Source organism: Mastigoproctus giganteus, chromosome 2 (genome assembly GCF_048544385.1).
Source record: "Mastigoproctus giganteus isolate SK-2022 chromosome 2, ASM4854438v1, whole genome shotgun sequence".
NCBI classification, from domain to species: Eukaryota; Metazoa; Arthropoda; class Arachnida; order Uropygi; family Thelyphonidae; genus Mastigoproctus; species Mastigoproctus giganteus.
In genome coordinates this window covers 118,606,984-119,183,699 of record NC_143576.1, presented here as the reverse complement: position 1 = coordinate 119,183,699, position 576,716 = coordinate 118,606,984, and the positions used below count along the sequence as shown (strand labels likewise).

The following is a 576,716-nucleotide window of genomic DNA, read 5'->3' as shown; positions in this document are numbered from 1 at the left end:
TAACAATTTCATATAGTATAATAGTGTCATTTTTTGTTATATATATAAAATTTACCTGACATCTAAATTCCTCTTTTCATAACAGATGGCGCTGCCGTAGCCAGGTGGGTAGGAGCAGCAGTGCATAGCACACACTTCCTGATTAGACCGGAGTTCGAGCCCGTGACCACCAAATATGGAGCATGCGGAAAGGTCAGAGAATGACCACTGCATATCCCTGGAGCAATATGGCCTTAGTTGCTAATGCTCCTAAAAACCAAATAACAACAACAACAACATCATAACAGACAGAACTACCAAATAGGATCATATGATTATTTGTATAAAAGAAAAGTTTAGAGTAATAAAATGTAAATGGTATATCCTGCTTTTAGTTTTGAACAACTTCTGATGCCTAAGTTGCTGACACTAATCAGTATAATTGTTTTTGAATATTAACAGAACAATCATTTGGTAAAGTCCTTTCTCATTTTGTCCACTTTGGAACACCACCAGCCCACTTTGTATGAATTGATCCATCACTCATTGGTAATGAAAAGGACAGGATTATGCCTGCAATAGAGGAATATTTTTTATCAAAAGAGAAGGGTTATTCCAAACTTCCACATACTCTCTTGTCACAGGAATTGAATCCAAACTGCTTATCTTTTCTCTGTTTGCATCCCCCCCAATGAAAGTCAATGTCCTAAATCCAGTTTTAAAACATTGCATTTACCACCTGTGGCTGTTCTTACCATTAAGTAAGAAATATCTGATTCTCACAGTCAATCTGGAAAGTGTAACCCCTAAGAACTTTTGCTTAAGTTAATGATGGTATGCTGAAATCAACAAAAGAGCATTATGTAAATTCACCATTCTTTCCTTTCGTAGCCTACTGAAGGATATTTTATTGCACACAACTTCTGAGTACTAAAGATTTACAGTTAGTTAGTATCAAAAATAGCCGCATGGAGCACTTGTTGGAAAGATGTCTCTAATCTGGAAGCTGTTAGTCCATTTGCTTTCTTTTGAGCAATCAATGACAGAAAAAAAAAAAAAAAAATAGTGTGTGTTGCAAGAAATTACTACTTTGAACATAGAGAATTCCATCACTACAAGAGGAGAGAGATCGGTTTGAACTGATAATAGCAGTAGGAATGTTTCCTGGCTGTTGTGCATTACATATCCTTCTAATCTTTTGAGTATAGGAAGTTTTGGAAATGTTAATGGGTCTTACAAGCTTCTTGCTTTGGAATATATGTATTTCCTTTTCCAATGCAGTCTTTGTCCTTAGAAACATGAAGAGGTCCAATTCTGTTAACTCCAAGCAAATTGTTTCATGAGGGATTACTGTTATTGGCAGAGAAGTCCCTTGACTTCAGGAAGCTTGTATTATCAGTGCAATTAGCCAGGACTCTCAGAACTAGAAAAATTCAAATTACTTCTTATAGAAATGCAGTACAATCCTTATTATCCTGAACACTTAGGACTAACAAGGAAAAAATATAATATCTGGCTCATGGGATGAATTAAATAGAGTTGACAGGTTAATTTTACTCAAGAAAATGTAGGGGGTAAGAGAGAAACACAAAAAGAAAATGCTAAATATCTATAATTTTAAATTTATGATACATCAATTTTAGACTCATAATTTCAAGCTTTGTGCATGTGTACATGGAGCCATTTTCAGTAATGACTACTTTTGAATTATATGCAACACCATCAATGTTTTGTAGGAGTAGAAAATAAATTTGGCTTCCATGAAATCTGTCGATCTTGGATAACTGAACAGTTACCTAAATCAAACATCAAACTGTCTTGGGATGGTATGCTATCAGGAAATTTCTGTTGAGAAATGATGCAACTGTCCATCATTTGAACAACAGGAATGATACGGCATTGGCCGGTTCCTCCAAGTGATGTATACTGGATGCAACCTTCATTAGATGAAATCATGTGCTGTTCAGGTTTTTTATGCTCTTCTGCCATGTTGTTTGAATGTGATTCTAGTGAAGTGAACTCTTTGTCTGGGGTAGCAGTGAGAGAAGGCATAGACACCTCACCACAAGTTACACTGTTGTTGGCAACTAAGGATTCACTTTTCCGAATGTCTCCATCTATGAAAAAAAAATCAATTAAGCATTAAGATAATGGCATTATTACTTTACAATGATTTATTTTTTTAATTTAATGAGCAAAATCCTAACAGTTACAAACCATGGTCCACTTAAATGCATTGCTTGACTTAATAAATTTAACATTGTATTACAAATATTACTTTAAAGAATCATGTAAATCTCCAGTGTATCATTCTTACTTAGACAATTGATATATACATTTAAAGCTGTAGCAGTTTTGATTTTCAGGAAACAGTTGTCATATGTGGGTGCTTTAGTGAAAGTTTCTTGGAGAAATAGGCTTCTCCAGTCAACTGTTGAATTTTCTTCAAGGTTAGCTAAACCGCTGGTAGTGGCAAAAATTTTATCCAATAGGCTTTTGACATAAATAGAAAGGTTCATTGTTGTCCATTGAATTGTATCAATAATTAATTGGAATCCATATATGGGGAGCTGTAGTTATAGGCACAAACCTTGCCTAGTTAGCATCTTAAGAAAGACACCAATTAACTGCTTCTTTAACGGTTGTGGCAAAAGCCAGTCAAGAGTTCCATTTAGCTTCCCTTGACCTCAATTTTTTTTTTTTTTTCTGGTTTAGCTTTTGGAGTGGAAGTATTCATTCTACTCTACAATGTTTCATCAGTTGGAAGTTGTGCAATATAAATGGTAGCAGTATAGATTCCATCAATGTCGATCCACTGATGATATTCTGGCTTATGTTACCCATTTATGGACAAATTCAATAGAAGAGTTCAGTGAAACACAAGCAGTTGCTCTTCATGTCTCAAAGGCTTTCATTTTGTGTTTGGCATAAAGGTCTTCTAAACAAGCTTCCATCTTATGGTTTGCCAACTGTTTTCTGTAATTGGTTGTCCAGTTTTCTCTCTGACCACTCACTGAGGGCGATGGCTCTCTGTCCTAACTTTTCCACTAATGCTGGTGACTCCCAAGGTTCAGTTCTTTCCCCCACGTATATTAACGACCTTCAATTGACCGAAAACTCTATCCATAGTTTTGCTGATGATAGCACATTGCATTCCACTTTGAGAAACCTTGCCCTGCCTAACCAGCTTCATCTTCTCGAATATCTACTACCAATTCCTTAATTCTCAGTGGGGCAAAGACAACTTAGTTGATTTCAATCCCTCTAAAACTCAGTCCTGTCTTATATCTTGCAAAAAGGATTCTTCAGCTCCTATGCTTATTGTTGGTGACACTGATTTCTAGGCAAGATGATATATCTCTTTTGGCACAAGCACATTACAAATATTGCTTCCTCTGCATCTAAAAAACTTGGTTTTCTCTTTTGCTCTCGGCGTTACTTTTCTTCCAAACAGCCGTTCACTCTGTACAAATCGCAAATCTACCCTACCATGGAATATTGTACCCACATCTGGGGTTGTGCCCCCAAAACCTCTCTCAGGCTTCTAGATTCCATTTAGAAGAGGGTAGTTAGGTTAATTAATGACTTGTCTAATAGACGTACTGTTTCTGCTGCATGCCTTTTCTACAGATACTTCCATGGGCATAGTTCTTCTGAATTGGCTTCTATAATTCCCGCTCTCTCTTTCAAAACAGTCCAAACATGTGCTGCCGCCAGCCATTTACTGTCCAACTTCAAACTCACAGAATCAACTTTTCATCTTCTTCATTTAACTACCGTTTTCTGGAACAATCTTACTTCGTGTGTAATTTCCGGAAAATTACAGTCTAACTCTTCCATTTTCTAAAGATTTTCAACCTGTCATCTAGTATCTCCTTTTTCAGTTCATCAATGTTAGCATGACTTTCGCTAATAGCTGCAGCAACTTTGGCGTGAACCTCCCATCTTGCGTCTGATAAATGTTTAGGAACTTTTGACTCAAAAGGCAAGAAATTTTTTAGCACTGCCCATCTTTTAGTAGAAGCTGAGAAAAAAACATTAATAAAAGTCATTTATTGTGCCAAAAAAATTCACTGCATCCCCAGGCACAAGTCAACTGTGGTTCGTCCAACTAGATTTAGGGAATGTACAGCGCATGGAATGAACTTTGCAAACTTGTTCCTTTCCAGAATTTTTTGTTGAACGCCGTTATACTTTACAGCCATATTGGCTGCATTGTCATACGACTGTCCTCTACATTTACTGAAATTTATTTCAAGTTCACTGAAGTAGTTCAGCCATACTTTTACCAGTGTGATCTTTCAGTTCAAAAAAACTCAAAAGCGTTCAACTGGTAATCCATCACTAGGAGAAACATATCTAACAATGACAGTAATTTGATCAACAAGTCCTGAACTGACTGATAAACTAAAATAACCTGCTGGTTTGATGTTGCTCAGTAGTGATTCTCGAACTTTATTAGCCATCAACTGGATAACCTCTTCACATATGGTTTTGGATAAGTATGATAGCTGACCAGAGCTCTTACCTCCATACTGATTTATGTGAGCACACAGGAAGGGATCAAATTTGGCAATTAATTCAAGAAATCCAAGAAAGTTACCATTGTTTGGTGAACCAAATGTTTCTTCATCTTCCCTAAATGCCAAGCCATGTTCTTCCAAAAGAGAAATCACTGCAATAACTCGAAGTACGTGCCTCCAGTAATCCTGCTCTGCTTTGATGTGAGCGCTTGACCATGCTTTCTTGTTAAGTATGTTAGCATAGAGTTCCTGTGAGTTTGAACAAGGTAAGCATGATGCCAATCATTGAATCCAGTAGAAGCTAAAGCTGTAGTTGAGGTAGTTTGGTTAGAGAAAAGCTTGCACACGAAACAGTAGACTTTTCCATTTGTGGGAGAATACACTAGCCATTCTCAAGGGTAGGTTTTTCCATTTACTTTGATGAAATGGAATAAATTCTTTGAGCAGAACCGGCCTTGTTTTTTGTATGTTCACTTCGAATTGGTAAAAAGTCCATAAACCTACGTCATTGTCTCTGAAATCACTAGTATGAACAGTTGGTATCTTTGTGTCTGCAATGCTAGGGTTTTTTCTGAGATCATTTGCTTTGTTTTCCAGTCTTTAAGACGGGTAATGAGCTTGAACTGCCTCTTTTGGTGCTATCTCGTGTCATGTTCCTTCAGCACTTTGTGTTAATTCTTTGGCTGTAGGTCCTGTCACTTCCTCCAGAAATTTCTGTACTTGTAGTGGTAATTACTAACAACAGTTCTCCGGAGGCTGTGTTCTGTAAATAAACTGGTTGTTCTTCAGACTGCTCAGTGTAGTCAACTTGATTTTCTTCTGTTTGTAAACACGAATGTTCTGTATCTGAGGGATTATGCAGGACTGTTTCTGCCTGCTGTACAAAGCCATATGATGTGATTGGCTTTAAACGCGTGAGTATTTCCCTTTTTTTTTTGTCACTTTCATTTACTGGCACCACTTTCACATTGCTTACTCATTATTTTCACGAAAAGTCAAAATTAAATATTATTATGATTCACAATGATACGCTTGTATTGCTTCATAGTTGACTTTATCATTTGATTCTGAGTAGCTTTAAAGCCTCCATGAACTTTACGAAACAGTAAGTACACACTTGTGTAACTTATGCAGTCATAGACTTATATGTCACATGTTTAATGTTACTAAGCAACTGGGCTTAGGTAGTAAAATCAAGGATTCAAGGGTGAGTGCATTTGACACTCCCATCAATGAGTTCCTGAATTCTGGATTTGTACTTGCACATTATTTTGGCCTAGGTACGCCCCCTGATTTTTATTGTCATAAATGAAATAAAATTAATGGTAAATTTTTAAAATTTTTTTTTGGCAGGAGGCTGTGGCCTTCCCTAGATTATGAGGCCCTGGACACCTTTGAATGTGACTAATTCAATCAGAAGGCATTCAACATTATCTTATAATTGGGGATTTCAGCTTCACAGATATAGACGGGAACTAGTGTGTTGGTCACTCGCAAGACTTGGGGATATATTGGATGATTGTTTTCCATAGCAGCATGTTCGGCACCTCCATAGCCAGGTGGGCAGCAGCAGTGCGTAGCACATGCTTCTTGATTAGACCGGGGTTTGAGTCTGTGCCCACCAAACATGGAGGATGCGGAAGGGTCAGGGAATGACCACCGCATATCCTCGTAGCAATATGGCCTTAGTTGCTAATGCTCCTAAAAAAAAAAAAAAAACCCAAACAACAACAAACAGCAGCATGTTCGAGAAGCAACCAGAGGGAGCAATAGTCTCGATCTGATTATCAGTAGTGATACTTCATATATTAAGGATCTGCAGATAAAGGAACCACTAGGTTCCTTTAGGGAAGGGTTTTTGCTTTTGTAAAGGTGACTACAGTGGTCAAGGAATTAATCTTAGAAGTTACGAGTCTTTTCATACCAACTAAGAAATACCTCGGTTTTCAATTAAATTTAAGTTGAAAATTTACTGTACCCTAGACACGTACTCTACATACATGCTGCGTTGTCGTAGCCTAGGTATGGGTACATATATGATGCAATGCCAACTCTATTGTCTCATATATGCTGCACATATGCCAGTAGTCCCCCCCCCTCAGGCAGTCAGTGACAACAGTGTTCAGTATTCTTAATTCCATCCTGATGAGACGATGTGATAGCTTTTCAAACTTTCCATTTCACCCCTTTTAATACGATCAAAAATATATATATGCATCTTGGTTAGAAATCACTGCCAACAACATGTGTCATGTTTGGCAGCATATGTTTTGCCCCATTTGGCAAATGATTTCATTGGTTTTGAATCGCAAGTTCAGATAATTTCCAAAGACATTGTGAAAATTGGAAAAGACTTGGGATTCGAAACTTTGAACACTACCAATGTACATGACTGTACTGACTCACATTCAAATAACTTAGATGAAACAACTCTCCTTGAAATTGACGAGAAAATTGCATATGAAGGGAAAACAATTCTGAAGTGGCACCAAAAGAATTGAAAGTTTTTCGGGGGTTGACATAGCCTGCGAGGCAATTATGAATGGAGATCCAAATGTTTGATGCATCGAGATATGGCAAATTTTATAAGATGGGATTCAGTGCTACAAAGACTTGTATGCCGAGAAAAAGAAGAAATGACTTCACCAAACTTCATTTTTGAAATACCCAAATAAACAATAAAGCTTTTTTTCTCATCTCTCATGATGTTACCTTTTCATTAATAAAATTTTTGCAATATTTTTATTTCATATCCTTTTAATTGGCTATCGAGTGCAAATTGTTTATAGATTTATTATAATTTGTTTATTTAGACTGTTTCTCTGGTACATATTCATTTAAAACCCATTATAATTATACCTCAATCAGCATGGTTTCACTTAAAACGGAACAGTTTCGGTACCAATTATCAGTGCTATGCGGGTATTGCTGTACTGTTCAAGGTTTAGGCCTAAATGGATATCAGATAAACTAATGAGACTCGTGAAAAAGGAGGTTAAGCAAGCAAAGGTGGATTACAAGAAATCTTTGGCAAAAGATGCAAAGAAAAACAGTAAATACTTCTTTACATAAATAAACTCTAGCAGGAAGAGGATGAACCAAATTGGTTCGACTGTTGATGATTCTGCTCAGGTACTTAAAAACTAAATGAGTAATTTTCATCTACATTCATACGAGGAATTCTGTAGGGAAGTAGAGGCCAGAAGTTTATCAAGCTCTAACAGGGAGTTAAATCGCTCACTGGCTGCAATAGTGGCACAACTCAAAATTCTTAATTTTTGAGTTAATACAACTGATGAGATTGGGATAGTGGACTCTACATTTATGCAATAACAGTAGAAAGTGGGATCAATATTATCTTGCTACGTGACACAAGTGTCATTATGCCATCTGAGTTTTTACTGCATCGAGAAGCATCAACAGCAGCACTTCTTCAGTGTGCCTCAACCTTGGGGCTAAATGGAGCACGGTCTGTGTGCAATAGTGATCCTTTTTGAGTTGTGCCAGTATAGGAGTGTAATGCAATGCAAATTTCTTGTAGGTCATATGCAAAACGAGGGTGACTGTGCAACTCATTATTACAGAAAAATATTAGAAAATCACTAGTCTGGTCCTGTATTTTCCCCCATCACAATATGTTACATTAACTAGAACTGGCCAAATTAATAATATTAATAATTAATAACAAATTAATAATATTTATCATCAGTTCAGAACTCCATAAGCTGATTTTATTTCTTTTTGTCATTTTTGTATGTGCCATGGAAATGTAGAAAGTAGTTATTTTTTTATGTATGGCTTATCTGTTGTCACCATTTTGGGCACATTGTTTGTTTGTGTCCCCTCCCCACTATAATAATTAAAGCTATCATATTTTGTCAATGTAACTTGAATATACATTCAGAAGTTATGTCAGTTAAGATAATCCACAGAAACTGAGAAATATATGAATGTTGTTCTTTTTTAAATAATCAAAGAATATTAGAATAGGAAAAGCCCTGGCTTCATGTGAAATATGAAATTTTAGTTTATTGTAATACTTTTTTTTCCCTCCCACTGTTTACTCACTATATTATTATACTATATATACTATATTACTCACTACACAAACATAAAAACAATAGTTGACAGGGTGGAGGGAAAATAATACAGTGAGTATTCTTCCTATGAAAACACATTAGCTACAGTAGCAAACATTTAACTACTACATGGTATTACAGAATACAGTGTAGTATTTCACATGAATTCAGCCTTTCCTTTATTCAAATATTTTGCATTCCACTTAATGTCCTTCCCACAATATATATTGTGGCATCCCATTTAAATAAGGATATTTCATATACATTAAGAAATATAAAGAATTATTGTAAAGTTGAATGGTGCCATATTATCATGACTCTACAATATATAGTTACAATATTGACTCAGGTGCAAGTCACAAAAGAAAATTATAAATCATATGCATTTTATTTAAAGGACTTATTCAAATGTTTATTCAAATGTGACTTATTCAAATCACTTTGAATATTGAGAGTACATCTGTTTTCAATTGTTAAAAGCTTTTGACCACTTGAAAATGCAGTTTATAATGAACACTTCAAATAGGAATAAAGCTTTAATACCTTTTTTTTTTGTTTATTAAATTTCTTGTGTGTTTATTAAATTTCTTTCTCATTATAGTGAATTTTTATATATATTTGTAAACCAGATTATTATATTGCATTTATTATGTTTTGAATACATACTTTATATACTTTGTTTATGCAGTCACTTATTTATATTCTGTAAGTGATAACCTAGAATAGTTTTTTTTTACATGATCCATTTTTCAAGAAAATTAAGTTAAGCCGTGCAGTTTTAGGGAAATAACTATAGTGGTGTTTAGTCCATTAGATTGGCTGCAATTTTTATTACATGCCAAATGTTTGTTGTAGGTGATTTGTAATACCATCAGTCCTTGATGCTGTCTAAATTTTGTTTGCTCTTTTACGTGGCAACTGATTAAACTGCTACTTTAGGGTTTTTAATAAATGTTCTTATATACAAAAAGTGATGGAATGATTAATGTTGTTCTGTACAAATCATATGAATTGTTCTTTAAATGTTAACAGTGAGAATATTATATCACATTAATGTTTGTACTTCTAAGAATTGCATGAAAATTCAAAGCCTCAAAATATTTCTCTGGATTTTTTCAGTCCTATTTTCCTGCAATTCTCTTGGTTGCAAAGTAACTGTTTGCCTCTCATTTCAATTTATTTGAGAAAAACAGAATGTTAGAGTTTCTTTAAATTCTTATGCCTGTATAGAAAATTAATGAAATGTTAATTTTTATTTTTGTATAATGATAAAATTTCTTATTCTGTATTGCCATTTTGCTACTATTTGTAATACAATATTGATCTAATGTAAAGTAAGAAAAAAATTTTACATTTATGTGACTGATCTTTGTAATTGTGGTATTTATTGACTACCATGTAAAGGAACCATATAAAGAATTCTCTTTTGAATGTTTTAAATCCTAATTATCTGTCCTAATATTTTTATTTCATTTTGTGTCTGATAACATTTACAAGTGCAGTTTAAGTTTTTCAAGAAATAAAAAATTAGCAGATTTGTTCTAATTGTGAGAGTTTTTTTAATAGTTTACAGAAATGTGTATAAAATTATATTTGCCATACACTTGCTAAAGCAGTAGAAGAAAGTTTTCTTCTACTGACACATCTTTTATGTGGATACCACAACATTTTGCATTTTTTTTTATGCTGTTTATCAGAAATTGAAGTTTTATTAGTCATTTGAAGTTCTCAATTTCTACATAAACATAAAAAAATATAAGCTGATTCAAAAATGAGATTAATATTTTGTAAGGAGTTCTGCTGAAAATACAAACAAAGAAGTTCAGAGACATTTTTAGATTTAAAGCATTATTTTCAAGTTATGCAACCTCAAAATTAGGGAAATAATTTATGTTCAAGTACATAATGGCAAATAAATTTAGCATCAAGATAAGCAATAAGCAAAATGCACGTTTTTAAACATCAAATGTAATAATGTATGTAAATACCTGTATCATATATACAATTCAAAACATTCTGTTTGAAGTGACCACCATTAGCCCAGTTGCATGCTTCACTGTATACAGTGTTCAAGATGTGGCCTAACTACTTCCCTATACAATCAGATAACCACCTCCTTGTCTCTGCAGGCAAAACCCCATGAGCTGACCTAGTAGCTTGTTTGCACTGCTCAGAAATCATGTTAGACTGCAATTACCCTCATGTGCCACCTTATGCTCAAGGGCATATAACATATTTGCTTGAAGTGAGCAATCTGTACTTCACTTTTTTAGAGTAGGCCAGTGTTTAAATAGTTGAAATTCATCTGTGATGCGAGTTGCATGTTAATGTGACTGATGCAGTTACAGACATATTAACATGCTCAATAATGCCAATTGATTCTTTCGGCTGATTCATAAATATATTGTTTAGCAAAGCATTTTGCCAAGTCAGCAAGCCTAACAATGAAATTAGCCAACATTTTTGTTGTTTTCAGAAGCATCCATGCTGCACAACAAATCTCTATATTATCTTTGTAAAAATGCTTGTGATTTATGCAAACACCTCCAATAATGGAAATGACATTGAAGAAATTTGAGTTGATAACCTAGTAATAGCATTTTAAATCCAAATATGCTTCTACTTTTTTTTTGTTTATATTTCCATGGAGAATCTCTTGAAACACTGACCTCTACTTTTGAATTACTTTGTATATCATCACTGCCACCATTCATCAGTTAGTATTTCCCCCTTCCCCACATATTTTTATAAAAAATTTTGGCCATACAGCTTATGTTAGTAGTGGCACAATGCATAGTCTTCATTCCTTGTGTAATTTCTTACTCTAAGTAAACTAGTGCTAAAAAGTAATGAAATTACATTAGTAGGTCTAAGACAGATAAAAATTACTAATAATATAGATAAATAAACTTATCTATTACATGCAGTTTGTAATTTTTTCTTTCCAAGTAAATGTCTGACTTATTTGGTATTCTATAGCTTCTGAGTTTTCTCTAACATCAGTCACTATTCAGGGTTCTTTTATTATCATACAAAGTTACATAGATATAAGATGTTAAAATTATTTCACCTCTGTGATGCCAACCCACTGATTAGGCTATTGTTACACACAGTTTGGACTAGTACTTCTTTCCATAGAAAATAACTCAAATGCTTTTTCCTTCTAAAAGCTGGTTTATTTTAAAATGTTAACTAACAGTTTTTTCATTTATGTTTGAATCTAATTTGCATATTGTCATTCCAGACTTCCTTTGCTTATTTTTTGTAAGGTTATTTGCTTACATTATACCATGTTCTTCAATTGACTACAGTATAAAAAAATTCTGATGCATTCAAAAAGAACAAAAAAACTAGTCATGGCATATAAAAATGTGGTTATTTATGAATTTTTATAAAGTTAAAATTTTCAGGATTGATTTAACATCATATAAAAAAAATCATCCCCCCCCACTGAAGTAATTACTTATCTCTCTCTGAAATAAAGTGACATTTATTCTTTTGTATTTCTTGTTTTTGTTTTAGTATATGGTTAAGAAAAGAACACATTCATACCATTATTTCGGTACAAGATGAACCCATTGATGGTTCCTCTGGAATACATATCTATCATAATGAATGTGTTTCTTTAATTCTTATCCAGATTTTCATTCTTTTTAAAAAACAGACTGCTTTTAGCTAGTATTTTTTTTTTTATTTGTTAATTATATAATGATGAAACACGTATAATTAACAAAATGGAAAATTTTGGACTGCTTTTGTGACTTAAGATCTATGCTAGGTCATCCAGAATAGTGTATGGCAGTGTTTCTCAAAGGGTGTGCCAAGTCACATTAGTGTGCCGCAAAATTTTCTAAGTGTGCCGCGAAATCTTAAAAAAAAAACTAGCGTCGTTTTTATTTTAACATCATTGTCCGAATATTTTATTTTGGTTGTAAGAATTGTTTGTATACTTATAATATAAGTATAAATAAAAAAATTGTTAATATTATTTTTCGATCTATTTATTTAATTTAGAAATTTCTTCTTCTTCTATGACTACGTAGGTGTGCCGCGAAAATTTTCTTCTTTGGAAAACGTGCCACGAGAGTAAAAAGATTGCTGGTGTATGGTCTGGGCAAATTTCAAAGTAACTTCTTGACAATCATTACTACAAGTGCCAGTTGCTGAGAACTGTGTCCAATATTTAGGTTTTCTTGAAAATTATCTGTATTGTTAGGGTTTATTTTTAATTGCTTGTTAGGATGTATATTTTAAATTGTTACGGCACTTTTTATATCCTGTTAAATGCAAGAAATAGAAAGCTGGTGAGAGTTGAAAAATCAGTAGAATATTTGTACAGTATATTTTGAATGGAATGTCATTTACTGCTTCATTATTCACTTTGTTATTCACAGCGTACAGTGCTTGCTTGTTTAACTTCAATAAATATGTATGGTTCTCTTTAAAAAGAAAAATACCAACAAATATTTCTTTTATATATATAATCACATCAATTATATTGTCTGTATTCATATAGTCACTTTGTCAGTGTTGTAACAATTGTAAAAGTTATGTTAGAATAGAAAGTTATTTTAAAAACTCTGTGTGATATTCTCCATTTTGGTAGTTTAAAAGCAAAAAATCAAAATTTGAATTATTTAGGCAATTTGAAACAATTTAACTCTGATGTAATTGACTCAAGGGTTATGAGTTTAAGGAGCAACTGTTTCTTCACAAAAACCTGTGCATTTGTTACCTTTCTTTTATCTACTTTGGATGATCTTAGTTATCCAATATACTCACATAATATAATGAATGCTGAATTGATGCAATGGGATTATTAAGCACTAATTATTTGTTACATTTAAAAAAACAACTTTTTTTTTAGGACAAGAACAGTGGGAGAATATATATTTCAACATATATTTTCACAACTTCAGAACAGAAGAAGTCTGAAAAAAATGAGTAATATGTTCTGTTTTGTACTGATACAGAACTTTATATTACGGCAGTTCCATTCATTAATAAGATGGAATAAGAAAAGTATTGAGATTAACATCTCTTCTTTATTATTTAAAGCACTGTGGATAAGGAAGTCATTGATAGTGGCTAAAGAAAATTATATTTAAACATTTTCAGAACCACTGATGTACAAATTCAGTTTTTTAAAGTTTCCATTTGTGTGTATGTGTTATATGTTAATTTTGTAATTTTTTGTAGATTATACGTTGTACTGCAAAACTTTTCTTGTGCAAGTCATAAATGGGGACCAAAAAATACACTGTACTGTCAGCTTCCTCTACCTAAAATATTTCTTCATCCAAATGAATGTTTTTTTTTCTGCTTATTTTTTATGTACAAAAGATAACCTTTTAATCTTCCAGTTTTTCTTTTGTGAAAAATGAAGAAAGTTCAATAAACATCATCTTCCTGTTCAGTATTAGGCCTAGCAGCCTGTTATGATCTCTCTCCATCTTTGCAGGGGCCTGCCTCTGTCTCTCCTTCCCTGGGGTTTGTAGTTTAGAATCTCTTTTAGATAGCATCCATCCTCCATTCTCTCTCTCTCTCTCTCTCTCTCTACATGCTGGATCCATCCATTTCTGTATGAGTCAATAAAATTTCAATAAACATTTAAATTTTAAAAAATTATAATAAATTTTACATTTTAATAATATCATTCATTCTGTAGTATAGCAGCAGTGGTACAACCCTTATATTATATGGAAGGGTTTCAGGGTAGCAGTGAATCTGTCGAGGTATTATGTAAATAAAACATGTAACAATTATAACATTTTAGATCATTCAAAAATAAATATACTAGACACAGACTATAAAAAGAGTTGAAATCATATAAACTAAGAAATAGTCAATATATCCAACCATAAAATATGTGAATCTCAAATGAAAAGTAGTTTATGCACTGTAGTATTCTGATTTCCTCTTCAATTTACCAATAATCTATTATCAGTATGTCACAAAAGTTTTAATAGTTATTAGTTGACTTGCATGAAAAAAAAAACAGACTAAACTGACATGAAAAATATGAAAGATCAGTAGCATATAAGTAAGAAAGGGTGAAAATTATTTCACTGAAATATTTGTTTGTTTTTAATTTTAATGGTTTATAATTTTCATAAGCTCTAATTTTATAATGAATTCTTTGGTTGGATATTGGTTAATTAGTTGGGAAAAAATCTTATTGCCATCTGAGTAGTTAGTTTTATCATTCTGTTCTAGGGAAGCTTACTTTATTCCTATTTAGAATGATCCATTTCTTTTTATTTTTGTATATTGTTTGGTTTATTTATATTATTTTACAGTTCTTCAGTCACAGATTCAAGTCTAACAGCTGGTTGAAGACAAAAATAACAAAAAAATTTAGAAAAGAAAAACACTCCAGCTCTTGAATTTTTCTAATAGCCTGCTTTCAGTCTTTCTCTAATAGCTAAGAGTGTGGAAGATATTGGGTACTAGCATTAAAAGCTTATGAGAGAAGTGGTATGCAGTTTTACAGTTGAAATTTGGCATTACAATAGTTTAATAGTTCAATAAACAGGAGTGTTTATTGGACATTACAATAGTTTAATAGTTCAGTAAACAAGAGTGTTTATTGGACATTACAATAGTTTAATAGTTCAGTAAACAAGAGTGTTTATTGGACATTACAATAGTTTAATAGTTCAGTAAACAAGAGTGTTTATTGGACATTACAATAGTCCAATAAACACTCCTGTTTATTGGCCTCACTGAAATTGAGGAGATCTATACAGTTTTAAGATGAGGTAATACAACCTTACTTATCACTTTTGTATACCTTCCTCATCCAGTCAACTATGAATCTCTTGACAAGCTTGAAAATAGTATGCATGAAATTTGGCAGCAAATGGATAATGTGGCTCACACTCTCTTAATTAGCAATTTTAATCTTCAGCGAGGAAATAAAGGTGAATTTGCTTCATGCCAAGTCACTCACACAATATTCAATCTGTTACAGTGCTTAGGTCTCAAACAACACTGCCATCTCATCACTCATGGAAGCAGTTACTTTTATCTCCTGTTTGCCACAACAGAAATTCATTCTGTCTGGCTGAAGCATTCAGGTTTTAAATTGCCTTAACCAGAAGTACTATGAAGCCAGCGAAGCTGCAAACAAGGCTTAACTTCAGGAAAGCTAGCTGGCAAGCATTATAGAGAATGCTTGCTTCTGTCACTTGGTCTTCTTCTGGCTGTCTCCCTTATCCTAATAAATATTCTGAATTGTTCCAGAACATCAACCATGTTCTTAATGAGTATACTCCACTCACTCAAATAACATCTGATCGGCTTTTCTAGCTGGTCAGGAGGCCAAGAGCTATAAACAACTATTAAGAAGTCACATGCACACACACACAAAAAAAAAGTATCTCATCTAAAAATCATCTAAAACTGAAGAAATATTCAGATCACAGATAAAAAAAAACTTCTATTCAAGGGTTAACAAAGTAATATTGCATCAATACAGAATGGCCTTACATGCAAAATGATGCCATGGTTAAGAACATCTCTTATCATAGAATAGCACCTTTCATCTTCATGTCCCACCAAAGTAATGCAATTACTGACCAAAAATATACTGTCAATCTATTTGCTGATCAGTTTGATTTCAAAGAGAATGCAAATGATTGCACAACAAGATTTGTATCTTCAGAATATCTGTTTAAGAAATAATATACTGAGCATGTTTCATATCACAAGATATGAAACATCAGATGCTTATCTTGAGCATCTGAAACAAGTAATCATACTCCCTATCCACAAGATGGACACTAAAGATCTTACAAGTAATTACTGACCTATATCAATCCTGAATTTTCTGTCAATGATAATACATAAATATCTTTCTCGGTATTTTGAAGCTTAAATTGCCAAACAGCAACATGGGTTTGTCAGGGAAAAGTCAGTTGTGACGATTTTCACTGTCTTTTGGCAGCATGCAACTAAGTTGTTGATCTGAGCTATTAGACTGAAGTATACAAATACCTGTTAAAAGCCTTTTACTTGGTACCTCATGATCTAAAACCTAAGCTTTGCTGCTATATTCTCCTGCAGCCCTTTCAAGAATGGTTAACAGATTATCAAGTAGATGTCACATTGTATTGAATAGCAAAGTGTTACCCAATGTGTACATTCCAGAGAGCAGAGTTCCATGAGGATCTGCCTTTGTGAATCACTTACACATACAACAAACTTCTTATTTATGCAAACGATGGGATGCTATTCATTCCAATAAAAAAAAAAAATATATATATATATATGTAGATATATATATATATATGATGTTGATAACTACATAAATAAATTTTTAAACTAGGCAACTGCTAACAGTCTTAATATCAATTCAGCTAAATGTACAACTAAGACCTACCAAAACACCAGAAGATGAAATATTACTACAGTGGGGCCTCTTACCACAAACTTAATTCGTTCCACGAACTGGTTCATGGTATGAAATGCAAATTCCCATAGTATCCTATGGGATATAAATTAATTGGTACCGGACCCTCCACAAAAAAAAAAGGCCACCATTTACATACACTATTTATTCTTCTTCATGGTTACCGGTTCATGCTTACAGGTTCTTCATGTTCAGAAGCTTCAGGTTTTTCTGCTTTTAGCATTGAAGAATCTATCCAGTGTTGATTGCTTTTCTCTCTTTTCAAGGAGGTTCCTGAAGTAGTGAAGCACTATGTCATTGTAGAGGTCCTCCACTCTGTTCACTTCAGCTGTGTTGGAGTGCCACTCCAACACCCTGTTGTGAAGCTTCTTCCAGTCCTGAAGAATCTCCTTGATAGTAGCTAAAGGCATTTGGCCTTTGGTGATGTTTTCCTCTTTCTCCTCCTCTGAGGAAACATTTTTTTCTGTTTCCCCAACCTGATGTTTATGCAGCTCCTTCAGTTCCTCTGTGGTCAGCTGCACTTCATACTCCTCTATTAACTCCTCCACATCTTCCAGGTCCAGGTCCTTAGCTGCTGCCACAATGTCCTTCATGACTTGGGCTCCATTATCAGGTTCTTCTTGAACATAGGCTAGCTACAGGTTTCTTCAGGCAGACTTCAGGTTCCTGACTGACACTTCACGCCAAGCTTTTTCTGAGTCTAATGGCATGCACAATGTTAAATTCTTCCTTCCAAAATTTCCTCAATGTCATGACGCTGGAAGCATGGCAAACTTCAAAGCACCTGGTGAAAGGTGCTTTGGTGTAGAGCTTGAAGTTTGCTATGACATTCTGGTCCATTGGCTGAATTAGAGGTGTAGTGTTGGGAGGTAAGAAAACAATCTTCAGGAAGCTGAACTCTAATTCCAGGGCATCTTCTAAATCAAGTGCGTGGCCAGGTGCATTATCCATGGTGAGGACAGCCTTCAGTGGCAAGTTCTTTTCCTCCAGATATGAGGATGAAAAGTTCTTTTCCTGAGGACTTCAAGCACCCAGTCTTTGAAAAGAAGCTTAGTAAGTCTATTGGAAATCTAATCCCAAGCTTTTGGATTAGATTTCCAATAGACTCCAAGTTTACCTTTGACAGCTGAGTGCTTCTTAAATGCTCTTAGTGTTTCAGAATGATATACCCAGAGAGGCGATATCTTCAGGTCTCCACTAGCATTGGCAGCAAAGAGGAGGGTCAGCCTGTCCTTCGTAGGCTTGTGGCCTGGCAGAGCTTGTTCTTCCTTTGTGATGTAGGTTTTACTAGGCATTTTTTTCCAGAAAAGCCCAGTTTCATCACAGTTGAAGACCTGTTGTGGTAGATATCCTTCATCTTTCATGAGTTTCTGAAATTTCTTGGCAAATTTATCAGCACTTGCTGCCTTCCCATGCCTTATGATACTGTGAATGCCAGTCCTCCCCTTAAACTTCTCAAACCACCCCCTGCTTGCCTTAAATTCAGAGCTTGGCCCTGAAGTTTTTTCCTTCAGGTCAGCATAGATATGCTTGGCTTTCAGACAGATGACTTCTTTGCTGATGGTAAATTCCTGTCATTTGCCTTTGGTGGATCCACAGTAGCAGCAAGTTCTCCATTTCTTCAATGATGGGGTTTCTTAGGGTACTTAATCTGGTCACTCCCTGTGCACCTCAACATTCTTGATGGTCTCCTTGTTCTTCAAGGGTTCCAGTGGTGGATTTGTTAACTCCATATTCAATTGCTAGATCAACTACCCTAGCTCCTTTTTCATGCTTGGCAATGATGTCTTTCTTGGTTTCAATAGTGATTTTCTTGAGTGTTTTCTTGGGCTGACTTACACTGACTTCTCTTAAGACCCATTTATTGAATCTTTTCAAAATATTTTTTAAACCCTTGTTGTGCAGGAATGTTTTGAGGAACACAGTTGTGACTTCCAGCATATTGATTGGCCTCCGAACTCCCCCGCTATCAATCCCATAGAGCACTTGTGAGACACTATGAAAGACATGTCAGGTGTCTGGATACACCAATCACCTCCATACTTTCATTGCTGGCTGCATTACACACAGCTTGGTTGGCCATACCTCCCAAACACTTCCGACATCTTGTTGAATCAATGCCGCATCGGATAGCTGCTGTATTGAGGACAAAAGAAGGACCTACGAAGTATTATATAGGTGGTCATAATTCAGTGATCACTCATTATATTTTGATCTAAATTTAAGAACTTGTGAAAAATGAAAACTAAATCATTTTTACCTGATATGGTTCAAACCACAGTACATATCCATTTATTGTGGACCCTCATCAAGCCTTAAATCTAAATTATACTAGTTTTCCACTCTGAAACTGCTTCCATATTTTCTGAAGTATTCATCTTGTGGATTCGTTAAAACTATGCTATTCTTCTAATGGGGAATACTTCTTTTAAGTCTGTAAAATTAGCTTGTTCATCACTCTAAATTTAGCAAACTTGTCATTAGCATATAGGATATCAGAAAAACGTAAATTATCATTACAAACTTCTTACTGTTTTACGGGGATGGAATATATTTACATAGAAAGGGTGCAAAAATATTATGTTGTATTATCAAGGCTTATTAGATGTTGTATTATTAGATGGGTTGGAAAACTGCTAGTTTGGGAGGGTTGCACACACTAATATTTAATGGCATGTGCAAGCAGAGACAATATTGATTCTTGCATTGCTTCTACTGGGACATGCAGCAGATTGAAAAGCAAGGTGTAGGAGATTATGAGGGGGCGGTACCTTTGTGAGACAACCTATATATTGGCTGTGTTAGGGTTGCTAAGAGCAAAAAGTAGTGCTAGAAACAGTATATAAATTTGATGAAGTATTGGTTAAATCATCAAAGGTAAAGAAAAGAATTGATTAAGAAGCACAGAATATAAAGCAGTGCACCTGAGTTGATGTGACTTGCCAGTGTTATGTTGAAACAGTTTTGTGTGGCATAGGCACTAGGAAAACAGTGAGAATAGGAATATGTTATAGGTAAGACGACTGTGATGCATATAATGAAAACTACACAGACAAATAGAGTAGCCAGTATATCAGAATGTCTTATCATGGCAGATTTTAATTTTCCAGAAATGGAGTGAAACTTGTCACTTGCAAAATAAAAGAGCAATTCTAAATTTATTGGATGACTGCCAGCATATTAGAGAGGCAACAAGAGAAATCACTATTCTTGATCTGATCATCAGCAGTGGCTCTTCATGCATTAAAAATCTTCAGATGAAGGAACCGCCACTTGGTGGTAGTGATCATAATATATTAGTATTAGTAGTGACAATTTTTTTTTTTTCTGTTTATACTCCGGGACGACCAAATGGTCAGAGGAGTTCACAAGATAGACAGAATACAAGAAACAGCGCCATATTTAGCAGTCACAGGCTTGAACCCCGGTCACTCAAGGTATGTGTACTTATGCACCTGCACAACTGACCACTCAGCTACGGCAGCCAAATGATGCTAGAAAGCAAACTTATAGCAAAAAAAAAAAAATTCCAATTTCACCTATCCATCCTTTCTAATAATCTCTAGTTCTAACTTGAATTTATTCAAGCTATCTACTTCCACAACAGATGTAACTTTGTTCCAGCAATCAATCACCCAAAGGCTAAAGGCAAACTTCTGCACACCTGTTCTGCAACCATCCTTTCCCAATTTCAATTTATGCCCCTTCATGCTTGTGTGTAGTCTGAGCAAGAGGAAAAATTTCATTAGCATTGACCTTATTCAGTCCATTCAAAGACTTCAACACTTCAATCAGATCACCTTGCAGGTGCTTAGTCTCTCTTTCTCTCTCACTCAGGGTAACTCAATTTTTTTTTTTTTTTTTTTGGCTGGTGCAGCAAAAGCCTCAGACTTCCTTGCACCATACGGCTAATAATATATATATATATATATTCTCATCAGAATCATTAAAAAATACAGAAAACAAATGGGCCAAGCATTGAACTCCATGGACTCCACTAATGACTTTAATTCATGGAGGGTAGTGTTCATTCATAACCACACTCTGTCTTAGCATTAGTAGAGGCATATGATGCAAGAAATCAAGTTTATGCAGCATCAGTCAAAAAAAAAAAAAAAAAACACCCTCCCATTTCACCCCTCCGCTTGTTTCAAGTACCTGTCCAGCTCAGCCTTGAATTTATTTAGGCTTTCAACTTCCACAACACAACAAAGGATGGAGGTCTGTTCCACCAACCAACAACCAGCTGGCTAAAGGCAAACTTCCGCACATCTATCCTACATCTGTCTTTCCTCAGTTTGAATTTATGCGCTCTCAAATGATTATTCTGAGCAAGGAGAAGGATTCTATCAGCATTGAGCATGCTAAAACCATTCAAGGCTTTATACACCTCAATCAGATCACCTCGCAGGTGCCTAGTCTCCAGACACTGTAATTTGCAAAATTTAAACCTTTCTTCATAAGAGCAACCCTTTGTTCCATTCACTAATCTGGTTGCCCTTCTCTGTACTCGTTCCAACAGCTCTTTATATCTTTAAAATGAGGCCCCCCCAGACCTGTATACAGTACTAAAGTGGCGCATTATAGCCTTAGTTGCTAATGCGCCAATAAAATCCAAATCAAAATCAAAATCAGTATTCAAGGTGTGGCCTGACCATTGCCTTATATAAGGGGATAATCACCTCCTTATCCCTGCTAGAAAAATTCCTGTGTATCATTGACAAGACACTATGAGCTACTGTTGCAGACCATCTGCACTGCTCAGAAAACTTCATATCTGCCTGCGCAAGTCACCCCCAGGTCCTTTTTGTTCTCTACCACTGTCGGTGTAGTACCACAGGGTTGATACGTCACTCTGTGGTTGCTGCTTCCCATATGTAGTATTTTATATTTATCAATGTTAAACTTCATTTGCCACCTCTCAGCCCATCTGCTCAACTTTTCTAGATCCTGTTGCAGCAGTGTACTGTCATTAGTGCCATTAACAACCCTGCCAACCTTCGTATCGTCTGCAAACTTGGAAATTAGCTTAATAATGTCCATAATTAAGCTTAATATCAAGCTTAATGATGAATATTAAGCTTGATAACAGAAATTATAAATACAGAAAACAACAATAGATCCAATACTGAACCCTGAGGGACTCTGCTAATAACATTAGTCCACGATGAGCATTGTTCATTGATTACCACTCTGTCTTCTCCCACTCAACCATCCCTTTATCTGTAGCAGCAATTTGCCTCCAATGCCACACTGTTCCAATTTGTGCAACAGTATCAAAAGCATTTCTAAGATCCAAATATATGATATCAGTTATTCCCTGCATCCAGTTCTTTTGTGACCACATCATATCCAATCAAATTGGTCAGGCAAGACTTTTCCCTAACAAAACCATGCTGTGACCGAGCTATAACTGAAGTCTTGTCAAGATGATCCTGCAGTGCTTCTTTAACCAGTGCCTCCATTAATTTTCCTGGAACAGAAGTTAAACTTACAGGTCTATAATTACTTGTGTTGCCCTTTGATCCTCCTTTGTGAAATGGAGCATTTGCACATCTCCAGTCCATGGGTACCTCCCCTGAGTCCAAAGAAGCTCTCATAATTATGGCTAAAGGTTTGCTTACTTCCTTTGATGCCTCCTTTAATATAACTGGATAGATCACGTCCACCCTGGGTGCCTTTTTCATTTATCTTCAACAATTTCTCCTCCACTTTCCTTTCAGTTATTACAAAAACCTTCCAGCTCACTGCCAGAGTTTAACTCACCTCTGGCATTCCCCTCCCTGAATAACTCCTAATGGGTGAATGTAGATGCAAAATACTCATTTAGTTTGTTAGCCACCTGAGCAGGATCATCAACAGTTGAACCATCAATATCCAGCGGACCAATCTGATTCATCCCTTTCCTTCTAGAGTTTACATAGGTAAAGAACTCTTTGCTATTTTTTTTTTTTTGCATCCTTTGCCAAAGATTTCTTGTAATCTTCCTAACCTTTGTAACTTGGTTACATACCAGCTTATATCTATCATAGGCTTCTGTGTCACATGTTAATTTATATGTATCCCATGCATTTTTCTTCTCTGCCACATGTCTCATTAATTCATCTGACATCCATTTAGGCCTAAACCTTGAACAATATTTCTAAGTTGGTATGTAAAGCCTAGTAGCTTCCAAGATAAATTGTTTGAATGCTTCTCATTTTGAATTTACTGTTGACATCAGTTTGCCACACCATATAGAATTTAAATACTGTCTCAGACCACCATAGCCACCTTTACGAAAGCAAAAACTCTTCCCTTTACTCCTGATGGTAGTTACCTCTTTGAGTAAATCCCACTTCAGCACACTGTGATCACTGCCACCTAATGGTTCCTTTATCTGCAGATTCTTAATGCACAAAGAATCACTACTGATAATCAGATCAAGAGTATTACTCCCTTTAGTTGCCTCCCGAACATGCTGATGTAGAAAACAATCATCCAATAAATCCACAAAAGCCTTGCTAGTGTGAGTGACCAACCCACAAATTCCAATCAATATCTGAGAAATTAAAATCCCCCATTATAAGACTCTGATTTACTGGCCCACTCTATTACCCTGTACAATTCCTTATTATACTCATCAGAGTCATTAGGCCTATGACACACTCCTACTCTCAATTTTGATCTCCCACTCAACAATCCCTTTATCCATAGCAGAAATTTTCCCTTAATGCCACACTTCCAATTTGTACAGCAGTCTTATACGTATTTATTAATGATATGGATGATGGTATATCAGGCTTAATGTCCAAGTTTGCAGATAATACAAAGGTCAGCTGGGTTGTTAATTACAGCATGCTGCTGCAACAGGATCTAGAAAAGTTCAGCAGATGGGCTGAGAGGTGGGAACTGAAATTTAACATTGACAAATATAAAGTACTGCATATGTGGAAGCAGTAACCCCAGAGTAATGTATCAACTGTGTTGTACTACACTGACAGAGTGTTTTGTGGCAGGTGCCACTGGTGGTTTCCCACATCTGCACCATGGTACTTTGTGAAGAAATACAGAATTTCTGTAAAAGCCAGAAAAAGGGTAATATACGGTTTGTGTGAGAGTAGCATTTTGTTCTGTTATGTCACTGGCTTCTTGGCCACAGGACCCCTGATGGCATCCCATGTTGCCTGCCACAACCACTACTGGGAGGTGAGCCAGGCTACCCATAATACTCTGGCTGGCCTCTGCCAGGATTGCCTGAGCTTCCTCACAGAGACAAAGTTTAAAAAAAATTAAAAAAGAAGAAGAAGAAGAAGAAAATGAGGGAGATAGTTAAAGTGGAAAGGAAGAAAAAGGCATCCTCCAGATGACGAAAATATGGAGGGAATGAAGTTTGGAGTCCCCCACCCAGGGCAAATGAAAGAAAAAAGATTGCAGGGTAACAGTTACCCTGCAAAGAGGTGCCATATGGCATTTACACCCGAAGGCATTTGTAGCACTTGACCCACCTTCCAGTATACAGGTGCAAAGTCATCCCACACCTGAAGGTGTCAGTAGGGTTTGAAGTTAATCCTACCCCGGATGGGGTTTGCAGCATATCGTACCCCAGCAGACACTAGTTTATCCTACCCCATAGGGTTTGCAGTGCATTTAGGTGGATTCCCTTTGTACTACTGTCGAATTGTTGGCTAGGAGATTGTTGTCTGAGTTGGAATGTTGATTGAGCAAACTCAGTAAGGGCATGATAGTAGAGCTCATCTTGCAGAAATAGATGTTCCTGATGGTGTAGGTTTCCATGTGTTTTTGTGATCAGTCTTGTCCTGTAATCCTCATAATAAGGACAGTGATAGAGAATTAAAAGGGCCTGGGGATAATTGTGCAGGCAGATATGAAGTTTTCTGAACAGTGCAGATGGTCTGCAAGAGTAGCTCATGGTGTCTCATCAATGATATACAGGAATTTTTCTAGCAGGGATAAGGAGGTGATTATCCCCTTGTATAACGCAATGTGGTCAGGCCACACCTTGAGTGCTGTATACAGGTCTGGAAGCCCAATTTTAAGAAAGATGTAGAGCTGCTGGAATGAATACAGAGAAGGGCAACAAGATTAGTGAATGGAACAAAGGGTTGCTCTTACGAAGAAAGGCTTAAGTTTTGCAAATTACAGTGTCTGGAGACTAGGCACTGGCGAGGTGATCTGATAGAGGTGTCTAAAGCCTTTAATGGTTTGAGCATGCTCAATGCTGATGGGATTCTTCCTCTTGCTCAGAATAATAGTCTGAGAGGGCATAAATTCAAATTGAGGAAAGACAGTTATAGGATAGATGTGAGGAAGTTTGCCTTTAGCCAGCGGGTGGTTGATTGTTGGAACAAACATCCGTCTGTCGTTATAGAAGTTGATAGCTTAAATAGAATCAAGTCCGAACTAGACAAACATCTGGAGCGAGTGGATGGGTGAAATGAGAAGGTTTTTTTTTTTTTTTTTTTTTTGGCTGATGCTATATAAGCTTGCTTTCTTGCATCATGTAAATTTACTAATGCTAATGTGCAACAGTATCATAAGGTTTTCCTGAATTCCAAGTATATGATATCAAAATAAATTTTTTTATAATCCTTTTGTGACTGCATCATAGTATCCAATCAGATTGGTCAAACAGGATTTTCCAGAAGTAAACCTAACAGGTCTGTATTACTCGTGTCACCCTTTGAATCTCCCCCCCCCCGGCTTTGTGAAATGGGAATACATTTGCACATCTCCAGTCCACAGGGAACTCCCCTGAATCCAAAGATGCTCTCATAATTACAGGTAAGGGTTTGCTTACTTCCTTTGCTGCCCTCCTTAATATAATTGGATAGATCCCATCCACTCCGGGTGTCTTTTTTATTTTTAACTTCAACAATTTCTCTTCCACTTTGCTCTCAGTTGTGCATTATAGCCTTAGTTGCTAATGCACCAATAAAACCCAACAACAAACAAACAAACAGCTCTCAGTTATTACAAAGTCATTTAGCTCCCCATTAGAATTTAATAAACTTCTGGCCTCCACTTCTCTACAGAATTCTCTACCAGTGTGATTCAGCCCCTTCCTTCTACTGTTACTATAAGTAAAGAAGCCGTTGCCGCTTTTCTTGGCATTCTTTGCCAGAGACTTCTCGTAATCTGCCTTAGATTGCCTAACCTCCTCTATGACTTGATTACAGAGATGCAGAGTTTGGTAACCAGGCATCTCAGAAATGACCTGATTGAGGTTTATAAGGCACTGAGAGGGATTAGTAAAATGAATCAGGGTGGAATTTTCACTATTATAAAGAATTCCAAAACTAGTGGCCATAAATTCAAATTACAGGAGTTTAGATTAGATCGTAGGAAGTTTTCTTTTAGCCAGTGTGTCGTTGATTGCTGTAATAAGTTGCCCTCACAGGTAGTTGAGGCTGACAGTTTGAACAAATTCAATGGTCAACTGGATAGTTACCTGTATGAAGAGTGAAGCATATAATTTGCGTTTTCTTATCTACATGAGTTTTTTTTTTTGCCAGTGCAGCAAAATCCTATGGCTTCTTTGCACTACATGGCGAATACTACACTTAAAGGACAGAATTCATGGGATACCTGGTCCCTGGGCAGTGCGACACTGTCACCCCTCTTTCTAGTGGACGAAACTGCCACTTACCAGGTTTATAGGCAAACTGCATCCATGTAGACAGTAATTCAATGTCAGTATGGATTAACATCATGAATCAGCTGACTTTGAAAGAGGGATAATAGTGGGTGCCTGATGCATGCGTCACTCTATCGCAGAGGTGGTACAGAAATTGCACTATCCCGTTTGACAGTATCAAGAGTGTATCGGGAAATAGCAAATGGATGTGTGAAATGGTTTTTTTATTATCTCCAGGTCTTTTTCATTCTCCACTTCCCCGAGTGTGGTACCTTGCATTTGTTTATGTTAAACAATTGCCACTTCTCAACCCATCTGCTTAATTTATATAGATCATGTTGCAGTATCATACCCTAATTAATATCATTAACCACCCCCTACCAAGACAAAATTTGGCCTCAGCAACCCTTGTGTCATTAAACCCCATACCCAACAACAACAATACCACCCCGCCAAGCTTTGTATCATCTGTAAACTTAGACATTAGGCCTGACATGCCTACAATTATAAATATTGGAAATAAAAAAATAATTGGAATTTGAAGGGATTTTAACCCGGGTGGAGAGAAAAAAAAAAACACTATTTCCAGCCCTGAGATACTCAAAATAATAAAAACGAATAATAATAATAAATATGACGATAAATTTTTTAAAAATAACATTTCTAAAACAATTTACATCACTTAGAGAAAAATGTCAGACATACTACTGCCAAAAAAAATCAGTGCCAGTTTGATCTAATTTTAAAGTTATTATATGCTAACCGTAATTCATTACCACTCATTAAGAGTGCACTCATATTCCCTACAAAACATTAATAAGAAGATTACGTACGCACAAAGAAAGTTGATGTAAATTATATGAAGGTTAAATAATTTTTAACAGAGGTAGTTGATATTTGCAAGATGTTTTAATATCTATTATGTGATATTGCCGAAATATTACAAGGAACGTTATATAGGTCATTGAAAGGTCTTATTGCTGTAAGACTTTATAACGAGATGCAAGATATATCACCTTGACAAACTAACACACTTAGCGGGAACGCTTCCAAATATGAGATATTGTTCTCAGTTCTCCTGCGACAGATGCTGATGTTGGAGGAAGCGAGACGTAAACACGAAGGAAAAGATAATAAACGAAAGTTCAAGTTTTACAGGTCGTATGGGTTACAGTAAATAAAGCCTTAGTTTTCAGAATATTGTGCTACGTTATGAAGTCGCATAATAGCATCACAGGGTTTCTCCTAAGTGTAATAAAAACGTGCTTAGTTTATATAACACTTTCGCAGTCATTCTTTTGAACCAAGATGTAGTAAACAGAGGAAGTTTCTCAATAAGTGCCTTCTTTCTTTTTAGTGCTGTCAGATATTAACTAAAGTACAAGTACACTGAAACTCCGAAAAATAACACTCATTGGACAGAGCAACACAACGAACAACTTTCTAATGGTTGTAAGAATACGAGCATTGCGTGTATATAACTGTTATAAAATTATTTGATGCGATTCTATTGAATTGCATCAAATAATTCTGTACGAATATTTGATCAATACTGAGTGGAATTCTTTTGCCCTTATACTCAAAATCTACAATCGAAAATATTTGTTGCAAAGACATAGAGAGAACTTCCTGATGTAATATTCTTGAGTATTTGACAGCTAAAACCGGACCACTAAATTTGGCTGTCTTGAATTTCATCTGAACAGTGACTTTCAAAAATCATTTTGCATTTATGAAATAAATATTTCACAACTGCTTCATTAGATTGCGTGTTTAAGATTTGCGCCAAGGTACCTCGGACCATGAGGCATAGTGTATTTTATCTGCCAATCGCGTGTGTTCTAGTCTAGCTCGTCTGTATATTCTTATACAGACAAGCCCTAGGCAATCCTGGATAAAATCACAGGAAAATTTACTGAATATATAACCACTTGTTGACTAGAGCAGGACTTTTCAAACTTATTCTATGGCAGTGGGGTCCCCTGTTTCTTTGACGGAACCGTAATATTAAAAAAAGGAAAAAATCACCTTTCTCTCTCATTGAACTCACGGAATCTACTTTGAAACCTATACACTGGAACATTTATGAAATTTATAAGGTCTTTCCTGATGCAGAAATCTGAACTCCCTGTAAATATAGGTTTAGAATCTAAATCCATCTTATTCCGAATACATATACAAAGGGTACTAGGAAAGTTTTGCAATACAGCTTTGTTTATTTAATTTTTTCAAAGTAATTTCCTCTACATTCAATACACCTCTCCATCCTCCGAAACCAATATTTAAACCAGTTCTGCCAAGTTTCACTAGGGAGTAAAGCACACTCGTTGTCCCAAGCCCGTAGAAGGTCCTCATCACTGGAAAACCGCCTCCCTTTTAGCTTCATTTTCACATGCGGGAACAGTGCAAAGTCGCAGGGAGCAAGGTCTGGACTGTTGGGAGGGTGCTCGAGAAGTTTCAGTCCTGTCGTGGTCAAATATTCGGTGCAGGCTTTGGCGCGGTGAGCTGGAGCATTATCGTGATGGAGGTACCAGGTGTCCATTCTTGACTTTGGCCGCAGGTTCTTCATAGATCCAATGACTTTAGGCAGGCATTGTTCAGTATACCACTTAGCTGTGACTGTCTTCTGCGTGTCCAAAACGACACGTTCCACAATTCCACTCGATTTGAAAAATACAGCTATCATTTTCTTCTTTACAGATCGGGATTTTCTGACAATTACGGGTGTGTCGTCATCATCAAAGACCCAAACTTTGTTTTGAGCCTTGGTCGGCAGATCGTAATAGTACAGCCAAGTCTCGTCACCTGTCACGATGTTGTTCACATACCGAGATTGTCCCTTATCAAACTTTTTTAACATCTCCCGGCACCAAGTCACACGTCGTGTCATCTGCTCTTCAGTCAGTTGATGCGGCGCCCAGAGAGAACAAAGTTTCTTCACGTGCAAATGATCTTGCAGAATCGAACGAATTGCTGGTGCATTTAGGCCCAAAGTATCCTCTATCTGTTGGTAGGTCACTCGCCTGTTTTCGTCAAGCATTTTCCTCACAGCAGTAACGTTTTCCTCCGTAACTGACGTTCGTGGCCTTCCCGGCCTCTCAGAATCCTCCAGAGTGAAATTTCCCCTTTGGAATTCTCTATACCACCTGAATATCGTTGTACGATGTGGACAATCATCATGTAGTGCAAGAGTCATTTCTTCTAAGCACTGGTCTATGGTTAAACCACGCACGAAATTATACCGCAAAACTGTCCTTATCTCATTTCGTGACCACGATGCCATCGCAAGCACTTTACACTCTCACTACTAATGAATAACTGAGCCCATCAACTTGGCGCGGCGACTACTATGCACGTATGAACATGTCTCAACATGCAGCAACAAGCAGCTTCCTGTGATTCATTGTTGCGTCATATTGCAAAACTTTCCTAGTACCCTTTGTACAATTTTATTGCCAATAAACGGAAGGGATGCAATTAACTGAGCATAGTCGACGCTCGAATAATTACAGCGGACACGAATTTCAATTATTACTCATTATTTTAATTATTTCAATTATTATTATTACTCCTGACAGATATGTCTGAGTTGAATCCTAAAACGGCACAACAGTACTTGCCGTGCTCATACCCTAAATATATTGGCCCTCGCATGTAACACGGTGGTTGTAATCACCAACCTCCCCACATCAGGTGGAAAAGGCCTGGGTTCGAATTCCGTCATTGACGCGAGGAATTTTTATGGGTTTTTTTCACTCCATAGCCTCTATGAGAAAAAACTTGTATCCTTGCTTGAGAAACCCGCTAACTGGGCCACGGTATGAAAAAAGGACCATGAAAGCTCCACGCGTTATTAACGGGATTCGAACCGGGCCTTTTCCACCCTGTGTGGGGAAGATGGTGATTGCATATAACCTGCAAGTACACTATTTTTAGGGTATGTGCATAGCAAGTATCGCTATGTTGTCGCTGTAGGATTGAAACTCGGACATATCTGTTAGGAGTGTATATTTGGAATTCGGAGTCCGCTGTCATTATTCTAACGATCCATTTTTGTTACAGTCACAATTTTCAGTTAATTACATCCCTTCCGTTTATTTGTAATAAAATCGTATTTATTGGCAATGCTCTCATTTGGATGAGATGCATTTACTTTTATACAGAATCCCAAATACAGGAATTAAGCACAGAATCAAAATCTATCTTTAGAAAAACTTTAGAATCAAAATCCATCTAAAAATGAATTCAGATGTGTCCGAGGTTTTTATGAGTTTATTCTCTTGGTAACCCCAATATGAAATGTTTATAATTTATAACGTAAACATAAATAATAACGGAATTTTGAAATGACTTGCAAATAGTTTTACATAACGATGCAAAATACTATGCATGGCGCATTGTCAAACTCTGGGTGTTTAGTATATCGACTAGAAAAAAAAGAAAAAAAAAACAAAAAACAGTTACATTGAAGAGGGATCGTAATGTAAAGAATTTACACAAGATGTGCAAATTCCTCTGGTCTGCTTGGGAGTTGTCAGATAGATATAACTACAAAAAAAAAATGTATAAAGAACATATGTGACATGCGAAACAAAAAGGAGAGATTAAATATTACTACATTAAAATGTAAAATTCCCGATTTCTTAATTAATGCATAACTTGTCCAAAGTGCATCTAACATTTATATCAATGTATCTCCTACTTTCTACAGAGCATGTTTTGGCTACCTCCTACAAAGCTTAGAGGCTGTTAGCATGCTCGACTGAAACTAGAACGTGATTGAATATTTCCTGGCCTTTACTATTTTTCCTGTTTCCTATCTACGGAGCATCTTTTTTTTTTTTTTTTTTTTTTTGTTAGTTGTGCATCGGCTTCTGTGGCCATATTCATATTGCACCTCCCAAGGTTTTTGCATTTTCTACTCTGATCCAAGCCGGAGGCGGGATTCGAACCCACGACCTTTGGTGGTGGGTTCGACCTAACCTTTACCCATCCGGCTAGCCCGGTCGGTAAATGCTCTTCTAAATGTTCATATAGAACATAACGGCTTATTGAAAGTTCATTTTCTGCATAAGACCTGAAAGTTCAATTTTTAATTGCAACCGGTGGATAAGAAATGGTATTTTAATACAACCATAATTTAATCGTATACTTTTTCCTAACGAGAAATTTCTACGCCCGTGCTGTTCTTTCATAAAACGGATGCAACGTTCGGCAGTGATTCAAATCGTTTCATTTTCCTTTACGAAACAGGTCACCACATTTCTCAACTTACTTTGAACCGTTGACTGTAAGTTTTTATCTCTCAACGAAACACTACCACTTTCCTTCATCATCTTAACCTTTTCTGTTTGAGGGAGGAAAGGAAGAAATTTAGACTTTAGTGCTTCATTTTTCGCGTCAGTTGCCCACAGTTTCCATCGTAATGCACAATTACTTTCTGCGGAAGGAGCAAAAAATTAACTGAGATGGACTATAAATAAATATTTATTTATATTTATATATTTCTTGTTTCTCTTCTGCAATTTTTAGCATGGAGAATTCCTATTACAGGACTTAAATCTACGCCCAAGGTGGCTCCCTCTGCGTTGACCAGAATTAAAAAAAAAAAAAAAAAAAAAAAATGGAGCTTTGTGCGTGTGTGTGTGTGATGCGGCAACAGAACTGATGAATGGTCTGCTACTGGGATCCGGCAACATAGTCTAAGAATGTATAGTATGGGAAACTGAAGAAAATAGAATATATGTAATAATTTCTTATTTCGATTGTTATTATTATTTATCTGTTTATTTTTTTATTTATTGGGAAAACAATATTTTCGGACTAACGGTTTTTTTATATATATATTTTTTTTTTTCAGCAGAACTAATAAAAGTTTTATTTCATGAAAATAACTTGTTAAAAAACATTTTTAAATTATCATATTTTTCATTAAAAAATAAAAATTCACATTTAATAAATATTGCAATCCGTTAATAAAAGATCAAGTAAGGTGTATTCCAAGCAAAATTTAAAAAAATAAAAAATGCAACTGTTAGGTTTCTCGCGACCTTGTTTACTACAGACTGGGACGCAACCACTCTGCATGTTAAAAAAAAAAAAATAATAATAATAATAAATAAGTTTTGTCGTCTCCTGTTATACCTGATGGCGTTATTGAGGCATTGCATTAAAATGACCACTCGTTGGATTTTTCATGTTATTCAATACAGTTTGAAAGAAACCAAAATATTTCCGCATTCTTCCTTCTAAAGAGCCAAAAGTGATATCTCTTCGGGTTCACTGTCCGTTACAGATCAGTGCTACATGATTGAATTTAAAACAAAATTCTATCTAAATAGCATTGATAGACACGAGGAAAGATGGTATTCAGTGTCATGCTGACTTACCGGTAGCTTTACAAATATTGAAAACCTTTCTATAGCTCCGATAACCATAAGTAAACATCAACATTTTCTATTAACTAATGTGGCATTTGATTTTCTCTAAATCTGGAGACAATTATTCTTCTAAAAAGAAGTTTTTTATGCTGTACAATGGGGTTAAGGGTCACAGGAGTTCGCAGCTTCATTGTAACTGTTTTGGTTAACCCCATACGATGAATTTTCTGGGGCAGTGTGGCTCGATTTCCCAAACTTCGTACTGGCGTCCGCGAAGTTTCTCCAGGACCTGTTCAAATTGTCTTGCCAATTCAAATTCTTGCCAAAATCTTTTGCCGTTGTCGCTCCTTCATACCGAGCATCAATTCCAGCATTTCTCTCAACAAAACAGGAATAAAAATTAGTTGTATCATTTGAAAACTTGTTGCAAGCCAATGGGCTCTCCACGGTTCGGCAATCGCATATATTGTTGTTCATTTCCTAAAACTGTTTGAAGATACTATTCACTGGTGACCTTCACAGAGAATGACAAGTGGTTTTGTCTCTGCTTTTTATTTCAATAAAAAGCAGAGACAAAACTTCTTTTCTCTTCTCTTTATTTTAATGAATACGGTCTATTTAATTTAATGCACCAAGATGTCATAATTAAATATGACATTTTAATGTCACATTTAACGATTTATGAGATAGTAATGCATAGTTTCATTAATTATAGCACAGTAATGTGAAGTATGTATATGAAAGTATAGCATCCCTAGAAGCCCGCCCTCTGTACCAATTCACATGAACCTCTACGCGCTGCGCATGTATCCTTCCTCTCGAAGTGCTCCCAGGGCAATTGCTTGCTTGCAGTCCCATAAGTATACCTCTTATTCAAAGGTTTCGCGTTATTATTATTATTATTATTATTATTATTATTATAAGGTGCAAGGAAGCCTGAGGCTTATGCTGCACCAGCCAAATTTCCCGAGTTACTCTGAGAGTGAGAGTGAGAGAGAGAGAGAGAGAGAGAGAGAGAGAGAGAGAGAGAGAGAGAGAGAGAGAGTCAAAAGTAGAAGGTAATCACCAAGAAAGAGAAGAATGATGATATCCAGCTGAAGGCCGTGGGTGTACCAAGCCCATATTCACCAGATGTGAGCCCTGGGGTTGTTTGTCCTGAACCAAAATAGTTTGCAGAACACTTACAATTATTTGCTAAAATACTGTTTATTTATTGTTAATTTTATGGCATTTTTAAAACAATAAATATGCCCTCTCTCTTTCTCTTATTCTTTCATGAATTCCACAGTACCGGATCCTTAACATTAGACGAAGTGGTGTCATTTAAAGTGAGACGCTGAACAACTGTCCCGTTAAGCAAAATCACATCCGGTCTTGCCTCGAATTCTTAGGTTGCACAAGCGTAAGTAAGTAAACGTTCAAAAAAGAAATCTGTAATGAAAACGATTTTTTTTTTTTTTTGTTAAGTTATAAGATGAAAAAGCACTTTATTTAACCGTTTTATTGATAAAATAGTAACAGCAAGTACTTTAGTATGCCTCCATGCACAGTACTAGCGAGGACAGCACGACACACACACACACACAGGGCGTACATAGTGGTAAAGCCAGCGGTACGTCTGGTTAAGCATAACAGGGCACTAGCAAATGTGCTTGAGTGGACCATGGTTTGGGCCGCATGACTTAATACAGTTATCCCTTGGATGGAGACTGGTGGCAACCATGGGATTTGCACTTTTTCCTGAGGGTGTGTGTGTATTTAGGGTCAAGCAGCACCAGGGGTTCTCCCCCTCCCATCTCCGCGTTGTTTACGTTGTGGTGTGTTACAGTACGCTGTAAATGCCAGATGTTTAAAAGTGTGTGGATCTTGGATCGTTTAGTGTCGTGTACCGTTGTTCTTCTGGTCGTTTAGCCGCTGGACCCCTGTTGGGGCCCAACGTTGCCCCACTTAAGCCCCGTGGAGGCAGACCAGGAACCCAGTATCTTATATATACTCTAGCAGGTCCTGCCACCTAATTTCCTGAGATTTCAGTGGTTAGGACCTAAAAAAAAAAAAAAAGCCCAACTGAAATCCCAGGAAATTAGGTGGCAGGACCTGCCAGAATAAATATCTAAAATACTGGTGTACCCCTGGTCTGCCTCCATGGTGCTTAGTGTGGACAACGGTGGGTCTCATTAGGGGCTCAACGGCAAAAGGCCAGATGAACAACGGTACAAAACATTACACAGCACAATATCCATACACTTTTAAACCTCTGGCCTTTACAGTGTTCTGTATCACACCACAATGTATACTACGTGGAGATGGGGGGAAACCCCTGGTGCCGTTAGACCCTAAACACACTAAACACTAAACCTGGACCGTTCAGAGATGCATCTAGACGTACCAAAAGTCCCAAAGTGCGCCAGCTGAACATGCTCCAGACCATTACCGACCGTCCACCTGCCTGAACAGTTCCTTGTTGACATGACGGGTGCTCAGCTTCGTGCGATTTCCACCAGATACGCACCTCCCGTCCGCTCGAAATAACTGGAACGGGACTCATCGGACCAGGAGACCCGTCTCCAATCATCCAAGGTCCAGTGCCGATGTTCTTTCGCCCAGTTGGGTCGTAGAGTCCTGTGTCGTGGTGTTAGCAATGGGACTCTGGTGGGTTGGCGGCTCCCATAACCTATTGCGACTAATGATCGCCTGATGGTCTTTGTGGAGACGTTTCTGGCACCTCCCTCGTTGAAGTCGGCGGTGATTTGTGCCATTGTGGCTCTCCGGTTGGGCGAAACAATGTGAGACAGACATCGACGGCCATATTCATCCACCCCTTTTTCCGCCCACAGCGCTGTCCACGATGAGATGTTATTCCGGAAATGGCGTATTCCCGATATACTCTTGATACTGTCGAATGGGGATAGTGCAATTTCTGTACCACCTCCGCGATAGAGTGACCCGTGCATTGGGCACCTAGGATCATCCCTCTTTCAAAGTAGGTTAACTCACGACGTTTATCCATACTGACATTGAATTACTGTCTACATGAACGTAGTAGTGCAGTGTACCGATATACCTGCCAAGTAGTGGGTTCGTCCACTAGTGAGAGGGGTGACAGTGTCGCGTTGCCCAGGAACCAGGTATCCCACGAATTCTGTCCTTTCAGTGTACAATATACAGTATACACAAATTAAATTTTGCATCTTTTGGTTCTTCATAATACTAACGTATCCGTTATAGTTGCTTAAACACGAATTTCACGGTGATATGTGACTTCTTGTCCTTCGTCGTAGGGTAGTCGTCCTCCCCACATTGGGTAAAAAAGACCTGATTTCAAGTCTTGTCGATGACATGAGGAATTTTTATGGGCATTTTTCACAACGTGGCTGAGTTAGTTGGTCTCAAGCGAGGTTAGCGTGGTTTTTTCTACCGGAAACTCGGATTTTTCGTCCAACAACAGAAAATCGATCACAGAACACACGCAGTTAACAGACAGTATACACGGAGCAATATGGCCTTAGTCACTGATGCTCCTAAAACTGTACAACAATTACACAACAACAATTACAAGTCGCACAGAAGCACTCACAGAGAGGGTACAAGTGTGATTTTGACCTATGTCTCTAACCTTCGTCGTTCCAATAACTTTCTCCCCACCCCTTCGCTCAAATGAATTCCATCTTTAAAAACCAAATTTCGCCTATTAACGAAAGCAGGCTAAGAAAAATTTAACTAAGAAAAAAAAAAAAAAAAAAAAAAATTAACTAAGAAAAGAAAAAAAACAAAAACAAAATTAACTAAGAAAAATTTCCCTCTATAAGCCTTGCACAGTCCCTCAGATTTAGAGCTAATCTGCTTTATTACCCTCTACACACTTTATTATCCATAAAACCTGATAACTGGTTAGTAATATCATCTATTTTCGCACCTGGGAGACATACTCTGGTCTGTTCCATCTGCCTTTATTACAGAATACATTTCTAGTTTCCTTTACAGTTGAATCCCTAGTAAGACTACCTCCTTTGAAACCAAAGGACGTAGCTGGATTCCGAAGAACTTCATCGGTATAGAATCAGACGCTTGGATCTCTGTCGAGCTCCGATTTCGAATTTTCTCTAGAGAATCAACCAGTGTTCTCAGAGACACAATCTCACCTAACAGTACACCGAATTGTAATTTAAGCTCGTTGTACTTCCTTCATCTAGCACACAGAAAAATCGCCACCTGCTAGAGAAAGTTCTGCATACATGTGATGGCGAGTATTATACAGGGTGATTCACTACCAGTGCGACAAACTTGCAGGAGGTGTAGGGGGCACAAAGACGAATCGGAATCACATAGCATTGCAAGGTCCGAAATGCCTTCGTCATGCGGTAGAGGACGTTGAACGGGAGGTCGCGTGAACAGCGATCCCGCTGGAAGTCAGCATTTGCGAACCGGTTCCCGAGGCAGTAGGATGGACGAGTATTCAAACGTTGAACTGGCCGACATGCACCTCGCGTATGGAGCTGCGGACTGTAACGGCATCTTGCAGAAGGCAATCCGAGTACGAGTACTCGAGCGATAGGCCAACGATTGGGTATTTCCCAATCCACTGCATGGAGGATACTGTCAACAAACCAAATGAGTTCATACCATCTGCAACGCGTCCAATTATTGGAGCCTGCGGATTATACACTCCGGAGGACTTTTGCTACTTGGTTTCTTCAACAGAAACGGTTCGCAAATGCTGACTTCCAGCAGGATTGCTGTTCACGCGACCTCCCGTTCAACGTCCTCTACCGCATGACGAAGGCATTTGGGACCCTGCAATGCTATGTGATTCTGATTCGTCTTTGTGCCCCCTACACCTCCTGCAAGTTTGTCGCACTGGTAGTGAATCACCCTGTATATGGAAAAAGGCCGTAGCTCATAAGTGAATTGTCAGTGACAACTTCCCAATCGATCATGACGTCCTATGACATGTTATGTGTATCTTTACCGGTTGAAACCATAATTTAAGTAAGTAAAAGTAAGATTTAAATAATAAAAATATCAAAAGTACCAGTAATTTACCTTTAAAAATTTTCCCCTTAAAAATTAAACTAAAAAAAAAAATAATAAAATAAAATAAAATAATAATAATATATATATGTATACACTGAGTGATCACTGAATTATGACTAACTACCTAATTCTTCGTAGGTCCTCCGTACAGCAGATATCCGACGTGGCATTGATTCAACAAGACGTTGGAAGCGTTCGGGAGGTATGGCTAACCAAGCTGTGTGTAATGCGGTCAACAAAGCAGGTATGGAAGTGATTGGTGTATCCAGACGCCTGATATGCCTTTCCATAGTGTCGCACAAGTGATCTATGGGATTGATATCAGCGGAGTTCGGAAGCCGATCGATATGCTGGAAGTCACAACTGTGTTCCTCAAATCATTCCTGCACAACAAGTGCCCGATTAGCCGACCGGGCCAGCCGAGTGGGTAAAGTACCTGCCCGGCAACCCAAAGGTCGCGGGTTCGATTCCCGCCTCGGGCTTGGATCAAAGTACTGCAAAAACCTTGGGAGGTGCAATATGGCCACAGAAGCCGATGCGCCAACAACTACCAAATAAAAAAAAAAAAAAAAAAATCAAACAAGTGCCCGATGTCTCGGCGCATTGTCATCTTCGAAGACACCATCGCCATTCGGGAAAAAGTGGAACATAGCGGGGTGTACACAGTCAGAAAGCAGTTGACGATAGCGGAGACCACTGATACGTTGTTCCACATGCACCTGGGACCTAAGTTCCTGCCAGTGAAACATGCCCCACAACATACAACCGCCTCCACCGGCCTGCACTTTTGATACCATACATGATGGATCAAGAGCCTCATGTTGTTGACGCCAAATCCGTACATGACCATCCACGGTGTGGAGTAAATAACGTGACTCATCCGACCAGCACACCTTCTTCCGGTCTTCTAACGTCCAACTTGCATGCTCTTTGCACCAGGTGAGTCTTTTACGCCGATGAACCTTAAGAGAGGATGCCGTAGGGGTCGCCTACTGGTATAGCCCATACTTGCGAGCGTGCAACGCATCGTCATGCCAGGTATTGTTCCGGGTTGGCTCATCTTGTATTCGGTAGTCAACTCTTCAAAAGTGCTGCGCTTGTTCGCCTGTACGAGTCGTCGGACTCGGTGCTCACATCTAACAACCTTCCCTCAACCTTTCGCGCTGACCGGGCTAGCCGGGTGGGTAAAGTGCCTGCCTGGCAACCCAAAGGTTGGGGGTTCGAATCCTGCCTCGGGTTTGGATCAGAGTAGAAAATGCAAAAACCTTGGGGAGGTGCAATATGGACAAAGAAGCCGATGCGCCAACAACTAAAAAAAAATAATAATAATAAAATAAAAAATCAACCTTTCGCTGATCTTTGCAGTTTTGCCGTCGGCTCGTTGTTTGACCATTTTGACGCCAGTCCTGGTACACTTTAAGTATGGCGGCTCTCGAACACCCCACCAGTTCAGCCGTTTGGAAAATCGAGCACCCACAATCTGTCCTTTATCAAAGTCCGATAAATCCTTCGTTTTACCAATCACGCTCGGAATTTTACTAACTACTGAACCACTGGCACCTTATCTATGCTACGTAGGTCGACTAACTCCACACTCTCGTACCTCACGTGGTCAACGGGTCGCATTCAGTTTTCATAGGAGTGGTCAAAATTCAGTGATCACTCAGTGTATATATATTATACTATCTAATTCTAATATCCTATGCCTCAAAATCTGTTAGAGTATTCGAGGGAGACTGAGGTACTATTCTATCCTTGCAGCCTATTCCTTTCGCCTTAAAATTGGTTTATACCTTTGCTTTGCTTTTCACAAGTAACAGATACACTTGTATATTTTTTATTAAAAAACAGAAACACTTGTATAGTTTTAATAATGTTTCAGTTAATTAATTTAGTTTTTGCTATTTGTAGGGCTAACGGTTATTTTTGCCAGCCTGCCGTTTATTTCATATAACTTAATTTCAGATAACTTATTATGATTTCATACAATTTATTACATTAACTTATATCAACTTAACTTAAACCTATGATTCATACTATATCATAAAAAAATGGTTAAGCTGGCATATACCTAGCAAAAACAGATAGTTTTGATTGTTATTGATGGCAAATATTGAGAGGCGCTAGTCTCATGATGACGTACCTTTCAATGTAAGCCTAATTAAATTATAACTGATAAATTTTATGTTTTGTGGTAAATTTTTGGTATTTTTGGTTTTTTAAATTTTGAATTTTATAATTTGTATTATGTAAATATGGAATCATTATGATTATTATTGACTTTGCTTTTAGAGGCCGATAGGGTCCTTTTGTAAATTGCAGATATTCATCACTGCCAATTTTGTTTTTGAATTTTAATTGTCGTGATAGGTACCATTTTATGCTATATCTATTGTACATTGAATAACTGGTAACAATTCAGTGTACAATAGTACAATCTTCTATCAAAAATTTCTTTTGGTAACTTCTATCAAATCGTGTTGCTAGTAATTAATATGTAAATAGCAGTTCAATTTTCGAAATGTAAACACATGTCAGTTACTGTCGTGGACTAATGTTATTAGTGGAGTCCCACAGGGTTCGGTGTTAGGTCCACTGTTGTTTTGTATATTTATCAATTATATTGATGAAGGTATATCAGGCTTAGTGAAGACGTTTGCAGATCATACAAAGGTTGGCAGGGTTGTTAATGGCAGTGTGCTACTGCAACAGGATCTAGATAATTTGGGCAGATGGGCTAAGAAGTGGCAACTGAAGTTTAACCTTGACAAATGCAAAGTACTGCATATGGGTAGAAGTAACCCCAGAGAAACGTACCAACTGTGTGGTACTACACTTAAGGTGGTAGAAAATGAAAAAGACCTGGGAGTAATTGTGCAGTCAGATATGAAGTTTTCTGAGCAATGCAGACAGGCTGCCAGGGCAGGTCATGGGGTTTTGTCAATGATATATAGGAATTTTGCTAGCAGGGAGAAGGAGGTGATTGTCCCTCTGTATAAGGCAATGGTCAGGCCACGCCTTGAGTACTGCGTACAGGTCTGGAGGCCTCATTTTAGGAAGGATGTAGATTTACTTGAGCGTGTACAGAGAAAGGCAACAAGATTGGTGAGGGGAATGAAGGGATCCTCTTACCAAGAGAGGCTTAAGTTCTGCAAATTGCAGTGGCTGGAGACTAGGCACCTGCGCGGTGATCTGATTGAGGTATATAAGGCCTTGAATGGGTTGAGCACGCTGAATTCTGATGGGATCCTTCCACTTGTTCAGATTACGAACATAAGGGGGCATAAATTCAAATTAAGAAAAGACAGATGTAGAATAGATGTGCGGAAATTTGCCTTTAGCCAGCGGGTGGTTAATTGCTGGAACAAACTTCCATCTGTCGTTGTGGAAGTTGACAGGTTAAATAAATTTAAGGAGGAACTGGACAGGCATTTGGAGGGAATGGTGTGATTTTTTTATTTTATTTTATTTTATTATTATTTTTTTATTTATTTATTTTTTTATTTATTATTATTATTTTTTTGACTGATGCTGCATAAGCTCATACAGTTGCTTTCTTGCATCACATGCCACTACTACTATAACGTCAGTTTTAAATGCATGCATAGTACACTGGTTTGCAAAACTTAAGGACCAGGACTATTTCTAAAGGTCACGACCACAAAATGTTTACTTAAAGAACTCTTTACTGATGAGAGTAGAGTAAAGAACTCTTTACTGATGAGACATTCAATCTCAGCAGCGATTCTGGACGTCAGCTAATCTGGCGAGAGGTTGGCAACGGTATCACCCCGCAAACATCACTGAAAGGGATCGATATGGCGGTCGAGGTGTTCTCGTCTGGGGAGGCGTTATCTTGGATGGACGTACACAACTTCAGGTACTGGAAGGCGGTATTGTAACCGGTGCACGCTACTGTATTGAGGTAATCCTTCCCCATGTGCGCATGTTCCGAGGTGCCATTGGCCCCGAGTTCGTGTTTATGGATGATAACGCCACACCCCACCGCACTGCAGCTGTTGACATGCTTTTGGAAAATGAGGACATTGTTCGTATGGATTGTCCTCCCCGTTTCCACCGATCTAAATCCCATCGAACACATATGAGACGCTCTGGGGAGACGCCTAGCGGCTCGTCCACACCCGCCAGAAAATGTTTACCAGCTGAAGATGGCGCTGACAGAGGAATGGACGATGTTACCGCAAGAACTTATCAACAACATTGTTCTAAGTATGTACAGGCAGTGCAAAGCCTGCATCAACATTAGGGGTGGCCATATCTTCTACTGAGGACCACCTCTTCCCTTTGTTCCATCTTTGGCAGTGATGCATCTGTATCATGGCAGCCAGTGCTATGTTGCCATTTTTGAATAAAGTCCCTCTGTACCGTTTTGTTTCCGTTGTTGTGTCGGTGTTGTTTCCTTCATCATTTCTATACCTCACGAGGTTCCTTTGGTATGCTTTTCCCATATCCAAACCACTCCTACGAGAAGCTACAAGTGAAAACCTGACTGGTTTTTAAATTTTGCACACCAGTGTATTAGAGAGAATATCCATGGATGTGCTTCAAAGAAAAAATACATTTGCACCGGAGGAGAAAAAATATTGCTATTCTTCTTAAGGAATAATTATGATAAGGTAAGTGCAATCTTTTTCAAATTACCTGACATCTTGATTTTAATGGTGAGAAATATTGAGAAATTGAGCCAGTTTCTCGCACTTTGTAGCAAAGATCCTGTTCCATTTTTGCCACCATTATAACTATAATAAAGAAAAAAAAAAAACAAATGGCTGAAGATCATGGCTTCCCATCCATACTAACATTATGGAAAAGAACGTGGACATGGACATTTTGAGTGTGTGGAATTAAATCTACTGCATCAGTATGATGACGTTTACGGAAAAGATTAATCATACATTTAATCAAGCATACATTTTTCGGGCTATACCCACACTGGATAATTTCTATTCTCGTTGCTCTCAGATGTTCTAAAATGACATCACCGGCGTACGCAAGCGATACATAATCACCCACATAACTGTAAATTGTAAGAGCAGTTGGCAGTAATTTACGAAATCTACCAATAAGCGATAGCACTAAATGAGAAGTGTCAGCCTCATGATTTCTGTGCAGGCGAATAGTCAAATACGAGGAAGGGACATTTAGGTTTACCGTGGTTCAAGTCCACATGAGGCGCCTCCGAAGCCAGGTGGGACGGAGCAGTAGTGCGTAGCACCCGCTTCTTGATTAGATCATCACCAAATACGGAGGATACGGAAAGGTCAGGGAATGACCACCGCATATCCCGGAGCAATATGACCTTAGTTGCTAATGCTTCTAAAAACCAAATAACAAAATAAATAACAAGTCCACATGGCTGCTAAATACGGTGATGTTCCTGTATTCTCTCTTTAGCTATTTTGTGACCACTATGTCACTATGTCTATCTTGTGATGTCCTCTGACCCTATGTGGTCATCTTCGAGTATAAACAAAAAAATATTCATATGTACGGATTCTTAAAGACAAATGCGGTCGTTTTTAAATACGAATGCCAGATTGTTTTTTTTTTAATATTTCCGAATTGTAACCTGTTGTGTGTGTGTGTGTGTGTGTGTGTTTAAAATGTAACAAATTTTACAATTTCTTGTTAAAATATGCACATTTCACATTTAATTCCTTCAATTTCTTAAAACTACGCTGAAACAGGAAAAGCACATTTTAGAACGAACAATGACAGAAATCTTTTAATCTATATTTTATATAAGCTTTGCCATTTGAACAATTTTGTAAAAGTTTTTTCAATGAAAGCACATGGCTTTCATAGATACTATTTTTCATGAATTTATCTAAAGTATTTGTGTTGAGCGGGGAATTGAAATATCACTTTTTTTCCCTCTAGTCTGAGCCTACACCATAAGTTCTCTTGATTATGGCTACTGGCCTTGCCAATGGGTCGTTCAACATTATACTGAAAAAAATGTACGGGGGGGCAATAAAACTTCTTGCAAGGGTTGAAATAAAAATGTTTCCTGGTGGACTAACGTTAATCGAATTTCAAACCTGGTAGGCGAACCGGAGTTGACACCCTCGAAAGGGCAATAACTTTTAGTCGTCTATATTTTAAGGCTGCAGGTAGGAGGACACGTGTCTGGGAAAGTTATTATCCCACGTTTCCTTGTTCCCACACGTACCATTGAACAAACGTTGTCTGCTTCAGTTTCACGACCTCTTTTGGCTCTCAGCTTATACGAACCTTTGTGAACAAGTTTCTAATTCAGTGTCTGCCATCATTTTCAGGATAAGAGTGCAAACTGTACTGAACACTAATGAGGTCACAAAAGGGGAAACAACTACTCTAATAACAGTCTAACTAGATCTGACATTGGATCGGAGAAGTATGCCATACTCCGCTACAAAACATCGCTTGATTATACACACATTTCTGTGTGACTTCGTGCAAAATACACCTAGAGCAAAATGTGAATTACCTTTTGCAAAAGAAGATTCACACACAAGTCCGGTTTCTGAATATCATGACTAGCCCGAAGGAAGTGAAACAAATTTGTCTTTTATTGTTCAACGAACTTAAAGATAAAAGCAGTCATTTGTTTTTCTATGCTTCTTAACACTCCATACACACCAGTGCCGTTAGAAATTCCACATGTATTCGAAATAGCAATCTAACTGTCTCGTTTTTCGTTCACGTCTAAGATCCAAATTGAAGAAGAAGGGAAAGGTTCCTCGGGGTAACCGTTCCCTTCTCCTTCAATTTAGATCTTAGATATTATTATTATTATAATTAGCCATATGGTGCAAGGAAGCCTGAGGCTTCTGCTGCATAGGCCAAAAAAAAAATAAAAAATTCCTGAGTTACCCGTGTGTGTGTGTGTGTGTGTGTGTGTGTGTGAGAGAGAGAGAGAGAGAGAGAGAGAGAGAGAGAGAGAGAGAGAGAGAGAGAGAGAGAGAGAGAGAGAGATCACCAGATGTGAGCCCATATGTTACTGTAAAAGCTCGAAATTCGGATTTACCAGATTTCGGGCTCTTACAGTACATATTATATTTTATAGGACTCCCCAATTTGCTTTGGTAAAAGTCCGAATCTTTTCCATTACCTGAATGATACGCTAATAATGAATACATGAATTACAGTTACATTTAAGTAGGTACTAAACGATGTATTCATAATGAATGATATTTGTAGTGAAAATATTACTTAACACTGCATATTAAGCCGGAAATATCCACGCCTTTCACTTTATTTCGGACTTTTACTGTTCTTGAGCAGTAAATCCGAGTACAGTACATGTATTAGTATTTTCAGCGGCAAATGATTAAAGAAGCAAAACGCTGTATCAGCCGAAAAAAAAAAAAAAAAAAAAAAACCCTACACATCTCATCTGCCCATTTTCTCTACAATTTGTCTAATTCTTCCTTAAATTTATTTAAACAACCCACTTCCACAACACCAGATAGAAGTTTGTTTGGACAATCAACTGTCCTCTAGCTGAAAGCAAATTTCAACTCATCTATCCTGAAACCAACCTTCCTCAATTAAAAGTGACGTACCCTCGTGTGTTGTCTGAGCTAGTAAGGATGCCATCAGCATTTACTTTATTCGATCCATTTTAAAGCTTTAAACACTTCAATCAGGCCTCCTCGCAGGTGCTTGGTTTCCAAGCGCTGCGAGTTGCAGAACTGAAATCTTTCATGGTAAAACTACCCTCTTTGGACCTTGACTAATTTTGTTGCTATTCGCTGCTCCTGTTCTTACAGATCCAAATCTTTCCTAAAATGAGGCTTCCGGCTCTATATGGAGTATTCTGATGCGGCCTAACTAAAATGCCCTATACAACGGTATATCCTGTATGTTATTGAGAGAAAACGCCGTTAATTGTCCAAGCATCTGTCTGCACTGATCAGAGAACATACTGTCGGATATACAATTAACTCTAGGTCTCCTTCGTTCTCTACCACCTTCAGCGCGGTACCACCAAACTTGTATGTTATTCTGGGATTATTGCTGCTTATATGCATTTTATGAAGTCCCTTAACGTTTATCAATGGTAATCCTGAACTGCCACTTTTCAGGCCATCTGCCTAATTTTCTACACCTTGTTGCAGTAAAATGCCTTGATTTCTGTCATTAGCCACTCGGCCAACCTTTGTATCATCTAAAAACTTAGATAATAACTTTATATGCCTGAAAAGTGGCATTATTTATGTCTACATGTCTTATAACCAAGGCAATTTAACGTAACTTTTAAGAAGCAGCACCCCCGTACATCAGTTACGAGCCACCACTGAAAACAAGTAAATTTAAGTTCGAGTTAATCTCAATCAACATATAACAGTTAAATTAGGCTATTTGAGAGGAAACATTAGTCTACATTTCAACGAGGGCATATATTTCAGTCAGAGTTTGCTTTGTCTGCGCAAAGCGCATCAGGATCGAATTTAATCTGGCTTTATAAGGTGAGAGTGTTAGCAGAAAACATGTCTTGACAGATTACATGTGCTGGGTCTTAATGGACGTGATGGATTTTTGGCCTTTGAGATAGTGAATGGATTACCTGGAATATGTCAGGCGAATCCATTCTTTTTTGGTGATTGGCTTAAACAGAGTGTACAGGTTTTGTGATGAGAATTCGATATTTCCGTGGGATGGAAAAATCAAATACCGCCCACTTTCTCGTTGTGAGGATGAAAATTCGTGTGTTTTTGGGTTGGGAGGTGAGTGATGTGCCTGTATCCGCTGCAAGGTCAAATGGCCAAGCTCTCATAACATTTTTCACTTGAGTTAACGGTGGATCATTCTTGCATTAAGTTTTTGTTTTAACTTGTTAGTGTTAGTTTTGTACCTACTAATACTTTTAGAAGTTATTACAAAATGAGATGTCTGGGATGCGTATGGACTGGTGGCATCACTTAGAGCAAGTTCATTCACATGAAATGAAAAAAAATTTCCATGGAATGGTATTGAGATTTGTGTGAGATAATGAATGGCGTCCCCACGATTCTGTTCATCTAAAAGTATATCCAGTACTCCATTCCAAACAAACCTCTTTGACAGGTTTCAGGGGCAGAGGAACATACTTGTAGGCCATAAAGTGGAATTGATGTAAGAGTTCGTTGAATATATGGCACTACAAGCTTAGAAGAGTATACCCTAACGTTGCAGAATGCATTTTTCTTATAACGTTCTTGAAACAGTGTAGGAAGATAAGAATTTCCTCCTAAGTGAGTCCAAGGTCCTCAAAATTCAGCACGTTTGAATATTTCTAACAAGGCCAGAGGAGAAATAAACTAGCAAAACTTAAATAAAACACACACACACACACACACACACACACACACACACACACACACACACACACACACACACACACACACACACACACACACACACACACATTGCAGGTGCTGCATTACTCGTATGTTCCATTAATAATTTCCAAACACCGATTTCTCTCTGTTTTACATATTTACTAGACTGGACTGCGTGTCATTATTACTATGTATAAAACCATTCATCTTGCTAGATATTCACTAGATTTTATCCAGGAAACTTTGCTGGGAGAGGAAGGATACCTGGTATTCCCATTTATTTTTATTTTATGTTTAAAAATCGAAAAAGTGAATGAAGCAGGAAATTATCACTGCTTGCCTTTATGCACTGTCCGATTATTACTTCAGATTTTTAAACAAAGGCATAGGAGGATATATTCCCTATCCCCGAAAGATTTTTGGTAACGGTGCGAAAAGGGAAGCAATTATAATTTCCTATTTCATTCGCGTTTTCAATTTTTAAAGAAAAGCATATGGGGAGATCACGTGGAGACCGTTCATCAATCTGAGGGAGGAAGGGAGGGGCCAGAACTTATAGTTTGGCCTCCGCACAGAGTACATGCCTAGATATCAGATAAATAATAACTAGAAAATGGATTAACATACATAATGAAAATTTATTCCAATATATTATGTATTATTCAGCATTTTTTTGTGTTACAGAAAATTTGGGCCAAAGTATTTCTCAATATAATGAGAAAAGCAAGGTCATCAGTGAAAAAATCAAGTCTAAAACTTTTTCGAAACTTCAAAATAAAAACTGTAAGAAAAAACAAAATCTCAAAATCACTGTGGCTTGGAAGGCGTTATGGGCATTTATAGTCTCTGTAGGTATTTATAAATGGTTGAGCCAGTGTGAACTTAGTCAGACAAATAAAGAATTTTATAAAAATCCATCCACAAAGAGTCGGGCTATTACATGTGAACGCACGGACATGCGAACAGGCGCTTTACGCATACTGTATATGCTAACTCCGGAAAAAAAAAAGCGAATAACCATTGTGACCAAACATTCACATAAGAGAACGGAAGCCGCTTTCACTGGAAACAGGTAATGAATGAGTTGATAGGTTTGAGATTCACATTACCTCAGGCTGGATCCACGAACAATAAAAGACCATTCAAGGTCACTGTAAACGTACACAACACTGGGCGTTCACCCTAACTAAGGTCATTCGTGACTAATTATGTGATCTTTATCGTGACATAGCCGTAATTCAAAGTACGAATTCATTTAATTGATGTCTTTAAAGTATCTCACTGAGAAGTGGGACGTAAGATGAAAATTTTTTCACCATCCACCTAACACTAACAATTACAGAATATTTACGTCTTCCTGTGCTGAGTACAATCGTGGTTGATTGTTAGCATCAAGAGGGCGATGTCAGATATAAAAATTCGAGACCAGTAAGAAATCAGTGGGAGGAAAATGCAGCGGACATCGTGCACATGGATGAGAAGCATCCATTTAATTGCCTATTGTTCTACCTACTGACACGATTCACGAGGATGAATGGCGTTGTGGTCATATAATTATGGTTAGTAGACTACACAGAAACTCCATACTTTAAGAATTCTGTACAAAAGTGTGTACCACTCAGAGTACGCAGTTCCTTTGGACAGGTTTAGAGTATAGAGTTTAGAGTATATGCAGTGTAATTACTTGGGCGATTTTCGGTCATTCCAATTCCTCATCGTAGGAAATCAACCAATTGAAATCAGATGATGAGATTTTTTTACCAGTGTAATGATGTTCCAAAAATTAAGAAAAAATTTTTGCACTTTGAAAGATAAGAAGAATACGATGAGGGGTAATTAGATGTTAATGAAATGAACATTATGCGAAAAATTCGAGAGAGCATGAAAGAAAAAAGAATCGTTTCAAAAGTCTTCAATGTACTAGTTTGTTTGCATATATATGTCTTTTCTCTTCAATAAAGTATTGTGCCACAGAGCAAAACGGAAAGGAAATAAAATAACAGGTTGCCTTTTTGCTTATGTCTTTTCTCTATCTTGCCATCTTGTAGACAATAACAAATAGTCGATCTTATTTTAAGAAACAAAGTTGTAAAAAGCCAGTGAATCCGCAGTCTTCCTTGTTATTTGGAAACATAAGGAATGATAAGCCTCATGGAGGTTTACATCTCATTTCATTACAGAAGTGGAACATTATTATTATTATTCCTCAGACAACAAAGTGCCGAGTAAAGTACAGTGAAATGTCCTGCATGAAGTTCTTTTTTTAACAAAAGATGTTGTTGTGCGATGATTTATACATTGCTTGTCATTGAAATTGTCCTATCTAAAAGGAGTACATCCACTTCGAGCTCAAATTCAGTGGAGTGATAAATATCAATGTGAGGTAAGGAATCACCGAGTTTGTGTATCAGTTCAGCAGTATTTATTAAGAAAATGGGGTGCACATCAATATAAAGTATGGCCTCCATGATAATGAAAAACTTGAGATCAATAAGGTATCTACCGATTCTGTAATTAAACACGCTCTCAAAAAAACGGAACGTGCATTCGCAAGTGAACTGAAAGAACTTTCATTACTAAAAGGAGATGTCAGTTCAAAAGTGACTGAGGAAAACAAAAATGAGCAGACAAACGTACGTGCAAACATTGGAATTTCATGAATGTGATCAAAGTGAAACCGAAAAATGTCCTTGAAGAATGGGAGAGTGGTTATAAACAGCGCCAAGAGCAGCGCTCCTTGAGGATGACTTAGATAGGCTTCAAAGATGGTCAGAAAATTGACAACTATGTTTTTATGAGGCAAAATGCAGTCTTACACCTGGAGAATAGCAACCCCAAATTTAATTTAATTTAATCTCCCCAAGTTATACACTCGATGGGGCTGAATTAAAAAAAATAAAGGAAGAAATGAATTTGTGAGTTACGATATGTTCGGAAGTTCTTCAAGCAAGCGGCAAGGAAAGCCTATTGTGTCCTGTGAGACTGTGCTGGCTAAGCCAAATTTTTTCCAAAGATAGGATCAACCCACAAGCAACCTGACTACGTACTTAGATCAGAAGTTTCCAGTTTCTGAGGTTTTACTTTCTTATTTTTCCCAGCCAAGGGTGGTATCAGTTTAGTATTTTCGGGCTGTGTGTGTTTCTCTTTGAGTAAAGGGACTCCATAGACACGGTAATCAAAAGGAAAACAGATTTAATTTCCTTTTCCAAAAAATATTCATATATCATAACACTGAACTGACATACATACAATTTAATTACAATTCGCTCTATACCTTCTGCACGAATGCTGTTCTGGAATAAAGTTATTGACTCAGATGATTCATACCTCATTTAGCTTACCTACACCTATAATTGGTATTTATACAAAGTATTACCTATAAATTTATACATATCCTTTGAGATTTACTATACAGACTTATATGATTCTGGAATCACACAATCCTCTCGAAGTCTCTACACCCCTGAATGCTATCAAATTTACTTGTATGTATTTATGGCCTTAATAGCACTTACAATTACTAGATTATGGTTTAAGTGACCCAATCTCTTATACTTATGATTGATACCTATAGAATCGATACATATCTATATATTATTCTTATACAATTCAGTTCTAGGGGTGACAACTTTCTCACTGTCTCTAAAATTCTCTGGTAATGATTCAGAATTACAAATCCTTATCTAATCAATGCCTTTAGTTCATAGAGGGCTTACACATCCTTTAATATCACTCTCTACTATTAAGTCTAACAAAGATGCTCCCTGGCTTTAAATCGATTAATTACAATTACTTATCACTCATTCACCAACTCCACTAATCACATGGAGCTCTTTGACTTCCTCTCTTTGTAACTTGACTTTCTCCAGTCCAACTTTCCTAACAGTGAAGTAATTTTCCTTGGTGATTTTAATGTTCACAACTCCAGCTGGTTTCCGTTTTCTAGTCACACCGACCCAGCAGGTCGAGATGCTGAGGCTTTTGCAATTACTAATGACCTAGCACAGATTGTTCATTTACCTACAAGAATACCGGACAATCCTAATCATACAACCAATACGCTTGATCTTTTTCTCACAAACAGCCCTTCTAAGTTAAGTACACGGTCGAAGTGAGAGGTCCTTTAGGCACTTCAGATCACAACTTGGTGATTGTCTCTTCTCCAATGGAACCTTTATCTCATGGCAATTCCCAACCACGTGTTGTTTGGCATTACAAGAATGCAAAATGGGATGACCTGCGAGACTTCTTTTCTTCTTTTCCTTGGTCGGATTACTGTTTCAAAACTTCTGATGTCAACGTTTGCTCAGATCGTGTCAGTGAAATTATTCTTGCAGAAATGGAATCCCTTATCCCACACTCCACTTTAAAATCTCGTCCTTTATCTAAACCTTGGTTTTCCAATAAATGTGCTAAGGCTGTTCAAGAGAAGAATGTTGTATATCGTAATTGGCTTGTTTCTAATTCTTCAGTTTCATTTTCTGCCTACACCAAAGCTCGCAACAGTTGTAAAGCAGTTATTAATCAGTCCAAACTAGAGTTTGAACAGGCTAAGAGTAGAAAACTTCCTTCTTGCCCTAATGGTGGCCGAGCATTCTGGTCTCTTGCCAAAAATATTGGCCGCAACTTTTGCCCATCTTTGCTCTCACCTCTGTCCAAACCAGATGGTTCTGTTGCCACTTCAGCCAAGGATAAAGCTGACCTGCTAGCATCCCATTTTTCTTCCAGCTCATGTATTAATGATCTTGGTAAAACACCTCCCACCATTCCCAACACGCTCCATTCAATGCCTCCTGTGGTCTTCCGTCAAAAGGATATCAGAAGGATTTTGATGAATCTTGATGCTAAGAAAGCTCCAGGTCCTGATGATATTTCTCCACTTGTTCTCAAAACCTGTGCTCCTGAACTTACTCTTTGCCGCCTTATTCTTAAACTTATTCTTTGCCGCCTTTTTTCACTTTCTTATTCCAAAGGTGTTTTTCTTTCTTCTTGGAAATTTGCTCATATCCAGCCAGTTCCTAAAAAGTGTGACAAATCCCTCCCATCCAATTATCGACCTATTGCAATTACTTCTACTCTTTCTAAAGTAATGGAGAAATCAATTAACCGCCGACTCTTAAACTACCTAGAAACCTTCCGTCTGATCAACGATCACCAGTATGGATTCCGTCAGTGTCGATCCACTGGAGATATTCTGGCTTATGTTACCCATTTATGGACTAATTCAATGGAAAGGTTCGGTGAAACACATGTAGTTGCTCTTGACATCTCAAAGGCTTTTGATCGTGTTTGGCATAAAGGTCTTCTAAACAAGCTTTCATCTTATGGTTTGCCAACTGTTTTCAGTAATTGGTTATCCAGTTTTCTCTCTGATTGCTCACTGAGGGTGATGGTAGATGGCTGTCTGTCTTCTAACTTCTCCACTAATGCCGGTGTCCCCCCAAGGTTCAGTTCTTTCCCCCACTCTTTTCCTCTTGTATATCAATGACCTTCTTCCATTGACTGGAAATCCTATCCATAGTTTTGCCGATGATAGCACATTGCATTCAACTTTCCATTTTGAGAAACCTTGTCCTGCTCAATCAGCTTCAACTTCTCGAAAATCTGCTACCAATTCCTTAAATGCCGATCTTCAGGTACTTCTCCAGTGGGGCAAAGACAACTTAGTTGATTTCAACCCTTCTAAAACTCAGTCTTGTCTTATATCTCGCAAAAAGGATTCTTCTACTCCTATGCTTATCTTTAGTGACACTCCGATTTCTATGCAAAATGATATATCTCTTTTGGGGATTACCCTGACCTCTTATCTCTCTTGGCACAAGCACATTACAAATATTGCTTCCTCTGCATCTAAAAAACTTGGTTTTCTCTTTCGCTCTCGGCGTTACTTTTCTTCCAAACAGCTGCTCACTCTGTATAAATCGCAAATCCGCCCTGCCATGGAATATTGTTCCCACATCTGGGGTGGTGCCCCCAAAACCTCTCTCAGGCTTCTTGATTCCATTCAGAAGAGGGCAGTTCGGTTAATTAATGATTCATCTATAACAGTCTCTCCACTCGCTTTCTCATAGACGCACTGTTTCTGCTGCATGCCTCTTCTACAGATACTTCCATGGGCACTGTTCTTCTGAATTGGCTTCTATAATTCCTGCTCTCTCTTTCAAAACAGTCCGAACACGTGCCGCCACCAGCCAACATCCATTTACTGTCCAACAGAACCCACAGAACCAACTTTTCATCTTCCTCATTTATTCATTCAACTGCCGTTTTCAGGAACAACCTTCTTTCATACATATTTCCTGAAAATTACAATCTACATAAGTTCAAGTCCAATGTCAACAAATATCTTCTTTCGTCTTTTTAACCTCAAACCCAAGCACGGTACTAAGTACTATAGGTTCTAATACCTCTCATGTTTGGGGTTCACATAGAAAAAAAAAAAAAAAAAAAATTCGCCACAAATTCCAGGAACGGAAAGGTCCATCAGTTTCTCTCATATTTTAAGTTTCTATAAACAGCAAAAAAAGATTTAATTTCGATGTCCTTGCTATACTTCCCTTCGTTACCTCGTTAAGGTCTTCTCCTTCAGGGCTCCTATGACTAGCAGTCTTCCTAATGGTTGCTGCGTGATACTGGTTTGGCCTTCTCCTTTCCAGAATTTCTCTTCCTTACACAAGTAGAATTTCTCGAGCTTTCCATTGCTTCACTTTAATTCTTATTTACTTCCCTTTTTCTCTGTATGTCTTCTTTACTCTGCTACACACTTACATAACTGCATTCTTAACCTGACCGCACTTTCCTTCTGACCACCATACTCTACCAGGAATCGCACTCTTTCTGCCCCAATCCCAACTTTTTTCTCTCTCCCGTTTATTTTTCGCGCCTTTTTCTTTGTTCCTCTCAACTTCACTTTCTGGCCAATTAGCTCCCCATTTTTCAGCAACTTCTTCCTAATTCGATTGCCGGCCCTCTACCCCTTTCTTGGATTCGATCCGATTGGACAGTACTACGTTCATAGCGGAGAACGTCATATTGTTTCGAAGTTTCCAGAATTGTCTGACCAGAAATCCGACCCACCTACCCTCCTTTAGTCATGCCTATTGCATTGACCATCTTTGGAATTCATGCAAGTGCACTTAAACAGTGCCTACCCCCTCCCCTCCCGCTACTAAAATTCTATTCCTGGTTGTCTCCTTAACAGCCATGACCGTTCATTTATTTCTGTAAATTTCACTCATCAAGGACACTTTGTTTTTCTGTATTACTTTTACTAAGTTCTCTCCCCTCGAGCTCCATGACCCTTCTACTCCATGTAAGTTGTCTAGCCCCCTGTAGTTTGTCATCCATTGTTTCTTCCACTTACATCAACGCTTCCCGTTAATCTACTTTCGTCGCGATTGTTCTTTTTTTTTTTTTTTCAAGAATGGTCTTATTCCTGATTCTATTCCATTCAATACTTGAACTTAAATTCTCATCATACTAAAAACCCTGTAAGATATGTATCTTACAATTCTCACCCTCCATTAATTTCACAAGCCTATATATATATATATATATATATATACACACACTCCTTTATACATTCAGACACTACGATCATATATATATACACACACACACACACTGTATACTATTATTTCGCCCTCTGTAGCATTCTATATACACATAAACTTATACCTATGTAAGATTTACATTTTCATTCCGTCGACGATTTATCAAACATTTGTTTGTAGCGATATAAAAGCATAATCCTCCTGTGTAAAACAATTGTAAGACCGCACTTGGAACACTGTGCCCAAGCATGCAGCTGCACCTAAAAAAAAAAAAAATTGAGCTTCTTGAAATGGTCCAAAGACGGACAACCTGCCTGGTGAGAGCTGCAAAGGGACACCCGTGTGAGGAAAGATTTCGAATATCTGGGCTACAGAGACTGGCAACCAGGCAGTGGCGGTGCCAGGTAAGAACTAAAGGGTGGATATAGCCTCCACCCCTATGATCAAAATCATCACCATTTTTTCCCTGCTGTATGGTAATTAAAGTTATTTCCTGGAGCACTATTTTAGTCACCCGCTTTGGAAAATGCTGCTTCCCCGCAAAAATACTTTAGGCCCATCTTCAGGAAATTCCTGGACCGCCACTGTAATCAGGCCCTTAGAGGAGGACCTGAGTGAGGTATAAAATGCTTTTTATACCTGAGTGAGGTATAAAATAAACGAAGGCTAAATTTTCAGATATAAAAGATTCAGGACTAGGGGACAAATATTACAGCGAAAGAGATTGAGACTGTATTGTAGGAAGTTTTCTTTTAGCCGGCGTGTTGTTGATTATTATAACAAGTTGCATCCATAGGTAGGTGAGGATCACAGTTTTGGAAAAACAAAGGTCAGCTAGATCATTTTACCCACATGAGAAGGGAAACATACGTTATTTTATTTCTTTTATTTTTTTTAATATTTATTTTTATATTTCTATTTTTTTACTATTTAATTATTTTATAAATCATTCATTTGTTTTTTGACTAGTGCTACGAAAGCCTGTAGCTTCCTTGCACTATATGGCTAATATTAATATTAAGTAAGTTTTAACGGGTATTATAATTTTATGTTGTTATACAAGGTGTGGCTATTATATAATGAGACTTGCAATAAAATAAAAATAATGAAACATTTCGTACCTTACAAGTTATCTCCTTCAAAATAATTAATTGCCTTGGGCTTGCATTCACTGTTCCATGAGTTTTTTTCAAGAAACATTTCTCGAAGTCACTTTCTGTAAGCCCTTTTAACACTTCGGTAGTTTTTTTTTTTTTTTTCTGAATGTCTTCATTAAGTATACTTGTCAGTTTAGGGAGGAGTAAAACAGTCACAAGGAACAGTCTGACGAGTAGGATGCATGTAAACACACACAGTGGGTTCATTTTTTGTCCAGAAACTGGCGAACAGAGCGCGCGCGTGTGTGTTGGAGTATTGTCTTGATGGAGCATCCAACTCTCCTTCCACAATTCAGGTCTCTTCCTTCGAATTTTTTCATGCAGCCTTGTCAGAATTTCAATGGAGTATATTTGATTGACAGTCTGATTTGGCGCGACGTATTCAGACATAATAATTCCTTTAATATTGAAGAAAACAAGAAGCACGGTTTTCATTTTTGATTTTGACATTCTTGCTTTTTTGGTCTGGGGATTATTTTGTCTTCCATTGAATTGACTCTATTTTAGTCTCTGGGTCATACTGGAACAGCCAACTCTCATCTCAAGTAATTAGTACTCAGAAAGCCTGGATCTTCTTCAATTTTTTTTCTAAATATTTTCACAAATTTGGAGTCTTCTCATTCTTTGATCTTCATTCAAAATTTTTGGCACACTTTTCTCATGCCTAAATTTTTAGTTAAAACTTGTCTAACTGTTTCTTTGTCCACACTGAGTTCTGATGCAACTATTCTAATACTTGAACAGTGATCATTTCTAAAAATGTCCTTACCACAGACAGAGAGTTAATGTCCTTAGACAGTTTTTATAAATACCAGACGGTCTGTGGGTCGTTCACAGTCTTCCACATGAGTCTCTCTTTCTTCTAAAAATCATTTTAGAAAAGCCACCGTAGCCTAGTGGATTGGGGAACATTAGCGCTTCTCCAGCTCAAAAGATCGTCGATAAGTGTAATAATGATCTCGTTAACGTTCTCAACAAGCTGATGCACTTACATTCAGCCGTTTTCAGTACAATAGAAATGCATACCATCCAGTCGTGGAACCTTAGCGACTCTCAGCTTTAGTAACTTTTCTAAACAGCCTCTTTTCTGAAATAATTATATCAATTATTTTACAGCAATCTGCTTATTTTTCCCTCTCTTCCGCCACCCACCATCCCAGTGTTTCGAACCGTCTTTACACTTTAAATATTGTTGTTATCATTGCAAAGTTTCAACTCGTCTGCCATTTCTGCTGGGCTTTCAATGATTCCTCCGCTTCGATTAAGAAAGGAGCCTACCTAATTCATTCAAAGAGCTTCCTCCCCTCCTAGTTCGCGTAGGAATACGTAAGAACTCCTTTTCTCCATTCTTAGCTTCCTTTAATTCACATACTCAGCTTTCGTCTGTCTTACCAATGATTTTCAACGGTTTGTTAATCCAAAGCACAGATTCGTTTAGTCTGCTTACAATACCACTGGCATTATTATTATACAGTATAGACAAATTCAATTTTGTATTTTATTGCTTTTCATAATTCTGATACATCCCTTGTAGATGTTTAAGCACGTTTTCTTGCGGTCTGTGACTGCTGGTGGATTCTGCGCCTATTTCAGTGTCTCTTTTTTTTTTGTGCTTGGAGTAATTAGAGGTCACGCACAAGAACTCTAATGTGAATAATGAAATGGCGAAGAACGACTAATTTATAATAGCACATTAGCATCTAAGACCATATCGTGCTGTGTTTATTATGTTTGCAGAAGCGTTGTTTGGGGGCGTTTTGCATGTTTTACGGACTGAAAAACCCAATCCCTCCGCCTGAGATCGACTAACTTCACTCCACTGAAGAAGTTTTCAAGGAATTCCTCCAGTTTTCGATGAGATTCGAACCAGATCTCTGTAAACGAGTGACAAGTAGTGAGACACCTATACTGTCACGGAGGGCATAATAAAATCTAAGTATAATTTTAATACAGTAGTTTTCAAATGACTGAAAGTAGTGCTATATCTTCGGTTTATAATATTTGTTGACGGACAATCGTCTGTAACGTTAAATAAATGGGGAAGGCTGATTAAGACAAACAGGGCTTGAATATAGAGTAGCTGTTGTTATTTTCAAACCATGTTTGTCTGTCTGTATTTTCCCTCCTCACTCAATTGACTATTCTTCATCCCTGCTAGAAATACAAGGATATGGGTGAATCCCCCGTACGGAAATTATGTTGGAATTTATGGGAACTGCGACTGCTCCAACTACATTAAAAGTCAATACTTCTTTATAAACAAGCCTACAAAATTGTTTGTTGTTGTTGTCAGGGTCGAGTGTGTCGATATACTGTCACCAAAACACATGAGCTGGTGCAATAATGTTTAACCAGACAGAAGCAAGGTAAAAATATAGGACAACCTGAGCGCATATATAAGCATCTCAAGAGAGATTCAAAGAACTTTGCAAGGTGTTAATTCCAGCTCTTTGCCCGGATAGCGCACATATCATTGTCTTAGAGATGGGCACAGACGAATTAAAATAGCATCGTTCCTAGTAATACAGACTGCATTTCAGAGAAAAATGACTTCGAAGTTAGTCTAACCTGCATTTAATTCTTATCAAGAAGCTGGTAAACAGAACCATTACAGCTTTGCTAGTGATTAGTGTATCTGCAAATAGCCTACTGACCGCAATGAAGTTATGTTCAATTCTCAAAAACAGTTTTGAGTTCGCTGTTATCTTATCACGGAATTTGTGTTCCTCATTCACGTCAACAAAAAAAAAAGAGGGACAGCCTATAATGTACACATTGGCATATATTTCGGGCGCAATCGATTATCAAATAACGTAACTAAGGGATTAAAAAAATCCCTACAGTACTTAAAAAGTGCTTACCAAAACTTAACCAAGATGTTCAAGTAATGGGTAGCTAAGATGGGGTGGAGATTTTGTGCAGTAATACTTCAGGTATAAAGGAATTAACTTATTGACATGAAATTTGATACAAACGTTGAAAAGAATATCCTAAATAAGTTTACATTTTGAAAAGGATCGGAGTTGCAGTTCGAAATTTATAGCGATGTTTCTATAAAATGGATTCAGAATCGACTAACAGAACATATGCTGAAATTTTGGTGTCGATTCGAGTAATGCCGGAAGAACCGAAGCATGCCTGCACAATATTTATGATTTTTTTTCTTTCTTTCTCTATTTGTTTCATTTCAGTGAAATTCGGAATGGCTAGATAACTTTTTCTAAAAGATCCAAATATAAATTCATGAAATCTGTCTGCTAGGGATCATGGTGTTCTTACATGCGGATGGAAAAACTTGGTGAAGACAATAGCGCCTTTACTCACTGGTAAAGGTAAAAAGAAAAGGGGAAAAAAAAGTGCAAGTGCACTTACTTATCATACTTGGGCTAAGAGTCATCAGACATCCACATATATATATATATATATATATACAAGGAGAGGACAAGGTTATTTCCAGTGTGCTTATATTGGCAGTTGGCACCAGAAAAATTTAGGAGTAAGAGCTGTAACTTATAAATTCGAACCGATTATTCAGATAGAGCGTTTCGTGTAGGTTTTGTGTGTTTCTGATTTACATGACAAGAAACTGAGTGTTGAAAAAAGAAGTGCTCTTATAACTCTGTATAAAGAAGGTTATCCCATGAGAGGTATTGGCAAAAAACTAGTGTTTCTTTTAAAGGAGTACAAACTACCATTCAACGATTGAGAGAGCCTGGCAGTTTAAAGGACAAACTACGATCAGGGGGACCGCGCGTAACAACGGAAGCAAAGGGTAACACTGATTTCTATAACCATAACCAAAATTTCTATGACCATAACACTGATTTCTATATTCAATCGAATCTGAATCTAAAATCCGAAATCAGCTCAATAGGAATAGAGAAACTCCCGTGTCTACACTCACTGCAAAACTTCGTCTTAAACTAGCAGGATTTCAAGAATCGTGAAGCAGTCCGAAAACTCTTATTAAAACCAGAAAATCGAAAGACACAGTTGGCTTGGGCTAAGAGTCATCAATACTGGACACTTGAAGAGCGGAAAAACGTAGTGTGGACGGATGCATCCAAATTTGAAATTTTTGTTTCCAAGCGTAATGTATGTAAGACGATCAACTCAAGTAAAAATGGTGCCACATCATTTAGTGACTACAGTCAAACACGGTGGTGGTTCCATCGTGATCTAGGGTTGCTTCTGTTTTTCTGAAGTGGGTGACATCATCAGAACTGAAGGCATTTTAATAAAAAAAAAGGCTACAAAAACATTCTTGAACGTAATGCAATATCCTTTGGACTTCAACTTTATGAAAGAAATACAAGACAATATAGACAATAACCCGAAGCACTGCTTTAAGCCGAGCAGGGACTTTCTAAACAACAGGAAGGGGTATTTACAAATTATGGTGTGACTACCACAATCGCCCGACTTAAACCCAATAGAGCTTTTATGGGATAATAAAATCAAGTCTACCCATCTTCGCAAAATTTATAGAAACCTTGCAGATCGCTTGGAATAATATTAGTCAAGGCACTATTATAAAATTAATTGCCAGAACGCCACGTTTCAGTATTAGTGATAAAATCTCGTGGAGGATATTTTTATGAAAAAAGCAGTATAGTTTTTAATATTAATAATTTCAATATTTTTGCTGTAAATTTTTCAATGCTAAATAAAAAAATTCTTAAAATACTTTGTAGTGTGTTTTTTTTTATATTAATTTCAAAAAAATAATTTCAAAAAAATTAACAAAAATTGTTGTCACAGGCTGTGAATCCAAACTTTTACGGTGGAGTGCACACACACACACACACACACTGAATTGTGACAGCCCCATCCGTAACGGGCTGTGCCACTTAGTTTTCAGAATAAAAAGCCGAACAGCTTCATGCGCTAGAGTAGTGGTAATTTGCATGTGGTTGTGCAAGTCAAAGTGATAAGGTAGCAGTTATGGGACGTAGTAAAGATATCAAAAAGTTTCAAAAGGGCATGAAAGTGAGAGCTCGTGCGTGGGATGCTTCCATATCAGAAACGGCATGTCTTGTCGGTTGCTCACGGCCCACTGTGGTTAAAGTGTACAAAGAATGGTGTCGAACGGGTCAAACCACCTTCCGCTGACAAAACTATAAAAGATTACGCCAGGTGGATGTTTTCCTGGTAAGAGAAGGGTGCAGTGCATTGTCTGGGCTCAACGGCAGGTCACTGTGCGACAGCTGACATTGCAATACAGTATGGGGTAGGCAAGATCAATATCCCAAATGACGATACGCCGCGCACTCAGACGTATAAGGTTCTGCAGTAGACAACCCAAGAGACACCCACTCCTCACCGCTGATCATCGTCGACGGCGAATGCTATGGTGTCAACAACATAATGAGTTAACACTGGAGGACTGGAAACGAGTGTGCTGGTAGGATGAGTCCAAATGAATGGTGCAACACGCCGACGGACGCCGTGAGTGGCGCAAGCAACACGAATCCATGGACTCATCGGGCACGGTGTCCACTATCCAGGCAGGTTGCGGTGATTGCTTAATATGGGACATGTTTAGCTGGTAAGAACTGAGCCCCCTGGTGTGCATAAACTAACGTTTCACTGGTGAGGTTTACTGGCAGCTCTCCTATTGTTAAAGAATACGATGTTTATCTAAGATATTTACTGTGTAAGGTATGATATTGAATGTATCTTGTTTTGATCTCTTTGAGGGTCTTGTGCCCCAGTGTTAAAACAAATTCTGTCTTTGTTGGAGTTATGTTAATTTGATTGTTTATATGTCAGGATTTAGAAGAAAACAAGTTATATGTTAACTTATGATTGCATGTTCAAGTTATACGTGCAGTTGTTTATTAAATTTTGTTATTTAAATATTCTATTGTTGTTTAAACAGTTTATGTTATGTCCGGCAGTTCTGGCCCATGTATAAACACGACTCTGTTCTTTATTATTATCTCTCTATACATTAAAAAAAGTTTTCCACCTAGTGATATTTATTCGAGTCAATGGGAGAAGAGGGCGAGGCAATTACGTCACTACAGAAGCAATTAATTATTGACAACTGCCTCCATAACGTTCACCAATCTCGTGCACGTGCTTCTCTGTCTAACATTTGATGTTTCATTGTAACGTTTTTTGTATATTAATGCATATTTTATACTTGTAAATACAGTAATTTAGTATTTTGTAAATATTTTAAATATTTGTATAGTTTGTAAATATTTCAGTAAAATATTTTAGTCCTGCTCTTTGGGACCGGTTCCCGAGGTAGTAGGATGGACGAGTATTCAAACGTTGAACTGGCCGACATGCACCTCGCGTATGGAGCTGCGGACTATAACGGGCGCGTCGCTCTGCGCTTGTGCAGGAACGTTTCCCGCACAGGCGTGCTCCTCATCATACGATTTTCGCACGTGTGCACAGAAGGTTACGTGAGACTGGTTGTTTCACGAGAGGTACCATGAATCGAGAGCGAACGACGAGGACGCCAGACAATGAGGAGAATGTCCTACGTCTTGCAGAAGGCAATCCGAGTACGAGTACTCGAGCGATAGGCCAACGATTGGGTATTTCCCAATCCACTGTATGGAGGATACTGTCAACAAACCAAATGAGTTCATACCATCTGCAACGCGTTCAATCATTGGAGCCTGCGGATTATCCACTCCGGAAGACTTTTGCTACTTGGTTTCTTCAACAGAAACGGTTCGCAAATGCTGACTTCCAGCGGGATCGCTGTTCACGCGACCTCCCGTTCAACGTCTTCTACCGCATGACGAAGGCATTTTGGACCCTGCAATGCTATGTGATTCCGATTCGTCTTTGTGCCCCCTACACCTCCTGCAAGTTTGTCGTACTGGTAGTGAATCACCCTGTATATATATCGGAATCTACATTAGTCGAAGAAGCACATTCCGATTTTACAAGTGAGACGTATTCATTTATGTACACGTTCCCTAGTTAACTATTATCTACAACGATAATTAATGAGGGAGGGAAGGGTCCTGCTAGAGATCTTTCTATAAGTAGGAAGAATGTGATGGCCTTTGACATGCACGATTGGTCATGTGACAGAAGAATAGGCCTCGAAACAATGAAATGTGACTCTCCGCTGTATTAGTAACACGATAAAAGCGCTGCATCATTCTGATGTATTATGATGACTAGTAGATTGCAATTCACTCTGCTAGCATATACGCAGGAGGTATACAGGTGAGATTTTCTCACTGGAATTTGAGAAAAAATAACAACACACACACACACACACACACACACACACACACACACACACACACACACACACACACACACACACACCTCTTCAAGAATATACACAACGATTTAAATTAGGTTTATCTGTGAAAGAAATTTTTGACATAGGCCTACATTAAACTTGAACAACAAACACCCTTTACTTCATTCAGACTGCAAACATTTCGTGGTTTTCCAAGCTCCAAATGTATCCAAACAATTGAGATAGAGTTTTAAAAATCTTCATACGAGTATTCGACGGATATCCTTATATGTATCCTCAAGCACCTGTAATCATTCTTGATCCACAGAAAGAGAGCTTCTCTTTGTACTTAGAGCACCAAGCTGGCCAGAGAAAATTTAGAAACAGTTTTCAACTAATATATTGCTATTTGCGGAAATGTACAGGCAGAGCCGCGCCAACCCGATGGTGCTGAGAGGTGGCAAAGACCAATGTTCTGTAAAAACTAAGAGACAGCAAAGACGATGGAGACTAAAAGTTCAATGTACGTATTGAAGAATGTGTTTTATCGTATTTTTTATTAACAAATAATGAATTTTAAATTTAAAAGGTGTTTTTTTTTTTTTTTTTTTTTTTTTCCCACTATTTCTCAGATGTCTGACGGAAGGAAACAATTCTCTGGTTAGAAATACAAACAAAGAAAGAAAAAAAAAAAAAAATGAAAAGCAAACAAATAAAAAAAGCAACAAGTGCGATTACCAGGTTTCTGGACGTCTAGCCACAGTCAGGTCCATTGACTTCGATTTTCTCTAGCTTTACTACTATTGATGAAGAAACTGAAACACTTGAATTAAACACTTAAACACCTGTCCAAGATGTTGACATTCCAATTCAGTAAGAAACACTAAGTGCAAGTGAAGCAAGTGAAGCAACTAATTTCACTTAGTGATCCCGTTAAATGGCCACAAATTTTAAATAAAATAAGAATGATGTTAGTTGAAAACAAACCAGAAAAATTTTAAAAAAATTGATTTTCCAAGAGATAAAGATAATAATAGAAGAAACTTTTCTATTGAACATTACACTAAAAAATTACAAAGCGGTGAATCACTTTCGCGTAACTGGTTACTGCATTCGATTTCGCAAAATGCTGTATTTTGTTATAATTGTAAATTATTTTTAAAAGTACTATTTCGGTTCCACTTGTAAACGTGGATTCAAAAATTGGCAAAATTTAATAAGCCATTTGAATATTCACGAAAAAAAGCAATATGTAGTAGTAGTAGTAGTAGTGGCACTTGATGCAAGAAAGCAAGTGTAGGAGCTTATGCAGCATCAGCCAAAAAAAAAAAAAAAAAAAAATCACACCATACCCTCCAAATGCCTGTCCAGTTCCTCCTTAAATTTATTTAACCTATCAACTTCCACAACGACAGATGGAAGTTTGTTCCAGCAATTAACCACCCGCTGGCTAAAGGCAAATTTCCGCACATCTATTCTACATCTATCCTTTCTTAATTTGAACTTATGTCCCCGTAGGTTCGTATTCTGAACAAGTGGGAGGATCCCATCAGAATTCAGCGTGCTCAACCCATTCAAGGCCTTATAGACCTCAATCAGATCACCGCGCAGGTGCCTAGTCTCCAGCCACTGCAATTTGCAGACTTAAGCCTCTCTTGGTAAGAGGATCCCTTCATTCCCCTCACCAATCGTGTTGCTCTTCTCTGTACACGCTCAAGCAAATCTACATCCTTCCTAAAATGAGGCCTCCAGACCTGTACGCAGTACTCAAGGCGTGGCCTGACCATTGCCTTATACAGAGGGACAATCACCTCCTTTTCCCTGCTAGCAAAATTCCTATATATCATTGACAAAACCCCATGACCTGCCCTAGCAGCCTGTCTACATTGCTCAGAAAACTTCATATCTGACTGCACAATTACTCCCAGGTCTTTTTCATTTTCTACCACCTTAAGTGTAGTACCACACAGTTGGTACGTTTCTCTGGGGTTACTTCTACCCATATGCAGTACTTTGCATTTGTCAAGGTTAAACTTCAGTTGCCACTTCTTAGCCCATCTGCCCAAATTATCTAGATCCTGTTGCAGTAGCACACTGCCATGACTGTCATTAACAACCCTGCCAACCTTCGTGTCATCTGCAAACTTCGACATTAAGCCTGATATACCTTCATCAATATCATTGATAAATATACAAAACAACAGTGGACCCAACACCGAACCCTGTGGGACTCCACTAATAACATTAGTCCACGAAGAGCAGCACCCATTGATTACCACCCTCTGTCTTCTCCCACTTAACCATCCTTTTATCCATTGTAGCAACTTACCCTTAATACCATTCTGCTCCAATTTGTACAGTAGTCTTCCATGCGCAACAGTGTCAAAAGCTTTCCTGAAATCCAAGTATATGATATCAAAATTATTTTTTGCATCCAGTTCCTTTGTGACCACATCATAATAACCAATCAAATTTGTCAGACAAGACTTTCCCTTAATAAACCCATGCTGTGTCTGAATTATTGCTGCAGTCTTGTCTAGATGATCCTGCAATGCATCTTTAACCAGTGACTCCATTATTTTACCCGGAACAAAAGTTAAACTAACTGGTCTGTAATTACTCGTGTCACCCTTCGAACCTCCTTTGTGAATTGGGGATACATTTGCACATCTCCAGTCCGTGGGAACCTCCCATGAATCCAAGGATGCTCTCATAATTATGGCTAAGGGTTTGCTTAGTTGCTTTGCCGCCTCCTTTAATATAACTGGATAGATCCCATCCACCCCAGGTGCCTTTCTTATGTTTAACTTCAACAATTTCTCCTCCACTTTGCTCTCAGTTATTACAAAATCATTAAGCACACTGCTACAATTTGATAACCTTCTTCCATTTTCAAACTGTAATAATTCCTCACGTGTGAATGTAGATGCAAAATACTCATTCAGTTTGTTTGCTATCTGAGCAGGATCATCAACAGTCGAACCATCGATGTCAAGTGGACCAATCATATTCATCCCCTTCCTTTTAGAGTTTATATAAGTAAAGAAATCCTTGCTGTTTTTCTTAGCATCTTTTGCCAAAGATTTCTCGTAATCCGCCTTTGCCTGCCGAACCTCCTTTGTGACCTGATTACAGACTAGCTTATATCTGCTACAGGCTTCTGCGTCGCCTGATAATTTATATGCATCCCATGCATTTTTCTTCTCTGACACGAGTCTCATTAGTTCATTTGATAACCATTTAGGCCTAAACCTTGAACAATATTTCTTCATCGGTATGAAAAGTCTAGTAGCTTCCACGATTAATTCCTTGAATGCTTCCCACTTAGAATTTACTGTTTGTAACATCGTCAGTTGATCCCACTGTACAGAATTTAAAAACTGTCTGAGACCACTGTACTCCCCTTTACGGAAGCAAAAACCCTTTCCTTTACCCCTGACGGTAGTTACCTCTTTGAGTAAATCCCACTTCAGCACACTGTGATCACTGCCACCTAGTGGTTCCTTTATCTGCAAATTCTTAATACACGAATGATCACTGCTGATAACCAGATCAAGAGTATTACTTTCTCTGGTTGCCTCTCGAACATGCTGCTGCAGAAAACAATCATCCAATAAATCCACAAAAGTCTGACTAGTGTGTGAGTGACCAACCCACAAGTTCCAGTCAATATCTGGGAAGTTAAAATCCCCCATTATAAGACATTCTGATTTACTGACCCACTCTATTTCTCTGTACAATTGTTCATTGTAATCATTCGAGTCATTAGGCCTATAACACACTCCTACTCTTATTTTTGCTTTCGCAGTGCTTATGTCACACCAAACTGACTCAACAGTGCACTGTCCATCTATATCAACTGGATGCACTTCTTTTGATTTTATGTTTTTCTTAATTAACAGCATAACAGCTCCTCCCTTTCTGTCCTGTCTATCCTTTCTGTACACATTGTACTCCCCAAATTCCAGTTCTGCATTCCTTATATCTTTGTGACACCACGTCTCTGCTATCCCAACAATATCCGCCTTTGATGTCTTGACCAACACTTCAAATTCATCAAATTTATTTACTATACTTCTAGCATTGGTATACATGCAAGCATACATGCTCCTATGCCTATTCCTTTTTACCCTAACACATCCCATATACCCAACTATTCCAGGATGACTGCCATCCGTCCCTGAAACCCCCAACACCCCTCGCTCCAGGTCGCTTCTTATTCTAATAGAAGTTGTGCAAGAATCACCTTCACCTCTGCCTGCGGTTACTGTTAAACTATTAGTCTTTGTATCCCCCCAAGCTAGCAGTTTTCCGACCCACCTAACACTGCCTCGATAGCATCAGCAAATATTCTTGCACCCTTTCTATTTAAGTGTATCCCATCCCTGTAGAAGCAGTCTCTCCTGTTAACAAGTACAGTCCAGGCTGAAAAAAATTCTACCCCTTGAGCCTTGCACAATCTTTCCAGGGCCGAATTGATCGACAAGGCTCTCATCATATACTCCCTCCTATCGTGTCTGGGCAGAATTGCAGACACTTTCAAATGCAACCCTAATTCTCGGCTTTTTTTCAACAGTGACCTGTACTTGTTGAGTAATTCTGCCGGTCTCCTACTCTTAATATCATTAGTGCCAACGTGTACAACTATATCACCTTTTGTGCCCTTGAAAGATGATATTCGCTCTACAACGTCATCAACCTTTGCCCCTGGCAGACATACCCTGGTCCTGTTCCACCTATCCTTTTTACATAGCATGTTCCCCGTTTCCCTGACAATAGAGTCACCAACAACTAATAGTTCCTGTGGGACCAGCGCATTCTGCCTTGGGGTTTGCCGCTGTGTTTGCCAAGTGCAAGCTCTGGCGTTGATGTGGGCAGCTGAGAGCCTGATGGGCCCCTCAATTTAGATCTTTCGAGGGCATCCACCCTGTCCTTCAAACTCTCATATAGGCCCATAACAACGCTGAGTTGTCGCCTGATTTCCTTACACTCCTTACATCGCGCACACACAAAGACATCCTCCATGGCAATATCATGTTCCGTTCCAGAGAGTTCGGCAAACATTTCACAAGTTGCACATTTTTTTAGGCTGTGACGCGTTGGAGAATCGCCCCCCTCAGTTCTCCCCCGAGTCACAACACTCCTGCCACTTTGTGCCCGTTGCTTTGCTGCTCTAGTTCGGGGTATGGTAGTTTAAATTAATAAAATCAATAAATTAAATGTCAGTAGTATTTGAATAGAAACTATGAAATAAAAACAGTGAAGCGTATTACTATATAATTATGCGTTAGAGCTACCTAGCTACCTCAATTAAATTCCCTACAAAAACTTTGAATTCCCTATATACAAAAACAATGGCTACAAAAATCGAACAAAAATAACGGTTTTACCTATCGTTGTAAGTATCGTTGTAAGTGTAAGTAAAATCCACAAAAACTCTTTATCTAAATTAAAATAAAAAATAACCAGCGTAACTATAACTATATGACTACGTATTAAGTACAATATAAAACAACAATCATGTAAATAAAAGGCAAACACTTATCGTTTTTGCGGAGCTTGTAACTGACAGCTGTAACTTTTAAATAGAGTCAGCGCCCTCTATGCATGCTGAATGCGCTAACAAATTAATTAATTTGCTTAAAAACTTAGAATTACAAAACACAGTAGATGCACATCATCAAAGTCTGATAAATCAAGAAAAAATAAGATGGCAATCATTATTATTAAAGAGAATTCTTCTTTGCATTCAATATTTAGCAAAACAAAATTTGGCTTTAAGGGATACTAATTCAAAATTATTCGTATAACGGATAATTGAACACTAATTTAATAACGGAAACATTTTGCAATTTATACAAATGATTGCCAAATTTTATTCCACTTTATCGGAACACATCCAATGTATTCAGATAGATCAACTTCATATGCCACATTATTTAGGAGACAAAATTCAAAATGCCATTTTAAATTGATAGGAAATAAGGCACAAAATTTAGATAAGTTGCAAGAAGCTAAATATTATTCTTTGATTTTTGATTGTACACCTGATGCCAGTCATCAGGAACAATTGACAATTATTTTAAGATTTGTAATTTATAATGATGAAACACAAAAAAATTGAAATTAGGGAACATTTTTAGGTTTTTGTGAAATTGAAAATATGACTAGTAGTGGGCTAACTAAATTCATTTTAGAATTTTTGGAAAAATATAAAATTAATATTCAAAATATGTGTGGGCAAGGTTACGACAACGAGGCCAATATGAAAGGAAAACATAAAGGTCTTAAGGAAAAAAATTTAGAGATAAACCCTCGAGACTTTTTCGTACCTTGCACTGAACATACTTTGAATTTAGTGGTGAATGATGCGGTAAAAATATCTTTTGAGACAATTGATTTTTTTTGAATTATTCAGGAACTTTATATTTTTTTCTAGTACTGTAGTACTAGAAAAAAAATATAAAGCAAAATACTAAACGGTGGGCAGTATTAAAAAAACAAAGTTTCAAATATTTCGCTGAAACCTTTGTCAGACACGCGTTGGGAGAGTCTAATTGACGCTATAAAACCTATGGTATACAATCTACAACAAACTGATGATGCTCTTTATGAAATATATTCGGATTCTGATAACAAATTCGATTTAAAAACAAAACATCAATCTCCGTCATTGTCAAATAAAATTAGATCTTTTAAATTCGTGTGCTCTACTATTATTTGGTTTGACATTTTAACTAATGTAAATTTTGTAAGAAAATTATTAGAAAATACACAATCGGATATATTAACATCACTAACGCATTTTTAAAAAAATAAAAGAAAACGATTATAAACTTTAGGAACAGATGAGGATTTTGTACGTGTACTTGAAAACGCAGCAAAAATTGCTAACTCATTACAAATTGACACTAATTTTCTGAAAGAAAACTTAAGAATGGGAAGGAAACATAAAAAATTATTTGATTATGAATCTGCAGATGAATTTGTGCCAACACCAAAACATAATTTAAAATCAACTTCTTTTTTAGCGAGTAAGTAAAATGTCAAAAGATGAAATTTTAAAACATTGTTCAGATTTAGAATTACAGTTATCAGATGCCACCAATGAGGAATATCCAAACTATATCGTTGCTGTTGATCTTGCAAATAAAATACAAATTTTTAAAAACTTCATGTCCATGAATCAGACTCCACAAGAAATTTTAAGTTTTAAATTCAAAAATAATTTAACCACTCTACTTCCTAATATATTCATTTCATGAATAATGTTAACAATGCCCGTATCAGTAGTTAGTGTTGAGTGCTCTTTTTCGAAATTAAAATTAACAAAAAATTGCATCCGTTCATCACAAAGATTAAATAATTTGGCAATAATATCTATAAAAGTGATATTTGTGATTCTTTAGATATAAAAAAATATTATGACTGATTTTGCTACAGCCAAACAAGAGAAGTTAAATTTATATAATGTTTTGTTATTGTTTTATTATTATTATTTACATTTTTATTTTAAGTTTATACACATATGAGGAATGTCCTCATAATATTTTTATTTTATTGTCTGCAAGCCAAAGAAAAATAAATGTATTTTCGTTTTTTTATTTTATTTTTAACATATTTACTTCATGTATCATAATATATGCTATTTTGTGTTTACCAAATAAATTTATATTATTTTGAATTTTTTTTTAAATTCCCAAAAAAATTTGATATAAGAAAAGTGACCGTGAGGGGGATATACAGTTTATAAGTTTATATAGTTTTTAAGTTTATATATAGTTTTATTTTATTGTCTGCAGCCAAAGCAAAATGTATTTTCGTTTTTTTATTTTATTTAACATATTTACTTCATGTATCATAATGTATGTTATTTTGTGTTTAAAAAATAAAATTATATATTATTTTGGAAACAGAGTTTTTTAAATTTTCCCCCAAAAAAGTGATATAGAAAAATGACCGTGGGGGTATAGCGGCGACAATAAGAAGTTTGCACCTGGGCGACTATATAGCCTGGCGCAGCCCTGGGTTAGGGCTCGATGTTGCAATGTGAGTATTTGCGTTCGTAACTTCGTGTACGTTGCCTATTCGTAGCAAAGATCAAAACAAGAGAGAATCCGGGGGAGGAAAAAAATGTTTTCTTCTTAACAGGAGCGGATTAAGGTCGGTTGAGGCCTCGGGCGCAGAAGAAAATATTGGGCCCCTTAAAAAAAAGAGAGAGACAGGGAAAATAAAAATACATGTTAACCATTTTTTTAAATAAGTAAAAAATATTATGTACTATTAATGTTTTATTTCCAATAAAATTTGAATATAGTATATGTATAATATAATTAATAATAGCATAATAATAATCACAAAGTTTTGAACTAATAGTTGAACATATTAGTTTAACTATTAGTTGAACTAATATGTTCAACTAATTTGTTGGGGTTTTGCGTGGGCCCTTCAGAAGTCGGGGCCCAGGGCGCGCGCCCGGTGCGCCCGCCGTTAAATCCGCCTCTGCTTCTTAAAGCAACAAAATAGTTTACGACATGTAGCATAAATAAGGGAACAAATATCCTTAATGTGAAGTGGTACTTCGTTTATCTATTACGGAAATAAGAAAAGGGATGCAGAGACCCATTTGCTCTCTCCATGAACTAGTAAACCACCCTCTTAGTTTATCATTTCTACCTGTGGCGACAGCTTACGATATATTTCCATTTTAAAAACGTTCCCCTCCCAGAATAAGCGGAAGTCCATCCTACGAAACAGCGTGGCGATAAATCCACACGTGACGTCACCAGGTAAGCGATAATGAAAAGTGGCTGCACGATAGACACCAAGGTCATCGCAATCAAAGGTCCGTATCTCCTGCACTTCCCTGAAAATGCGTGAAATCAGTGGAGGTGAAATAATGTATAGTCCCCAGGAGAGAAAAAGAGAGAAATAAAGTTGTCAATTTGGTTTCCTATTGTATCACGAGGTTAATCTCCTTTCTCACTTTTTTTATCTAAAAATTTCTCTTTCGCTCGCGAGCACGCACACACACACATACACACGTGAGAAACTGTACAAGTGCCATACATGTACACAGCCAGTAAAGAACGCTAACAGATTACCTGAACTTGCTTTATTGATATCATACTTCGCTGCACAGGTTTGACGTATTGATTCTCAACACTTCTAATGTGCTGCTAAGTCAGTTAGATACAAACAACGATTTATTATTATTATTATTATTACAGTATTTAATTTGAAATCGAAAATCTCACTGGAAAAGCCTTGCTTCTCTACGTTGCTGCTTTCCTTAATCCTTCTAGTTTTTTCTCTCTCTCTTGGCAAGTGGAGTTGAACAACAAGCAGATGGAAGCTTAGCGATGCCAACCGACAGAATTAATACTTGACATTATCAAAGATCAAATTATTATATTAGGGCAGTGGCGGATTTCCGCACAGGCGCACGAGGCGCGCGCCTGGAGCCTCTTAAATTGAGGGGACTTCAAATCTCAAGTCTCAAAAAAAATAAAAAATAAAATTGTTTCATTTAAAATTTTTACACTCATGTTTATTACCGTTACTGAATAAAGCTATAATTTAATATGAGAAGTTAGTAAACTATTATGCGAATATTCCCAAATATTATATGAAATATCTATGCGAACTAAGTGAATCTGAAGTAGAATACTTCAGATTCAATAAAATCTAGCATTAATGATAATATGTATATATTATCATTAATGCTAGATTTTATGTATTAATTTTATATATTAATGTTAGATTTGGGAGGAATGGTAGTTGTCATTTTTTTCATTTAAACATTAGTTAAAATATGTATGAAAGAATTGCGCAACCAAAATGATTAAAACCGCAACACCAAATCTAGAGCGCGTGCTATAGTAAAAACGTGCGCGTAGAATGCCCACTCTAGTGGTACCGAAAATATTCAGAGGGGGGGACCTCAAAATTGAATTGCGCCTGGGGCTTCTCAAATGCTAAATCCCCCACAGTATTAGGGTCACCCATAATTCATTACATAAACCCGTATTTGTGTCTGCAAATTGCGTGTTCTATGGTCGATTTGCCTGTTTTGCTGAACGAAAAAAACCCAGTTTCTGGGGAGGGAAACCTTGCTATCTACGCCTGAGACCGACTAACTCAGCCAAGGAGTGAAAAAAAAAATCCCATTAAAGTTCCTGGCGTCATCGACGGGATTCGAACCTGGGCCTTTTCCACCCGGTGTGGCAGAACGGTGACGATACCACTGTGCTATCCGCACAGACATTTGCCTAGTGGTCAGGCGCGCGGGTGCATAAGTACACGTGCCTTGAGTGACCGGGGTTCAAGACCGTGACTGCTGAATACGGTGCTGTTTCTTGTATTCTGTGTATCTTGTAAACTCCTCTGACCGTTTGGTCGTCCCGGAGTATAAATAGAAAATTAATTAATTTATTTATTATCAGAACAAGAAAGTCAACACACAGTTTCAGTGCTGTTACTCGGTTTAGACTTCGCTTCGCAGTGACAGTGGCAAAACTATCATACCACCAAGTCCTCCACCGCATCTTGCCAACAACTAAAATTACATAAGAGAGGGGGGCGCTGTTCGGCAATTGGCGGGAAGCCCAGAATTGATAGTTTCGCCATTGTACAGTAAGGTGAAGTTTAACAGCTAAACAAAGTGAGCTATTGGTCACGCAAGTGTTCTCTGAGGTTGTTGGAATAGTATCGACGTCATTTATATATCTATACGAAATAAATAAATTTTCTATTTATACTCTGGGACCACCACAAGGTCAGAAGAGTTTATTACATAGAGAGAATGAAAGAACATTGCCGTATTTAGCACACACATGAGGTTGAATTCCGGTCAACTCAAACGCGTGTACTACTGTATCCTTGCGCTTGACCATTCGGTTACGAGAAAACTTTTCTTCGTCTGGTTATATTTTGCCTGACTTACAAAGTTACAACATTACGTGCGTGTCTGTGTGTACTATTCTGCCCTTCATTTAATTAAATTAAATACCTTTCTCTTTTTTTTTTTTTTTTTGCTTCAATTGATATTGCTTTGTCAGTTGATGTTGTGAACATAAAAGCGTTTCCAATTATTGGAAAACTAATATCTTATTAGAAGCGAGGTTCTCAAATTCATTTCCTCTGAATTTATAAAAAATTCTGAAAAAAAAAAAAAAAAATCAGCATGTAGAAAAAATACTGCCTTTACGAACTACTCTCGGGGAACATCATTCGGGATAATTTCTAGATAGGACTGTGTCAACAGTTCTATTCTAAACTATACATTTCAAATTGTTTTTTTTTTTTTTTTTTTTGTTTTTTGGTAGTTGTTGGCGCATCGGCTTCTGTGGCCATAATTCACCTCCCAAGTTTTTTGCATTACAGTACTTTGATCCAAGCCCAAGGCGGGATTCGAACCCGTGACCTTTGGGTTGCCAGGCAGGTACTTTACCCACCAGGCTAGCCAGGTCAGCTATTTCAAATTCTGTTTACTAATGGTGTGAGGGTTGTAGTGGCATAAAGAAAAAATGGTGCAAGATTCAAAAAGATCATTAAGGTGCTGCCCATGCGGTTATTGATCAGAGAATACCTAGTCAATTATAGTTATCCGGTTATTACAATGTAAATTTATCAGGATAAAATCTATATATATATATATATATATATATTTATTTATTTATTTATCATAGTAATACTGTTAATGCTCAGGTGGAAGGAGCTGGATTTTTGCCCGCGAGTTATTCCGAGCAAAATGCAAATCGCGCTTGTAGAGATGAATACACAAAAGCCCAAAATGGCCTAAATAGCTGATAAGCCTAAAACCCAGTAGCAACAATATTATTAATAATACGAATACGAACATTGTGATGAATCCTCGAGTCGAGATGTGGTGTTTCTGAATTCAGTGAAACTGATTTCTGCTCCTGAGTCAGCTATTAAGTCGATACACCTATGGCAGGTCGATACACCTGCCACAGGTGTATCGACTGCGACACTCTCATCGATTCTGAAAATGACAGGCATAGAAACCAAGTGGAGAAAATGCTGATAAAGATTCAATAGTATGAATTTCTCCAGCACCCTTGAGATGCTGGTGTGGAAAATATATTTGTAAAAAATTATACAGTATATACGTAGTAAGGTTTTCACTCAAAAGAAGTTAAAGGTTTTTAAAAAAGAGTCACCTTTAATATTTAGATCTAAATGTTAAAGTCCATTTCTTAACTAATCTATATACGAGTATTTCTTCTTTAAAAATTTCCTTCGGGTGTTGAAGGAACCTTTCTTGGACACAAGAAAGTCACATAGCTACAGATATGAACTATAAACAGAAAAATGCCCTGTGAAACTCTTAAACAGAAAGTCTGAGGGGTTTGCGAACGCATTATCTCTCTCCCACCCCCCTTCTTCACTCAGGTGAAAAAGACCTGAGTTCGAATCCCGTTAATGAGACGGGGAATTTTATGGGTATTTTTCACAATGTAACTGAGTTAGTAGGTCTCAGCCGACGGTATCATGGTTTTTGTCCTTTCCTTTCGGGAAACTCAGGATTTTTCTATCAAAACAGAAAATCGACCACAGAACACACACAATTTATGAACATATTATATATGGTGCAATATGGTCTATGCTGCTGATGCGCCTAAAACCTACATCAAACAACTAAACTCGAAAATTAAAAGAATCAAAAGAATACTATTACAGAAACAAAGGGCAAGAACCCTTCCGCTACGTTAGATAGACAGTCTGATACAGTGGCTTTCCCAGAAGGTAGCTTCTTTTTTTTTTTTTTTTTTTTTTTTGGGGTTGCGGGGATGGGTATGTTAATGACTTGACTCTCTTCAGCTGGAACTAATTTCCTACGGATACGCTAATGAAGATAATGCCTTGGAGTTACGCGGATTCATTAGTATGATTTTACTCCTACTTATTTCCAGTTATTGGCCCCTTACCATTTATCTTTCTCGTTTCGGCCCTCTGCAATCCCCCACCCTTTCACTTGCCGGTGGATGACTATTTAAAGGATGCTCACATAGCGGGATAATCGCCAAACCACTGGCGATTATCTCATAGGTCAGGTGTGAATAACATATACCGGATGCAATGAGAACTGAACCCTTATTCTACAATGAGCCAATGATAAGGAACAGCAGTAGAAAAAAAACGACGTTTTCAGATGAACCAGCAATTCAAAGAAAAGGGACGGAATTAATCTTTTTCTTCTGATAAAAAAAACTAGCATAAAAATCAGAATTGGCGCATTTACTATCAGTATAATTATAATGATTAATCATAATGAATGTCCTCTTATTTCTATAATTTATTGTACGCCACATATCTTATACATGCTAGACACACCTCTTATTTGTAATATTTAAACATATTTTTAAATTTAAAGCAAATACACTTTCATTTAAATGCCATTCATATTCTTACAAATAACCTTTTATTAATAAGTAAGAACTTGCAACCCGGCCAAATGCATTAAAAAAAAGCTCTTAGAAAACTTTTCACTTGCAAATAATCGATATGCCACTTAATCTTTCGGCTTTCATTTTCTAACTAATTACTTGTCACTGACTTTAATTTTAAGAAGCATTTTCCACACTTTGCTATTTCAATTGCTGAAAATTCAAAAATGAAAACACATCCAAAAGTTCGAACACAAAACAAATAATCCGTTAACGATAATGTGCTGCGGAATTGTCAAGTATGATCCAACCGTTTGATCGAAAAAAGAGGCTTAAGACCAAACTATAGGCTTTACCTGAAGTCTCCAAAATTCCCCATTACAAAATGAAGCTTTAAATCCACATAATTCTAAGATGCTCCCCCAATGTCAAACACAAGAAGTTAATCAAGGTTTTTAGTCCATATCGACCATTTTAGATGATACTTTGGTTAGTTTCGATATGGATTCTATATTTACGTGTATTCCTCTCGATGAGATAAGAAAACATAATTCATGAACAACTTTCATAATCAAAAATTCAGCACCACTTTGACGATATTGTTTACGGATTATGGTGCTCCGACCAACTATAGTGTAGCGGGATTTTTTTAATCAGTTTTATAATAAGAAATATTTTTGGGAGGTTATGATCACGCACATGAAGGCTCTACAGCCTTTATGAATATAATACGGCTTCATAATATAAGAACCTTTGGATACCATTACCCTGCAATAATTTCAAAAGATAAGGTTATCGTGGGTGTCCCGTAAACTTTAAACTTTGTATCAATGTGGCCCAATAAGGTGAAGATGGGCCACACTGATCTACAGTAGCGGACAAAAAAACTGCATCACTTGTGAATTTTGCAAATAATGTGTTTCGCGCTGCATTGTGGGTTGCAGAAATGTTCGAAATGCATTTGTTAGATGGGATATATATCTCTGTGAATGAAATCCAATAAAAAGACTCCACCTGATATACCTAATTGCCATAAATATCTTCCAAAAGGTAAAATGCGTAATTAATGGAAATATAAGAAATCGTGCTAATTGGAACTGTGACAACCAAACATACATTTTATTGCATTTATGTGTACAAACTGGAATGACAAGTTAACGTAATAGTATTGTGTACTGGAAATCAGAAAAATAAGTGCTCAATATTTTGTTGTTCCTCCTCGAGCTTCAATTACAGCCGTGCAACGATCTGGCACAGAGTTAATCAACTTCTGGATATACGGTTGCCCAATTTCGTGGTACTACACCCTCACAATGCTCTCCAGCAGCTCAACCTTACTTTTTGGCTTCTTCTAAGCAATTTTAGACGACATTATGTACCAGCAATTTTCAATAGTGTTCAAATCTGATTGTTGCCAGGCCAGTCCAACACTGTAATGCCAACATTTCTGAGCTATGACTGCACCTTAAGGGAGAAAAACGAGGGAAAACATTGGTGAAAATATGCTTTAAGCCTTGTGAAACAAGAAAACAAACTCATCATTAAATCTATATAGCATAAAATTGACCAATTTTGCTGTGTGGCAAGGTGCTGAGTCCTGCTGAAAAATGCCGTTTTGACTTCTGTGTGGTGATCCCTAATAACGGGTTTCAGGCACTCCTCCAAGATAGCAGTGTAGGTTTCTGCATTCACTGTTCCGTTAATAAACTTAATTCGCCCCACCCCTTTGCTTGTTATGCATCCCCAGACCAGCTGACCGCGTGGGTAACTTTACAGTCGGTGTTATGCAGTCAGGATGGTTTGTCTCCGATTTTCGTCTTCTCACATATCGCTTCCCATCCGAGCCATGCAGGTTGAATCAGTAGTGCCCCAATTTCAGGAACTACTCCTATTCCAGCTCTACCTCCAGTCGAACCAGCAACTCTAACATCGCCATCTCGTGATACCACCACCATCGTCACTACCATCATTTTTTTAGCTCAAGTACCATCTTCACCACCATCTTCGACTTGGACAGTTGGTTAACAAACTCCCCATTAAAAGTCTCAAAATCCTGTTAATTAAGTTCATGTTTATTTCAGTTATATTTGCTCGTGCCCATACATTTACTAAATAATTGAGTTGAGAGTTCACTAATGCATAATACTGTATAAGGTAACTTTTATTCTAAGATTTAACTTATTCTTAATGTAGTAAAAAAAGTACACATAAAATCTCATTTTTTTGTACAAATTAGTTATATGCATGGCCCAACTTAGACTATGGTCAATCCATAACCCAAGGTAACAATGGTCTGAAACTTCTTCCACAGTTAGAGATTTGCAATTCTGGAAATTCTGATCATGCAGGCATTCATGTTTATGTAATTTAATAGAGGGATGAATGTCCAAGGTTTGATGAGGAGGTCTAATTACCAAAAATTTTGTTTTTTCAAAGCTGAGTGCTAATTTATTATCATGCAACCAAGTTTGTAAATGTATTACACCCTGCTGTAAATCTTTAGCCATTTTTGTCAGGTTCTTTCCAATTGTATATAAGATTATATCATCTGTAAATTTTTATAAAGGAGTTCTTTATTACTTCGAATATGTCATTTATATAGATGTTGAACATGATTGGCCCTGCATGAGTGCCCTGAGGTACTCCTCTCTTTACATTATATGCTTTTCCCTTTGTATTTTCTACTTCAACTGCTATTTTTCTTTTGGTTAAATAACATGCTAAGAGTTGATTGATTCTTCCCCTTATACCATATTTCAGTAATTTTTGTTGCAATATTGGGATATCAATTAAGTCATATGCTTTGGTCAAATCTATAAATAAAATCATTATGAAGTTTTAAACAATAACTTCATAATGATTATACCTTGAAACTATTATACCTTGAAATTATTAACAAAATAACTCATATAGGTATTCTGTATGAGTTAAAACTCATATAGAATACAAGCTCAATTTCTACACTAAATTGTTAGCAGGTACCGTTTCAGAATTCTTACCGAACATCATTTATGGTCTCATGGTAGGATTCGGTAAGAATACTGAAAAGTCACCTGCTAACAATTTAGTCTAAGATTTGATATTGTATTCCAAATGAGTTTAATAAAAGCTATTTTGTTAATAATTTCAAGTGGTATAATAGTGTAATTTATTATTATTATATATCATTATACGAAGGATGATAATTTAATTAAGATCTTATCTTAATTGTCATCAACTGAATCTTCTGTGGATTTCTCCTTCTCGAAATATTATTTCCCCTTGAACTTTACAAACTTTCGCCACCATCGTACCTACGCATTAAATGCTTCTTGCAAGCCATTGTTCGAAAGACTGCGAAGTGTTTCCGTTGTGGCTCTGCGAGTATCGTTGTGTCGGACGTGAAACGCTTGCCTTTCAACGCTTCCTTCAGACGTGGAAACAGGAAGAAATCACACGGGGAAAATCCCGGTGAATAAGGGGGATGTGAGAGAACCTCGGCACCTATGGCAGTGATCACTGACTGCACAATATTAGTCGTATGGGGCCTGGCATTGTGTTGATGGAGAAACCACTTCACACCGGAGTATTGCCGTCCTACGAAGACACTCATTACCATATGCTTCATTCATCTCTTTAACTGTTTCCGATGCATTTAAGAACCGTCTGACATAATAACGAATCACATATCGCTGTCCAATCTGCATGTCCTATATGATACTTGCTTCAAAACGATTGTCAGTGATATGCGGCTAAAAAAACCTCTCTTCACACAACACTAGCTCGACAAGTACTGGCATGCGCACACAGAATCTGCTCAGTAGCGATCAAGGAGAGCGGCAGTTATGGAAAGTTCCAGCGGTAAACATAAAATCTTGCAGTAGTCCGCGAATTAAATGATCACCCCTCATATACAGTATAAATTTACTGTATGGATTGCAACCACGTAACGTCCTTTCCTAACTATATTACTAAATAGTCTTATTTAACGGCGGGCGCACCGGGCGCGCACCCTGGGCCCCGACTTCTGAAGGGCCCACGCAAAACCCCAACAAATTAAAAATAAATTTTCTGTTTATACTCCGGGACGACCAAACGGTCAGAGAAGTTCATAATATAGACAGAATACAAGAAACAACAACGTATTCAGTAGTCACGGGCTTGAACCCCGGTCACTCAAGGCACGTGTACTTATGCACCCGCACGCCTGACCACTAGGCTACTGCGGCGTCTCATTAGTTGAACATATTAGTTCAAAACTTTGTGGTTATTATTATGCTATTATTAATTATATTATACATATATTATATTCAACTTTTATTGGAAATAAAACATTAATAGTACATAATATTTTTTATTTATTTAAAAAAATGGTTAACGTGTATTTTTATTTTCCCTGTCTCTCTCTCTTTTTTTAAGGGGCCCAATATTTTCTTCTGCGCCTGGGGCCTCAACCGACCTTAATCCGCTCCTGTTTAACTGATGTCATTTATTGAAGCGTGTTGTGGAGCTTTTCTTTCGGAATGGATCTCATATTCTCGTCGTGTTTTTCAATGGGAGGATGTGATAATGTTGTGTTGTTGTAATGTTGTTTTTCACCATTCAACCAAAGATACGGAATTAGAGGGCGTACATTATTATGACGGAGTCAGATGCGTTTACTCGCTGATATCAGTGCTTCTTAACATACATTCGTGTTAAGAACCTCCCAATAAAATAATAATTTATAATAATAATTATTATTATTTTAACGGTCCCTAGGCGTTAACCATATCCGTACGTATTGTGTCCATAGACACTCCCTCCGTTTGGGGTCGCCTAATCGATTGAAGAGGACTTTAGAAATTCTTCCGGTCGTTGACGGGACTCGAAGTACAGTACTTTAAGATTCCAAAACATGTTTTGGCACGATCGCCAAGGGCGATTTCCCCCCTCATCTTCACGATAGAGTGAAGAGGGGTCAGCCGCCCTTGGCGATCGTGCTTTTCTCCTACCTTGAAACCGATTCTGATTACAAACTGATAGGCCCATGTAGCACATTTCTGTTGCAGATGCCAAGTTCAACACATTTCATTCTGTTGTAATTAAGAAATTTAAAGTATATACAGTATATTTAACTAGCAATGTGGACGGTATTACCACGACGCATCGGGTAATACCGCCCGATGTTTTCACCGTTCGTTAATTTCTGGTGTAGCAAAGTTTATTGAGAAAAAAAAAATATTAGTCATATCACGCAGTTACTTAAAAAACACAGTGAGACAATTTTTAAATATATTAATTGAACAGCTTCCAAAGTAAGGCTGGCGTAGCCAAGTCGTCAGGCAAAAGGGCACATAAATACTGTACACGTGCTTTGAGTGACCGTAGTTCAAGAGCGCGTGCCTACAGGTAAGTACGGTGTTGTTTCTTGTATTCTCTCTGTGCTGGAGCATAAACAGAATTTTTTAATGCTGACAATTTTCTTTGTAGTGATGGGGAGGGGGAAGGCGCCAATACTCGACTCCAGCACCGTGCCAAGATTTTTAACGAAAACAAAAAAAATTCTGCCTCCGAAAAGTCCCAGTAACACTACCTACCATTTTGTTACCCACAAGAGCTGGCGCCTGGAGGCTGTCATTTTCACTTCCATGCAAGTAAATAAAAAAATAAAAAAGGGCCCTGCTCCACTCTCCCCTTTGTCTTTATTGCTTCAATTAATAAGCGCTTATCCAATCTTCTCTAAATTTATATAAGAACTCCATTCCACAAAATTAAGAGGCAGATGGAACAAAAAACGACTACTCAAAAATACTTCGTGGAAGGCCTATGCTTTATGTGGTGATGGGCACAGTCGAATGATTAATAATAACTTATATGCAAATTAGTTTGTGAAGAAATCGACAACAGTGACTGAACGGAATTATTGCCCGGAACACACACTCTCTCTCTCTCTCTCTCTCTCTCTCTCTCTCTCTCTCTCTCTCTAAAAGTTTCCGAAAAGAGTCAGCGAAGGTGTACAAAGAGCAGTTCGGCGGATCTGTTTTTCTCTATATCCTCAACATCTTGAAATCTCTTTCCTTTGATTAAAGTTTTCTTCTTGGGAAAGTGGAAGAAGTCCGCTGGTGCTAGATCGGAACAGTAGAGTGAATGGTTGATCTATACAATGCCGTCTTTCCTTAGAAATGTCTTCACAACACGTGCGGAATGGGCGGGAGGCATTGTCGTGCAACACGAACCAGTTGCCTTTCTCTCGAAATCGCAGCATCACCAAGGAAATGCTATTTAAAAGCACCTGTACATCGAACGCAGCATTGCCTCAGGTACAAATTCCCTATGAATGACGCCCTGTTTGTCAAGAAACATGATCAGCATTGTCTTGATCCTGGACTTCTGTAAAAAAAAAAAAAAAAAAACTTTTTGGGCCTTGGTGATGATTTTGAAGCCCACTGTATGCTCTGACACTTCGTCTCTTGGTCGTACTGAAACATCCAACGCGCATCTCCAGTGTCAATACAGTCGAGGAAGTTAAGATTGTCTTGAAAAGTCTGGATGAAATCTCCGCACGATACCACCTTCATTGCTTCTGCTCATCCGTGAGGCTGTGCGGGACACAAATTTTACACAGAACTACCCTTTCCCTAAATCTTCAAGCAGAATTTATTGAATCGTCTCCTTATTCATATCCAACTCATCAGCCATCATTTTGAAGGTCAAACGACGATCTCTCGCCACAGTTTTCTAACTTTTACAACTATGTCCTCATTTCGAAAGGTTGACGGACACCCACTTCTTGGGTCATGGCGAACACCTTCAAGTTCTTCTTTGAACCGCTTATACCATTCAAATACACTGCTACGACTTAACGTTTCAGTTTAAAGCAAAATTTTATATTTGTTCGATGTTCTATTGCAAAATCGTGACACGGAACGATAAGGTTACTAATGAAATTGATTGTTACTTGCAACGTGTCAGTCTACTGGACAATTTGTGCACCACCAACTGCTGGAGGAAGTTTGAACAATACAACATACCATTTCCGTTTATTTTCAAACTCGTCGAACATGACCGCAACAGCGCCAGTCCGATAATTTTCTTGCCACACTTACACTGTGTACACATACACATTGTATATATATAACGATAGAGATAGATTATATATATATAACCAGCCTTATTTATTTTTTTTTTTTTTGTTTTCTTGTCGATTCCGCAATCACCTAATTTGCCTATAATCAATTATGAAAATGACATAATCGATTATGCTGAGCACTACTTTTAGGTTCTAACCTTAAAATATAAAATTAAACTTACTACGCTTACGAACAGGGAGCAGGTGAGGTGCACCTCTCGGCTAGAGTTGCGAAAAAAAAGAGTCCTGATTCTTCCGATTGCTACACCAATTGCAAAATACTCCGTTTCTAAATTATGTCCAACGACTGAATCATGGGAGCTACAGATGGAAGCTTCTCTCTTTCCCCCCTTGACCTTGTTCAGCCCATTAATGAGACCTTCAGACAAGTCTCGACATGAAATCTATGTAAATTTCTCAAGGGTAGCATCCTTGTTCCAATTCATTCCTTAATCATAATTTGAAATCATGTTTATGGAATTAAACTTCTATAACAAAAGATGTTTCTAAATAATAACTTTTTTTCATACTTTTCTTAGGTGTGTAAAGTTATCTCCCGTTAATATTTTTACCTTTACAACTGTTGCCATTTTGAACAGGATATTTTGATCTGTATTTATACGGTTATTGACGAAAAGAAAAGAGGGAGGTGTGAAATCAATAAGAAATGTTCTATAAGTTCCAGTTCTTCATACTTTTACGATCGTTAACCGAACACATTTCGAAACACTGCTTTTGTTCTGACTATATAAAGCGAAAGAAAAAAAAAAAAAACATCGTCCAACATGACGGATGTTTGAGATCCGAAAGTTAACACAGCAGGATTTGGAATGGACTGGAGCGTACCGGAACGCCGTTCTTAAATAAGTTGGAACCCGGGGACAAACAGACAGAGACGCGACAGGCCCGGAAGTATGATACTGAGTCAACTCATGGCGGTGACGCCTACATAAGAAATCAATGTCATTCCAGATTTTTTGTTATTATCTTGCTGACGCGTTTATAATAAATCAAAGGTTTGCTATTTATTTGTAAACTTTTTTTTTTTTTTTTGGAAGTAAATTTCCTTACAAGTTATATTTATTTAATGTGGTATTAGGCGGAGCAACAGCCGCAGCATGGTTGTCCCGCGTAATTCAAATAACAGCTCGCGTTGAGACCAAGTGAACGCATTCCCTTAATCTGACACTACAGCGGTTCGCAACTATGGCTTCACTCAACTGCCGTATGGGGGCGGTAGCGTCGCTTGTTCACCTGCGCTGGCTGTCGGCCAGCGTCCACGTTTACAAGCAGGTAGGATTTAGTGGAAATTTTTGTACGTGGAATGAAATGAAAAAAAAAAATAGTTAGGTGACGCCCTCTTATCAGTGTATTCAAATAAGCCTGTGTGTATGTGTGCGTGGACTGATAAAATGGGTCAGTATGTCCCGAGGCATCTGGAATTTAAGGTAGGTTATTTACCCCTCGTGTGGGTTTTGTATGATTATAGCCAATACTTTTCGTTGTCTAGAAGTTAAACTGACACATGCACATGAGCGGTCGGTGAAACATTGAACAACGGTTTTCAGCCAGCTGCGTTAAGCCTAATAGTAACTGTTGCCCTATTACTATCGTCAACTTTATGAAAATGTTGGTTCCGTGCGCGTGTGCTTACAATATAGACGGCCCTGATTTATTGCATTTCTTTAAATAAGTTTGCTACTTTCAAAGTCCCCAAAGAAGCTGGGTGTGTTTATGAAGTAGGTATAACGCAATACATACTGTTCAAACTTTTTTTTTTTTTTTTTTAACTTGCGAAACAAATAAAATGGGTCAAGTTGATCTGAAATTACATTCGCCAGTTTTCTTTTTAGCTGAACAATTTTACTGTTCTACAAGGTTAGAATTAAATAGTTTGAGAGCTGTAGTAAATCATAACCGTCGCGTGATACCCTCTGTTAATAATACGGCACGTTTTATACTCGATTGAAAGGAACATATCGATAAAACACATGTTAAAAAAGTTTGCGTAAGCACGTGTGTAATACTGCACCATGCTTATAAACACGGAGTATTTGAAAACGTGTATCACGGAAAAATTGAGTTCTGAACGTTTTACGTGCTGAGGACAGACTGCTATTTGTTTCCATAGATGCATAATAATAATAATAAATATATATGTGCTATATTTATTACAATAAAATAAATGTTACAACTTTTTTTAAAATGAGGAATTAGAGGTTTGTTTCCCAGTTTATTAATTTGCAAATAGTTTGTACTTAGGAGACCATCTTAAGATCGAAGTATGTTTTTTATTGGGGGGGGGGGGGGAACGTTTCTATTTGTTTTAAAATTTTAAATGTTTGTTGGGGGCTGGGTGTTGTGCGCCTTTCATCATTCTATTTTTCACGGCGCAGTTTGCCCTCTAAACTGAGGATATGTTAAATCACAAATACGAATCATTTAAGTGGAACCGGATTGTGCACAGTATTGACAGAAAATAGAAATGATATCTAACATTCTTTTAATTTGTTAACACCTTAAGATACAATTAATCCTATTGATACACGTTTACAGTTGCTGTTTAAGCACTCAAGTTTAAAAAAAAGTAAATAGGTTATAAAAGATTTTAAAAATGCATGCTAAGTATTTAAATTAAATTCATTTTTTTTTCTTTATCCTGTCACGGGCCATATGTTTTTAGTTCTTATTAATATGATAAACTAAGAAAAGCTGATGAACCGAATCTAGCTTGCAGTTTTATGTTTAGCACATCTAAAGAAGGGATAAGTTTGAAAATTACAGTTCAAACGATTATTCAGGGAGTGTGCTTGGGGATCGAAGGATGGGGGACCCGCAGCGAGCCTCCCTTGTTAAAAAATTAGTCTGACGAAATTTAACTTGCACGCGCATGTGTGTGTGTGTGTGTGTATATATATTATAAGGAGCACATTTTGGAATATTGACTGTTTTGAACACGTTCTGACAGATTACTTACTATAAACAGAAAATGCAAAATTTTCTGATGAAACCGAACAGGTGAGAGTATCTGCGACTGAAGAGAATATTAAGAGATGGGCACAACTTAAAGTTCGTGTATCATTCTTCCAGAACTAGATTTTTTTCCCCTTTACGTTCTAGGGGGGGAAAGAAAATAAAACGAACTTGAGATCAGGGTTGGTCCTTAGGAAATTACAACGGGTAACAAGCAAGCAGGACCCGGACTGAAGACACCTAAATTCTAATAAGGGATCCTTCCCTCAGTTGAAGTAAGAAGAACTTTGCTATTTTTTTTCTTCCAACACTAATTCTCGACCCCGAACCCAATGAAAATGAATATGCTTAACTCTAATCGGCCCTATTTGAAGCCAGAGCGTGCACGTATGTGTAGTGTTAACAATTTTTGTATTTATAATGTGATCCAAATCAAGTTTTACAGGGAAAGAAGGACCAGATTATCCTAAAGACATGATAGGCCCAACCTATCCGAGGGCGATAACACACTTTTGAAATGACTGTGGTCCGAGTCCACATGACGACTTGACGGATATTAAATAAATAATCTGTTTATACTCAGGGACGACCAAACGGTCAGAGGAGTTCACAAGATAGACAGAATACAAGAAACAGCACCGTATTCAGCAGTCACGGGCTTGAACCCTGGTCATTCAAGGCACGTGTACTTATGTACCCGCGCGCCTGACCACTAGGCTACGGAGGCCTTTGTTAATGCACCTCCCAAAGTTTTTGCATTTTACTCTGATCCAAGCCCGAGGCGGGACTATTGATTGTATGCTTGTCAAAATCACGAGCAAAATTCCCCCAACCCATGTGGTCGCGCCATAATATAAACTGATCATTCTTTTTTCTGTGGATGGGGAAAGGTGCGTATGTTATGAAAATCGGTGTGCCTGTTCGAATTATGATATTCAATATTGTTGTTTAAAACCTAGAGGGGTAAGTTTGCCCCTTTCTGTCCATGCTTAAAGGGGTGGAGAAGTCCATTATTTCTTTATACTGTACTCCGATTTTTTTTTTTTTTTTTTTTTTTCGTTTTTTTCTGGGACACAAAAACGTTTTAAAAAAAATGTTACAACCCAAAAATGTTTTTATAAAATATTTGCAATATTATATAATTACTTACATTTTCACTGGAAAAAGTATATCTTATTTTAACTAGCATATTTATTATCAGTGCTTGTTCATTTTGTGTGCGCCAATTCTACACTGCCAATCAAATGTAAAACTAGCTTTAACATCTCTGGTTGACTAGAGATACTGACATGCTGGATTAGATGATGTTACCTGCCGTATTGAAGTTTGATTGCAATATGTTAAGGCACATCATTTCAGGGCCAATATAATAATACGCTAATTTTTATGAGAGTGGGTGTTCACGTTGCGAGATGTGAACAGGTAATGGAGTACAGTTACCATTCAGATCTGTTAGTAATAGAAATCAGTTAGTGTGTTGCATACATGCTGTTTAAGTAGCAGCATGCCAGACGAATGAACGGGGTGCAACTTGATACCCCCCCCCCCAAAAAGAGATCTTTTAGGTTGCCAAAAGTTTTTTTAATACATTAATCTTTCGATTTAGGAAGTTTTGATCTCACGAACAGAGCCGGCCCGAGGGGGGTGCGAACGGTGCGAGCGCACAAGGCCCCGCGTTTCTGAAGGCCCCGCGCCGCTGACTGATTTTGCAAAATAAAAATGGTTTCATTTTTTTTTTGTTTTAATACTGTCGCAAAATCTAGCGACATCGCCATAAAATGGCCATATTTTTAATATACATAAGAAATAAAATGTCAATAATCATGTTATTAACATTATCTAAAAGCCCGCCAAAAATTCTCCAAAGAACACGGAAAAATATATTTAAAATATCTCTCCTTACAAGTCACTCAGACGTACGATTATATGTTGCCAGCGTTTGCATAGTTATCGTACTCTAAAGGCTATATATACCACCGACTAGGTTTTCTCGGCCCTTTTTCGCTTTCTACCTTCGAGAGATCGAGTGAATTCGAAATTATTCAAAAAGTCGACTTAAATTTTCTTCTGAGAAAATTTTAAGTTAATAATACTGGTTTGACCAAAGCACTTATCCTGCAAAAGAATTCCAAAGCACAGTATAGCCCTGCTGAAGTCATAATTTGAATTTAGTTCTTGGAGACATTTCAAAATTATCTTCTCTTGCAAATTCATTTTGTGGGACTTTACAAAGCATATATAATATTTTTGCAAGTTCTGTGATACGCTGGGATATATTAAAAGAGCGTGCCAAACATCTTACTCCAAAACCACTGTCAGCAAAGAGGTGGGAACGTCACCTCGAAAGTGTGAAATGTGTGAGATACCAAGTACCACAATTTTCTCTAGCTTGAAATACCTTTATGAACATACCAGTGACATGAAAACGAAATCCAATCAATCGAAAATAAACTTACTTCATTTGAATTTTTATTAAGTTTGGTCATTTGGTATGACATACTGAATGAAGTAAATATTGTGAGCAAGGTATTTCAAAATTCAAATATAGATATCGGTACTGCAAATTCACATTTCAAAGGCCTTTTAATATTTTTTGAACAGTATCGTGAATCGGGATTCAAATCTTCTTTAATAACTGCAAAGGAAATAGCTGAAGAATTACAAGTGACATCTGAATTTAAGAATCAAAGAACTGGACGAAAAACAAAGCAATTTTTTTGTTATGAAGGAACCGATCAGCTTATTTCATCAGGCGAAGAATATTTCAGAATTCAATATTTTCTAGTCATAATCGATAGTGCGATTATTTCTTTTAAGAAAAGATTCGAAATTTATCACGAACATGAAACATCATATGGTTTTTTATATAATTCGGATAATATTCAAAAACTGACTGAAAACGATCTTCTTAAATGTTGCAAAGACTTAAATGCTACCTTGCAAGACGATATTGATTGCATTGATTTATTTAATGAAATCAAAATTTGTCATCGTGTTTTGCCTTCCAGGATCACAATATTACAATATTTACTAAAAAATAATTTATTTGAATTATATCCAAATTTTGTTACTGTTCTGAAAATTATATTAACCTTATCAATTACCGTCGCATCTGCAGAAGGATCCTTCTCAAGATTGAAAATAATAAAAAATTACTTGAGATCTAGCATTAGTCAAGAACGATTTACCTCCTTAGCCATTTTATCTATCGAATCTGAAATAGCCAAAAAACTAAATTATGATGATATTATCAACGAATTTGCTATAAAACATGTAAGAAAATGAAACCAAAATCACATATTGTGACCTTATTCGATTAAGTCGCATACCAAATTGTATTTTGTAAGTATATGAAGCAATTATTTTTCTTATTTGATTTATTAAAGATTTTTTTGTGATTAAAATGTTAAGTTTATTAAAATAATTTAATAATTTATCATTTTCATGTAATCCTTATTAAACCAACTTGTGCAATGTAATAAATATCAAAATGCAATAAATTATTTTGTTGTACGAATTTATATCAAGGCCCCGCAAGTCAACTTTGCACCGGGCCCCGCTTTTGTTCGGGTCGGCCCTGCTCACGAAAGAATTTTTATCACACAAAATCGATTTATGAACCTCTAAGCTCAAACTTGAGAATGTTTTGCTAATCTTCAGCAACTGTACAAGACATCACCTTTTGAATTTAAAAATGAATGATAATGAAGTATTTTATGTTGTGTATTACAGTAGGTTTTTTGTTTTGTTTTTTTTAATCTTGAACAGAAAAGTAAAATATTGTGCAGTTTTAAGTCTTCAAGGTAATTTTGAATTACCCTCCATATACTGTCATGAGAGATCCTTTTGCGGGCTTCGTGTTTTTTTTTTTTTTTTTTTTTTTTTTTATTAACCCTCCATTAAGATGAATTTATGTATTCAGCCTTTCAAATGGGAAAAAAGGAGTTTAACAGCTCACTGATGTTTGCACCATGAGAAGGTTGCTGAGGGCGAAGCCATGGGCGTGGGAAGGAAAAGTACATTTTCACCTGCTCGGGTTTTAAACGTAAATCCACAGTTTCTTGTACAAAAAGTTTCACTCCAAAATGTACTTTGCTCTCTCCTGCGCTAGGAAAATTTATAGCGATGTCCAGGTAGAGCTGTTAGTTATAACAAAAGGAACAGAGGACAGAAAACTTACGACATATCAAAATAGAGTATTATCTTAAAGCAGTGAGCAAAAAAAAAAAAAAAACCCTCTTGAGCAGTACTGTCCTTGACATTCTATTGCCCTTATAATCCACCTTTTTTTTTTTTTTTTTTTTTTTTAACTCTTAAACGGGTATAGTCATAGAAGGAATTTATCTTTGACCCGGTAGAAGAAGCTGCAACTTAAGCCTCGCACTCTCTATCAGGTTAAAGATAAATGAAGACTAATTAAATAGAAAAAAAATTATCAACACGGAGGGAGGAGTTCTATTTAATTTTGGAAATCCATAGAGATGAAATATAGTATAGGTGTGGCAAGCATGAATTTTGGATGTACAGTATATTGATGTTCACTTCCGCAATTAATAACGACGTTTTAGTTTTAGCTTGAATTCGGTTATGGAACTTTGGGTAACCTCATCAGAGGTAGGATTGTTTTCTGATTTCCTGTGCAACGATTTTTCTGATTTCTCTGTGTCATAATCGCACTTGATGCATTTTTGCCCTGCGATGGTGGATCAAAATACTCCAACTACTGAATTAAGTGTCACTGGACAGTCCGGAAGAACTGCAATGCGTAGATTGATTGTCTGCTTTGGGCGTCATGTACGTGGGATTCAGCTCGTGAGAGCAAGCAATCCAATCAGTACGGATGATCCCCTGATGTTCCAACATACTGTTTACCAGCTGTTCCCTATAGTGTTGAGCGCTGTCGTACACCAAAACGAACTCTTAGCCTACACCAACAGAGAAGGACTTGGTGAGCGCCTGCTATGCACTAAATTGTGCACAGCAGGTTCTTACCTTTATACCTACTTTGTCAGGATCCCATTCCTCATGGAGCGGAGGTCTGAACGACCACAGAGACTAATGCCATCCATACCAGCAATCCATGTCTACCGAACTGGCTGTGTTTCTTTCTGTATGCATACAGGGTTGTTTCGGGTCCTCTTTTGCACCACATTAGGACTCGACAAGATTCCGACCGCGGGCTGTAACCTGAAAAATACATGGCGACATTCCTCATCTTTTGACCTTTTTAATGTGGGGCTATGTTAAGGACGTGGTGTTTCATACTACTGGAACTGATGACCCGGAGAACCATAACACGAACTGCATTGCGATTATAGGTGCTACTGTGTTGCACTGAACAGGAACCTTAGTTGCCGGTGCATACATCGACATCATTACGGTCTCTGGTTTGTACTGTACATATACACTGTACATGTTTAGAGGCCCTAAAACAAGGTTGTGGGATCCTAGAACTACAGTAATTGCACTGCTCTGGGGACTTCCGCTAACTTGGGACCCTTGGAGAAACTTGCCACCGAACCTCGGTAAATCCAGTCTAATTACGATGTTCGAGTGTCCGCATTCTTCTGGCTCCGCGATGCAGGCATACACGCTCTATAGGTCTTCTTGCATAAAGTCCATATTCCGTATCTTCGGGTGATTTCGGCTGGTTTGTGTTTACACCATTCTCTCGCATTGTTGTAAAGTGCTCACGCAGCGTGCTGAGCACAGAGAGAGCGTTTCGGTGTAGATAGTCTGCGATTCTGATTTGGATACGATCATCCATTGTAGGTATCCAAATCAGAATCGCAGCTGTGGAGCTGCCGTATTTCCTGTCTGTCACTAAATTGTGTAAGTTTATTTCAATGCACAGGAGAGCTTGCATTATTGAAAGTGCCAGAGCTAGTAAAGAACTTTATCGCACAGGTACAGCTGGTTATGCATTAATGAGTGTGGGAGCTTGATCTTAAAGATCGAGGAGGAATGTGCCACTCATGTATATCCCAAATATTTGGAACACTTATCCCGCCTGTTAACATTTTATGGCATCATCGTGCGCCTCATTGTGATGAGGGCTGACAACCTCAGGATGTCTATCTTTTGGGCCATATCTGTGGTTCTAATCTGAGGAGGGAGTAGATCCTGTAGGTCACCCATTTTAAGGTCCAGTATTCGGACCTGAATATTGGTTTCTGTAGCGAGGGAGATACTTAGGCCCAGAAGCCCAAAACACTGAGGTTTGCATGATCTACTATTTGTTTCACTGACACAGAGTAGATGATGTTTCGCACTCCATCACAGGCAATTGAACTGCTTGAGGTGTTCAATGTGCATGTGTAATCTGAGATTTCATGATAGTAGCTAAGGGTATCAACGACTCTCCAGTTTGGTCGAAACAGTTTTTTTTTTTTTTTTTTTAAGAGAATACCAATAACGGTTGATTTGTTGAGATTGACGTGAAGCCCAAAGTCCTGCAGAAAACTACCAAGTTCCTGGCAGTTTTCGTTAATGCTTGAAGTTAAAATAGATGGGTCGGCTGAGGAGATTTTCGTCAGTAGCCTGATATCATCTGGGCAAATTCGAGAATTATTTCGAAGGCATATGAAGGAGATAAGAACGGCATTGAACAGTAGGCCAGACAGTATGTTCACGTCGTGGGCCGGATCCGGTCCAGGTCGAAATTCTGGTCCAGCTAGTTAGCTGAAGGTAATGCAACCAACCGACTGGATGGTTATGCTTACTAAAACGAATAAATGATAAAACACTACTAAACGTCTTTCATGTTTTGGATGAATTCTTGGGAATTTCAACAGTCCATCCCCAACCGACCGGGAATATATTCCTGAAAAGTATACGCGGCAGAACCACGGTTGTCAAGACAGTACCGTACGAAGCAGGGGATTAGGGAAATAAAATATATGAAAAAAGCCCCCCCCCCCAAAAAAAAACGAACTTAAATTTTCCTTTCATTCAATATAAAAAGGGACGAAGTGGTTGACAATACAACAAGAGAACAAAACTAACATCAGGTGATGGAACAAAACACACACAATTTTGACCATCCTCCATGTTCCACTTTCATTTGATACAGTAAATGGTAATTTATAAAGCGTTACGAAAGGAAATCCAAAATACATCAAGAAAAAAAAAAAAAAAGATGTTAGTCAAAAACAAACTGTACAAAGAAGCAGCGACACCTCCATTCTCAGTACTGACGAGTGCGTCACTGAGAGAGTAGAATGCAATGGTTCCCAAACCGTATTCCCAGACACCCTAGTTTGCTGACAGAGTTGTAAAAAAACTCCACTAATGAGTTCCACTGAGTTCAATAACCTGCCCTGCTCAAACAGCTTCAACTTCTCGAATATCCACCACCAATTCCCTAAATGCTGATCTCCATGTAATTCTCCAGTGGGGCAAAGAAACTTGTTGATTTCAATCCTTCTAAAACTCAGTCCTGTCTTATATCTCGCAAAAAATATTCTTCTGATCCTACGCTTATCTTCGATGACGCTCTGATTTCTAGGCAAGATCACATATCTCTATCGGGGTTCCCCTGACTTGTAATCTCTCTCTTGGCATAAGCACATTACAAATATTGCTTCCTCTGCATCAAGAGGTGCAGAGGAAGCAATTTCTTCCTGAAAATGCAGCAATCTCTTCCTCAGAGAAAACTGGGGTTTCTCTTTGGCCCTCGGCGTTACTTTTCTTCCAAATAGCTGTTCACTCTGTACTAATCGCAAATCCGCCTTACTATGGAATATTGTTCCCACATCTAGAGCGGTGTCTACCAAACCTCTCCCAGGCGTCTAGATTCCATTCAAAAGAGGCCATTTAGATTAATTAATGACCCATCTCTAACAAAGTCTCATAGACGTTCTGTGTCTGCTGCATGGCTTTTCTATAGATATTTCCACGGGCACTGTTCTGAATTGGCTTCTTTAATTCCCACTCGCTCTCTTTCATACCAGTCCGAACAAGTGCTGCAACTAGTCATCATCATCATCAGCCATTTTCAATCCACTGCAGGATGAAGGCCTCTCCAGCAACTTTCCAGTTCCTTCTGTTTTGAGCACTGGCCATCCATTTACTACCCAAAAACTCATGAATTTCATCTATCCATCTCCGCCTTTGTCTTCCAGGTTTTCTTCTAGCTCCTCTTGGGTACCATTCTGTTATTTTCTTAGTCCATCTGTCATCATGTCTTCGAGCTATGTGTCCTGCCCAAGACCATTTTAGTTCTTTAGTTTTGATAAGAATGTCCTTTACTTGAGTTTGCTGCCTAATCCATGTGTTTCTCTTCTTATCTAACAGTCTGATTCCCAATATAATTCGTTCCATTCTTCGCTGTGTAGTTCTCAGCTTCTCTTCCATTCTTTTGGTGAGTGCCCAAGTTTCACTTCCATAAGTCATGGTGGGGAGCATACATTGGTTCATTATTTTACATTTCAGACAAACTGGGATATTTCTCTTCAGTATGTGACTATATTTCCTGAATGCTATCCATCCAAAATTTATTCTTCTCTTGACTTCCAGCCATTTATCATTATTACAGCTAATAACTTGTCCCAGATAAGTATATGACTCCACCTTTTCAATTACTGCTCCTTCAATCATTATTTCCCTTTCCGTGGCATACTTGTTCATCATTACTTTTGTTTTAGCCATATTCATCTTTAGTCCAAAATCCTTACTAACTGTGCATAACTGATTAAGATTTTCCTCTAATTCTTTGGGATCGTGGCTTATAACCACAATGTCATTTGCAAATCGTAAATGGTTTAGGTACTCTCTGTTCACATTGACTCCTTTCTGCGACCAGTCTAATCTTCTGAAAGCTTCCTCAAAGGCAGCAGTAAACAGCTTCATAGATATTGTCTCCTTGTCGAACTCCTTTCTCGATTTTAAATTTGCTACTGTCTTTGTCTAGTCTAATAAAGGAGGTAGCACTCTCATATATTTTCTTCATAATATATGGGGTATCTATGCCTTGTCTTTCCAGTGCCCGAAACATTGCCTTATGCTGTATGGAGTCAAATGCCTTTTCATAATCCACAAATGCCAGGCATAATGGTGTTTTATATTCATTTGCTTTCTCCATTAGCTGTGATATTACGTGAAGGTGATCCATAGTTGAGAATCCTGTCCTAAAGCCAGCTTGCTCTTTCGGTTGATTCTCCTCAAGTATTCCTTCTAATCTGTTAGTAATGACCCTTGTGAACAACTTGTAGATGTGGGATAACAAGCTAATTGGTCTATAATTTCCAATTTCTGATTTATCTCCTTTCTTATGCAGCAAAACTATGATTGCATTATTCCACTGCTTAGGTGTCACACCTTTTCTAATGCACTTTGTGAAGAGCCCTGCCAGTTTTTGTGTTATGTCTCTTCCTCCCAATTTTAACAACTCTACAGTAACTTCATCTTCCCCCGGGGCTTTCCGATTCTTCATTTTCTTCAATGCATGTTCTACCTCATCAGGAAGAATATCGTCTATGTCGTATGTGTTGCTACTTTGCAATCCATCTTTCCCACTGCTGGTATCATTCCCTCGCATCCTTTTATTGTTTAACTTCAAACTCACATAACCAACTTTTTTTCCTGCTCTTATTCCCTCAACTTCCGGTTTTTTTTTTTTTTTTGTTTGTTTTTCGAACAACTTCCCTTCATAAGTATTTCCTGAAAATTATAATCTACAGAAATTCAAGTCTAATGTCAACAAGTATCTTTTTTTTTTTTCATCTCAACCTATGCACGGTAATAAGTACTATATGTTCTATTACTTCACGTGATTGGGGTTTTCGTTAAAAAAAAAAAAAAAAAAAAAAGTTCAACTGCAAACAAATATAGCGCCTTTTTACTCCCAAGTGTAACTCGAGTGACAAATTTGGGAATTACTGGAGTGAAGTGCAAACAAATCTCCCTCTTTACTATCCGCCAGACAAGTGGTTCTCAACCTTTTTTGCTAGTGGCCCACTTCTGAGTTTCATTCACCTCTGTGCTCCCACCCCTCATATTGTTTAATTATAATAAATGTAATATTTATAATAAAAATGTACTTTATCGACTGCACTTCTTATTTTTAACATGTCTTATTTGTTTATAATATAAGGAATATTAATAATAAAAAATGGGTTTATTAACTACAACCTTTATTTATAATAGAATTTTTATTCATATAATATTTTGTTTATTCACAATATATAATTATGCTCTTAACAAAAAATATTACAATAATATTATTGTCACTTAGTTTAGTGAGATCCATGCGGATCTCACTAATTTTCTTTTTTTATATTAGTAATAATTTTATTTTAGAAGTAAACTTTTCGTGGCCCACTTGAGTTTCCATGGCTCCCAATTTTACGACTTTTACTTGTGGCCCCTCAGAAATACAGCATGGCCCCTGTTAAGAACCACTGCTCTAGATCCCCTCATGGTCTACAGGAAACTGGGGAAATAACTGTCATATCCCCCCGCCCTGAAGAGACTGAATTAAACATCGTATATGTTTTTAAAAAAAAAACACGAATTGTGAAATTTTACTATTCAAATCTTAAACTGCGTTATCTAAAATCCTCAGTTGTCAAGGAATTATTGTATCGAAATAATGGAAGTTCAAGCAGATTAAATTTTCTGTACCTAAGATATTATACATACGAAGTATGTATATGCATAAATATGTATGGCAATAAAGTTCCCAGACTGGCGGCGCAATAAAAAGAACACAAAATGAAAAGGCTCAAAAATGGTTTTATATTTATTCAAAGTAATCGCTATCTGATTGAATGCGCTTTTACACTGTTCTAAAAGTTTCTGAAAAGAGTCAGTGAAAGCGTCCAAAGAGATCATATTCATTTCCGGCAGTTACGTTTTCCTTTAAGTTCTCAATTTCTTGACTTTCAAGGTGGTTTTCTCCTCAGGAAAGAGGAGAAGTCCACTGGTGCTAGATCGGAACAGTAGGGCGGATGATTGATCTGTATAATGCCAGGTTCTCTTAGAAAGTTTCCAGGTTTCCTTCACAACAAATGCAAAATTGCCGGGTGAATTGTCGTGCAACAAGAACCAGCTGCATTTCCCTTTGAAATCGCAGCCTCACCTGGGAAATACACTTTAGTATTCCTTGAAGAACCTATATGTAGAACGAAGCATTGAATCTCTCCTTCAGGTACAATTCCTTGTGAATCACATCCTGTTTGTTGAAAAACATGATCAGCATTGTCCTGATCCTGGACGTCTGTAAATGAAACCTTTTCAGCCTTGGTGATAATTTTGAAGTCCAGTGCATGCTCTGACGCCTCGTCTCTGGGTCGTAATGAAATACCCAACACTTATCTCTAGTGTCAATACAGTCGAGGAAGTTAGGATTATCTTGACAAGTCTGGATGAAGTCTTCGCACGATGTCACTCTTCGTTGCTTCGGCTCATCCGTGAGGCTGTACGGCACAAATTTTGCACAGAGCTCCCTTTTCCCTAAATCTTCATGCAGAATTTGACGAATCATCTCCTTATTCCAACTCATCAACCAACTTTCTGAGGGCCAAACGACGATCTCTTGCCACAATTTCCGAACTTTTGCATCTGTCCTCATTTCGAGAGTTTGACGGATGCCCACTTCTTGGGTCATGGCGAACATTACGTTTGTCTTTGAACCGCTTATACAATTCAAACACGATTGTACGACTTAACGCTTGATAACCATAAACAGTTTTTAATATTTTATGCGTTTCTGGTGCAGATTTTCCCAGTTTAAAGTAACATTCGATATTCGTTCGTTGCTCCATTGCAAAATCGTGACACGGAAAATTAACGCTACTACGAAACTGGTAGTTACTTGCAACCTGTCAGCCTACTAGATAATCTCTGTAGCCACCGTCTGTTGGACGAAACTTGAAATACAACATACCGCTTCCTTGTATTTTCAAATTCATCGAACATGACCGAGAACTTTATTACCATACTTCGTATCTCATCCACATACATATCTGAATGAAAGTGTGTTTAGGGTCAAACGGCACCAGGGGTTTCCCCCATCTCCGCCTGAAAGTGTGCTTTGTCACAAAAGTCATAGCAAATTCAGCACGCCGTTCTTTCGGATTTCGTGTTAGTGGCTGGATGAACTGAATTCTGTAAGCATATGCAAACAAGTCACTTCGATAAATCAACCTAACTGTTAGAAAGTTTCCAGGTTGTAAGACATCCTCATCCATTGCGGAAGTTTACGCAAACTCTTTCTTGGGCTTCGCAGCAAGATTTACCGAGAATTATCAACTAATCCCTGGTGTTTTTAATGATGGTCTGTCTGCGTGATCATTCCTTTTGTCTAAAACACTGCCTATTCTCTCAGATTGATCCACTAACGTCAACATTGTTTGGTTTTCCCAATTATCACGCACGCCGAAGTGTTGTCCTTATTTTCTTCAAGCAGAAACAAACAAATACTTTTCTTGCTCACTGCTGTACGCGTCCATTTTCTTCACGCCAGCAGAATTGTAATCAGCGTTGCCAACCAAATCTCTAAACCTTTCTCCACAGAAAATAAATTTCTGTTTATACTCCAGGACGACTACACAGTCAGAGGAGTTCACAAAATTGAGAGAATACACGAAACAGCACCGTATTTAGCAGTCACAGGCTTAAACCCCGGTCACTCAAAGCCAGTGTACTGCACTTATGTGCACTTGTACTTAACCACTTGGTTACGGCGGCGTTTGTTGTCGGTACAATAAAAACTGAGTTTGCGAAACTGCAAAGAAAAGAAATAGTATAATGAATAAATAATGAATAAAAAATACTCTGTACTATAGTTAAATTGACGTAATGATATAGTAACGTAACGATTCGGTTGTTTTTTTTTTTTTTTTTTTTAAATTTACATTTCATTTTAGGACACTCTTGTCTTTATAAATTTCATAAACATTAAAAATGCAGTATTTTTCTTGTTATGTAATCTTGCTATTCAAGGGTGTGTTGTCTAGTCTTTAATATATATATAAAAAGCGAAAAATAACTGACTATTTTTGTACCCGGTACGAATCAGCCAGAGTATACGCAACATGACTCCGCCCGCACTTCAAAGCGCGTGCGCATACTGCTAGAGTACAATTGTACAGTGTGTGTTAAAGCAGGAGTTCTGAACTCAGAAGAACGCACGGGAGCCAGAAGCACCTCTCTTGCGCGCGCGCGCACACACACACACACTGGCGCAACTAGTGAACATAAGAACAAATGTAATGCAGAATTACTAAACGTGCCTTTTTTCCCTCCTTCTTACTTAGGGGGTGTACACTGTTTAATCCACAAGCAGCGCTTGGGTTTTTACTCCACTAGCGAATATTTCTCTCTCTCTGCCCCCCTCCCCAACCTCATTACAAAATTCCAGTAACCTATAGTTTGGAAAACTGAAACATGAACATATTTGTAACGGTGAAAGATGGAATGTTAATACAAATGACATTTAAACTTTCCGAAGTACATTCTTGTGACATTACCTGAGTGGTTGTGAAATTCTCTCTTTCACCCCAATGTCACGTAACAGTGACTAACAGTAGGTAAAAGGTTCGGTAGAAAATAACAAATGTTCTTTCTGTTCCTCGCTTTTTTGTATTCGGCCATTTATTACCCAGTGCACGTAACTTACCACGAGCAAAGTGTTGTTTTAAATCTCGACAAACGTTTGGGCGCTGGAAGTGTTTTTGATAGCTTTGCATTAAATATTAAATTGATTTAAATATTCTTACCGCATATACTATTATGATATACAAAGTTTTTAAAAAATATTTAAATACTGCCTGTGTAACGTTCCTGCTTGCTTTCTTTCAACGCTTGAGTCAGTTTGACATTAGGGGGAAAACCGTTCAACATAAGTGGAATAAAACAAGACCTCTTATTGTACAGTTCGTAGTTCTTCGATAGTAGTTACTTGTGGCATTACTATTGAAACATAAGGCACTTGCCCTAAATTTATTTGTTTAATTCGGTTCTGCTCCTTCCATCCAGAAAGAAGTCTCTCCAAGGTCTGTGTCGAGATCACATAGACTTACGGAATTTACAGCCATATTAAACTTTTTGGGTAAAGTGGTTCGTTGTTGGGAATTAAATCATAATAATCTCCATAAGATTTGAGTTTTAAGCAATGCTCACTATATTTCTGTAGCTAGAATTAAACGTCTCACATTTTACGTTATTAATTATCCTTTACTTGAAATAAAAAAAAAAAAAAAAAAATTAAAACAGTATAACTGTCGAACAAGAAATAACAATAATGATGGGACAAAACAATCGTAAAAGGAGCAGGAAATTTAGACATCTGATAGAACAACTGATGTTCAAGCATAAACTTGATTGCTACCACGTACTGTTAACAGAAAGAGACAGTTCCTTATTCTTGCAGGTGTACAATATTACTTTATTTTACGAAACGCATTGTATTATGTCTCCGGTGTCACTTATACACAATAGAGATGACACTCCCCTTCTCAAAATAAGCAGCTTTCATCAGCGTAATAATGCTATACTGCCTGATAATTTGTCGCATGACGCAATACTAGTATTATACCTGTACTCACAATAACAGGCATATACAGGTGCTGTCTCTTAACATTAGACTCTCATAATACATGTCGGTGTATATTCTTAGTGACCCTTGTTCGTGGTGAGTAGACGTGAGACAAAATATTGTTTCATTTGCTTTTCTTTTTTGTTTTAATTTCTAGCAAGATTTAACACTTTTGTTTCTCTTTATTGAAGCACGATATTTTAGTTCTAAAAAGTACCTTGCGTTGCATCGCAAATTCTGACTAGTGAAAACATTCACTTTTGCTCAGCACGCGTGTATGGGGATATTTTAATGAAATTTTAATAAAAAATAAAAACGCAAACAAGAATACTTACACTAACGATAATTTTAGTCAGCGATTTTGTTTTAGTTTTCATCAAGGTTATCTCGCCTCTGTGACCTATCTAACTTATTAGGCAGCTATACCTTGATTCCAATTACCTCGCTAACGCGTTTCCATGTGTCTCGTTGAAATCTCTTCCCCATGTCTGCTAATATTACAGCCAAGTTGGGGGGGGGGGGAAGAAATCTGAGAATGAAGACAGAACAGATCACCAATCGGCGTACTGCATGCCAAGTTTATAAATTGAAAATAGTTCAACTAGTTGATTGTACATTAGTCCTATTACTCAAGGAGTTATATTAATAGCGTTGAAGGCATTCCATGGAGCACTCTTTCCATCCAATACTTACACATGCTTGCTTTAAATGTACAGAAATATTTTATTCCTTTATTACCTTTGTGAAATTTCATATCAGTCGCAGTTTGATGGGAACTGCTGCAAGACAAAACTACAAATTCTTTGTTCCCTCACCTCCGCGAGCCCACTTATAGGAACTCTTTACTAAGCATACCAAACCAACCTCCCCACCTTTCTGTCCTTCTTTCGCCTTAGGGAAGAGCAATATTGTGGTTTCGCAACTGAAGTGTTGCCAAGCAGGTGTTCTTTGCTTCCGCTAATATTTGATAACTGACGTTCTTCTACCCAATAGTTCTACCCTAACTGTGACGAAGTTTCCATTCCAGAGCCAGAAGGAAGGTGTCATAACTGTGGCTCCGGCCTCGGGAGCAAGAGATAAGGAATTTAATTGTGTAAGTTCATATTATAGTACAGTAGTTAGAAAGGAGGGGGAACCCAGTTCCGAGCCTCGGGAGTAATACAGATGTTTGTGAATGGAGCATTCACAAAAGAAACATTTTGTATTACAGTACAGTACTTGAATCCAGGCTATATATTAAGAAGTATTGTGACTTTTTGTCCCATCCCCACAGACAGACAGGTGTACCTTGTATGAGCTTTGCATGATTTAGAAGAAAGTCCATGTGGTTAACCGATTTTTCCACATTAAAGTGTCCAATGGGAATCGATGGATATAATTTTCAGTGTGCCACAGCCTAGTTTTTTAGAAGTCATCTTAAAATTCTGACATCCACGATTTATGAACTGTTCCGAGAGCCATTGCTGGTATCACGACTTAGGTATGAACTAGGGCTTACAATACTGGTCAAAATCTTAATACCGGTATTTCGGTATTTTTAATTTATGATACCAGTATTCCAAAGACACATTTTTCTCCATTAATTTTGATGACAGTTAGGTGCAATAAAGTATGAAAAAAAAAAAAAAATACTGTAATTACTTGAATTCATGTTCATCTAAAACTTTTATTACAATAATAAAGGAGCAATATGGCCTTAGTTGCTAATGCTCCTAAAAACCAAATAACAAACAAACAACAATAATAAATATTCTGGAAAAAATTATTAAAAACACAGTCAATCTAAAAACGTGTACCCTGTACGCACGAAAGGTGTTTTATGTGTAAAACATCTTTGATGACACCACTAAATTTCGAACAGCTAAAACCGAAATCATGAACGATGCAATTTATTCTCACGCCCGCTACTTACTCTACTGAATCAATGTTAGTGATAAACAGGATACACACGCCTGCTGCTTACTCTACCAATTCAACGTTTGGAAAAGATTAGGCCAATAGCGTAATTACCCATTTGATTGTAGCTATTTGCCGAATAGTTTTATTGCAACAATACAAGTATTTTGTATTGTTACAATCATACTATCATGTTGGATCATGTTACTCTGTCATGCTTTGTCGCAAAAATTACACATGCAGCGCTACGGAGATCTGCAAGAAACGACAGTATCCACGCATAATACGCTATCGAATCTATAACTTCGCTCAGGATCTCAACGAGTACAAGCGCGAGATGGTAACGCTGCACATTCCATTTCGCAATGAGGAAACGGAGATACTGTCAGAGATGAAATATGTCAAGATCTACGACGACAATGAAGAGCTCATACTAGATCGTAAACTGTATGAATCGGACTTGGACATTCGCAAAACGATTGAAATATGTAAGACGATATGTCACGACAAAGATATCTCAATACACACAATATCTCAACTTCAAAAGATTTCAAGCATGGACAATAAACTGTTCCAATGAGCTTTGGAATCTAATTGCATGACAATTTATTTGCCAAATTCTGCTGCAGTATACTTTTGTAAATATTTATCAATTTTTGTTGGTGGTTACAAAATCACCTTTATATGATTAAATCATAAACAGTTATTTTTTAAATTAGTACCGAAAACCGGTATTTTTGTATCAATACCGGTATTTGAATACCGGAAAAAAAAATATCGGGATCCCGGGAACTCGGTTTTGTAAGCCCTGATTTGATTCTCATCAGTAGGAATGAACTTCTGTGGGCTGGGCTTTTTCGCAATGTGGCTGGGTTAGTCGAGCGAGGTTTGCAGGGTTTTTCAACCAGCAAAGCAAGCAAACTGACCATAGGATGCATGCCGTTTGTAGATAACCGATGCCTCATGGTGGCCTTTAGTATAAATCAAACAGCGAAAATAAGTCGTTTTATGATTGGAAGTGGAGTGAGTTCATAAGCGGGAGATCATTAGTAACCTGATTGCTCTTTTGGACAAAGGTGTTTTTTTTTTTTTTTTTTTTTTTCAAGGGAAGGGAGGGGGGGGGATTGGGAGTACCGTCCCAGATGTGGGAATATATTCCACGCTCAAGCACGTATGCGGTGTTTTACTTGGAATCTTTTTAGAAAATAAATAAAATAAAATAACGCCGAGTGCGAAAAAGTAAGCGTTGTTTTATCGATATGGAGGAAGCGATGTTTGTGATATTCATGCCAACACAAGTTAGAAATCATGGTGAAGGGAAAAAATGAAATGAGAAACTGCATCAAACATCAACAGATAAAAAATAAACCAGCACGAGTCATGTTCTAAACAGTATTAAAAAGCTATAAGTGGTATATCGATAAAAAGCTGAGTAAAACTGAGTTTCAAAAGAGATTTCCAGATACTTTCGTATTTTTCATTTGAATTCGTTTCATTTCCCGTGTTCTCTCATTGCTAAACAGAGTGCAGAGGGGGGGGGGAACATACATAATTACACTGTAATTACTAGACAACAATCCGGAAAGTGCGAACTTTTGTGATGAATGAATATTAGTGAGTAAACTGATTTCCGTCTTTTCTCAGAAACCTGACGATAAAGAAAAGTTTCAAGGTCAGTGTCGTAATCAGATCGTTGGCTGAGCAAAACCATTTATTTTCTTTGAAGGAACAAAATCTTGATCACACTTATTTCTGTTACTGTGTTGTGCACGACTATAAGTCGTTTTATGTGGATACCACAGAGTTTATCAAATTCTGTGGTATCCACTTGATACCACAGAATTTGATAAACTCTTCTCACCCTATGTGGTCGTCTTGGAGCATAAACAAAACTTATTTCAATATCTCTCTATACATTAAAAGTTTTCCTCCTAATGATATTTATTCGAGCCAATGGGAGAAGAGAGCGAGGCAATTACGTCACTACAAATGCAATTAATTATTGACAACTGCCTCCATAACGTTCACCACCTCATGCATATGCTTCACTATCTAATTGGCATCAAAAGTTCCAAATGGAACGTTACAATGTTGTAACTTTTTTTTTTTTGTACGTTAATCAATATTGCAAATTTGTAAATAGTATTTTGTAAATATTTTAAATATTTGTATAGTTTATAAATATTTTAGTTAAATATTTTAGTCCTGCTCTTTCGAATCCAACAATATTCCTCATGCATTATGCAACCCGAAGCAAAAGATCTTTTCTTAAGTGACCTATGTAAATGCAGGTAAATAAGGTATATGGCATAAATAATAAGGTAAATATTACATAATATATTTATTTAACCTTGAGAAAGCCGCGAACTACAAATGCATAGGTAAATAATTACATAGGTCGATTTCCTGATTAGATATCGATCATAGTGTTTTTTTTTTGTCAGGCGGAACCGGGAGTCGCCCTCAACTCCGTGTTTTTACTCTGTATAGAATACAATACGCTGCATAAGGCCAGAGTGTGTGTGTTAGTGTGGGTTTTGTTGTTCCTCTGGGGGCTTGTGTAGAGCCACTAACACCCCCAGTTTCTGTCACCGCCCCGGGGAGGCAGACAAGGACACATTAGGAGAGAAGAAAGTTCTGGCAGGGGAGAGAGAGAGAGAGAGAGAGAGAGAGGAAAAAAAAAATTGGCTGAGCTCCAGTATTGGGTACACCGATGAAAGCCGGCAGTGATTGACAGGTGAAGGCACCTCCCACTCAGTGCTGTGATTGTACTCACTCAGTGGGCGTGGTCGTATAAAGGAGTAATTATACGGTCGAGTTCTGTGATTGTGGAGACGTTTTCTTTCTGATTGTTTTGTGTCATTGAGGAGGGGGTACTTAGCTTAGATAGGGTTTTACCCCCATACCGCTGTTTTTTAATCAGAAAATGAGTTCGCGATCTAAAAACAGCAGCAAGTGGGGGGGAGAAACACCCTAGGCATATCAACCTAGGAGGGGAGCGGGCAAAGTCAACTTGTCAATCACTGTTTTGCTGGAGTTCAATTCACCTGGAGTTTACCAAATTTTTATTGGAAAGGAGATAAAGGGGAGGTACGAAGAGGGTAGGATAAAACGAGTAGAAACCAAAGGGGCAGTAGTTGAGGCACCCGCCTAATTTGAAAGGGGAGACAGTAAGGGTACCCCTGGTACAGGATGGCCATCCTGGTCCAGAGGGTGGGAGTTGAAAGTGGGTGGTAGTGTGAGCCACCAGGAAAAAGGAAAGGCACCCATGGTGGGACCGGTGTTTTTTGGACGGAGACTCAACCACCCCAGGTGGTACGAATAAAAGAACATGGGGAAAGAGATCCCTTTTGGTGGAGTGTGCTTTTTTGCAGCTCTGTCCCACACTGACTGGGGGTTACCCAAATGGCAAGTGTCAACACCCCACACCATGCCAGCTAGGAAAAGCTACAGCATGGTGTCAGCTTGGATAACCTTGAGGACCTGCATAGCCATCCGTCTGTGCAGTGAAGAGGCTAAGGACATGCAATTAATAACTTTCATTCACTCAACATTCACACAATTTCACTTTTTATAGTTTTTTTCTTACACTTCCTATTTTCTTTTATATATTAGATTAGGTATCGATCAGTGCGTTTCAACAGGTGTCTTACGTAGAAAACATTGACTTACTCCGTCATACCTCTATATTATGGGGCTTAGAGGGAACAGGCATTCTGTGTTATCAGACACTGCCTAAAACACTGATGGATCCAATATCTTTCTGTTTCAGAAGATTTAGGAAAAGTCCAGTTGGCCTGCCTCCCTAAAATCCACTCATGCACACCTCGATGGTAAGCCCCTCTTACGTCACCTAAGTGACGTAAGAGGAGTTACCATTACGTATGAAAGCGTGCACTGGGTTTGGCGAGCAGAGGGCGGAGCCCACTAGTAAAGGGATAAATAAAAGAAAATGCTACTTCGTTGACAATCATTATCCTAAAAAAAAATTTACACAAAGATATCTTATGTGATTTAGTGATCTTACTAATTGCAATTACAGTATTATCATTCTCATAACTAAATATGCTGCTCAAATGAGACAATACAGCAAACTCTGAAAAAGCCAGACTTCTTTAAAATCCGGCACATTTTATTTAAAAAAAAAAAAAATTTGTGTGTGTTCTGAGCACTCACAGCGGAAGTTGCCGACCGGGCTAGCCGGGTGGGTAAAGTGCCTGCCTGGCAACCCAAAGGTAGCGGGTTGGAATCCCACCTCGGGTCTAGATATCACGATGGTGCTGCACTATCCGGCTGGAACTCACAGCCAGGATACACGAAGGAAGCAGAAAAAATCATCTGGTTCCTTCGTGTATTGCTCACATCATACGATAAAAAAAAAAAAAAAATAGCGGAAGTTAAGTGAAAATTCTTTAGGCGAACATTTATCACTTGACCAGGATCCCGTATTGACCATGTGAATGAAGGTAGGCGACGAATCTGCATGAATGGGAATATCGAATATATGAGACATTCCGTTACCAAATTTAGTTTCGGCAAGTGCTGTGGCATTGGATGATATTTAAAACCATTTGACTTCCATAGAGTCGAAATCACTTTGTTCTTGAGAGTCACAGCAGCTGTTACAGGTCGACATTTGGCTTACATCCTCATTTCGAAATGCTGTTTGAAGAAGAGCGTGATCTCGAGCTGCTACACCCTTCACATCGTTTTTGAACCAAAGCCGATCACACACGGAACAGACTGAACCGAAATAATTATCCAAGAATGTACAATACGTTTAAACTTTGCGTGGATGCTTCGGTGTTTCTTAAAATCCTGTTGCTGCTCCTACTGTGTATTAGCGCAGGAGGAGCTACGGTTTGAAAATTTGATGGAGTACTTCTGGCAGTCGGTTTCAGCTTCTTCGCTTTTCATTTAAGACCGGGCTTCGAGGGCTCTTTATTTTCATTTGCAGTATCAACTTCCATGACTCCTTCCAAATTCACTTCTAATATTCCTGCGGAGGCTGAAGATGTGGATGGACTTCTCGGGCTTCTTTGTTCAACTCCAGCGCACTCTGTAATTTCTTCCGCTGTCGAAATAGCTTAGATCTCTGCTTTGTATTCAATGGAGGTGGTTTCTGTGGTCTCATTGCACGTATACGTGCTCTATACGCCTTACACCACTCACTATTAGTCTTCAACAAGTTGAATTTATAAATTTTTGTCCATCGAAATTTTTTTTATTAAATACGGTGGAGAATGCCGAAAGAAATAGCGTGACGTAATCAGTAGGGGTACTGATTGGGTCATGTGTCTCTCATGCCTGGTACGATGGTGGAGGGTGGGATGAATTATTTCGCGTCGCATTTTCTTGACGATTTTTGTCAATCCATGGACGCATTGCACGGGTGCGTGCAGTATACACCATATAACGCTCACTACAGTGGATCCCCGCTTTACGATTGATTCACTGTACGATCAAATCACTTTACGATGGACATTCCATAACAAAATACCGTTAACTATACGATATGTAGTAAGCGCTGGTCATTGTGATCACGTTTACGAATTGAATTTTAATTCTATTAACGGGGATTTTAATAAGCGAAAATAGGAGGAATATTATCCGCAGGCTATAAAAGTAAAGTTATAAAGCACAGATTTACATTTTATTACCTTACCAATTAACAAAAATTAAACTGCATCAGGTGGTCACTCTCCCAATTACTGACCAGACCTAACGCTGCTTAATTTCGGTAACCTTACGAGTACCGTGGCATTTATTCTAATACAATGGCTGTTCAGAATGCCTGTAATACGTTTACTTATCGCAACGGTCGCATTTTCGTTGCGTGTTTTGTCAATCGACGAACACAAGTTACTCCCATCTGAAAACTGCCTGGAGCGCGGCTAAATAAGTTTCACTTCAAAAATTTAAATTCGGAAATATTAAGAAAGCAATCAGACACTCGTATGAACGATCGCATTTGTTTTAAGAATTCTATACCAAAAAATCCTATACATTTCTGTGTTTATAAGATGCTTTCATGACTACCTTTTCCTTTAAACTGTTTGAGGTCAACATGATTTAAACTGCATAGGTAATGAAATGGTATTAAATCTCCCAGCAGAACAAACTTGCTTTCGTAACGAGTTGCCCTTGTATTGTACTACTTTCAAAGAGATGGCCTTGCCAAAAGGTTTCCACCATTTGTTTTAAAGATGAGACTACTAGGGCAGCCTGTTTCAGGACTAACTGGTTCCTCATCAGATGCTTTTCTCTTGTGTGAATTCAGTTTTTCGCAAACTGAGCAGAATTATCAATAGTTAATATCCATTCAACCCCTTCCGTCTACTTTTTACATAAGGAATAAGTCTTTTCTGCGTTTCTTTGAATTTTTTGCCAGAGTTGTTTCGCAATCTTCCTTAGTTTGCCTAACCTCCTTTGTGGCGATTGTTGTTGGGATTTACGTTCATCAGAAACTTAGGCCACATGGTGCCGTCTATAGTTTGTCTGTAAATTGCGTGTTTCCTGAGTCCAGTTTACTGGACGAAAAACCCGAGTTTCCAGGAGGGAAAAAGTCATGCTACCTTCGCCTGAAACCGACTAACTCAGCCACTTTTTGAAAAAGACTCAAATTCCTCTCGTCATTGACGACATTCGAACTCGGATCTTTTCCATCCGGTGTAGAGAGAACGGTGATTAATAAAATAAATAAATAAATTTTCTGTTTATACTCCGGGACGACCAAACGGTCAGAGGAGTTCGCAAGACAGATTGAATACAAGAAACAGCACCGTATTCAGCAGTCACGGGCTTGAACCCCCTGTCACTCAAGGCACATGTACTTATGCACCCACGCGCCTGACCACTAGGCTACGGCGGCCTTCATTATACCAATTGTTTTACTTATGAGGGCTTTTCCGTTCAGCAAAATAGCAAATTGAACACAGAACACATGCAATTTAAAGACATAATATATACGGCACAATATGGCCTAAGTGCTTGATGAGTCTAAAATCTACAACAAGAAAAGTAAATAAAAATTAAATTAAAAATAATCTTGGCAGGATTGCATATCCTTTCAATTTCAGTCCTAACTGGTGACGTTTTCTTAACGTTGCTCTGTACTTGTTAATTAAATCCTCAGATATCTTAATATCATTAGTGCTAACGTGTACAACAATGTCACTTTTATGCCCTTAAAAGATGATAGCCGCTCTACAGCGTCATCTAATTCACCCCCCCCCCCTCCTCCAGCAGGCACACCCTGGTCCTATTCTACCTGTCCTTTTTGCACAATATAGTTCCCGTTTCCCTGACAATCGAGTCGCCAACTATAGCTACTTCCTCTGGGAACACGATCTCTGCTGGGGAAGATGTCTTTGTGTTGTCTGATGTTTCAAGCGTTGGGCTGGGTTGCTAATATGTACCAAAAACTAAATTAATAAATATTAAATTAAACGCTGCAGTTCAAAAAATGAGGTAGTTGAGGACAAAGTTCATAGATCCAAAAGAGCAATCTTTCAGCGTGCAATACTAGCGCCACCTCAGAATATACTCAATTCACACCACAGGTTCCAATTTAACAATGGGATCTGTGGGGTCAAATTCGTTGCTGTGAGTTGGTTTCAGGTGGGCAACACGTTGTTTTCCTGAAATCAGTCCTTCCCGCATTGCGACAAGTTTCATGAAATCCCGCATTAAATGTGACTCTTTATGGAAAGTAGCATTGTCCTATTGAATGTGTATGGTCCTTCATGAAATTTCATCAGTGCAGTAAGTGCAGCATTGTATAGAACAGCGTTCTCAACCGGTGGTACGTGAATAATGGACGGTTAAATTTTTAAAACTTATGAAAAATATAACGTTAAAAATTTTCCCCTCTAAAGATAAATAATTACATGTTTTACCTATCTTTCCCCCCTTCCAATCTAACAGGAGTTCACAAATCATGTGTGGATTTTCAAATATTCTGTTTGTTCAACCTCCGAGCGGATAGCTAATATACAAAGGGTACTAGGAAAGTTTTGCAATACAGCTTTGTTTATTTAATTTTTTCAAAGTAATTTCCTCTACATTCAATACACCTCTCCATCCTCCGAAACCAATCTTTAAACCAGTTCTGCCAAGTTTCACTAGGGAGTAAAGCACACTCGTTGTCCCAAGCCCGTAGAAGGTCCTCATCACTGGAAAACCGCCTCCCTTTTAGCTTCATTTTCACATGCGGGAACAGTGCAAAGTCGCAGGGAGCAAGGTCTGGACTGTAGGGAGGGTGCTCGAGAAGTTTCAGTCCTGTCGTTGTCAAATATTCGGTGCAGGCTTTGGCGCGGTGAGCTGGAGCATTTTCGCGATGGAGGTACCAGGTGTCCATTCTTGACTTTGGCCGCAGGTTCTTCATAGATCCAATGACTTTAGGCAGGCATTGTTCAGTATACCACTTATCTGTGACTGTCTTCTGCGCGTCCAAAACGACACGTTCCACAATTCCACTCGATTTGAAAAATACAGCTATCATTTTCTTCTTTACAGATCGGGATTTTCTGACAATTACGGGTGTGTCGTCATCATCAAAGACCCAAACTTTGTTTTAAGCCTTGGTCGGCAGATCGTAATAGTACAGCCAAGTCTCGTCACCTGTCACGATGTTTTTCACATACCGAGATTGTCCCTTATCAAACTTTTTTAACATCTCCCGGCACCAAGTCACACGTCGTGTCATCTGCTCTTCAGTCAGTTGATGCGGCACCCAGAGAGAACAAAGTTTCTTCACGTGCAAATGATCTTGCAGAATCGAACGAATTGCTGGTGCATTTAGGCCCAAAGTATCCTCTATCTGTTGGTAGGTCACTCGCCTGTTTTCGTCAAGCATTTTCCTCACAGCAGTAACGTTTTCCTCCGTAACTGACGTTCGTGGCCTTCCCGGCCTCTCAGAATCCTCCAGAGTGAAATTTCCCCCTTGGAATTCTCTATACCACCTGAATATCGTTGTACGATGTGGACAATCATCATCTAGTGCAAGAGTCATTTCTTCTAAGCACTGGTCTATGGTTAAACCACGCACGAAATTATACCGCAAAACTGTCCTTATCTCATTTCGTGACCACGATGCCATCGCAAGCACTTTACACTCTCACTACTAATGAATAACTGAGCCCATCGACTTGGCGCGGCGGCTACTATGCACGTATGAACATGTCTCAACATGCAGCAACAAGCAGCTTCCTGTGATTCATTGTTGCGTCATATTGCAAAACTTTCCTAGTACCCTTTGTATTTCTCAGAAAGCCTAAAATCGCGACCGAGTCTTATCTCGCGTTATTTCTATTCCTTCCTGGAAAACTCTTAAACGGCAGTGTTGCTTTAGTAAGTTACTGTGCGGCGTTGAGGATTTAGTAAAACAAGTGCAAATGAAATATTTGCAAATTTGGACAATTTTATGACGGAACACAATATTCTTTGGAAGAATTGCATTGGCGTGGGTACTGATGGAGCGCAGAAAGCATAGCGGTGTTGTAGATACGATAAAGAAAGTTGCTCCTGAAGCTGAGTTCACTCACTGCAGTATTCACTGTTGACGTCTTGGTTGCAAAAGCAATACCCGAAGAACTGAAAACTGTTTTAGATCAGTCGGTTAATTTTATTAAATCCCGTGCATTAAATTTGCGAATGTTCAACATTTTATGCCAACAGATGGGGAGTGACTACGAAAAACTACTACTGCATAGCGAAGTTAGATGGTTGTCCAAAGGTAAATTTAAAAAAAATTTTTTTTTTAAATCGTCTTTTTTAACTTCGAAATGTGAATTAAAAGACTATATTTCTTTGAATTATGGTTGGCTAGATTAGCATATTTAGTTAATTTTTGGAAGACAATGATTTACAAGGACCAAATGTGACTCTTTTCACCGTTAGTGACAGAGTAAATGCAACGATTAAAAAAAAAAAAAAAAAAAAACTTGAGTTAATCATCAAAGACTTGGATAAAAAAAGGTCTTAAGTTTCCTAGCAACTTTAGAAAATTTTCTTGGAGAAAATAATTTAACATTGAGACATGAATTAGTATCAAATATAAGAAGTCATTGTTTTCAATAAATACATAATTTCAAGTTGTATTTCCCAAAAGATTATGAAAAAGAAAACTGGATCAGGACTCCATTTTCTTCAGATTATGTACCAGGTTATCTTTCTTCTGGAGAAAAAGAGCAACTTTTAGAAATTTCTTGACAGAAATTTAATGGATTATTTGAAAACAACACTTTAATCAACTTTTGGATTAAGCATAAGAGAGATTTTAAAGAAATTTCAGAAACAGTAATACAATTTTTAATGACATTTTGTTCGACATATTTATGTGAAACAGGATTTTCTTTTATTCTGTATTTAAAAAACAACAGAACAAGACCTTATTTGGAGCCAAATTTATGTTTTGAAATTAAGTAAAATAGAACCAGATATGAAGAAACTGATTACTGTTAAACAAGCTCAAGTGTCACATTAAGTAAATTATTTGTTCATATTTTCCCGATTTATTGCATTTAATTGTTATTGATTACAATTAATCACCATGTTAAAGTATTTTATTGTGTAGTTTATTATTTGTATTGGTTTGTTTATTATATTTATTTAGTTTGTTCAATTTTTGTATTAAAAATGAAATAAAAATATGTAAATTTATATCATAGCCTTCTTATTATGCGAATATTCTTGACTTTTCCTCTTAGCACAAAGACATTTTAATGAGTGGTTAAAAAAAAGTTGAACCGCCGGGCTAAAATAAATATCATAGTAGGACGATACAATCATTATGCGCCTGCGGTCCAACTCCATACTAACGCACCTTCATCACTGTACTTCACAGGTGGAGTGCTGCAGCCTGTATGGCTTGAGATTCTTTCATCAGATTGAGACAGCGTATACAGTGATTCATAACTGACCATTAGCTGACCATAACTGACGGCGTAGCGATCCAAGACATCTTGTGTTTAGTTCAGAAGGTGAAGATTCTGCAACAGAGAACATGTTTTCGTTTGATTGTGCTTAGCAGCGATGAAGACGAAGAAAATTCAATGAAAGTACATTTTCTGACATATATGTATCACAGTTTGTAAGACGTTTGTTCAGTTATTACAATTTTTAATAAGAATTAAGTTTCAACTTTCAATGTCCTGCTCAGTGAAAATACAAAATTATTTTGTTTGCGTTGTCCTAAACACAAGATATGTCTTGGATCGCTACGCCGTCTATGGCATAATACATAAACTGCCATGTGACCTATAGAGACGAACTCCAGTAACCTATACATACTGTACTACTGGCCCTTAATGGAATTAAGGACATCATAATCCCATACTCTGTTCAGGAATGGAGCCCGCACCTAAAGAAAGACATTGTGCTTCTTGAAAGGGTCCAGAGACGGGTAACTTGCCTGGTGAGATCGGCAAAAGGGCGTCCATATGAGGAAAGACTTCGAATATGTGGGTTGCAGAGCTTGGAATCTAGGCACCTTAGAGGAGACTTGATCGAGGTGTTTAAGGCTCTGAGAGGCATAAGCAAAATGAACGAGGACGAAATTTTCCAAGATTATAAATGATTCTAGAACTAGGGGCCATAATTCCAAGTTACGGGAAGGGGAGATGTTTAGACTGGATTTGAGGAAGTTTTATTTTAGCCAGCGAGTTATAAATTACTGGAATAAGTTGCCTGCACGGGTGGTAGAGGCTGACAGTTTGGGAAAATTCAAAGGTCAGCTGGACCTACGGGGGGAGGGAATCGCTTAGGTTGTCCTTTTCTCTTATTTATTAATTATTATTATTTTTATTTTTTTCTTCTTATTATTTTTATTTTTTCTTCTTATTATTTTCTTATTTTCTTTCATTTATTTTTTTATTTTATTATTATTGTTTTTTTTATTTATTATTTTTTTATTTTTTGGCTGGTGCAGCATAAGCCATAGGCTTCCTTGCATCATGTGGTCATTCTTAAACTGTCATGGAGTGGTACGCGAGGTGCGGGGGGAATACATAAATTTCCCATTAAAAAAAAGATAAAAAAAAAGTTAGTATTAAGGAAGTTCGACGGCTGGTACTGAAAGCTACAACAGTTGTAAATTCCTTCTATAGAGGTGGGTTTTTTTTTTTTTTTTGTGTAGAATACTCTGCTCGAAAATAGTCTAATGGTCAGTCATCTGACTTTTTCTGTCAGTAGGAATCAAGATAATCCAGCAATATCTTTGAAACCTCAGATGATGGGGCTTGAAAATTGCAGTTAAGTTCTTAATTATTGCTTTTTATGCCTTGAATCATCTTCATAGGAGAGTCTGCCTTCTGACTAAGTTTCATTTCGATATTCCAGCCCTAACATAACGGGGTTCAAAAAATATCTGCATTCACATTTGTAGAATATAGAATACAATAGGGTTCGATAAAAATTTGTTAGAGAAGATTGAAACAAACACCACGTATTACACTTTTTCAACGTAGTCACCAGACAAAATGATACATTTTTACCACCTTTCAAACTTCCGCAGGCCAGTTTTGTAAAAGGCCTCTGATTGGGTCCGGTTGGGGAAGAATCCAGTCTTCTCCAACCAAGCGGACAAGAAACTCCAAGCCCGGATCACGTTAACAGGCCTAAAAACGGGAAACAGTGAGTTCTCGAAAGGTAGCCATAAATATCTGTTGTACGGCCATCTTACTTGACACTGACTGAGGCGGTGCGCGTAGGAGTCATTCTGCGCACACTCACTGCACAGCCAAGGTCATTGTTGAGGTGTCAAATAAAACTTAGTGAGTTACCACACTGTTTGCTGCAACGATCACAGCAATCGATCAAATATTTCCGAAGAATATTAAAAGGGAATCACAGACACCTTTTTCGATGACCCTGTATACAGGTTGTCTCAAAAATATTGGTACAAATGTTTAGGTGAGGTAGGTAACATCTAAAGGAATGTGAATCGCATAGGAACCCATAACCGGAAATGTCACGGGAATGTGGTAGCAGATGCACAAGAAGCAGAAATGACAAGACAGTAATTAGTGGCGAACATTTATTTGACATAATATTAACAATGGAGTACGAGATGGATGCATTTCATGATGTTATAACAAATGATCGACGGTTCCACCAAGAGATGCGATGCATGCGTGACACCGACGCAGCATGGATTGGCGAACACGGTCGAACACACCTGGAGTTTCTTTGACAGTAGCAGCAGCGCAGACGAGTCTGACGAGATCCATTTCCGTCTCCACAGGCGATTCATACACGACAGATTTGAGGGCCCCACAGAAAGAAATCAAGGCTCGATAAATCAGGTGAGTGTGGGGGGACCAGGCAACGGGTCCACCAAGGCCAATCCATCGACGCCCAAAACGCCTGTTCAAATGGTCACGAACACACCTTCCATAATGGGCAGGCGCCCCGTCATGTTGAAACCAAATGTTGCATCTCACATTTGCTGGAACATCGTCAAGTAACCCTGGTAAAACTTGTTCAAGAAAGATCCGATATTTAGCGGAGTTCATGCGGGATGGTAATAGGTATGGGCCGACTAAGCAGTCACCGACTATACCTGCCCACACATTTAATGCGAAGCGATGTTGTGCCGCATGGGGGCGCACACCGTGTGGGTTGTTGTGAGCCCACACATGAGCATTGTGCTGATTGAATAAGCCTTCCCGAGTGAAATAAGCCTCATCCGTGAACAAAACATAGGCTGGAAAATTCAAGTCTTGAACACTTTCTTGGAGAAACCACTGCGCAAAAGCCACACGCGCAGGATGATCTTGGGGGGAGCAGTAACTGAACCCTTTGGATATGAAAGGGGTGTAAGGAATCGTCGTGCCAGACACGCTGTACACTGCAACGAGACACTCCTAAGACAGAGGCAACGGCACGTGTGCTGGTAGTAGCATTGATTATTCCTATTCTGGACGGCATTCAACACGCTTTCTTCCATGGCGGGAGTTCGCATCGAACGTGGTCTGCCCGCACTACTCCTATTACCTCTAAATGACCCATAATCGCACAAATTTTGATGCATACGCGCAAACAAACGGTGGTCCGGTTCATGTCTGTCTGGGAAGCGTTCTCCATAAATTCGTTGAGCGGTCGTCCATTGTCCTCTGCTAATCCATACACTAGGTGCGCCGACCGGGATAGCCGGGTGGGTAAAGTGCCTGCCTGGCAACCCAAAGGTCGCGGGTTCGAATCCCGCCTCGGGCTTGGATTAAAGTACTGCAAAAACCTTGGGAGGTGCATTATGGCCACAGAAGCCGATGCGCCAACAACTACAAAAAAAAAAAAAAAAAAAAAAACACTAGGTGCATGTCTGCCAGCTCACAGTTCATATATCGATGCATGCTCTTCGTGCGGCGACTACTGCTTGAATGAGTAAACCAGATATTTTCCCTCTCGCGAACGGATGAACAGCGCCGTGTACCGACTTACGGTGATGTTTCCGGTTATGGGTTCCTATGCTATTCACAATCCTTTAGATGTTACCTACCTCCCCTAAACGTTTGTACCAATATTTTTGAGACACCCTGTATATGTATGTATATTGTAATAAATGTATCAGATAAAAACAAGTGTTTGTTTGTTTTTTATAAGCTTATCCAGTTTATTTTTATCTTTCCGCTATTTATAACATCTGGTTTTAACTCATTGGTATTATAATTTGTATTATGAATTGTAATTTTGTTTATAGTTATATTATTGTAATAACTATCATATAACATCTTTTTAATATTTTTTATACACACACCACACGGATCTAACAGACAGACAGAAAATTGGGTAGGGGTGCCACAAAATAAAATAAATTACTCTAGGGATGCCGTTATTAAATACTTGGTTAAATTGTTAGCATCCACAACAAGGGAATTTTTCACGTGTGTGTGTTTCGAGTATTTACACTACTTATTTCATGAATAATTTTCGAATTACTTTGAAACCCGAGAGATGGAAGCAGTGAGTGGAATATCCCAATCACAGGATCATGGATGAATTGGATTCTTCTGAGGCCGCCTTTTCTTTTCCTTTCCTTCTAAGAGTAAGGGTAATTCCTACATTCAGCTCTTCCTTTTTTTTTTTTTTTTTTTTTACCCGCTCCTCTTCTCATTCTGTTGGATTCATTTAATGTTGGAAAATTGCATAATTTACATTATTTCATTACAGTTATTTTTTTAATACTGAGTTATAAAATCAACTTATTTATAAATAGATTTTCAAGTTGTGATAACCCTAAGCTGCATAATTTATTTACTATCATCCTTGAGTCGCAGCACTTTCTCATAAATTCAGTTTCTTCTCAACATATTTTTCTCTAGCTCTAATAATTACTCTATTTCTATATTCTAATTACGTAAATGAATGTATTTTTATACATTACTGCAATACAATATCCTTAAGCCAGCATGTCCAAAAACGTCCATTCTTTATTCCCCATAATTGATATATATCTCTGAACAGTGGATTTTGTGCATGCATATAACAAGACAAACATGTTGGAAATCCCTGCATTGACCTAATGCATAATAACGTCGAGAGTCGAAATAGTCCAGACTGTTTACATTCGGGAATAGTACTTTTTACTTAACTGTAAAACATGACAGAATAACAATTCTACAGGAAATGCTTTAAACACAGATCCAGAGTGGTGCAATTTTGTACAAATTACTCTGTTTGTTATCCTTGACGGTGCTTCCCCCGCCCTTTTTTTAAAAAAAAATAATAATCAAATTCTATTTGTACTCTAGTAACCATGCGGTGGACAATAAATGATACAAAGAATTACTGTTACAATCACAAGCGAAGTGCAAAATTATAACTTTCTCTCACTTAATAGCAGGAAAGACCAGAGTTCCAAATTATGTCGATTTGGGTGTTTTTATCTTTAATACATAATTTAAGTTTCATATTCTCAGTAACGTTTAAAATGCAAAGAATATAGAACAGGTGATATGGGAAGGGGTGTTTTTTTTTTTTTTTTTTTTTTTTTCCTTGCTGAGGTTGTATAAGCTTGCTTTCTCGCATCGTTGCTACTACTAATATACTACTACAAGGTTATCTAAAAGTTTTCTATCTCTTTTAAAAATACATATCTGTCTCATTATCTGGATATATATGTCTCTTGTCTGGCTTTGAAACACGATCACTTTGTCCTCCTGACTTATACGCTGTCCAGTAAACATATTATGACCACCCCGGTATTTTACTAACCGATCGTTCCTTCCCGCCTCATGGCATATGTATCGGGGATAACAACAGGTAAATGTGATGCTGCAGGCTCGTGGTATGCAGACCATACGAAGTATGTACTTGATCGGCATGGGCAACGGACGTAATCTGATGTTCTTCGAAAAAGGGGATGGTTGGAGGGTCGCAGTGTTACGGAAACTGTGAATCTTGTTGGCTGTTCCCGGAGTGTTGTAGTTTAGGTGTTCCAAGAGTAGACGGATAGTAGACAGAGCAACAGTCGTCGAGCCAATTGCGGGCTCCCACGCCTGATTGGTGGTTGTGGTGAACGTAGGCAGTCCCGTCTAAAGCGAGCCGATAAACAGAAAACGGTGGAACAGCTAACCATGGATCTTTAAACAGGGGACGACCAGGGTTTTTCTAAAAGCACAATCCAACGAACCCTCCTCTGTGTGGGTGGCCGAAGTAGGCGCTCGGTCAAGGTACCCAAGCCAATGGCCACCCATCGCCAACGAAGCCTAAAGTTTGCGCATCTGAACGGCATCATTGGACCACTGACGGCTGGAAAAAAGTTGCCTTTTCCGATGAATCGCGCTTCCTGCTGGACAGTAGATGGAGGGCACGACGAAAGACTGAGGAGAGGAATCACTCTGATATCGTGGTCCAATGGCGGCATTGGGGGATGTTTTCCTGGGAATCCTAGACCGTACTCTGAACGCTAAAAACTACCTATCCATTGTGGCTGATCAGGTATATTCCTTCATGATGACTGTCTTTCCGGATGGCACAGGTGTGTTCCAGTAGAATAATACCTCATACCTCCTTCATGATGACTGTCTTTCCGGATGGCACAGGTGTGTTCCAGTAGAATAATGCGCGCTGCCACGTTGCTGGTATTATTCCAAAGTGGTTCACCGAACACAAAAATGACTTCCAGGGTCTGCCTTGGCGCTGAATTCTCTAAATATGAATCCCATAGAACATATCTGGGATTACATGGATCGACAGATCCGGTGTTTGGATCCTCCACCACGGACTATCGCAAGTCTACGGGACGCAATCCTGGCCACATAGTGGCGACACTACCTAGCTGTGTAGTGGTGGTACTGGCGTCAAGAGGAGGACATACCTACTATTAGGTAGGGGTAGGTGATCATAATGTTTTGACTGAACAGTGTACTTTTTAAAAGTTCTGATAGGTCGATCTCATAACCATGTTTATTTAGTAGTTAATACAGTGCGAAACGCTGCCGGTACACGACACAATAGTTTAAAACATATATAACACGTGTTATATACTACCGACCGTGATATAATAACATAATATTACAGTCGCCTGGAAATTTTATTTTTCTGTGCCATTTTACGACTTAGAGAAATTACAAAAAAACCCGGAGTCGAATATGGTACGCTTAAAACTCAAGAGAGGTGTTTTTAGATTAAACCCTAAATGGTGTTTATAAAGTGAGAAATTACTGTATCTTCACACATTAAGATAGAAGAAAAAATTTATAAAGTCATACTGCCCAATTCCAATTGGGGAAAAAATTAACCATTGACTATGACTGTTTTTGGAGATTCTTCTATCAGGTGTGCAAGCTACAAATATGCGAGGGAAAGAGAGGAGAGGTCCTCTGGGACTCGAATGGGTGGGGAGTCCGGCTTGAAAGAAAAAAAAAGTATATCTTTTGGCCGGAAACTGTAATAATAATTAAACCTTTGAGGTAGGAGGGGTTTGGGGTGGTTAGAAAAATAGATTTGTACCTTGCTTCATAAATTTATAGTTGTACTTTTGTGTGAAAGAAGTGTTGCAGTTATCATTTAAGGGGGGACTAAATATTTAAGCCTCATTCAATAGTTTGAGTTTTCTCAGTTGAATTCCTCCTTCATGATTTTTTTTTTTTTTTTTTTTTACCGAATTCCCGAAAGAACTTCTTTCTTGAAGTTCTTTCGGGAATTTGTTACCCGATATGCCGCGCCGTTGCGGGTGGGGGGGAGACACTTTTCTCATTTACGTAAAGATGCTGGGACAGATACGGTTCTTGTTTTTAGCAATCGGACTCACATTTCCGAAGAGACGGAAGTAATTGCGTCTTTGGCCTTCCGCTGGATGTGCTGGTTTGATACACAGTGACCTTTAGACTTGATCTGCATCGCTCTACGGACGGTAAAATTCTCATGACGTGATTTCTAAGTTGTCTTTGAAGGAAGGTAAATCCTTACTGACCTGACCTATTTTCTCACCAGAATCTGGTACACGGACTCCCAGAAGGTAACACATACGTTATATAAAGATTTCAAGAAAGAAATGACCAGAGGATGTAAGCGTTACGTACAGATCACGAAAATATTAGCGTTTTATTACGACCAGGAAGTATCACGGAAGGAAGGTCAAACGACATTATCTCGGTCAGGGATTTTAGACAGCGGAGGATTGGTTTTGTCGTTACATACAAAATTGTTATGCACAATACCGAGTTGAGTGAATTGCAACTCGGTGACAGTGTAGAAGGTCTGAAAACATGATTGAATCAAGCCTCTGGGTCTGCAAGATATATTATCTTTGTACGTAATATTAGCGGTATGTATAGACCATGTCGGCGCTGTTTTTTTTTTTTTTTTTTTTATCGAATGATTTCTTAATTTAATTGCTCAGAGAGAGAGTTGAAGTACGAGAATTATTACTTCATTTCAATACTTTATCATTTCTAAAACAGTACATACCTTAAAATCCCAGCTTCACAATTTGGTTAATTCCTTGATTTCTAAGTACATATCACTTCATTTTTCAAAATTTAACAATTGGTACTTTGGAAATGCAGAATACCAGTAAGAAGAAGATCTGTGGAGAATTCCATGAAAAAGAAATAGTTCATATACTAATTTAAAAAAAAAAAAAAAAATGCATATCCTGCTTTTTTATTTTTTAGTAGTAAAGATGTGACTAATAATTATTATAAAATGAATGCGAAAATGCTGTTAAAACACTACACAAATTAACATTTTGTGGATTTCTGTAAAATTCGTTTCCCCTCCCTTTTTTACCGATTGTTTTGAAATGAAATTTAATATGAACTTCACAGCTTGCTCTTAGCGCGTAATAAATACACAAAGTTCATTATTCGAAGAGATATATGCTATATATCTCTTCATAATATATATGCTACATTATTAAAACTGAATGGAATATAGTACTTTAATGAAGTACTATATTCGATTAGATTCTAGAAGTGCGTAAATTTTTTCATTTGTTTTATATTCACATTTATATCAAAGTAGAGATCTTTTTCTTTTAGTGTATTCGAAATCTTTTATTAGTTTTAAAGAGTAAAACACACGTACTATTAAGACGTATTCTTTAGTGTGCCATCTGAGACACCGATCATACAGCAATATTTTAAAATACCAAACAGCACACTGTATGCTTTTATGAGACTGATATATCTGCTTTTACTCGCTGAATAAATTCAAGACTTTCTCCTTCTTTTAAGTGAAGTTAGTTAGAATGTGTCCCGTGACGCCTATTGTGATGATGCACAAAATGACAACAGTTCCCGGAAACGCCCAAAGGAATCCATTTGGAATGGTAATGAATTGAGCTTTAACTAGCCACAAAAAGGACAATTAAAGCTGGTTTATAAAAAAATCAGTTCATAATTATAAGAGAGAGGGACGCACCCTACCCTATTCAATATTTTAGATTATTCGTCTGCGCCAGCGCTAATGGGTTTTTCATCAACTTGGTAGTCTCCACCTACATTAAATGGAAAATCCCGAAAGCAAGTGTCCATAATAAAAGCTCCCTTATCACCTGATCCTCGTGGTCTGTGAGACATCATTAGCAGAATAACTCACGTTACACGTTTTCCAACCAGTTAGTGAACGTGAGAAAGAAACTACTGTACTTTATCAATATATAAAGATATCCAACAGTGAGTTGCTATGACAACTTTTGTCTAGCTAGCTAATTAGCATTTTTCTCTAGAGTAGTGGTTCACAACTTTGAGGATCGACTAAACTGGTGTCAAATTAATTGTATTATACGATTTTAATTAATTTTTATTAATCTATTGATAAATAGGGTTATATCATTAGTTTATTGTTTTAAGCACACAAGCATACAATAAAATTTCACTACAAATTTCTCTTGAAAGAGACCCTATTTTTAAAAGGTAGATTCAAAACGTTCAGAGAAATATATCACAATAAATCTCTCAGAGAAGGGAGAATGGGATAAAACCTGTGACCTCATATTCAGCACGTGATGTGGAAGTAATATTGCGACTGCCAGTCACCCTAACAGGTGGCTGGCAGTCGCAATGTGCACAAAGATCAAAAGCACAAACATGACAACTTTCCTAATTTTCTAAAGAAAACCGAGAGTATTTGTAACATTTTTGTTCTTTTAGAAACGGTCGATCTCAGTTACCTATTACACAGGGCGAGATATGCTTAATTCTTCTTTCAGTATGAGCAAAAAATTATACAACGCATTTTAAAAAAATATAAGTTGGAGTCTATTCTGAAATAAAAAGCTAGATATATTTTTAAATGTACAAAGATCATTCAAATAGAAACCGCAAAAGTTAAATAAAAATTATACATGTATTTCAAAACAAATAATGAAAACTTTCGGAAGATTTGGAAACATACACAGTATTACATCAAACTAATTCCCAAATCTGCCGATGACTACAGGCCTATGTAATTTTTAGAATATTTTTATTTTTTGAATTTTAATTTTCTTACTTTTTCGAATAGTTTAATTTTATTAATTAAAATTAAGAATTTTTCGAATATTTTTTTAAAACGGTAGCCATTCAAAAAATATTCGCAAAATCAATCTTAAGTAGTCGTGGTTAGTACAGTGGATATAATCACCATTCCACCCCTACAGTGGGTATAAAAGGCCTTTCTTCGAATTTGTCAATGACGCAAGGAATTTTAATGTCCCCCTCCCCCTTTTTTACAACATGGCTGAGTTAGTCGGGCTCAGTTTTAGTCGGGCATGGTTTTTTCTCTCGGAAACTCGGGTTTTTCGTCCAGCAAAACAGAAAATCGACCTCAGAACACACGCAATTTACAGACAATATACAAGGAGCAAAATGGTCGCCAATGCTCCAAAAACCCTACAACAACGACCAGAGTTTCCGGAATAAAAAAAAACCAAAAAAAAAAAAAAAAAAACAATGCTAACCCTCGCCTGAGGCTGACGAATTCAGCCACGTTGTGAAAAAATTCCACACAAATATTAGTTACCACCAATCTCATGGAAACAGTGTGTCGAACCCTTAACTACAGACAACAATTGGACACTGCCTTCCCAGTCGTTGCATCCGTTTTTGACAATATTTCCATCCATATCATTAATAGCATCTCAAAGGAATATTTCCGCATAACCAGACACACCTTGGCAATAATAACAAACACACTGAAGGAAAGAAATAACGCAGTCAACGGAACTTCCAAAGCGATCTACCAAGCTAACAAAAATCCGCGTACGGTAGCACAATGTAACCACCGTTCGCCCTGCACTGGGTGGAAAAAACCAGGATTCGAATCCCGTCAATGACGCGAGGAATTTTTGTATGCTTTTTCATGACGTAGCTGAGATAGTTTGTTTCAGGCGACGGTAGAACGATTTTTTTTCGCCCTGCAAAACGGCCAAACGCCCACAGAACATAACGCGATTTACAACCATAATAGAAACGGCGCGGTATGGCCTAAGTTGATAATACGCTTAAAACCCTATAACAACAACACGTCTTCTCTGCCACGGTCTTTGCAGTAGCACCTACAATCTATCCTTGCTCAGAACCAAAAGCACGTTGTCGTTCATGCAGATGAAATTTTTATCACTTCGAACAATCAGAAAATAGTCAAACAATGTGGTATTTGCATCTTTGCAAATGCCACAATACTCTATTTGGAAGAGTACCTAAATTGCACCTGCTTCCGATTAAATGAACACAAGCCAGTATAAATGGTTTTCACAAACAAGAGAATTAGGAATTACTTATCACTTCTCGTGAAAGGATGCAAGGGCGAAGAAGTTCAAATGCATGTGGATCTGGGGCAAAAATGGACGAAAGTTTAACCTTTATGTCACCCTTTTTAAGTACAGAAAGAAGAAAACTTGTGCAGCAATGTGGATCTCCAGACAGGAGCTGTGGGCATTAGGTACTCAGAATTTAATAAGAAATATATTTTAAGATGTATCATACCCATCAAACTCTACGATCTCGAATTTGGTCTTCTATCCCACTACAAAGTTTTCCTACGATTAGAATACTGGGTTTTGAGATGGTTAAGCAGAATCATTACACATTCGTTTACTATTTCAAGGGCTATTTTATTTGCTAATCTGTATACAAGTCGTGGAAACATATTGTAACAAAACACACCATAACACTGTTAACTGGGCGACAACGCAAAGGAGGATGAATAAACAACCGCCACTACTCAAAAGTGCATTCACGATGGCAAATTTACTCGCCACCCTTTCCATCCAACACCATCAGGACCTACAATCCGTAGCAGTATAGTGACTTCGCCATTTGTCTCTCATGGAGAGGTTAAGTTCGAATCCCGTTGATAACCGGAGGAATTTCTAAAGGTCTCTTCAATGGGGACTGTAATTATCACATCTCGGGCGAGGAGTAGGGTTTCCTCGAGTTATTACGAGGTTTTCATCCCGCACAACATTAAAATCGGTCTGTGAGCACACACTGGAGCAATATGGTCTAAGTCGCTGATGCTCCTAAAACCAATAACAAAAACAATCTCTACAGAAGCAGAGCAAGATTATGCACATAGAAAAACAGGACGGAAGATTTTCAAAATGCATGCCTCCAAATCCGCCTTAAGCTGCAGTTAAAGCAGCATCCAACCCTGGGTATACACGAGTTAGCGTGAAATCCTACATAGCCATGTGGCTGGGTTAGCAAGGGGATCCTATTTGGACTTTCCAGGGTTAGCAGTCCATGTAAATAGAAGGCCAATTCCGGAATGTAGGTCAGTCCAGGAAAACATGCCATTGGTGATGTTCATGAAATTCTATGGACCTACAAATATTGACGACCCCTAGCCGCTCACTCCTATTTGTAAACGCGCCACTGATCGAGCATACACTTTTCTTCAAGTGTAACTCCTTTCTAACGATAATGTACGTTGAACTAACTTTCGATGTTAATGATGAATTCGCCTCCTTGTACATTTCTGTTTATAAATAAAAATTCTATTTCCTAATGGCACATGACCAGAGTTGTTTAGAAGACAGATTTTGTGGTTTTTTTTTTTTTTTTTTTCTTTTTAATTAGTTGTTGGCGCATCGACGTCTGGGGCCATATTGCACCTCCAAGGTTTTTGCATTTTCTACTCTGATCCAAGCCCGAGGCGGGATGTGAACCCGCGACATTTGGGTTGACTAGGGAGGCACTTTACCCACACGGCTAGCCCGGTCAGCTGATTTTGTGGTAGTATGATGCACATTCGAATATATGGCATGTGCAACTCGTACTGACTTTGACCACTCGGCTACGGTCGTCTACGTATGTGGCTACGTAAGTGGAAGGGATAATAGCATAGAAAATTAAAGTTTTACGGATAACGCAGAAGCAGAAAAGTCAAGAATATGGTTTTGGAATAACCTTAGGAGTAATTGCCCCGATCCGTCCTTGACTGTCGTTAAATGTGTTAAATTATTTCGGTGTTCCTTTGCCTTTCTGTTAGCAGACACTGTCTGCCTTCTTGTTATTGTCTGTAGATCATATTCTTCGTTCAAACAGTCAAAAAAAAAAAAAAAAAAAACAAAAGTATGTACATTTGCAAGTCTTGCTCCATTCATCTACAAGAGAAATATTAATTTTTCTCGAATTCGAACCTCGTAAACTAACAAAGTTAGTTTACAAGGTTCGGCTTATGAAATAATTGTATTCATTTGTTACAGGCGGTATTTTATTAGTTACTTGCGCTTTCCTACTCACCAGCTTCATTTCACACAGATGTTCAGAAACTTAGCGGCGTGTTAACAAAATAAAAGCCAGGATTTCGATAGTTATGAAAAAAAGAACATAACAGAAAAGCAGAACAGGACATTCGAGCCTTAGCTCGCTGCCTTGCAATTATTTGCTCACTAATTCTCAAACTCGATTGTTCCTTGTTCTTTTCTGGTGTTCACCATCTGGTAAATGAGTATGAAGTATACGCATATGTAGGACGTTGTTGACGTAATTTAAAATGATGTACTGCTCTAATTAAATGCAAGTGAAGGAGGTACTTCACTTGCATTCAATTTAATTATACCATGAAGGAGATGCTTATAAGCCTATTATTATTTAGAATTCTGATAATGAACCGCAGTGACGAAGGCTGTACGAAATGGAAAAAGATTGATTAAAAGAGGAACAGGGAAGAAAATATTCCCCAAAGGTCGCCAAGAAATAAAAATGATAAAAATTCAGGTCGGTAAACAAATGTTTTCGTAAAAGATCCGCAACTGATCTGTATGTAAAAAGAAAAGTTTTAAGTAGAATTAATGGAGCCTGCTTTCCCTTAACGCAAAGAACGATAAAGCTTCTAAAATAGCAGATAAAAATAAAAATTACACCCGCCAGGTGTGATTTTATTCTTCACCCCTACTAGCCATTATTTATAAATTTATTGTAAGTATTCGCCATCATAAATTTGGATTCTAAAGGAAGTATGGGACCTACAGTTTGGTCGACCGCATCTGTGGTTGTGTTTGGTTATTTCCATACTCCAAACAAGTCAGCAGCGGCATGTCATCCATATCGTGAAAGTGGTGTATTAAGACCAGAGCTCAGGAGGACCAAAAAGAAAAGAGAAATATGAAAAAAATTTTTCTTAAAAAAAAAAAAAAATTATATTGTAACAGGGCATATGCTTAAGATAACGGGAAACTGCTTGAAGTCAGTATGTGTTTGTAGAAGCAGATGAAAAATCCGGATTTCTTAATTAAAATAAAAAATACAGTATACGCACACTTTTCTCTGAAACGATACAGCCCCAAAGTGGTTAGAAGAGTTTTTACATATTCACTGTAGCTGTTTTTGGCGACCAATATGTAGAACAGAGGTTTCAAAACTTTTATATCTTGCGTCCCCCCGAGAGCAAAGATTCCGGCATCTCCTCTCCCCAACCCCATCTCTTTCAACCCATGCACGGTAGTACTAATACTAACCAGTACCAATATAATAGTAATATAATACTAACACTAGTTGGGGGCCTCCGTAGCCAGGTGGGAAGGAGCAGTAGTGCGTAACACATGCTTCTTGATTAGACCGGGATTCGAGCCCGTCACCACCAAATACGGAAGATGCGGAAAGGTCAGGGAATGACCACTGCATATCCCGGAGCAATATGGCCTTAGTTGCTAATGCTCCTAAAAACCCAAAACAACAACAACTAACACTAGTTGGTATATGACTCATTAGCATTAGTAGAGGCATATGACGCAAGAAAGCAATTAACCGGTACAATACCACCACTTTGCTTATTGGAGGCTTCAAGTGGTGAACACATGTTTAGTCTCCAGAGCAAAATTTCTGGAATCCTCTACTTCTCGTTTAGCCCATACACGGTACCAAGTACTATAGGTTGTGATACCTTTCATGTTTGGGAGTTTCATTAAAAAAAAACTTATTAATATATCCTTTAATACATTTTATTAATACACTGGTGTGCAAAATTTAAGGACCAGTCAGGTTTTCACCTATAGCTTCTCATAGGAGTGGCCTGGATATGGGAAAAGCATACCAAAGGAACCTCGTGAGGTACAGAAATGATGAAGGAAACAACAACTGAAACAAAACTGTACAGAGGGACTTTATTCAAAAATGGCAACATAACACTGGCTGCCATGATACAGATGCATCACTGCCAAAGATGGAACAAAGGGAAGAGGTGGTCCTCAGTAGGATATATGGCCACACCCCTAATGTCGATGCAGGCTTTACACCGCCTGTCCATACTTAGAACAATGTTGTTGATAAGTTCTTGCGGTAACATCTTCCATTCCTCTGTCAGCGCCATTTTCAACTGGTGAACATTTTCTGGCGGTTGTGGACGTGCCGCTAGCTTCTCCCCAGAGCGTCTCATATGTGTTCGATGGGATTTAGATCGTTAGAAACGGGCAGGCCAATCTTTACTAACAATGTCCTCACTTTCCAAAAGCATATCAACAACTGCAGTGCGATGGGGTGTGGCGTTATCATCCATAAACACGAACTCGACAAGAGCGTTAAGAAACCATCCTATGCGAGAACAAATTATGGATACCACAACTTCTACAACAGGACTGCAAGATCAATGAACAAAGCAAATGTGGAGGTATTTGACACCTCCAGACACTTCAAGAGGCAACTGAAATTGCTAACCTCATCCGTTACCTGACCTTAAAATGGACTCTTCTTGCAAGTTCTAAGACTCTGATTGTGTAATGTGTGTGAAGAAATACCAGTGCTCTGCCTTACTCCTACCTGTTCACTTAAATAGGACGGATGAGTCCTACTTTTATTTATTTAGCTTTATTTTTATCTGTACATTTCAATTCACTAGTCTTCTTATGTACATTTATTTCTCTCTTTACTTTGGAAATGTATACTCAAAGCTTCTGCTTTGAAACTGTGTAATAATGCTTTGTAGCTGCACCCTCAGGCACGTTTGATTGCTGTTTTGTAGCTGTTAACAACAACAACAATAATAATACGGGGCCAATGGCACATTGGAACATACGCACATGGAGAAGGATTACCTCAGTACAGTAGCGTGCACCGGTTACAGTACCGCCTTCCAGTATCTGGAGTTGTGTACGTCCATCCAAGATAACACCTCGACCACCATATCGATCCATTTCAGTGATGTTTGCGGGGTGATACGGAATGCTAATTCGCTATATAAACAATAAGAACAGCAATGGACTTACCCTTTTTGTATGTGTCAAAATTATCTGTTTTCTTATTCTCAATTATAAAAGTTGTTAAAAACTTTTTATAAAAACTACAAAAGTTGTGTAATTAAATTAAGGCTGCCTTTTCAAGAGAATAGACTGCATTAAGTAAAAGCTTCTCCGAATAAGAGAAATTTTAATATGTGGTATTGGTCTTTCATATTTTAAGACCTTTCACAATTGTGCCAACTCCTTTAATGGCCTTATAATATTACTGTTTTCACATCCACTCTCCCTTATCCCTTTATTCCTCGGACTTGTGACTTTGTTTCCAAATATAAAGCTCAATGGAAAAGAAATGAATGATATCCTGGAGGTTCAACAAAACTCGCAGGAAAAACTGTACTTAGTAATATTACAAAAAAAAATAATAAATAAAATAAATAAATAAATTAATAATAATAAATAAATAAAATAAAAATACAAACTTACAACGATGGCAGACTTGCTAGGCTTGGTTATATATTGAGTTCTAATTGGAGCCCTTAGAAGGGGACACGTTATAAAATTAGGTAAGATAAATCTTTCCTTTTAAATCCATTCTCACAACTTTTGGGTAGCATTTGGTACTTGTCCTTGCTCTAGGGCTATTTCACTACCATTAAAATGTGAAACTTCTTGTGTGAATAGGATTCCAAACCTTTTGTTTTTATTGCATTGCCCATTTATTTTCAGTTCTTGAGCGTATACAGGTAGAGAAAGAAACTTAAATTTACTCAATGAAGTTTATTATTTATAAACTTCGTCGTAGCCGGGTGGGTAAAGTGCCTGCCTGCCAACCTAAAGGTCGCGGGTTAGAATCCCGCCTCGGGTTTGGATCAAAGTACTGCAAAAACCTTGGGAGGTGCATTATGGCCACAGAAGCTGATGCGCCAACAACTATAAAAATAAATAAATAAACTTCGTCATTTGAATAAATAATGAAGGGTTGGCTTGTGAACCACCAACTAGAAAATTATAAGGCCCCACATTTAATTAAGCAGGAAGAGTTGAATGGCTTAATTCTTCAATTTTAACTTATTAAAGAGTAAACAGAACTCCTTGGTTTTAGATTATAAGTGAGAATTACTTGAAGCAGAACTAAAAATTACAGTACAGTATATCGAAAACGTCAAAGCGTCTTCTGAATATTTCGTTATATTTCGTTATGGAAGACAGTATGTGTTTCTACAAAGATATTAGTGGTTTTCTGAACGAACCGGGCACTGAACACAATCCTAATGAATGGTGTACATTTATTGATGCACCAAAATTACGTTTAAAAGTAATTTTGCTACGGAAATGCACTTCCATCAGTTCCTCTACTTCATGCTGTTAGCTTCAATGAAACATATTAAAGTCGAAGGTCCTGAGTTCAATAAAATACCGTGACTTTGGAATGTCTGGTGATCTTAAGGTTTACTCACACAGCTACAGGGAGGTTTCACAAAATACTGTTGTTTTTTACTCAATGTTTGTGGACAGTCGTGCAACAGAAAAACATTATACTTTGCAGAAGTGGGAAAAGAGGGAGGAATTTTTACCAGGTGAAGTAATATAATAATTGTTCCACTGATTGAACCAAAAAAGGTTCTTCGTTCACCTTTGCATATAAAGCGTGGATTAATGAAGAATTTTGTTAAGAATTTTGTTTGGATAAAGAAGAAAGTGGATTCTGCTCCCTAAGGAAAGTGTTTCCCAGTTTAACAGATATAGGATAATGCTGAACTAGCAGCTTTGTGATCATTTAAAGCAGCAACGCATGGCTTTCTTAGGAGTGAAGATAACTTCACACTAGATTCATAATTTACTGCATTGTTATAAAAATATGGGCTGCTGAAAGTCTTTCCCCTGTCAGTTTTCTTCCTCAAAATTTTGGAGATGAAGTGATGAGCAAGAGGAAAGCTTTCATCAGAAGGTATCTACGATGAAAAAGCGGTACCAAGATCACTGGGATACAGCAATGATGGGAGATCATTGCTGCTCTTGAGAGGAAAAGCAAAATGGACTACAGAAAGAACTCTGATGAGTGGCAACCATATATAAGGAAATCGAATGTACGCAGTACATTGTTGATTTAAGTGTTTGATTAAAGTATTTGAAATTGATTGTTGGTTAAGTTACTAAAAATTTCGATATCTCTTTCAGCGGAGACATGATATACAGGGTCATTATAAAGTCCTTGTGCAGTTTTAAATTTTCATACCTTCCGTTCTATACATGATAACATCAATCTGCAAAAAAACGTTAGAAATGTAATTAGTGAAGTTTAGTATGTACTAAGAGTGATTCATTTATTTTATTGCAGTCTAGCAAAAATGATTTTTTTATTTTATTTTATTATTATTTATTTTTTTATTATTTATTTATTTTTATTTATTTATTTATTTATTTTTTTGCATAATTAGGCTTGACCAAATGGCTTCAGTAGAAAAGAAAGTAAATTGTGTGCTGTGGTTAGTCGAGTTAAAGTCTGTAATCGCAGTACAAAAAAGATTTAGAACTCATTACAACAAAGGTGTAACTGGATGAAAAAGTTTTTAAAGAAACAGGTTCTATCAATGATAAACCACGATCTGGAAGGCCAAGGACGGGTTGTTAATAATGAGAGTTATTTGGAAATGCGGCAGAATTACTTTATTCCCTGAACTAACACGTTTAGGACTTTAGGTGATGCAGTGTTTCAGCAAATTGTGCACCTTGCCACTTTGCTCTCAGTGTTAGGTAGTTTCTGAATGAAAATTTTCCTAACAGATGAACTGGTAGCCAAGAGGTGTGCCGATCTCTCTTGGCTACCAGTTCACCAGATTTGAGCCCATTGAAATTTTTTCTATGGGGACATGCATGTTAAGACTGTTGTTTATTCAACAAAACCTCGCTTTTTAGACGATCTTCGGACCAGGATAACTAATGTGATTCAGGGTATTACTGAAGATCAACTGCAAAACGTATTTGTAGAACTTCAGAATCGTATCTCAGTTTGTATACGTAATGACGGTGGATATGTTGAGAATTAACAATCCCAAGAATAAATGTATGTCAAACTGTAATAAATTCTTTCCTTTATCCTTTTCACAGATTGATTTTATCATGTATAGAAAGGAAGTTATTAAAATTTAAATCTGCACAAGGACTTTGTAATGACCCTGTATAATTTTGGTAGTTTTCGAATCAGCAAATTTTTTCCGGAGGTACGAAAAAAATTTATTATTACTTTTTAAAATTTTATTATTTATTATTATGTGTGTGTGTGTGTGTGTGTTTTTTTTTTTTTTTTTGGCCAGTGTAACTTTTCATAAATCTAATAAACGATTTAATGCTAAAAAGTCCGCCATATTAATCGAAATAGTATTAGTAATGGCCACATGGTGCAAGGAAACCTATGGCTTATGCTGCACCAGCCAAAAAAATTAATAAATAAATAATAAAATAAAATAACAAAAAATAAATAATAATAAAATAAAATAATAAAAATAAGAATAAAAACAAATTAATAATAAGAAAATTTAAATAATAATAATTAATAAGAGAAAAGGAAATGGACAACCTATGCATTTCCCTCCTCCCTTAGGTTATCCAGCTGACCTTTGAATTTCCCCAGACTGTCAGCCTCTACCACCCATGTAGGTAACTTATTCTAGTAATTTATAACTCGCTGGCTAAAATAAAACTTCCTGCAATCCAGTCTGAACAATTCCCTCTCGTAACTTCAAATTATGGCCCCTAGTTCTAGAATTATTTATAACCGTGAAAATTTCGTTCTTATTCATTTTGCTTATGCCTCTCAGAGCCTTAAACACTTTAATCAAGTCTCCTCTAAAGTGCCTAGTTTCCAAGCTCTGCAACCCACATATTCGAAGTCTTTCTTCATATGGACTCCCTTTTGCCGACCTCACCAGGAGAGTTACCCGTCTTTGGACCCTATCAAGAAGAACAATGTCTTTCTTTAGGTGCGGTCTCCATACTCGAACACGGTATTCCAAGTGTGGTCTATACCCGGTCTTAGATCGCGAAAAATTTAACTCTTGGCTTACATAACTTAATTAGATGAATAATGCGCAGCAACAATTCTGTGTGTTCATTTAATTCAAGAGTACCTGGTACAGTAATGTTCCTGTATGAGACCTTTTTTATTGTGAAATACCAGAAAGATAAAAGTAAGGTTCATCCTAACATTTTGGTGATCATTAAATTGAATAATAAGAACAAAATCGTTGACCACTGAATTTTTTTTTTTTTTTAATCGGATACGTACATCGTTTGCCTATGTGTCTCCCCTTTTCAAAGTGTTGGTCTCAATGGCACATGCAGACTATTTATTTGATTTATCTCAAAACGCTTCTTCGTATTCTCTGTGATGGATTTCAGTTCTGCAGTTAAAATGCATACGTTCTATTCGACTTAGAAGTCCGGCTACGTATGAAGACGGATTCTATAAGTCTAAAATTAGTCTGTTAATTGTCTGTACCGTACACAGAACAATTTAGGTCAACCCTCCATCTTAAGCCATTTACAAATCGGTTTCCTTTTGATTTATTAGAATATCGATTTATATATTTTGGAAAACGCCTCTTCGCATTTGTTTTCTTAATGTACTGCTTTAATAAACCTGCTTTGTATTTACTTCCCCTTCAGTCTAATAAACGAAAACATGTTTTTAATTATTTATTGATTCATTGTGCGGGCAAAAGCTATACTACACACTTTTTACAATAATTAAATTCTTGAATAATCAGATATTTTAGTTAGCTTTGAAATTGATGCCAGTTGCTGTTCGCTGCAAGGAGTTAATCGTGTCGGCTTGTATTACTGCCAAAACTTGGCACATCTAGGATTTCATTCGAGCCAGGTATACCAGGGTGTATTTCAGTTTCGAAGCAAAGTGCATTCTGCAACTTTATTTTGGTTCGGCGTATTTGTACTCGTTTAAATATTACTACACTTCCGACATACTTTTAATTTGCATACTTCAGGTGTTGACACAGTTGAACCGGGTGTTGAAATCGATCACAAAAATAATAATCGATTGTATATCAATTATCATTAGCGTTTCTTATTACGTATTTTACTGTAAACTGAAAATACGAGTCTTTCTAATAAGCCAGGAAGGCCTGCTAACTTTTATAAAAATATCTCGCCGTGGATCCTTCCTTTCGCTATTTTCTCGCTTTGTTTGTGTTCCTGCAGCAGAACTCGCGGAAACTGTAACAGAACGAGATGAATGCGAAACGAATGAATAGCCCATAATGGGCTTTATTACTAAGTGACCTATGAATTAGCACACAATCCAGGTACGTGTTTTAGTATTAGTTCCGACCACCCTAACCTTCATTTGCCCTTGCACTGAGGGATGTGAGCGGATTACTGGAAGGTCTAGCGCAGGTGAAAAACTGGTGGCCAACAAAACTAACGAGACTGGTGACCTCACTGCTTGAAATGATTAAAAAAGAAAATAAAATGCATCGCTGTGTTGCTTTTGTGCGACACACTTCCCTTACGGCCGTTTAAGTGTAGCAACCTTCGAATAGTCACGCGGTGCATTATGGGATGTACCTGTATCGGGTGTAGGGGATCTCCCAAGTCTTAGATGTAGCGGAGCGGTCGTTGTGTGCACGCGTCCACTCCAGTCACCGGAGTAGCGAACGCGTAAAAAAAAGTTTTCTCACATGGTACGCGCGGCATATTCCGGCCATTCCTGCTAGATGTCGCTTTATATGGAAATATGAAATACTATTTGCTGTGTGTGCGTGCGCGCGCTTCGGTGAAAGTTTCGATCAGTGGATTGCACTGACTGACCAATATCTCCTTATCGAGAACATTTGCCCAGACATAGTTTATCTCTTTACTACATCTCTAATAGATAACTGTAGTGTGACTTTCTTCCAAAAGATTCCGCAACATATCTTGCAGCGATGCTGGCTTCGGCTCGCTGGCATCCACCTGATGTCTTATCTGTTTTAAGGCGCTTGTCATATCCAAGGTAATAAGAAAAGTATCGTCGTGAAGTTCACTTAATGCCATCAATTATTGACTAATAATTATCTTTTCGTAAATCAGATGAGGGGTGTGTGTTGTGTGTGTGTGTGTGTGTGTGAGAGAGAGAGAGAGAGAGAGAGAGAGAGAGAGAGAGAGAGAGAGAGAGAGAGAGAGACAGACAGACAGACAGACAGAGAGTCTTGAATTCTCTTTGGATGATTATGAACTTTTGTAATGAGTGTTAGTGTTAAAGCTTCATTTAATTCATTAATGCCAATTTATTAACAATTAATAGTAGAGGTTTATGTTTGAAATTACCATAAATATTGAAATTATGAAATCTGTTACGCTGATTTGAACGTCGTGAAATTTTTGTAGTTTTGGTTTCAGGGGGCGAAAATCAGAGTCCAGAAAACGTTTGGGTAGGCATTTGTTCGACTAAAGAAGTTAAGTTTGTGATTATTCCATATCTTCCTATAATGATCTATTTTAGTGTAATCCTTTATATTTTGAAAATTCTAACCAAAGATTAAAATTGTGTTTTATACTTTGGTATATTTTAACCTTAGGTTATCAGAATATAAAATGCAAACTTAGTTACAAAAATATGTAACTTTTATTTTAATATTGGTTACATACCTCTGTATAATATTTTAATAAGTTTTCAGAGTATATCTGAAACGTAAGAGTAAATTATGATTATAGAAAGGTTAAATTTAAACTCTGTGTACCAATAAGCTTTACAAATGAACTGAAGTGTTCATCTTTCCACGTAATAAATACTGTACCGTATTTAGAGAAGGGATATAACACATTTGCCTGATTTTTAACTCTCTTTATGCTTGTAATCATTATGTTTGAGATAAGAATCCTTACTTAAATCACACTTTTTTTGAGCTTTGATTTTTCCTATGAAATTTTAAAAACCTAGATAAGTTTCTCCTTCTGATTATATCTCAGCCTTTGTGATTCAACTCTAGTATTTTTTTTTTTTTTTTTTTTTTTTTGCGGCGCCTCCGTAGCCAGGTGGGAAGGAGCAGCAGTGCATAGCACACGCTTCTTGATTAGACCGGGGTTCGAGCCCGTCACCACCAAATACGGAGAATGCGGAAAGGTCGGGGAATGACCACCGCATATCCCGGAGCAATATGGCCTTAGTTGCTAATGCTCTTGAAAACCAAATAACAAAACAAAAACTAGTATTTTTCACGTCTTGATAGATCTTTTTAATATATTCCTGAGAGAAATGTACTTCCCTTAACTGGCTGAGTATTCGATTTCCTGTTCCAAAAGTTTCTAATTCTAAGGCTGTCAAATTGGCCTTCAATATTTATTGAAGGCCAATTACTATATTCCCCGCCCCCACCTCTAACTTCTCCAGAGAACTATTTTACCCTTTTACTCAGGAAATTCTTCCCTCTTTTCACTGATTAATAATTTGGAAAACAAACTAGTTACTAGACTGTTCCTGGCCTCAAGTTTTTAATAGTAAAAATTAGTTGAATATTATCTATATCGATTTTTCGTTTGATGCCGAAACACTATGAATCTTCTAGAGCAGAGGTTTTCGAACGGTGGTCCGCATCGCCAATGGTTCTCAAGCTTCATTCAGGTCGTCTCCCAAACAACTGGGATTGCAAAAATAATAATAAATACTGTTGCTTTTTTAAATTTCTTACTGCGTTTCATTGTATTAAAATCTCAATTCCTTGATCACGTAATTTTTATAAATATTAAATTTATAATTCAGATTTTTCTGTCTTATCTAATACTGTTGTGCTGGTATTCTTCAACGTAGCGCATTGTCGGCCTTGTCTGCTGTTATCCTTCTCCTTATTTAAAAAAATTTTTTTTTTTAGTCAACAGTATTAATTAGTCACTTGATATTCTTGTCTGCTTGATATCGACGGTTGATGCACCTAAGTCAGCTCACTTATCCATTGTTAATCAAAAATAAATCTTTTTGATCTTCCTTGGCAAGTTTTTAATCATAATATTAAAAGAGTTTTCTTCTAAAAGAAACTGTGTAATTTTGGACTCACGTCTTTATAATCTGCAAATTAATCATACAAAGGTGCGATCTTTAAAAAACTGTTGGTTCTAAGACAGAACTTTATTCATGCGGCCCCATCTTGGTATTTTAAAGTATATCCATGTGTTTTCACTATGGGATATGAAGCAGAAGTGTAGTCAGCGGTTGCTCATTCTACGCAGAAAGGTTTTTTGTCGGTACTTTGTCGCTTAGCATATTAAACCAAAGAATACGACCAAGGAAGGATTTACCAAGTAGAAGTGGCGTAGTTGCACCAGGGCCCCCGGAAATGAAATCAGTATTAGTCAAGGGCCCCGCAACCTTCTTTCTAGGACCTCAAAAAATATGTGCGCAAGGATTCTAGCTACAAAAATCTGGCACTGAATACGAGGCAAAGCCTTATTCACCTTACCAAAAGAATTTACTCTCTGATAGAATTTTTCCCCATTCCTTCTATGAGCCTTCTAAACAACCTTAAAATTAACCCTGTTTTATTTAGTACCGACTCAAAGTATGCCAAAGATGTAATCAATCTAATATTATTATATACACTGGTTTTCAAAGAAAGTGCACTCCCCCCCCCCCATTGGCGCCTCCGTAGCCAGGTGGATAGGAGCAGCAGTGCGTAGCATACGCTTCTTGATTAGACCGGGGTGCGAGCCCGTGACCACCAAATACGGAGGATACAGAAAGGTCAGGGAATGACCACCGCATATCCCCTGAGCAATATGGCCTTAGTTGCTAATGCTACTAAAAACCAAATAACAACAACAACAGGCATCATCCCCTTAAAATTGTAATTGTCGTCCGAATAACGTAAGTATATGCCATTATTTCTTACAGATTGTATCAGATAAGATTGACATGCGTATGTGATGACGTAATATTGCAACAGCTGTTACCTTCAGCTATATAAGCACGCTCTGCAAGGGTTGCAGTCATTCCTTGCGTGTGTCAGAATGTTACGTGCAGTTGACGCTACGAAGAAAGAGTGCTATTGTTGTTTTATGTGAGGAAGGATGTTCTTCCCCTCATATTGCTTATAGAGTGTCTTGTAATCAGTCGACACTGAGTAGATTTCTTTCCAAACTCAAGAATACTGGTTCTGCTAATAGGAAAAAAAGGAATCGGACGCAAACGAGTCTCTACGCCAAAACAGAACTGCGGTTTGAAGCGCTTATGCCTTACAAACCGTAAAGCTTCTTCCTGTGAGCTGAAAAGAGAATGAGAAGAACACAAAGGAGTGGTAGGAGTGGTAGCAAGTGCAGTAACAGTCAGAAGACGCCTCTTCAAAAATGGACTTGTAGCTCGTCGTCCTAAGAAAAAAAGCCCCCCCCCCCTCACACAAAAAATGAAAAAGGCCCGATTAATTTGGTGTAAGGAGCATGTCAAATGGACCTGGGAGCAGTGGAAGTCAGTTATTTTCTCGGATGAAAAGAAATTTACACTGCATGGCTCTGATAGGAGACAAACGATTCGCCGTAGTCGTGGTGAAGAATACCATCCAGACTGTATGGTGTCTACAGTGAAATTCCCTACCAGCAAATGATATGGGGGTGCATTTCGTATCGCGGAGCAGATCACCTGCAGTTTATAAAAAGTTCTGTAAATGTCAATGGATACCTGGCTATATTGGAAGGCAAATTGCTGCCAACCATCAGAGACCATTTCAACCTGCCAAGTAACTGTATCTTTCAGGACGAGTCTGCTCCTTTGGGGGGCGAAAAGTGTAACTAGGCACTTTTGTAGTTACATTAGCTTCATTTCTGCATTAGAGGTTCGACAGTAATTTGTTTACATTTGTCACAGGTGAAAAAATGGTTAGAAGAACGGTCCATTACAACTGTTAACTGGAAACAGACCGGCCGGACCTGAATTCTATAGAGAACTGTTGGCATCGTGTGGAATCTCAGTTGCCAGAAAGAAACCAGAGACCCTTCGTTAAATTCAGGAAGCCATAATTCGGGTTTGGAACCACGAACTATCAGTTGATTATTTTCAGAAATTGATCTTGTCAATGCCTCGACTGTGTGCTGCTGTCAGAGCCATAGGCGGTTCAACTAAATATTAGTTTGCACCTGGTGAACTTTTCATTTTGTTTTCCATTTAAAATGATAAACTGAAGCAAACTGAGGGCTTCTGATAACATTTCAGCCATAATTGGCGTGTTTACTAAAACTGTTGTATAAAGGTTGTAAATGCTCATTTTGGAATATTTTGAGAGCATCTCTTAAATATTACTTAGCTTTGCCCCAACTATTAATAAATATCTTTTGTTTATATTGCTATTTGTGATGCTAGTCATTAATGTAACATACCATCGCGGAAAAGGGTTAGGAATGTGAAATTCCTAGGTGATGCACTTTCTTTTAACACCAGTGTACATACACCAGTGAGCCAAAACATTATGACCACCTACCTAATATGATGTTGGTCCTCCACCTGCAGTCAAAACAGCTCGTACCCGGCGAGGCATGGACGTTACAAGATTATGTGTCTTGTGATATCTGGTAAAAAGGTAAAGTGCAGCCATTATCAACCCACTGCACGATGGAAGCCTCCTCAACAATTCATGCTGAGGGAAAAATGGACCATAATCTGCCACGCTGGTCCAGTGCGGGTTGGCAGATCGACCGTATTCAGTAGTCAGGGGCTTGAACCCCGATCTAATCAAAGAGCGTGTGCTACTGCACTCCCGCTCCTGACCACTCGGCTACGGAGGCCTAATGTGGTATCTGGTACCAACACCTAACCAGCAGATCCTTTAACTCCTGTAAGGTCCGTGGTTGAGACGCCGCAGATCGGAGTTGCTGTTCCAACACAAACCACAGATGCTCGATGGGATTGATCTCTGGGGAATTTGGAGGCCAGGCCAATACCTGGAAATCTTTCTCACGTTCCGCGAACCAGTCTCGAACAGTCAGGGCGGTGTGGCATGACGCATTATCCTGCTGAAAGACGGCACCGCCAGGGGGAGGGAAGACCGATGCCATGAAAGGGTGTACCTAGTCAGCAATGATGTTTAGGTGTAACGTGTGTTAAGTGTCTAACGGCACCAGGGGCTTCCCCCATCTCCGCGTTGCTTTCATTGTGAGTGTACCAGTTCACTGGGAAGGCCAGAGATTTAAGTGTGTGGATCATGTGAGTGTGTAATGTTATGTACCGTTGTTCCTCTGGCAGGGTTCGATGTACTGTGTGTTGCGACACATTACTCCCATCACCAGCATTCCAATTTCTGGCGAGTTGCGCCACAGTCGCCCTTCTGTTGCCACGTACCATCCGGGAGAGCCTTCGCACACCTCGAGCATCGATGAGTTGTGGTCGTCCAACACCTCGCCGGCGGTTCGTGGGTTTCTCCTCCTCGGACCACTTTCGGTAGGTACTAACCACGGCTAACCGTAAGCATCCCACCAGCAGTGCCGTTTCGGATATATGCTTTTTGATTAGACCGGGGTTCGAGCCCGTGACCAACAAATACGGAGGATGTGGAAAGGTCAGGGAATGACCACCGCATATCCCTGGAGCAATATGACCTTAGTTGCTAATGCTCTTAAATAACCAACAACAACAACGTTTCGGATATGCTGTGACCCATTCGTGTGGCCATTACAATTTGGCCTTTGTCAAACTCGCTTAAGTCCTGCCTTTCCCACCTGAAGAACAAGAGTAACGGCGCCTCCGTGGGCAGGAGCAGCACCGGGGTTCGAGCCCGTCACCACCAAATACGGAAAAGTCAGGGAATGACCACCGCATATCCCCGGAGCAATATCGCCTTAGTTGCTAATGCTGCTAAAAACCAAACAACAACAAGAGTAACACTGATTAACGGAGCTCAGTATCAGGTGTTTTTCATACCGTGTCCGCGCACGCGCCGTAGTTCACCTGCAGTTGCTTCAATTTGCATTAACGACTCGCTGGTCATAATGTTTTGGCTCATCGTATATATAACTGATTTTTCCCATTATACTTGTATTTTGTCTTCCACAAGAAGACTCCCTTTTTCTACTTTCTTCTGATACGTTTGCCATTTAGACTATGTGTATGTAATTATGCACGTTAACTAAATGTATTTAATTACTTTTGCGCTAGTCATATTTCCTTGTGAACCTTTCTGGTCTCGGCCATACTTGGTAGCTTATTTCTGCTCATGCATAACTTATGTTAAGATCAGTAAACGAATATTTATTTTGTGCTTTTTTTGTTTGTTTTTGTTTCAGTTTCCTTGTTTGTTTTATTTTTGATACATGGACCAAAATAAGATGACTTCTTTAGAAGGAAAGGTAAATTTGAAAATAAAGCTTCTTTTTGGTTGGAGAGAAGTTTTAGAGTTTAGTTTTAGTTTTCTGGGTTTTTTTTTATTTTGGTTTAAGACACTGAACATTTCTTTCCATATAAATTTCTTACTTTGATTAGATTATGTCCATTTGAATTTAAGAAATTCGCCAAATTTATTTCAATTCTTTTCCTTATTTATTTCATAGTCCTCCGTGGTAATATAGTGGCTGTTCCGCTCTTTTCTGTTTGGAAAGGTCTGGATTCGATTCTAGTGTGGAGTAATTTATCCCCACAGAAACTCTTAAAGGGCTTTCCACGATGTGGTCGAGTTATCAATCACTAGACGAGAACTTATGTTATTTTCTGTTGGAAATTGGATGCTTCATTCCACAAAACTGATTACACAGAAAAAACTTAATTCCATAAATTACAACTTTACGCAAAAATAACGGTTTTATTTTTTGGGGGATGAGGACGCGCGCGGGCGCACACACACACACACACACACACACACAATATTATTTATTAGTATGCATGTAGTAAAATGAAAGACATGCCTGGATAAATCTATGGAAAACACTTAAGTGAGAAAAACATTAGATGTTACAGAATGCAAATATATATGAAAATACACAAAACCTTATTGTATATCTAGAGTTTAGGTGTTTACAGAATTATAAAAGGTATGCATAGTACACGTTGATCATCATTGACTCGACAGAGAACGTAAGAGATAAAACTAAAATAGGAGATATAAGCAGACTGGCAAGTCTTGTCCGCCTATACCTGCTTATATCTGTTATCACAAGCAACTCGTCGAAAAGGCCAAATTGGTCCCGAGCCAGACCATGACAGACTTTTTTTTTAATTTATTTTTTTCAGTAATTCATGAATTTATTTAAGTATTTGTTCTGTTTTCTTATACTTTGCAAAATGAGTTGTATCCAGCCAGGTGGACGAGCCGCACTGTAAAAATATATCATTGGCCCAGGGAGCACGGCGAACTCGTTCTTCGTCAAGAGAAGGTTATTCCACTTTAGTCCCAACAGGTGCGTATGCTCACAGGCATCATACAAAAGTTGTGTATGGTGCCTGTGAGTAATACAGAACGAACGTATAGGAAGAAATCTGTGAAAGATTAATTGAGAAATAAGCTAAGGTGATTAAAAATAGGTATGGTGATGACAGACAATAGTAAGATTTAATTAATAGCCGAATGAATGGAAATATTTATTCGACTTTGAAGGAGATCTGCTGTTATGGGTCAGGCTGAGAGGAACGTGTAAAATCACTGGAGAATACTTTCCGGACTTATATTCGGATTTAGATATAAGCAGAACCGATTTAACCTCTAAGTGAATTAGTCGATCGCTTAGAAAAATGGCTCCCAATCTTTTCACCAACAGAAACCGCTTTTATTATTCCTGTTTCCACATGTACCGGCATATATATATATATATACACACACACACACACACACACACACTGGTGTTCAAAGACAGCGAAATCACCTAGGAATTTTCCATCTCTAATCCTTTTTCGCGATGGTATGTTACATTAATGACTAGCATCACAAATAGAAATATAAACAAAAGATATTTATTAATAGTTAAGGCAAAGCTAAGTAATATTTGAAGGTGCTCTCAAAATATTTCAAAATGAGCATTTGCAACCTTTATACAAGTTTTTGGTAAACACGACATATATGGCTGAAATGTTAATCAGAAGCCCTCAATTTGCTTCATTTATTATTTTAAATGGAAAACAAAATGAAAAGTTCACCAAGCGCAAACTAATATTTAGTTGAACCGCCTCTGGCCCTGATGATGACAGCAGTACACCATCGAGGCATTGACAAGATCAATTTCGGAAGATAATCAACTGACAGTTCGTGGTTCCAAACACGAATTATAGCTTCCTGAAGTTCACGAAGGGTCTTTGGTTTCTTTCTAGCAACTGCAGATTCCACACGATGCCAACAGTTCTCTTTAGGATTCAGGTCCGGCCGGGCTGTTTCCTGGCCAGCTAACAATTGTAATGGACCGTTCTTCCAACCATTTTTTCACCTCTGACAAATATAAACAAATTACTGTCGAACCTCTAATGCAGAAATGAAGCTAAAGTAACTACACAAGTGCCTACTTACACTTTTCGCCCGATGACTAGGAGCAGAGTCGTCCTGAAAGATGGAGTTACTTGGCAGGTTGAAATGGTCTCTAATGAATGGCAGCAATTTGCCTTCCTATATAGCCAGGTATCCATTGTCATTTACGGAACCTTTTATAAACTGCAGGTGACCTACTCTGCGATACGAAATGCATCCCCATATCATTTGGCTGGTACGGAATTTCTCTGTAGACATCATACACGATGTCTAGGGCGAATCGTTTGTCTCCCGTCAGAGCCATGCAGGTTGAATTTATTCTCATCTGAGAAAATAACTTGACTTCAACTGCTCGGGGATTCATTTGACATGCTCTTTATACAAATTAATCGGGCCCTTTTCATTTTTTGTGTGAGGACGAGCTTCTTGGGACGATGGGCTACAAGTCCATTTTTGAAGAGGCGTCTTCTGACTGTTACTGCACTTACTACCACTCCTGTATGTTCTTTCCATTCTCTTTTCAGCTCAGACGAAGAAGCTTTACGGTTTTTAAGGCATAAGGGCTTCAAAACGCGGTCCAGTTTTGGCGCAGAGACTCGTTTGCGTCTGGTTCCTTTTTTCCTATCAGCAGAACCAGTATTATTGAGTTTGGAAAGAAATCTGTTCACTGTGGACTGAATACAAGACACTCTATAAGCAATGTGATGGGAAGAACATCCTTCCTCACGTAAAGCAACAGTAGCACTCTTTCTTCGTGGCGTCAACTGCACGTAACTCGCCATCCTGACACAAGCAAGGAATACTGCAACTCTTATAGAGCGTGCTTATATAGATGAAAGTAACAGCTGATGCAATGTTACGTCATCACTTAAGCGTGTCAATTTTATCTGATGTAAACTGTAAGAAATATTGCCATATACTTAGGTTATTCGGACGACAATTACAATTTTAATGGGTGATGCACTTTCTTTGAACACCAGTGTATATTTTTTAATTATTATTTTTTTGAAGATTCCGTCTGATATGACATCAGACGTAACAGTTAACTATCGTTTCCCCAGTTTTCACTATCGGTGCTTCGAATAAAAAGAAAAAGAAATTGAAAAATCATTCATGGTTAATAAAACTGTATAGTTTTCTGTATTGAAAGAGTTGACGGATCTCTAGAGATCCATAGACTCTCGCAGGTTGAGAACCACTACGTTACAGCTTAAAAGTTCAGGGGGGGACAGGAAAAACTAAATTGATTATTCATAAAACTACACCTAAATAAGTAGAGAGACTTCGGTTTCATATATTTATTCCTGATTGATGCAAAAAAGCCTCTGTCGAGCTAGCTACTTTGAACAGAAAATTAAATCACACAAAATATTGGCTTAAAGAGACCTGAAAACACAGAAAATAAGATGCTTGCATTCCTTTAGTAGTACATATCTTGCGAAATGCGAATCAAAAGTTAAATGTAAGCGCGCACAGCGTGTCAAAAGACCTATTACCACATTACATAGCTCATTCTGTTCTGTATTTCCTATTCTGTTCCGTTTTAAGTTTTAGCATATATTTGCATTTTGATTTTTCAGGAACATTTAAAAAAAACTTTGGACCATTCGAAGAGCGAATATTAATAAACACATGGAGTCGTGGAAGTGTAAAAATCCTGTTAAAGAAATAAAAACTTAGAGACGATTTTCAATAATACGATCTGGGAAAATGTGAAACCATTTTGTAATTAAATAATCTTAGTCATTTTCCCCCTTCAAGTAGTCTTTTTTTTTTTCTCAGATAAAATTAAAAAAAAAATCATTGTATAAAAGTGCTGCTACATTTTAATATTAAACAATCGAACAATTATAAGTTTCTCAATTACTGTTTTTTTATTAAATAATATATGATAGATCTCCCCTTATCTTAGCGGAACACCATTTGGTTGCACGTCTCCCACCTCAATTGTTCTGTGAACGTGCTTGCAACTCTATTTTGTTTTCCCAACTCGAACACCACAAATTATATATTCCTTTCACATCTTTGCAGCATCTGTCTGTTCATGAACGAGCCTGGGACGGTGTCACTTGTTTTACTTTAAGCGTGTGCTAGATCTTGTTTTTTGCAGCAGGCTTTTTTCTCGTCTGATCCAGTTTCCTGACCTTAGAATCTGGCACAGACTGCTACTAACTTACGAATTCTTCTTCTTCTTCTAGTGTACGAACTTTGGTGCCGATAAACTTATACTCGTGGACTTAAATAATATAAGATTTGATGTTAATCATTTCGTGTTTTACAAGATAGTAATTTCTTTGAATGTGTTATTAATATGATAAGATAAGCATACTGGAAAGTGTAATTTATGGCTAATTGGTACAAAAATCTGGAACAGATTGCATTTTTCGAACTAAATTTTTGAAGATACTGTATTTGAAATAATTGTGAAATAAAATATTAATTTTGCTAAATTAATTATTATGGAAGCATGTAGAATAGAGGAACGTTTTCTTCTTTTTGCCCTATTCTGTCTGGACAGAAAAGAAAGGAGTTGGGGGAATAGAAAGCCTGAATATTGTCCTAATTCTCTCACTCAGAACTGGCTTCACCTTTTCAGCGAGCTCTATTTACTTTTATTTCTCTGACAGTTTCAGTTGTTTCGATAATATTGCCGTCTCATTAGAGAGCGCATGCAACAAATAAACTTCGAAAAACTGTAAAGATAAAGCAACTATATGAGAGATATCACGCGGTGGCTGAAATTTTTGCTCGCAGCAATTAAAGATAAGGTGGCGGACAATCTAACATTCACCTATTTTTAACTTGTGAAGTTAAATATTGCTAATTTTTATTAGTCGCCATAATGTCGTTTCCCAGGTTTGTATAGAAATAGTAATTACTGTAAATGTGTTGCTTTATTTTTTATTATAGTAATGAGATTCAGAAAACATTACCGTAGGAAACAAAAAACAAAAGTTATAATTTAACAAAACTTCGAAAATGTTATTTGATGTCATTAACAGCAGCAATAGTATAAATATACTACAATATTTAAATGTAAAAATAATGATACATTACACCAGTTATTATTATTAGTGTTAGTCTTATATTGTTTCTCCCTGATAGGAGGTTCCACCTATTAATGGATCTTGCTACCAAGTACACAGGGTTGTTGTTATGTCTGGTGTTACTGTTGGTGGAGGAATTGTTTGACTATCCTACAGGTTTCAGGATTGCAACTTGGAGTTCCTTGTAGGTGTTCGCTGGGAGACCTATTGCTGCTAGGCTATTATATAGGGTATTTGACACCATACGGTGGTTGACACGTTGATCGGGATGGTCGTTACTTGTTGCATTATCTCTCTATACATTAAAAAAGTTTTTCTCCTAGTAATATTTATTCGAGCCAATGGGAGAAGAGGGCGGGGAAATTACGTCACTACAACGCGGGTAAAAAATTACATTGTCTTCCATTGAAAGACAACTGCCTACACAACGTTCACCAACTTCGTGCACATTCTTCACTGTGTAATACATGACCACTCACGGCATCATTTTATGTTCCCTTGTAATGTCAGAAACCGAAGAAGGGACCCGTTATAGTTTGTATACTTGTAAAATAGTTTAGTATTTTGTAAATATTGAAATATTTGTATAGTTTGTGAATATTTTAGTCCTACAATATTCCACATGCATTATGGAACCCAAAGCAAAAGGCCTTTTCCTAGTTATGTTTGTTATTTGGTTTTTAGGAGCATTAGCAACTAAGGCCATATTGCTCCGGGAATATGCGGTGGTCATTCCCTGACCTTTCCGCATCTTCCGTATTTGGTGGTGACGGGCTCGAACCCCGGTCTAATCAAGAAGCGTGTGCTACGCACTGCTGCTCCTTCCCACCTGGCTACGGAGGCGCCGCCTTTTCCTAAGTGACCTATGTAAACGCAGGTAACTAATTACATACTGATATTTATTCCACCTTGAGAATGCCGCGTAATGGGGGGAGGTAGTCAATGGGAGAAGAGGGATGCGGGTCACGTGGTTCAAGTGGGCGTGGCAATTACATTCTTCAAATGCACGGGTAAACAATTACATAGGTCATTTCCTGATTAGATATCGATCAAAGTATTTGGGCAAGGCACCACCTGTGGTTTCTCACATCTACACCATCAATACTCTTGTGATTAATACAGAACCTCTGTAAAAGCCAGAAAAGTGTTGTGTGTTGCATGTGTAGTTTAGTTTTGGGTTCTGTTGTTTGTGCTGGCTTCTTGGCCGCAGTGCCCCTAGTGGGACTCCACGTTGCTCGCCACCACCACCACCACCACTGGGAGGTGAGCCAGGCTGTCCACAGTACTCTGGCTGCTCTTCGGCAGGGGTTGCCTGAGCTTCCTGACATAGAACAAAAGGGAAAAAAAAAAAAAAAAAACCATAAGGGCGGGAGTGGGGGGGAAACATCAGTGCGTTTCGACAGGTGTCTTTTACGTAGAAAAGATCTGACTTACTCCGTCATACCTCTAATTTTACGTAGAAAACGGTGCGCGGTAGAAAACAAAGCCCCCTAGTTATTATTATAATAATTAATGTAATAACATTTAATTACAATTGTATTAACATTTAATGTAATTGTACAACATATAATAATAAGTAATAACCAAAAGTGAACAGAAATTTTGCGATATATAAACACTAATACTACGATAACCGAACCATGCGTAACAGCAATATATTATTCTATTTTTTACAATAAAAAGTAAACATTAGTACAGTAGACTATCAGAATAACGGCACGCTCGGGGATTCAAAGTGCCGTTATTTCGATTTTTCCGTTGTCTAGAAAGTTTTTTATTTTTAATATATATTTAATGCAGAAATAATGAGGATAAATAACAAATAGAGATTAAGAATGCAATTTTATTAACTGCACATAAAAAAACAAACACATTGACAATCCAATATTATATTCTGCCATTAATACACTTCTACTTCTATTTTCTTTATTATCTCAAGTTTAGTCTGTGCTGTAGCACAGTAGTATGGTCACCGTCCTCCCCACACCGAGTAGAAAAGGCCCGGGTTCGAATCCGTCGGTGACGCGAGGAACTTTTATGGGCTTTTTTCACTCCGTGGCTGAATTAGTCGGTCTCAGGCGTAGATACCAAGGTTTTTTCCCTGGAAAAACTGGGGTTTTTTGTCCAGCAAAACAGGCAAATCGAGCAGAGAACACATGCAATTTACAGACACAATATACACGAGTATATGAATTAACTTTCCGGGTGAGCTTAATGTAATAGTTTGGATTATATCAAGTTTGTCACTAAGCTTTAATGTTGTTCTTCATTTCTTCTCTGTATGAGGTTTATTAATTTTGGAAGCCATATAGTGAGGGGTTTTTAATTTTAAAAAAATGTAAAACATTGGTATAATCTGTGATATCAGTACAGAATTTACTTTCAAAATGGCGAACGTAAACATATACAGTAATCATGTGACTTGCCGTTTTCTTTTTTCGGCACTGCAAGACATTTGCACTGTATGTAAACATCCGATCTCAATGTACCGCTAGCTCGAATGATCCGTTATTTCGACAGTCTACTGTACTTGGTGTGGCCATTTTTTGCAGTTAGGGGAGATGTAAATCGGCCTAATATGCCGTAACAAAATCTTTAATTTCATAGAGATATACTTCACAGCCTCAGAACACGCTGCAGAAAATTCTATTCTCTTCCGGTTGTCTCTATGCAACAGCATTTTTTATCTCTCGCTTGCCAGCAATTTAACGTGATATTAAGACCATGAACATTAGCCAGCCACCTTGCAAATAATCATATTTCAATATTTTATAAAATGGCCAAATGTCGATTTAAAAACGCGATGACGCGTATTAGGATGGAACAATCCAATGTCATTACGCACCGAAATGAAACTGCTCCCCTTTTCTCTTGATGTGTTGTTATTATTTATTTTAATAAAAAAAATAAATTAATTAATTAAACTGGCCCCGACACAGCCTTCATATGCCAGGAAGGCAATAAAGAAGGTTATCATCGGAATCATGGTATTTAAGCTTCGACTTGTCAAGGACAGAATTTCTAGACCAATATGTGTCTTTGGTCCATTTCACCAAATTCGATTTTTTTTTTTTTTTTTTTTTTTCCTTCCCCAGTCAGAGGAAGCTTTTACTTGGGATCCTGTGTTTTCATTCCGATACCTCATAATCGTTAGCGAATAGTTCCAATAGTTACGGATGACCTAGTACCTTTTTTTTTTTTTTTTTTTTTTTTTTATTCGCTTTGAACCGAGCTGGAATTGCCTTATTTGTAATCCGAATAACGATCCTGAATTCGAGTGGAAGGTTTTGTTTTTGTCCTTTGACACTACTTGTTTCTTGAAACTTAATTACCAAATGGGAAATAGTATAATTATGGCACTGTGCTCATGAAACAATTGACATTTGGGAAAAAAAAAACTCTCATTATAACGGGAAATTATTATTATTTGGGAAAAAAAAGCTCTCATTATAAAGGGAATTTTTTTATTTTTTTAATAAAAACCAAAAGTAGCACGAGACGTATAGAACCCGAACTTCTGTAGATTGTAATTTTCAGGAAATACGTATGAAGGCAGGCTGTTCCAAAAAACAGAAGTTCAAGGAATAAATGAGGAAGAAAAAAAGTTCGTTCTGTGAGTCTGAAGTTGAACAGTAAAAAGATTGGTTACGGCACGTGTTCGGATTGGTTTGGAAGAGAGTGCTGGAATTATAGAAGTCAATTCAGACGAACAGTGCCCACGGAAGTGTCTATAGAAAAGGCATGTAGCAGAAACAGAACGCCTATGAGAGACATTAATTAACATAACTGCCCTCTTTTGAATGGAGTCTAGAAGACTGAGAGAATTTTTTTGGGGCACCGTTCCATATGTGGGAACAATATTCCACAGTAGGGCGGATTTCAGATTTGTACAGAGTGAGTAGCTATTTGGAAGAAAAGTAACAGTAGTAAGAAAAAAGGTGGGAAGGACAAGTTGCATGAAGTAATGAAATTTTTGAATATGGCTTACACACTTCAAGGATATACCCAGCTCCTTGACATAACGTGGTCTCAACAAGGTCCCCTGAATACATACTCAGACTTCCTCCAGTCATTATCTAACAGAGTAGAGGCAGCAAGATTATAAACTAGTTGATCTGGAAGCTACGTAGAGAGTTACCAATAGGTTCGGTAGACTATATATATATTTGAATAACGTTTAAATATAGTTGGAAACGGAATCTTTGATAATAAAAAGGGGTACACCATACATCAGAGGCAGCAAAAAGCATATTCCTCTACATGATGCTTGAAATATAACCATACAAATAAATTAGAATAAGTATTAATATAAAAATAAAAAATATTGCCAGCAGTATGGCAAGACAAGAACGAAAAGTCAAAATTAAACCTAAATTAAATCAAACCAAGCAGGGAGGGAAGAGAGGGGTAACAAGAGTAAAAATATTGCAGCGTTTTGAATTCCTAGGTAGCAAATCCAGCTTGTCATCCCTGAGAGAATGTCTGTGATAGCTTGAAGGACCATTATAAAAGTAAATTTTAATTTACTTTTAAAAGTAAAACTTTAAAGTAAATTAAAAAATAATTTACTAATATATATATATATATATATATATATATATATAGCGGCAGACATGCGTACACCGTTTTAGAGCTATACCCTCGAAATGTAAAGAAGATTGGATCTCACCATGATATCCATCATAACCTCAAAAGACATCAGTCATACTGCATGATGGAATAGATGTGGGGTGGGGGTGTTGCTGGAGCTCTGCTGTGGAGACTAAACATGGGTTCGGCCGCTTCAAGCCTCCATTAATCGAAGTGGTAGTATTGCACCAGTTGGTGAGAGTCATCAACCACCTAGTATAGCCTGGTAACAAAGAGGAGCGGCATTCCTCCGTGAGGTGAGTGAGGATGCACACCTCCATCACTGCTTACGTTGTTTCGCACCCAGGTGGTAACCTCCAATATTATAGGTGCCGTATTTCAGGACTTGCACATGGGGTTATAGCCAGGGTTACTAACAGTCCCACCATTGTGAATGTGCAGAGGATTTGGCTGTCACAGAACGACCGGACTTCGCCGAAATTCGGTCCACTTGACCTGAGTGCCACCTGAATATCATTCCATCAGCGTTTTGAATTCCTAGGTAGCAAATCCAGCTTGTCATCCCTGAGAGAATGTCTGTGATAGCCTGAAGGACCATTATACTTTTTACTTGGCTTTAATATCTGATTATAATTATCTCCTTCTCCTTACGGTGTTCCCCCTCCCACCCCAACATCCCGTGATGGGTACTGGTACCAAGTGCGTGGGGTGGTTGTTATGGCCAATTACTATTATTGGCCGATTTATTATTATATCTTCATCAGAGAACAGACTGAAGCTAGATTGTTGATCTGAACTTAAATGCAAACAAGTTTTCGGTGGAACTAACAGAGTCTATACTGTATTACACTTCTTTGAAGATGTTTAATAATAGATCTGGTTTCAAGGTTGCGGGTCGAAAGGTGACGATGGTGTTACAAAACATGTATTTTTCATAACGTAATGGAATAAAAATCGATTATTTTAGCGATTTGTTTAACAAATTTTCAGTCTTCGTAGGTGTTGCGATTTTCTTTTGTTCACCGTAATATACGGAGAGACGAATGCTTTTATTGTGTCACATTTGGCTTATTTCACCAAACCACACCTCCTACCAGGGGAAACCAGATGCTGGATCTATTATTCCACAATCTCCCACACCTTGGTCTGACCACTGAACACCACAGCTTCCCCTCTGATCACTCTCCCATCACGTTTGAGTTCAACGTCACTGTAAACTCAAACGCTGGTGAGGCTCTCAGGAACGAGAAGATTACCAAAAACAGTATTCTCCATCAAATACTTTAACCCAGAGATCATCCTTGCACGTCTCACAGAAATAAACAGGAAGGATCTACAGCAAGAATCAATAGACATTGCTATATCTAACCTGGTTAACCAGCTACTTGAAATTGCCTCCCAAGGAGCTTCCAAACAATTAAAACTCTCTGATAGATCCAATACATGGTTCAATGCCGAAGTCCGAGAAGCATTCAAGAGGAAACAAAAAGCATTCAGAATTTGGAAAAAGTACCATACCTCAGCTGACTACCAGATGTACAAGAAAGAGCGGGCAACCTTCCTCAAATGTAAACGAAATGTAATCCGGCAGCTGGTATTCAACAGAATAAAGAGCTCGATGAGAAGGTATTTCAGGAATGGGTATCTTTTGACTTTCAACGAGATGCCATTAGACCCAAAAACCCCAAACCTAAGTGATTTCGTCATGCACTCCAGACAGCCCCTTTCAACTATAACGCTAACAAAACAACACCTTATAAATACCATCAACAGACTTCCTAATAAATCTACAATTGATCCTGACGGCTTCCTTCTGTTCATGGTCAAAGTGTGTAGTGCCTTCATTGTGGAGCCCCTTCTTGTAATCTTTAATCGCATATTGAAGTCCGGATCAATCCCGACAATTTGGAATCACTACAGGGTACAACCCATACCCAAAAGAAGAAACCCAAAGGAACCTAAGGACTTGAGACCGATCTCAGAGGGCTGCTCTCTATTAAAAGTGTTTGAGAAAGCTATCTTATCAGCACTGATCGACCAATGCTTCTCTCATAGACCCAAACATCTGCATACTGTGATCCCCAAAAGATCTACATATACAAACCTACTGGATACTTTATTTAAAATTCAAACTGCTCTCAACAGTAAATCTCAGCTGGACGTCATCTTCCTTGATATTTCATCTGCTTATGAAGCTCTCAATTCCCGCTCTCATCTACATTCTAGAAAAGTACTTTGGCATTATTGGAAACCTGCTAAAAACCATCAACCTCATCCTTACACTAAGACAACTCATCATTAGCTATAAATCCTTCCAACAGGAGTGCATTATAACGAGCGGAGTACCACAGGGAGGTGTCCTATCCTGTGTACTGTTCGCCGCTGCCCTTGAACCCTTCCTCGCAAGGTACACTGATTTCTCATCATATGCAGATGACCTCAAATTATATATAAAATCAAAAGACCCTGAACAAACCCACCTGATAAATCAGCGAGTCGCTGTCCTGATCAACAGCCTTGTAACCTATCTACTGCAGATAGGTCTGGAACTAAATATATCTAAATCAGCCCAAATCACATTTACAAAAAAGAGAATAAAAATGACATCATAGCCTATCACAACGGAGTGCAGATAAGGAAAGTGAAGTCTCAACCGACCTCGGCTTGACTTGAGACGAGGGCCTCACTTTTCAGAACCATTTCTCGACCATGAAAACTAAGACTTTCTCGGCGATGTGGGCAATTCGACAAGAGCTGACGGGGTTACTCCACGCCGATGTAGTCGGAGGATACGTCCAGCGGTGCTTACAACCAATCGCACTATATGCATCACCAATCTGGTCTTCTGCCCCGACGTCGTACATAAATAGATTCCTCGCAGTCGAGTACTGGGTAATGCGATGGATGAACAGGGCCACGGGCAATGCATTCACCATCTCCAGGGCTGTTTTATATACCAACTTAAATTTCACTCCCTGGAGAGTTCACATTGCATCCAGGAATATTCTTCTTCTTTCTCAGATGCTTACCGGTGTGCCGACCGGGCTAGACAGACGGGCAAAGTGCCTACCTGGCAACCCAAAGGTCGCGGGTTCGAATCCCGCCTCGGGCTTGGATCAAAGTACTGTAAAAACCTTGGGAGGTGCGTTATGGCCACAGAAGCCGATGCGCCAATAACTACCAAAAAAAAAAAAGCTTACCGGTGTGATTGACGCCCCCAGTCTTCGAGGATTTATCTCTACTCCACGTGCTGGACGCAGTAATGACAGCCCCTACCTACCGTTGCATTCCATACTGTGCAACCTGTGCTGTCTGAAGAATTTCTTCCCAAACAACGCAGTCAACCTTTTCAGTTCATTGGCAATAGACCTTGTGAAATACTCCGAAAGCAAGCAGTACAGAGTGAAGAGCCTCACAGAAGCGCACAGCTTACTTCAACTATAATCTTGTCAATGAGTGAATTTTGTAAACAATATTGTAAATATACGCACTTGTGTAAATAATTGTAATCGTGCATTTTTGTACACCTTTATTATATTGTAAATACTGTGAATAATTGTATTTCTTGCTTTTTTTGTACACCCTTCTTATATTGCATATAATTGCAATTCTTGCATTTTGTACACCCTTTAGCCGGTCGGCTGTGTACAAGGGGTGAAAGCAAACACCTGCTATCTTTAATAAACGGATTTAATAAATAAAATATATACAATTAACATAATAAAATTAAAAAATAGTCTTCTCTTTTGCAGTCCTTCAATTTTTAAAATTGCCCCATTAATTTGAAACTTTAATTTCCATTAAACTAAATTACGCATTTTGTTAACACTGTAGCACACAAAAAAAAAAAAAAAAAAAACGAAATTTGTTTCGCTGTAGTACAATTCTAGTCTTCGATTACGTATATTAAGTGAAGACTAATAATAAATATTTATTCAGTCAAATTTCTGGTGGAAGTTCATTGTTCCTTTGGTTTTAGCTGAATAATACTGTACATTGGCCTGATTATTGTTGAAATATATTTTAATAAAATCATTGTATTTTCTAATCAAATTAGACCTTCGTAGCAGCCTTGTCAAACAATACATTGCCTTCCACTCTTTTGGAGAGGTTTGGGTTCGTTTTTCCATCTACGACAACCGAAGGAATACCTGAAAAATGTTTTTGTTTATACTCCGGCACGACCACCAGGTCGGTGTAGTTTACAAGGCAATACAAATTGTTAATCGTATTTACAGTTACGGGCTTGAACCCCGGTCTACTCAAAGAGCGTGTGCTACTGCACTTGCGCTCCTGACCACTCGGCTACGTCAGGCTTGCTGAAGTCCTCTTCATTCAAGGCTGCAGTTAGCCGATCTCAGGCGGAGATTGTAGGGTTTTCAGCCAACAAAACATGCAAATCGGCCCGTGAATATACACTTCTACAGGTATAATATACTTACTGTTATGAGCGCACGCTTAGGGGCCGTTAATACTAATATTTTAATATACAGTATATATTAAAAATATAAGTACAATATTGATATAAGTATTGATTATATTTTAAATATACAAATCAATACTTATAATCAGAACTATAAGTACAGTATTGAAAAATCTGCAAGAATGACATATCAGTCTTGAGTAAACCGTTGTAATTTGAAATCTAATATATATTTTTTAAATTGAAGCTTATAAATAAAATATGAATGCGAAACATCTGACATGTGTTTAAAGGTTCCTAAATCCTATTTCTCTAGTATAAATTTCTTGTGGTTGCGTTTCCAGTCTAGTCTTTTGAGAACAAATTTTCCGAGTCTGTTAAAGGAAACGCAAACTAATTTGTCATCATTATTTTCGCATGTTTTCTTCCGGTATGGCATAGCGGGTTTTGATTGATGGATCATATATTGAAGACGTGGAACTGGTATGTGTCCCTGTGGTTTTTGATTTCCCGTCACGTTAGATGAACCTCATTTCGGTGTCAAGACGTGGAAATATCCTTCCCCTACTTTGAATAGAAAATGATTTTTCCTACCGGTTAGGAGGTGTGCCTCTATGAAGCTCTTTTGTGCGTTCGACTTCCGGCGAAACTTTTTATTTGTGTCATTAATGTTCTAACTCGGTTACCATTTAATTCCCGGATGGCATAACCGTTAGTTATGCCATCCGGGAATTTGTGTACGTGTGTATCCTTTTAAAATAATTGTCATCGCCTAAAAACTCCGACAGAATATACGCACGGGTTTGGGGAGAAAAATACAACAAAATTAATTTTACTTTTAAAGAGCGACATTTTGAATATAAATTTCTAATTTCTCACAAAATTAATTTTCTTTCCGAAATCTGAGGCTGTCAGTTTTACTCTGAGAAATTACTTGCTTGTGCTCCCTCTTTAAAAGAGGTTAATTATCGAGGAACATCGTGACTGCCATAAATATTGAAAGAGCTTTTTACACCATCGAAATCGCATTCGACGTGTTGCTTGTGATACGAGTGGATGGATGTCAGCGAACAGGGGATTGTTTTATCAGACGTTAATGTTATTGTTAATGTTATGTTTGGTGCTTTTTTTTTTTTTTTTTCCTCACGTGATGAGCAATTTCTATGCTTACCCTCAAATGAATGTCGCTTCTCATAGACGATGAGGCAAGGCTGTTGCATTCATATCGTACGTCATGTAGGGTTGGTGCCGGAACTCCTTTCATAGCATTGTCCTAGCTTCTTGGTTAGGTTTCCTGTTGGCATGCTTTGTAATGTGTGGGCGGAAGGTGGTAACCTACCTGTTAACTGAATGTTCATCCCTTGGAATTGTGTTGTTGTTAGAGGTGAGAAACAGTGAAATGGTGTTTTGGCGTGGTCATGTTTGCGCTAACCGTATCCTGCAGATAAGGAATGAAGATAGGATAAAGCTTTTATAATTGACCGTGTTTGTTTGCTTCACAAACACCAGAGGTAGACATGTTTCAATGTCAAAACTTGTAATAATACCATAACTTTGCTTTTTAGTTATCATGCTTCGTTTCCATCTAGTTATAACGCACATCACTTTCCTTTTTTGTGCCTTTTAAAGACCGATAAATGGGAAAGACAGCATGTATATTTATCTCTCCATTATCGTTGCCTCTTTGAACAGAACATTCGTTTCACGATACTTTTATTTCTTTTGTTTGTTTCAGCTTCGTCATCTTCTTTCCAGACAGCCGTCTGGAAAGACATCTATAATCATGAAGGTTAAAATACGTATTTTTTTCTTCTCCCCCCCTCGAATGAAGAAAGAGGTTAATTATTGAGAAAGGTCACCAATGTCTGGCTGGTGTCCTAGGAAGAGGACGAACCATTCTATCTCCATCTTGTTAATTCTCTTAAAAGACTGGGTTCGTATGCAGGAACCCCGCCCTGTTTGATATAATTCCAGAAAACACCCACATCGCCCAGATCATTTAGAAGATAACTCCGCCTCGCCCTAATTTCACTTAATCCCAGGTGTGGTGTTGCTCGTTGTTTCTCTATTTCTGGATCGGATTTATGGGATGTCTAACGCTTCAGACAGTGTTAGAGAATGCACGTGTGTTTTTGCTACTTTGGGGGAAAAAAAAAAAAGTATGGGAAAATCCAAGGCGTCTTTCGAAAGTAATCTCCGTTTTGCGTGAGATACATCTATATGTATCTGTCGGAAGATGCCGATCATATTAAAAAGGGGAATCAGGTTTAGTTTAACCACAAGACATGAAAGAAAATTATAGCACGAACTTATTTCTAGACACCATTAGTATCATTTTGAAATCTATGAATTAAGAGGCTGATGAACATTCAGTTATGAAGTTATTATTAAATAAATCTTTATTTGTCCTACCAAATTTAAAATATAGATGTACATTGGTAAGAGACAAATTCCCTTCAAGGCAGAAAATGCCAGGAGATTACCATAAAATGTGAATAAAAGAAATACGGAGAAATGCCGCTCCTCTGTGTTACCAGGCAATACCTAGATGGTAGGTGATTCTCATCAATTGGTGCAATACCACCACTTTGCTTATTGGAGGCTTGAAGCGCCGAACCCATGTTTAGTCTCCAGAGAAAACCTCTGGCAACCCCTCCACCTCACATCTCTTCTATCATGTAGTATGATTGATGTCTTTTGAGGTTATGATATACATCATGGCGAGATCCAATCTACCTTATATTTCGAGGGTACAGCTCTAAAACGGTGTTCGCAGGCCGGCCGCTAGATAGTCCACCGGACCGAACATAATGAAAGCTCTCTAGGAGGCTTCTAGATCTTACTACCTGTGCTCTGCCGGATAGTGACTGGAGGGAGTCCGAGTTGTGTAAACGAGATGGGTATATCCTTGCTGTGTGTAAGCCATATCCAAAAATTTAATTACTTCACACGTCTCTTCCCTCCGAGCCTTTTCTTTACTACTGAATACATCATGAACTTATTTGCGAAAAGATCTAAACTTCCCAAATATTTCCCCGTTCATTTCGCAAATATACATAATTTCATTTCCAATCCGAATGATGTCCATTACACTGACATTCTGCCAAGTCCCACCTCCATTTTCTGACAGAATCCCAATTATCAACTGATCCATCCATTACTCATTTCAGTTGTCCTAATTATTCGCTGTATGATTCCTTTTGCTTCAAAAGGTGGTACTTGTGCATTCAGTAGCTCTGATATTCCTGTCACAGAGTCAGAAATATGGAATCTCCTCTGGCTTAAAATCTCTCTATCCCGTTGTGTGTAATTCATCTGTCCGCGATCGTTCTCCCAATTCCACTAATCACTTGGAACTCTTTGACTTTCTATCTTTGAACCCTGATTTTCTCTACTCTAACTTTCCTAACAGTGAGGTAAGATTAGTTGGTAATTTTATTGTTCACAACTACAGCTGGCTGGCTTTGTTTTCTAATCAAATGGACCCAGCTAGTGTCGAGATGCTCAGACTTTTGCAATTACTAATGACCTCACACAGATTGCTCATTTATCTACCAGAATACCAGACAGATAATCATACAGACAACACACTTGATCTTTTTCTCACAAACAACCTTTCTAAGTACACGTTCGAGGTGAGTGGTCCTCTAAGTGCCTCTGATCACAACTTCGTGACGGTCTCTTCACCAATGGAACCTTTCTCTCGTGGCCAATGTCAACCTCATGTTATTTGGCATTACAAGAATGCAGAATGGGATGATCTGCGAGATTTCTATTCTACTTTTCCTTGATAGGATTACTGTTTCAAATCTTCTGATATCAACGTTTGCTTAGATCGTGTTAGTGAAATTATTCTTGTAGGGATGGAATTTTTTATTGGACACTTCACCTTATAATCTAGTCCTTTATCTAAATGTTGGTTTTCTAATAAATATGCGAAGGCTGTTCCAGATAAGAATGTTGCATATAGCATTTGGCTTTTATCCAAATCTCCAGGTTCATTTTCTGCCTACACTAAAGATCGCAACAATTGTAAAGCAGTTATTAATTAGTTCTAACTAGATTTCGAACAGGCTAAGAATAGAAAACTTTCTCCTTATCCAAATGGTAGTCGAGCATTTTGGTCTTTTGCGAAAGCTATTGGTCACAACTTTTGCCCATCTCTATTCTCACCTCTGTCAAAACTAGATGGTGCTATTGCGACTTCAGCCAAAGATAAAGTTTTCTTGCTAGCATCCTACTTTTCTTCCAACTCGTGTTTGATGATCTTGGTAAACCACCTCCTTCCAATCCCAGTACATTCAATTCAATGCCTCTTGTGGTCTTCCGTCAAGAGGATGTCAAAAGAATTCCAAATAACTTTGATGGCAAGAAAGCACTAGGTACTGATGGAATTTCTCCACCTGTTCTAAAAACCGGTGCTCTTGAGTTTACTCCTATTCTGTGTCGCCTTTTTACCACTTTCTTATTCCACAGGTGTTTTCCCTTCTGCTTGGCAATTTGCTCATATCCAGCCAGGTCCTAAAAAGGGTAACAAATCCATCCCATCCAATTATCGTCCAATTTACTTCTACTTTTTATAAAACCATGTAAAAATCTATTAACTGCCAACTCTTAAATTATCTAGAAACCTTCCATCTGATCAATGATCGCCAGTATAGATTCCGTCAGTGTCGATCCACTAGTGATATACTAGCTTATATTACCCATCTATGAACAAATTCAGTGAAAAGTTTGGTTAAACTCAAGCAGTAACTCTTGATATTTCAAAGGCTTTTGATCGTGTTTGGCATAAAGGTCTTCAAAATAAAAAAATAAATTTTCTGTTTATACTCCGGGACGACCAAACGGTCAGAGGAGTTCCCAAGATAGATTGAATACAAGAAACAGTACCGTATTTAGCAGTCACGGGTTTGAACCCCGGTCACTCAAGGCACGTGTACTTATGCACCCGTGCGCCTGACCACTAGGCTATGGCGGCAAGCTTCCATCTTATGGTTTGCCAACTGTTTTTTTGTAATTGAGTATCCAGTTATCTCTTTGACCACTCACTGCGGGTGATGGTAGATGTTCTGTGTTTTAATTTCTCCACTAATGCAGGTGTTCCCCAAGGTTCAGTTTTTTTCTCCCAATTGCAAATTGGAATTTAAAATACACTTAATGGAACATCACGTGATAAAGATCACTCGCCTGTTTACCACAGATCAAACATATCACGCATCTCTTTCCCTTCTAAATATTGGCGCACTATAGCCTTAGATGCTGATGCGCCATAAAAATCCTACTAACCAACCAACCCTTCTAAATAATGCAACATTAAATCATTAATTGGTTTTTAATGCCGCTTCCTTATAATAGTATTTCTGTATTAATCTTTATTAATACAGAAATACTATTATAAGGAAGTGGCATTATAAGGATTCAAAGATTATAAGGATTCAAAAAATCAAGGGGAGAAAGAGGAAGGGATAATTTAGACTTCTAGGATCACGAGGAAGTAGAGCTCGACCGAGTCAAAAATATATTACAGACTTCTATTTTACTTCGAATAGGGTAAGGCAAAAAAGTGATTGTAATCAAAGAAACCCGGAAGAAGCTTTCTGTAATGGAGAAAAAAAATCGACTCGTTTAAGTTTGCCTTAATCTTGGAGAGAACTGGTGAAATCGGGGCTATCACGCATCGATTAAAATATCGATCACTGCCAACATTTAAAAGTTTTCCACAAAGATGAACTGCAACTTATGAAAAACGCCATTTAGAAACTAGAGGAAGCTGAAATAACTTGTTACTGATAAAGCCGAAAATCCGGCAAATCCTAGGATTTACCAATTCGCTTTGGTGAAAGACCGAAATTTTGACTTTTCATACTTTGAATATTTTATCAGGCAACTTAGTGGGGACAGTAGATATATCCTCCGTGTGCCTTTGTTTAAAAATCAGAAAAAGTGAATGAGCCAGGAAACTGCCATTGCTTCCCTTTAGGCACTGTCCGATGATCACGTTTCCAAATTTTAAAAAAGGGCATAAGGAGGATATATTTCCTATCACCGAAAGTTTGTTGGTAAACAGTGCAAAAAGGAACACGATGATAATTTCTGGTTCATTCGCTTTTTCCGAAAAGGTAGTCAATGTTCACTGTATTCCGAATACAGTGAATATGTTGCCCAGACAACGTTTTGGGGATAGTAGATATATCTCCCCACCACCGTGCCCTTGTTAAAAAATCGGAAAGTGAATAGACCACTGATGTAAAGCAATTTTTGCTGATATTTCAGACTTCTACCAAAGCGAATTAGTGAATCCTAGGATTTACCCGATTTTGGGCTTTTACGATAGATATATATACATGTACACACTAGCTAAATTTTGTGTGTATGTGCATGCGTACAGGGTATTTCGATTAAAAGGCATCAGGGTCTATTTCATTTAATTTTTAGCCTTAGGTTAAATGTCTTTTTGTCATATTTGGGCTGAAAAATTTTAAAACTGGACTAACTGTAACTGTTCAGATTTTATAAATTTCTCAATTTAAATTTTTTTCTAATCAGAAGCTTTTTTTTTTTCTCAATGGGAAAGTTGTTTCCCATCATCCATTTAGACTAAAATGTTATCACTATACTTCTGAAACGAACGTAAGGGTAAAAAATAAAAATAAATCGGTCAACTACTGAGTGCCGGGCACTCAGGATGGAGGATCCTTAGTCACAAATGGTCGTTAGTGTAGTATCTCAAATAGAGAGCTTTATGGTAACTGAAAATAGTTTCTAGTGCCCTGCCTTGGCCTAAAACTGAGGAACTAACGACAAGGGTTGGAGAAGCAACTCCGACTTCTTTCTGGAGAAGCGATTATAGTCCTGGGGAAGAAGCGACTGGCAGGTGAGGGCCGTGCAAGACTCCGCGCAGGTGCCTCCTCACTACCGCCGCCTCAACACTAGCTCTTTCAGTACCTCCTTGCGGGGACAACTCCAGCTTTGAAAATTGTTAAAAAAATACTTCTCGTCGCAAAATTTATAAATTACTTTTATAGAATTATTAACTAACTATTTAGCAACCTTTTTGTCACCAAAAGGAGTTATTTAGTACAAAGAAGCGCGCTGTCGAAGTGCAATAAACATTTTTTTTAATTTTAACACCAAAAGTAAATGATAGATTTCAATCGAAATAGTTTTCCCTTGATAAGCATCGAATAACGCATAGCTTTAGTGTGTTCGTGTCTAACGACACCAGGGGTTTCCCCATCTCCGCGTTGCTTTCATTGTAGGTTTGACAGTTCACTGTAAAAGGCCAGAGATTTAAATGTGTATGGATTTTGTAAATGTAGTGTTGTGTATCGTTGTTCTTCTGGCCATTTAGCCGCTAGATCCTTGCTGGGGCTCAAAGTTTTGTCCACACTATGCCTCGTGGAGGCAGACCAGGTACACCAGTATTTAGATATTTACTCTGGCAGGTCCTGCCACCTAATTTCCTGAGATTTCAGTGGTTAGGAACTACATAAAAAAAAAAACATTCTCGGTTGGTGGGGGTTACGAAAATTGAGTAGAAATGCCAAATGAGTTTAGTGTGAACCCAATTAAATTTAGTCGTTATTAAGGGACGATAGAGAAGGCGACCCCAGATAATCAGTGGGGCAGGCCCATGCTCCACCAGGCGAAGAGAGGAGTGGCAAGGAGGGAAGGGCAAAAGATAGGACTATGCAAGGGAACATGGTTTGAGAGCCAAGATAGCCAGCAGCAAGCTGCGGTTGGTCTTCAGTCGTATTGGTGTTCCCATTTGGGACATCACGCATGGGACAAAATCCCGTCCAGGTCAGTCAAGTCAGTGAAGGTCTGTGTTGATAAATGTGAAGTCTTGTCCAGGTAGTAGAGGTGTCAATTCCGGGATCCATATCAAGTGCAGTGATCACGTTCCGTCAGGATTTCAGAAGTGAGGAAAAAAAAAACAGACTTTTTCCTTATTCTTTGTGCCTTTGTCACAGAGGGTTGCCGGTCGTTGTCAGGGTTGCTACTGATCTATTGCCAGTTCCGGTGGAATTTGCTGGTTCCAGTTACTGTTCAGTCCCTTGCTCAGTTCGTGCCGTGAGCTGGTATTTCTTCCTGATTAGGTTTATCCGTTTCCCTTGCACTCGACGTGCTACTCCACAGGTTCGCCAGCCAGGGGCTGTGTCTCACATATCATCCTCGCAGGTTGTTGTTTTGCATATAATGGTGCAGAGCGCCTGTCAGTTGTCAGTACAGGTGTGTTAGTCTGTTTCGTGCCGTCCAGTTCTGGAGGTTTATACAGTTCTTGTCATTTGTTAGGTATGTTCAGTTGTTCATGGTTGTCATGTGTAGGATTCAGTTGTTGCTGTTCCTGGTTGTTGTGTGTAGGGTTCAGTTGTGCTGCACTGCAGTAAGCACTCGTCTTCTTGCGAAGAGCTCTTGAGCGTAACAGGAGAAAGCCTGGTACTCTTCTTTTGTATCCAGTATGTTGTGCTCCGGTTCTCTAGGACAATATAGGATCTTTGTTATTAGGATATAGCTAATTATTATTATCATTAGTGGGTTTTTTTGCGGATTCTAGGGTTCCCCTCCCATCGCCGCTTTTGTCGTCTTGTGGTGAGGAAGTGCCATCACAGGCCGTTTGTGCATAGTGTTGAAATATGTGAAGGTGTGATGTTTTGTGGTTTTTTTTTTTTTTTTTTTTTTTTTTGTGTTCAGTGGCCGGTGTCAGGCGATTCAGCAACCAGGGGGCAACAAACACGAGTTTGATTGCTCCCTGTCTCACATCTCTAGCTGCGCAGAGGCAGGCCAGATTCATCTTTTAGCTCCTGCTGGACGCTAAAAGACTGCGGGAAGCCCGTAGAAATACAGGAAAGGAGAGTGGATGTATAGCAGGCGGAAGGAGGGACTGGGGGGAATATGTGATAGAAAGATAGAGATGATCGTTAGAGGCATCCATATAGAAGTAGGAAGGAGGAGTTGTTAGTTAAAGTGATAGAGTAGAGCACTAGACAGTAGGTCCAGAAATCCCATCCCCAGGTTGGGTCAGCAACAAAGATCCCACCCTCAGTAGGGGTCAGCAGGCAGCAAAGATTCCGCCCCCAGGTAGGGGTCAGCAGCAGTGATCCTCTCCCTCTGTAGGGGTCAGCAGGCCGTGAAGATCCAACCCTCAGGTGTGGGTCAGCAGCAAAGATCTCACCCCTCTGTAGGGGTCAGCAGACAGCGAAGATCCTGCTCCAGTTGGGGTGAGCAGTGAAGATCCCAACCTAGGTGGGGGTCAGCAGCATAGATCCTACCCCAGGCAGTGGTCAGCATAGAGGATCCCATCCTCGGAAGATCAGGGTCTGCAGTGTTTTCTGCCAAGGTGTGGTTCTGTAGGCCAAGTGAAGTGTCCATCACTGGATATAACTATGAATGAAATTAGGTAAGTCACAGTCGAAGTATTGGTCCCATTAATGTGTCTGATCAATCTGATCTTGTTAGAGTTTACACGTCAGGATGTCGTTGGCGCTGTTCTTGAGTACTAGTTGCCTACGCTTGAAGAGGGCATTAGCATACCTACAGAAAGCTACATAGTTAGCCTGAGTTGCAATTAATTCCGGCGCTTCATCTTGGGTGTAGCAGCCAGTCTCAATTTTAAGTTGTGTCCGGATGTCCACGTACATGTGACAATCATATATTAGGTGGCCCCAAGGTTCCCTGTTTCCACAGGTGCAATCTGGGGTGTCTGTGAGGCCCATGCTGTGAAGTTTTTCGTTGAAGCTACTATGGCCCGTTAACAAGAATAGGGCATGGAGCCCTGGAGTGAACCATTTAGTGTGCTTTTTGCTGTTCTCAGCTACCTCTGGTAGGAATTTACGGGTGATTGCTCCGTGCTGTGTGTTGTTCCGTTTCTCCTGCCACCTGGAGACTAACAGCATTCTTATTCTATCCAGATATTGTTTAGCAGGAATGGTGAGGTCTATGTGGATGTTGTGAGCATTGTCCTGTATGTTCCTTTTGCGGAGAAACTTTAACTGGTGATAACTTCCATATCAAGAGGAACCTTGCTGGTAAGGACCTGGAGTGCAAAGGTGGAGGCTGTTCTACAGGTCTTGGTCATTGCTAGGAGGGCAGCCCTTTGGGCCTGTAGTAGTTGATTTCTCACAGCCTGTATGTTGAATCTGTGCCCCCCTGCTCCATATGTTATTATTGGAAGTACAATACAATTGTAGTATAGATTTAGGGTTCAGGATTTAAGGCCTCACTCCTTAGTAATATTAATAATCCTTATATATGTCTTATTAACTTTTTCTTTGACATACTTGACATGCTGGGGAAAAGAGAGCCTGCAATCAAAGATTACTCCAAGGTATTTTGTGCTAGCCACGCTTTTAATGGATTGGCCATTGCACCTAACAGTGGGTGGCCTTGCTAGGTCTAATTTCCCCTTGAGGAGCATCTGTACTGTCTTGTGTGGGGAGATCTGTAGCTTATGCTAAGTAGTCCAGTCTTGGAGGTCTGTCATGATTGTATTGATCTGTTGTTCTATTTGGGCTCTGGAATTTCCCTCTACCAGCATGTTAAGGTCATCTGCATATGCCAGGAAGGTGGTGTTTGGGTATTCTTTTCTCAGCCAAGTATCAAATACCATTGTCCAACACAAGGTACCCCAGAATGTATCCCTGTGGGCAGCCTCTGGTAAGAGGCCTATGAACTTCCAGTTGGTTAGATCTGACAAGAAGTGTTCGGTCGGAGAAGTAGCTAGTAAACAGCAGATAAAGCGGGTTCGAGACTTCAGCCTCCCTGAGTCTCTCCGGGACACTCTGCCACCATAAGGTGTCAAAGGCCCCTTTGAAATCAACAAGGAAGGTAAGCAAGTATTTGTTGGTGGTGTTTGTTGCAGTGGAGATCAGAGTTGTCATCGCATCTTCAACAGAGTGCCCTTTAGTAAACCCATACTGGTGAGGGGATGCAAGATGTTTGTGATGGCACAGAGTACTGACCTATTCCACATGGTCAGTACTCTTTGTGTCATCAAGTTTTCAAGAATTTTGCCTAAAATTGACAGCAGGGCAATGGGTCGATACGAGTTTGGATCCAATGCAGGCTTGGTAGAGTTTTTGAACAGGATTTTGAGTAGCGCCTTCTTCCAGGTCTGAGGGAAGGTTCCCTCCTGTAGACATGCGTTTTAGAGATTTTCAAGAACAGAGGGAATTGCTTTCCAAGCTTGTTTGAGGATTTCTACCTCAACTCCATCAATGCCAGAGCATTTGCCAGCCTTGCTTGACATTATGGCCTCTTCAATCTCTTCTCTGGTAAATGGATCATCTTCAGTTGTACCTCTGTGAGTCAAATGGTTGATTCTCATGGTTGTTTGCATTGTTGTCTCCTGGCTTGTGTCATCTTGGTGGACAATGGTATCAAGGATCCTATTCACGGACTCTATCCAAGAGGTAGTTTCTTCATTTTGTCCATCTTGGATAGAAGAGAAGATTTCCCCCAATATGCCATTTTGTGGTTACCAGCCTATGCACAAAACCCCAAGGGTCTGTGCTGCCACTTGTTTGTACTAGAGTTTCCCAGGTATGTCTCTTTTCTTTGTGTATTTCTTGATGATACAGCCACCTCATATCTCTGTATCGCTCCAGAAGGATTGCTACATCATTTTGACTCCTAGAGTGATCTCTCCTTGCCCTCTGATAATTTCTTCTCGCTGCCCTTGTTTGCATTCTCATAGCTGTGAGTTTGTTAGTCCACCAGGGGACATGGTTGGATCTTCTTTTCTTCCTTGGGATAGAGATTTCAGATGCTTGTATAATTGTTTTGCACCTCTTCAGCCTGGTGGTGTGCGGGGAGCCTTCTAAGGCATTCTGGGTCACGTTCAGTTATTATATGTTGAATCTGGGATTTAAATGTGTCCTAGTCTGCTTTTGCAATTTTGTACCTCGACAAGCTGTTTATGTCGTGTCTATGGCCCGGTGTGGTTCTTTGGATTCTGGTTATGATTGCATTGTGGTCACTTGTGGTCCACTGCATATTAACCTCCATTCTGTTACATTTTTGATTAGGGAACTAGTGGCCATGGTGAAATTGAAGGTGACACATGGGGGTAACACAGGTGGGTGGAGGGCCTGGTCTGTTTACAATTTGCATACTGTGTGCCAGTATCGCCTCTTCAAACAATTCACCTTTGGGGCATGTACGTGCACTATTCCACATGGTTCAGTTTGCATTCGCATCAACTGCAATGAGGAGGTCAGAGCCCCTTAGTTTATTAATAGCATGATCCGAATAACTGACATACGGATCTGCAGATTGGAAGTCCTGACTACATTGTGAATAGAGGCTTATCAGATGAAGCTGTCCTGTGGAACCCTCAACACATGCACAGGCAGCATGGGTGGCCAATTATTTTTGTCACTGTGAGCTTATGATGAGTAATGGCTATTGCAGCCCAAAATCGGGCAGTAGTGTGTGGGGTATGTACTATGTAGTTTGTTGTGCCCATTGTTCGTCCGGCCTGTTAACCACCGGGCCCCTAGTGACACCCGACGTTACCAATACCCGCCACGGGGAGGCCGGCCGGGTGGTACCAATATTTGTACTCTGGCGGGTCCTGCCACTTACTTTCCTGGGATTTCAGTGTCTAGGACCAAAAAAAAAAAAAAAAAAAAAAATCGCGGTTGAAATTAGTTATACTTAACAAGTTAGTATTAATAGTATGCGACGTGGGGCTGTGCGGTAAAATTGAGTTTTAAAAACCAAATAGGTTCGGGCAAGAATTTTGACGTTCTCTTTTAATTTTGACATGTAGGGCTAAACGCTGTGCAAGACAAACGTTTGGGGGGAAGAAGAAGACTGGGGACACTTCCACGGACAAAATAATACAGTCCGTAATGCCTGCCTAGCCTGCGTGAAGATTTATAACTAATATTTCCTTATAAGGGAGGCCAATGGTTATACAAAAAGGCTGATGAAGAAATGTTTATTATGATGCGATTGTCCCCATCGAGTTAAACATACCATTCTTATGGAACTGTTGCATACGTGTTTGGAATAAATAAATTACGCTCGACTAATCTTTCCTGGCTATGAAAATAATAGTAAAATTCAGCATTTTAGAATACAGAATATAGAAAAAATGATAGCGAGCGATTGATCAGACAACTGCTTTCCTTTACTTTTTACGAACCCTATAAACATTATTGGTGAGTATTAACAAGAATTTATCGTGTTATCTGCACGGACGATAAAGTGCTGTAAGATGTAAAATCTTACAAGTAAATTATATATAAAGATAACAGATCGTCGTTCCCAAACTGAGAATTTAATAAGAAAGTATACGTCAGGAATAGTTATATTGTAAAATAAAATATATCAAATCAAATAAATTGAACAAAGTGGATCGTTAAAAAATATGGTGGAGATTAAATTAAGGAGAGGGCTAATCGAAGGCAAGGGAGAGTCATGGGAATTACTGCACGAAATTTCTACCAACAGATGGATAAACACTGAGCTATAAGTACCGTAAACAAATCTGAAGGTCTAAAATGGGTAGCAGAGCCAGCAATAAATAGGCGAAAAAAGGATCGCTCGAGAACAATGAAAGGTGAGCGGAATTAGTCGGAGCATCCTTTTGATCGGAGACAAACAGGAAGCGGGTACACGACTAATACTGTGTCCAAAACAATAGGGCTAGCGTCTGGTAGTCTGCAATAGCTTGTCCCGAAGAAATTTATGGTAGGTGCGAATCTAGTAACAGGTGTCTGTAAGAATGTCAGCCTATTTCAAAAGAGAACAGACGGCCTGGGAAAGGAATAGTGATATTAAAATGGGAGGTTGAATCTAGTGGGGATGGACATAGCATGGGAAACCCACACTAGCGAATAGTCGGGATGTAAATTTAAATATTGAAGTAAAAAGTAAAAAAAGTAAAAGTGCAGCCATTATCAACCCACTGCAGGATGGAAGCCTCCTCAACAATTCATGTTGAGGAAGTACGAGTGGTTAAATTTCTGAGCGAAGGTGGGTCAGCACAAAAGGGCGGTACACAAATTCGGAAAACAAAAAGAGAGCGCGTGCAGCCAAGAAGGACACAAAGTTGAGTTTTTTGTCAGTGTTTGTGGAAATGGGTTAGTAAAGACAGGGAAAGTTGAGATATTTGTTGGTGTCGGTAAATATGAGTTAGGAAAAACACAGAGTTGAGTTTATGTGGGTGTTTATGGAAATGAGTTAGAGGACACGGAGTTGAGCTTTCGTTGGTGTTTTGTGAAAATGAGTCAGGAAGGTCCGCCAGTTGAGAAATTTAAAATGAAGTAATAAGTTGTGTAGGGTTAGATAAGTAGAAGGTCAGCCAGTTGAGGAAGTTCTGACAAAGTTAAGATGGAGTAATAAGTTGTGTAGGGTTAGATAAGTCCTGTCCTGTCAGCCAGTTGAGAAAGATCTGACAAAGTTAAGATGGAGTAGTGAAGGGTTAGATAAGTTTAAGTACAGTCAGTAAGTTAAGGAAAGTTAGACGAGTTTCATGATAGAAGAGAACAGTCGAGTAGTCCGTCATCGGAAAGCAAGGGTAGTGGCCCGTATGCAAATGAGTGAAGTGTATGGAGAAATAAGCCTTGTCCGTAATCAGAAGGTAGAGAAAGTGGCCAGCGTGAAAATAAGTGGTGTAAGAAGAGAAATAATCCTAGTCCATCATCTGAAGGCAGTGATAAAGGCCAAAGAGAGAAATAACCCTAGTCCATCATCTGAAGGCAGTAAGTAATAAAGGCCAAGGAGAGAAATAACTCTAGTCCATCATCTAAAGGCAAAGGCGCAGATAAGTGAGCTGAGAAGGTAACGTTGTAATCCCGAGCCCGCCAGAATAGCTGAACCACAGGCTAAGTAGCAGTATCGAAGACCAGCCCATAAATTCCTAAGAGACTCAGTGATGCCCTATCCAGATGTAGACTACTGCCCATGGAGAAACGAAAAGCCCTGAGATGAATGCCCTTGGCAAACGATGATGCCGCATTCCCAGACAAGGAGCTGAAGACCCCAAAACGGAGAAGTCTGATTCGTAAAATTAAGTAAGCGATTAGTTATATAGTATTTTCACTTACTTATAAAGAACTGTAGGAACTCTAATATCAGATTAGTAGAAGTTTAGAAAGATGTTAAGGGAAGGATGTACAAAAATGTAAATATATATACATAAATATAGAGATAAGTCAGATGATAGTTATGGGTTTTGATTAATGTATAATTAGACATTTGTAGAAAGGTACAGGAGAGAAATTTGATATGTGTTATTAGTTATTGTCTAACATATATGTATGATATATATTGGAAGGGAAGGGAAAGGTAGAAAAATACAGAATAAGAAATAGCCTTCTGAATGTAGCTAACCCTTGGGACAAGCATTAGTCCAGAAATTGATGTCAGATGTACCATCTGTCTTGATTAGAGAAAGTTTGTGAAATTATATTCCCCAAGAAAATGGGCCACTAATTAAATCAGAAGTTAAGAGTGAAATTCCTAAATAAATTTATAAGGTAAGAATTTGATTTACATAGGAGAAAGGTTGTTAACTAATCCTCTTAAGTATTTATTGTTCATGTGTGAAGAAAGAAGAAACTATAGCAGTTTTTTTGTAAGGATATTAAGTTTGTGGTGTAGAAAGAAATAACCCTTCTAGTGAAAACCCAATGTATTAAATTGAATATATATCTGATGCTACATAGGCAAATTTGAATAATATTAGTATGTGCTTGAGTTTTGATCACTTTATCATGTTGTGTGTATATATATATATATATATATATATATATATATGAAAATAAATTATGTTATGTTATAAATTAATGTATGTTTTGTCATTCTTGAACACTCAGCCTTTCCGAAGGGAATTATACGTAATTGAGAAGTTCCCTTGAACCTAAATTCTTCTGTGAATCCAAAGTCAGATGTGTAAGTGGGGGCATAAGAAAAAAAAAAGGTCTATATATATAATAAGGGAACAAAATAAAGAATATTTACTATTATCATTAAATAAAAACAAACAACAAAATAAAAAGTAAAGACCAAATCCCCCCCCCCCCCACAGTGCACTATTACAAGCATATCTTATCCAATACTGATGACAACGTCACCTGTTGCTGTATTTACGTCACATTTGTAGTGGAATATTCTGTTTGTCAATATTCCGCTTTGTAAGATTCCATAAACGCACTGTCCAATAATCATCCCGTTTTAATACTTTAGCCGACGTGGCATTTATTGTTGACACAAATGGTACCAATCGATGAGTTACTCCTACATAGAGAACAAAATGTTATAAAAATGGCTCGTATAGTTTCCCAGAAATTAATCATGTTTTTAATAAAATTATATATAACAGCGTAATGAGAAATATCGATTTGCTACGTACGCGTCAATAGCGTTGCGATCGAATTTTGTACATATACACAAGCATCCGTAATAAACAGGTTCGTTCAGTCTTTGCGGCGTGAGCCCACGTGGGTTGCATTATTCTTTAACCCTTCCTGGTATTGATATCCTGCATACAGGAATTAATGCCATTACATGTGTAGGTCAAGGATGTAATTTTTAAGCTTTTCCATTGCTGAAATTCCACACGTGGCGAGGACTATTGTTTTTCCTTTGCTTTAATGAGTTTGTGACTTTTATGTGCTCGACGCCACTTTTATAATCACAGTAACCTGTCTCGTGGAGAGTAACTCACGCAGTAAGTGGCAGGTGATATTTTCCCAAGTGCAGATGATGTGACACGTCTGCCTCGTGTTTCAGGAATGTAATCTGCCAGAATATAACATTGTTTTTCTTTTGATTTTTATTTAAGAATTTTATTGTATTAAAGAGATAAGAGGTTGGTAGCTGCTGAAAATACCAATCGATATAAAAAAAAAAAAAAAAAAAACGGGCCTTCCTCACGTCATAAGGATAAGTTAGGTTTGATATCTCGTGACTCATTTCATACACTTTTATCGCATGTACATTAACGACTATGCAAGTAATAAAACGCTGATGTTTAGATTTTAAAAGATATAATAAAGGCTCAGCACTATTTAAATACTTTTAGATCTTTTACTTCTGAAACAAATATATATTCTTGACTATACGTGATATAGTAGTCAGTTTCATGCCTTGATTGACTCTGGAGTGGAGTGGTCGCTGCAGTGTGCGGTAGTTTTAAGTTGACCGTGGTTTGAGCTCATGTGACCGACATATAAGGTAATATTCTTACATTCATTATCTTGTAAACTGCTCTGATCTGTGTAGCCTTCTGGTATTGAAATCAGACTTTAAACAGAAAATTTGTCTGAAGTCTGGTACTCAATGTTATCCATTTTCATTCCGTGTATTCAGAGAGCATCAATTTAGAAAACAAGTAACTGAGATTTGAACCCACTAAGCGCTAATAATCAGGGGCATCGAGAGGAAGGCAAGCAAGGTCATCTTCAGCGGCTCTGGACATCCTGTGGGTAGGGCACCACTGTCATAAACTATAGAAAAGAGAAATTGGAGGGGAAAGGCAGACCCGGTGAGGATGTTTGTTAAAAAGCACCGTGCTAGTTATCAACGCCCTTGCTAGTAATTAAATGCTTTAATCACGCGGTTAACCTATGGCGACCCAGAAACCTAGAAATGTCATTAAGCTGATCATCTGTTTACCCAAGTGTCTTTTAAGTAATGCATTTTCAGTAGCGAAACTTAAAATTCTAGGCTTCCCCAGCGAGATTCACGAATGGATCCCTTGTGCTCTTGCGAAACTACCATACCGCCAGGTCCGCAGTTTCACCACTGTGCATTGTTGTAATGTGTTTTAAATTATAGATATATCTGGAAAATATATCTGGTTAAAAACGAAACATAGGTTATGGAATCGGCGCCTTCGTGGTATGGGAGATACATTTCCTCAGACGGCTTCCGGATACGAACTGGAATTGTTTGATTAACTCAAAATAAACGTGCTGGGTAGTCTATGATATCTGAATACTTCTCCGGTATCAAATATACTAAAGCAGCTGTCAGGAATACAAGAAATATAATAGTTTGCAATTTGCACAGGATCATATTCTTGAACTCCGCCCCCCCCCCGCTTCTTAATTCATGTTATCACAAGTTCCAATTTAATTCCGATTTACATATTTGGATACTGATCAGAATATTTTTAAGCCCTAGGAAAATAATGTTAAAAAATCTTTTAATCAAACTTCAGTTAAACTTTTCTATAATTAGAATTATAGACTTGTATAGAATTATACAATAATAAAATGAAGAAATGGGTAAGCCACAAAGATAATCGATGTTAGTATTTAGTAGTGGTAATTGAACAAGGAAACAAGCTTAACAGCATCAGCCAAAAAAAAAAAAAAAAAAAAAAAAACCACATCATTCATCATTGTCTGTTCCCTCTAATCTTTCCTTAAATTTATTCAAAATACCCACTTCCCAATGAAAGTCTGTTTCAACAATCAATTACTCTCTGGCTAAAAGCAAATTTTCACACATCTATCCTGCAACCATCATTTTTCAATTTATGTTCCTTATGTGTATCTTCCGATAAAGAATACGGATTCCATTGCATCCAAGCGCTGCATATTTATTTATTTATTTATTTATTTATTATTATTATTATTATTATTTTTTTTTTTTTTTGCAAAACTCAAAACGTTTTTGATAGGAGTATCCTTCTATGCCTCTGACTAATCGTGTCGCTCTTCTGCACCCGTTCCAATAAACCTACATTCTTTCTAAAAGCAAGATTCCAGACATGTATGCAATAGTCAAGGTGCAGCCTAACCATTGCCTCATAGAACCGATGTTATGCATCGTTGGACGTTATTCTGGGATTACCGCTACCCATATGCAGTACTTTGAACTTATGAATGTTAAACCTCAACTACTATTTCCCAGCCCATCTGCCCGATTTCTGTAGGTCTTTTTGTAGTAGTATACCCTGAATCCTGTCTTTAACTACCGTGTCAACCTTTGTAACATCAGCAAACTTAGATATTACACTTATGCCTTCGTCAATATCGTTAATAAACATTGAAAACAATAAAGGGGTCCAGAACTGAACCCTGCTGGACTCTATTAATAACATTAGTCCAAGAGGAGCAGCGCCCATTTATAACCACTCTCCGCCTTCTGCAACTTAACCGTCCCTTTATTGCCCTTAGTTGCTATGTCCCTTAGTTGCTAATGCGCCAATAAAACCCAAGAACCAACCAACCAACCGTCCCTTTATCCATAGCACTTCCCCTAATGCCACCTTTCTCTAATTTGTACAGCAGTTTTATATGTGGAACGGTAACAAAACTTTACTGAAATTTCAGTATATAATGTCAAAATTATTATTTATATCCAGTTCCTTTGTTAATGCGTCATAGTAGCTAATCAGATTGGGCAGACGACATCTTCCCTTAACAGATCCACGCTGTGAATGCTGTATAACTGCATTCCTGTCAAGATGATCATGCATTCCTTTTTTAACCATTGGCTCCATTATGTTTTCTGGAATAGAAGCAAGTTCTCTAATTAGTCACTTTACCTTTTGTGACATTTGCACATCACCAACCTCTATTGACCTCCCCTAAACCCAAGGGTGCTCTTATAATTGCATTCTCTGAGTACTTCAAAGTAGCTTGTAATATCGCACATCTTGCTCTTCAAACTGCTGCATGTCCCAATAGAAGCAACTCAAGAATCAATTTCACTTGGCTTTCGGTTACTGTTAAACTATGATGTTGTTAAGAACATTTTCTTGTTTAAATAAATTATGAACCTCTTGTGAATCCAAACAGTTAAATTAAAGTAAAAGAAGTTGCTGTCATACAATTAAAAAGAAGGATTAATCAATTTTGTATTCTACCTTTAATTGAAATGTAATTCCGGATTTACTTATTTCAATATGCATAACAACGGAATCTGACGCAAAATTTTGACAATCTGAGGAAGAAAAGAAAATAAATTTCCGTTTATAACTCGTACGGTTATAGCAGCCAGAGGAATTTACAACTTCACTGAAACTGTTTCACATCAGCCGATATACCAGCGTAATAGCTAACAGTGGGCGGTGCATTTTTTGTGGCAGCGTATGGGCTCGATTTCATATCCATGTACGTTATTTCAGGCCCACAGCCAGTCCTCCTAAGACATTTGAATTCCGCCCTTACAGAAATGTTACCTGTAGACATCTGCACTTCAAATTACCTGAAGCCACAGCCCTGGGTAATAGTTTGATTCGTGCACCTACTGGATATAGCGAGTAAGCAGGTCTCTCTTTAGCCCCGAGAACAGACTCAGCGTGCCAGGGATGCTGGTCCATCTTGACTCAGCTCTTCCCAAAGCTGTAGCAAATTGGATGGTTGTGGATCTCTACTCCAAAGAGGTCGTTTCCACTTCATCCCACAGGTGCTGAATTGGATTGAAATCAGGTGACTCGAGAGGTCACCGCAGTAAGTTGAATTTACTGTTACGTGCCTAGAACAAGTTCTGTACAATTTTAGCCTTATGACATGGCACATTATCTTTTTGGTACAGTCATGAAGGGATGCATCTGGTTGGAAACAATTTCCAGATAACCTGTGGCATCCAAATATTGTTCCACTGGTATTAAGGGACTCAGTGTGCACTACAAAAATACTGTCCACATCATTATACGGCTGCCAACTAGCCTGCATTGTTTGACACCTGGAATGATGAGTCCATGCACTCATGTTTTCGCCATATCCTGGTTCTTCCAACAGCGTAAACAGCAAAACCTGGGATTTGTTAGACCAAGCAACATTTTTCCAATTCTCACTGCCCAGTGTTGGTGTTCCTGAACTAACTGTAACCGTACCTTTTTTTTTTTTTTTTTTTGCTGTGGTATCTGTTATCCATCCGTCGCTGCGATATTCCATCCGTGATAAGATACGATGAGTTGTGCTATCTCAAATTTTTTCGATTACCACTGTTGTGTTGGGTCGTTGTTTGAGTGACTTTAGTCTTTCTGTTATCCTGCACACACAAATCCGTCTAGCAGTTTCCGTTGGCCCCTCGCAGCAACGAGATGTTTCCGACGAGGATCGCTGGTTGGCTGCATGTTATTTGGTTATTGGACCAATCGCGATACATCCGAGAAACACTTATAAGTGAAACACTTTCTGAGATACTCATACCGGGAAATCTGGGGTCTATTACCATGCCACATTCAAAGTCAATTAAACCTTTCTATTCGCCCACCTGCTTCATATCGCATGCTACGAACACGTGATGCTGTTACCGAAGGCCCATTCCATTCATGAAAAGACCTAATGAAGGTACCTCATGAAGTACCCATTTAGTTTATATACGATACTATAACTTTAATCAATTTCTGCGAGTATATTAGTAGTTTGTACACAGTGATTAGAAGAAATTGTCCTAAAATTGTCTCCCGTGCTAACAAAAAAAAAAAAGAAAAAAAAAAAAAGGTGACTTTTTGATCTTCTGCCCCTCGACATAAGTATATGGGTCAGCCTAGCACTATGGCCATTTTTAAATTCTCCTTTCCCCCCACGCACTGACCAACTCCGGAGGGAATGATAGGATGGTGGGATTGTGTCTATATGTTCATCTCATTACAAAACAAACTATTAATACGGATTTGGCTACTACTAGGTCATTGAAAGATAAAGTAAAGGCGGGAATACTGTTAAAATATAAACAGTCAAAAGGCAACTTTCTACCAAGAAAATGTTAGGCTTCACACCTGAAAATGAATACCCTAAGAGACCTGCAATGCTAGACGTTTCCTTACCGCCACGCCCTAGTTCGGACTTGGAACATTCTGATTATTATATTTTATAATCACTAATATGAGTTTTTAGAGGGCGAAAATTGTCAAAATAACGAGGATATCATCATTGACGCCATGTATTTCTGGTTTCGACAAACACACACTTTTTTTTTTTTTTTTTATGGCCTTTCAGTTAGTTTCCGTTTTATTTAAAAAACAATTTTAGCAGAAAAATAACAGAAGTGTTTAGAAGAAGAGGAAATTTTCTCGAGCTGTAACAGTGTTTGTATTAACGATACTTAGTGACTTCATCGTTCTACTGTTCCGTTTGACACGGGTTGAGTCCCTATTTTGATATCGACCTCCACTGTTGTCGTTCTCTTGAATCTTGCATCATTTGTTCATAGCTCTGAAAGCCTGTGTTTTCCTTTAGGCATTGGAGCCATTCTCTTTTGGGTCTTCCTGGTGGTCTCTTATCTCCAATTCTTCCTGTCAGTACTACATTAGGCAGCCTGTGTTGTTTCATCCAGTTCACATGTCCAAACCACTGAAGTTGTTTTTTTTAGATCTGCTCTCTTATTCTGCGTTCAAAATTTAGATATCTTCTTACTTGTTCATTAGTTTTATTGATTTTCCTTAGACATCTCATTTCAAATGCCATTATTTTTTATCTTTTTTTCTTATTTATTCTCCAATGCTCTGATCCATAAGTTGCTGTGGGTATAATGACAGTTTCATATAGTTTAATTTTTATACTATTTGAGATTTTATTGTTCTTCCATATGTTTTTGAGTGTTCACGTTTGTGCGCCCGATGTTCAGTCTGTGATTAATTTGGTCAATATTACTTAGGTTTCTGGTTATTAGAGAGCCCAGGTATACGAGTTTTTGTACTTGTTCTATTTGTTGATTTTGGATGGTTGTCTTCTTATGTTTTTTCCGATTTGCACTACTTTGGTTTTATTTATATTAATTCTATAATTGTTGCCTGCTTTATCGATGTTTGTTAATATTTCTTTTAGTTGTTCTTTGGTTTCTGTTAAAATCACAATATCATCTGCATATTTTATGTGGTTTATATTTTTTCCATTTATTATTTGTGCATCTTTTTTCTTCAATTGATTTCATTAGTTCTTCTAGGTAGATATTAAATAGATATGGAGATAAAGGGCATCCCTGCATGCTTCCTTTCTCTATTTCAAACTTCTCTGTTTTAAGGTTGTTGAATTTTACTATTGCTCTTGTATTTTTGTAGAAATTGTTTACAAACATGATTATTTAATGATCAAGTGAGATTTTTTTTTTGTAGTTGCTTCATTAAAATTTCACTGTTTACAGAGTGAAATGCCTGCTTGAAATCGATGAAGCACAGATAGAGGTTTCTTCTTATTTCAATATTTTTCTGCAATGATGTTTAGTGTGAATATTTGGTCTATTGTTCATCCGTCTTTTCTAAATCCTGCTTGTTCTTCCCCTATTGCTTCTTCATATATTTTAAGTATCCTATTTTGTAAGATCCTTATAAATATTTTATATATATATAGTTTAAAAGAGTAATGGATCTATAATTCTGACAATTTTCTTTATCTCCTTTTTGTGTATAGGTACTATTATTCCACTTTTCCATCTTCTGGTACATCACCTGTGCATCTTTCAAATTCACCCACACACCTGACCTGTGTGGGTGAATTTCTATTATTGAATTTAATAGATATTTCTTTACTATGAAAGCGACTTCTTCTCTATATATTAAAGAATTGTGCGAGGTGTTTTAACATTGCATCGCCTCCGAATTTCCATAGTTCTGCTTGGATACCATAATTTCCGGGTGCCTTGTCATTCTTCATTTGACTAATTGCTTTCTGAACTTCTTCTTTTGTTATCGAGGGTGCTTTATCTCTTCTATTATCTAAGACAAGAGCGTTTTTTCTTTCCCCTTTGAACAGAGTTTGGTAATATTCTTTCCATATTTTTTTAAATTTCTTGCGTATTTCCTGTTTTTATATATTTTTTTATTTTTTATTGTCAGTGTTTTCGGGATGTATGTTTTAGAGAGTTCCTTTATAACCCGTTAAGTTGTTTTAGAGTCGTGGCGTTTATTTGCCTCTTCGCACAGCTTTGTTTTATCTTCCAACCATTTCCTTTTGTCAGCTTTACATACGTTGTCTATTTTGTTTTTTAGGGTTTTTATCTTTTTCCCTTTTTTCTTGACTATTTTCTTTGTTTAAGAAGTTTTTCATTTGTCTTTTTCCGTCCATAGGTTTAAAATTTCTGCTGTAATCCAAGGATTATTTGGTTTTGCTCCCAAGGTTTCTAAGGCTGCATCTTTAGTCATCTGTTTAGTTTTCTCCCATATATTTTCCACAGATGATGAAATGAATAGTTTATATCTTTTAATTTTTCTTGTAGTGTTTTCCCATAAATTTCCTTTATTTTGTCTTCTTCAAATCGTGATATGTTTAATGTTGCTCTATTGTTCTTTGGCTTCGTATTTTTAAATATCCATTTAATTGTTGCTGCTAGCAGTTCACGGTCGCTGTCAAAATCTGTACTTCTAAGAGTTTTAACATTTTGAATTGATGATTTCCAATTGTTATTTATTAAAATGTAGTCAATGCAGTATTTTGTATTTCCATCTAGTGATGTCCATGTTTACTTATGTTGAGATCTGTAGTAGAACAGTGTGTTGGTGATGAATAGTTTATTTTCTTTGCAGAAGTTCAAGAGTTCTTTTTCTCGCTCATTTCTATTTCCTATCCCGAATTTTCCTAATACGTCGCTGAAGTCTGTCGAAAAGCCTCCAACTTTTGCGTTAAAGTCTCCCATTATTATTAAAATATCTTTTTTGTTTATGTTATCTATGGTTTCTTGTAGGTCTGAATAGAAGGCAGCTGTTTCTGTGTCATCATGTGAGGAGTATGGGGCGTATACCTGGATTATTTTTATGAAGATTCCTTTTTCTTTATCTTTTATTCTTAAACTTATCATTCTTGAGCTGTGTGAGCGAATTTCTATTATTGAATTTAATAGATATTTCTCTACTATGAAAGCGACTCCTTCTCTATATATGTTGTCTTTTCTCCCTGAGTAAAATATTCTTCCTTCTGTCATATCCAGTGTTCCTTCTTCTGTCCGATGTGTCTTTGACATTCCTACGATATCCCATTTGATCCTTTTCAATTCTTCTTCTACCAATTTTATTTTCCCGCACTTGTAAAGCGATCTTACGTTTAGCGTTGAGATACATTTCAGTTTCGGCTGACCATATAGCTTTCTTCACAGCTGTTCTCCATGGTATAAGAACAGCCGCGTCGGTTACCCCGGACGCGGTAGCATGAATATTTATCTGACTATAACTGTGATCCATAGGGTTTAAGGCAGATAATGCAGCCGGCTTGCCATTGCTCTGCTGCATAGTCCACAATTTAGATGGGACCAGTATCTTGGAAGAGTGACACTTCCACTGTTGCTGAAGATAGATCCTCCATCTTCACCTGTAACCCAGGCAGGAATCCATCCCAGGTACTGTCGGCCGGAGCCAGCCGAACTCGGGGTTTTTTACATGAGGTGTGCTCCTCCCCCTCCTCCTTTCTCATCCGGGGTTGGGACAGGCAATGGCGGAGTTCTTAGTGACAGTAAAATTTTATTAAAAAAAAAACTCATCCATATTTGAACCACCCTCACAAGTGTATATTAGCAACTGAGTTAATACGGTATACCGTATTAACTCAGTTGCCTTCAGGCTATACCGTAACTTACAGGTTAATCGGCTCCGGCGATGGCAGTTTTTAATTTAGGTTGGTGATTTTGAACTCGATGATTGGGTGTTATTTTCTAAGTTAGTGTTTCTCAAATTTCGAAAAGAGATCGTCAGAATTTAGCTTTTTATTCCCGCGCTGCGACTTCCCTCGATAATAGTTTATAAACTATGAAAACCTGTAACTACTCAAAACTGTCTTAAATTTATGCTAGAAGAAATTATTTGGTTTTGCCCGCTCATATGTACGATAGCGTATACATAACGACTGGTTCACATAGACGTTACGAGTTCGAATCGGTACTAGGCTTTAAAAAAATACACAGCCCATAATTAACATTATAAATGGCGTAAAACAGGTTACAATGAGGTTGCAAACTCATCTATCTGCTGTGCTGTACGAATATAAAAATAAAGATGCTTATTTTGACTTATACGCAGCCGCTTTTTGAAAAGTGTAGGGTAGAGAGATTCTCAACCTTTTTTTCACCAAAGCTTCCTCAAAGAGGAATAAGTTAGTTCACGATCCCACCCCCTCAGTTTGAAAGTTAAATAGGTCAAAATTATTAATATTTTACTCTCTTTATAAGTTATCGCTCAATACATCATGAGAACCACTGAAATAGGGGATGGGAAGTGGTCCTAAGGATAGACCTAGAGCTTTTGAACGTGGGTGTTACCAAAATTGTGGAATCCTAACTCCGCATTGTTTTCATTCGGATATCCTTTCACTGCATATACTGATATAATTGATTGATTAAAATGCAATTATTGAGTAATACATTAAAAATTTACGCCATTTATTCTTCACGTTCTTTCCCTTTGAAAATTAATAACTAACTTGTCGATTTCAGATGGCCTTGATCAAGCTCGTGCCCCACATTTTACCTTTCTCTTACACTTATTTACATGTTTTTTATACGAAACAAATTACTTATTTACATGCTTTTATACGTTACATTTACGTCATCTTTAAGATAAAGAACAAAAAAGGGTAAGATGTCAAATTATTTTTGGCACGTACAGTGTGTCGGTATCATGAAGTTTGGAAAGCACCAGGACAGAGCATTCGATTCTCTTGTTGCATACGTGTCACCATAGCGATAACACGTACAGTAGTTGATTTCAGGGCCGGCGGTTTCCAAGCTACTGTAATGTAGTGATGGACATTATTGTCTGGTGTTTTTAATTGACTATTAAGCAACTTAGTTCATAGATGCACCCAGGATGAAGGGGGAAGATACTGAAAGATCTACAGTCCGCTCCCAAGAATTAATTTGTTTTATAGTATATAATTGTACTGTTACGTGTTGATATTTGTAAAAGCTACTAATATAAGGCATACGACTTCTCCCTTGCCACACCAAACAAAATTCCTAGGTGTGCCACTTGGTTAAAGCAGCAGCTGATGGAGGAAATATCGATTACTTAAAATAATATCAGTGAAAAAGTCGAAGCAGTTACGCTAATATGCCAGTTTTCATTCACAATAGCCTAGCCAGAATCTCTAGAGGGGGCGGGGGATGAGGTGTTATAACCATACTACTTGTTAAGGCTGTAAAAATGCAATGAAATTTACAAGATCGATTTACTAATTAATAAAATTAATACCTAATTAAATAAAAATTAATTATTCGCGAATTAAATGAGAAAAATATTTTAAAAAATTATAAATCATTGCCAGAATAAATGCAATGATTATAATATCAAGTAATTACAGCAACAACGGCAGCAGCGTCATAATGAATTAATACCATGTCTGAACGCATGTTTTAAACGGTAAAAACTGAATAGCACATTCACACTACAGAATTTTTAATCATTTTAAATACTGTAAATCGATCTTATTTTAAAAGAACCTAGCACTGAGAACCATTATCACCTTGACTGCGTCGTTTCTGAAAATTTCTCTCTGGTTCTAAAAAGTGGTTTTCTCTGTCTGGACATTTTTTTTTTTCTTTCAAATATAGGTTTCTAAAGAATGACTACACATATTTTCCCCCTGTTTCCCAATTTTTTTCTTTACAACCTGAAATCCTTGGTAATTGAACTAAAAACCTTTCATTTTTGGCTATCTAGCCTATACAGTAAAAGAATTCACAAATTAGATATTACTAAAGTTGAAATTAGATAATATTTTTATAATCTTTTTAAATAAATTTTTAAAAATGTATCTAAAATTTATCAAATTTTTAAAAATTAGATAAATTTTTATAATTTTTATATTCTTAACATTGCGAGCATTAATTATTCCTATTTTTTTTTTTTTTTTTTTTTTTTTCATTTCATTGGTTATTGTAATAATTTAAACACCAATTTCCCTATATTAAGTATTATTCACCGTTTCAGTGGTCTGAACCGTTAACAATGTGGCTCAACCAACATTCTTGATTTATTTTTATTTATTTTTTTATTTGATGAAATCAGGCAAACATGAAAGTTCTAGAACCTATTATACTTAGTACGGTGCATGGCTGAAAGTTGGGAAGACGGAAGAAGACGATACTTCTTAATATTAGACTTCAGTTTCTATGGATTGTAAATATACTGGAATATATGGAAAGGAAAGTTGTTTCAGAAAGCTAAATGGATAAATGAAGAAGAAAAAAGTTACAGTAGCTCTGTGCGTTCGAAGTTGGACAGTAAATGGATGTTGACTCGTTGCAGCACGTGTTGGGACTGGTTTGGAAGAGAGAGAGCGGGAACTGAATTACAAAAGTAAATTCGGGAGAACAGTGCCTATGGAAGTATCTATAGAAAAGACATACTGCAGAAACAGAACATCTTTGAGACAGAGATTGGGGAGGCTTTGTAACAGTGTACGGGCATTAATTAACCTGACTTTATTAAATCTTTATTGACCTTCTTTTGAATGGAGTCTAGAAGCCTGAGAGAGATTTTGGGGGCACCCAGATGTGGGAACAATATTCCATGATAAAAGGAGCGGATTTGCGATTTGCACAGAGTGAGTAGCTGTTCAGAAGAAAAGTAAAACTGAGAGTGAAAGAGAAACCCCACTTTTTTTAGATGTAAAGGAAGCAATATTTGTGATCTATTTGTGCCAAGAGAGATTAGAAATCTGGGCAATCCCTAATAGAGATATGTGATCTTGTCTAGAAATCCGAGTGTCGAAGTAACTCTTAAAATGGGTTCGATTCCCGTATTCGGAAAAGTTGAGATCCTCTTTTCGACAGAAGCTTTAAAATCCTTTTCGCGAAATATAAATCAGGACTGAGTTTGAGAAGGAGTGAAATTTACTAAGTTACCTTTGCTCCATTGCAGAAATACCTGGAGTTCAACATTTAAGGAACTGGTGGTGGATATTTGAAAAGTTGAAGCTGTTTGTGCAGAGAAAGGTTTCTCAAATCGGAAGATTGAATGCACTGTGCCATCATTAGCAAAACTATGGATACGATTTTTAGTCAATGGAAGGTCATTAATATAAGGGGGAAAGAGTAGGAAAAATAAATTAAACTTGGGGAACACCAGCATTAGTGGAGGAGTAGGAAGACAGAGCCATCTACCAACACTCGCAGAGTCGATTAGAGAGTTAACTGGATACCCAATTCGAAAATCCATAAGATGGAAGCTTGTCAAGAAGACCTTTATACCTTAAAAATCATTTAATATGATTTATCATTGACCCTGCTATAGCTGCATAAGTATCCTATGCTGTAGGATACTTATGCAATTAACCAACATAATAAAAGATTCATTAATAATAATAACTAAGAAGATATCAGACCACTTAGCGAGTCAGAATATAATGGCCGAACAGCAGAAAGGATGCAAGCGGTGGAGCAAAGGAGGCAAGGAGCAATTAACCATAGATGCCACAGTTATGTAGCAAGATTACAAGAAGCACTGCAACCTATACACGTCCTACATCGATTACCGCAAGGCCTTCGACTCCGTACCTCATAGCTGGCTAATAGAGACCCTGAAGATCTACAAGGTCAATCCGATAGTAACAAACTTCCTAGGAGCAACAATGGCAAAAAGGAGTACCATCATTAAGGTCGAGAACATCACAACCAGACCAGTCCCCATCAGAAGAGGAATCTTTCAGGGAGATGCTCTGAGCCCACTGTGATTCTGTCTAGCACTCAACCTGCTATCCACCATGCTTAATGGCAGCAAGTACGAATCATTAAAGAAGGAAGAAAGAATCTGTACACCCTCACCCACCTGATGTACATGGATAACATCAAGCTCTACGCGGCAACCGAGAAGCAACTCCAGCAACATTCCGGATCACCGAAGAATTCAGCAAGGATATCAGGATGGAATTTGGTCTAGACAAATGCAAGGCCCACGCACTGCACCAGGGAAAATTAGTCGGCCAAAACTACCAGCTGATGACTGGTAAAGAGATCGAAGCTATGACAGAAGAAGAGACCTATAAATACCAAGGGATGATGCAGGCTCAGCAGTTCAAAGAAATCAAGAAGTGCCTGACAGAAAAATATCATCAGAGACTCAGAAGCCTGCTGAAAGCAAAATTAAATGGAAGGAACACAGTGAAAGCCATAAACACCTATGCAGCTCCAGTACTAACATACTCCTTTGGAGTCATAGATTGGACTAACACCGAGCTAGAAGATATCACGCGAAAGACAAGGACAGTGATGACCAAGAGCCGCCAACACCACCCGAAGTCAGAAGTGGAGAGACTAATAATAGCTCGGAAAGAGGGAGGAAGGGGCCTGATAGAGCAATAGAAAACAGTGATAGTTAACCTGAAGGATTACTTCGAGAACAACGCAGCACCACTCCACCAGGCCATAAGGAAGCTAGATAAGTGGTATACTTATCAACCTGTGCGAGGAGCCCCCTCCCGCCCAGACTGCACAAGAAACGAAGCTAGAAAGATGGGCAAAGAAGACACTCCATGGCAGACACTACGGTGACCTCCATCAAGATCACATCGATAATATTGCTTCCAATTCATGGCTCACAAGCGGGACACTCTTCCCCGAGACTGAAGGATTCATGCTCACCATCCAAGACTAGGTAATCAACACCAGAAACTACAGAAAACGCATCGCAAAGGAGCCCGCAATGTCAGATGTCGACGATGCCACCTGGCCTCAGAAACGATCCAGCACATCACAGCGGGATGCAATGTGATCACCCAGACTGAGTACACTCATAGACACGAACACATGTAGGATAGTCAGGATAATACATCAGAAGCTAGCGGGGAAATACCTGTTGACCAAAGAAAGTGTACCATACTACAAGTACGGACCCCAGGCAGTACTAGAGACCCCAACCCACATGCTGTACTGGGACCGCGCCATAATAACGGATAAGACCATCCCGCACAATAGACCGGACATAACCCTTGTGGACAAGTTGGAAAAGGCTATCTGCCTGATTGGCATAGCGGTTCCCAACACTAGCAATGTCCAGAAAACCCATGAGGAAAAAATTAGAAAGTACACGAACCTGAGATATGAGGTTAAGGAGATGTGGCATATGCAACAAGTAACGACCATCCCGATCATCGTGTCAACCATCGGTATGGTGCCAAAGACCCTACACAGCAGCCTAGCAGCAATAGATCTCCCAGAGAACACCTACAAGGAACTCCAGAAAGTCGCAATAACACCTGTAGGATAGTTAGAGAGTTTCTCGAACAACAGTAACACCAGACATAATAACAACCACCCTGTGTACTTGGTAGCATTACCCGTCACGGAGTGGAATCCCCCAATCAGGAAGAAATAATATGAGCAATAATGATAATACTTCTTGCCATCATTAGCTACAAATACATGACTGAACTCAGAGATTTTAAAATCGATATCAAGTAATTATTAAGAAGTTCCCATATACAAAAGGAAAAATTCTACAAAACTTTTCATGCTCGTAAATAAAAAAAAATAATAATAAAATAAAAATAAATTCGGTGATGAAAAAAAAAATCTGATTAATTCTTCCAAAACTAGGATAAAAAATAAACTGCTTTTTCCCATACAACAATAATAATTGAAAATTTTGGACGGTGATAACATCCAAATTTTCATGACGAAAATTTGGATGATTATCACCTTGTGATAAACTTTGAGCGCTTATCACTTTGTGATAAACTTTGAGCGCTTATCACCTTGTGATAACTCGTGAAAATCGGAAGCTTTTTATGAAAAAGCTTTCGAGAGGTAATTCTGACTAATATGTTAATACATGTAATGCTTTACACGTATTTCATAACAGCAATGCAATCGGTTATATAACCTTCGATAGTGGTTGGCACTTAGAACCATCAAAGTGTTAGCGACTTTAGCATTACGACCTGTGAGCATCTTGACGGCGTTTAGAAGTGTTGCTATTCTGAACAACAATAATTTGTTGGAGTTCTGAGGTAGACAGCGTTTCAAGCTGTCGGTATTTTCAAGTGTCAGTGTGGTCATTAACAATATTATATTGATATGCAAAAGGTAAATGAAAATTTTCCGTTATTTGAATTTGAGTAAATAAAATTATTCGAAAAATCACTTTCAAAGAATAGAATTCTCTTCCGAATGGTTATTAGAGTAACAAATACTAATAACCATTCGGAATGTCCATAGCAAGAGAATAATTGTTACTAACTGAAATGTTGAAGTTAATCTACTGACCGTGATCGAATGAATCAATTATCACCTCTCGATTGTGGCCATCATTACTAATCGTTCGAATGAGAGTATAAGTGAATGAGTCGGATGTTATGTCGTTATCGAATGAATCCATTATATCCTCTCGATTATGCTTATTAGTAATTAGAAGCTACTAATCATTCGAATGATATGAGTATAATGGAAAGAATCGAATGTTAAATATGTTATGACCTCTCGATTATGCCCATCACTAATACTGGCTGCTAAAAACAGTCACAATGAACATGTAAACTCTTTTAGCCACCTTGGGATCATAAATTCAAATTACGAGTAGAGATTTAGATTGGGTTGTAAGAAGATTTCCTTTAGCCAGCGAGTTATTTTCTTTTTCTTATATTCATTTTATATTTTTATTATTAACTCTATTTATATTTTTATTTCTTTTATTTTTTTGGCCAGTGCACAAAAAGCCTCTAGCTTCCTTGTACTATTACTAATACCAAATACTGTGACCTCCTTATATTTATTTGTATATTTTGATTATTTTATCATTTTACCATCTTTTTAAATATAATACCTCCTTTTACTCCCTGGCTTCCCGACCATAAAGGGCTGGTACATCAATCAAATTCAGTTTTTTCATTGTACCATAAAGAGTATTTTTTGAAAAAAAAAATGACGCTGGCTTGTAGTCAAAGGTTATCTTTTCGGAAATTTTATATTTTTGGGTTAATTCAAGTAAACATTTTGTCATCCTCTGTAGCCTTATTAATTTGGCGGTTACCAAATTAATAAACTTGTTAGCAACCACACATACTATTAGAGAACGATTTGTATGATACGAATTGAATGTTATCACATTCAGTTCGTATCATAAAAATCGGAACGTCTTGTTAGGATTTTGTGTCTCCATCATATACGATGTGTGCAACTTCTGGGGAGAAAACTACAGTCTATTATTTCTAAGGTGAAAACACTTGTTCCTCCTTTCCTACGGAGTGGTTCCGTATACCGCATTACGTGTACAGATTGTGTGTGTGTGTGTGGGGGGGGGTTATGTGGCATAGTGGCATAGTATTTAGGGTTAGGCACTACCTGCGTGTGGTTTCCCACATCTGCGCCGTATGTACTCTGTGATGGAATGCTGAGTCTGGTAGAAGATTGAAAAACCGGATTTCTGAGCATGAGGTGGCTCTGCGAACCGCCAATTTTGAACGCTCCGCAGTCGCCGAGCATTATGGGGTTGAGGAGCACAATCTTGATCCCCGACGGAATATTGAAATTGTCGACTATTCACGTAATTACCGCCAGCGCTCATGGCTTGAAGCACTGAACATAGCTACCAATCATAGTACACTATGAATCGCACGAGGAGAGTGCACTTACATCCTATGAAGTCACTGGTTAAAGATGCATGGCAGGATCATCTAGACAAGACTGCAGCACTAATTCAGACACAGCATGGGTTTGTTAAGGGAAAGTCTTGTCTGGCAAATTTGATTGGATATTATGATGTGCTTACAAAGGAACTGGATGCAAAAAATAATTTTGATATAATATACTTGGATTTCAGGAAAGCTTTTGACACCGTTGCGCATGGAAGACTACTGTACAAATTGGAGCAGAATGGTATTAAGGGTAAGTTGTTGCAATGAATAAAAGGATGGTTGAGTGGGAGAAGACAGAGGGTGGTAATCAATGGGCGCTGCTCTTCGTGGACTAATGTTATTAGTGGAGTCCCACAGGGTTCGGTGTTGGGTTCACTGTTGTTTTGTATATTTATCAATAATATTGATGAAGGTATATCAGGCTTAGTGAAGAAGTTTGCAGATGATACAAAGGTTGGCAGGTTGTTAATGACAGTGTGCTACTGCAACAGGATCTATAAAATTTGGGAAGGTGGGCTGAGAAGTGGCAACTGAAGTTTAACATTGACAAATGCAAAGTACTGCATATGAGTAGAAGTAACCACAGTGTAACGAACCAACTGTGTGGTACTACACTTAAGGTGGTAGAAAATGAAAAAGACCTGGGAGTAATTGTGCAGTCAGATATGAAGTTTTCTGAACAATGCAGACAGGCTGCAAGAGCAGGTCATGGGGTTTTGTCAATGATATACAGGAATTTTGCTAGCAGGAAAAAGGAGGTGATTGTCCCTCTGTATAAGGCAATGGTCAGGCCACGCCTTGAGTACTGCTTACAGGTCTGGAGGCCTCATTTTAGGAAGGATGTAGATTTGCTTGAGCGTGTACAGAGAAGGGCAACAAGGTTTGGTGAGGGGAATGAAGGGATTCTCTTACCAAGAGAGGCTTAAGTTCTGCAAATTGCAGCGGCTGGAGACTAGGCATCTGCTAGACGATCTGATTGAGGTGTATAAGGCCTTGAATGGGTTGAGCACGCTGAATTCTGATGGGATTCTTCCACTTGTTCAGATTACGAACCTAAGGGGGCATAAATTCAAATTAAGAAAAGACAGATGTAGAATAGATGTGCGGAAATTTGCCTTTATCCAACGGGTGGTTAATTGCTGTAACAAACTTCAATCTGTCGTTGTAGAAGTTGATAGGTTAAATAAATTTAAGGAGGAACTGGACAGGCATTTGGAGGGAATGGTTTTGTGAATTTCTATTATTTTTATTTATTTTATTTTTTTATTTTTTGGCTGATGCTGCATAAGCTCATAAACTTGCTTTCTTGCATCATATGCCACCACCACCACCACCACCACTACTGCTATTACTAGTAGTATTGTGAAATTATTGAATGGTTGCAAATAAAAAAAAAAACAAACAAATCGCATATGTATCAACATATGTAATCGCATAATCAACATAATCGGATATGTATCAACATATGTAATCGCATAATCAACATAATCGGATATGTATCAACATATTCTACATAGAAAGCATAACTAAAGAATAAATAAGTCATGATATTCTTAGCTTTAAGATGAAAAAAAAAAAAAAAAAAGCAGAATACCCACGTAAAGGAAGAAAGGAGGTAAAGGAATACCCACGAAAGGCCCCCTCGGTTTTGTTCTTCTCAGCCATAGTCTCATTTTCTTTAAAATTATCCGAATTTCAGCTCTTATGCTGGCGCCTCCGTAGCCAGGTGGAAAGGAGCAGCAGTGCATAGCACAGGCTTCTTGATTAGACCGGGGGTTTGAGCCCGTCACCACCAAATACGGAGGATGCGGAAAGGTCAAGGGAATGACCACCCCATATCACGGAGCAATATGGCCTTAGTTGCTAATGCTCCTTAAAAAAAAAAAAAAAAACCAAAACCAACTCTTATGCTGATGATATTTTCCACCCTCCCGGAAATGTGAACCTTTTCAATTCATCTGTAGGGCTCAACAACTAATTGACAATTTCCTGGATTATACTGAACTTTTTGGTTTGCATGTCAACCCCTCGAAGACCAAGTATCTACTGTTTGTTACTTCGACAATCTCCTCTTTCCTATAATTAATTCTCCTGTAAACTTAATCAGATTAAATTCTTAGGAGTACATGGATTCCTAACTTCTCAATCCAATGCACAACTCTTCGGTTTACCTTTCTAACATAATTTTGGTTTACGAAGTGCATCCTCGCTCTCATTGGTAATCTGAACACTATATGGAAATATTTTGCTATCTATACAGGGTGTCTCAAAAATATTGGTACAAATGTTTAGGGGAGGTAGGTAACATCTAAAGGAATGTGAATTGCATAGGAATCCATAACCGGAAACGTCACGGGAAAGTAGTAGCAGAGGCACAAGAAACAGAAATGACACAAGACAGTAATTAGTGGCAAACATTTATTTGACATAATATTAACAATGGAGTACGAGATGGATGCATTTCATGATGTTACAACAGATGCTCGAAGGTTCCACCAGGAGACGCGATGCCTGCGTGACACCGACGCAGCATGGATTGGCGGACACGGTCGAACACACCTGGAGTTTCTTTGACAGTAGCAGCAGCGCAGACGAGTCTCGCCACGAGATCCACAGGCGATTCATACACGATACATTCCAACCCATATTTCCTCCTGGTGGGGCATGGGCATGCCCCACTGACTTATAATGGGGTCGCCTCCTCTATCGACCCCATTTCTTCTGTCTTTCTCCCCCCAGTCTTCAGTCTCCTCTCCCTCTCTACCTGCTCACCAGCGTATATCCCACAGGTCAAAATTTAATAGCTCCAAATTAAGTTCGCTCACATTTCGGTCTTTCAATCTAGCGATCAACCCACGCAAACGGTTTTTTTTTTTTTTTTTTTTTAAGGTCCTTGCCACTGAAATCTCAGGAAACTAGGTGGCAGGGCCTGCCAGAGTAAATAACTGTAATACTAGTGTACCTGGTCTGCCTCCACGGGGCGAAGTGTGGGCAACGTCGGGCCTCAGCTGGGGTCCGGCGGCTAAATGGCCAGAAGAACAACGGTACACAACATCACACACCTCAAGATCCATATACTTTTAAATCTCTGGCCTTTACAGTGAACTGTATCACACCACAATGTAAACTACGCGGAGATGGGGGAAACCCCTGGTGCCGTTTAACCCTAAACACACTTTACACTTTACACGATACATTTGAGAGTCCCCCACAGAAAGAAATCAAGGCTCGATAAATCAGGTGAGCGTGGGGGCCAGGCAACGGGTCCACCACGGCCAATCCATCGACGCCCAAAACGCCTGTTCGAATGGTCACGAACACACCTTCCATAATGGGCAGGCGCCCCGTCAAGTTGAAACCAAATGTTGCGTCTCACATTTGCTGGAACATCGTCAAGTAACCCTGGTAGAACTTGTTCAAGAAAGATCCGATATTTAGCGGAGTTCATGCGGGATGGTAACAGGTATGGGCCGACTAAGCAGTCGCCGACCATACCTGCCCACACATTTATTGCGAAGCGATGTTGTGCCGCATGGGTGCGCACACCGTTGGGCCCTCTGTTAATCCATACACTAGATGCATGTCTGCCAGCTCACAGTTCGTATATCGATGCATACTCTTCGTGCGGCGACTACTGCTTGAATGAGTAAACCAGAAATTTTCCCTCTCGCGAACTGATGAACAGCGCCGTGTACCGATTTACGGTAACGTTTCCGGTTATGGGTTCCTATGCGATTCACATTCCTTTAGATGTTACCTACCTCCCCTAAACGTTTGTACCAATATTTTTGAGACACCCTGTATACTACTTCACTTCTTCTATGAGTGATATCACTGATCTGGTCTTTCATTCCAAAATCAGACTATCATGCCGGCCGAATAGTTGCTCATCAGATAGGCGCCTCAGTAGCCAGGTGGGAAGGAGCAGCAGTGCGTAGCACACACTTCTTGATTAGACCGGGGTTCGAGCCCGTCACCACCAAATACGGAGGATGCGGAAAGGTCAGGGAATGACCACCGCATATCCCGGAGCAATATGGCCTTAGTTGCTAATGCTCCTAAAAAACAAAACAAACAAACAAGCTCATCAGATAGTTAAATGCCAAGCTTGGACATCCTATTGTGTCATCTTGACATCAACTGTACCAACCAATTAAAATAGCCAGTTACTATTCGCTGGCAATTCAAAGCGATTCAGTGTTTTTTAACTCTGATCACTGGCCAAAGTGACTTCCTTAACATCTGGGACCTTCTTTAGTAGCTAATTCGACCCAAGGCTACCAGAGCCAATCCGTCTCTTCAGTCTAAACTCTCCAGAATAAACTGATTTGATTCTTCATTCATCAACAATTCCGTCAAGCTAAACCCCTCTTTCGATCTTGACCCTGATGTTTGGATTCACGACAAGATATACAGAAAAAGCATTTTAGATTCTCTCGTATCTGTTTTAAATTTTGCAGACTTATTATATCTTCAGAAATTTTTACTGAAATTTCCGCCTATTTTAAAATTAGAATGAATTTTTCGTGGCAGATGACCCCAGTGATGGAAACTGTCACTGTGGTTTTCCAAAGCTTCCTTTTGTTTTTATTTTATTTTATTATTATTTTTTTAGGACATACTGGTATTCAGTCATTAAGTCAAAGCTGCATTTGTTAAAGCTACATTTACCCGTACCTATTTTACGTTGTTTTTATCACTTAATTTATGTACACCCCTCTAGTTGGCTGTATCGAAGTACTGCCCTTAATTTATTGGATGGCATTATATACACACACACATACATATATATATATATATATACAGGGTGATTCACTACCAGTGCGACAAACTTGCAGGAGGTGTAGGGGGCACAAAGACGAATCGGAATCACATAGCATTGCAGGGTCCGAAATGCCTTCGTCATGCGGTAGAGGACGTTGAACGTGAGGTCACGTGAACAGCGATCCCGCTGGAAGTCATCATTTGCGAACCGGAGTCATTTGCGAACCGCTGGAAGTCATCATTTGAAGAAACCAAGTAGCAAAAGTCCTCCGGAGTGGATAATCCGCAGGCTCCAATGATTGGACGCGTTGCAGATGGTATGAATTCATTTGGTTTGTTGACAGTATCCTCCATACAGTGGATTGGGAAATACTCAATCGTTGGCCTATCGCTCGAGTACTCGTACTCGGATTGCCTTCTGCAAGACGTAAGACCTTTACCTCATTGTCTGGCGTCCTCGTCGTTCGCTCTCGATTCATGGTACCTCTCGTGAAACAACCAGTCCCACGTAACCTTCTGTGCACACGTGCGAAAATCGTATGATGAGGAGCACGCCTGTGCGGGAAACGTTTCTGGTACAAGCGCAGAGCGGCGCTTGTACAGTCCGCAGCACCATACGCGAGGTGCATGTCGGCCAGTTCAACGTTTGAATACTCCCATGTCCATCCTACTGCCTCGGGAACCGGTTCGCAAATGCTGACTTCCAGCGGGATCGCTGTTCACGCGACCTCCCGTTCAACGTCCACTACCGCATGACGAAGGCATTTCGGACCCTGCAATGCTATGTGATTTCGATTCGTCTTTGTGCCCCCTACCCCTCCTGCAAGTTTGTCGCACTGGTAGTGAATCACCCTATATATATATATATATATATATATATATATATATATATATATATATATATATGGCGCAATCGTAGTTTTATGCTTTGCGCAGTTCTTGAATCGAGAATTTCACTTTCAATGTAACCGCTTTGATATTGAGTGACCTAGCCACAAAATGTGTGCCTGCATTAATATACCCGTACAGTTAACATGTTCACTTATCACGAACAGTGTCAGATGACCAATAAAAGTTTTATGCATAACAAATTACCGTAAAATGATGTTTAAATATCGAACCTACTAACTTAACGGTCGATAAAAACTTTATATGCGATCCTGCACTCTTTTGAGCAGTTGGGAATGATTGGTAATTCATTTCTAAAAAAGACTCATTCCACTGGGAAAACTGGGAGGCATCAGCTGCTCATATCACCTTGAATTCACGATGTATTATGGCAAGGGTCGGAAACTTTTTCTTCGTGAGTACCACTGTTGTTCATTTCAATAATAAAAATCTTCAAGCGTGCCACTTGGATAGGTGTAGAAACATAGAAATAAGAAATTCGAATAAGAATTGGGGTGCCTAGGGTTGTCAATGCCTGTATTAAGGCGAATAGGATACTTAGAAGGAAATATAACTTTGCTTTTTTTTTAGTTTTTATTTTCATCTAAGTACTGTTTAACCACTTAACGTAAACGGCAATAAGTGTTAAGGCCAGTGAATGCTATTGCTGTGTGCAATAAGCTGAAATGAGGTTAGAGAGCTAAACAAAGAATTAAAGAGCACACCTACAACACCTCTCAATCTTGTTTTATATGTTTTAGCAAGTGGCACTTTGCTCACCGCACTTCGCACTTTACAAAAACTGAAAAACATATCGAAGTGGAGATAGCTCTACTTCTAAGAATAATTCGTGTCTGTTTGATCTGTTGGTTGTTTTCCCTGTTAGAAACAACAGACATACATAGGTCTTTTTTTTTTTCCTCCAGCTAATTTCAGAACTCAGTGGCATAAATGACCACTGGATCAAGAGGTATGCGAGTTGTAAGACTAGTGACGCGAGGGTATATAAGTACACTTGCTTTGAGTGACTAGGGTTCATTCAAGCCCATGACTGCTAAATACGGTGCTATTTCTTGTATTCCCTCTATCTTGTGAACTCCGTTGACTATGTGGTCGTCCAGAGTCAGAGTATAAACATAATTATTATTATTTTTTTTTGTTTTGGAGAAGACTATAGTCCAGTAATCGGTGTTGTAAGTACAGAATTACACACACTGCCAGGGCGGAATTTACGCTTAGGCAAACAAGGCCACTGGATCAAGGGTCCAGAACAACTCTCGTTCTAGATTGTGTTGCATTAATTAGATTATCTTTTGAAATTAGGCGGATGTAAGTGGTTGCTTAAAATAGTGACTTACATCCTCATTAAAATAGCCTCAAATTAGTGTTTCGGGTGTCATTATTTTAAAAATTCATTTCAGTACTCGATTTTTACTGAAATTTCCTCCTATTTTAAAAATAGAATGAATTTTTAGTGGCAAATGACCCCAGTGATGAAAACTGTCACTGTGGTTCTCCAAAGTTTACCTTTGTTATATTTATTTATTATTTATTTTTTTTTTTAGGACATACTGGTATTCAGTCATTCAGTCACTTGTAGTGGAAGGGTTGGGGGGAGGGGAATGAATTCCTTGCTTCATTCCGAGCAGCAGTTGTACCTTATCTTCGCAAGATTCTGTGCTTCTATAGGTGAATGCTGCTCTTACTTCGGTGTTTTTATTTATTTATTTTCCTTTCAGTATGTGGTTCTTAATTTGGTTTCCGTCACTGTGTGCAGGGTGCAGTTAGTGCCTCTCTAGGGGGGGGGGGATCAGTGACAGTTAGTCGACGCCATTATCAATCTCTTTTATTTCGTGTCATATTTCAAGGATAATTAGGGGCTAATAAGTTGGAAGGGGAACGATATGTGGTGTGCCATCATTAAAGAATAATTAAAGAAAGAAAACAACATTACGTGATTTTTGGATTAAGATATAGAGTTATATACGATGAGGCGGAGATGACCCATCGTACTGGCTGATGCGCTGCTTCTCTGACTTTGAAAACGGTTCTTTTTGTTTATTTTAATCTTCAGGCTTTTAAGAGTGGAAACCAAAACATCTTTCAGTCTACAACTCTAAATTATCTAAAAACCCATGCGAGGGCTGCATGGATTTTTGGATATTTTGTCTAGGGTAAGCAAATTTTTTCCCTACTGGCAACTGGTTTTTCATCCCGTAAAACAAGAAAACCGACAACATAATAGTTGCAATTTACACCTACACAGAACATGCCACCACCTTTTAGTCGTCACTGCGAAAAAACGAAAATAACAAACCTTTATATGCACCTCGAACCCAGTGAGTACGCTTGGATGCTCTAAATCCTATCTAGATAAGGATGCTTTCTTCCAGTGAGTGAGTGAGTAATATTTCATAATAAAAAAAAAAAAAAACACCCACTTAGCTGGAATTTTGTTTCTTTCTACGCTAACTCCAGTTTTTCTTTATTTTGATATAGACGGAAAGTGCTGTCCGCCATTATCAAAGGTGAGTGAAAAAAGATTGTAGGATTTAAACTCCCATCGAGCAAACGTGTGAGCTGCCATAATCGTTTTCTGTCACTTAAATAATAATCGAAGTGGCAGGAAATTACGAATAGTAATAAGAAATAATCGAGAGGTTAGCCAAATGTTCTAGGTTTAATGCATTGGTATGTCCCTACATCCCCATCCTTTCATTGTTAACGTTGCCTTGACCCCCGAGCTCTATTTGACGAAAGAGAAAAAAATGCAACTTACTAGATGGAAATTCGACCTTGTGAAAGGTGCATAAAATGGTAAGAGCAAATTTGAGAAAAAATAGAACTATATTCCATACTGGAGCAGCCTACAGCACTCGACGATATAATGTTTCACAAAAGAAATAACTGTCGCCATTCAGGATTCATAAATTGTTTACTGATAGCTCTCACAGTTCTGACCTTTTTCTCGCACATTAGCATCTGGGAAAAGAAGCTTTTCAAAACTAAAACTTATACGAATTTGCATGCTGTCAGCGATGCTTCAAAATGGGTAAACAACTTGGCTAATTTGTCGATGGAAAATGCCGTTTACAGCAAATAGAACTATAGTAAAATTACGTTTACAGCATATAGAACTATAGTCGATATGGCATTAAATAAAGCTTGCAAGATTTGTTTATAAGTTATTGTAAACAAATAGGTACTTCTTATTTTATATAAATTATATTTTTAAGTTTATATAAAGTTATTAAATTAGACCATAAACTATGCATATTTTTATATTTTCCAGTTTTAAAAAATCACTTAATTTTTTTTAAAATTAGTGATTCATTATTATGCCACGGTCTTAGCTATCCCTTAAAAATTCAATGTTTTCTCTTTTTAAACTACATTTTTGGCAAAAAAAAAAAAAAGTGAATTAAATAGTCCTTCACTGCTAGTGACAGTTACTGCGGGTCAACTGGGTTTGACATAAATTATAGTGACATAAACCAGAGGGAGATGCTATCAGCGTGCTGCCTCGGAGCCTGCAAACTGTAAGACCGAGCCGGCTTATTAAAATCGAAATTTTTTATTGTTGAATTTGTATGCGTGTATTCTTTGGTGATCTTGAAACTACGTCGTTCTGCCCCTAATATGTGAAGTGGCTTTAAGAGAGGAGGCGCTCTTAATCTTTTACTTTCTTTCCGAGGGTGTGTTACAGAAGCATTCTTTACTCTATTAATAGTTCCCAGATGACCGATGACCTCAACATATGTGAACTATATTACAGATTACTCCGATGATACGGAGCTAGCTTACGTGCATTTTAGAGAGAGTGTGTCTTAGTTTAATCCTAAATTTATTATTTTTTATTCGTGAAAAAAAAAAAAGACGATAAAAAAAGCAGTTTATTATACGCTAATTAATATTATAATACAATAAGACACAAAAGTTCGATAATTGCTTAAATTTTGTATCAACACTAGTTAAAGAGAGGTAAGTAATAAGCGTTTATTAATAATAATGTTTGACTTAATGGTTACAAAAACGAAACTACCTACATATGAAACCATTGTTGAAATGGGTGGCAAAATACTATTATGGCATGTCAATGTTGAAAAATATTTTAAAGGGCTACCATGGCAACAGCTTGACTGGAGTTACATAGAGATAAATGACTCTTTTGCACGTAATCGGCACACCACACTTGTCTTTCCAGAGAATGCAACACACAGAACTTTTTTTTTCTTTTTTTGTCTCTACGGGTTTCAGTTCTATTCCATATCCATATTTTACTAGTTCAAGAAATTCGTTATAAAATTTTATCTTTTTAGGGTCCGTAGTCTAGCGAAGGACCCTTATAATGTCACTCGGTTGTCTGTCTGCCCGTCCGTCTGTCACAGCATTGTATCTCTGGAACCACTCAACCTATTGACTTCAAATTTTGCATGGGTTTGTACATTATGTGGGCCAACAAACGCCATATTGATCGTTGTTGACAAAAATTTGTCTGAGAAATGTGGGGGGGGGGGGTAACATATGGGAGGAATAAAAAATGTTGTCGACAACCTACAGCTTATTATACGCCGTTGGAAAGAGATCAACGAGTAGGTTTAAAATATAATTTTAAAATATTTTTAAAATTAAAAATTGCGGCGCAGGACAGGAAAACGTGAGTAATTTTCGTGTCTTCCCCCACTCTATTTCCGTCTAATGTAGCTAAAAATTTAAAAATCACATTAGATATGCGTTATTCGATGCCTATCAAGGGAAAACTATTCCGATTGAAATCTATCATTTACTTTTTGTGTTAAAATTAAAAAAAACAATTGTTTATTGCTCTTCGATAGCGCGCTTTTTGTACTAAGTAACTCTCCTTTTGGTGACAAAAAGGTTGTTAAATAGTTAGTTAATAATTATATAAAGGTCATTTATAAATTTTGCGACGAAAAGTATTTTTTAACAATTTTCAAAGCTGGAGTTGTCCCGGCAAGGAAGTACTGTACTGAGAGGACCAGTGTTGAGGTGGTGGGGGCGCCTGCGCGGAGTCTTGCACGGCTCTCACCGGCCAATCGCTTTTCCCCAAGACATTAATCGCTTCTCCCACCCTTGTCATTCACAACAACTGGAAAGACTCGAATAGAAAACATTTTCGTTAGTTGCTCAGTTTTAGGCCAGGCAGGAGTACTAGAAACTGTTTTCAGTTACCATAAAGCTCTCTATTTGAGATACGACCATTCGTGACTACGGACCCTTCACTCTGAGTGCCCGGCACTCAGTAGTTGATCGATTTATTTTTTGTGTATGGTGTCTAATCGAGTATCGCTATTGTATTAAAATATAACATTTGTTATTTTAATTTTTGTAAATATACAAGCATTTATACTTTAATTAAATATGACTCCAATTATATTCTCTTATTCCTATTGGAACGTGCAGTATATATTCGATATTTAACATTAGCATTAGCAAAGGCACATGGTGCAAGAAAGCAAGCTTATATAACATCAGCCAAAAAAAAAAAAACCTTATTTCACCCATCCACTCGCTCCAAATGTTTGTCAAGTTCTGCCTTGAATCTATTTAAGCTATCAACTTCTACAACGACAGATGGAAGTTTTGTTCCAGCAATCAAGCACCCGCTGGCTAAAGGCAAACTTCCGCACATCTATCCTACAACCGTCTTTCCTCAATTTGAATTTATGCCCTCTCAGGCGATTATTCTGAGCAAGAGGAAGAATCCCATCCGCATTGAGCACGCTGAAACCATTCAAAGCTTTATTCACCTCAATCAGATCACCTCACAGGTGCCTAGTCTCCAGACACTATAACTTGCAAAACTTAAGCCTTTCTTCGTAAGAGCAATCCTTTGTTCCATTCACTAATCTTGTTGCCCTTCTCTGTACTCGTTCCAAAAGCTCTACATCCTTCTTAAAATGAGGCCTCTAGACCCGTATACAGTACTCAAGGTGTGGCCTGACAATTGCCTTATACAAGCGGATAATCACCTCCTTATCCCTGCGAGAAAAATTCCTGTATATCATTGACAAGACACCGTGAGCTACTCTTGCAGACCATCTGCACTGCTCAGAAAACGTCATATCTGCCTGCACAACTACCCCCAGGTCATATTCATTTTCTATCACTGTCAGTATGGTACTACAGAGTTGATACGTTACTCTGGGATTACTGCTTCCCATATGTAGTACTTTACATTTATCAATGTTAAACTACATTTGCCACCTCTCAGCCCATCTGCTCAACTTTTCTAAATCCTGTTGCAGCAGTGTACTATCATTAGTGTCATTAAAACCCTGCCAACCTTCGTATCGTCTGCAAACTTGGATATTAAGCCTGATATACCATCATAAATATCATTTATAAATACAGAAAACAACAATAGACCCAACACTGAACTCTGGGGACTCCACTAATAACATTAGTTCACGAAGAGCAGTTTCCATTAATTACCACTCTCTGTCTTCTCCCACTCAACCATCCCTTTATCCATAGCAGCAATTTACCTCCAATGCCACACTGCTCCAATTTATGCAAAGTCTTCCATGTGCAACAGCATCAAAGGCTTTTCTAAGATCCAAATATATGATATCAAAGTTATTCTTTGCATCCAGTTCCTTTGTGACTACATCATACTGTCCAATCAAATTAGTCAGACAAGACTTCCCCTTAACAAACCCATGCTGTGTCCGAGCTATAACTGAAGTCTTGTTTAGATGATCCTGCAATGCTTCTTTAACCAGTGCCTCCATTAATTTCTCTGGAACAGAAGTTAAACTAACAGGTCTGTAATTACCTATGTCTCCCTTTGATCCTCCTTTGTGGATTGGGGTCATATTTGCACATCTCCAGTCTATGGGTACCTCCCTTGAGTCCAGGGAAGCTCTCTTAATTATGGCTAATTAAGGGTTTGCTTACTTCCTTTACTGCCTCCTTTAATATAACTGGATTGATTCCATCCACCCCAGGTGCCTCTTTTCTTGTATTTATCTTCAACAATTTCTCCTCTAGTTTACTCTCAGTTATTACAAGATTATATAGCTGGCTTTCGTAAAAATAGGTCGTGCTTAGATCTTATGGTCAAGGCTGAATTCGCCATTCGAAATGCCTTCGTTAAACGTGAACATCTGGTAATGGTTTCAATAGACATAGAGAAGGCTTTTGACACCACCTGGCGGCATGGCATACTTGGTGATCTATACGCCCTTGGTCTGAGGGGCAACCTTCCTATATTTATTCAAAACTTCCTATGTACTAGATCGTTTCAAGTTCAGTACCAACATGCTCTCTCTACAACGTTCATGCAGGAAGAAGGTGTTCCACAAGGATCAGTACTGAGTGCCACTCTGTTTGCTCTTAGAATAGATTCTATTACAAGACAGCTTCCAAATTCAATCGAGACTTACCTTTATGCAGATGACCTCTCCATCTCCTGCCATTCCCAAAATATGAGGTCTATTGAACGGCAGCTTCAGATATCACTAAATAAAATACAACAGTGGGCTAGCATCAATGGCTATCGGCTCTCGCAGCAGAAAACAGTTGCAATTCATTTTTGTAGGCAGCGCAAACTTCATCCAGATCCCGAACTTCAAATTTCTAATGTCTCCATCCCGGTCACTAATAATATCAGATTTCTAGGATTAATCCTTGACAACAAGTTAAATTTTATAGACCATATTAAAAACGTACGTACTTCCTGTCTAAAAAAGTTAAACATTCTCAAAGCTTTATCCGCCCAAACATGGGGTGCAGATCGTACTTCTCTGCTTCGGCTATACAGGTCATTAATCAGATCCCGCCTTGATTATGGAGCTCCCATCTATGATTCTGCCAGAATGAGCGCATTACGCTGGCTTGATCCCATTCAACACAGTGCTTTGAGGATTGCACTTGGTGCTTTTAGAACGTCGCCCAAACATAGCCTCTATATTGATGCTCATGAGCCCCCATTATCGTTACGTAGAAAAACACTGTTACTAAAGTATGCCGTTAAGATACAAAGCTGTGCCTTGCATCCGATTCAGTCATACTTGTTCAATCCACCACTAGAAAACCTCTTCAGAAATAAACCTAGCATAGTAAAGCCAGCTGGTCTTCGTCTCCTTGAACTGATGGAAATTTGGAATCTTCCCGTTCATTCCGTACAACAGGTAGCAACCTGCTGCCAACCACCATGGGCTTCTCTTCCTCTGGTGACTTGTGACACTTATCTCTGCCAATGGGGAAAAGACATTTTACAAGCATCTAATATCATACAACTTCATGCAGTTCACACTCAAAGATATAGTGATTTTTCCCCAATTTATACAGATGGCTCTAAATCAAATTCAAACGTTGGAGCAGCTGCAGTGTTCCCGAATACAGTTATTTCAGTATCCCTTCCATCTGAATTCAGTATCTTTTCAGCTGAAATATATGCAATTAAACTGGCCTTACAAAATCTCTGTGCTGATCGATCTTTAAAATCAGTTATTTACACCGATTCGCTTAGTTCAATCATGGCTTTATGTAATTTCTCAGATAAAGTTCACCCTGTTATAGAAGAAATACGAAACATATTACTAAAAATTGAAGAACGCCATCAACAGGTCATCTTCTGTTGGATTCCAGCACATTCTGGTATTTTGGGCAATGAACTGGCTGACAAAGCCGCAAAAAATCCAACTAGCTTTGACTTAACTAATATCCCTGTTCCGCCATCAGACTTTGCAGTAGCTATTCAAGCTGCATGCTTGTCAGAATGGACAACAATCTGGCACTCTCAAACAAATAATAAATTCTTTCAATTTAAACACGATCCAAAAAATTGGTGCTCCAGTATCCGTACATCAAGACGAGAAGAAGTAGTCCTATCAAGGGCAAGAATAGGTCATACCTATCTAACCCATCTTTATTTACTTAGAGGAGACGATCCACCACAGTGTCCACATTGCTATATAAATCTGACTGTTAAACACATACTCATTGACTGCCCCTACTATAGACAAGACAGAGCATCAACCCTGCTATCACTGGTAAATCTCAATAAACCAATAACTTTAGAGAATCTCATTGGTGACAAGGCAAATATTTTCGAATTTTTCAACTTTCTGAAGCAGATTGGACTTTTTAATCTTTTCTGATTTTATGAAAAAAATTTTTTTTTTGATTTCCCTATATAAAAATTGAATAGGCGCATTATAGCCATAGTAGCTTATGCGCCATTAAACGCCCATAACAATAACAACAACAACAAGATTATATAGCTTACTGCCAGAGTGGAATACACCTCTGGCATTCCCCTCCCTGAATAACTTCTCATGTGTGAATGTCGATGCAAAATATTCATTTCGTTTTTTAGCTACCTGAGCAGGATCATCAATTTCTTTGTTATTTGGTTTTTTTTAGGAGCATTAGCAACTAAGGCCATATTGCTCCATGATATGCGGTGGTCATTCCCTGACCTTTCCGCATCCTCCATATTTGGTGGTGACGGGCTCGAACCCGGGACTAATCAAGACGCATGTGCTATGCACTGCTGCTCCTTCCCACCTGGCTACAGAGGCGCCTCATCAATAGTTGAACCATCGATATCAAGTGGACCAATCTGATTCATCCCCTTCCTTCTAGAGTTTACATAAGTAAAGAACTCTTTGCTGTTTTTCTTTGCAACCTTTGCCAAAGATTTCTCGTAATCTGCCTAACCTCCTTTGTAACTTGGTTACAGACCAGCTTATATCTATCATAGGCTTCTGTGTGACGTGTTAATTTATATGTATCCCATGCATTTTGCTTCTCTGTCACGTGTCTAATTAGTTTATCTGACATCCATTTAGGCCTAAATCTTCAACATTTATTTGTTAGTATGAAAAGCCTAGTAGCTTCCAAGATTAATTCTTTGAATGCTTCCCATTTTGAATTTGCTGTTGGTAACGTCATCAGTTGGTTCCACCGTATAGAATTTAAATACTGTCTCAGGCCACAATAGTCACCTTTGCGAAAGCAAAAACCCTTCCCTTTACCCTTGATGGTAGTTACCACTTTGACTAAATCCCACATTAGCACACTGTGATCACAGCCACCTAGTGGTTCCTTTATCTGTAGATTCTTGATGCATGAAGAATCACTACTGATAATCAGATCAAGAGTATTACTCCCTCTAGTTGCCTCCCGAACATGCTGCTGTAGAAAACAATCATCCACAAAAGCCTTGCTAGTGTGTGAGTGACCAACCCACAAATTCCAGTCAATATCCGGGAAATTAAAACCCGGGAAATTATAAGACACTCTGATTTACTGGCTCACTCTATTTCGCTGCACAACTGCTCATTATACTCATCAGATTCATTAGGCCTCTAACACATACGTACTCTCATTTTTCCTTTCCCAGTGCTTATGTCACACCAAACAGGTTTGCCGACCGGGCTAGCCGAGTGGGTAAAGTACCTGCCCGGCAACCCAAAGGTCGCGGGTTCGATTCCCGCCTCGGGCTTGGATCAAAGTACTGCAAAAACCTTGGGAGGTGCAATATGGCCACAGAAGCCGATGCGCCAACAACTACCAAATCAAAAAAAAAAAAAAAAAAAAAAAAACCAAACAGGTTCAACATTGCATTGTCCACCCACATCAATTGAATGCACTTCCTTATATTTTATGTGTTTCTTAACTAACAGCATAACCCCTTCTCCCTTCCTGTCCTGTCTTTCCTCTCTGTACACAGAACAACACTGAACCCAAATTGCAGTTCTGCACTGCTTATGTGTGTGTGACACCATGTCTCTGATATCCCAACAATATCTCCCTTTGATGTGTTGACTAGCACTTCAAGCTCATCGAATTTATTAACTATACTCCTAGCATTGGTGTACATGCAAAAGTATACATGTACCTGTTTCTGCTCTTAATTACCCTAACACAGCCCATTACTTGTTCCACTATGACTCCCAGCAGTTCTGGAAATTCCTATTGCCTTGCTTTCCAGGCTGCTGCTCAATTACATTTCAATAGAAGTAGTGCAAGGATCACTTTTACCTCTGCCAGCGGCTACTGTTAATCTATTACTCCGTGTATCCCCCAAAACTAGCAGTTTTCCGACCCACCTAACCCTGCCTCGATAGCATCAGCAAATATTCTTGCACCCTCTCAATTTAAGTGTATCCCATCCCTGTAGAAGCAATTTATCCTGTTAACAAGCACAGACCAGGCTGAGAAAAATTCTACCCCTTTAGCCTTGCACAATCTCTCCCCCCAGGTCAAATCGCTCGACAAGACTCTCATCATATACTCCCTCCTATCGTGTCTGGGCAGAATTGCAGACACTTTCAAATTCAACCCTAACTCATGGCTTTTTTTCAGCATTGTCTTGTACTTGTTAAGTAATTCTGCCGGTCTCATACTCTTAATATCATTAGTGCCAATGTGTACAACAATATCACCTTTTGTGCCCTTAAAGGATGATATCTGCCCTACAACGTCATCAACCTTTGTCCCTGGCAGACATACCCTGGTCCTGTTCCATCTATCCTTTTTGCACAATATGTTCCCCGTTTGCCTGACAATAGAGTCACCTACAACAACTAGTTCCTTTGGGACCAGTTGTTGTAGGTAACAACATTCTGTCTTGAGGGTTGCCGCTGTGTTGCGTGATGTTCTAGTGCAAACTATGGCATTGATGTGGGCAGCTGAGAGCTTGATGGGCATTCACCCTGTTCTTCAAGCTCTCATAAAAGCCCACAACAATGCCGAGTTGGCGCCTGATTTCCTCGCGCTCCTTACATCGCGCACACACAAAGACATTCCCCTTGGCAATATCATGTCCCGTTCCTGATTGTACACAAACATCAGACAAGCAGTGCATTTCAATAATTCAGAGGATAACCATCCCCCTCAGTTCTCCCCTGAGCAACAGCACTTCCACTAGTTTGAGCCTTTTGCTTTGCTGCTCTTGTCTGAGTCATGATTTCTATTCAAGTTCAATAAAATTCCAATGCAAAATATAACCCTAAACCTACATCACAATGCAGTTATAACACTATATATATGTATTTCGGTATCGAATATTATCTCCGAGTTACGTTATATGACTTTCTTATTCCCTGTCGACTTATGTATTAATTTATGATGTTACGTTTCTAATAACTAGGTCGCTATATTTATTTAGTTAAAAAAGTACAATTCAATTGACAATGAAATTTAATAAGATTAATAAATTTTACTAATTAATTGATACAACTATATTCGCTATCTAGTTTTCCGCTAAACCTTACGCTAGCACACATTGTATCGTATAACAATGGCGGCAAGTTAATCTACAGACATGAGATGTTATTTACTTTCCACGGACACGAGGTATTTTATGATCACATTAAGGAGAGTGTAAGACAGACAGACTACGTCAAAATTGTAACGCTTTCCGTACACTTATTAGTCGAATTAAAGTTCTATATAAATGGCTCAAGTAAATAAAAATCAGCCCTCTACAAATGAAAACAGAGTGATGTTTTCAATTGATAATGATATTTATTGTTTGTATACATACGAGCTATATATTATAATTAGAAAATTTTAAAATGTTATCCGCATATATTAATAACTTAGAAATTATAAAATAGTTAACAGTACTTTGGCCTTTTCAAAATGATAAAGGATTGATTCTCTTGCAATCTCTTGTTTTTTCTGGGGCTGGCAGAATTTAAACTGCTCGAGAATAAATTTTGAACCCGGGCTTTTTCCACCCGGTGTGGGGAGGACGTGACGATACCACTGTTGCTACAACCGCAGACAAGGTTTCACCTTATGCACTGCAGCTGAGAAACTGGCTAAACATATGGGCATTAACAATTTCAAAGCTAGTGATGGGCGGCTGTGGCGTTTTATAAATGGCCATGGCATATGTAACAGGAAAGAGCACGGTGAAGCTGAGTGTGCTGCAACATATTCAGTTGAGCCTTTCAGACTCCGCCTCAATGAACTGATAAATGCTCTTATCCCAGGTGTATAATGGAGATGAGACTGAGTTATTCTGATGGTCCCTACCAAAAAATACTCAAGCCTTCAGAAACGAAGACAAAACTCCTAGAAAGAAAATGAGCAAGGAACATTTTTCAGCTTTATACTGTAAAAGTGCTGATGACCACCATCACCTGAAGCTGGCTGTCGTAGACAAATCATTACGCCCACATGTTTTGAAAAATTACATGACTGTTATTTACTACCATTCAAAGAATAGCACAAATTCAACGTTAGCATATTTTCTGATTGGTTTTTCAAGCATTTTGTCACTGAAGTACGTCGATATCAGCAAGAGGTCACAAAGGTGGCTCCCAATGATGTGAAGGCTCTTCTTTTATTAGATAATGCTCCTGATCACTCAGTTGCTGAGAAATTAGTCAGCAGTGATGGCAAGATCCGTACCATGTTTCGTCCTCCTAATACAACCCATGGATCACGGAGTCATGGTCTCATGCAAGAGGCTCTACCAGCGACGGTATCTGAATGAAGTTTTGGTCAGGAGGAAGAAGACTTAACTGAAGACACAAGAGGCCAGCGTACTCTGCAAAACATAAAAAATTATAACATCATGTCAGCAATTTACAAATCTGCTGCTCTTGGAATGATAAAAACCACCACATTGGCTCATAGCTGAAAGAAGTTGCTTTTTGACAGTGACCCTGACATTGATTTTGAAGGGCTTGAGCCTGCCGACTTCCATCAAATGCTACGCCGTGCGGGGGAGAGAGATGTTACAGTGGAGGACGTAACTGACTGGCTAGAGGAAAGTGACGTAGATCTGGGCTACCAGGTCTTGACACCAGAGATTATTGATGAAGTGAGAGCGGGTGACATTGAGGGAACGTCCAGTGATGGTGAAGAAATTAACAAACCAAAAAGGATAACAGTACGAGAGGTACTTGATCTTGTCATTCAGTATGTCAGCCTCTCAGACAACAGTGAAATCCAACCCCACTACCACCATTTACGTATGTTAAGAGAGGCTGTCATAAGGGAGGTAAAGAGACGAAGCTGGACACATTCTTTAAATCTGTTGCTGCTCCTGGCCCATCTTCGTCCCAGCCTGACTCATCATCACAGCAGGCCACTTCAGTGGAGCTAGGGAGATCCACAGACAGAATAAATTATTCTGAGCCCCCACTATACGGTCACGGCACAACAAACTCAGTTCTACTCCATAAAGGTAAGAGAAAATATTTTTGATTTTTGTTTTTGTTACATTATTTATGTATTCTAATATATTTATTTTTACATATTGTACTACTTACATTGCTTATAAGTAATGTACTGCATTGTGTGTACACTACCTATTATATTAATCATGTTTACTATGAGTACTATACAGTTAAATGTTTCGTTAAATATTCATTCGGAAAATTTGGACTCCCCGGTTTTTCATACCACCCTTCTCCCCTATTAGTCTCCGACATCGAGGATCATCTGTATTCTGATCTTGTCTTCAGAAGTTGGGTAGCCAGCAAGACTTAACTATATGGCTCTTTTCCGCTACCTTCCATATAATAGGTATATAGCTTGACAATTTTACTGTATGCTGTTCTTCTGTCATTGATTTCTACTGGTCATGACTGACAACTGTCATTGAAATTATAATTACTGATATTTGCTTCTGCAAATGAAACTTTACATGGCAAATTTACAAATTTTTTTCTTTAACCAATTAACTAACGTTACTCAATAGCATTGCGTTTTCTAAATTATCAAAACTAAAACCTAACCATGACTCACTTTATTTAATGAAGTCATGCTAACCAAAATAGGAAATTAGCGATTAGTGTTTAATTAAGCACTTAGGAAACGTAACGTTATTACTATGGGACATCCAACCATTTTAACTAAGGAACAAAACAGATAAAACGGCAAAGGTTCGCAGGACGCATGGGCTCTCGCTGGAACCCATGTGACCTGCAAACAACCTTACCACTACGCATTTTTCAAAATTGGATTAAGTTTTTATCTACGTACACTGAAAGGACATAATTCAAGGAATACATGGTTCCTGGGCAACGCGACACTGTCATCTTTCTCGATAGTGGACGAACCCATCGCTTGGAAGGTATATAGGTACAATGCATCACTGCATTCACGTAGACAGTAATTCGATGTATGGATAAACGTCGTGAGCTAACCGACTTTGAATAGGGACGATAGTGGATGCCCGACGCATGGGTCACTATCGTGGAGGTGCTACAGAAAATGCACTGTCCCCGTTAGACAGTATCAAAACTGTATCAGGAATACGCCATTTCCAGAATAACATGGATAGAACTGTGGGCGGAAAAAGGAGGTGGATGAACGTGGTGGCCGTCGACGTCTGTCTCGCATTGTTTCAGCCAACCGGAGAGCGACAGTGGCACAAATCGCTGCAGACTTCAACGAGGGAGGTCTCAACCAAGACCATCAGGCGAGCATTAGCCGCAATAGGTTATGGGAGCCGCCAACCCACCAGAATCCCATTGCTAATACCACGACACAGGACTCTACGCCTCAACTGGGAGAAAAGAACATCGGTACTGGACCATGGATGATTGGAGATGGGGCTCCTGGTCCGATGAGTCCCTTTCCAGTTATTTAGAGAGGACGGGAGGGTGCGTATCTAGCGGAAACCGCACGAAGCTATGCACCCGTCATGTCAACAAGGAACTGTTCAGGCAGGTGGACGGTCGATAATGGTCTGGGGGTGTTCAACTGGCACACGCTAGGCCTTCTGGTGAATCTCCGAACGGTCCAGGTTACATGTCCATCCTTGCAGACCATCTGCATCCCTTCATGGTCATCGTACACCCACAGGGCAATGGATTCTTCTAGCAGGACAATGCGCCTCCCCGCAGATCCAGGCGCCTCCGTAGTCAGGTGGGCAGGAGCAGCAGTGGGTAGCACACGCTTCTTGATTAGACCGGGGTTTGAGCCTGTGACCACCAAATACGGAGGATGTGGAAAGGTCAGGGAATGACCACCGCATATCCCCGGAGCAATATGGCCTTAGTTGCTAATCCTTCTAAAAACCAAATAACTAACAAACAAACAAACAAACCCCACAGAGCCCTGGTGACTAGAACATGGTTCGAAGAGCATTCCGCAGATTTTAACACCACGGAATCGCCTTCCCGTTCGCTGGACATGAACCCTGTGGAGCATCTTTTTGATGCTGTGGAAAGGTTCGTTCGAGCTTTGGATCCTCCAGCCAGGAATGCGATGGAATTATGGACAACGGTGCAGCAAGCATGGATGGAAATACGCCTTCGTGATCTAATGGATTCAATGCCTCACCGTCTGATTGCCGGGCGGAAGGTGGGCCCAACCGTTACTAGTTGGGTATCTCATAATTTCTGTCCACTCAGTGTATATCAACAGTTAAATTTTTTACATTTAATAATTAAATACGAAAATTCATCAATTATGCTTAACACAATAAACATAATTATTATATGAGTATGATATTATACTGAGGAGGAAATATTAAAATATCATAAAACAATACAGAAAAGTAGAATATTACTAAAAACGGATATTTTCAAAAGTCAGTATCAAAATATATTTTGTAATACACTTCGGGAGGAGGGGAGATACGCATAGCACTTGGGGGTTCTTACATCATTGCGGGCCCGCACACTGTGAAGGAGTGAGCCACCAACAAGTTGTATGCACCTTTGTGCTACGACTACGATGTGTATGCGACGATGTAAAGTGAATATCATATTGAAGCTACGAATTATTAAATACCTAATGACGTCGTGAACATGGGCACTCGGTGTGGGATGTAGCCTGTCCTGAATACCAGCATACATTAGAACAAGTAAGACTAAGGACCGCCAATAGATAACCCCCAACTCTTCAATTCACTAATTAGCCAGTGCAGCATCACAGGATGAAATTTTTGTTTATGTAGCATTCCTAGGACTAGAGAATTTATAGCAATCATGATACGTATCCCATGCAGAATCCTCTATCGCATTAATTTCGTTAACAATAGGTTTATTTTAATTTTGTTTGCTAGTTTTTCTCGGCATTATTTCGAGGGTAATCACCATACCATGCATAAAACTATTTTTGCTAAAAGTTCTATACATTGAACAAATTTTAATAAAAATAATCCTTAATAATCTTTATTGTATTCTTTAGCAGTCCTTTTTTTATTATTATTTTTCTCCCTCATTTAACTCAATAAAAACGATTCATATATAAATGTTTCGGAATGCTATTTAGCGACCCATTGTAATTTGCAATTACAATGTATATTGTAATTACTCCTAAATTAATAACTGACTCCATAAAGAAGTAAATATTTCTAATGATATTATGAAAGGGATAAATGTTTAAACTCTTTTCGTAACGTATACAGGAAATATAATTTAAGATTTATCGCGTTGAAAAAAAAAAAAAAAAAGAAGGATCACCAAGATGATCCTTTAATCTTCATCTTCAAGGTCTTCATATGATGAAGACCTTGAAGATGAAGCGATGTTGATCATTTATTTACACATTTATGGTTTAATTGAAGCAATACCTATTATTTAAGGTTGATAAAAACAGTAATACATATAAAAAGGGAATTAGTGTAGCGTAAACGCTTCAGGTCATGTCTTGATATCCTAGCATTAACGTGAGAGAGAAACTGCAATGTTGCAGTGCTTTGCCTAATGAGTATCTCTCGTATCTCTTTCAAATGTTATCCTAAAAGAATAAACTCTAATGATCCTTATTCGTTAACTCTTTTAGCAGAGACCACGACTGCTCTTCGTCCTCTGACTCTGATGGCCGCGACAGAAGCTGCAATTCCAATACCACCATCGACTCCGTAATTGGAGATATGGCAACCGACTCGCTGCCAGGCAGTCCCTCAAAGTGTACCGATAGCTGCGATAGCGGAGAGTACTCGGCGGACAGTCTCCCTGACAACTGTAGCAAGGAAGAAATTGAACTTCTTGCCCGACTGGAGAAACAGAACAGGTAACTGTTTTCCGCAGTTTTATTCAACTTGCTAATAATAGCACAAGAAGGTCTCATATTTCGTTTCCTCGGAAGTTTTATGAAATACTTAAATTTTATTGTTTTGAATTCTCTGAATGAAAAATTGGAAATATGCTACAAAAATGATATTAGACTAGAAATTCTACGATTGTATGAGTATTAAAGTAATAACTGGAGAGAATAAGTGAGGGGATGGGGTATTGATTTCAATTATTCTACTTCAGATGTGCTGTTACTTTGTTTCCACGCGAGTGTTCACTCCCTAGTTTATTAACTGTGAACAGCTGCCCGCTAAGTAGATGAGATAATGTGAATTGCAATGCCCGCTAAGGTGGATGCCTGGAACGTTTCAGCATTCTTTATTTCCCATTCCTCCATATTCTTCCGAGGCGCCTCCGTAGCCAGGTGGGAAAGAGCAGCAGTGCGTAGCACACGCTTCTTGATTAGACCGGGGTTCGAGCCCGTCACCACCAAATATGGAGGATGCGGAAAGGTCAGGGAATGACCACCGCATATCCCGGAGCAATATGGCCTTAGTTGCTAATGCTCCTAAAAAAAAAAAAAACAAATAACAAATAACCTCCATATTCTTCGACGATAAAGAACTTTAAAAGTCATAATACCATGACCTCCTCACTATTAATTTAATTCTCTTCCTCCCTTCAAACAGCTGTTATTTTTTTTTTTTTTTCTATGTGAAAAGTTTTGCTAATCATATTTTATAGTCGCCTATCCCAACCCAGAAGTTATCCAACTTCACTTTTGAACTTCCGGATATTCTGCTCAGATTGCTGGGGGAGGGGGTACAACCGAAATACGATGAAAAGTTGCACGACTTAACTTCCATAGAAATTAATTTATTTTCACTTCTGGTATCCAAAGAAACCTGATTCTAAGCTCAGGAACATAGAAATCAAACGGCTGTAAAAGTGCGAGTATATCGAAAGGATGGACGGCTATTTCCAAGATTATGGTAGGGCAATCACAAGCTTGAGACCAGTGTCTTAAATGTTAATAAAGGCAATTTCAAGTTCACCGAAACATCAGAAGTATCTCGAAGAAAAGGCCAAGAGCTACAAAATCCTAGGCTACTGGCATTAACATCGAGATGCCGTGACGTGGCATTTCGTTGTTAGGTCCAGATAATGGTCATCCTGAAATAGGCTGTCAATAGGAATGACTCGTCGTTAAATGACAGGGGAAAAGATACAGATGTTTTGGGAATAAACTGTCTTTTCCAACAGCAAAACGACAGATCAGTATAGGTTAACTGTTTCTGGGATTTTTTGGAATTTTGCTATATTGGATAATCGCAACATACTGGAGGCAGTCCTCGAAACCGCGACTTTCATTTCTTAGGCAAGTATGTTATCCATTGGACATTAACGATTATACGGAGCAGAGCTACTATTATCTAGTAAAAATAACAAATTACCCTTAAATACTAACGCTCAAGACTGTCTTTTGGTATCCTTAGGTCCGATGTACTCTTCGTTGGTGTTCGTAGGCCCTAAGTATACTCCATTCTAAAACCCCACTATATCAAACATATTAGAATGCCCTTGCATTAAATCTAATTTTTTAAAAAATAAATTCGAAAGCGTTTCTATAAATTTGGTTTTGAAGTTATTTCCACAACATTTATTCCAGCACTAACTCACTTACTCCCAATACGAACTTTAATAAAACATTTTTAATGATTTTGCTAAAAGAGAAAGTCGAAGAAACAATTTATCTTATAAATCACTGTTTAAAAATTAGTTTGTAGAATTTTATTGTCGGAATAAAATCGTTGAATTCTATTTCAGTTATATATAGTTTTTGGGTTCCTGTTTTTCGTAGGCTCTAGGCACATTGTAATTTTCACAAATGCGATATGTGCTGGGTGATGAGGATGCCAGATTTATGAGGTTGTAATGTGTTTTGAAAAATTAGAAGAAGAAGAAATCTTTATTGTACAGTAAAGATACAATAGTATCTTTTATTGTCGAAATTTTTTTATGAAACCACTGTGTAAATCACTTGCTGTTTCGCTGGTATAATTAAAATAAAACATTGCTCTATGATATAAATGAACTGGCCTCATTGCTCTTTAACCATATTAAATTCAAATGTGAAGGGCTACCGCTCAGTGACGGACCTGGTAGTACGGTAGTTTTGCCATATCTTTTCTGCAAAGTGAACTCACGAAATCATTAATACCTCCATAGCAATTGTTGAAAATATACTGAGAATATGCCAGATGTGCATGTGGTGAGACATATTTTTCATAAAGGCTTGTGCATGAAATGAGACAGAAAGGAGAGTTGGGGGGGGGGGGGTAGCTTGTTGTTGTTATTTGGTTTTTAGGAGCATTAGCAACTAAGGCCATATTGCTCTGGGGATGTGCGGTGGTCATTCCCTGACCTTTCCGCATCCTCCGTATTTGGTGGTGACGGGCTCGAACCCCGGTCTAATCAAGAAGCGTGTGCTACACACTGGTGCTCCTTCCCACCTGGCTACGGAGGCGCCATAAGGAGGGGGTGGCTTCTTTCGCTCTCAGAAGTAAAATACTTATCGGTGGCTGGTTGTGTACCACTACGATTATGTGAGGAAACAGATCTAATTTAAAATAGTACTAGACTCTCCTCCCACCCTTCCGTGGTAATACGCAAGAAATATAGTTTCTCATCAATCATCCAAATGAGTTTCTCATCAATTATCCGAATCACAGATATGGCGGTGATTATCATTCTGCGTGATGTCAAGGATCATTGTAGGTTATTAATAATCCGCAGATTAGCCAATTGGTCTATTGTTTTTGAACAAACGATTTTATTGAAGTCTTGATTGCCTGCTGTGTAGTTAACGTTTTCCCCTCGGATACATAATTCAGAGAAGACAGTTCCTGGTACCACAGGATTGTTTTAATGAGCATTGTGTTTGGTAATCACCACTGGTTGAAGAAACAAATTGGAGGCATGTATAGTATAGTAATCACTGATGGTAGGTATCATTAGTTTTTATTAGTTTTGACTTTTTTATATTACTTTGGTTACACTTTTATTTAAAATTAAAACAAAAAAAGTATTGTTTTGACATTCGCCCAAGAGACATAATCACTTCTATTAGAAATATAATTGGTAAGAAAGTTGCAAACAGTCCCAGAGAGATGAAAATCAAAATATAGTGTCTGCCTCTTAAGTTAATAAATATTTGCTGTCTGCTATTTATTTTAATTCAGCAAGAAATTACTGTAAATTTTCTTTATAAATTATGACTAATGGATAATTAATTACTTATTCATAGCAGCCGTCAAGGATCTCTCAAAAAATGATGATACAGTATTCTAAAATAATGTCCTGGTTCTGATATTTTTTATAATCTTTATATATTTCAAGAGCCCGGAAAAACTGAACTTCGACTCCTGGTTCTTTGTCCATCGAATTCTCGCTTTAGGAATTCTACTTAAAGGGGGCGGCAAAGCAGCTAAGCAAACCCTTAGCCATAATTATGAGAACATCCTTGGACTGAGGGGAGGTTCCCACGGACTGCACATGTGCAAATGTATCCCCAATTCACAAAGGGGAATCGAAGGGTGACACGACTAATTACAGACCAGTTAGTTTAACTTCTGTTCCGGGTAAAATAATGGAGTCACTGGTTAAAGATGCATTGCAGGATCATCTAGATAAAACTACAGCAATAATTCAGACACAGCATGGGTTTGTTAAGGGACAGTCTTGTCTGACAAATTTGATAGGATATTATGATGTGGTTACAAAGGAACTGGATGCAAAAAATAATTTTGATATCATATATTTGGATTTCAGGAAAGCTTTTGACACTGTTGCGCATGGAAGACTATTGTACAAATCGGAGCAGAATGGTATTAAGGGTAAGTTGCTACAATGGATAAAAGGATGGTTAAGTGGGAGAAGACAAGAGGGTGGTAATCAATGGGTGCTGCTCTTCGTGGACTAATGTTATTAGTGGAGTCGCACAGGGTTCGGTGTTAGGTCCACTGTTGTTTTGTATTTTTATCAATGATATTGATGAAGGTATATCAGGCTTAATGTCGAAGTTTGCAGATGATACAAAGGTTGGCAGGGTTGTTAATGACAGTGTGCTACTGCAACAGGATCTAGATAATTTGGGCAGATGGGCTAAGAAGTGGCAACTGAGGTTTAACCTTGACAAATGCAAGGTGCTGCATATGGGTAGAAGTAACCCCAGAGAAACGTACCAACTGTGTGGTACTACACTTAAGGTGGTAGAAAATGAAAAAGACCTGGGAGTAATTGTGCAGTCAGATATGAAGTTTTCTGAGCAATGCAGACAGGCTGCCAGGGCAGGTCATGGGGTTTTGTCAATGATATATAGGAATTTTGCTAGCAGGAAAAAGGAGGTGATTGTCCCTCTGTATAAGGCAATGGTCAGGCCACGCCTTGAGTACTGCGTACAGGTCTGGAGGCCTCATTTTAGGAAGGATGTAGATTTACTTGAGCGTGTACAGAGAAGGGCAACAAGATTGGTGAGGGGAATGAAGGGATCCTCTTACCAAGAGAGGCTTAAGTTCTGCAAATTGCAGTGGTTGGAGACTAGGCACCTGCGCGGTGATCTGATTGAGGTATATAAGGCCTTGAATGGGTTGAGCACGCTGAATTCTGATGGGATCCTTCCACTTGTTCAGATTACGAACCTAAGGGTGCATAAATTCAAATTAAGAAAAGACAGATGTAGAATTGATGTGCTGAAATTTGCCTTTAGCCAGCGGGTGGTTAATTGCTGGAACAAACTTCCATCTGTCATTGTGGAAGTTGATAGGTTGAATAAATTTAAAGAGGAACTGGACAGGCATTTGGAGGGAATGGTGTGATTTTATTTATTTATTTTTTTTTTTGGCTGATGCTGCATAAGCTCATACACTTGCTTTCTTGCATCACATGCCACTACTACCATTACTACTTCTTAGAGGATTATTATTATTTTATTTTTTTCAGTTATTTTTAAATTTGTGCTTTAATGACAAAAAATAAGTGGTGGAATGTCCTATTTTTACATCATAGTCAAAATTAAATCTGGAATACCAATGATCTTGCATTCTTTGGTCACATATGCGTGTCGAATTAATACCAAGACATTAAAAGGGAAAGTGGTTATTCACTGCACGTGTGACATTGTTTTGCCTAAGATGAACTGAATCCGCTAGGTATAGTTCAGTTATGGTCCACCATGTATGGAAAGGACGGTCAAGGTCGAGCGATGAGACCTAAATTAGATCCTATTATTCAGCGCCATAGCAGATACCATAACCCAGAACAAATCTCTCTATCTCTGCCGAGCACACTTTTAACCTTTATAAATATTCAGATCCGTTAAAGCACTACTTTCATAAGAGTGCTTGTTAATGGTAATTCTGTGACCCTGTGGTATATCAATATATTAATCTGCCGCACTAATTGCACTGACTTTGTTCAGCCAAAACTCCAACACATCACAAATGAAAAACAGAATGTGGTGGGACATAAAATTAAGTCATAAATAAAACCCAGAGTCGCATATATTACAGATAAAGAATCTCATGTCTAAATGAGATACCTATTTATAGTAATAGTGGGTTACGTAAGTATATCATCATAAGGATTTATTGACCGAAAGAAAGGCTCCAGTTTACTTTTCGCTGGTTTGATTAGTATTTTTCTCCTTAAAAACTGCAAAATTAGTTGAAAGAAATTGTTTAATGTGGTATTTCATTTGACTCCTCTTAACGCTCTTTTCCCAAAGGTAACTGCAAAGTTGTCTTTGGGCGTGTGGGTGGTGGTGGTGAGCATTTACTCTAGTTGCAGATTTGAAAAGAACGACGTGGTTAATTCGATCAACATTATTAACTCGACTGGGTGTAACTCATTTCTTAACTGAGATGAAATTTGATGATCCATCATTCAGGCTTATGTAAATGACATTGGCTAACAAACGTCACATTCAAACGATGAATGGTTTTTTATATAAACTGTTATTTTAATAACTGAAGACCAATAGGCGTAGGTAAACTTGTCTGTTTTTATAGACGAAATTGCAATTTTCATCTTTCGTGTTTTTAATCTTGGCTGTTTATCAAAGCGCATTGTCACCCAAATGATATGATGACGCAACTTGATAAATGGCACAGTGCAACCATAAAGTGCCGAAAGATTATCAGAAGTTTGGAAACCATATCAGCGTTAATAAGTAAGAAAGATATAATAAAGACACTTTTACAAGTGAAATATTTTAATTAGTTTATTGGTATGAAAAGGGCAGTTGGTAAAATTAAATCCAGAACAGTCCCAATAATTAATAAAATTGGCTACGCTTCGATTTCAGTATCAAAATCCGTCTTCAGGCATAGTTCTCGGGTTTGATAATCTCAATGTTAATTTTGTTTTGATTCGTTCCATCCATTTTTACAGTTTGAATATACCGAATATTTGGTTGGGATTTGTTGGCTCTGCAGTGAGCAAGAAATTCCATTAACACATAATTGCAACGTTAGCTGAATTTTACACCATATTACCAAAAGTGTTATTAATATATTGTAAAAAGTGAATTTATCAACCACTATATGTTGTTCCTGCCCTCGACACCTCTGTATTATTATTTTCTCTATATATACCCTACTATCTTATTACTGTTAGTTGACATTGTCAATCTTTGAGACAATACCTTCCCTCAAAGCACTAAGCCCACATTGCAACCTGAATGCTATGATAATTCTCAATACGAACAGAAGAGCCATATCTCACACGTCCAAGAGTTATTTTTTGTACAAATACGAATATTGGGCAGAATTTCGTATACCTCATAACTGAGGCTGACACAAAAAGAAAAAAAAAAAAAATAATAATAACAAAACGTTTATTATGTAACAAGGCTAGTTACACATGAATGTACATATACACAAAGGAATCATTACTAGTAAATGATCACTTTACTTCATTTAAATTTCCAATCTGGTATATATTCACTTTCTTTCATTCATTTCAAATTCTCTTGATCAACGCTATAATGAAACTTCAATTAATAACACCAAACTACAATTAGTATTATCAAAATTCGACTTAGTTTTACTTTAATAATTCAATATACAAATTGCCTCTTAATAAACGATGTTGGAGTCAACTAAACCTATAACATTAATACCTATCATTTAAGCTTTCATGGACTGCTATTTCACAATACAGCTAGGCCTCGCATAACACGATATTCAGTTAACGCTATTTGGAAAATGATACCACTTTACACGATGCAAATTTCCAGTTAACGCGATTTTTTTTTTTTTTTTTTATGCGATAGTTGAAAAAGATTTGAATCGCGCGTTAAGCTTACCGCGAGTCGTACGGTCAATAAACAAACGTTTGCCTGTGCCCGCCTCGGTGTGTTCCATCAACCATCGGAAGAAGACGTGTTTGTCTCCTGCTAATAAAGTCAATGCAGACTTGCATTTAAAAATTCAATTTTTAAATGAGCCAGATGAAAATGTTACCGCGAAGGAGATAACGGTAAAAGAATTAGATAAAATCTTTCGCATCGCATAGAACCTCAAACCAAAGGTTTGGTGTTCTCTGCGATATTTATTTCGCCAGGGCCTAGAGAAGATTGTTGTCGGCTATCGGAAATTGATTGATGAAAAGAGAAAGTCAACACTGTTCAAATATTTCCGCAACAGTAATTTCTTCATTGTGTATTTTATGTCAGAGGTTCCCAAAGTTTCTCAGTTCACGGCGCCTTTAATGTCTCAGTAATTTTTTCAAGGCGCACCCAGACCAAAAGAAATACCTCACAGTTTCGTTTAGTAGTTAGGTCCAAACAACTTAATAAGAAATGCTGAAACAGTGAACTACCTCGAGCTAGTAGTTCGCGTGGTGTCCGACTTATGTCGAGTATCGCTGTGTTTCCCTCGAAAATTTAAAATATTCTGCGGCGCACAGTTTAAGAATCGCTGTTTTATGCAATAAACATTTAATTCCATAATTATTTTCATTATCTTTTACATTATATACAGTTAAAAAGTTATTTAAAAGGTATTTTTAAAATTTTTTTGGACATTCCAGAAGGTCAAGGACCAATTATAATTTTTCCTATTGGTTATTATATTCGATTAACGCGTTTCCGTTTTGCGCGATGCGCTCGCGGGACGAATTAATCGCGTTAATCGAGGCCCGCCTGTACCTACAATTCTTAATAAACACAATTAGTGTTACAAACAGTGTAAATGTCGGGCATAGCCTCTTTCTGTGCAATGGGCAAACTGGGTTTGCTACTTAGTGCATCATCTCATAATTTGGCCACGAGTTGCCTTGGTATTGCACTACTCTAATCAGAAGGCACTGCTCCAATGGAGAAGTATACTGCTTTTTATTTGAAGTGTATACCACTGCCCACGTTTAAATATATTGCTTTTTAACTAAAAAAATTAAATTCCAGTCTGCCCCTGTTTACAGCATCTTTTCAAAACGAAATCTCTTCTAATGTCTACCCTTTCAGCCGGTATTTCCATGCTCACTGCTCTTTTATCTGCCAAACCGCCTGTTTGATCTCCGCGCTAAGCAACACCCCCTCCTCAGCGTTCTTGCTGTGCTAACTGCTATTTTTACCGATTCTAGAAAGTTCTGTTTTTGTTTTCCCCTTAATTCTATATGTTCCCATTTCTCTCTTATATATAAGATAATACTTGTAAGACCATAAGTCGTGCAGTACCACAGGTTGCGTTGGAACCGCTGGTCTAGAATGCAGTCCGACAATACTAGAAATGACAACTAACCCTATCCCGTCCACTCTTTCAGAGCTGGCTGACGAACTCTGATTTCAACAATTTTAGCAGAGTATTTTTTTTATTATTTTTTCTTTTTCTGAATATTTTTGTAGTGTTGTCCCGTATGGTAACTGTTTAAAAAATAATCTTTAAAATATCTAAGATTGGTGTATTGGCACCTGACTGTGAAATGAGGAAATGATGATGGAAGCTTGCTCTAAATCGTCCACTGTAGCGTGAACAAAAGGGTGCGAATGAACGAAAGGTAGTAACATATAATCAAAGGCACCGCTCAGCGACGAGTACAATTTTAAATGAGAACAGTCTGCGAATTATGACTTTGGTAGCATTGGATTTTTTTCCCCTGAGTAATTTTCGCTCCTAAACACTGGTACACAATATGTTGTATAGTTCGCCGGCTTAAGTAACTGTCAACTAGGACATCTAAGCAATTCAGGACTGCCAACAGAAGTATGCCAAGTGTGTCAGTGATCTTAATAAAATGTTATCGTGGGGATTACGATAACAATTTCATAGTTGGATTTTTCTCAGAATGTTCACATTGTTTGATAAAACATAACATTGTGTTTATCTTAGCAAAGAAATCTTGAAATTTTTACGCGGTCAGATGTATAGTGCATTCCTGGTATACTTTAATAAATAGTGTGAACTTCACGTGCTTTTATTGCTATGATTTGAAATCAGCAGAGTCGCGATTATCGGAGGCAGAGCTGAAATTCGGTCAGTACCTTGAATAACTGAATACTCCGTTTATACGGAATGTTCTATTTTCAGCATCTGTTGTCATTCTACGCGTTTAGGTGCCTGCTGAAATCTGTGGAATGGCGATAGATTTTTTTTAATGGAGGGACGTGCAGTTTGAAAACAAGATTTATTATTATTTTTTTATTGGCAAGGTATATTTTCTATTAGGGATTTAACTTTAATAATACTAAATATCTCGTTCTCTCTCTCTCTCTCTCTCTGTCACACACACACACACACACACACACACACACGCGCGCGCGCGCGCGCGTACATTTTGTAACTGAATTGTATATGTAAGCAGAGTGCCGGCACGGCATATTTTTACGAGCCCTTTAATGATGAGAAAGACGCCCTTTAAAATTTCGGCGCTTGGTTCACTAGTATGTCGGTCTCGCCTTGTGTATCAAGTATCAAATGTTTTCCAAATAGAGGAGGATTTACCGTGTAACGTACATGTTCAATGCTCTGTTTTCTGTTGGCTATTTCAGTTCTGCGCCTTGTTCTGTATGTTGAGAGGAGAAAAAAAAAAAAAAAAAGTTACCTATCTGTGGTAGCTAATTTTTTTATAATAAACACGTGAAAGCTTTTTTTGCTGATTTAAGCAGTGTTTCTTAACAAATCGCTGTGAAAATGTTCTATTAGAACAAACAAGATTCTGCATATGTCCTACATTTTACCTTTTGAATAGTACACATTTTTCTTTTATTTGTTGCTTAAACACGCTCTTGGTTTGCACTAACTCCATCTCAGTTGTTTCCCTTGTATTAGCAGTTTATAACATATGACATATTTATTTTTTCAGTTGCACGATCACGTGTTGATAGTTAAAAACTGAATCGTTCTGTTAACTTGTCGATAAATAAAAAAAAAAAAAAAAAAAAAAAGACTAGGCTTTTCATCAGTTCTTAGGCAACTGTTTGACACTTTTTTTTTTTCCAAATCTTAGGTTTATTTAAAGCTAATGAAATGTACGTGTACTTTTTTAAAATTAGCAAATCAGCATATGACTTGACTGTTGCAAGTATCTGTCAAACCTGTTAAGTTTCTGAAGAAAATTTTAAAATTGACACTTTTTTTTTTTTAACCATTAACACTTATTCAAGAACATCAATTTTGTCAATGAGAGCAATAAAATATATATTAATTATTTTTGAAAATCATAAAATATATTTTTAAAGACCTTAAAAAGGAAAGAGAATATAAATGTGGCTATTCTTACTCACGATACTGAATCATATGGTAACCACATTTTTAAAAGAGCAAAATTCTCGTTGTGATAGAAGTTTCGCACAAGCATTCAAATCGACAAACTATTTCTAATATCATAAATAAATTTCATTATCACATTTAGGTCTTTCATCTAATATTGCTAAACAAAAAAAGCCTGGCCTTCACATTGGCTGTAAATTAAATTATCCATTTGTTAAAACATGTTACGTGACGAAAAGTAAACTGATGTATGCACAGTAGTGATGAGAATAATAGAAATAATCGATGGTGGCATTTTCATTATCGATTATATGCAAATTAAGTGATTAAGAAATAGACAAAGGAGGATTCGATCCGATGTTATCAATACTAGAGATAGTGCTGTTATCACTCAGTTGATAGTTTCACTCTTTCTATAGCTATATATAGTTCCATTCAAGCACTATTGTTGGCGATTTCGTAATCAAATAATTTGCATATAATCGATTATTAATCATTAAATTATGCCTATTACTAATATTAGTAAAATAATAAGAGGAGTTTACCTCAATATAGTATGTAGTACACTTCCGTACGTAGAACACTACGGAAGTGTTCTACGTACTATATTGAGGGAAACTCCTCTTATTATTTTACTAATATTATTATCAACGTAGAACATATTGAGTATTACAGCTCTGATTCATACTGCCTATTACTAATGTATATTGCATGTGGGATGCTGCCTGACAGTTCTTTCACTGATTAGGATCATTCGAATAATCGAAGGCTCACTGCACCATTTATGTGAATATCGTTAAACAATAGTGCTGTTATTAATTTTCCTGTATCTATTTTTAGTAGTAAATATAATGATGTAATCTTTAATGCAGTACAATGCGGTGTGAACCATTGTGAGTGTTTATTGGAATAGCCACTATTTCGAATAATGAGGTCATTGTAGCGCATAGGTCACAAGGGCGTGGGCCATGTTTTTTTCTGTTGAGAAATGGGTGCGTTTCTCATTTCGACGAACTTAATCGTGCACTTTTTTAATTCGAAGAATGAGCTGCTCGCAGTGCAGAGACACTCTTTGAAATATGCGGGTCAAGTCGTACAAACAGGTTGCAGCATGGAGAATACTAGGTGAGCGCGTGAAATTTATTCAAAGTTGGGACAGCTGAAAATGATGACACTATCTTTCATATATACTAGGCGTGGCCTACTTAATTTGTGATGTGATCTACTTTTTTCCTTCAAAATGTGCCGCGATCTACCATCTCAAAAATTACATTGCACAAGGTTCACAAATCGAAGGATGACCGTATATTTAAAATTCGTCGTGATCGACCGAAATTAAATCCGCGATCGACTCGTTGGCCACCCCTGATATATACCGTATATATCACGGCAGTTTTTCTATCCTCTATGTTCACACTTATGTTAAGCGTCACATTTTTAATCTTGTTCAAGGTTAATTCGAAGAATGTGAATTTACAAATTTAAAAACAAATTTAAAAATTTAATTTACAAGGCAGTGATTATCACCAAATAGAGTGCCTACATTATTGGCAAAACTGGAGAAATTTAATTTACAAGGCAGTGATTTATTGAGAATGTACGAAGGTCCATTCCTAGTTATAGTATTCGCCATATAGTGCAAGGAAGCCACAGGCGTTTGCTGCACTGGCCTCCCCCCCCCCCCCGCCAAAAAAAAAGTAGACAAGAAAATACAAATTGTGTACTGCCCTCCTAAAAAACTATTATTAAAAAAAAAAAAAAAAACTATCTAGCTGACCTCTTGAATTTATTCAAACTGCCTCTGATACCTCCGAAAGCAACTTGTTCCAGCAATCAACGACTCGCTGGCTAAAAGAAAACTTCATAGTCTAGTCTGAACCTCTTTCCCTGTAATTTGAATTTATGGCATTTTCTGGTACTGGAATTCTGTATAACAGTGGGAATTCTGTATAACAGTGGCCACTAGTACTGGAATTCTGTATAACAGTGGAAATTCCACCTTCATTCATTTTTGTAACCCCTCTTAGAGCCTAATAAACCTCAATCAGGTCACCTCCAAGGTGCCTGGTTGCCAAGCTCTATATCAGACATAACTGGGATCTTTTCTTGTACGGTCTCCGTTTTACCGATCTCACCATGCGAGTTACCCGACTTTGTACTCTTTCAAGAAACTCAATGTCTTTGTTCAGATGAAGTCTTCCTACTTGAATACAGTATTTCAAATTTTGTCTTACAATTGCCTTTATTAGTTTGTTTATTAAGAAATAAAATTGTTCAAGGAAGATGTAAGCCTGCTATTCTGAGTAACATGTAAAGAGATGCTGAAGGTGATGACCATGTATAATGTGTTCTTCTCAACGTATTTCAGTATAACCGAAAAACATGAGATATAATTATCGACTTTCAATGCTCACAACTAAAAAATATAGCTGAAATTCAGAGTGAGAGCAAATTACTGTGCACTTCTGAAATTTTTAGTTGCTGGAAAGAATTCGATCTCTTTGCCGGAAGGCACAATTTAAAGATCTGTTGTGGAGTTTTGTTCTGAGAAAAAAAAATGGCGTTCAAAAATGAAACCGCGTTCTGAGTGGCAGAACAGAGCAGAGCAACAGAGGATGACTAGTTGAAACTCATGAGTTACACACGTGTGTGGCGGCGCTTGGGTTGCACCACATATAGACATTTCCGTTGTTTCTGTGTTTGTCATTCTTTTTTAGTTATTTAAAACGAGAACAGTTGTGGCGAAATAGTGCCAAAGGGATAGGATCTGCACGATGAAAAGATCCATTACATGGGAATGTTTAGACAGTTAATATATAAAAATTTATATATACAGTTATAGATCACTTTTACACCATGTGATTTAATTAATTCTGTTTATTAAAATTACGAATGCGACAGATATACTCGGACATTAGTACATTCGACTTACTAAACTAACTGGTTTCCGGGAGAAGTTTCTAAATTCTCCTTAATATTCTATCATTTGGCCTAAAAATAAATAAAAGATCGCTTGTGCTGAAAATTAGGAACAGCTGATCTTCGCGCAAGTGCGATGTTTAACAAATTGAATATATTGGGTGTCGGAGTATATCCGTTGCATTTGTAATTTAAATAAACTAAATTAATTATATCACATGGTACGAACGTGTATTCAACCTTTTCAACTTTTAACTATTGAACAATCAAAGTTATTCTCCAAAGCCTCAGTGAGAGTATGTTGTGCATTAGTAGAGGACAAGTCAAACATTCTGGAACCAAAATGGACTTTTGTTTTTCGCATATTCTCCGCCCAGAAGAAACAGCTACATCAGTTCTGTAAAACCATCTCTGTTACACTGAAATGTCCAACAGATAAAATGCAAAACTGGTTTCATCTGTTCCATGCGTTGAACCTAATTAGCGGTAACTTGTTTCACGTTAACCATAATTGAATTAATACCTCAACACCTTATTTACGAGTGCCTCCCTGTGTTTTTGGTGGTTATTTTAGAAATTTGGAGGATATATTATTTTATTATTGGCTTAATTTTTTTATTGGCTGATGCTGCATTAGCTCATACACTTGCTTTCTTGCATCACATGCCACTACTACTACTACTACCACAACTTAAGTAACCAAGTTCAGTCATCTTCGTGATACTTAAAGATAAAGTACTTTTAATTATTTATTTTAATAAAGTACTTTATTACAATAGCAATAATGTAATAAAGTATGCAATAACTTAAGTAACCAAGTCCAGTCATCTGATCAAGAGCATTACTTCCTCTGGTTAGAAGGAGTAATACTCTTGATCTGATTATCAGCAGTGATTATTCATGCATTAAGAATTTGCAGATAAAGGAACCACTGCGTGAAATTGATCAAATTGTACTGATATGGGAATTATTTAAAGATGTAACTACCATAAAGGCTAAAGGGAAGGGCTTTTGCTTTCGTAAAGGTGATTACAGGGGTCTCAGACAGTTTTTAAATTCTGTACAGTGGGATCAACTGATGATGTTACCAACTTTGAATTCTAAATGGGAAGCCTTCAGGGACTTAATCTTGGAGGCTACTAGGCTTTTCATTCCAATTAAGAAATACTGTTCAAGGTTCAGGCCTAAATGGATGTCAGACGAATTAACGAGGCTCGTGGCAGAGAAGAAAAATGTATGAGATGCATATAAATTACCAGGAGACACAGAAGCCTATGGCAGATATAAGCTTGTCTGTAATCAAGTCAAAAAGGAGGTTAGGCAGACGAAGGCAGATTACAAGAAATCTTTGACAAAGGATGCAAAGAGTTCTTTACTTATGTAAACTGTAGAAGGAAAGGGATGAATTAGATTGAACCACTTAACATATATGGGTTGACTATTGATGATCATGCTCAAGTAGCTGATAAACCGTTTTGAGTATTTTGCATCTACATTCACACATGAGGAATTATTCAATGAGAGGAATGCCAGAAGTTTATCAAACTCTAACAGGAAGCTAAGTGATTTTGTAATAACTGAGAGCAAAGGCAGGAGAAATTGTTGAAGTTAAACATAAGGAAGGTACCTGGAGCGGACGGGATCTATCCAGTTATATTAAAGGAGGCAGCAATGGAAGTAAGCAAACCCTTAGCCATAATTATGAAAGCTTCATTGCACTCGGGGAGGTACCCTTGGACTGGAAGTGTACAAATGTATCACCAATTCACAAAGGGAGTTCAAAAGGTGACAAGTAACTATAGACCTGTTAGTTTAACTTGTGTTCCGGGGAAAATAATGGAATCACTGGTTAAAGAAGAATTGCAGGATCATCTAGACAAGACTGCAGTAATAGTTAAGACAGCATGGGTTTGTTAAAGGGAAGTCTTGTCTGACCAATTTGATTGGATACTATGATGTGGTCAAAAATAATTTAGATATCATATACAGTACTTGGATTTCTAGAGAGTTTTTGATACTGTTGCACATGGAACACTACTGTACAAATTGGAGCAGTATGGTATTAAAGGCAAATTGCTACAATGTTTGTTGTTGTTTATTTGGCTTTTAGGAGCATTAGCAACTAAGGCCATATTGTTCCGGGATATGCGGTGGTCATTCCCTGACCTTTCCGCATCCTCCGTATTTGGTGGTGACGGGCTCGAACCCCGGTCTAATCAAGAAGCGTGTGCTATGCATTGATGCTCCTTCCCACCTGGCTACGGAGGCGCCTGCTACAATGGATAAAAGGATGGTTGAGTGGGAGAAGACAGAGAGTGGTAATCAATAGGTACTGCTCTGCGTGGACTAATGTTATTAGCGGTGTCCACCCTCAGGGTTCGGTGTTGGGCCCATTGTTGTTTTGTATTCATAAATGATATTGATGAAGGTATATCAAGATTAATGTCCAAGTTTGCAGATGATACAAAAGTTGGCAAGGTTGTTAACGACAGTAAAGACAGTATGCTACTCCAACTGGATCTAGATAATTTGGGCAAATGGGCTGAGAAGTGGCAACTGAAGTTTAACATTGACAAATGCAAAGTACTGCATATGGGTAACAATAACCCAAGAGAACGTACCAACTGTGTGGTATTACACTCAGGGAAGTGGAAAGTGAAAAAGACCTGGGGTAATTGTGCAGTCAAATATGAAGTTCGCTGAGCAGTGCAGACGGGCTGCCAGGGAAGGTCATGGATTCTTGTCAATTATATATAGGAATTTTGCTAGCAGGGACAGGGAGGTGATTATCCCGTTGTACAAGGTGGTTGGGCCACACCTAGAGTACTGTGTACAGGCCTGGAGGCCTAATTTTAGGAAGGATGTAGAGTTGCTAGAACGAGTACAAAGAAGGGCAACAAGATTGGTGAGGGGAACAAAGGGGTGCTCTTACCAAGAAAGGGTTTAAGTTCTGCAAATTGCAGTGCCTGGAAAGTAGGCACCTGCGAGGTGATCTGATTGAAGTGTATAAGGCCTTGAATGGGCTGAGAAAGCTTAATGCTGATGGGATTCTTCCTCAGATTAAGAACCTGAGGGGGCATAATTCAAACTGAGGAAAGACAGTTGTAGAATAGATGTGCGGAAATTTAGCCAGCGGGTGGTTGATTGGTGGAACAGACCTCATCTTTTGTTGTGGAAGTTGATAGCCTAAATAAATTTAAGGCTGAGCTGGACAGGCATGTGGAATGAATGGTGGGGTGAAATGGGGGATTTGTTTGTTTTTTTGTTTTTGGCTGATGCTGCATAAGCTTGCTTTCTTGCATCGTATGCCTCTACTGATGCTAATGTTATTGCAGCCCTCAGAGCGTGTGATAGACAGAAAAAATGTCTCGAGGTCTCCTTGTTGGAGAAGAACCATATATTGTAAGGCGTTTCGAAAAAGGCTACTTAACTCCTAAGCGTAAAAGAAGTTGTTCGTCAACATCACAAGAAGTGTGATTCAAAGTATTGATGAAGTTCAAAAACTCTTTCAGATGTGAAGGGCACAATCCGTTGAAAGGTAGTGAAACATTCCATCGGAAATCTTGAAGGCCGCTGTGGACGGCACAATACACCATCTTGACTGATTATTAAAAAATAATAATGTACACATGGAGATCTGATGGCCAATAAAGATTGGTGAAAGTCCTTTGTGTTATTTTTCTGAATTAATCACTTTGCGCGCCCCTCTTGTGGTCAAATTTCGAACAAATTTTTATTAGTTCGAAATTTATATACAGAAACATTATATACAATGCATATAATGTTTACATTACATTTTATTATATTAGATTATTCTCCACAAAAAAGTTTTTATTTTTTGTCTCGTGGGGACAAAGTTTTTATTCAGTATCAAAAATTCTTCATTCCGATAGGAGGAAAATTCATGTGCTTTGTTCACACTCTGACCGAGTTAGTTGGTGTCGGACGAGGGCAACTTAGTTTTCTTTTTTTTTTAATCCCGAAAATTCTTACTGGCCCGTGCAGTGATATCCTAGGACCAGGACACAGTGTTGGTGGGGAACTCTTCTATATCGCGGTAGGTGCCTTCACATCCAATGAATTCCCCTTTTTTGCTCTGTCTTGACTCAGAATTTCATCCCGCAAAACTGCCAAATTATTATTATTATTATTAGCCATATGGCGCAAGGAAGCCTGAGGCTTATGCTGCACCAGCCAAACAAAATTCAAAAAATTCCCGAGTTACCCTGAGAGAGAGAGAGAGAGAGAGAGGAATCACCAAGAAAGAGAAGGATGATGATATCCAGCTCAGGACCCTGGGTGTGCCGAGCCCATACTCCCCTGGGATTAATTGACTGTGGAATGCATTCATTTTACAGCTAATTTATGGCCTTGGCGTAAATTAAAAACAAAAATGAACTCACATCGCTATTAATTATATTATATGAATGAAACTAAAATTTATTTCTGTAAAAAATTCCGCAATCAGAGCCGATCGGCGCTATTTCTGCACCCCTTCCAATTAGGAGGGGGGAAAAAGACCCTTGATGTAGCAAGTGATCAGGAACGAGGGTGCAATAGCACACGCTCTTTAGAGTGGACCGTGGTTCATGACTGCTCAATTCGATTAACGATTATATTCATGATTTATTGTAAACTCCTCTGACCTGGTGGTCGTGCCGGAGTATAAACAAGTATATATAATAAATTTAATTTTGCGTTTGACAAATTTATAAAAAAAAAAAAAAACCGGCCACAAAGACCGTTTATCATGTTACCATTTTGATATTAACATTATTAAAAGATAATACTACAAAGGAGCAAATGTTAAGGATAATTTTAAAAAATGCGTGCAGAATATATAAAAGTAACGTATTACATTTTTATTATATTACGTTAAAACTCTATAAGATAAAAAAAAAAAAAAAAAAAAGTTTAGAAATTTCCTCGTTTCGTGCTGACAAAGTTTAATTCAGTATCAAACTTGACTTGAAACATCAGACTGATGAATTTGCAGTGGTTTTCATATGCCATAAAGAGTGACAGATACAGTCGAGATAGCGTAATTCGGGTCAACGCTACCCATAACATATTATACGCACACGCCTTTGCCACAAAATGTCTACCTGTTCCAATCTCTCTGAGATGACATAATTACATTATATCTTCTCCCCGTGTGTTTGCCACACCTTGCAACACGGGGTAGGTGGGTTTTTTTTTTCTCTCTCTCTCTCTCTTTTTTTTTTTTTTTTTTTCTTTCATGCTGCTGCACCTTGTTCGTACAGCATTGTTGCCATTGAGTACGATTTGGGTGGGATATCCAAAGGCCCGACTTAGTTGGCTGCGTTTCAAGGTGAGCTAGCGGGACACGATTTCTATCCCCGACTTCCTAGTTGACAGTGTTAGGTATCCGTCTTCGAAGGGGGACAGTCTGTGTGATGATCGTTGAATACCAGCATGTTTCTTCCCTTGGCCCGAAACATACTCGTTACCTTTTGTTGCTGATGTAAGGTATCGTGCTTACAAGCATTACGTCCATTGGGGTGGGTATTGTTGTGCGACTCATCGTTTTGCGTGGCATTAGTTTCCTGCCTGCTTCCCGAGGTCACTGCCGTAAGGGAACGAACACGCGTTCATCCACGAAGTGTCACGTGGTTAGGAAAGCACGTTTTCCCCCTTCGTAAACCGGATTTTATTTTATTTTACGATGCTTAAATTCTTCTAAACTGTTTGAAAACTGCAAAAATAAAAATCGCATTTTAGTAAAACTATGTTTTATATGTTCTAAAATCACTGAAATTTGATGCGAAATGAAAACTTGAGCTACTGTTATTCCAAAGAACTAAAGTGAATGCGTTCTTGTATATTGTCAGTCACGTCTTTATGAATATAATAAAACTTTATTCCAAAATATGAGAACAAATTATTTTATCTTTATCTGTAAATAATGCGATTCATAAAGAGCAGAATTACGTCTCTAAGGGAATTCCTTTGTAGAGATTTTTATCTTTTCATTTATGCAAGTTACTGGTGATTATGGATTGATAAGTAATACAGTATTCGATTCTGGTTCTCTAACAAGATCAACAGCGATAAAATGGATTAAAAAAATTTCCCCGAATTTCATAAATGCTGAGGAATTCAGATAACTTTCAGTTGCTTGAAACTGCCATATGTTATTATTCTCATTTAAATATTATCTAATTCAATACTAGATTTTCCTCTAACGTGGGCATAAACACAGACATACGGCAAGTTTAAGCTTGCATAAAGTTCCTCGAAGAAACAAAAAGAAGGTAATGAAAAGATGTGAAATGAATAGTTCGGACAAGACGGAAGCTAGTCTAGGGAGAAGTGCGCACCTGTTTAGAGCCTTTCCAACCTGTATAAGCTTTGAGTAGAATTACGCGAATTCAAACACAACATTTATATTCACTATTTCTCCCCGGTTCTAGTGAATATTACTCATATATTTAATCAAAGATATCAACACAGTAATTGGATTAACAAATAGATATTGTATATAGCGTGTTCCCAAATTCTTGGACGGACTAGGAAAGTCAACTCACGAGCAGTAAAAGATCATGAGCAAATTTCGTGTATGAACAGAAAGTAGCTCTAAATATTTCTTTTTAATTTTAAAATTGCTTATTTAAAAAATTGTGTGCGTTATAACTCAGTTGGGAGTGTGAAATGTGTCATCTGTCTAGCTGAACTGGAGTCGCCATCAACAGCTCAACAATAGCTCCGAACGAAATATGGAAGCAACTGACCTACTTGTAACAGTCCACAAAACGTAGGCATCTAGAGGTCAGAGAACCCACAGACATCTGCTATAGTCAGCGCTCAAAATAGAAAATTTTAAGAAACGAAAGGCACGTTAATAAAATATCTTGTTTATAATAATCAAGTACACATATGAACGAACCGAACAGCTTTCCCGGCCATCCCGAGCCCTGGCTATAGTTAAAAGGTAAATGTGGCCCTCCATAAATGATATAGTATTAGCAATGGCTACGTGGTGCAAGGAAGCCTATGGCTTATGCTGCACCAGCCAAAAAAATAAAATAAATAATAAAAAATAATAATAAAAAAAATAACAATAATAATAAAATGACAAAAAATAAATTAAATAAAATGGTAAGAATAAAATAATAATAATAAGAAAAATAAAATAATAATAAAAAATAATAAGACAAAAGGAAATGGACAATCTAAGCGTTTCCCTCCTCCCGTACGTAATTATCCAGCTGACCTTTGAATTTCCCCAAACTGTCAGCCTTTACCACCCGTGTAGGCAACTTATTCCAGTAATTTATAACTCGCTGATTAAAATAAAACTTCCTGCAATCCAGTCTAAACATCTTCCCCCATAACTTGAAATTATGGCCCCTAGTTCTAGAATCATTTATAATCTTGAAAATTTCGTCCTTATTCATTTTGCTTATGCCTCTCAGAGCCTTAAACACCTCAATCGAGTCTCCCCTAAGGTGCCTAGTTTCCAAGCTCTGCAACCCACATATTCGAAGTCTTTTCTCATATGCACGCCCCTTTTGCCGATTTCACCAGGCGAGTTATCCGTCTCTGGACCCTTTCAAGAAGCACAATGTCTTTCTTTAGATGCGGTCTCCATCAGTGTCCATCCAGGTGTCATCGTAAGGGGGGCATGGCGATCAGGGTTTTTTAGAATGCCTCCTGCGTGCTTTTTCTTTAATTTCAAATTTTTGGTTAAGGGGGGACATATGCCCCTTCTGCCCACACCTGAATACGCCACTGGTCTCCATACCTGAACACAGGATTCCAAGTGTGGTCTAACAATAGCCTGACATAATGGGATTATGACATCTTTATCTCAACTAGCAATTGTTCGATACATCATCGATAGTACATCATGGTCCTTCCTTGCAACCTGTGTACAATACTCGGAGAACTTAGTCTGACCGTATCGTAACACCCAAGCCCCTTTCCGACACTACCAGCTTTAGTTCAACTCCGCCAAGTGTGTAAGTTATTTTGGGGTTAATGTTCCTCAGGTGCAATACCTTACACTTTTCTGAATTAAAGCATAGCTGCCATTTTTCTGACCATCCCTGAAGTCTATCTAGGTCATTCTGAAGAAGCTCTGTTTGGCGGCGATCATTAACTACTCTGTCAATCTTTACATCATCTGCAAATTTAGACATCACGCCCTCTATCCCTTCATCGATGCCATTTATGAAAATCAAAAACAACAGTGGTCCTAATACTGATCCTTGGGGAATCCCACTTCTTACATCAACCATTTATCACAACCCTCTGCCTCCTGCCCTGAAGCCATCCAGCTATCCATCTAAGGATTTTCCCTGTGATTCCAACCTGTTTCAGCTTATAAAGTAACCGCTCTGTGGGACTGAGTCAAATGCTTTGCTGAAATCCAAATAAACAATGTCGAAATTATTCCCGAAGTCCAGCTCTTGAGTGACTCTGCCAAAAAAGCTAACCAGATTAGTTAAACATGATTTTCCCTTTACAAAACCATGTTGAGTATCCTTCAGAATTCCATTCCATTTCTATCTTGATGATCCTGAATTCCAACTTTGATCATTGTCTCCATGATTTTCCCTACTACTGAAGTTAGACTAACCGGCCGGTAATTTCCCAATTCACTCTTAGAACCGCCCTTATGTATAGGAGACACATTGGAACTTTTCCAATTTAACGGAATCACTCCCAAGTCCAGTGATGCTCGCATAATTAGCCTCAATGGTTAAATGCACTCACTTGCCGCCTCCCTTAAGATTATAGGGTATATGCCATCAACCCCAAGAGCCTTACTGGCCTGTAGGCTCGAAAGTTTTTTTTATTAAATAAACATGTGAAATTTCAACATCATTAATTACATTTTTTTCAACTTCACTCCCATAATTTCTCTATGACGTAAAGGGTTTTCTTCTGTAAATATCGATGCAAAGTAACTGTTGAGTTCATCTGCAACTTCAGCTGGGGTATCTAATACTATCCCACATCCATTACATAAGGGTCCGATCTGGTTTGTCCTTCACTTCTTTGCATTTATATACGTGAAGAATTCCTTATCCCCCCCGCCCCTTTGCTCTCTTTGCCAGCGATTTCTCATAATCTGCCTTTGCCAGCCTAACCTTTTCTGTGGCACTATTACAGATCACTTTGTAGCTGTTATAGGCTTCAGTACTTTTTATTGCTCTGTTACTAAACAAAAATATACTAAGAGTGGGAGAGAGAGGGAGGGAGTTCTCCGGTGCAGAATCCAAGTAAGAAACATCCTGCTTACTAGTGAGACAGCTTTGGTATGATCCTTTAGCGTCCAAGTTATTGATGGGCATAATCGAATGATTCATAATAATTATGAAATTAAAAAAAAAAGTTAAAAATTCTCAATCTCCTCTCCCCCAAATTTGAACTGTATCATAGGCGCACCACGGAAAGGGGTCTAAAAACCCCTTGGGTGCTAAGATAAAATTCAGATATTCTCAGGACTCTCAATATTGCGGAGTGCGGTGATCGTAAGGTAAGTTGGCAAACCCAATACAGTTCGCCATTGTAGAAATTGTTCAAAGCTGAATCAAATATTTAGCATCTTGTTGCTATCTTTACAAATTAAATACAAGCCTTTTCCTTGACAATCTGTAAAGAAATATTCATTCTCTCAGTTCTATTCATTAAATACCCGACACTTGGAAGTCACGTTTTCTTTTTCGTGGATACATTTTCAAGACAAACAATTTTAGGGAGAACCGCATAATAACATAACCTCGGGAAAGAATTAAACTAAAGCATTTAGAAGTTAACAATAAAATATTTATTTCAATTTATATTTAACTATGAATATCAATAAAAGAAAAAATAAACCTTTTACTATTTAAACTTATATAAATTATCTCGAATCACTTGCAGCTGTATTACGAGGAAAACGTTTCCAGTCGTCAGAATAAGTTGTAAAGACATCGGGGGCAATTCTCGAACGCATGTCAAAAAATGACTTCCATCATGTTTTTGAAGAATGGCAGAAACGGTGGAATGAGTGCATATCATCGAATGGTACTTTGAAAAGGACCATCAAAATATAGATGATTAATAAAGGTATATTATGAAAAAGAAATTTATGATCATTCTTTATTCAGCAGTCCTCTTAGTTTCCCTTGTGAAAAACAATAGATTATGTTCCACCGATACGAATTTTCTCCAAAAATTGCCAAAAACATTATTACTGAAAATGACAGCACTGTTTAATTACAACGATTACAATAGTTTCGAGGGACCAAAAAGAAATAATTTTCATAACGCAACAGGGTATTCGTTTATTTTGATCAAAAATAAATAAATAAAATAAAAAAAAAATGGTTCGGTTTACAATCTGGCATGAACAGTCGGGAAAGTTGATAATGACATTATTATTGACCATGAATGCAATCATTAACCGTATTTAACATTTACTCGCGTCAACCACGGGCAACTCAAACACATGTGCGACTGCTGTGCTCCTGCCCTAATCAATCGGCTATTAATTTATCGCTGCCGTTTCTAATTAAATATTCATTAAGTAGTTAAAAATAAGTAAAATTTCTGTTTATACTCCGGGACGCCCGCATAGTCAGAAGAATTCACAAGATACAGAGAATACGAGAAACAGCACCGTATTTTAGCAGTCACAGGCTTGAACCCCGGTGCATAAGTACACGTGCTCGAAGCATAAGTACGAAGCACGTGTACTTATACACCCCGACACTGACCACTCGGCTACAGCGGCCGTTAGTAGTAAACTAACTTGCTGATATAAAAATAAATCTACAGTTTACTGCACAAGTTGCTTACAAATGTGCCATATGCGCTTGTTATGAATTTTACTGTTGTGCGTTCTTCCATTTTGCATTTTTTTTAAACAAAATCTGTGATGCAATAATAAATTCGCTTAAATCAGGGGTGCTCAAACTACGGCCTATGAGAATGTTTTATCCAGCTCGCAAAAGAACTGTGAAAATCACTCCGAGTCAACTTAGATATCCTACAGATGAAATAGGCAACTAGTTTCGCGCATCAGTCAGCTTCAATGCCGTTGTTTTTTTTTTTTATTTTTGATTTGGTAGTTGTTGGCGCATCGGCTTCTGTGGCCATATTGCACCTCCCAAGGTTTTTACAGTACTTTGATCCAAGCCCGAGGCGAGAATCGAACCCGGGACCTTTGGGTTGCCGGGCAGGTACTTTACCCACTCGGCTAGCCCGGTCGGCAATGCCGTTGTGTGTACCTCAAAGTTCTGGTGTAGTTGTCGTTTGCGACGTAATGTGATCCCTCAAAGTATGCAGCACAGTTCTGTAGTAAAGTCTCGTAACAGTCGAATGACGTGGCACATTATACTGGTAAACCATTCCTTGAACGTCAAAAAGAAAAAAAAGATAACCATAATCTTTCCTGCTGAAGCCACAATTTTTGCTTTTTTTTTCGGTGTTGGCAATGACGTAGACTTCCAAAGAACTTTGCTGATTACTTTCTGGATCGAAATGTTGAAGCCATGTCTCATCCGCCGTTATCACCTTATGCAGAATCTCACCATCTTCAGTAGCCATCCGTTGCAGCTCTTGACAAAACCTCCACGCGAACTTGCTTTTGCTGAGGTGTGAGTAATCTTGAAACTCAGCGTGCACAAACACGTGTCATATGCAAATGTCATGGAGAATACCGTGACCGCTTCCTACTGATATTCCCAACGTCTTTGCCAGTTGCCTTACTGTTATACGAAGAGCTTTCCCTCACGATTACACAAGCAGTGTTTATGGTTTCTATGGTGACAGCAGTGGTTGGAGCTCCAGGACCGCCGATTTTTATCATGGAATCGCGTCCATCTTTAAACATTCTAGATCCACCTGCGAGCTATGCTATATGGAAGCATAGATTCGCCATAAGCCCCTTTAACATTTCATATGACAAGGTACAAGGTATTCGTGTAATGATTGCGGCCTCCAGGGTTTCCCCTATATACCGCTGTATCTTCTGTAGTTTATTTATAGCCGGCAAGTGTGTATAAATGTACTGTATGTGTGTATGTTTTAGTGTAGGGTCTGATGGGTGTTGTTTGCCGGCCCTGGAGACTTTGCAGTCTGGAGGCAGGGGGGAAGCCACCTGCGTCCAGACTCCCGTAACTTGCCACGAGGAGGCGCTCCAGGGGCTAGTAACCGCAAAGAGGGTTTCCAACCAGTGGTAAACCCGTGAAAGTTATGGGAAGGAGAAGTAGGACAAAGAAAGAAGAGGGATATTCTCTTAAGAAAGGAACAGAAAACGGTAGGATGAATTAACAACTAAGAACAGAGAGGAAAGTTAGGTTTTCTCCGACTGGAAGAGGAGCCCAACCTCAGCCAGCCAGAGAAAGGAAAACTCAAGAAACAAATTTAATTGTGTCTGAGACACCAAGAAAATAACTTAACTTAGCATCTAATTACAAAATTTTCCAAAAATTTACAGTGAGAAGACAAGACTTCTGAGAAGCCCAGAAGAACTTGTCTGAACAATAGTTGGTAAGAGTTTTAAACAGTTACACTAAATAACAAGCAATCTAATAACCTTCAGTGATTTTGTTAGAACTGCATTTCTAGTATCATAACACACAATGAAGAAAACTTGAGATTTAACAAGGCTATTAACTCCGAGAGTCATAATAAAATTAAGATCACAATTACATAAAAAGAGGAAGTTGTAATTCTAAACACTAATTTTTTTTTTTTTTAATCCAAAATTTTGAGTTAAACAGGATGAACTGTGTTTAGCATCTTTCGTCTTCTAAACACGGAGTTAGCATAGTTACAAAAAGCTGAGAAGGATTCTGATGTTTCCAAAAATTTTGGGAAATCATCTAGGGTGTAAACATTAGTGTCTAACATGAGCTGGTAACGTAAATCTAAATATATGTTACAATTTAGGACTAAATGTTCCACCGTCTCCTTAGCTCCACAATGACAAAGAGGAGAGGGGACCAGTCCAAACCTAAAAAGGCGGGAGTTAAGGCCGTGACCCGTAAGAAGAAAAGAGGAAAAAAGTCCAGGTTGAAGCCAGGAAAGATTCTTAGATTTTACAAAGACTTTAGGAAGGAAGGAGAAAGTAATTCTGCCAAAGGAAGAGTCATCCCAAGAGAGCTGCCACTCATCAAGGGCTAAACTGAGCAGTCGAGAAACTTCAAGGTCGGTAGAGTTATTATAATTATTTTCAAAAACACCAATGGAAGCAGGGGTAAGACGCCTCCTGTGAAATTTAAGAAATGCAAAGGATAATTTCTAAATGAATGGGAAGGCGCCCATTCAGAACTAGCAGGGCATCAGTAGAAACAGTTCTACATGCCCTGCTCGTGGCCAAAAGGAAGGATCTTTGCGTCTGTAGAAGAATTTTAAGGATGAGAGAGTTTTGGACACGGGAACCCCACGCACCCGCGCCATATGTAACAATTGGGAGGAATATAGATTTGTAGTATAAACCCAATGTTCTAGATTTGAGGTTCCAAAGAGATCTGGCAATGTGAATTAACCAGCCAGTAGTTGATTTAATTTTTTCCTTTAGGAATTTGCTGTGTGGAATGAAAGAAAGGCGATCATCAATCACCACCCCAAGGTATTTAAATTCACGTACAAGCTTGATTGTCTAGTTGAGAAGCCTCACCACAGGAGGACGATTACGATTTAACAGACCTTTTAAGAGAAGCTGCTTCGTCTTAGATACAGAAATCGAAAGTTTATGAAGTGAGCACCATATGTGTAGATCATCCAAGATGTGGTTAGCCTTTGTTTCAAGCTCAAGGCGAGAATTCCCAGTGATCAGCAGGGCAAGATCATCAGCATAGGCAATATTAACAATATCGCCATGAGGGGCATTTAGCCATCCATCAAGGACCACGTTCCAGCAGACAGGGCCAAGAACGGATCCCTGAGGACAATCCCTAGAAACCGGTCTCGAAACCGAGCAGAAGCCCGATGAGACCACAAGGTTCCTATCTTGAAAGTAGCTGGAAATAAGGCTATAGACAGGACAGGAAGCCTCGGCCCTTCGGAACCTCTCCAGGACACTCTGCCACCACAAGGTGTCAAAGGCCTCTTTGAAGTCCACGAAGAGACCGAGAACGTATTTTGAAGGAGATGTTCTAACAGTATTTAAAAGAAGATGTTCTAACAGTATTTAAAAGAAGATTTATAGCATCTGTAGTTGATCTGCCCTTCGTGAAACCAAACTGGGAAGAAGAGGAGAGATTCCTAGAAACATAGTGGTCTTTAAATCTTGCAACAAGAAGTTTTTCCAGAATTTTCCCAAGAAAAGGAAGAAGAGAGATTGGCCTATAGGAGGAAGGTGAGTCAACGGGTTTAGCCGGACTCTTAATTAGCAGTTTAAGATTGGCAGTCTTCCAACGATCTGGGAAGACACCATAAAGCAAACAAGTATTCATTAAGGTAGCAATGAGACAGGGTTTAGTTTTCCAAGTGCGTTCTAACAGTATTTAAAAGAAGATTTATAGCATCTGTAGTTGATCTGCCCTTCGTGAAACCAAACTGGGAAGAAGAGGAGAGACCTCAAGATTGTCAAGCCCAGGACTTTTGCCACAAGAGAAAGAGTTGACCACTGTATCGATTTCCTCAACGGTAAAAGGAGGTTCATTTGAGGGGCCTTCAAAGGAAAGATGTTGAAGACGAAACAGAGTCTGGTCATTACTTTCAGGAACCGAAGTATCCTGTGGAAGAAGTTCATCTAAAATCGCTTCAATAGATGCAGACCAAGTGAGAGTGTCAGAGGAATTGGGGAGTCAGATTGAATTCTGTGGGGTATGCAGATGTAATTTTGACGCAAGAACTTTGTGAGGTGTAGGCCCCAGGGATCGTTTTTAATAGTTTTTTCAACTAATCTATCCCATGCAAGAGATTTCTACTTCCGGATAGTGTTAAAGTAGTTGCTTCTAGCAGCTCTGTAAATTTCAAAGAGCCTATTCAGTTCTGCAGGAGGCCTATCAGACCTTTTGGCCCTATTTAGATCACGTCGAGCAGCCCTGAGAAGACGCCGAAGAGCAGTAAGACTGGCAGTCCACCACGGAACAGAGTTTATGATTCTTTTCCTCTTTACAAAGCTAAGATCAGAGGCCTTGGAAATAAGTTCAGTAATTTTCATTTCCAGAGAATTAGGATCTAAGGTAGTAGTATTTGAAATGAATTCCTCTGTAGCCAGACTGAGGAGATTAGCATCAAAAAGAGACCAATCCGCGTCCTTTGTCCTATAACGAGGGGTATCATGATTAAAACGGGAAGGAGAAGGTCTGAGTGTGGTGACCAGATCAAACGTAATGGGGTGGTGATCGCTATCAGACCAGGAAGGACGAACCAACCAGTTATTAATACCTAAATTAAATGGACGATTAGATATGGTTATGTCAATAAACGATTGTCCCAAGGCATTTGAGAAGGTGGGGGGTTGACCTCTGGTGTTATGGACTATAAGGTTTTTAGAGATGATAAAATCTTCGAGTAACTCACCTTTGGGACAGGATGTGTTACCACCCCACATTGGAGAGTGAGCGTTTGAGTCAGAGGAGATTAAAAGTGGCAAACCCGAAAGCCTAAATAAAAGGTCCTCAAGATAATTAAGGAAAGGTTCAATAGGTTGGGAACACCTCATATAAAGAGAAACAAAAAAGAATAAGCCGAAAGATCCTTCAAGACAAGCACAAGCTGCGAATTTAGAGCATAGGCTTGAAATCCTTGTAACCGTAATCGACGGATCAGCAATGACCAGGGCCGCCCAAACCCTGGTCACCGCAGCACGACCAGCACCAGAAGATTCTGGAATAGACTGCACGATCCGAGACTGAAGTGGGAGACCTTTAACTACGCCCTTAAAGGAGTATGGCTCTTGTAAGGCCAAAACAGAAAACTTATGCAATGAAATCATTCTATATACATCATTAACAACTGCCAGACTACACTGGCAGTTTAATTGCAATATCTTAACACTAAAATTTACATTATTATTTTGTGTTCTATTCATAGTCAGTTCTTAATTTGGTCTGTTCTTGCGCCCTGAAAAATTCGGGGCAAGTAGTATCTTTGTAGGAATGATTTTCAGGTTTCTTTCTGAGTTTGCAATTTGGACATACGGTCGGGGAGGATTTATCAGGGCACTCAGCAATTTGATGTCCCTGTCTTGCGCAGTGGCCACAAGTGTTCTCTTTAGATCTACAGTTCTTGGACGAATGTCCATATCCGAGGCACTTGAAGCATCTGGAGGAGACGACGAAGTCTTTCACGCCATGCACCGCCCATCCGATATAGACTTTGGAGTTTCCACGTAGGAGATGACGTCTAATAATACCTGAGACCTCCACGACCCAATGCTGGGAGCCCAACAGGCGTGCATTCATCTTGAATCTCAGTTTGATGCTGTTCTTGAAGACTTCCCAAGGAATGTCTGAGTCGCTAAAGTTTTTCTTGAAAAGATCTTGAAGAAACTCCTCCTCGCTAACGTCTTTGTTGATATCGTAAATTATTACCGTTGGGTTGAGTTTCCTAGGAGTGTCCACTGAAAACTTTAGCTCCTCAAGCTTCTTACAAGACTTGAGAAAGTCTAGATCTGCTTTAGATGCGGTCTCGATGATAATGCCGCGTTCGCAAACCTTGCGAACCGCTTTAATTTTAACAGTGCTGAATTCCTCTTTAAATTTGGAAGTGATTTCCTTTTTAACCTCTTCGCTCGTCTTCAGCTCAGAGGACTCCGTGGCGCGCACCAGAATGACATGTTGCGGTTTAGGTTGAGGTCCAGTAGGTGGTGTTGGAGCCAGTGAAGCCGCTTTAGTCGAATGACATGGCACATCATACTGGTAAACCATTCCTTGAACGTGTCACATAGGCGAAACTGAACAAGCAAACTTGACCGACCGCCAAGGTCACACTGTGCACACGAGTCAATTGCGCAGTAGCTATGTGATGCAGCTTGGTTTTAAATTCCGCTCTTAAATTCTGCGGTTCAGCAAAAATTAGCAAGTAGTACGGTTGTTCATGAAAAATTATGATCATTCTTTCTTGAACAGCCCTCGTATAAAAACAGAAACTTCTTTCCGTATTCGCGAAATTTTTCTGGAACGTTAATCCTGCGAATACGAATAAGAAGACGCAAACAGAATAATACTTCACTTTATAAATGCGGAAGCGATGTGCACTGGACCCGTTTTTTCTAATATCCACATTTTGTATACAGTACTTATAAATATTCTCCATGACTCACTCTGTAAGCGATCAACAGTGTTCTGTGTGTAGGCATCGGTAAAATATATTTCATCCTTGGGGGATATTTTTATCGAATGCGCTATTTCTTATTATCCCAATATATGCCAACCGGTGAGATAAGGGAACGCAATCTTCGCATTGGACGCAAAAATAGATGTAGCGGATATAAATGCAGAACGATCACACATTCGTGTAAATATAAGTTGTGTTTTTATTTATTTATTTTTTTTGTATCTTTGAAGATTTAATAAAAATCGAATGCTATCTGTAACTGTTTCGTAAAGCCTTCTCTTGTACTAGAGGAAGAACCCATACTCATGCCTGGCAATTCCTTAGCAAAATGAGAACATTTTCTGCTATGCAGTGAAAAAGCACAAAACTGATATTATTATGACGACCCGCTTTACGGGTATGAGTAAATTACATCAGTATTTGAATTTAAAAAATTCAAGGAAAAAATTATTATTATTATTGAGACTGCTACGAATTCTGTTGCAATATGTTGAACTCTAGTGCCGAGGTTACCTGGTTACGTGCTTGAGTATTTTTTTGAAACCCAGAACGAATTAAAACTTGAAAGATATATTGGGATGAGGGCGCCATTTATCCGTTGATATATGTGACAATAGGGGCGACCTAATTTGACCACCCTCTCGTATGTATCTTGAATACGAAGGGTGGTCAAAAAAAGTTTTGAAAACGAAGTATAAAAGACATAGGTATTTTTCATTGTATTCGCCTCCAAGTTCAATACTTATTTTATTTAATCTGCAAAGAGTGAATCCTTTAAAAAAAAAAAAAAAAAAAGTCTTCAAAATGGGTATCAAACCAAGTTGGCTGGTTTTCATCATCTTTAAAACGAGTTTCACGAAGATGAGACTCGAAGTTTCTGAGTAACTTGGTACCATATCTGGTTGCACGGGAAGTGGTTCAATTGTTCAAATGCACTTTCACGAATTTTAGCCTGTGCTAAATTTCTCTATGATAATACAGATGTATCATCGTAGAGAAGCAAAATTCAATGACCCAACTTCCCCCCCCCCACCTCCCATGTTATTGTGGTTTTAGGTGCGAGGTAATCAATCAACAATAATCCTTTTGTATCCCAGAAAACTGAAGTCAACACGTTTCCAGCTGATGGTTGGGTTCGAAACTTCTTCACGGTTCAAGATCCCTTGTGCTTCCACTATATGCTCTCTAATTTGGATTCAGGATCATAAAAAATGTAGCCAGGTTTCACCACCATTCGCCACACCGGATAAAACTATCTGGATTAGCAAGAATTAGCAATACTTGAGATTTGGCAGCTTTAAACTTTAGCTGCTATTTTTCATACTATACTAGCAATCGGTTCAAATCATTTTGAAGCAGCATAGCCTTCTTTTGATCGTTAATCATCTTTCCAACCTTTAAGTCATCAGCAAACTTTGACAGCTTCCCTGGTTCCGATATCATTTAGGAGAGTGATGAGACCCTTTTGGGACGAGGGGCAATTCAGGAAGAAAATGTTTGCGGGCCGCATTATACATGAAATATCAGACCCTGTCTGATATTTTCATGCTTCCATTTACAAGCGTAAAAATGGAAGCATGAAAGGGATTACCAAGTAGGGGGACATGCTGTATGAAGTAATGAAATTTTTGGATATGGCGTACACATGGTAAGAATATACCCAGATCCCTGACATAATGCGGCCTCGACAATGCCCCCCGCATACACACTACCCGGACTCCCTCCAATCTGGCAGAGTAGAGGTAGCAAGATTATACACCAGCTGATCCGGAAGCCTCCTAAAGAGTTACCAATAGGTTCGGTCGTCCGATGTACGAACTAGCGGCCGCCCTGCGACCACCGTTTTAGAGCTGTACGCTCGAAATGTAAGGAAGTTTGGATCTCGCCATGATGTCCATCATAACCTCAAAAGTCATCAGTCATACTGCATGATGGAAGAGATGGGGAAGCGTTGACCGGAACTTAGCTCTAGAGCCTAAACATCTGTTCCACCACTTCAAGCCTTCAATAGCAAATTGGTGGTATTGCACCGGTTGATGAGAGTCATCTACCACCTAGTATTGCCTGGTAACACAGAGGGGTAGCACACCTCGACCCCTGCTTACGTTGGTTCACACCTGGGTGGTCACCCACAGTGCTTGTGCATGGGGGTTATACCCAGGATTACTAACAGTCCCACCATCGTGAAGGTGCAAGCAGAGGATTTGGCTGCCACTTGACTTGAGTGTCACCCGAATATCACTTCCATCAGCGTTTTAGACTCCCAGATGGCAAGTACAGCTTGTCTGAGAGAATGTCTGTGACAACCTCAAGGACTATTTCTTTGATTGATTATTTCTACATCTAAGTAACGAGCGAGATCGTATAGTTCGATAGAGAATCTGTTTGCAAATATGCTGGCTCGAGTGGAACGGCACCCGTCTCCAGAAATCTCTTCCCTGCCTCACTTGAATGGCTCATCATGATTTAAAGTACAGTATTGTAAAAGATTTTTCGAAGAATTCCTTTGATTTAACTTGATTAAATAATTATACAAGTAGTAATGACAAAATAAACTTTTTCATTTTATTTTTTTTTTAAATTTGTAACTATACCTGTTGTAAAATGTGTATAATGATAAAACAAAAGTTTAAGCAGAAGGTCAAATTTTACACTCCGTTCGTAATAAGTGATAATGTCAAATGCAAGCAAAATTTTTCTTTGTTGTAGGGGGGGCATAAAGAGTAAGCAAAGTTTGATGCTCTGCACAGAAATCAAATTGCCTCAAAGCCATAATTGTAGTTAACGATAGTCACCCGAAGTGCACTTTCTAAGAGTTGTTATCACAACTTGTGACCCGGATAACATTCCTAGACGAAAGAAAAGAAAAAACAAAACCTTTCCAGAAGTTTTAAAGTTCTTCGACCGCTTACTTAATGGTGTGTGGCGCATTTAAACAACGCTAATAAAAGTTCCGCTGCCAAAGAATAGCTGTTTTGTTTTTCCGGTTTAGACAGAGTTGCTTTGTATTACTGAGATGGCCAGTACACGGATATTTGTGAGATAGTTTTTATGACGTCACAAGTTCTGAGTAGGTATGTCAAGTACAGCAGTACAGTTCCCAGGCAGACGGAACACCAAAATTAAAAGCCGAGGTACACCCCGAAGAAAAAAAAAAATAAATAAAAGTAATAATAAAATAAAACAAGCTGATGAGGATTTTGTTTCTTTTTAGCTGATCTTTAATCTAGGATTATTATTAAACTTTTTAGCTGATCTAGGATTATTATTAAACAGCTCCTCTTGCTTTCTGAAAGTTACCTGGGTTTATTTTCTGTATATTGGGTACAACGAGATGTGTTATTAGTTTTCAAAGCGTCAGCCCAGCTGACGCTTTGAAAACTAATAACACATCAGCAACTAACAGCAACTGTTAGTCTCACCGTTAAGATATACATTTGGAAAGTTCTAGGTTCGAATCTTGTCAACAATTGAAGGAATTTATTTGAGGCATTTCAAGAAAAGCTGAATTAGCCCAACGCTATATCACACAGCTGCAAAAAACTCCAAACAAAATCTACGTAATTCTTTATCAAGCGCGAATACCGCTGATTGAACTGACATCTTGGACAATTACTGTTGAGAACAAAATATTCTGAAGCGTGGGAGAAGTGTTTTGATTACTCAGTGTTGGATAAAATCAAAAATTTCCCCTAATTTTGTAAAATGTTTGCCTAGTTTTCTTAGGTTTTTTAGTTTTAAATTTTTTCACGTTTTAATTTTTGTAATTAAGGCAATAGATAACTTAATTTTTCCACACTAAAATTTAAATTTGTACACACTACTCCGAAAGGGATCAGTAATTCTGATCCATTTTGAAGCGGTGTGGTAATTGCTGTCACTTACTATATGTAAATTAAAACTCGGCGCATAAATCTCTTGAAACTGAAAAACCTCTCAGTCAGCTAACGTTTTTGACATTTAGAAAATACAGAATACAATTTAGATATTCTAAGCGCACTCTCAATACTGTACGAGGAGAGCAACGATGGTAAAGATAAGTTGGCAAGCCTAAAACAATTCGTCGTTGTGTAAACTGCGCAGAGCTGAATGAAAAGTTTAGCATCTTGCCGCTGTGCACTTACCAATAAATGACGTCATGCGCAGTAAACACAGAAATGTGCCTTCCTCTGCCCAAGTTTGGTAAGCTACACCAAGCGTTTACATTTAATTTTCTCCATGTAAGGTGATATATTTGCATATAATGATGAGAATTTCATCGTTTTCGAAACCTACTAGGATTTCTTCAAACCGCAGTCACGTTTCTTAGTTACGAAGGAAACCTTTTTATAACCACACTAAAATGGATGCAATTTCCTTTCAAACATAGCAACTTCGTTAGGAAATTCATTAAACAATAAAATAAATCAGAACTTAAGTGAACTTATGGCTTAGAAACACTTTTAATAGATATAATAATGAATTCGTGTTGGAAGAGCGCTCATACACGATTTTTATTGATGTAACGTCACAACATGGTTGCGTGGCAATACAGTGAATACAACAATATATTTGTCTTAATAGTCATACCTGACAGGTTTTTTGTATTGTTATTACTGGAAAAAAATGGCATTCATGTCTTCTGGTACATTTGAAGGACATATGGAATAGTATCGCGTGGTTAGTAAATCATACGCAAGCTAGGAAAGACAGTAATTCATTGTATAAAATCCTTTTTTTTTTTTAAATGAAAATTCCCAACACGACAGGTATTAGAACCTATAGTACTTAGCACCGTGCTTGGGTTGGAGGTTGAGAGCACGAAAAAAGATATTTGTTGACATTAGACTTGAACTTCTCTAGACTGTAATTTTCAGGAAATACGTATGAAGGAAGGTTGTTCCAGAAAACGGCAGCTGAATGTTGGTTCTGTGAGTTTCAAGTTGGGGAGTAAATGGATGCTGACTGGTGGCGGCACGTGTTCGGACTGTTTTGAAAGAGAGAGTGGGAATTAAAGAAGCCAATTCAGAAGAATAGTGCCCATGGAAGTATCTGTAGAAAGGGCATGCAGCAGAAACAGTACGTCTATGAGACAGCGAGTGGAGAGACTCTGTTAGAGAGGAGTCATTAATTAATCTAACTGCCCTCTTCTGAATGGAATCTAGAGGGGAATGGAATCTGAGAGAGGTTTTGGGGGTACCGTCCCAGATGTGGGAATAATATTCCATGGTAGGGCGGATTTGCGATTTGTACAGATTGAGCAGCTATTTGGAAGAAAAGTAACGCCGACAGCAAAAGAGAAAACCAAGTTTTTTAGATGCAAAGGAAGCAATATTTGTAATGTGCTTGTGCCAAGAGAGATTAAAAGTCAGGGTAATCCCCAAAAGAGATATATTATGTTGCCTAGAAATCGGAGTGTCACCAAAGATTAGCATAGGGGCAGAAGGATCCTTTTTGCGAGATATAAGACAAGACTGAGCTTTAGAAGGATTGAAATCAACTAAGTTGTTTTTGCCCCACTGGAAAATTACCTGAAGATCGGCATTTAAGGAATTGGTAGCGGATAGTCGAGAAGTTGAAGCTGATTGGGCAAGGCAAGGTTTCTCAAAATGGAAAGTGGAATGCAATGTGCTATCATTGGCAAAACTATGGATAGATTTCCAGTCAATGGAAGAAGGTCATTGATATACAAAAGGAAAAGAGTGGGGGAAAGAACTGAACCTTGGTGGACACCAGCATTAGTGGAGAAGTTAGAAGACAGAGAGCCATCTACCACCACCCTCAGTGAGCGGTCAGAGAGAAAACTGGATAACCAATTACAAAAAACAGTTAGGAAACCATAAGATGGAAGCTTGTTTAGAAGACCTTTTTGCCAAAAACGATCGAAAGCCTTTGAGATGTCAAGAGCAACTGCTTATGTTTCACCGAACTTTTCCATTGAATTTGTCCAGTGGATCGACACTGACGGAATCCATACTGGCGATCGTTGATCAGACGGAAAGGTTTCTAGGTAGTTTTAAGAGTTGGCGGTTAATTGATTTCTCCATTATTTTAGAAAGAGTAAAAGTAATTGCAATGGGATGATAATTGGATGGAAGGGATTTGTCATCCTTTTTAGGAACTGGCTGGATATGAACAAATTTCCAAGCAGAAGGAAAAACACCTTCGGAATAAGAAAGTGAAAAAAGGCGGTAAAGAACAGGAGTAAGTTCAGGAGCACAGGTTTTGAGAACAAGTGGAGAAATACCATTAGGACCTGGAGCTTTCTTAGCATCAAGATTCGCCTCTCTGCAGGAAAGTGGGAACATATATTTTTTTTCACAATCTGCACTTATTAATTTTTTTTTATATTCACTTTGACTATTGCTTTATTATGTCATGGCTTTATTAAAACTTAAAGCCAAGCATTTCTTATGGTAGCTTCTTAACCCTATTACAAAGCCAAGTATTTCTTATGGTAAGTTCTTAACCCTATTACTTTTCTCATGCTGAAGGAAACCCAATTTTGCACAAATTAAAATAATACAACAGATTCCCGGTAATTCGAAACAACTGGAACCCAGGATCCTTCGGATAGTCGATTTTAAATGCCATCTCTCTCTCTCTCTCTCTCTCTGCAGCATAAAACATAAGCGGGGGGAGGGGGGGGGGAATCAAGGAGAGAAAATTACATGCTCATGCGGCGTTGAGCTCCTCTTCATTTTTAGTTTCTGTCTGATTCGGATTAGTATTTAATTATGAAACTATTTCTCCTATCGAAATGTTGATAACCTGGATCGTCTGCATCTTTATTCAGCCAGATGGCTTTAGTTATACAGACTAATTACATAATTTGTAGTCTCTGTATTTTATTTTATTTTATTTATTTTCTTTGCAATGAAGTTTTTATGCATCATATCAACGTGGCTATTATGAGACAAGAAGTGACTGATGAAATTTGGTCTTCTTTGCTTCATTCATATTACTTTATATGTATTATTATATAAATAGTATTAATATAAATTTACATATACGTTTCAATTTAAAAAAATTTATATTTAAATATATATTTTTTTAAAATTAATATATTTTATATTAAAAACTTATATATTTAAAATTTATATGTATATAAATTTTATATATATATAAATTTATATGTATAATATTTATATTACACAAATAATATACATTTTTTTTTTTTTTTTGCATAACTCGCGTTTGCGAAACAACGGAACGTGTCTTAATACTTGATCTCTTTACAAAATGGCAATGAGAATACGGGATAATACGGCAATTAAACATTTCGTAGGCAAACACGTGATCATCTTTCCAAAGCAATTGATTATCATTTCTTGTGTGCGTAAGCACAAATTTCCACCTTCAGGCAAAGCAGGTAAGCCTCTGTAGAACAATGTCTGAGATAACACCTAAGGTGGTACTAAAAAGTATTGGCGTTCATTACTTGTTTTGCTCATATTGTCGTCTTTGAAAGTTCATTGTAACTTGCCTTTATTAGCCACCTTGCTATTCCGTGCCTGTTTATTCACATGTTGTTCTCCTTGTTGTGAATGAACAATTTCAATTACACGTCATACTTGCTTAGCCGGTGTCAACGACTGAATCGTAATAACGGGCATAATGGAGAGGTTATGATCAATTCATTCGACTATACTAATATCATTTGATTCATTCAACTATATCCATATCATTCAAATGATTAGTAGTTGCTATTAACGGTTATAATCGAGATGATATAAACAATTCATTCGACTCACTGGATTACACTCATATCGAAATTTTTATCTGTGTAAATTATTTATTTATTTGAATCGTAATAACAATTCTAATAGTAATGTGAATTTCAGAACTGATATCTGTGCTAATCCCTATATATTTCTATTTCAATGTGTTTAATATCATAAATATTAATGTGTATGTTTCGGGAATTACTCTAGATTCTAGAAGGAAAATGGGAGAGAGGCAAATTTTTCATCGTATAATTTTTTATGGAGGGTTTTGATCTAATTCATATTTCATAATCCCCCAATCACCTACCCCTACAGAAATGTTGCAAAAATTTCAGTACATATTTAAAATATTCCTCTGGACCTTTATATAATAAATATTATATCAATAGATAAAACTATGTTCCCTGTACACGTACCCCCACCACCTTAAAAAAAAAAAAAAAAAAAAAAAAGTTACAGAAATTTTACCTCATGGCGTGTTGAAGTTTTGGTAAACACTCCTCAAAAATGTATCGCAATGCAGAATTATTTATTTATTATTTTATTATTATTTTTTATTTATTTATTATTATTATTTTATTTTTTTTTTGACACGGTCGCAATGCATAAAGCATCTGTTTTTACCACGTCCATCTATACGTAGCAACTCGGTTCCCAGTGGACAGACTTTGATGAAATGTTATATTTGGGTCTTTTAAAAAAATTTGTTTAGTCATCTAAAATTTCATTAAAATCGGGACAATAAAAAAATACCACGGTTTTCAGAATTCCGGCATTGCTCTACAAGGTAAAAGTCATATTGAAACCAAGTTTCAGAATATACTCCTTTAGTTCTTTGAAAGGTTTTAGGATTGATTTCGGTCTCTTACCAGTTCCACCCCCCCTATAGAAATCCACTGTATATTAGTTTCTGATGTAGAGCATTACAGTACGTATTTTTGGTGCCTTGGGCGCGCTCAGGACTAATCGTGATTTCACTGTCCTCTGTTCCTCTACCCTGCTCCAGAGAAACATAATGATAAATTTGGAAAAGTTGCTTCGATCCTTTTGAAGACTTCAGGATTTACTTAGAATATTCTTCTGGACTTGTGTACCAAATTTCATGTCGACAGGCCCTCTCCCAAAAAGAATTGCTACACAAATCTGACATCACGGCAGCTTATATATATTCATGTCATGTTTTCATATTCTTGAGTGAAATAGAAGTTTTTAACTTCTTTAAGTTTTCTATCTGATAATCGAACTAGCCTGAAATGTAAAGCAGTCTATTAGCATTAGAGGCATATGATGCAAGAAAGCAAGCTTATGCAGCATCAGGGAAAAAAAAAAAACAAAACACTTCCATTTCACCCCTCCGTTCGTTCGAAATACCTGTCCAGATGAGCCTTAAATTTATTTAGGCTATCAACTTCCACAACAAGGGATGGACGTCTGTTCCACAAACCAACTACCCGCTGGCTAAAGGCAAATTTACGCACATCTATCCTACATCTGTCTTTCCTCAATTTGAATTTATGCCCTCTCAGGTGATTATTCGGAGCAAGAGGAAGATGTAAGGACCCAGCCTTACAATAATTTAATAAAGTTTGTTAAATATTGGAAGAATTAATTGTGGCGTATATAGTTAGTTTCAGTCATGTATCATTTGTTAAGAAACACTGAAATTCGAAGGTTAGTCCAAACACACCCAGTTAGTTAAATCTCGGTTGTATGGAAAAATTCCTTAAGCGAGTCAGTAAAAGCAATCATAATGGACCGAAACAAATCCCACTTAAGACAGGAGCATATACACTATAGAAAGGGCGCTGAGTGCGGAAGTGGCCCTATTAATAAATTTCACGGTTCGACCTCTAGCAGGTGTGGGCGACGTAGTAATGGGGGGTGAGGTCACAAAGAAAGCCTGAAACACTCTTAGCTGACCGGAACTTACGTTTAATTTCGAGAAATTACCAGTATTTTCCAGATTATCGGAAGTTCGGTCACACTAGGAAAAAGAAAGCACGCCCACGGAAATGAAGGGAGACGAATAGGAGCACGAATGAAAGGATGTGGAAGTCAACGATTGGCCAGGAAGAAAGCGGTGGGAAATTTGAGAGAAAGGAGAGAAGGGAAGAAAAAATTGATACTGATCATTCGGAGAGGAGTTTTTGTGGTGGAAGCAGTCCTGGGGAGATGGAAGCTGTAGTGGGAGAATTGATTATAAGAATTTTTTTTTGTGAAAGTCTAGAGTCGGAAGTATCGTTCCCTTGAAGAAGTTAATGCAGTCAATGGAGGAACAATGGTGAAACACCCTAGAGGCAAATTTCTCGATTGAGCAGTTGAGTGACTAGTCGACCCGGAAGGTATCCCAGTCCTCGGACGCAACGCAGATGGAGGAAGAAAGGAGATAAGATCCGGTATTATCTTCAGCCGTGCAGTACCCGGTAGAGAAACCCAGGATAGATTACTGTGTTCCCCGGATGAGCAACCTTTCGCTTTCCAGTCCTCACCCCGAACAGATAGGAAGAGAGACCGAGCAGGGAGGAATACCAGACCATTGCGTAAGTGTTAGAATAAGTACTGAGAATATAATTTGTAAAAAAAAGGGGAACTAATTTAATAATGAAAAGGACTCTAGGAGGACGCTATAAGTTTAAGAGAGAATGTCAAAGTACTAAATATATATACATATATATTTGAACGAGTGTAATACTTAAGGAGTGATAATTTAATTTAGTATAGAGATCAGAGTAATGCAATTTAAGAGTAAGTTAATCTGTAGTAGGAAGTAAAAATTTTGTCCTTGAATTATTGTGAATGTTAAATTGCTGTGAGTATGACTTATTTGGAGAAAACTAAAAATGATTAAACAGGTAAACAATTAAATGAGCATCTAGCCCTAATTGTGAAATAGTGGATTAATTGAACGGAAAGGTAACTAAGTAAATTGGTTGGATATTGTTGACTGTTGACATGTTTGCAAGTAAGGATTCTGGAATGAATATACATGTATTTCCTAATAAGTTGGGAAACGAGCACTTATGAAATTATATTTTGTCTGTTCATTGGCTGATGGTGGTTTATTGACTTACATGGACTGTTAAGGAGCAAAGAGACAGATTGTGCATTGTGAGGGGTAATAAATGCCCGGACCTACTGAAATCTTTGTAGAGCAACATGAAGAGACACAGTGATATATATGTAGATATATATAAGTATTAGGATTTAGTAGTTCTTTTGATAACAAGGTTGACTGTAAATTACAAGATATATACACATTTAAAAATTAGTAAAATAACAAGTGTCAAACTAAATACTGTATTCTGTTAAAGGTTATTGTAATTTTCTTATATATAATATGACAATAAAAAACAAATTTGTATATTCTACATTCTTGTGTGTGTGTCTGTCATTTCTAAACTCAGCCAGTCCAGTGGAAGAATACCTTAATATATTAGGGGTCCCCGTGAGTCTGGGAATTTTCTGAAATCAATCAAGTCAGGTGTAAAAGTGGGAGGGGTAAAAATAAGGGGATATAAAAAAATATAACATAATATAATATAATTGTAGGCCTCTTTTAGGAATAGGATTTTAAGAAGTAATAAAAATAGTTTCTTACCCCGCCCCCCACAATTGGCGAGCGTAAGCCAGGATAATTCTGCACAACGGAAGGCTGAGTTCAGAACGACAGGAAAATATATATACATGTATATATATATATGTAATCCAGTTGCTGAAACTGATAGAAAAAATTCAGCTGGCGAGCCAGAAAGTGAAAAGTGAAAAAGTAAGTAGTTAAAGTGGGTACTGAAATAGAATTTCCTTGTGTTTAGAATTAGGTGAATTAAGTTATAGAATAAGAAAGGTATTGACAACAAATAACGAGTTAATTAGATTAAACCCCAACCTCGAAAGATAAGTCATGGCTACAAGGAGAGCGAACAGCAGTAGGGATAGAGAAAGGGAGGAAAATATCAACGGGCAGGAGACATCAGGAGAAACAATTGTTAGTATAGGGAATGATAATAGGGGCCCAATTAAGTTAAGCAAATTTTTAAAAGTATTTAAAGGGGAACCATCAGAAAATGTGGAACATTTTCTGAGAAAACTGAAAATGATTAAGGAAAAGGAAGAATTAACGGAACTAGAAATAGTCATGATGGCGGAATTCAAACTGGAAGGCAGGGCCCAGACTAGGTATTTAGAGGAAACCCAAGGGATGGAAATAGAAACATTAGATAATTTTGAAAAGATATTAAAGAAGTTATTTTCCCCAAAGATCACGTTTCTGGAAGGGATCGGGATATTAAATAATTACAGTCAAAATAATCGCGAAAGCATAGAGGACTATTACAAAAGATTTTTAACAGTAAAATTAAATACTGAAGTATCAGAAAAAGAAAAAAGTGCCTTTGACAAAATCCTGATGGGACAGTTTTTGATGGGGGTCAGAGATAAATATAAGCGAGAAATCCTTAGGAGAAAACCCAATTCATTAGCTGAGGCCATGAAACTAGCCACTGATGAGGAAAAGCTAGATCTCCAAGGTCGGGGGGCAACAAGAGGGGACATAAATATAGTATCAACTGGAGAAGGGACAAAACCGAAAGGTAATAAAGAAAGGGAAGGCGAAATTAAGCTAGAAGGGCTAGAGAAACAGATAGAGGGAATGGAAATAAAATTAAATAAATTATTAGAGCAATTAAACACAAAAAATAATGCACTAGATGAAAATAATAGGCAGGGGGGTGAAAGACCGCAAACGGGGCAGAGCACAAGAGGTAAGTACAACGACACAGAGGGGTGGAAAGGGGAAGTCAAAGAAGTTAGGCGAGAAAGATATGGAAAGAAATGCTATATATGCGGGCGAAGCAATCACTGGGCCAAAGACTGCTGGTATAGGGATAGATATCACGGGGACAGAAATGAACACTGCCAAGACAGGGGCACAAATCAAGGGCAGCATATAAGTATGAATGCTCTGCATCTTAGACACTGGGAAAATAATTCCTGTGAAAAAGGGAGGAATAAATCAGGCAGCACAAGGACGATGCCCCTCACACATAGAAGTAAGTTTATGAATAAAGAACCAATAGTTTTGGCCAATCGAGGACATAAATGGAATCATCAAGGTCAGGTGAAGTGTTATAGGTGCAGCAGATATGGGCATATAGCCAGATTCTGCCGGACTCAGATGGTGGATCAGGGAGTCAAGTATGGGAATACTGATCCCAGAAAGTCATGGAAGATCAAGAGAGGTCGATTTTATCCTTGGCGCTCAAGAAACCTCATATTTGGTCCAATAGAGTGCAAGGATAGGCCAGAAATGAGAGAGATGAATTATGGAAGTCCGGTAAGTGAGAGAAACGACAAGAGATCAAGCTCGGCAATTGAAAGGAAAGAAAAGAAGTGGAAAGAGACTGAAAAAATTGATGTGAAAGGGCGAAAGAAGGGACCCAGACGGCGGAATAGGACCAAAACACTACACGTGGGAACATTAGAAGTAAAGGAGAAAGATAAAGAGAAACATGAAGATAGCGAACTGTTAAATAAAGTGGAAGAAAGTGGAGGTGAAAAGAATGACAACTTGGTAAATGAATCAACAGAGCCGAAAAGAATCGAATGGCCATGGAACCACAGAACTGAAACTCCCTATGGGGAAAGGGCCCTCAAGTTGAAAGAGACAAACAGGCTACAACAAATGTATTTAGGAGCAGCATTTAATGAAAACATGGGATGGGAATAGTTTTAGTGACAGAAAAAAAAATATCCATTTAATTAATGTACATGTATAGAATTGTATATAGGAATACGAGGGATAGATTGTAGTTAATAAGTAGGCCCTGGAAGAAGGCACATCCGCCTGAGGACCTGTATAAAATTTATATATATGGGATATAAATTTTAGGGGGAGAGAGATGCAATGTAAGGACCCAGCCTTACAATAATTTAATAAAGTTTGTTAAATATTGGAAGAATTAATTGTGGCGTATATAGTTAGTTTCAGTCATGTATCATTTGTTAAGAAACACTGAAATTCGAAGGTTAGTCCAAACACACCCAGTTAGTTAAATCTCGGTTGTATGGAAAAATTCCTTAAGCGAGTCAGTAAAAGCAATCATAATGGACCGAAACAAATCCCACTTAAGACAGGAGCATATACACTATAGAAAGGGCGCTGAGTGCGGAAGTGGCCCTATTAATAAATTTCACGGTTCGACCTCTAGCAGGTGTGGGCGACGTAGTAATGGGGGGTGAGGTCACAAAGAAAGCCTGAAACACTCTTAGCTGACCGGAACTTACGTTTAATTTCGAGAAATTACCAGTATTTTCCAGATTATCGGAAGTTCGGTCACACTAGGAAAAAGAAAGCACGCCCACGGAAATGAAGGGAGACGAATAGGAGCACGAATGAAAGGATGTGGAAGTCAACGATTGGCCAGGAAGAAAGCGGTGGGAAATTTGAGAGAAAGGAGAGAAGGGAAGAAAAAATTGATACTGATCATTCGGAGAGGAGTTTTTGTGGTGGAAGCAGTCCTGGGGAGATGGAAGCTGTAGTGGGAGAATTGATTATAAGAATTTTTTTTTGTGAAAGTCTAGAGTCGGAAGTATCGTTCCCTTGAAGAAGTTAATGCAGTCAATGGAGGAACAATGGTGAAACACCCTAGAGGCAAATTTCTCGATTGAGCAGTTGAGTGACTAGTCGACCCGGAAGGTATCCCAGTCCTCGGACGCAACGCAGATGGAGGAAGAAAGGAGATAAGATCCGGTATTATCTTCAGCCGTGCAGTACCCGGTAGAGAAACCCAGGATAGATTACTGTGTTCCCCGGATGAGCAACCTTTCGCTTTCCAGTCCTCACCCCGAACAGATAGGAAGAGAGACCGAGCAGGGAGGAATACCAGACCATTGCGTAAGTGTTAGAATAAGTACTGAGAATATAATTTGTAAAAAAAAGGGGAACTAATTTAATAATGAAAAGGACTCTAGGAGGACGCTATAAGTTTAAGAGAGAATGTCAAAGTACTAAATATATATACATATATATTTGAACGAGTGTAATACTTAAGGAGTGATAATTTAATTTAGTATAGAGATCAGAGTAATGCAATTTAAGAGTAAGTTAATCTGTAGTAGGAAGTAAAAATTTTGTCCTTGAATTATTGTGAATGTTAAATTGCTGTGAGTATGACTTATTTGGAGAAAACTAAAAATGATTAAACAGGTAAACAATTAAATGAGCATCTAGCCCTAATTGTGAAATAGTGGATTAATTGAACGGAAAGGTAACTAAGTAAATTGGTTGGATATTGTTGACTGTTGACATGTTTGCAAGTAAGGATTCTGGAATGAATATACATGTATTTCCTAATAAGTTGGGAAACGAGCACTTATGAAATTATATTTTGTCTGTTCATTGGCTGATGGTGGTTTATTGACTTACATGGACTGTTAAGGAGCAAAGAGACAGATTGTGCATTGTGAGGGGTAATAAATGCCCGGACCTACTGAAATCTTTGTAGAGCAACATGAAGAGACACAGTGATATATATGTAGATATATATAAGTATTAGGATTTAGTAGTTCTTTTGATAACAAGGTTGACTGTAAATTACAAGATATATACACATTTAAAAATTAGTAAAATAACAAGTGTCAAACTAAATACTGTATTCTGTTAAAGGTTATTGTAATTTTCTTATATATAATATGACAATAAAAAACAAATTTGTATATTCTACATTCTTGTGTGTGTGTCTGTCATTTCTAAACTCAGCCAGTCCAGTGGAAGAATACCTTAATATATTAGGGGTCCCCGTGAGTCTGGGAATTTTCTGAAATCAATCAAGTCAGGTGTAAAAGTGGGAGGGGTAAAAATAAGGGGATATAAAAAAATATAACATAATATAATATAATTGTAGGCCTCTTTTAGGAATAGGATTTTAAGAAGTAATAAAAATAGTTTCTTACCCCCCCCCCACAAAGAATCCCATCAGCATTGACCATGCTCAAACCATTAAAGGCTTTAGACACCTCTATCAGATCACCTCGCCGGTGCCTAGTCTCCAGACACTGCAATTTGCAAAACTTAAACCTTTCTTCGTAAGAGCAACCCTTTGTTCCATTCACTAATCTTGTTGCCCTTCTCTGTACTCGTTCCAAAAGCTCTACATCCTTCTTGAAATGAGCCCTCCAGACCTGTATACAGTACTCAAGGTGTGGCCTGACCATTGCCTTATACAAGGGAATAATCACCTCCTAATCCCTGCTAGAAAAATTCCTGCATATCATTAACAAGACACCATGAGCTACTCTTGCAGCCCGTCTGCACTGCTCAGAAAACTTCATATCTGCCTACACAATTACCCCCAGGTCCTTTTCGTTCTCTACCACTATCAGTGTAGTGCTACAGAGTTGATACGTTGCTCTGGGGTTGCTGTTTCCCATATGTAGTACTTTACATTTGTCAATGTTAAACTTCATTTGCCACATCTCAGCCCATCTGCTCAACCTTTCCAGATCCTGTTGCAGCAGCATAGCGTCAGTAGTGTCCTTAACAACCCTGCCAACCTTTGTATCGTCTGCAAACTTGGACATTAAGCTTGATATACCATCATCAATATTATTTATAAATACAGAAAACAATAATGAACCCAACACTGAACCCTGAGGGGCTCCACTAATAATATTAGTCCACGATGAGCAGTGTCCATTGATTACCACTCTCTGTCTTCTCCCCCTCAACCACCCCTTTATCCATAGCAGCAATTTGCCTCCAGTGCCACACTGCTCTAATTTGTGCAGCAGTCTTCTATGTGCAACAGTATCAAAAGCCTTTCTAAGATCCAAGTATATAATATCAAAGTTATTCCCTGCATCCAGTTCTTTTGTGACTGCATCATACTATCCAATCAAATTGGTCAGGCAAGATTTTCCCTTAACAAAACCATGCTGTGTTCGAGCTATAACTGAAGTCTTGTCTAGATGATCCTGCAGTGCTTCTTTAACCAGTGACTCCATTAATTTTCCTGGAACAGAAGTTCAACTCACAGGTCTATAATTACTTGTGTCGGCCTTTGATCCTCCTTTGTGAATTGGGGTCACATTTGCACATCTCCAGTCTATGGGTAACTCCCCTGAGTCCAAGGAAGCTCTCATAATTATGGCTAAGGGTTTGCTTGCTTCCTTTGCTGCCTCCTTTAATATAACTGGATAGATCTCATCCACCCCAGGTGCCTTTCTCGTGTTTATCTTCAACAATTTCTCCTCCACGTTACTCTCAGTTATTACAAGATTATCCAGCTTACTGCCAGAGTTGAATACACCTCTGGCATTCCCCTCGCTGAATAACTCCTCATGTGTGAATGCCGATGCAAAATATTCATTTAGTTTGTTAGCTACCTGAGCAGGATCATTAACAGTTGAACCATCGATATCAAGTGGACAATCTGATTCATCCTCTTCCTTCTATAGTTTACATAAGTAAAGAACTCTTTGCTGTTTTTCTTTGCATCCTTTGCCAAAGATTTCTCGTAATCTGCCTTCGCCTGCCTAACCTCCTTTGTAACTTGGTTACAGATCAACTTATATCTATCATAGGCTTCTGTGTCACATGGTAATTTATATGTATCCCATGCATTTTTCTTCTCTGCCATATGTCTCATTAGTTCATCTGGCATCCATATAGGCCTAAACCTTGAACAATATTTCTTAGTTGGTATGTAAAGCTTAGTAGCTTCCAAGATAAGTTCTTTGAATGCTTCCCATTTTGAATTTGCTGTTGGTAACATCATCAGTTGGTTCCACTGTATAGAATTTAAATACTGTCTCAGACCATCGTAGTTGCCTTTACGAAAGCAAAAACCCTTCCCTTTACCTCTGATGGTAGTTACCTCTTTGAGTAAATCCCACTTCAGCACACTGTGATCACTGCCACATTACATTATTACACTGCCACGTGTACATTACCTAACTTGTTCCTTGTTGATTTCAAATGTGGGAAGAATTTTATAACATGTTTTTATTAAATTTCTAGTTTTGCTTTTCTTAAAAATACATGATTTCAAAAAAAAAAAAAAACTACAATGTAAATATTTGGAGGGTTTTCTCCTTTGTTTATTATTTTCACGGATCTGGAGAAAACCCGTCTAGAAAGAACTAGTGAAGTAGGAATTAAAGTAAATATTTGTACTCTTTTTTTTTTTTTTTTTTGTATAGATTTTAACGCTGTATTGCCACAATGTTTTTTTTTTTTTTTTTTATGTACCGGTACCTTCAATTTTATTCACTTACAACTAATCTAAATCTTTTCAAGAGGATTTTTTTTATATATATATATATATATATATATATATATATCGCACTTTTTTTGCTAAACTAAACCATTAGAATGATAAATTTATCATTCGAATCAATGTTTTGATAATTGAAATCTCTCGATTGCAAATTAGTAATCGAGAGATAATCAAATGACTATAATCATTCGATTATGCCCATCAGTACTGAATAGCTCCATATTGACCACAAATAAGTAGATGGTTTGAGCAGTGTCATATAAACCCAATCCTAGGTTTACGACACTCCGGAACGATACCAATTTTTCTAGTACAGGGAGGGAGAGGAAACGTTGCGTTGAGCAGCGTTAAAAATCAGAAAAACAGAGATAATACTTATTATTCAAATATTTACAACGTATGATAGTTATAGTTATAATAGTGGAGAGAGAGAGATTCTATTTCGAATAGACTACATTCTTTTTAGTCATGTTCGCAAATTGAGGATGACAAACCTGAGAGGTCGGTCTGTGGCCTACCTTAGCCCCTTTATATAATTTTATAAAGGGATAAAATGGCCTCTTAGGTTCGTTCCTCTTAAGTTTATTTTATTATTATGAATTTTTTTTGTTTAATCCTGCATATAATTAAAATTAAGCGTAAATGGGGTACACAACTCCTTGAGAGTTCGGAATCAATGTATTAGAGAATATGTATATTTATCACCAACTCTCCAACACCATATTAAGATAGTTTAAGGATATTTACTGAATACGTTGAATAGAGTATGAAGTTGGCATCTGTCAAATCAAACAGTTCACGACCATTTAAACTCATTAATGATGCTGCTAAATGTAATGCCATTTAGATATTCGGAAACGGATTTAACCAGTGAGATTCTGAAAACAATTTTGACCTAATGACCGATTTATGTGTTGTAGAAACCACACTGATTGCTGTGCCCTGTGAATAGAAGCAAGAACACGTGTTCGTTTTTTGCTTAACCCTAGCACTGAACTCTGAGCCTCTGCTGTCGCACACACCGTTTCTGAGAATACAGCCAAGTTTAAAATGCCTGTACTAATTAGATCGCTGTCTACCTCTCCAATATCTACCCCTCGATATCTAATTTGACCACTGTGGCAGGCCATCTATTTAGTCTGTCCTAAGAAGTCAGACTGACAGGTGATTGTACCCTCATTTCTGACTACGTCACAGTCCGTAGTGTTAAGAATTAGGTGTTCGCCCGGATCGATCTTTATCTACAATCTCGTGACATAATAATGTAACGGCGTGGTGGTTAGTTCAACTAGATCACTTGAGATTGTACACGTTGAGGATAATACACGTTGGTCGGAGTTCATTCGGTGTATGGCATACGTGTTGGTTTTCCTTATAAATTGGAGCTATTTTTGTAACAGTGTTGTTAGAAAGAAAAATGAACAAGATGCTATCATTGTTGGTTATGTTGAACGTTGATAATGATCACTGCGGCATGATGAAAGAATCGCCTCAGGAGTTACGTAGGGAAAAATATGAAAACATTTAATTCTGATAAGGAAAAGGTTTTATTTATTCTTATTTTATTATTTTTTCAGAAAGTGTGAACAAGGGCTGAACAGTTTGCAGTTCAGTACGAGGCAATTATTTTTGTACAGTGGGTGTCCTCGAAGTAAAGAAGGGATTCAAGTTTCCCAAGCTGGTTGTTATTTTATTTCTTGTTGGATAGCGGATGCCGTTGGTTAGTAGTTAATTTTGACAACCATCATATTCACGTACGATGAAGAAAATGGTTACGCTTCTCTTAATAGTGTTTTATCTCGTTAGATTTTACTGATTTTCCTGGCTTTAATTTGTGTCGCTGGCAAACTTTCATTGTTAGAAAAACATTTTATCAGCCTTCATGATTTCATAGACTTAATGGGCAGTTGCTGAAAATATGCAATGATTCCATTAAATACTTACCTTACTTTGAAATCTCAACAAGTTTCCGATGATGTGACTTTGTCTGACCTTGTGCCTGCAGTGTCATGGATGAGAAAACGTGCAGGAAATATGACGTCACGAAAGACCGGAAACATTCTCAGTTTTCTTCCTTTAGCGTATGCTTTCTTTTTTGCCAATCTCTCCCCACCTCTTTTCCAGTAATAGCTCTTTCACCATCGCTGTAAAGGCGATGGGGATTACCATGTATTAACTTCTTGAGTATAATATCGCTTTTTAGATATCACACTGTGGTACCTGTCACTCTACAAGACGGGATGTCAACTGTGTAATCGGTAACAGGTGCTGTATGGTTCAGTGAAGGTTAACAGCTTTCGAGGGTGGTCACGTCAAAAAAGTAATTTGGATATTTCCTTCTTTATTCTACGCATCTGACATTGACAAAAGTGCGCATGTACTTTTTCACAGCGATTTGAACGTCGCAGTCAGTATCACCTGTTTTCGGAGTATTTTGTAAAGCTGAACTCATCTAAGTCTCATTTAAATATTATGTTGAGTGACAGGAATAGCTTTGCTTTGAAAAGAGTAAAGGAAGAACAACGCAAAGTTTCATATGCAGAGCTAAAGAAGCCTGCTCATTTGAGTACCCCCTAGAGGATCCATCGTCCTAAGGAGTCAGAAAAGAATAAAATCCGCTGTGCTTTGCAGTCACTTTGTCATAGGGAGGAATTACCTATCCACATGCGAAGCATCTGGTCTGTGTATGTGCAGAGAATGTATTAATATGTAGCACTCTCGAATTATAAACCGTTCCTCATCCCGTGATGCACGTAGCGTAATCGATTATTTTCAGAACGATTACCGCCTCTCAACTTATTGATTTTTCTTGGAAGATTTTTGGAAGCTACTTTGATCCTCTTTTGTGGACGGACGCCATTTCTTTAATTAACAGTGCAATAGACTTATACATCTAGACATACACTGAAATGACAGAATTCATGGGATACCTGGATCCTGGGTAACGCGATGCTCTCACCCCTCTCGCTACTGGAGGAACCAACCGCTTGGCAGGTATATAGGTACACTGCATTCACGTAGACGGTAATTCGATGTATGGATAAACGTCGTGAGTTAACCGACTTTGAAAGAGTGACAATAGGGGATGCCCGACGCATGGGTCACTCTATCGCGAAGGTGCTACAGAAATTGCACTATCCCCGTTAGACAGTATCAAGAGTGTATGGGGAATACGCCATTTCCGGAATAACATCTCATCGTGGATTTCTATCCATTTATTATGGATAGAAATCCGCGTGGGGAGCAATGGATTGCTCCCCACGTCGATAACAGCAATTGTAAATTCTGTGCACTGTAAAAGTTTGGTTATTTTTGAAAGTAAATTGCAATATTCAAATATTCGGTTTCAACATGAAAAAAAAAAAAAAAAATATATATATATAATAATAAATGCGGCCTTAAAACATCTTTACGAAATGCAAAATATGGCTTGCTGTTTTAAAAGTAATAAAGAAAGATAATATTCGGCATATTTTCCATTCCCTCATAACTTGTTATTATGGAGGTAGGCATCCGTGTTCTCGTTAAACAAACAAAAAAAAAAAAAAAGTTTAAAATAAAATGTTAGTCGTAAAGGCATTACTGTCTCTTTAATTATGTACGAGTTCTAGACATCTGCTAGACAGATATGTTTTGTTCGTTGAATACAATCATAAATTGTTCATTTAATCCGGCAGTTAATTATATAAGAGATTGAAAGGGTTTGGAAACAGTAAATGAGAAAAACTCTGAAGTTGGAATTACATGAGAGGAAGCAGGTATGGAGCAACTAGTTGATAACCAAAGGTATTGTTTAGTTCGAAACTCTAATGAATCGCATGAAAAAAAAGGGGGGTGGGGAAGAAAAGCTAGGTAATTGAGATCAAAGAAATCTTTACGGTAGGAGAACTTGAGCGCTATCACTGAGATAAGATACAAGCGACCCCATTAGAGAGCAGGTATTCTTCCGGTGTAGAGGTTGTTGTATCAAGAGTATGTGTTAGCACAGACAAGCGAAAATCTGTTGGTTCTATTCGTACATCTCACTATGTCTCACAGAAGACTGGCTAATGTGGTCATAATTCTTTGTTTTTAAATTCATCCACTCGTGGGGATTTTAAACAATTCGAATATGTTATTGATAACGGAGCAACTCGTGTTGTTAATAATAAAAAAAATAATAATAATATTCTGGCGCCAGGTTGAAATTAGTTTTCAATTAGAATAGAAGTGTTCAACCCATATCTGCTGATTCAGTTACACGCGGTTAACAACGGAAAAAAAAAAATTTTTTTTTCGTTTTTTTCAGTACTACTCGCGTGTCCAATACGATGCTTCCCTTTATTTTTACGATGCCAGTTTTAAATCGAATAGCTTCCCTTTATTTTTTACAATGCCCCGTATGGTTTGGTCCCCAACATTATAATGGTTCTTTAGAGATTTAACGGATGCACCATTTTCAAACTTTTGAATAATTTCAAGTTTTTGTTTAATTTGAAAGCACAACTCTTGCGTTTGCCCATCATTTTCGCGATTTCTAAACAAAAAAAAAAGTTCTGACATAAATGACGAAAAAAAAATTTGTCCTTTTGCGGTGCGACGGAAGACAACAATCGACGCGACGCACTAAATCAAACTAAACATTTGGTCTCTTTTTTTTTTTTTTTTTTTTTTGTTTTGAGCATTAGGTGTGAAGACAGCGGGAGTTGCAAGATAATAGGTACACTACTCTCCCAATGACGACTTATAACGCCGGTTCTTGTCGCTTATTTACGACTTGCAAAATATCTGTTTATACCTATTCTAGTTAGTACTTGAATTTTATGATTTCTGGTTGATTTTTTTTTTTTAAATTTGTAATCTTGAAGTGGCCCGGTTAATCCAATCCCGGTAAATCGAGAGTCCGCTGTACTTTATTATTATCGTATTTAATGTTGGTAATGCCTTACTGTGTGTTTAATTTATCAATTAAACTTTATTATACGTATATATGTACAAGAAAATCACGTATGTATGAGGTCAGCAGGTGTTCTCTTATATCCGTGGTTTCAGCCATCCACGGTAAGTCTTGGGAACGTATCCCCCGCGGATACGGGGGTCTTACTGTATTTAGTTTTATGAAGAGGCTCGGCTATTATGCAAGGTTCAAAGAATTGTATGCCATTCTTTATGGAAATGTAACCAAACTTTTAATTCTTAGATTATTACAACTGGCCAGATTTTAATAACTTGAGAGAGAATAATAATAGGAATAATAGTGTTTACGGATGATTCATTGTCAGAACGACCACTGTACTGTAGTTAGTTGAACGGAATATGAATAGAGTACAGCGGCCTCCCAAATACATCTACTTCTACAGAATATTCTGCAGACTGTTTAGAAAAAACGAGTTATATTCAGAACGTTTTTGTTAACTCCATCACTTGCCTTTTTATCCAACGATGCATGCCAAGATTCAACATTTCACATTGTAGCTGGCATTGTTCCAGAACACCTCGCAATAATCATTTTACACATTACTTCCCTTAACTCTTAGATTGTACTTCTTTTCTCTGATATGACTCACGTGCACCTTTCGACTTACTGACTCAGTAAGGAACAAGTTATTAAGTATAACGCAAGGAAATATTTAGTATTATTCGTTTGAAATAAACACAGTGAAATGTTTTAATGCTGACTCTTCTAGCCTAAGCAAGCAAATTCAAATTATAAAGAAAATATTTGGAAGTGATTTACAGAGCACAGAAATCGGAAACAAAAGAAAGAAATCCACGAGCAGTTCCAGAAAGGCAAAGCTACAAATATAGAGAAGCACTGAAGGCAAGACGACTTTGATGTTTCCACGACGCTCCGATGCAACTTTCGCACTTCTAAACTTCCTGCCTGCAGCATTCACTGTTCATGCTTCGTGGTAGTATCACCATCCGTAGGATGTACGTAGTGATAACTATAGAAAGCTTTCCCGCGTGTTGGTGGTGCCGATTAACCGGAGGTCTTTCACCCTGTTACTCACGCGAATACGCCATTTAGTTAGCTAACAACACCTTTTCGGCGTTACGGAATAGTTTCGACTCATTGCGTTCTAGAAATCAGAAGTTGCCGAAGCGAATCTCGAAACGGAATATAATTTTTTTGTGTGATTTTTGTGAGCTTTGAAGCGTAAACAGTTTTAATTGTAGGTATGTAAACGTTGTTTGGACTAGTGACAGACGTGGCTACCACGTGAATACAGTTTTACGCTCACTTGGATTCTCTTTGATAAAGATTTACTTTAATAGAGACAAAGCAGTTCCAGTTTTCGCAGTTCCCCTCCTACCAATCCAATTTTCACTTCCATTCCAGTAAACACAGCACTCATAAAGTTCACATGGGGAGAGAAGGAAAGAAGGGAAAAAAAAAAAAAAATTGCTGCGTGTTCGGTGATCCGGTAACAGACAGATGCTTACTCCGTTTTACAGAAGTGAGAAATGCAAATACAAGTTTTCGGCACTATGGGAGGGAAAAAAAAATATATATATATATATATATAAAATTATGACATTGAAATCATGAGACCACTGAAAGATGACACTGAAATCATGAGTTATACAGTGCTAAGTACTTATTATTTTTTCGTTTTTTTCTGTAGTTCCAATCAAATTCCAAACGTTTAAGAGGGCATGGTCTGAAAGATCATTTTATCGTGCTTTTCCCAAGTTCCTTCCTTTCTTTTTCACACATTCTCCCTGCTCTTCCCCATGTAGCATTGACCGTTTTGGGTACCTTTACTTTCAGTTGACTTCTCTGACGTCATCTTATGTTGTTACAAGTTACTAGGTAACGGTGAGTCACTCCTGATGTGAACGTCAGAAATACTTTTGGAAAACTTCATTCTGCATACCTGTAGCATAATTCACAATTAGCGCCTTGATTGAGCAAGTGCAATCTTTAAATGGTTTTAATGAAGAAATTACAGAAGACCCGCTAATTACTTATGCATGATTAAGAAACGGTGCTTACTTGGTCAGCAAATACTATTTAGTGCTGTTCTGTCACTAGGGATAACTGATTCATTCTCGATCGTTTTCGTCTCCAGGGCTTTTGGTTAAATGAACCACGAATTGAATCCCTTGGCTTGGCGTCGTAGCACCAGCGTTAGCATGCCATCGGAGTTTCCGCCTCTCATGTGGTGGAGTGAATCGGAAATTTAGTATTCACGTGATAGAGCCATTTCACTTATTTTTCAATTAGGTACTATTTTTTTTTCACCAACAGTGCATCAGTTTTCTACCTCCCAGACAACTTATATCGGATGCTGTTTTTTCCTACTAAAAGTGCATTAATATCCTAATTTGAACGATTTTGACCTTTTAAATTATTGTAGGAGTATGATACGCATAGATACTTTATTATTGGCGCCTCCGTAGCTAGGTGGGCAGGAGCAGCAGTGCGTAGCGCACGATTCTTGATTAGACCGGGGTTCGAACCCGTGACCACCAAATACGGAGGATGCGAAAAGGTTAAGGGATGACCACCGCATATCCCGGAGCAATATGGCCTTAGTTGCTAATGCTCCTAAAAAAAATAAAAATAAATAACAAATAATAACTTTATTATTATGTTAAAGGTAGTGAAAATAACCACTGACAAAGTTTATACAGAGAGCTGTTTTTGTCCTGATACCAAAACGCAAAGTTAGTAATATTTTATAATCAGATAGAAACGTTATCTGTTTATTAATCCACTAGGAAACACGACGCAACCACAGTATAAAAAAAATGTTATTTTTAAAGTAAGGTGCAAGCTACCGCATGCACTTAGGACCACACTCTAAATATGCAAATTTTCAAATGTTTTAATCAAAGTAAGCTTTGATTAAAACAAACTAATCAAAACAATTTTTAAAATATAGTACAGGTTCTTCCGGCCGGTGAAATATTTACAACAATTTATTTGCAAGATAGTCCACAATAAATTGTAGCATTTTGCAATGCAGATAGATATTTTGTTCAGAATAATAAATTCTGTTTATACTCCGGTATATCCACCATCTTTTCATCTACCATCTTTTCATCATATTCGATGATTCAAACATTTTACAAATTTTTGAATCATCGAATCTTGATTCGATGATTCATTGTATGCGATTAACGGAAGGGAAAAGTACATAACTTTTCCCAGTTAATTGATTACTAATAGCTAAACTTTTTATAATGTACAGGATGGTAAAGTAATTTAACTTAAATATGTAAATGTGAATCATCGAAGATTTATTTACATAAAACATCGAATTTACTTAAATATGTAAATCATCGAAGATTCACATTTACATATTTAAATAAATTACTTTACCATCTTGATTCGATGATTCAAATGTTTGAATCAAGAATAAATTAGTTAAACATTTTCCGGGAGGAACAAGGAACTGCCTTCTCCTGGGAGGGGGTAGCTCCAGTAGGAGAACCTTGAAAGTTCAAAAACGAGGCATCGAAATTTCAAGAAACGCAAAGGATAATTGTCTGTTCTACGGTCGATTTTAAGTCTGTGAGGGAAAACCCTCAACTCCACGGCCTGAGATAAACTAACTCAGCACTGAGTGAAAGGAGGCAATAAAACTTCTTGAATGCCTTCCACTGGATTTCAACCCTGACCTTCCCACTCGGCGAACAAGCACGCTACAACTGCGCTACCGTGGACCGCACGAACAGAGAACACAATCCAAGTTATATGCTTTACAGTTTCCCCGCAATAGTGGGATCGTTATAGGTAAGCGAATCATTCATCTTGAGATGCTACAAGCAATTTAAAATTGTGAAACTCAAATATCATTAATTAAAATGTGTTAATTCTTTTACATTTAGATTATGTAATTATAAAAAAATTATAATAAACACGAAAATGTTAAACTTCTTAAATACATGCACGGAATATTTTCATCATATTCGATATCTTTTGTATGATTTTTTTTAGTGTGTGTGTCACGAATTCTAATATATTTTACGAAAACGGGTTAATAATCATAGATTTTTTTTTTTTTTTTCCCCTGTTTATACACCGGGACGACCACACGGTCAGAGGAGTTGATTTGTTTGGTTCTAGTGAATCTTGATATTTGCTCGAAATTCCGCTTTGAAGTTCGCATTTTTGTTTATGCGATTTTGGATGAGTTTGTCTTAAGTGTAATCTTACAACCACTGCTCTGCATGCGGAGATATACAGTGTTGCCAAAGATGTGGTACGAATTGCGTATGATTATCAAAATGAGACAAAAGATTGTTCCTGAATGTCCTTAGTACTTTTATATTAAATTGTTGCGCTATCACATATTTCTGCTAGATTGCACACCGGACTTCAAATACCGTATACAGGTTCAGCTGAAATAGTTTCTTACATATTTCGGAGAGAGATAATAATCCTAAAACTAATTATGATAAGTAACTGTGGGGAAAAAAATAGACTGAAAATAAAATATTACTTCTCAAGCCGAAAAAATATTATCACACCTTTTGTGGGGTAGGGTTTTTTCTCCAATATGTACTTGTTTAAAAATCGGAAAAGTGGATGAATCGCCAATGCAAAACATTTTCTAAAATACTGAAACATTTGTGTTATTACTTCCCTTTTTGGGGCGGTATTAGTATAACGTATGTTCGTGTCAGACGGCGCCTGGGATTTCTCCCATCTCTGCGTGTGTTCGCTGTATCGAGGACAGTACACTGTCAAGCCAGAGACTTGAAAGTGTGTGGGCCATGTCTGTGCCGTGTGATCTATTGTGCCCATTGTTTGTCCGGCTTATTGGCCGCCAGGCCCCTAGTGGGGCCCGACGTTGCCCATACCTCGCCACGTGGAGGCTAGCCGGGTGTCCAGAATCATGACAAGTTGCTCCGGCAGGTCCTGCCACTTAGTTTCCTGGGATTTCAGTGGCTAGGACCTTAAAAAATAATAAAAAAAAAAATAATAAAAAAAAATAAAAAAAAAGATAAAAAAAAAAAAAATATATATATATATATATATATATATATATATATATATATATACGCGTTTGACGTTAATTCTTAATAAGATTGCTGTTAGCAAATCGCTGGTTGGGGTTGAACGCTAGAGAGATGTGTTAAAAGGCCTAATAGGTCGGGCTGAATTTTGTTGTTATTAAATTTAGACGTGTGGGCTATACGTTAGATGAAAGATAAAAGTGGGAGGGAGGGGAAGCTGAAGACTGGGGCAAATGATGCAAGGAAGCAAGCTTACGCTCATGAGCCAAAATATTATGACTACCTGCCTAAAAGTGTTAGGCCACCTTTCGCCGTGATAACCGCTTGCACCTGAATTGACATGACTCCACGAAAACGCAGAAGGTTATCTCAGCTATCCTGGACCAGCTGGACAGAAAGACGTCCCGAAGTTGGACAACGGAGCGAGGCACTGGCGAATGCTGCGTTCCACCTCATCCCACAAATGTTCGATGGGGTTGATGTTGGGGGAATTTAGCAGCCAAAGGAGCACACAAAATGCTTGGATATGATCCTAGAACCATTCCTGCACAATGCGTACCTTGTGATACGTTTTCTTGTTTAAAGCGTCCAGTGCCATCTCGATGCACGGTCACCACGTAGGGCAAAACTTGGTCCGAAGCAATGCAGAGGTATTCAAAGTATTTTATTAGTTTTTGGCGGGTTCCAGGGTTCCGCTATCCGCCGCTGAAAGTAATCTATACATTTGTACAATTTATAACTACTATGTACAATGATTAATGATACATAAAAAGACTATATACAATGATCATACATAAATAAATACTGGGATTCTGATTCCAGCCTCCGTAGCCGAGTGGTCAGGAGCGGTAGTGCAGTAGCACACGCTCTTTGAGTAGACCGGGGTTCAAGCCCCTGACTGCTGAATACGGTCGATCTGCCAACCCGCACTGGGCCAGCATGGCAGATTATGGTCCACTTCCCTCAGCATGAATTGTTGAGGAGGCTTCCATCCTGCAGTGGGTTGATAATGGCTGCACTTTACTTTTTCGGAGTCCAGCAGACTGATCAATACCATCAGGTAAGAGTAATCCAAAGAAATAGTCTAGCATTTTACTGAACCTCAGGAGTAAGAATTCTTTTTCTCAGTTTAAACAATTTCTCTGCATAGGTGGAGAAGGCAGTATAATACTCAGAACAGTCAAATACATCTGTGAGAAGTTGAAAGTCCAGTCTTAAATCATTGTACAGGGGACAATGAAAGACAAGGTGCTCAACAGTTTCTTGAGCACCACAACTACAGAGAGGAGTGTTACTTAATCGTAGTGAGCAAAGTTAAGACTGCCATGATCGGTATATAAAAACGCAACGTATAAACCAGGATTGAACCAGTCCATTTTCTTGTCGTAATCAACAACCTCGTGAAAAAACTTAGTCTCCCTACCCAAGGTATTTTGCCACAGTATACAACATTCATTTCTCATTCTTTTAATGTCTACGTTTTCTTGCAAGTCAGTATTATATGTTGTACCATTTACAACCGCAGGCACGTTTTTTCTTCTACAATATAAAAGATAGTGTAACATTACTTCATATTGGATTGGCAGTCGATGACTGAGGATCTGGAGAGCCGCAGAAACAGTTCGACAAGCTCTACTTACAGCGAGAAGAAAGAATATTTGTGCTTGAGTAGATATTTTTGAACAAGGGAGTTACCGATTATGTATTAATGGAAGATTTATTTACACCAAAAGTACTCCTGGTAATCTTAATAATTTTATAGGACATAGCTTTTATTTTCTGAAGTACATATTTTGCATGGTAATTAAATTTAAGACAGTCATCAAAATAAATTCCTAAGTACCTATGCTGCCGAGTACTCCTAATCATTTCTCCATTCAACTTAATAACAGGTGGTCTATTCACATAAAGAGAGCCCTTTAGCAACATTTGTTTTGTTTTATTAGTCGAGATTTGAAGTTTGTGTTTGACACCAGATATTCAAGTCCTCTAGAACTTCATTTGCTCTGCACTCTAGCTCCAGGCGGCAATTACAGAAAATCAGAATAACAAGGTCGTCTATGTAAGCTACCTGAAGGATGTCGTCTCGATCAACCAAGAGCCACCCATTAAGGACCATATTCCAGCACACAGGACCAAGAACAGAGCCCTGAGGGCAGCCCTAGAAACAGGTCTGGAGAGAGACAGAGGAATTCTGAGGAAACTGATGCTGCGAGAATCAAAGTAATTCGAAAGAAGATAGTAAACAGGAGCAGAGACCCCGGTCTCTCTGGACTTCGCCAGGACACTCGGGCACGAAACAGTGTCAAATGCCGCTTTGAAATCAACAAAGAAATGGAGGACATATTTATTTTGAAATTTTGAACAGAACTCAAAACCTGACAAATAGTATCAACAGAAAACCTTCCACAGGTAAAGCCCAAACTGAAGTGGGGAACTTAGGTTTCTGTCTATATAGTAATTTAGAAGACGAGAAACAATTAATTTTTCCAAGACTTTGCCAAGGATGGACAGCAGTGCAATGGGCCTGTAAGAGGCCGAATCATTGGAGGGTTTGTCAAAGGACTTAAGCAGAAGTTTAAGTCTAGCCTGTTTTCAAGGCAACGGGAATAATCCGGAAGACAGACAAGCATTCATAAGATTTAATATAATTAATGGGCAATTTTTCCAAAATCTTGTAAGCACAAAAACCTCAAGGAGATACTGTCCACGACATTTACCACCCCTTAAGGTTGAAATAGCAGATTCCAGCTCAGTATCCGTAAAAGGACCTTAGACTTGGGGTCATTGGTATGATAAATGATCTAATCTCATTGTAGATTGGATGGTGTTTTCACGAGAGGCAGTGTCCTCATGGAGCAAGCCGTCCAAGATGGCATTAATTGACAAACTGCAGTCCACGGTTTCATTATAATTTACAATAATAGAAGAAAGAACATCGCCGGGATGAATCTTGTTAGTAATGAGTTTGTGGGGTAATCCTCACGGATCTTAATTTATGTTACGCTGAACAAACCTTGCTCAGGCAAGTTTCTTCTCTTGGAAAATGGTATTGAAATAACTCCTATTGGATTTATACAACTCACCAAGTCTGTCAATCTCATCTCTGGGCCTGTTAGCTCTCTTTGCTCTTTGAAAATTACGATGAGCATTTTGTAAGTTTCTTCTGAGAATTTTTTTTAGAGTGGACTCACAGACCGTGCTTAGAATCTCTTGAGCCCTAGAAATCTTCATATCAGCAGGAAGAGAGCCAAGTTGAACGATTATTTGTTCAGACGTAAGCTCATGTGGTCGCTCGAGCAACGCGAAGTACAGTATGGCTAAACCAGTTAGAAATGCCATATCCAAGAGAAGAGTTTGAAAGGGTAGGATCTGGAGGTGAGGATGTGTTCAGTGGAGATGGGGGGGGGGGGCAGTGATGTCCATGAAAACATTCCCCAAGCCATGATACCATCGCCACTGGCTAACTGTGCAGTCTGATCGCACAGTTGGATGATATTAAAGAAAGCTATTGCTACATTTCAGAACAGTCTAGCAAGATAACATTCCTGTGTAAAAATTAACTGTCAAACCCCTGAAAAGTTAAAGAACGAAAGATAAAAATAATATTAAATGAAATATTTATAATTCTAACAGAAAACTTCAGTAAGTTTTTACCAGTTTTCCTGCAAGGAACAGTTGATGAATTATCATAATTCCGAGAACTACATGTTTAGAAAATTTTACATATATGCAGTGACTATTACTAATATAAATTAACACTAATAATATAATATAATACTAGGTGGCAGATGACTCTCATCAACCGGTGCAATACCACCACTTTGCTTATTGGAGGCTTGAAGTAGTGTGAAACCCATGTTTAATATCTAGAGCGGCGATTCTCAACCTTTATTAATACTTGTACCACCAAAACTGAAAGATTTCGGTACCATTCATTAAAATATGCATTTGTATTAAGAGGAAAAGTCAAGAATATTCGCATAATAAGGCTATGATATAAATTATACAAATTTTTCTTTCATTAAATTTCTTTCAATATTAAACAAACCAATACAAAATAAACTATACAATTCAATACTTTAACGTGGTGATTTTATTGTAATCAATAACAATTAAATGCAATAAATCGGGAGAGCATTAGCAAGGGCACATGATGCAAGAAAGCAAGCTTCTATAGCATCGGCCAAAAAAAAAAAAAACACCCATCTCATTTCACCCACCCACTCGCTCCAAATATTTGTCTAGTTCTGCCTTGAATCTGTTTAAGCTATCAACTTCTACAATGACAGATGAAAGTTTGTTCCAGCAATCAACCATCCGCTGGCTAAAGGCAAACTTCCGCACATCTATCCTACAACTGTCTTTCCTCAATTTGAATTTATGCCCACTCAGGCGATTATTCTGAGCAAGGAAAGAATCTCATCAGCATTGAGCATGCTCAAACCATTCAAGGCGTTATACACCTCAATCAGATCACCTCGCAGATGCCTTAGTCTACAGACACTGTAATTTGCAAAACTTAAGCCTTTCTTCGTAAGAGCAACCCTTTGTTGCATTCACTAATCTTATTGCCCTTCTCTGTACTCGTTCCAACAGCTCTACATCGTTCTTCAAATGAGGCCTCCAGACCTGTATACAGTACTCAAGGTGTGGCCTAAACATTGCCTTATACAAGGGGGTAATCACCTCCTTATCCCTGCTAGAAAAATTCCTATATAACATCATTGACAAGACACCATGAGCTACTCTTGCAGACTGTCTGCACTGCTTAGAAAACTTCATATCTGTCTGCACAATTATCCCCAAGTCCTTTTCGTTCTCTACCACTGTCGGTGTAGTACGACAGAGTTGATACGTCACTCTGGGGTTGCTGCTTCCCATATGTATTACTTTACATTTGTCAATGTTAAACTTCAGTTGCCACCTCTCAGCCCATCTGCTCAACTTTTCTAGATCCTGTTTCAGCGGCGTACTGTCATTAACAACCCTGCCGACCTTCGTATCGTCTGCAAACGTGGAAATTAAGCCTGATATACCATCATCAATATCATTGATGAATACAGAAAATAACAATGGACCCAACACTGAACTCTGGGGACTCCACTAATAACATTAGTCCACGATGAGTAGTGTCCATTGATTACCACTCTCTGTCTTCTCCCACTCAACCAACCCTTTACCCATAGCAGCAATTTGCCTCCAATGCCACACTGTTCCAATTTTTGCAGCAGTCTTCTATATGCAACAGTATTAAAAGCTTTTCTAAGATCGAAATATATGATATCAAAATTATTCTTTGCATCCAATTCCTTTGTGACCACATCATAGTATCCAATAAAATTGGTCAGATAAGACTTCCCCTTAACAAACCCATGCTGTGTCCGAGCAATAACTGAAGCCTTGTCTAGGTGATCCTGCAATGCTTCTTTAACCAGTACCTCCATTAATTTCCCTGGAACAAAACTAACTGGTCGGTAATTACGCATGTCTCCCTTTGATCCTCTTTTGTGGATTGGGGTCACATTTGCACATCTCCAGTCCATGGGTACCTCCCCTGAGTCCAGGGAAGCGCTCATAATTATGGCTAAGGGTTTGTTTGCTTACTTCCTTTACTGCCTCTTTTAATATAACTGGATAGATTCCATCACCCCAGGTGCCTTTCTTATGTTTATCTTCAACAATTTCTCCTCCGCCTTACTCTCAGTTATTACAAGATTATCTAGCTTACTGCCAGAGTTTAATACACCTCTGGCATTCCCCTGCCTAAATAACTCCTCATGTGTGAATGTAGACGCAAAATATTCATTTAGTTTGTTAGCTACCTCAGCAGGATTAGCAACAGTTGAACCATCGATATCAAGTGGACCAATCTGATTCATCCCCTTCCTTCTAGAGTTTACATAAGTAAAGAACTCTTTGCTGTTTTTCTTTGCATCCTTTGCCAAAGATTTCTCGTAATCTGCCTAATCTCCTTTGTTACAGACCAATTTATATCTATCATAGGCTTCTGTGTCACCTATTAATTTATATATATTCCATGCATTTTTCTTCTCTGCCACATGTCTAATTAGTTTATCTGACATCCATTTAGGCCTAAACCTTGAACAATATTTCTTAGTTTGGATGAAGGGCCTAGTAGCTTTCAAGATTAATTCTTTGAATGCTTCCCATTTTGAATTTGCTGTTGGTAACATCATCAGTTGGTCCCACCGTAGTTACCTTTTATGAAAGAAAAAACCCTTCCCTTTACCCCTGTTAGTAGTTACCTCTTTGAGTAAATCCCACTTCAGCACACTGTGCTCACTGCCACCTAGTGGTTCCTTTATCTGCAGATTCTTAATGCATGAAGAATTACTACTGATAATCAGATTTATCCAAGATCAAGAGTATTAGTACTCCCTCTAGTTGCCTCCCGAACATGCTGCTGTAGAAAACAATCATCCAAGAAATCCACAAAAGCCTTGTTAGTGTGTATGTGACCAACCCACAAATTTCAGTCAATATCTGGGAAATTAAAATCCTCCATTATAAGACACTCTGATTTACTGGCTCACTATTTCTCTGCATAACTGCTCATTATACTCATCAGGCCTATAACACATACCTACTCTCATTTTTCCTTTCCCAGTGCTTATGTCACACCAAACAGGGTCAACATTGCATTGTCCACCAACATCAATTGGATGCACTTCCTTAGATTTTATGGGTTTCTTAACTAACAGCATAACCCCTCCTCCCTTCCTGTTCTGTCTATCCTTTCTGTACATATTGCACACTTGAACAAATATTTAACAAAAATAATTTACTTAATGTGACACTTGAGCTTGTTTGACAGTAATTAGTTTCTTCATATCTGGTTCTATTTTACTTAATTTCAAACGTAAATTTGGCTCCAAATAGTCTTGTTCTACATATGTTTTTTAAATACAGCATAAAAGAAAATCCTGTTTCACATAAATAAGTCGAACAAAATGGCATTAAAATTTGTACTGCTCTTTCTGAAATTTCTTTAAAATCTTTCTTATGCTTAATCCAAAAGTTGATTAAAGTGTTGTTTTTGAAATCGCCCATTAAATTTCTGCCACAATAAATTTCAAAAAGTTGCTCTTTTTCTTCAGAAGAAAAATAATATTGATACATAATCTGAAGAAAATGGATTCCTGATCCAGTTTTCTTTTTTGTAACCTTCTGGGAAATACAATTTGAAATTATGCATCAACTGAAAACAATGACTTTTTTATATTTGATACTAATTCATGCCTCAATATTAAATTATTTTCTCCAATAAAATTTTCTAAAGTTGGTAGGAAACTTTTAAAATTTTGAACATTCGCAAGTGCACGGGATTTAATAAAATTAACAATCTAAACTGACTTATCTAAAACAGTTTTCAGTTCTTCGGGTATTGCTTTTGCAACCAAGGCTTCACAATGAATACTGCAGTGAGTGTACTCAGCTTCAGGAGCGACTTTCTTTATTGTAGCAACAAGACCGCTATGCTTTCCTGTTAAAGCCCGGGCTCCATCAGTACCCACGCCAATGCAATTCTATCAAAGAATATTGTTCCGTCATAAAATTTTCTATTTTTTAAAATATTTCATTTGCGCTTGTTTTACTAAATTCTTACGCAGACATTTCCTAAATCCTCAACGCTGCACAGTAACTTACTAAAACAATAATGCGTACTGACAGCAACACTGCCGTGTAAGGCTATCCGCTCGGAGGTTGAAGAAACAAAATATTTCAAAATCAACACATGATTTGTGAACCCCCGTTAAATTTAAAAAAAGATAGGTACCTTTATAGGGGGAAATTTTTAATGTTTTATTTTTCCTAATTTCATAAATTTAAAATATTCAACTGCCCATTAATCACGTAACACTAAATCTTTTTCCACCGGTTGAGAAACGCTGCGCTAGAGCAAAGTTTCGGCATCCCACCCCCTCCCTCAACGTGCGGTACTGCTAGTACCACTACTAATACAAAATAGCACTTATAGTACTATAATATAATACTACGTGGTAGATGACTCTCATCAACCGGTGCAATACTGTTACTTTGCTTATTGGAGACTTGAAGTGGTGAAACCAGTCACCAGAGCAAAGTTTCCGGCATCCCCTCCCTTCAAACAATGCACGGTACTGTACTAAGCACTCAAACTGAACCGATCACGTGACCAAGCGCGATGTATTCCCTCATGGCCCTTTCTAGTCGGCTTTAACACGACAACCTCACTGCAACCGTGCAAGATTAGAAAAATTTCGTTGTTGGGATTTGAAGGTGTTTCATCCTCCCTATAGCACAAATTTGTCCCCAAGCCACTTTGAAATCTCCGAGACAACGGACGACTCCGATAAAATAATTAACATAACCGTGTTGAGATAGTTTTCCTCAGTGCTGTAATCGTAAAATTAGCAGCAAGTATACTCTGTAAATGTTACGTATGCGGAGAGTATACTGTGTTCATTAATCGAATTCCAGAGGGTATCGACGTATACCTGTGTGTGTGTGTATATATATATCTGATAATTAAAATAAATATGATATTTAAAATAAAAAAAAAAAATCAGCCAGCAGTACGGCAAAAATGCAGAGCGAAACGAAACGCAAAATAATATAAAATAAACAAACAGGGAAGGGAAAGTATAGATAATAAGACAAAAAGGTAGTCGATAATCCCCTATATAATTTAGTCATTTAAACCCAATTAATAAAAACGATGTAAATTTAAAATAATGCCAATTATATATAATTTAGCGGTACCCCCCTCGAAGGTACCAGTTCCAAAAGACGTGAAATATCACCAAAAAGGGGTTAAAGAAACTACAAAAACTAAAATAACAAGATGATAGACTGATCATTATGCCCCATATCGACAGAGGACCACGAGGCCAATAATGGTCATGGAATCGCTGCATTTCAATCGTCATACAAATCATCGCAAAGGCGGAAATATCGAAGAACCAAACAACCCGTCCATTCTCCGATAGATCAACCAATGCAGAGGATTTGCATGGCGGTGGTCCTTATGCAGCGAGAAATAATCTATAGAACAGACAGCACTCTTGATCACAGCCACACCACTGACGTAATGCAAGCTTAACCAGCTTATATAATAGAAAGGAAAAGAATAGATGGTGGCACAGGCGCTTTCTTATTTTGCATATATCAACCCACTACTACCACTAATTTATATAATGTGATGTAAAAGTTAGGCAAAAGTAATAGAAATAAATATGAATATGAAGCTATCATTAGAGGCAGCAAATGCACATCCTCCACATGAAGCCTAATTATATCTGATAATTAAAATAAATATATCATATTTAAAATAAAAAAACATCAGCCAGCAGTACGGCTGATTTTATTACTTTTATTACTTTTGCCTAATTTTACATCACATTATATAAATTAGTGGTAGTAGTGGGTTGATATGCTAAATAAGCAGCGCCTGTGCCGCCATCTATTCTTTTCCTTTCTATTATATAAGCTGGTTAAGCTTGCATTATGTCAGTGGTGTGACTTTGATCAAGAGTGTTGTCTGTTCTATAGATTATTTCTCGCTGCATAAGGACCACCGCCATGCAAATCCTCTGCATTGGTTGATCTATCGGAGAATGGAAGGGTGGTTTGGTTCTTCGATATTTCCGCCTTTGCGATGATTTGTATGACGATTGAAATGCAGCGATTCCATGACCATTATTGGCCTCGTGGTCCTCTGTCGATATGGGGCATAATGATCAGTCTATCATCTTGTTATTTTAGTTTTTGTAGTTTCTTTAACCCCTTTTTGGTGATAGTTCACGTCTTTTGGAACTGGTACCTTCGAGGGGGTACCGCTAAATTATATATAATTGGCATTATTTTAAATTTACATCGTTTTTATTAATTGGGTTTAAATGACTAAATTATACAGGGGATTATCGACTACCTTTTTGTCTTATTATCTCTACTTTCCCTTCCCTGTTTGTTTATTTTATATTATTTTGCGTTTCGTTTCGCTCTGCATTTTTGCCGTACTGCTGGCTGATGTTTTTTATTTTAAATATCATATTTATTTTAATTATCAGATATAATTAGGCTTCATGTGGAGGATGTGCATTTGCTGCCTCTAATGATAGCTTCATATTCATATTTATTTATTTTTATTACTTTTGCCTAACTTTTACATCACATTATATATATATATCCAAAAGGGATACGCTATTCCCCTGAAAACATCCAGAGGATATACGGCGTACACCCGCGTATATCCTCCATTATAGCCCTGGTTTTCCTCATACTCGAAAGAATTTTACTTGAACAGCATAAAGAAACTTCTTAACTGCTGGAAGAAATGTATCGGGTTAGGTAGGCGTGTGATCATAAGCCACGAGCCCGAAGAATTAGAGGAAAATCTTAACCGGTTATGCAGAGTTAGTAAGGATTTCGGACTAAAGATGAATATGGTTAAAACAAAAGTAATTATGAACAAGTATGCAATAGGAAGGGATATAATCATTGAAAGAGAGAAGAAGCAGAAATTGAAAAGGTGGTTTTATATATTGTACTTATCTTGGACAAGTCATTAACTGTAATAATGATAAATGGCTGGAAGTCATGAGAAGAATAAATTTCAAATGGATAGCATTTAGGAAATATAGTCACATACTGAGGAGCAATATCTCAATTTGTCTGAAACGTAAAATAATGAACCAATGTATACTCCCCACTATGACTTATGGATGTGAAACTTGGGCACTCACCAAAAGAATGGAAGAAAAGCTGAAAACTACACAGCGAAGAACTGAACGAATTATATTAGGAATCAGACTGTTGGACAAGAAAAGAAACACATGGATTAGGAAGCAAACTCAAGTAAAGAACGTTCTTATCAAAACTAAAGAACTGAAATGGACTTTGGCAGGACACATGTCTCAAAGACATAATGACAGATGGACTAAGAAAATAACAGAATAGAAGGCAACGGAGATGGACAGATGAAATTCAAGAGTTCGTGGAAAGTAAACGGATGGCCATTGCACAAAACAGAAGGAACTGGAGAGGCCTTCATCCTGCAGTGGCTTGAAAAATGGCTGATAATGATGCAGAAAAATGTTACATGAATTTAAAGACAGCTTTTTAACCACAAGTTTCTTTTTTATTATTATTATTAATTATATATACATATACTCCTTCAAAAGTTACGCAGTAAGAGAACTTTTCACACCGCCCTCGTATATATTTGTCCGTCTATCTCTGGCCATACAAAAAATACATATTTTTTCAAATACCTTAAGAAATAGATTTTTCTCAATACGTTATAGGTAGAGATCAATGCAAAATTAAATTTGCCAGTTTAATTAATTTCTCCTCGGTCTGCAGTTAGTTATTTTCAGGAAAGTTCTTAAAAACATGTCACAGGTATCTATCTAATCATGCATTTTTATGTGAGAACCCCACATACTACAGCCGATGTGCCGCATGCGGTTTGGGGAATTCCCACCGTAGGATAAAATACACAAGACGTACCAGGATATAACGTTTTCTTTGTAGGTAAGGGAAGAACTGGACCGGACTTAATTCTTCCAATCCCGTAATTTCTTATTCTGCATTCGGCTTCAATGGAATGGACTAAGAAAGCAGAGTTCGTAAGGCTCTTTCCGAACGCATCTGTGAAGCGTCTTGCTATGGGCTATGGGGGCGTGGTTTGTTTATACAAGTACAAACGACAGAATTACATTTCACTTCCAAATCCAGAATGTTTTCAATCCCTTAAAAGTGGCGGGAAAAACACTGATTTAAAACAGATTTTCCGTTATTGTTTCTACCCTGATATACAGTTGAAAAGCATAAACTGTTGTCTGTACTTTCCAACTGCACCCAACTGAGCATAATACTAATAGCACCGTTATGCTATCACTATTAGACTCAGATGGTTACTTAATTCAGGTATTACTTAGGCACTATACGTAGCTCTGTACTTGTACACCGACCACTGGGCTACGGTCATGACTGGTGTATGTGAAAGGATCCTAGCTGTTCTGATGAAGGAATTTTTATTTCGATTATCCACTTTGAAACAAAATGACCGCTGTTCAAGTTGTAAGCACGACCGACCTATTTATAACTGTAGTGTTTACAATAAATAAAATTTACAGTTGTTGTTATTTGGTTTTTAGGAGCATTAGCAACTAAGGCCATATTGCTCCTGGGATATGCGGTGGTCATTCCCTGACCTTTCCGCATACTCCGCATTGGGTGGTCACGGGCTCGAACCCCGGTCTAATCAAGAATCGTGTGCTACGCACTGTTGCTCCTGCCCACCTGGCTACGGAGACACCAAAATTTACAGTACACGTGAAAGGTTGGGGCTCCAGAAAGCATCAAAAGGAACGGGCTCCATATTGAAAGATGTAGAATGGGTTCCATTAATTCTACTTAAACCTCTTTTTATATTGTTTTAATAGTTTGATTATTTTATTGATTCATTCCGATTTTATTTAATGAATCTTATCACACTTCTGAATGTACAGTACAAACTTTGAATATCATTCTCTCTACTATACAGTAATAAAAATAATTTTTTTCTTTATAATATGAACGAGTACACGGTCAGAGGATTCACAAAATAGAGAAAATACAAGAAACAGCACCGTATTTAGCAGTCACTCAAAGCAAATATACTTATGCACCCTGGCGCCTGACCACTATTGTTGCTACACAGTTTGGTCTGCTTAGACGCAGGTGTTTCATTGCATTAACCTATCTGACGAATGACATTCTTAACTGGGTAATATAGACTGTTCGCTGTTTCATGGTATCTCGCTCCTTAATGAAATAGCCGACCGGGCTAGCCGAGTGGGTAAAGTACCTGCCCGGCAACCCAAAGGTCGCGGGTTCGATTCCCGCCTCGGGCTTGGATCAAAGTACTGCAAAAACCTTGGGAGGTGCAATATGGCCACAGAAGCCGATGCGCCAACAACTACCAAATCAAAAAAAAAAAAAAAAAAAAAAAAATCCTTAATGAAATAACATTTGATAAGCATCAAGTCAATATTCAACGTTGCCTTCGACTTGTATAGAAAACTGTATGTAAACCTCTGGCAGTTCTCCTCTGTCTTTATTCCTTTTTTTTTTTTTTTTTTTTTTTAACTCCTTTCAATCAAGATTTTGAATTTCATTAGAGTGCATTCCTTATCTGCGGCATTATTTTTGTGATCTCCTAAACTGTAGAGTAGAATGTCTTTTACGCCAGTCGTTATGAACCAACGAGGAATGGCAAACCTAAACTGTAGCACTTCATTTTAAAGATTCATTCATATTTTGTCTGTCAGCAAATTTTGTTCCCTCCGATTTTGTCTTTAATTCTCTCTAACGATACCAAAACTGCAACTATTACGTGGCATTGCATTAACTGTGGATAAAAATTTATAGAAGTATAATACAGATAGATCTCGACTTTACGAGTTAATTCGTTCCTAGCGCGCGCTCGTAAAGTGGGAATTTATTTCCCACAGACATAATATTAAAAATAGGGGTTACGTTGTAGGGGTTTATCAACAATGAAATTAGTTAGCAAATTAGTTTATGTTTAAAAAATGATTGATTTATCCAAAGAAATGAAAACGTAACCTGTAAAATCAAACAAATTATAATAATAAAGAAATTATGACTTAAAAATGTTAAAGAATGTTTATTCTTCATCATCATCGACTAAATGCACACTCGTTGATCACTCATTATTGGCTCGGCACTCGGTTTGTTGCACAAGGAGTCGTCTTCTTCAGAAATGCTTTAAGAGGCGCTTGTTTCCAAGATAATCTTCTTGTTTGTTTTTTGATAAATTTCAATAGCATGCATAAGCATTTTTTAACGACATACACAAATTGCAACTAATAATCCTTGAGTAATCCTTGTATAATCAATAGGAGCGGGAGTGCAGTAGCACACGCTCTTTGAGTAGACCGGAGTTCAAGCCCCTGACTGCTAAATACGGTCGATCTGCCAACCCGCACTGGACCAGCGTGGTAGATTATGGTCCATGTCCCTCAGCATGAATTGTTGAGGAGGCTTCCATCCTGCAGTGGGTTGATAATGGCTGCAGTTTTTACCACAAAAAATTCTCCCTCTGTCTTGTTCTTACTTTCTCCCCCGCCCCCTAACTTTAAGCTTAACAGTTACCACAATGGCTACAGTAGGTAATCTTCAGGAAAGAAGCTTTATATTTCTTCTCTACCACCAAGGGCTATTTACACTAGCAGTTGAAAATGGAGAATATGTCGGAGTCAAGTTACGAGAAGAGCTGTGGTCGAATTTTTGAATAGTCGATAGAAATCAGTAAATATGACACGACGTGTACGCACAAATAGAGTTAGTATGCCGACAGTTAGTCGTGTTAATGATAGTAAAGATAATAGTTCATCACTGGCTGCAAGAACAAGATTACTTTCTTTTGAGATGATAACAACATCGCTTTCAAAGTGGTGAAAATATAGGTGTAGGCCTATAGATATTTCCGCACATGTTTTTCGTGACTAATATTACGCTGTTGCTTTCAATCACAGACATAAAACAGAATTTTCAGAAATAATTTGGAATTATTACTTTTAGAGTGATCTTTTTTATAAGCTAATTTTATTTTTATTTTTTCAGCTACGATATAGTCATATTTGCTACTCATACAACTTATTTCACCTTAAGAAAGGAAGCAGTTGTAATTGATATATATGTATATACGCTTATTCCATATCGGTATTGAATATTATCGATATCAACAGGCAACCACTTTCTAAGAACTACCTGTGGTGTCAACCACAGGTAGACATTAAAAGACATTACGTGCTAGTTTTTTTTTTTTTTTTTTTTATCTTCACCGCACTTATTTGTATAGTGTTTTTTAGATTCTTGTAGACAAAATATGCAGTCCTGGACTGAACCGTGTTTCCGTTGAAGACTTTACGTTCAAAGGGTTCCAGTTGTTAATTTTCCGAACAATAATAAAAATAAAATAAATCTTGAAATATTTGCTGATTCCAATAACTGTGAGCAATTATGGGAATTCAGAATATCAGAAACAATGAAACTGGTACAATGCTTATACGTTGGATAAATTTTAATAAAAAATATATTTTTTAATCAGTAAAATATTAGTGTTTCGGTTGATAATATTTTCCAGTTTGAACAGTTGTTCTGTTGTTTTACGATGTTGGTTGTTGAACAAGGTGGATTCGTGAGGATCTTTTATCGGATATTTCTTAAGGGTTTTGAATATAAGATGTCTCGTTAGAAATATAATCTTTGAGCTTTTTTGTTTTCGCAAATTAAAAGGGGAATTCTGCTTTGACTTGTACATACAGCGTACGTATTTGTGTTACATGCACGAGTTCGTAAAGAGTTGAACGGATTCGTGACAAAAACGGAATTCAAAATACGTATATATAGAATTTAGATTGCCGTTTGTACGTTTCTTTAACAACATGCTCAATTGCGAAAACAATTCCATTGTGTTCGTTATATGATATTTAAGGGAATACAATACATCTGTGGATCTGAGATACGCCACCTGCACACATTATACCTACGTTGCATGCAGGCATGTGGTTGTTAGAATGTCACGTTCCAACTCGTGAAGAAATCGAACGCTGAGGGGTGTGTCAGTGTAACAGTTAAATCGAGGGATGAAAATGGTCACCGGCCAAAATTCTAAGCGCAAGAGACCGTGCGACGCGACGTGCCCCGCGAAAAATGAACTGTTGTAGTGGGAAGGTTGAGAAGAGCGATTGGCTTTTCCACTTTTAGTAGCTTCGCGTCGGCGTGAGAGTCGACCTTAGAAACAACTGGTTCTTGGCTGACGGCAAATTTCAAGAATAATGTAGTGGGTTAGTTCTGTGTCGATGCTAAGCAGTTGAAATATTTCGAATATCGCGGCTATAATGTGATGACAATGAAAGACGAGGGCTCTTTGGACTGTGCAGCACAGATACCGGCACACATAACGAAGTTGAAAATTGCGCGGTCTTGTTCACTGCAGTTCTGTTGCGCGCCAGTTGCTGCTCATGTGATTTCTGTGATATGTGACGCTACAATAACGTTTTAAACTGATAAACTACTTTACTGTAAATCGCAGGGCTGCTGCCTCTGGCAACGTCGTATTGGATATGTGATTTTTTGCTGTGTGGAATATCTGAAAGCTTTTATTTTGAGAGTGTTTTGTCCGTCTTTGTTTCATCGTTGCATACATCTAAGATAGATACAGCACGTAAACGGACCACTGTTGAGACTTGTTATCAGAATAATTCATTTTAATTGAACTGTTTGCTTGCTACTACTTCATCCTTCAAAAATTTCATAACATGGATTCGTGAAAATTATCGCTTTCTAGATGTATCAGAATGGCGGTCAATATGCAAAGGAACTGATATTTCGATTATATTTGAATTATCATTCATTTATAAGTTTACGGCAATGGATACATAATAACGGAGTATATTAGAGGATATGGAGACTTTTAGGGAAGAAACTGCTTCAGTTAAAGTTAAGTTCCTTGTTAAGCGAGTGCTATATCCCTATTGTACAGTGACAATCTGTTAAGTGTTCTTAAAAATCGATCAGCATATATCAGTGTAAGATATTTTGTGATACATAAGTCACTATGCATATAACAGACATAAATCTTAAATAATGAGTCATTTCTTGAAATAATTTATAAAGTTCTCTTCCTCCCACTATCTAGCAAAAGTGAAACCACCTGTAGATATTTGATTTTATAATTCATAGAAGTGAACATGAGCAGAAGTTATGGGATCACAATTGCAGCTCGATGGATAGTTTTCATCCCAGCATTGTTCCACGTTCTGCCTTTTCCATTTTCTCGTTGTGATTTAATTGTTACTGTTACTTAACCAAGAGTCCCAGAAGATAATTTTCTGTACAATTACTTACGACGTAGTATACTATCAAAGCATTATAATGAAAAATGTGAACAGAACTTTCGTGACTGGAAGTGTTTAGTTACGTTGCTTTTATTAAAATGATTTCTTGAGGCACATTGTTACAGGCTTAAATACTTAGAGAATTTTTTTTTTTTTTTTTTTTTTTTATATTGACATTGCTTGTGCAATCGAATAAACAAATGAGGTGCCATGGTTACATTTAGAGCTAGGAAGGGAGGAGATGTACATATAATGCTTCTTAAACACAATGACATCATGCACAGAATTTTTTTCAACAAGAACACTCATTTAAGGATGACATGACAAACTTTTTAGAGCCTATGCAAACAGTGAATATGGTTTTATGCTAACGGGTGATTACCGAACGGCTTGTTGCAATCGAGATGAACGATCGTAAAATTGGCAGTTTTCCTAGTCCGACGTCAGGCGTAGGTAGCCATCCGCCTCTGCTGAGAAGGCTAACGTTGCCGACCATGCTACGAAGTTGGAAAGGCAGGTAAGTAGGTGGATCAAGCAGAGGAGTGAAACGAAGGTAAACAACTCGTACTTTCTCTGTTGCGCATGCGTGATGTGACTCGTTTCCCAGATGTTCCTGTTTTCCTTTTTTTTAAATGTCAAGTAATTATGTATGATATAATTTTTGTGTTCTTACTGTTTTCAGTTTTTAATCATGAGCAAACTCTTCCTTCTAGTTTCAGTAATGTATTCGGTAGGCATCAACAGAACTGAACATGCCAGTTAAAATTCAGAATAATCAATAAATGTTGGAGTTGCTCATAATTATATATTTATTGTTTATTTAATATTACCTTGCGATTTTCATTCTTCTTCTCTGTACTCATTCCAAGACCTCTATATTTTTGCCTCCTGTCTAATCAGACATCTGTTATTTCGTTCTCTAAATGCAACACTTGTATTCTCTAGAGCCCCTTTTTATGCACATCCCCAAACGACTCCTTTACTTTTCTACCCAACTAGTTTTTTTGATGATATTTATAGTGCACTTTTCAAAAAAAAAAAAAAATATATATATATATACTTCAAGGTGGAAAGTGGAGACCACGCAACTCGTTTTAGAACCGATGCGATTACAGCCAAATCAGACGTGTGTGGGGGGGGGGGGGGGTCCAAGAATATCCTGACGTTTGGTTAACTCCGGTTGTTCATATGTTGAAATAAAAAAACTCTTATCCCGCTGTTATCTTTTAAATTTGACTCCGTTTTTAATTTATTATTATTTTTTTTTTTTTTGAAATGTACGTTCCATTATAAAAGTTATCCCTTGTCCTAAAATGCGTTGATGCGTCCTGCCTTGGAAAACTAGGATGATAAAAGCAATTGAAACTATTTTGTCCCAGGGGCTCACATCTGGTGAGTATGGGCTTGGCAAACCCAGGGTCCTGAGCTGGATATCATCATTATTCTCTTTCACACACACACACGGTAACTCAGAAATTTGTTTTTGGCTGGTGCGGCAAAGGCGTCGGGCTTCCTTGCAGCATATGGCTAATAGTAATAATAGTGTTATACATATATGTATAATAGTTTCATAATAACATTTGTTTCATTGAAACAAATATTGAAACAACAATTCAAAAAATAGAGCAAAGGCATAAAGAATGATCAACGGCCGCCGTAGCCCAGTGGTTACCGCAAGGACGCATAAGTGCACGTACTTTGAGGGACTGGGGTTCAAGCCCATGGCTGCTAAATACGTTACTGTTTCGCGTATTCTCTGTATCTTGTAAACTCCTCTGACCGTGTGGTCGTCTCGGGGTATAAACAGAAAATTTATTTATATTATTTAAGGGTATGTAAAGTATATTTAAACTTAACAGAACGTCTTCGAATAAACGATTGAACATTACATCAGGCTGTGATATTAGAGAATATATAATTTAGAGAATTATATACATATATATATTGGAATTATGTATAATGACAATTAGATTTCAATATTAAAAAGTTTTAAATAGCGTAAATGAGGTTATTAGCTCCTATATACAGTATATATATATATATACACACACACACACACACACACACAGGTGTTCAAAGAAAGCGCATCACCCCTTAAAATTGTAATTGTCGTCCGAATAACGTAAGTACAGTACTGTATACTCAAAATCCTAATAGCATAACACACAGTTATAATGGCGCAAACTTTAGCATACGTATATGTATAGTGGTCTATTTTCATTGCATTAACTATTGTGTTTGCGGTAAACATTTCTCTAATACTAGTCGGGTTTGAAGGGATAAATGGCTGTTAATGGAGTTTCTGCTGCTTTCTTGGGTGCCCTGATGACGTCTGCTTTTGAGGGAGCATCCATCTTTCTAGTGATTAGTTTGAAGATTTTATTTTATCGTTACTGTATGACTCCAGGACTGTAAATATACCTCGATACCCTTCGCATTATTGATGTTATGGGTATTGCATCAGTCCTCAGCGTAACACCATATCATTACTGCTGATTTCAATAAAGGTATATACAGATAGGCAAGCAGTGTGGATCTTGAGATAGTCAATGGAAAACCACAGAACCAGTTCATCCATCTCAAGAGCCAATATTCTGTAGAAAAGACCTTTGCTTTATAGTTCTTCGGCGGATGATCAAATTTACGATGCTCAGAAAATATAAATGAAAACGTCGCAAGACAGAATAACGACCCTGAGTGTCTAGCAGCCTAATATTATGATAATATTGGGAAAAAAAACAGCGCAACTGACAATATACATAATATGCAAATAGTTATAAATAATTTGATCGTCTGAAATGTATCCCATACAGATCTTGACTTAATGTGGAATGAGAACTTCAATAAAATAAAGAGAAAAACTACGTAGCACTACGGAACATTCACCAGGTGCTCTTGGGGCATTACGGATAAAAAGATAATCTCTCAGTATATTAAGGAATCATCTGAAATCCTGGAACTTAAGATGATCCAGTAGTGCAAACCTGGTGAGATGCCAGAAATATTCCCAAGTAATCACGAAAACAGTCACTGATAGGACTCCACTTGAAGCAAGCCTCTTTCACACGAAACACTCACTTCACCATTAAAATATAATAAAAAGTGAAGATAATATAGGAGTTGAAAGGGCAGTCTTCCATATATTAAGCATGAAAGGTAGAACACTGTTCTTCCTTTTTCTATACGTTTTCTCTCTCTTTTGGGATCATTGGCCAGATCAAGGTGGATGTCAAGGATCTCGAAGGGAATACTTCTCTTTAGTCTTTGAAATAAGCAAAGACGGGTACTGAGAGCAATAGTTACCTTCTCGGTGATTGCTGCATCCCAGTAGCAAAGTAGCCAGAAACAACTAAAGAAAACAACACACACGCACTGCACAAATAGGCCATAGTACTACACTCGTTCCTGGCCATTTTAGAGAGTTCTGTACCATGACAAAGTTCAACGTTCAGGAGTCGCCCTAGATAAGATACAACACATGTCCATGTCAATTGTTTCATGAATAAATTCTAAGTTCTGTCCTCAGTTCGTGTAAGATTTTTAGCAGTTGTAGCTGATAAACATGATCCTTAAGGAAGTTCCAGAAATAAAAAAAAAAAAATTAAAAAAAAGTGAGTTAGGAGAGACCTTAGGTGATTGCAACGCACCCGGGCCCCACATTAAAAAAGATCCCCAAAACCCAACAAAGGTTACCACACACAAAATCCATGAAAGGACTCGTTGTGATCAGAGCACTGGAACCCCTGATTTGAAATCAAGGGGCTTCGATCCATCCACTTACGTGTTACATTCGCATCCAAAATTTTCTTGTTCATATTACGTGTTGGCACACTATAGCCACAGTAGCTAATACGCCATAAAAAAGCAAAGTAAACAAACAAATATTACGCGAGTACAAACTACCAGTGAAACCCTTACTACAGGTTGAGTATCCCCAGTCCAAAATTCCGAAAACCTCCAAAAACCGAAACTTTTGGAAACTGGGGGCCCTGATTGGAAAAAGATGTGACGCGGCGTGTTGACGTCAGTAAAGCGCCAATTATCATCAACGCAAGGTGTCTTATGTCCATTACTCACCGTTTGTTTAGTTTATTCTGTGCTCTGTGGTTTCAACAAAGATATTGCTGAAAATGTCAAAAAAATCTGATACCCCGGGTAACAGTGATAAGAAGAAGAGGAAGCATTTTAGTTTATCTATAGACCAGAAGGTGAATTTGTTGAAGAAACTGGGCAGCGGTGTAAGTGTGAGACGGCTTACAGAAGAGTTTGGTGTTGGAATGACCACCATCTACGACCTGAAGAAAGAGAAGGATAAACTGTTCACGTTCTATGCTGAAGGTGATGAACGGAAGTTAAAGAAAAATAGAAAAAACATTGTATAAAGCTAAAAATGAAGATCTTGATTGTGCTTTGAAAGAGTGGATCCGTCAGCGTCGCAGTGAACACATGCCACTTACCGGTCAGCTGATCATGGAACAAGCAAAGAGCTATTATAAAGAACTGAAAATTCAAGAAAAGACACAGCATTAAATTTTTAAAGCTGTGTGGTGATAAAGCATCTACTGATCACGAGGCAGCGGAGAAATTCATTGACGAGTTTGCCAAGTTCATCGCTGATGAAACATTGTTTTGTCGTTATTTCTCCAGGAAGACACTAACTACAGCTGATGATACAACCCCAACAGGAATTAAGGATGCCAAGGGCAGATTAACTATGCTGTTATGTACTAATGCAGCAGGCACGCATAAGTATAAACGTGCTGTGATAGGCCAAAGCTTGCGTCCTCGCTGTTTTAAAGGAGAGAATTCGTACCAGTCCATGGTGCTAACAAAAAGGCACGGATCGCCATGAACATCTTTTCTGATTGGTTTCACAAACATTTTGTACCAGCAGCTCATGCTCACTGCAGGGAAGCTGGACTGGATGATGACTGCAAGATTTTATTTCTTGACAACTGTTCTGCTCATCCTCCAGCTGAAATGCTCAACAGAAATAATGTTTATGCCATGCACTTCTCTCAAACGTGACTTCATTAATTCAGCCATGTGAATATAAGAGAGGAGGATCAAACAGTGGAATCCTCCAATAGTTAGAAGGTAGAAGAAATAAAGCAAGACTAAAGGAAAGAGAGTTGAAGTGGACTGACTTCTCATGCTATGAGAAATAATCCCATCCTAGAAGCTGGGATCAGCAAGATTCCTTGAGATATAATTATGTCTAATCTCTTGTAGACATTGCTCCAGGCACTTCCTCGGAGAAACAAGTTTTTTATTTATTTTGTTTTATTTATTTATTATTTTTTTTTTACCCCAATCACGCTATTAACAGGTTCCACGTCTTCAGAAGAACACCAAGAATTTACACTATATACAGGAACCCGTTTAATGTCCAGCAGGGTATATTTGATTACAGTGAGTATCCAATCATTATCAACTCCTGATAAAATTATCCCAAATTAGCAAGTCTAAGCTTCTCTCTTCTTTTAAAAGCACGTGAGGCAAAGGTGTTCAGTGCTATAAATGGCGCTTGAGATCGGATAAGCGCAAGTTTATTTTCCAATGTGAAGATATCTGAAACAAGCTACAGTTCACGCCTGTAGTCTTGATAATATTGACAATCGAAAATAATGTGGTCAATACTCTCTTCCTGTCCACAGAGACAAAGTGGGGTAGGAGAAATCCTAATTTGAATAATTTGCTGTTAATACTCCCGTGGCCGGTGAGTAAAAATGTACCATGCAAGCCAGGTGCAAACCACAAAGGTTCTCTCTTCCTGAACTCCTTCACCGATCGTAAAAACTCTCTGGTCACCACCCAAGTTCCGAAGCTGACCAGTTTCTTTGCCATTTATCTACATAAATGGAACGAAGCCTTCTTTTCTCAGATGTTAAAGGAGCATCTAGGTCGAGTTGCACGTCATCCAAAGTAACAGGTATTGATTTCTTCAGGTGATACATCATATATCTATATTGTATTTCATGGTGTAGAGGTAATTTTCCCAATAACACCTGCAAAGCCATAGTAGAAGTGGTTCTACACGCCTGAGACATCATCAGGAGGGCAGCACGCTGGGCCTGCAGCTGTTTCATAATTGCAGACTTGTTGGCACTATATCCCCACGCTCCAGCTGCATAAGCAGTGATAGGTAAAAAAACACAATTATAGTATAACCTGAGTGAATGGCCTCTCAGGCCCCATTCCTGCCTGGTTACCTGTCTCAATCTGGATAAGAAAGATTTACACTTCTCTTTCACATACCTTGTATGTGGCAGAAAAATTAAGGCATCATCAAGTTGAATACCTAAATATTATGTAATGGCAGTATATTTAATTGTCTGTCCTCTATACTTTACAAGTGGCGGACGTTCTCTATCTAATTTTCCTTTTAAAAGCATCTGCGAGCGATGTTTCAGTTGTTGAAACTTGCAGTTTGTGAATTGCAGACGAAGTTGAAAGTTCTTGTAAGACGCAGTTAGCTGTGTCTTCCAGATTCTTCCTTGAATTTCCTCGAACAAGGATGGTAAGATGTCTGCATAGACAATCATCTTTGTTCCTTCAAATTTCCTGATGAGCCATGAATCAAACACAACATTCCAACACGGGGGGGGGGGCAAGAATTGGTTCCCTGTGGGCAATCCCTTGTAACATGTCTAGAAACCTGTTTAGTACCACTCTTAACTATGATAGAGCGCTGGTAAAAATAGCTTGTAAGTAATTTGAAGATTAGTCTAGAAACCCCGGCCTCCCAGAACCTCTCCAGAGCACTCTGCCACCAAAGGGTGTCAAAGGCCCCTTTGAAGTCCACAAAGAGGCCAAGTAGGTATTTTGTATCAGTTTCCTTTTGCAAAGTAAGGAGTCTGGCAATTGCATCCTCAGTCCCCTTACCACGAGTAAAACCAAATTGATCAGGAGATGATAATGCTTTATTGGTGTGAATAAATAATAGTCGATTAGCGATCACTTTTTCCAGTGCCTTGCCCATAACTGGTAGCAAGGAAATCGGCCTGTATGAAGCCGGGTCGTCCTCAGGTTTCTTAGGATGTTTAAGGGGTATCTTAAGATTTGCAATTTTCCAGGCTTTAGGAAAAATTCCATGTTGCAGGCAAGAATTAAACAGCTTGAGAATAAAAGGAGAAACAACTTTCCAGGCACTTTTGGGGACGTCCACTTCAAGACCATCAAAACCTGGACATTTCCCAGAGCCCATTGAATTTATTGCATTATCTAACTCTTCAAATGTGAAAGGAATCTTTTCAGACTGCCCAATATAAGTCGAATTTTTAGATTTAATTTCCACCTGCTCCAGGAGCTCACACGTTCCATCGTCCTGGTGTATGATTACATCAAGAATTCTATTAATTGTAGACGTCCACGAAAGGGTGTCCTGATTCTCTGCAGTTTTAACTGAAGCAAACACCTCTCCAGGCGGGATCTTGTTACTCAGTAACTTGTACACTAGTCCCCAGTGATCAACATCCCTGGGAATTCACCATACTTTCCCATGAAGCCTTTTTCTGTCTATATATCTCTTGGTGATATTGCCATCGAGCTTGCTTATCTTTTTTGTAACACCAGTATTTCCAGGAATGAACGGGTTCTATCTCTTTTTTGCTCTCTGAAATTCACGTTGTGTTCGCCTAGTTAGCGATTTTAGGTTCGATAAAACTGGTGACCACTAGAGCACATGATAAGGTTTACTCTTCCTAAAACTCATCGATTTGTCACACGCCTGTAGTATATTGTCCTGAATGAAATTTACCTGGTTGTCAACAGAAAGAGTTTTCATGACGTTCAGCTCTTCCGATGAAAGAGTCTCCTTGAGTGAACTCTCAAAAATTTGCCATTTGGCCGATTGTGTATGATACCTAGGGTTATCAGTTGTATCCGATCTGGTTCTAGAGATGTCAGCACCCAAACAGAAAGTGATTACATTATGGTCGCTAGTGGACCAGCTTGTGTGTAATTTCCAATCACTGATCTTAGAGGTAATGGACGAGGTAACAAGAGACACATCGATGTAGGAATGTCCTTGAGGGGTTACACAAGTCGGGGGATGTCCAGAAGTACTGAGAATTCTTAAACGTTGCGAAAGAATAAGGTCCTCCAGCAACTCTCCTTTTTGATTTGTCTGTGGGCTATTCCACAAGGTGGACTCTGAATTCGCATCCATCAAAACGATGACCTGTTTATCCGAAAGGGATCATAATATTGCATCCAGATGATCGACGGAAGGTTGAATGGAATCCCGCTACTGTGAGCACTGGCAATAAAGCGAGACCAGATAAATTTGGCCAAACCAACCCTCCAAGCAAACACACACAGCATGCGTGGAACACAGACTAGGAATCTTTGTAACCGTCAGGGTTGGATCTGTAATCACGATTGAAGCCCAGCTCCATCGTCGATCATTTCCGCCAGTCCCTACTGTGATAGGGTTGGACTGTATAATCCGATAACGAATAGGTAGACCCTTAACAAAACCTTTATATGAATAAGATTCTTGAAGAGCAAGAACCTGTACGGAATGCTCTTGAGCAATAGTGGTTAGGTCCACTCATCGTCAGGAACCGAGGTTCAATAGACCAGGCAACTTTTTCCAATCCTCCACTGTCCAATGTTGGTGTTAATGGACCCATTGTAACCGCCTTTTTTTTTTTTTTTTTTTTTGCTGATAATGTCGAACACGGTTCGGTCTTCAGGTTGAAATAAATACCCCATTCGTGACAAAGTACGATAAGTTGTGCGTTCTGAAATGCCTCTTTGGTTGCCGCTAAATTGTTTGATGGTAACTAAAGACTGGGTTGTTATTTGACTGACTGCAGCCTTTCTTGTTACCCTCCACAAGTCTTTCCAGCCTCCATTTGCCTCTCGCATCAGCGAGTTATTTCCGACCGCATGATCGTCATTTGCCAGATGTTATTTGGTTATTGGACCAATCTTGATATACCCGAAATAGAGTACGTGAAAACGCCAGCAGGGTTGCGGTTTCGGCATGTCTATTATGTCATGTTCAAAGTCATTTGTGTTTCTCATTCTCGAACTAAATTGCACACATGCGGAATTCTTACATATCTGCTTTATGTCGTATGGTACAAATAAGGAGCGCTTCTCTCCCCTTTATTTATAAAAAAGAGTAGGTTTGGAAGCGATAAGAAAAAGGCTTCAAAGAACCTTTACCGAAATTGCAATGGCGAGTGTCTTTCACAATACAATCTTTTCCAGAATAAACAAGGACTTCTGTATACGTTCTGAAAAGGCCACGCTCCTTGGGCTACTTAATTTTCTTTTAGGTAGCCTATGGTCAAATACAACCGCTAGTTGTTGTATTTGACCAACAACGACTGGCCATTGATGTTTTAAAAACATTAGTTAATGTTTTGAAGGCATTGACTATACAGTAAAAATGTTTAGTGAATCGTTGCCGCAATCTAATATTTTACGTACAAGTCTTGAAGCTCAGAAACTGAGTAACCTATTGCTTATCGTCGATTAGTCGCCAATCTTGTTCTCGAATAGCAATTATACATTTCCGTTACCAAACAAATTTCTCAATGTCTTGAAACGTGATAAAGACGTATTTCTCCGTTGTAATCTCTCCATCCTGCACAACTGTAACACAGCTTTCGGGAATAGCCAATCAAAGAAGTACATTTTCTGGTTCTCGGGTAGTATTGCAGAATTTCTTAAACATAGAAAATGGTGCTGCCGGATTTGAGAGGTTCGAATGTATTGTTCTTTTGTAAATTCGTACCCAAAAAGTAGATTACTGGGTTAATTATTTTAAAATGATATCATCAGTATAAACCACTTACAAAATGATAAAAACAAAATTCAAACCTTGCTCAGGTACAAATAAATAAAATTGTCTTATGACGAGTCAATTTTGTTTCACTCTGTTGGACGCGTTGTTGTAATTGGTTTCACCTCCATTTATAGTAATATTTCACGTAATTTGGACCTGGTGCCTTCAAGGGGCCCCGTTAAATTTTAATTAATAGGTTTTTGTAAAGTTATGTTATTTGGTATTTTTATTAATTGACATTCTTTCTAAATTACTTTAGAACCGCATTCCTTCTGTATCACTCTTTATCTCGATTTATCCTCCCCTCACCTTTTCGTTGTTGCTGTATTTAAATACTGGTTTACTTTGTATTCGCCAGCCGACTTGCTGTCATATTCTTATGTTATATCCAAATTTGTATATATATACACCCTAGTGTTCAAAGAGAGTGCATTACCTAGGAATTTGACATTTCTAACCCTTTTTCTTGGTGATATGTTACATTAATGACTACCATCACAAATAAAAACAAAAGATATTTATTAATAGTTAAGACAAAGCTAAGTAATATTTGACAGGTGGTCTCAAAATATTCCAAAATGAGCATTTGCAACATTTATAACAACAGGTTTGGTAAAAACGAAAATTATGGCTGAAATGTTATCAGAAGCCCTCGGTTTGCTTCATATCATTATAAATGGAAAACAAAATGAAATGTTCAGCAGGTGCAAACTAATATTTAGTTGAACCGCCTCTGGCCCTGATGACAGCAGCACACCGTCGACGCATCGACAAGATCAATTTTTGAAGGTAATCAACTGATAGTTCGTGGTACCAAACACGAACTATGGCTTCCTGAAGTTCACGAAGGGTCTTTGTTTTCTTTCTGGCAACTGCAGGTTCCACACGATGCCAACAGTTTTCTATAGGAATCAGGTCCGGCCGGGCTGTTTCCTGGCCAGCTAAGAGTTGTAATGGATCGTTCTTCCAACTATTTTTTCACCTGTAACAAATGTAAATACACTGTCGAACCTCAAATGCAGAAATGAAGCTAAAGTAACTACAGAAGTGCCTACTTACACTTTTCGCCGATGACAAGGAGCAGAGTCGTACTGAAAGATGCTGTTATTTGGCAGGTTGAAATGGTCTCTAATGGTTGGCATCAGTTTGTCTTCAAATATAGCTAGGTATCCATTGGCATTTACGGAACCTTTTATAAACTGCAGGTGACCTACTCCGCGATACGAAATGCACCCCCCATATCATTTGGCTGGTAGAGAATTTCACTCTAGATACCATACAGTCTGGATGGTATTCTTCACCACGTCTACTGCGAATCGTTTGTCTCCTATCAGAGCCATGCAGGTTGAATTTCTTCTCATCCGAGAAAATAACTGACTTCCACTGCTCGGGGGTCCATTTGTTATGCTCCTTACACCAAATTAATTGGGCCTTTTTCATTTTTTGTGTGAGGAGGGGCTTTTCTTAAGCCGACGGGCTACAAGTCCATTTTTGAAGAGGCGTCTTCTGACTGTTACTATACTTGCTACCACTCCTGTATATTCTTCCCATTCTCTTTTCAGCTGAGACGAAGAAGCTTTACGCTTCAAACCGCGGTCCTGTTTTGGCGTAGAGACTCGTTTGCGTCCGGTTCCTTTTTTCCTATCAGCAGAACCAGTATTCTTGAGTTTGGAAAGAAATCTACTCACTGTCAACTGATTACAAGACACTCTATAAGCAATATTACGGGAAGAACATCCTTCCTCACGTAAAGCAACAATAGCAGTCTTTCTTTGTGGCATCAACTGCATGTAACTCGCCTCCCTGACACAAGCAAGGAATAACTGCAACTCTTGCAGAGCGTGCTTATATAGCCGAAAGTAACAGCTGATGCAATATTACGTCATCACCTACGCGTGTCAATCTTATCTGGTGCAAACTGTAAGAAATATTGCCATATACAGTAAACCCCCGCTATTCGCGGGGGTTACGTTCCTGAGAAATGTCGCGAATACTGAGTTATGGCTCCCATAGTAATAAAGGGGTTCCGTTCCAAAGTATGAAATATATAAGAAAAACTAGTCTAAAATTTTGTCTATGTATGTATTATATGTACCTTCATAATATGACTATGTACATAGACAGTACCTAGTGAAATGCAAGCATATGGCACCGAAATGAAAATAAGAAACAATTTAATATTAAATGTAATATTTATTAGAAATTTCAAACAAATCTTTCAAACCAACGCCTTTGCTTGCTAGCAAAAAAAAAACATCACGCCAGTTCTATCAACTAGTTTCGCTAACGTGTTGATAAAGGAGTTTTGCCTTTTCGCGAATGATGAGTGAACTTAACGGAATTTTATTTTGAGTTCGGTCTTCTATCCACAGATTTAAAGCTTTTTCCATTTTTTATAATTTAACATCACGAGTTACAGAGCAAATTTTTGAAGCAATTAGCGCGTTTTCACGGACACTACGGCGGATTTTTTCTTCCGATTTTTTGATTGATCGTACCGTTGACTCATTGATTTTATAATGTTTTGCCACTGAGGAGACACTTTCACCATTAGAAATTTTGTCTAATAACTCAATTTTATTCGCTAATGTCATCACCTTCTTTGATATTTTCACATTTCTCTTGTTATTCGTAGTCATATTTTTGTAGGGGTTAGAAAGAACTTGTCCACAATAAAGTCACTTTCTTCCGTTAATACACTCGAAAAAGTCTGTTTTACGCTGCAAAACGGTAGATTTATCATTTTTGTAAGCATATCAATTTATAAATTGATAAATTTATTCAATTTATAAACATATAAATGAAAAGCAAAAGACGAAACCTTCTATGACAAACGCATAACACATACTGAACAAGGATTAGCGAGAAACATCCACGCTCGCGATTTTGTCACCCCTCTCCCCCACCCACTGAGCGCTGTTTTGACCGGGAAAGATAATTTTAGCCACGCCCATGTTTTTTATGGCGGAAAATATTCACGACGCTTTAAAATTCACATTTTTTTAGATTTCATTTTATATTAAATCAGCGATCGCGAATACGCGAAACCGCGAATACAGATACCGCGAATAGCGGGGGTTTACTGTATTACATGAGTATACGGTAATGACAGCACAGAAGAGTCCAACAAAACATATACAAACACGTTTCGGAGGACTCACGAACGATAACCGAGAACTTTACTTTGTATGACAGTTGAGTGCTGCTGTACTACGAGATCTATTAATACCTTCAGTGTTTTTGGTTTTATCAACTCTAAAACTGAACTATCTATATGCAGTTATATTTATCATTGTATTCGGAAAATGAATGTTGTTAAAGTTCCTATTATACGAATATATTGTACTTTGTGCTTGTAAACTACGAAAAGACATAATTTGGCTTGTGTCGTTAAACCCAATATCAACAACGTTGTAATTTGTAACTAGCGTACAAGTTAGTGCAATTGCATCATTTCTGTAAGTAGTTATAAATTGGCATCATTAAGTAGATCCCATATTGTGAATTCCTTCATAACGAGTTGCCGTGATATTGCTCTACCTCCAATAAGCAACGCTTCACCATAGGAGAAGACTATTGTTAATTAATCTCAGCGGATACTATCACCCATACGGCACCTTTCGGAGCTTATAGTAGTAGTAGTAGTGGCACTTGATGCAAGAAAGCAGTGTAGGAGCTTATGCAGCATCAGCCAAAAAAAAAAAAAAAAAAAATCACACCATACCCTCCAATTGCCTGTCCAGTTCCTCCTTAAATTTATTTAACCTATCAACTTCCACAACGACAGATGGAAGTTTGTTCCAGCAATTAACCACCCGCTGGCTAAAGGCAAATTTCCGCACATCTATTCTACATCTATCCTTTCTTAATTTGAACTTATGTCCCCGTAGGTTCGTATTCTGAACAAGTGGGAGGATCCTATCAGAATTCAGCGTGCTCAACCCATTCAAGGCCTTATAGACCTCAATCAGATCACCGCGCAGGTGCCTAGTCTCCAGCCACTGCAATTTGCAGAACTTAAGCCTCTCTTGGTAAGAGGATCCCTTCATTCCCCTCACCAATCGTGTTGCTCTTCTCTGTACACGCTCAAGCAAATCTACATCCTTCCTAAAATGAGGCCTCCAGACCTGTACGCAGTACTCAAGGCGTGGCCTGACCATTGCCTTATACAGAGGGACAATCACCTCCTTTTCCCTGCTAGCAAAATTCCTATATATCATTGACAATACCCCATGACCTGCCCTAGCAGCCTGTCTACATTGCTCAGAAAACTTCATATCTGACTGCACAATTACTCCCAGGTCTTTTTCATTTTCTACCACCTTAAGTGTAGTACCACACAGTTGGTACGTTTCTCTGGGGTTACTTCTACCCATATGCAGTACTTTGCATTTGTCAAGGTTAAACTTCAGTTGCCACTTCTTAGCCCATCTGCCCAAATTATCTAGATCCTGTTGCAGTAGCACACTGCCATTACTGTCATTAACAACCCTGCCAACCTTCGTGTCATCTGCAAACTTCGACATTAAGCTTGATATACCTTCATCAATATCATTGATAAATATACAAAACAACAGTGGCCCCAACACCGAACCCTGTGGGACTCCACTAATAACATTAGTCCACGAAGAGCAGCACCCATTGATTACCACCCTCTGTCTTCTCCCACTTAACCATCCTTTTATCCATTGTAGCAACTTACCCTTAATACCATTCTGCTCCAATTTGTACAGTAGTCTTCCATGCGCAACAGTGTCAAAAGCTTTCCTGAAATCCAAGTATATGATATCAAAATTATTTTTTGCATCCAGTTCCTTTGTGACCACATCATAATAACCAATCAAATTTGTCAGACAAGACTTTCCCTTAACAAACCCATGCTGTGTCTGAATTATTGCTGCAGTCTTGTCTAGATGATCCTGCAATGCATCTTTAACCAGTGACTCCATTATTTTACTCGGAACAGAAGTTAAACTAACTGGTCTGTAATTATTCGTGTCACCCTTCGAACCTCCTTTGTGAATTGGGGATACATTTGCACATCTCCAGTCCGTTTGATTGATTGATTGGTTTGGTTTTTTATGGCGCATTGGCAGCTGTGGCCATAATGCGCTCTCCAGTCCGTGGGAACCTCCCCTGAATCCAAGGATGCTCTCATAATTATGGCTAAGGGTTTGCTTAGTTGCTTTGCCGCCTCCTTTAATATAACTGGATAGATCCCATCCGCCCCAGGTGCCTTTCTTATGTTTAACTTCAACAATTTCTCCTCCACTTTGCTCTCAGTTATTACAAAATCATTAAGCACACTGCTACAATTTGATAACCTTCTTCCATTTTCAAACTGTAATGATTCCTCACGTGTGAATGTAGATGCAAAATACTCATTCAGTTTGTTTGCTATCTGAGCAGGATCATCAACAGTCGAACCATCGATGTCAAGTGGACCAATCATATTCAGCCCCTTCCTTTTAGAGTTTATATAAGTAAAGAAATCCTTGCTGTTTTTCTTAGCATCTTTTGCCAAAGATTTCTCGTAATCCGCCTTTGCCTGCCGAACCTCCTTTGTGACCTGATTACAGACTAGCTTATATCTGCTACAGGCTTCTGCGTCGCCTGATAATTTATATGCATCCCATGCATTTTTCTTCTCTGTCACGAGTCTCATTAGTTCATTTGATAACCATTTAGGCCTAAACCTTGAACAATATTTCTTCATCGGTATGAAAAGTCTAGTAGCTTCCACGATTAATTCCTTGAATGCTTCCCACTTAGAATTTACTGTTTGTAACATCGTCGGTCGATCCCACTGTACAGAATTTAAAAACTGTCTGAGACCACTGTACTCCCCTTTACGGAAGCAAAAACCCTTTCCTTTACCCCTGACGGTAGTTACCTCTTTGAGTAAATCCCACTTCAGCACACTGTGATCACTGCCACCTAGTGGTTCCTTTATCTGCAAATTCTTAATACACGAATGATCAGGAGAGATCATTGTTAACAGGAGAGATTGCTTCTACAGGGATGGGATACACTTAAATAGAAAGGGTGCAAGAATATTTGCTGATGCTATCGAGGCAGTGTTAGGTGGGTCGGAAAACTGCTAGCTTGGGGGGATACAAAGACTAATAGTTTAACAGTAACCGCAGGCAGAGGTGAAGGTGATTCTTGCACAACTTCTATTAGAATAAGAAGCGACCTGGAGCGAGGGGTGTTGGGGGTTTCAGGGACGGATGGCAGTCATCCTGGAATAGTTGGGTATATGGGATGTGTTAGGGTAATAAGGGTAATTGTTGTTGCAATGATGACAACCCAGTTGCGAGTCAAGGTCAAGTGCAGCCATTATCAACCCAGTGCAGGATGAAAGCATCCTGAACAATTCATGCTGAGGGAAATGGACCATAATCTGCCACGCTGGTCCAGTGCGGGTTGGCAGATCGACCGTATTCAGCAGTCAAGGGCTTGAACCCCGATCTACTCAAAGAGCGTGTGCTACTGCACTCCCGCTCCTGACCACTCGGCTAGGGAGGCCGTTCTATAACTTCACAATATGAGAGATGCTATGTTGTAATTTGTTGTAGTGTAAATAATCTTTTAAATTAAAAGTTATGAATGAATTTATTATTAGTATACTGTGAATCTCACTAACAGTTCCTGTCCTGTGGCGAAATCCTATCTCTGAACAAAATAAATAAACTTCAAGATCACAACTTTCATTCAGTCTTTTAAATCTTACTAAATTTAAGATGCGCAAAAGTTAAACGCTTGCAAAGTTGCTTTAGAATTGCCGCGTGTAAAGAAGTATGACTTTTTTTTTTTTTAATTTTGTCTATTTAGTAGTTTCCAGTTACGAGTTTCGAGAAAAAAAAAAAAAAAAAAAAAAAAAGCATTGTCAAGTGAAACAGAAAAACTTAGCTAAAAGAGAAGCAGATGCTGCAAGTGGGATTTACTATTAATCCTTATATCTAAAACTAATGTTGAAATAATAGCTCATTGCCGCTTTTGGATTATTTAATGCATTTATTTGTTATTTATATTTTTAATTGCATTCTCATGTGCCAGGATTTAATGCAATTCAAAATGTTACACTGGAAGGGGGGAAAAAGAAAGAACACTTCTATTATTTTGATGTGGTTTTCTTTTATTAATCACTGCAAACAAAATGGTGTTGTTCAGTAACAAGAGAAACGATTATTTTCTAGCTTGCAATAATTACTACAAAATAATATAATAAATGAGGGTGGGCCAGAAGCTAGTAATCAGTTGGTATTAATAATTACATCGGCCTCGTCTGACATAGCCACCTAAACGAATGACCTAACCCCGTTTGTGGATAATAGGTTGGTGCAGTTCAGAAAGGATCGAAAAAAAAAGTTTTTTTTTACTTAAAAAAATGGCGACAGGCTAGTTTTTATTCCAGTGCAATTAGTCTCAGTATTTCCTAGTACCAAATATAAATGGAATGGAAACTTGAATAGCTAAAGACTAGTGATCGATTTTTCTTTATTATTGTGTAAGTATGAGAAGTGTGACTTCTCATATTTAGTTTCTAATTACGTTGTAAAATGCATTCTGATTGGTTCTATTATTGTTTACACATACAATGTTAAGAGGATGTCTCATCCTGTTTTGTATGTAAAAAATAATAATAAACTGAGATTTATAAGAGTGACTTCTGCATGTGTTTGGTTAGGTCGCCAGGCATTTACCCGGTGGGCCTGTGCCTGGAACCAAAGCTGAGGCTCTATTGACAGGAAATTCGCGTTTGTCAGACTTTATAAAATAATGAACAAATTTCGGTAGTTAAAAAAAAAATAATAAATAAATAAATGATTGCTGAAGGGCAACTCACTTGCCTAGCAATTTTGCTGGTTGGCGATACATTTTTCAAAAGTATTATGGATAATGTTATGCAGAATATCAGAAAAACGTTTAAAACGCTCTGAATTGGAACTGTCCCATCAATTGTTATTGGAGCACTTAAGGTACACGTTTTCTTACAATAAAAGTACTGATTTTAACGATGCAATCAAAACTTTCCCCAGACACCGAAATGCTGTGGCGCCTTTTTAAAGTTTTAATGCCGCTCGCGCTATTGAACTATAACTGAATCTTCTTGACATGTTAAAGGTGCGTAGAAAATACCGGAGGCGCGAGTGCAATACGAGCGTAAAGGAGTTCCAGTCTACCCCCCCCCCCCCCCCGACTAGTATGGAGTACTGTATTAATACTGGCAAGCGCAACACAATTTTTTGGCCGAACATATAAAATGATGGTTGTGATCTGTCTGCTCAAGTTCACCTAAATTAAAAATAAAAAAAAAAAAAGGCAAGCTTAGTTGTTTGGCGTTTGCCTTAATTCATTTAGGACAAACCCCAAATAGTGCAATTTTTTTTTTTTTTTATATAAGTTGAACTCTTTGCGAATGCTTCCCATGGTGCGTTCCATTTTGAATAACGATTGCATTATTATACACAATGGAAGCATTGCCAATAATAATCGCAAAAACGCAGTGGTGAGACATACCCCATCGTCCTACAGGCTAAATTAGGGAAGCCGTACCCTGTAAAGAATTTCATGTTTTTTCTGAATTCACGTCAATTGTGTCATGAGTGTGTTTTACGTTATTTACCGTATTCCAGTGTAATTTGCATACATTTCTCTGACATTGGGAGTGATAATGTCAAAACTGACATCGTTTCTCTTAAAAAATAGGTATTTTCGTAAAAAGCCGCTTTAACTGAACTGTTTCTCACAGTTAAAAACTGATTAAAAGTTATTCCTGTTCAAAGAACAGCCAAGAACGGTCGGCAACGCCTCAGTACAGTACAGTATTATTTGTAGAAAACAAGTTGTCAAAAACAGATTTTTCAGACACCATAAAAAATAAAAGGTTAGAGGGATTATTTGGTAATGTTCTTCTGTATATGCACTTAAGATCGTGTAGTCACTTAAATATCTTTAAGGTATATACAACGCCTCAAATACAAATACAGTATTACTCTAATTAAAATATTCTGTTCTTTAAACAAAAGGCTCAGCGAAATATTCTCGCAAAACCTTCAGCTGGCACTGAGGATAGCGATCATGAAATAGGCTCACCTGCTGGGAAACACTCCATATGGAAACTAAAAGGTTATTTGCCAAATAGAATACATCCAAAACAAGAATGTTACATTTTATATAAGAAGTAATATTTATATAAGAAGTAACTCGTTCTTAACAAATATTAATGCAACAGACACGAACATCGTGAATAAATATATAAAAAAATAATATTACAGAAGACCATTCTCAATAAAATATAAAATAATTACTGAAAATGTTCATAAAAATTATACATTATTATTCTTTGCAAATAAAATTAACAAATTTCTTTCAAAGTTGGCTGGTGTTGGAAAAAATATTCAGATCTGATTTATTAGTCTTGAAGCCCTTTTAAAATTTTGATAAAATAAGTAATTTGTTCTGGCCAACTAATAAATAAATCACTTCCTCTTAAGTGACGTGGAGGACAACTAAAATTAATTTTCTAGAGTAAAATAGATGAATCACTTCGTAACTATTAAATTAAACAGCTTTATAAAAACTAAAATGTCACACCTTATATGTTTTTATTTCAAAAATTTCGTTTGTTTAAAACATAAAAATTTATTAAAATTTATTTTTTTTAAATTAAGAACTTAATGTCACTGCACTTAATGTCATAGTGTTACCTTATTCACATTAACTTTCTCGTGTTTAGAAAAAAATGTAAATTCATGTATGGACTTGGGCTCCTTATTCTAATTTTTGAGTACAACACTGACCTAAAATATTACATGAAAAGTATGAAAATTATCTAAAATATTATGAAATATATACACAGTGGCCAAAAAAAATACGAACCTTTGTATTAAGACAGTCACAGACAGAAGAAATGCAAACAGATGCAAAGAAAACATTGAGTGGGGTGATGGCGTCTTGCCTCGTTGAGTACTGTATAAAGACTGCATAGGCTGGCCGACCGCAATAATCTGAAGACAGAATAGGGAAGTTGCGTTATCAGACTTTGAAAAAGGTCTTTATTATTATTATTACTAGCCATATAGTGCAAGAAAGCCTGAGGCTTATGCTGTCTTATCGGAGTTGGTTTAGCAGGAGACACGATTCAAGAAACGAAAGACAACTAGTTTCTGAAAAGCATCCATCTCCAAAGGTTTTCAATGACTGAAAAGTAAGCGTTCTATATCTCAAAGGCAAAAATGCGGCAGAAAAACAATACTTCAAGAGCTTCGCTCTTGAAGTATTGTTTTTCTTTCAAAAAGTTTTTTTTTTTTTTTTTTTCAAAAAGACTGCACGAGAACACAGGCCCATTATTCAGTGTGCAGCAAATAACATCTGAATTCAAACAAACCCAGAACTGCCCTATTTCAACCGTACCATTCGCAGGGAATTAAAAGAAATTGGGTATTGGCAGTCGCCTGCCTATTCAGAAGCCTTTAGTTTCAAAGAGAGAGAGAAACAGAAAAATCCGCTTGCAGTGAGGCCGAGAACGTCGTGATTGGACAGTGGAACAACAGAAGAAAGTCATTTGATGAGAGGAATCACGATAAGCTTTGTTTTGCATTGATGGTAAGCAAAGAGTGTGCTGAGAACCTTACGAAGCAATGGATCCTGCTTGCCTTGTTAAGAAAACCAAGCGTCTATGGGGAATGTTTTTTTGGCACGGACAGGTTACAATTAGACCAAAACGCACTCAAATACCTTATCGAATCCGTGCTGCGCCATACACTTGCTGATATTCGAAACAATGGGGTGGGGGCGATTCGATACTGAATAAAGGTTCGTATTTTTAGGCCTGTGTGTGTGTGTGTATTATAATATGATATTATATGGCCTAAAATATTACATGAAAATATTATTGAAATTAAAATTACCAAAATATTACATGGCCTAAAATGTTAAATACACAATTTTTGGCTGTATTATTGTTTGATTTATAATAATAATAATTAAAAAAGAAATGCCCTGAGAACAAGATTACAGCGGTTCACAAAATTTTACACCTTAAATACTCCATGAAATACTAGTATTTTATAAATTTCATCCCTCCCCTTCTTTTTTCGCCGGGGCCTTTACATGAAAAGGGGCCTTTGACTTGCTCTGGTGGCCAAGTATACTACGAACACTCAGAGAAGCTAACGTTCCAGCAAATCTTTACAGCTGCATACAGGACTATCTGCACAACAGAAGTTTTACAGTCAGAAATGCCTATCGACAAGTCTCCAGAGGATGCCCCCAGGGCTCTTTCCTATGGAATGTGGTCATGGACGAGTTCCTGATCCTAGACCTGGGGGATGTTTCCACCCAAGCCTTTGCAGACGACTTGATACTGACAGTCACTGGAAACTCCAGAGCTTCCCTGGAAACAACAGCCAATGGAGCCCTTACAAAGCTACAAGAATGGGCCAGCCTCCATAAACTCCATATATCCCATGAGAACACTACTTCAATTCTACTCAGAGGAACCCTTCAAATAAGCAGGCCGCCGCAGATTAAAATTGCTGGTAGAACCATCAAACTGACAACTGAGATGAAGTACCTTGGGGTAATTCTCGACCCCAAGCTCACGTTTTACCCGCATATAGACTACCTTCATCGCAAAGTCAAGAACTACACGGCAATGGTAGTGAGGATTAGCAGGTCTGACTGGGGCCTAATTCGCCGCTCACTGCAAATGCTATACAAAGCTGTATTTATTCCTACTATAACCTACTGTGCAGGTGTCTGGTATCATCGTGCACGCATTTTTCGTAACCAAAGGAAACTCACCTCCATCCAGCGTAATATCCTTCTCACTATCACCCGTGCCTACTGCACAGTAAGCAACCCAGCGCTCCAAGTCTTGGCAGGAGTTCTCCCTCTGGACTTGCAGATAATTCGCAAAGGCGTGCACTACCGGCTCGCAAAGGGACTCCCTACCACTATCCTGGATTTCACTACAAACCCAGCAAACACCATCAAAGAAGAAAAAAAGCGCCTTGCAGTCTACCTTCTTAACGCCTGGCAAAACAGATGGAATACAACCCCCAAAGGTTCCATCACAAAAAAATTCTTATGTGAAATAGCCCAGATCTACCCTAAAGCTCCAGCATGGTACAGCCCAGAGTTATACACCACTTTCCTGATTACAGGCCATGGATCCATAAATCACAAACTTGCTTCTATGAACATCGTGGATGACCCTCGCTGTCTTTGTGGTGAAAGCGAAGACTGGGATCACCTATTTTATGTTTGCCCGCTCTACGAGGACCTGCGAACGTTGCTCATATCAAAAATACATGCCTTGCCTCGAGGAAATGAACATTTTCTGATCAATGAGGAAGACCAGTACCACGCTTTCTCTGCCTTTGCTTATGATCTCTTCACCAGAAGAAGATCACTGGTACAACTTCCTGGAACTGATGCACATTGATCAACACCCTTTTCTCATATACTGAACATCTTCACCTAGATGGTGACCACTTCTAGCTACTGAACTTGACACAGGTCGCTTGAATTGTTTCATCCCTGTCTCTCTTGATACGTGATTGTCTTCCCACCCTCTCGACGGCCCTCTTCTTCCACTTAGGTGGGAGAATTCCCACCCAACCTGCGGAGGATGCTTTCCCTTACATCCTCCGTCGCTCTGTCTATACCGCCTTTCCTTTGCCTTCTCCGGTACATCCTGTACTCCCTGTACCTTTTTTTTTTTTTTTTTTACTTGGTCTCTTTCCAGGAAGCTCAGGCGATCTGGAGGAGACTAGCCAGAGAATTATGGGCAGTGGTGTGTGCGGGCAACGTGGGATCCCACCAGGGGCCCTGCGGCCAAAAGCCAGGAACACCCAGCACAATACTTCATTTACAACACAAAAATTTTTTCTGGCTTTCACAGTGATACTGTTTGTCTCCACAAAGTTCATATGGCGCAGATGTGGGAAACCACTGGAGGCGCCTTTCCCCCGACACTATGCACACTCCCCTCCCCTTCTTTCGGAACGTGCAAATAAACAGATTCAACATAGAATTTGGCTGTGAGTACACATACATACAATACATTTACTCTTAAAGACAAATAAAATACGCTTCATACTTGGATTACTGGGATTATTTATCCTTGTTTCGCTAAAAAAAGTACTTCATAAAAATAATATAGGCAACTCCCGTATAACACGGTACTTCTACAACACGGTTTCGCTCTAACACGATTGATAAATTGCGGCAATCCTCGCACAACACGGTATTTATATAACACGGTTTGAGAATTTCGGCAAACCTTGCATAACAACCAAACTATTATTTTTAGGCCACCCGAATAATTAAATTCATCTGCCGTGCTGTGTCTTATGTCTGTTAATTGCGTGGGTTCTACGGTCGATTTGTCTGTTTTGGTGGACGAAAAACCCCAATATCTGCGGGAAAAACCTCGCTATGTACGCCTGAGACCGACTAACTCAGTCAAGGAGTGAAAAAAGCCCATTAAAGTTCCTCGCGTCATCGACGGGATTTGAACCCGGGCCTTTTCCACCTGGTATGGGGAGGACGCTAACCTTGCATAAGAAGGCATTTTTGAGCTTTTTCGCGGGGAAAACCCTGCTATTATGTTGAATGTAATTTTTCAACATTTACACTCTTTTTGAATCCCTGCTGTTGACTCGCTAGTCAAAAAAAAATAAATAAATAAATAAAAAATAAATATATATATATATATATTGAGAAATTCCTGTATTTTATTTTGTTGGGAAATCCACGTGTTACGTTCTGTGCTATTGAACTTGCGGAAAATCTAGATTTCAAAGTTTTATTACTATTGGATAGCGCGCCAGGTATACAAAAGATTTAAGTCATCCAAAGGTTGAAGTTGTTTCTACCACCACAGTTGTACTGGGTTAATACAACATCTTTCATTCAGCCATTAGATCAAGGCAATTAATCCACATTTAAAACTCATTACATCAGAAAATCGTTACAATGGATTTTGGTAAAAATTTATTCCGAATCTATTGAAGTAATGGAGGCATGGACACATTTCTCAATTGTGGACTGTATCAGAATCATAGTTTTATCGCTGAAAGAAGTAAAACTGTCAACGGGTGCGTTTTTAAAAAATGTATGGCCAGAGTCAGCTCCTTCAGGAAATATGGCCAGAGTCAGCTCCTTCAGGAAATATGGCCGAACCGTCAGAAAACGGAATCGGTGCGATAGTAGAACTTGCTAAGTCCGTAGGAGATGAAGGTGACTACTGAAGTCCTCGTGGGTTCCACAGTTGATAGATCGCCCTCCTCCCCACATCGGGTGGAAAAGACCTGAGTCCGAATCCGGTCGACGACGAGGGGAATTTTTATGGGTCTTTTTCACAAAATTAGCCTTAGTTGCTAATGCTCCTAAAAACCAAATACTGTACAGGTAACATAACAGCGATGGTAGCATGGTTTTTTCTCCCGGAAACTCGGGTTTTTCGTCTTATCAAAACAGAAAATCGAACTCAGGACACACGCAATTTATAGACAATATACGCAGAGCAATATGGCCTTAGTCGCCGATGCTCCTAAAAAAAATTAAAAAAGATATTATTACTGAAGACGTTCATGAATTACTGGTAGAAAAAGAGGCTGGCGAAGCGGATTTGGTGGAAGTAGTAGTAGCAGTGGCATTTGATGCAAGAAAGCAAGTGTATGAGCTTATGCAGCATCAGCCAAAAAAAGGTTAAATTTTATACAGGTTAAATTTTAATTATTAAAAGTGGTATATTTATTTCTTGTCTTACCTCCAATGGTGGAAATGGATGCCATTTCCACCACTGGAGGTAAAACCAAATCAATTCAGGTGAAAGGATAGAGCAGATGAGAATTCTAAACTTCTAAATTTTACACTAAAAAGCATATGCGGGAAAGCGTAAAGTTCGCTGAGCAATTAGAATCGTATTTTTTGAATGCAGATTTTTGAATGAACGGAGCCCAAAGTTCAAAAGGAAGCTTCAAAAATGCTTAGTTCCATACGATGAAATTCACAAAGATTTATCAAGCAAAAGCAAATAAACGCAGATTACTGATTTTTTTTAAAAGAGAACAGAAGATACACGAAATCTAGAATGGTGTATTTTTGCTAGTTTTGTTAACGAAATAGTGTATTTTTGTTAGCTTTTGGAACGTAAACCCCCTTTTTGTATTTTTTCTTAGTCCCGTACAACACGACATTTTATAGGAACCTAACTATCGTGTTATACGAGGGTTACCTGTACACCCTCCCAATAAATAAATAAAATAAAATAAACCCCACCTATTGGAGGAGTGCGCGCGCACCATACTTTGTAACCACCATACTATGCAAAGGACTGTTTACTTTGTTTATAGAGAACAAATACTGTACGGTAACATTCTCTGACTGAGTGAAAGGTTCCAATATTTCTGAAATCAAAGATTTATAAAAGCAAACTTACTTTCGTTGAAAACTGAAACTACGTATCCTTGATACATCCAACGTGGAAGGTTCCGTAACGATAAGTGTTGATAACTGATATTCCATGTGCGATGTCAGAATTAGAATGTTTCTATGCAGCACAGAGTAAACTTCCCAATTATTGTAAGACCGTTCCTTAATTAAGCTGTTGTTCCTGTAAGCACCTGTAATAACCACATTACCGATATAATTCCTTCGTGGAGTTGAGTTTGCACTAACCAGTCATCCTTGGAGTGCAGCAAACACATATGTACAACATATACAGATAACTTTGCCGTGGCAGGAAATAATATATAATTAAGCGGTGCTTACTAGCGAACTTTAGTTTTCCTTCCCCTGCAAGTGACTAGATATCTAAGTACGCACATATTGCAAGAACCAATATGCATATTTAGTAAGGAATACCATACAGGCTTACTACTTATCGTGAGATTTGTCAAATCATATCTAGACTTATATCTCCAGACAGGTACCTTTTTATATTAGCGGTAACTATATTTCCTGACATTCGCCGCGTTTCTGTCCGACATCGTCTGCTCCTTTTAACAGACTTTGATTGGATATTTAGTAAAGAAATTTCTGGTGTCATTAACACCGCCGTGTTTTGGTGGCAAATTTACAAACTAGTAATTCAAGAAATTACTGTAATTTTATAATGCATATTGTATCTCACATGCACTACTATGTGTATAAGGCAGGAGTTTCAAGGCTTTTTAAAATTTTGCCTCAGATTTTAGGTGACCTTTTTTATTTACAATGCGACAGTTTTATTTTATAAAGTTGTAAGGTTCTATCATTATTTTATTTCATATATAGATTAAAATTTAATTATTAAAAGTGGTATATTCATTTGCAGTTTTAAATTAATAATATGTATATTGTCTCACTGAATTACTGTGGTATAATCCCAGGGGCTTACATCTGGTGAGTATGGGCTTGGCACACCCAGGGTTCTGAGCCGCCGGATATCATCATTCTTCTCTTTTTTGGTGATTCCTTTATATTTCTCTGTCTCTCAGGGTAACTTGGAAGTTTTTTTTTTTTTTTTTTTTGGCTGGTGCAGCATAAGCCTCAGGCTTCCATACACTATATGGCTAATAACAATAATAAGATAGGAGTTTCAAGAGTTTTTAAAAAAATTTATCTCAGTTTTCAAAAGTGACTTTTTATATTCTCTAATGCAACGGTTTTATTTTATAGAGTTGTAAGGCTGTACCATTTTATTTCATATACGGGTTAAATTTTAATTATTAAAAGTGGTATATTTATTTCTTGTCTGGTTCTAACCCAAATGGAATCATTCATTTTATTTATGGGAGGGGTCAAATTCATTTATCATTTTAGATGGTCGCGGTGTTGCAACTTTTGGAACCCCCCCCTGATGTGAGGTGTGTTTAAAGTTTATTAGCTTTGATGAATACAATAAATAAAGCATTTTCTTTTTTTATTACCTGGCATTACTTTAATGAATTTTAATGCAAATAACAAACATTGCCTTCAAGACAGAGGTAGGAATCATACGCGCGACTCTCCGTTGTCAACAGGGGCACCCAACCGTGTGTCTCCATTGATTGAATCCTTTTCATTCTTTGTAAATATGTCGAGTTCAAAGTTCTCATGATTTTCACATTAATCATGTGTAAATCAGTTATACTTGGTGACTCATTTGTCCATTTGTTTGCAAAAACAAAAGTGACCATAGGTGCTGAATACTAGCTTAGGGAAATCTGTGGGAAAGCAGTATACTCAAAACTGAAATGTCGGATTGCGAAGTAGGCCATAAGAATTAAACAATAAGTTTGAACTCAAGCAAGTTTGTGACGTTGTCAGGAAGGTAGTTTGTTATTGATAGTTTGTGTCATTGTCAGTAATACTATGTTGAATGTCCGTTAAATATGTCTGTTGAATTTAAGGATTTAGCTTTTCTCTATGTTAATTAAGAAAAAATAAAGAGGGTAAGATCAAAATGGAGCAAGGAGTGGTTTTTAAACAAAGAAATACTCTTTCTCATGTGATTTTTTGCGGGAGTTAAGAGACAAAGAAACAGATTCCAAAAACTTCATGCTAGTGAATGAAGAAACTTATTTGTTGTATTCCCCTTGACACTATATGCTGATTCCAGCTCTTCTGAAAGTTGCAGAAGTGATAGGCTTCGTTTGGAACTGCTAAACGTATCGATGCCACATTCCGAATAATCTCCTCAGTTATTGCAAATCTGTAACTCTTCATGGGGTATTTAAGCTTGGGGGAAAAATAACAGCTAGCTAAATCCAGTATGACCCAAAGTGTGTTTAGGGTCAAATGACGCCAGGGGTTCCCCCCATCTCCACGTAGTTTTCATTACCATGTGATACCGTACGATGTAAAGACCAGAGATTTAAAAGTTTGTGGTTCTTGTGGTGTGTAGCGTCATGTACCGTTATTCTTCTGGCCTATTAGTCACTGGGGCCCAATGTTGCCCACGCTAAACCTTGTGGAACTTGACCAGGTACACCAGTTTTAGATTTTTATTCTGGCAGGTCCTGCCACCTAATTTCCTGAGATTTCAATGGCTAGGACCTAAAAAAAAAAGAAAAAAAAAAGGAAGGGAGCACTCTCTGAGGGTTGTATGCTGAAAGTGAACAGTGCCGAAAGGTCAAGCATTTGATATTGATGTTTTAATTTTTGAAGTGTGGGATGTCCGCTGCTGGTTTAGACAGAGTAAGGGGGGAGACTGAAGACTGGGAGAGAAAGACAAAAATATGGGGGCAATAGAGGAGGCACCCCGAGGAGGTCAGTGGAGCAGGAGAAGAAAGGGGAGGGGAGGAGACAGTAAACCTGCCCCTCCCCCACCCCGCCAAGGAGAGGTAAAGAAAGAGACCAGACAAGGCACCCAGCCCATATTGCCAAAATGGCGTGTAGGCAGCAAGCTGCAGAAGGTCTTGTGGAGGTTGGTAAAATGCAGGGAAGTCGCAGATAAGGTGTCTCAGTTTGGGTTGAAAGTGGTCACGCACGGGAGCGGAGACCCATCCAGGGTTGCATCCAAACCAGTTAAGTCCACAGTAGTTAGTGTGGTTGTGTCGTTATCTCAATTGGTGAAAAGTTGGTCACGTTGTACAGAGGTGGCCATTCATCACACAGTTGAGACTGCTGTCCAGTCTGGGGTTAAGATTCAGATGTCATCATTGGAATCCTGTTGCACTAGGATCAAGACCATTCCCCAAAGGTAGTAGGTCAAATGATCCATTCTCTTGGTTTATGCAGGTGTCATATTCGGGCGTCATGTACTTAAGTATGATTCTTAAGGAAGTGGAAGGTATGATTCTTAAGGAAGTGGAAGGGTTCTCTGCCTTGCGAAGAGATACTGTGCAAATTGGGTAAATGCGTGGTAGTGGTCCTAATCTGATGTTCTTGTTTTCTAGACAAGAAGTGTATTTTTGTAATTAATATGTATCGCAGATCCTCATATAAGGGACAGTCGTGGGTAAGGTGGCCCCAAGTTTCATCCTGTCCACAGGAACAATGCAGAGATTCAGAGATGCCGAAGTCATAGAGCTTTCTTCTGAAGGAGCCGTGTCCAGTGAGGAGAAACGGTGTGTGTATGACGTATAGTGTGTTCATGTCTAACAGCACCAGGGGTTTCCCCCATCTCCGCTTTCATTGTAGATGTAACAGTTCACTGTAAAGGCCGGAGATTTAAAAGTGTATGGATTTTGTAAGTGTAGTGTTGTGTATTGTTCTTCTAGCCATTTAGCCACTAGACTGCTGCTAGGACCCAACGTTGTCCACACTATGCCTTGTGGAGGCAGATCAGATACCCAGTAATTTGAAATTTTCACTCTGGCAGGTCCTGCAACCTAATTTCCTGAGATTTAGGCACCTAGTACGAATTGCCAGATGGCACTTGATGGGGTTTGAGTGTGTCAGTTTCCTTATCTTCTGCTGTGCATTAATGGAACTTCTCTCTCAATCAAGACTCCAGTCAGTGATTTAAAGCTGTGTCGTGAGTTGTGGGTGGTACTGTACAGTTTTCAAGTTTTTGTCCACCGAAGTGCCCTATGTCGGGTGAACAATTCTTGAGCAAAGTGCGTGAAGGCAATGTAGTCTTTGGTGTTATCAAGGATGTGCTGTTCTTTTGGAAGATAGTGGATTTTGGTGAAGAGAATGTACTATCTTAAGTCCTCACAGAGCTCACAGTCATACATTAAGTGGCTCCAGCTTTCCGAGGAACCACAATGGCATAGAGTGTCATCGATAATGCCTAGTGCTTGTAATTTCCCTTTGATGGGCAGTTAAGAACATGGCATGGAGGCCGGGGGAGAACCATTTTGCCATTTCTGGATAAACCCTAGTAGTTGTTGGGGATGAACTTTCCCGTAATCTCTCCTTTAGAGGAGTTGGTCCACTTGGATTGCCAGGTTTGTTGTAGGTAGTGGGCTAGGCATTTTTTCTCTGCTTTAGCTGGGTCTGTTGTGTAATCCATGATTAATACTGCTTTGCCTTTAGAGAGGTGATATAGCAACCCGCATCTGACAACCTCAAGGTCCAGGGTAGCACACCGGCCAGCACCTGAATGGCGTGGGTGCTGACCATGCACACTGCCCTGATGATAGTCAGTAGTATTGCTCGTTGTATTGTTTCAAGCTTTCTGTTATTGACTGCTGTTATGGCCTTTGTGTACCAGATTCCTGCTGCGTATGTGATTATTGGTACGAAGATGGCTCTGTAGTATATGGAAAGAGTTCGTTTCTTCAATCCCCAGTCGCGGCGAGAGACTCTGTTTACTAGTGAGGTGTAATTACGGATTTTTTTACGTAGATACGTCAGATGAGGGGTAAAGGATAGGTTCTTGTGTATGACGTATGGGGGGGCCACAGTGAGATATGCTTCACAAGAAATCCTTGAAGGGAAAGTGGCAAGTGTGCAGAGATGTTGCCATGATGCAAGCGCCAATTCCCTGAACCCCACTGTTTCTGCCGTTTTTTTCGAAATAGCCCCTTGCAACAGTGGTAGAACTGTTTTGTAGTATTCCTGGTTCATCAAAAAATATGATAAGTGGGATCTTTACATTCAATCCAGATTGTTTTGGGTTTTTTGGGATTGAAGACAACAGTGTCTTTTATTGAGAGGACTTGGCCTGTTTTTTTGGGTTATAGCCATACACCCATGATTCGTCACCAGTAATGATGGAAGAAACAAAGTGTGAGTCAGCAGCATTGACAAAGATCCTGACATGCAAGAACTCCATTCTCTATGATGATCAGTGAAGATTAGAGGCAATGAACAAACTTGGCTGAAATGCATTGCATTGCCAAATGTTCTGTTAAAGTTGATTGATATGTCCCATAAGAAATATTAGTTCAATACAAATTTCGCAGACTGAAACGTCAATCACTTCAGATCAGGTCACGAATATGAATAACTAGATCACTGGTTTTTTGATGTTGAAGGGGGGCCGGAGCAAGGATCATCTTCGCTGGACAAGTCGTCCTCTTTAAACTTTGTGAATCAATGAAAAGGCTTCGAAGAACACATGGCATCATTTCCAAAAGCAGTTTTTAATATTTCGTGGGTTTCTTTTGCACTGTCCTAATTTGAAATAAAATTTGATGCAAATTCGTTGCATCACTAAAATCATTCATTTTAAAATGTGACCAAACACATACAATACATTCTATTCATAATGTGCTAATTTAGACTGACTGCAGGTAAAGGTAATTCATGTTTTACTATGTCTATACAAGTCACTAAATATGTTGTGACAAGTCACAACTCACTATGACGCCAAAATTTTAAAATACAAACTCAGTCCTTGAACTTTTTGATTATATCTCATATATGTTGAAATTGTGCCAAATTAAGCAGAGTCCAAGCAGCTTGGTGTCTTCCACTGTATGTATGTGTGTGTGTGTATATATATATATATATCTTTTCCATGTTTTAATCCCTTAGAAGTTGCTGAATGCTCTTTTAACCGGATGTGTTATAATCAGTAGAGGCAGTCCAACTATTATCACTGTGGCCGCAGCTGGGAAGTACCGTAGTAGCCTGATTCAGCATCATGTGAAGCCTTTGTTAAGTTATTCAGTAATACACTCATACTTGCAGTGTCCCAGTATTTTTAATTTCCCTTGAAGGGAATTCAAAGAAATCGTATATTTTTGATTTTCTTCAGTCTACCAGGAATTTCTGAAGCTACTGCAACGTTAGAACACTTTGTGTCTAACAGGTAGATGTGAACAATGTACCCATCTACTAGACAGGGCCGTGCAAAGGTACTCGGTTCCTCTGTAGACAGGTGGGCAGGAGCAGCAGTGTGTAGCACACGCTTCTTGATTAGACCGGGGTTCGAGCCCGTGACCACAAAATACGGAAAGGTCAGGGAATGACCACCGCATATCCCCGGAGCAATATGGTCTTAGTTGCTAATGCTCCTGAAAACCAAATAACAAGCAAAGGTACTTGGGGGGCCTTGATGCAAAAAAGGTTAAGGGGCGTCATTTATTTTTGTCGAGACTTTGATGGCTCCCTTGATCAGGACGCGACTAGATCGGAGGTCCTGGTGCAGTGTATCCAACGCAACCCCCTCCCCATTTGCACAGCCCTGCTACTAGATTAATGAGAGTAAGAAGAATCAAGAAATATATAAAGACAAACAATGACAGTGCAGTTTCAGCAAAGACCCTTTTTTTATTTTATTTTTTATTTTTTTATCTTATTTTATTTTTTTTTAAATTTTTTTTATCAGCCAGTATCATAATAGAGACTGTTATTTGATCTTGTTTATACTCTTGCACGGCCACCAGGTCAGAGGAGTTTACAATAAATCATGACTACAATTGTTAATTGTATTTACCAGTCATGGGCAGGGCTGGATTTAAACTTGTTGTGGCCCAAAGCTATAACATATATTAGGAGGTCCTTTTCTCTTACAGTTCACCTGTTAAAATATTAAAAAATGATTTTTTAAGATGGAGCAAGGCCCATTGTAATGTGAGGCTCAAGCTGTGGCTTGTTTAGCTTATGCGTAAATCTGGTCCTGAAATGAGCTTTAACCACTGTCCAATCAAAGAGCGTGTGCTACTACACTCTGGCACTGACCGCTCGGCTATGTAATTTGTTTCTCAGAGTGGTGAATATTATGTTCTTGCTTATACTCCTGCCTGACCACCAGGTCAGCGGAGTTTACAATAAATCAATCAATACAAATGTTAATCATATTTAGCAGTTATGGGCTTAAACCCTGGTCCACTCAAATAGCATGTGCTACTGCACTCGCACTCCTGACCGCTTGTCTACATCAAGCCTGTCTTTACTCTCTCTATATCATCTTTACAAATACTAAAATCTCGCTCTGTGTGCAAGGAGAATTACATTTTATGTGCCTACCATGTCTCGAAGTTTCCTGTAATGTACTATTACCTGATTACACTCAATAATGGAGATGAACGAAACAACCTGTATCATCTGCTTTCCTGAAAACTAAATTAGATATTGTAGTTAGAAATAATTGAATGCTTCTTTCTGAAAGCCACATTTCATATTAGGTATCCAGGCTGTTGTTAACTTTACATTGTCGTTTATTAGCTATTATAAATAATTCTGACTAAATAGGTGGACTACGAGTAGAACTCGAATCAGTGCATCTCTAGTTTCGGTAATGTTACAATGGGACATAGAGGTACAGTTGTGCTTCTTGCATGTCGTTGCTTTGTATTTGCAAGATTGTTACTTCAAATATTTTTCATTTATCCATACTTAGCATTAGTAGATGCATATGCTGCAAGAAAGCTTATTATATAGCATGAGCCAAAAAAAAAACCTTCCCATTTCACCCATCCATTCACTCAAAATGTTTATCTAGTTCTGCCTTGAACTTTTTAAGTTGTTGACCTCCACTACAACAGATGGAAATTTGTTCTGACTGTCAACCACCCGCTGGCTAAAGGCAAATTTTTGTCTATTCTACAATTGTCTTTCCTCAGTTTGAATTTATGTCCCCTCAGGTGAGTAACCTGAGCAAGAAGAAAAATTGCATCAGCATTGTGCTTGCTCAAACCATGCAAGGCCTTATACACCTCAATTATTATTATTATTAGCCGTATGCTTCACCAGCCAAAAAAAAAAAAATTCCCGAGATACCCTGAGAGAGAGAGAGAGAGAGAGAGAGAGAGAGAGAGAGAGAGAGAGAGAGAGAGAGAGAGAGAGAGAGAGAGAGAGAGAGAAGTTGAAGGGAAATCACCAAGAAAGAGAAGAATGATGATATCCAGCTCAGGACCTCGGGTGTTCCAAGCCTATACTCACTAGATGTCAGCCACCTCGCAGGTGCCTAGTCTCCAGAAGCTGCAATTTGCAGAAATTAAGCCTTTCTTGGTAACAGCAACCCTTTGTTCCACTCACCAATCTCACTGCCCTTCTCTGTACTCATTCCAGCAGCCCTACATCTTTCCTAAAATGAGGCCTCCAGACCTGTATGCAGTACTCGTGGTGTAGCCTCACCATTGCCTTATACAAATGACAATCACACCTCCTTATCCCTGCTAGTAAAATTCCGACAAGACACCATAAGCTACTCTTGCAGTCTGTCTGCACTGCTCAGGAATCCGCTAATAACATTAATCCACGAAGGGCAGTGTCCACTGATTACCACTCTCTGTCTTCTCCCAGTCAACTATTATTCTATCCATTGTAGCAACTTGCCATTAATGTCATACTGCTCCAATCTGTACAATAGTCTTCCATGCACAGTATCAAAAGTATACTTAGATGGAAATGCAGTAGACACATGATGCAGATGCATTTACATATTTGTTCATGTATTTTTGGAAACACGAGTGGCTTCAGCCTGTAGGTTTTCTCTGTGATAAATCCCCCCTTTCCCACCGCAGTAGAATCTAGGAATATTTATTCCATTTTGGTTTATATATATATATATATATATATAGTATATATAGTCATTCCTACTTGACTTTAGTAAGTTTCATATCTAGCATTTTCTGCCAACTAGGGGCAAAAATAAGGTTTAAGTTATTTATTTATTTTTTTCATATAATTCTGACTATTGCCTACCATTTTCAGCAGTCCAAACTATGTATTATATTTTTGAGGGTGCTATTCCTAAAATCCTACATCCATACCAGTGGCTATTCCTAAAAACCTACATTCTTTTATTTTCGCTTATAGTTAGAAAGTAAGAAAGAACTAGTCTATGAATTATCACAAGGAAAACTTATCAGATTAAATTCAAATAGGAATATAAAAATATGATGCTACACTTTTTTGCTAGACTATGAAAAAGTAGAATTGTAATTTACGTAAAACAACATTTACAATGGTTTGAATTGGAATAACATAGTACTTATAATCGTAATTATAAAGTGTTTGTATATCTGTGCACTCGCACGCATATAATCCAAGTTTTATAGTAAAAGCTCAGTAGGTTAAAATTTAGTGGCAGTGGCTGACATGCATAACCTGCTATGGTTAGTGTTAGTTAGGGTGTTTATCCCCCTCCACCACTGTTTTAAAAACAGGAACTCATTTTCCTAAGATACTTATTACTTAATTGAATTGTATATTCTCCATTAATAATCATAGTTTTTCAACAACGATTTTTTGATACTATTTTTAAAAAAATTTGAATATTTTCAAAAGAAAAAATTGCAGCCCTCCTATCTTCAGAATGATAGGTAGGGGCATCCAATCACTCCTAAGTTATGTATGATTTTATTTCTGGATATCGGAGTAGATCCTAATTTGTAGTCAAATCTTTAAAAACTATATGTATGAATGTTATAAAAAATAATTAACACATTAATTGCCATAATGTTAATAAAAATGGGAAACATTCAAAGAATTAATCTTGGAAGCTACTAGGCTTTACATACCAACTAAGAAATACTGTTCAAGGTTTAGGCCTATATGGATGTCAGATGAACTAATGAGACTCATGGCAGAGAAGAAAAATGCATGGGATGCATATAAATTATCAGGAGACAGAGATGCCTATGATAGATATAAGATAGTCTGTAATCAAGTCATAAAGGAGGTTAGACAAGAAAAAGGCAGATTACAAGAAATCTTTGGCAAAGAAAAACAGCAAAGACTTTTTTACTTATGGAAACTCTAACCTAGCAGGAAGGGGATGAATCAGATTTGTGAACTTGTTATCGATGGTTCGATTGTTGATAATTCTGCTCAGGTAGCTAATAAACTGAATGAGTACTTTGCATCTACATTCACACATGAGGAATTCTGTAGGGAAATGAAGGACAGAAACTCTAACAGAGAGTGAAATGATTTTGTAATAACTGAGAGCAAAGTGGAGGAGAAATTGTTGAAGTTAAATCATAAGAAAGGCATCTGGGTTGGATGGGATCTATCCAGTTATATTAAAGGAGGCAGCAAAGGAAGAAAGCAGGCCCTTAGCCGTGATTATGATGGCATCCTTGGACTCAGGAGGTCCCCACAGACTGGAGATCTATCCCCCAGTTCACAAAGGGAGATCAAAAGGTGACATGAGTAATTACAGACCTATTAGTTTAACTTGTGTTCCGGGCAAAATAATGGAGTCACAGGTTAAAGAAGCACTGCAGGATCATCTAGACAAGACTGTAGTTATAGTTCAGACACATCATGGGTTTGTTGAGGGGAAGTCTTGTCTGACCATTTTGATTGGATACTATGATGTGGTCACAAAGGAACTGGATGCAAAAAATAATTTTGATAACATATACTTGGATTTTAGGAAAGCTTTTGATACTGTTGTACACTACCGTACAAGTTGTGGAGCAGTATGGCATTAAGGGCAAGTTGCTGCTATGGATAAAGGGATGGTCGAGTGGGAGAGTAATAATGGACACTGTGCTTCTTGGAGTTCTGCAAGCTTTGGCGTTGGGCCCATTGTTGTTTTCTGTATTTATAAGTGATATTGATGAAGGTATATCAGGCTTAATGTCCAAGTTTGCAGATGATATGAATGGTAGGGTTGTTAATGACAGTAAGAACGGTAATGTTACTGCAACAGGATCTAGAAAAGTTGAGCAGATGGGCTGAGAGGTGACAGCCGAAGTTTAACATTTCCAAATGCAGAGTACTGCATATGGAAACAGTAACCCCAGCTTAACATATCAACTCTGCAATACTGTATTCAGAATAGTGGAGAATGAGAAAGACCTGGGGGTAATTGTGCAGTCAGATATGAAGTTTTCTGAGTAGTGCAGTCAGGCTGCAAGAGTAGCTCATGGGGTCTTGTCAATGATATATAGGAATTTTGATAGCAGAAATAAGGAGGTGATTATCCTCTTGAATAAGGCAATGGTCAGTCACACCTTAAGTACTGCATACAGATCTGGAGGCCTCATTTTAGGAAAGATGTTGAGCTGCTGGAATGAGTACAGAGATAGAAGGGCAACAAGATTAGTGAGTGGAACAAAGGGTTGCTGTTACCAAGAAAGGCTTAACTTCTGCAAATTGCAGTGTCTGGAGACTATGCACTTGCGAGATGAGCTGATTGAGGCATATAACCTTGAATCGATTGAGCACGCTTAGTGCTGATTGGATTCTTCGTCTTGCTCAGATTCCACACCTGAGGGTTCATAAATTCAGATTGAAGAAAGACAGTTGCAGAATACATATGCTGAAATTTGCCTTTAGCCAGTGGGTGGTTAATTGCTGGAACAAACTTCCATCTGTCATAAATTCAATTGAAGTAGATAAATTTTGGAGTGAATGGGATTTTTTTTTTTTTTTTTGGCTGATGCAGAGTACTATATGCCTCTAATGTTATATTATATGCCTCTAATGTTAAAAATAGATGCATAAGAGGCCTCCAATTTTTTTTGAAAATATAATTATGCCATAACATATCAAAAAAAAAGAGCATTTGAATCTGAGAGGCCATATAGATTCATTTTATATTAAAGAATATGCTCTACATGATGCTATAGTAAAGTTACATTGCTTGAACAGTAAAGTGAACTGTGATTTAAATGTGCCATCGCTTAATGCTTGAAAAAAAAAAAAAAATGAGGCACAAGCTCTGTATCTCACGGCATTTAACATATTAATGTACATTAGGTGGATTAGGGGTTACCATATATACTCATGTAGAGGCCAACTCTATGTATAGTGTAACTACCAATGTTTTTTTTTTCATATAGCTTGTGTATATTACAACACTAGCTTTTGAGCAGTACTGCTAGGTCTAACGTGGTGGGATATTTCAGTACTGGGTATGATCCTAGATGTATTTTGTAGCAAATACATAAGAGGTTCCCTGTTTTTTGTACAAAGCTATTCCAAAATACTTGTAGTAAGAAAAAACACGTCACACACACACACACACACACACACACACACACACACACACACACACACACACACACACACACACACACACACACACACACACACACACACACACACGCACACATCTATCTTATTCCTCTCAGTTAAATATCTTATTCCTAAAACAATTAATAAAGACTGATATGAATTTGTTTGCACAGGATGAAATAAAAAATGTTTTAATTCTAGTGCCTTTATATAAATGAAATGGATTGCACTTTTGGAAATGACTTGGCAAACGAAAAAGGTCAATGATGTTGGGATGCTGAAATATTCAAGGTCTTTCAACTAAAAGAAACTTTCTTCCAGATGAACTGCAAAAATTCAATTTAGACATCATTGTGTTATATCGGAGATGAAGAAAAAGGGATGTGGAGAGGAAATAATGGGCAACTATTACCATTTTTGGAGCAGAGTTGATAAGAGTGAAAGAGCAAGAACAGGAGTTTCTATTGCTATTAAAAAGAAATTGGGACATAACATCAAAAACTGGCAATTTATTAATGAAAGAATGATCTCATTGGAATTGACAATGTATGGGAGAGAAATATGTGTTTTGGGAATATATGCCCCGACTAATGACACTGCTGATACCTTGAAGGATGAATTTTGGGAGGATCTGAGAGAACTAATAGAAAAAACCCCTAAGAACAAAGAGATATTTTGATGGGGAATTTCAATGCAAGAGTAGGAACTGAACAAAATAGCAAAATTATTGGAAGATTTGGAGAGAAAGAGAGGAACGACAATGGAGATAGACTACTCAATCTTTGTGAACAGTTCGACTTGAGAATAAACACAAGGAAAAATGTGTTGTTTATCCATAAATATACTTGGTCGCAGGAAACAAGATAAATTAGATCAGTTATAGATTACATTATTTCAAAACATTCAGGAACATATGTGTTGAAAGATGTCAGAGTTTATAGAGGAGCCGAATGTGGATCTGACCATTTTCTTGTTAAAACAACACTGAGGTGGAAATGGATTAAGAAAATAAGAGTGGACACCCAACAATGCAGGGAAGGAGAAATGCTACAAGTGGATCAATTTAGCATTGAACTACTTCAGTACGATAGCATTAGAAACAACTTCACCCATAGATTGGATGCTGCAATTAATATAGAGATAAAAGGTAATGCCGAAGAAATTTATGAATATTTAAAAAATATTGGAAAAAAAAAAGCTCATGAAATCCTGGGCAAAAAGAAGAGCCAAGGATCAAAAAAGACCTGGATTACAGAGAAAGTAAGAGTTGCTGTAGAGGAAAAGAAATTTGCATATAACGGCTGGATGAAAGGAATGATGCATATAGGAACATTTATGTTGAAAAGAAAAAAATAGTCAATCGGTTGGTAGTAGAAGCGAAGAATGGGAAAGGAAATGCATGACTTTTAATAGCAAATTGTGCTTCAAGCAATCAGCGGAATCGTGGAAGGGCCTTAAAGACTTCAGAAAACAGAATAAACACAACGCTAGTTTGCAATTAATACCTTGAAAGACTGGATGACGTACTATGAAGGACTTTTAAAAGAAGACTGGGAAGAGTTCAAGATGTGGAGGATTTCAATGTGGAAGACTCGGGCTTAAAAGTTTCTGTTAGAGAAGTGGAACTTTTACTAAAGGAAGGAATGACAAATCACCTGGACTTGGAGGAGTTTATGTGGAACTTCTGAAATACGGAGGAAGAGGAGTAGCTGTTTTGATGCAAAAACTGTTAAATGGTATACTGAGAGGAGAAGAAATACTGAAAGAAATGAAAAGAGGATATATTACATCAATTTATAAGAAGAGTGATCGGAAAAGCTGTTCAAATTACAGAGGAATATGCATCCTGAACCTGCTGTTAAAGATTCTTGGAAAATGGATCAGAAATCATTTAGAAGCCCGAATCAAGGTGCCAGAAAAACAAAGTGGTTTTTCAGCTGGGTGGTCATGTATAGACCATATCTCAACAGTACGACAGATCCTTGAAAAATGCCAATCGAAAGGAAAAGAAATCTTTGATTTTCATTGACCTTGAAAAGGTATATGACAGTGTTCCAAGAAAACCATTATGTGAAGCACTGAAAGAGGCAAATATTGTCCAGCAATATTTTCCTCTTTACTTGGTTGACAATATAATTATTGGTGGACAGTACTTAACATTATTAAGACAATTTACAGGAATAATCGATGCAGAATTAAAGTTGGATCAGCTTTTTCACCTGAATTCCACACTTCAAAAGGCTTGTTACAAGGCTGTTGCATCTCACCAACACTTTTCAAAATTTATATCGGCATCTGCCTAAGATCCTGGTAAAAAAAATTCAATAAAATGGGATTGCCGATCAATAACAACATCTATATTCACAATTTATTTTTTGCAGACGATCAAGTGGTGATAGTACAAGACTTAGAAGATGCAGACTATGCATGTTGTCAATTGTTTGAGGAATATAAATGACGGAGTCTAAAAATCAATTTTAGCAAGACTGAAATGTTGTCTTCAGGATCAGGACACATTCTAAATATTGAAGGTTTTAAAATCAAACAAGTTGATAAATTCAAATATTTGGGATCAATCTTACAAAGTGATGGATCATACTAAACAGATCAATAAGAGAATTGCAGACAGCAGAAAGGCTATTGGCATGTTAAATTCTGTTCTATGGAGCAGAAATATTCTAAATAAAACAAAGAAACTTATATTTCAAACAATTGTACAAAGCCTTCTATTGTATGGAGCAGAAATCTGGACGTTGAATAGGTGAGGGGAAAACAAAATGCTCTCCACAGAAATGGATTTTTGGAGATGCTCGGCAAGAACTTCTAGAAGAGACAGAAAATGGAATGAAGACATAAGAGAGAGAATGGAAGTGAAAAAGAATATTATGGACACTGTCAAAGAAAAGAGTTTAACATGGTAGACATGTAAAATGGATGAAAGAAACCAGATATCCAAAGGCTATCCTGGAATGGATACCTCCTGGAAGAAGAAGAGGAAGACCTAGGAGGACATGGATGAATGGAGTATGGGAGTGCATGACAGCCCGAGGTTTAACAGACCAAGACACCTTGAACTGCACTTTATGGCGGGAAAAAATTCCTAACAAAAAATAACTTGTAGGCTGAGGAAACCCATTGTAAATGAAAACACTCCTCTTGAAGAAGAAGAAGCATTTATTTATACAATAACAATATCATTAGAAATTAACACAAATTTGGGAGCATTATAAGGGCATTATTATTATGTATGGTTTACAAAAGGTATGACATAATACAGGAATAAATTCTTTACAACGAAAAAATAGTACCTACTCGTATTGAATATTTATGAACTAAAAGTCATTAAAACTTGATCATCATTGTCTTCATTACCAAATAATGTCTCAATATTCTGCTTGAACTTGATCATCATAGAGATCATCAGCATCTTTAGCTGTCATAGGATCATCAGAAACTTCATCGCTATTATCGTTATTCTACAAGAAATCATCCTCTGTTCCATCAAGTACATTGGAGATACCACATTTCTTAAATGAATGCACCATAGTTTCCGTTCTGATATTTCCCCATGCCTGAACAACCCATTCACGAACAGATTCTAATTTCAGAGCCCGAATTCTTCCTCACTCTGTAATTGTTTTTTTTCCTCTTCAGTCATCCAGTTGTTCTACAGATTTCTCATAGCATCCTAGTTGCTTAATTCTGGTTAGGCCTCCAGGAATCACTGCTATATCTGTGTTCTGAGATATAACTTGAGCAACAACACTATACATCAGATGTCAGGAACATCACACTTGTTTCAGTCATATTTTTTAAAACCTTGTTAGTCCATCCAACCTTTATCATAAACTTGCATGACTACACCTTTAGGGAATTTGTTTTGGTAATGTCTTTCTCTTGAAAATTACCATTGGCTTCAGCTTCATGCCATCAGCTATACATGTTAATACAACAGTAAATCTTGTGTTTCGTGACTAGTCATTCTCACTAGCACTGATTTTTTTCCCCCATTCTGTTCACTGTTGCCGACTGGCATGTCAAAATTCATTGGAGTTTCATCCATGTTTCCAATATACATCAAGCAGTATTTGTTCTTTCTATGTTTGATTATAAATTTCTGAAATGAAATTATTTTCTCATCCAATTATGCAGGGAGGTGCTGTGAAATCTTGGCCTTCTGTCAAAGGACAGATCATCTCTTTTCACAAATGTGGTATACCAATCAGCACTGGCCTAAATCAGCAATGTTTGTTTTCTTTGCCTGTTTCAGGGCATAGATCAAAATCTATCCATGAGAAACACTGTTTCCATTGTGCTGAGTTTAAGTAACAAATTTATTTACTTCATCTTCCAACTGTGGCCCCCTATTAGTCTTACCTCTATTTGCACATTTGTTCTTAGGCATTTGCCTAGGCTGTGTAGACAGCTTCCTCTAATTCCTAGCATTATGCTCTGTGGTATTAAATTGTTATGCAGCTGCACAATTATTTATCTTTTCTGCATACTCAATCACTTTAACCTTGAAGTTAGCAGTATATTTGTTTCTTCTTGAATCTATTTTGATAGAAAATATGGATTTACAGAAACAGAATAAAGGAACACAAATGAAGAATATAAAATTATAAAAAACAAAAACAAAGGCCGTTCAGGCAAAAGCTGTAGGAGAAGCAACACGTGAACTATGTAAACACTAAACAGTACTGATAGGTCAGATGTCAGAACTGATAATCTTCATTTGTATCAAGTATTTGCAAATTTAAAGTGGTATATTATGAAAAAGGTTCTACTTTTCATGTAACACCATAAATGGCAATAAAGGACCTTAGCCTACCACGAGCATGCGTGTGCATGGTATTGCTTGCATTCACTGAAAATGCCCAATGAAAATGCATGAATTTAAACTCTCAAAAATATTACCTGTGAATAGTACAACTTCTTATGTTTTACATAAAATATTTGGTCATAAAAACTCACACTATACATAGTAAGTGATTATTTGTTAATCATATTTCTGGCTGCGGTAAATATTAGCATTAGTAGCAGCATATGATGCAAGAAAGCAAGCTTATGCAGCATCAGCCAAAAAAAAACCGCTCCCATTTCTCCCCTCCATTCGTTCCAAATATCTTTCCAGCTCAGCCTTAAATTTATTTAGGCTATCAACTTCCACAACAAAGGATGGAATTCTGTTCCACCAACCAACTACCCGTTGGCTAAAGGCAAACTTCCACACAACTATCCTACATCTGTCTTTCCTCAATTTGAATGTATGCCCTCTCAGGTGAGTGGGATTCTTCCTCAAGAGGAAGAATCCCATCAGCATTGTGCATGCTCAAACCATTCAAGGCATTATACACCTCAATCAGACTACCTCGCAGGTGCCTGGTCTCCAGACACTGTAATTTGCAAAACTTAAGCCTTTCTTCATAAGAGCAACCCTTTGTTCCATTCACTAATCTTGTTGCCCTTCTCTGTACTCGTTCCAACAGCTCTACATCCTTCTTAAAATGAGGCCGCCAGACCTGTATACAGTACTCAAGGTGTAGCCTGACCATTGCCTAATACAAGGAGATAATCACCTCCTTATCCCTGTTAGAAAAATTCCTCTATATCATTGACAAGGCACACCATGAGCTACTCTTGCAGCCCATCTGCACTGCTCAGAAAACTTCATATCTGCCTGCACAATTATCACCAGGTCCTTTTCGTTTTGTACCACTGTCAGTGTAGTACCACAGAGTTGATACATTACTCTGGAGGCCTCCGTAGCCGAGTGGTCAGGAGCAGGAGTGCAGTGGCACACACTCTTTGAGTAGACCGGTATTCAAGCCCCTGACTGCTAAATACGGTGGATCTGCCAACCCGCACTGGACCAGCGTGGCAGATTATGGTCCATTTCCCTCATCATGAATTGTTGAGGAGGCTTCCATCCTGCAGTGGGTTGATAATGGCTGCAATTTACTTTACTTTACTTTTCTGGGGTTACTGCTTCCCATACATTTGCATTGTTAAACTTCATTTGTCACCTCTCAGCCCATCTGCTCAAATTTTCTAGATCCTATTGCAGCAGCATACTGTCAGTATCCTTAACACCCCTACCAACCTTCATATCGTCTGCAAACTTGGACATTAAGCTTGATATACCATCATCAATATCATTTATAAATACAGAAAACAACAATGGACCCAACACCAAACCTTGAGGGACTACACTAATAACATTAGTCCACAATGAGCAGTGTCCATTGATTTCCCACTCTCTGTCTTCTCCCACTCAACCATCCCTTTATCCATAGCAGCAATTTGCCTCCAGTGCCACACTGCTCCAATTTGTTCAGCAGTCTTCCACGTGCAACAGTATCAAAAGCCTTTCTAAGATCCAAATATATGATATCAAAGTTATTCCCTGCATCCAGTTCCTTTGTAACCACATCATAGTATCCAATCAAATTGGTCAGGCAAGACTTCCCCTTAACAAAACCATGTTGTGTCCGAGCTATAACTGAAGTCTTGTCTAGATGATCCTGCAGTGCTTCTTTAACCAGTGCCTCCATTAATTATCCTGGAGCATAAGTTAAACTAACAGGTCTATCATTACTTGTGTCGCCCTTTGATCCTCCTTTGTGAATTGTGGTCACATTTGCACAACTCCAGTCCATGGGTACCTCCCCTGAGTCCAAAGAAGCTCTCATAATTATGGCTAGGGGTTTGCTTACTTCCTTTGCTGCCTCCTTTAATATAACTGGATAGATCCCATCCACCCCAGGTGCCTTTTTTATGTTTATCCTCAACAATCTCTCCTCCACTTTCCTCTCAGTTATTACAAAATCATCTAGCTCACTGGCAATGTTTACTTTACCTACGTCATTCTCCTTCCTGAATAACTCCTCATGCGTGAATGTAGATGCAAAATACTCGTTTAGATTGTTAGCCACCTGAGCAGGATCATCAACAGTTGAAACATCAATATCCAGTGGATCAATCTGATTCATCCCTTTCCTCCGAGAGTATAAGTAAAGAACTCTTTGCTGTTTTTCTATGCATCCTTTTCCAAAGATTTCTCATAATCTGCCTTTGCCTGCCTAATCTCCTTTGTGAATTGGTTACAGACCAACTTATATCTATCATAGGCTTCCATGTCACCCATTAATTTTTATGTATCCCATGCATTTTTCTTCTCTGCCATATGTCTCATTAGTTCATCTGACATCCATTTACGCCTAAACCTTGAACAATATTTCTTAGTTGGTATGTAAAGCCTAGTAGCTTGCAAGATAAGTTCTTTGAATGCTTCCCATTTTGAATTTGCTGTTGGTAACATCATCAGTTGATCCCACTGTATAGAATTTAAATACTGTCTCAGTCCATCATAGTCGCCTTTACGAAAGAAATACCCCTTCCCTTTACCCCTAATGGTAGTTACCTCTTTGAATAACTCCCACTTCATCACACTGTGATCACTGCCACCTAGTGGTTCATTTATCTGCAGATTCTTAATGCATGAAGAATCACTACTGATAATCAGATCAAGAGTATTTCTCCCTCTAGTTGTTTCCCGAACATGCTGATGTAGAAAACAATCATCCAATAAATCCAAAAAAGCCTTGCTAGTGTGTGAGTGACAAACCCACAAATTCCAGTCAATATCTGGGAAATTAAAATCTCCCATTATAAGACTCTCTGATTTACTGGCCCACTCTATTTCCCTGTACAGTTTCTTATTATACTCATTAGAGTCATTAGTCCTAAAACATACTCTTACTCTCAATTTTGATCTCCCAATCCTTATGTCACACCAAACGTACTCGACACTGCACTCTCCAGAGATGTCGACTGGCTTCACTTCCTTGGATTTTATGTGTTTCTTAACTAATAGCATAACTCCTTCTCCCTTCCTATTCCTGTCTATCTTTCCTGTACACATTGTACTCCCAAAATTCCAGTTCTGCCTTCCTTATATCTGTGTGACACCACTTCTCTGATATCTCCACAATATATACCTTTGATATTTTGAGCAATACCTCAAACTGATCACATTTATTTACCAAACTCCTATTATTTGTGTATATGCAAGTATACATGCACCTGTTTCTATTCTTAGCTACCCTAACACAACCCATGTGTTTACTTGTACTGCAATGACTCCCAGCAGCAGTCTCTGAAATACCCTGCACCTTGTTTTTCAGGCTGCTGCTCATTCCAATAGAAGCAGTGCAAGAATAACTTTCACCTCTGCCAGTGACTACTGTTAATCTATTAGTCATTAAGTAACATACATTAACTGAATGAATAGTACTATAGACTTGTACAAATTGGCATACATTAATATTTTAATTTGAGGATGTTTTATTACTGTGTCTGTATTGCTTAAAAATATTGCTTAAAATAATTTATTGTCACAAAGGCACAAATATGAAATTTGATAATACACAAAATATGTAGTTGTTCTAACTCTCAAACTGTTATTTATATTTCACATTACAAATAGAAAATTTGATATTATTTGTAGTAATAATAAAGGAATTGAAAGTTTAATAATTTTTTAAATTCTTAGTAACTATTAGGTTGTTATAGCCTTAAACTTTCAATACAAGTGCTTTTTCAAAATTTTCAGCAATGTTTCAGCTGGTATTTGATAAGTTATTACAGATATTTGCATGACATTGTGCCTTTAATAAAATATCATTTTTGATATTCACTTAATTAATTTTTTCTTTGTTTTAAAATAATTTAGTTAGGCTTATTTTGATTTATGTTTTATGTCATTTTAGGTTAATAGAGTCGGATAACAAGTCACTTAGTTCCTTACAATCTGGCCATTCCCGTAGGTCATCTGAAACAAGTCAGTTGTCAGAATCTTCTCTTTCTTCCAGGGCAAGTCAGCACATTTCATTACCTGAAGAAGATGAAGACGAATGGATTATTTGGGGAAGAGTAGTCAATGAGTGGGATAATTTTATTAAGAAGAAGCAAAATTATGTCAAGGTAAAATCTTTTAAAATATTCTTTAAATCATATAACATGAAATTCCAGGAAAGAACTTTGTGTAATCATAACAATTTTAACTTTGAAAGGGTCATAGATTTTTTCATTAAGCGATAGCTACAAATTATTATTTTTGTTAGCAGTATCACATTCAGAAAAAGTGAGAGTCCCTGATTTGTCCATCAGAGAAACCCTATCCTGCCTTCAAATGATCAGCTTCTTTGTAATTATGCACAGTGATTTGAATCCTTGAATTAAAAGAAAAAAAAAAAAAATTTTTTTTTCTGTTTTTGAATAGATGCACTATAAGTGCAATCATATCCCTTCCCATATAATTAATCACCCTATCTTTAAATTTTTTTATATGCATAGCTTCTTTAACTTTTTTTTATAATACCCCCTTTTTTTATAACCCCACTTAGTCTTTTAAATTTTTTTACAATAAAAGCATAGAAGCATTACTAATGCAAATAGTAGTAAAATGGGGATAGCTGAATGTGGCATGCTTTTAAAGTAAAAATTACAGAAGTTGTAGTATATGAAAAAATTTAATGATAGTATGATAAAGACAAATAGTGTGAGGAATATAGATGCATTTATTTGGCAACAGAATATAAATAAAAGAAATCCATTTTTACTCTGAGATTAAAATTGTTGCATATGTTAAGTTAGTTCCTGTGTTATTTCTGAAATTATGTAGAATTAACACAGGAAAACTACCAAAAAGAAGCCTAACAGGTATTCTTTCAGAAATTGCAGGAGCAGTGGAATTGATATATAAAGCATTAATAAACAGTAAGCTTCTTCATTTCCAAAATATTTCAATCCCCAAACTTTTTTTTTTTTTATCATATCTCATAATTACAAGAGAAGTGATTGTTAGAGGGGGAAGTAACTAGACTTCTCTACCTGACCAATAAGGGGCCAGTCACTCTCTTATGATGTCATCTCCCTTCCCGTACTTTTCTAGATGTCCAGATCACTGAGAGGAGTATGCATATGATCAAGGAATTGGAAGAGGTTCCAGAATGTGATGCTGTTAACAAAGGTAATAATTTCAGCGTTATAATTTGTAGTTATCTCTTAAAAGAACTTTGTGGTTTTGGAAATTAAAAGTTATTGATCCAGATGGTATTGAAGATGGTAGATATATTTTACCTTCAGTTACAGTGAAAGATCTACAACCAGAGTAGCTCAGCTCCACCAACAGACTGCAGCCACCACACGCCACCAGGTCTACTTGAGTTGCTGTCTACTACATATCTATGTAGCAGAGGTCATAATTACATGTATAGCTAAGATACAGTAGACTTTCAGAATAACGGCACCTTCTGGGATTCGAGGTGCTGTTATTTTGATTTTTCCATTATCTAGAAAGTTTTATTTTTAATATATTTAATGCAGAAATAATTGAGGCTAAATAACAAATAGAGATTAAGAATGCAATTTTATTAATGCACATAAAAAAACATAAACATGTTGACGATCCAATGTTATATTCTGCCATTAATACACTCCTGCTTACGCCCCGTTCTATTTTCTTTATTATATCAAGTTTAGTCTGCACAGTAGCACAGTGGTATCACCACCATCCTCCCCACACTGGGTGGAAAAGGCCCGGGTTTGAATCCAGTCGATGATGCAAGAATTTTTATGAGCTTTTTTCATTCTGTGGCTCAGTTAGTCAGTCTCAGGCATAGATAGCAATGTTTTTTATCCAGCAAAACAGACAAGTCAACCAGAGAACATACAATTTGCAGACACAATACACATGGGTGTATATGAATTAACCTTTTGGGTGACCCTAATGCAATAGTTTGGATTATATCAAGTTTGTCACTAATTTTAATGTTGTTCTTCTTTTCTTTTCTGTATGAGGTTTATTAACTTTAGGAGCCATAGTGAGGGATTTTTAATTTAAAATAAATGTAAAACAGTGGTATAATCCATGATATCAGTACAAAATTCACTTTCAAAATGGTAAACGTAAACAATACAGTAATCACATCATTTGCTGTTTTCTTTTTTTCGGCGCTGCAAGACATCTGCATTGTATGTAAACATTCGATCTCAAGGTGCCATTATTTGGGGTGCTGTTATTTTGATAGTCTACTGTATATGATTCTGTCTGTATTATTTGAAACTTGAGAATGTATATAATTACAAGGAAATCAATGCTCTAAACATTTTGCAATGAAGGGTAGCTTGGGGAATAAGTTGACCCTGCACTGTGTGAAATGAGAGAGTAGATTTTCTCAAAAATGATAAACATTGAAATAAGAAATAAATCCACTGATAATATAAAGATAAGATAAATTTTGAGGAAGCAGGGGAAATATCATGTTATGGTTGCTTTTTCTTTTCCTTTTACAGTGGAAGTGGTATACTATCAAAGAAATCTGACAAAAAAAACTTTATTGTGGCCACTCAGCAATATAATTTTTTTGTTTGTTTGATTTCCTTGGTAGTTACCCATTTCTGCTGTAGAAAGTTTTGAAAGAGTGACCATGATATATGTTATTTGCTCTCAAAATTTAGCTTATACAATAATATCTCCATTTACAAACACCATGCATTTTTGAGAAGTGGTTTGTAAATTGAAAGTTCATAAATTGGAAATGATTTTCCCATTGATTTAATGATATAATAGAAGGATGTTTGTCAGAATAAATTTGTCCAAGTCTCTGACACAAAGTTAGTATTGCAATGGCTAAATGATGCAAGGCAGCCATCGTGTGATGCATTGTTTATTTGTTTTTTATATTTCATTTTATTTTCTGTATACAGTACAGTACAGTACAGCTTTATATCGTAGTAAAAACAAAGTGCAGTATAATGAAATGTTATGTTGTGATAGATAGGCAGTATAAAGATTTATCAATAAAGTGTCAGTAAGGTTTTATTCCAAAATCTGACCCGAAGGTTGTTGGATTTTGAAAGGTTGTATTGTTTTTATCTTTTTTTATAAATTTATTTCTTGTACTGCACTGTAAATATCATAAAAAGAATTTTTTTGTGCTAGGTAGAGAGCTGGTGAAATGACACAATAAACAGAGCCCTGGCCTTGAGTTAAAGTTATTGTACATATACACTGTTAAATGATAGTGAATAAATACATAAATTATTGTTATTTATGACTGTGAATTTCATGTCCTTATCTTGCAGGAGTTCATGCTAGCTCGGATGTTAGATCAACAAGAAAATGAAAAAAATACTCTAGTAGCAACACTGATTCTACAAAATAAGGTTACTGTACTGTACTGTACTGTACTGTACTGTACTGTACTGTACTGTACTGTACTGTACTGTACTGTACTGTACTGTAAATCTATAAAACAAAATTTAAGTACATAAACATTGAAAGTAATTTATTGTCATTCATTTTACTTTAAAAAAAGTAACATATTATGCATTTGCTGAAGCTGAGAAAAGCTTGTGTAATTGATAATTTGATTTTATAAATTGAATTTGAGGGGTCAGAAATTTCTGCTTGTAAGATAGTTCATAAATCAGGAAGTTTCTCTATATTTTAAGCATATTGATTTCATGCATGCATACAGTCAAACCATTTATTACACATCATTTATTAGTATTAGTAGTGGCATATGATGTAAGAAAGCAACCTTATGAAGCATAAGCCAAAAAAAAAAAAAAAAAACCCTTCCCACATCACCTGTCCATCCCCTCCAATAATTTGTTTAGCTCTTCCTTGAATTTTTTTCAAAATACCCACTTCCACAACAACAGATGGAAGTTTGTTTCATTTGTTGTTGATCTACAACCATCCCTCCTCGATTCAAATTTGTGTTCCCCCATGTGTGTAGTCAGAGCAAGAGGAGGAATGCCATCAGCATCAAACTTGCTCAATCCATTCAAACCAAATACCATATACTTAAATGGTAACAGTTTCAAGCCTTGTCAGGAAAATGCTTTTTTACTCGTACATCCTTAAAAAAGTAATATAATTAGGCATTTTAATTACTCAGATAAAAAAACATAAAATCAATAAGTGTAGGTATTATTTTTTACAAATGTTATTTCTTAATTAAATTTTTTTACCAGCATGTACAAGTAATAAAAACCATAATATCCATCAGAGTAAGTCTTCAATAAAAACACACTTATTATTATTAGCCATATGGTGCAAGGAAGCCTAAGGCTAATGCTGCACCAGCCAAAAAAAAAAAAAAAAATGCCCGAGTTACCCTGAGAGAGAGAGAGAGAGAGAGAGAGAGAGAGAGAGAGAGAGAGAGAGAGAGAGAGAGAGAGAGAGAGAGAGTCAGAAGTAGAAGGGAATCACCAAGAAAGAGAAGAATGACGATATCCAGCTCAGGACCCTGGGTGTGCCAAATAATGTGGTTTGACTATATGCATGCTATTCACAAAGGGAATACATGATTGCATCATCTTCAATTTATTTTAAACTTTGTTAGGTCAAAGTATTCCTTAAATGAAGCAAAATTACTAAGCAGTATGACCCCCCCCCCCCCAATGTTCAGAAAATCTCAAGAAAATTGAGGAAGCAGGTTTGCCTTGCTTCCTATTACTGCTTGAAGTTCTCTTACTGTTATCAGCCCTTATGGCTTAGGGATTAGTAAGCTTTCAAGTCTACTAACTCAAAGGTCGTTGGTTGGGTCTCACTTTTTCTCTGTCGTATTTTTAAATTTTTGTAATTTTTACTTTTATATTTTAGTTTTTACTTTTCATTTTGTGTTTCATTTTTAATTAATTTTTTTATTTGTTTTCTTTACTTATAATTATTTCTAAACTAATTCATTGTAAGAACCTTACATGTTATACAATGACTGTTTTCATTATTGGACTTGCAGTTCAACACTTAATTGCTTTAGCCATTTTCATTCTTTCATGTTTTATTACTTATTAACTCGCATCAATGATATTAACCCCAGGGGTTAATATCATTGATGAGTATGGGTTTGGCACACCCAGGGTCCTGAGCTGGATATCATCATTCTTCTCTTCCTTCATGATTCCCTTCTACTTCTCTCTCTCTCTCTCTCTCTCTCGGGGTAACTCAGAAATTTTTTCTGGCTGGTGCAGCAAAAGCCTCAGGCTTCCTTGCACCATATGGCTAATGATGATAATAATGATACAGGAATTTTTCTAGCAGGGATAAGGAGGTGATTATCCCCTTGTATAAAGCAATGGTCAGGCCACACCTTGAGTACTGTATACAAATCTAGAAGCATAATTTTAGGAAGGATATAGAGCTGTAGGAACAAGTACAGAGAAGGGCAATGAGATTGGTGAATGGAACAAAACATTGCTCTCACAAAGAAAGGCTTAAGTTATGTTAAGTTTCATTCTTTCATGTTTGAATGGTGTGAGCAAGCTCAATGCTGACGGGATACTTCTGCTTTCTCAGATTAAGAACCTGAGGGGGCACAGATTCAAATTGAGGAAAGACAGTTGTAGAATAGATGTGTGGAAATTTGCCTTTAGCCAGCGGGTGATTGATTGTTAGAACACACTTCCATCTGTCGCTGTGGAAGTTGATAGCTTAAATAAATTTAAAGCTGAACTAGACAAACATTTGGACTGAATGGATGGGTGAAATGGGAAGGTTTTTTTTTTTTTTTGGGCTGATGCTGTTATAAGCTTGCTTTCTTGCATCATATGCCTCTACTAATGCTAATGCACATAAATTAGTTGGTAAATAAAGTTGAATACGGTGGTGAAATTACCATACTGCAAGGTCTGCCTCCATGGTGGTGGGTGGAGGAACCAGAAGGTCCAACAGTTGGTTTTTAAAAGTTGTTAAAGAGCACGGGGAAGGAAAGAGTTGTTTGACAATTTTGTGGGTGGGAAATTTCAAGCTTTATTACTGGTTGAGTAATTAAAATACACATTTATTACATAGCTTTATTACTGGTTGAGTAATTAAAATACACAGTTTTTATTGTGAAATATTATTGAACAAATATACAGGAAATAAAAAAAAAATGTAAAATAAAAATATAGAAAATCAGGGAAGTACGTATTCATCATAGGTCAGGATTGAACCTGCATCTTCAGACAGGTAAAACTTTGCGTTACCCACTGGACCATAAGGATTGATACCAAAAGGTGAGCTACAAGCATTGATAAAGAGCAAAGCAACCTTTCCCACCTCTGTTTTCTCAGAGGCTTCTCAATATGTGGTCACACTGTTTGGTCATTTTTCCTTCATTTAAGGAATTTGTTATCCTATGAGGAGGTTTAAAATTTAATGATGATACAACTGTGTACTCCTCTTGTTAATCTAAAAATTTTCATGTAATGTTCCAAAATATACAGTCTACTAGGTTAGAAAATAGTGGTGAGAAAGGTTGCTTTGCTCTTTATCAATGCTTGTAGTTCACCACTTGGTATCAGTCCTTATGGTCATGGAATTTTTTCAGTGACATATAGGAATTTTGCAAGCAGTGATAGGAGGTGGTGATAATCCTGTTGTATAGGGCAATGATTAGGCCACATCTCGAGTACTGCATACAGGTCTGGAAGCCTCATTTTATGAAGGATGTGGATATGTTGGAACAGGTGCAGAAAAGAGCAATGAGATTAGCAAGGGAAACAAAAAGATGCTGTTATCAAAAAAGGCTTTAATTCTGCAAATTGTGATATCTAGAGACTAAACACCTGTAGGGGGATCGGATTGAAGTGGTTAAGGCTTGAATAAGCCCAGTTCTGATCACATCCCACTTAATGCTCAGATTATATGCATGAGTGGGCATAAATTCAAAATGAGAAAGTGATTGCTGGATAGATGTGTGGAAATTTGGCTTCAGCCAGGTAGTCGATTATTGGAACAAACTTCCATTTGGCATTGCAGAAGTGGGGTAGTTTGAAAAAAAATCAAGGAAAAACTGACACACTATGGGGAGGGGGATGGACAGGTGATATGGGAAGTGTTTTTTTTTTTTTTTTCCCTGTTAATGTATAAGCAGCTTGCTTTCTTGCATCATTTTCCTTTAGTAATACTGATTTCAATACAATATTGTTTTGGTTTGTTTTTCAGGATCTGGTCAGGAAAGGTGTACCCCAACATTTCCGTAGCACTGTATGGCAATTGCTATGTAATGCCCAAAGCTGTTCTGCTAGGGATCAGTACATTGAGTACATTAAAGATACTTCTCCTTGTGAGAAAGTGATTTGTAGGGATGTTGCAAGAACTTATCCAGAACATGAATACTTTCAGGAGAAGGATGGACCAGGTCAAGAAGGTTTGTTCAATGTCATGAAAGCCTACTCATTACATGATAGAGAAGTTGGATATTGTCAAGGGAGTGCATTTATAGTTGGACTGCTACTCTTACAGGTAGGTTATGATATATAAAGTGTAATTATAAATTCTTATAAGTAATTTGCTAGTACTAAGTGACATGCTTATAAAAATTTAAGTATGAAAAGTATCAAGCAAAGAAAGATAAAAATTCATATAAATAGTAAAATTTTTCTGGTTCTTTTTACTATTCTAAGCTTAAGAAAATGACAAACATCTTTTATCACTGTTTTAATCTCATAAATAGCCAACTTTTGATTATTACTAAAGAGAATTCCATGAGAGGAGTATATTAGTTATTTATTCAAAATAGTTAGGATTATAGATCCCAGAATCAATAGGAGTTGCCATAAATGTGTCTGCTATCCATGGAGAGATATGCAGTTTCCAGTTTCCATTTTAGTGCCTATACACATGCAACACAATATTCGCAAATGCCAATTGGCAAAAGTAGTTTACACCATTTTTGGACTCTCTCTCTCTCTCTCTCTCTCTCTCTCGAACAGTGGAAAGATTTACATTACACATTGTTCAGTTCAAACATTCAAGTAAAAGTTCAGAGAATGTCCAGAGTGCGCTGTACTTACTAGAGTAAATCATTCCAACAGTGAAGTTTAGTGGAGGAGGAGGTGCTGTGCCATGAACTGCTCCTCATAGTTTTGATTGGAGTAGTTAGTCATAGTTCTTACAGTCATGTTCTTCATTGATATATTCAGCTATATCATACTACTTGTACTATGTCAGTTCTGTGGTTACCATAAAAATGGATTCAGCATGTTCCAGCATTATAATTTTGGTAAAATCTAGTTTGACTGTCACAGAATCCAGACCTGACTGTCCAGCTGTTGAATGCTTTAAAAGAAGAGTGGAACAACACAGCTGGTCACTACTATAAAATATTTCCATAGCTTCCATAAAGGTCAAAGAATATCATGTAAATTTAGACATGTATATAGGCAGTTTATTGAATGTGTGTCACCAGCGTGACAGAATGTCATTTTTGTGTTAATGTCACATTTTTGTGAATTATGTACATCAGTGAATGATGTTGTACACATAATCAGTGTAAAATCTGCAAAGATATTGTTGCAGATCCTTTTAGGCTTCTTTATGAAGGTTGATAAGAACCTCCATTCCTCTTTTAAATTTTAGACTATGATCTATCAAAGGGTCTATTTTAATCACCTTTTCAGCCAGAGTCTTAGACATGCCTAAAATTTCTGCCAATGCCTTAAGTGATGGGTGACGTGTTTGAATTATATCACTGTATTCTTCCTTGCTGCTTTCACCTTATTTTCTTTCAGGTCACTGAAGCCCTTTCCTTTCACATCATGTGTCAATCCCACAATTCTCCATAGCTTTTCTAGCAATGAGTTATCTTTCACTACATCAGGCAAAATAGCTTCCCTCAAGTTGATGGTGTAATAATTCTAGCTTCCTTTATACTTGTTATATAATGAAAATGAAAGACAAACCTTTTTCCAGTAATTGACACAGAATAATCACTCTCTGTCTGGTCAAGAATTCTTGCAAATATGCAATAAATGTAATCTTGTTCCATCAGTTGGATCAGGGTCTCACCTACACCTCTACAGCATCGATTTTAAAGATGATTATGCATATATGCTGGAAATGTAGTAGTAGTAGTAGTAGTGGCATGTGATGCAAGAAAGCAAATGTATGAGCTTATGCAGCATCAGCCGGCGCCTCCGTAGCCAGGTGGGAAGGAGCAGCAGTGCGTAGCACACGCTTCTTGATTAGACCGGGGTTCGAGCCCGTCACCACCAAATATGGAGGATGCGGAAAGGTCAGGAAATGACCACCGCATATCCCGGAGCAATATGGCCTTAGTTGCTAATGCTCCTAAAAACCAAAAATAACAAATAACAAATAGCAGCATCAGCCAAAAAAAAAAAAAAAAAAAAAAAAAATCACACCATTCCCTTCAAATGCCTGTCCAGTTCCTCCTTAAATTTATTCAACCTATCAACTTCCACGACAGATGGAAGTTTGTTCCAGCAATTAACCACACGCTGGCTAAAGGCAAATTTCCGCACATCTATTCTACATCTGTCTTTTCTTAATTTGAATTTATGCCCCCTTAGGTTCATAATCTGAACATGTGGAAGGATCCCATCAGAATTCAGCGTGCTCAATCCATTCAAGGCCTTATATACCTCAATCAGATCACCGCACAGGTGCTTAGTCTCCAGCCACTGCAATTTGCAGAACTTAAGCCTCTCTTGGTAAGAGGATCCCTTCATTCCCCTCACCAATCTTGTTGCCCTTCTCTGTACCCGCTCAAGTAAATCTACATCCTTCCTAAAATGAGGTCTCCAGACCTGTACGCAGTACTCAAGGCGTGGCCTGACCATTGCCGTATACAGAGGGATAATCACCTCCTTTTCCCTGCTAGCAAAATTCCTATATATCATTGACAAAACCCCATGACCTGCCCTGGCAGCCTGTCTGCATTGCTCAGAGAACTTCATATCTGACTGCACAATTACTCCCAGGTCTTTCATTTTCTACCACCTTAAGTGTAGTACCACACAGTTGGTACGTTTCTCTGGGGTTATTTCTACCCATATGCAGTACTTTGAATTTGTCAAGGTTAAACTTCAGTTGCCACTTCTTAGCCCATCTGCCCAAATTATCTAGATCCTGTTGCAGTAGCAGACTGCCATTACTGTCATTAACAACCCTGACAACCTTTGTATCATCTGCAAACTTCGACATTAAGCCTGATATACCTTCATCAATATCATTGATAAATATACAAAACAAAAGTGGACCTAACACCGAACCCTGTGGGACTCCACTAATAACATTAGTCCAAGAAGAGCAGCACCCATTGATTACCACCCTCTGTCTTCTCGCACTTAACCATTCTTTTATCCATTGTAGCAACTTACCCTTAATACCATTCTGCTCCAATTTGTACAATAGTCTTCCATGCGCAACAGTGTCAAAAGCTTTCCTGAAATCCAAATATATGATATCAAAATTGTTTTTTTGCATCCAGTTCCTTTGTAACCACATCATAATATCCTATCAAATTTGTCAGACAAGACTTTCCCTTAACAAACCCATGCTGTGTCTGAATTATTGCTGCAGTCTTGTCTAGATGATCCTGCAATGCATCTTTAACCAGCGACTCCATTATTTTACCCGGAACAGAAGTTAAACTAACAGGTCTGTAATTACTCGTGTCACCTTTCGATCCCCCTTTGTGAATTGGGGATATATTTGCACATCTCCAGTCCGTGGGAACCTCCCCTGAGTCCAAGGATGCTCTCATAATTATGGCTAAGGGTTTGCTTAGTTGCCTTGCTGCCTCCTTTAATATAACTGGATAGATCCCATCCACTGGATGGGATCTATAACTGGATAGATCTGGAAAGGTTGAGCAGATGGGCTGAGAGGTGGCAAATGAAGTTTAACATTGACAAATGTAAAGTACCACATGGGAAACAGCAACCCCAGAGCAACGTATCAACTCTGTGGTACAACACTGACAGTGGTAGAGAATGAAAGGGACTTGGGGGTGGTTGTGCAGGCAGATATGAAGTTCTCTGAGCAGTGCAGACGGGCTGCAAGAGTAGCTCATGGAGTATTGTCAATGATATACAGGAATTTTTCCAGCAGGGATAAGGAGGTGATTATTCCTTGTATAAGGCGATGGTCAGGCCACACCTAGAGTACTGTATACAGGTCTGGAGGCTTCATTTCAAGAAGGATGTAGAGCTGCTGGAACGAGTACAGAGAAGGGCAACAAGATTAGTGAATGGAACAAAGGGGTGCTCTTATGAAGAAAGGCTTAAGTTTTGCAAATTACAGTGTCTGGAGACTAGGCACCAGCGAGGTGATCTGATAGAGGTGTATAAAGCCTTGAATGGTTTAAGCATGCTCAATGCTGATGGGATTCTTCCTCTAGCTCAGAAAAATCACCTGAGAGGGCATAAATTCAAATTGAGGAAAGACAGATGTAGGATAGATGTGCAGAAATTTGCCTTTAGCCAGCGGGTGGTTGGTTGGTGGAACAGACTTCCATCCCTTGTGGTGGAGGTTGATAGCCTAAATAAGTTTAAGGCTCAGCTGGACAGGTATTTTGAACGAACAGAGGGGTGAAGTGGAAGTGGTTTTTTTTTTTTTTTTTTTTTTTTTGGCTGATGCTGCATAAGCTTGCTTTCTTGCATCGAATGCCTCTACTAATGCTAATGCTAATACCCCAGGTGCTTTTCTTACGTTTAACTTCAACAATTTCTCTTCCACTTTGCTCTCAGTTATTACAAGATCATTAAGCACCCTGCTACAATTTGATAACCTTCTGCCATTTTCAAACCTTAATAATTCCTCACGTGTGAATGTAGATGCAAAATACTCATTCAGTTTGTTTGCTATCTGAGCAGGATCATCAACAGTCGAACCATCGATGTCAAGTGGACCAATCAGATTCATCCTCTTCCTTTTAGAGTTTATATAAGTAAAGAAATCCTTGCTGTTTTTCTTAGCATCTTTTGCCAAGGATTTCTTGTAATCTGCCTTCGCCTGCCGAACCTCCTTTGTGACCTGATTACAGATTAACTTATATCTGCAATAGGCTTCTGAGTTGCTTGATAATTTATATGCATCCCATGCATTTTTCTTCTCTGTTACGAGTCTCATTAGTTCATTTCACAACCATTTAGGCCTAAACCTTGAACAATATTTCTTAATAGGTATGAAACGTTTAGTAGCTTCCACGATTAATTCCTTGAATGCTTCCCACTTAGAATTTATCGTTGGTAACATCGTCAGTTGATCCCACTGTACAGAATTTAAAAACTGTCGGAGACCACTGTACTCGCCTTTACGGAAGCAAAAACCCTTTCCTTTACCCCTAATGGTAGTTACCTCTTTGAGTAAATCCCACGTCAGTTCACTGTGATCACTGCCACCTAGTGGTTCTTTTGTCTGCAAATTCCTAATACATGAATGATCACTGCTGATAACCAGATCAAGAGTATTACTTTCTCTGGTTGCCTCTCGAACATGCTGCTGCAGAAAACAATCATCCAATAAATCCACAAAAGTCTGACTAGTGTATGAGTGCCCAACCCACAAGTTCCAGTCAATATCTGGGAAGTTAAAATCCCCCATTATAAGACATTCCAATTTACTAGCCCACTCTATTTCTCTGTACAATTGTTCATTGTACTCATTCGAGTCATTAGGCCTATAACACACTCCTACTCTAATGTTTGTTTTCGCAGTGCTTATGTCACACCAAACTGACTCAACAGTGCACTGTTCATCTATATCAACTGGATGCACTTCTTTTGATTTTATATTTTTCTTTATTAACAGCATAACACCTCCTCCCTTTCTATCCTGTCTATCCTTTCTGTACACATTGTACTCCCCAAATTCCAGTTCAGCATTCCTTATATCTGTGTGACACCACGTCTCTGATATCCCAAAAATATCCGCCTTTGATGTCTTAATCAACACTTCAAATTCATCAAATTTATTTACTATACTTCTAGCATTGGTATACATGCAAGTATACATGCACCTATTCCTATTCTCAGCCACTCTAACACATCCCATATTCCCACCTGTTTCACGATGACTGACATCCGTCCCTGAAACCCCCAACACCCCTCGATCCAGGTCGCTACTTATTCTAATAGAAGTTGTGCAAGAATCACCTTCACCTCTGCCTATGGCTACTGTTAAACTATTAGTCCTTGTATCCCCCCAAGCTATCAGTTTTCCGACCCACCTAACACTGCCTCGATAGCATCAGCAAATATTCTTGCACCCTTTCTATTTAAGCGTATCCCGTCCCTGTAGAAGCAATCTCTCCTGTTAACAAGTACAGTCCAGGCTGAAAAAAATTCTACCCCTTGAGCCTTGCACAATCCCTCCAGGGCCGAATTGATCGACAAGGCTCTCATCATATACTCCCTCCTATCGTGTCTGGGCAGAATTGCAGACACTTTCAAATTCAACCCTACGTCACGGCTTTTTTTTCAACAGTGACCTGTACTTGTTAAGTAATTCTGCCGGTCTCCTACTCTTAATATCATTAGTGCCAACGTGTACAACTATATCACCTTTTGTGCCCTTAAAAGATGATATCTGCTCTACAATGTCATCAACCTTTGCCCCTGGCAGACATACCCTGGTCCTGTTCCACCTATCCTTTTTACACAGTATATTTCCCGTTTCCCTGACAATAGAGTCACCAACAACTACTAGTTCCTTTGGGACCAGCGCAATCTGCCTTGGGGGTTGCCGTTGTGTTGCGTGATGACCAAGTGCAAGCTCTGGCGTTGATGTGGGCAGCTGAGAGCCTGATGGGCCCCTTAATTTATATCTTTCGAGGGCATCCACCCTGTCCTTCAAACTCTCATATAGGCCCATAACAATGCTGAGTTGTCGCCTGATTTCCTTACACTCCTTACATCGCGCACACACAAAGACATCCCCCATGGCAATATCATGTTCTGTTCCAGATAGTTCGGCAAACATTTCACAAATTGCACATTTTTTTAGGCTGTGATGCGTTGGAGAATCGCCCCCCGCAGTTCTTCCCCGAGTCATAGCATTCCTGCCACTTTGTGCCCGTTGCTTTGCTGCTCTAGTTTGGGGCATGATATTTTAAATTAATAAGATCAATAAATTAAATTAAATTAAATGTCAATACTACGCTATCTAATAGAAACAGTGAAGCGTATTACTGTTTCTATAATTATACGTTAGAGCTACCTAACTACCTCAATTAAAAATTTGAATTCCCTATCACTATATACAAAAACAATGCCTGCAATATTCGAATGAAATAACGGTTTTATAAAGTATTACGTATATCTACAAAAACTGTTTATACAAATTAAAATAAAAATAACCAGCGTAATTAGAACCATAAGACTACGTATTAAGTACAATATAAAATAACAATTATGTAAATAAAAAGCAAAAACTTATCGTTTTTTTCGGAGCCTGTAACTTCCAGCTGTATTTTCTAAAGAGAGTCAGCGCCCTCTTTCAAGCTAATGTACAATGACAAAATCCATGAATACTTAAAAATTCAAACAACAAGAGTTTACTGCACTTATTCCCTTTTCATTCCTGCACATGAGAAAGGACACATTTTAAATATACAGCAATGTATTTCTCCCTTTGGAACAGTGCTTTTCATTTAAAGTGCATAGTGCAATACTGAGGCAACTTGTAGCATCTTCACAATATAACATTGAAGCAATGTACAAAACTGAGGCTATTACCCTAACTTGTACGATAATCTTCTACAGTTCTTTTAGCACGAGGCTTTTGCCCTAATGGCTTTTACTCGAGTTTTTAAAACTTCCATACCATCAACAGTGTCACATATTGTGGACATTTCTCATCACAGATCATGAGGCCATTCACTTATGGTGCTTATTGTCCCTACTGTTAAGTCCAAAAAAAAAAAAAAAGCGAAAATTTGGCCTCTTCTATTTCATGCCATTTCTTTTCTCTACATAGTAGAAAAATTAGAAAGTTATCTGAGTATCTACTATTATGCTGTTATCAGAGTCCTTTTTTGAGACTTAAGTTTTTTTTATCCCAAAATTAAACTCACATATATAATAATAGCATACATTTTGAATAAAGGGCAATATACCTCTCCTTTGTAGGAGTGCTTAAAGTGCATAGTGCAATCAAAGGCAACTCATAGTGAAATGCCTCCACAAAACAAGATTGGTGCAATTATGTAACAAACATAATTTGCTTATAGCTATATGTAAAATACCTAACCCCTGACCATATCACTTGATGAATAATATTGCTTCTAGCACTGCATGCTACCTGGTCATTTGGTCTTGCTTAACAACAATAAAGATTGTTTATTCTATTGCTCTCATAACATGAGACTATCGTCTTATATTTACTTGGGAATTCAAAACATCTATACCATAGGTTCCCAAAGTGGGTGGTACTGCCCCCAGTGGGTGCTGAAGCCTTCTGGGGGGGGGGGGTTCAGAAGCAACTGGGGGCATTCAGGCGATCTAGGGGTCGGTGGCTCCTTATCAGTATTTTTATCTCCTCGGGTCCAGTGGACCCAGTGCAAAGGTCAACTAATAAATTCTATAATTTTTACTCTATGGACACAGCTGAAATTCACTATAGGTGAAGCCAGAACTGTTTTCTTCGATTTTCCTACTTCAATTTTCAAAACCTTCTATTGAATTTCACGCAAATGACAAAAATGTGACATCAAGTGTGTATTTTTTTTTCTGTTATTTTTCTAAACCCACCCTAATTAGCCTAGGGCCTTTGAAACGCGACAATGTGAGCTACTGTGAGTTGACATAAGAAGCAATAAAGCAAAACAGTAGCAACAACTGTTTTTGAAAGGTGAACAGATCATATTTCCTTTCTTCAACGTGTATTGCTCCTACGAACAGAAAATCGGGGAAATTCATCTTTTAGAAACAAGAATAACTGGTGTAAAACTGATAGCACTGCAATGCTCATTTGATAAAAAAACAAGTTTACTTTATTGTAATTGTTTTTAGTAAACAATATCGGAACAGCAGTTTCCTAGGTTTTATCTAACAAAATTTCGAGAAAATATTTCTATTTGTAGCTGCATTATAAACTTCGAAAATTTGTGTGCAAAAGAAGAAAAAAAATCATCTGCTATGAATAACAGATTGTTCCTTGAAATGTGTATTCTTCACAAAACTGCAATATTTTCTAACAGTACAAAGCTAACAGATTGCGACTAACGGCTGCTGAAAAAGTATTATTAGAAGATATTTGCTTGTTACGCTTTGATGTCATCGCAAAGGGAGAAATTCTGTTTTAGTACAGAAGCCGAATAAATTCACTATCCACAGTCATAATGCTGTTCTGAACTGCAATAAACAGATAAACCCCGCTGAAAAATAGATTTTCTCCCCACACTTCTCTTGCTTTGCTGTGGTTTTTGGCGAGCAGTTTCACACAATTAAGTCGGTGACTGCTAAATGCAGTGCTGTTTCTTGTATTCTTTCTATTTCGGGATTTCTGACCGTGTGGTCATCCCGGAATATAAACAGAAAATTTGTTAGTCGGAATGCTGCCCACCAATGGCACCAATTATCAACTCTTTTACTGTCCTTCTAATTTTCAATATGTGCAGATAATCGACTTGGGCAAAATTCGAAAGTGCTACTTCAATTAGGAGCAAAAACCGTTTGCCCCAACATAACGAATTACTTTAGGTACAATAAAGGACGACTACTGATGATTTTACTGACTGGAAGGAAGTGTCCACAACTGTACAAGGCGGTCACTCAAAGGAAAGTAACCGTAGTCATTTTTATTCAAGGACAAGCTATATGACAATGTTTGAAATGTATAATGCTGTTCACTGGCTAATATTTCCAGGGGGATTATTGCAAAATATTGTTCCGAAAAACAATTACAATAAAGCAAAGAGGGTTTTTTATCGAATGCACACCGGGCAAAAATCGGAGTAATCTGAACTTAGGCATCCTACAATGAAGCTGACTTATTAGAACTTGAGCATCTGTTGTGAAACTGAATGCAATAAAGAAATACTTTCGAATCCGCGATGAAACTGACTTACTAGAACTTCAGAATCTGTGATGAAAGTTACAGTTGTGGACCTTTGACAATCTCCTGGCCTTCCTCCCACCAAAAGAGTATTTTTATTTCTTTCTCTCTGTCTCTTTCCCTTAGGGTTGGACTAGAAAGGGTGAACTCCCTCCCCTAAGGAGTTTTTATCCCCCAAGTGGATGAAAGGAAGTGGAAATTTCAGGAAAATTAACCCCATTTTCCTTCATTCGGCAAACAGCAGCTCTGTCAGTGCAAGAGAAGTGAAATTACATTTGCAGCTCAGAATGGAATTCAAGCAAGCAAATATATGACACTTTATGGTGAATTTTTCGGGCGTGTGTGTGATAATGAAAATTCAATTTTTACCCCAAATTTTTTGATGGTATCAAATGCATATAAAACAATCCGTTACTCTTAGCACACATATATATATATATATTTTTTTTTTTCGTTTGCACACCAGGTAAGATGCATGCGAAGTTCCTTCGACATAAGTTTTCGAAGTTTATAACGCAGCTATAAATAGAAAGATTTTCTTGAAAGTTCATAAGAAGATCAAATATACATCCATGAAACTGCTGTTCCGATTTAGTCCTCCAGAAACAATTACAATGAAGCGAACTTTTTTTTTTTTATGAAATGCGCATTGTAGTGATCAGTTTTATGACAGTTTTTTTTCCTTCCATTTCCAGTATGGCTTCCAATAGATGAATTTTCTATATTTTTTGTTAGTAGATACAATACATACTGAAGAAAGGAAATGTGATATTTTTGTTTTTCAAAACCAATTCGATGCAATTCTTTCGTACAACAATTACGAAAAGCAGTAAAAGCAAAATGATGTGATAGAGCGGCAATGCAAAATATTGTTTGCAAGTAATGATGCTCAACTGTTTGTTTTCCATGAAAATTGTTTACAGTTTTATTTTCTCCTTGGATCACCTTGGTAACGCTAATGACGTAAGCTTGACCAGTCAATTATATCTCTGTGTCTGTTGATTCGTTTTAGACAGATTAGGCGCGAATTTTAAACTAATGCTGTAGCGCATTTCATCTTCAAAGCTTCCAAGGCTGTTTTGCCAACATAATAATTCATAAATTGATATGTGATCGTACATTTTTGCTGTTTAGGAATAAGTGTCATTACAATCATCAGTCGAAAGTGTGATAGATAAGTGGAGTCATACAAAGTGTAAATTAAATCTTTTATTTTGTGAATATTGTTGCAAATTTTATTATTTCATTATGTCTGAATCTAAGAAGAAATGTCGACAGTACAGTATTGAGTATTTGAAATATGGCTTTATTCAGTCTCCTACGAACCAGTTATTACCTAAGTGCTTGATTTGCCAAAAAGTATTTTCAAATGAAGCAATGAAGCCTTCTAGGCAACAAGAGCATTTGACTAAAATGCATGCTGACGAAAAGGATAAAGATTTGTCCTATTTTCAAGTACTAGAAGAAAAATATTTTAAACGTCCAACTATATCAAAACTTTTTGTGTCGTCCACTAAACAAGATAATGACGGATTACAAGTTTCTTATAATATTTCATTATTAATTGCAAAAGCAGGAAAACCACACACCATTGGTGAGGAATTAATCTTGCTGGCAGTAAAAGAAGTAATAAACATTGTGCTTCATAAGCCAGCATCAGATATCATCAGGAAAATTCCTTTGAGCAATAATTCAGTGCAAAAAAGAATCGATGAAATGGCTGAAGACGTTGAAAAATCATTGTGCGATTATTTGAAGACATGCCAATTTTCCATTCAACTCGATGAATCAACTCTCTCCCAAATAATGAAGCACTACTTTTATCATACGTACGATTCATAAAAGAAGAAAAAGTTTGTCAAGAATTATTATTTGCTAAAAATTTGGAAGCGGATACAAAGGGAGAATCTATATTTAATACCATAAATAAGTTTTTTCAAGAGAAAGACATCCCTATTCATAATATTTTGTCTGCTGCTACTGATGGTGCTTCAGCAATGACAGGGCGCCACAAGGGTTTCATAGCGCATTTGAAACAAGCAGTACCAAATGTACTCGCTATACATTGTGTTCTTCATCGTCAACATTTGGTTGCGAAGAATTTAAGTGAACGCCTGCATACGTCACTCCATTACGTTATTAGAGCAGTCAACAAGATTAGAAGCAATTCATTGAGTGACAGATTGTTTAGCCAACTTTGTAGTGAAAACGATGAAGATTTCAATCGTTTGCTGCTTCACACAGAAGTTCGTTGGCTTTCAAAAGGTATTTGTCTGAATCGATTTTACAATTTGTTTGATTCAGTACTAGAGTTCCTAGAAAACAGAGACGACAGATTGCGGGCCAACCTGATTACATCCAAAAATGACATTGCTTATTTGACAGACCTCTATAAAATATTTAATGAAGTCAATCTGCAATTACAAGGTGATGAATGGAATTTAATTAAAACAAAAAACGTTATTGCCGCTTTTGTGGGGAAACTTCTTCTGTTCAAGCGGAATCCAGGCCGAGGGGAATATAGCCACTTTTCAAATTTATCAGCAGTGTCTCTCAAAAAGGAAGACTTACTTACATACTGCCAACACTTGGAGGTTCTCCATGCTGATTTTAATGAACGATTCAAGGATATTCTAAACATGAATATACCAAATTGGGTTCTAGATCCTTTCTCACATGTGAGCACAGCAGGATCATCAAATTTAGAAGAGGAACTCATAAAACTCACAACAAATGAAGAACTAAAAATAAAATTCAAAAGTGGATACCAAGAGTTCTGGCTTCAGAAATCAATACCAACACTGTACCCTGGACTTTGGAAAATAGTGCAGAAATTTTTAATTGCATTTCCATCTTCTTATTTGGCTGAGCGTGGGTTTAGTGCTGTAGCGAATTTACTGTCTAAGAAAAGGAACCGATTGCATATAACTGAGTGTGGCGATTTACAACTGTTTTTAACGAAAGTTGAACCCGATATTAACAAACTTTTAAAAATGCATTAGGCTCATCCTTCACATTAATTTGTTATTTTTTCTTTGTATTTTTACTTTGTAAGTTCGAAATAAACAATTTTCTAATACATTTGGTGTTTTAATTATTACAATAAGATTCTTACTAATGTAATACAATTTCCTAATATGTATTCTGAATTTTCATATTTAAACCATTGTATGAAACTGTGCATAATGTTATTCGAGCATACACTTTACAATCTTTACATATGGGCTATGTTTCATCAAAATCGGAATAGCAATAACGTTGAAAATATCAAACGGCTTGAACGCGGAAAACTGTTATAATGGGGGGGGGGTTACAAAATTTATGTCTTGCAAAGTGGGCGGTGGCCCAAAAAAGTGTGGGAACCTATGATCTATACCATTAAACATTTCGCACACTATAGATATTTCTCGTCACTGGGTTGCATGGCCTTCACTCATTGTGTGTGTGCATACTTACCCACCGATGAAGCACAAAAATCATGGTGAAAGCACAGTGAGTCATGAGATTGTGAGGTTGATGGAGTTTAATATGTGGCTCCCTTTTCTTTTTGGTGGTACACGTTAATCTTACACTTTCATTCTTCTTGCATCTGTCTTGTTCTATTACTTTGAGCTTTGCAGAGTATTTTCATCCCTGCAATAAACTGCTGAACCCATGGTATGGGTAATGCCATGTATTTTAAATAAATAACAATATGCTTATCTCTTTGGGCAGTACTTTTTAATTTTAAATGTATAGTGCAATACTGAGGCAACTAATGATGAAGTGTCTCCACACTATAAGATTTATGCATTTCATAGAAAACCTAGTTTGTTCATAGCTGTATGCAAAACTGAGGCTATTGCCCCCATAATGTTCAATAATGTTCTAGAGCTCTTGTATCAAGAGGCTTTTAGCTCTAAATTTATATGGATTTTTTCATTGTTAGTTTGATTTATGATTTGTTTTAATTTAGATGCCAGAAGAAGAAGCCTTTGCAGTTTTAGTAAGGCTCATGGAAGATTACAGGCTGCGAGAAATGTATAAACCCAGTATGGCAGAATTAGGTGTGTGTATGTATCAAGTGGAGTGCTTGCTGATTGTAAGTCCAAGATAATCATAGTTTATCAATTAACTCAATTGTAATTTACAATGGAATTAACTTTGGTGTTCAGTGTATAAAAAGTAGTATATTTTCATTGGTAGTAGATAATAAAATTATTATTTTAACAGTCCCCGAACATTTTAGGAAAGATGTAGATTTGCTTGAGCATTTACAGAGAAGGGCAACAAGATTGGTGAGGGGAATGAAGGGATCCTCTTACCAAGAGAGGCTTAAGTTCTGCAAATTGCAGTGGCTGGAGACTAGGCATCTGCGTGGTGATCTGATTGATGTGTATAAGGCCTTGAATTGGTTGAGCACACTGAATTCTGATGGGATCCTTCCACTTGTTCAGATTACGAACCTAAGGGGGCATAAATTCAAATTAAGAAAAGACAGATGTAGAATAGATGTGTGGAAATTTGCCTTTAGCCAGCAGGTGGTTAATTGCTGGAACAAACTTCCATACTAAAGGAGCCAGCAAAAGAAGTAAGCAAACCTTTAGCCATAATTATGAGAGTATCCTTGGACTTTGAGGGGGTCCCCATGAACTAGAGACATGCGATTCTATTCACAAAGGGGGATCACAGGGTGACATGAGTAATTACAGACCTGTTAGTTAAACTTCTGTTCCGGGCAAAATAATGGAGCCACCAGTTAAAGAATCAGTATAGGATCATTTAGACAAGACTGCAGTTATAGTTCAGACACAGGTATTTGATATCATATACAGTCATCAGATACATACAGATATTGTATACATACAGATATCATATACAGTCACCTCTTGGTTTGAGTGGTTTTTTTATTGCATGGTTTCGCTATTGCTCAGTCAGGTATTTACTACCAAAATTTTAGATTGCATGGCGGGTTTCGCTATCTGCACGATTTTTGTTTATGAAGCTTCAAAAATAGGAATGAATAGCAGATTTTGAAAATTTATTTATGTTTTTTACATGATTAAAGATTTCATTGAAGGAGAAACACATTTCATCATAATAACGTAAAATCCCAGAGAATTCCAGCTGTCAGTATATTATTGCAAACGCAATAAGTTTGAGTTCACTACCCATTTATAATTAGATTGCACTAACAGAAATTCTCAATAAACTGGAAAGTTCAAATTGTTTTTATTGTTTTATGGTTGATGACCTTCAGACATGTGCTTTAGAAAATATCACAAAGGCATTCAAAACTGATTCTTATAACCAAACATAGCAATAAATGGTGATGTGTTTGCCCAGTTATTTTAGAAACAACTTCCTAATTCGGGAATCCCCTTCATCAGTTATCCTAAGTTAGCTATTCAGACAGAATATTTTTCTGTTTTTGTGCAACATAAAGCATTTTAATCGGTAAGCATTGCTTTTGTTGAGTTAATATTTCTTGTCTATATAAAGTGTGTGTTTAATTAGTGCCTAAAATGAAAAAAGCTACAGCAAAAAAATATTTTAAATTTAGAGAAAAAATTTAAAATCATTAAGGAGTTAGAAAATGGCAAAAAGGTTGTGACATTGGCCAAGAAATACAGCATAAATGAAACTAGCATTCAACGAATTAGGGAAAATGCTGAGAAATTCAAAAGTTCAGTTATTTGTTCCACATCATTGGCTGCAAAAAGCACTACAAAAGTGAGAAAACTAAAAAATTACTTTCTGGAAAGACGATCTTAATCAAAAGAAATTAATCATGAAGATCTTATTCATGTCAAAGCTTCACAAATTTTTAATCGCTTACAAGAAGAAGCCAATCCATCAATGCAGACATCTTTTGGGCCAGTAAGGGTTGGTTTGAAAATTAAAAAAAAAAAAAACATCATCTTCATAATCTAAAATTAACAGGCAAGGCAGCCAGTACAGATATGGAAGCTGCTTCTTTGTATATGAACACTTTAAAGGGTGTTATTGTGACTGAAGGCTATCTAGCAAGTCAAGTGTTTAATGCTCATTGAGACCAGCTTATTTTGGAAGCATTTGCCAAGCTAACCATTCATTTCAAAAGAAGAGAAAACCACCCCAGGTTTGAAAGCTGCAGAAGATAGGTTAACACTTTTGTTATGTGGTAATGCAGGGTGACTTTAAGTGCAAACCACTTCTAATTTATACATCAGAAAATCCTCGTGCTTTTATAAGAATATCAAAAAGCTCCTTAGCAAAATAGCAAAAAAATGGATGACAGCTAAAATCTTCAAGGGTTAGTTTTTAAATTGCTTTTGGATCGAAACAAAAAGATATTGCCTGAAGAAGAACATAGCGTTCAAAATCTTGCTTATTCTTAACAATGCATCCAGTCATCCTGCACATTTGTATGATCTGCACCCAAATGTGAAAGTTACCTTTCTTCTAATGAATACAAGTTCGTTAATTCAGCCAATGGACCAAGGTGTTATAGCTTTCTTTAAACTTTATTACCCAAGAAGATCATTTTTACAATTGGTAGAAACTACTGATGGAATAGGCAGTCTTTCAATTTTATATTATTGGCAGAATTATAACATTCTTGATGCTGTAAAAAATATTGAATTTGCATGGGATGAAGTTAAGAACTCAACAATGAATGCAGTGTGGAAAAAGCTGTGGCCACAAAGCTGCACTAAAGAAGCCACGGTCGAAATGCCAAGATTGTGAGAATTGGCAAAATGATTAGTGGAGAGGGGTTTGAAGAACTAGAACCAGCAGATATCACAGAGGTCTTTAAATCTCATAGAGAACAATTATCAGTGGACAATATTTTTTTGCAATGTGAAGAAGATATCAAAAATGATAAAAACAAAGAAGGTGCACACAAAAAATTTGACTGTGAAGAGACTAGCTGAGTTTTAAGACTTGCAAATCAGCTTAGCTAAGAAGCTCTGGATATGGATCCTAATTTGGAGAGGAGTTTAAATTTTGCAGAACTTTATCATTAGCTTTAGTTCTTTATGAAGAAATTTATAGAGAAAAATAGTGTGCTTCTAAGCAAACAATTTTAACTAATTTTTTTCAAAAAGTGCCGGATACTGTTGCAAGTTTATCACAGGAAAACAGTGACGAAGAAGCAATAAATTTAGATTAAAAATCTAGAGGTTAGTATTAGAAGGTTAATTTTATGGACATGTTTTTAATCTTTTCTTTTTTTCTTACCGAATGAAGACTTTTTTTTTTTTTCAATTAAATTTTTAAAAAAATTTAATTTTATTTTTGTGTGCAGGTATGGAACCCTCATTGTGGGTTCCATAATGGGTTCCGAAATGTAAACTACATTTCACATTGTGTGAATTTGGACTGCGCAGTGTTTCCTCGGAATATAACCCCTGCACAAATTGGGGGATGACTGTACTTGGATTTAAGGAAATCTTTTGATACTGTTGCATGTGGAAAACTGTTGTACAAATTGGAGCAGTATGGCATTAAGGCAAATTGCTACAATGGATAAAAGGATGATTGAGTGGGAGAAGACAGAGAGTAGTAATCAATGGACACTGCTCTTCATGGACTAATGTTATTAGTGGAGTATCAGGCTTAATTTTTTTTTTTAGATTGTGAGTTTATGCTCAAGTTTGCAGATTATACAAAGGTTGGCAGGGTTGTTAATAGCAGTAATGACAGTATGCTACTTCAAAAGGATCTAGAAAAGTTGTGCAGATGGGCTGAGAAGTGGCAACTGAAGTTTGACATTGACAAATGCAAAGTACTGCATATGGGTAGCAATAACCCCAGAGAAATGTACCAACTGTTTGGTACTCTGGTAGTTGAGAATGAAAAAGACCTGGGGGTAATTGTGCAGTTAGATATGAAGTTTTTTGAGCAGTGAAGACAGGCTGTCAGGGTAGCTCATGGGTTCTTGTCAATAATATACAGGAATTTTGCTAGCAGGGATAAGGAGGTGATTATCCTTTTGTATAAGGCAATGGTCAGGCCAAATCTTGAGTACTGCAAACAGGTCTGTAGGCCTCATTTTAGGAAGGATGTAGAGCTGCTGGATTGAGTACAGAGAAGGGCAATGAGATTGGTGAGGGGAACAAAGGGTTGCTCTTAGAAAGGCTTAAGTTCTGCAAATTGCATTGCCTGGAGACTAGCACTGCAGAGTGATCTGATTGAGGTGTATAAGGCCTTGAATGGTTTCAGCAAACTCAATGCTGATGGGATTCTTCCTCTTGCTCAGATTACGCTCTCGAGGAGATATATAAATTCAAACTGAGGAAAGACAGTTGTAGAATAGATGTGTGGTAGATTGCTGAAAGAAACCTCCATCTGTTGTGGAAGTTGGTAGCTTAAATAAATTCAAGGAAGAACTGGACAAACTTTTGAAGCAAATGGATGGGTGAAATGGGAATGGTATTTTTTTTTTTTTTTTTTGGCTGATGCTCTATAAGTCCAAGGTAAAAGTCCAAAATATTAACACATTTCACTTTATTTCAGACTTTTACTGCTCTGATACAGAAAATCCTAGAACTTAGCAGTTTGCATTGGTAAAAGTCCATTTATGGCATCACTCCACATAGAACCTACGAATTTACTTCCATTATCTGACTGAAGTACTATATATTAGGAGTTCAAGTATCATGAATATGTTACTCAGACAATCTTGCAGAGATAAAAAATATGTCTCCCCAGTGCCCTTGTTTAAAAATTGGAAATGTGATATTAATATTTGTGATTATCACAAACCTCTATTCCATTTTTAAACAAGTAGTCAGGGGATTCATATATTCCCAATCCCTGAAAGGTTGTGAAAAGTGAAGCAACAATAATTTCAAAAATGTTCCACATTAATGATTTATTCACTTTTCTGATTTTTAAATGAGGGCACATGGAGATATATCTCCTCTTCCCAGAAGGTTTTCAGGGTAACATATTTACTATATTTACAGTTCTTGATATATACAGTACTTAATTCAGATAATGGAAGAGAACTCACAAATACAATTATCAGACAGGCTTTTACCAATGTGAATTGAACTGGTAAATCCTAGGATTTACTGTATCAAAGCAGTAAAAGTCCAAAATAAAGTGAAATGTTGATGATATTTTGGGCTTTTATGGTAACACATACATAAAATAAATTTAAAAAATAAAATTAATTCATTAATGCTATTAACCATTATTTTCCATGATATCCATAATACATCAGGCGGTATCGGTAGACAGTCCTGTTGCCGAACTGTCCAGTTCTGATTTATTGTTGTTTTCTTATGTTCATTTTGTATTTTTAATTTTAGAAGAAAAATAAATTGTATAGAAGGAAATGAAAAATATAAAAATAAAGAAATATAAAAACAAATTGTTTAGAAGGAAACATAAATTGTATTTTCAGATTAATCTGTTTTCCTAACAGAGATCTGAAATACAGGATTTTCCATAAAAATGTTACCAATTTTGACATAGCTTCTTCTAGTGAAAATGTTGCATTTAGTATTAATAGTGGCAAATGATTCAAGATAGCAAAACTGTACAGTATCAGCCAAAAAAAAAAAAAAAATTGATTTCACTTATCCATCCCCTTAAAAAGTTTGTCTAGTTCTTCCTTAAATTTATTCAAATTATCCATTTCCACAGCAAAGGATTTTGGTAGCTTGTTCCAACAATCACCCACGGGTGGGTGATTGTTGGAACAAGCTACCAAATTGTTGGAACGTGGCTGAAGGAAAACTTCTGCACATCTGTTCTGCAACCATCCTTCATTAATTTGAATGTATGCCCTCTAATGTGTATAATCTAAGCAAGAGGAAGAATCCCATCAGCACTGAATTTGCTTAAGCCATTCAAAGCATCAAACACCCCAATCAGATAACCCAAAAAGATGCCTAGTCTCCTCCAGATGCTGCAATTTGCAAAACTGAAGACTTTCTTGGTAAGGGCACTCCCTTTGTTCCCCTCACCAGCCTTGGTGCCCTTCTCTGTACCCATTCCAGCAGCTTTCCTAAATGACATCCTTCCTAAATGAGGCCTCCAGATCTGTATGTAGTATGAAAGATGTGGCCTGGCCGTTGCCTTATACAATGGGATAATCATCTCCTTATCCCTGGTAGCAAAATTCCTGTATATCATTGACAAAATCCCATGAGCTGACCTGGCAGCCCATCTGCACTGCTCAGAGAACTTCATATCTGACTGCACAGTTATCCCCAGGTCCTTTCCATTTTATGCTATCCTGAGTGTAGTACCACACAGTTCATATATTACTCTGTGAATTAGTGCTACCCATGCATTTGTGAATGTCAAACTTCAATTCCCATTTGTCTGCCCATCTGCCTAACTTTTTCTATATCTTGTTGCAGCAGCATACCTTCATTACTGTCATTAACCATCCTGCCAATCTTTGTATCATCAGCAAACTTAGACATTAAGTTTGCCTGATATACCTTTATCAATATCATTGATAAATACAGAAAAACAACAATGTGCCTCAACACCGAATCCCGTGGAACTTCACTAATAACATTAGTCTATGAAGAGCAGTGTCCATTGATAACAACCATTAACCAAAAATTCAAAATTAAAGAAAAAGAACACAGGAGGCATTTTGCTTCTTCTTTATTTTCTCAAGGGGTTTTCAGTGTATGAAGAGCTAACTGAAAGACAGTCTCCAGAAAAACCAATGATTTTGTTTAGTGGCATAACTATTCCAATGCAGCTGCATTTGGGCCCAATCTTGAAAGGGGACTGTTAAATTTAGAAGGCAGATTCATTTCTCAAGACAATTAACGAATTTCATTAATAAACAAGAATTTTTTTAAAAAATTAAATGTAACACATTCTTATCAGCACAGCAACTGCCCATCCAAGTATTGTTTTGACTGTGGCTTATAGAAATAGCATCAAATAAAAGATAGTCTTGAAATATTCAGCAAAACCAGTGCCAAATATACATATACACAGTGTGTACATCACGTCTGATTTTGATTTTATTCTAGTGTTGAATTTATTTTACATTTTTTGTGTGTGGGTACACTGATTGTTGTCACAGGGCGATGTGTCTTATTTTACAATACACAAATTTGTCACAGAACAGTCTAGCTATGGCCAGTGTTGTCATTTTAGATTTGTTTCTTTTTTCTTACCTTTTTTTTTTTTTTTTTTTTGAAGCGAAAAACCAAGGACTATGAATGAGTTATTACTATGCTAACCAGAGATGCATCTAAATTGTTGATTCTTTGATTCTATGTCGATGATGTTCTGTAAGTGACCAATGCAGTGGGAGGAACCCTTCTAACCCTTCGTGTAATTAGCATTTATCTTGTGGTGTTTAGAGCGTGAATTAAACAATGACAAGGAAGAGTAAAACATCTACTTCAGTCACCCCAAAATTAGCATGTTTCCATCACACGAGTTGTTTGTCCAACATGTCACTCCAAAGCATGCAGTTTCATTAAATTTATGGTTTTGAGGTCATTTGCCATTTTCACAACAACAGTCTACCCTTGTCTATTGCTCTTTTTATACAGCCAACAAGACTGGACTTTGTTGCTTTTATTACATTTTATATGTACTGTATCTGTTCTGTTTTCACTTGTGGTGGGAAAATTTGTTGCAAAGTTACTTGAAGGAGAAACTGGGGAAACAAAACAAAAAAAAAAGCAATTGAATATTTTCATTTTGCTTTATTGGCACAGAAAGGGCACAATATAACCGAAGCAGCTTTTGCACCACAAAACTACAAACAACAACAAAGGGCACAGAAAGAAAGCTCTGCTGCTCTTATCATGTACTATTCTGTGATTCTGCATTGTCAAGTGTAGTGATTTTACATTTTTACGTTTCTCAGAGCATGAAAAATAATTCACCCATTACAAGCATTCTTTTCTAACCTGTGATAGAAAGGCTGAAAATGTAAGTAAATTTATTATTCCAGTTTTCATTAGTTTACATGATGAAACATTCACAAACAGAGGCGGACTGGCCATAAGACTTACCGGGGAAACCCCAGTGGGCTGGAGGCTGGAGACTGATGTGCAATTGCATGGCCATAAACACTGTTGTGAGGCCACTGAAAGTTTTCCCCAGTAAGAATTTTTGACCCAGTCTGCCTCTGTTCACAAATTTTGAATTATCCGTGATGTCAGCGATAGTCAAAAGGTTGTCCAGTTTTGATACTAATGTTACTCATTGCTGTAGATTTCAAATTTTTTTTTTTTTTTTTAACTTTTCTTTGCATTTTGTTACAAATTGACAGAACAATTTGTAATTTTGTTACTCTGGTGTCAGTATTTTTTTATTGAAAACCTGTTGCCGGATCATTTACAGATTATAGAAAGACGTAATATGAATTTCAAAAAGTTATTTTTCGTGTCCTCGCCTTTTTTCCCCTTTTGCACACAGTAAAAAATGAATGTGCACCTCTTAACAGAGAAGTGTGCATTGATTTGCTTTATGTGCGCAATGCAATGCCAACTTTGTAGTGATTCTGTAATAAGTGATTTTATGAATGAATTTCTTCTTTATGCCCCAGGCGACCACATGGTCAGAGGAGTTCACAAGATAGAGAGAATAGAAGAAACGGCACCGTGTTTAACAGGCATGGGCACTGGCAGAATATTTTGAAAGGTGGTGCATGCGGAAATAAATTTTTTGTTCACAAATTTTCAATACATGCAATATTTAAATTGACAAATTTGACTGATTTACATGTACAGCCGAGCCAATGTTTCGTGATCGGTGGGAGAAAAGACTTGTATTTTGAAAGAAAGAATTTGTATTGTTTTTATGTTTCAATAAATTAATGAAAATATTAAAAATTGTGCATTCCTTCGAAATCCAAAGTTGGTGCACTTTCACCACCTTGCACCATGCTGCCGGCACCCGTGGTCATAGGCATGAACCCGAGTCACTCAAGATACGTGTACTTATGCACCATCGCGCTTGATCACTCGGCTTCGACAGCCTTCATGTAAGCATATTTATTATTCCAGTTTTCATAAGTTTACATTCACAAATTATGAATGCTTGAATGGTCCATGACGTCTAAAACAATTTGAGAGAACGGTTTGTAATTTATTACTCTGATGTCAGTATATTTTTTTTAAATGAAAATTTGTTGCTGGATCATTTACAGATCAGAGAAAAATATGATATGAATTTCCACCAATCAATCAGAGCTCTTCAACTTCCTTTCTTTGAAATTCGACGGTCTAATTTTCGTCATAAGGAGGATCACTTTATGCTGGTTCACTTTTCAAATTACTGGAGTAGACTGCCCAGAACAAAGATGCAGTAACTTAAATCGTTTCTGCATGAAAACCACTGTTCTGAATAGGTTTAACAGAGCGTATGGTAGATGAAAACTTGCCCTTTTTCGTGTGTGATGATTCAGTTTCTTTGAGTGGGTAACTAATTTTTTTTTTCGCTTTTGAATTTTCATATTAAACTATAGTGTGTAATTTTGCTCCTTTTTGAAAATGAGCAAAAAATATAATCAACACTTTCGTGATCAATGGTCAAAGATGTTAAATCTAAGAACCGACTCTGAAAATTAGATGATGATAATTTAAAATGTTTTTGTAAATAATGTAAATGCACGCTGACAGCCGAATTAAGTGATATTGAAAGGCATCGTAATACAAACAAACCACAAGAAAGCCGAAGAGACCTTAGTTTTCAGCATAAGAGTATTGCCATTCAAGAAAATTGGTGATACAGAATGTGCAACGGCAGCACAGCACTTTTCATAGCTGTGCAGAGGGATGGAGGTTTTGTGGGCTCTCTTTAAGAAAAAGATTGCAAAATTTCTTTGTATTTTTTTAAAGCTGATGGTCACTCAAACCATGGGTGCCGGCAGCATGGTGCAAGGTGGTCAAAAGTGCACCATCTTTCACCATGGATATTTGAAGTCCAAATGTGGACTTCAAATATCCAGCAGCAAGCGTTGTAACACCTTTGGATATCGAAGTACAGTCTGTCCTCGTATAGCACGATAGTTGTGTTCCTAGAAACCCTCGTGCAATGCAAAATCGTGCAATATAAACAACAGGCCCTATGGGAAAAGTGGGGTTAAGTGCCGACCTCCCAAGATTGAACACACATTTGGAACCAAAACATTACCGAACACAATAAATAATCGGGTAATTTTAATCGTTATAAAATACCTAAGTATTTTATAAAGATTAAAATACGTAATAAAAAATATAATATATTTTTATTATAATATAATAAAAAATAAATATTTTTTATTATTTATTATATTATAATAAAATATTTTTAGTATTTTTTACGAATAAAATACGTATTTTATTCGTAAAAAATTTATTATATTAAATAATATAGTCGTAATAAAATGCTTACGTATTTTATTACGACTATTACGTAATAAAATATTGCTAATGCTTTTGCTTCTATCGTAAGCAAACTTGTTTTTTGTTTGATTTTCTATCCAAACAGATGACAGCCGTTCCATCTCTTCCAATTCTTGTGTTTTAATCTAATGGATTTTAATTACACTTTGAGTTGTTCCCGCTATGAAAGTTGTTTTTATTTTCTCCGCATTCTTTGTAAATCTCGGCGTTGCCTCATTTAGGTCTGTAGCACATGCAATATCACATGGTCTTTCATTTCGCTCAAAGCGTTTCACAATTTCATATTTTTTTCTCTATCGACAGAGGCGGACTGGCCATAAGGCTTACCCGGGAAATCCCGGTGGGCTGGAGGCCGGTGTGATTTTGGCCATAAACCGTAGTATGAGGCCACTATAAATTTTCCCGGGTAAGAATTTTTGATCCAGTCCGCCTCTGTTTATCGATGTTTTGCTTTTATTTTTCTCTCTGAATCTGCAGTGTCTTCACCAGGACGCTTCCTTTTCACACCTTTTAAGTATTTTACTAATTTTTAGGGAATAAAGCGCAATTACAAAACGAGGAGGCACGCTTGATACACATAAACAAAGCTGAGCGCATGTAGCAACTGAATAAACAACACCGTAAAGGCCGAGATACATTATTAACACCCCACATTTTACTAAAGCACATTTCTGGGGGTTACTACCATAAAACAATAAAAACAATTTCCAGTTTCGTTTCTGCTAGTGGAATCTGTTATAAACTGGTAGTAAACTCCATCTAATTGCTTTTGCGATTATATCGATAGCTGGAATTGTGTTGGTTTTCACGTTATTATGGTGAAATGTGTTTCCCCTTCACTGATATAAATCACATAAATACATTTTCAGAATCTTCTTCATTCCTATCGTGTTGCATTCATTTGGGGTGATTCCGCGTTTGACTGCCATTTCTTGTAAACACACAGGCGAATCGTGCATAAGCGAATTCAGTTCGTGTTATATAAGATAACGTTCCCTTATTTATAAATCGTGTATGATCGAATTCGTGTAATGTAAACACGTGTTATACGAGGACCGACTGTAATGCACAATTTTTAATATTTTCATTAATTTATTGAAACATTAAAACAATACAAGTCCTTTCTCCTACCAATCACAAAATGTTGGCTTAGCTATACATGTAAATCAGTCAAACTTGACTTAATTAAAATATTTCATTTTTTTCCCAAACTTTGGTGAACAAAAATTTATTCCCACATGCACCACCTTGCAAAATATCCTACCGGCACCCATGACTCCAATGCCACCCAACATGACAGTGTGACGTAGGGGAAGTCGGTATGGAAAGAGACAGCAGTGGTTAAAATATCTTACTTTTGCAAATCTTACAAAATCATATGACCAGGGGAACATATTGCTAGGGTCCTTCCCAGGGCTTTGATTGGCACACAATAGCCTTAGATGCTGATGTGCCATTAAACTTCCAATAACCAACCAACCCAGGGCTTTGAAAGGGCTCATGCAAATGAGGGGCCCTGAAGCTTATGCTTCATTAGCTTCACTGTAAATCTGCCTGTGCACATACTTCTATTATTCTTTCCTTTTATAATTTTCTTATGTACACATGTGTATTTCATAAGCTTGCTTGTTCTGTGTGTTCTATTGCCAAATGTTCGGAAATAATATATTGTTGTCATTTTTTGTGATTAATATGTATTGTTATTCACATGCTTCCCTAATATTCAAATAAAGGTAATAATCAATAAAACATTGATCAATCAATAAAACGATAATTAATAAAAACTTGTGCATGTATAAGTGTTCCTAGGTCTATATAAAAAAAAAAAAAAACATTCAGACACCTGGCCGCCATGCCCCCTCTTACGATGGTACCTGGATACGCCACTGCCTTTATCCATAGCAGGAACTTGCCCTTAATGCCACAATGCTCCAATTTGTACAGCAGTATTTTATGTGCAACAGTATCAAAAGCTATTTCCTGAAATCCAAGTATATGATATCAGAATTATTTTTGGCAGTTACTGAATTGTAGTATCTAATGATAGTCAGACAAGATCTCCCTTTAATGAATCCATGCTGTGACTATAACTGCACTCCTGCCTAGGTGGTTCTGCATTATTTCTTTAACCAGTGACTCCATTCTTTTCCCTGGAACAAGGTTTGAAAGACCCCAGAATGTTCTAATGTAGATGATCAAAAAGTGGCACATATTTATAGGAATTAGGAAAACACTAATTTATATTTATTTGTCGCTTTGAATTTGGTAATTTTGGGGGAAAGTGGGGATAGTTCAACTGGACTTTAGGAACTAATTCAGTTTCCTTCACAGATTGTTATAAATTTTCTTGTTTTAAATCTAAAAATTATTTAAGTAATAGTGAAGAATCTGAAAACTTATGTTTTCTTTTTAGGAACACATTCCTGAACTTCATCGCCATTTCCAGTCCCAAAACTTTCATACTTCTATGTATGCCTCCTCTTGGTTTTTAACACTCTTTACTTCTTCTCTTTCCCTGTCTCTGGCATCTCGAGTTATGGATGTTTTCTTATCTGAGGTATGTGAACACATAATATGATTAACATTTTGACTAATTTAGTACTTTTAAATACTTTTATAAATTTGTGTTACTGAAAATATAATTTTCTAAAATTGAATAAATATGGATTATATGGAAAACAAACTTTAAATATGGCACAAAAATAATTTTTTACAACTTCTGAAATTTCATGCTTCCTTCCCTATAAAATTTTCCAGTATAATGCAGTTTTTGTGGTTTTTTTAATCATAAAACATTAATATTAAGTGGCACATTTCTTATCACAGTATACTAAAAATATTCTTCCCATTTGTTAACCCACTAGCATCAGCACAGGATTGATCTTCCATTCCACGCCCCTGAAATATATTCTGTATTAAAAAAAATTCTGATACACTGCTGTATTCTTTACTACCTTTCAGGGAAATTCCAAAGATGTGCCAATAGTAATAAACTCTATTTAAGTTCAGTGTAAATATGGTCAAAATGCTCATGGGAAGATTAACCCTAGACTAATACTCAAACTTACTGTGGATAGACTAAGCTATGCTTCCTACAGTGCAGCAGCACAGATGCTCACTACAAAAGACACAGATTTCAGGGATAAAGAAACAAAACAACATAAAATGCTGGGAGTTATAACTCTCAAGGTATAACTTTCCTTTTGATTTCAGTTGGAGAATTTTGATTTTAGTCTGTGTGTGCTGTTCATTTTATTTGAAAGTTGGTTTAGGAAAGTGATTACAAGATTTAATAAATCATACAAAAAAGTTTTTAAGGTATTTATAAAACATTAACTACCATAACTGTGAAAATGAAAATTTACTTTTAAACTATTTATAGCATTAAAGCATCAAAAAATCATTCAGAATTAGCGTTATATTTCTGATGGACAGGATCGATGGACAGGGCAGTGTCGAGTCAGTTTGGTGTGACATAAGCATAGGGAAATCAAAATTGAGAGTAGGAGTGTGCTATAGGCCTAATGACTCTGATGAGTATAATAAGATATTGTACAGGGAAATAGAGTGGGCCAGTAAATCAGAGAGTCTTATAATGGGGGATTTTAATTTCCCAGATATTGACTGGAATTTGTGGGTTGGTCACTCACACACTAGCAAGGCTTTTGTGGATTTATTGGATGATTGTTTTCTACATCAGCATGTTCGTGTGGCAACAAGAGGGAGCAATACTCTTGATCTGATTATCAGTAGTGATTCTTCATGCATTAAGAATCTGCAGATAAATGAACCACTAGGTGGCAGTGATCACAGTGTGTTGAAGTGGGATTTACTCAAGGAGGTAACTACCATCAGAGGTAAAGGGAAGGGTTTTTGTTTTCGTAAAGGCGACTATGATGGTCTGAGACAGTATTTAAATTCTATACAGTGGGACCAACTGATGATGTTACCAACAGCAAACTCAACATGGGAAGCATTCAAGGAACTAATCTTGGAAGCTACCAGGCTTTACATACCAACTAAGAAATATTGTTCAAGGTTTAGGCCTAAATGGTTGTCAGATGAACTAATGAGACATGTGGCAGAGAAGAAAAATGCATGGAATACATACAAATTAATGGGTGACATGGAAGCCTATGATAGATATAAGTTGGTCTGTAACCAAGTCACAAAGGAGATTAGGCAGGCAAAGGCAGACCACGAAAAATCCTTGGCAAAGGATGCAAAGAAAAACAGAAAAGAGTTCTTTACCTATTTAAACTCAAGAAGGAAAGGGATGAATCAGATTGGTCCACTGGATATTGATGGTTCAACAGTTGAGGATCCTGCTCAGGTGGCTAACAATCTAAACGAGTATTTTGCATGTACATTCACACATGAGGAGTTATTCAGGAAGGAGAATGACGTAGGTAAAGTAAACATTGACAGTGAGCTAGATGATTTTGTAATAACTGAGAGGAAAGTGGAGGAGAGATTGTTGAGGATAAACATAAAAAAGGCACCTGGGGTGGATGGGATCTATCCAGTTATATTAAAGAAGGCAGCAAAGGAAGTAAGCAAACCCCTAGCCATAATTATGAGAGCTTCTTTAGACTCAGGGGAGGTACCCATAGACTGGAGATGTGCAAATGTAACCCCAATTCACAAAGGAGGATCAAAGGCTGACACAAGTAATTATAGACCTGTTAGTTTAACTTCTGTTCCAGGTAAATTCATGGAGGCACTGGTTAAAGAAGCACTGCAGGATCATCTAGACAAGAATTCAGTTATAGCTCAGAAGCAGCATGGTTTTGTTAAGGGCAGGTCTTGCCTGACCAATTTGATTGGATACTGTGATGTAGTCACAAAAGAACTGGATGCAGGGAATAACTTTGATATTATATATTTGGATCTTAGAAAGGCTTTTGATACTGTTGCACATGGAAGACTGCTGCACAAATTGGAGCAGTGTGGCATTGGAGGCAAATTGCTGCTATGGATAAGGGGGTGGTTGAGTGGCAGAAGACAGAGAGTGGTAATCAATGGACACTGCTCAACGTGGACTAATGTTATTAGTGGAGTTCCTCAGGGTTCAATGTTGGGTCCGTTGTTGTTTTTGGTGTTTATGACTGATGTTGATGATGGTATATCAAGTTTAATGTCCAAGTTTGCAGATGATACAAAGGTTGGCAGGGTTGTTAAGGACACTACTGACGCTATGCTGCTGCAACAGGATCTGGAAAGGTTGAACAGATGGCCTGAGAGGTGGCAAATGAAGTTTAACATTGACAAATGTAAAGTAAATATGGGAAACAGTAACCACAGAGCAACATATCAACTCTGTGGTACTACACTGACAGTGGTGGAGAATGAAAAGGACCTGGGGGTGGTTGTGCGGGCAGATATGAAGTTCTCTGAGCAGTGCAGACGAGCTGCAAGAGTAGCTCATGGTGTCTTGTCAATGATATACAGGAATTTTTCTAGCAGGGATAAGGAGGTGATTATTCCCTTGTATAGGGCAGTGGTTGGGCCGCATCTTGAGTGCTGTATGCAGGTCTGCGGGCCTCATTTCGGGAGGGATGTGGAGCTGCTGGAGCGGGTGCAGAGAGGGGCAGCAGGATTGGTGAATGGAGCAAAGGGTTGCTCTTGCGAGGAAGGGCTTAGGTTTTGCAAATTACAGAGTCTGGAGACTGGGCACCGGCGAGGTGGTCTGATAGAGGTGTGTAAGGCTTTGGATGGTTTGAGCATGCTCAATGCCAATGGGATTCTTCATCTTGCTCAGAATAATCACCTCAGAGGGCATAAATTCAAATTGAGGAAGGACGGATGTTGGATAGATGTGCGGAAATTTGCCTTTGGCCAGCGGGTGGTTGGTTGGTGGAACCGACTTCCATCACTTGTTGTTGAAGTTGATAGCCTAAACAAATTTAAGGCTCAACTGGACAGGTATTTCGAACGAACGGAGGGGTGAAATGGGAGTGGTGTGTTTTTTTTTTTTTTTTTTTTTAGGCTGATGCTGAATAAGCTTGCTTTCTTGCATCATATGCCTCTACTAATGCTAATGCTAATTTATGATATTTTATATAATAGAGAAAAGCACTGCATTAACCATAAAAAAAAATTAATTCTGAAATATTCAAAGCTATTGCATTTTAACATGGGAAGGATTTTCTACATTACACCTTCTACCTAACAACTTTGTTGCACAATTTGACACTGACAAGTTAATAGTTTGTGCTGCTTTGTTTTATCAGAATACAGGTACATGGAAAAACATGGTTTGACTGTTTAAGTTTACTGCAGAATGCACATCTTGTATATCTGTGTATCACATGTTTAAAAATGTAACTCTTTACAATGTAATTTCATGATAAAAAAAAAAAGGATGCCATGTTTAATGGAGTTACACAGGGTATATAACTCTGCCTCTCTTGTCTGTCATCAAAATATGCTTCTGGAATAAGTATCATTGTTACCAAAACACAACATGGATGGAGGACTGTTTCTGAGTCTGTGAAGATTAGTAAATCAATAGCAAATGTGCAGCAATCAAGCACTGTGATGAGAAAACAAGTTATTCTACAGGATGAGAGAGGGGTGACAGTAGAGGAACTTGCTACAGTTCAGTACAATGCAGCTGGGCTGTGCTGTATTGTTTTTACTTATTATGGTAACACAGTGGACTGAACTCCCCTCCAATGGGGGTATAACAATAGGTATCCACAGTGATGCCTCCCCCACAGCTTCTGACCAGAATCATAGAAACAATGATTTGCATGGTGCTAGGAATGTTAGACTTGACTACTTATGGTTGTCATCATGATTAATCATGGCAGCTCTCACACCATGCAAATAGTAAGATTTGTGTTTGGTGAAAACAACATGAGTCAGTGAATTTCATTCATGATAGAAATAATATGAGCCAGTGGTGAGTGTCATGGTTGGGAGACTGTTTTGTTGGAAATCTCTGGAATCTACTAGAATTCTAGGATCCACAATTATCAAGTACTGATTAAGAGTTGTAGGTTATCTGAACATCTCATCTCAGTCAAATTACATAAGTTGAAAAAGTTACAAGGTACAAATATACTCTTAGTTAAGAAGCATATTAAATCTAAGGCAGTGCATCCAGTCAACATCGGTGGCCAGTGCAATGTGGAGTCAGTTTGGTGTGACATAAACACTAGGAAAATGAAAATGACAGTAGGAGTATGCCATAGGCCTAACAAATGATTAGATACCAAACGATTATACAGAGAAATAGAATGGGCCAGTAAATCAGAATGTCTTATAATAGGGATTTCCACTTTCCACATGTTGACTAGAATTTTTGGGTTGGCCACTCACACATTAGCAAGACTTTTGTGGATTTATTGGATAACTGTTTTCTATAGCAGTATATTAGGGAGGCAACAAGAGAGAGTAATATTCTTGATCTAGTTATCAGCAGCAATTCATCATGCATTAAAGATCACACTTCTTGATTAGACTGGGATTCAAGCCCGTGACCACCAAATCAGAGGATGCGGAAAGGTCAGGGAATGACCACCGCATATCCCCGGAGCAATATGGCCTTATTTGCTAATGCTCCTAAAAACCAAATAACAACATAACAACAACAGCATTAAAGATCTACAGGTAAAAGACAAACATTAGCATTAGCATTAGCATTAGTAGAGGCATATGATGCAAGAAAGCAAGCTTATTCAGCATCAGCCAAAAAAAAACAAAAAAAAAAAAAAAACCCACTCCCATTTCACCCCTCCGTTCGTTCGAAATACCTGTCCAGTTGAGCTTTAAATTTGTTTAGGCTATCAACTTCAACAACCAGTGATGGAAGTCGGTTCCACCAACCAACCACCCGCTGGCCAAAGGCAAATTTCCGCACATCTATCCGACATCCGTCCTTCCTCAATTTGAATTTATGCCCTCTGAGGTGATTATTCTGAGAAAGATGAAGAATCCCATTGGCATTGAGCATGCTCAAACCATTCAAAGCCTTATACACCTCTATCAGATCACCTCGCCGGTGCCTAGTCTCCAGACTCTGTAATTTGCAAAACTTAAGCCTTTCTTCGTAAGAGCAACTCTTTGTTCCATTTACTAATCTTGTTGCCCTTCTCTGTACCCGTTCCAGCAGCTCTACATCCTTCTTGAAATGAGGCCTCCAGACCTGTATACAGTACTCAAGATGTGGCCTTACCATTGCCTTATACAAGGGAATAATCACCTCCTTATCCCTGCTAGAAAAATTCCTCTTTATCATTGACAAGACACCATGAGCTACTCTTGCAGCTCGTCTGCACTGCTCAGAGAACTTCATATCTGCCTGCACAATTACCCCCAGGTCCTTTTCATTCTCCACCACTGTCAGTGTAGTACCGCAGAGTTGATACGTTGATCTGGGGTTACTGTTTCCCATATGCAGCACTTTACATTTGTCGATGTTAAACCTCATTTGCCACCTCTCAGCCCATCTGTTCAACCTGTCCAGATCCTGTTGCAGCAGCATAGCGTCAGTATTGTCCTTAACGACCCTGCCAACCTTTGTATCATCTGCAAACTTGGACATTAAACTTGATATCCCATCATCAATATCATTCATAAACACCGAAAACAACAACGGACCCAACACTGAACCTTGAGGAACTCCACTAATAACATTAGTCCACGTTGAGCAGTGTCCATTGATTACCACTCTCTGTCTTCTGCCACTCAACCATCCCCTTATCCATAGCAGCAATTTGCCTCCAATGCCACACTGCTCCAATTTGTGCAGCAGTCTTCCATGTGCAACAGTATCAAAAGCCTTTCTAAGATCCAAATATATAATATCAAAGTTATTCCCTGCATCCAGTTCTTTTGTGACTACATCATAGTATCCAATCAAATTGGTCAGGCAAGACCTGCCCTTAACAAAACCATGCTGCGTCTGAGCTATAACTGAATTCTTGTCTAGATGATCCTGCAGTGCTTCTTTAACCAGTGCCTCCATTAATTTACCTGGAACAGAAGTTAAACTAACAGGTCTATAATTACTTGTGTCAGCCTTTGAACCTCCTTTGTGAATTGGGGTCACATTTGCACATCTCCAGTCCATAGGTACCTCCCCTGAGTCCAAGGAAGCTCTCATAATTATGGCTAAGGGTTTGCTTACTTCCTTTGCTGCCTCCTTTAATATAACTGGATAGATCCCATCCACCCCAGGTGCCTTTTTTATGTTTATCCTCAACAATCTCTCCTCCACTTTCCTCTCAGTTATTACAAAATCATCCAGCTCACTGCCAATGTTTACTTTACCTACATCATTCTCCTTCCTGAATAACTCCTCATGCGTGAATGTAGATGCAAAATACTCGTTTAGATTGTTAGCCACCTGAGCAGGATCCTCAACTGTTGAACCATCAATATCCAGTGGACCAATCTGATTCATCCCTTTCCTTTTCGAGTTCAAGTATGTAAAGAACTCTTTTCTGTTTTTCTTTGCATCCTTTGCCAAGGATTTTTCATAGTCTGCCTTTGCCTGCCTAATCTCCTTTGTGACTTGGTTACAGACCAACTTATATCTATCATAGGCTTCCATGTCACCCATTAATTTGTATGTATCCCATGCATTTTTCTTCTCTGCCACATGTCTCATTAGTTCATCTGACAACCATTTAGGCCTAAACCTTGAACAATATTTCTTAGTTGGTATGTAAAGCCTGGTAGCCTCCAAGATTAGTTCCTTGAATGCTTCCCATTTTGAGTTTGCTGTTGGTAACATCATCAGTTGGTCCCACTGTATAGAATTTAAATACTGTCTCAGACCATCATAGTCGCCTTTACGAAAACAAAAACCCTTCCCTTTACCTCTGATGGTAGTTACCTCCTTGAGTAAATCCCACTTCAACACACTGTGATCACTGCCACCTAGTGGTTCATTTATCTGCAGGTTCTTAATGCATGAAGAATCACTACTGATAATCAGATCAAGAGTATTGCTCCCTCTTGTTGCCTCACGAACATGCTGATGTAGAAAACAATCATCCAATAAATCCACAAAAGCCTTGCTAGTGTGCGAGTGACCAACCCACAAATTCCAGTCAATATCTGGGAAATTAAAATCCCCCATTATAAGACTCTCTGATTTACTGGCCCACTCTATTTCCCTGTACAATATCTTATTATACTCATCAGAGTCATTAGGCCTATAGCACACTCCTACTCTCAATTTTGATTTCCCTATGCTTATGTCACACCAAACTGACTCGACGCTGCCCTGTCCATCGATGTCGACTGGCTTCACTTCCTTGGACTTTATGTGTTTCTTAATTAATAGCATGACCCCTCCTCCCCTCCTGTCCTGTCTATCCTTTCTATACACATTGTATTCCCCAAATTCCAGTTCCGCATTACTTATATCTGTCTGACACCACGTCTCTGATATCCCAACAATATCTGCCTTTGATGTTTTGAGCAATACCTCAAATTCATCAAATTTATTTACCAAACTCCTAGCATTGGTGTACATGCAGGTATACATGCACCTGTTTCTATTCTTAGCTACCCTAACACAACCCATGTGTTTACTTGTACCGCAATGACTACCAGCAGTCTCTGAAATATCCTGCATCCTGTTTTTCAGACTTCTGCTCATTTCAATAGAAGCAGTGCAAGAATCACTTCCACCTCTGCCACTGGCTACTGTTAATCTATTAGTCCTTGTATCCCCCCCAACTAGCAGTTTTCCGACCCACCTAACACTGCCTCAACAGCATCAGCAAAAATTCTTGCACCCTTTCTATTTAAGTGTATCCCATCCCTGTAGAAGCAATCTCTTCTGTTAACAAGTACAGTCCAGGCTGAAAAAAATTCTACCCCTTGAGCCTTGCACAATCCCTCCAGGGCCGAATTGATCGATAAGGCTCTCATCATATACTCCCTCCTATCGTGTCTGGGCAGAATTGCAGACACTTTCAAGTTCAACCCTAATTCACGGCTTTTTTTCAACAGTGACCTGTACTTGCTAAGTAATTCCGCCGGTCTCCTACTCTTAATATCATTAGTGCCAACGTGTACAACTATATCACCTTTTGTGCCCTTAAAAGATGATATCCGCTCTACAACGTCATCAACCTTTGCCCCTGGCAGACATACCCTGGTCCTATTCCACCTATCCTTTTTACAAAGGATGTTCCCCGTTTCCCTGACAATAGAGTCACCAACAACTACTAGTTCCTGTGGGACCAGCGCATTCTGCCTAGGGGGCTGCTTCTGTGTTGCCTGATGACCAAGTGCAAGCTCTGGCGTTGATGTGGGCAGCTGAGAGCTTGATGGGCCCCTCAATTTATTTCCTTCGAGGGCATCCACCCTGTCCTTCAAGCTCTCATAAAGGCCCATAACAACGCTGAGTTGTCGCCTGATTTCCTTGCACTCCTTACATCGTGCACACACAAAGACATCCCCCTTGGCAGTATCATGTCCCGTACCCAACTGCTCCGCAAACATCAAGCAAACAGTGCATTTTACTAGACTGTGATTCAGAGGGCAACTGCCCCCCTCAGGTCTCCCCTGAACCACAGCACTCCCATTAGCTTGAGCCTTTTGCTTTGCTGCTCTGGTCAGAGTCATGATTCCGATTTAATTCAATAAAATTCAAAACAAAAATTAAATCCTTAAGTTATATCCCAAAACAGTTATGTTATATATATATTTTTTTCGGTATCTAGTGTTTTCTACGAGTTCCCTTTATACAACTTCCGTATCACGTGTACCACTATAGTTATGTATTAATTATTTGTTAGATTAAGTCGTTACATATATATATATATATATATATATATATATAGAGTTAAAAGTACAATTTAATTGACAATAAAGTTTATCAAGATTAATAGATTTACTGATTAGTTGACAATATTATATTATGCACTATACGACACTAAGCTTATGCTATCGTGTAAAAATGGCGGGAATTCACGAACGGTATTTCTACGGACTCGTAAGTATTGATTAGCTTCCAAATCTCGCTATCTCAATTTAGAATAAACTAAGGATCCTGACTAGGTCTATAATCTACTTATAGAAGATAATTTGATATAACAGTTGGTTAATAAATCGACTAAATTTGGTTAAAAAAAAAAAAAATTTGGTTTGTGACACGTGGATTTGATACCGTTACCGATACTAAGTAATATCTACAAAATCTCTGTCTAAGTTAAACTTTAAACTAAGTATCGTAACTAGGAATATAAAGCTACTCTAGAAAATAAGTTAATATGACAATTTAAACTAATAAAGCAGAAAATAAATCAGGAAAAACTTCTCTGTTTGAAGAGCTTTAAGGAGCAATGTCCGCACAGGCTAACCTCGCACCCAGACTCTCAAACTGGGTGGCAGTAATCACAGTGTACTGATGCAGAATTTACTTAAAGGCATAACTACTGTCAAGGGTAAAGGGAAAGGTTTTTGCTTTCATAAGAGTGACTAGAGTGGTTTCAGACAGTTTTTAAATTCTATGCAGTGGGACCAACTGATGATGTTACAAACAGCAAATTCTAAATGGGAAGCATTCAGGAAAATAATCATATAAGCTACTAGGCTTTTTATACCAACTAAGAAATACTGTTCAAGGCTTAGACCTAAATGGATGTCAGGTGAACTTGATAAGAGCTATTGCAGAGAAGAAAAATATGTGATTACACATAAATTATCAGGTAATACAGAAGCTTATGGTAGATATAAAGTAGTCTGTAATCATGTCACAAAGGGGTTTAGGCCAGCTGAGGCAGATTACAAGAAGTCTCTGGCAAAGAATGCAAAGAATAGCAGCAAAGACCTCTATGCTTATATTAAATATAGTAGAAAGAAGGGATTGAATGACATTGGGCCACTTGATATCAAGAATTAACTGTTGATGACCCTGCTCAGGTTGCTGACAAACTGAATAGGTTAATTTTCACTTACGTTCACACAAGAGGAATTCTTTAGGGAAGGGGATGCCAGAAGTTTATCAAACTCTAGCGGTGACCTCAATGATTTTGTGATAACTGAAAGGAAAGTGGAAGAGAAATTGTTGAAGCTGGACATAAAAAAAAAAAGGCACCTGGGTGGATGGAATCTATTGAATTATATTAAGGGAAGCAGCAAAGGAGGTAAGCAACCCCTAGCCATAATTATGAGAGCATCCTCGAATATCAGGGAAAGGGCCCTATAGGCCAGAGATGTGCAAATATATCTATAATTCACAGAATGGGATCAAAAGGTGACACGAGTAATTACAAACTTAGTTTAACTTCTGTTTCAGGGAAAATACTGGAGTCACTGGTTAAAGAAGTACCAGGACCATCTAGACAGGAATGCAATGCAATTATACTGCAGTTGTATCATGGATTTGTTAAGGAGGAGTCTTGTCTGACCAATCTGATTGGATACTATGATGCAGTAACGAAGGAACTGTATGCAAAATTTAATTTTGATATCATACACTTGGATTTCATGGAGGCTTTTGATATTGTTGCACATAAATGATTGCTATACAAACTGGAGCAATGTTGCATTAAAGGCCAATTGTTGCTGTGGATAAAGGAATGGTTAATGTTATTGGTGGAGTCCTGCAGGGTTCAGTGCTGAGTCCATTGTTGTTTTCAACATTTATTAATGATACTGAAAAAGATATATCAGGCTTAATGTCTAAGTTTTCAGATGATACAAAGGTTGGCAGAGTGGTTAATGACAGTAATCAAGGTAAGCTACTGCAACAAGATCTAGAAAATTAGGTCGATGGACTGAGAAATGGCAGTTTAAGTTTAACACTGACAAATGCAAGGTAAAGCATATGGGTAGCAGTAATCCCAGAGTAACATATCAACTGTGTGATACTACACTAAGCATAGTAGAAAATGAAAAAACCCTGGGCTTACTGTGCAATACGATATGAAGTTCTCTGAGCAATGCAATTGGGCTGTCAGGACAGCTCCTGGGATTTTTGTCAATGTTGTACAGGAACTTTGTTAGTAGGAACAAGGAGATGATTATCCCATGGTTAGGATGCATCTTGAGTACTGTAACTGGTCTAGAGGCCTCATTTTAGGAAGGATGTAGATCTGCTGGAATGCATGCAGAGAAGAGCAGTGAGAATAGTTGAAGGGACTAAAGGACTTCAGTTCTGCAAATTGCAGCTTCCGAAAGCTAGGCAACTGCAGGAAGTGTTTTGATTGAGGTGCCTAATGCCTTGAATAAGCTCAATATTGATGGTATTCTTCCTCTTGCCAAGACTGCACACGAGGGGCATAAATTCAAATTGAGGAAGGATGGTTGCGGGATAGATGTTTCAAAGTTTGCCTTCTGCCAGAAGGTGATCGATTGTTGGAACAAACTTCTATCTGTTGTTGCAGAAGTTAGTGGTTTGAATAAGTACAGTAGACTTTCAGAATAATGGCACCTTTGGGGATTCAAGGTGCTGTTATTTCGATTTTTCTGTTATCTAGAAAGTTTTGTTTTTGATACATTTAATGCAGAAATAATGAGACTAAATAAGAAATAGAGAGATTAAAAATGCAACTTTATTAACTGCACATAAACATGTTGATGATCCAGTGTTATATTCTGCCATTAATGCACTCCTGCTTACGCCCCCTTCTGTTGTCTTGCACTGCAGGACATCTACGCTGTATGTAAACATCCAATCTCAATGTACTGTTTGCTCGAATGTTCCATTATTTGGGGTGCCATTATTTCGATTTACTGTAGTTTGAACAAGGAAGAACTAGACAAATTCTAGGAGGGGTGTATGAGTGAGGAGGTTAGTTTTTTTTTTTTTTTTTTTGGCTGATACTCTATAAGCTTGCTTCCTTGCATCATTTGCCACTGCTAATGTTCTGTAAACATGTCAGTTTATAAATCATATAGGTAGTTTTATGTTACCTGCTGATCTGTTGTATATGACATACATAAGAAAAATGGGGCTGGAAAAAGGGTTTAGGCAGATCTGTGTTATCACATACTACCATATCTGAATTTAAAAGGCCAGCATCGATGGAAGCTTTGGTACAATAGGGCCCCCCACATTCTGGATGTTGGGGTGCTCTACTGTACCAAATAACATAAAGGTAGAGTGATGGTAAAGAGCTGCAGCCTGTTTCATTAAGATGTCCTGTGTATGTTCTGTGAGATTCATGTCTATCAGTTGTGCTTGCTCACCACATTTTGGGCCATTTTTTTTGATTGTGGATTTTTCTAACATTGTATTTCTTTCTGTGTGAAAGGGAAAAATTATAAAATGAAAGTTTCTCCAAGCATCTGTGTAGTGCCTTTCATAGGTACAGAGGAATTTGTTCCGTGACATCAAATTGTCAAAAGTTTTTTTTTTTTACAATGTTTTGTAACTGTGTCTGTTTTTTCCCTGACTCTACAAGTACTCTGATGAATCAGAGTACTTGTGGAGTCACACTCAAAGGTAAATAGAGAGAATAATTTAACTTATTTCTGAGACTTTTTTTTTTTTTTTTTTTTTTTTTTTCAGAAATAATTTACAGAAATAACTGGAATCTCTTTGAGGAATACTGTTATGCATGCACATATGAGTTGTAATTAAAACATTTGGGGTGGGCAAAACAAATATTTGGGAAATAATGAAACTTACTGCTATTCAGATAGGTCTCCTTTGATGTAGTCTTCTTGGCACAGTATATACTGATTTCAACCATTCTGTAATTTCTGGAAGCACTCCTAGTGGACTTCTTTTTGGAATTGCAATAGTTTCTGTGTTGCATATCTGCAACCTTTCGGGGGAGGTTTAAGCTCTGAACAAACAAACAAAAAATAATAATAATAACCACAATCATGGAGCGTTTCACACTTTTCTATCCATCCTTTCTAAATAGCATCATGCAATCACCACAAAACTGTATTATAGTATTCTTGGTTTATTGTTTGACCATGTGGGACAAATTCATAATGAACATTGTCCTGTGAGTCAAAAAACATGATAAACATAATCCTAATCTTCACATTTGATCAGGGTTATCTTGCTATTTTGTGCCTTGTAGACGACAGAGAGTCATGTGAGGATTGCGCCTTTTGCTGGGCCATAGCCATACACTCACAATTCATCGCCAGTAATGATGGAAGAAAAACAAAAGTGTGAGTCAGCAGCAGCAAATTGTAAAAGGTCCTGACACGTAAGAACTCTTTGCTCTCTGTGATCATAAGTTGGGTTACAAGGCACAAACTTGGCTGAAATGCATCACACCAAATCCCCATCACATTTTTTATCCCTGATCATGTATTAAAACTAATTGGCTTGTCCCATAAGAAATACCACTTTTACTAGCAACTCTACAGATAATTAAATTTCAATAATTCCTGATCAGATCGCAAATGCAAATGATTGAATCACTGGTTTTCTTTTTTGAAGTTGAAGGGTGGTCAGTGTGGATCATCTCCAGTGGACAACAACCCTCTTGAAACTTTGCAAATCACTAAAAAGTCTTTGAACAACACATGGAACCTTCTCTGAAAGCTGTTTTCAGCATTTTGTGTTTTAACATTTTGAGTTTCTATTGAACTTACCCAAATTTGAAACATTTCTTGGTAAAATCACTTTTTTTTTTAAATTTAAGCAAGTTGGTTTTTTTTTTTTTTTTTTTTTTTGTTAGTTGTTGACGCATCGGCTTCTGTGACCATAATGCACCTCCCAAGGTTTTTGCACTACTCTGATCCAAGCCTGAGGCAGAATTTAAGCAAGTTGTGACTTGTCAAAACATGTTTAATATCAATCCCAGAACTTTTTGATTACACATCATATTTTATATGTGAAATAAGAATACTTTGAATCAAAATTATATACATTTCTAAATTAGACTAATTATTTGCTGATGTATTGAATATTGGCATACCAAATATTCCAGTTGTTTGTGAATTAATCTTTTTCTGTATTTATTTTTTAAAGGGTATGGAGATTATATTTAGGATATCCCTTGCCATTCTCCAACTATGCAAAGAAGACCTCTTACAATTGGACATGGAAGGGTTACTTCGAGTAAGTACCACTTTAAGTTAAAGATTCTTAAAAAAAAAATTAAAAACCAGTCAACTGCTGATTAACCGTGTGCAGATTATCAGTGTATGATTCTTTCATTTTTTGTTATTCCAAAGAATTTAACAAATGTCTTGATAGTGCAGTGACCCTGTTTCCTAAAAGCACATTGTTTGTGGTGCATGTCTCTTGAAGGACTTTTCCTGAAGAATTACTTGATGAGTCTCTGGTAATATGTTATGAGGGAGTACTGCATTATTACAAAAAAAAAAAGAGGTCAATATTAATTTAAAATGAGTTATGCCTGAATGTCCAAACTGGCAAATACTTTTCATTCCTCGGTACCACAAAACCTTATACCAAAATTGCCATTTTGCTAATTAGTCTTTAGGTATGAGACTCAAACTAACTGTTAAATAGATTTAAATCTGATTTTGAAAGTTTTGCAAATACCCTGCACTCTTCTTGCTCTTTGGTGAATCATCTCCATACGATTTATACCTCCAAAAACAGAAAAATCTGACCTACTGAAAGAGAATTCCTCTCAATTGTACTCTGCTCGATCAGCTGCCCAACTACATTGAAGATGGATCAAAGAATGATACCCATGTTGGAATGGCTACAGTATTTTTCAAGCATAAAATTGGCCAATAATTTGACATATTAGCATTAGCATTATGTAAAGGCATACACCGATGAGCCAAAACATTATAACCAGCAAGTCGTTATGCAAATCGAAGCAACTGCAGGTGAACTATAGTGTGTGCACGGGTCGGGACATGATATAAAAAACACTTGATACTGAGCTCTGTTAATCAGTGTTACTCTTGTTCTTCAAGTGGGAAAGATAGCGGACTTAAGCGAGTTTGACAAAAGCCAAATTGTAATGGCCAGACAACTGGGTCAGAGCATATCCGAAACAGCACGGCTGGCGGGATGCTCGTGGTTAGTACCTACCAAAAGTGGTCTGAGGAGGGAAAACCCACAAACCACCGGCGAGGTGTTGGACAACCACAGCTCATCGATGCTCGAGAGGTGAGCAAAGGATCTCCTGGAAGGGCGACTGTGACGCAACTCGCCGGTAATTGGAATGCTGGTGACAGGAGTAATGTGTCACAACACACAGTACATCGAACCCTGCTGAAAATGGGACTGCATAGCTGCAGGCCGCTCTGAGTGCTCACGCCAACCACGGTTCACCAGCAGCAGCACCTACAGTGGGCATGCAGGCATCGAAACTGGACCTTGAGTGATTGGAAGAAAGTTGTCTGGTCTGATGAATCACATTTCCTGTTGTACCATGTGGACGGCCGGGCACTCTGATGTCTACCACTTACCTGAACATCATTGCTGACCAGGTGCACCCTTTCCTGGCAACAGTCTTCCCTCTGGTGGTGCCGTCTTTCAGCAGGATAATGCACCATGCCACACTGCCCAGATTGTTCCAGACTGGTTTGTGGAACATGAGGAAGACTTCCAGGTATTGCCCTGGCCTCCAAATTCTTCAGACATCAATCCCATTGAGCACCTGTGTTTTGTGTTGGAATAGCAACTCCGATCTGCGGCATCTCAACCACGGACCTTACAGGAGTTAAAGGATCTGCTGGTTACGTGTTGGTACCAGATACCACAAGACACATTTAGAAATCTTGTAGCGTCCATGCCTCACCGGGTACGAGCTGTGTTTTGGCTGCACATGGAGGACCAACATCATATTAGGTAGGTGGACATAATGTTTTAGCTCATCCGGTGTATGATACAAGAAAGCAAGCTTATGCAGCATCAGCCAAAAAAAAAAAAAAAAAAAGCCTTCCCATTTCCCCCATCCATTTGCTCCAAAATTTTGTACAGTTCTTCCTTGAATTTATTTAAGCTATCAACTTCCACAATGACTGATGGATGTAATATTTTTTTTTCTCTTCCCAAACTCAAAATGAAGCTAAAAGGGCAAAGATTTGATAACATAAGTAAGAATCAAAGCTGTGAAATGGGCCTTTGTTATAGAGAACCACAAGAAGCATAATTTAATTTCATTCATGATTCTCAATATTTCTTGTAGATGAAGGGTAAAGATCTTGATTTCCTTCATAAGAAAACATTTCTTTAAGCAAGGCATTCTGAGAAGGAAATTTTATTTTCTTCTTGGATAGTAATATGCAGCATTAACTTTATAAGATTGCTATTGAAAACATGGCTGATAAATTGATGTTACAATCATCACATGCAACTTTTAGTGTTTGTCAGCCGTCTTGTTTTCACTGAATGTGAAGACCAGATGGTTGCCCCTTCCTTTATTTCCCAATTCTTTCAATTTAAGATGCAGATTGTTTTTGAAATTATATTTTGGAAAAAAAATTTGCTGATATATAGTTTTATCTTTTTTTTTTTTTTTTTTTTATGAAGTAGAAAACTAACATAAGATTGAAAGCTAACATGCAACCAGACCATACATATCATTAAATAAAGTGCTCTCCTTTTATAGTATTTCCAAAAAGAAATGCCTATTAAGTGTGAAATTGATCCTGATTACCTCATCAATATGGCTTTACAAGTGAAATATAACAGCAAGAAGATGAAAAGGTGATGGTTATTATATATACACTTATATTATAATTCATTATAAATTAATAACATAGTTAAAGTTGACAGCATGAATTGTTTCTCATTTGTTTAAAGTCATACTGGTTTTTTTATAGTGATTTTAAGTTTGCATAAGGATCACTCTAAAAGTAATACCCACAATTTTTTTTTTTTTTTTTTTTTTTTACAGAGCTATATTTATTCTACAGCATTATTACTTGCACACCATATAGATACACAATCACTATCTCGCTTAACCTGCTTACAGCATCTTGGAACAAGAGCTTGTATGCCTTTGTGGTAAAATTCTTGTCTTCCATCCTTGAACTACTACTTCACTACCTTTATAAGGGAATCAATGTCTCCAAGTTTTTTACCATAAATCTATCCATCTTACTAAAAAGATGGTAGTCCGATGATCTGAAACCTTTTTGATGCTGTTATCCACCCTTGTTAATTCTGCTGACCACTGCTATAGCAGTCAGTTACTGGCATTTCTATCCTCTATAGATGATATCCACTTGACCTAGTGACCAATTGTGCTGCAATCAATAATGTCATTTCCATACACTCTCACTTATGTCTCCTGCTCACACACCAAAAATTCAATAACAGCACATTTTGTTTCCAATAGACATTCATAGAGATAGCTGCATTTAATGACTGATATGGCACCACCACCCATGAGAATAAAATGCTATCAGCATTTTATTCTCATGGGTGGTGATTGCATTGAAACTCATTTAAAGTACCAGCTCTTTCTTAATGTTGTAGACCATATAAAAAAAAGATATTTTGTTTTCATTTTGTGTTGTACAAATTTTGGCTAAGGTAAAGAAAGCCAAGAGAACAATAAGAGGCAGAAATTATGCACCTATACAGTGTACCAGTAACAATGCTGTATGATAAATATAGCTTCATAAAAAAATTAAGGCATTACTTTTGGAGTGACCCTGTTATTTCTACTAGCTAATTTTCTTGTTGAATTTCTGGGAGAATTAATTATAATAGTTTAAAACTTCAAACATTCAAATTTCACTTTTTATTTTCAGTCTTAATTATAATTTAAACCTTAATCACTCGTGAGTTTTGATCTATTTTGTTTTAATTCTCCACTAATAAAATTTCACGAAGACCAAAGGCATTTTAAAATAATAATCATATGCTATATTGCATTCAGTTTTGATCATGCATGGAAAGATCTTTGCTCCCACTAAAGACCATGGCAAAGTATTCAATGTTAAGGCTCATGCTTATGTTCAAATGTGCTTAATTTGATATATTTTTTCATGTAGCATCACCAGAAAAGAAGATGAATTCACTATACATTTAAAAATCTGAAATACTGTCAGGACAGCCACTTCAAAGCTTAACTGGCTTCTTATCTGCTGGCAAGTGGTCTTTATTTGTAAATGTATATCAAACTTGAATAATGTATTTTCTTTAAGTAAACAGCCAAATGGTGTAAAGAAGGAAAACCCCAATTTAAACACATAATGACCATTATGTTTATGTCTTTAATCCTTTGACTTTGGTAACATTTGTCCTCCACAGTACTATAGGATACAATAATATCACCTTTTTTTGAACTACAGTAAAAGACCCAAAATAAAGTAGGTAACACATATCTGTGTACATGACCTAAGCAAGATCATTTTGTAAAGCAAGTCTTTACTTTTCTATGTATATTTTGCATTGAAGTGCATGAAAGTGCAATAAATATCTGTAAAAAGGTGTGTATTGTAGAATTTTCATACAGAAACAGGACTTAAATACTTGGCCCATCAAGCATTAAGGCAGTTAGGCTGGCATATGAAACTGAATTTTGAAAATAGCCTCATCAAGAATATGGTACAGATGCTAGTAACTAAATTCTGACAAATTGGCAGTGTAGTGACATGCACAACTCAGAAGAAAAAGACAATGTATTTGTTGGAGTGGTCTTTGACAAAATTTTGCAGTCTCAAAAGAAAAATCAGCACTATATTATGAAAGAACTGAATATGAAAAGAGCAAAGAATGATATATAAGCACTGTTTTTTCATGTCAGATTCAAGTAGTTCATGGGTTATGTGATGACTGACAAGAAGCAGAGGAGATGTACTACTTATGGAGGTGCCTCCGTAGCCAGGTGGGAAGGGGCAGCAGTGCGTAGCACACGCTTCTTGATTAGACCAGGGTTCAAGCCCGTCACCACCAAATACGGAGGATGCGGAAAGGTCAGGGAATGACCACCGCATATCCCGGAGCAATATGGCCTTAGTTGCTAATGCTCCTAAAAACCAAATAACAACAACAACAACAACAACAACTACTTATGGATAACATAGTATATAAAAATTAGAATTCTGTATTGCACTGATAGAGCCTATAAGCTATAAACAGTATAAACACTTTTTTGCATATTTTCTCTAATTATTAATGGCAGATTTTTTTGCTCTGTAGGTTTGAAAAGGACTACACAGCATTAAAAGTTAAAGAACAGGAAGAACTGGTGGAACTTAAGGTAAGTATTTTCATTTAGTTTAAAACAAAACTAATTCAACTTGACTCTCTGTTGAAAGATATTAAAAAAATAAAGAATGTGGATTTATTTGAATTAAATTTAATATTGGTATACTGTTGTCTACATAATAACTTCATGACAGTATAGTGAGTTTGTCATTTGTCACTATTTGGTGTGGTCTGGGTTCAAATTCTGTTAGAGGCTGGAGAAATTCTTAAAGTCCTCTTCAACTGAGGCTGTAGTTAGCTAATTTCAAGCAGAGGGAGTAGAGTTCCTATTGTGAATTATTCTGGGTTTTTCAGCTTGCTTGACATGCATATTAATCCACAAATATTTGTAAAGATGTAATGTATGATAAAGACTATATGAACTAGCACATCATCACTAGAACCTGAAATCAAAATCCTCAAAAACAAACAAACGTAACTTTTAGTCCATTTATTAGATCTATAATAGTTTAATACTTGCTGCTTGAGAGTTCAAGAAACTCATTTAAAGTACCAGCTCTTTCTTAATGTTGTAGACCATATAAAAAAAAGATATTTTGTTTTCATTTTGTGTTGTACAAATTTTGGCTAAGGTAAAGAAAGCCAACACGAGAACCATGGGAAACTTCAGTAAACCTACCAGGCAAACGTGTTTCCCACTAGTGCAGTTTCTCAATGCATTCTCAGTAAACAGATGGTTTGTGTTATCCGCAGTGGCAGTAGAAGTCAATAACGATATATTGATTAGTTTTTTCTCATTTTTAAAAGCAGATTATTGGAGTTCATGAGTGGGCTGAAATTTACTTACGGGCACACCCTCCAGACTGCTTCAGTCTTAGGGTGTTTATTTCCCTTCCTGCTGTTTTAACTTGATATGAAAATGACTTCTACAGTTGGTGCGTGTTATCAGTAGTGGCAGTAGAAGTCATTCTATCGGGTTAAAACACCGGGAAGGAGGGGGGGATAAACACCTTAAGACTGAGGCAGTCTGGAGGGTGTACCTGTAAGTAAATTTCAGCCTCAAAGGCATTATACTCATTTACTTCAATAATCTGCTTTTAATAATGAGAAAAAACTAATCAATACATCATTATTGACTTCTACTGCCACTACCAATAACACACAACATCTGTTTTCCAAGAATGCAGGAAGAAACTGTGGTAACTAGAAACTAGTTTGCCCAGTAAGTTTACTGAGGTTTCCTGTAGTTCTCGTGTTGAGTTTCTTTACCTTCACTCAAATCTTGAAACATCTCATACTTTATGCTGTTGCATTAATGTGTGCCCTTCTCGAGTCATATTTTGTGTTTTCTACTTTTGTACTTAATTACACTAACAAATCAACAACCTATTGTAAATTATCATATCATAATAGATTATGGGGCTATGTAGTAGCAGTAGTAGTGGCATGTGATGCAAGAAAGCAAGTGTATGAGCTTATGCAGCATCAGCCAAAAAAAAAAAAAATATATAATAATCACACCATTCCCTCCAAATGCCTGTCCAGTTCCTCCTTAAATTTATTCAACCTATCAACTTCCACAACAACAGATGGAAGTTTGTTCCATCAATTAACCACCCGCTGGCTAAGCCGACCGGGCTAGCCGAGTGGGTAAAGTACCTGCCCGGCAACCCAAAGGTCGCGGGTTCGATTCCCACCTCGGGCTTGGATCAAAGTACTGCAAAAAACCTTGGGAGGTGCAATATGGCCACAGAAGCCGATGCGCCAACAACTACCAAATCAAAAAAAAAAAAAAAAAACCCGCTGGCTAAAGGCAAATTTCCGCACATCTATTCTACATCTGCCCTTTCTTAATTTGAATTTATGCCCCCTTAGGTTCGTAATCTGAACAAGTGGAAGAATCCCATCAGAATTCAGCGTGCTCAACCCATTCAAGGCCTTATACACCTCAATCAGATCACCGTGCAGGTGCCTAGTCTCCAGCCACTGCAATTTGCAGAACTTAAGCCTCTCTTGGTAAGAGGATCTCTTCATTCCCTCACCAATCTTGTTGCCCTTCTCTGTACATGCTCAAGTAAATCTACATCCTTCCTAAAATGAGGCCTCCAGACCTGTATGCAGTACTCAAGGCGTGGCCTGACCATTGCCTTATACAGAGGGACAATCACCTCCTTTTCCCTGCTAGCAAAATTCCTATATATCATTGACAAAACCCCATGACCTGCCCTGGCAGCCTGTCTGCATTGCTCAGAAAACTTCATATCTGACTACACAATTACTTCCAGGTCTTTTTCATTTTCTACCACCTTAAGTGTAGTACCACACAGTTGGTACGTTTCTCTGGAGTTACTTCTACCCATATGCAGTACTTTGCATTTGTCAAGGTTAAACTTCAGTTGCCACTTCTTAGCCCATCTGCCCAAATTATCTAGATCCTGTTGCAGTAGCACACTGCCATTACTGCCATTAACAACCCTGCCGACCTTTGTATCATCTGCAAACTTTGACATTAAGCCTGATATACCTTCATCAATATCATTGATTAATATGCAAAACAGTGGACCCAACACCGAACCCTGTGGGACTCCACTAACAACATTAGTCCATGAAGAGCAGCACCCATTGATTACTACCCTCTGTCTTCTCCCACTTCACCATCCTTTTATCCATTGTAACAACTTACCCTTAATACCATTCTGCTCCAATTTGTACAATAGTCTTCCATGCGCAACGGTGTCAAAAGCTTTCCTGAAATCCAAATTATTTTTTGCATCCAGTTCTTTTGTAACCACATCATAATATCCTATCAAATTTGTCACACAAGACTTTCCCTTAACAAACCCATGCTGTGTCTGAATTATTGCTGCAGTCTTGTCTAGGTGATCCTGCAATGCATCTTTAACCAGTGACGCCATTATTTTACCCGGAACAGAAGTTAAACTAACTGGTCTGTAATTACTCATTCGATCCCCCTTTGTGAATTTGGGATACATTTGCACATCTCCAGTCCGTGGGAACCTCCCCTGAGTCCAAGGATGCTCTCATACTTATGGCTAAGGGTTTGCTTAGTTGCTTTGCCGCTTCCTTTAATATAACTGGATAGATTCCATCCACCCCAGGTGCTTTTCTTATCTTTAACTTCAACAATTTCTCCTCTACTTTGCTCTCAGTTATTACGAAATCATTAAGTATCATGGTACAATTTGATAACCTGCCATTTTCAAACCTTAATAATTCCTCATGTGTGAATGTAGATGCAATGTGAGAGTTAAAAATTTGTGGAAGCAATTCAGTGAATATAACAGTTACTCATTTACTTGTCATGTTTTGAATTAAACAGCAAATCGTTGTTGTGTCTCACTTGTAGGAGCATGTCTGTGTTGGTTACTTTTGTTGACAACTAGAAGTATTTTATCTGATATCTGCTCGTATCTTTCCTATTAGTTTTAGCCCTAGTTGCTGATGTGCCATTAAAACCCAAACAAACCAATCCTATTAGCTCTTGACAGGTTTTTATACCAAGTGAACTCTGTAACCTAATAAGATTGACTACTTCTGTGACATAGTCTCAGAATTAATGTATTGTCATATTTGTTGTGAAATGGCATTATTTTAATATATTGCTTAAATCAATTATGAACTAAGGAAAACATAGATAAGCCTGTTTAGGTTAACTCATGCCTAACTTGACATATGGATTACATTAGATTAGGTTAATAACCTAATTAAATTAGATTAACATTCACGTGAATCCTAACACATTGTCGTGGGCTTGCGAACAAGCACAAAAGGAGTTGGGTGACAATCCTCCCCCCCACCCCCCCGCATACACACAATGTGCTACCACAGAATACGTCAGCTAGTTTGTGAACACCCCCTTGCCCTACATTGAACGAACTGACATATCAACAGGTTACCAATATTTCCTCATATACACAATCGCAGGACCAGATTTCACTTTTATCCAAAGGATTAAATTATAATTTACCACCTAGAAAACTACCTGAAAAACAGTGCATAATCGATATTGAATTTGGACTTTGTAATGTTCCACAAAAAGATTTTATTTATTCAACAAGTTAACCAAGTGGTGAATAACATAAAAGAAATGCGACTTCCTAAATTGAATACACGTGACAGTTCAGCTTTACGTGAACTTTGGGAAAATAAAGACATTATTATACAGAAGGCAGATAAAGGAGATACAGTTGTAATACTCAATAAACATGATTATATTAATAAGTTAGATTCGGTGTTTCAGATTCCTCCACTTATCTTGAAGTAGACCCAATACTATTTACCAATTTGGTCAATCAGTACAATAAAACATTAACCATGTATCGAAAAAATGACTACATTACTATGGCTCAGTTAAAGGAATTGAAGGCCAGAACATACAATATTTCTGCACTTTTCGGTCAGGTAAAATTACACAAGACCAGATTTCCTATTCGGCCTATTGTTTCCTACAGAAACTCAACATTTTCATCCTTGGCCACACATGTATATAGCATTATAAAACTCTTTAGATAGGCGATACAATTTGGGATTAAGAACTATGATACACTATTTAATAACCTTAAGGACTGCAGACTTGGTGATAATGATAATTTATTCTCACTAGATGTTACCTCGTTATATACGAATGTAAACTTTGAATATACATTGGATATTATTTGGGATATGTTAAATAATAACTCTATACCGATTAATTATACTAAGCTTCCTGTTAAAGAAAATTTTCACTTAATTAAACTCTTAGTTGAGGCCAACTATATCACCTTTCGAGACAAAGTATACAAGCAAATTTTTAGTTTCCTATGGGATTGAGTTGAGCGGCTTAATATCGGAGATCTATCTCTCAATGATTGAGCATATACATTTGACACCTTTTCTACCCCGTATCACATACTATGAGAGGTATTTAGACGGTATTCTAGTTATTACTGATAGTAGTACTATCCAAGAAATTTTACATTCATATAATAATATTCACTCTAGACTCAAATTTACATTGGAAAGGGAGGGTATGGATACAAAGTCAAATTTTCTAAATTTCACGTTTACTTGGGACTCGAATAAAATCCAATTTAACATCTATCGAAAACCTACAAACACCAGTATGCTTCTGCATTATAACAGATATCACTTGTTCTCCTACAAGAGATCTATTATCTTTAATCAATTTCTAAATGCCTATAAATATTCAACGACGGAATCTGCTTTGGGCTCAGAAATACAAATATTAACCCGCAGATTCTGAAACAGGAGTTATCCCATTGCTACAATAAACCGAATTAGGGTACAAGCTAGGGATAGGATAAAAATTACTACATCAACCAACAATCGTAATATTAAAAAATACTTTATTTCTGTCCCATATGTTGAACAGTGGCACAAACAGCTTAACAGATTCTTTAAAGATGCTGAATTTAATATTGTGGCCAGGCCAATATGGAAACTACACGCTATACTGAAAAAAACAACATTTCTTGTAAGGATTGCAACTCATCATACCAAGGTTCTAAGCGTTCTATGTGTTTTCCTCTGAATTTTTGTGTAAATCAACGTGGCCTCAGTTCATGCTTCTCGTTCGGCAGCGTCAGAATTAGCCTTTCTTGCCATTAACGAAAAACACTTTTTTATTTAACGAGGCAAAAATACTTAGTGTCCAAAGTAATTATATGCGACTATCAATTGCAGAAACAGTAGAAATTAAATTACATGAGAATTCTGTTAATGTTCGTCGGCCATTTTTAATCTCTGATTCGTCGGCTTTTATGCGCATGCATGAAGAGAAATAATCCCTATTTAAGTGTCATGCTCACCCCTATTCGGTAATTTTCGTTCCTGTGATCGCGACATACGGTCGAAAAGTGCTGTCATCTTCAGGAAGGAAAATCGTTTTTTGCAATTTTTTCATTAAATTTCTTTTAATTTAATTTTTAATTGTGTTCAATTGAATTTTAATTATTTTTTATTGTAATGTAAGAGTTGCAATTTTTTTCGTACAGAAGTGTTCTACGTATTATATTGAGGTAAACTTCTCTTATTATTTTACAAATAATATATAATATAATAATTATATATTATTATACTGTTATATTATACTTAATACTTTGTACAATAAGACTACTGTACAAAGTGTTGTACAGTAGTCTTATTTGGGCCTTTTATATAATATGAAATGGTATGTCTGTGTTGTGTTACCTTTGTTGACAACTAGAAGTATTCTATCTGATATCTGCTCATATCTTTCCTATTAGTTTTAGCCCTAGTTGCTGATGTGCCATTAAAACCAAAACAAACCAATCCTATTAGCTCTTGACAGGTTTTTACAACAGGCTTGCATTAAACTAAGATACATTGGAACATTTCTGGGTAACAATGAAAATAGTTACCCAGAAAGCAGTATAAGATGGAAGAAAAGGAAGGCAAATGTTTTTAAAATATGAGTGTAATTGTTAATATTCCAGTTAAAATCTGTTGGGAAAAAAAAAGGGATTTTTTTTTTCCCGAATTTATATTGCTGACAGTCTCTTCATTATTGTACAAAACAGCAGTACATTAAAATTTTCTGCCACTACTTAAATCTCTAAAATAGTTTCTTGGTTTTATAGAGGTTGCGAAATGAGAACAAGTTACTTAAACAGAGGATAGAAACCCTTGAAGAAGTAAGTAGAAAATCATACTTGAATTTTATGCATAAAATTTTACAGTTGTATTATTGAGATTCTTGTATACATGCAGTGCATATATATATATATATATATATATATATAGGGTGTCTCAAAAATATTGGTACAAACGTTTAGGGGAGGTAGGTAACATCTAAAGGAATGTGAATCGCATAGGAACCCATAACTGGAAACATCACAGGAAAGTATTAGCAGAGGAACATCGTCAAGTAACCCTGGTAGAACTTGCTCAAGAAAGATCCAATATTTAGCGGAGTTCACGCGGGATGGTAACAGGTATGGGCCGACTAAGAAGTCACCGACTATACCTGCCCACACATTTATTGCAAAGCGATGTTGTGCCGCATGGGGGTGCACACTGTGTGGGCCCTCTGCTAATCCATACACTAGGTGCATGTCTGCCAGCTCACAATTCATATATTGATGCGTGCTCTTTGTGCGGCGACTACTGCTTGAATGAGTAAACCAGAAATTTTCCCTCTTGCGAACTGATAAACAGCACCGTGTACCAACTTACAGTGACGTTTCCGGTTATGGGTTCCTATTAGATTCATATTCCTTTAGATGTTACCTACCTCTCCTAAACATTTGTACCAATATTTTTGAGACACTCTGTGTGTATATACAGGGTGATTCACTACCAGTGCGACAAACTTGCAGGAGGTGTAGGGGGCACAAAGACGAATCGGAATCACATAGCATTGCAGGATCCGAAATGCCTTCGTCATGCGGTAGAGGACGTTGAACGGGAGGTCACGTGAACAGCGATCCCGCTGGAAGTCAGCATTTGCGAACCGTTTCTGTTGAAGAAACCAAGTAGCAAAAGTCCTCCGGAGTGGATAATCTGCAGGCTCCAAAGATTGGATGCGTCGCAGATGATATGAACTCATTTGGTTTGTTGACAGTATCCTCCATACAGTGGATTGGGAAATACCCAATCGTTGGCCTATCGCTCGAGTACTTGTACTCAGATTGCCTTCTGCAAGACGTAGGACATTCTCCTCATTGTCTGGCGCCCTCGTCGTTCGCTCTCGATTCATGCTACCTCTCGTGAAACAACCAATCTCAAGTAACCTTCTGTGCACATGTGCGAAAATCATATGATGAGGAGCACGCCTGTGCGGGAAACGTTCCTGGTACAAGCGCAGTGCGGCGCGCCCATTACAGTCTGCAGCTCCATGTGCGAGGTGTATGTCGGCCAGTTCAACGTTTGAATACTCGTCCATCCCACTGCCTCGAGAACCAGTTTGCAAATGCTGACTTCCAGCGGGATCGCTGTTCACGCGACCTCCCGTTCAACGTCCTCTACCGCATGACAAAGGCATTTTGGACCCTGCAATGCTATGTGATTCCGATTCGTCTTTGTGCCCCCTACACCTTCTGTAAGTTTGTCGCACTGGTAGTGAATCACCCTGTATATACCTGCACATGTAGTTCTTGAGTAGTAGCTTTACGAGTCAATTCTTTCCTAGCGCATGCTCGTAAAGCGGGAATATATTTCCCATAGATTTAAGGTTAAAAATAACAGGGGTTACATTATCAACAATGAAATTAGTTAGCTAATTAGTTTGTTTAAACAATGATTAATTTATCCGAAGAAATTAAAATGTAGCCTGTAAAATTAAGCAAATTATAATAATAGGGAAATTATTTATGACTTACATATGTTAAAGAATGTTTATTCTTCATCATCATCATCACATCGACAAAATGCACGCTCATTGATCACTCACTATTGGCTCGGCACTTGTTGGTTTGTTGCACAAGGAGTTGTCTTCTTCAGAAATGCTTCAAGAGGTGTTTATTTCCAAGATAATCTTCTCTTTTCTTTATAAATTTCAATAGCATGCATAAGCATTTTTTAACGGAATGCACAAATGCAACTAACATGATTTGTGTGGAGTAACAAGTTTACGAAGCTTAAAAATAGGAATGAAATTTATTTATGATTTTCATACAATTGAAGATTTCAGTAAAGGGGAAACACATTTCACCACAATAACTCAAAAAAATACGCAATCCCAGCTACTGGTATTTTCGCAAATGCAATAATATCGAGTTTACTACCCATTTATAATTGCTTGCAGTAACAGAAAAGCCCAATAAACCAGAAAGTGCAAATTGTTTTTATTGTTTTATGGTTGAGAAGCATGCTTTAGAAAAACCTCCAGAAACATGCTTTAGAAAAATATCACAAAGTGGTTCAAAATTGGTTCTTATAACATATGATAACGATGAAATGTAGTGCATTTTAGTGATTTGATTTAGTAACTAATACAATTTACACTATAAAAACAACCTTTTAGAGAGTGATATAGCAAAAATTTCGACTTCGGAGGTCATGGAACGAATTACCAAAAAACAATGTGTTATTGGGTTCACGTTACGATATTTTCATGATACGATGGTGTCTCTGGAATGGATTAATACCGTAAATCTGGGTACACTGATTACCCAGATTTACGGTATTACACGTGTGGTTTGAAATGCGGTATTTATGAATGTTTAACATTTCATTTTTTGCAATTAATCTTCATATTTTCAATTTTGTTGATACTAGATACTTTGGAAAAAAAAACCTCGTAAACCCGGGAACTCATAAAGCGAAAACTTGTAAAGTGAGAACTGCCTGTATATATATTTATATAATGACTAATATAGAAAGAAAGTTAATACATTGTAACAAACTATAACAATTACTTATGTGCCAATGCACTTGCAACAGGATTGCATTAATGATGCATTACGACCATAATGTGTATATAATATTTTGTATATAGCAATTAATATTGAATCTTCAGATAGGCCTCTGGGGTTGGGAATATTCATATTCATTTTAATTACAGAATACACCAACCGATGTTATAAAGTGTTATGTTTATTAAAATAGTGTTGTAAATAAAATAAAATAAAATTCCAATAAAAACTGATATGAATTTAATATGAATTTAAACGGCAAAGAATTATTTACAATAAAACAATGTAGATGAAACACAGAATGATAAAAGCAGTAAAATACCATAGCTTTCAGAGGCATCCGCCTCCTTTTTTAACAGTGAGGCTTATCGTATGGCACATCCTTAAATATCAGCAGGCTCATGGTTCTGAGCACATGGTTCCACAGGAGCATGGGCAGCGCTCTCACCATGTGCACTGGAACCGGAAATGGCTCGGGAGCGTGCCAGGCGGAATCGCTCATCCCGTCCAAGAACCACTGCCTCGAAGAGGGGATGAATGCGGATTCCCCTGTCTATTAATGGTATTGCTCTCAGAGGAACAAATCCGCAAGCTCTCGAGCCACTTGCGGTTCCAAAATCTGTGTCCGGTCGATAATAACAGCGGTTGAACGGCGGTTCAAAGATTGTCTGGGGGAGCATATGAACGCGTTAAAGACTGCAGATTATGGAAGATCTGCTGTGACAGAACATTTTTGGGAGGAGTACCATTAAATCTCCCCAGACGAAGCGTCGTCGACCGGACATATAGATTTTGGGACCGCAAGTGGCTCGAGAGCTTGCGGATTTGTTCCTCTGAGAGCAATACCATTAATAGAGACAGGGGAATCTGCATTCATCCCCTCTTTGAGGTAGTGGTTCTTGGACGGGATGAGCAGTTTCACCTGGCATGCTCCCGAGCCATTTCTGGTTCCAGTGCACATGGTGAGAGCACTGCCCACGCTCCTGTGGAATCACGTGCTGAGAACTGTGAGCCTGCTGATATTTAAGGATGTGCCGTACGATAAGCCTCACTGTTGGAAAAAGGAGGCGGATGCCTCTGAAAGCTATGGTATTTTAGCACTTTTATCATTCTGTGTTTCATCTGCATTGTTTTATCGTAAATAATTCTTTGCAGTTTAAATTCATATTATATTGTACAGTCAGTTTTTAACAGTTTTTATTGGAATTTTATTTACAACATTATTTTAATAAACATAACACTATTTATAACATTGGTTGGTGTATTGTGTGTGTAATTATTATGAATATGAAATTAATATTGAAGACAATACCAAGATAGATTTATAGAAAATGCAAGGGATAATGCAAAGTTAGTTTAAAAAAAAAAAAAAGTGCATATGCCTCAATGAAACAATTTTTAAAAATGCTGTTCTAGTCTACATGTCTACAATAAACGTTTTATTTAGCTGTGCTCCAAAATTAATTAAAAAAAATTTTCTTTTTTTTTTTTTTTTTACTAACCTTGCATATCCCTTGCAGTTTCTATAAATCTATCTTAGTATTGTTTTCAATATTAATTGCTATAAAACATCACGCACACACACACACACACACATATATATATATCTGATAATTAAAATAATGTGCCGCCATCTATTTCTTTCCTTTCTATTATTTTAAATATCATATTTATTTTAATTATCAGATATAATTAGGCATCATGTGGAGGATGTGCATTTGCTGCCTCTAATGATAGCTACATAGCCATATCTATTTATTTTTATTACTTTTGCCTAATTTTTACCTCACATAATATAAATTAGTGGCAGTAGTGGGTTGATATGCTAAATAAGCAGCGCCTGTGCCGCCATCTATTTCTTTCCTTTCTATTATTTTAAATATCATATTTATTTTAATTATCAGATATAATTAGGCATCATGTGGAGGATGTGCATTTGCTGCCTCTAATGATAGCTACATAGCCATATCTATTTATTTTTATTACTTTTGCCTAATTTTTACCTCACATAATATATATATATATATATATATAAATTAAATAAATCTGCAACCATTGGCAATCCATTTCAGGATGGAGGCCTCCTCAACAAGTCATTTTGAGGGTATGCATCGTAATCTGATGCATTCCAAGTTTTGTTTATTTCTTGCACTAAGAGATTCTTACCTATTATTTATAAATTTTAAAGATTTTTTAAAATTAAATTTGGAGCACAGCTAAATAATGTCATTTATTGTAGACATGTAGACTAGAACAGCATTTTTAAAAATTGTTTCTTTGAGGCATATGCACAAATTGAAATAAATTTTAGTATATAAACACAGAGATATTTTATTAACTACCATTTACTATTTTACATGATATACTTAGTGCTTGAATTGGAAAAAATTAACAAGGGGAATTCTAAATTTTTTTTTAGTAATTTAGTATATTACACATGTTTTATTGCACATACAGTATTGTAATATTTTAGAAAATAATTACAATTTACAGGTACAAATTTTAAAAAATGAGATAATGGTCACTTTTTTTGTTTATATTAAAACCGTATATACAGCATTCGAAAACCTTGTTCATTGTCGAGCTATGCAACTGGCGTGTATGATTAGAAAAAGACAAACTCGATAATACATTATTTTAAATAGGAATTTGTTCACAAACTGTATTTTTGCAATATAAAAAAAGTATTTTAACAAGGAAAATGCTCTGCTCAAAAAAATATACAAGGACAACTGCACTCTCCCAATTCAATTACTGTGTCTAAAAGTCATTTTAGAAATGAGAAAAAAATCGCATTCTAAGACATTTTAAATAACTAATAATTGCATATATTTTTATAACCTATAAAAATAAAATATATGGTTACAATTCAACTAAAAGAAATGAAGTACATAAAAGAAAGGTTTGTTTATAACAATTTATTAAAACTTACTTTTTAATGTGGAGACAAAACAACTGAATAAAAAAATTTTAATTACACTTTTGTTTCTTTTAACCTGAAACTAAATTCACAATCAAGCATGTGTGCGGTTCAAGAGAAATACTCGCCAACTGGCTAGCCCTGCAGGATTAGATAGCACTGAAGGAAAAACCCAAAAGCTCAGAAGTGTGACGTCACAAAACTGGCCGTACTTTATAGAAATTTGTAATTGGGGTTTCTCTGTTATTTTTGAAATTTGTAACAACACTGTTCCTCCCTGATAGTTTTTCCATAAGTTATTATAAATTCCGAAATTTTTTTTTTTTTTCCTCCCACAAAATCACAACAATTTCTGGAAATATGTATCACATACAATGATAATGCAGTATTTCCTTTAATAAAATTTTTATTATAAACAAAGAACACAGGTTGATCAGAGGCTATTATCCTCGTTGGGAATACACCTTAATCTTCTGACTGGCTCTAGAAAACAGATGATTAGTGCTGCTTCTAGGTATGTATGATAGGTGGCTGCATAGATTTTACGAGCACCGCTTACATTCAGGAACAGCAATCCCTTTAACCCTTAATTCATGCTTTCTAATTGCCTAAAGGCCAGAGGTGGAAACAATGCATACATAGTTAAGGCACTCATAATCCATTCGTTGTATGGAAATTTTCTTCGTTCTACGGAAACTATTTTAAATGTAATTACCTAAAGGAATTCAAAAAAAAATTCACTATAAAGAAATTCGTTAAATAGAGGTTCGACTGTAATCAAATCAAAAATGAACCAATATTAAAATATGCAACCAGGCAAGTGCTCCCTTGTTGTGTCCTCAAATTGCTGTGCTGGGGGCTTGAGCCAGCTCCCTGACTGTAGTTTCTGCTGTACCGCTTCTATATATTTTGAAATAAAAGCCATCATTTTAATATCCTCGCAATCATGCACACTACTAAACTGTGAATAGGGTGCAATTTCACTATACAATTCAATAATAGTTTATGTTTGTATATTGAGATTAAAGTCAGTAGTTACTGACTTTAACTGAGATACTTTTATCAAATATTATTATAATAAAAATTTTGAATTTTGATGCAGCAAGATGTTGGCACACCTATGCCCTGCTTATGAGGCTTACTGTGTTGCACTGGCCCTAACACTGGTCTAGTGCAGGGTGGCAGATCAACAGTATTCAGCAGTCAGGGGCTAACCCCAGTGTACTAGAAGAATGTGTGCCGCCGATGATAACTTGGCCACAGAGGCCATCATATATATATATATATATATATATATATGTGTGTATATATATATGCGCGCGCGCACACACACACACACACACACACACACACACACACACACACACACACACACACTCTTATGGTTCATATATCGAAGAATAAATGTTTACCTTGGTTTCTAATATTATGTAACATATTTTAGATAGCCAAATTTTCAACTGTTCTTCTTTTTTTACTTGAACATTACATTATAGCTGATTATTTTAATATAGTACACCTATGCAAGATATTGTAATATATTTTACTATACTAAATCACATAAATATCTAAATCACTCAAGCTTTACAGTTTCATAAAGCTATCAAATAAATTTGTTTTGTTTACGTCCAAAGTCAAACATGATAACTTGATGTAAATTGTGTGTAAAGTTATGAAATGGAAATCCATTTTACAGTGAAATAAGAAACAATTACGAGATCTCTCTCTCTCTCTCTCTCTCTCTCTCTCTCTCTCTCTCTCTCTCTCTCTCTCTCTCTCTCTCCCTCCCTCCCTTTGAAGGGTAATAATACAATACTATTGTTTTTGACAATATCTGATTCTAGGAAAGTTCCTTTCTGGCTAATAAACTAATTCAGGGACAAGTTAGTCATGCCCAGGAAAAAGAAGATAAATTTATTATTGCAAGTGAATTGAAAGCTCTTCGTCATCAAGAAAGGATAACCCTTCAAGAACTGGAGAAGGCTAGAGTAAAAATAAAAGAACTTGATGAGGTAATTGTATTATATACTAAAATTATTTTAAAAACAAATATAAACTCAAGATTAAAAGTGTTTTGGTAATAAATATATATGAAATACTGGTTAGAGACAAGTCAACTATATAGAAATAGTAAGCATTCATTAGAACCTCTAAATTGAATTAAAACTGAATGCAGGTATAAGTAATCATGTGCTATAGAGCAATCATATAAGAATATACACTCCATTTAGCAACCTTAAACTCATCAGTAGGCACCAGAATAACCACTGTGTTTTTTGGTGTTTTTTTTTTTTTTTGGTGTTTTTCTGGTGTTTTTTTTTTTTTTTCTTCTGCACAAAAACTAATAAAGTAAATAAATTTCTCTTTATATTCTCTATGGCTACCGGAACCAAAGGAGTTTACATCTTCGCTGTAACTGTTTGATTACATCTGGTATAACTGTGCAACAGTAAGCAATGTGTTGTGTGTTTGTTTTTATGGCAAATTGCAGGCTTTATCTTACAATGTGGCTACCTGTGTTCATGTAAATTACTCCAGGACCACAAAGTGGATCCTAATCAATGATTTATCAGGAAAAACTTGTTTATTACTTAAAAAAAATCTTAGTTATCTTAGGCCATTAAAAAACTAGATGAAAGTACTGTTATTTTAATTTGTATTAAGTTTTATGGGCATGAAGCTTCTAGATCATTTATTTTATATTATACATTTGCAAAGTAATGCAAGCAAGCAAAGCTTATTTGGCTTTTTTTTTTTTTTTTTTTTATAAAGAAATAATATTTTGAACTTTTTAATGCTGATGATAGCAACAGCTGCTACAAAACTTTGCTATTGGTATATATTTACTATGTATACAGGCTGATCATTTAATTTGTGAAATGGCAGCACCACTGTACAATTGCTGGTAAATGGCAGGGGAGTGTATATACAAATATACACTGACAGTTGCAAGTTCTGACATGTTGTTGCAGAGTGACCTTAATTTGTGCTGTTAATGTGACCATTTTGTTAGCTGCATAATGGAAGATTTGTAGACCAAGCAATGTTTTGTTATTTGCTGTCGTGTTCAATGTGATATGAGTGCCACAGAAACTGTGAGAGAAATGTCAGAGGTTTACAAAGACAAGTGTTTAGAGAAACTGCAATTTCAAAGTTGCACAAGCACATTAACCCATCACCAGTTATGAAGGGTTGACTTCCTCTAAAAATCAGCAAAAAACATTTCAAAAATTTTCACTTTTTTTATGCCACTTTTATTTTCAATCTTTTAACTATGATATCTCGTAACTATGAAAATTTTATTTATTTTTTATTAAAAACATATTTTTAATTAATTTTTGGAATTAAAGCTCCCTTTAGATTTTTCAGTGAGCAAAATGCAAATAAAAAAGCTCACTGCTGCAATGAATGCATAGATTTGGACATCAGCCTGTCAATAACAGGAGTGGCTGCTACATAAATTGTAAGTGCATGCATCAACAATTTGATTCAAGATGATTCTGCAATGTCCCGAAGCCAGAGAGGGTTACCAGTTGGAGGAAAGCACACATCAGTAAAGCCAACTCGCTATCAATAATTGTATGTGACAGATGTCATTCAACATGTGCATATAATTAAGTTTAACTTAATTCCTGAATTTTTTATAATTGTGTGATAATTAAGAGATTTCTGGAATTTTCAGTGGAGTCTAAGAAAACATTTTCAAAACAGCTATTAGGCATTTCAACTGTGTGGACAGAATAGATGAATATGATGAATTACTGAAATATTGCCTGGGGTCTCATTTACACCATGCATCTGGCTCAAGATTAAAGAAGGTTGAGAATCTGTGGCCACGATGACCACTCTCTCAAAGACTTATCAAGAAATAGCTTCTGGGAGTGCTTCCTATGAGTGGGTTCATCAGTGGTGGTGTATACCTTTTTTTTTTTTTTTTTATGTAAACCCCAAACACGAGAGGTATTAGAACCTATAGTACTTAGTACCGTGCTTGGGTTGGAGGTTGAGAAGATGAAAGAAGATATTTGTTGACATTGGACTTGAACTTCTGTAGACTGTAATTTTCACGTATGAAGGAAGGTTGTTCCAGAAAATGGCAGTTGAATGAATAAATGAGGAAGATGAAAAGTTGGTTCTGTGAGTTTGAAATTGGACAGTAAGTGGATGTTGGCTGGTGGCGGCACGTGTTCGGACGGTTTTGAAAGAGAGAGCGGGAATTGTAGAAGACAATTCAGAAGAACAGTGCCCATGGAAGTATCTGTAGAAGAGGCATGCAGTAGAAACAGTACGTCTATGAGAGAGCGAGTGGAGAGACTCTGTTAGAGATGAATCATTAATTAACCTAACTGCCCTCTTCTGAATGGAATCAAGAAGCCTGAGAGAGGTTTTGGGGGCACCACCCCAGATGTGGGAACAATATTCCATGGCAGGGCGGATTTGCGATTTATACAGAGTGAGCAGCTGTTTGGAAGAAAATTAACGCCGAGAGCGAAAGAGAAAACCAAGTTTTTTAGATGCAGAGGAAGCAATATTTGTAATGTGCTTGTGCGAAGAGAGATTAGAAGTCAGGGTAATCCCCAAAAGAGATATATCATTTTGCTTAGAAATCGGAATGTCACTAAAGATAAGCATAGGAGCAGAAGAATCCTTTTTGCGAGATATAAGACGTGACTGAGTTTTAGAAGGGTTGAAATCAACTAAGTTGTCTTTGCCCCACTGGAGAATTACCTGAAGATCGGCATTTAAGAAATTGGTAGCAGATTTTCGAGAAATTGATGCTGATGAGCAGGAGAAGGTTTCTCAAAATGGAAAGTGGAATGCAATGTGCTATCATCAGCAAAACTATGGATAGGATTTCCAGTAAATGGAAGAAGGTCATTAATATACAAGAGGAAAAGAGTTGGAGAAAGAACTGAACCTTGGGGAACACCATCATTAGTGTAGAAGTTGGAAGACATAGAGCCATCGACCATCACCCTCAGTGAGCAATCAGAGAGAAAACTGGATAACCAATTACTAAAAACAGTTGGCAAACCATAAGATGGAAGCTTGTTTAGAAGACCTTTATGCCAAACACGATTGAAAGCCTTTGAGATGTCAAGAGCAACTACTTGTGTTTTCCCGAACCTTTCCATTGAATTAGTCCATAAATGGGTAACATAAGCCAGAATATCACCAGTGGATCGACACTGACAGAATCCATACTGGCGATCGTTGATCAGACGGAAGGTTTCTAGGTAGTTTTAAGAGTTGGCAGTTAATTGATTTCTCCATTACTTTAGAAAGAGTAGAAATAATTGCAATGGGACGATAATTGGATTGGACGGATTTGTCACCCTTTTTAGGAACTGGCTGGATATGAGCAAATTTCCAAGCAGAAAGAAAAACATCTTTGGAATAAGAAAGTGAAAAAAGGCAGCAAAGAGTAGGAGTAAGTTCAGGAGCACAAGTTTTGAGAACCAGTGGAGAAATACCATCAGGACCTGGAGCTTTCTTAGCATTGAGATTCGTCAAAATTCTTCTGATGTCCTTTTTACGGAAGACCACAGGAGGCATTGGATGGAGCGTGTTGGGAATGGTGGGAGGTGTTTTACCAAGATCATTAATATATGAGTTGGAAAACAAATGGGATGCTAGCAGGTCAGCTTTATCCTTGGCTGAAGTGACAACAGAACCATCTGGTTTGGACAGAGGTGGGAGCAGAGATGGGCAAAAGTTGCAGCCAATAGCTTTGGCAAGAGACCAGAATGCTCAGCTACCATTAGGGCAAGAAGCAAGTTTTCTACCCTTAGCCTGTTCAAACTCTAGTTTGGACTGATTAATAACTGCTTTACAATTGTTGCGAGCTTTGGTGTAGGCAGAAAATGAAACTGGAGAATTAGAAACAAGCCAATTACGATATGCAACATTCTTCTCTTGGACAGCCTTAGCACATTTATTGGAAAACCAAGGTTTAGATAAAGGACGAGATTTTAAAGTGGAGTGTGGGATAAAGGATTCCATTCCTGCAAGAATAATTTCACTGACACGATCTGAGCCAATGATGACATCAGAAGTTTTGAAACAGTAATCCGACCAAGGAAAAGAAGAAAAAAAGTCTCGCAGGTCATCCCATTTTGCATTCTTGTAATGCCAAACAACACGAGGTTGGGAATACCCATGAGATAAAGGTTCCAGTGGAGAAGAGACAATCACCAAGTTGTGATCTGAGGTGCCTAAAGGACCTCTCACTTGAACCGTGTACTTAGAAGGGTTGTTTGTGAGAAAAAGATCAAACGTATTGGCTGTATGGTTAGGATTGTCCGGTATTCTTGTAGGTAAATGAACAATCTGTGCAAGGTCATTAGTAATTGCAAAAGCCTCAGCATCTCGGACAGCTGGGTCGGTGTGACTAGAAAACAGAAGCCAGCTGGAGTTGTGAACATTAAAATCACCAAGGAAAATTACCTCACTGTTAGGAAAGTTGGACTGGAGAAAGTCAAGTTGAAAAGAGAGGAAGTCAAAGAGTTCCAATTGATTAGTGGAATTGGGAGAACGGTAGAGACAGATGAATTTGACACAATGAGGTAGAGAGATTTTAAGCCAGAGAAGATCAAAGAGAGGAGATTACAAATTTCCAAGTCTCTGACAGGGAATATCAGAACGGACATATGCACAAGTACCACCTTTGAGGTGAAAGGAATCATACAGCGAATAATTTGGGCATCTGAGATGAGCAGTAGTTGAATCAACTGATAACTGAGATTCTGTCAGAAAAAGTACATGGAGTTTGGCAGACTGCAAGTGGAAATGGACATCGTTGAGATTAGAATTGAGACCACGTATATTTGTGAATGTACTTATAAACAGCAGAGAAGGCATACTTCAAAAAGCAGAAGACTACTATAGAGAATTATACAAGGAGCGAGGGAATGATACCAGCAGTGGGGAAGATGGATTGCAAAGTAGCAACACATACGACATACCCGATATTCTTCCTGATGAGGTAGAACATGCATTGAAGAAAATGAAGAATCGGAAAGCCCCGGGGGAAGATGAAGTTACTGTAGAGTTGTTAAAATTGGGAGGAAGAGACATAACACAAAAACTGGCAAGGCTCTTCACAAAGTGCATTAGAAAAGGTGTGACGCCTAAGCAGTGGAATAATGCAATCATAGTTTTGCTGCATAAGAAAGGAGATAAATCAGAAATTGGAAATTATAGACCAATTAGTTTGTTATCCCATATCTACAAGTTGTTCACAAGGGTCATTACTAACAGATTAGAAAGAATACTTGATGAGAATCAACCGAAAGAGCAAGCTGGCTTTAGGACAGGATTCTCAACTATGGATCACCTTCACGTAATATCACAGCTAATGGAGAAAGCAAATGAATATAAAACACCATTATGCCTGGCATTTGTGGATTATGAAAAGGCATTTGACTCCATACAGCATAAGGCAATGTTTCGGGCACTGGAAAGACAAGGCATAGATACTCCATATATTATGATTTTGAAGAAAATATATGAGAGTGCTACATCCTTTATTAGACTAGACAAAGACAGTAGCAAATTTAAAATCGAGAAAGGAGTTCGACAAGGAGACACAATATCTCCGAAGCTGTTTACTGCTGCCCTTGAGGAAGCTTTCAGAAGATTAGACTGGTCGCAGAAAGGAGTCAATGTGAACGGAGAGTACCTAAACCATTTACGATTTGCAGATGACATTGTGGTCATAAGCCACGATCCCAAAGAATTAGAGGAAAATCTTAATCAGTTATGCACAGTTAGTAAGGATTTTGGACTAAAGATGAATATGGCTAAAACAAAAGTAATGATGAACAAGTATGCCACGGAAAGGGAAATAATGATTGAAGGAGCACTAATTGAAAAGGTGGAGTCATATACTTATCTGGGACAAGTTATTAGCTGTAATAATGATAAATGGCTGGAAGTCAAGAGAAGAATAAATTTTGGATGGATAGCATTCAGGAAATATAGTCACATACTGAAGAGCAATATCCCAGTTTGTCTGAAACGTAAAATAATGAATCAATGTATACTCCCCACCATGACTTATGGAAGTGGAACTTGGGCACTCACCAAAAGAATGGAAGAGAAGCTAAGAACTACACAGCGAAGAATGGAACAAATTATATTGGGAATCAGACTGTTAGATAAGAAGAGAAACACATGGATTAGGCAGCAAACTCAAGTAAAGGACATTCTTATCAAAACTAAAGAACTAAAATGGTCTTGGGCAGGACACATAGCTCGAAGACATGATGACAGATGGACTAAGAAAATAACAGAATGGTACCCAAGAGGAGCTAGAAGAAAACCTGGAAGACAAAGGCGGAGATGGATAGATGAAATTCATGAGTTTTTGAGTAGTAAATGGATGGCCAGTGCTCAAAACAGAAGGAACTGGAAAGTTGCTGGAGAGGCCTTCATCCTGCAGTGGATTGAAAATGGCTGATGATGATGATATATATATATACACAGTGAAACTTCTCCTAACGGACACCTCTCGTTAACAGACATCTCTCTACAACGGACATTTTCAAATTCCCCAACTCACCTCTATTGGTTTTAACGTGTTTGCAGCTTCTGTCTAGCGGACATTCTCTGTAACGGACACGGACAGGCAATCTGCACTGTTTCGTTTAGATTAGCACTTAATTTGATCTCCCCATAACGGACAGCGGGCGAGCTCATGGCCCTTTTTCTAGGAACGTTTCTTCCCCTATTGCCTCAATCGTGTGTTTATTTTCTATTTCCGATTCTCCGAATTTTATCAAGGTTTACGTTGCGGTTCTAAACCCTTTTTCAAGAATTTTAAGGTATGTGTAAAACTGCTGATGAATTCGGTGTGTGCAGGGGGGGGGGCAATATGGTCGGCCTGGGGTATGCGGTGGGATATTGCTCTGGGGTATGCGGTGGTCATTCCCTGACCTTTCCGCATCCTCCGTATTTGGTGGTCACGGGCTCGAATCCCGGTCTAATAAAGAAGTGTGTGCTATGCACTGCTGCTCCTGCCCACCTGGCTACGGAGGAGGGCGTCTCCGTGGCCAGGTGGGAAGGAGCACACGCTTCTTGATTAGACCGGGGTTCGAGCCCGTCACCACCAAATACGGAGGATGCGGGAAGGTCAGGGAATGACCACCGCATATCCCGGAGCAATATGGCCTTAGTTGCTAATGCTCCTAAAAACCAAATAACAACAAAACCTGGCTACGGAGGTGCCTCTAAAGTATATAATCTAAATAATACTGTTGAGAAACTTTATCAGTTAAGATCTGTTTCTAGGGTGATAGATAGGGATTTAGCTAGGTTGAATCCCTATCTACCACCATTGGGATGGGAGAGAGTATTTGGTTGGAGGGTTGGTTGCGGCTAAGAAGTTTAAACTTATTTTTAATTTGGGTTAGGACTCTATTCTTAAAGATGTGTATGTGGCTGTTTTTGATCTGAACTCCTTTGCTGTGGTTAATGTTATCCATGGCTCCTATTAAAAAGGCTTTGTTGTAGAGTCTATGGTTATGGTATCTGTCTGTGGCTAGTACTGATGTTTCAGAATATGACCATTTGTAGTCCTCTGTCCGTGTGTGAAAAGCTGAATCTGAATTTGTTACTCTGCCTTTTTCAGTATCTTTCTTGTGTTCTTTTACTCTGTCTATGAGTTTTCTTTGTCCTGTGTAGGCTTTAGGCAATCTCTACATTGTACCTATTATATAGGGTTTTTAGTCCTGAGGGTCTTGGAGAGAGGGGAGGTTGAGATGGGGGTTTTTAATGGCTTTTATTGTTGTAGTTTTAGCATACCTGATAAAAATTATGTTTTTTTAGCTATTTCTTCACTGGTATGGTGATGAATTATTTGAATTTAGCTATTTGAGCTATTTCTTCACTGGTATGGAGTGGTGAAGAATTGTTATCCTCATCAGGAATATTGTTGGAGAAGTTTTCTATTGTGTTTTTTATTGTTTATGTGGATAACCACAGTTACTGATGATGTGTGTTATCTGGAGGATTTCATCCTTGAGAGCTTGGCCTTTGCAGAGGTAGCAGGCCCTCAGGACACCTATTTTTGTATTTAAGAGATGTATGAGAAATGGAGAATAGATCCAGTGCCAGTAGGTATTCTATAAATTTGTGTTGTAATAGTGTTTTTGGTTCTGCTTAGTAATGTCAAGAAATGGTAATTTTTTATTTTCTAATTCAATTTTGAATGAGATGTGTGGATGTAAGTTACTGATATGTATATGAAAGTTGTTGAGTTTCTCAATGCCATGTGGTCAAATGGTGAGGACATCATCTACATGTCTAATCCATACTTTTGGTTTAAAGATGGCTTTTTCTATGGTCTTGTTTTCAAAGGAATTTACAAAAATCTCTGCCAATGGCGGGGGGAGAGTGGATTGCCCATGCTTAGACCTTGTTTTTGTTTATATACTCAAATTTTGCCAAAAAAAAAAAAAAAAAAAAAAACCTGCCACGGCAGTAATTATGAATTGTGGTATGGGGTGGTGAATTGTATTACACAAAACTGGTTGTTTCTAATCATGTCTTACTAATACTGTCAAACACACACTGTACAGCTTATAAATTTTAACATGAGCAAGATAAGGCTTAGAATATGATGCTCAGAAAGCTTTCCTGAAATGTGTGAATCACTATAATTGTGATACTTCCAATGTAACATTTTTTGGCAGCCAAAAAAAAAAAAAAACCGAAAAAATCAATTGCCATGAAATTGTAAGCTCTTCTGACCTCAAGCCATATAGAGCATAAATGGAAATTTATTTATTACTGTACCTGAAATTCTTGTTTAAGAAAATTTTTGATATGAAAACATATATGGTGGCACTAGAGTAAAATCGATTTGTAACGAAATTTTCTTGTAACTCAAATGATACAATTGATTGTTAATGAAGAAAGCTGACCGTTTAGATTTTAAATTATGAAAATTACGTCACTCCCTATTAGTTGGCTGTTAGATTTCAAATGACATCCGCTAACAATGATAAGTCAGTCACTAATGTTGATTCGGTAGGTCAAGTAGTTGATTCAGTAGAGTAAGTTTATACTCAGATACGGAAATGACATCACTTCCTAAAGACTGCTAACTCAGTCACTAACATTGAATTGGTAGAGTAAGCAGTTGGTAGTAATATTATGCAAGAATAAAAGCTTCAGAGTCACTGAAGAAGCCTCTCGTGTCAAAAAGAAACAAGTTCAAAAACATGGAGAATGAAAAAAATGCACTTTAATAAAATAGCTGCAGATTTTATTAAAGAATATTCTTTCACACAAGACCATTTCATTGCTTAAAATTTAAACGGCTTTGATTCAAGAACACAACAATAAAACAATCACTTCAACAAACAGTAACTTCTTACATAATATTACTACCCCAAGAAATATGTCTTGAGCAATTGCCATAACAGTATCTGTGAACAATTATGACAATTCTGCATTAAATTCGTCTTCGGATACCGTTATGTCGATTTCTCAAGGCATATTTGTTGGGTGCAGAGATGCAGAATGTGAGGCTCATGGGCAACAAAAATGTAACAAAATGGCAGCATTAGACACCAGTGGATTACCATATGAACTTCCTTTACTTATTGGCAAACCATACTTGATAACCACTAATATGCTGATGGGCTTCTCCCTCTTGTTCAGAATAATTTCCAGAGGGCATAAATTCAAATTGAGGGAAGACAGTTGTAGGATAGATGTGTAGAAATTTGCCTTTAGCCAGCGGGTGGTTGATTACTGGAACAAACTTATATTTGTCGTTGTAGAAGTTGATAGCTTAAACAGATTCAAGGCAGAACTAGACAAACATTTGGAGCGAGTGGATGGTTGAAATGAGAAGGGTGTGTGTGTGTGGTTTTTTTTTTTTTTTTTTTTGTTGGCTGATGCTATATCATTTTTTTTTTTTTTTTTTTTTTTTGTTAGTTGTTGGTGCATCGGCTTCTGTGGCCATAATGCACCTCCCAAAGTTTTTGCATTTTACTTTGATACAAGCCCGGGGCGGGATTCAAACCCGCGACCTTTGGGTTGCAAGGCAGGCACTTTACCCACCCAGCTAGCCTGGTCGGCTAATGCTATATAAGCTTGCTTTCTTGCATCATGTGCCCTTGCTAATGCTAATGTTGACGTATCTGATGGTCTGGCTAACAGAGCTTTAGGAAAATTGGTATGTATTGAATATGATGAAGAGACTAATTGTATTAAACGTCTTTGGTTGAAATTTCCAGGATCATCTACTGTGAATCGACTTGCTAGAACAAAGGCTCGTCTGTTTGCTATAGCTAGAGAAATCAATTTAGAAGCCGTACTGATCGCAAGAAGAAGTAAGAGTGTTTCGTTGAATAACAACAGAATGAGATCGGCTAAATGAAATCATTTTTCACTAATACTGGCTCGTGCTATTACCATCCATAAATCTCAGGGAGGTACTTTCGATTCCATAATTTATGAATACGAGAAATGTCACGAACAACAACTAGTTTATGTTACATTATCTTTACATTATTGCTGCAAATGGAAAAAAGAAATTTTATCATGGACTGAGAAATGCTACATCCACTCTTGCACTTCAAGCTGATATGACAAGGTTGTTGAATAATCCTCTGTTTGCCATGCAAGATACTTTATATGAGTTCATCAGTAATCGACAAGATCTTTCCATTCTAATGTTAAATTGTCAAAGTTTACGTGCTCACAGTGACGATCTCACTGATGCAGTTACACAACAATCCAATTTACTTCTGCTTTCTGAAACATGGCTAAATAACAAAGAAGTAAGCATACTTCGATTGTGTCATTCAGTTCAAACGAGAAGATCAACAAGTTAGTGGTGTAGCAGTTTATCATAAGAGAGAAAATTGTAATGTTGTTACTTCTCATATAGAAGTGATTTATTGACAAACTGTTGGCAAATCCGTGAGTGTTAGACCTGTTGGAGACATTTGTGCAGCTTGAATGCCTTCTTCCTGATGTTCAAACGATAGTGTCGGTAGTCATTTATATTTCACTTAACCAAAAGATCAAACACATTGAATTCATCCATTTCATTTTACTTCCTTACACGATTGAAGGAGCTGCATTGCAACAATTTTCTCACAAAAAATGCGACTAAATACCAATGATACTTAGTGGAGATTTCAATGTTAATTTTGCAGATACTCAACCCAAACTTTTGACAGATTTCTTAGAGAATAAATTTGGACTAATGTTAAATACTTCTAGATCTGTATCGACTATTAATTATGGAACTATAATTGATGCTGTGTTTCAAAGACATTTACACTCTTTACAATCTCAAGTGTATGTATCATATTTTAGCTATCACAAACCTATTGTAAGTAAATTACGTATTGAACATGTATTGCAACCTCAAATTCACAAAACTGCTGAAAAAAAAAAATGCTTTAAAATGTTAAATGTGTTCAGATTCTTTTCATACTAAACCCCTTCAAAATTTTCCAAGCCAAGGATGTTTTCACTTAAAATAAAATAAAACATCTTTCATGCGTATAGGGTACACACAGTGCTTTGTTTTTATATATTCACATGATTTACATATAATTTAACCAAGTATATATTTTTTTGTTGTTATTCTATTAACCATGAAATTATTCATGATTGCAGATCAGTTCACAACCACCTTCCTTGGAACCTCAAACTGTAGATATTCTCTGTTCTCTTCAAGAAGAAGCAGTAGCAGTAAAGCTTAAGGAGGCAGAGAGCCAAGAGTCACTGAAACAGTTAAGGCAAAGGGTTCAGGAGCTAGAAGAGGTAAGTTTTAAAATTCACTACTCACAAGAGGGAGAAACTTTTATTTTTTCTTATTTTGAAATGTCATATTTTATTATTATTTGGTCTTTTCTGTTCCTAAACTTTTAGTTGCAGTTTCAAAATGCCAACTTTATTTTGTTACAACATGTAATTTCAGCATATGAAGAAGAAACAGGATTCCCATAGAATATTTACATGAGGAGTTATTCAGGGAGGGGGAATGCTAGAGGTGTGTTAAAAAAAGGTGTGTATTAAACTCTGGCAGTGAGCTAAATGATTTTGTAATAACTGAGAGCAAAGTGGAGCAGATATTGTTGAAAATAAACACAAGAAAGGCACCTAGAGTGGATGGGATCTGTCCAGTTATATTAAAGGAGGCAGCAAAGGAAGTAAGCAAATACTTAGCCATAATTATGAGCACTTCCTTAGACTCAGGAGACGTACCCATGGACTGGAAATGTGCAAATGTGACTCCAATTCACAAAGGAGGATCAAAGGGTGACACAAGTAATTACAGACCTGTTAGTTAACTTCTGTTCCAGGGGAATTAATGGAGGCACTCGTTAAAGAAGCATTGCAGGATCATCTACACAAGACTTCAGTTATAGCTCGGACACAGCATGGGTTTGTTAAGGGGAAGTCTTGTCTGACCAATTTGATTGGATACTACGATGTGGTCACAAAGGAACTGGATGCAAAGAATAATTTTGATATCATATATTTGGATCTTAGAAAGGCTTTTTGATAACGTTGCACATGGAAGATTTCTGCACAAATTGGAGCAGTGTGGCATTGGAAGCAAATTGCTGCTATGGATAAAGGGATGGTTGAGTGGGAAATCAATGGACACTGCTCATCGTGGACTAATGTTATTAGTGTAGTCCCTCAGGGTTTGGTGTTGGGTCCATTGTTGTTTTCTGTATTTATTAATGATATTGATGATGGTATATCAGGCTTAATGTCCAAGTTTGCAGACGATACGAAGGTTGGCAGAGTTGTTAATGACACTAATGACAGTATGCTGCTGCAACAGGATCTAGAAAAGTTGAGCAGATGGGCTGAGAGGTGGCAACTGAAGTTTAACATTGACAAATGTAAAGTACTGCATATGGGAAGCAGTAACCACAGAGTAACGTATCAACTGTGTGGTACTATACTGACAGTGATAGAGAGTGAAAAGGACCTGGGGGGTAATTGTGCAGGGAAATATGAAGTATTCTGAACAGTGCAAATGGTCTGCAAGGGTAGCTCATGGTGTCTTGTCAATGATATACAGGAATTTTTCTAGCAGGGATAAAGAGGTGATTATCCCCTTGTATAAGGCAATGGTCGGGCCACACCTTGAGTACTGTATACAGGTCTGGAGGCCTCATTTTAAGAAGGATGTTGTTGTTGGAGTTTCTGGTGCAAGGGTTACTTAGGCCACATTGTGCCAAGAAGGATGTAGAGCTGTTGGAACGAGTACAGAAAAGGGCAACAAGATTAGTGAATGGAACAAAGGGTTGCTCTTATGAAAAAAGGCTTAAGTTTTGCAAATTTCATTGTCTGGAAACTAGGCACCTGTAAGGTGATCTGATTGAGGTGTATAAAGCATTGAATGGTTTAAGCATGTTCAATGGTGATGGGGTTCTTACTCTTGCTCAGAATAATTGCCGAGAGGATATAAATTCAAATTGAGGAAAGACAGTTATAGGATAGATGTGCAGAAGTTTGCCTTTAGCCAGCGGGTGGTTGATTGCTGCAACAAACTTCCATCTGTTGTAGAAGTTGATAGCTTAAATAGATTAAAGGCAGAACTAGACAAACATTTGGAGCGAGTGGATGGGTGAAATGAGAAGGGTGTGTGGATTTTTTTTTGGCTGATGCCATATAAACTTGCTTTCTTGCATCATGTGCCTTTGCTAATTCTAATGTGTTAAAAGTTCTTGCCTTCTAGTTCTGAAATGTCAAGATTATTGCTACATTTCAGGAACATAAGTTACCTTTATATTATCTTTGTATTATCAGTAACAAAACTCTTTACAGTGGAGTTACAGTATGCACAGTTGAGGGTCAAAGGTCATAATTCCATTTTTATATATATTACATTACACAGAAAAGAAAAAATAGCAATCTATCATGTAGAATTTGAAAATTATTATATCTTTTCTGAATACAGAAAGGAGGAGGAAACTGTTAAATGTGATATTTTACAGTATGATTCTAAACTGCTCCTTCAGGGTGAGCTGGAAGTGCAATTGTGAGAAGCTAGTATAGGCCAGCGGTGGCCAGTCTTTTTCTGTAATGTGCTCCATTATATTGGAAATGTATCACATTCTGTCTAGAGGTGGATCTGAAGTCAACGAAGGCTCAAATGAGAGAAAGAGAGAGAGAGAGAGAGAGAGAGAGAGAGAGAGAGAGAGAGAGAGAGAGTAAAAGTTGCATACTACAGTTAAGAATTCTATTACCACTTTTCTATTAAAAAAAAACAAGCTAAAGAATCCCATACACAATTTTAAATTTGAGTTTTAAAGAGAATCAGTCATGCACACCAACTGATCCATGTCTGGTATGACCTAATATTTTTGTATTAGTATTAACCAACTAGTGCACGCAAGTTACAAGCTTTTGCTGCACCAGGAAAAGAAAAAATTAATTAAAAAATTTTAAAAATATAAAAAAGTAAAAAGAAAAGAAACTACATTGCAAATGCTATGTGTTTCCCTTCTCATATAAGTAACTACCCATGAACCACGAAGGTAACTTATTTCAGTAATTAACAACTCGCTGGCTAAAAGAAAGCACTGCAATCCAGACTAAACCTTCCATGTAATTTGAATTTACAGCTCCCTAATTCTAGAATCATTTATAACAGTTATAATTCTGTCTACGTTCATTTTACTTTCTCTTCTCAGAGCCTTATAGACTTCAGTCAGGTCTCCTCTGAAATGCCTGAGGTGTATAAAGTTAATATTCAATGTCTTTTCTCATATAGATGCCCTTTTGCAGATATCACCAAGCAGGTTGTGTTTTTGGACCATTTCAAATAGCCAGTGTCTTTTTTTTTTTTTAGTTGCAATCTACTTACTAGGGTACAGTATTCCAAGTGTAGTCTTATAATTGTTTTATACGGTAGGATCATGATTTCCTTATCTCTACAAGCAAAAGGTTCAATAAATTGTCAGTAGGACACCATGAGATGTCCTTGCAACCTGTCACACTGCTTGGAGAACTTCACATCTAGCCATACTGTAACATCCAAAACTCTTCTTCTGCTACAGTTTTTACTTTAACCCTGCCAAATCTATAAGCTATTTTGCTGTTTCCAAAGTGCATTTTGCTTCACTAAAACATAGCTGCCACTTTTCTGACATCTGCTATCCAAATTGTTCTGAAGGAGCACTGTTTGGTGCTAATCGTAAACCACTCTCCCAATCTTTACATCATCATTTTTGCTAACTGTGTAAAAAAATTTTATGCTAAATGCTTGAAATAATAAAAAAATTATATAGATCTATTATGTTAATAAATAAATTTAATTTAGATTAATAAACAAATGTTCATCCTTAAATTAATGTCATAAGGAGTTTACTAGTGCTACTACCTACTAAACTAAACTAATGCTAAGCGCCAGTAAATATGGATCATAAGTTCTTGTTACTTTTAAACTGGGGTTGTAATTTTCAACAATAAAAGGGAATTTATTCTGGATCTCTTTATCTTAATTTTAGATTTTTCAAGCAGTTGTGTAATATGTTATTTATTATTTATTTTTTTTTCCAAATCAGGAAGCATGCCACACGTTGGCCATCCCTAATATACCATAAAAGTTTAGAAAGAAATTTAAAAAATATATGAAATAAGGTGCTTACAACTTCTTTTTAAACTAACCTCCACAAAAATCTGTCCTTCTTCACTTGGAACTAAAGCCCTCTTAGTTCTGTGTTAAAGCAAATAAATCATGGAATATCCCTGGAGGAATAAATAGTCGTTAATTTCAGAAATGGATTTAAGTTCCCTTAGTTTTATGCTAAAGAGAGTGAATCATGGAATTATCTTGAAATTGAACCAATTACTTGTGTTAATTAGGATAAGATCTGCTTCTTTGTGTGCTCTTTGATATATCTTGAAAATAATAATAAAATAAAAAAAAACACCCATGATATGCTGGTGTAGAGTATCAGGTATTCTTCTTTCTTTCTGTATTATACTAATTTTCATAACCTATAATTCAGTGCTGGCTCCATTGTTGTTTTCAATATTTATTAATGATATTGAAGGCTGCCAGGTTTGTTAATGACAGTAATCAGGGAGAGCTACAAAATATAGGAAAATTAGGTATGGGCTTATAAATAGCAGTTGAAGTTTAACATTGACAAATGCAAGGTGCTGCATATGGGTAGCAGTAATCCCAGATTAACATATCAACTGTGTGATACTACACTTGGGATAGTGGAAAATAAAAAAGATCTGGGGATAATTGTGCAGTCAGATATGGAGTTCTCTGAGCTGTGCAGACAGGCTACTAGGACAACTAATGGGATTTTGTCAATGATATACAGAAACTTTGCTAGAGCAGGGATAAGGAGATGATTATCCCTTTGTACAAGACCATAGTTAAGCTGTATCTTGAGTACTATGTATGGGTCTGCTGGCCTCACTTTAGGAAGGTTCTGGATTCCAGGGAACAAAAGGGTGCTCTTACCAAGAAAGGCTTCATTTCTGCAAATTGCAGTGTTTAGAAACTAGAGGAGATCTGATTGAGGTGTTTAAGGCCTTGAATGGATTGAGTAAGCTAAATGATGATGGCATTCTTCCTCCTGTTGAGACTACACATATCAGGAAGCTTAAATTCAAATTGAGGAAGCATGGTTGCAGGATAGATGTGCTGAAGTTTGCCTTCAGCCAGTGGGTGATTGATTGTTGGAACAAACTTCCATCTGTTGTTGTGGAAGTGGGCGGTTAGAAGAAATTTAAGGAAGAATTAGAAAAATTCTTGGATGGTATGGGTGGGTGAAGTGGATAGGTTTTTTTTTTTGGTTTTTTTGCTAATGTTTTATAAGCTTATTTTTTTTGCCCGCCACTAATAATACTAATACTATAGGATAGAATACTTATTTTATTACATCAACATATATTTTTTGAAATCTGTTTATCACAGTTGAAATTGCTTTATGAGCTGGCAAAATGAAAGAGTAATAATGTGGAATCTTTTATGGTTAATTAAGATGAGGTTGGAGATCAACAACACCTTAGTAACAACTAAGTTTAGAAGTTTTGGTTTGCTTCTAAGATTAATGAAATGTTTCTGTTATAAATAGTACTAAAAATTATGTTTAAACTATTGTTTGTTAAATCAATCTCAGGGGCTCACATCTGGTGAGTATGGGCTTGGCACACCCAGGATCCTGAGCTGGATATCATCATTCTTCCCTTTTTTTTTTTTTTTTGGTGAGTCCCTTCTACTCTCTCTCTCTCTCTCTCTCTCTCTCTCTCTCTCTCTCTCTCTCTCTCGCAGGGGTAATTCAGAAAATTTTTTTTGGCTGGTGCAGCATAAGCCTCATGCTTCTTTGCACCATATGGCTAATAATAATAATAATAATTGGGCGTGATGGCCCGGTGGTTACAACACTGAACTACCAGCCTGATGGACTCAGGTTCGAATATCACCTTGGCAGAAGCGAACACGGCTCCATCATGCTGGGGGACTGGTATAATAATAGTAATAAATTAGAATAATAATAATAATAAATTAAAATAATAATAATAATAAATTAAAATAATAAAAATTAATAAATAAATAAACATCGTGAAAGTTTCTCCAAGGGACCTACTTACCCCAAGGTCAGAGTGGCAGATTGTGGCACTATCAGGTGTCACTCCCGAGAACTACCACTGGACATAAGCCAGAGCTAAACAGGTCTACCTCCATAGATGGATGATATCACAGAGAAATATTAATCATACTGCATCGAGTGTGGCGTAGGATAAAGTCATTCGCGTTCAGGCCTTAAGCAGAGGGGTCAGTTCAAAAAATCAGAGACAGTCTCCTGAGGAAGACAGTCAATCAAGTGGCACTGTCCCCCGTATGGCTACCACAAGAGAAGGGTAAGACCATCCAGCCCTACCAACTGGAAGTGCTTCCTGTGCAACTGCGCTAGTGACCACCAAGGAAGGGAGAAAACGCCACTGCATGAAGTGGAGCATCGAAATGAATACGTACATCATGCAAGCATACTACAAAATAATGAAGCTGGAGACCGATATGACAACTTACAGGGCAAGACTACGTGTACCAAGTGGCTGGAACGATTCCCAGATATTCAGGTCACCGGACAGCGGACCAGAGAAGGACCATTGTCACAAAGAACCTGATAGCTCCTGCAATCTTCAAAAATATCAAGCAAGTCTTGAGCTTGATATTTTTACTACAAAGGATAAAGAATACGGAACCAGAAGGGGAAGAACGTACCACCACTGAACCAGAGGAGGAAGAGTAAGAAGAAATACAACCCACAGCAGCTGAAGTGGAAAGAAAAGAGGTCATGAATCCAGAATAGAGGACAAGTGGAGGAGGGCCCTAACAGAATTCGAAGGAATGGACCCCACAAAGACTCATGATACCAAAGCAGAGGCTGAATAGAACCTTGTGGAGAGTCACAGACCACCTGAATCGGCACATAATACCGCATTACCTTGACAGCAGTGGTGCAACACTGGAGACCATCCACACAGCTGTGTATTGTACTGCGGTAGCAGCCACGAGGATTAATGGAAGAGAAACAAAAATTTTAAAATAATTATTATTATTATTATTGCTCTTTATATTATTTCTCCCTGATTGGAGGTTCCACCTCGTGACGGGTATTGCTACCAAGTACACAGGGTAGTTGTTGTTATGTCTGGTGTTACTGTTGGTCGTGGAACTCTCTGACTATCCTACAGGTGTTCAGGATTGAGACTTTCTGAAGCTCCTTGTAGTGTTTGCTGGGAGACCTATTGCTGCTAGGCTGTTATGTAGGGTCTTTGGCACCATACCTGTGGTTGACATGATGATCAGGATGGTCGTCACTTGTTGCATATGCCACATCTCTTTGATCTCCTATCTTAGGTTTGTGTACTTCCTGATTTTTTTCCCCATGGGTTTTCTGCAGGTTGCTAGTGTTGGATACCACTATGTCAATCAGATAGGTAGCCTTTTCCTTCTTGTCCACAAGGGTTATGTCCGGTCTATGAGTGTACTCAGTCTGGGTGATCACCTTGCATCCCACGGTGAAGTGTTGGATCATCTCCGAGGCCAGGTAGCATCGTTGACATGTGTCATCGAACACTCTGGGCTCCTTGGCGATGTATTTTCTATAATTCCTGGTGTTGATTACCTGGTCTTGGATGGTGAGCATGAATCCTTCAGTCTCGGGGAAGAGTGTCTTGCTCGTGAGCCATGCATTGGAAGCAGTTTTATCTATGTGATCCTGATTCCGTACCCAGGTGGGAAGGAGCAGCAGTGTGTAGCACACGCTTCTTGATTAGACAGGGTTCGAGCCCTTCGCCACCAAATACGGAGGATGCGGAAAGGTCTGGGAATGACCACCGCATATTCCCGGAGCATGTGGCCTTAGTTGCTAATGCTCCTAAAAACCAAATAACTAACTAACTGATCCTGATGGAGATCATTGTAGTGTCTGCCATGGAGTGTCTTCTCTGCCAATCTTTCTAGCTTCGTTTGTACCTCCTGGTTGGGGGGGGACTCCTTGCTTAGGTTGAGTGGGGTATACCGCTTGTCTATCTTCCTTATGGCCTGGTGGAGCGCTGCTGTGTGTATTATTATTGTGCTTATAGTACAGAGTGGTTACAATAAATGTTTCTGCATTCTGAGATCTTTGGCAACCTAAGGAATAGACAGATTGCAGATTATGGAATCTACATGTTAAAAAAGATGTAGAAGCAGCATGGGAAAAAAATTTTTTAGGTTCCAACACTTGGCATCACTGGAACAAAAAGGTTGGTATCCAACTTCAGGGCAGTGGCTGCTCAGTGAAGTTCCTTCAGTGAGCAGTGTTCTGCAAATGGAGAAAAACGTATTAGTTTTAGTAAATGAGATATGGTGCAAGGAAGTCTAAGGATTATGCAGCACCAGCCCAAAAAAAAAAAAAAAAAAGAGTAAAATAATAATAATAAAAAAATAAAATAAAATAAATAAATAATAAAAGAAAAGGATATAGACAACCTATACATTTCCACTCCTCCCATAGGTAACTATCCAGCTGACCTTTGAATTTCCCCAAACTGTCGACTCTACCAACCATACTGTTGGTGACTTATTCCAGTAATTTATAACTCACTGGCTAAAATAAAACTTCCTGTAATCCAGTATAAACATCTCACTCCCACTCTAACTTGAATTTATGGTCCCTAGTTCTAGAATCATTTATAACAGTGAAAATTTTGTCCTCATTCATTTTACTTGTGCCTCTCAGAGCCTTAAACACCTCAATGAAGTCTCCTCTAAGGTGTCTAGTTTCCAAGCTGTGCAGTGCAACTCACATATTCAAAGTGTTTCCCTCATATGGACACCCTTTTGCCGATCTCACCAAACTAAAAAATAAATATATTAGACATGATATTTCCCATATATGGTATGATTTTTATTTTTAGTTCTGTCTTCCATGATAATATAGTGGGCAGGGCTGCCGCAAGTAGGTAGGCAAGGTAAGCATCGATTACAGGCGGTAGTACAAGAGGGCATCAAAAAAACTTTGGACATATACAAGCCAGACCTATGTATAATTAACGAACTTCTTTATAGCGAAAATTTTTATTTAGTGATATGCGCAATATCACATGTTCTTTCATTTCGGTCAAATGTTTCACAATTTCATTTTTTTTTCCTCTATTGACAGAGGCAGTCTGGCCATAAGCCTTACTGGGTAAACCCCAGTGGGCTGGAGGCTGGTGTGATTTTGGCCATAAACACTAGTATGAGACTGCTACAAGTTTTCTCCTGGTAAGAATTTTTGACAGTCTATCGGTATTGCTTTTCCTTTTCTCTCTGAATCTGTAGTATCTTCACCAGCACGCTTCCTTTTCACACTTTTCTCAAGTATTTTACTCATTTTTAGAGAATAAAACGCAATTACAGTATAAAAAGGAAAAAAATGAGGAGACACTCTTGATACACAAACAAAGGTGCCTGCATGTAGCAACTGAATAAACAAAGCAGTAAAGACAGAAACACGCTTATCGCCTCTCACTAGCTCCCATTTTCCTAAAACATATTTCTGGAGATCACTACCATAAAAACAATTTCCAGTTGCATTTCTGCTAGTGGAATCTATTACAAATGGGTAGTAAACTTGATCTAATTGCATTTGCGACAATACCAATATCTGCAGTTGTGGGTTTTTATGGTGAAATGTGTTTCCACTTCATTGAAATCTTCAATCGTATGAAAAACATACATTTTCAGAAACTTCTCTTCTTTCAGTTTGGGCGATTCCCGAGTTTGACTACCATTTCTTGTAAACACAAAGGCGAATCATGCACAAGCGAATTCGGTTCGTGTTATATACGACATTGTTCCCCTATTTATAAATCGTGTATGATCAAATTCGTGTAGTGTAAACGCGTGTTATACGAGGACTGACCGTACTATATACTCTATTTTAATTTTTTCTCAGGGTAAGTATTTTTTGTGCTACCATATGCAACTTATTTGTTAGCATATGCTTATAGCTTCGATTCTTTATACGATTTCAGTTTTTTAGCATTGCTTATAAATATCATGAACTTTACCTCCTAATCCATATGGTATGGTTAAAATATAATGACGAAATTAAAAAATATAAAAAAAATTCCCCGAGAGGAAAAAAATGCACTCTTTTCCGCTTGGATTGTTATACATAAAAATTAACGATTATGAAACTAAGAATGAGAAGAACCAAGAGTCCTAACGTTGGACTTTTGCAGTTCTGTCATCAATTGGTTCATTTAATCGGAAAAGAAATTCTGAGTGTTATAAAGGTTAACTCTAGCTCCCGTGGTGCATGGTTAGCGTGCGCCACTGGAAATTTTACATGTTATCCTGCGAGGTTCAGTTGGAAAATCATTCGATGGCTAAAGCTTCGTGTATTAATAATAGTTTATAACTGGAATTTCAGTTTTGTTAATATTATTGCAGAATATGTTTGAGTGTTATAATTATGTGATGCGAATGTTGACTGAGTTCTGTGGCTGAATTATTAGCATGGAGGCTGGTTTGGTGATATAAGCTCTGTTATTTGCAGTTTAGTAATCCAAATTTGGCAGTAATACTACCAATTTCGTATGTATTAGGGTACCTACAGATGTTCTGGCTTGCCTGCACAGGCAAAGTTTGTGCAGTCAAACTGGGCGTGTGTATGCAGCGCAGGCCGCCTGAATGGCCGCATGGCCTGGTCTGTGTAAATTTGAGCGATGGCAGATATTGTCAATGACCTATAGGTTTGCGTATGTAGATGGTTTTCCTAACAGACCTGTAGGTCTGCATATGTAGATGTGGTTTTCCCAAATATGGCACACACACACAAAGAACCTTGTGAAGGTGCACTCAATGCCATAAAAAAAATTCCCTACTTAATAAAATTGTTCTATAATTATTAGCTTCACAAATTCTGATTGTAATTGGGCCTCTGACATTGGTAATTTCAAATTCTAGGTTATGAGAGTGAGCAAACAGCAGGTTAGACAAAAAACCAAATGCAGTGAATGAAACAAATAATTCATATTTAATGCACCTTAAATTCTTCTTCACTACCCTTAAGCTGTATGAAGAAATTCTTCTTCGCTACCCTTAAAGATAATACTGTATTACTCCATTTGAACTTTTACAATATATTTTTAATAACGATTTTACAGATACTTTTCCAAATGTAGCAGTTGAATACCACTAAGAATTTTTCTAACTTTACCAGTTTCAACTGCCTCAGGTTGACAGAATTTTTCAAAATTAAAATTAATCAAAAATTATTTATGATCGACAATGTCTGAACGCCTTTCTAATTTGGCAATAATTTCAATAGAAAATGACCTTTTGGAAAAAATAAACATAAATGAAATAATTAATAAATTTGCATTTCTTAAAGCAAGGAAACATAATTTTATAATTTTTTTTTTAAATTATAATTTTCCTTTTATTTTATTATTGTGATAGAATATGATTACTGTGATTTAGAATTTAAAGTTTATTTCCAGAATTTCAGAATGATTTCGTTATTTTTGCTTGTTGTTTCATTTTATTATATGTAAGATATGTTGTAATTCATTTTCTTTTTCAATAAATGAATACCATTTTATTTATGACTTATTTTTTAATCCAACTATTTTGGGGCGGAAAATTTGATTTTGCTTACTGACAGCACATAGGGTCACAACGGCCTGGATAGTGGGTTTGTCATTTGTACTCAGATGGAGAAGTCTTGGTTATCCTGTTGGAGATTAAAGAAATTTTAGAGAATCACTTCCTTCAGAGCTATGCACGGTTTCTCAGCTTATAATGTGTAAATCAACTTACAAAAACACTTTACAGACATAATACACAATGAAACATATGAACTGGTGCACTATATGCACTATGACCAAGATATTGGTGTGCCAATGCCAGTATATACATCTATTCCTCAAATAACACCACAGCCAAAAAAGCCAAAGGAGTTCAGATCAGGGAACAAGGTGGCCAAAATGTTGGAAACTTCGGACAGCACCCAATCAGTGGTGAAATTTTCCATTGGCAAATGCTGCATACTATTGTTTTATGTAAACACACCCGTTTGAAGACATTCATGCTATTACAGTGCTGGAACTAAATGCTTTTTGATAACTGAAAGTGGAAGAAACAAGTTGGAACTAAAAGTGATTAAGGTGCCTGTGTCTGACAAAAACAATCCTATTATATTAAAAGAAGCAGCTTTTGCTGCTTTTACTTACCTCTTTTGAGATAAGTAAACCTTCAGCTATCACTATGAGAGCATCCTTGGATTTGGGGGAGGTTCCTACAGATAGAAACTGTGCAAATATCTCCCCTATTCACAAAGGGGGATCATAGTTGCTAATTACAGACCTATACTGGACTCCAGTTCCATAAAAAATAATGGAATTAATGACTAAAGAAGTAAGGCAGGTTCGTCTTGATGGGAATGCTGAAATTCATAAATACGCCATTTCAAACCACACGCATAGCTGTAAAAACAGTACTACTGCGCATGCATTTGTTTAGTCAGACAAGAGCATCTCACTAACTTACATTAGCATTAGTAGAGGCATATGATGTAAAAAAGCAAGCTTATGCAGCATCAAACAAAAAAAAAAAAAAAAAAAACACTCTCCCATTTCACCCCTCCATTCGTTCCAAGTACCTGTCCAGCTCAACCTTAAATTTATTTAGGCTATCAACTTCCACAACAAGGGATGGACGTCTGTTCCAACAACCAACCACCCGCTAGCTAAAGGCAAATTTCCGCACATCTATCCTACATCTGTCTTTCCTCAATTTGAATTTATGCCCTCTCAAATGATTATTCTGAGCAAGAGGAAGAATTCCATCAGCATTGAGCATGCTCAAACCATTCAAGGCTTTATACACCTCAATCAGATCACCTCGCAGGTGCCTAGTCTCCAGACACTGTAATTTGCAAAATGTAAGCCTTTCTTCGTAAGAGCAACCGTTTGTTCTGTTCACTAATCTTGTTGCCCTTCTCTGAACTCGTTCCAACAGCTCTACATCCTTCTTAAAATGAGGCCTCCAGACTGTATACAGTACTCAAGGTGTGGCCTGACCATTGCCTTGTACAAGGGGATAATCACCTCCTTATCCCTGCTAGAAAAATTCCTGTATATCATTGACAAGACACCATGAGCTACTCTTGCAGACCGTCTGCACTGCTCAGAAAACTTCATATCTGCCTGCACAATTACCCCCAGGTCCTTTTCATTCTCTACCACTGTCAGTGTGGTACCACAGAGTTGATACGTTACTCTGGGATTACTGCTTCCCATATATAGTACTTTACATTTGTCAATGTTAAACTTCATTTGCCACCTCTCAGCCCATCTGCTCAACTTTTCTAGATCCTGTTGCAGCAGTGTACTGTCATTAGTGTCATTAACAACCCTGCCAACCTTAGTATTGTTTGCAAACTTGGACATTAAGCCTGATATACCATCATCAATATCATTTATATATACAGAAAACAACAATGGACCCAACACTGTACCCTGAGGGACTCCACTAATAACATTAGTCCACGAAGAGCAGTGTCCATTGATTACCACTCTCTTGTCTTCTCCCACTCAACCATCCCTTTATCCATAGCAGAAATTTGCCTCCAATGCCACACTGCTCCAATTTGTGCAGCAGTCTTCCATGTGCAATATTATCAAAAGCCTTTCTAAGATCCAAATATATGATATCAAAGTTATTCCCTGCATCCAGTTCCTTTGTGACTACATCATAGTATCCATTTAAATTAGTCAGACAAGACTTCCCCTTAACAAACGCCTGCTGTATCCGAGCTATAACTGAAGTCTTGTCTAGATGATCCTGCAATGCTTCTTTAACCAGTGCCTCCATTAATTTCCCTGGAACAGAAGTTAAACTAACAGGTCTGTAATTACCTGTGTCTTCCTTTGATCCTCCTTTGTGGATTGGGGTCACATTTGCACATCTCCCGTCCGTGGGTACCCTCCCCTGAGTCCAGGGAAGCTCTCATAATTTATGGCTAAGGATTTGTTGCCGCCTCCTTTAATATAACTGGATAGATTCCATCCACCCCAGTTGCCTTTCTTATGTTTATTTTCAACAATTTCTCCTCCACTTTACTCTCAGTTATTACAAGATTATCTAGCTTACTGCCAGAGTTGAATACACCTCTGGCATTCCCCTCCCTGAATAACTACTCATGTGTGAATGTAGATGCAAAATATTCATTGTTTGTTAGCTTCCTGAGCAGGATCATCAACAGTTAAACCATCGATATCAAGTGGACCAATATGATTCATCCCCTTCCTTCTAGAATTTGCATAAGTAAAGTACTCTTTGCTGTTTTTCTTTGCATCCTTTGCCAAAGATTTCTTGTAATCTGCCTTCGCCTGCCTAACCTCCTTTGTAACTTAGTTACAGGCCAGCTTATATCTATCATAGGCTTCTGTGTCACATGTTAATTTATATGTATCCCATGCATTTTTCTTCTCTGTCACATGTCTAATTAGTTCATCTGACATGGATGGTTGAATGGATTGAGCATGCTGAATTCTGATGGGATCTTTCCACTTGTTCAGAATACGAATCTAAGGGGGCATAAACTCAAATTAAGAAAATACAGATGTAGAATAGCTTCCAAGATTAATTCTTTGAATGCTTCCCATTTTGAATTTGCTGTTGGTAACATCATCAGTTGGTCCCACCGTATAGAATTTAAATACTGTCTCAGACCACTGTAGTCACGAAAGCAAAAACCCTTCCCTTTACCCTTGATGCTAGTTACCTCTTTGAGTAAATCCCACTTCAGCACACTGTGATCACTGCCATCTAGTGGTTCCTTTATCTGCAGATTCTTGATGCATGAAGAATCACTACTGATAATCAGATCAAGAATATTACTCCCTCTAGTTGCCTCCCAAGCATGCTGCTGTAGAAAACAATCATCCAATAAATCCACAAAAGCGTTGCTAGTGTGTGTGTGACCAACCCACAAGTTCCAGTCAATTTCTGGGAAATTAAAATCCCCCATTATAAGATACTCCGATTTACTGGCCCACTCTATTTCTCTGCACAATTGCTCATTATACTTATCAGATTCATAGAACACACACCTAAATTAAATTTTTCCTTTCCCACTGCTTATGTCACACCAAACAGACTCAACATTGCATTGTCCACCAACATCAATTGGATGCACTTCCTTAGATTTTGTGTTTCTTAACTAACAGCATAACCCCTCCTCCCTTTCTGTCCTTCTATCCTTTCTGTACACATTGTACTCCCCAAATTCCAGTTCTGCACTGCTTATGTCTGTGTGACACCATGTCTCTGATATCCCAACAATATCAGCGTTTGATGTCTTGAATAGCACTTCAAGCTCATCGAATTTATTAACTATACTGCTATCATTGGTGTACATGCAAGTATACATGCACCTGTTTCTACTCTTAGTTACCCTAACGCAGCCCATGTATTTACTTGTTCCACTATGACTCCCAGCAGTCCTGGAAATCCCCATTGTGTTACTTTCCAGGCTGCTGCTCAATTGCATTTCAATAGAAGTAGTGCAAGAATCACTTTTACCTCTGCCAACGGCTACTGTTAATCTATTAGTCCGTGTATTCCCCCCAAGCTTGCAGTTTTCTGACCCATCTAACTCTGCCTCAAAAGCATCAGCAAATTTGGAAGTTTAGAATTTTCATCTGCGATATCATCATCTGAATTGATTTGATTTTATCTCCAATGCTGTTTGCACAAATCCGCTCAGCCAGCTTCTTTTTCTACCAATAATTCTTGAACGTCTTCAGCAATCATATCTTTTTTATTTTTTTAGGAGCATTGGTGACTAAGGCCATGTTACTCAGTGTATATTGTCTATAAATTGCACGTGTCCTGAGGTCGATTTTCTGTTTTTCTGGGAGGAAAAACCCGAGTTTCTGGGAGGAAAAACCATGCTACCGAGGCCGGCTATCTCAGCCACTTTTTTGAAAAAGACCCATAAAAATTCCTTCCTTCATCGACAGGATTCAAACTTGGGTCTTTTCCAGTCGGTGTGGGGAGGAGGGTGATTCTACGAACTGTATCTCAGCCACATTTTTTGAAAAAGACCCATAAAAATTCCTTCCTTCATCGACAGGATTCAAACTTGGGTCTTTTCCAGCCGGTGTGGGGAGGAGGGTGATTCTACGAACTGTGCTACCCATGAGAGCTTCAGTAGTCATATCATCCCCTCCTACCCGACGTAGCAAATTTCTACTATTGCCCCGATTCTGTTTTCTGCCTGTTCGATCATATTTCCTGAATGAACTGATTCTGGCCATACATTTTTCCACATGCATTTAACATTGAAGATTTTACTTCTTTCAGCAATAAAGCTATGATTCAGATACAGTCCACAATTGAGAAATGTTTCCATGCCTCTATTACTTGAATAGATTCATAATCAATTTTTTCCAAAATCCATTGTAACGATTTTCTGAGGGAACAAGTTTTAAAGGTGGATATAATGCCTTGATCTAATAGCCGAATGTTGTTGTTATTTGGTTTTTAGGAGCATTAGCAACTAAGGCCATATTGCTCCGAGGATATGCGGTGGTCATTCCCTGACCTTTCCGCATCCTCTGTATTTGGTGGTCACGGGCTTGAACCCCAGTCTAATCAAGAAGCGTGTGCTACGAACTGCTGCTCCTGCCCACCTGGCTACGGAGGCACCTAATAGCTGAATGAAAGAAGTTGTATTAAACCAGTACAACTGTGGCAGTAGGCACATAACTTCAACGTTTGGATGACTTGAATCTTTTGGATGGCTTGGTGTGCTATCCGATAATAATAAAACTTTGAAATCTAGATTTTTCAACAAGTACAAGTTCAAAAGCACAGAATGTAACACAGGAATTTCCCAACAAAATAAAATACACAGATTTCTCAATAATTTTTTTTGACTAGCAAGTCAACAGCAGGGATTCAAAGAGTGGAAACATTTAAAAATTACATCAAACATAATAGCAAGGTTTTACCTGCACAATAGCTCAAAAATACCCTGTTGTGCGAGGTTTACCGAAATTCTCTAACTGTGTTAGAGCAAAACCATGTTATATAAGTACCACGATGTATGAGGAATTTTGCAATTTATCAATCGTGTTAGAGCAAAACTGTGTTGTAGAAGTACCATATTATATGGGGGGGGGGGGTGCCTGTTTACATTTTTTTCCCATTTTAAGACATTCTAATCGCATTATCTACATTGCCATAATGTATGGTACTTTACCTATATCAGTTGTTAAGGTACCATATGTCAACCATAACTGCATTCTTTGTAAATATTCTTTGAACAGTAATTTTTCTCTTGCTCCTTGTTTCATCTTGCAAATTATATTTTTATGTTGAATTCCTTTAGAGATTTGTTTTTATAGCTTATCATAATTCATTTGAATATTTATGTTCATAAGTCCATTCATCAGAATAGAAACCATTTGAATTCTAACTTGCCATTTGTCAATTTAATGTCTCTCTTATATCAGAATATAGTGATTTTTCTGCTATCTTTTGATAATGACTTAAAAATTGGCTCCGTTATATGATTGATTATATTCTTATAAATTTAATTTTATATTTCATATGTTTAAGCCAAAAATACTCTCATAATAGTTCTTTTGTTATATTGGTTTAGATTTCATTAATCTGAAATAAGTAGTTTACAGAAACTTTTACTTTTTTTTTGTTCCCAAAGTCCCTTAAACTAATGAGGGAAACAACTCCAGATAGTTCTATTGCTAGTCTTCAGGATGAACTAACAGCTGTAAAATTGCGAGAAGCTGAGAGTAATCTCCTTGTAAAAGAACTTCGCCAGAAAGTGACAGATCTCAAAGCTATGGTAAAGGTAAGGAATGATTTTATGGCACTGTCTTTTATTAATTTCAGTGCAAGTTTCTTATAAGTTTATAAGAAACTTGCTTAACACAACTATAAAACAATTCCTTGTATTTCTTTGTTATTACTCTGTTGACAAATTGCGACAAGCTTTTGTACCAAGTTATAAGGTCATACTTTAAAAATTGCCAGATCAAAGTAATATCACAGCATCTAGTTTACTCTACATCAGTGGTGTGCAAACTATGGGGTGTGACTCCCAGAGGGATCATGGGATAAATTAAAGTCAATTTTTCAATAAAATTAGCTATTATATGCATAAAAGCTAAAAAACCTGTTGTTAAAATTACTCTTTCAATACTGTAGGTTTAGAGACTTTACTACTCGAACAAAGTCTGTGTTACGAATGAACCCTGTTTCCACTCTATTTTTTAGGATGGTTTCAAGTGTGATGCAGGTGGATTTCTTACTTTAGCATTAGCATTAGTTGAGGCATATGATGCAAGAAAGCAAACTTATAGAGCATCAGCCAAAAAAATAAAAAAATAAAATTTAAAAAAAAAAACCTTCCAATTCCACCGATCCGGTCACTCCAAATGTTTGTCTAGTTCAGCCTTAAATTTATTTAAGCTATCAACTTCCATAACAACAGATAGAAGTTTGTACCAGCAATCAACTACCCACTGACTAAAGGCAATTTTCCACACATCTATTCTACAACTGTCTTTCCTCAATTTGAATCTATGCCACCATAGGTTCTTAATCTGAGCAAGCAGAAGTATCCCATCAGCATTGAGCCTACTCAAATCATTCAAGGTCCTTGTACACCTCAATCAGATCATCTCGCAGGTGCCTAGTCTCCAGATGCTGCAACGTACAGAATTTTAGCCTCTCCTGGTAAGAGAACCCCTTTGTTCCTCTCACCAATCTTGTTGCCCTTCTATGTACTCGTTCTAGCAACTCTACATCCTTCCTAAAATGGGGCCTTCAGACCTATATGCAGTACTCAAGGTGTGGCCCGACCATTGCCTAGGTGCCTCTTTAGCCAGGTGGGCAAGAGCAGCAGTGCGTAGCACAAGCTTCTTGATTAGACCGGGGTTCGAGCCTGTGCCCACCAAATACGGAGGATGTGGAAAGGTCAGAGAATGATCGCCGCATATCCCCGGAGCAATATGGCCTTAGTTGCTAATGCTCCTAAAAACCAAACAACACAACACACAACATGACCATTGACTTATATAAAGGTATAATCACCTCCTCGTCTCTGCTAGAAAAATTCCTGTATATCATTGAGGAAACTCCATGAGCTGCTCTGGTAGCCTCTCTGCACTGCTCAGAGAACTTCATATCCGACTGTACAATTACCCCCAGAACTTTTTCATACTTCACCTCCCTGAGTGTAGTATCACACAGTTGGTACATTTCTCTTGGGTTATTGCTACCCATATACAGTACTCTGCATTTGTCAATATTAAACTTCAGTTGCCGCTTCTCAGCCCATCTACTTAACTGTTCCAGATCCTGTTGCAGTAGCGTACTATCTTTACTATCATGAACAATGCTGCTAACCTTTGTATCATCTGCAAACTTGGGCATTAAGCCTGATATATCTTCATCGATATCATTAATAAATACACAAAACAACAATGGGCCCAGCACCAAACCCTGGGGGGACTCCACTAATAACATTACTCCATGTAGAGTAGAGCATTGTCAATTTATTACCAGTCTCTGCTGTCTCCCACTCAACCATCCCTTTATCCATTGCAGCAACTTGCCCTTAGTGTCATACTGCTCCAATTTGTACAGCAGTCTTCCATGTGCAACAGTATCAAAAGCCTTCATAAGATCCAAGTATATAATATCAAAATTATTCTTTGCATCGAGTTCCTTTGAACCACATCATAGTATCCAATCAAATTGGTCAGACAAGGCTTCCCCTTAACAAATCCATGCTGTGTCCGAACTATAACTGAAGTCTTGTCTAGATGATCCTGCAGTGCTTCTTTAACCAGTGCCTCCGTTATTTTCCTGGCGCCTCCGTAGCCAGGTGGGAAGGAGCAGCAGCGCGTAGCACACGCTTCTTGATTAGACCGGGGTTCGAGCCCGTCACCACCAAATACAGAGGATGCAGAAAGGTCAAGGAATGACCACCGCATATCCCGGAGCAATATGGCCTTAGTTGCTAATGCTCCAAATAACAAACAAACCATTATTTTCCCTGGAACAGAAGTTAAACTAACAGGTCTATAATTATTTGCGTCACCTTGTGAACCCCCTTTGTGAATTGGGGAAACATTTGCACATCTCCAGTCCTCTCGTGAATCTAATTTTCCTTGTGGGTAATATGCCTTCATTTGCTCACTGGCTGTGGACACACACAGAAAGCAGCTGACTACTGTGACTTCTCAGTATGTATTAATACTTCTCAGTGCTACTCAAATGCTGAACCATAATCTCTTTAGCTCTTAATTTGTGCTTCAAACAGCAAAATTTCTGAAATTGCCTGAAGGTCAAAGGTGAGAATATGTGGTGGCATTAAATATTATGTCTGTTGCATGCACACTTTATTCTGCTTCATAATTTGGTGCTTTCACGTCAACTTGGATGTGTTTTTCCTTCTTCTGCTATTTTTTATATTATCGTAAGAAGAAAAAAAAAATATTTTTATATATTTTATCATGGACAATTGGGTAATCAGAATGAAATGGTCGAGGGGTGACGACAATAATGTTGCTACAGATACTTCTCTCTCTCTCTCTCTCTCTCTCTCTCTCTCTCTCTCTTTTTTTTTTTTTTTTGGCTGGTCCAGCAGCCAAGGAAGCCAACCTCAGGCTTCCTTGTACCATATGGCTAATAATAATAAAACAAACTGTTCTTTGCTCCACTGATATTATAGTTATGTTTAATACAAAATTTTAGAGACTTCTTTATAATCACCTGTGTAAATCTGCTGATTAGAGGATTTCCATGGGAAGAAGAGTGTTGTGGTGGTGGGGAGACCATTAAAAAGCACAGCCTCCCTGAAGTGCACTTCAAGGAGGCTTCTTAATGGTTTTCTCATATCTTTTAGACAACCCATGAAAGTCTACTCAGCAAATCTCTAGAGGTGAGTTATCTCTATAAAGAAGCTTAACATTTTGTAAATATCACTTGGATAACAAGAAGTATATGCTAAAATTTACGATAATAGTTATGTTTAATTTAATTGACAGTGTCATAGTGGAAGATAAAGTTTCTGTTTGATAATATTAGCAAGCAGTAGTTTGAGAATTTAAACTAATTTCAGGATGTATAATTATGTGCTTACCTGTATTTAGAAAGACGATAAACCTGAAACATTATAACAATAAATACAGCCTACAAAACTGAAATTCCAATTAAACTATGTTTAAAACACATTTAAAGATGCACACTTAAAATGACAGTATACTTCAAAGCTTAGCATTGGGTTTTTGATGGCTTCTTCAAGGAGTAGCACAAAATTAAAATAAAAACTTGCAAAATATGGAGGGGAAAATATATAGGTAAATATGGTATATATGTTTTAATGTGCAACTGTTATGTAAATGCTAATAGTTTTGACATAATGTATGTGTCAAATAATGTGTGTATAAATAAAATGATGTGTTGTAGAGAGAAAATGGAAATGGTGCTATAAAACTAATACTTGCTATTGAAACTAAATAATAAAATAAAATGTAACACCCAAAGTAATTACATAATTATTTTGGGTGTGCCTCTGTAGCCAGGTGGGAAGGAGCAGCAGTGCGTAGCACACGCTTCTTGATTAGACGGGGGTTCGAGCCCGTCACCACCAAATACGGAGAATGCGGAAAGGTCAGGGAATGACCACCGCATATTCCCAGAACAATACAGCCTTAGTTGCTAATGCTCCTTAAAACCAAATAACAACAACGACAACAACAATTATTTTGGGTGTTACTTATCTTTTTCTATTACATTTCTAGATATTTGTTTTTAGCAAAAGCTTCAAGCTACAGGAAAGATATATATATATATATATATATAGATGATGATGTGATTACTAACTTGTTATGTTCTTACATAATTAGTTAATTTAGCTTCTGCTCTCTTTAATTGTGGTAGAAACATCTAGAAGAATTACAGTCTGATGACTCTGGAAACCAAAAGAAATCAAAAAGTGTTATTACTTTATTACAAGAAGAACTGTTAATGGCAAAGTTGTCTGAAGCAGAAGCAGTTGCAGAGTTAAAGGAACTGAGGCAAAAAGTTATGGAGTTAGAAACACAGGTAAATTATCATATTTGAATGTGTTTATATAACAAATAGAGCATATGATAATATCATATCCAAATCCACTCACCCATTTTCGGAATTTACATCTCTGGGTTAAAAATTTTTATTCATTTATATTATTATTATTTTTTAATTTTCCTATTTTTAACCTTTTTGTTATTTTATTATTATAAAACTGCAAAACAGAATTGTACAGAAAAAAAAGTAGGCAGTCATAATGAATAGTACTTAAATTAGATACTGTATTTTCTGGACACTGATGTACCCACATTTTAGAAGGAGAATTAAAAAAAAAAAATCATTTCATCTATTTGAAATGCAAATTCTTAAGTAAGGTTATCATTTTCTCGGTTGAAGGAGGCCTGAAATGTCTTTCAGCTGCTCTGTTTCCATGTCCTTTAGTATAATTTAACACCTTCAATTTGAAGCCAACAGTGTACAAAAACCTCTTCTGCCTTGTATTCATTTTGTCAGGACTTAAATTTATAACAGATTAAAACTACTGTTCTCAAAAAAATGCAGAAATATGGGCGTTTTTCTCTCCCCATTAGTGACTCATTGATTTGTACAAGGGATTACCAATTCTTGGAGATCACGAAAAGGTCAACAAATGATTATGATAATTCCCTGTAATTTTTTACAGAAAAAGATTTCTAGAAGAAAGTAGGGCATTTTGCAGGGGAGGAAATAAAGGATGAGTTTTCTAGTGGAATATGCTAAGCAATAACCAGGGGTGTTAACACTTTTCCTGAAATGTGCCATGTATCATGTTGAAAGTGCATCATGTGCCACCAGATGTTGTTGCCAGCTATATAAAGGAATTACTATATACACTAAGCACTTGTAATAAAAAAATTTAAACAATTTTTCATTTATGAAATAAATTTAATGTAAGGTAACAAATAAATGTTTTTCCTTGAAGAATCAATGTCACTAAGAGCTCTGCCTTGTGTGTTAAATTAAATTAATGATAAAAAGTGGTAAATATAAACTGTAGGTTCCTGACATGTTGAAATCTGTGTTATAATTTTTGAAAATAAAAGTGAAGTTTAAACTGTGTACTCACTTCTGATTTTTTAAATAATTTTTTTTTTGTTTTCCAATTGATAGGTATGTCACTAATAAGAGCTGTTCATGACATTCGTGCCACTCCTGCACATACAGTCTGATCTTTAAAAAAAAAATATATATATATATATCTAATAATACTTTTAAACATTGTATTCAAGATCTGTCAGCAAATATGGAAAAACAATTGGTGTCACAACTTAAATTTTTTTTTTTTTGCAATGACGAATCAACAGACGTCTTAGGGCTAGCAGTATTACTTGTATTTGTACGATACTTGTTCCAGAACAGAATTGAGGAAGATTTGCTGCTCCGTGAATCTCTTGAAGTCACACGACTGGAGAAGAAATGTTTAATGTCATGAATGGTTACATGATAGAATGTGAAATCAGTTGAAAAAACTGGGTTGATGTGTTGACTGATAGGGCCCAGAGCAATAACAGGAAAAACAAAAACGACTGGGGTGATGGTGCATATCAAAGAGTTGGCGCCGTCTTGTTCGAGTAGTTACTGTGTGCTTCATCAACAAGCACATGTCACCAAAACGATGGAAAGAGACCTAAAAACTGTTGTGTGATGCTACAAAGATAGTGAACCACATTAAATCTAGGCCACTTAATAGCAGAGTGTTTAAGTTACTTTTCAAAGAAATGGGCAGTGAACACACAACATTGCTGCTTCATAGAGAAATAAGGTGGCTTTCTAGGAGGAAAGTTGTTAGAGTTTCTGAACTTCGCTTGGAAATTTATTCTTTTTTTTTCATTGATTACCCATTTTCTTTATTTTCATTTGTTAAATGTGTTAAAATTTTAAGTTTTTTTAATATATTATTATTTTGTAATTAAAATCTTTTTTTATTAGGTGAATCTTATTAGTTGTAAAAAATTTTAATTTACTGCCACCTTCAGTACTAGCACAAATTGTGGTGAACAAAGAGTGCCTTTCTTGTGTTTATCTTCAACAATTTCTCCTCCAGTTTACTCTCAGTTATTACAAGATTATCTAGCTTACTGCCAGAGTTGAATACACCTCTGGCATTCCCCTCCCTGAATAACTCCTCATGTGTGAATGTTGATGCCAAATATTCATTTAGTTTGTTAGCTACCTGAGCAGGATCATCAACAGTTGAACCATCAATATATATGAAGTGGACCAATCTGATTCATCCCCTTCCTTCTAGAGTTTACATAAGTAAAGAACTCTTTGCTGTTTTTCTTTGCGTCCTTTGCCAAAGATTTCTCGTAATCTGCCTTCGCCTGCGTAACCTCCTTTGTAACTTGGTTACAGACCAGCTTATATCTATCATAGGCGTCTGTTTCACATGTTAATTTATATGTATCCCATGCATTTTTCTTCTCTGTCACATGTCTAATTAGTTCATCTGACATCCATTTAGGCCTAAATCTTGAACAACATTTAGACCTAAATGCCAAGTGATACCATTTTATGATGCTAAGTTAGCTTACCAATCATAATAGCCATTAGGTTTACAAAATAGAATATGATAATATTGAAATAGCCTTTTGACTTGGAAGGCTAAAGCGTTAAAGCTGATGACTTATTACAGCAACTTGACACGAAATACACTTTCATGTCTGGGCAGGTGGGATCATTACTTATGTGTATATCCAAATATAAATTGGAATTGCAAGCCACTTATATCTACAGATTATACCTTATCCCACCTTACATTCAGACATCCCCAAAATCTGCTGCAGTGCAAGCATCAGAGAAGATCGAAAGGAGAAAGAATAGGTTGGTAGGGTGAGAGTGATATATTTTTATGAGAGTAGTATATTTTTTTGTATTCTGAAAGCCATGTTTTCAGAATATAAAATAATTTGGAGTGGAATGATATTAGTAAATGATAAGGTTATATCCAGGCTAGTGTTATTCTCATATTAATATGATTTAGTTCTAAACTAATGGCATTATTTCCTCTTCATATTAATTTAAAAATTTTCTATATGATTAGAGGTTTACAATTACTACTACAAAAAATGACTAAAAATATTTTTATATTTTTAGAATCAGGTAAGTCTGAACCAAATCAGAAGGCAGGCAGAACAGATCAGCAACATGAGAATAAGATGTGAAGAGACAATAGGTAGAGAAAAAGAATTATCAAGCCACCTAAAGGAGGAAAAGAGGAAGTTAACTGATTTGGAGTCTAAGGTATGTTTGCTGCTTGTTTTATTTTTTTATTTTATGGTTAAATACAACATGCTGTTATTTTTAAGACTTGCACTTGATGTTGGCTATAAACTTTACAATAGAAAAATTGCACAAATGCAGGTTAAGATGGTTTGGACAGGTTATAAGGTGGCCAGTAAAAGAGCATTATGGCTAGAAGCAGAACAGAGTGGGGGCATGCAGAAAAAAAGATATCGAGAATGTAGTGTTACAAAGGAAATGGATTTTATAATTTTTTTATGTTCAGCAGAAGTAATAAAAGTTTTGTTTTAACGTTTTATTTGTTATAAAAATTTTTATTAAAAATTATGTTATTAACAAATTGTTATAAAAAAAGATATAAAACACAATTAAAAATAAATATTTTTCATATCACCAAAAGTAAATTACATTTAATAAGTACAGTACTGAAATCCATTAGAAAAGGTCTAGCATTGGTTAGTAGTAGTAGTAGTGGAATGTGAAGCAAGAAAGCAAGTGTATGAGCTAATGCAGCATCAGCCAAAAAAAAAAATCTCACCACTCCCTCCAAATGCCTGTCCAGTTCCTCCTTAAATTTATTTAACCTATCAACTTCCACGACAGATGGAAGTTTGTTCCAACAATTAACCACCCGCTGGCTAAAGGCAAATTTCCGCACATCTATTCTACATCTGTCTTTTCTTAATTTGAATTTATGCCCCCTTAGGTTCGTAATCTGAACAAGTGGAAGGATCCCATCAGAATTCAGTGTGCTCAACCCATTCAAGGCCTGATACACCTCAATCAGATCACCGCGCAGGTGCCTAGTTTCCAGCCACTGCAATTTGCAGAACTTAAGCCTCTCTTGATAAGAGGATCCCTTCATTCCCCTCACCAATCTTGTTGCCCTTCTCTGTACATGCTCAAGTAAATCTACATCCTTCCTAAAATGAAGCCTCCAGACCTGTACGCAGTACTCAAGGCATGGTCTGACCATTGCCTTATACAGTGGGACAATCACTTCCTTTTCCCTGCTAGCAAAATTCCTATATATCATTGACAAAAACCCCATGACCTGCCCTGGCAGTCTGTCTGCATTGCTCAGAAAACTTCATATCTGACTGCACAATTACTCCCAGGTCTTTTTCATTTTCTACCACCTTAAATGTAGTACCACACAGTTGGTACATTTTTCTGGGGTTACGTCTACCCATATGCAGTACTTTGCATTTGTCAAGGTTAAACTTCAGTTGCCACTTCTTAACCCATCTGCCCAAATTATCTAGATCCTGTTGCAGTAGCACACTGCCATTACTGTCATTAACAACCCTGCCAACCTTTGTATCATCTGCAAACTTCAACACTAAGCCTGATATACCTTCATCAATATCATTGATAAATATACAAAACAACAGTGGACTCAACACCGAACCCTGTGGGACTCCACTAATAACATTAGTCCACGAAGAGCAGCACCCATTGATTACCACCCTCTCTCTTCTCCCACTCAACCATCCTTTTATCCATTGTAGCAACTTACCCTTAATACCATTCTGCTCCAATTTGTACAATAGCCTTCCATGCGCAACAGTGTCAAAAGCTTTCCTGAAATCCAAATATAGTACAAGTAGAATTCAAAAAATCCAAAAAACATTTTTCAGAAATAAAAAATTTGGGGTACATTAGACCAATCACCAATGTAATGTAACAGTGTTTTGATTACATCACCATAGTGGTTACACTACTCACATACAGCTCATCCTCTATAACACACCATCTTACAATGCACCTTTAATTTATGTGCCTATTTATTTGATGCCTCTTCCACCATTATGTGCATGAAACCTTATAAGCTGCCATGTTACTCACCAGTGTACCATTTCAGTTCATGGTTGTCTGTGAACCTGTGTTGTATGTTTTTATTTTTTATATATTTTGTGAGTAAAAATTTATATACATAAACTGTGTGTACATAATACTTACTACCCTTACTGTAAATAAACAATGAGTGCAAAACCAGATGTTTCGGTTAACATGTTTGCCACCTTTAAGCATATATGTGTAAAATGGCATAGGAGTGATGTGCTGCACTGTGCCATAATGCATACAAGTGGTCAACCAATGAATGCCGTACATATAAAGGCACAGGACATTAAAACTACTTATTATTGGCCCACTGATTGAATGCTTTGCAGTAATGCTTGACTTTTTTTTTTTTTTTTTATATATATAGACTTGGCACACAGTTTTATTTGTTTTTTACTTGTGTTGATGTTAGTAAATCAATAATCATACAGGAATCAATTTTTTATAAAATTTTAAGATTTGTTCTGATTTACATCTCAGTCCAAAAGTAAGTGTTCACACTTAGCAATGAATTTTCAACCATTATGTATGAAATTTCAGAATGCTAGAGATGGCGGACTGTTGATTTTTTTTCACATTCCAAAAATTATGGCACATTTAAGTGGCAGGAAACATGTTAAATGGAAAACATTAAATATCATAATACAAATGGACTTTTAAAGTTTTGCCAAAAATGGTTTCTGATATAGACCTGGATGTCAAAAGATGTATGTTCAAAATAAAACTGGTTGATCTGATGGGCAATTACAGATTTATTTTAAAAGAAGAAGAATAAAAAAAAAAAAAGCAAGCAAGCTAGGTAGCTGACCTTGCATTCATTCTTTTAAAAAAACTAGCACAATACAAGAAGATTCCTCTCCCACTTCCTTGCTACCTATACATGTATATGTTTTATTTTAATAAATTTTTTAATAACATTTGAGTTTTAAGATGTAATTTAATAATCATAGTAAAATATGTTTTGATAAAAATAAGTCTGAAATGGGATAAGTAGACTGTTTATCGTCTTCACAAATCCCTATCCTCGACTGTTATATAAAAATATGCATGCTATTGTGTGCATTTCTATTATGAGCTGTTTTTTATAACATATGATACGTGTCATATCAGAATGTGCTATGTATATACATAGGTAGCACCATATCTGCCAGGTTAAATTTACTATGAGAGACGATGAGGATTGTGGCTGCAATTGATAGGTAACATATACCTCCAAAGCAGAAGACATCATGCATATATTTAAAAACAAATTTAATTGAGTTCATCTAATTTATTTTTTATTTTTATTTCGTATGATGTGATCAATACACGAAGGAACCAGTTTTTTCTTGCTTCCTTCGTGTATCATGGCCGGGATATCCAACCAACCGGTTGGTTCGGCACCATCGTGATATCCAGCCCGAGGCGGGAATCGAACCTGCGACCTTTGGGTTGCTGGGCAGGCACTTTACCTACCCAGCTAGCCCGGTCGGCAGTTCATCTAATGAAGGCACACATAATTAAGAAAAATTGCAATGTTTAAATCCAGCCGTCTCATCTAGCATCCCCAGTACTTTAGTTAGAAAGAAAAACAGACTCCTCTCCCATTAACAGAATAGTATCTTATAGTAGCTTGCAGAAGTTGGCAACTCCACCTTTCCTGCTTATGTTGTAAATGGCAGAAAAATTCTGAAATCTACGAAATTCTTTTCTTTTCCTATTAATAAAAAATAGATTATTGGTATGAAAAGTTTCTGTAGTGTACTTATCTTTGTGGTTCACATGATTTAAATGCCTAATTTATCTTTTTATTGTTTATCTTTTTGTTGAAAGCTAAAAGAAGAACAAATGATGACCAGAATTCGTTCTGCAGAGCATACACAGGCAGTAGCTGAACTGAAGCAGAAAGTATCAGCCCTGGAAATAAAAGTTAGTATATGAAAATCAATATTAGGCATAAATAAGGTATAAATACTTCTATGCCCCACTGCCATGAAAAAATATTTGTATTTGTACCTCAGTATCAAGAAATGTGTAGTATATTAAAGCTCTGTTCTGTTCTTCCATTGTACTTATACATATATTTTTTACAAGACTAGTCTTTTGATTGGTCAAAAAAAAAAAAAAAAAAAAATCCAGTCAGTTGACTGATGAAATACTGTCAAAAATGGTAAAAATTTTTGAAATTGTATTTTGGATATAGACAACTGAACTGGGCATTAATGCTTAAATATGGATATGCATTTGATTTTCCCTTTTGTGCAGCACAGGTAAGTAAAGATGAAGATGTGAATTTATGCAGACTATTACAGCACTGTTAGTGGGTGCACAGGCTAAACTTTATTCTTAATGTATAATACTGATAAAAATATATCTGGCACGATTTTCTAGTTTTCCCTGATTTCCAGAAAATGTGTGTTTTTATAATTTTGTGGATATTTACTTTTCCTCCAGATTTCGGTTAGTTATGTTTTTTTTTTTTTTTTTTTTTTAAGTGCACATATAAGTGCTATATTTTTAAAACACGAATCTAACTGAATTTAATGATATAGACTTCAAGGGCTTATGAACATTTAGCACAGAGTACAACATATGCTAAACAAATGATCTACTATGTAGTTTTGTATTAAATATCGCAAAATAATTATACCCTTGCATACTATCCTTCTAAAATGTTTCAGATTAATTCTCCTAATATTATGCTCTTGAAAAAGATATTGAGAACTCAGCTTATCTGAGTATTGAATTATTTGTGAATATTGCTTTCTCAAGAGCTGTGCCAGATATAGGACACTTATCCCAGAATAATAATTAAAAAAAAAAAAAAAAAAAAGCTATATCTCATATATGGAGATAAGTATAATTTATTTTTCATTCAAACTATTCTTTGCCATGTAAAAAAATCACACAAAATTGCTCTGATACTTTGTTTTTATGGCTGTGTAACTGTAAGACTTTTGCTATTGCATTAATTCAAATCGAAACGGCAATGCTGGGTGACAAAAGCAAGAAATATTTTCAGTAAATGAACAAACTTTCATTCTGATCATCCATATCATTAAAACATAAGTAGATCCACATGCTAGTCAAAGAATTTTCAGCTCCAAGAAACGATAAGTTTTTGAAGAATTTTTCATTTTATTGACCTAATTGTCATATTAATTCGTATTCTATAAGTACCTTTATAGTCCTAGTCACACTTAAGATTTTGTAGTTTACTACTTAATATATTATTTGTTATTATTATTATTATTAGCCATATGGTGCAAGGAAACCTGATGCTTATGCTGCACCAGCCAAAAAAAATTTCTGAGTTACCCTGAGAGAGAGAGAGAGAGAGAGAGAGAGAGAGAGAGAGAGAGAGAGAGAGAGAGAGAGAGAGAGAGAGAGAGAGTCAGAAGTAGAAGGAAAGAATGATGATATCCAGCTCGGGACCTTGGGTTTGCCAAGCCAATACTCACCAGATGTGAGCCCCTTGGATTTGTATATGAAGAACCTTTGTATCATTCAAATCTGTTGCCATTGTTATAATTATAGAGTGAGCAGTAGGGGGAATTGGGGCTGGCCCCAAAATTTGCGGGGCCCTGTTAAGGAATTACTTGTGAGCCCTATGTGCTATTTCCTTACCTCCAGAAATTAAAAACAATACAGATATTGTTGAAAATTAGTATAACATAAAAAGTACATATTAAAATAATGTCCTATGTTCGACATCAAACAAAACATACATATTGAGAAAGACGTACATGCTCTACTTCTAGCAATTTTCAAGTCAACTCGCGCAAGTGCTCTTGGAGTGAAGATAATATGGGTAACTAGACATTAAGATGGCGGTAGGCTCATTGATAGAAATGTGGAAAAACACACGGATGATATTATTATTTAGACCAACTGAGCATATGGCCCTGTTCAACAGAACCAGTTGAACATGCTTATAGCCGGCCCTGAGGTGAATTCAAATTTTGTTTTAATTGTGGTAAATAGGTAGCTCTAAAGTTAGGACTCACTTAGGTTGGCTTTAGTTAGTTGAATAATTTTGTTATAATTAACTTATGACTTTCAAGCATAATGGTATAGCCTAATGCATATAATGCAAACCTAGTAGCATTAGCATAACTGGTGCATCAATAAGAACATCCGGATTTTAATTTATATATAAGACTCTAATGCATTAAGGGCTTAAGCCTCAAGCTGTGAAAGAGATTAGACTATGTGTATTTTAGTGCAATTGCATTGTTTATACACAACTAATTATAGATTAGCAAATTTGCAATAACGTCATCATTTAAGTTACATCTCATACTGTGAATACCTTCACGACGAGTTGCCGTGACATTGCACTACTTCGAATAAGTAACACTTCACCCGAAGGAGAAGACTGTTGTTACTTATTCTCAATGGATACCACCCAGACGGCACCGTTTGGGTGGTATCCACTGAGGAATCAGTGGGTGCATTTGGGTGGTATCATATTGTGGAAATATACTTCACAACTGTTTTGTCATCATTACATCACTTGGGTACCTACCCACCCACCGAAGAAGGGCCAAATAGCCCTGAAACGGTGCCGTCTGGGTGGTGGTATCCACTGAGAATAAGTAACAATAGTCTTCTCCTTCGGGTGAAGCGTTACTTATTCGAAGTAGTGCAATGTCATGGCAACTTGTCGTGAAGGTATTCACAATATGAGATGTAACTTAAAAGATGCCGCTATTGCAAATTTGCTAATCTATAATTAGTTGTGTATAAATGATGCAATTGCACTAAAATACACATAGTCTAATCTCTTTTGCAGCTTGAGGCTTAAGCCCTTAATGCATTAGTCTTAACTTATATCATACACCACCAGGCATCTCTCATATTGTGGAAATATACTTCACAACTGTTTTGTCATCATTACATCACTTGGGTACCTACCCACCCACAGAAGAAGGGCCAAATAGCCCTGAAACGGCTCGGGTACCTACCCACCCACCGAAGAAGGGCCAAATAGCCCTGAAACGGTGCCGCTAGGGGGAGCTTGATGATGTCCGGAGTTTCCAAGAATAGGTAACAACAGCCTTCTCCACTGGGGAAGCGTTGCCTATTCGAGGAGTTTATGAGCTTTTGAGTGGTGTGAGTTGAAGGAGTTACTGTCCCTTTCATTCTTCTACACCATTTCTTTTCCTCTTCCACTCCTACTATTACTTTCCCTCTATCTTTTTGCTTTTCTAAGTCTAATAGGGACAACTGGATAGTTGAGTTATTATCCCACACAAATACAAAATAGCCCTGAAATGGTACCATCTGGGTGGTGGTATCCACTGAGAATAAGTAACAACAGTCTTCTCCTTCGGGTGAAGCGTTACTTATTTGAAGTAGTGCAATGTCATGGCAACTCATCGTGAAGGTATTCACAATATGAAATGTAACTTAAACGATGCCGCTATTCCAAATTTGCTAATCCATAATTAGCTGTGTATAAATGATGCAATTGCACTAAAATACACAGTCTAATTTATATATAATTAATAACATAAACTTCATAGCATAACTGGAGCATAGTATTATTACTACATTAGATGTGTTTGTTTAGTGAAGTATTTTTAATTATATTTAAATGTTCTTGTTTATACTCCAGCATGACCACCAGGCCAGTGGTGTTTACAATAAATCAATCAATACAAATTTTAATCATATTTAGTAGTCACAGGCTTGAATCCTGGTCCACTCAAAGAGTGTGCTACTGCACTTATGCTCCTGATCATTCAGCTACACATTGAATTTGCCCACAATCTGTGTGGTGTGAGCTAGTTGGAAGAAAAGTATAATGAGAGTGGGAGTAATCTACAGACCAGAAGATTGTGAAGAGTATGACAAGAGTCTTTGCACGCAGGTGGAATGCACAAGCAAGCATGAATGTCTTATTATGGGTGACTTTAATCTGCTCCTAAATTGATTCTAATAAGTGGGAGGGAAACTCACCATGGGAACAAAATTTTTAAATAAACTAGATGATTACTCTTTGTACCAGCATGTTAGAGACAGTACTAGGGGTGAAAATATGCTTGATTTCATAATTACTCAAGAATCAGATGATATCACAGGGCCTAAAGTACAGGAACCATTAGCAGTAGTTATCACGCAGTTCTTAGTTGGAAGATGAAGAAAGATGTTGCAGTAGTTAAAGGCATGGGTTTTAATTTCAGAAGAGGGGACTATGACAGTTTAAGGCACTATATGGCATCTAATTGGGTGGATTGCAGAGGGAGGGAAAATACACTTGAATTATGGAATACCTTTAAAGCAAAAACCACAGTGGGCATGAATGCATATATACTATATATACTAGATATATATAGTAAGAAAATATTGCACAAGGAGGATGCCAAAATGGATGAATACAGAGCTGTTTAATCTAAAAAATGATAGCATGAGAAAGTTACAGAGCAATGAAAAGTACTGAAGCCTACAATAGCTATAAGTTGATTTGTAACAGTACCACAGATAAGGTTAGGGAGGTCAAAGCTTCATATGAGAAATCTCTGGCTAAGAGAGTAAAGAATGGGGGCAAGGAATTTTTCGTGTATGTGAATACAGAGAAGAATAAAACAAATCAGATTGGAAACTGCGTACTGGGTATGGGAAAGCCTTAGATAACCCAGTTGATGTTGCTGATGAATTGAATAGGTACTTCACGTCTTTAATGACGAAAGGCCGTTTATGATGAGGAGAGGCTGTGTGAGTGAAGCTGAGCCATATGAAATTGGTGATTTCGAAATTACAGATGACTGTTTATTAGAAAAACTTTCAAGCCTAAAGGTAAGTAAAGCTCTTGAAGTTGATGGCATATATCCAATAATTTTGAGGGAGGCAGTCAGCAAGTGCATTGAACAATTGAGGTTAATTATGAGGGCATCTCTGGACTTGGGAGAGATTCCTTTGGAGTGGAGAAGTGTCAATGCATCACCAATTCATAAAAGCAGTTCTAAGATTGAAATTGGTAACTATAGACCAGTTATTCTGACTTCAGTATTAGGGAAAATCTTTCAGCAGTGATTAAGAATGCAATCTAGGGATATTTATAAAGAAATGGCATTCTGAAGGACATGCAATGGTCTTGTTAAGGGAAATCAATCATGTTTAACCAACTTAGTAAGCTATTTTGGCACAGTTACTCATGAGGTGGATGTAGGGAACAATTTCAGTGTAGTTTATTTGGATTTTAGCAAAGCATTTGATTCAGTCTCTCACAATAGTTTCCTGTAGAAGCTGGAATATGGGATTACTAGAAATTTTCTAAGATGGATTGCAGGATGGCTGGAGGGCAGAAGACAGAGGGCTGTGCTCAGTGCATATTCTTCAGATTGGTTTAATGACAGAAGTGAATTCTCCCAAGGATTGGGTCTTGGGCCACTGTTGTTTCTCATTTTCATAAACAACATTGACAGAAAGATAAAGGATGTAAAGATTGAGAGCGTTGTTAATGATCAGTGCCAAGCAGCACTCCTCTCATGATGATTTGAACAGGCCTCAAGGATGGTCAGAAAGCAGTAAAGTGCAAGTCTTACACTTGGGGAATAGCAACTCCAGAATAAATTATACACTTGGTGTGGTTGAATTAAAAAGAGATCTGTGAGTTATGATGTGGGCAGATATGACATTTTTTCTGAGCAGTGTAAACAAGCAGCCAGAAAAGCCCATTGTGTCCTATCAATAATTTATCGAACATTATTCTGTAGAGATAGGGAAGTCATAATCCCTCTGTATAAGGCAATTGTAAGACCACATATGAAGTACTTTATCCAAGTATGAAGACTTCATCTAAAAAAAAGCACTGAGATTCTTGAAAGGTCCAAAGACTAGCAACTCACACAGTGAAATCGACAAAAGGGCGACCATACGAGAAAAGACTCAGATTATGTGGGCTATAGAGCTTGGTAACCAGGCACCTTAGAGGGGACCTGATTGAGGTTTATAAGGCTTTGAGATGGGTTAGTAAAATGAAGACAAAATTTTCACTGTTAAGAATTCCAGAACTAGTGGCCATAAATTCAAATTACATGGTAAGAGGTTTAGACTAGATGGTAGGAAGTTTTCTTGTACCCAGCGAGTTGCTAATACTGGAACAGTCAGCCTCCACAGTTAATTGAGGCTGACAGTATGAACAAATTCAAGGTTCAACTAAATAGTCACCTATGTGAAGAGAGAAGTGCATAATTTGTATTTTCTTATCTATTGGGGGTTTTTTTTTTTTTTTGTAGTATTAGCCATATACTAATTTTATCCTCCCTCACGTGGAAAATATGTTCATGTTTTTCTTGAATAAAGAATTTTGCTTGTTTTTTTTTTTTAAATATTATGGCAATGTCTGAAAATTCAGACACAGCTCTTCAGTCCACTGTACCTCACATCCAGGTATTGGGGTCATTACTAATAGATATATCAGAGAATGTTATGTATAAATTTATATTACCAACAGTTTTCAAATCTTTCATTTTGGAAATTGATTACCATAGCAGACTAAACCAGAAGGATGATTCTGACTTAATCATAGGCATTTCTACTGCCAAGGCTCTGGGGAGTCTAAAACAAGGAGATAATTCTATTCTTTTGTTCAGTGAGGAAGTACTTTATAGCTTCATGTGATGCATGTTTCCTTTGTACTATATAAACATATAGAATTATGTTGACCTCTTGTTCATTAAAAGAATTTTAACAAATCAGTTATATAATACATGTTAACTTTTTTGTTTGTTTTAATAAATGCAAAAATGCTTCTTTGAAAAGTAAATTATGGTCCAAAGACCATAATTTACTTTTCAAAGAAGTAATTTACTTTTGATAATTTACTTTTCAACACACATCAAAATGTGTGTTGATATCATCCATCATTATATATAAACTTGGGTTGGTATTTCATGCAGAACATGGAGCGCTGTTTTGGTTTGCTGACAGGGCCCCATTTCTTAGATCTGCTTCTGATCAGAGGTGGGTATTATGTGTTTTGAAAGATATTCTGCCCATGTACAAAGGCATATAATGCTGGCTTCCTCCACTTGAGAAGAACAAAAGTGCCACCAATAAAAACTTGCAAGGGTGTACTTTGGATCATTAGTACAGAGAAAGAAGATGCTTTTTTACATTTCATCATTGTATAATGAAACATGGACTTGTGACAAAGAGTCCCCTCAATTAGCATTAGTTGAAGCATATGATGCAAGAAAGCAAGCTTATACAGCATCAGACAAAAAAAAAAAAATCCTTCCCATTTCATTCATCCAGTTGTTATTTGGTTTTTAGGAGCATTAGCAACTAAGGCCATATTGCTCCGGGGATATGTGGTAATCATTCCCTGACCTTTCCGCATCCTCCATATTTGGTGGCTCACGGGCTCAAACCCCGATCTAATCAAGAAGCGTGTGCTACGCACTGCTGCTCCTGCCCACCTGGCTACGGAGGTGCCGAAAATTCATCCGGTCACTCCAAATGGTTGTCTAGTTCAGCCTTAAATTTATTTAAGCTATCAACTTCCACAACAACAGATGGAAGTCTGTTCCAGCAATCAACTACCCGCTGGCTAAAGGCAAACTTCCACACATCTCTTCTACAACTGTCTTTCCTCAATTTGAATTTATGCCACACAGGTTCTTAATCTGAGCAAGCAGAAGTATCCTGTCAACATTGAGCCTGCTCAAACCATTCAAGGCCTTATAGTAGTAGTAGTAGTAGTAGTGGCACATGATGCAAGAAAGCAAGTGTAGGAGCTTATGCAGCATCAGCCAAAAAAAAAAAAAAAAAAAATCACACCATTCCCTCCAAATGCCTGTCCAGTTCCTCCTTAAATTTATTTAACCTATCAACTTCTACAACGACAGATGGAAGTTTGTTCCAGCAATTAACCACCCGCTGGCTAAAGGCAAATTTCCACACATCTATTCTACATCTGTCCTTTCTTAATTTGAACTTATGTCCCCGTAGGTTGGTAATCTGAACAAGTGGAAGGATCCCATCAGAATTCAGCGTGCTCAACCCATTCAAGGCCTTATAGACCTCAATCAGATCACCGCACAGGTGCCTAGTCTCCAGCCACTGCAATTTGCAGAACTTAAGCCTCTCTTGGTAAGAGAATCCCTTCATTCCCCTCACCAATCGTGTTGCTCTTCTCTGTACACGCTCAAGCAAATCTACATCCTTCATAAAATGAGGCCTCCAGACCTGTACGCAGTACTCAAGGCGTGGCCTGACCATTGCCTTATACAGAGGGACAATCACCTCCTTTTCCCTGCTAGCAAAATTCCTATATATCATTGACAAAAACCCCATGACCTGCCCTAGCAGCCTGTCTACATTGCTCAGAAAACTTCATATCTGACTGCACAATTACTCCCAGATCTTTTTCATTTTCTACCACCTTAAGTGTAGTACCACACAGTTGGTACGTCTCTCTGGGGTTACTTCTACCCATATGCAGTACTTTGCATTTGTCAAGGTTGAACTTCAGTTGCCACTTCTTAGCCCATCTGCCCAAATTATCTAGATCCTGTTGCAGTAGCACACTGCCATCACTGTCATTAACAACCCTGCCAACCTTTGTGTCATCTGCAAACTTCGACATTAAGCCTGATGTACCTTCATCAATATCATTGATAAATACACAAAACAACAGTGGACCCAACACCAAACCCTGTGGGACTCCACTAATAACATTAGTCCACGAAGAGCAGCACCCATTGATTACCACCCTCTGTCTTCTCCCACTTAACCATCCTTTTATCCATTGTAGCAACTTACCCTTAATACCATTCTGCTCCAATTTGTACAGTAGTCTTCCATGCGCAACAGTGTCAAAAGCTTTCCTGAAATCCAAGTATATGATATCAAAATTATTTTTTGCATCCAGTTCCTTTGTGACCACATCATAATAACCAATCAAATTTGTCAGACAAGACTTTCCCTTAACAAACCCATGCTGTGTTTGAATTATTGCTGCAGTCTTGTCTAGATGATCCTGCAATGCATCTTTAACCAGCGACTCCATTATTTTACCCGGAACAGAAGTAAAAACTAACTGGTCTGTAATTACTCGTGTCACCCTTCGATCCACCTTTGTGAATTGGGGACACATTTGCACATCTCCAGTCCGTGGGAACCTCCCCTGAGTCCAAGGATGCTCTCATAATTATGGCTAAGGGTTTGCTTAGTTGCTTTGCCGCCTCCTTTAAAATAACTGGATAGATCCCATCCACCCCAGGTGCCTTTCTTATGTTTAACTTCAACAATTTCTCCTCCACTTTGCTCTCAGTTATTACAAAATCATTAAGCACACTGCTACAATTTGATAACCTTCTTCCATTTTCAAATTGTAATAATTCCTCACGTGTGAATGTAGATGCAAAATACTCATTCAGTTTGTTTGCTATCTGAGCAGGATCATCAACAGTCGAACCATCGATGTCAAGTGGACCAATCATATTCATCCCCTTCCTTTTAGAGTTTATATAAGTAAAGAAATCCTTGCTGTTTTTCTTAGCATCTTTTGCCAAAGATTTCTCGTAATCCGCCTTCGCCTGCAGAACCTCCTTTGTGACCTGATTACAGACTAGCTTATATCTGCCACAGGCTTCTGCGTCACCTGATAATTTATATGCATCCCATGCATTTTTCTTCTCTGTCACGAGTCTCATTAGTTCATTTGATAACCATTTAGGCCTAAACCTTGAACGATATTTCTTAATCGGTCTATAAAGTCTAGTCGCTTCCACGATTAATTCTTTGAATGCTTCCCACTTAGAATTTACTGTTTGTAACATCGTCAGTTGATCCCACTGTACAGAATTTAAAAACTGTCTGAGACCACTGTACTCCCCTTTACGGAAGCAAAAACCCTTTCCTTTACCCCTGACGGTAGTTACCTCTTTGAGTAAATCCCACTTCAGCACACTGTGATCACTGCCACCTAGTGGTTCCTTTATCTGCAAATTCTTAATACACGAATGATCACTGCTGATAACCAGATCAAGAGTGTTACTTTCTCTGGTTGCCTCTCAAACATGCTGCTGCAGAAAACAATCATCCAATAACTCCACAAAAGTCTGACTAGTGTGTGAGTGACCAACCCACAAGTTCCAGTCAATATCTGGGAAGTTAAAATCCCCCATTATAAGACATTCTGATTTACTGGCCCACTCTATTTCTCTGTACAATTGTTCATTGTACTCATTCAAGTCATTAGGCCTATAACACACTCCTACTCTTATTTTTCCTTTCGCAGTGCTTATCTCACACCAAACTGACTCAACAGAGCACTGTTCATCTATATTAACTGGGTGCACTTCCTTTGATTTTATGTTTTTCTTAATTAACAGCATAACACCCCCTCCCTTTCTGTCCTGTCTATCCTTTCTGTACACATTGTACTCCCCAAATTCCAGCTCTGCATTCCTTATATCTTTGTGACACCACGTCTCTGCTATCCCAACAATATCCGCCTTTGATGTCTTGACCAACACTTCAAATTCATCAAATTTATTTACTATACTTCTAGCATTGGTATACATGCAAGCATACATGCTCCTATGCCTATTCCTTGTTACCCTAACACATCCCATATACCCAACTATTCCATGATGACTGCCATCCGTCCCTGAAACCCCCAACACCCCTCGCTCCAGGTCGCTTCTTATTCTAATAGAAGTTGTGCAAGAATCACCTTCACCTCTGCCTGCGGTTACTGTTAAACTATTAGTCTTTGTATCCCCCCAAACTAGCAGTTTTCCAACCCACCTAACACTACCTCGATAGCATCAGCAAATATTCTTGCACCCTTTCTATTTAAGTGTATCCCATCCCTGTAGAAGCAATCTCTCCTGTTAACAAAAGTACAGTCCAGTCTGAAAAAAATTCTACCCCTTGAGCCTTGCACAATCTTTCCAGGGCCGAATTGATCGACAAGGCTCTCATCATATACTCCCTCCTATCGTGTCTGGGCAGAATTGCAGACACTTTCAAATTCAACCCTATTTCACGGCTTTATTTCAACAGTGACCTGTACTTGTTGAATAATTCCGCCGGTCTCCTACTCTTAATATCATTAGTGCCAACGTGTACAACTATATCACCTTTTGTGCCCTTGAAAGATGATATCCGCTCTACAACGTCATCAACCTTTGCTCCTGGCAGACATACCCTGGTCCTGTTCCACCTATCCTTTTTACAAAATATATTCCCCGTCTCCCTGACAATAGAGTCACCAACAATAACTAGTTCCTTTGGGACCAGCGCATTCTGCTTTGGAGATTGCCGCTGTGTTGCCTGATGCCCAGGAGTGAGCTCTGGCGTTGAGTTGGGCAGCTGAGAGCCTGATGGGCCCCTCAATTTAGATCTTTCGAGGGCATCCACCCTGTCCTTCAAACTCTCATATAGGCCCATAACAACGCTGAGTTGTCGCCTGATTTCCTTACACTCCTTACATCGCGCACACACAAAGACATCCCCCATGGCAATATCATGTTCCGTTCCAGAGAGTTCGGCAAACATTTCACAAGTTGCACATTTTTTTAGGCTGTGATGCGTTGGAGAATTGCCCCCCTCAGTTCTCCCCCGATTCACAGCACTCCTGCCACTTTGTGCCCGTTGCTTTGCTGCTGTAGTCTGGGGCATGGTAGTTTAAATTAATAAAATCAATAAATTAAATATCAATAGTATTTGAATAAAAACTATTAAATAGAAACAGTGAAGCGTATTACTATATAATTATGCGTTAGAGCTACCTAGCTACCTCAATTAAAAAATTTGAATTCCCTACCACTATATCCAAAAACAATGGCTACAAAATGGAACGAAATAACGGTTTTACCTATCGTAAGTAAAATCCACAAAAACTGTTTATCTAAATTAAAAATAAAAAATAACCAGCGTAACTATAACTATATGACTACGTATTAAGTACAATATAAAATAACAATCATGTAAATAAAAGGCAAACACTTATCGTTTTTGCGGAGCCTGTAACTGTCAGCTGTAACTTTTTACACCTCAGTCAGGTCACCTTGCAGGTGCCTAGTCTCCAGATGCTGCAACTTGCAGAACTTAAGCCTTTCTTCGTAAGTGCACCCCTTTGTTCCTCTCACTAATCTTGTTGCCCTTCTCTGTATTCGTTCTAGCAACTCTACATATTTCCTAAAATGAGGCCTCCAGACCTATATACAGTACTCAAGGTGTGGCCTGACCATTGCCTTATACAAAGGGATAATTGCCTCCCTGACAATACAATTGACAATACTCTGGCAAGAACTAAGCAGTCAGAAGGTGATGTTGAATGTTGCCTGAGACTGTGGTAATAGCATTCATCATGCTGTACTAAGAGGTACCACAGGTTGATGCATATTACTGCTCATCCCTTTAGTGCCACTTATGACTTAAATTGTACTGAAAGCAGAGACATTTGTCACATACGTCACCCATTACCTTGCTTGTTTCTATAGGGTGGTATCTGTCAAGTACCTTCTAAATTGATGGAAGTGAGAAACACCAAAGCATCCACCTTTAGCATTAGCATAGGCATATGATGCAAGAAAGCAAGCTTATTCAGCATCAGCCAAAAAAAAAAAAAAAAAAACACACCACTCCCATTTCACCCCTCCGTTCGCTCGAAATACCTGTCCAGTTGAGCCTTAAATTTGTTTAGGCTATCAACTTCAACAACAAGTGATGGAAGTCGGTTCCACCAACCAACCACCCGCTGGCCAAAGGCAAATTTCCGCACATCTATCCGACATCCGTCCTTCCTCAATTTGAATTTATGCCCTCTGAGCTGATTATTCTGAGCAAGATGAACAATCCCATTGGCATTGAGCATGCTCAAACCATTCAAAGCCTTATACACCTCTATCAGATCACCTCGCCGGTGCCTAGTCTCCAGACTCTGTAATTTGCAAAACTTAAGCCTTTCTTCGTAAGAGCAACCCTTTGTTCCATTCACTAATCTTGTTACCCTTCTCTGTACCCGTTCCAGCAGCTCTACATCCTTCTTGAAATGAGGCCTCCAGACCTGTATACAGTACTCAAGATGTGGCCTAACCATTGCCTTATACAAGGGAATAATCACCTCCTTATCCCTGCTAGAAAAATTCCTGTATATCATTGACAAGGCAGGCAGATATGAAGTTCTCTGAGCAGTGCAGACGAGCTGCACAATTACCCCAGGTCCTTTTCATTCTCCACCACTGTCAGTGTAGTACCGCAGAGTTGATACGTTGCTCTGGGGTTACTGTTTCCCATATGTAGTACTTTACATTTGTCAATGTTAAACTTCATTTGCCACCTCTCAGCCCATCTGTTCAACCTTTCCAGATCCTGTTGCAACAGCATAACGTCAGTGGTGTTCTTAACAACCCTGCCAACCTTTGTATCATCTGCAAATTTGGACATTAAACTTGATATCCCATCATCAATATCATTCATAAACACCGAAAACAACAACGGACCCAACACTGAACCCCGAGGAACTCCACTAATAACATTAGTCCACGTTGTGCAGTGTCCACTGATTACCACTCTCTGTCTTCTGCCACTCAACCATCCCCTTATCCATAGCAGCAATTTGCCTCCAATGCCACACTGCTCCAATTTGTGCAGCAGTCTTCCATGTGCAGTAGTATCAAAAGCCTTTCTAAGATCCAAATATATAATATCAAAGTTATTCCCTGCATCCAGTTCTTTTGTGACTACATCATAGTATCCAATCAAATTGGTCAGGCAAGACCTGCCCTTAACAAAACCAAGCTGCGTCTGAGCTATAACTGAATTCTTGTCTAGATGATCCTGCAGTGCTTCTTTAACCAGTGCCTCCATTAATTTACCTGGAACAGAAGTTAAACTAACAGGTCTATAATTACTTGTGTCAGCCTTTGATCCTCCTTTGTGAATTGGGGTTACATTTGCACATCTCCAGTCTATGGGGCCCCGGGTGCCAAGCGATTGTGACTAAGCGATTTATCAGTACTTCCCGTGCGATTTCCAGAAAGCGATTTACAGTTCCTTTTTGTTCTTATCGTTAAAAAATCTATTCATTTTATAACAGCTCTCGTAACAAAAGTCCCTGTACAGAGCAAGGAAGGAAAGCCACCTTTCTTTTTTCTCATAGTATATTATTAATCCCTACTAATCTTCGCTTGGTCACACCAGGCACTGCTCCTGCCTCCCCGTGGCGGGGCCGGAAATCTTGGCAGAAAAGTCTCTCTGCCAAGGGCTAAAAGGAGCAACAATGGACTATACCAACACTGACTCTTGCGGGCTCAATGCCCCATCACGTTCTAGAGAGCAGGAAGATTATACCCCTTCCTTTGCTAAGAGACAAAAGAAGGATACAGACCAGAATATCTGGCCTCATTTCTTCATAATACATTCTTTGACTGACCAGCCAGTCAGCAAGCTTTCTCCTTTTCTGATTCAGAAAAGTTTAGGGAACATCGCTGGCTCACCAAAAATGGTTCGCAGACTAAAATCAGGTGACCTGCTTGTTGAAACAACTCAATCCAAGCATTCTGACAAGCTACTTAAATTGAAAACACTTGGAGGAACTCCCATAGAAGTATCACCTCATGCCACCTTAAACTACTCAAAAGGAGTTATAACAGAATGGGATCTTTTACATGTATCCGAGGAAGAAATCAAACAAGAGCTTTCAGAACAAAATGTTATTCAGGTAAAAAGAATACTAATTAAAAAGGATGGTTCACTGCTTCCAACCAGAAACATTATACTAACTTTCAACTTGCCAAATCCACCAACATCTGTAAAAGCCGGATACTTGAACTGTCATGTCCGACCATATATACCGAACCCAATCAGATGTTATAAATGTGAAAAATTTGGGCATTCACAGACAGTATGTCGAGGGATTGCTGTATGTGCTTCATGTGGATCTAAAGACCATACCCATACCGAATGTTCTGCACAAATCCTACAGTGTCCAAACTGTAGAGGCAACCATTCCGCTTACTCCAAAGACTGTGAAACATGGAAAAAAGAAAAAATGATTCAGAAGTATAAAACCGAGCACAAAGTCTCCTACCCTGAGGCAAAGAAACAAATATCACCAATTACAATAACACGCTCATATGCAGCAACTGTCCAACAGCATAAACAAATAACTGCTGTCACCACCACTACCACTTCAGTTCAAACCAACGTTACAATTCCCCCAAACATCTCTATTTCTGATTGGGCTTGCTCAATCCTAGCTCCATCAGCAAAATCATCTTCAATCTCAACTTCTAATCAAGCCATAAATACACCTGTTACAATTCCTCCAACAATGCCTTCCACGTCACGGCCAACCATAAATACTAAAAACATAGATATAGATGACAAACTCCCTGTCCATGATCATATGGATACATGTGAAAAAGAAGTCCCAGAAGAACCAATCTTAGAGATACATGCTGAGGAAGAGATGGAAGTTCGCCCAATCTTTCCCAGAAAAGAGAAAAAGCCTGAGCGATCCAAGCAAACCCCTACTCGTAAAAAGTCAGAAACAAATACAACTACAAAGCCAATATAATGCGCACAATAATACAGTGGAATTGTCGAGGTTTCCGCAGCAACATTGATGACATTCGCAACCTAATCGATAAATATCACCCTGTAGGTATATGTCTTCAAGAAACTAACCTAACTCCACAAGTAAACACAGCAGTGAACCGTTACGGTACCTATAGACAAGACCGATGCCTTTCCTGTGGAGCTCATGGTGGAGTGGCAATTCTAATTGACTCCAAAATTCCGTGTAAACGCCTCCAACTACAAACATCTTTGGAAGCAGTTGCAGTACGAGTCTCAATCCAGTTTACTTTCTCACTGGTCTCACTCTACCTTCCCCCAAATCAAGAGTATGCATATTCAGACCTAGAAGCATTAGTAACCCAGCTACCACCCCCGGTCTGTATCATGGGAGATTTAAATAGTCACCATCCCATGTGGGGATCCAGTCATCAAGACAAACGTGGTAAATTGATTGAGAAATTACTGGAAGAGCAAAATCTCTCTCTCCTTAATACTGGTACTGAGACATACATCCATTTGCCCACTGGAACAGCCTCCGCAATTGACGTATCCATATGTTCACCTGTCCTATACCCATTGATTGAATGGTCAATATTGAAGAATCCACTGAATAGCGACCATTTTCCTGTGGTCTGCAAAATACTAACAAATGATGTTGCACATCACGATGGCCAAAAAAGATGGAGATTCCATAAAGCTAACTGGACTAAATATAAAACAATTGCAGCAATAGATGAACAAATAATCACCACTCAGCCCATAGACAATGCTACAGCTCATGTCACAAACCAAATTTTAATAGCAGCTGAAGCTACAGTTCCTCGGTCATCTGGAAAACATCATAAACATGACACAGCATGGTGGAATGAAGAATGCAGGATAGCCAAAAGAGAGAAGAATAAGGCTTGGAATCTCTTCCGAAAGTATCCCATTTCCATCAACCTCATAAATTTTAAAAAAGCTAGAGCCAGAGCAAGATATATCCAGCGTAAAAGTAGAAAGGATTCATGGATACGATTCGCCTCCACAATTAATAAAAATACAGATACCCGTGTCATATGGAACAAAATCAGAAGACTTAATGGGAAATTTCTTTCAGTCCCAACTCCACTAATAATCTGGAATGGACAGGAAATAACTAACTCCAAGGAAATCGCAAACTTACTTGCAACTACTTTGCAAATATATCAGCAGTATCGGCATATACCCCATCCTTTCAGAAAACGAAAACTGTAGCTGAAAAATACAGACTAAACTTTAATACCAGCCAACAACTACCATATAACCAACCTTTCAACACAGAAGAATTGCAAAAAGCTCTGGCTAAGTCTAGGAAGAGTGCAGCAGGTCCTGATGGAGTTCACTATGAAATGATCCAACAACTTAATCAAAAATCTCTAAAGGCTTTGCTTATGCTATACAACAGAATTTACATGGAAAACTACTATCCAAATTCCTGGCTTCACTCCCTTGTAATTGCCTTTCCTAAACCTGGCAAAGATCATACAATTCCCACAAGTTATCGTCCAATAGCACTAACAAGTTGCCTTGGGAAAATCCTCGAGAAAATGGTGAACAACAGATTAACCTGGTTTTTAGAAACACATAATGTACTTAACATAAATCAATACGGCTTTCGTAAAAATAGATCATCTCTAGATCCCATGATAAAAGCAGAAGCAAATATCCGAAATGCTTTTCTAAGGAATGAGCATCTAATAATGATCAGTCTCGACATAGAAAAGGCCTTTGATACTACCTGGCGATACGGCATTCTTAAAGATCTCCACAGCATTGGTTTGCGAGGCAACTTACCACTCTTAGTAAAAAATTTCCTGAAAGTCAGAACCTTCCAAGTAAAATATCAAAACAATCTGTCACAAATATATACTCAGGAAGAAGGAGTTCCTCAGGGCTCAGTACTGAGTGCAACCTTGTTTTCAATCAAAATAAATTCTATTACAAAAGACTTGCCAAAAACAGTGGAAACATTCCTATATGCAGATGATGTTACTATTTCATGCCATTCACAAAACATGAACATGATTGAAAGGCAGTTACAAAGCGCAGTGAAAAAAATAGAATTATGGACTAAAAACAATGGCTATAGAATATCACAACAAAAAACAGTGGCCATACATTTCTGTAGAAAGCGGAAAATGCGCCCAGATCCAGAAATAAGACTAGAAAACCAGCTGATACCTCTAGCAAATAGTATACGTTTCCTTGGCCTCATTCTAGATAAAAAACTTAACTTTTTGGATCACATCAAATGCCTCCGAACAACCTGTCAAAAAAAACTAAATATTCTCAAAGTTCTTTCTGCAATGAAGTGGGGAGCTGATCGGTTCACACTACTTCACCTATACCATGCTATAATCAGATCAAGACTAGACTATGGAGCCCCTGTGTATAGTTCGTGTAGACCAAGTGTCATCAAATGGCTCGATACCATACATCATAGTGCCTTACGAATCTCCTTAGGAGCATACAGAACTTCACCAGTCCAAAGTTTATATGCAGAGACCCACGAGCCCTCACTATATCTCCGGAGGCAAATGCTGCTATTAAACTATGCAATTAAAATCCGAAGTCTTCCTCATCATCCTACTTGGCAGTATCTTTTTAACCCACAGTGGGAAATTCTCTACAACAATAAACCTACAGTAAATAAACCAGCTGGAATACGACTAAAAGAAATAGTTTCAAAATGGGGCCTAAGCTTTGACAACATACACGAGGATAATAGCATAAGTATTTCACCATGGTACACTTTCACGCCTAACTGCGACACTTATTTTCAACAATGGGGAAAAAGCACTCTGGCAAATGTCAACATAAAACAGATGCATGCAGCCCACTCATCACAGTTCTCTGAATACCTTCATATATATACAGATGGCTCTAAAACAGACACCAAAGTTGGTGCTGCAGTGGTATTTCCACACACTGTTATCTCACAGCAACTCCCAAACCAATGCAGCAGCTATTCTGCCGAGCTATTCGCCATACTAATGGCCTTAAAATACATAGCATCTTCCCCACATCTGAAACATCTCATATACACAGATTCATTGAGTGCAATACACGCTCTGCAACAAAGGCAGACTCCATCGCATCCCATTCTTCATCAGATACAAACTCATCTTGTGAAACTCAAAAGTAAAATGAGGCAAGTAAAATTCTGTTGGATTCCAGGACATACAGGCATTGAAGGTAATGAAAGAGCCGATAGAGCAGCAAAGAATCCTACAAACACAAACCTAAGGCTTTACAAAGTTCCACATTTTGATTACAGGCCTATTATAAAACAAATTCTCCATACACAGTGGTCACAAATGTGGCAAAATGAATCAAACAATAAACTGTTTCAAATAAAACATGAACTTCAGCCATGGAAATTGAGTCTTCGTAAAAATCGGCACGAAGAAGTCATTTTAACCAGACTGTGCATTGGACATACTCATCTCACGCACTTTCACTTACTCATCAAAGCAAACCCCCCAGAATGTTTTCACTGTTCTTGTCAACTCACTGTAAAACATTTCCTTATAGAATGTCCACAATATCACATGGCCCAACAGTCAGCCTTCCATCTCCCTATAAATTTCCAAGATTCTCTGACCTTATCACAAATCCTAGGCGATAACTCCAACATTGAAAATATATTCACTTATTTAAAATTAATAGGATATTTTTACCAGATATAAATCATATTTAAGAAATATAAACTTCCTTGTCACATAAACATTAATAGATAGGCGCAATATGGCCAAAGTTGCTTTTGCGCCAAAAAAACCCAACAACCAACCAGTCTATGGGTACCACCCCTGAGTCCAAAGAAGCTCTCATAATTATGGCTAGGGGTTTGCTTACCTCCTTTGCTGCCTCCTTTAATATAACTGGATAGATCCCATCCACCCCAGGTGCCTTTTTTTGTTTATCCTCAACAATCTCTCCTCCACTTTCCTCTCAGTTATTACAAAATCATCCAGCTCACTGCCAATGTTTACTTTACCTACATCATTCTCCTTCCTGAATAACACCTCATGCGTGAATGTAGATGCAAAATACTCGTTTAGATTGTTAGCCACCTGAGCAGGATCCTCAACTGTTGAACCATCAATATCCAGTGGACCAATCTGATTCATCCCTTTCCTTCTTGAGTTTAAATAGGTAAAGAACTCTTTTCTGTTTTTCTTTGCATCCTTTGCCAAGGATTTTTCGTAGTCTGCCTTTGCCTGCCTAATCTCCTTTGTGACTTGGTTACAGACCAACTTATATCTATCATAGGCTTCCATGTCACCCATTAATTTGTATGTATCCCATGCGTTTTTCTTCTCTGCACATGTCTCATTAGTTCATCTGACAACCATTTAGGCCTAAACCTTGAACAATATTTCTTAGTTGGTATGTAAAGCCTGGTAGCCTCCAAGATTAGTTCCTTGAATGCTTCCCATTTTGAGTTTGCTGTTGGTAACATCATCAGTTGGTCCCACTGTATAGAATTTAAATACTGTCTCAGACCATCATAGTCGCCTTTACGAAAACAAAAACCCTTCCCTTTACCTCTGATAGTAGTTACCTCCTTGAGTAAATCCCACTTCCTGTGATCACTGCCACCTAGTGGTTCATTTATCTGCAGATTCTTAATGCATGAAGAATCACTACTGATAATCAGATCAAGAGTATTGCTCCCTCTTGTTGCCTCACGAACATGCTGATGTAGAAAACAATCATCCAATAAATCCACAAAAGCCTTGCTAGTGTGTGAGTGACCAACCCACAAATTCCAGTCAATATCTGGGAAATTAAAATCCCCCATTATAAGACTCTCTGATTTACTGGCCCACTCTATTTCCCTGTATAATATCTTATTATACTCATCAGAGTCATTAGGCCTATAGCACACTCCTACTCTCAATTTTGATTTCCCTATGCTTATGTCACACCAAACTGACTCGACACTGCCCTGTCCATCGATGTCGACTGGCTTCACTTCCTTGGACTTTATGTGTTTCTTAACTAATAGCATAACCCCTCCTCCCCTCCTGTCCTGTCTATCCTTTCTATACACATTGTATTCCCCAAATTCCAGTTCCGCATTCCTTATATCTGTGTGACACCATGTCTCTGATATCCCAACAATATCTGCCTTTGATGTTTTGAGCAAAACCTCAAATTCATCAAATTTATTTACCAAACTCCTAGCATTGGTGTACACGCAGGTATACATGCACCTGTTTCTATTCTTGGCTACCCTAACACAACCCATGTGTTTACTTGTACCGCAATGACTCCCAGCAGTCTCTGAAATATCCTGCATCTTGTTTTTCAGGCTTCTGCTCATTTCAATAGAAGCAGTGCCAGAATCACTTCCACCTCTGCCAGTGACTACTGTTAATCTATTAGTCCTTGTATTCCCCCCCCGACTAGCAGTTTTCCGACCCACCTAACTCTGCCTCGACAGCATCAGCAAAAATTCTTGCACCCTTTCTATTTAAGTGTATCCCATCCCTGTAGAAGCAATCTCTCCTGTTAACAAGTACAGTCCAGGCTGAAAAAAATTTTACCCCTTGAGCCTTGCACAATCCCTCCAGGGCCGAATTGATCGACAAGGCTCTCATCATATACCCCCTCCTATCGTGTCTGGGCAGAATTGCAGACACTTTCAAATTCAACCCTAATTCACGGCTTTTTTTCAACAGTAACCTGTACTTGCTAAGTAATTCCGCCGGTCTCCTACTCTTAATATCATTAGTGCCAACGTGTACAACTATATCACCTTTTGTGCCCTTAAAAGATGATATCCGCTCTACAACGTCATCAACCTTTGCCCCTGGCAGACATACCCTGGTCCTATTCCACCTATCCTTTTTGCAAAGCATGTTTCCCGCTTCCCTGACAATAGAGTCACCAATAACTACTAGTTCCTGTGAGACCAGCGCATTCTGCCTAGGGGGCTGCCTCTGTGTTGCCTGATGACCAAGTGCAAGCTCTGGCATTGATGTGGGCGGCTGAGAGCTTGATAGGCCCCTCAATTTATTTCCTTCGAGGGCATCTACCCTGTCCTTCAAGCTCTCATAAAAGCCCATAACAACGCTGAGTTGTCGCCTGATTTCCTTGCACTCCTTACATCGTGCACACACAAAGACATCCTCCTTGGCAGTATCATGTCCCGTACCCGACTGCTCCGCAAACATCAAGCAAACAGTGCATTTTAAAAGACTGTGATTCAGAGGGCAACTGCCCCCCTCAGTTCTCCTCTGAACCACAGCACTCCCATTAGCTTGAGCATTTTGCTTGGCTGATCTGGTCTGAGTCATGATTCCGATTTAATTCAATAAAATTTCAAAACAAAATTAAATCCTTAAGTTATATACCAAAACAGTTATATGTATTAATTTATTTGTTACGATTAAGTCGTTATATATATATATATATATATATATATATATAGAGTTAAAAGTACAATTTAATTGACAATAAAGTTTATCAAGATTAATAGATTTACTGATTAATTGACAATATTATATTATGCACTATACTACACTAAGGTTATGCTATCGTGTAAAAATGGCGGGAATTCACGAACGTTACTTAACACGTGGATTTGATACCGTTACCGATACTAAGTAATACCTACAAAATCTCTGTCTAAGTTAAACTTTAAACTAAGTATCGTAACTAGGAATATAAAGCTACTCTAGAAATAAGTTAATATGACAATTTAAGCTAATAAATCAGGAAAAACTTCTCTGTTCCAAGAGCTTCAAAGAGCTTCGTCCGCCAAGTAGAAAGACTTTGTAAGATACTTTCCCCCCAGCACGAGTCCCTGCAACCTCCATCTGTTCTTCCAAATGAAATAACCCCTCTGGAGACCAGAATTTTCGGAATAGTGGGTTGAACACTTATGGGAAGCAGTTCTGTTAAAAGTGATAATGTGTGTTTTGTTTGGATTCAGTAAAATACAGAGGATGCCATTTTTTCCAAAAATTCAAAAAATGAAAAAAAAAAAAAAAAAAAAGAAAGAAATAGCACCTTTGCTGTTTCTACTATAATTTAATAATCACATTTCGTTTACTGTATAAATAAAAATTTTAATTTTTACATTACTAAGTATTTTGATTTGGTATTGATCCATGAATGAAGCTCTTACTCCCATGAGGAAAAAAAAAAAAAAAAGCAATGGTACTCAAGAGCTTAAGAACACCCAAAGCAGTTTTGTTTCCACATTTACTAAAGGCAAGTATACAGGGCTAAAAATGATTTCAGTGACAACTTCTCACCTGTAACTCACAGCACCTTTTCTTGAAAGGTGCTGAGTTTAAAAAAATTTTTGTGAATTATAAAAAATTTTACGTGCTGTTATGGCAGGTATTTAAATTCTTGAATACATTTATAGCCGGAAGTAAAAAAAAACTACTGCTTCTCTACAGTTTTAGTAGTTATACTCAGTTTAGTAGTTAAATGTTGTCTTAATATGAAACTAATCATTTGAATAAAATGTATAATTTTTCTGGTGCATATATATACACCAGCTGAATAATTCATTAGATATTAGAACAGATCTGTTCACTTTTACAGAATCAGGAAATGGTCACAGCAGGCCAACTGAGGAACAGTTCAGATAATGATGAAGTAAAAGACCTTCAAGACAAAATGGCCGACTTGCAGGCTGAAGTAAGCAAAGTTGAGTTGTAGTGTTATGAAAACAATAGTTTATATTAGAGCAATAATTAATCCGTAATATAGGTTACCCACTGCCTTTCAATAAATAATAATTAATTCTCTAAAAAAATCATACTGAACAAATAATGGAAGATTCACTTCAGGAAGGATGTGGATCTGTAGGAATGGATGCAGAGAAGAAAAATAAGATTAGTCAGGGGGCACAAAAGGCTACAGTTCTGTAAATTGCAGTAACTGAAAATTAGGCATCTGTGAATCTGCTTAGTGTACTTGCCCCCTTTAGGGACTCTATATAGCTTGATGAGATATCCCAGAAAGGTGAAAAGAAGAGGGCCCTAGCATAGATTGACCAGATTTATAAAACAAAAAAATGGGAGACTCATAGCGAGTTGACATGATTTGACTGTCATACTACTTAAAACAATCTTCTTGTACTCGTTTCATGCCAACTAGCCATAACTGTTTAGCTTGATTAAAATTAATATAGGTTACTTACATATTTATTGTTGTCTGTCTCACATTAACATTGTCAAATTACACAAATCTTTATTGAGCAGATAGTCCAGAATATGCACTATTAATATTTTTGTCATATTTTTTAGATGACTGAATTTCTTCCAAAAGGTTTTTGGCTGTTCCTTTATGAAATTGTAAAAGTCCATACAAGGAATTTCTTTAAAATGTGTTTTTGTTATTAATATTGCCTGTGCAGTTTCAACGGACAACTGGTTCCTTTCATCAGTCCAAAATGCATTCATTAAAGAAAATACCCTCTCTAATGATTCATTTGTACCCGGTATTCCTAACACAAAACTCACAATGTGTATTATGTTCCCAAATCTAATGTCTTCATTTTTCATTGTCTGAATTGTCTGTCCACCTGTCGCTAGTCGGCACACCACATTTCTTCCATTGATCAATCTTAGATTCACATATACTCTTCACATGATTCACTTCATTGAATAGTTCGTCTTCATCTATTACTTTTAGTATGTTGGTGTTAATTTTGGATATGTTTTGGACACACTGTTGAACAACACACCAAGATGGAGGGATATTTAACAAAACCCATTTAAAGTCACATAGCTCTGCAAAAGGCTTGGCCCAGTTTTCCACATATTCTAGGAAAGTATCACAGAAATTGGTGACAGTTTCAGCAAATTCAGTATCTCTGATGACACCATCCTCTATCAGTTGGTTTTTGAGGTCCAGGATAGCAGATGTAAAAAAATGTTGCTTCTTTCTATTGAGCATTTGTTCTGTCAGGGCAATTAGTTCTTGTGCCACTTCACTGCCACAAATGTCCTCTCATTCAATCTTTTTGATAGTGTTATTACACATTTTAAGTTGGCTGTGAATGAACCTGAACCAGAGAAGGGACTGTGGATTATTAAAAAAAATCCCTCAAGAGTTTGGGGCTTTTACCTTGTGATAGAAAATATGACTTGAGACCACCAAACATTTCGATTATTCTTTCCACTGCAAGTAGCAAGGAAAGCCATTGCATCTTCACACTTCCTAAAAGTTGCTTGTATCCCACTTCAACAAAATTGCAGAAATATTTCAGTTATAACTGATTCCACATCAATTGGCAACATATCAGCACTTGTTTGCAAAGCATTATGCATGATATGTACAGCACAACCTAGCCCCAAGATGTTCATTTTCATGTTCTTGCTTAACTTATGAAAGACATTATTCTTGCCTTTTCTTGCAATGCCTCCGAAGTTGGTGTTGCAGTTGTCACCACAAAATGCTATTATCTTGTTGGTTAACTTATATTTCTCCAATATAAACAGAATGTGATCTACTAATATCTCAGATTGGGGCGTTTCCGTTCACCATTTACATCTTGTTGTTTTGTCACGAAAGAGGTTAGTTTACAGCTTTGCACTTTTTGCTGCAACTGCTTCTTTGTGCTTCTTTTTTAGCAGTGTGCTGTGTAATATCTGAACAACCACCATGTTTAATAGAAAATTCAGCTGCACAAACAGTACATAAAACTTTACTGTTAACATTATGACTTCAGTTAGGAAAGGGAATTCTTGTTTCAACTTGCATTCCTTTTGTAGGTATAAAATACCTCACCAAAACTGGGACCAACTTCAGGCTTGAGTGATTTGATGAATCTACTATAACAGATACATATTTTGCCTCACATAAGTTGCTCATCACTGCATGAAATACAAATGGAGCCAGTACATTCACAACTATACTTTCACATTTTGTTCTTGCACATGTGAAACTTTTTGAGAATAAGTTTCATATGATGGTAGATGTGCAATCCACTGATCTAAACAAATGGTTATGCTTGATACAATGGAAAGTTAGCAATCCTTCTTGTGCAATGAGGCATTTCCGTTCACCATTTACATCTTGTTGTTTTGTCACGAAAGGGGTTAGTTTACAGCTTTGCACTTTTTGCTGCAACTGCTTCTTTGTGCTTCTTTTTTAGCAGTGTGCTGTGTAATATCTGAACAACCACCATGTTTAATAGAAAATTCAGCTGTACAAACAGTACATAAAACTTTACTGTTAACATTATGACTTCAGTTAGGAAAGGGAATTCTTGTTTCAACGTGTCTGTGAAACTGAATTTATAATTAATTACTAGACCCTTCAAATAATGTTACTGAGTTTACATCACCACCAACATATCAATACTTTGAAAAACACCAGAGAAAATACTAGAATTCATTCGCACGTGTCTATCGCATCGGCCATGCTACAAACAAAAGTCAACTGCCGTATTCTTGACTGTAACGTGTGCATTATAATTCCACCTGTGGAAACTATGTGAAAGCTATCTGGATCACATCTTACTGGATTATAGTGCCATCTATTGGAAATAGGTAAGCCTCTTTACTAATTTGCATAAAATTGCATAGTTAGGGTAGAGTTTACAAAAAAAAGAGGAAAAATAAGAGAAATGGGAAGCGTTGTTTAAAAAATGGGACATTTTGCATCCCGTTTACATTTTCTTTGGACAATGGGATCAATGGCTGAAAAAGGAGACAATCCCGTTAAAAACGGGATGTCTGGTTGCCCTACCCTAGCATGATCTTTGAGGGATCACAGTTATGACTTTGGTCCACCCTAAGGAACGTCAATTTATCACCACTCTGTTTTCTATCTTTCAGCCATCTTTCTCCACATGAAGAGCTTGTGTATAATCTCAACTTTCTTCATTTTGAGCAATAAATGTTCATTAGGGATGGTATCAAATGTTACTAATGTAGAATTCACTTGCATTCCTTTAATATAATACTAATATAATATAATATCATATAATACTAAATTTGTTTCTTGTATCCAACTTCTTGATAATAATGTAATAATTTATTAGGTTAGACAAGCAAGATTTCCTCTTTATTGACCCTTGCTGTGATCGCTTTTGGAATTTGATTTCTATTGAAATGATACTGTAATATATCCTTGACCACAGGTTCCATAATTTTCACCACCACTGGCGTTGGTAGGCAGGCCAACTTTCCTTAGCCTCCCAAAGTAAAAAGTGGGCCACTGAAGCTATTTTCCTCAAGGCCCATGTTCCTGCCCACCAGCAGAAAAAATTGTAGTTGCCCATTTCTTCTTTAATTCCATTCTTGTAGACTGGAGAAACGTTGGCACTCCTCAAGTCTGAATAAGTATAGTTGTGATCTCATAATTAATCCTAATGGTTTCATATGCTCATTTGCTACCTCCTTTGGCATAACTGGATATACATATACCATGTGCACGTAGAATCTTGTCTTCCTTCAGCCTCAGCAGCAATCATACCATTACTATTTTATGGTATTCTAGCCAATTGCAACCAGTTTTCCCAGTCCAAAATATACTTATAGTTGTAAAGGTTGATGCAATATATTTTTGTCAGCTCATCAGCTGGCTTATCACCTTTGATTCTACTGCTTTCATTTTGTAAGGGGGCTAAATCTTATTTGCATTCTAATTTTTTGTATGGATAACTACATTTACATTCTAAGCCTCAAGTTAAAAAAAAAAAAAAAAAAAACAAGTAAGTTTTTGTGAAGGCTGTTGATGATGGCTGTTGTAATGTTTGAATGACAGTAGCTACTGCTCATGATTAGGAGAAAACATTAAGAAACATACATCAGAGTTTGATTATCAGTAGATTCTACACAAACTTCAATAAACAAAATAACACTTTGGATGGCATGTAATGGCTATCTCCCCTCTAAACAGAAATCCACTGTCACCCAGTTGCATGAGAAGCATAGCATACGATTGTTAAATACATCCTGAACCTGAACTATGGTTGATATAGCATAAATTTTATTTAAGCATACTGCTTTGCTGTGGGAAGCCAAAGCAAAGTTTCCTGTGGGGACATTTAATATACATATATCTTCTACAAGCAAAAAAAACCACCCTTTCCATGATTGCAGTAATCATAAAATGTACATTTATTTATTTTTCATCAAAAACAGCTTTCACCTTACATACCTTTTCAGATAAATATTAATGCTGGAGAACTAAAATCTGTTCTTTAACACTTTTACTGCTGAATGTGTTATGTAACATGCCTATGATGCCAATTATAATGCTATGTCATACAATTAAGGCAGTGGCAGTGGATTAGTAGCAGGATTGAAATGAAAAGTCACCTTTAAAAAAAAAGTATTTTTGTTTGGATCTGTGATTAATGCAGCAACGAGTTCAATTTTGATTAGTAGCAGGATTACTGAGGAAACAAAAAAATAAAGTATTTTTGTTTTGTTCTGTGAGTAAGTGTACCAATAACTTTAGTGAGGGATTAGAGAAAAGGTGAGGAGTTGAGATTTTTCTTGGTATCTTCCCAGTTCATTCCAACCTTAATTGAGAGCAAAAAATTGACAATTATTTGGCAGCTACAAATGCTTTCTCATGCTAAATCTAAAGAATCTATTATTGTTGCATTTCCATATATTTAAAAAAAAAAGTATTTTTAGCATTTTAAAGCATTTTAAAAAAAAAGTATTTTTGTTTGGATCTGTGATTAATGCAGCAACGAGTTCAATTTTGATTAGTAGCAGGATTACTGAGGAAACAAAAAAATAAAGTATTTTTGTTTTGTTCTGTGAGTAAGTGTACCAATAACTTTAGTGAGGGATTAGAGAAAAGGTGAGGAGTTGAGATTTTTCTTGGTATCTTCCCAGTTCATTCCAACCTTAATTGAGAGCAAAAAATTGACAATTATCTGGCAGCTACAAATGCTTTCTCATGCTTTCTCGTGCTAAATCTAAAGAATCTATTATTGTTGCATTTCCATATATGAAATCAATAAGAAATAAGAGATATAAGTGGGAAACATAAGTTTTATTATATTAATAATATATATTTAATTTACTATATTAATAAGAAATAAAAGCCTGCACTAAGTTTCTAATTTTGAGAGCAAAGATTTGTGTGCCTGCAAACAAAGTTATAGATATGCTTGGCTACAGAAGGTAACACATTTGAGGGTTATTTTATTTTGGACAATGACTGTTGTAATGTACATGGATGTTATGGTTATTTGGTTTTTAAGAGCATTAGCAACTAAGGCCATATTGCTTCGGGATATGCGGTGGTCATTCCCTGACCTTTCCGCATCCTCCATATTTGGTGGTGACGGGCTCGAACCCCGGTCTAATCAAGAAGCGTGTGCTACGCACTGCTGCTCCTTCCCACCTGGCTACGGAGGCGCCAATGTACATGGATGCGGCATGCATATTGCTGAGACTGATTCCACATACTGTCGCAAAAAAGTGATCCATTGCTAATTGTTACTCTTGTTTATCTGCTGCAATAAAAGTTATAAAGAAGCTCTTAACTCCTCTGGCTGTACAGAGTATGATGATGATTTAGCAAGTGGCTTCCATCTGTATTCACCTCTCATCTCAATCCCTTCCCCTCATATTGGGTGACTAGTCGTAATATGGATACTGTGCCTTTTGTCCATGCAAATATATGTTCGCAAGCTAATTTTTTATGTTGTGCAGGCTGATGATTCCAGAATTACTCACAGAGAAAAACTACTCCCTTTATCTGAGATTGGTCCGATGTAGCAGAGTAGTGAAGCATATGCATTTGAGCAGACTGTTCTTTTCTTAAAGAATTCTTCCAGTCACTGGTTGGATTTGAACCCAGACCAATATCAACTGTGCCAACCTCAAAGGTCTTGAACCCAGACCTCTCACAACAAAGACTGGTGGAAAAAAATTGTCATATCAATATCGTCAAACTGTCATGGAGGTGCATAAACAGAAGTGTTTTAAAATTTATGACATATTTTTTTAGCGAATTTATTAAAAATACTGTAACTAATAATTTTTTATCCAATATTTAGGAACTAAATTTTCATATGGTAATGCTCAGGTTTTTTTTTTTTTTTGATTCTTAGGTAATGAGACTAGATGTGCTGAATAAAAAGCTAGCATCAACACTGGCTGTGCGAAATTTTAGACAGGACAGCTTGGGTAGCCGCAGCAGCAGTTTTTCATCAGAGAGCTCCACTGGCCATCTGAATGGGTTCAGTAGGAGCCTTAGTGCCACAGAAGATGCCATTAAAGCATATTTGACTCCACTTGAAGTAGATGAATCATTACATCAGGTCATAAGCAAATTCAACTCTGTAAATAGCGAAGTTTAATAATAGTGCTACTACTGTGTTCTCTTATCTGTGATCGACTTCACTGGAACTGAAGTGAGTTATTTTTATTTATGCCTGCCTGGAATCAATTTGAAGAGTTTTAAGCAGCTTTTCACATATCAGGAGTTGCACATGATACCTACGGGACCAAATATATTGTTATTGAGATAACAGCAATAGCAACTTTTAACACTGATTCCATATACTGTGTATACACTTATGCAAGTAAGTTCCAGTGAAATGCCATTTCAAAAATTGGGAGCATTGTTATATGTCCATTCTGCTGTGATGTGACAGTGCCTCATTCTACAATTTCTAAAAGATGACTTCATATTTTGGTTTTTAAACAAGAGATTGTAGGTTGCTTACTATAAAGACAGCAAGTAATACGTTATTGTTAATATATGATTGTTAAGTGCACAAAGTCATGTGGTTGATGCAATTTGGTTGGAATTTTCATCCAGTCGTGAATGAAAAGCCTGTCTCAAGTCTTTTACATGAGGCCATCTTTATGGTGTTTATCTGTGTATTAAAGATCAAGTCAGCTGTTTTTAAATATTGAGGTATTTTAGGACAATTTGTTTTCAGTTTTGTTTTTTTTTTATTTTTTTTAGATTGTTATTATTTTGAAGAGGAAAAGTTCAAATGAGGTGTCTTCCTGTTAAAGATTAAGTATAGACATTAAAATGAACAGACAGTATTTTCTTAAAAGAAAATCAAAATTTGATAACATAAGATGCAGTGTTAATAAGTATTTAAAAAAAGAAAATTAGTAGCTTTTGAAACAATAGTGTTTTCTTAAAAACAAGAATTCAGGTGTAATTTTTTAAAATGTAATCTGTTTGGTATCTCTAACTGAATGTTTAGTGGTTATATGTAAACCAGTATTTTTCAAACTGTGGTATATGAAAATTTCAAAGTAGTTCATCAAATTTAGATGAAAAGGGTTAATATTTTAAATTTGTTTTATCAACTTATTGATTCACATTTCATGTCTTATTTTTATATGAATTCAAAATTCATATTTTAAGTCTCTCTCACTCTCTGCCAGTTAACACGATTTTCAGCATCTAAGGAGTGTATATTGTGGAATACAGTGAACCAATTTACAAGGTAGGAAAGAATTTTATTAATATGGGGAACAAAGTTTTTTTATTTATTTTTATTTTTTTTTTATTTTAATCCCCTGAAATTCAATACTGGTGAAATACTGTGTATAAGCTAAGAGGAATGAGGTGACTTATACTGGTATATTACAAGTGCTAAATCAAATACAAATAGTGAATATGCTGTTGCTATTAAAAATAAAATAGCTGCAATGTAACCATTAGAAGGTTGAGAACCACTATATCATACTGACTTGTAAGATAAAGAAAAATGATATAGCATTGGCTGAAAAAGTTCATTTAGTTTAAAAAAAAAAATGCATAGAATTTTTCTGGTATTTCTGCAAGTGCCCTTTACACACGTTATTTTGATTAGTAATGAAACACAAATTAATGAGGAGTATTAATTTGAATATTATTAAGTTGCTTCTTTCATTATTACTTATTTTATTTTTATTTTTTCCAAAATTTACTTATTTGGTAACATGAGTATTGAAAGGGGGGAAAAATATAACACCAAGCAGAGCAAGATACCTCATTTCTTAATTTAAAAAAAAAATAATAATAATTACATAATTATCTCTTTGATAGTTATTTTTAGCCCAAACTTATACTCGTTTTTTAATACTGTAACTATTATTTTTTACCCATCCATTCGATCATTCATTTGTGCACTCATCTAGATGAGTGCACCCACATTCTAGATGAGTGCACTCATCTAGAATGTGGGTGGGGAACCTGTTGGAAGGCTTGAAAGGTAATCCAAAGAGCCTGTGTCAGTCTACAAAAAATATATATTTTATATATTCTCATAATGCAGGCACAGAAGTAATACCAAAAAGGTTTCATTTCTTTATATTTACCAATATTTTAAAAACTGAGGAAGTGGAAACAATTTAAAAAAGTTAACTGCAGCCATCATCAACCCACTGCAGGATGGAAGCCTCCTCAACAATTCATGCTGAGGGAAATGGACCATAATCTGCCACGCTGGTCCAGTGCAGGTTGGCAGATCGACCGTATTTAGCAGTCAGGGGCTTGAACCCCCAGTCTACTCAAAGAGCGTGTGCTACTGCACTCCAGCTCCTGGCCACTCGGCTACGGAGGCCTACTTTTAAATAAAAACACTGTAGTTATTCACATTTACCAAAAAAAAAATGAAGAAACAAGTAGTTAAATGAGTTTGTGACTGTTTGTTCTGAACTAAGAACTTGATGTTTGGTTCCAGCATTGTTGCCTTCAGCATGCTCTTCTAGTTGCATATTTGTCATCTGTGATCACAGGAATGTCTTGATTATAGTCATATGTAAAAATATTAATTCTCAACAATAAGCAGTGCCAAATTAAGAGAATAAATGATGAGCATGTTGATGCAGTCATGGATATTTGAAATCATTCTTCTGTATTTCAGTGGATTCCTTTCTTGCTGTCAAATAGAGATTTCAGAATGTTGTCTTCAAAGAGTTCAGTCAACCCATCTACAAATCTTCAGGTACATTTGAGATATTACCCAGATATAGATAGTATGACATCATATTTTTCAAAATCTTTAAACCTGTCATTGTGCTCATCAATCACGGCATCAATGATTCCTATATATTTATTTCCCACCAGTTCACTGAAGCGATGGTAAAGAAATAAAAAGTATTTTGTTGAAACTTCAAAAAGTCCGAACCATTTTACTCAATTGCAAGCCTTTATTAACAGTGTTATTAAAATCGTATCACAGTTTCAGTATGTTTAGGCAAGTATGAAAAAAGGCCACAGGTTCCCCACCCCTGATCTAGAACATGGATTTTAAACTGTGGATTATCAGGAAATAAAATTGTGCTGCAGATTAAGTTTATTGACCTTAGTAATCTTGGTACTAGATGGAAGGATGTTTCATGATCAAAGAACTTTCAGGGAAGTAGAGCAAATAGTTGAAGAACCTCAGTTCTTCATGTTCCTTATGTCATCATATTGGTATTATCAGAATGCTTCCACATTTTTCAAACTGATGTAATTGAAACCTTCTTTTATCCTTATGTTCAGAATACAAAATTAGTATTAGTAGTGGCAAATGGTGCAAGACAGCAAAATTTGATTTTTTTTAAAATGAAATATGCATAAATACAATTACTCTACATAGCCGATAAACCAATCATTTTTGAAAAATTTGTTCAAAGAACACTGATGAGTTGCCTTTTTTTTCATCATAAAGAATCTTGTAACAAACAATGACATCATGATGGTCTCTGATAATATTACTACTTCTTTCAACATTGGGATCGGAATCCCCTATGACTCCTGTTGTTTCTGTCAAATTATTTTTGAAAGAAACAATAGGATTTTCCTTATAATAATTTTCACAATTTTTCTTAAAACATTTGAGGTTTGAGGTCTTTGGTGGAGATTTTATTATCACTTTCACCCCTTTCTTCAATTTACATTTGTGTCTGCCACTCAATCAAATCATTGAGTCATAAGTCATGAGGTCTGTCCATTTTCTTGTATTTCTTGGAAATCTTCAGTCATTGTCAAACTACAGGCAGAGCATTTTCAACAACCCATCATAGTGGATCGCTTGATATCTTTCAACCTTGAGCAATGTTTCTTACTGCCATAAGGTTATTATAGCCCTTCCAAAACTGTGTGAGAGTTGTTTCTTCCTTCCCAGTGGTAGCAGCAGTTGCCTGAGCCATAATTATTCTGAAATAATACTACTCAAATGTGAAAATGACTCCTTGATCCATAAGTTGGAGTAAGGAAGTGGTTTTGGGGGAAGGAATACTTAATCCTTTGTTGTCACATGTATTGTTGAGAATATTAACCTTAATTCATGACCAAATAGGTGCCGTGCCTTCACCACTTTCAGCTTTCTGAAGAAAGCACTACTGTCTTGCAAACAGAATAGCACTTTCTTCAAAACAATATAGTCCTTACCTTGGTGTCCTGGGTTACACTCATGTAAGCCTTTCAAACAAACAGTTAAAACTGACCTCTTTTTATTATATTGATGCAACTGAACTTTAATTTTGGATTAAATTGAGAGACAAGGAACTACATGCATAAAGATGGGAAAGGGAGTTACTACTTCCATACCTTTCCTTTTCTCTTGCCAATTTTCTTTTATACACAATCGGATCATATACAGGGTGTATCATAACATGTAGGACCCAGGGATGGATTTAGGACCTAAACACAATAAAAAAAAGTTCATGTAAACATAGGTTTGATTTCACCTTTTTTCCGAATTACAGCCATTTTTGTGTTTACATTTAGAGGAAATACTTAAAATGACCACTGTGCACCTGAATACATGCTGGCAAACACCTGATCACAGACAGACCCCCCCCCCCCACTCAAAAGTTCCAGGTGTCTGTTGGATTTGCTGTTGTGGTGCTGACAGTCTACCTCCAACTGAAGCCCATTTTCTAAATAAACCAGTTTCTGCAAGATGTTTGCATATTCTCTGAAAGGTCTTCTTATTTGACACATGACAATTAGGGAAGTTTCCTACATACAGGTGTCTTGCCTCAGCTGCACTGCATCTAGCAAGTCCATATATGAGATGCATGTCTGCCATATCTTGATTTGAATAAGCCTCCATTATTACAGCATATGTATCAAAATGTTAATAACAAACTCCAAATGTAGTGCCCCTGTCAGGAGAACTAACTGAAATCACTCAACAAACATGTCTTGTAGTAGTAGTAGTAGTAGTGGCATGTGATGCAAGAAAGCAAATGTATGAGCTTATGCAGCATCAGCCAAAAAAAAAAAAAAAAAAAATTACACCATTCCCTCCAAATGCCTGTCCAGTTCCTCCTTAAATTTATTCAACCTATCAACTTCCACAATGACAGATGGAAGTTTGTTCCAGCAATTAACCACCCGCTGGCTAAAGGCAAATTTCCGCACATCTATTCTACATCTGTCTTTTCTTAATTTTAATTTATGCCCCCTTAGGTTCGTAATCTGAACAAATGGAAGGATCCCATCAGAATTCAGCATGCTCAACCCATTCAAGGCCTTATATACCTCAATCAGATCACCGCGCAGGTGCCTAGTCTCCAGCCACTGCAATTTGCAGAACTTAAGCCTCTCTTGGTAAGAGGATCCCTTCATTCCCCTCACCAATCTTGTTGCCCTTCTCTGTACACGCTCAAGTAAATCTACATCCTTCCTAAAATGAGGCCTCCAAACCTGTACGCAGTACTCAAGGCGTGGCCTGACCATTGCCTTATACAGAGGGATAATCACCTCCTTTTCCCTGCTAGCAAAATTCCTATATATCATTGACAAAACCCCATGACCTGCCCTGGCAGCCTGTCTGCATTGCTCAGAGAACTTCATATCTGACTGCACAATTACTCCCAGGTCTTCATTTTCTACCACCTTAAGTGTAGTACCACACAGTTGGTACGTTTCTCTGGGGTTACTTCTACCCATATGCAGTACTTTGCATTTGTCAAGGTTAAACTTCAGTTGCCACTTCTTAGCCCATCTGCCCAAATTATCTAGATCCTGTTGCAGTAGCACACTGCCATTACTCTCATTAACAACCCTGCCAACCTTTGTATCATCTGCAAACTTCGACATTAAGCCTGATATACCTTCATCAATATCATTGATAAATATACAAAACAACAGTGGACCTAACACCGAACCCTGTGGGACACCACTAATAACATTAGTCCAAGAAGAGCAGCACCCATTGATTACCACCCTCTGTCTTCTCGCACTTAACCATCCTTTTATCCATTGTAGCAACTTACCCTTAATACCATTCTGCTCCAATTTGTACAATAGTCTTCCATGCGCAACAGTGTCAAAAGCTTTCCTGAAATCCAAATATATGATATCAAAATTATTTTTTGCATCCAGTTCCTTTGTAACCACATCATAATATCCTATCAAATTTGTCAGACAAGACTTTCCCTTAACAAACCCATGCTGTGTCTGAATTATTGCTGCAGTCTTGTCTAGATGATCCTGCAATGCATCTTTAACCAGCGACTCCATTATTTTACCCGGAACAGAAGTTAAACTAACTGGTCTGTAATTACTCCTGTCACCCCTTCGATCCCCCTTTGTGAATTGGGGATACATTTGTTTACATAACTATCAGCAAAGCCCTCTATGAGGTATCAAGCATTGTTTGTAAACAGTTGAATGGAGCCAGCTGTGCTAACTTATTTTGTGGAAAGAATTGCTAGAAAACAAAAAGAGTGGTAGCTCGGAAATGAGGCAAAATCAGACCTATGTTTACATGAACTTTTTTTTATTTTATTTTATTGCTTTTAGGTCCTAAATCCATCCCTGAAATGGGTCCCATATGTTATGTGATACATTTTATATAATTGTATAACATATTAGGATTACTCAGCTAGTTCTATTGTATTTTTCATTTAGAAATTAATTCATTTCTCCTCCTTCCTTTAGGAATTTTGCTTTATTATATCTTTAGATATTCTTTGTTTGAGAGGAACCTTCTTAAATGGTGCAGCTTATAATTCTGCATTTGTTTTTATTTCACTTTGATTATCCATTTTTTTATATAATTATTATTATTTTTTTGTTGCTCTCTCTCCCGCTCACACACGTATGGTTCTGAGGTAGTATATATATTCACCATCTGTCATCTAAAAGGTCAATGTTATGCTTGGGCACAAAATTTTTACCCCTGCAACCCCTATTAGGTAATGTAATATTACAGGTTACTATAATGCTAGACAGTAATCCAACAATTCTTTTTATCAACTTTTCATTGATAATAAGTTTCAAACAAATAGCCAGCATTATTATGGAAGAAAGCAGCACACTGGTCTGCATATATTCATTGAATCTTGATTTGGAACTAACTAACTAAATTTATCCAGTTTATGTAAATTTAGTTCCAAATAGAGTTACAATTCAATAAGCAACATGCTTTCTTACAATTTTTTAGAAATTATTTAAAGCATTCAGAGTAATTTGATAAATTACTCTGAATACTTTGATCAGTAGTGCACTTACAAATTTGTGGGCCCTAGACATAAATTTAATACTGACAGGCAGTTCATAAAGTGATATGCTTTTAAATTACCGAAGTATTATAGTAAAAGCCTTGTTAACCTATGTTAACAATAGTTTTCTCTGCACTAGAATAAATGTAACTCATAGCAGCTGGATCCATTTTTGGTATAAAATTATAAAATGTAAAGTAAATATTATGAGAACATATCTTTATTTTCTTTTATTACAGAATACGAAGAAAGGTGAATTCAGTATATGTATGATCGATTGAAAAAAAAAAAAAAGACATACACATACTGAATTAAGAATTTACAAAAACAAAATTACTACCACTCACATTTACTACTATTAAAATTCTGTAATTGTTGTAAATTACTGTTCAGTAACTAGTTTTTTTTATTTAATACAATACGATTTTACTTTGAATATCCTATACATACATTTCCTTGGTTACTGTATGGTTTACATTGATTAGTCTGAAGTTTTAGTTTTGCTATTGTTATCCATTAGTTTTTCCTAGAGTGGTGGGGCGTTTGGATGACCAGAAAATTTAGCTACCCAGATAACTGTGTGATGTATATAACAAAGCTTTTACTATACACTGAATTTCACTGAGCAACATTGGGTATTTCAACAAATTGTTAATAAAGGAAAATGAATTCTTAATAATATTCTTTTGTCCTGCTACTTATCTTTCATCCTTATAACTTTTTTAATGTGATCTCCATAAGGGAATGCGAAATTTCTTTTAATAATTAAAATTTCCCATATGCTTTGATATTGTTGACAAAGCCCATCCCATTTTATAAGGCAATGGTTAGGCCACATCTTGAATAGTACATACAGGTCTGGAAACCTTATTTTAAGTAGGATGTGAAACTGTTGGAACAGGCAATGTAGAGAAAAGCAATAAAATTAGTTAGGGGAACAAATTGGTACTCTTACCAGAAAATGCTTCAGTTCTGCAAATTGCAGAGTCTGGAGACTAGACACCTGCAAGCAATTCTGATTGAAGTGTTTAGGGCTCTGAATGGATTGAGTAAACTCAATGCCAATTAAATCTTTCCTCTTGCTGAGACTATGCATATGAGGATGCATAAATTCAAACTGAGAAAAGATGGTTGTAGGATAGATGTGTGGAAATTTGTCTTCAGCCAGTGGGTAGTTGATTGTTGGAACAAACTTCCATCTGGTGTTGTATAAGTGGGTAGTTTGTATAAATTCATGGAAGAACTAGGCAAACTTTAAGAAGGGATGGGCAGATGACATAGGGAATTTTTTTTTTTGCTGTATAAGTTGATTTATTACATCATTTGCCACTTACTATTAATTAATAATAATGAACATTAATTATAAAGAACATTGTCATTAAAGAATCATTTCTAGATGACAAAGAGCTGTAAAAAAATTTTAATGTAATAAAATGGGCAGGTTTAATTAAGTAACTCATCTTTTAGCAATATTGTGGAAAAATGAATACATGTAGTCAATAATATTAAAGGATCACTTTTAACTGAATAATTTATTATCAGGTTGAAATTTTTTGCAGCATAATATAAGTTACATTGCAGCCCTGGATTTAGCTTTCTCAATATCTTTTGAATAATCTGTGAATGCAAATACATTTTTAAAACACTGTTTTTATAATTTTTTAAATTAGATCATTGTGGATTCCTCCTTTGCTTATGCCATCTCATTTACTTAATAAAAGGTACTACATTACTTTATTTGATCTTATTTTTAAAATCAAATTAGATGCTATATTTAATACAGAATTACTGGTATAATTCTGTTTTTACCCCTTTCCATCTTCCTTCTTAAGTTTTTTAATTTCTCTTTTTTCCTCATTATCTTCACATCCAATGTTACAATCCTAATTCTACTTCCTATCCCTCTCTTCTTACAACTTTCTTCCCACAAGGATTTCACTTATTGATGGTGACATAGAAGGCCTAATCTCTTACCCTGCCAGGCATGATACTGATCTTCATCAGGAGCCCTATCACTATATTTCAAGTTCTCTGCCATCATATATGAGGAAATACAAATGGGTCATACTAGTTTTCCATTGCTTTATATGCCTTGGGGAAACACCCACTGCTCAGTCAAAAAGTTAAGAACTAAAAAGGAACAAGTAAAAGGGATTAAGTTTAAAAAGAGAATAAAGACTTAGTTCAAGTAGGCATCCCAAGTTTGTCAGAATTGTATTCACCAAGCAGTGAGTCCCTTAGACTCCTATAATAAAGGTTTAAAAATTGTAATATTTAATAATATACAAATTGTAAAATTTCCCTTTTTAGCTAACAAAATATGATGCATGAAAAGGAAACTTCAGTGACATTCACTTTTATTTCCTTTCTTTAAACTTAATTGCATCTGAAGTGGCAGTTATTTATAATCCATTTAGAAAGAACTGTATTCTTTAGCTTTAAAAAATATGCAATAGAAATGTAAGTGTTTGAACATAAAGTGCATTGCAGACATTTTATATACTGATATTTAAACATAGTCAGTGTTTCTCAAATAAGTTGTATACAGTTTTTTTAATGTAATAGGAGCTTCAGTATGCAATTTAAATGCATTTTATGTATTTAATTTATATGCACTCTCTAGTTGTACATATAGTTTGTATCATATATAAAAGCAAAATAATTGTTTTGCATGTGCTATAGAAATGTTTAAAAAAGCTTATTGTATAAATAGCCTTATCAGGTGTTAGCATTTTTATAAAAGCTATTGTGATGTTGCAATTGTAAAAAAATAATAATACCGCAATAAGTTTTATTTCATAATTCTCTAAAGATTTACAAATATGATCTAGTTCTTTTATTTATTTATTTTTTTTAAATAAAAAAATGTAGATTATCAGAATTTAATGGATTGTTTTGAAATATAGTTGTTGTGCTTAGTGTTGTTGAGATAAGTTTGATAAAATATAGAGACTTCAAGATGAATTGCAAGTATTTAAAGTAAATAGAATGAAGTGGTTAGTTGTAACTGTTCCAGAATTGTTTTTTTTTTTTAACTTACAAGGTTGTTGGGGTGGTTAACGACAGAATCAAGGTGTACAATTGCAACAAGACCTAGAAAAATTAGGTGGATGGACTGAGAAGTGACAAATTAGGAAATGCAAGGTACTGCATACTGGGCAGTAGTAGTACCAGAATTACGTACCAGTTGGATGGTACTACACTCAAGGTAATGGAGAATGAAGAGAACCAGGAGTAATTGTACAGTCAGACATTAAGTTCCTTGAGTAATACAGGCAGGCCACTAAGGACAGCTCATGGAGTTCTGTCAATGATATGCAGGAATTTTTCCAGCAGGAACAAGGAGGCGATTATCCTGTTGCATAAGGTAGCAGACTTTTTCATCAGCGGGCCAGTATTGATGGAAATATGACGGTAGAAATTGTGGGTAGACCGTACATCAGGTTAATGCTGTGACATCACTACCATCCTCACATGAAAGAATGGTTGAAAAGAGAAGGGTTTGCAGGTGCATCTTGTTATTGCGACTGGGATAGTTGGGATTTTCACAGTACCTAGTAGTCAACTAATTATCTTTTGCGAACCAATCCCCACCTATATGCCCCGTTCACTTTGTTTTTCTGTGTACTTGGAATCGGTCATCAAAAATTTTATCAGTAAATTTGGTTAACACGAAATATTTGTTAAAGCCCTGTGCATTTTGTATTAACCAGTTTCCACTGTAATTAGTATACAAGTCTTATGATTCTATAAAATTTGAACAAAGATTTCCCTCACATTTTTACATGGCGCCTCCGTAGCCAGGAGCAGCAGTGCGTAGTACACGCTTCTTGATCAGACCGGGGTTTGAGCCCGTCACCACCAAATACGGAGGATGCAGAAAGGTCAGGAAATGACCACCGCATATCCCCGGAGCAATATGGCCTTAGTTGCTAATGCTCCTAAAAACCAAATAACAACAACAACATTTATACACAGCATCATAAAAACAGCCATGGGCCGCTTACAAAATGCTCACAGGCTGCAGATGGCCTGCGGGCCACACTTTGTGAACCCCATAGTATAAGGCAATGGTTAGGCTACATCTTGAATACTAAATTCAGATCTGGAATTGTTGGAGGGGGGAGCAGAGAAGACCGCAATTAGTCAAGAACACAAAAGGATACTCCTATTAAGAATTTTAGTTCTGCAATTATCATTATCATTAGCAGCCATATGGTGCAAGGAAGCCTGAGGCTTTTGCTGCACCAGGCAAAAAAAAAAAAAAAAAAAAAAAAAAAATTCTGAGTTACCCTGAAAAAGAGAGAGAGAGAGAGAAGGAAATCACCATGAAAAAGAAGAAGAATGATGATGATATCCAGCTCAGGACCCTGGGTGTGCCAAGTCCATACTCACCAGATGTGAGCCCTGGGGATTGCAGCCCTTGGAAACCAGACACCTACAAGGAGATCTGATTGAAGTGTTTAAAGCTTTAAATGGATTGAGTAAACTAAATGCTGATGGCATCCTTACTCTTTCTCAGACAACACACATAAGGAGACAAATTGAAAAGAGGATTTTGCAGGATAGATACGCAAAAATTTGCTTACAGCCAGAGAGTAATTGATTGTTGGAATAAATTCTCATCTGGTGTTGTAGAAGTGGATGGTTTGAAAAATTTAAGGAAGCATTACACAAATTATTAGAGGGAATGAATAGATGGGGTAGGTGGTTTTTTTTTTTTTTTTTTTTTATTATTGCTGATGCTGTATAAGCTTGCTCCTTACATCATTTGCCAATATTAATACTAATACTACATACAGGCAGAAAAATATCCTACTGATATATGAACATAGAACAATATGAAGCACGAGATGGAGTTTGCATTTGAATCAAATGTTTGTTTTGTGTCCCCAGTGTCAGTGCCAGATTTAGATAGCCTGTGGCCATGCTGCACATATTTTAGAGTACTTAAAGTCATGGGCCCTTGGATCAACAATCCTGTTCCCAACATGTAAAATTGGACCTCAGAGGAACTGTGCCGCTGCACCAATAAATCAGGCCTTAAACTGTGCTTTTTTTTTTTTTTTTTTGGTAGTTGTTGGCGCATCGGCTTCTGTGGCCATAATGCACCTTCCAAGGTTTTTGCAGTACTTTGATCCAAGCCCGAGGTGGGAATCGAACCCGCGACCTTTTTAAACTGTGCTGTCAATTTTTAAAATATCATAGTGGTATATGGTTAACTTAAAGTGGCATTCTTTAAAAATTTTAAAAACTAATAAGTTAAAAAGTTAAAGCAAAATTGTCATTAGCAATTCCAGCATTAAAAATTTTCCTTACAGATTAGGTTTACATATTTAAAGTTCTTCATAAAACCTGAGTTATTTTAGGCTAAAACATTTTCGACAAGCAATATACACTTTGAAAGCCACAGTTTCTAATTTTCCACTCTGAGGAGACATTGTGATCTTGTAGGAGACAATTCAAAGTGGTATTCACAATTTCAAAAATTTATGACTAAACTAATAAATACACTGAAAAGCAAGTTATATTTGGACAGAAAGATTTTTCAAGCTAATAAAACTCAATATATATTTCAGACATGCATTTCATAACACATCACACTGAACTTCTTCAATAGCTATTACATATCCTCTCTTTTAAATAGCCGTAGTTATTGACATTAGTGAGATGTAAACCTAATTTTTAAAATATTCTCAAACAAAAAGTTTGGGAGGTGTATATATGTGTGTGGATAAGGTGAATGAGATGGTTAAAGAATAGGCCTCCATTCCCAATTCATCAATCAGACAGTTGCTCATTTAGGAACATTTTAACTGCTTTATGAAAATGTGATGCTACACCACCTTGCTGAAATAAAACCCCTAGTATTTCTTCTTGACCACTGGAAGATCAGCCATAGCTGTAACATGTCAATGTAATTAATACAACTGAATATGCTATTAATTACATTTAGCAAAAAAAAGAATTCTTTGTACACTGTGTACAATGACTACATAAACACATATAGTTTATTATTTTATCATAATTATATTCACTCTTTTATAGGAAGATGAATAGTTTCTTTATGTAATTTTGTAAAAACTTCCATTTAGTCAATATAATGTAAGAAAAGCCATCCCTCCAAAGATAATAGGAATTTCACTGTGTGCAGTTTCTCCTTATTCAAGCTATTTTTTAACCTTTTCAGAAAAAAATAGAAAATGTCTGCCTCACTCCCTAAAATAAATTTTAAATAGTTACTTTTTAATATTTCAAATTCTCATTGATCGCTGATTTCATTATGTGAAATGGAAATACACAAAACACTTCCACAGGTTGAGACAATCTTGAAGACTTGGTATTTGTCACTTCCACATGAAGGGAAACCAACATATTAGTGTTGCGACAGCATTGCAATTTTGGACAGTTTCGCACAATTTCTCCCATACCCATTGGCTGAGAAGCACTATATTTGAGAAATGGAACCAACACTGTCAACTGCAATTAAGAGTTACACATGCACCTAGAATCAGTGGTTCTTTGGAAGGACTCGTGTTGATTCCATTTCTGCAATGTTACCATTACAGTCTTTGAGTGTGTGATACATTTTACCTGCCCATTCGTCACCACCAAATACGGAGAATGCGGAAAGGTCAGCGAATGACCACCGCATATCCCAGAGCAATATGGCCTTAGTTGCTATTGCTCCAAATAACAAACAAACAACCAACCTGCCCATTTTTATCATTTCTTTCTTTCTTTTCCACACCCTCTCCCTCTACTTTCTTTTTTAGATCTGCCAGCATACATGCTACTTTATCAACCACTGTCACCATCAACAAGTTTTTAGGCGCAGCCTGTTCCTGAAAGGCTTCCATAGGCAGTGTATTTTATTATTATTTATCTTATTTTATTGTATACAAATTTTATAATTTGACCACTTTATTTTACAATGATTTTATGTTTTAATAAAGTTTCATTCAGTATAGTTGATGTTTAAACTGTTTTCTTTAATAAACTTTCCTGGCTATCACCATTTTTTTTTAATAATATGAAAGTGGAGGGACTGAACTTTAGCTTTCAAAAATATCTTTTCAGTTTATTTATCTAAATGTAACTGCTTTTCAGTGATACTGTATATTTTGTTTTTCTGACAAGTTTTGAAATTAGAAAGATCATGTAATCTAGAAGGGACCAAATATATTAGGTACTTTTGGAAAGCAGTTTCTCTCACTTTACAGAAACATTATATATCTAGGTAGACAATTTAAAATAAGGCTTTGTATTTATCATGTGATATTCAGATTTTTAATCTTTCTTTTCACCAGTCTTTTTTATATGAACTTTATTATTTTCATTCTAAGAACTGTCTTCTAATTAACCCATCAGTGGTCATTTTGACCTCTGCGTATTTTTTTCATATATGCTCTGAATTCACAGGAAAATCATTCTGTTTTCTATGAAATAAAGCATAATTCTTTCTAAAGTAATTTTTGTCACAGTTTCTCAGATGAAAAGTCAAGAAATCCCTAATAGATAGGGTTAATGTGTTACAAAGTTAGCAATATCTTTTGTAGTGTAAAAAATTCTTTATCACGTCTTAATTTTTGGATTTATCAATTTACATTCAAAAGCAGTATTCAATTACTAGTTTGCTTGTAGATTGTAAATATTTCTCAAGTTATGAAATTTCTCTAGACATGCTAATTTAAAGCTTAATACAGCTATAAAATACAGGGCAGTATAACTTAGTGATTACATTAATATTTAGAAATTTATGAAATTTCTCTAGACATATGCTAATTTAAAGCTTAATACAGCTATAAAATATAGGGCAGTATAACTTAGTGATTTCATTAATATTTAGAAATTTATTGGAATATGAACAGTACCTCTTATCAGTAACAGAAAAGATATCCAAGGAAGAAACTTGATATACAGGTACATAGCAGTAAATAAAGGTTGGCAGTATCTTTACAAGCAGCTAATCGATGATGCATTTTAAGAAATTTAATTAAAGTCTGTGAGATATAATAATGGCATTTGTCGTAGCCAGGTTTTTCTTTGGAGGGGAAGAGGGTAAACTTATATTTAAACTTTTTTTTTTAATGCAAATCAGATTTGTCACCAGTAGATTTCATATTTCAAAATCCCTTTGAAAGCTTATCAAAAGTTTTTATTGGAAAAATTATTAGAATTAATAATAATGCTCAAAAAAAAAAAAATATATATATATTTTTTTTTGGTTGACGCTGTGTAAGCTTGCTTTCTTGCATCATATGCCTCTATTAATGCTAATGCATTAGTACACAACCTTCACAGGAAAGAGAATAATGTTGATTTTGTTTGAAGAGAGAAAAAAAAAAAAAAAAAAAAAAAAAAGACCTTTGTTCTATCAAAGATTGTCCATTAAAATGTTTTGCAATTGCAATCTAGTTGGACATGCATATCCTTGTATTCACTAATCATTGTAATACATACAAATCGGACAGATTTAGTTTGGTGAATGAGTCTCATTCAAAATCTGAATAAAGTAATCTGTTCTTGCAAACACTGCTACTTTTAAATTAATCATTACAGTTTGGTGAATCTTCATTGCTACCCTATTTGTTACCTTGATTAAAATTTTTCACTTTCCATTTGAGCATAATTTGTATGTAAAGTTTAAATAGTTGTAATTTTCATATTTCATGTTCAGACATGTAAGAAAAAGCATATATGTCTATCAACCAATAGTAAAGATACTCATTAATATAACTGGTATTCTATAACAGTTTTAAAAGCCTTATTCTTCTTGGCCTTTTGCAATCAGGTTGATTCAGTACAATTTAATTTATTTATTCTGGGCACATTTTATATTCATTTTCTGCACAGATGGTTAGTCTTGATGCAAATATCACAATTTTATACACACTAGATGATGAAAAGAAAGTCTAGTTCAGATGACAGTAACATCAAAAATAATACTTTTAACTTTCCTTTTAAATGAGAAGTTATCTTCTCATTCTGTTTAAAAGATATATCACATACAAACAAGGTTATATAAAAAAAGAGGCTGCGTTTCTGTTTAAATAACTTTTGTCAAATTCTAAATATGTTTAATATGTTGTAAATGTTTGCATGTGTATAGAGGTCATAGAATCTAAGGACCAAGAATTGTTGCTTACTATAAATATGACTGCACTTTAGGCATCAGAGGATGTTTATAACACCGTTACCTGTCAAAGCTTTCATATAAACTGTGAATTTGAATTGTGTTATTATTTTCACCAGGCTTTTGATTTTATATTTAAATAACCAACTTGCAGTTTTGTATAAAATACCAAAAAACTGCTTGATAGTTATGATTCTAATTAGTTCACCCAGGAAGACACAAACCTTAAAATGAAACACTTGTTCCTATTGGTGTATAGTTTTATGTCTTGTTACAAATATTATACTGTTTTGAAATTTAATGTGTAGCTGTTGGTATAAAATACCAATTTTTAAAATATTTATGATAAAATATTATATTTTAATGTAAACAGAAGTGAGTCACAATTCCTGTTTAGATATAACAGAATAGAAATGTTGTAAGTACCTTAGTGATTTTATTTGTCCATGTGTTTAAGCAGTTCTTGTACACTAAAAAAAAATCTGAAGGGACCAAGGAACTGTTTTCACAGTTTTTTTTTTTTTTTTTTAATGGAAATTACCAACATGAAACTGTATATAATTCATTAAACTGGGCAAATAAAGGATGTTTATTACTGTAGTTGGCAGGTGTAGTTCATTAATTTTTGCATTTCTTTCTATTATTCTCAGTACAAAACAGTTTCTTATGGGGGAAGACACACCAGCTTGGCAAAACCCAATGATAAACAACCTTCACGGGAAAGAGAAGAATGTAGATTTTTAATAGATCACCTCACCATCCTTCTGTACCAGAGGAGTCATTTGATTCTACCAAGGACAAAAAAAAAAAACTAAGACAAAATCTTTTTCTTAACAACCTGAAGTTGAAATTTAAGAGACATTTACCATCTCTGAACAATTACTATTACACAAGTTAAGTGCCACATTGAAATTTGTTTTTTGGTGCCCAGAAACAAATGGAAACTAGAGTAATAATGATATCCCTAAATGTATGGACTTTTAAGCATATCATTACAAGCTTTGGCCCTAATGCATAATTTCTTTATCAGCTCATAACATCTTAATCTCTTTTCCTTTTGAGCTCTCATGATCTCAGGGCCCTGGTACAGATGAACTACCTGCACCAAAGGCTAATACATCACTTTTTACATTTTATTTGTCATTGTAAACTCCACTAACCTATATAGAAGTGCCTGATGTATAAACAGAACAGGATATGTTAGGAAACTAAAAGGTTTTTTTTTTTTTGTGTGTTAAACAGCAAGTTTTACTTAGAAGCAAATTAACTAATTTTTTATATAAGAAAAACAATCTTAAAGGATGAGTTGCACATAACTTTCATAATGAAAGAGAGAGAAAATAATGGCAATTCACACTATAAATTATATACAGATGACAAAAATAAAAGAAAAACTGTGTTGCATGAGTTATCTCCTCATGTAGATAACTAGCTAGCTGACTTGAATTTACCAAGCTGTCAGCCTCAGTTACCCATAGAGGTAACTTATTCCAGTAATTAACAACTCATTGGCTAAGAGAACTTAATACAATCCAGGCTAAACCTCTTTCTCCATAATTTGAATTTATGTCCCCTAGTCATGGAATCATTTATAACAGTGAACATTTTGCCTTGACAGAGACCTGCCAGAGAATAATGGGCAGCCTGACTACCTCCTAGTGCGGGCAATGTGGGGTCCCATCAGGGGTCCTGGGCCAAATGCCAGGACACACAACAGAACCCAACATAATACTATGCATTCAACACACAATACTTTTCTAGAATTTACAGTGTTCTGTATTTCTTCACAGTGTACATATGGCGCAGATGTGGGAAACCACAGGTGGTGCCCAACCCTAACACTATGCACACTATGAATATTTTGCCTTCCTTTATTTTACTTTCTCCTCTCAGAACCTTATAGACTGCAATCAGGTCCACTTTAAGGTGCTAGTTAACCAGGCTCTATAAGCCCACAAATTTAAAGTCTTTTGTCACGAAAGTGCCCAAGTCATGTCAATCAATTCAGCCCTGGAGAGATTGTGCAATGCCCACAGGATTGAATTTTTCTCAACATGATCTGTGTTTGTTAATGGGTGACACTGCTTCTACAAGGATGGGATACACTTAAATAGAAAGGGTGCAAGAAGATTTGCTGATGCTATTGAAGCAGTTTTTTTTTTTTTTTTATGAAAACCCCAAACACGAGAGGTATTAGAACCTATAGTACTTAGTACCGTGCTTGGATTGGAAGTTGAGAAGACGAAAGAAGGTATTTGTCAACATTAGACTTGAACTTCTGTAGACCGTAAATTTTCAGGAAATACGTATGAAGCAAGGTTATTCCAGAAAATGACAGTTGAGTGAATAAATGAGGAAGATGAAAAGTTGGTTCTGTGAGTTTGAAGTTGGACAGTAAATGGATGTTGGCTGGTGGCAGCACATGTTCGGACTGTTTTGAAAGAGAGAGCAGGCATTATAGAAGCCAATTCAGAAGAACAGTGCCCATGGAAGTATCTGTAGAAAAGGCATGCCTCAGAAACAGTATGTCTACAAGACAGAGAGTGGAGAGACTGTTAGAGAGGAGTCATTAATTAACCTAACTGCCCTTTTCTGAATGGAATCTAGAAGCCCGAGAGAGGTTTTGGGGGCACCGCCCCAGATGTGGGAACAATATTCCATGGTAAGGCACATTTGCAATTTGTACAGAGTGAACAGCTGTTTGGAAGAAAAGTAACGACAAGAGTGAAAGAGAAAACCAAGTTTTTTTTTGATGCAGAGGAAGCAATATTTGTAATGTGCTTGTGCCAAGAGAGATTAGAAGTTAGGGTAATCCCCAAAAGAGATATGTAATTTTGCCTAGAAATCGGAGTGTCGCCAAAGATAAGAATAGGAGCAGAAGAATCCTTTTTGCGAGATATAAGACAAGACTGAGTTTTAGAGGGATTGAAATCAACTAAATTGTCTTTGCCCCAATGGAGAATTACCTTGAGATCAGCATTTAAGGAATTTGTAGCTGATATTCGAGAAGTTGAAGCTCATTGAGCAGGGCAAGGTTTTTCAAAATGGAAGGTGGAATGCAATGTGCTATCATTGGCAAAACTATGGATAGGATTGCCAGTCAATGGAAGAAGGTCATTAATATATAAGAAGAAAAGAGTGGGGGAAAGAACTGAACCTTGGGGGACACCAGCATTAGCGGAGAAGTTAGAAGACAGAGAGCCATTTACCATCACCCTTAGTGAGCAATCAGAGAGAAAACTGCATAACCAATTACAAAAAACAGCTAGCAAACCATAAGATGGAAGCTTGTTTAGAAGACCTTTATGCCAAACACGATTGAAGCCTTTGAGATATCAAGAGCAACTGCTTGTGTTTCACCCAACTTTTCCATTGAATTAGTCCATAAATGGGTAACATAAGTCAGAATATCACCAGTGGATCGACATTGATGGAATCCACACTGTCGATCATCGATCAGACAGAACATTTCTAGGTAGTTTAAGAGTTGTGGCGGTTAATTGATTTCTCCATTAGTTTAGAAAGAGTAGAAGTAATTTCAATGGGACGATAATTGGATGGGAGGGATTTGTCACCCTTTTTAGGAACTGGCTGAATATGAGCAAATTTCCACGCAGAAGGAAAAACACCTTTGGAATAAGAAAGTGAAAAAAAGGTGGCAAAGAACAGGAGTAAGTTCAGGAGCACAGGTTTTGAGAACAAGTGGAAAAATACTATCAGGATCTGGAGCTTTCTTAGCATTGAGATTCGTCAAAATTCTTCTGACGTCCTTTTTACGGAAGACCACAGGAGGCATTGAATGGAGCGTGTAGAGAATGGTGGGAGGTGTTTTACCAAGATCATTAATACATGAGTTGGAAGAAAAATGGGATGCTAGCAGGTCAGCTTTATTTTTGGATGAAGTGACAACAGAGCCATCTGGTTTTGACAGAGGTGGGAGCAGAGATGGGCAAAAGTTGCAGCCAATAGCTTTAGCAAGAGAACAGAATGCTCGGCTACCATTAGGGCAAGAAGCAAGTTTTCTACTCTTAGCCTGTTCAAAATCTAGTTTGGACTGATTAATGACTGCTTTACAATTGTTGCAAGCTTTGGTGTAGGCAGAAAATTAAACTGAAGAATTGGAAACAGGCCAATTACGATATGCAACATTCTTTTCTTGAACAGCCTTAGACATTTATTGGAAAAACCACAGTTTAGATAAAGGATGAGATTTTAAAGTGGAGTGTGGGATAAAGGATTCCATTCCTACAAGAATAATTTCACTGACACGATCTGAGCAAATGTTGACATCAGAAGTTTTGAAACAGTAATCCGACCAAGGAAAAGAAGAAAAGAAATCTCGCAGGTCATCCCATTTTGCATTCTTGTAATGCCAAACAATATGAGGTTGGGAATAGCCATGAGATAAAGGCTCCATTGGAGAAGAGACAATCACCAAGTTTTGATTTGATGTACTTATAGGACCACTAACTTCGACGAGGTACTTCAAAGGGTTGTTTGTGAGAAAAAGATCAAGCATGTTGACTGTATGGTTAGGATTGTCTGGTATTCTTCCAGGTAAATGTACAATCTGTGCAAGGTCATTAGATATTGCAAAAGCCTCAGCATCCTGACCAGCTGGGTGGTCAGGATTTACTGTTATCTGGCAAAAATGATGGGAGGAGAACGAATTTGCTTTCTTGTGCAATATACTTTTTTGTAACAAGAAAGTAAATTGTGCAAGTGGAATTCTCAACAACCCCTGGAGTTATTTCGTGGTTTAGATCTTCTATGACAACTTCTTATCTGCTAACAGGGCATGGGTCCCACCTGGCTAAGTTATTTGAGCGTGGCCTGGAGCCTGATCCGTACTGCACATGTGGAGAATATGAAATGTGGATTCATGTACTTCTGAACTGTCCATTGTACTCTCAACTTAGAACAGATTTAATGTCTGTGGTTCCAAATTTATTGGAGAACAATGTAAATATCTTAGTTGAAGACCATAATAACTTTACTGCTCTGCAAACGTTCTCAAGATCAGTTTTCATATTGAGGACTCAGCTATGAACTTCAGCTTCTTCTGGGAATTGACTTCACAAATGACAAAAGGTGTAAGTGTAAACAGAAGATTTAAGTTAATTGTTATTGTGTTGACTTATATGGATTGCTATTGTGTTGATTTATGTTAATTAATGTTGCATTGATTTTGGCCAATTGTTATCGACAAGATTTATGTCAATTGTTATTGTGAAGATGTATGTTATATATTGTTTTCGTGGTTCTCATTAATTCAGAGACTCTGAGCATATTTAAAAAAAAAAAAAGAATTGTATATATCTGTTTAATATAATAATTAGTGGGTGTAAGTGAGGATAATTTGTGGAAGTTCTTCACTAGTAATTCATTTGTTGACACCCACTGGTATTGCACTACATCCGGTGGGTGCGGGACTTGTGCATTCGGCACAAATACATAACGTAAACCCAGGCCTAGAGAAGGGCACCGGGCAAAGCTGTCTTATATTGGCGGTGGTAAAATACCTTGCACATGTTTTTAGGCTAGATTTGTTGAGGTTCTGCGCCAAAACAGATGAACTAGGTGGAGATGGGCTTTTGCCTAGGAGCTACCCTTGACTCTGGGATACACATACAAAGTGCACCAGGAGGTATAATATAATGTCTTATATATGTGTAACGAGAATGTTAATGTATATAAAATTGTATATATATCTTTTTGTAAATATTGTATGTATATGTATATATACATACACTATATGTGTGTGTAATAATTGTGTGTGTGTACAAATAAATGGAATGACCAGCTGGGTCGGTGTGACTAGAAAACGGAAGCCAGCTGGAGTTGTGAACATTAAAATCACCAAGGGAAATTACTTCACTGTTAGGAAAGTCGGACTGGAGAAAGTCAAGTTGCAAAGAGAGGAAGGCAAAGAGCTCCAAGTGATTAGTGGAGTTGGGAGAACGGTAGAGATAGCAGATGAATTTGACACAATGGGGTAGAGAGATTTTAAACCAGAGAAGATCGAAGAGAGGAGATTCCAAATTACCAATTCTCTGACAGGGAATATCAGAACACACATATGCACAAGTACCACCTTTGAGGTGAAAGGAATCATACAGCGAATAATTTGGGCAACTGAGATGAGCAGTATTTGAATCAACCGATAACTGAGATTCTGTCAGAAAAAGTACATGGGGTTTGGCAGACTACAAGTGGAAATGGACATCATCGAGATTAGAATTGAGGCCACGTATATTTGTGAAATGAACTAGAAAGTGTTTGGGAGGTTTAGATCTTTTCGCAGATAAGCTTACTCTATTATTTTGACAATTCATTGTGTATTCAATAGTAAGAAAAAGTGGGGGGGACATGCTGTATGAAGTAATGAAATTTTTGGATATGACATACAGATCCTTGACATAATGTGGCCTCGACAATGGGTGGTCACCCACAGTGTGCTTGTGCATGGAGATTATACCCAGGATATGGCATACACATATTAGTGTTAGGCGGATCAGAAAACTGCTAGTTTGGGGGGGGGGATTCACAACTAATACATTAACAGTAGCTGCAGGCAGAGGTAAGAGTAATTCTTGCATTGCTTCTATTGGAATGAGCAGCAGCCTGAAAAACATGGTGCTGGGGATTTCAAGGACTGCTGGGAGTCATCATGGAACAAGTAAATACATGGGCTGTGTTAGGGTAACTAAGAGTAAGAACAGGTGCAAGTATACTTGCATGTACACCAAGGCTAGAAGTATAGTAACTGAATTTGAAGTGCTGGTCAAGACAAAGGTAGGTATTGTTGGGGGGGGGGGTCTGGCCCAAAATCCCAACAGTATCGATTATACTGTAAAAATATATGAATACAATTCTATATATTTATTAGTTTTTTAGTAAGTAAAAATTTACCTTATTAGATTAATTTTGTAGAAAGAATATAAAAAATAACAATTTTAACGACAAATACCTCTCTCCATTTGAAGATCATGTTTTCTGTTACAGAAACAAAGTTTTTAAAATACAATCGGCAAATAAAAATGACTTAGTTAATTTTATTTTATCATATTACAATTAATTGGTGATTTTTCAAGTCGAATTGTGGTATTTGTACGGGGCATTTGACCAATAATTATAGGTATAGCAGAAATGCTAAAGCTAAAAAACTTGAAATAAGAATACATTCAGAATATGAAAATTTAGAGTAATGTATTTTGGCTGCTGCATAAAATTTGTCATAAATATCATCAGCATAACTAAAACTGTAATTATACAGGTATTTGTTATTAGCTGTCCTTTCACGAATTTCTTTGACAAGTACATTAGGCATAACCATAGGCGCTGGCAGGATATTTTGAAAGGGAAAACAGGAAAAAATATCCCATTTTCTTCTTATTATTATAATAATAAAAAAATGGGATTTCTTATTAAAGATTCTGCAGTGGGAGAGGAAATAATTCTTCTATTTACAACAAAAGTAAATATTCAACACCTATCATGTGCTCAATATTGGATTATGGATGGACATCGATACATTTTTTTTTTGCCTGCATTTTTTTTGACGTGAATACGTCGTTAAATTCGGTCCAGTATGGGGGTCTCTACAGAAACTCTAGCGACCAAAAAAATGGCAAGATTTGTCGCGCTTATATCTCGTAAACTATAAATGATTTAAATTTTGTTGGATAGAGGGTTTATGTCCGTATCTAAAATGGTGGGTAGTGCAGCGGTGAGGGGGGAGGTAGCACTTGCATGTGAACACTGAAAATGGCGATGCCACGCAGCGTTTGGGCCACAAAGAAGTAAGATATGCTACTACTCTGTGGTTTGGGCAGTGTAACTTTGGATTGCAAAGAGATAGGACATTGAAATTGGTGTCGATTTGTAGAGAATAACAGGATCTACAATATTATTTAGCAATAATAATAACAGATAAAATAAAATTTGTAAAGTTATAATCCAATAAGTGTGCTGAGTTGAAGAAAATTTTCATAATGTCGAAAAAATTGCAAAGGAAATATGAACAGAAATGTAAGAAACGTTATGCTATGTGATTCAGATTCGTCTTTGTGCCCCCTACACCTCCTGCAAGTTTGTCGCACTGGTAGTGAATCACCCTGTATATGGAAGAATGAGATGGTATATGCGTAATGGTACAGTAATTCGTGCTCCACCATTATTTCCACCAACATTATGGTCCATATATGATTCCATTCAACTGGGAATTCCACGCACCCAAAACAGTGTTGTAGCTTGGCATAGAAGATGGGAGTGTATAGTTGGACAAGCACACATTGACATATATAGGATCATCGAGGAATTTCAGAAAGAACAGCAGCAGGTGAATAACCAGGCTGAATGCATACTTCATGGTAAATCCTGTCCAAAAAACAAAAAGGTGACAGGTGAGAGAGAAACAAGAATAATGACGGTTGTGAATGATGTGAAAAAAGATCAAATGACTGTGATAACTGAAAGGAAAGTGGAAGAGAAATTAAAGCTGAACATAAAAAGGCACCTAGAATAGATGGAATCTATCCAATCATATTAAGAGAGGCAGCAAAGGAGGTGAGCAAACCCTTAGCCATAATTATGAGGACATCCTTGGATTCAGGGGAGGTCCCTCTGGCCTGGAGATGTGCAAATGTATCCCCAATTCATGAAAAGGGATCAAAAGGTGACAAGTAATTACAGCCTGCCAGCTGAACATCTATTCCAGGGAAACTAATGGAGTCACTGGTGAAAGAAGTAATGCGGAACCATCTCAAAAGGAATGCAATTATACTGCAGTCACAGCATGGATTTGTTAAGAGGTGGTTTTGTCTAACCAATCTGATAAGTTACTATGATGCCATGACCAAGGAACTGGATGCAAAAATTATTTTGATATCATATACTTGGATTTCAGGAAGGCTTTTGATACTGTTGTATATTCAAATTTCAAAACACCCACTGCTTAATAAGACATGGCTGTAATGATGTGCATCATTGAAATCTCTGCATCATCACAAAGTTTGCCACCAAGGTACATTTTTAGGGGACCAATGAAATGGAAATTGCTAAGGAGATGTCAAGGCTCTAGAGAAGTTGATCAAAAAGTTCCCACTCCATATCATTAATGGTCTGTTGGTTGTATGTGTTGTGTTTGGCCTTGTTGTCATGAAACAGGAGTATTCTAAGAGTTTTTTTTTGTGAACTGGATTCCTAAAAGAACTTAGATTCACAGAAAGGGCATGGGCTAGTTGAGACGTTGGGTATAGCCTTTGCAATAACCCCAGGTTTTTGAAAATTCTCAAAGAATAATGGTAGCATAATTCCAGAAAACAATCACCATTACCTTCCCCTATGGTGACACAGCCTTAAACAGAGAGGTGTTAACCGAAGCAAGTGTGAAATGAAGCACTTTATATCACATGGACAGTTTTCCAACACAAGCATTCATTTAGAATTTATGGTGCTGCTTTTGCTTATGACTTACTTATTGACTCTCCTTGTGTTTTATCAATCAAATAAATTAAACTAAAAATTACAAAATATTTTAATTTTTATCCAAGGAATTTGTTAATTTCAAATGTTTGGATTTCCTAAATTGAAAGCATTTTCAATATGTATTATCTGAAATGCTGAAAAAAAGTTGCAAATTAGGGTTAAATATGAAAGTGTCTGCAATTCTGCCCAGACACGATAGGAGGATGTATGTGATGAAAGCCTTGCCAATCAATTTGGCTCTGAAGTGATTGTGCAAGACTCATGGGGTAGAATTTTTTTTCAGCGTGGTCTGTGCTTCCTAACAGGAGAGACTGCTTCTACAGGAATGGGATATACTTAAATAGAAAGGGTGCAAGAATATTTGCTGATGCTACTGAGACAGTGTGAGGTGGGTCAGAAAACTGTTAGATTGAGGGGATTCACAGACTAAGAGATTAACGGTAGCCGCAGGCAGAGACAAAAGTGATTCTTACACTGCTTCTATTGTAATGAGCAGCAGCCTGGAGAGCAAGTTGCTGGAGACTTCAAGAGCTGCTGGGAGTCATCATGGAACAAGTAAATACGTGGGCTGTGTTAGGGTAACCAAGAGTAAGAACAAGTGCATGTATACTTGCATGTACACTAATGCTAGAAGTATAGTAAATAAAATTGATGAATTTGAAGGGTTGATCACATCAAAGGCAGATATTGTTGGGATATCAGAGACATGGTGTTACACGCATATAAGCAGGGCAGAATTGGAATTTGGGGAGTACAATGTGTACAGAAAGGATAGACAGAATACGAAGAGAGAAGGGGTTATGCTGTTAATTAAGAAACACATAAAAGCTGAGGAAGTGCATCTGGTTGACATAGATGGACAGTGCAATGTTGAGTCAGGTTGGTATGATATAAGCAATGGAAAAGCAAAAATGAGAGTAGCAGTGTGTTATAGGCCTAATGACTCTGATGAGTACAATGAACAGTTGTGGAGAGAAATGGAATGGGACAGTAAATCAGAATATCTTGTAATGGGGGATTTTAACTTTCCAGATATTGATTGGAACTTGTCGGTTGGTCACTCGCACGCTAGACTTTTGTGGATTTATTGGAGGACTGTTTTCTACAGCAACATGTTTGAGTTGTAACCAGAGGGAGTAATACCCTTGATCTGATTATCAGCAGTGATTATTCATGCATTAAGAATTTACAGATAAAGGAACCACTAGGTGGCAGTGATCTCAGTGTGCTGATGTGGGATTTACTCAAAGATGTAACTACCATCAGGGGTAAAGGGAAGTGTTTTACTTTCGTTAAGGTGACTATAATGGTCTCAGAGATTTTTTTTAAATTCAATACAGTGAGAACAACTGATGATGTTACCAACAGCAAATTCTAAATGGGAAGCATTAAAGGAATTAATCTTGGAAGCTACAAGGCTTTTCATACCAACTAAGAAATACTGTTCAAGGTTCCTAAATGGATGTCAGATGAATTAATGAGGCTTGTGGCAGAGAAGAAAAATGCATGGGATGCATATAAATTATCAGGCAACACAGAAGCCTATGGCAGATATAAGTTAGTCTGTAATCAAGTCACAAAGCAGGTTAGGCAGGCGAAGGCAAATTACGAGAAATCTTTGGCAAAGGATGCAAAGAAAAACAGCAACGAGTTCTTTACTTGTGTAAACTCTAGAAGGAAGGGGATGAATCAGATTGGTCCATTTAACATAGATGGTTCGACTATTGCAGATCCTGCTCAAGTAGCTGATAAACTGAATGAGTATTTTGCATCTACATTCACACATCAGGAGTTATTCAAGGAGAGGAATGCCAGAGGTTTATCAAACTCTTAACAGGGAGCTAAGAGATTTTGTAATAACTGAGAGCAAAGTGGGGGAGAAATTGTTGAAGTTAAACATAAAAAAGCACCTGGGGCAGATGGAACCTATCCATTTAAAAAGGAGGCAGCAAGGAAAGTAAGCAAACCCTTAGTCATAATTATGAGAGCATCCTTACAGTCAGGGGATGTCCCCATGGACTGGAGAAGTGCACATCTATCCCCAATTCACAAAGGGGGTTCAAAGGCTGACACAAATAATTATAGACCTGATCGTTTAACTTCTGTTCTGGGAAAAATAATGGAGTCACTGGTTAAAGAGGTGGTACAGGATCACCTAGACAAGACAGCAGTAATAGTTCAGACAGCATGGGTTTGTTAAGGAGAAGTCTTGTCTGACCAATTTGATTGGATACTACAATGTGGTCACAAAGGAACTGGATGCAAAAAATAATTTTGATATCATATACAGTACTTGGATTTCAGTAAAGCTTTTAATACTGTTGCACATGGAAGACTGCTGTACAAATTGGATCGGTATGGCATTAAGGGCAAGTTACTGCAATGGATAAAGGGATGGTTGAGTGGGAGACGGCATATGAACACTGCTCTACGTGGATTAATGTTATTAGTGGAGTACCCCCGGTTTGGTGCTGGACTCGTTGTTTTGTGTATTTATCAATGATATTGATGAAGGTATATCAGGCTTAATGCTTAATGTCTAAGTTTGCAGATGATACAAAAATTGGCAGGGTTGTTAAAGACAGTATGCTACTGCAACAGGATCTAGAAAAGTTAGGCAGATGGGCTGAGAAGTGGCAACTAAAGTTTAACATTCACAAATGCAAAGTACTGTACTGTATATGGGTAGCAGTTACCCAAGAGAAATGTACCAACTCTGTGGTACTACACTCAGGGAGGTGGAGAATGAAAAAGACCTGGGATGTAATTATGCAGTCAGATATGAAGTTCTCTAAACAGTGCAGATGGGCTGCCAAAGCAGATCACGGAGTTTTGTCAATGATATATAGGAATTTTGCTAGCAGAGACAAGGAGGTGATTATCCCTTTGTATAAGGCAATGGTCAGGCCACGCCTTGAGTACTGTATACAGGTCTGGAGGCCTCATTTTAGGAAGGATGTAGAGTTGCTAGAATGAGTACAAAAAAGGGCAACAAGATTGGTGAGAGGAACAATGGGGTGCACTTACGAAGAAAGACTTAAGATCTACAAGTTGTAGCATTTGGAGACTAAGATCTGCGAGATGATCTGATCAAGATGTATAAGGCCTTGAATAGTTTGAGTAGGCTCAAGTTGACGGGATACTTCCGCTTGCTCAGATTAAGAACCTGAGGAGGCATAGATTCAAATTGAGGAAAGACAATTGTAGAATATATGTGCAGAAGTTTGCCTTTATCCAGTGGGTAGTTAATTGCTGGAAGAGCTTCCATCTGTTGTTGTGGAAGTTGATAGTTTAAATAAATTTAAGGCTGAACTAGGCAAACATTTTGGGTGACGAAATGGGAAGGGTTTTTTTTTTTTTTTTTTTTTTTTTATAGCTGATGCTGTATAAGCTTGCTTTCTTGCATCACATTAACCCCAGGGGTTCACATCTAGTGAGTATGGGCTTGCCACAATCAGGGTCCTGAGCTGGGTATCATCACTCTTCTCTTCTTTGGTGATTCTCTTTTATTGCTCTCTTTCTTGGGGTAGTTCAGAAATTTTTTTTTTTTTTTGGCTGGTGCAGTATAAGCCTCAGGCTTCTTTGCACCATATGGCATTAGAATAATAATAATATGCCTCAACTAATGATCTCCTTCAAACACAATTTCAGGTCACTTCAATCAAAAATCAATAACAAAAAATTCTAATTACCACCTGAAGACTTTCATAATTAAATGGCAAGGATAGTTAATCCGAAGAGCTCATCCACTTCATCAACAGGTGCTAAACTGGATTGATATCTGGTAAATTGGAAGGTCACCACAGTAGGCTGAATTCACTTCATGTTCTTGGAACCAGTTCTGTACAATTCTAGTCTAGTGACATGGCGAATTATTTTGTCAAAAGAACCCATTCACAGATGAATACACTGCAACTATCAAGGAATGCATCTCTGGCCTGAAACAATTTCCAGATAACCTGAAACAACCAAATGATGTTCCACTGGTATTAAGGAACCTAAAGTGCACCACAAAAAACACTCCCAGCACCCAGAGGCGGATTTAACGGCGGGTGCACAATCCCAACAAATTAGTTGAACTAATACGTTCAACTATTAGTTCAAAACTTTGTGATTATTATTATGCTATTATTAATTATATTATACATATATTATATTCGAATTTTATTGGAAATAAAACATTAATAGTACATAATATTTTTTATTTATTTAAAAAAATGATTAACGTGTATTTTTATTTTCCCTGTCTCTCTCTTTTTTTTAAGGGGCCCAATATTTTCTTCTGTGCCCGGGGCCTCAACCGACCTTAATCCACTACTGCCAGCACCATTACTGGATTGCTGACACTTGGCAGAATGGACCAATGAACTCATACTGGTTTGGTCATATCTAATCCTGCCAACAGCATTAAAACAGGAATTCCTCGGACCAGGTGACATTTTATCAATCTATCATAATCTAGTGTTACTGTTCCTGAGGCTGCTGTAACCTTACCATCTTTTTGCCAACAGGACTAGAACCCAGACTGGTTGTCACTTGCGATACCTCATTCGTGGCAAGTTAGGACATAAGTTACATTTCAGAACAAAGTGCTCAGTTGCAAATAAAAACCCATACAACAGTTGTTCTGTTGGGTACTAGGTTATTTGACTGAGTGTAGCTTTTCTACTACCATACATAAATCTTGCCCATTTCTGATGGCCTCTCACATCAACGAGCTCTTTCTGACTACAGAAACACCGCCAGCTGGATGCTATGTATTTGATTATTGGTCCAATCTCAATACACCCAAGACAGGGCCATACACGAAATGCCGAGCAGGATTGTAGTTCCTGAAATACTCATACCAGTGTGAGCCCTTGTAGGATCACTGTCCTCCCCACACTGGGTGGAAAAGACCTGAGTTCAAATCCCGTTGATGAGAGGAAGCATTTTTACAGGGTTTTTTTTACAACATTGCTGTTAGTTGGTCTCAGGCAAGGGTAGGATGGCTATTTCATCCAGCAAACAGAAAATCGACCTTAGAACACGCAATTTACAGCCAATATACTTGGAGCAACATGGTCTTAGTAGCCGATGCAACTAAAAACCCAACAACAACCAATCATTCCAGTGCATCTGGCATTTGACTACCATGCTATGGTCAAAATCACGTAAATCTTTTCGTCTTGTACACATAAAACATCTATACATACTGACCACCCTGCTTTATATCACATGGTATTAACACATGATGCTGTTACTGAATGAGGTTTCCATTTCATAAAATGGACAGGTGCACTTAATAAAGTGCCACTCAGAGTAAACCTACTTCACATTTTGGATGCTGCAGCATGGAATGCAGATAAGCATTTTTGATGTGATAGGCAAGTATGTTCGAGAGGCAACCAGAGAGAGTAATACTCTTGATCTGATTACCGGCAGTGATTATTCATGCATTAAGAATTTGCAGATAAAGAAACCACTGGGTGACATGATCACAATGCACTGATGTGCGAATTACTTAAATATGTAACTACCATCAAGACTAAAGTGAAGGGATTTTGCTTTTGTAAAGGTGACTACAGGGGACTCAGACAGTTTTTAAATTCTGTACAGTAGGATCAACTGATGATGTTACCAACATTGAATTCTAAATGGGAAGCCTTCAGGAACTTAATTTTGCAGGCTACTAGTCTTTTCATTCCAATTAAGAAATACTGTTCAAGGTTTAGGCCTAAATGGATGTCACATGAATTAATGAGGCTCGTGGCAGAGAAGAAAAATGCATATAAATTATCAGGCAACACAGATGCCTATGGCAGATATAAACTAGTCTGTAATCAAGTCACAAAGGAGGTTAGGCAGGCAAAGGCAGATTACAAGAATGCTTTGGAAAAGGATGCAAAGAAAAACAGCAAAGAGTTCTTTACTTATAAAAACTCTAGAAGGAAAGGGATAAATCAGATTAGACCACTTAACCTAGATAGGTTGACTATTGATGATCAAGCTCAAGTAGCTGATAAACTGAATGAGTGAGGAGTTATTCAATGAGGAAAGTGCCAGAAGTTTATCAAACACTAACAGGGAGCTAAGTGATTTTGTAATAACTGAGAGCAAAGTGGAGGAGAAATTGTTGAAGTTAAACATAAAAAAGGCACTTGGGAGTGGATGCGATCTATCCAGTTATATTAAAGGAGGCAACAAAGAAACCCTTAGCCATAATTATGAGAGCTTCCTTGAACTCCAGTCCCCATGGACTGGAGGTGTGTCCATGGGGACCACCAATTCACAAAGGGGGTTTAAAAGGTGACACATGTAACTATAGATCTTTTAGTTTAACTTGTGTTCTGGGGAAAATAATGGAATCACTGGTTAAAGAAGCATTGCAGGATCATCTAGACAAGACTGCAGTAATAGTTAAGACACAGCATGGGTTTGTTAAAGGAAGGTCTTGTCTGACCAATTTGATTGGATACTATGATGTGGTCACAAAGGAACTGAATACCAAAAATAATTTTGGTATCATATACTGTACTTGGATTTCAGGACAGCTTTTGATACCGTTCCACATGGAAGATTGTTGTACAAATTGGAGAGGTATGGCATTAAGGGTAAGTTGCTACAATGGATAAAGGGATGGTTGAGTGGGAGATGACAAAGAGTGGTAATCAATGGACACTGCTCTTCGTGGACAAATGTTATTAGTGGGGTTCCCCAAGGTTCAGTGTTGGGCCCATTGTTGTTTTGTATATTTATCAGTGATATTGATGAAGGTATATCAGGTTTAATGTCCAAGTTTGCAGATGATACAAAGGTTGGCAGGGTTGTTAACAACAGTAAAGACAGTATGCTACTCCAACTGGATCTAGATAAGTTGGGCAAATGAGCTGAGAAGTGGTAACTGAAGTTTAACATTGACAAATGCAAAGTACTGCATATGGAAAGTGAAAAAGACCTGGAGGGTAATTGTGCAATCAAATATGAAATTCGCTGAGCAGTGCAGATAGGCTGCTAGGGCAGGTCACAGAGTCTTGCCAATGATATATAAGAATTTTGCTAGCAGGGATACAGGTGATTATTCCTTTATACAAGGTAATGGTCAGGCCACAACTAGAGTACTGTGTAGAGGTCTGGAGGCCTCATTTTAGGAGGGATGTAGAGTTGCTAGAACAAGTACAAAGAAGGACAACAAGATTGGTGAGGGAAAAAAAGGGATGCCCTTACGAAGGAAGGCTTAAGTTCTGAAAATTGCAGTGCCTGGAGAGTAGGCACCTGCAATGTGATCTGATTGAGGTGTACAAGGCCTTGAATGGGTTGAGCAAGCTGAATGCTGATGGGATTCTTCCTCTTGCTCAGATTAAGAACCTGAGGGGGCACAGTTTCAAATTGAGGAAAGACAGTTGTAGAATAGTGCAGAAATTTGCCTTTAGCCAGCAGGTAGTTGATTGGTGTAACAGACTTCCATCTTTTGTTGTGGAAGTTGATAGCCTAAATAAATTTAAGGGTGAGCTGGACAGGCATTGAAAACAAATGGAGGGGTGAAATGGGAGGTTTTTTTTTTTTTTTTTTGGTTGATGCTGCATAAGCTTGCTTTCTTGCATCATATGCTACTACTAATAGTAGTAGTAGTGGCATGTGATGCAAGAAAGCAAGTGTATGACCTTATGCAGCATCAGCCAAAAAAAAAAAAAAAATCACACCATTCCCTCCAAATGCCTGGTTGATAGGTTAAATTTATTTAACCTATCAACTTCCACAACGACAGATGGAAGTTTGTTCCAGCAATTAACCACCCGCTGGCTAAAGGCAAATTTCCACACATCTATTCTACATCTGTCTTTTCTTAATTTGAATTTATGCCCCCTTAGGTTCGTAATCTGAACAAGTGGAAGGATCCCATCAGAATTCAGCATGCTCAACCCATTCAAGGCCTTATATACCTCAATCAGATCACCTCGCAGGTGTCTAGTCTCCAGCTACTGCAATTTGCAGAACTTAAGCCTCTCTTGGTAAGAGGATCCCTTCATTCCCCTCACCAATCTTGTTGCCCTTCTCTGTACACGCTCAAGTAAATCTACATCCTTCCTAAAATGAGGCCTCCAGACCTGTATGCAGTACTCAAGGCGTGGCCTGACCATTGCCTTATACAGAGGGACAATCACCTCCTTTTCCCTGCTAGCAAAATTCCTATATATCATTGACAATACCACATGACCTGCCCTGGCAGCCTGTCTGCATTGCTCAGAAAACTTCATATCTGACTGCACAATTACTCCCAGGTCTTTTTCATTTTCTACCACCTTAAGTGGTAGAAAATGAAAAAGACCTGGGAGTAATTGTGCCACCTTTCTACCACCTTAAGTGGTAGAAAATGAAAAAGACCTGGGAGTAATTGTGCAGTACACCACTGTACAATTGATATCGTACACCTTTTTATAATGAAAATAAATATATACATTTCAAAAATAAATAAGTTTAAATAACTTAAACCCAAATTACATGGCGCCCCTGGAATGTTGTTGTGGCATCCTAGTGTGGTGGGACATCCCGGTTGAAAACCACTGGTTTAGTCAAAAAAAAAAAAAAAAAAAAAAAACTGCCCGTTTATTGTTTAAAAAATCATCGTAAAATTTCATGGAATGTGTGATACAGCTTGAAGAATATCGCTTAGTCCACAGTTCTTCAGTCGGACATTTCCTATGTTTTGGAATATACAAGGCAGGGAGAAGACAGATTTTCTGTGAGCTGGTATGTAGGCACAAAAAATCATATTACATTAGGGCCACCCTTAATTTTTTTACTTATAACTGTTTATGTAACATGTCTGTAAATTGTGTGTGTTCTCTGGTCGATTTGCCTGTTTTTCTGGACAAAAAAAAACACCAGTTTCTGAGAAAATAAACCTTGCTATCTATGCCTGAGAGTGACTCAGCCACTGAGTTAAAAAAGCCCATTAAAGTTCCTCAAGTCATTGACAGGATTCGAACCCGGGCCTTTTCCATCAGGTGTGGGGAGGACGGTGACAACACCACTGTGCTACCCACGCAGATAGTATGTATGTGCAAATGTCTGTAAATTATTAAGTTAAAGCAGGGACTATTAGCAGAGGCATAACCAGGATATGGAAAATGTAATCCTGGCCATAGTTGCCATTTTCCATAGGCAGAAAAATGGAGTAAGAAAAGCTTCAAAATAACTGAATTTAGAATTCTTATTTAAAATATCATTGCAATTACTATTATCTAAATAAATTACTAAAAAAATTAAAGGCTCTTCTATAATAATTTAAGAATTATTATTTTATACCATAATTTAATTATAAAGGTGGGCAAGACTCCATATTATGGGAGGTTTTAATCTTTCCTTTACTGGAGCAATTGGTTAGAAACTCACCATGGGGTGATAATTCTTAACTCAACCAGATGAGGTACTAAGAGCAAGAATAATGTGAACCTGATCATCACTCGCACTCCAGATCAGGGCCGCTGCAAGTGGGTAGGTGAGGTAAGCGTCGCTTACGGGCGGCAGTTCAGGAGGGTGCCAAAATTTTTTTGACATATACAAGTCGGACCTCTGTTTAACAAACTTCTTTAAAATGAAATTTTCTATTTAAAGATATTTTTTTTAATTCCCCTTGGTAATTACATTTAAAATAGTTTCCATAGAAAAGAAAATTTCCATATAATGCACCTATGGCCTTCAGGCAATTGAGACAATTAGTGCTGCTACTAAGCACGAATTAAGAGTTAAAGGGATTACAATTCTGCAACTCAGTGGTACTCGTAAAGCCTATCCAACCCTGTTTTGCATACCCAGATGTTGCGCTGGTCATCTGATTGGTTAATGTTTACCAGTATTCAACACAGCAGGCAAATAATTTATTTGAAATAAATTCAGTACATGAAATTGCAGCCGTACGTTAATTTTCTTATTATCTGGATCTGTGTTCAGTGCCGGATTAAGGTACAGGCTAGCAAAGCTCTTGCCCGGGGCGGTAAAAACAGAAGAACAATGAGGCAAAAATATATACAGTACTGTATATCCTGACTAAGGGGCTCCAAAAAAATCTTTCTGCCCAGGGCGCAGAAATACCTTGATCCAGCACTGTCTGTTTCGTATTTATATCTCACAGGGTTATACTCCAGAAGAGCAATTTTTTAAACAACTAACAAAAATTACCAGCACATACAACCACTACCACTGATTCTTCTCCTCCGCACGTTACTAGACGATTTCACGTGCATTAACAATAAGAACTGCTCATGCACGTCAACAGAAATGTTTCTTTCTTTTTTCTTTTGTTCTGGAGGCTGCTGTCCCCACACCCCCGCTAATATAAGCATAACCATATTAGGTTCTATTAATAACAACTCATACATACAATTACTGCGAAAAATGTCAAATCATCAAGAAACAACTTGAAAGCAAAAAAAAAAAAAAACCAACCTTATCAGTCCTCGTATGTCAGTACACTTCATCAAACATCCACACTGAAAACATCTATTCTGAAGATATCAAATTCACACTAATACAACATTCAGTTACAGTCTTACATACGATACACAATAACTGAGGGCAGCAGAGCAGCATGACGACGACTGAACAACAGCACGATCATTTCGCATTTTCCGCTAAAATCAGAAGCGAATTTGCATCTAATCAGAGACGCAATATTGAGGTAAATTACGCATTCCCAAATCAGTCAATCACAGAACTCGACCGGACAATAACTTCGTTCTTCTGCCACGCCCACAACGGAGATACCCATGTTCTGGAGTTCAGCCAGAATAATATATACAATAGTAATTTTAGCAAGGCAATGTTTTTTTTTTTTTTTTTTTTTTTTTATAGGCCAGATGTAGCCGAATGGTCACGAGAAAGAGTGCATAGCACGCGTTGCTGGAGTGGACTGGGGTTGTCGTGCCGGAATATAAACAGAATTTTTTTTTTTTTTAATGTATAGCGTTCAGGAGATCTTTAAAAGATTTATATGAAAATGACAATGGTAACTTTTTAAAACTTACTGAAACAATTTCTAAAGTTGATTCAGTTATGGCAGAACTTATTCGCCGTATTCAGGAGTCTGAATCGAAAAATATCGGCATTATTTGGATGATTAAATATAAAATGAAATTATTGAAATAATTTCACAAAATATTATAGATAAAGTACTAGAAATTACTATAGAAGCTAGTAATTTCTAGTATTTTGCTACGATTTTGTTATGCGTAATCACTGAAGATGAAAATAAAAATATGGATCCAAGGAATCATGCTAAATCAATAATTAAATATAACATCTTATAAGTTTCTTTGTTCAATTATAAATTGGCATCATATTTTAAATAAAATTAATACGATAAGTAAAATGCTCAAAAAAAAGAAAAAAAAAAGGATTCTGATATATGCGAAGCTCTTGAATGTCTACAAAATATTACGGAATATTTTAAAGAAAACAGAACAGAGGAAGCAGTTCAATCAAAAAAGTTCTCGATTCGGCTAATAAGATGGCTGCTATCATTGGCATTGAAGCTTCGTTTCCAGAAGCAAGCACTGTAAGGAAAGGATTGAAAAAACCTCATTTCGATTATGCAAGTACAGATGAATCTATTCGGGATCCACAACAAAATTTCAAAATTAATGTTTTTCTTTCAAATTACGGACACAATTTTCTCGTTAACTGAAAGGTTTACAAATATGAAAGAACGTGTAGAAATATTTAAAATGTTTTATAACATTTCTAAATTTAAAAATAGTCAGATGACGATTTATTAAATCATTGCAAAGATTTACATATCAAGTTGAGTCACATTGATCGTAATGACTCCGAAATTGATGGTTTAGCGTTATTGGTGGTTAAGCATTATGAAGAACTTAGAGTACAGTACTTCAAATTTATATTAAAAACAATATTGCTCCATTTGAACTTTACAATATATTTTTAAAACGGATTTTACAGATACTTTTCTAAATGTAGCAGTTGCATTAAGAATTTTTCTTACTTTACCAGTTTCAATTTCCTCAGGCGAACAGTTTTCAAACTTAATCGAAAATGTCTCAACAGCGACTCTAATTTGGCAATAATTTCAATAGAAAATGATCTTTTGGATCAATAAACATAAATGAAATAATTAATAAATTCGCATCTCTTAAAGCAAGGAAACAAATTTGTATAATTTTCCTTTTATTTTATTATTGTGGGCACGATTACTGTCATTTGGAATTTAAAGTTTATTTCCAGAATTTCAGAATGATTTTGTTATATTTGTTTGTTGTTTCATTACATGGGAAATATGTAATTATTTACGTCTTATTTTATTTTTTAATCCAAATATTTTGAGGCGGCAAATTTGATTTCGCTTACTGGCGGCACATAGGGTCGCAGCGGCCACGCTCCAGATACACTCATGGAGGTTGACACTGCAGTAACCCTTAGGAGGGAGTGAACATGGAGTGCTATGGTGGATGGTGACAAGTCAAAATTTTCAAGAAAGGATCAGGATGAATTTCAAAAAACACAATAATCTAAATTGCTTCGTCATCTGTATCAACTGAGAAGACAACGTTTGGAGAGAAACACAGGGGGACTATTGAATGAGTTGAAAGCTGCCATCACGGAAACTACATATCAGCATATGCCATTAATTATGAAAATACGGCACGAGGCTGACGCCGAGGTTGATAAATAAGGAACTGGCTAAGTTTAATAGAGAACAAATAAAAAAAATAATAATAACAGCACAGTTACGGAGCGATGAAAAGCTCGGTATAAGGGATATTTATAGGGGCTGTATAAGAATTACCAAAAAGGTCACATTACAGAAGTCGATACAAGATGCTCGAAAATATGGTCACATGGTGGAGGGGATTATTCGCCGTTGGAGAGGATTGTACGGCGTATGATCCTTCCAACTGCTAAACAGGCCTGAAAACGGTGAACCATGCTCGATATAAGGGTGTCTGTTCCGTGGCAACAAATCCCATTCTTCTTTCAACGCAGACCTTAGCTCAACAAGTGACCGAGGAGTTGACTATTGGCATGCAATGCGACGTCCACGGGCGTCCCACACATGTTCGATCTGATTTAAGTCTGTGAATCTTGCTGGCCACGGCAGTCGTTCGATCTTTTCAGTTTCAAGATATTCCATCACTACTTGAGCTCTATGTGCACTGGCGTTGTCGTGCATGAAAAGAAAATCTGAATCAACCCCATCCCTAAAATGTCACACATAGGGTTCGAGGATCTGTTCTTGGTACCTCTGCTCAGTAACGGTGCCTCTATCAAAAATATGAAGAAGGGTGCAGCTGTTGATCATTATTTTTCCGCACACTAGAACACCGCCACTTATGGTGGAGGCAGTGTTCTAGTTTGGAGAAAAATAATGATCTTTCTCTGATGTTGGGGAGATGGTACTGCATTCCTTGTTGTCTCCAGATGAAATAACGTCTAGAATCTGTTTGTAGGCTAAAACGGGACTCATCAGAGAACAGAACTGTACCCCATTTGTCAGGGCTATAAGTCACATGTTCATAGCACCAGTTTCGACGAGCTCTGCGGTGCTTTGAGGTTAATGGGATAAAAACCACTGACTTACTTGCGTAGAGTACACTTGAATTGAGCCTTCTTGACACATTTCGGTTGGAAATATTTTCACCTATGACCACAGCAACCTCAAGAGAGTTGACGACAAGACATCGTTTGGGTTCTGTGTTCCACAGGCTTTTCCGTCATATTATGCTCTTGCCTATCAATATACTCGTGAATCCTCGCTATAGCAAGTCAGCACAATATCATGTGAATTCCAGAAAAGCCTGGGTTTCGAATGATCTATCTAGTGGTTCAAATTAGGACAAAATCCTGCGCCCTCAAGTCTCACTCAACATGTCACAGTGAGCGTACTCGCAGCGACAGAATTGCGTTGTGTTTTTCATCCCGAAACAACTCTTAGCTAAGGGCTGGTTCGAAATGCCGCCATAAATGATTCTTAAAAATAATTATTGTTCAGTGAATTGTATGTAATTTAGGAAGAATGATCAGAACGCAAAATAATAACAAACAAAATAAGGTTTATTTAACATATATGTATACAAGTGAGTACAATATAACTGGTAAATAAGTTAGATTAATTGGTATTTAATTGTTAGACAAATTAATTGAATGCAAGCATTATCTTGCTGTTAGCTATATTACAATGTTGTAATATTCTTCATATGGTTTTTCCACTAATTCCTTAGCAAGTACAAAATAATTAGTGTTTGTCATAACATATCACTGTTCAAAATATGAAACAGGTAATTATATTATCTTAATAGTGTAATTAGTAATTGACAATTAAATTAATAAGTCACAGTATTATTAAAGTTGAATACTAAGAAAATAATACAGTTGTCGGGGTATATTTATGTGAGGAAAGGTGTCTTATAAATGCATTAAAACGTATGCAGGTAATAGGTTGGCTTTTGGGTGATTTAATACAGTTTGTTATTAAACAATAAGGGTTGTCTTACCCGAAAATATTCTGCAACGCCTCGGGGGGGGGGAATCTGTTCCAGACATCAATATAGTTCTTTTCTCATCTTTTCCCTCGTAATTATTAATTTACATCTTCTTTACACAATCGCAAAAATCGGCCAACCGTATCACTACTCTTTCTTCAGTCATGTCTTGCACAAAGATCACTGTGTCTCTGTGTGCCTCTCCCCTTTCTTTTTCCCCTTCAAATATATATATCTCTGCATCGCCTCGGGGGAGGGGGGTGAGAAATAATTTGATACTGTACCATGCACGGCCTCGTAGTGACAATTAATATCTTTATAAAGGTCTTGTTATGCAAGACCTGCTGTGTCTTGTTCTGGTAATTTCTACTCATATACAATTCACCGTTCTTCGGACCTTTGCGTTCGATCAACATTCTTGTCCGCTCAGGAGAACGGGTGACATCACTGTAGTGTCCCCTTACGGCGACCGCATCCCTGGGGTGATTTGAAAGCGAAAGTAAAAGCTTAGCTGAAGTGATGCTATCGTATATAATTTAGTTGTACAGGCCGTGAAAAATATATCAGGCATTATTAGGCCAAATACCTCTTGAAAATAAGTGAAAGGGCTGAAAATGAAAATATTTTTCACACACCTTCCCCCTACGGATAAGAAATTCTGAGCGCCGAGAATTTCACAAGCTCAAAATTTCTCAAGTTTCTTTTTTTTTTTTTTTTTTTTAAAAAAAACGTGTAACATGAATTCTACCGGTGTAAAAAAAAATGAAGTGACAGACATCTTTCCTCTTACAGAATTCGGATTGTTCTCCACTATGATAAATGGTACCCCAAACAAAAAGAAATAATGTGTCTACATACACTTTTCAAAATCTTCTGAGTCCTCTAATCCTACCTTGGATGAGCCAACAACTTGGTCTGCAGACCTTAAACAAAATCCCATATTAGCAAGTAAATTTTCACAAGAGGTGTTTATCATATATGCAATGTCTATATTGTAGCAATGTTTATTTTTGTATTAACACAAATTGTTGTAGTATGTTGCACTGAATGTTCTCTACACAACGTCTGAACTGGACGTTTGAAGCACTGGAATACTGATAGGATTGTTCATTGTTGGTCAGGGAAAAATACTGGAACTACTTCTCAAAGAATTCTTTGGTAACATTTCCTTTATATCAGCATTGACTCCACACAATAGTATTACATGCAACAAAAAAAATCAAAGAATCAGTATCTATTCTTTTTAACAAAATTAGTATAATATGACAGTAGATATACTATTCATTATGACAATTAACAACTGAGACACAAATATTCAATACATAAGACATCCTTTTATAATGAATGTATTTAAAATATATCAAGCAAACAGCAAAAAAAAAATATTCTTCTAACATGTGAACATTTTTTTACTTATTCTATTTTATTTATTTTTTTTTTTAAAGGAAAATATAGCAAACATCAAACACTAAGTGATTATATAATATAAATCCTCATATATAATTAAATTCTTGCATAATTAAATTCTTGCAACTAATATACAGAATTTGCAATAAGAACAAAAAATCATAGAATACATTGAATAAATATGGCTGCATGTTCCAACTTATACTTGCAATGTTATAAGACTACAGATTCAATTGTAAAATTTAGGCAGTTATATTAACTGACCAATTGTATAGTTTAACTGTTCAGCACCTTCTGATGGTGCAACCATCATCTGTGGAAAATATCTCACTAACTCTCCAGACAGAGAGAGTTCTGGGGTTCACAAATCCTTTAAGTTCAAGCCTAAGTACACTTGTCGGCTGTGAAGACAACATAATATTCCTTGAGTGATTTCATAGAGATAGTCCTTCACTATTAACTGGAACACCATGTCAGAGCATGAGAAAGACTAAATGTTCACTACAGTTCTGAATAATAGAATTTTTTGCATGCCTTCAGAGGAAAGTCATCTGTTGTGCACAATAAAGAACTAAGACATCCTGAAAAATCTCCTCGAAGCAACTGAGCAAGAAGATAGTAAAATGTTAAGTGGATCTCATTTTCTCTTTTTGTCTTTCTTTTTTTCTTTCTGGACAATTTGTTCAACTGATAGGTTCACAACCTTTATTCATCTTTTCAGATTTGTTTTGACTTGTAGGAGAGGGGGTGAGGTCTCATGCCATTTACCCTTCATCTATACACTTTCCACTCACTTTTCTTGTACTTGATCACATTCCAAAACTGTCACCTCCTTATTTCTTTTCAATAAATGGATTTTTCTCTCTATTTTCAAAACAGAAGCACACAAGTTACTCATGACAGATAAACAAGATTCCCATAAAAGGAATTGGTAACCAATCTCTAAACTTGAAAATGAGCTCTGATCTGCTCAATCAGTGCACTATTTTAATCATCAGCTATTTGGATTATCAAAGGCAAGAGCACAAGATTGATACTTCAACAGTTTGCTTTCAGTTCCCTTTTCATTGTAGTTGATATTGACCAAGTATGAGTACTATTCAAACTCTCTTTACTTTAATACAATATCATTTACTCTTCTAACGTCGTATGTGATACAACTGTAATTAGTGGATATACTCCTTTTCAAAAAAAATAATTATTTATGGAACTACTACTCTGATTTATATTGTTTCAACTTTAACTCAGGATGAGGCTGAGTATTCTTTTTCAAAATGGTACAAGGAAAGATTCTCTTATCTTCATCTAGAAACACAGGTGTTACTATTTATTACACTCTACTCTTCTCTTCGGAGGAACGACAAAACAAGCAGTAACTGGGCGGAACCAGCCGTCCTCAGGCCACTTATTTCATCCGATCTTCAAAAGAAAAAGCCTAAATATATATATAGACATATTTATATTTTTTCCCAGAATCTTTTCTCTTGTAGTGAAATTTTAGTCAGCAATGAGAGAGGGAGAAAACAAAAGGAAACCAGGGGTGCACCCAAAAGGCCCAAGTATCCACTGTAACCTTCCTCTCTACATAGCCTATGATTGCAACATGTTTTGTGGAAGAGGACTATAATATAGATTCCATAAGAAAATATTTTCCTCAATGGTCAAATTTGAATAAGAGTTCTAGTATTTATCTTCTTTTACCTTCTCTCTTTTTTTTTTTTTTAAAACAACTCCTGAAAATAACTCTTGTTTTTATTTGAAATCCAGATTCTCTTTCCATGTTCTCTACCTGTATCCTTTAATTCTCTGTGCTCACTACATCATCCCTAACATAACTGCTGATAAACACAATGATAGAGTTTGATGAGAACTAACCTTTCTGTTCCCTTTATAAGTAAAGACTTCATGGGTCTGATACTCTAATTAATCAGAAACTTCATTTAATGTATCTCTTAGCTTATAATCAAATCATCTTCAACCGAATGCAATATTCATCTCATGCCACTATGCATCAATTTAGCATGATACTGGAATCATTATTCTTATATAACTTTCCCTCTCCAAGAACTGACTTCTTTTCTTTAAAGATGGAGGAAACACAATAACAAACTTTTCCTCATACTGTTTTCTCTTTCTCACAAATTTCAATTTTGCTTCTTTATAGTTTTAATCTCTCCACGCATCTCTTATAAGACCTGCCAAATCAAGGCCTCTGTCATCATTTGGTGTATTTAACCTCGCGGTAAGTGGACTTCCCAACATCCACTGAATAGTCCTATCTAATCCACTGGGTTGATCAGCGTGATCTGCACTTCCATGTTCTTCTGTATTTTGATCAGAAGATTCGCCTCTCTGCATCTCTGTTTCATGAGAGGAGCTTCCATGTTCTGTTCCTACTCTACTGTCAGAAGCTGATTCGTGAATTCTCACTTCATTTTGTGACGGTGGATTGAGGGTTACCACATATGGTGTGTGAGTTACACGACTACGACTGCGCAAATTATAGTCATGTGTCTGTGCTGGCCTATGGGTAGATTCAACTGTCTCTTCAGACTGTTTTATCACTGACGGCCTATTTTGGTTCTCATTTGAAGATGTCGTCAAAGGTTCTGAAATAGGTGCAGTTCTGGTTGGCTGCAAATACACAGGTTGGGGGTCTATGGGTGGGATTAAATCACATTCTTCTATTATGGGGTCATCAAAGATCCATGTTTCTTTTGGCACTTTTGGCACTGTCTCTGTACCAGATTGATCTTGTATTTCACCATCTTCTGATTCTTCTGACTCTTCTACTCTAAGTTCAGGAAACACTTTTCTATTTACTACCTTTGTCAATCTATCAACATGTACAATCTGCTTGTCCTTTGGCTTATTTATATTCTGTATTTCATAGTTAACCAATGAAGGTTGACTGATTACTCTGTAAGGTCCTGTACTCAATCGAGCCAGTTTCTTCGTGGTACCGGCTTTCACCTTAGGAGTGAAAAGGTAAACAAGACTTCCTACTCGAATATTCTTATCCACAGCCACTGCTGTTCTACGCTGTTCTTGTTTCTGCACTGCTTCTTCTAAATGTTCAGAGACCATTTCATAAGCTCTACGGAGTCGTGCACACATTTCTTCTGAATAGTTCTCTAAGGATGCGTAACTTGGCCTTAATTTTGCATGCCATAAATCTGAAGGTAACACTAAATCTCTGCCATAGATTAAAAAGTTGGGTGTTTCTTGAGTAGAACTGTGAGTTGCAGCATGATATACAGCTACAGCCAATGGAATCATTTCGTCCCAGTCAGTCTGAGTCTGATTTATGACATGGGATAATATGTTCGCTAAGGTACGATTTATACGTTCGACTTTTCCGTTTGCTTGTGCATGGAAGCTAGATGTATGTAGTTGATGAATGCTCAACTTCTCACACACTTGTCGCAATAATGAGGACATGAAATTTGTACCTTGATCGGTGAGTATGTATTTAGGAATTCCATGTCTCGCTATCACATTGTTTATAAATGCTGTGGCTACTTCATCTGCCTTCTGAGTTTTGAGTGGAATTGCTTCAACATAACGCGTGAAATTATCCACTGCTAACAATAAATATTTGTGTCCTCTCAAGGACATAGGAAGTGGTCCTAGGATATCTAATGATACTCGCACCCAAGGTGAATTTTCACTGGGAACTCTCATCAGAGCTGCTTTGGCTTTCGGATTGTATCTTTTTCGTTCCAAACACGATGGACATGACTCAATATAATTCTTAATGTCGCTGTAAATCCCAATCCAGAAAAAATTCTTTCTGAGTTTCTCCAACGTCTTCTGTAGCCCAAGATGGCCGCCAGAAAGAGCGTTCTCGTGGGATGCTTTCAATACTTCTGTCTTTAGGCCAACGGGGACCACTAATTGTTCTGTTGGCTCTTCTCTTGTCGCTCCAGGGTCAGATAAAGTGTAATGATATAGTATTCCCTCTTCAGATAAATAAAAGGTATCTGGGATTTTTGCTGATGCCTGGGGTATTCCTTCCAACTGTTCAATTAACTTTCTTAAAACCGGATCTTCTCTTTGCAGGGTTTTAATTAAAGTTCTGGTTTGTTGCTGGGGCATCACCAATGACTCCATGGTTAAATCAGCTGATATGGGAGCCACTAACTCAGTTGTTTTAGGCTTCCTTGGCCTTTTTTTCTTTTCATCCTCTTCTAACACTGGCCTTGAAAGAAAGTCTGCGTTCGAATGTACTTTACCAGGACGGTACTGAATTTGGAAGTCGTATTCTTGTAAAAGCATACTCCATCTCGCTAAGCGGGGGAAGGATTCTTCAGATTGAGCAAATAACTCAAGGGTTGGTGATCTGTTATCAGGGTGAAATGATTGGACACTAAAAAAGGTCTGAACTTTGTTACTGCAAAAACAATAGCCAAAGCTTCTTTCTCCGTCGTACTATAATTCAACTCTGACTTCTTTAATAGCCTAGAAGCATAGGCAACTGGCTGTCTTGTATCTTCATCCATCTGAAGCTCGAGACAGGCCCCTACACAGTACGCTGAGGCATCAGTAGATAAGAGAAATGGTTTTGTAAAGTCAGGAAAAACCAACAGAGGTTCAGTTGTCAAGGCAGTTTTCAGTTGATCGAAACGTGCTGCGTGGAACAGTCCCAAACAAAAGGTTTTTCTTTTTTTGTTAGCGAAGTGAGAGGTCTTGCTATCTCTGCATAATTGGGAATAAATTTCCTATAGAAACCTGCCATTCCAAGAAATGATCGGACTTGTTTTACGGACCGGGGGGGGGGGGGGGGGCGTGCGTCTCGAACGGCGACTAAGTTTTCTCGATCCGGACGGATGCCTTCAGAACTAACTAAATGCCCAACATATTTAAACTGTTCTTTCAGGAACTCACATTTCTTAGGTTTTAGCTTAAGGTCGTATTCTCTCAGACGCTGGAAAACCTTTCGCAACCTCAAGAGATGCTCATTAAGGTTGGGCGATGCAATAATTATATGATCAAGGTAAGCGAAAATCGATTCTTCACCGAGTCCATGAAGCACTAATGATAAGGCTTTCAAGAATGACGAAAATCCATTCTTTAATCCATGTGGCATTCGAGAAAACTCAAATAAGGCTTCTCCAGTAGTGAAGGCGGTTTTGTGACGATCAGCTGGGTGCACCTCAATTTGATGGAATCCACTTCGCAAATCAAGTGAAGAGAAGTAGCGCGCTTTCCCTAAAAGTTGGAAAATTTCATTTAAATCTGGGACAGGATATGCATCTGAAACCGTTTTCGCATTCAATCTCCGAAAATCAATACAAAGCCTATATGATTGGTCCTTTTTGCGCACCAAAACAATTGGCGCTGAATATGGGGAGTTGCTGGGTTGAATGATGTTTGCCTCCAAAAGTTCATTCACCTGCCTTCGAACTTCATCTTTCAACAAGAAAGGAACTCTATAAGCTGACTGCTTAACCGGTATACTGTCCGTCAATTTAATTCTATGTTTATATACCTTTGAATTTCCTAGCTGAGCTGGACACTTGGCAAAAATGTCTCTATATTCATACAACAAGTCTGATAGTTTACGTTTCTGATCACCAGTCAAATGATCCAGATTAAAATCACTTAAAGTCACAGGAGATGTCTTATTGTCTTCTACTTCCTTACCTGCAAGAGTAACTGGATTAATTTCAACCCTTTCCAAACTAGCAATACCCATCCCCTTTGGAAGATATAAAGGCTCAGTTGACAAATTTGCCACCAGGACTGATACTAATCCATCGGCCTGTACTTTGTCCACTGAACAACGGACAGCTAAGTCCTCATGACCAAGGTTATAATTAGGCTCTGTTAACACCAGTTGTTCTGTGGAAACAGCAAGCTGGTTACAATAGGCTGTCAAAACCCTTTCGGACGATCCTGGTAGTACATGTTTACATGTGAGTTTTGCTACCACGGGTTTAGAACTCATAATTCGTTCCTTAACACCTACTTCTCTTAAACAAATATTCAATGGGATTGAGCGAACCATTTTTTTACCTAAGTCAATTATGAACGAAAAACGTCTCAAAACATTCAATCCTAATATAACATTATATTGTCCGGTGAAATTTCCATTAGCTACCAAAACATTATCTTGAAAACATGCATTATCCAGTTTAATGTTTACTGTAATTTCAGTATGGATCGGCACTACATATCCAGAAACACCCGTTACTGTCAAGTTTGGAGCTCTTGGATTTAGAGATTTATCTTTTTTAATTTTATTAAATAAATCTGTACTAATTAAAGTTACGCTAGCGCCTGAATCTACCAAAAATTTAGCCTCAACATTTTGAACTGATCCCATGATCAACGGCAATTGAGAATCGTTATCTAAGATATAAACTCCATGTTGCACATTTTTGTGGTTGGCATACGATTTAGCTCCTCTATAATAATTTTGACCTGGTAAAACATTTCTATGACGTTGATAGTCCCTTCTATTTCCTTCAGACATCCGTTTATGTCAGAAATACCTATCTCTACCTTGTCTGTAACTTACATTATCTACCTGGTTGATTTGCCTACCAAAAATCGCTTTAGGGTGAGTTTGTCCCTGATTAAACTTATTTCTAGGTATTTCTTTTGTTTCCCCTGTGTAAGAGTTCATATCTGTCCTATTTCGATTATTATAATACATTTGGTTTGCATTTTTCACCCCATTTCCATTAAAATTACCACTTTGTGTATTAACATAAGGCGGCCGATATTTTGGTAACGCAGTGTATTCACGCGCTCCGCGACTCGGGCACGGACGGTTAGAATAAGTTGGTGTCGGTCGGGAGCTGCTCGGACGACGGCAAGCGGCATAGCGTCTTACTGCCTGTCTTGCTTCGTACGTAGGGTTACAGTATACATGCTTCCCAGCATAGCACGGAGCAGGAACGCGTCTCTCACTTTGGGCGAGTTCATTGCTACTGACACCTGAGGGCATAGCGTCTCTTCGTTCGTCAGACTGCGAATACGTAAAACTGGGCGCTCTGTTATTGTAGGGTGAAAAATATGGATAAGCCGCAGTATCAAAATTTTGACATCGTTCCGTTTCGTAAATTGGCGTTTGTAAATTATTACAAGTCGCGTTACTTACAGCTAAGGCTTTAAACGATTGTTGTAAATCTAGTATTTGATCTTGTAAAGGTTTAATAAATTTTTCGAAATAATTTTCCTGCTGGCTATCGACTTCATTATTAGATTGACAATATATGGCATTAACTGGTTTATGTTTTGTTCCTGTAATAAGTTCATTTGTTTCCTCTCGTTTCGAAATAATAATTGCTTGATGGAAAGTGAGGGGGTTTTGTGACAAGACTATCCTTTTAATTTTATTTGAAACACCCCTAAGAAATTGGGCTAACATTGCCTGATCTAAAATCGAATTTGCTTCAGGGGTTTCATTTTGTATTTTAAACGCCTTTCTTGCCAGATTTTGAATTCGGGCTCCAAAGCTGGCGACATTTTCGTCAGGTTTTTGCACAGTATTAGCGAATTCACTTAAACAAGTGACTATGGGTTCCGTTTTTTCAAAGTGAGCTAAGAAAGCATTTTTGAACACGTTATAATTTTTTTCCTTCCGTAATTCAATGGATTGTGCTAGAAATTCCGCAGCCAAAGAACGAAATTTCGCTCGACAAATCGAGATGAGTTCGGAATCACGCCAATATGCTAGTTCCCCTACGCTTTCTAAAGTTTCAAAAAAATATTGGGCAGATGGACCTTCATCTGTACCAAAAAAAGTAGGCACAAGGCCAAGAAAACCTGAGATATTAGCCACATGCGGTCTGTCAGATCCGGGAGGGGATTGTGTTTGTTGCGTATCAAACAATGGGGCAGAAAGGTCGGTTGAAGTTTGTGGGATTTGTCTTCCATGTTGGATTTATAAGTGTCTATGTTAAATTAGACGACTCTATTAATATTTGAGTAAAATTTGGGGTGGAAAGGTCCCTCCAAAATAGTGTACTTACCTTTACATAGCTGAAACAGAACTAAACAGTTAGTACTGAGCAATGCTAAAAACAAAATGAGTTTCTAACATATAGCAACTAGAATTTTTTTTTTTGTAATTTATTATTATTATTTGTTTTGACAAATCAATGAACTACTACTAAATGCTTCTAGTTGCTAATGTTACTACTATGTATGTACTTGAGGACTATGTTATTTGTATTGCTGAAAAAAAAACTAAAATTAATTAAAATGCCTCTAACCATTCTCTGTATACACACAAAATCACTAGTGTTAGACGTTTCCCTTTTATTCTATTACCACATTAATCCCTTATTTGTCTTCTATTCACAGTTACTCTTGTTGTGCTTTGCTCTTCAGTTTACAGTAATCCTCATAACTCACAAGCTTTCATATATAAAAAAAGAGGTTTTTCATCCCGCAAAAGCACATTTCATCCTGGTCACGATTAGCAACCAGTGTTCCACAGGCTTTTCCGTCATATTATGCTCTTGCCTATCAATATACTCGTGAATCCTCGCTATAGCAAGTCAGCACAATATCATGTGAATTCCAGAAAAGCCTGGGTTTCGAATGATCTATCTAGTGGTTCAAATTAGGACAAAATCCTGCGCCCTCAAGTCTCACTCAACATGTCACAGTGAGCGTACTCGCAGCGACAGAATTGCGTTGTGTTTTTCATCCCGAAACAACTCTTAGCTAAGGGCTGGTTCGAAATGCCGCCATAAATGATTCTTAAAAATAATTATTGTTCAGTGAATTGTATGTAATTTAGGAAGAATGATCAGAACGCAAAATAATAACAAACAAAATAAGGTTTATTTAACATATATGTATACAAGTGAGTACAATATAACTGGTAAATAAGTTAGATTAATTGGTATTTAATTGTTAGACAAATTAATTGAATGCAAGCATTATCTTGCTGTTAGCTATATTACAATGTTGTAATATTCTTCATATGGTTTTTCCACTAATTCCTTAGCAAGTACAAAATAATTAGTGTTTGTCATAACATATCACTGTTCAAAATATGAAACAGGTAATTATATTATCTTAATAGTGTAATTAGTAATTGACAATTAAATTAATAAGTCGCAGTATTATTAAAGTTGAATACTAAGAAAATAATACAGTTGTCGGGGTATATTTATGTGAGGAAAGGTGTCTTATAAATGCATTAAAACGTATGCAGGTAATAGGTTGGCTTTTGGGTGATTTAATACAGTTTGTTATTAAACAATAAGGGTTGTCTTACCCGAAAATATTCTGCAACGCCTCGGGGGGGGGGGGGAATCTGTTCCAGACATCAATATAGTTCTTCTCTCATCTTTTCCCTCGTAATTATTAATTTACATCTTCTTTACACAATCGCAAAAATCGGCCAACCGTATCACTACTCTTTCTTCAGTCATGTCTTGCACAAAGATCACTGTGTCTCTGTGTGCCTCTCCCCTTTCTTTTTCCCCTTCAAATATATATATCTCTGCATCGCCTCGGGGGAGGGGGGTGAGAAATAATTTGATACTGTACCATGCACGGCCTCGTAGTGACAATTAATATCTTTATAAAGGTCTTGTTATGCAAGACCTGCTGTGTCTTGTTCTGGTAATTTCTACTCATATACAATTCACCGTTCTTCGGACCTTTGCGTTCGATTAACATTCTTGTCCGCTCAGGAGAACGGGTGACATCACTGTAGTGTCCCCTTACGGCGACCGCATCCCTGGGGTGATTTGAAAGCGAAAGTAAAAGCTTAGCTGAAGTGATGCTATCGTATATAATTTAGTTGTACAGGCCGTGAAAAATATATCAGGCATTATTAGGCCAAATACCTCTTGAAAATAAGTGAAAGGGCTGAAAATGAAAATATTTTTCACATCTGTCTTGCTGTTAGAGCCAGATAGCAGCAGTCCGTTCTGGTTGACGTAGCCCTCTGGCGACCTTGGCCAGCTCTTCTTTTAATGGTTTCTGTCTCCTGAAACTGCTTCTATAGTGCCGAGGCGACACTACGTGACACATTAAGACAACTACCACCTTCACCTGTGACTGCCGGGCTTAAAGTCGTCCAACGGCCCACCATCTCAAAGAATCATCCAAACGACGATGACTTGCAATCCTGAGTACTGGAGATGTGGCTATCCCACTGAGCAAACCAAAAAACGGGAATGAAGTCATATGGCCGCAACCCCAGGTTATAGGCATGAATAATTTTCATAATGTGAGGCTGTCTAAGGTGGTTGATCGATTTCTATTGGATACTGGGAATTTGCATGCCAGGATGCCTATTATATCAAATATTCACTTTCGGTGATACTGTTCACAATAAATGTTCATGAAAAACATTTTGTTCTGTTAATTTTATCGAGCAGTGTAGTACCCAAGGAATGGTTAGGCTGACTACAAGAAATCACCTGCTAAGAGAGGAAAAGAGAGAACTAGGAGTATTATGCGTATGTAAATAAAAAGAAGAAATGATCAAATCAGATTTGATCTTTAATGATGTGGGAAAATCATTGATAACCCAGCTGATGAACTAAATGAGTACTGTGCATCGACTTTTACAGATAAAATTCCCTGCACAGTTTCTCCATGGTGAGGGGGAACTGTGCTCATGATCCTAAGCACTGCTAATTTAGCAACGTGGAATTAGTAAAAAAAAAAAAAAAAATTGTACCTCAATATACCTAATTATTCTGAAGGAAGTCGCGAGGGAATGAGGTCATTTATCGTAATTTATGAGGAATTTATTGGATTCGGGAGTGTTCACTCAGATGGAAAAAACGCCAAAAAAATCATCAAGAATACAGTATTGGGTCATCTAGACACAAATAAAATTCTCGAGAGAACTCAGCATGATTTGATTTTGTGAATGAAAAATCTTGTTTAACTAACCTGATAAACTATTATGACAAAGTCACTCATGAGGTAGATACAGAAAATAATGTTGATATTGCTTATTTGGACTTTAGCATTTGACTTAGTTTCACATGAGCGATTACAATCCTAGAACATACTGGGATCATGGTCAACATCCTTAGATAGAATACTTGATGGTTACATGGCAGAAGGCAAATAATTATGATTAATGATTAGGATTAGAAGTAGAGAATCTCAAGGATCGATAGCCTTTTACATTAAGAAATTTAACCAGGGTGGCTTTAAACAGATCTTTAATGATGAGGCGAGAAATGTTGGGATACTATGGAATGGGTTTTGCAACAGTAAAATTAAGTAGGGACAAAAGGAGCATGGCAGGGGGGGGGGCTAGGAAACGTGATGCTGTGAGAATGTGGGCACCAGATTGGAGACTCCTCGTACGATATAACTTCAGCAGTTGGAAAAAGGCCAATTTGTATTCCTTGTTCTGACTCATTATGCATGGGAACAAGAACCCGGAAAAGGGTTTATACGTAATTTTCGTTTATTGAAATTATTTATCGTGATGTACAAAGGGTGCGAATAGTTTATTTCTGGAGAGAAGGCTAAATTAAGACAGCCCTCAGTCTACAGTTTCTCAGACGGAGCCTTCCAGAGGATGAGTGGATAAATCAGGAACATGGCTCTGTTTCTTTTTAATCGGCCCACTTTCTTCTTATGCTTTCATTCTTTTTCCCTGTGTGCGCTTTCTTAGTTCTTCTGCTATCTCCGAGTGAAATGATAGCATGTTGAAATGATTTAGACCCATGATGAACGGGTCTAAATCGTTCTAGACCCATCTATCTTTTCTATTTTTTTACCCCTTTTATGTCTGTCTTTCTTTCTTTCTTGTATACAAACTGCATTTTTCTCTGTCGAAGGCCATTTTTAAGACTTTTTTTTACCCAGAAATTAAAATTTCGGTGTCGGTAATGGCATTCACTTTAAACAAACAGCGGTATACTTCTTCTTTTATTTAGAGTGCAATACCAAGAAAACTCGTGGTGGAGGGCTCCCACAATATGAAACTGACGCCTTTAGCCACCATAGCCGAGTGGTCAAGCGCGCCGGTGCATAAGTACACGCGCCTTGAGTGACCGAGGTTCAAGCCCGTGACTGCTAAATACGGTGCTGTTTCTTGTACTAACTCCCGGGGGGCTCACATCTGGTGAGTATGGGCTTGGTACACCCAGGATCCTGAGCTGGATATCATCATTCTTCTCTTTCTTGGCGATTCCCCTTCTACTTTTCTCTCTCTCTGGGTAATTCAGAATTTTTATTTTTATTATTTATTATTATTATTATTTTTATTTTTTTCCTGGTGCAGCATAAGCCTCAGGCTTCCTTGCACCATATGGCTAATAATAATAATAACTCCGTTACTTCATTGCCACGTACAAAATAGGGTTTTGTTCTACCTTGTACAACTGTGATTCAGTGAATATCTGCTAAACGACATCGCTAAAGTAAATTTTTCAGTATGAAAAATTTATACATTTGGCAACCAAATTGACATTGTAACCATTTTTACCTGTTGTAGTACTGACTTATAACTATAAGCAATAAAATATTTTCCGCTTTTCTGAAATGTATTTGAAATCGCACCTGACCTTCTTCTCATGGACCATAAGTGGAACACCCACGCGTACATAGTAAATGCCTATCATTCTTTCTGTTTTATTGAAAAGTTCACTAGACGCTAGTTAAAGATGCGAACTAAGCGTCAGAGTGCAATGTAAAGGACATATTGAACAGCTTAAATCAATGTCAATTTTCAATACACGAATGCTATATAGTTAATACTCTTCTTTTCAATACCGAAAAATAGGGCATATCTCAACCAGGAAGTTCCTCGAATTTACTCTTCATTTCACTGGAAAGTCACCAGCACAGGTTTTCACACAATGGGAATGTTTTCAATGGAATCAAAACACAATATAAATGAACCGATAACCAATCAGTCAAGGTTATACAGGTTACAAGGATGCAATAACATTGAATGCGCCTGCTGTTTCATTCTTTCATCTAACAAGATCCCCGTTACGTACTAAAATCCTTGGGCGGATATGCCCTTTCATTGGAGAAACATCTATTTTCCTTGTATGAATGAAGCTGTTTAAAGTACTTTAAACTAGAAAAACATGAACAAATATAAATGAGTAAATACGGTCTGAGGTTCTTGCCAACAAAATAAAGTTTTACAAGGTTTTTGAAGCAAGTCATTTCTTCTCCGAAAGGTCGATACATCATATTTAGGCGAGGTGTTCACTGTTGCTTGCGACTATCACTTAAAAGTAGTGAAGTTCAGAGCACTGGGTTTTCTTTATGTATGTATTTCGCTGTGCTTTAAAAGTTTACCCTTTTATTTTAGTACAGTCGTGGTAACTTAAGAAAATGGGGAAGTTATTAGTTGTGATCCTTCTCGCCCTAGTAACTTTGGAGATTCAAGCCCTTTCAGCCGATAAGCCAGCTGACAGCAATGCTAAACAAGTTTCTACCTCGTCTTCGTCAGATTCTCCTACGCTTTCTCCATACGATATCATACATAAGAAATGGAAAGATTTTAATTCGAACCTGAAGCGATGGGTAAATGAAGTTATCAGATTACTCATGCCAATACTGATGAGAATTAATGAAGAAGCTAATATCACTTCTTCCTGTAGTGGGAGTCTCATGCAGACAATTGCTGGTCTACGGAATATGAAGTCTTGGGCTGTCAGAAGTAAGTAGCACTTCGTTTCAAAATTTATTATCGTTACAGTTGGTCTTCTCTGCCTATAAAAAAAAAGTAAAAAGAAACTCTATTTATAACCTGGGACGGACATAGAGCCAGAGGAATTAAAAGATAGAGAATACGAGAACATCCCCGTATTTAGCAGTAACGTGAGCTTAACACACAACCAACTCAAACGCGCACACAAATATATCCTTGCGTTTGACCACCAAATACTCAACATTATCTATCTTTTAATGATTTCCAGTTTGAAAATTAGCATAGAAAAAAAAAAAAAAGTCTTAAGTGTATTACAAAACTAATGCCGCAAAAATATTTAGAATGTCTTTTTATGAGAGGGAACCCTCCTACAAAAGAATTCAGGGATGAAATGAATTCAGTTCAAGAACAAAACTTTCATTCTATTCTTGAACTGACGCTCATTGTCAGACCTCTAAGCTGATTCATGTATTTATGCCCAGGTGTTTCAGTATATGTTGCATATAGTAATTAATTAGTAATATGTTGTATATAGTAATTAATTAGTAATATGTTGTATATAGTAATTAATATTGAAGACAATCATATATACCAAGATAGATTTGTAGAAAACGCAAGAGATAATGTAAGGTTAGTAGAAGGAAGAATAATATACGAAAAAAAGGAAAAGAAGAGAATATAAATTAAAATATATACAAAACTTATCGCTATTTACCCACAATCTAGGTGACTTCGTCTGGGGCCAACCACCCAGACTGAGAACAGTGTAAAGCTGTGTATATATTTTAATTTATATTCTCTTCTTTCCCTGTTTTTTTATTTATTTTTTATTTATATTATTCTTCCTTCTACTAACCTTACATTAACCCTTGCGTTTTTTTAAAATTTTTATTTAATTAATTTTTTTAAAATTTATTATTATTTTTTTCTACTGCTTGAGTGCGGGATAAATAAATTTTTTTTTTTTTTTTTTTTGCAATAAAATTAGTAAGTCTGCACTGGCTATGCCAACAGCGCTTCCTGTATGCTTAAGATACTAATTGTAGCTTTTGGCTCTTTGGCATACAGGAAGCGCTGTTGGCATAGCCAGTGTAGACTTACTAATTTTATTGAGAAGAATTTATATGTGTTTAAAAAAGCTTAAGTTTAAGCTTTTTTAAACACATAAAAAAAGTTTAAGGCCCTAGCGAATACATTATTTCTGTTTAAAATATCTTTTGTAACATCGCATTTTTCTCTACTGGAGGTCTGAAGTGGTAAAACCCATGTTTAGTCTCCATAGCAAAGCTTCTGCAATTCCCCCCTTCATCTTTTCCATCATGCAGTATGATTGATATCTTTTGAAGTTATGATGGACATCACGGCGAGATTTCTAATCTTCCTTAAACTTCGACGGGCAGCTCTAAAACGGTTTTCGCAGAGCGGCTGCTGGATAGTCCACCGAACCGAAACTATGGTGACCCGGATAGGAATAGCATGACGGCAAAAGAGAGAAGCGGCGTTGCTGTATGGCCAAATTGGCTTTCCTAACCGCACTCCCTTGTGTAGTCCTATCTTTCCCCTCCCCCTTGGGGGGTGGGAGGAGACAGTTTCTACAGTCTCTTCCCTTCCCCGTTCTTCGCCTGGTGAGGCATGGGCCTACCTCATCGACAATCTGGGGACTCCTTCTCTATCGTCCCCATACTTCTGCCTTTCACCCCCCAGCCTTCAGTTCCCCTCCCCCACTCTATCTATATGCCAGCACATGTCCCACACTGTAAAACTCTTAACAATATCTAAATTAAACTAACAACGCAAACTTTTAGGCCTTACAGAACCTAGTGTTTACCCCTACGATGCTTTTTTTTTTTTTAAGGCCCTAGCCACTGAAATCCCAGGAAACTAGGGGTCAGGGCCTGCCGGAGTAAAAATTTCAAACTACTGTGCACCTGGTCTACCTCCACGAGGCCAAGTGTGGGCAACGTTGGCAACGTTGGCCCCGGCTGGGGTCTAGCGACTAAATGGCCAGAAGAACAACGATACATAACACTACCCTTACAAAATCCATACACTTTTAAATCTCTGGTCTTTGCAGTGAACTGTTACACCCACAATGAAAGCAACACGGAGATGGGAGAAAACCCCCTGGTGCCGTCAGACACGAATACACTTTACAATAGGTGTAAAAACCTATTGGTAACTCTCTAGGAGGCATCCAGATCAGCTAGTGTATAATCTAGCTGCCTCTTACTCTGCCAGACAGTGACTGGAGGGAGTCCAAGTAAAATGCATATGGGGACGTTGTCGAGGCCACGTTATGTCAAAGAGTTGGGTATGTTCTTTTGCTGTGTGCAGCCATATCCAAAAATTTCATTACTTCATACATGTAACCCCCTCCACTTTTACTTTACTGCTTAATTCATCATGAATAATCAAATTAATAGAAAAAAACTTATCTGTGAAAAGATCTAAACCTCCCAAACACTTCCTCGTTCATTACAAATATACGTGGTCTCAGTTCCAGTCTCAATGATGTCCATTTCCACTTACAGTCTGCTAAGCCTCACTTATTTTTTTCTGTGAGAATCCCAATTATCGATTTCTACGACCACTGCTCATCTTCAGTTTTCCTAATTATTCGCTGTACTATTCCTTTCGCTTCAAAGATGATATTTGTGCATACGTCCGCTCTGACATTCGCGGTCAGTGATGTAGTGATTTGGAATCTTCTTTGATTTAAAATCTCTCTACTCCATTCTGTCAAATTCGATCTTCCAATTCCACTAATCACTTGGAACTCTTTGACTTCCTTCCTTTCCAGCCCTTTCCTAAGAGTGAGGTTATTTTCCTTGGCGATTTTAACGTTCACAACTCCAGCTGGCTTCCGTTTTCTAGTCACATCGACCCAGCTGGTCGAGATGCTGAGACTTTTGCAATTACTAATGAACTGCCTGTTCATTGTTCATTTACTAGACTATCAGACAATCCTAACCACACAGCTAAAACATTTGATCTTTTTCTCCCGAACAACCAAGCAAACGGACGAGGTGAGTGATTTTATAGGAACCACAGCTAAAACTTGGCGAGTATCTCTTCCTCGTGACCATTCTCAACCTCGTGTGGTTTAGCATTACAAGAATCCAAAATGGGATAATTTGCGAGATTTCTATTCTTCTTTTCCTTGGTTGAATTAGTGTTTTTAATCTTCTGATGTCATTGTTTCTTCAGATCGTATCAATGAAATTATTTCGTACGGATGAAATCCTCTATTCTACACTCGTCCTTTATCTAATCCTTGGATTTACCAATAAATGTGCTAAGGATGTTCAAGATTAGAATGTTGCATATATGGCAATTGGCTTGCATCCAAATGTGCAGGTTCGTTTTTTGCCTACACCATAGCTCGCAACAGTTGTAAAGCAGTTATTAATCAGTCCAAACTAGATTTTGAACAGGCTAAGAGTACAACTTTTGCAGACAGGGTCAAAAAGTCTAAAACAGTGCTCACGATAGCGCCTGGAGCGACTGAAAAATATTCTGCTGGCTGTCTTACGGTAGCCTCTTCTGCAGGATTACTAGCACACATTACTAGTTTAACAACCAAAAATGTTTAAAATTTCATCAAAATAATCATTAAATCCTTAAAGTTCATTAAGGTTAACATACATCTCAGTTAACATACATCTCAGACCTTCACCTATCTCTTTTTAAAAAAAGAAAGTTTCCCTTTTCGTGTGGGTGTGTGTATATATATATACACGAATATCAGGCCCGGGGAGAGATAGAAGTGACAGTACCAGGGGCCAACGATCCTTCAAGGGGTCCGGTCGAGACTTTAACGTTACATAATTTTCAGTAATTAAATTCATTTTTTAATAACCGGAAAAAAATCTACAAACTTAAAATAATAAAAATATTTTTTATCATTTTTTTTAATCTTATTGATTTATTTTATGTTACTCCTTGCTTTTTAACCTTTATATCTACATGTGGACACACACGCAAGCGCATATACAAACAGAAGGGAGAGCGGAAAAGCGCAACTTGTGCTTTGCATTGAGACTGATGTTAGCTCTCGACACCCCTGATGAGCACATCACTATACGAACAGCCAGCCAGAATACGACGTAGTTCCCAAAAGAATGACAATTGATGGATCCTTCGGTGAACAATAATTTGTGAAGAAACATCCTCATTATACTGTAATCATAAACAACCTAATACAATCTGATACAATCTCAAATCAAGCAAAACCTGTCGGTCAACTGCAACTACTGTAAATGACAACAACCAGATATGCGCTCCTCCTAAGAATAAGAATGCCAAATGTCACTCAACTGTGGAAAAACTCGAGTGAGTCAGAAGGATTTTTGTTATATTTGTGTATTTATACGTTACATATGGAAGCATTTTTCTCTATTATATAAGAGAAAAGACCTCTGATTAGGTCTACGGAAACTGCAAATATTTTGGACCTACTCAGATCTAATGCATTGTGAGGCTGCTGCGACAAGTTTGCGATATTATGTTGAATCTGTGTATATCCAAGCGAATGCTAAAGTAACAGACAGTCCCCTGTGGGCAACAAAATATTACATAGAAGTCCTAGATAACCAGGCAGATTCTACATATATAACACGCAAATAATTCATGGTCCTGTGGGGGAAAAAAAAAAACCGGAGGAGTTAAAAGTAAGTAAAGTATGCAAATATTTCGTTTCTTTTATGTTGTCTCGTATTAAAGTTCATCTGTATTTATAGTGATAGATGCCACTGCCAAGCCCCCTTCAGGATTGGCCGAAGCCACCATAGGCGATTTCGGATCATATGACCAGTGTATTAACATCGTACGCAACGACTCCAGGAACAAAAGGCTGAATTTTAATGGACAGTACTGTCTGCTGTCTTTGACTTTTGAAGTACCTCCCAGACCAGACTACCTCACCATGCAAAGCAGAGTGCTTGATCTAAGCAATTTTACAGCTGAAGACTCCGTAAGTAAATCATTACTTACATATTTATTTGATGAATTGTATTTACATCAGTTCATATTTTAATAAGGCAGAAAGCCACCATTTTTGGTTTATGACGATAACAGTTTAAGTTATATTCATCTGTATCGCTACTGTCGTCCACCGTATGACACATACAAGTATATGGAAATCATAAGGTGTATCATTTATGATGTATACCTATCCCAACCCCCTTTAAAACAGGTTCAGTAGACTATCCTTTATGTTAATAACTACTAATATTTCCAAAATTACGTACACGTTTTTATGTAATATCAAGATGGCCACACAAAGCACATAACGTTGTAAAATTTAATGACAAAAGAAAAAGCAGAGTTGTCACTTCTCCGGTTTAAATATGTACTTGCATCTTGTTTTGCTGTAATTTCACGGGGCCAAAGAATGGTAGAAAAATAAAATAAAAATTCCATTTCGTTTTGAAGCGAATTTATTTTTATTGCATGTTATTATTACACCGTATGTTTTTTTATAGAACGTATATAACTTACGAAACTATTTCATATACCACAATTTTTAAACCCCAAGTCCTTCCCATTATATGAGGATACATATGAAAGTCACTTTAAAAATAAGTAAGGTCACGAGATCGACTTATCATAGTTTTTTCGGAGTGTGTCTCTATTATCTCTATATAAAATACACTAGTTGTAGAATTATTGTAATTTTTTTATTATAAAATTGTATAAAAAATCATCGTGGAGATACATAAAAACTTGAAGTAAACTTAAATTAATTCACGGAAATAATTAATGACATTTTTGGCATTGGTTCTCCAGGAAATTATATTATATTTTTATTTCTATGCACTGCGATCGACCATATTCAGACCTCTCCCATTTTAAATTATTTTATAAGGTCCTGAACTGAAAATTAGAAGTCTGTACAAGTAAGTAGTTACTGCAAAAGTCTTTTTAGTAATTTTTTTAATGCATAACATTTAACAATTTTTTTAATTAGAAATAACAAAAAAAATAAAAAATGTGTATTTTACGTGGAAAGCATTCATCTCTGAGTCCGAGATTTTTGAAAAGGTAGTATGTAACTCTATACTGTATATGTTGATAGTCGATCATACGCCGAATTTCAACCATGAGCACGACCTAAAAGTGATGGGGTAGCAAAAAATAGTGAGGATTCGAGCATCTGGTTTTTGCGCATTCGAAGGTGCGAAGAATTGTACACGGTTAAACGAGTCTATAAAGAAGCATGCTCATCATTTTGGTTCATGTTATTGATTTGTATCCATTAAAACAAGATATATAAAAACATACGGTATTTAGACTCTAAAGCGTTTAGGGCATAAGCCTCAAGCTATGGAAGAGTCTAGACTATGTATGAATATTGTGCAAGTGGATCAAAAATACATAGCTATATCTGAATAAATCAGAATATTAGTAAAACGGCATCGTTTTAAGTTATATCTCATATTGTGAATACCTTCACAACGAGTTGCCATGATATTGCACTACTTCGAATAAGTAACGCTTCACCTAAGGAGAAGACTAATGTTACTTATTCTCAGATGGATACCACCACCACCACCCAGACGGCATCGTTTCAGGGCTATTTGGCCCGTCTTCGGTGGGTGGGTAGGTACCCGAGTGATGCGATAGCATCACCCGGGTACATCACTCGGTTACATCTGAGAATAAGTAACATTAGTCTTCTCCTTAGGTGAAGCGTTACTTATTCGAAGTAGTGCAATATCATGGCAACTCGTTGTGAAGGTATTCACAATATGAGATATAACTTAAAACGATGCCGTTTTACTAATATTCTGATTTATTCAGATATAGCTATGTATTTCTGATGCACTTGCACTATATTTATACATAAACATACGGTATATAAATTCTGTAAATCCCTGCAAATTTCTTTTTTTGCGGACATACCGACGTGTCCAATTTTATTTATTTTTAATGGACAGTCGTAAATTGGCAGCCGCGGCATCAGCTGTAAGCTAAATTTACTTTATATTAAAATATTTTAAATTAAGTAAAAAATACTTATATATGCATAAAAGTATAGGTGACAATATCTACCAATTCCTTGATTGGTTTACATATGAGATATCTTAGCTTTGGCTAAGACATGATAAAAGCAGAATAATTTCGTTACCAACTGTCTTTTTTTTTACTGTGACAATTTTGTAATAACAATATCATTGTTGCCAAACATTTTTTTTTTAACATTTACTTGTTAAAAACTATCAGGGTTGCTGCAATTTTTTCTCTATGTAATTTGTACTACTTAGTGAGTATATATATTAACCGACAGTTTAGAATTATTCTGTTCAGTTAATCGCCACAAAACAAGCATTGAAAATATAATTTTTTTTTTTAGTTTGTTCGAGAATACAGCTACCGATCTGCGTATGCATACCACTACGATTTTCGTTTAGGCATCTGTGTTCCCAGCCTGTGTACCCCGAACGACGTCGAACAACTAGCTATAACAGGTAACTTCCTTTATTTGTTTTCAATAACACACGCACACACAGAATAATAACAATAAGAAGAGAACTTTAAATTTTATCGATCAGTGTTTAACTTCATATACTGTACTTATAGAGTTATTTATTACACTCTAGTAAATGTTTCTAAAACAAGCTCGAATTGTAGTAGGAACGCAGAACTTGGTGATTAACCGAATAAATTATCTTATGCAACAATGGCGGATTTATTTTTGCCATGATGTAGGAAGAAGAGAACAGTTTAGTAAATAATAGCTCCACGTAAAAAACTAATAATTTTATTCAGAACAGAAATTGCAAAATAAAAATTGCAGGCATTTGGAATGAATGTTTTTTGAAACTTTCTTCAGTACTATCAACTATAAACAGGACACATCAAAATCACATGTCCATGGCTTTGGGGTGTTTTAGGAGACGATATCTTAAAGAAGCATTTCTGGGCAAGAGTGGACTAATAGAAATTTTAATTCTATTTTTTTTTTTTTTCATTACTTCCACACGATAAGGCTGATAGAACGACAATCATACTGAAGTTTCTGTCTCTCTCTCTCTCTCTCTCTCTCTCTCTCTGGTTCTTACTAATCATGACTAACAATTCATGTCACATAAATGAATGTGTACATCGCTATCATGTAAAGTGATTATCATTTGGAAGTTAAGGGGAGTTAATGCCTAATCTTATTAAAGAAGATCACGCTACCTGAAATTTGTTAATTAGTGTCAGTTGTTAAGTAAGCAATTAGAAAAGTTTATCTTTACTGTACAGGGGAGAAGACGATGGTCTCAAATTGATTAAATAAATATTAAGATTATTACTATATTTAATACCACTCTTATACCACGTGACATTAATAATATAATTTATTAAGCTATTCGCCTAAATTACTATACATTAAGGTCTATAACAGTTACGTGCGTGTAAAAGTTTCTAAAACAAGCTAACTGAATTGTAGCAGGAACGCAGAACTTGGTGATTAACCAAATAAACATCTTAATTATCTTATGCAACTTATGCGAATAGCTTAATAAACTATATTATACGTATAAGTTAGTGATAGAGCAGCATGTCTATACGTAGTCAACTTCTAATAGTTGAGAAATGGTATCATTTAAGTATATCTCATATTGTGAATACCTTCACAACGAGTTTCCGTTGTATTGCACTACCTCAAATAAGTAACGCTTCACCAATGGAGACTATTGTTACTTATTCTCGGAGGATACCACTACCCAGACGGCACCGTTTCGGAGCTTGTTGGCTCCTCTATAACAGTTACTTAAATGATGCCATTTCTCAACTACTTAGTAGTTAGTTGCGTATAGATAGACATGATGCTCTAGCACTAACTTATACGTTAGTTAACTTCTACGTAACCTGAGGCTATTGCCCTAAATGTATCATGTAAACTATATTATTAATTTCGCGTGATATAAGAGTGGTATTATATATAGTAATAATCTTAATGGGAAACAACCACCTAACATCCTTCCCTAACTATATTAAATAGTATTCAACAGGATTAGGTTCCCTAAAGTGGGTTAAATAAAAAAAATATTTTTCGAGTTAAGTTTGATCTATGGTAGCTGTCAGTAACGATAGTTTGAGTGACAACGGTTCTTAGAGCCCAATGAGACACACGCAATTTACAGGCACGACGCAATATAGTTTAAATCGCTGATGCGCCTAAACTCTACAACAAAAACATCAAAATAGCTAAATGATGACACTAACTATTTAACGCTAACGAAAATTTCCATATAGTAGTTGGCAGCTTGGCAATCTTATTCTCTATGGGATGACAATCTGAGAAACGTGGAAGCTAGTCCATTCCCTCTGTTCCGTTATCCTCAAGCAATCGTATAATCGTATACTGTTCCTCGATTGTACCTTGAAATAATCGAATACAAGGGATGGAGAATCTCTTCCTAGTACTGTATTGACAAAGGAAAAACATCCTGGTCAATACATTCATAGAGAGCGATTCCTACTCACCCTAAGGGTGAGTAGTCTGGATTCATCTGTAAACGGTACGTTATTCATCGGTTCACTCTGTTCACTGGGTTGCATATAGGCTCTGCTCATGCAGTAAACAATGCCCGATAATGCGAAACCACACCATCCCGTTGTTGTAAACAACGGAGAACAGCGAACTCCGAAAACAGTGTCGCAGAGGGTGCAGAATATTTACTGTTACGAAGTATTTTAGACTGGGGAACCAGATTTCAATCTTCTTATTATGGTATTATGAGTATCTGTTATGAATTAAATACATTTCCGGGATGTCGTGTTGTTGTAATAAGCTTTTAGGAGCATCAGCGGCCAAGGCCATATTGTTTCGTATATATCATCTGTAAATTGCGTGCGTTTTGTGGTCGATTTTCTGTTTGCTGGCGAAATACCCGAGAAAAACCATGCTACCTTCTCCTGAAATCGACTAATTCAGTCACGTTGTGAAAAAAAGGCCCATAAAAATTCCTCACGTCATCGACGGGACTCGAACTCAGTTTTTTTTGGTAGGAACGCCGTCCTCCCCACACTGGGGAGGACGGCGTTCCTACCAACTGCTCTACCCACGGGGCATGGATGCCACGTAGCTGCTCATATTGAGTCACCATAAGGAAACTATTATTAATCAAACAAGGCACGGCCAGATTCAGATTATTAGTAGAATAAAGATGGAGCGTGAAGCTGGTGACCACTGATTAAGAATTTTCATCTACGGAAAAATTAAGATAAATAATGGAATAATATTATAATGAATACAATGATGCTTTCTTTTCACTAAATGCATATATATTTATGTAGTAATAATCCTTGTTCAAGTCCTCTTGTCGACCACAAAACAGTATTTTTATGGTGGGCGAGATAATTATATATAATTGCTGCTTTTGTTTCTTTTTATTTCTTTAAGCTCTAGAGGGAGTCCCTTTACGACCTTCAGTTGTGAATTGCGATGTGAAAGAGGATACGATACACATTACTGGAGGACAGCTAATAGTTATGTGAGTAGAGTTGCATCAAGTAGACCACAGTAGGCTAATAAATTTGATCTTAAGAAATTTTCAGAATGATTTGTCCATGAATTGTTGTGCCTTTCTGTTTTTTTTTTTTTTTTCTTCTTCTTTTCTTTAACATAATTGTCTGTGCTTGTAGCTGAATTGATGACAATGTCCCTCCTCATAATAACTTAAATAAAAGGTTATTAAATATAAAACTGCGTGTTTTGAACATACTATTGCCTAAATGCGTTGGTACGGAATAATGGTGCTCTCTATCATTGTGTGCCAATGCAAGTTATACATGAGTTGGAAAGTGAACTCCATGTCTAAGCAACTATAAAAATCGTTAAAATGAAACAAAGTTTTGAAATAAATAGTTCGGAGATGAACCTGGTTAAAAGTTAACACCCTTGGCTTGAGACATCAGACCCATTGCGTAACAAGGCGAGACATACTCTAGGCATGGAATTATGTTGGAGGGCGAAACCATCCGTGTCGTCCTGCTTCGTGCAATCATTCGAGTGAAAGCGACCACTTGTCAACACCATATTCAGGGAAAGGAAGATGTAATATTAACATGATGGCAGACCAGGGATGTAGGCCGCATGCAGCACTTCCTATCTGCATACTGCTACAGATGTCTTCGCAGACAGCGCAGTGGTAAAGATCGATGTCCTTATGCGTAGCACAGTGGTTATAATCGCCTTCCTCCTCACACCAGGTAGAAAAGACCGGGGTTTGAATCCCGGGTTTTTGACGAGAGAAACTTATAGGCTTTTTTATTTCGTGGCTGAGTTAGTTGGTCTCGGACGAGGATAGCTAGCAAGGTTTTTTCTTTCCCGGAATCTTAGGTTTTCCGGGAGAGAAATCACAATACATTGACACCACATAATCTTTGTTGCTTTGGAGTATTTTAATTCCAACTGAGAAAGGCAAAATTAGTAGAATGTTGGTTACATATGAATTTTAATACCACTGCTGAGAAATATCTTTGTCTGAGATAATATTTCTCATTTCAGGTGTTTCCTTGGCGTAGTTGGGGTTCTGCTGCTCTGTGGAACAATGTTGGAGGTGGGAACGATGATGTGCCCGAAGATAGAGAAGTCACTGCCTGTGCGAGGTAAGCTACTGTTCTCCTTTCTGTTTTCATTGAAGCAGGAAGGATTCCCTGAAATATGGATTTAAAAATCTCTTAAATCGTGGATATCATTTAGTTAATAACCTTGATTACCTAATAAACGGTATATAATGCTGCTTAGTAAGTAATAGGTTATCAACATTTAGTATTTGTAAATAATTTTAATAATAGTGCTTATTTATACCATGTGATCATTTTTCTTTCTCTCGCTCTCTCTAAAAAAAAAAAAAAAAAAACATTTTTGGATCATTCGTAATGCCACTGTGGGTTCTTGACAAATTTGAAAAAAGGACAAAGATTTAATTCCTCACACTGGAGGAAAACAGTACTCATAGCATAATCGAAGTACATGCTGACCGGGCTAGCCGGAGAGGTAAAGTGCCTGCCTGGCAACCCAAAGGTCGCGGGTTCGATTCCCGCCTCGGGCTGGATATCACGATGGTGCCGAACCAACCGGTTGGTTGGATATCCCGGCCACGATACACGAAGGAAGCAAGAAAAAATGGTTCCTTCGTGTATTGATCACATCATACGAAATAAATAAATAAATCGAAGTACATAATACAGTAGATCGAAGTACCGTCGATGCACTGAGGCATCACTGCAGCTGTCTCAAAGTAATTTTCGAAGGGTCCAACCCAACTTCTCTTTCAAGATAACTCTCAAACATCTACATACGGCACTCTATATTGTGTTCAGTTATTTTAGATTAACGACAGAACAACTGAGGCTACAAGGCTTCAATGTATTCTCTTTCTGTAACGTGAATGTGTTATAAGAGCAGTTTGTCTGTTTTTACCCTTTAAAAAATTAGAGTGACGTTTCTGTATGGAAAAATTTTATAATTTCAGCCTGAAATGGATTAAGTAAGCTTAAAACGGAGAACCCTAGTAAAAGTTTCAGCAGAATTCGAACTCGGATCTTCCCCATTCGGAAATTATTATTATTCTTGTCTTCTTATTATTATTCTTGTCTTCGCGGATAGCAGATTATAATCACCGTCCTCTCCACACCGGATGGAAAAGGCTCTGGTTCAGATCCATTCAATGACGCAAGGAACTTTAATGGCTTTTTTCACTCCGTGGCTGAGTACTCGGTCGCAGATGAGAAGAGCCAAGAGTTTTTCGTCCAGCAAACCAGCAAAAAAAAAAAAACACGTAATTAATTTACATAATACATCGAAGTAAATGAGGTAATTCTCAGGTGTCCCTAATATATGACAGTTTTTTTTTAAATTATTATTATCATTCTTGTCCTACACTTGTCACTCATTTTGAGAGGTCCGGGTTCGACTCCTGTCGAAGACTGAAGGAAATTCTGAAGCTCCCTTTAATCAAGGCTGTCGTTATCGTTCGCAGGCGGAAGCAGTAAGGTCTCCACGCGGTTTTTTAGTAGTGGTTGTTGTTATTGTATTAGGGTTTTAGGAACATCAGCGACTGAGGCATCTTGCTCCGTGTATACTGGTGTAAACTGCTTGTGTTCTGAGGTCGATTTATACGGAAAAGTTACACTTCGGAGCCGTTAACATAGTAATTTATTTATTTTATTATCATTCTTGTTTCAACCCTCTTCTTGACATTTAAAGTATTTATATTTTATTATAGAATTATTTCTTTTTATAGGAAAATTGAGAAGTGCGCTCTTAGCTTTTTCACTTTACGGCAACTCCAAACATCTTTTGAGCACAAAGTCACACGATGGCAGTCTGAATTGTTTAGAAGGAATGAGGGTTTTCACCATGTTGTGGATAGTTCTGGCTCATACGTATAAAGTTATCCCGAAGCAGTTAACATGTAAGCATTTTATTATTATTACAGGAAAACTCCCATTAGAAATTGTTATTATTTAGAAATCGCTATTATAACTAAAATCAAATTTAAAATAAATAATAAAATAAAATTTCGTCAAAATAATCAAAAGTCATCGCTCCTCTGGACCAAGGATCGAAAATTGAAATCGCACCATTTCTATAAAAAGAAAGTAATTAATATCGTATTTCATAATATTTCGTGGTCAGAAGTCCTTGAAATTTCTAAATTAAATTTCTTACTGTTTTTCTTTTATTGAAGCCCATAATGAGGAAGGCAGGAAAGCTGTCTTAGACATCACTTTCATGACTGTCATCAATGCCTTTATTACTGTGGACACATTTTTCTTTATTGGGTATGTATGGTTTTTAGTTTAGTCTACTGTGAAATGATTATTTTAATCATGAAAATGCTTTTATTGCAAAAGGTTCAATCCACGGATGTAGCCAAATTAAATTATTATTTTAAAAACAATTCTAAAGCACTGCTATGTGTATTAGTGGTTTTGTAGTTCTGTGTCACAAATATTACTGAAATTTCAGAAACTAATAATTGACTTAGTACAGCTGTAACAAGGATATGTATGTGTACCCGGTCTATGGTGGCTCTCAGAAATAATATGTCTCCACCTAGTATGACTGTGCTGATATACAGAACTCTGTAAAATGGGCCTGATGTGTGAATTAGTGTGTCTTTGTGATGTGTTAGTGAATGTACTGTACTGTACTGTGTGTGTGTGTGTGTGTGTGTGTGTGTGTGTGTGTGTGTGTGTGTGTGTGTGTGTGTGTGTGTGTGTGTGTGTGTGTGTGTGTGTGTGTGTTATGACACAGGCTCGGCTCCTCGAGCCGGTGAACGGGCAGTAGTTATCGAGGTGATGGCTGCTCCCTGGTGGCAAAGAGGCCTGTAACAAGGATAACTTTCCGAAACCAGAAAGGGGATTAAATTTGCACAACCTCAATACTCGTCATTGTACATTAATTACTACGACAATAATAAACACGCCAAGAGCTTCACCACATATTTTTTTATGATGACCAAAGCACGAACAAGTTTAGGAACCTACACTACTCTAGTGCAGTACTATACATTACAGTATAGTAGTGTAGTGCAGTGTGTAAGTCGAGAAGAAGAAGGGTCGGTGAATTTTTTTATTTCATGAAACCCCCAAACGTGAAAAGTATTAGAACCTATAGTTACTGTGTGTGGATTAAAGGTTGAGAAGAAGAAAGCAGATACTTGTTGACATTAGACTTGAATTTCTGTAGGTTGTAATTTTCAGAAAATACATGTGAAGAGAGTTCCACAAAACAGAAGCTGAAGGAATAAATAAGGAAGAAGAAAAGTTGGTTCTGTGAGTTCGAAGTTGGACAGTAAAAGGATGCTGACTGGTTTGGAAGAGAGAGGGGGAATTATAGAAGCTAATTCAGAAGAACGGTGCCCATGGAAGTATCTATTGAAAAGGCATGCAGCATGAGACAGAGAAGGAGAGACTTTTTAATAGATGGCTTATTATTTAAAAACATAACCTAACACCTTATCTGGCCTTCATATAGCTTATATTACGTCACAAACTTACGACGCGGAGTTGGAGGAAACCCCAATGTCGCTAGACAGGAAACACTATGCACTATGGCTGCCGTGGAGAAACAGACGGCAGCTCCATAGGAGATGACGGGGAAGAATATTACTTTGTATATCAGTCTAAAGTTTTCCTTTTTAGGCTCCAGTTGGAGCAACGGATACCGGTAATCACTGCTGCATAATTTCTAACTTTTTTCGGAGTAGGTAAATGAGAGCTTGTCAAAGATGATACCAAGGTATTTTAAGCTCGCTGGCCATTTTTATGGGAATGTTATTTAGTCTGCTGGTTGCTCCCCCCTTTGGAGCAAGTGCTCCTTTTTGGAGGATAGACTTTGTCTTCTCTGCAGAATTTTTAATTTGTGCTCATTGTAAGTTTACGGTTAAGTTTTAACTGAGTAAGTTTAAGGTTATCCTTTCCCTCTAACACCGCTCTGCTGTTTCTCCTGACGATAAGAACAAGGTCGTCAGCGAACGCCACTTTGTTAACATGATGGGATCCATCTAGCACCGAAGTCCAGAAAAATGGACCCAGCACTGATCCCTGTGGGTATCCTTTAGTCACTGAACGTAGAGATTCTTGAAATTTTGGTACGCATACAGCAACCTGTCTAAATTTTAGGTAGTTTTCAATACATTTGTAGAGGTTATGTGGGATGCTGGCGTGGAACAGCCTCCGTAAAATGTTGCCACTACAAGGTGTCAAAGGCACTTGCAAAGTCAACCGAGATAGCCAGTATGTATTTTCCCCAGTGTCATTCGCAGCTTTTGCAAAATAACACATTGCATCCTCTGAAGAGTGACTTTTTATTTGAAGCCGTACTATCTGTCAGACATCAGGCTTGCTTTCTGATCATGGCTAGTCAGGCGATTTAATATCAGCCTTTCCAGAAGGTTGCCTAAGACGGGCAATAAGACTACAGACACTTCATGGCCTTAACTATCTTGGCGCCTTATCAGAAATAAAATTATCCCATCATCTCACAGATAAAGAAGTAGCGCCAGCTCGCAAGTCAAAACATTGTGTAAGTAGAAATACGATCTCTTGGTCTACCAACAACACAAACTGCACTCTTACATGCAGTTTCACTGCATATTGAGTAAAACTTGCAGGAAAAATATTTATCAGATTTGCCATGGACAGAAGTACTTTGTGCAACTTAAATAACAGAAAATTCACTCTTACTTTGATTTGAATTCTATTTAACCAAAAAGCAGTACATAACAATAATTGCACCTCATTCGGAAAGAATTAAGTGCAGTTATTTTAACACTTCAATCTCACTTAATCTGTGCTTAAGTTTTTAGTTTATTTTTAATTAATTTGTATGTTTTAAGTCTAGAATTGTATGACTCTATTGCAATCGGATTTCCAACGAAAACATTATTGTATACAGTATTTTTGTTTTTATTATAGTGGACTGCTGGTTTCTTATCACTGTCTCAAGACCATGGAAAAAACGAAGGGGAAATTTAACTTACCCATGTTTTATTTACAGCGACTTTGGAGGTAAGTATATCTACGAATATTTGTACCTGTAGTACATACATATTTGCAACACATTTTTGCCCGGTCAAATTTGCTGGAAACAATTGCACAGTCGGTTTTGTAGCCACATGTTTAGTAGGTTCATCACAGCAGCTTGCATTACGTCAGCGTCTTTAAAACGTTAACCATTCAGGAATTGTTTTTCCTCTAGTCAAACTACTGAGATCAACGGACCCTTTAAAAAATCAAAAAAGGTCACGGACCCCCATCAAATATTAAAAAAAGTTTGCGTACCCCTATATATATACATATTCAACTACCGTTATAGAGTCAACTTCCTTTTCGCGGACCCCCAGGGGCCGCGGCCCCAGTTTGGGAAATGCTGCTCTAAGACATTGCCGTTTAGTTTGCGGATCGGATAGAAACATTATCTGTGATTTTTTTCTAAAAATTTCATCCGTTTTGTCAGTAAATTAAACCACCAGAATGCTACACGTCTTCATCTTGCGCAGTTAAACATAGACCGTCACCCCTATTGGCAGCCATTCGGCCATTTCTAGACTTCTCAAAACTTGCGCTTCCAGATAAGCATACAATATCATATCGAACATAATCTGATATGTTTCTCGCTGTTCCATCTGAGGGATATTTATTATGATATATTTCCTGGTACTTTTTTTTAATATACCTCGTATTAGATATTTCGTTAAACTTTCTGAATCTTGAATCTTAATTCAGCCTTTGCAGCCTCAATAAATCCTAAATTATAGAATGAAATGGGTTGTTCGTTTGCAATAGTTACCGAAACTGTTTTAACTCTTGTTCCATTCCTCATGAATGCGTAGAGCGACAGCTAAACATTCAAAATTAACCTGTTTTTGAGCAGTTTATACCGTCTTTAAATACATTTCTTGTCATTTTCTGAAATTTGAATTTGAAAGAGAATAATTTTGAATAGAATAACGTTCTCGATATGTTTTAAAAGATTTACTATGATTATTTTAAGTAATGCCTTTTAACTTTCTTTTTGTAATTTATTTGGTTTCAGGCTGATGCCCCCTGTACTGGCCTCACTTGCGCTGATGTTTATCATTCCATTATGGGGATCAGGTCCGTTCTGGCACGACCTGATTGACTTTGAAGTGGACAAGTGTGCCAGGCACTGGTGGCATATTGTCTTGAATATCAACACGTGGATAATGTTCGAAGAGATGGTGAGAAGCCTGTGATTTTTTTTTCTTTTTTAAATGGCATTCGGTCTTTAATTTATAAATTGTCTTTATGTGCAAATCTCTTATGAAAGGATTATAGATAATAGTCTAGTGATTTAGGTATAGTAAATGAGATAATTTTTGTGTCATTTCAGTGCCTTCCCCATATTTGGTATATCTCGGCTGATTTTCATTTTTATCTATTAGCACCCCTAATGGTGATCCCGCTTCACAGGTAAGAAAAGGAGATTCGAATTTCTTACATTTCCATAATAGAAACAGTTATTAGAAATACTTTTCAAAGTTTCAAAGCTAGATGTAGTAGATGGATAACCGATCTCTTTGTTTTGTTTTGTTTTTTTCATGTTCGATACATTTGTTTCTACACGTTGAAAAGGGACTTCTTCGAACACTTGTAAACAAATTAAATATTTATTTTTACTGTAGAAGGCAATTACCACATTACGTTTAAGTTCATAGTTTTAGCTAGGCTGTTAATTTTCGTCTTCAGTTTATTCAGATCGCATAGGGGCACACATTGGCGCTTGGCAATACAATTGCCACTCGCAATGGCAGGTGTTTGCTGTCATTGAGTGGCAAAATATCGCATTTTAATCGCATCTCAGTTACAGCGATGTACATCAATGCTTCTCAGCATGTTGAGAGTATGTAGGACCATAATCTACTGCAGCAATTCAGGTGTTGGCTGAGGCTATTCCTTTGGACTTGTTCCTGATATACCGAGGACTATGTTATCGGATTAAGAAGAAGATACGCGCTACGTTTCATAACATTACAACTGATACTCAGACAGGTATTAAAAGGGAAAAGAAGCGGTGTATAAAGGAGATAATTAACCTATGGCAAACGAGATGGGACACTGGAATTGCGGGAAGGGTGACAAAGTTATTTCTTCCTGAGGTGACGTTCTCCTAGATAAAAGGGTAGCTGAATAGTTTACGCCTGGGTAAACTATTTTGGGTTGCTATATATAATAACAGGCCATGGCTCATTGAATGAGAAACTATTTGCTCTAAGATTAACAAATACTGAATTGTGCTTTTGTGGAGCCAAGGAAAATTGGTTTCGCATTTTGTGTGAATGTAATATTTATGATAGTGCGCGATCAATAATTAGTGATCTCCTGGTGAATGTGATTCCTGAACAAACGTTTCATCTCTTGATAAAACGCGATAAACTTCAGCTGTTACAAACCTTTGCTAAAGCTGCATTTGATCTAAGAAGAAGTATGCTTCCACAGTTAAGAACTGGTTTAACTTTGGATAATTAACTGTGATTAACGTAGTGTTTGTGGTTACAGTTGGCTAGTTTATTTTTATTTCATTTATTATTTTTTTTTAAACTCTGGAGTCGGCCCCATAATTTTTTTTTTTTTTTTTTCATTTTGTCTCATAAACTGAGACCTAAGGCGTCCCATCTACTGGAACCTGCCCACCTTCCCGTGGTGTGGACGAGTATCTGAAAGCAGCCTTCCTGGCGATCCAAGAGGCCAGCACATCACAACAACACAGCATACATAAAATACACAAACATCACACTACTCCAAGGGCTTAGTTTTTGTCTGTTAAAACCTACAGTCTGGCCTATTTTATAGAGTCTGTTAAAACCTACAGGAATATGAGGCAGATTTGAACTGACGTTCTAGGAGCCACCCTAACAATAACACATGTGTACACCAATGCACAGACCAAAGATGAACGATACACTTATGCTTGAAAAGCCAGAAAGAAGGATAGCCTTTTCAAGCGTAAAGGCTTTATGGCTTTTTCATATTAATCATAATAAAACTTATATCACCTGTAACAATCATTGCTTTTGCATTTATCGTAATACGTGTATAAAATGTATTCACACCTCATTCAGAACACATATCACGTATTGGACATAAATTCCAACCAAGAGGAGCATTTTCTAAGATGCTCCTCTTGATTGGAAACAGGGGACATTCGCTGGACGAGATTTAAGAAATCGGTGGGTGTTCTATCAATTCAATATCGCCTTTCTATCTCTTGACGGTAGCTTCTACCAGCGATGCCGCGAGTTTGTTGTCAGGTTATCTGTTGGCACACTTCGCACAAATACCTATATGACAGAAAGGAAAACAATAATTTGGTAACAGCCATATCACGATCTATACCATCCTCTTAGGATTGTTACCTATACTATATAGTTAGCTCTAAAGAGAATGTAAGAAATTTGAAGAGAGTAAAGTCACGAATTTCAGTTAGAATGAAGTCCAACGTGTATATCACTGTTCATTACACACTAAAATACTACAGTTCGCTAGCTTTTATTTTGAAGACGAAGGTTATTAGTTTATATTTATATATAGCAGCAGCCCATATATATTTATATATAACATATTAAGGATAATATAAAGAACCATTGGAATAAGTAAATCAATCCAATAATAATACCATCAGGGATCTAAGAAAACGCAAAAAAAAAAAAAAAATATATATATATATTATCGCTTTTTACCGACAATCTAGATGACTTTAACTGGGGCCAACCACCCAGAATGAAGGCAAAAAACAAGAAGTTCTCTGTTTCTGTGATGATCAATATATGCTAAGTAATTTAAATCTAACCAAATATAAGCCAGTATAGGCCGGATGTAAATCGAATATAAATAAATCGAAAGAAGATAATAAAAGTTAAAAAATTTAGAAATATTAGAATCAAAGGTAAGAAATATAAGTAAAATATAAATATAATCATATATTAATCATCGTTGACCCGACAGAGAACGTAATTTAATGATTACAATAAGATTAAATAAATAATACATACTACATATTGATCGTATCTAGGACATAATGTAATAGTCGTCAAAATAATATGTGGTGCCCCCTATGTGATGGATACGGTAAAAATAAATAATTAAATTAACGCATAGAGAAACATGCAGATAGTAAGAAGAAAAACTAAAGGAGTAGGAATAAAAGAACCTGAACTCCATATAGGTGAAAAATAGTATTATAGATAAGAAATAGTTTCTCCTACGTCCTCGGAGAAATAAAAGTAAAGAGTGTAGGAAAGTTTAAAGACATTACAAGATATAAGTTGTGGCTCGGGTATGCCCGGGATCGCAAACCCGTTCCTGTAGTAGGACCCTGAGCTGAATTTGCATGTTATCTCAGCGTGAACTTAAGTAAATTTAAATGAATTTAACTATATATATTAAAAAAAAAAATGATACACTGTAATTTGCAAGCCGGTGGGTACAAGTTTTCTACGCCGTAAGACACCAAGAATGCAAAGTGTATCCTATTTATATATATACATGACACTAAATATAACGATTATATTGAAAATTATATTAAAACAATAGGTTCAGAAAACAAATTTTTGAAATTAATATGTTCGCTTTCCTGAAATGATATTTCAGGTAAGCGATAGGGAAATTATTATTGATCAACCTGCCGTACAACGCTGTTAAGCCCGCTGAAAAATTTTTATTACTATTGCAGATATAAGCAATCCTTAGACATTGCGATAAAATTATATTAGCATGCACTGATTTTGATATATTAGATTTCCAGTTTGTAAGGCTGACTACGTTAAAATTAAATGCATCTCTTTTATTATATATGTTTACGTCTATATTATTATTATGGAATATTTCTATATGAAGATCCAGATAATTTGCTATAGTATCGGAATTATTAGTTTTTTCCAATACTAGTTCTACTGGATATAATTTACTGTAATCCTGGACAAAATGTGGACAATTAAAAACACATATATCATCTACGTATCTATATATAAGTAGGTTATCTTAGAATTCTCTTTCTGTATAATGTAGATTATGCTTGATGCTGGACTTCCCGTAGGGGTGCCAGTCACTTGTAGGTATAACGATGTTCGTTCCATCATATACATAATTATTAAAGATGCATAATTTTATTAGAGAATCCCAATAGGTTAAATCAACCTTTATAGCATTTTTATTTTCTAAATATAGTTTCTGGAGGACGACTTTTAAGTTATCAAGATTAATGCTCGTAAATAGACTGTTAAAGTCAAATGTTTGTGTTTGATGAATATTGTTTTTTAAAGCATTTATAATAGGTAAGTTATTATTTATTATAATAGTTTTATTTAAGTTATTTAATATAATTTTAAGTAACATTTCTAACATTTTTCCGGGAAATTTAGCATAACTATCTCTACATGATGTTATGAATCTAAAAGCAATCGGTGTTTTATGAAATTTGGGTATGCCATATATAAATGGATATTTTAGGTTATTATACTTTAACTTTAATTTTTTATGTAATGCAATTAATTTTTTGATTATTATATTAGAAGAAGATGTTATCTGTTTATATGTATGGCTAGACTGTAGTTCATTTTTTAAAATTTCTATATAATATGATTTACATATGATTGCATAATTGCAAGCAGCTTTGTCAACGGGAGTAATTACAAAATGTTCATGTATATCTTTGAGCTGCCTATTTATTAATTTGGTATTATATAGATTATCCTGTATGAATTTCAATTGATTATATTTGCTAGATATGATATTAAGCATTGTAAATAGCCACATGTGGTATGCTTCCACCGGTATGTTATGGTAGTATGCTGATCTTATGCAGTATTTAAGTAAATCTAGATATAACAATTTTTTAAAGTTAGATTTATTAACAGGTAAATTAGGTCGAAATTTAAAACCCAGTGATAAAATATCTCTAAGTTCAGGATATGGGATTATATCTAAATTGCCGGTTATAATGTGATTATGGTTAGGATCCACGTACCTATGGAATGAAGGTTTGTGCAAACACATATATCCTGTCCGATGTTAATATCGTGAAGGTTTGTAGCTATTGTTTTATAGTTACACGCTTTAAGACCAAATGGTCTAGAATATCTAAATCTGATATTAATATGTAAGTTATTAATAGGCAGTAAGTCATTACGTAAATTAATAGTTTTATGTATATCTAAATCATCCATTAATTTATTTTGGAAGTATAAGATGAGGACAGAGTTTTCCGGCTGCTTGCTAACATTCAAAATATGAAATCTGAATTTGACAATGTCTGATATGATGTGCATAAGATGAGAAGATACAAAGACGTAATCATTGGTTTTTCTATTTAGTGCTTTGAGTACACTAAGTTTAATACTGAAAAGTGTGTTATGTATTTTACTAATATTTATAGGATCCGTGTCCCACATTTTGAATAAATCTATGAAGTCTCCTATATGTTCTCGGTTGCTTTTATATGTGTTGGATTTACTATATTTCCTATTGCGATTATATTTACGAAGTTTTATATATAACATATATATATATATATATATTTGTATATATCAATAACTCATCATTTTAAATTGTTTAGGCATGTGTTAATTTATGTTTTTATACGCAAAAACTTGTTTTCCAGATATCCCATTCTCGGTGTAGTAATTGCGACTGGTATGGCTACGTCATCCTGTGTTTTGACTGGTGTCTTAACGTACGTCAATCATTATTATCCCACGATCTTTTTTATACAACCGGATGAAGCGTAAGTAATAACTTAATTTTTTAAATAATTTCTTTAACCGTAGCAATATCTGATACATTAATCGTTTTTCAGTTAACCTCACATTAGTAAAAGTAAAGTGCAGCCATTATCAACCCACTGCAGGATGGAAGTCTCCTCAACAATTCACGCTGGGGGAAATGGACCATAATCTGCCACGCTGGTCCAGTGCGGGTTGGCAGATCGACCGTATTCAGCAGTCAGGGGCTTGAACCCCGGTCTACTCAAAGAGCGTGTACTACTGAACTCCCGCTCTTGCCCACTCGGCTACGGAGATAACCTCACATTAGTACTACAGCATTATTATAACCTTTACAGTTATTTAAAAGACCTATTACGAATAACTGATTCAGTTTGTGAATAATATTCCTTTGTGGGTTAGAACTATAAGTATTGAAAGCACTCATTATGTACGTTTGGCACCAATTCATACTCACGTTTCGGTTTGCAGAGTAAATCAGTAGTAGGGTTAAGATCATATTGTGCTGTATATATTGTCTGCAAATTGCGTGTGTTTTGTGGTGGATTTTGCCTGTTTTCTGGACGAAAAACCAGTTTCTGGGAGGGTAAAACCATGCAACCCTGGCATGAGACCAACTAACACAGCTACGTTGTGAAAAAGGCCCATAAAAATTCCTCGCGGTTCGAAACAGCGCCTTTTTCATCCACTGTGGGAAGTACACTGATTATGCTAACTATGCTGCCGCGAGGGCATTGCAAAGTAATTTATGAATGTTGATTATAATACACACTTCAGTCTGGGAATAATGTGTGGGTTGGTATGATTGATCGGAGAATCAGCACACCTAGGGCCCTGTGCGCTAGATATCATCATTCTTCTCTTTCCTTGTGATTCCCTTCTACTTTTGACTCTCTCTCTCTCTCTCTCTCTCTCTCTCTCTCTCTCTCTCTCTCTCTCTCTCAGGGTAACTCAATATATTTTTTAACTGGTGCAGCATAAGCCTCAGGCTTCCTTGCACCATATGGCTAATAATAATAATAAAGACACTACAATGACATCCATCAAGATCATATCGATAACATTGCTTCCAATGCATGGCTCACAAGCGGGACGCTCTTCCCCGAGACTGAAGGATTCATGCTGGCCATCCAAGACCAGGTAATCAACACCAGAAACTATAGAAAATACATCGCAAAGGAGCCCGGAATGTCAGATGACACATGTCGACGATGCCACCTGGCCTCAGAAACGATCCAACACATCACCGCGGGTTGCAAGGTGATCACCCAGACAGAGTATACTCATAGACACAATCAAGTAGCCAGGATAATACATCAGAAGCTACCGAGGAAATACCAGTTGACCAAAGAAAATGTACCATACTACAAGTACGAACCCCAGGCAGTACTAGAGACCCGAACCCACAAGCTGTACTGGGACCGCGCCATAATAACGGATAAGACCATCCCGCACAACAGACCTGACATAACCCTTGTGGACAAGATGGAAAAGGCTACTTACCTGATTGACGTAGCGGTGCCGAACGCTAGCAATGTCCAGAAAACCCACAAGGAAAAAATTAGGAAGTACACGAACCTGAGACATGAAGTCAAGGAGATGTGGCATATGCAAGAAGTATCGACCATCCTGATCATCGTGTCAACCACCGGTATGGTACCAAAGACTCTACATACCAGCAATAGGTCTCCCAGAGAACACCTACAAGGAACTCCAGAAAGTCGCAATCCTGAACACCTGTAGGATAGTCAGAGATTTCCTCAACCAACAGTAACACCAGACATAACAACAACCACCCTGTGTACTTGGTAGCAGTACCCGTCACGGAGTGGAATCCCCCAATCAGGGAGAAATAATATAAAATAATAATAATAATAATAAGAAGAAGAAGAAGAATAATAACAACAACTACTTTTTAGTACATTATCTTCGTAAAATATTTAGAATCAAATATTCCAATGCCAGAAATCTCATTAATTATTTGTATGACTTAAGTCATTTGTATGACTTAGTTTAAGTTTACTTCAAAATTTTTATGTACTTTTTGAATACTTTTTATAATAAAAATTATTATAATTTACAACAAGCGTATTTTATTTATGATAGAGATACCTTTCTAAAAGGGGGGGGGGGGGGAGAAAAAACCTGTGACAGTCGATTTCGAGATCCTGTTTATTTAAAGTAGCTCCTAGGGTTTGAAAACATTGCCAATTCCTGATTTACAAGAGGAGTAGTCAAAGTCAAACCTTTGGCCCGTTACCTGTGGTAGATTCCCCTTGGGGAATCTACCACAATTGATCTAAATGGCATGCTACTGCTGTCCTAAATACACCTTCATTATATCAGACGTGTTTCACGCAACCGGGCAGCCAGCTTAAGACTTCGCAAGGCTCCAAGTTGGGATAAAGATGAGGCTCATACACTGTTCAGGAATTCAGGGACACTATCCAGCGTGTGGGGGAGGGAGAGAATATAATATAATTATGGTACGTTACTTGTTAATCTCGTGGGGTGAATGCGAGACGAATGGTGGACTACAGAACACTAGGGAGCATACATCGTATTCATATCTTACATTAAGTGGACACTTGTGTAAGATTATGAATATAAATGTTTTTTGGGATGGAAATTTTTCTCCATCTCCATGGGTGCAAGTTCTGTGAATACTAAAGAAATTGTGCTTATTTATTTATTTATTATTATTTATTTTTATTTTCAGGGCATCATTCCGCTCAGGCAACGCTATTTATTTAAGGCCTTATGCTCACTTCGGAGTGTATTGTTTCGGGATAATGCTAGGCTATTTCTTGCACAAACATCGCAACATTAAGATAAGTTGGGTGAGTGTTGTACTTTTGCAGACAAATAACTTGTGTTCTGCGCTTTATCATTTCTCAGCGCGCTATATATTCTATAGATATTATAATAAGGCTTTCTTATTATAATCTTTTATCAATTTTTCGTATTTTAAATTTCTGAACTGTACGGAATTGATTTTTGCAGTTTTTAGTTTTGTTTTACGTTGGTTTATCACCTTAATTTAGTTAAATATGCTTTTTTGAAGTCTGCTCGTGTTAATTTGTTATTGTTAAGTTCGATCTTAATCTCGCATTGAAGGGACGATCCGTGTTAAATTAATCATATTCACAATGACCGGAACTTATTCAGGTTCACAATCTCCTGTCATATCACATGATTAATGTCGGCATGATGTGTAAACGATAAGAACAGGTGGCTATGCTTTTGGGGGGCTAATACTGGTAAAATTTATTTGGATTAACATGGAGTATTAAGCCCAAATAAGGAAATTTCTTTATTATTAAACTTTTTATCACTGCTTTTTGCCCGGGTTTTTAAATTTTGCTTACATAACACTCATTTCAATATACTGTATTTTTATAGAAGTGTTTTATTGCTTTAAAACTTATAGAAATTGTGCCGATTTCGAATGCACGAGTGAAAGGTCGTAGGATTTGCAATTCGCCATATTGTAAGATAGTTTGGATGGAGTGCAATTACTTCAATTAAAAATAGCATACACTTTAGATTTGGAAGAGGCAATGAAAGTTTTGCAGCAGTAACGTACTCTTTTTTTAAAATTGAACTACAAATTTATCTTTTATTCAATACTGTATACGAACGCGCATTTTAAGTACAAATTACAATTCGTGTAAATTGTTTACTCGAGTGCAGTTCTCAGCGTTTTGCTTCCGACGTATTCATCCGGCATACGTCGGTTGGTGGCATAAGTCTTATTCCTGAATGCACCCCACAGATAATATTCCAAAATAAGCATTTCTCGGGATAAACCCATTTTATGCACCGCACTAATAAATGCTGCACTGCTCCTCAAACACCGCTCAATGAAAATGCCTTCTGCCACCTTCCTAAAAATATCTTACTCCATATCAATAGCATCGTGTTCTCTGTTGCCATAGTAACCTCGGTACACGCCGTTGGTTGAACGATAACTAGGTAACCCTGTGTAATGTTTGGTAATAGATTTTTTTACGCTCTAGTTTTCTTTCTTGTGAAGTGGCGAACGTTGGCAATGAACTGCAGCCATTATCAATCCACTGCAGGCTGAAAGCCTCCTCAACGATTCATGTTGAGAGAAATGGACCATAATCTGCCACTCTGGTCCAGTGCGGATTGGCAGATCGACCGTATTTAGCAGTCAGGGATTTGAACCCCGATCCACTCAAAGAGCGTGTGCTACTGCACTCCCGCTCGGCTAAGGCAGGAAATATCAGACAAAATTCAGTAAACATGGTAAAATTCCCTGGAACCGATCCTATTATGCCTAGTATAACGTTAATAACATTTTAGTGAATGCTAATTCCATGGTGTATAGCCAAAATAGCAATATCTGGTATTCCTAATGAAAAAAATGTTTGTTTCATTTTGGAAGAGCATTTGCAGAGTTAGAATTTCGTATGAGTTTTAAGAATAGTCATATAAAGTACATTGCGAAATGTTTCTCTAATGCAGGTGACTCAAGTGGTGGGATGGTGTATTTCTACTGTCGTAGCACTCCTCATCCTTTATGGTCCATTTGAATGGAACTCAAAAGATATTCCGATTAATGCCACCTCAGCTGCGTATGCTGGACTCTTCCGTACAGGATGGGCCATACCTCTCGGATGGGTGGCGTTTATGTGTATCACAGAAAGAGCAGGTCAGTATGAAAGGTTATCTGTTGGCAGTTTTAATTAAAATTAAAAACGCGAACAACTGAATTTGAACCAATCATGTGAAGTCTTCATCGTACACAGATAGTTCTGTTATGTCTACTGTATAATGAAATAGATAATGAAGTCGGCAATTCTATCTATGTAATAGAAGTGTATTTTTTTTTTTTTTTTTGTAATTTTGGTTATCAGACTTTAATTCGAGTCATATTTTGTTAATAGGAATCATCAACACGATTCTATCTTGGAAAGCATTGCTCCCCTTGAGTCGTCTCACTTTCACAATGTATCTGCTTAATCTACCCTACCTGTGGATGAGAAATGGAATAAGAAGAGAAAAATTGTTCTTCTCCCATTTTGAATTTGTAAGTACGATTACGTCTTTCACATTATGTAATGCTCTGAAAATTTAATACATCTACTCTGCGTTGTTAAATATTATTATATTATTATTGAAAAAAAAAATGACTGAATTAACACCGCATAAATTGTATGGTAAAAATCCACAAAAAATGCTTACAATTTACTTTCAGTCTGTCCCCAGTTGCATTGCAACTGACGGCTGACTAGATTTATTGCTTTAAATATATCAAAATTTAAAGAAACGTAGTAATTAACAGCTAAATTGAGTTTTACCTCTTGACCTTCTAGAAACCTTAACTTTAATAATGAAAGCGAACACAAACCAATAGAAATCAGAAGAATTTTATCAAAGATTAACATCTGTGATAAAATGTTAGGAATATCCAGTTTTTGAATTTAGGAAAGAAAAAAAAAAAAAAACAGAACAGTTAAGCTTTTAGAATAAGTACAGAGGAATTCAGGATACGAAGCGTCAGCGTAGTCGATGTTATTCATTTGTTACCCACGAGGATCATAATGAATATAGTCTTACCTTACCACATAATGTAAGTAAAAAAATATATATATATATTTCCCCCCCTTCCATAGATAACGATGTCAGTGCAGGCATCGTAACGTTTGGCGCATTAAATTTAACTACAGCAGACTCTCGATTTACCGGGATCGGATTAACCGGGACACTTCAAGCCTCCAAAAAAAAAAAAAAAAAAAGAAGAATCAACCAGAAATCATAAAATTCAAATAATAACTAGATGTATAAACAGATGTTTTGCAAGTCGTAAATTAGCGACAAGAAGTGGCGTTATAAGTCGTCATTGGGAGATTAATGTGCCTATTATCTTGTAATCCCGCTATCTATCCCGGAACCATCCACCCAACCATCTATCCCTGAAAATCGAGAGTTTACTGTATTTTTTTTTTTTTTTTTTTATATCAATACGCAGTGTGATTGTCATACTTTTAAACACCATAATGGCTCACGTTTTGCTCCACAAAAGTTTAATTCATTGCTACATAAAACAATGATAAACTATAAGTGAAATTCGGAACCCTGTATGCTTTTAGAGGGTTGGCTGTATACGATACTCATATTCAGTAAATGAATTCATACGTCGCCATCATAATAATAATAACAAAAAACTCGTGGACTGTTGATAACTCAAAATATTGTGATATTGACTTCTATAAATAGTTACAACGAAGTTGTAAACTACGCTTATTACTTTGTGGGTATACTTGAGTAAAATAAATTACACACACACAGAATTGTATTATTAAAAGGTCAAAAGCCACTATGTTAGCTATTTCTTTTGGCCTAGGGGTGCCGTGAAAAAATTACTGGGACACTAAGGGCTCCGTGAACCGAGAAAGTTTAGGATACAACATAGTACTTTACATAAGGAATACACCTAGAATACCCATAAAATTTATAATGGTATATTTGGACTAACACGTGTATTAGCCCAAAACACTTCTGGTACAGCACACAGAATTCATTGGGGGAAAAATTATGATTCAAATTAAGTGAAATAGCATTCTGTTCCATATCGATCAGTAGGCATACCAGGACAAAATCTCGAAATAAATTTTAATGTATTATGTTATGCTACCACGTTTGTTTCTTTATTGTCTGTCCAGACATGATTTATTAGAAACTATTTTTTAAAAGATTGATGAAGATGAAAAGAATAATGACTCGTTTATTTTTGTTTGTTTCTAGGTTTGCGAGTTCTTCTCAGGTTACGTGATGTTGGTCCTTTCTGGAACTTTGTTTTACCTCGCATTCGAAGCGCCACTCACCCCTTTAAAAAATGTCCTGCTCAGCAACAGTTCCACTCATAAAAGTGTTGCAGATAAGAAGGGAGAAAATCGACAAAATGGTGTGAAGAATGAAAAGCCACTGAATGGTGCCTGTGAAGGGGTCGTTGTTACCCGTTTCACCAAGCTCCCGCCCTGAAAAAGTAATCACAACTGATGTATTATACTTGTCTGTATACTGTGCGTCTAGGTCTGTCGTTGTTCAACTCTCATTAAATTAATAAAGGCGAGAATATATTGTTTTCCTAGACCCACTTCAAAATACCATCTGACTGTTACTGTTCATATTCATGTACAGAAACAGAAGGAAGTATAACTATCACCATACTTAATGTGTTATTGTTCTTTATATTCATCTTTCTCATTTTCTCAGAATGGTTTGTCTATTTAATTATTCATAAATTCAAAATCAAAGATGCGAATAACAAATATTTTCATACAAAATAAAATTTCTTTAAAAATTTGGTTCTATCTCTCTTTTTTTTTATGTTGCATTTATGCTGTGAATTTTTTTACTAAGTTGCATTTCTGAGTAAAACTAAATCTAATCTACTTTAAGTAGATAAAAAATAATACACTAGTGTTCAAAACTTAAGGACCAACACTATTTCTAAAGGTTACACCACAAAATATTTAATTAAGGTAGTCTTTACTGATGAGAGTAGATTCAGTCTCAGCAGCGATTCTAGACGTCAGCTAATCTGGCGAGAGGTTGGCACACGGTATCACCCCACAAACATCACTAAAAGGGGTCGATTGGCGGTCGGGATGTTCTCGTCTGGAGAGGCGTTATCTTGGATGGACGTACACAACTCCAGATAATGGAAAGCCGCTACTGTACTGAGGTAATCCTTCCCCATGTGTGTATGTTCCGAGGTGCCATTGGCCCCGAGTTCGTGTTTATGGATGATAACGCCACACCCCATCGCACTACAGCCATCATCAGCTGGTAAACATTTTCTGGTGGGTATAGATTGGCCTGCCCGTTCTTTCGGTCTAAATCCCATCCAACACATATGGGACGCTTTGGGGAGACGGAAGAGGCGGAAAGGTCAGGGAATGACCACCGCATATTCCCGGAGCAATATGGCCTTAGTTGCTAATGCTCCTAAAAACCAAAAAAAACAACAAACAATTTGGGGAGATGCATAGCGGCACGTCCACACCCACCAGAAAATGTTCATCAGCTGAAGATGGCGCTGACAGAGGAATGGACGATGTTACCGCCAGAATTTATCAACAACATTATTCTAAGTATGGACAGGCAGTGCAAAGTCTGCATCGACATTAGGGGTGGCCATATCTCCTACTGAGGACCACCTCTTCCCTTTGTTCCATCTTTGGCAGTGATGCATCTGTATCATGGCAGCCAGTGCTATGTTGCCATTTTTGAATAAAGTCCCTCTGTACCATTTTGTTTCTGTTGTTGTGTCGGAGTTGTTTCCTTCATCATTTTTGTACCTCACGAGGTTCCTTTGGTATGTTTTTCCCATATCCAGGCCACTCCTATGAGAAGCTGCAGGTGAAAACCTGACTGGTCCTTAAATTTTGCACACCAGTGTATTAATTAATTGATAATACCAGTTATATTTTTCTTGTTCCAGCTGTTTTTGTGGTAATCACATTCCTTGCATAAACCCATGCAGTTGTGTGATTCATTTTATTACGTTTTTCATTTTATTACCTAATGGGTTTACATTTATATAAAGAAATGGTCATTAAGATAACTATAAGTGTTCGCTAGACAATGTTTTCTTAGAAATTATACAAGTAAATTTTTTTTTGTAGTAAAGGGTACGTGAGGTAAAGGTTTAGAACTATAGATTTATTCCAAAATATTAATTTATTACTTTTATGAACTTTTAAAAGTGCCCTCTTCAGTCATTTTCCGTCTTCTCTTGGCCTGTAAATGCATTCTTACAACGCTAAGTTAACATAGTTGGAGAAGGACGTTACGTGGTGGTTTTCCTTTCAGAATTGAGACATTCGGGAAGCAGGAGGCTGGCAACAGATTATGTATGGTCTGAGGATGGGTTCCAGCAAGGTTCTCGAAACGTTACCTTAATGTATAGAGATTTAGTTATTAGCTAAATAAACTATCTTAATACACACGTGATATAAGAGTGTTCATTATAGAAAACTAGATTTAACACTACAGTTTTTCTGTTTTTAATGCAGTTTAATTCAGTCAGAAAAATGCCATTGAATAATTCTGCACACAAATTTAATTTGATTTTGTGAACAAGTATTCTTGTGTGAAGAGATTCTCAGGTTACATGTGCTATGATTACCGTTATGCTGATTGTGCATGCACATAATGCATCCTGTGACACAAGATCAAAATCAAGTGTAAAATTATGAAGATTTTTGTTTTCATGGACGATGCTCTTAGCATAAAAAGAGTATCATCGTTCAAAAATAACAAAGCTCCATAGATTTATATTGCTATAATCTCCTAGGAAAATAATCAACTTGCTCATAAAATACCTGTATAATAGAAAACACCTTTCTTGTTCTCCTTTTAGAGGTTCAAAAAATTTCCTTTAGAAACAGGATTCGTGATGACGAATCGCAAACCTTTCTTCTTTCTCTTTCCCATTCTTCTGATGCTGTTAAAGATCTGTCCTGCGTTTTGAAAGATGTCAAAAACTGTCATCAGAGATATGCCTAACCACATCCCAATATATCCACCGATATAACTAAAGACTTCTAGGTTCTGTAAAAGAAAAAAAAAAAGATTCATTTTAAGAAAACTCGAACTAATTACGAAAGTGCTAAAATAAAAATCAAAGACTACATATAGACATATATAATATCTTATGTAGGGCGGCAGCTGAACATCAGTTCAACTCCGCTTTGGTACACTGACGAATACAGAACTGTGTAAGAGGCCAGAATTGTGTTAAGTGTTATGTAGATGTTATGTAGTAGTTGTTTCTGGCTACTTTCCCCCCAGAAAGGCGACCACTTGGAAAGCCTGCCCAGTGCTCGTTTACACCACGAGTGGGTGGGCCACAACAACGCATACGCCGTGGCCAACTTCGACTATCACATACTAAATATCCAAAGAGAGTTAAGAACCGTTCAAAAGAATTCTGTGCGGCAAACCGGCACCAGCATTACTCAGTTTGGACCTCATATATTCAAGTTTTATCTTCTGACGCCAATCGTTTATTTATCTGCTGTTACGGCTTGAATGTGCCGACTCTGAAAGCCGGAGCACTGAATCTCTTACTGAAACCCAACGTGGTGTACAAATTTATTATTATTATTATTAGTCATATGGTGCAAGGAAGGCTGAGGATTATGCTGCACTAGCCAAAAAAAAAAAAAAAAAATTCCGAGTTACCCTGAGAGAGAGAAGTAGAAAGGAATCACCAAGAAAGAGAAAAATGATGATATCCAGCTCAGGTCCCTGAGTGTGCCAAGCCCATACTCACCAGATGTGAGCCCCTGTGGTTCAATTTGTCTCAGAATGTAATACGGTTGATGCCCAAAAGAGTGCATTCTGACATAATATTAGTATTTAATATGTAAATACGCAAGCAGTTCATTTAATAACAGTTATAAACGAATTGTTCTCGTGCAATAATATTAATCGGCAACTGTACGTTATCTGACACTGCCGCGATCGAGCGTAACGATATACAGTATATTACCCCAAAAACTTATTGGTGAATGCTTCGAGTTTTCCATTTTCAGTAGAGCTCAAAGAAGAATAATTCGAATTTAGTCCAATATTGGACAGGGAAAGTGAATGATTCAAATTTTCTGCTTTTTAAACAAGGGTGGATGGGGACATTTCCATCGGTAAACAGATTTCATTATGCCTGATAAAAGCAGTGTCAGGTAATGCACAAATACCCATTTATGTTTATTACTAGCACTATAATAACTTTTTTTTTAATACCAGAAAACTTTAATAGATTAAGGAATAAACTAAGCAGGTGGATAATTAACATCGACTGCTACCTCATATTTTGGCTTTTGAATATAGCTGGTGATTTCCATTCTGTTGAAGAGCACACGAACATCGATTAAGGAACACCTAAGAAGACAGATAAATTCCACAAAACTTCAGAAATTCATGTTACATAAGAACTAAATAAGTAGACTACTTATCATGTTCTTCTTACTTATTTAGGATAAGTTCTTAAGCTTGTATTTGAATAAATCTCAGAAATATCAAATTGTTATTATTTTATAATGGCGAATTTGGTATTTATTTACAATTTATTTTAGGACATTGCGTTGGTTGTATTCTATTTATGGTAATTATGTATCCTATTTTATATCGGCTTATAAATGAAGATTTTGTATGCTACCTGGCCAAAATATTGGAAATCCTATTTACATTGCCATCGTGCAAAGAAAATATTGTATATACAAATCAGGGAATCACATGATGGTCACATGTCAACCTTCATACTGTCAGCATAATCAACAACAAAACTCGACGACGAGATGGATAAAACTTCAGATATAATCGATGGAGTTGTTGGTGAGCAAAAACATGGGCTACAACCGCAACAACTGTGACAATCATAGGATTGTTCAAGGCTACAGTATAAATAATTCACAAGTGATTGGAAGGTATGATCTCCATTCTGGGGAGGACTCACTGGCCGAATAAGACTTATACATGCGAGGAATCGGAAAATCTTACGTAGAACTGAGAGTTCGAATCGCCGATGTATTGCTAAGAAATCGTGGGATACTTTCAATCTGGACAACCAAGAAAAAAATTCATATTTGGTTTGTTAAATACGATAGCAATTGAGACTACAAGGCGTTATTATATTGTGTCTGTAGTCGGATGTATCCTGCAATCGTGGGTAGCATAGTAGCTTAATCACCGTCCTCTCCCCATCCCAGGGGAAAAAGTCCGAGTTCTAATTCCCTCAGTGACGAGAGAAATTTTTATTGGGCTTTTCCACAACGTGGCTGATTTAGTCGGTCTCGGGCGAAGGTTGCTTGGTTTTTTCTTGGAACCTTGGGTTTCTCGTCCAGCAAACAAGTAAATCAACACAAACACACGCAATTTACAGAAGAAGAAGAAGAAGAAGAACTCTTTATTGCATACAAAAGGCACACGCCGTATACAATACCCTTCACGGCTACAAGCCAGGGATTTAAAGTAAGGGCTAATAAAATGTAATAAACAAGGATGAGATAGGAGAAAAAAAAAAACAATATTATTGCTAATTATACAAGTGTAGGTTTAAACACTGGAAAAAAATTTAAAAATTTACATATGAAAATATTTACACAACAGCATGTTATCAAGTTAAATTATTCTCCAGGGAGCAGTCCTTTTACAGTGCTGGAGTCATCTGAGCAAGCGCAGAAAGTTGGAACACTGTGGTGATGGATCCATAGCAGTGATGGACAGGTCCTTGGGAGCAGGTTCTAATGTCCTGTGACGCGGTCCTGAGAAGGAAGTCGATGGAGTAAGTTCTGCCTGTATTTTTTATCCAATGCGAACTTATAGAGGTCGCCATCCAAGGAGTGTATGTACTGCAGCATTTGCACAGGTAAGAACTGATCGGATAACTTTAACCGGTTTGGGGTGGCCTGGAGGACTGGATTGGCCCGAAGGGTTGGTATTCCATCAGCAGTTAGCCCAGAAGTCTGGTTGCGAAATAATGCCAACCATCATTACAGCAAAGACGAGTCTTTTCTCATGGATAATGACAGAAAGACGTCTGATGTTTAGAGCTGCTGCCATCTGGGTGGTCCTTGGTGCAGGGGGAAGACGAAATTTCCATACGGCCAACTTCAATAGCCAAAATTCGCCCGCAAAAATCCGTCTCAGATGCGTTGTGGCAGTTGAGGTCCAGACTTCTGCGCCATAAAGTATGAACGGATAGAGTCCGATAGACACATGTCTTAATATATCTGCACCCAACGGCCTGGTCATGGACATTCATAAGTTGTTGCTTAAGCATCCACTGGAGTCGACAGAACTTTATTTGCAGATGGTCTATGTGTGGTAGAAAGGAGAGCTTCTGGTCAAAGATAATGCCCAGATCGGTGTGTTGCTGAACAGCAGAAATCGCAGATGTTCTTATATTGGGTTGCGTTTGAGTAAGAAGGACAATTGTTTCGACTTCTCAAGATTGATGTGAAGGCCGAAACCGGATAGGAAGGCCTCGAGCTTCTGGATTTTCTGTACGATTAAGGCATTTGTGTAATCAGCAGTGTCTCCAGGGTTGATAGCAGTGAACAGCTTTATATCATCAGCGAAGGTGATAATATCAGTTCGGCCCGTCACGAAAGGTAGAAGAACAGCTGAGAACAAGATACCAGAGAGGATCCCGCCTTGTGGGACTCCAGCTGTAATAGTCCTGGTGTAGCGCCTTGTGAACGCATACGGAATCAAATGCTGCCTGGACGTCGATATAAGTAACGGTGATTTCCGAACTATGCTCAAATGCCTCGAGGACCTTGGTAGTGGTGGTGATTAGATTTGTAGCGGTGGATCTTGACCGGGTGGCATAGTGGATCTGCGGTGGCTGATGTGGCATTATTTGGGTGGTTAACGTTTTCAGAAGAGATTTCTCAAATATCTTTAATAGGCTTGATGCAGAAGAAATAGGACGGAAGTGACTGGGTTGAGAAGCAGAGCGTATTTTTGGCAGCGGTATTACTAGATAGATATGCCATATAGGATTTAAGAATTTTTGATGAAGGATTTTGTTGAATAACGACAGAATGGGATCAACAATAAATGTACTGAGGCATGTCAGCATAAACTGAGGAATCCCGTCGGCGCCTGATGTGGCCGTAGGTGCTAAACTATTTATTGCATCAATCAGCTGATATTTGGTGAGTTGAAATGAATTGATTAGGAATTCCATTGGTGTAGTGGATTTTGGCTGAGCAGCGAACCTAGTGATATGGTCGAGCCAACTGCTCAGATTGAGTGAATCGATGGCGTTCTCTGATTTGCTTCTATGGAAGGGCTTTCCCTTATTTATGGTAGCCTCTAAGTGAAGTTTTATTGCCTCCCTCTTGTTCCTAATAAAAAGCGCCCTAGCTAGGGAGAAGGCAGTTCTGTCTTTTGGACTCCACCAGGCCTTTGAATGCTCTGTAATGGTTAGCTTCTTTGTTGCAGAATAGGGAGAGATAGTGGCTATCCATCTTGTCATTAGGTCGATTCCGAGTTCAGGGTCGCATTCCTCAAGTACATCCCATGGGATTGCCTGTGCTGCATAAACACACCTTTCAGGATTGAGGTATTTGGGCGTTGTAATTGTTTTGGCTGTGACTTTTCTTCTGCCAGAAGTGATGGGCATTTCTGTTTGCACAGAGAGAATGATGGGGTTATGATCAGACTGTATATTGCTTGTCGGGGTTTGATTAGCTACACAATTTGCTGACGCGAACACGAGGTCCAATGTGCTTTCACCCCTCGTCGGTGGTGTGCTCACCAGTTTAAGACCTAATATGTCTAGACGCTGACTCAGTCTTCTCTTGAGGTTCCCCAGGGTATTTGGAAGATTGAAATCCCCACAGACGATGTGCTTCAGTGATGAATGGAGATGGTTAAGCAGCCAATTGAATAGTTCATCAACTACTTGCGAGTCTGGAACTGGTGGGATATACACTGCGATAATGTCAAGAGAACCGTTCTGGCTGTTGTTTTTTTTAGGTTTTAGAGTGACTAGAACTGCCTCGAAAGAATCGGACTGGCTCGATACTGAGTGGAGGATAGAAAATTCCCGCTCATTAAACAAAATTGCAACTCCTCCTCCCCTGCGGTTTTCTCTAGACGTGCACACCATCTGATATCTTACAGACCAAGTAGAAGAAAGTGTTTCTTCACTGGGATCAAGCCATATTTCTGCGAAGCAAACCACGTACATTGAACTGGACAGCAAGAGCTCCTCAACTTCATTCAATTTGTTCCTAATGGATCGCACATTTTGAAATAGCAGTTGGAATGAAGCTGTCCTCTTGACCTTGACGACGGATGTACACTGTCTGATCCGTCTATGATGCATTGCTGGTTTTCGATTTGTTGAAACGATAACAGGCATCGCAAAATTCGGAGACAGAGATGCCGGAGTTATTGAGTAGTTTTCAATCGCCGTTGGGATGCCCCTTTCCATAGGTATGTTAAGGGCGAAATATGGAATTACCTTTTTTCTATGGCCAATCCCATGTAAAGCAGGTTGGTTGTTATCTGGGAATAAAGATACATCGTCTAGTCAGAGTCTGGACTGTTGTGGACACCTCTCAGGAGTATTTGAGGGTATTGTTTCTTTTCTGCTTCGTGTTTCAGATATAATATATACGGGACAATATGGTCTAAGTCGCTAACACGCCTAAAACTCTACAACAACAACAACGTCCTCAAAAATTGTTAAATTCTAAATCTTAAAATTACATTATTTCTAAAATATAGTGACACAATTATCAAAAATACTCACTGTTTGTGTTTTTCCAAACAGCTGTTCTGCACGAAAAAAAAATAAGACAAATGTAATAATGAATAATATGCAACCTCTAGAATTATATTATGCATAAATACGCACATTTGATGGTAATTACAGTACTTAAATGAATAATATATGTACATTTTTCGCTAAGAAATAATAGTTTAAAGAAAACTATTATTAAGAAAATAATAATTTAAAGAAAACTTACTTTGTCTGTCCATTCTCTTTCTTCGATATATACGTCATAGTACAGCGAACTAAAAAAAATAGCACGTACAGATTTAAATAGGATTCTGCATCTACAATGTCTGAAATGTGAAGAACATACTTCTTTATTTCGGTTTTAGTTTATATAATTTTGATATAACTTTACATGTTCTTAGATGTATTTTTCTTTCCCTTCTATAACATGCACAGTCACTGTGCACATAAAAGATTTCAAAGCTAGCTACAGCATATTTATTAATATAAACTTTTTTTTACTCTGAGGGGAAAATTATTAGTAAAATAATTATTTGCGTCGAAATGTTAAGTTACAACCACGTTTTTCGTTTCAATTTTTTATGCATAATTGTAGTAATTTTTCATGAATTAAATATTCTAATGTAATTTAATTTGATAAATCTGAATATGACATCCCAAAACAATTTTAATTTCCTAAAGACTTAAAACTGGCAGCTATAAAGTGAACACTGCAGCAATACCATCATTCATTTCTAATATAATGCGGTATAATGAAAATTCAATCATGCGCATCTGATTATATTTTCTCTTAGTGTACAATGCAACATTGATGTTTGGAAGATTTGGAGCGGTGAATAGTTACTATCAAGACAATGTAAGGAGAGCTACAAGCTGAGGTGGCCGGAACCCTAAAAGTCAAAATGGCAATTTAAAACGTTTCGAATTATCATCTTTGGAGGCATCAATGACCACTTAGTGCATTCTTTAAAAATGAAGCTTCCTGCAGCACAACATGACACAAAAAAAGTAATAATTTCCTAATTTTAAAATATTAAGATTTAATTAATAATTTATTAATTTAATTTATGTTTAATTTATTTTATAAAATTAATAATTTATTTATTTATTTACTTAGAATTTATTTTAAAAGATTTCTTTTAAAATTTAGTGTCATGACTGGTTTGGAAAAATGTAGGCAAATGACTGCAACATGGAATTTGTAATCAAAATCAACTGATCTACTTACAAGCAGGGTACGAGGCACTTCCGACTGCATTCATGATGGAACTTTTCGGTTTCTTTGTCATAATCTGCAAGGAACTGTTCTTTTAATTTCTGAAGTAAAACAACAGAATAGTTTTATTATAATGGACTCAAAAAATTATTACGCGGAACAAAATTAAATCTGGCTGACAGCTTTTAATTTGCTCAAATACTTATTTGCACTGGAAAGTAAAGAACGTATTGTATAGTTTATAAAATTATAGGCATTGTAAACTGTTACTAGCCGATGCCACCAAGAGTTCAAATGGAATGTTTAATTCCCCTCAGCCAAGCAATAAATTCTAAATTATGGTAGATATATAATTGCTTTCATTGGCCGTCAAGCGGCAGCTTTTCTAATGGGAGAATATATGCCTCGATTAAATTTACCTTCACCCATTTTAGGCGGTTTTTTTTTTTTTTGTCAGGGCCGACTCTAGGAAAGAGCAAGATTGTAATGTACCTGGTCCCACACTCATAATTAAAGCATAGGAGCAGTAGCGTAGCTATCCTTTTTCGGGCCCGGAGGCAAAGAACATGTTCAGGCTTGCTTGATTAATGAAAATTGCAAAAAGAAGAGACAGCCAAAGACGCCGGGCCCCTAAAGGGCCCGTGCATTCCAAAAATATTGCGAACTTTGACCAGATAAAAATATCGTGAGCTCTCAAATGTATGGATAAATCGATGTACTCCTATTTGGATGAAATTCTTGTGTTTGTAATCTTCATACCGTTATCTTTGCTATAACTTTATTAGGCGTATAATAAAGTGCCTTTTTGTAACAAAAAAGGCACTTGATTACGATCAGCGCAGTTCGGATATACCCATGACAGTCACATCGCGATGGATGCCAACTTATCCACTCGTTTTGTATGCTGTACCGCTGTTTTATTGATCGACGATTGAAATTTATCGAGTTAATCAAATTTGGAATGACTACAAATCTTTCTAGAAAATCCAAACGTAAAATTTCATGAGGGCTAGTCTCCTGGTCGAGTTGTTAAATCTGGACATACGGACGGACATGGTGAAATCAATAAGTGCATAAAGTACCTACCAAAAAATCACCTGCAAATCTACTTTAAAAGGTATGGAGGTCATTCTTAACACTAGTTTCTCTTTAAGTGTTTAAGTCAAATTTATGCAAAACTCCGTTAATCCTTACGGGAAACTTCCATTTTATTAACTGAATCAAGTTTGTGTTGTTTTTGAAATAAACGTTTGTTATGTTTTTTCCAATATAGATTTACTAGATACTGAAGTCATGATCAATATAATTATTATTATTATTATTTTTTTTTTTTGTAGTCGTTGGCGCATCGGCTTCTGTGGCCATAATGCACCTCCCAAGGTTTTTGTAGTACTTTGATCCAAGCCCAAGGCGGGATTCAAATCCGCAACCTTTGGGTTGCCAGGCAAGCACTTTAACCCACCCGGCTAGCCCGGTCGGCCTACTCACAATTAAATGATTATTGAAATATTAATAAATGAAAAATAAATGAATTATTAAAATATTAACAAATGAAAAATAAATTAATTATTAAATTATATTAAATTTAAATCAAATTAAAAATTAATAAATTTAAATTAATAAAAAATACTCACAGTAAAAATAAATTCTCAATCGATATTTGAATATTATTCAGTTATTATTCATGCCAGAAACGTTACAAGAAAGAGGGTAATTCTTTTAATATTGAATTAATCATTCTCCCCCCCCCCCACAAATATGGAAAAGATATTTTTATCAATGAATCAAATTTCTACGTACGAGAAATTAATTTTCAAAGATTTTTAAAAATTATTGATTTTTCCAAAATTTGTCAACAGGACAGATCACTAAATTGCTGCCTCCGATTCATTTCTTTTTTCACTTTCTATCCGATATAATTCAAGTTTGTACTTTTTTATCTGGAAATAACTAATCCGTTTTGACTGCGTAGTTCAGTTGTTTACAGTTTAACCCCAGGGGCTCACATCTGGTGAGTATGGGCTTGGCAAACCCAGGGTCCTGAGCTGGATATCATCATTCTTCTCTTTCTTGGTGATTCCTTTCTACTTCTCTCTCTCTCTCTCTCTCTCTCTCTCTCTCTCTCTCTCTCTCTCTCAGGGTAACTCAGGAATTTTCTATTGGCTGGTGCAGCATAAACCTCAGCCTTCCTTGCACCATATGGCTAATAATAATAATAATAATAATAATAATAGGAAGTAGACGAATCTGAGACATGAGATCAAGGAGATGTGGCATATGCAAGAAGTATCAACCATCCCAATCATCGTGTCAACCACCGGTATGGTACCAAAGACTCTACATAGCAGCCTAGCAACAATAGGTCTCCCAGAGAACACCTACAAGGAACTCCAGAAAGTCGCAATCCTGAACACCTGTAGGATGGATAGTCAGAGATTTCCTCGACCGACATTAACACTAGACATTACAACCACCCTGTGTACTTGGTAGCAGTACCCGTTACGGAGTGGAATCTCCCAATCAGAGAGAAATAATAGGAGAGGAACAACAACAATAATAATAATAGTTGGATAGTTGGAGTTGTTGTGTTCATCATCATCATCAGCCATTTTAAATTCACTGCAGGATGAAGGCCTCTCCAGCAACTTTCCGGTTCCTTCTGTTTTGTGCAATGGCCATCCATTTACTACCCACAAACCCATGAATTTGATCTGTCCATCTCCGTCGTTGTCTTCCAGGTTTTCTTCTAGCTCCTCTTGGGTACCATTTTGTTATTTTCTTAATCCATCTGTCATCATGTCTTCGAGCTATGTGTCCTGCCCAAGACCATTTTAGTTCTTCAGTTTATAAGAATGTCCTTTACCTGAGTTTGTTGCCTAATCCATGTGTTTCTCTTCTTATCTAACAGTCTGATTCCCAATATAATTCGTTCCATTCTTCGCTCTGTAGTTCAATGCATGTTCTACCTCATCTGGAAAGATATCGGGTATGTCGTATGTGTTACTAATTTGTGATCCATCTTCCCCACTGCTGGCATCATTCCTTCGTTCCTTGTATAATTCTCTATAGTAGTCTTCTGCTATTTATAAGTACACTATCGCTATTCTTCAGTTTCAGTATCATTTGTGTTATGCTCATGGCTGCTGATTTAAGTCCTTTGTTTTCCCTTAATGCTTGTTCTACTTTTCTTGTGTTAAATCCTCTTATGTCCTCTCTGAGTCTCTTTCTAATGGCTTTGCATAACTCAGTATACTCGATTTTCTCCTTGTCGGTGTTTATTTTGCTCTTCATTTGTCGTCGTCGGTTCACCATGGCAAGTGTTTCTTGACTAATTTTTTCTTCTTTGGATTTATTTTTATAGGTTTCTTTGGCTTTATCACTTTCAGAAAATTGTAATATTCCTCCTCGAATCTTGGTCCTGAGCAGTCTGCAGAAGCTCAAACGTGTTCTTAAGTTCCAGTACATACTCTTTTTCTCCTCTTCCGTTATCTCAAAGACCTTCGTATTATTTACTCGAGTCAGTTTTTTTCCTTCTTTTCTTACATCTATATCAAGTGTGCATCTTACCATTCTGTGATCACTTCCAACATTTACCTTGTTCAAGACGGTAACATCATTCACGGTATATCTTCTGTTAGTGAGGATGAAGTCGATTTCATTAGTTGTTCTTCCATGTCCACTCTCTGTTCACCCTTTTCTTGAAAAAAGTGTTCATTACTGACATTCCTCGAGATTCTGCATATTCCACAAGTCTTTCACCTCTTTCATTTCTTTCACCAATTCCAAAATTTCTTATAGCTCCCCTTTCTGCGCTGTTTTGTCTCTTTTCAACCTTAGCATTGAAGGCCCCCATAATGATAGTGTAATGGATTTTCTGTTCATCTAGAAGACTCTCAATTTCGGTGTACATTTCTTCAACCTCTTCATCATTTTGGCTCGATGTTGGTGCATAAATCATTATAACCTTTAGCTTGTATCTCTTAGAAATCCTGCGTAGTAGTCTTGGCACCCTTGGTGATGTACTTTTGAATTCCAAAATGTTGTTTTTTATATTTTTATGGACCAGAAAGCCAACTCCACCTACGCTCCTTTCACTGTTTCCATTGGCCTACAGCAGATTTCCACTTGATAATCTTATAAGTGATTCATTTCTTATTGTTTCAGTCAAACCGATGATATTCCAATTTACATTTTCTAATTCTTTTTCCAGTTCTAATATCCTGTCTTCACCGATGAGCGATCTTACGTTGTAACAGGCTAAGTTCAGTTCCCGTACATGGCAGCCTGGTCGTACCCAGAGATTCTTAGCACCCTCTGCTTCCGCTCTGATCCTCTCGCTGCCGTAAGAGGGGGAGTGAAAGCCGCTGGGCACTGAGGGCCATTTGTTTCGTCGTGCTGTGATGTGTTGGAGGGTTTGGTCTTTTCCTCTTCACGCTGACCAGGCGTCTTGAAGTGTTGCATGTGTCAAAGGATGACATGCATTCAACGTCTTGAAAAACGTTTTTAAAAATTGGTACGGGATCGGATTTAAAACATATATTCATACAAATGTAATTCTAACATAAAAACAGAAAACAACAACGGCTAAAAAAGCAATATCGATTATTGTTGACTTACATTCGACACAGAATTTGGAGGCCAGAAGAGGCGAAATTCTAGGTGATATGCAACCAAACTTCTCTAAGGATCTTCGTTTTTTACATTCTTCTAGGCATCCCTACGACAAAAGAAAGTCTGTGCATCCGCAATAAATACATAGATATTTTAAAACCCAAAAACTTAACACCGTATTTCTTATTAAGTTTTAAAACGTTTTATCAGTTTTAAAATCTACTCAGTTAGCTGGACAGGCTTAGTATCGAAAGCTAGAGGTGGTAGCAGTGCATCAATAAGCCACATTCATTCAAGCTATAACTTCCCATATAATTATTCTTTATTTTGATTATATATTATTTTCAGATTTAATCATTTTTTATTAAATTCGTAGAGATTGTTAAATTTTCAAAGTTTGCTACTTGTATTAGTATTTCTCAAACAACGTTGTAATTTTTATGACATCAAGCGATAGATTAAGATATCTAAATTTTATTTAGTATACAATGTTTAAAAATTCATAAAATGGTTTGTGTATTACCTGTTGAGTAATAGGTCCGTATCCACCCTTTGTACGCCATTTTTTGAGGTAATCCATGCAATGGCTTTCGTAAGGATATGGTAAAAATTCCTTTTCTATCTGTTAGAAAGTGAGCAGTCAAAGCCATGAGAACATACTTTTGAAAGAGAAAACATTTGTAATTAAAAAAACATAGCTTTTATAAAAAGACACCTGCATTAATTTTTTAGACAAGCGGAATTAAATTGACAAACTCTATACGTGCACTAATAAAATCAGGTCAAAACTGTAATTTGAAATCATCGAATGATTAAATAACACAAAAACAAAACCAATTTCTATCTCCTTCAAGAGAAATGAGTGAGTGTAGTAAATCTGAATACGTTAGATTTCAATCTGAGCTTAAAAATTCTGTATCAGCTACCATTTTGAAGAGAAAGATTTATATACGAATGAGATTTTATTGCAATTAATAATGTAAGATATCAAACATCTCATCTATAACGAACTTCTATTACATAGTATTCCCTCAATAATGCAATGTAGACTATAGAAGCTTGGTTTTCGTGACGAGGATTAGTATAATGACTTGCTGTTCATGCTCTTGGCTCTATTCAAAATAGACTCGTGTTCTGGACAGCCTTGGCTGAACTAAGTTGAATCCTCGTCACTCCTTAATTTTCTTCTCCCTCTATCTTTTGTTACTGTCAAACTATTTTGCACAGTCTTTGTTTTATAATTGCGTATAATCATCACTTATACATTGCTGCTTCTCTTTGCTTCACCAGCTGATCTGTATTACTTTTTATACATTGTAAAAATCGTTAATTACTTTTATGATCAACTTAAAATATTAAAAAAAAGGAACATTGATTGACTTACTTGCTTCAAGTAAATCATGTAAACTTTTCCTGGTTTCATAGAAAACCCATCATAAAATGGTCTTCCTAAAGAGTGAGGATCGTGAATGAGCATCTGTGCTGACTTGGTGGTGTAATATTCGTCCATGTATTCATCCAAGAGCAGATTTAAACGAAGGTAAAGAACTAGGGGGAAACAAATACTTGATTTTCAGAAGAATATACTTTCGAAATATGAGAAAGATTTCATAAGCAGTTTATTTTCTTAAGTGCAACAGTAAATACACTACGTCAGGGCTGTCCAACTGGCACTTGCGCATGACCTCTGAATGGTTTTGGGAGGCACTTGTTCTTTTGCTAGATATTTTTGATTCTTTAGTGTCTGTTAAATGTCAAATTCAATCTAGAGTTTCAACGTTAAATCTAATCGAAAGTAGCTTCAAAATTTTAACTTCGTAGACGTAGCAGAGTGGTTAGGAGCGAAAGTGCAGTAGCACCCATTTTTTGAGCGGACCTTGGTTCAAGCTGGCTTGTGCCATAGAATAAACAAGGTATTATAAAACTTAACACACTGAACGAACACTCTTCTGAACATTTGGAGTGCCCACGTTAGTTTTCCCTGCTTTCTACAGGGATTGGCAATTCCTATCAGTCAGTTTTCCTTTTTTTTTTTTCTCCCTAGGACAGCTTTCATACACCTACATCCTCTCTCTCTCTCTCTCTCTCTCTCTCTCTCTCTGTCTCTCTGTATCTGCCTCTCTCTCGTTCTTCCATCTTTTCACTACATCGGCTGCGGCTAATTTTGCGCAGTTCAAACGGTGGCTGTCGCATGGAATGACAAATTGCTGATATGGCCGATAACCAATAATCATCTTTGAAGCTGTGTAAGCGACTTGTTACCACTCGTTCTGCTTCTTTCTGATATCTCTGCTATTATCTGCATACTTTTAAATCTACTTCTGCTATTCATACACTCAGTGATCACTGAATTATGACCATCTACCTAATACCGTGCCAACGGTTGACCGTAGGTCCACCGTTGGCACGGATAGCAGCCGCTATTCGCCTAGGCATTGATTCCACTAGATGACTAAAGACGTCTGCACGGATCTGCAGCCATGGCTTTCCACACTGCCAGTATAGATGATGGTTGCGTGTTCATACGCCTCACTTTCCGTTCCAAAACAACCCACAGGTGTTCAAAGGATTGAGGTCAGGCGAATTTGGACGTCAGCCAAGATGGGTGATATCTTCACTGTGTTTGTCGAACAACTCGTGCGCATTGCGGGCCCGATGACGTGGCGCATTATCGTCTCCGAAGATGCCGTTTCTGTCTCGAAAAAATGGAAC

At 37.4% G+C, this 576,716-nt stretch overlaps 4 protein-coding genes across 5 annotated transcripts; 2 read left to right on the top strand and 2 right to left on the bottom strand.

The window, feature by feature from the left end:
• The first annotated feature begins 136,160 nt into the window (after positions 1–136,160).
• On the top strand, positions 136,161–474,552 carry LOC150089523 (ecotropic viral integration site 5 ortholog-like). Of its 2 annotated transcripts, XM_090368641.1 has the most exons (18): positions 136,161–136,326; positions 213,649–213,879; positions 336,029–336,242; positions 343,261–343,560; positions 357,074–357,199; positions 369,883–370,026; positions 384,382–384,471; positions 386,951–387,048; positions 389,494–389,554; positions 396,123–396,176; positions 403,662–403,829; positions 415,462–415,608; positions 433,050–433,199; positions 437,300–437,464; positions 440,567–440,713; positions 444,371–444,466; positions 467,672–467,767; positions 474,162–474,552. In XM_090368641.1, the coding sequence occupies exons 1-18, from the start codon at positions 136,259–136,261 to the stop codon at positions 474,408–474,410; spliced, it is 2,604 nt and encodes an 867-aa protein (XP_090224767.1). In that variant the 5' UTR covers positions 136,161–136,258; the 3' UTR covers positions 474,411–474,552. The 2 variants fall into 2 exon arrangements, with proteins under 2 accessions (XP_090224767.1, XP_090224768.1); XM_090368642.1 differs by lacking the exons at positions 136,161–136,326; positions 213,649–213,879 and adding an exon at positions 289,936–290,180.
• Positions 474,553–529,311: 54,759 nt separating this feature from the next.
• LOC150089522 (nose resistant to fluoxetine protein 6-like) lies at positions 529,312–559,890 on the top strand. The gene is made up of 15 exons (XM_090390013.1): positions 529,312–529,639; positions 534,370–534,602; positions 536,985–537,099; positions 540,027–540,117; positions 541,134–541,234; positions 542,875–543,045; positions 543,322–543,415; positions 546,056–546,148; positions 547,176–547,341; positions 547,494–547,573; positions 552,759–552,881; positions 555,599–555,719; positions 557,371–557,557; positions 557,793–557,935; positions 559,654–559,890. Exons 1-15 carry the CDS (start codon positions 529,312–529,314, stop codon positions 559,888–559,890), a joined length of 2,283 nt encoding a protein of 760 aa, XP_090246139.1.
• Positions 559,891–562,257: 2,367 nt separating this feature from the next.
• Positions 562,258–568,446, bottom strand: LOC150089521 (FMRFamide-activated amiloride-sensitive sodium channel-like). Its single transcript, XM_090368639.1, has 4 exons — positions 568,404–568,446; positions 568,187–568,212; positions 563,724–563,799; positions 562,258–562,467 (listed from the first exon to the last, which is right to left on the bottom strand). Exons 3-4 carry the CDS (start codon positions 563,760–563,762, stop codon positions 562,273–562,275), a joined length of 234 nt encoding a protein of 77 aa, XP_090224765.1. The 5' UTR covers positions 563,763–563,799; positions 568,187–568,212; positions 568,404–568,446; the 3' UTR covers positions 562,258–562,272.
• Positions 568,447–569,433: 987 nt separating this feature from the next.
• On the bottom strand, positions 569,434–575,595 carry LOC150089520 (FMRFamide-activated amiloride-sensitive sodium channel-like). Its single transcript, XM_090368638.1, has 4 exons — positions 575,389–575,595; positions 574,528–574,626; positions 574,011–574,110; positions 569,434–569,494 (listed from the first exon to the last, which is right to left on the bottom strand). Coding segments are annotated over exons 1-4 (327 nt in total). The 5' UTR covers positions 575,515–575,595; the 3' UTR covers positions 569,434–569,492.
• Between the last annotated feature and the right edge of the window lie 1,121 nt (positions 575,596–576,716).

Coding starts and splice junctions, on each gene's coding strand:
- LOC150089523 (XM_090368641.1), top strand. CDS start 136,259: ATGCTGGCTTCGGCTCGCTGGCATCCACCTGATGTCTTATCTGTTTTA. Junction 336,243..343,260: donor AGAAGCAAAATTATGTCAAG/GTAAAATCTTTT, acceptor TTTGTTTTTCAG/GATCTGGTCAGGAAAGGTGT. Junction 370,027..384,381: donor TGGATGTTTTCTTATCTGAG/GTATGTGAACAC, acceptor TATTTTTTAAAG/GGTATGGAGATTATATTTAG.
- LOC150089522 (XM_090390013.1), top strand. CDS start 529,312: ATGGGGAAGTTATTAGTTGTGATCCTTCTCGCCCTAGTAACTTTGGAG. Junction 529,640..534,369: donor GAAGTCTTGGGCTGTCAGAA/GTAAGTAGCACT, acceptor CTGTATTTATAG/TGATAGATGCCACTGCCAAG. Junction 540,118..541,133: donor GGAGGACAGCTAATAGTTAT/GTGAGTAGAGTT, acceptor TTCTCATTTCAG/GTGTTTCCTTGGCGTAGTTG.
- LOC150089521 (XM_090368639.1), bottom strand. CDS start 563,762: ATGGAAATCACCAGCTATATTCAAAAGCCAAAATATGAG. Junction 562,468..563,723: donor TTCAAAAGCCAAAATATGAG/GTAGCAGTCGAT, acceptor TTTCTTTTACAG/AACCTAGAAGTCTTTAGTTA.
- LOC150089520 (XM_090368638.1), bottom strand. CDS start 575,514: ATGGACGAATATTACACCACCAAGTCAGCACAGATGCTCATTCACGAT. Junction 574,627..575,388: donor ACATGATTTACTTGAAGCAA/GTAAGTCAATCA, acceptor ACTTTCTAACAG/ATAGAAAAGGAATTTTTACC. Junction 574,111..574,527: donor ACGGACCTATTACTCAACAG/GTAATACACAAA, acceptor CTTTTGTCGTAG/GGATGCCTAGAAGAATGTAA.